Source organism: Episyrphus balteatus, chromosome 1 (assembly GCF_945859705.1).
Source record: "Episyrphus balteatus chromosome 1, idEpiBalt1.1, whole genome shotgun sequence".
Classification (NCBI taxonomy): Eukaryota; Metazoa; Arthropoda; class Insecta; order Diptera; family Syrphidae; genus Episyrphus; species Episyrphus balteatus.
Genome location: NC_079134.1, coordinates 35,528,435 through 35,968,688, shown reverse-complemented (window position 1 = coordinate 35,968,688; position 440,254 = coordinate 35,528,435). Strand labels below are relative to the sequence as shown.

At 30.0% G+C, this 440,254-nt stretch overlaps 25 protein-coding genes and 3 long non-coding RNA genes across 32 annotated transcripts; 12 read left to right on the top strand and 16 right to left on the bottom strand.

Annotated features, from left to right (window-relative positions):
- Positions 1-561: 561 nt before the first annotated feature.
- Positions 562-75,824, bottom strand: LOC129906014 (protein pinocchio). 2 transcript variants are annotated; one of them, XM_055981641.1, is made up of 5 exons: positions 75,742-75,824; positions 71,040-71,190; positions 7,600-7,666; positions 2,651-2,900; positions 562-1,435 (listed from the first exon to the last, which is right to left on the bottom strand). In XM_055981641.1, the coding sequence occupies exons 2-5, from the start codon at positions 71,188-71,190 to the stop codon at positions 1,253-1,255; spliced, it is 651 nt and encodes a 216-aa protein (XP_055837616.1). In that variant the 5' UTR covers positions 75,742-75,824; the 3' UTR covers positions 562-1,252. The 2 variants fall into 2 exon arrangements, with proteins under 2 accessions (XP_055837616.1, XP_055837617.1); XM_055981642.1 differs by lacking the exons at positions 71,040-71,190; positions 75,742-75,824 and adding an exon at positions 19,038-19,220.
- Positions 75,825-84,365: 8,541 nt separating this feature from the next.
- LOC129906008 (kelch-like protein 3) lies at positions 84,366-86,036 on the top strand. Its single transcript, XM_055981633.1, has one exon. The coding sequence runs from the start codon at positions 84,372-84,374 to the stop codon at positions 86,028-86,030; it is 1,659 nt and encodes a 552-aa protein (XP_055837608.1). The 5' UTR covers positions 84,366-84,371; the 3' UTR covers positions 86,031-86,036.
- Positions 86,037-89,921: 3,885 nt separating this feature from the next.
- On the bottom strand, positions 89,922-92,578 carry LOC129906006 (TBC1 domain family member 23). Its single transcript, XM_055981630.1, has 2 exons — positions 92,266-92,578; positions 89,922-92,056 (listed from the first exon to the last, which is right to left on the bottom strand). The coding sequence occupies exons 1-2, from the start codon at positions 92,280-92,282 to the stop codon at positions 89,968-89,970; spliced, it is 2,106 nt and encodes a 701-aa protein (XP_055837605.1). The 5' UTR covers positions 92,283-92,578; the 3' UTR covers positions 89,922-89,967.
- Positions 92,579-97,687: 5,109 nt separating this feature from the next.
- LOC129906012 (uncharacterized) lies at positions 97,688-125,118 on the top strand. Of its 2 annotated transcripts, none has more exons than XM_055981639.1 (5): positions 97,688-98,065; positions 110,458-110,868; positions 112,791-112,938; positions 118,231-118,547; positions 124,096-125,118. In XM_055981639.1, exons 1-5 carry the CDS (start codon positions 97,954-97,956, stop codon positions 124,233-124,235), a joined length of 1,128 nt encoding a protein of 375 aa, XP_055837614.1. In that variant the 5' UTR covers positions 97,688-97,953; the 3' UTR covers positions 124,236-125,118. The 2 variants fall into 2 exon arrangements, with proteins under 2 accessions (XP_055837614.1, XP_055837613.1); XM_055981638.1 differs by having other exon boundaries at positions 97,689-98,065; positions 112,791-112,950; positions 124,096-124,985.
- A 5,341-nt stretch (positions 125,119-130,459) lies between these two features.
- On the top strand, positions 130,460-131,242 carry LOC129914458 (kelch-like protein 9). Its single transcript, XM_055993767.1, has one exon. It carries the CDS (start codon positions 130,460-130,462, stop codon positions 131,240-131,242), a length of 783 nt encoding a protein of 260 aa, XP_055849742.1.
- Positions 131,243-135,131: 3,889 nt separating this feature from the next.
- Positions 135,132-136,901, top strand: LOC129914388 (kelch-like protein 4). The gene has a single exon (XM_055993648.1). The coding sequence runs from the start codon at positions 135,132-135,134 to the stop codon at positions 136,899-136,901; it is 1,770 nt and encodes a 589-aa protein (XP_055849623.1).
- Positions 136,902-137,998: 1,097 nt separating this feature from the next.
- LOC129914302 (kelch-like protein 4) lies at positions 137,999-139,853 on the bottom strand. The gene is made up of 2 exons (XM_055993525.1): positions 138,154-139,853; positions 137,999-138,005 (listed from the first exon to the last, which is right to left on the bottom strand). Exons 1-2 carry the CDS (start codon positions 139,851-139,853, stop codon positions 137,999-138,001), a joined length of 1,707 nt encoding a protein of 568 aa, XP_055849500.1.
- Positions 139,854-141,931: 2,078 nt separating this feature from the next.
- LOC129906015 (60S ribosomal protein L37a) lies at positions 141,932-142,758 on the top strand. Its single transcript, XM_055981643.1, has 3 exons — positions 141,932-142,048; positions 142,275-142,403; positions 142,480-142,758. Exons 1-3 carry the CDS (start codon positions 142,046-142,048, stop codon positions 142,624-142,626), a joined length of 279 nt encoding a protein of 92 aa, XP_055837618.1. The 5' UTR covers positions 141,932-142,045; the 3' UTR covers positions 142,627-142,758.
- Positions 142,759-147,211: 4,453 nt separating this feature from the next.
- On the bottom strand, positions 147,212-149,137 carry LOC129914225 (kelch-like protein 12; the record flags this gene model as incomplete). The annotated part of the gene is made up of 2 exons (XM_055993410.1): positions 148,021-149,137; positions 147,212-147,876 (listed from the first exon to the last, which is right to left on the bottom strand). Coding segments are annotated over exons 1-2 (1,554 nt in total), but the record flags the coding sequence as incomplete, so codon positions are not given.
- A 1,816-nt stretch (positions 149,138-150,953) lies between these two features.
- LOC129914154 (kelch-like protein 4) lies at positions 150,954-152,642 on the top strand. Its single transcript, XM_055993286.1, has one exon. The coding sequence runs from the start codon at positions 150,954-150,956 to the stop codon at positions 152,640-152,642; it is 1,689 nt and encodes a 562-aa protein (XP_055849261.1).
- A 5,778-nt stretch (positions 152,643-158,420) lies between these two features.
- Positions 158,421-160,193, bottom strand: LOC129913988 (kelch-like protein 28). Its single transcript, XM_055993043.1, has one exon. It carries the CDS (start codon positions 160,191-160,193, stop codon positions 158,421-158,423), a length of 1,773 nt encoding a protein of 590 aa, XP_055849018.1.
- A 2,838-nt stretch (positions 160,194-163,031) lies between these two features.
- Positions 163,032-164,938, top strand: LOC129906007 (kelch-like protein 1). Of its 2 annotated transcripts, XM_055981632.1 has the most exons (2): positions 163,032-163,395; positions 163,588-164,938. In XM_055981632.1, the coding sequence occupies exons 1-2, from the start codon at positions 163,209-163,211 to the stop codon at positions 164,919-164,921; spliced, it is 1,521 nt and encodes a 506-aa protein (XP_055837607.1). In that variant the 5' UTR covers positions 163,032-163,208; the 3' UTR covers positions 164,922-164,938. The 2 variants fall into 2 exon arrangements, with proteins under 2 accessions (XP_055837607.1, XP_055837606.1); XM_055981631.1 differs by having other exon boundaries at positions 163,033-164,938.
- A 1,016-nt stretch (positions 164,939-165,954) lies between these two features.
- Positions 165,955-175,649, bottom strand: LOC129906009 (geranylgeranyl transferase type-2 subunit alpha). Its single transcript, XM_055981634.1, has 7 exons — positions 175,590-175,649; positions 175,277-175,521; positions 175,013-175,191; positions 174,669-174,947; positions 166,699-167,094; positions 166,308-166,636; positions 165,955-166,245 (listed from the first exon to the last, which is right to left on the bottom strand). Exons 1-7 carry the CDS (start codon positions 175,590-175,592, stop codon positions 166,093-166,095), a joined length of 1,584 nt encoding a protein of 527 aa, XP_055837609.1. The 5' UTR covers positions 175,593-175,649; the 3' UTR covers positions 165,955-166,092.
- A 2,673-nt stretch (positions 175,650-178,322) lies between these two features.
- LOC129906005 (tripartite motif-containing protein 45) lies at positions 178,323-205,620 on the bottom strand. The gene is made up of 11 exons (XM_055981629.1): positions 204,586-205,620; positions 204,247-204,446; positions 183,881-184,041; positions 183,589-183,801; positions 183,307-183,528; positions 182,921-183,248; positions 182,717-182,865; positions 182,529-182,658; positions 178,933-179,078; positions 178,705-178,803; positions 178,323-178,642 (listed from the first exon to the last, which is right to left on the bottom strand). The coding sequence occupies exons 1-11, from the start codon at positions 205,422-205,424 to the stop codon at positions 178,400-178,402; spliced, it is 2,730 nt and encodes a 909-aa protein (XP_055837604.1). The 5' UTR covers positions 205,425-205,620; the 3' UTR covers positions 178,323-178,399.
- Positions 194,787-199,617, top strand: LOC129906010 (glycoprotein endo-alpha-1,2-mannosidase). The gene is made up of 3 exons (XM_055981635.1): positions 194,787-195,719; positions 198,952-199,180; positions 199,239-199,617. The coding sequence occupies exons 1-3, from the start codon at positions 194,845-194,847 to the stop codon at positions 199,485-199,487; spliced, it is 1,353 nt and encodes a 450-aa protein (XP_055837610.1). The 5' UTR covers positions 194,787-194,844; the 3' UTR covers positions 199,488-199,617.
- Positions 205,621-211,536: 5,916 nt separating the features above from the next.
- LOC129906004 (E3 ubiquitin-protein ligase Su(dx)) lies at positions 211,537-224,162 on the bottom strand. Its single transcript, XM_055981628.1, has 6 exons — positions 223,910-224,162; positions 223,102-223,430; positions 217,385-217,527; positions 215,137-217,313; positions 212,763-212,961; positions 211,537-212,689 (listed from the first exon to the last, which is right to left on the bottom strand). The coding sequence occupies exons 2-6, from the start codon at positions 223,184-223,186 to the stop codon at positions 212,420-212,422; spliced, it is 2,874 nt and encodes a 957-aa protein (XP_055837603.1). The 5' UTR covers positions 223,187-223,430; positions 223,910-224,162; the 3' UTR covers positions 211,537-212,419.
- Positions 224,163-228,749: 4,587 nt separating this feature from the next.
- On the top strand, positions 228,750-239,303 carry LOC129906003 (uncharacterized). The gene is made up of 10 exons (XM_055981627.1): positions 228,750-229,673; positions 233,051-233,340; positions 234,383-235,018; positions 235,079-235,255; positions 235,317-235,477; positions 237,015-237,156; positions 237,218-238,135; positions 238,195-238,354; positions 238,413-238,669; positions 238,736-239,303. The coding sequence occupies exons 1-10, from the start codon at positions 228,860-228,862 to the stop codon at positions 239,093-239,095; spliced, it is 3,915 nt and encodes a 1,304-aa protein (XP_055837602.1). The 5' UTR covers positions 228,750-228,859; the 3' UTR covers positions 239,096-239,303.
- A 4,801-nt stretch (positions 239,304-244,104) lies between these two features.
- On the top strand, positions 244,105-249,899 carry LOC129906016 (odorant receptor 22c-like). The gene is made up of 7 exons (XM_055981644.1): positions 244,105-244,533; positions 248,672-248,861; positions 248,918-249,133; positions 249,206-249,371; positions 249,442-249,540; positions 249,605-249,757; positions 249,814-249,899. The coding sequence occupies exons 1-7, from the start codon at positions 244,200-244,202 to the stop codon at positions 249,862-249,864; spliced, it is 1,209 nt and encodes a 402-aa protein (XP_055837619.1). The 5' UTR covers positions 244,105-244,199; the 3' UTR covers positions 249,865-249,899.
- Positions 249,900-265,384: 15,485 nt separating this feature from the next.
- On the bottom strand, positions 265,385-266,746 carry LOC129906013 (odorant receptor 22c-like). The gene is made up of 6 exons (XM_055981640.1): positions 266,560-266,746; positions 266,287-266,492; positions 266,059-266,234; positions 265,906-266,004; positions 265,532-265,675; positions 265,385-265,457 (listed from the first exon to the last, which is right to left on the bottom strand). Exons 1-6 carry the CDS (start codon positions 266,721-266,723, stop codon positions 265,407-265,409), a joined length of 840 nt encoding a protein of 279 aa, XP_055837615.1. The 5' UTR covers positions 266,724-266,746; the 3' UTR covers positions 265,385-265,406.
- A 6,984-nt stretch (positions 266,747-273,730) lies between these two features.
- LOC129906017 (uncharacterized) lies at positions 273,731-277,312 on the bottom strand. The gene is made up of 4 exons (XR_008770699.1): positions 277,175-277,312; positions 277,003-277,101; positions 276,768-276,920; positions 273,731-274,321 (listed from the first exon to the last, which is right to left on the bottom strand). It is a non-coding gene; the product is annotated as an uncharacterized LOC129906017 (long non-coding RNA).
- Positions 277,313-277,375: 63 nt separating this feature from the next.
- Positions 277,376-278,240, bottom strand: LOC129913910 (odorant receptor 24a-like). Its single transcript, XM_055992927.1, has 3 exons — positions 277,911-278,240; positions 277,658-277,850; positions 277,376-277,601 (listed from the first exon to the last, which is right to left on the bottom strand). Exons 1-3 carry the CDS (start codon positions 278,221-278,223, stop codon positions 277,376-277,378), a joined length of 732 nt encoding a protein of 243 aa, XP_055848902.1. The 5' UTR covers positions 278,224-278,240.
- A 7,019-nt stretch (positions 278,241-285,259) lies between these two features.
- On the bottom strand, positions 285,260-285,927 carry LOC129906018 (uncharacterized). The gene is made up of 3 exons (XR_008770700.1): positions 285,844-285,927; positions 285,625-285,777; positions 285,260-285,323 (listed from the first exon to the last, which is right to left on the bottom strand). It is a non-coding gene; the product is annotated as an uncharacterized LOC129906018 (long non-coding RNA).
- A 3,645-nt stretch (positions 285,928-289,572) lies between these two features.
- Positions 289,573-291,478, bottom strand: LOC129913846 (odorant receptor 10a-like). The gene is made up of 7 exons (XM_055992806.1): positions 291,136-291,478; positions 290,884-291,076; positions 290,611-290,816; positions 290,378-290,553; positions 290,196-290,294; positions 289,870-290,022; positions 289,573-289,632 (listed from the first exon to the last, which is right to left on the bottom strand). Exons 1-7 carry the CDS (start codon positions 291,476-291,478, stop codon positions 289,582-289,584), a joined length of 1,221 nt encoding a protein of 406 aa, XP_055848781.1. The 3' UTR covers positions 289,573-289,581.
- A 9,581-nt stretch (positions 291,479-301,059) lies between these two features.
- On the top strand, positions 301,060-307,138 carry LOC129906011 (odorant receptor 22c-like). 2 transcript variants are annotated; one of them, XM_055981636.1, is made up of 7 exons: positions 301,061-301,467; positions 301,541-301,724; positions 305,988-306,178; positions 306,310-306,491; positions 306,581-306,679; positions 306,811-306,963; positions 307,062-307,138. In XM_055981636.1, the coding sequence occupies exons 1-7, from the start codon at positions 301,131-301,133 to the stop codon at positions 307,110-307,112; spliced, it is 1,197 nt and encodes a 398-aa protein (XP_055837611.1). In that variant the 5' UTR covers positions 301,061-301,130; the 3' UTR covers positions 307,113-307,138. The 2 variants fall into 2 exon arrangements, with proteins under 2 accessions (XP_055837612.1, XP_055837611.1); XM_055981637.1 differs by lacking the exon at positions 306,581-306,679 and having other exon boundaries at positions 301,060-301,467.
- A 10,344-nt stretch (positions 307,139-317,482) lies between these two features.
- LOC129906020 (uncharacterized) lies at positions 317,483-318,322 on the bottom strand. The gene is made up of 3 exons (XR_008770701.1): positions 317,868-318,322; positions 317,635-317,810; positions 317,483-317,574 (listed from the first exon to the last, which is right to left on the bottom strand). It is a non-coding gene; the product is annotated as an uncharacterized LOC129906020 (long non-coding RNA).
- Positions 318,323-328,465: 10,143 nt separating this feature from the next.
- On the bottom strand, positions 328,466-421,170 carry LOC129915300 (zwei Ig domain protein zig-8-like). The gene is made up of 7 exons (XM_055994791.1): positions 421,074-421,170; positions 347,709-347,899; positions 347,554-347,631; positions 338,264-338,396; positions 328,964-329,210; positions 328,758-328,855; positions 328,466-328,643 (listed from the first exon to the last, which is right to left on the bottom strand). The coding sequence occupies exons 1-7, from the start codon at positions 421,165-421,167 to the stop codon at positions 328,534-328,536; spliced, it is 951 nt and encodes a 316-aa protein (XP_055850766.1). The 5' UTR covers positions 421,168-421,170; the 3' UTR covers positions 328,466-328,533.
- On the bottom strand, positions 357,694-358,626 carry LOC129915310 (cilia- and flagella-associated protein 20-like). The gene is made up of 3 exons (XM_055994800.1): positions 358,438-358,626; positions 358,181-358,372; positions 357,694-358,122 (listed from the first exon to the last, which is right to left on the bottom strand). The coding sequence occupies exons 1-3, from the start codon at positions 358,519-358,521 to the stop codon at positions 357,721-357,723; spliced, it is 678 nt and encodes a 225-aa protein (XP_055850775.1). The 5' UTR covers positions 358,522-358,626; the 3' UTR covers positions 357,694-357,720.
- LOC129915320 (odorant receptor 22c-like) lies at positions 410,732-413,902 on the top strand. The gene is made up of 4 exons (XM_055994812.1): positions 410,732-411,358; positions 411,409-411,507; positions 411,586-411,738; positions 413,624-413,902. The coding sequence occupies exons 1-4, from the start codon at positions 410,993-410,995 to the stop codon at positions 413,672-413,674; spliced, it is 669 nt and encodes a 222-aa protein (XP_055850787.1). The 5' UTR covers positions 410,732-410,992; the 3' UTR covers positions 413,675-413,902.
- Positions 421,171-440,254: the final 19,084 nt, after the last annotated feature.

Here is a 440,254-nt window from a genome sequence, read left to right as displayed (position 1 = left end):
CAAAAAGCAGCGTGTTTTATTTTAACGTTACCTCTTCACAGATTTACTGTAACGTCACAACACGATACAATTTTATTCACATAAGTATTTTTTTTTTTTAATTTTTATTTTTCCATGTATATATTTTAACAAAATTAGGATTTTCACAGAAAATCCATAGGTAATAATAAAAAAAAAAATAACAAAATTTAGTAATTTCGAATAGATTTGAAATTTGAGCATTTTTAGTTGAATCTAAGGGAAAATGTCAATTTTTTTTTTGGATTCATAAAATATTAAAGAAATTATACGAATAAATGTAATTTTGTTTAAAATTTTAAAAATTAATTATACTTGTTTATTATATTTACAAAATAAACTATTACATTTTTATGTCAAGTCTAAAGGTTGATTGTTTGGTTCAAATAAAATCTCATTTCATTGCCAAAATATTTTTTGTTTTTTTTTTTCATTTTAAATATTTTGCTCAAATGATTAATGCATTTATCAAATTTTATAGAATTTCTAAAAAATAATTATGATCGTATATAATTTATCTCATCTATTCAAAAATAGTTTTAATTTAATTTTTTTTTCTCTGTCACCTGTAATATATTTGTGTTTATATATACATATTGATTTACTTATGTGTGGGTGTATTTTGTTAGTTTATGTAATAGAATAGTCTTTTCTTTAATTTTTATTTATAGGATACAACATTTATCTACAAGAAAAAAATAAGTTTCTTTCTTAAAAGTTCCCTAAATTGTATTTTTTTCGTTTAAGGAAACATAATATTGAGCGTCATCGTATCTTAATTTAAAAAAAAAGTAATAAAGTAAGAAAAAACTAAGAAATTTTGACAGATAATAGCTTAGACTAAAACCATCACTAATAAAAAAACAAAAAATCTTAGCTAAGGAAACAACCAACGAGAAACAACAGGTTGCTTAAATATTTTTATCGTTAAAATCTTATCCGATTTTAACAAAAATAAAAATAATATGAAGTCTCGTTAAAATTGATTCAAATTCTTAACAAAAAAACTATTTTTATACACAAACTAAAACTTAATAATAATAATTATTAACAATCTAGTACAAAAAAAAAAAACAAATACATAAGTAGCAAAAGCTTTCGCAGAATAGCTTAAATTAACTTGATGTATATAATTTTTTTATTATCTTCTATCTCTCTTCTTTCATCACTATAGTTGTTGTTGGTCTATTGTGGTTTAAATTGGTGGTTGATGGATGTCTTAAGAATAATGCAATCATGTGTGAGCACTGGCTGACAGTTGTTCTAATCTCGCACATAATTCTTGTGCTAATCGCAGTTGATTTGATGCGGCACATGATGCAGCGGTGACAGATGGAACGATGGTTGGTGCAGAAAGTAAGGCTTCTGGATAACTGGTACAAACTCCTTGCCAACGAGCTTTACTGCAGGCATGGGACTGTAAGGTAAAAAAATTAGAATTGATTAGAAAATTGGACTAAAAAACGATCAAATATTAAATATGATATGTAAATGAATGAATAAATGCGCTTAAAATGTCAAAATTGTAGAAATTGCTTCGTCATTCTTGGTTCAGAGCGCACGGCATGCATATGCTTATGTTGAACGAACCACCACATATGCGCATTATAGCCAGCCTTAAGGGATCGTGTGTTTTCGCACATGTCATTTTGACATTAGGTCATAAGGTCATGCCTATTATAGATGGGCATTTAGTGACAAGTGCCAAGTGGTATGTGACAAGTTGCAAGTTGGAAGATTTAAGTGGCAATATGGAAGTTGCAAATGACAAGTCGTAAATGAGAAAAGAACATCAACTCTTGATAATGGAGAATCTATTTCTTATTGTGTTTTAATGTGACGTATTGAGTTATTTTGGTAGTCAACTTTTGAAGATAAAATATTTTTTAAACGATTATCACAATGAACTACGCTATTGATTTGACGTATTTGACATTTGAAGTCAAATGTCAAAACAGCAAACTTGTTCGTCATTGGAAACAGACATTTATTTTTAAACAAATTAAATGTCAAATTTTAGTCAGCGTCAATGCTATAGAGCGCCACCTAATTCTCAGACCTTTTAAATGTTTTAAAAATCGCGACTAAACGCTAGACCAAATTGACTGATGTTTGTGTATAAATCATGCATGATCTTGGTCCGAACACAAAGGTTTTTTAGCAAGCTTTTTATAACAGTGACAATTTATCAGCCATGTGATGCAAAAAACAGATAGTGTATCCTGGTCCTGACACAAAAGTTAAGAACATTTTTGAAATCTCAAATATTTGACGTCTCATGCTATACGAAATGACAGTGAATTTGGGACGTTTTGACATTACATTTTAAAGTTGTCAACACATTTTTTTTCTGTTTAAATTCTTCTTACACAAAATAAACAGGTGTTTTAACTGTGTAAGAGAAAGTGGAGACATTTTGAAAGGTGTCAAATAGAAGAACTCATTTTTTGACAGCTCAAGAAAGTGAGTCATATGTATAAAAAGGTCTGTTCATATACATGAAATTCTAAGGACCTATGCAATGTCAGAAGTTTTAGTCAAAATTTGACATTTATGATTGTGTAGTTCATCAAAACTGAATAATGTAACATGAATATGACAAAATTTAATTAATTTATATATTAAAACTCACCATTGTAAAGTCTCGCTTCCATTGAACACCACATTGTCCATCACACAATGGGCATGGTCTCTCTAAACTATATCCACCACATTCACCACAATCCAATGATACATGATCATCAGTCCAAGATACACCGCATGTGAAACATGATCCCATATGGGCACGTAGCTCTTCTATAGTTAGAACATTATCCATGGAAATTTCCAATGGACTGCCAACTAAATCTGACAGCGACGATGACATACTTATACTGCTTCGTCTGCAAAAAAAATAAACAAACATTTTGTAAAATTAGAAAAAAATTTACATACATCACATTTATGTACATAAAATTATTCTAATCATGGAAGTTTTATTCCCTCTTGGCGACATCATCTCATTAAAATATTGTCTACAATCTATTTTGCATCTCTACACTTTTTTTGTTCTATATTATTTTACATGTGCCAAATAAATTTTTACTTCCTCTCTGAAATCTTCTGTCACTTTTATATAAAATATACGGAAATGAGAACAGAACATGCATTTATAATTATGCGCCATATTGAATTCTCTTAGCCAGAATTTCAAATCGAAAGTTGTTAACAAGATAATAAAACGCTCATCCAGGTTCTTAGTCATCATGTTTGCATGGATGTCATGGTCAAATGGAAGTGGAATTGCATTTCATGCAAAAAAAACACAAGCAAACAAAAAAAAGTTAGAAAGTGTAGAAGAAAAACAAGCAAAAAAAACTATCATTGCATGTACATATGTACGTAGTAAGTAACTGAATTAATTAAATGTTAGACACACACAGAGTTTTATTAATAGCCACCCTCTTACAAAGCGCTATACTATTAGAGACGTTGACATATTGCTAGTGTGATTACAGATGTGCACTCCGCCTAATTGGTATGTTCTGTTTACTCAATCACTGACTGAAATCCAATATTTAATTACATTATTCTGTTTGGCGTACATGTAGTAAAATAAAATTGCATGTGGCTAGATAATAACGACTGCAAGTCGCCTAATGCGTCGCAGGCAATACAATAGAGGAATCCATTTGAAAAAAAAAAAAAATGTACAAGATTACTATGAATATATTTAAAATGTGAAAAGAATGTTTATTAATGTCTTGTCAGGGAGATTTTCTTAGCATCAACATTTTGTTGCCATTTGCTTCATAGTGTAAACAATAAAAATTATTTTCTTAAACATTAAAATTTTTTGGCATTCATCACTATATGCACCCCTGTGTGTCAAAAAAAAAATCAGCGAATGTCGGAAATTAATTTTAATTGAAATTCACGCCGTCCACGACGACGACGACGACAACGACGCCCACGCTGTCACGAGTTCTTTGTTTTTTTTTTGTTATTATTTTGTTCTATTTTAACGCTTGAATTGAAAGCTATTTGATTTTTATTATTTCAAATGTCAAATGCATATAATGATTATAAAAATAATGTGCATTTTTGTATTAAGAACAAAAAAAAAAAAAAATACAACTGTCAAACTAATAAGCAGTGCTTTATTTTTAAATGAAATTAAAATTTTAAACGGTAATTATTAAAATTAAAACTGCTTAGTGAAATGAAATGTCAAAGCGTTTTTGATAGAAAATTTTTGCCAATTCAGATATAATTTGTCAAAAAATTAGTTATTCGAATACAGATTTTTGTTGGCAATGTCAAATGAGTAGCAAGAAGTTTGTGAAATTAATCTAGAAAACTCCTTATAAAAGAAGAACTAAATTTTGTTTTCCCTTTTTTTGTTCACATAAATAGCCTCTCTTAATGGAACGCGCCTAATAGTTGTTAGGGAAAAAATGACGTATCAGTTTTGGTTCTGTTTGTTTTATTATTTAATTTGTTAAATCACAGTTCTTTAGAGGCTCTAATTGTCTCCTGTTAAAAAAGGAGGAAAAAAAAGAATCTATAAAAAGAAGATTTCGATGGTGGCGCCATCTTTTTTTATTAATAATTTCAATTACGCAGGTTATTTTAGTGTGCGCGTGTACTTAATTAACAAGAATGGAAGGACCTTCAATTTACAACCGAATCAGAATGGCAAGCAGATGCATTTTTCATGACAATGATCCTCTAGAATGCCTTTTAGACGAATTAAAATGATGATTGTACTAGATTATTTTAAGGAGTAGGTATTTTTCACTTATTCTTCGCATTAATTTATTGTCTGGATTTAGAGAGTTTATTCCACTAAAAATCTCAAAATAAACTGATGAACAAAAATTGATTTCAATCAACAACAAAAATTATCGATACAATTGTGTGTGAAAAATGTGTTGCCACTTTTCCAATTAATCTAGTACTAATTGTCAATTTAACTTAAAGAATTTTGTACTTTAAAATAGACAGAAGAACGAAATATTTCATTATAAAACTACTAGGATCTGTAAGCTATAAATTAAATATTCTTGTACACGATCTGTTTTGTTTAAAAAAAAAAAAAACCTGTCACGTTTAACCAATTACTACTTCTATATTTGTCATCAAATACGAAATAAAATTTTAATAAGCCACTTGGGTGTTCAAAAACAGATGATGATTTTATTGCGTTTGGCGTATGGCACACGCAAATACATTTGCGACTTAATTGTATGTACGTTCTTCTAAATTAATTGTCGGTACACTATGGCGTATGAGTAATATTTTTTTGTTTCATATTAAAATAGATAAATAAAAGGGAATTTCTTTGAGAGAATAAAAAATCAACCATGTTAAATGGATGTCTTACTAAAAAGTTCTTTTTGGCATCTAATTAGACTTTTCAACCTCATTTATTGATCAATCAAATAAAATTTGTTATCGATTGAATTCTTTTTTTTTTTGCAAAAAAAAAAAAACAAGCAATTAAACTTTAATTTTAGCTTATCTTTGCTTTATTTTATTTCTTTCATAGAAACAAACAAGAAACAAAACATCAAAATAGCCATAAACAGAAATTATTGTCTAAAATTAGACAAACCAATTGAACTCAATATTAATGTACGATTATTATTTAATATCTTATCAACTTCCTCTCAAAGTTATCACGTGAAACTGTTATTTTTAAAAAAAAACTTCAAAATCATGCCCGGCTCTTTAAAAATTCCTTTGTTGTCGATTAATTGTTTTATCGATTGAATAAAGGTTTTAAATTTTTATTTGTGTCATGGTTTAATATGGAATTTCAAAATATTCGATAGAAATCAAAATTAACAAAATTAATGAATTACACTTAATTACACAATAAAATTTGTCAATCAAATGTTTTTGTTTTCATTCAATTTTGTATCGCATTTTTTGTTTAACAACAACAATTTCATTTATGTTTATTTAAAAAAAAAAAACTATTTTTTGACATATTTAATTGTTCAGTGATCAATTTAAACAGGTGGACTATATAAAACCAAAACAAAATAATAATTTTTTTTCGGCACGTGGAGGAAATACAGAGTTGTTTCACACGCAATTTTGTTTTTTTAATAAATACGGAAATAAGTATGCTTATCTCATCGCAGTTTATAATGCTGGGTGAAAATAACTTAAAATATTTTATTTTCCATGTCCATAAAAAAAAATCACCGTGTTTTTTTTTTTATTTTTTTGACATTTAAAAACGAATCATACAATTTGACCTTCTGTAAACTGTCATTAACGTGAAAAAAAGAAATGAATTTGAAAGTTGTATACATTTTTAAGTTGTACACTTAACAACACTTAACTAACACAAAAAGTTGTATTTGTTTTTAAATTGAAAAAAAAAAGTCAGTTTCGAAAAAAAATAATTGTATTGCCTTTCATTTAGGAGTTTTGAATACATTCTATTTTTATAAAAAAAATTAAATAAATGAAGGTATTCTTGTAATATCTTTGATCTTTTAAATGCAACTTTCTTTTTTTAGGGTAACTCTTGATGGTGACGCACTTAAAATTATGTTGTTTGATATTCTTTTTAACACAATTGTATAGATCAAAAGATCTGTCAAATTTGTATTCCGATGTCAAATTTTTATTCATCCAGTTTGTATTGAATAAAACCGTTAAATATTTATTGAATGTTTAACTTAATAACACCTTCAAGCTTTTGAGAAATAAAAAAGAAGAGCAGATATTTTTTGGCGTTTTAAAAAACTTTGATTGACTTCAGAAATTTCTCGCTATGGAACACGCCTAATTATCAATATCAGCAAAGACATGACAGATGACATTTAAGTTTTAGTCCTGTTTGTTTTGATATTGGTTTGACCGTGTTCAGATTGGTCTCACTCCGCTGAATCATTTTGACTTTTATGTAAGTCTTAAATGAGTTTTAAAGTTCTTGCCTCTTTTGGCTATCTCTTTCTCACTACTACAAATGCAAGTGAGAAAACAATTAGAGATTGTAAACAATTTTTGTTAATAATGAGCTAACTCGGTGAAAACGTCAATGTCAACCCATTTATGTTGTTTTTGAAAACAAGAGCACACGTTTTGGATTCTTTTATGAGTTAATTGGTAACATAATTTCAGGCACTTAAAAGACTGTAATTGCTTGACTATCTGGTAAAATCTAAAACAACTTTTAATTTTCATGACAGGTTAAAAAAAAGCCATGGCACAGTTTTTGCAATAATTTTGAACAAGTTTGGTTAAACAATAGGAAAATATCTGACAGCTCTGTAAACTGTTAAAATTCCTTCCATTCAAAAGGTAGCATACAGATTTTACAATATTTATGCGTGTTCAATTTCTAAGCGAAGCGATTTGAACAACGTTTATATCCATCTTGACTAAGCAATGTATACCGTGTATTAGTCGTGTTCTATTGTAGAAGCGAATTTTTAAATGACTTGTCATTCATAGTTTAGGCACTTAATTTATTTAAGCCTCTTAATTAATGACATTTTATATTAAATATAATTTGATTATCTTCATATTCCATCTGACTATGACTGAGTAAAAAAATATATTCTTTAAATATTTACTTACCCAAGTGGACTGTACATGTCATTGATTTGTGGTTGATGTACACTGGCAATAGACATGTTTGTTGAAACTGAAAATAAAGAATAAAAAAATAATGTTAGTTAAGTTACATTTTTTTTTTTTAAATTGCAATTTAAATTCTAAGTGGGGACTTAATTTAATTTAATTCAATAAAATGAGACTTCAGAACAAAACACAGTTTAGCTGGCTTTGACATTTAGAATCCCTCGTTTTGACAGCTACTCAAAGAACATGTTAAAACGTATTTTAGTTAGTTTGTCTTTAAGATTCATCATTTTGACATAACTCTTAGAAAGAGTGTTGTTTCAGGCAAATAGAATGACTTATCTGTTTTCTGGCAAACAGGATGACTTATTTGACAATTATTTTTGACTCACAATAATTTATTAGCATCGTTAAAAATGTATTCTATTGTATTCAAATTAACTTATATAACGAAGATAATTGAAATCAACCAATTCTATTGTTCTTTTAATACTTATGCTGAGAATAAATGTTATCTATTCAATTAAATGCACAATTCTATTGTTCGATTGAAAAATTAAATACGAATGAAGTACTCATGCGTATCGTTGAGACTTCTGATTTTGTGAAAGATTAAAAACTTAAGTATTAAATGACACAAAACAATTGCATAAGAACTGTAAATTATAAACCCTATCAACTGTACTTCCTGACAGTTGTAGCGCAGCATAGTGGCGCCTTTAGAATCTTATAATGTCAATTATTTTCTCGTGTGATTTGATACTTTTTTTCTGACTGGTAATTTTGAATATTTTACGATAAGGAACTACGATCAGATTACCAATATTGGTAATATTCAGAAATATGGATATGAATAATTCTGTTGGGGATTGGAGGATATACGATGCTAGTTGTCAGAGTCTTAATTAAATGCAAAGAAGTGCCTCTAGCGCCACCTAGTTCTTTGAATTGTAAAATTACTCTTTTCTTACATATTGTGTGTACAAAAATGCCAATCACACCATTAAACAAAAATTGCGGATCGATTTTTCATTTGACACTTCTTGGCATTTAATTCACATTTTGACATTTTTTTTTTGCACTAAGCTGTCAAATTTGAAAACGTTTTTGACGTTTTAAACATGCAATTGTGAACATTTATGAAAAACTGCCATTTCTATTTTGGTTTGAAATTGAATTAGAAGCTGTCAGATTTAAAATAACTTCCAAAACACATTGCATGATTTTGTTGGTTAGTTTTATTGTTAATTGAAAGTCTTTGATGTATTACATAAAGTTGTCAAGTCAAGATGTTGCCTTTATTCGGTTGATGACCTAACAAAACAAAACAAACAAAAAATAAAGTACTAGTTTCAACTTATAAATTGCATCCGAGTTATTTATTATTCCAAGCACGCGATTATCACGTTGATTTATTTTTTTAAAAAATTGTTAACAATTCATTAAATTTCCAAGGCAAAAAACATTAGTCACCTATAAATACTTGATTGTACAATATTTTAATATGAATTTTAAAGGAAGGGGATTTCTCAAGATGCAAATTTTTTTTTTAATTTGTTTACAAACTTTTACTATATCTACCTATATTAACTTCAGATCGTGATCTTAAACCGGTTAAATAAAATGAACAAAAAAAAAAAAATTGCCATTCACGATAGTTTTGATTCAGAAGAATTTAAGTTGAAATTGTGAATAGATAATATTTAATTTATGATTTCCATTGAATTTATTTAAATTTGTATCGTATCTAATATGTACAAATATCTTGATTTGAGAAAACTTACGGACATTATATTTATTTATTTGTAGAAGGTCTATAATAATGAGTCATTTTTAATAGGTTCATTATAGAGGGAATTTTTGTTTGGAATTTTTTTTACATGTTCATCGTAAATGATTACCAAAACAAATAGACATGTTACGTAGGCAGATAGTAAGAAATATCCGAAAATAGAATACAAGTTTACAAAAGATACAGGTATTTAATTTAGGTTAAACATGATCTGAATATATGGCTTTGAACCCACTCATTTGATAAATCTTAATTAAGGAAAACAAAATGAATCATGGGCTATTTTTAGCATATTTCTTCGGATTTTTTCCCAAATAGTTAGTACATTTTTACAATGTTCCATTTAAATTGGACAAGTATTTTAAACTACAATCGTCTAAAAACAGACAAAGAAATTTTCACATTTTAAGTAGATATTATTATATTACGGAACACGGCTATTTTTGAAATTCTATTACTTTTCTACTACAAGAGATCTTTTTAATAGCCACGTTCCGTTGGAGATGGTAGACTACTTATGAGTACTTATATGATTTATAGATCTAGTAGGTACTATAATTGACAAATGATCTTCTTCTCAAGTAAATAGGTTTTATAGTTGATAGTACTAGATTTTTTCTTATAAGTAGTCTATTACGCAGCCAATGTTTTTTTTGTGTTTACCACTAAGAATATTTCGGAAGAATAGTTTTTTTTTTTACGAAAAAAAAACATAAATGACAGTTCTATACGAGATAGAAACTAGCGCCACGTGGTTTTGAAACATTTCAACACAAATATACAAATTGTAAAGTAAAATAATTTTAAACTTTTAAAAATTAAGCGCTTTAAAATTTTATTTCTAACTCAAAATAAATGCAATTCTTATCTACTAGTGTAGAGGACCATATTTAATGTAAGTGTTAATTGTAGTAGATCATGTACTCATGAGAATTTTCCACTTTCAAAAGCCCTGTTTGACAACTACTGTCTCAATTTTAGGAATGTATAGCCTACAATCCTCAATAGTTTTTGTAAAGAATATTTTTAAACTCTATCATATGATTTCAGTTAAGTTTAACAAACGCTCAACCTAGTTTTCTTGAAGATAAAAATAAATAATTTGAATAAAGGTAGGTACTCAATTCATTGCTTTTTTTTATTACAGCTGGTTGTCAAAGTAAATCTATGACATTGCTATAAATTACAACGTACTTAACCAAAATCAATGAATTCATCCTGTCAGTATTTTTTTTTTAGAAGGTAACTCTTTTTAACCTACACTTAATTTTGTTTAGTTTTTCTTATTCTATTACTATAAACTTCAAAACTGACATTTTAACTGTCTTTATGCACATGAACAAAAAAAAACATAATGTAGGTGTTTGGAGTCTAACAGCTATAGATAAAATATTGCATTAAATTGCATACAACTATTGAGTGGTGGGCGTCTTTTGACACATCATGTTACTGGTTAACCAAAGTTGGCTGTAATAGATTGCAAATGTTGGAAATAAAGGTCAAGAATTATTTAGGTATATAATTTTCTCAGACAAAGTTTAATTATAATTAAAAAAAAAAATACCTTAACATTGAATCAGTTAAGTTTAAATATTGTTTTATAGCAATTCACAGCAAATAGTAATAAAAAAAAAAAATGTAAACAAAACAAACCTCGATCTTGAACGCCAATGCTATACGTTCACATATACACGTGTTTTTGCATCTCTTTTCTACTTATATCAATGAGCATTGCATTTATTTGTTTTGTTTATGTCAGCATCGTTTTTATTTTTTATTTTTTTTTGACATGTAGAGCATTCAATGTCACAATCAAATTACAAGTCATTTGATATAGTATGTGCTTATATCGTAAGTATGGTTTACATACATTTTTATGTGTATATTACACAATCTACTGTCATATGGGTGTATGTAATAGTAAAAAAAATAAAGGTCACCTCTTTATAAATAGAGATTTGAGGGAATAATGTCAAAAGAGTGTTTTCATATAAAATTGTATACTTTTGACATTTTAAAGATTATGAATCAATATAAACTCTTTGATGCAAATGCGGTTTTGTTTGTTGTCAAAAGTGAAAATAAATCACAATGCAGTCGCACCATTAAATACTACTTTAATGTCATTTTAACAGTAGTCACACTGTAAGTTTAAATGTCATAAAACTTTAACCAAAAAAGAGTTAAACTTTCTTTTTTGCTTTCTGCAAAAAACAATTTACGATATTCAAAAATATCGTTAAAAAATTTTTATTTCATGACCCAATTTTTATGACATCTTTTCCATTTCCTTTTCTTATATTAATATTCATGAAGGTATACATTTTAATGAAGGAATTGAACAAAAGAAATTAATAATTATAATAATAAAAAAATATCAAAGTCTAAAAACTGAATTTTGCACTTGATAAGATTATTATGGTTGTCGTGCTTATGTCGAATAAAACACACGATTAGAATAACACAATTTTTTTGAGTGGGTAGGTACAAAATTTGTTATCATATTTTAAACAAATAATAAAATCGAGTCAGCAACAATGAAATAAAAAAAAAAAAAAAAGAAATATTTCCGGAACACTCTTCTGTCAGGTGGTTATAGAGAAGTAGGTGGTTAGTTTATTTTTAAAAGTAGGGTAGGGGATTAAGATTAAAAATGTAGTTGAATGTTGTTTTATTTTTTTTTGAAGGAATATAAAATAAAAGGATTTTTATATAAACTTGGTACAAATGGAGGATATATTTGGATTGTTTTATGTTATAAATTTTTGTGGTAATGTTAGGAAAAAACCCATTTTGCGATTATAAAGTTATTTTTAAACTAATAGATTAACAAAATGGTACTAAATTTAGATGGTAGGTACTGTATTTTTGACAGTTCTTTGATTTAATACAGAAACATCAAAATTAACTCCTGTCACATTGACATGACAAAAGGAAAACTTATACTGACATCTGAAACAAATTTCCTTTATTTTCTGACAGTTTTGACACTTGATCAATCAAGCATTCGAAATTTACCCTTCTTTAAAGTCCAATTAATCAATTGATTGTTAATCGATCAAAAGCTTTTCAGTTGACAAAAAAATATCTTTTTGGAAGTGACTATGCACTTATGGCTCCATTGGAAAAGAGCCATAATTTAGTGATATTTCATTTCAATCAGATTAAAAGCTATCGAATTTAAGCTTTTTTTTCCGATATTTTTTTCGATAAATATTAAAAATTAGAGTAAATGGCGGTAAGACTATTGTTTCATAAGTTTTTTGCGATATGCAATGGAACACGGTTATGACATTTGAATCAGTTTTTTATCTACTTTTTTTTAATAACAATTTAGTGGAGTAAGTTTACTTTATTTGTATTAGGCGTGTTTCCTTACGAAATTCTGACAGTTTGAGTTTATTTGTCAAATATGTATGTTGTATGTATATTATTTGACAGTTAACGACAGGTGATTGATTTTGAATGTGTTTGTGATCTGTTTGTTTTCAATTTTGGAACACATTTCTTTTGGTTTGGAAAACAGCATTTGACAAGTGATAGGTACACTTCTTGTAAAACGATGTTCACATTTGACTAACTTCGCCGACTTATTTTGACGTTTCTGTGCTTTTTTATCTTTTACACAGAATTGTGAGAAAGAGACAAGTGAAACACAATTTCTTACACCTTTAAAAACAAATTGGACTCTTTTTGACACTTGCTGTTTTGACCAAAGTGTACCCAAAATACATCGGTTGAGTGACCCTACTGTCATCGTCTTAGACATTTCAAGATTTTTTTATTTAAAGGTGGAAACAGGATTCAAAATGTCAAATGAAATTGCAAAATGAAATATAAAACAAAGTATATTATGCAATTACAATATACCATAGACTTTCAATGGAAATCTGCGGTTTCCATTCAAATTTTTTGGAATAAATTAAATCAAATAAAAAAGTTATTTGTGTAATGAGTCGTTTTAAATAAAATTATTTAATTTATTCATAATTTTTGTTTAACCAATTGCTCTTAGAAACCACATTTTCCATGGAGAGAATACAAATTTAATTAAAATTAAAACCTCAAACTACGCAGTTAGAAATTTATAGTAGAAATTATAAAGAATTTGAAACTAAACATCATTGGGAAAAAACTAATTACACGCCAGTTAGAATATAATTAATCAAAGCAAATACACAAACCATAATTTCCGATTCCCTTAATTGCTGAGATTTTTTTTTTAAATTTAATTCTTCATTCAAAAATAGATTCAAAGACAATTAAATGAGCCTTTGCCAGTTTATTTGATCAATTAAAAAAAAAGTGTACAATTTTTTATTTATTTGATTTCATTTGACGGTCTTCAATAATTGTGATCAAACACTGAAAATTCTCATCATCATGATCATCAGTCAGATCGATCGAAACGTTCAAAGTTTTTTTTCACATAAATACTAAATAAAACTGCAATCTTAAGGTCAGTTTATACTCTCATAATTTATTATTCATTTCTACTTGTTTTTGTATTGGATAAATGAAAACTAGTGAAGAAGATCACTTAAAGATCAGTGGAGATCAACAAATCGATTACATCGTTTCTTACAAGGCCGGCAGTTTTTTTAAATGTACTTTTTTTTTATTCAACAACTTACAGAGGAAGTAAGTTATAAAATAAAAAAGCAATAGAGGCAAAACAAAAAAATCAATATTACATGAGACAATGAGATGGAGGCTGGTTTTGTGGTGTGTGTGTGATTGCAAAACACCTCAACTCAACCCATTCCTCATGGAATGCAGAACTTTAACCTTCGCGGTTTGGTTCGGCTTGGGTTGGTTGGTGAGATGCGATGGCGTCGTTGTCGTTGAAAGTGGCTCGACTGTGTGTGTATAGATGCATTCATTGTGCCCCCACACAACAAAACCATTCTCATAAATTGAAAAGGCTATGAGGTAAACTTTTTTTTTATATGAAATTTGTGTCAATGATTTGGCTTTGCTTTGGCGCAGTTTTATTACTTTTTTTGTTTTCATTTTAGTTTAAAAAAATGTTTAAGTAAATTTTGAAGTATTAACAATCACGCGATCGTAAATGTCATTTGTCACGCAGGAGTTGTTGATTTCATATTTAACGAACCAGATAATCTGAGGTGTTTTTTTTTTTTTTTTGATCTTATTGTCTTAAAAAATTAACGAGAGTTCAAAGTACAATCAAGTCAATTCAGTTTGAATTTCGAAATATATAAAAAAATCAATGATGTCGAGGATATAAAAAAAACAAACACAAACAATCTTGACAGCTGATTTTTAACGAGTTGTATTATTTTTTGCCATCTTAAAAAGGACAAAGAAGTATTTCTTGATTGCAATCGCTGTTAATTTTGTTCAACTTATTAACATAACAAGTTTAATGTTAATACATATTTGAATCAATGCACTTTTGCTGACAAAAAAAAAAAATACAAAAGCAATCGGATTTAAATTAGTTTAATTGATTTAATTTTTAAATATAAAACATTTTGTTTGCACCTTAGGAAAATGGTTTATTTTCTGTAGATGACAGAAATATAAACGAAATGTCAAAGTTAAAATTAATTTTTTTTATCATGACAAGTATGAGATGACACATTAGTTTCAAACAGAACTAAGAGTACTGTCAAAAAGTCATATGTCAATTATTGTACTAGATCTACAATCATCTACTCATTAGAAGTCAACCATCTCCCTACGAAAGCGACTAATGTTGAAAAAGTTTGTTTGACTACTTTTTTGCATTGGATTTCACAATCTTTCAAATGTAGAAGTGTGGAAAAGAAATCGCAGTAGAAAAAGTTGAATAAAATTTTAGTTTAGTTTTGACAGAAGTAAGATCAATAATAAAAATCAGCTAAAACGTCAAAATAGTAACAATTATATAAGATAATATTTTTAAGGCTATGTTTACACCTTAATTTTTTAATCAATCCACTCAGTTTATTTGTTAAAATTTACACTATTATTTTATATTGTGTTACCCTTCAGGCGCTCTGAAAAATCACAAATTGCTTCCGAATTAATATAAAGAACAAACAGAATACAAAATAATAATCTCACAAAAACAAGTTTCCAATTATTGTTTTCTTGTTAAACAATTGAAAACCTTGACAGCCAGAAAAGAAGTTTAAAGAAGAAAAGATGCATGGGCACTATAAAGGTGCTCTTATTTAAAATGTATTTTTATTTATTCTTCTTTGAAAAGAATATAATTTTCCTCCAAGGTAAAAGTATACTTAATTATTTATTTATTCTAAGATTTATTCAATTTAACTGCATTCAATCACGTTTTTTTAAGAAAAGAAGTAAAATAAAACAAAGACTCAAGCATCGTACATCATCGTCTTACATTCCAGATTTCATAAATATATAACATACTATCCAGCAGTACGAATGGAAAACAATCGTAAGGAAAAACTAAAAAAGATATACTCGTACATAAATAAAAAAAAATACAAACATTCTTTCCCACACTGGAAATAACTGGTAAAGATTAGTTAATTTCCAGTTGATTTCTCTTGGAATGCACATCAGACACAGGGGTGGATTATCACGAAGAGCTATCAAAGGCCCATATTTAAAGGGGCCGCTATTAAATAAGGGTTCAGTTTCTTCAAATAAGAATAGAAATATAGTTTCTTGGATGAAGAAATCAGAGGAATTTATATTTGAAAGAATAATATAAAAGGGAATGTTGAATTAATAAAAATGATCCAAGGGCCTTAACAAAAATCAATCCGCTCATGGTAACATATTACGTCTTCTGTCTAACTGTGAAATCTTCATAAAGCAAAGATACACTATGAGTATGTATAATTTCTACAAGATCAATAAAACAACTATACTTTACTTGTAAGAAATACAAATTGCACAGAAATGTATAAAAGAGAGAGAAAGAGAAAAACAAATCATTACATCTAAGAAAAATGCTGGTTAGAACTAGTTTTTGCAATATTGTATATTTTCAAACTATTCTATTAAACTGTGAAAAAAAATAAACTACATATAAAATTGCGGGAAAACCTTAACCACGTTATATTTTCATTTCATATCGGTGGCCTTAGATAACAATTTACGAGTTTTATAATAAGTCTTAAAGATTATATTCTGGGTATTTTATTTGTTTTAATTCGATTCGTTTTAAAATCTGATTTACATTCTATTACATTTGTCGGATTTCCGTCGTATAACAGTTTTAAATTACAATGAATAATGTTTATCATACCAGAGCCAGAGGTGTTTAAATTTCACTTAAATTGTCAATAAATAAATTCATATAATGGAGAGCTGTGAAAATTGTACCAAACCCCTCTCTAGACATAAACTTTCTTAGAAGAAATGTGACAAATACCTTGTTGTAACTAGAATTATTGTGAAAAAGAGTTCATACTTTATTGGTTAGAATCATTGTTGTACAATTAACACCTTATTATTAATGTTTGTATTATTGATTTACATGTTTAAGATGTCGTGTGAGAAAGAATCATGTGAGTTACGGAATTCCGGATTCACGCTTTTTGACAAATCATCATTTAATCATAATTTTACCATTGACAGAAGTGTGTTTGTTAGGCAATTTAGTTGTCGCAAAACGATGAAACTCGAAAATGTCAAAGAAAAAGTTGCGTGCAATTTTTTAACAGGATGTCAAATAAGAAGCATTTAGATATTTAATTGATTGAGGGAACTAACTTAACTCAATGGGTCGCATTGCATTTCGCATTTCAACTTGCGTGTAGTGTCAAATATTACAACGATCTGTTTGATTACAGAAGAAGCTTTCAAATAACTGCTATTTTACATGCAAGCAGTAAAATTTTGAATGTGTGAGCAAAATCGTTTGAGTGCATTGCAACTTGCTTTTTACAATTTGCACGTGTAACAGTTATTGTTAGTCGCATTTAGAACTATTCAAACAGTTCAGTGTTATTACATTTAGATTTTTTTACATGAACTGCGATCAAATGAATTTTTGACAGTTCCGAGTGGATTAAACAATACACATATTAAATATAACAACAATTTATTCTCCTAAGGCCTAATGTTTTGAAGAGTCCAGTGAATTTTCGGGCTAAAATCACTTCTAGAAATATCATTTTTGCTTAATTTATCAACAAATTCTATGGAAGTGTCAAAATTGACATGTTTCAATTCAGGTGAATTACGATAGGAAAATATTATTTTGTTGGTTATTGTTATGTAAGACAGTTTTTCAGCTGCCAATTATACATTAGTACGTTGATATAAATACTTCATTGTGGTAGGTCGGAAAATGCGTCAAAACTATAGTTTTTCGGTCGTTCTCATTCAGATCTTGTGGATTAATGTGTACATTTGACATTACTTTGCAATGATTTCTGACATAAGCTTTGTTCGATTCAAACATTTTGGTGGTCATTAGTGTATAGCAAATTTAAAGGCACACAGAGTTAAGATCAAAAATATTGAATGAAAAGAGATCCAAATTAATAAAATAAACATAGACGTTGATTATCACAACTTCTTTGAGAATTGGCGAGAGGAGAGAAATGCAACAGTCAGTTTAATTGAAATGTTACAGAGGTTTTTTTTAGTTTGAAAGATTGTTTCTGTCAGTTTTTACCGTAATTAAATTTCGAATTTAGTATGTAAGTTTGCATACCAATGACATTAGTAAAAAAAAAACTAATTGAAAACAAAATTTTAACGTGAAAATAATTGAATTTTAAATGCATCTTGATTAAATTTTCTATTTTGGCAGAATGTGTGCGTCCAGCACAAAAATAATATATTTTAGAAGAAAATTTACAAGATATTTGTTTGCTGTCTTCATGATTAATCTGAACAAAACATCATTTGAACTATTTTATTTTTTTAATTTTGACAAAACATTTATAAAATGAGTGCGTTCAGCACAAACATAATTTTTTAAAAGAATTGACTTGACATAATTTGTTGAGTCTTCATTGTTAATGTAGACAAAATTACATTTTTAATAAATAATCTATTTTGAAAACACTTTTACTGTTGTCGATTGAATTAAATGAGTGTGTTCAGCAAATAATTAAAAAAATTGTTTTTTTAGGAGATTTATATTATTTATTATTTTGTATCCACATAGTTGATGCGAATACAATGACATTTCTTCAAATGTCCTTTTTTCGACAGAGCTTTTAAGGTTCTTTATTATATGAAATGAGTGCGTTCAGCATAAAAATAATTACTTTTTTGAATATTTACTTTACAAATCGTATTAATACGATTGAAAGTAAATTTGAATGTTAGGTCTTAGTATTTAAAGAATGTTCGAGATAGTGTGAAGATATTTTTGAATTTATGATCGTTGGGCATGAAGCATTATTTATTTTTGCCAAACTCACGATTAAATGAAAATACTAAATTTATTCCAACACACATGAAATTCAACTCTGCATTTAAGTATTCCTCAAGACAAAAATAAAATTAATTTTTTTTACTGTTGCATTTCAAGTGCGATTTCAAGTGAATAATTTAATAATTTCACGTTTAATTGAATTCATTAAGTATTTTAACACTTAACAATCTGGATTGAACTACTTAAGCACTACAATTCATTATAAAATAAATTAAAACATTGAGTAGGTAGGAGATATTTTTATATTTTTGTACTCACTTTAAATTTATTTATTTAATTCAAATTAATCCAAAGGAAAATTTCTTGTTGGTGAAATTTTAAGTTTTTTTAGTTTGTTGTTTAAATAAACTTCAGTTTCCCAACACACTTTTGTGGATGATTATAACGCACAATGCAGATGTATCACAAAAAAGTTCAATAATATATCTTTTTTGTTTATAAAATAAAATGTTTTTTTGTTTATTTTTGTATATCAGATACTTTTTTCTATCTGGTGTTTAAATTTATTTTTTTATTTAAAAAATATTAAATTTCTTTTTTATTTATTTGTTGATTTTTATGTATATTTTCTTTTATTTTTCTTCTTCTTTTTTAAATTAACTTTTTAAAAAAACAATAATATTTAAGATAATAAAACTCCGAACCCAACCATAAAGGCACGACTCAACTCAAAAGACTGAAATTATTTCGAACGTGTGATCAAGTTTTATGAAATTTTCTCAACCGCCTTGCCACCACCAAGGCACCAGACTATCGTGTTGGTATGGTATAGCAAGTAAAATCGTTTGTGTTTTTAGCAAAAATGAAAAACAAAAAAAAAAAAAAAAAGTATCTCACAGATACATTTAGCAATAATGTCTATAGATACAAATACAGTTATAAATAAAATTAATCTCTGAGCTCTTATGGGGGGAAATAAATGAGCACTTTTTTGCTTTGCTGAAAAAATGCGGTTCATGGCAGTGTTTGTTGCCATATTGTAGGTTTTATTGTGGGCCGGCGGGGTTTAGTTTAAAAGAAGAGAGGTGCAAGGGGAAGTTGTCATTTTGCTATACACAGAGAAGTATTAGATTTTAGATATTGTGTATCTTTTGTATTTGAAATAATATGCATTTTGTGGGTCTCTGTTATTTTTTGTTTGTGTGAGAATTTGTAAAGTATATTTTTCTTGTGAATGAACCGTATGAAGAAGAGTAACCTTACAAACCTAGTAAGATAGGGACTATAATAAAGAGGAGTGTTTGGGTGAACTTTTTTTTAGCGCTGTTAGAGGGGTGTTGATTAGTTTGTAGAAGAAGAAAAAAAAAATCAAAACTCAGCTGTTTTTTTTTTTTTGATTTAACGGTAGCGAGCGCCGCCATTCGGAGTGGTATTGGTCATTGGCGTCAAACTTCATGTGTGTACTATAAATTATTTTTATAGAAGGTAGGTATTATAATCGGATTCATCGGATTATAAGCAATGGTTAAGTAATAAATCGAAGGGTTGAGTGGTCATATGGTATAGTCGCCAACGCGGCGTAACCGATTGATTGAGCAGACTTAGATCGTATTTATCAAAAGTTGGGGTGGCGTTGTTAATTGCAGGATCGTATTTGATAATAATTTACGAGGCCTAGGAAGGATTTTTGTTTCACGGCAAACGAAAAACTGTCCGATGGATTCTTTGAGAAGGTTTATAGTTCCTAGTACGAATCGCTTTGATTTATAGAATTTTTGCAAGATGTTTGAAAAATTTCGAATTTAATTTTGGAATAACACTATTTCTTTATAAATTACTTGGCGACTGAATATACTTTAAGCGGAAAAGCGGAAATATTGGACGATTGAGAAAGAAACCGAAAAAGGAGTTTAAATCTTTTGAAGTTGCGGAGCTCTTTTGTGGAGTTCTTAATTTTGCAGATTTAAATAATGATCTTTTACTTAATAATAGTTGCAAATTTGAAGATTAATTATTGTTGGGAAATTGTTTTATTGGGAATGTAATTTTCTGAGAGTCTTTATAACAATTTTTACATTTAATAAAGGTACTATAAATTAAGGATTAGAGAGATATCGATTAGCATCATTAGTTTTTCGATTACGACTTCGGTACGACTTCAAACAACTTTTTTTTCAGAAGTTTTTTTTAATAATTTTGATCATTTTGCACGATAATTTTTAACCCGGAGAGGTTAAAGTATTTTTAATTATCGACGTTTAAAAACAAAAATCATCAAAATTGGAGCAGTAATTTGCTTTACTCCACTATAACATATTATAACGATAATAATGTAAAAAATCGAAACTTCTTGAACTTTTTCCAAAAAATAACACTAAATTGTCAAATATATTATGTAGGTACTCGAAATTATTTATATTGTCTTTATACTGTAATACACCATGGTCCATAATTTTTGAAACAAAAAAAATATAACAGTAGGATGAAACCCATTTGAAAAAGAATATACACTCCTGCTCAAAATTAACGCACACTTTTTTCTTCTTTAGTCATACCCCTACATCTTATTTAAAATGGCTTTTAAATTATTTGTTGTATTTTTTTGTGTTTGGTTATTATTAAGCAAGTCAGAAAAATGCTAAACTGCAACAGTATTATCAACCAAAAAAAAGATGAACCAAATTTAGCAATTTAAGGTCTGAAAACTGATATTAAAATAATTTTTGTTTTTTAAGAAAAAAATTTTAAAAAATGGAAGCACGTGACAGTTCTTTCCAATAATTTTATTCAATTCTTGGCATTGTCTCCTCTAGCGCTTATGACAACTTGGAGTCATCTATTCATTCCACGAATTTACATTTGAAGGTTTTATTGTAACTTTTCTTTCACTCCAATTTTCTGTGGATCAAGAATGCTTGGAGGTGGATTTCGGCCGCAAATGCACTTTTTTCAACATTTCCTAGACATGTTCTATTGAATTCAAATCCGAATATCTGTGTGGTCAATTCAAGGGTGGCATATTTTAATCTTGAAGATATTTTCAAACCACTCTAGCATGCATTATCGTGCATCAGACTGAACTGTGGACCAAATCTAGGGGTGATTGGAACCGCATGGTGTTCGAGGATATCAGTCAAGTATTTTTGGGTATTTAAAGTAGGTCTAGGAGAGCTCACTAACTCCGTAGGTGTTGTAAAGCAGAGTTTACTTCATGAAAATTTATGACTCATCTCTAAAAGGTAAGCGGGTTGACAGATAGACTTCAGCATATCTCTCCAAATCTTCCCCACAAACATTTTACTCCATACCTTCAATTTAAGATCACTCCTGTCTTATTTGAGAAAATAACCACGATACTGTGAGACAAAGTAATAGTAGGAATTTTCTGTAAAATAAATATGATGTGCGTTAAATTTGAGCAGGAGTGTAGTTAAAAATAAAGAAAAACTAAATTTCAAAAACAATAAGTAATAAAATATTTCTGACTTCGGATTCGAGTTCAGCACACCGAAAGCCTTTGGAAAAATATAGTTTAGTCTCGGCAACAAAAACCTTGTATACTTTTGTAATGATTAAAAAATATTTTCGAATGAATGAATGAAAATTAAGGTGTTTTTTTTTTATATTAAGTCAAGAGAAGGTGAAAACATAAATATTTTAAATCAAATAAATAACAATAACCCAAATACGGTCATAATGAGGTATGTTTTCACCAAATTTCCACCAAAATAAAATTATGAATGAGATAAAAATAAACAATTAATTTAGAGGTTATGTGAAAAAATTGTAACTACAAAAGTTGTTTTTATCACCTACAACTTTTCCTTTTTACTTTTTTTCCATAGGACTTGTATTTTTGCCGGAAATCAAGAAACCCTTAAAAACTCGAAGTCGTACCGATAAATCGAAAAACTACTGATGGCTATTGATTTCTAAGGTCGGAAATAGATGTTTGTACCAATGACAGTTTCGCAGTCATTGGTACAAACATCTTAAATTTTTTTTTTGAAAAAACTTGCACAGTGTATTTACTTTTTATGGGAATACTAATTTTGATTAAAGAACTATTTAAAAAAAAAATAAAATATCTCTAATGATTTTGAAAATATTTGATTTAATTCTTTGTTATACAAAATGATGACAAATAACGTATTGGGAATAGAAATTTATAAGTTCAAGGTTTTTGACATTGCCAAAATCTGTTTTTGCTGAGACTTTATTTTTTTCGAATTTCATACCATTTATTGGCTGACTTCGCCTATCTGAGTTCAATTTCGTTTGCACTTATAGTCAGGTTTGTATGTACATGACGGGAGATTTGAAAATACTCTACAGTGAAATATGTACATCTGTTAATTTTCTGTAACAAACATCATTTCATTAGCTCTTACTGAACCCTTTTATAAAGCTTTAACTTCTATAAACTCACTTATCAAAATCTTACCGAAATTCGAAAAGACTTCTTCAAGTACTTTCAACTTTTAGGTACTTATCAATTCAATACAAGCTTTTAGGGAAAATATGAATTCTGCAATAAAATTGATTCTAAGCGACTGATTTACAGTTTTGATTACACCCCCTAAGCTTTTTGTTGTTTTCGAAGCTGATATAAGAGGCAAAAAATCAATTTGATGCCTAAAAGTTTGTCTTTTTGGTTGAATTTCATTTTTCATGAGAAAAAAGTACAAAATAGTGGAGAAACTATGGTAAGTTATATATACGTATACAATAACACAGAATGCAACCCAAAATTTGTTTGAATTGTTCGCAAATCACGGTGACATTGTGGTTTATTGTGGTAATACAAAAAAATTTTTTTTCTACCTAAGCCATTGCTCAGTTTTTTTTTTAATATCCCAGAAAGAAGACATTCAAACATTTTCAGTGACCTAAAAACTGATGACGCTAGAGTTTTTCAATGGCTAAAAAAAACTGTATCTGCTTAACAATAGTGATCCGCCTGCGGGGTTCACCAGGTTAGTCTCACGTGTTTAATATTCTGGGAGATTGTATTTTTAACATGAAGGCTTCATCGGATCTTCGTACTTCTAATACTATCAAGCTTTGTATAGATTTGTATTGCTATATAAAATATGGGCAGCACAAAATGGTATTTAATGATTTTGGGTCTTAGTATATTGTAAAAACAGAAGTTATCGCCCTAAACAACCTCTTTATTTGCCTGCATTCAAATTCGCCTATGGTTATTTTTTATTTCTTCGGTTCTAATCTCTACAGATGGTTTTATAAAATTTCGCACTTGTCTGGTGACTTACGTACAGGTTGATAAATTTAAGTAGGTATTTGGCAAATAAAGCTGGTTTGAATGACAAGCGATTTTTGATATATTTTGTCAAAGTAGCGGGAGAACATTTTAGAAATTTCTTATAAAAATATTTAATGGTTTAGTCATAAATGTTTTGTTTTTCAGTAACCTTGACTATGAATTGACGTTTAAGAAAGTTACTGTCGATTGATTTTGAATCATTGAACACTATAAACCTATTAATCAGAGATAATAAAATGTTGAAATGAGTAACAAGATTTTATTTTAAGATTTGAAACTAGAAACTTTCTTTTTGATAAAAAAAAAAATCGCCGCCCTTAATCTACCGCATAACAAAACAAAATTATGACAGCTTAACCACATTGAGACAAAAACAAACAAAAAAAAAATACTAAATAAATGTCAATCAGCATAGAAAAATCCTGGATAAACTGCTTTAAGTCAATTAAGTTTATTTTTAATCATTTCGAAAAACAAACAAACAAAAATTATGCACCAAACGAATAGAGGTGTAGGTATAAGGTATTAATTTCCGGTACACCTGCTTTGCATTTATTTTAAACAAAAGTGTAATGAAGAATGCAACTGAACTTGTAACGGATATTGAATTACTGATAAACAGGGGTCGACTTGGATTATTGTTAATGACTGTATGCATTGTTGCTTTGTATAGAATAAAAAAAACTCAAAACAAATGAACGAAACAAAGTTGTAGAATAAAAAAAAACTTCCCTATGCATAAGAAATTTTCAACCGCTGAGGTAAGTCTTGTTGGGATTCAATACATAATTTGCACAAAAACAGTATGAGTCTCCCCCGAAATAAAGGCACTTACAATAAATTTTCATCAAGGACTTCAAAAATCAATAGATGCAATGCATTGGTCTTCACAAAGTACTTTTTAGAACTACATACTTTAATGCACTGTACCGTACTGTACTGTACTGTACTGTACCGTGCTAATGTGAACGCCACAGCCAGATCACTACTGTTAATTAGATTCGTAGAAGAGTTATAATCTACTCTATATCGTTATCATGAAAGCCCTAAATAAGAAAGAAGAAGACTGTACTGAATAGAACAGTTCGAAAGATTCAATGGGACACATATTTATTTTTTATAAATTTCATAATATAGTTAATGTAGCTTATGCATAAGTAATGAAGGTTGATGAGAAACAGGCTCCCCAAATATTGCAACACCACCAATCAAATCTTAATTTTAAATATAGAACATATTCCGTTTTTAGAAGCTTTAGTACTCTAAACTTTTTCAGTACATGTACATTAGTCGTGTAAACAATATCAATAGTCTATTTAATAGACCCGAGCTCCAGAGCAAAAATAGAACAAATTCGTTCAAGACTTTTTATTGGCGATTATGATTCCTTGGCATACAAGAATACTCCAGCCAAAAGTGCTACTAAATCCGTTGGTGCATTTCTGAGAAAACGGCAACACTGGTCGGTTTTCAGTTTTTTTGATTTAACTCGAAAACCAAGCCTGACTTTGAAATGGTTCAAAGACACTTTTCATAGCAAATTAAATTTTCTGTCAAGTTAAGATGGTTAATAAATTTTAAAAATTATTTTTGACTAAAATTCTAACCTAAAATCAAAGAAAAAAAAGTTAAAAAATTGACAATTTTATTTTTTCTTACTAAATCAAGGGGCATTTTGTGTATGTAGCCGGGACGTCCAAACTTTGTACTAATGAAATAAAGTAGAGGTAAAATCCTTTGATAATATGCAATTTTAATTTTTTTTTGTCAAGAAACAACTTAAATGTACCTATTCAAAAATTAGCACTTTTTCTAAATTTCTGACTTTTTTAGTTAAAAGCAAGTTTTTAAAACTCGATAAAATCGTATTAATTGGTAACTTTTTGACTTTTAAAGTAAACATACTTCGAAGGATTGATTTAATATAAACTAAATATGGCAAACAAAAAAATTTATTTGCATCCTTATGGCCTTTTGTGCAATTTTGTGTATGTGCATTTTTATAAATACGGGTTGAATGGATGGACGGAGAGCCATTAGCTTTGGTCTATTGCATAGAAGAACATTTAATACCAACTCTTTTACTGTTTTCAATGGCCTGAAAAACAATTCTTGAAAAATCTGCGACCAACGAAAAGTTTCTCTTGAAAAACGAAAACAATACTCTAATGAGTTTGAAACAAAATAGCTCAGGCAAATTAGTAAATCCAATTGCACTTTTCGCGGGATAAATTTTTTTCATGGAACGTGTTTAGGTGAATGTCCTAATAGTAAAAGTGAATTTTTTGGGATGATAAGATATCGGAAACAGCCGCCATCTTGGAAAAGAGGTCGGTGCCGTTTTTATTTTATAACTCCATTTTTACTCATTTAAACCAAAAATGTCCAAGGATAGACTTATTATAAATTAAATTATCTAAAAAATGATATACAAATGAATTCCGTGAACTGGTTAAATTCAATTTTATAGTCGGTCAAAGTCCAGGTTCTTCTCGCAAGGTTAACACAATATGACATTTTTTCAAATATCCGAAGAACTTTTTATTTGTTTGGGATTTTCTTAAAGAATGAATTATAGCACTTTTAAATATCTATAAAATGAGCCCTTTCTCGTAACTGTAACCAACATAATGTATGAGCCACCTAACGTCGAAGCTCACATTCTACTAGTCAAAAGTGAGAAAATAACAAGTTTTCTTCTATTAGATCGAGCAAATTTTTGAAATGGAGGCATAACCAAAATATAAGTAAACAGTTTTTTAACTATATTCGTCTAAATATTGAATTCAAAGTTTGAAATCTTTAATGTTAACCTTTATATGGTTTTCGAGGTTTTAAATGAAGTGAATTTTCCAATTAATGTGAATAAGCTAAAGTGACATTATTTATAATTCTAAATATAAGAACTGATGCCCTGTCATTTTTCCTAAACATGAACACCTCAATCTCAGCATTACGATAAGTATAACTCAAGATATGAGGCGTGTAAGCCGTTATGTTTTCGAGACTATTGTGTTTAATTTTTGATTGTTTATTTGAACTATTGAAATGTTCAGTTAAAAAATCGTATATCATGACTTCGACGTTTGGTTGCTTCTGCAATGTGATGGTTACAAAAACAATAAAGGGTTCATTTCATCGATAATTAAAAGTGCTATAATTCATTTTTTAAGAAAATCCCAAACAAATAAAAAGTTCTTCAGATATTTGGAAAAATGTCATATTGTCTTAACCTTGCGAGAAGAACCTGGACTTTGACCGACTATAAAATTGAATTTAACCAGTTCACGGAATTCATTTGTATATCATTTTTTAGATAATTTAATTTATAATAAGTCTATCCTTGGACATTTTTGGTTTAAATGAGTAAAAATGGAGTTATAAAATAAAAACGGCACCGACCTCTTTTCCAAGATGGCGGCTGTTTCCGATATCTTATCATCCCAAAAAATTCACTTTTACTATTAGGACATTCACCTAAACACGTTCCATGAAAAAAATTTATCCCGCGAAAAGTGCAATTGGATTTACTAATTTGCCTGAGCTATTTTGTTTCAAACTCATTAGAGTATTGTTTTCGTTTTTCAAGAGAAACTTTTCGTTGGTCGCAGATTTTTCAAGAATTGTTTTTCAGGCCATTGAAAACAGTAAAAGAGTTGGTATTAAATGTTCTTCTATGCAATAGACCAAAGCTAATGGCTCTCCGTCCATCCATTCAACCCGTATTTATAAAAATGCACATACACAAAATTGCACAAAAGGCCATAAGGATGCAAATAAATTTTTTTGTTTGCCATATTTAGTTTATATTAAATCAATCCTTCGAAGTATGTTTACTTTAAAAGTCAAAAAGTTACCAATTAATACGATTTTATCGAGTTTTAAAAACTTGCTTTTAACTAAAAAAGTCAGAAATTTAGAAAAAGTGCTAATTTTTGAATAGGTACATTTAAGTTGTTTCTTGACAAAAAAAAATTAAAATTGCATATTATCAAAGGATTTTACCTCTACTTTATTTCATTAGTACAAAGTTTGGACGTCCCGGCTACATACACAAAATGCCCCTTGATTTAGTAAGAAAAAATAAAATTGTCAATTTTTTAACTTTTTTTTCTTTGATTTTAGGTTAGAATTTTAGTCAAAAATAATTTTTAAAATTTATTAACCATCTTAACTTGACAGAAAATTTAATTTGCTATGAAAAGTGTCTTTGAACCATTTCAAAGTCAGGCTTGGTTTTCGAGTTAAATCAAAAAAACTGAAAACCGACCAGTGTTGCCGTTTTCTCAGAAATGCACCAACGGATTTAGTAGCACTTTTGGCTGGAGTATTCTTGTATGGCAAGGAATCATAATCAGCAATAAAAACTCTTGAACGAATTTGTTCCATCCAAAAGGGTCTATTCAATAGACTACAATATCAAAGTTTTTAATCAATGTTCTTCCAAAACAACTTCCTGTGAATAAGGACGAAATTCTTCAGAAGTTTCCGAAAGCATAGTCTAAGAAAAAAAGTGATTGGCTCAGGTTAGATATTATTTACCTCTATCAGTTCTGGAAAATAGGAGTCATCGTATCTAATCTTGATGACTTATGATTTTCATTTCAAAATTGATAAGCGATATCCAAGTGCCTAGTCAGTGGAGGGTATTATTATATTTTGCCAATCTAGATGGGAAGGGTGATACGCGAAACTGGGTTAATCGTTAATTATATATATTTCAAGTTATCATAGTGACGTCACACGACATGAAGATCAAAATTGAATGACATTTTTGGCAACGCAGATGTTATGAATTCGAATATAAAAACGTTGTGATTGGATTTCGATCTTGTTGATCTTGAAAAGAACGTAAAGTGATGAGGAGTTTAAAAACCATGCGGATTGCAATCGCAAAAAGGGAATGCAACATCTTCATTAAGTTGTCCTCATCAGAATAATTCAGGACAGATAACCGAAGAGTTTCGTGAAAGACGTCAAAACAGAAAACAACAACAAACACATCTGACAGTTCTGGTTTAACCTGCTCTGAGTAAAAAAAAAATTTCAGAAAATTCTGTGTTAAACTGTTCCAGAATCAAGAAAGTGTCACTGGACAGAAAACTAGAACAGTTTAAAAAGAAAAACCTCAATAAACAGTAAAAAGCTGTAGTTTTATTTTCCGAATAGTCCATGTTTGACCATGGCAATATTACACAAATTGTTAAATAAAATTAAATACATCTGTAGAAAAATTTGAAATACACTCAAGGAAGACAAGTGCGCCCTCGTGCCTCTGTCACCGGTTATGCTTTGTGGTGTTGTCATCGATGTTTGGGTTTTCAAACTCACGGAAAGATATGATCTAGGCATATCTCCTTTTTCAGTTGTGACGCAATTTAAGGCCTTGGCCTTATAGTTCCTGCCATGCGAATTTAAATGACAAACATTTAACGAAAACAATTTTGTTTACTTTTCTATTTGATCAGCAGTTAAAACCAAATCTTCTCACTTTCTGTTGAATTTACTCAGGTTTTACTTAAAGTTCATGTAAATAATCAAAAAAAAAAAATAACAAACAATTTAATGCAGTTAAATTTTGTCAATTTTCGAAAAAACAAACATGTTCGTTTGTCAAAAACAAGTGTCACGTTTGTTTAAAAATTAAATATATGTTTGTACAGTTTGTTCTTTGCATGATATGCGTTCATAATTTGGATAATAATTGTAGGTTTTTCCCTTTCAGAAGCGTGCTTTTGTTTTTTACGAAGCACATTTTGAATTTTTTTTTATATCAAAGAGAATGCCTTTTGAAGTAAGATGAAAGTGTCAAATAATATGGCGGGAGTTAGGCATTGAACATTTTTCAATACAACTCTCACCGAAATTCTATAAAAAAGGGCAGCTGTTAATTTGTATTATCTACATTTTATTCAAATTGTACCAATACTTCAACAATATTATAAAAGCTGCGTTCCTTTAGAGGTACTAGAGTACTCATGATGTCATGATTAGAAATCTAGTACTACCAACTACTAGTACTACCAACTGTCAATTGTAGAATTAGATCTACTAATCATCTACTCATGAGTAATCTACCACCTCCAAAAGAACGCATTTTTGTTAATGATTTTGTCACATGATGATGTATATCCCATTCGACTTGCTATTGATAAAATATAATTGCGGAAGCATACACATAACAATTAATTCAATGCACATTTTTCTTAACATTGTGTCCAATTCTAATATCAGAAATAATCACCTGACTTGTGATTTTTGTGCGATCTTCTTTCAATCATCATGTCATTAATTTTTCGTGCCAAAAAATTTTCTTTGCATACTGTCACACCAATCTTCAAAGAAAAGAAGAAATTCCTCACTGAATTCAGAACATTTTTTAAAAAAATCTCTCTCAGCCATTCTTTTTTTTAATTTCTTAGATACTTCAAAAATCGTACTTGTTATTCGAGGGTGAAATTCTAGCCATCGTAGGAATAACTTAACTAATAAAATTCAAACGCCCCGTTTCTGTGTTATTCAGAGCAAACAAAATTTGTTTACTCATTTAATGTGGAATGATAAGTTCTGTTAGGTTCCGATTTATGACACCTCCCAAGAAAATAAAGCATAAAAATGCAACTGTCAAATGTTTACTAAACCTAACATAGAACTAATTTCTGTTTTGTTCCATAAGCGGCTATGAAGTTTATACCGATTTTAGTACAATAACGAATTTTCTAATATACGACACACATTTCATACGATATCGAGTTTTTATTAAAGATTGGCGAAGTTGAAGCGCACTAATCTTGGTCAAATTGTGAATTATAGGTCAGTTGTCAAATGAAAAATCTATCCGCCATTTTTTTAGAATGTCAAAAAAAACAACAATTTAACAATTCTGATTGCTGGTGGCGTTTACATCACTATTTTACATTTAATTCAGACTCCGGCAACTGGTGAGCGCTGCCACACGTGCCCTGAATTTATTTCTACTATTTTATTAAAAAAAAAAAATAAATAAAAACTTAACTTAAATGACTTTTAAACATCCAACTTGTAGAAAAGTGGACTTGATCTTTTATTGTGAACGTCTAATTTATATAGAACAAAATAGTATTATACAACCTCCATTTTGATGATTTTAAACAGTTCGAAAAGTAAATCGAAATAATTGTATTCTGAAATGTCAAATGTGTTTATTTTGATTTTCAACTGCGGCACTTTTCTGAAACGTCATATTTCTAACCACGTTAACAAGAATTTACTTTTTGGACTGTTTGACTATTTTTTTATTTATTTATATTTTTATTTACATATATTTAAGCAGTGTTGCCAGGACCGGCTATTTATAGCCAAACCGGCTCCTTCAAGTTTTCTCTGGCTCCTTCAAATTCTGATTTCCGATTTAACCAAATGTGGCTCCTTCAAAATTAAAAACTTTTATAATAAAAGTACTTGATTATTATGATCACGCCTTAAAAGTCTTCGAAGTAGAATCTGACAACTGACACGTCTTGCTGAAAAGCGCAATTGTGAATGTACCTACTTCCATTTTCATTCATATATGAGGCGTTCAGAATTATAATGGGTGAAGTCCACTTCTCTTTAGGTTGGATGTTTTAAGGTCTTAAAAATTAAGGGTTTCGTTTTATGTCAAATAAAATAAAAGAAAGAAATTTTGGAGATATCGATCTGTGAAACATTTATTTCAAAAGTTCCTTCAGTTTCTGAGAAAAAGCTTCTTTAAGTTCAGAAGAATGCACAAATTTCAAATGGACTTCACCCATTATTGTTCTGAACGCCTCATATTTTGTTTCCACTTTTCCACAATGTATATTTGTTTTGTTATTTATTACTAAAATAAAAATTAAAGAATCTAACTTGAAGTCTGATAAATTTAATACCGAGTTTTATTTATTTTTTATTTTTTTTTTAATTTTTTGTTTATGTTATCATATATCTGAGTTAATTTGAAGTTGGAAAAAAATGATAAAAAAAAATTTTAAAAAATGGTACAAAATACATTAATATGAGTTTTTATGAACAATTTTTGAAATTGGCGATTTTTGGCTCCAAGATTTCTAAAATTCGGCTCCTTGCCTCTAAAATTCTTTGGCAACACTTTATTTAAGTAGTACCTTGAAGGATGCAGAACATCTAAAAAGTCCTTCCTCAACCTGAATACCCGCAGGTTAGCGTTCATCGTACTAACCATTTATCTAAGGGATCATTACAAATGCGTTCTTGGCGTAGAATTTTTTTGTTTTCACGAATATATAATACGTTCATTACAAATGTGATCTTTGAGTTTACCATAAGATTCAACCTTTGGTGCGGATCACAAATCGAATAGTATTGCGCATTTTGATTTCGTTGCTTGTTTACAAGAAAAAACACATATACATACACATTTTTGCAATTGATAAGTAAAACCTAATTATAATTTGGCGAGACACATTAATCGATCTTATAATTAATTAGGTTAAATAAATGATTTCATGTTCCCATAAAATTGCAATATTTAACAACAACAAAAAAATATATATATCATAAATCATGATGTACAAATTATATTATTTGTGCATGTTTTGAGATGATGTTTTTGATAACGTACTTGTACCTAAAAATAAATAATATTTAACTTATTTTTAACATGATTTTTGATAAGCTTCAAAGTACTTGATATAGATGTCAATTAAGTTCAGAGTTCATTTTAGTAAAGTTTTCCAATTGACACAGTGTAATATGGTGTGATTTTATTTTTAGACTGTGTTACGATTAAGATAACCTCTAAAACTATGATGTTGTTATTGATATTTATTTGACAATATTGATTAATACTAACATTAATTGTAATTTCATAACCAAAAGTCAATGTAGGTAGATCGACTTTACATTATTCGTTTTTCTCTGCCAAAATTAACCGCATCGCAGTAGTCTTTTATACGTACAAGATACATACATGTAAAGGACAAAAACTATAGAATGCTGCCATTGGCATAACTTGTTTATTTTATTAATAGTCCAGTAAAATTAGACACGAAAATCGAAATTATCTACCAAAATTGCTAAGGAGAATTTTATTGTTTTATTTTAAATAGTACGTCTTGGGGATTCTTTAACTACAAAGTTCGAAAAAAAAAATAACCCTCTGCGTCGTTCGTCATTTTGAAAAATTCAAAAAAAAAAAAAACATTTATTTGATTTTCTCGGCCGTTATTGGTCGTAGAAAAATATTTTTTGTTTACTTTTATGGGAAATTACATTCTCTAGAGTTTTTGATGTGACAAAAATAGCTCTTATCAAAAAAAAGTTATTGTCGAAAAACTGTTGGATTTTCGGGTTAAAAACGGATTTTAATGCATATTATAGTCCAGTCAAGTTATACTTTTGCTGAGAAATAATTCGCAACTGCAATTTGGACTCAAAATATGAAAGTACACTAGTACAGAAGCAAAACCCCCCATTATCCACAAAAATATCGGGACGACTTTGGCCGCCATTTTGTTTTGAACAGTTTTGCGAGTATCGCTTGTAGTTTGGCTAGTTTTGGTGTTAGAGAAAAATGTTATGAGACAAAGTTGTAGTAAATTTTATTTTCCACAAAATATGTTAAGTAACTTTTTACTCTAAAACCTACCATTTAGGAATTATAATGAATTTCGTAAAATACTATATTCACTTTTTTTTACCATAACTTTTTTTTTTTTTAAACTTTTATCAAAAAATTGTTGTTATAAAATTTGAAGAACTATTGATTATCTATGTTTGTCTCATATAAAGTTTTTTTGTCCGAGTTACCGTTACCTCACTAAAACGAAAAATCAATAAAAAAAATTAGCAAAAACAGGGTGAGGGGAGAGTAACGATAATTGTGATGCCGAGATTTGATAATAGTTTTTTGAAGAAGGGTTCAATACAAGTATTTTTTACTAAGGGAGGGGGGTCTGTCTCCCCCCGTTTAGGCGGGAGGGGCAATTTTCTAAAAAAAAAACAACCTAAAATAAAAAAAAATATTTAAAAAAAAAACGGCAACACTTACAGTTATGAATGATACGTTTTTCAAAAGCCACCATTATATACATTATTGTAATTTTTAATAAAGCTATTAAAATTTATAGTTTTTGGAATGACGATTTTTTAAAAATTTGTTTCCCTAATTTTAACTTTGAGATCAATTATTTCGAAAGGATTGTAGGATTGTTGCAATTGATATTTCAAAGGTTTTTAATTTTGGATTTGCCGTCAAGAGATTCTTTCTTCAGCCACACTTCATGAATGTGGAACGTGTTACTCACCTTTGTTTTTTCATCCTTCATTACTAAAAAAAACTAAACTTCTTCGGTATCTCCTTTCAAATTCATTGCAGTATAAAATAATGGTTATACTAAGCCATCTAGATTTAGTGCTAGACACGCTCAACGATACTATAACACACTTTATGATCTCAGACCATTTCATTTAATTTAAATTTCAAATTGCATAAATCATTGTGTTTGAGATGAGATCTTTATTTGTCAAACCGAACAGAGTCCACTTTAAAATGTTCTATTTGAAAGCGTGCGCTTTTATAAATCTTTTTAAAACGCACAAACCAAACACGACACAAACTGTCTGTCAGTCATATTGTGTGTCGTCTCGTTTCTCGACTCGTCATAACCTTGATGACTCTTTGCATTTACTCAATTGTATTTGCAGAGCGTGGATACTTGTGTATTTATTGTTTATGCAAAAAAAAATATAAAATCAATTAACTGGGGGAAGTGTTTCAATGTTTGTTTTTTTTTTTTTATATCAGAAAATGAAAGCCATCCTAAAGAATATTAAAAAAAAAACCTTGAAAAAAAGCGAAAAAAAATGAAAAATTTGAAAAACATTTTCACTTGCAATTATCATAATAAAGAGTGCAGTTCCCTATTTCAACAACAAAAAAAGGAAATAATTTAAATTTATTTTTTTACAAAGAATATTGTAAAAAAATATTTAAATTGTAATCTCTTAGGAGCATCTCACCGGTATATTTATATTTTCTGAACAATGGTCTTTTTTTTTCTTTGTATTTAATTTATTTTTAGTTATAGAGACGAGACGAGAGAGAATGGTTCTTAATTTTTATTTTTGGTTTGTTTTCTAAATATAGCAACACCCGGCACTATAATTGGAATTTGAATTTTCTCGTTTATGTTTTTTTTTTGCATTTTTTTTTTGTTGGCAATGTTCAATATAATAATATATGCGGTTGTTCAAGTAGAAATTCTGTTGTTTAGAAAATTAACGAAGTGATGATACTTTGGAATGTGGGATTATTTTTCTGCTTCGTTGCTTTTAAGTGCAAATAGAAAATTAGAAATTTATTTCTATTTTTTTTGTTTAAATTTAAAATTTTGCCAGGATTTTAAAAATATGTTTTCGGTTTGTTTATAGTTATTCAGGTGTAAAAATATTAAGAATAGTGTCAAGCGAAACATGGGTTCTTTTAAAATTTCGAAAAAGATTAAGCGGAAACATGGATGCATTATTTTTTCAAATATTAAGGATATAAAACATGGGAAATTTCGGGAAAATTGTTTTTGGATTTTTGTTGACAAAAGTAAAAGAATTGAAAAACAAATTTACATCCATGTAATCGGTTAAATATTGAAATTATTTATTCTGGTTTTCTAAGATTTTATTATTTGTTTGTTCGTCTTAATGATCTTAAAACGCTATTAATAGTGCGTTTTACAATTTAATTAACTGTTTTCTGTAAAAAAAAAAAAACTGAGCAGTGAGCTAGTTATAAGCCTTGAGAAAGAAGTCAGTTGCTCACTTTGTGAAAAAAAACATAAAATTTGAATGGTTGTTAGTTTTCAAAATACAAGTAATCTGGAAGGGTAAATATTGATTGGCCTCTTTATAAATAGTATTTTACTTTTCCAATAACAGTCAGAATATTACCAATTACTCTTTGAAAATAAGTCATAAACTGATGAAATTTTGTATGGACGTTTCGTATACCATAAAAAAAATAATAAAATACGTATGTGCATTAACATATTTTGGGTGAAAGGGTGTTGTTTTTATGAGAAAATAACTTCTGTAATAAGTCCTAAAAATTGTTTGTAGTACGTCTAAGAACTTTAGTATAAAATGTTCAATTTATCATCAGCACCCACAATAAAATGAACCTTTCATTCAAAGGGTGTTTCTTTTTGAACGTGATCGCTGGACCACACGGACATCCACTGCCGAGTAAAAGTATCTCAAATGAAAAGTTTCGGGTGTTTGAGAGGCAGTGTCTAAGACGTTGCCTTGGTCTGCACAGAACACCCGAATCTGACTACACGCATTACTATTCCAATGAGGTTTTATACAATAGGGCCAACATAAATAGAATTGATAACTTTATGCTGCAGCTTGTTCGTGGCCACGTTTCAAGAGCGATGGCCTCTTCAAATAGCTACATTTTTGAGGCCTACTACCCTAACGATGAATACTTCAAGAGTGTGTGTTTAAGCGGCTATATTCCGCCTGAGGCATTCCTCTATTTAGATAGTCGGGGGCTTGTGCAGGATAGATTGGCACATTTTATTTTTGGTCTCCATTTTAAATAGTACCTACTTAGTTACACTTAAGTTCTAAAAGAATCATTAGCTTTTTGGGACTTGGGAACTTTACAGAATTTACTCCCTTTAAAAAAAAAAAACTCTTTCGCCCAAAAACATTTTATAAAGCCTCTTTTCTTTATTCTTGGTTTCTATCCCAAATGTAACGTAATTATAAAATTTAATCAGGGTAACCATTCAATCGAAAAAAACACACTTTTATTCGTATTTTCTCATGCCAAAGACAATATTTTTAATACTTTGAGACTACTCGCGGAATTTCTTTATTTCCCAAAAAAACACCCTTTCACCTGAAATGTTTTTACTTACTGTTTAAATTCTTTGTTTCTGTCGTAAATGTAACAATTCTAATACGTTTCATTGGGGTATTTATTTTGTCACAGTTTTTTGATAATAATTCAGAATGAACTTGAAAACAGACGTTTCCAGTTTTCCACCCAAAAAAATTTCATAAACTCTTTTGGTTCTTCATTCTTATTTCTTCTTTATTTTATTAAATGGCGAGAAGCACTAATATTGAAAGATATTTACTCTATACCGACTTATGTAATTTAAAAAGTATAGATTTAAGGTACTCAATTAAGACTTTTATGTACTCACTACAGTGCTTTTAATTCTGAGTGCAGATTTCTATGAATTGAGTACAAGTACAATGATTTATAGTACAATATCTCATGTATCAGCAATATTGTGTAATTACTCAGTACAAATTTTTAATCAGTAGGTATACACTAAAGTTTATACTGAACACATTAATGTTTGTACTAAGTGCGTAAAAGCATGTTAATACTTAAAATTATGTACTGAATAATTATAAATCTTGAATTGAGTTTGTTATTCAATATTTCAATGACAACTACATATGTTTACTGAATTGAAGGCATATTCGTTCAAGATGTACTCATTACAACATACATATACTCGTTGAACATATTATAGAACGCACACATACATTTGTTAATTGATTGCATGTATTTTCTTCAGATTGGTGAGGTGTTAAAAAGTACATTGTGCCTTATAATCAAAGAAAAATGAATGAAAAGTTAGTACCTAACTACTGAGTTGTTTAAATAAAAATCTAGGAACTGTGCGAAACAGAAAAATTTGAACAGAAGTAATTTGAATTAAATAAAAATAAAGAACAATACTTTTTTTAGTAAACAAACAAAAACAAGAGCAAAAAAAATCAAAATCACATGTTGACGTAAGACCATGTGAAACTTGTCATCTAAATGTTTATGAGAAAATAGTTGTATGTACTTGTTTACATGAATAGAGTTTTTCAAAATAACAATTCAAATTAAGATACTAATTTCGAATAACCGACCGGATTTGCATGATTCATTCAATGCTGTTTTTTTTTATTAGATATTATGCTGGTTTGGCGTAAATTTATCTACCTGCATGGTTGTTGTTAAGATATTTTGAAGATATTATAAATAATATTGTGTTATCATTTTTATCTTATCACTTTTAACCAGGAGCGGAAAATTTTGCATGTTAATACTTTAGGTCAATGTGATCTAAAATATTTCAAGATGTGAATAACAAACTTTATTATGTCGAATATAAAATTAGAATCTGGCCTGAAAAAAAGAAACAATAGATCTATTTTCAGGATGAAGAAAAGAAAAACACGCTTATCTATGAGATGCTCTTGTTAGTTTTCAGACCAATTGTGAAATTCAAGTCGTATTTAATTTGCATTTATAACCCTTCAGTGCAGACGTTTGATAAAGATAATTTTTAAATGCATTTCAGTACTTTCAACACTGGTTGGTGGACCGAATCAGAGAGAGTTAGTTTCGAGTTTTGAGAGCTAATTATTTATCGACCAATAATATTCATCTCATTGATTTGTAACATTGGCGTATAGACCAGTGCCAATAATTTTTGAAAATAAAAAAATTATTAGCAGCATATGGGTGGTGGGAAAATTTAGGATAACTGGAATATAAAAGGGGAAAAATAAATTGCCCACAAAAAAATTGGTGGAAAGGGGGTGGGTGGGCGAAAAAGTGGGGTGGGTGTCAAAAATCATGGTTTTTTACGATTTCTGTCAAAACTAGACGTCCTATCGAAAAAAGTCAAATGCAAAAGTTGTAGATAGTATAAATGTCTACAACTTTTACTCAAACAATTTTTTTCTATAACCTCAAAAATATTGGAAAAAATGCAAAAATACGATTTTTTGATTTTTTATTTTTATCTTTTACAAAAATGGTTGGATTTTAACAAAACTTGGTTATAAACTACTTTGTTATGTTTTCTATCTATTAAAAATGTTTTTTGAGCAAAAAAGAATTTTTGGATTTTTCACGAATTTAATTTGAAAAAATAGCCTATTTTTCAATCAAAAAAGTTACCGAAAAAATTTTTGAATGCAATTATTTAGCTTAAAACCGTTTTTTAAAGCTTGTGTGGAAAAACTATACTTTTGTTTTAGAAAATATTGAGAAAAATTGAAAAAGACAAAAAAACGATTTTTAAGATTGATTTTTCCGTAAATGACAGTAATATTGGCGAGAAATAATTTTCCATAGAAACCAAATTATACTTTTCTAATGGCCTTTGACCTTCTTAATTTGAATCTAGCATTAGAATAGCTCTAACGTGAAAAGTTTTTGAGATATTGAATTTTGAACGCCCAAAACACTATTTTTGTGATGTTTTGCATGGTAATATCTCAAAAACGTGATGTGATAGAATTTTTCTGACTTCGGATTCGAGCTCAGCGCACAAAAAACCATTAGAAAAATATACTTTGATTTCTATAAAAAAAACTTTTTGACTAGTGAATTCGAACAAGGCATTCGATTTTTTCTTCTATCACATCACGTTTTTGACATATTACCATGCCAAAAATCATAAAAATAGTGTTTTGGGCGTTCAAAATTCAATATCTCAAACACTTTGCACGTAAGAGCTATTCTAGTGCTTGATTCAAATTTAAAAGGTCAATGACCATTAGAAAAGTATAATTTGGTTTCTATGGAAAATTATTTCTCGCCAATATTACTGTCATTTACGGAAAAATCAATCTTAAAAATCGTTTTTTTGTCTTTTTCAATTTTTCTCAATATTTTCTAAAACAAAAGTATAGTTTTTTCACACAAGCTTTAAAAAACGGTTTTAAGCTAAATAATTGCATTCCAAAATTTTAAAAAATCAAAAATTTTTTCGGTAACTTTTTTGATTGAAAAAATAGGACAATATTGTACTCTCATGTTCAAATAAGACTTTTTGTAGCGTTTTTCCATTTGATAGGGTTGCCATATTTGTATGCCTAGATTCTTTATATTAATTTTATTATTTTTTCCACTAATTAGGCTGTTGTTGGGCATTTCTTATACAGAATTAGTTATGTGATCTCATTTTTCCTTTAAAATAGGGTTGCCACATAGAAATTCCCATTTTAAAAGTGCCAATCCTATTTTTTTCGTATTCAGTATCAACTTATAATTAATTTGACACCAATTTTAACATCTAGCCTTATGAGCTTATTAACTTGCCGATCGCCGCTTGGACTCAGAAACTCGCCATTGTTCCATACACAGATCTATTCGGTGACTTCATAGTTGTTGCAGAAAAATAATTGTGCAGTGGGTTAGTCAAAGTGTGTTTGGATTGATCCGAATATTTCTCAGTGTTAATAAGATGTTTTTTTCGAAGAGATTTCAAATGCACCGTTAATTGGTTTTCATATTAATTAAGACCTAATATTTCTCAAACGAAAACAGAAAAAGATTCATAGATATCCAATACAAGACACAATTGATTTTATTGACGTATGGACTTAAAAAAGTGTTATATTTAATTAAAATAATAAATTGACACTTTGTCAAGCGCCACGGGTTTTTCCTCTTAAACGTCAAAAGAACAAAAATCAAAAATTTCTAAATTGATACCTGACGTCAAAATGACATTATCCTAATTATTCACTTGTTGTCTTCCCCTAATGTCATTAACACGAGCCAACAGCGCCGCACGCGTCTAAAAATATAATTAAATTATTGATAATATGTTTTTATCATTAACAACAAAAGATCAAAGTTAAAATCTCGATCGCATGTCATCAAGTCCTAATAATTCTTCTTTGTTTAAACTTAAACCAAACAAAAAAAACTGTTATTATATTGACAGATAAAAGTTCCATAAACAGTTATATATACATACAAAATGACACTTTTTGAGAGTGATCGAGTTTGGTGTAAGTGTAAATAAAGTAGTAATTTAACATGTTTTAATGTTTCTCTGTTATGTGTTAAATTTTAATTTGTTGGAATGAAAACATTCAAGTGAAACTGGATTGAGTCAGAATCAAGATTTTCAAGAGAATGGAATCCCCTAGAAAATACCGGTCGATGGATTTTATGAAAAGTAATTAGCTTCTGGGACAGTTTGTTTTTATTTTGTTTTTTTAATTTTTTGTGATTAATACAATGACACGATTAAAGAACGTGACTAATTGGTGTGATATATAAAATATATATTTTTAAATGTAGGCTAGATTGTAAGAGTTTCAAAAAGTTAATGAATAAAACAACAACTTATTTGTACTAAAGAGTATAAGTATGTGGGTAAAGGTAAAATAATAGTTATTTCAAGGCAATCAAGTTTATCATCAAAATCTTTTTTATGAGTTACTGGAGTTCAATCAGTTAGATTTCAATTTGTTTTTATTTTTTTTTTCAGTAAACAGAATGTGACAGATAGACCAAATGCGACCAAGTGACAACTTAAAAGTCAGTATTCTTACATTTGTTTGTATTTTTTTGTCGTTTAAATAGTCTGAAAAGGTGCCTATGCTATACGAAAATCAACTTTGTCAATCTTTACCAGTGTTATGACAAGAGCGTTTGGCATTATTATGATTATAATCCACTGAATGACAATTTGCTAGTATTTTTGAAAGAATTTTGGCATTAGACGCAGAGATGTAACACAAATATCATTAAAATAAGTGTAAAAGCAGGACGTCATTCTGAAAAATGTATTATTTGTCACTTTAATTTTATTTTTTGTACTCTATCAAATTTGCTAAAATTCGGGAAAGTAAGCAAACATACTTTTTATAACACATTAGGCGAGTTTGCATTACTCAACTTGCAAGATGGACTACCAATAGCGAGCTTGATTTAGATTATGTGAACACTCAAACGACAATGTGTCAAGTTTTCAAACTTCGTGAAGCCAGAACTGCGACCTCAAAATTTTTTAACCAAACTTGTCTAATTCGTTTGTCCATTGCATGTTTGTCCACCCAAAATTTTCGTTTGTCCAACCCTTCAAAAAAATTTTAGAGCAAATTACTTTTTTTTTATGGGAAGTCTGAAAAATTCTTTAAAGCTCAAATCTTGATATATAGGCTATTGATTATGTCGAAAAAAACAGGGTAATAAGGAACTAAGACGTTCACGGGTTTTTATTGCAGGAATCGTTCAATGGGTTATAAAAGAAGATAAAACCGCGGAGTGCTATTAAATGAGAGGGTGGAAACTGAAGATAGGGGTGCAAAAGCCCCCTTTTTGGTTTTTTCAATATACCTCGTAAACCAAGCAAAATTTTGATATATTTCACATAAAACTTTTTGTAGAGAATTAAATTTCCTATTGGAATAATGTTTTTTAAAAATTGAAAAAAAAAATTTCCATACCAAAATAGTCGAAATGATCATAAAAAAAATATCAAAAAAATCGATTTTTTGAGTTTTTCTGCTTTTTTAGTTGTACATTTTTTTTGGGTTGAGATAGACATAAACATTGCTCCAAAGAAAAAAAGAAGATTAAATTTCCTTCAAACTGCTGTGCTCACTAAATTTTTTCATTGAAAATTAACCGAAGTATGGCCATTTTAATCTATCTTTTTTTCGCATTTTTAGTTTTACTCAAGTAAAACAGAAACATTTGAGGGGAAAGTACGATAACTTAAGCACCAAGAACTGATAATGAGATTTTGTAGAGGGGTTAAATACAATAATTGTTTACTATGGGAGAGGGGGTCAATGTCCCCCCGTTTTGGCGGGAGGGGCAATTTTCTAAAAAAAATACTTAAAGTAAAAAAAAAATTATTAAAAAACAACGGCAACACTTACAGTTTTGATTAATACTTTTTTCAAATGCTAGAATTATAAACTTAATACTAATTTTAAAATGAAGTTATTTTAATCAATTGTTTTTGAAATATCCGATTTCAAAGTCAAAACATGTGAAAAAAAAGTTTAAAAAGCACATTGAGTACAATTTTCACAGAGACTGCGGACTTCAATACAAAATTGCTCGACAAAGTAAACTGCCTTAATTGATTTCTTATCAAATCATGAAAATCATAATGTTTCTATGCCTTCAACTTTTTGAGAAAATTGAAAAATAGACAAAATACTTTCTTTATTGGAATCACTCGTTTATTTCAAAAAGAATTGATTAAAATAACTTCATTTTAAAATTAATATTAAGTTTATAATTCTAGCATTTGAAAAAAGTATTAATCAAAACTGTAAGTGTTGCCGTTGTTTTTTAATAATTTTTTTTACTTTAAGTATTTTTTTTAGAAAATTGCCCCTCCCGCCAAAACGGGGGGACATTGACCCCCTCTCCCATAGTAAACAATTATTGTATTTAACCCCTCTACAAAATCTCATTATCAGTTCTTGGTGCTTAAGTTATCGTACTTTCCCCTCAAATGTTTCTGTTTTACTTGAGTAAAACTAAAAATGCGAAAAAAAGATAGATTAAAATGGCCATACTTCGGTTAATTTTCAATGAAAAAATATAGTGAGCACAGCAGTTTGAAGGAAATTTAATCTTCTTTTTTTCTTTGGAGCAATGTTTATGTCTATCTCAACCCAAAAAAAATGTACAACTAAAAAAGCAAAAAAACTCAAAAAATCGATTTTTTTGATATTTTTTTTATGATCATTTCGACTATTTTGGTATGGAAATTTTTTTTTTCAATTTTTAAAAAACATTATTCCAATAGGAAATTTAATTCTCTACAAAAAGTTTTATGTGAAATATATCAAAATTTTGCTTGGTTTACGAGGTATATTGAAAAAACCAAAAAGGGGGCTTTTGCACCCCTATCTTCAGTTTCCACCCTCTCATTTAATAGCACTCCGCGGTTTTATCTTCTTTTATAACCCATTGAACGATTCCTGCAATAAAAACCCGTGAACGTCTTAGTTCCTTTCTAAACTACATAATCAATAGCCTAATAGACGTCTAAAATCATTTGTCCACCTCGAGTTCTATATATATACTGAATTTTATCGTTTTTCAACCATCCGTTTAGGAGATATAAATAAATTACACGACTGGGGTCGCACGTACTTGCTCTAATGCTTAAAGTAACTATAATGTTAAAGCTTTTTATTCAAGAAATTTAAAATTTGATATTTTGAAGAAATTTCATAAGTAGTATAAAAAAATTAAATCTGTTTTTATAATTAATTAAACTCCGTTTTAAATTATCTTAAAAAAAAAAAACAAATATGCCATTTTATTTCTTGTATAAAAAGGTATTTTTAGAAAAAAAATTTCGAAAATTGTAGGAGCCGTTTTTTAAAAAAATAATTTTTTATGTATAAAAATTTTTTAACATTTTTCAAAAAAAAAGTTGGTATGCCATTTTGAAGAAATAATTAATTTACACATAAAAACTAAATTTCAAAATTTTTCATTGATCCGTTTTCAAAAAATTGATTTTTCAAAAAAAAATTTTGAAATATTTTTTAAAATTTTTTGAAAATTTTCTAAATTTTTAATATTATCTTTACTTACACACGTTTGTATAAAAATTTTCATTTAAATCGGGTTAATGTTGTACGAGATATTCAGAAACGAAAAAAACCGTTCTATGACAGGTACCGTTAATAACGGTACAAAAAATATTTTTTTTATTTAAAAAGTAGGCTCTTATGTGTAGTACTACACACAAAAATTTTAATCAAAATCGTTAGAGCCGTTTTTGAAAAAAATTAACTTTTCTATTTCCGTTATATGGCAGGTACCGTTAGTTTTGGTCATAAAAAAAAATTTCAATTTCCCCTCTAGGGAATCAATAAAAACTGCTAACTACCAAGTTTGAAGAAAATCACTTCACTCGTTTAGGCTGCAGCTCCAGATAGAGACAGACGGACAGAAAGACAGACAGACAGACAGACAGAATTGCCGGACCCACTTTTTTGGCATTCTCCATCATCGTAATGTCATGTAAAATTGTTATCTCGAGTTCGATTTTTTTTACGAATCCTAAACTTGCCCTATAGTACCTATATCGCAAGTAAAAAACAAATTTTGCACTGAAAAATTTGAAACTTCTCTAAAATTCCACCAAAAATCCCCAAAATCAATTCTCTTTACATATATCAAAAATCACCGTTTGTCCTCCCTACATTTAGGAAATACATATTCAAAAAACAAATTTTCAAAATTCAAAAAAAAAGTTACGCATTCGCCACAGTCTACCTACTGAAAATTTAAAGTCCCTTAAATCCGCAAAAATAATTTTTTTTAATTCAAACGTCAATCGTTTGTGCCTTTTCGAGAAATTTATACAAACAAAAAATCATCGTTTGGAGATATTCAAAAAACAAAATTTTTAGTGAAAAATTCAAAGTCCAATAAAATCCCAAAAAATTACTTTTTTTCAAAAATTCAAATTTGTGTCGTCTGTCCACTTCAAATAAATAAATTTGTAATGAAAAATCGCAGCAAAAGTTACGCATAAACCACCACAGTGTATCTACTGAAAATTTCGAAATCCTCAAAAATTACTTTTTTTTCAAAAATTCAAGCCGCAAATTGCTAGGGATCGGCCTCATTGCAAGTGTCTGTAAAATAAATTAATGGAATTTTCCTGAATAATATTTTCATATTTCTGAGAATCCGTCAAAACGCCGAGGAAAATCATTTCATCAATTCATAAGAAATGCTTCATAATATTCCACTTTGCATTGAAAGATTCATTAATGACATGATATCATTTCCAAAATCTTTCCTTATGTAATTCATTGTCTACCACTGCGCTACTCATTTTCTTCTTCATTAAGAAAATAAAAATAAATAAATAAAATCCCAAAGTCTACATGATCGTAATACAACCGAAAATGACTGGAAAAGTGCTATTTGATCTGTCACTTTGACACATGAACAAAATTCACAGCAATTTGATCGCATGCGCGTGCGGAAATCTTACCTAATAGTTGCAATATGTATGCGTTAAATATAAATTTGAACTTTGATTTATAAAATGTAACTAAGAAAAAAAAAAACTGAGAACATGCGCATTTTATGTCCTACACACGATCTTGATGGATTACCAGACACTGGCTTAGGTATAACGTCCGGTCAGTTGCGTCGCGTCGCCGCACGGTTGTCCAAAATGACTTATCTCGTTGCAAAAATCATAACTTTTGAACGGATTGAGGTAGCGGTACAATTTTTTTTTTTACTTGAAGGACATTTCTAGGGCTGTTATACCAATGAATTTCAATAAAATTATTTCACAGGGTGTTTCGGAATCATCGGCCAAAAACAGATTTTCTTTAAAAAAAAAGTTTAAATTAAAATTGGTATGCCATTTTGTAGAAATCACTAATCCACATTTAAAAACAAAATTTCAAAAAAATACAATGTCCCGTTTTCGAAAATTTTATTTTTCAAAAAAAAATTTCAAAATTTTTTTAAAAATCCAAAATTTATTTTTTTTTTAATTTTATTTTTGGCTTATATTTGAGTTATATAAGTGCTTCTTCACAAAAAGTTTCGTTGAAATCGAATAAGCCGTATCGGAGAATATCGGATTTGAAAAAAAACGGTTTTATGGCAGGTACCGTAAAAAATCCATTCGGTTCCATGCATTAAGCCGAATAGGGTATGTGTACCAATCAATTGTTGATCCAAAATAAAAATATTTAGCTGCGCATGCTTGCGCACTGCCGAGATTTTGTACTTTGAAAAAAAATGAAGGCAGAAGGAACAGATTTTCTTTTAAAAAAATGTTTAAATTAAAATTGGTATGCCATTTTGTAGAAATCACTAATCCACATCTAAAAACAAAATTTCAAAAAAATACAATGTCCCGTTTTCGAAAATTTTATTTTTCAAAAAAAAATTTCAAAATTTTTTTAAAAATCCAAAAATTATTTTTTTTGAAATTTTATTTTTGGCCTATATTTGAGTTATATAAGTGCTTCTTCAAAAAAAGTTTCGTTGAAATGGAATAAGCCGTTTCGGAGAATATCGGATTTAAAAAAAACCGTTCTATGGCAGGTACCGTTAATAATGATTTTCCAAAAAAATTTTTTTCATTAGAAGATAGACCTTGTTTTCAAACTTACATTTGAATTTTTTAAACAAAATCGTTGGAGCCGTTTTTGAGCAATTACAGCTTTACTGAAATCGGTGTATGACAAGTACCGTTATTTTTGGCCCAAAAAAATTAATTCCAAAAACCCCTCTGGAAGGTCTCCAAAAAATGCTACATACCAAATTTGAAGTCAATCGGTTCATCCGTTTAGGCTGTAGATCCTTATACAGACAGACAGACACACGGACTTCCGGGACCAACTTTTTTGGCATTCTCTATAATCGTAATATCATGGAAAAGTGTAATCTGAACTTTTTTTAGATGTGAATTAGTGATTTCTACAAAATGGCATACCAATTTTAATTTAAATATTTTTTTTTTTAAGAAAATCGGTTTTCGGCCGATGATTCCTAAACACCCTGTAAAACAATTTTCTTGAAATTCATTGGTGTAACAGCCCTGGAAATTTCCTTCAAATTAAAAAAAAAACTGTACCGCTACCTCAATCCGTTCAAAAGTTATGATTTTTGCAACGAGATAAGTCATTTTGGACAACAGTGCGCCGCCGCTGTCGTCGTCGTTGCAGTTATCGTTGTTGTCGTCGGCGCACAGTGGTTCCCTCATGGAAAAAACCCAAAAAAGTGAAACAATTTTCTCAATTTTTTTGATTTGGTTTTTCGATTAACAATATATTTAAATACAGAATGCAATCAATTTTAATTTTTTGCATAGCCCTAGTCCCGAGTATACTTAGCTCAAACTAGATTCTTTAAGATTTTCGAAATTTCGTTCTTTTTTTCTGCAACTTTTGACGATTTTTTTTTAAAGAATAGAGCTTTTTTTTTAAAAAAAAAAGTATGTAGTGTTGTTAATGGTATATTTGTCCTTAAGTCTACATTTACCGTTTGTTGAATTTGCTTTTGAATCAGAAAAACCAGAATATTATATAAAGACACCTCTAGAGCGAGTAGTTTTTACTCTTTGTCAGCCTATAAAAAAAAAGCTCCACGATGCTCCACGTTCATTTTAGTATTAATTTAAAGCTTATGATATATACTATTTATGGTGTTAAAACAAATGACCCATTTTGACCCATTCTCCCGTAAGAGCTTCTTGAGTGTAGCAATGCGTGTCACTCAAACAGCACTTGAAATCGGTATTATCGTTTCTAATTTAACGGCTTTTTTGATAAAATAAATTTTTTTACATTATAAGAGGTCTATGTAGTCATCACTGATAAGCCAAAAAATAAAGAAAAATCAAAAATTTTCCAAAAAAGGAAAAATATCCAAAAACGATACCTATGAATTTTTTTTTTTCAAAATTTAACTTTTTTTGAAAAATTGTAATTTTCTTTGGTTTATCTAAAATTTAAACGGTGTTTAATAATAAAATGTTCAAATAAACTCAAAAGAATTTGATTTTGCTCATAATCACCCATAGTTATAAAACAGCGGCACATTTTCTAAAAACCCATAAAAAGGCCTTTTTTGATAGCTTTTCTAAAATGATCTCAAATGCAAGAAAAAAAATTTTCAAATGTATCCTTAAATTCTCTCTAAAAAGATCCGTTCTTGAGATATTGATAGTCAAAGTCAAAAGTATGGTTTTTGGTGTGATGACTGATATTGCAATCTAAATCGTAAATCGTAGAAGTTTGAAACAAAAAGAATCTTAAGGCCAAATAGTTCTAAAAATAAAAATCATTTTTTCGCTTTTTTTAGAGAAAAGTAAAAACAAAAAAAAATTGGAAAATTTTGGTATTTGAATAATTCCAAAGATTTAGCTATTTTACCATTCGAAATAAAATATTTAGTTTAAAAATAGAGGAATGTAGCTTTCAATGCTTTTTGTTTTGTCATGATACGATCATTTTTATACTATCAATCGAAAATCACTAAAAAAATCACAATTTTTTTTTGTTCCCTTAATTTTTTGGGCTGGTTTAGTAAGTATAAATTTAAGGTGCTATAATACTTATGAAACTTTTTAATTTTTTGCTTTCTGAAAAACCTTCTCTGTATTCAGTTTTAATTTGCCTTAAAGTGTAAGAGACATTTACATTTTTAAGAAAAAAAAGAAAAAAAAAAAGGAAATAAAAAGAATAAATATATTAATCAATACAACTTTTAAAAAATGAGTAATTTTAAAGCACGACACACAATTTTTTAACAACGATGAGAACTCGTTTCATTTAATTTATATACCAAATTTCAATCAAATCAGTCCACCCGTTCGGTTTTTATAGGTTTTTTCCACTTACTCCATAGAAGGGAACCACTGTGCGGCGGCGCTGCAGTCTACTGACCGTAATACGATCTTGGCTTAAATGCTGATCATGTCTGACATGCTGCGTTGTTGGTCAGTCTGAGCGAATAGGAGACAAATTATACTAAAGGCAGGCGTGATTATGTCCATCAGTGTCTGGGAAAGATAAAAAAAAGTCTACCTATATAAATGCAATCGAAGTATGTTTGTAAGCTATAGCTAAGCAAAATGATCGTTTGAGGCAAAATCAATCTAAAAGTGCAACATCAAGGGTAATCCAATGGAGAGAGAGAGATATGACATGAAAGATGTAAAATTTTCTACCCTCTACACATTTTTTATCTGTCATGTGCGGTGCAATTGGCACGGCAAATTTACTTTCTCTCATACTCACAGATAGATGGCTTTTTTGTGAAATGACTTGGAAAAGTTGATTTAGCTTATAGCAAATGGTGTGCGGTGGTGGTACAGATCAGTTAATGTTGGTTGTCGATGGAAAGAAAAAAAAAAAAAACTGAAGCCGCATTACGTGGGAGAATGATTAAGTGCTGGAAATATTTACAAAGTTTGGCTTTGCAATTTACAGCGATAGCTTTTTTTTAAAAACATTTTTGTTTTATTAACAAGGATCACAGGGTTGCATAAGGAAAACAATTAATCTTTAAGAAAAATGCACGTGTGCCTGAAGCATAAACAATTATCGCTGCCCATTCAACGTCTATAGGTATTATTATATCGATGATGGCGTTGGTGGTTAAATTGTTTAACGGTGATGGTTGTTTTTTTTGTTTTATTTTGTCCATGCAAGTTCACTTTGGCGGTGATCTTTAAAATAGTTTGACAATCTTTTATACGCGCACCTGGTGAGGATTTTCGTTTAGTGTATTTTAGGGATATAATTATATATTGGATTTTATATAAGTTTCAACTTTAATGCGATGGCATGTTTTTTTGTTTAATGTTTTAGAACCTTAACTGGAAGATATCAAAGTAGTTCTTACTTCTTTTTTGCGCTAAGATCAAAGAAAGCAAACTTTTTCTTTAGCTTAAATTAAATACATACAGAAGCTAAATACCCAATGTTACTTAATACCTGTTCCGATATTAACCGCACCAATCGTATTTTTATTATAAAGTGGCATCACTGTATTGAATGTCATAACTCATTAGTCACAAATATAAATATTACTACGTTTTCATGTGGAGTCGATAGATCGAGTTAGAATACGAAGAGTAGGATCCCTTCAAGCAAACAAGTCCGACCTCGGTCCGAATTCGCTCCGCCTCAGGCGGAGCTGAGTCCGACTTCGGCTCAGAAACGGGTCCGAAGGCGGCTCAAATTAGTATGGAAATTATAATCACCGCGGAGCCGATTTTATATGTATTGATTTTTTCACCACGATTTCTCCTTCGACTTTGTGTTCATACACAAAAAGTTGCAAGTGTGTGAGTGCAGCCCCGTTTTTCTCGGTCGGAGGTCGGAGTGTCTTTTCTGAACTCCGTTTTCTTGCTTGAAGGGATAGCAAGATTTTAATTCGACTTCACTGAGCAAGTGAGATCGAGTCGAACCAAGCCCATTTCAACTCCATTTAGATAAACATGAAGTGTGAGCTAAGTGAGCTAAGCGAGTGAGAAAGAAACACAGAAACATCAAAATAAGAAAATAGTCGTCAGTCTGAATTTAATGTAAAGTAGTGACCTTAGCGCCACCTATTTCACACAATAAAAAAAAAGTGAATCGATTTGACATCTGACACTACTTGACATTTAGTTCATATTTTGTACACCGGTAGCCCATTCTTACTTTACTATTTCCCAATAGAGTTCAATGTGAACACCACTTTACGAATCCCCCCAAAAAAGAAAGCTACCCTAAAAGAGTTCAATGGGGGCGTCCTACCAAGAGAGATCTCTGAGGGCTCATAGATATGTTAAGTGAGACAAAAAATTTGAGCTGAGCGCTCACTTTTTTTCGGAGATTTCTTAGATGAAAATTTTTTGGGTTCATTTCTCAGTTTTCTTTCTCTTTTTTCTTATTGTTTTGACGTTTGTTTCTTTTGTGGTGTGCACTGTGCAGTTATTAAAGTGCTAAAAACATAAGAAATCTTATGAAAATCTGAAAGAAATGTTATTATTTTGAGCTTGCTTCATGAAATAATTTTTATCACAATTGAATATTTGAAGAAAAGTTTCAATTTTGTGAAGTCGCAGTTGAAGTGTTGGATTTGAAAAACAAAAAAAAAATGGATTCATGTGAGAAACTTGTCCTACAAAATTTTTTTTCTCTTTTTCAAAATTACATTGAGCCTTCAGAGATTTTTTCGTGGTGGGACGCGCCTAATGTAAACACTGACATAAAAAAAGACAGCTTCATTTCGTTCTTTATGGTTGTTTAAAGTGTCAGTGGGCTGTCAGTTGAGTTGTTGGGAATATTGGTTGAACTTTATTCAGATCGACGGTCTTTAAGGGCCCAACCCATAGAATCCGTTGCGTCGAAGTTTTCAACTGACAGCTCGATAAAAAACACACATTCTTATGGGAAGCGACCCATAAGCGACGGATCGGAAGGAGGCCGACAGATTCGAGGGAAGAAGTAGCCCAACTTTCTACTTTTTCATCCGTCGTATCCTTTGACATTGGTTGTCAACAATAGATCAGTTCGATTTTCTGTTTCTGAGTGCACACCAGGAAATTTCAGAATTGAGAACTGTGTTCTTTTCTTCTCCGATGTTATGAATTGTGAACTTTCATTGCTTATTTGTGAAGAAATTGTAATAAACTTATATAAATTAAATATCTAAATTGTGTTGTAGAGTTCAATTTTACAATGCCAAAGTCATATCCACAATTTATAATCTGTTATTAAAAATTGTTTTTAACTGAAGAGCAAGTGCCTACATGAAATCTAGTCGCACATTTTATTTTATTAAAAAAAAAAGAACAACGATTATAGTTAACAATTTCTTGCATCAGAACTTTCTTAGTGCACATTCAGCGAGAAAATATCAAACACACCTTGAAATTTGAAGTGAACTGTCAAAAAGCAATCCGTCATACGACGTATTCTATGGGTCACCCTTTTCGGTCCCATCCTTCAACTTCAACGGATTCATTGACGCAACGGACGCAACGGATTCTATGGGTTGGAGCCTTTATTAAACAGAAAATGACGTTTTGTGCTTATCTTTACGCTACTTAAACGGAGTTACCATTCACAAGGAAATTTAAGTCACAAACACAAAAAACATTCTGCAATAAGAAAAAGCAACAAGTCTTAATAACTAGTTCCTTCAAAACATTTTTATTTAAAATATTGAAAACAAACTAAAGAGTTAAATAGCAATTTCCGCTGACGAATAAATTTTTTAACATTTTAATTGAAATTAAATCAATTTAACATCAAACTTTATACAAAATATGTGTAACAGCGTCAAATGTTACGTCAAATAATATTCAGACTTTGCAAAAGGCAAAAAAGAAAAAAATGCTTAAGGGTCAAACAGACAATCATAAATTACCTCATAGATAGTTTAGCGCACTTAAATTAATAATTTATAGCACACTGCGCAAATCAAAAGCAAAATTGTCTGCTATAAACTAGTTTTTGCTTCATAGTACAATGGTTGTAGTAACTTGGGGCGGTAATAGGCGCCCAGTCTATGTATTTTATAATTAAATAGCTAAATAAAAACCCAACTGATATAATAATTATTATTAATTAAAGGGTGGTGCATAGCAGAGAAAAAAGTGAATCTAATATGTTAAGTGCTGATATATTGTTAAATTATAAAAAAATTTTAAAAACTTCCGCGTATACTTAAATGACATTGAAATGGACAGCTTAAATGTTTTGTTGTGAATGAAATACTTGTTGGTTCAGCAGTGTTTAGAATTGGATCTTGACCAACATATTTACTCCCAAAACAAGATTAGCTGTCATTTTTAATTGAAAATTGAGTTTTTGAATGAGTTCTTGATAATTTTGAAAAAAAAAAGACTATGTAAAACCAAAAAAAAAAAAAAAAACATTAGTAAGTTTTACCTCTAGAGTCTAGAGGGCGCTAGAAATCTTGACGTAGATATAAAATATAATGAGCAAACGTCACTGAATGACAGTGAGAGACATTACTCTTCTCTTGAAATGTCAAAGACAATTTGTGTCTGCCGACAAGTCACCTATCGCGAAATGGAATTGCATCTCATTCTACTGTCAAATTACACCTCAAATCAACGCTTAGCGCATTCTTTGACACCTTTTAAACATGGGGTCTACTTAGATACTTTTGACACATGTCAAAGTTCTTTGTATGCATTGATTTGAATTTTAGCACCCTCCAAAGAAGATGCTGCTGTTCAAAAGTTTCCTCTTTTCGATTTTTTAGAATATAGTTATTTTCAACAATGGATCAGCCATTTTTGATTTTTTGACATTTAATAAACAGTTGACAGTTGATGCACCGCGTTTTTTTTTTGCGCAAACTAATCTAAGGATTTTAAGGGGAATTCATGAAATTTGTTTGTTTGTTTGTTTCGTTAAGTTTTTATGAGCTAACAGGAAGACAAATGTAATTGGGATTTTCAGCTAGATGTCAAATTCTAACTCGAAGATGTCAAATTCTAACTCGAAGAGGTTGAAAGCAACAAAAATACGATCATTTTGTTGTTGTTTTTCGTGTTAATTTTTTTTAAGTAAAAAAGAAATACGACAAATGCCTTTAAAGCTCAATTTAAAAAAAAAAACAAGGTTTTATAATCATTTTCTCATCAGGAAATGGGGACAACATTCAAGTCAAAATAAATCCACCATCGCTAATTCAGTAATAAATCTTAACTTTCATTTTTGACAAATCTCCTTCAATGACTGATGAATATGAATGAGTCAGTTGAACTAAAATTCATAATAAAACTTTAATTTAAATCACATTGATTTGTTGCGGGTGTGTCAAAATATCATTGTCAGTCATTATGAGAGGGACTTTAACCTCAATGCCAAATTATTATATCAGATGAAAGTTCATTATACTTTCATGAAAATTGAACCCAGATTTTTCAAAATGACACTCATTTAACCTCCATGAATACCCTTCAAAATTTTTTGTTTTGTTTTTGAAAACAAATCGGAAAATAATATTTCCCAAGTGTTCCAAGTTCCAAGTGCATATCTGTCAGTTCAACAACCTCGCGTGCAAAATACATATACAACAAAATCTCCCTATGAAGTTTCCTTGTTTATCGAATATATCTCAAGTGTCACTTTTGACAAGGCTGCCAAGTGTATTCACCCACATTGATTGGCCGCACTTCGATTTCAATTTCCACCAAAATACCGGAAGCATTTTTTTTCATCGTCGTGTGTATAAATGTGACATTGAAATGAATGCCGCCGATTGTTTCTATTCAAATGACCATGACCTATAGAATAGATTTTGACGAGTGACTTTTGTTGTTATTTTTGTTATGTCAAAGAGAAGCTGTGTTCAGTGATTTAAAATAGTTTTTTGATGATTTGCCACCTTCTATGACACAATTCACATTGACGCAGGTCAGTCAACTCTACCCACGTTAGCTTTCATTAAGAAAAAAACTGTTAATTGTATCCATTTTATTAATTGACCATCATCATGTTGGACTTGAGATCGATGAGAGGGTTTTATGGTCAGTGTGTGTGTGTTTGTGTGGTATTGTAATTGGTATTTAAAACAAATACATTTTTACATTTATTTAAATAACAATATTGCGCATCAAAATAGAGTGATTTACTAGTTTTATCTCGATTGTATATTTCTCTCTCCCTTGAAGAGGGCATCAGTAGCAATTGAGTAATTTCCGTTAAACGAAGAGAAGGCATATTTTGATGTGCAGCAGGCAGAGGGCGCAAGGGTAGTTTTACGTTTGTCAGAGTTAAATCACAAATAAAAACAAACTTATTTATAAAAAAAAAACTTTGTTACCTAAATATTATGGCTCTAAATTGAAGTGACGAGTTCGTCACAATATTTATAGAAATCGCTTTCTACTATAAAATAATTGTTGAGACATAGTAAAATGCTGGTAAATTTAAGTTCGAGGTTAAAAATAGACGTTTTTATTTTGCGTCAGTTGGTGTGTAATCAATTTTAAAGATTGGCGTGTGCTGAGTGTAATTGACAATGAGAATAGAATAGAGAGATAGTTAAGTGTTTTTTTTTTTCATTTTTGGTTTGGATATTTAAGAGAATATATGTACATACGAGTGGTTTTTATTTGATGAAAAAAGTGTTTCTACTTTTACTTTGGTCAATTAAATGATGGCTACCAAACTTCCGGTTTTTATATTAAAAATAGTTATGATTAACGATTTTATCAAAATGGCAGAAGATCTACACTTGAAAAATTACGAGAAAGGAGAAAACTAGATCTAAGGTAGAAAAAAAGTGGCGCCCGTAGAGTTGAAAAAAGAAGGTCACTTACAGAAATTCACTTTTATCAAAACTTTTTTTCGAACTCGTGTAAACATGCCTTTTAAAACGTAGAAGGTTCACACCATAATAATTCCATACAATCGCTGGGTTAGTTAATGAAGGTAGATAAATTTAATTTTGACATTTGTCAAACACTAATGTCGTTTTCGGTTGGTCGTCCGGAATGCTTTCGGATGCTTCTAAAAGTGTTTTATTGGCGTCGGATGACAGTTCTTCTTCTGAAAAGAAGAGAAATTCTCTTCCGATTTTGAAATCAGAAGCACTCACACATTCATACTTTTTAAACGTCAAATTTGACAAACTTCATTTTTGTTTGCTTTTTATGCAATTGTTTTGCAAAATGTAAAATTTAATTAAATACACCCTTGAAAAAGATTTTGACATCAATTTTATGTCAGAGAGTAACACGGTGACCGCATGTCAACCACATGTCACCGGCTTGGCATGAAATTTTTGACAGGTGTCATTAAAAGAGTTGTATAGCTTAGTGTTTGTGGCGTCCTCTGGGCGTGAGACCCGGCACTTTTCAGCCGATGTGTTACGTTTTATTCCCTTCATAATAAACTTATGTATGTTACCGTTGAGCTTTTATCGTGTAAGAAAGTTAATTTAAAAATATCATACGCAATAGCAAGCTCCATGTAAACTCTTATGACGTTTTCGACGTCCAGAAACTCCCGAAAGCCTTCAAAAACGATTTGATTGGCACGAAAATGAAAGAAAGAACAATTTTCAGAAGAGAGAATCTATTTTCGATTTCAATTAAGAATCCACTCAAAAGCTCCGTTCGTCGTAGAGGGCTTGGTCTTGTTGGAAATATAATGAAGCTAAAGCAGGTGTTTTTTTAAACCCTTACTAAGGAACTATTTTTCTGTTAGAAATGTTTCATAATTTTTTTGTTTTTGCAATATGGAGTGGTACCCACTTTTTGGTATTTTTGATTCAACGAGAGACCAAGCTTATCTATCGTATATCGTTTCTTATTAAATCACTAAAAATTATAAAATGTAGGTAGTTTTTTGGAAGTGAAAACTTCTTTAGTATCGTAGTGATTTGAAACACGATGAAACGAAAAAGCGACAGGAAAAATCAATTGATCATAACTTTTTTTAATAGATAGATGAATGAAATTTAGGTAATTTTATAAATTATAATTGTGCAAAATTTCAATATTCAAAATTCTGCGATAACGGTGAAAAGATGTTCTTTTTTTAAACACGTTATATGTTTTGATTTAGAGCACATAACAAATTTATTTAACTTTAATACGCATGCTGATAATATTACCTTTCATTTGATATATCACACATAATGGTATGTGCTCTACAAGTTATGTAATCTTTAATTGAAAAATACCTCAAAACACCTGTGAAGATCTGTTGCCGATGACACTGGTCAACAAGGTTTTTATTACAGACACCAAGATATACTTTTCTATAGGTTTTTTGGGTGCTGAGCTCGAATCCGAAGTCAGAACAAAGCTATCGCATCACGTTTTTGAGATAATCCCGTTAGAAAATCGAAAATGCCGCTTTTTACCAGTTTTCGAGATTTTTTCTTAGCATTTGGTTATTTGTTTTTAATGAATTTGTAACGGTTTCTAAAAGAACGTAATCTTGTCTTTCTAAATCGTTGTATTAAAATTTGAAAGCGATTGGCAATAAAGAACTTTTCGATATTTGCTATTAAAACCAAACACGTTGAATTCAACTTAAGATTTCTCAAAGAAGAAAAGATATATTTAAAAGATTTAAACAAATTTAGAAAGACAAGATTTAGTTTTTATAGAAACCGTTACAGATTTATTTATAACAATGACCGAACGCTTAGATATAACCTCGAAACTGGTAAAAATCGGCATTTTCGATTTTCTAACGGGATTATCTCAAAAATGTGATGTGATAGAATTTTTTTGACTTCGAATTCGAGCTCAGCACACCAAAATCCTATAGAAAAGTATACCTTGGTTTCTGTAACAAAAAAAAAGTTTAATTTTGTTGACCAGCCACCAGTGTAGGAAGTACCGTAATCTCAAATTAAAATTTCGACATGGTTTGCTTTAAAAAAATCTTACTTTTTTTGTAGACATAGTAGAAATATGTTTGAAGCGTCATATAAAAGGTAAAATAATAATGATGTAAAATTTATTATAGGTTGTCATTTAAAAAATGGATTTAATGGCGTTAGAAGAGAAAAAAGATTGATAGTTTTGCTTTTTTTATGAAAACTGGGTTAAAAAAAATTCAAGCTCTTTTTGTAGATGTTGTATAGACATGGTTGATATAAATATTTTGAGCTGAAACAATAAGCTTTCATATGGTATGAAATTTGTTGTAGGTTGTCATATAAAAAAGTGATGGAATAAAAACAAGTTATGTTTTTTCGATTTTTTTTTTTAGCAAGAAAAATGATTTTTAAGGTTTCACTTCAACCACGTGGAATTGCACACATGATTTTTTTTACTTTTGACACTCGAGGTAAAAGCCGTTATAGGATTTTCATTGGGCTATAATTGTAAGCAACTGTGTCAAAAATCAGAACTACTATAGATTTGGGGCACAGTTTTTCTATAGTACCGAAAAGGTTACAACTCCGTTTTCCACAAAGAATCTATTATAGTTTACATGCTAAGTGACGCAAAACAGTATCAAAGTGGCTCCTCCAAATTGAAACGTCTTTCTCTTTATACCACATAAACAATCTAACCCGTTTGTTCATACAATCTAATCGCTTGGTGTTATTAAAAAAAAAAGGTCATTCAGTCACATCGAACAATATTTATGCAAATTATGAATCATTTTCCTTGCCACACTGTGTCATGATGATGATGATGATGATAATGGCACACGACAAAGCCACGCCACCTTACATCTAGCATCATTGCTTCAGGCATCTTTGTTTAGTTGTTTATTATTATTTTTTTTTTTTTCTAACGATACGATAGTGTCTCATCACCCGACTAAGATGGCTCCTCTTATCTTCTTTATAGGAATGAATAATATTATTAGAACCAAATTGCTGAACTTCGTTGTTTATGCGGCATTTTGTGCTACACACACAGAAAATTATCGTTTTTTCAAAATAAATACAAATCGTATGTTTTGATTTGAAATTTTAGATTTTGATTACGTAAGGTTTTGCAAGGAAGCTATTCCTTTGAAAGTTGATAAATTATCTTTTATAGGTATATCAAATTTAAATAAATACATTTACCAATAAAAACAAAAACAAATTAAGAAATGTTTACGCAATACTTTGCATAAAATATCCTTGCGTTTGTTTGTTTATAATTCTAGAGTGGAGTCATAGTTTAGTACTTTGATTTGTTTTTTTTTTTGTATGGAAAAATACTATAAACCCATAAAGACCTTAACGACTCTAAAACAACGATGATATTTCAAACGAATACTCTCCATGCACTATGCCGGAAGTTGTATAGGAAAGTGTGACAAGTGCAGGTGCCCTAGAGTAAAGTTACAAATCAATTGCTTCCTATTATGTATGAGTGTCAAGTGCGGCTATCTGCACCTTAAGTCTTTGCGTCATTACCTTCTTAGCAGCAATGTTATAATGGCCTTTAGGTGAAGTTTTAATAGTAAACAGTTTTTGTTTTGTTTTAAATATAATAGGTACGTCAATAGTACTATGGTATTAGTTAGAAGTTTGTTGTGTGAATTGATAACTTATTTAACATATTCGAGTTGTTTTTTTTTTTATTGTGTTTATTGTATCTTATGGAAAATTACAGAATAATGTTTCTTTGAATATGTGTATCAATTCAACTGACTCCAAACCGGTCGAAAGTACAGGTGTTTTCATTTGTTAGAATTGTTAGAAATTTGTAAACGGTCTATTAAGATTCGTAAAAAAAAAACAAAAACCAAAGTCTGATAGAGCTGCCATGGTCCAATTGTTTGCCAAATAATTTGAAAAAAAAAAAAAAACTATCTACTTAAAGCCATCTTATGCATGATAAAAATCAGCTTCAATGTTTGTTTGTTGTTTGTTTCATACGTTTGAATCAGGTTTTTCATAGTTCTAGAGTTGCCTTTTTTTTATTTTTGTTTTTTTTATTTAAAACAAGAAACTTTCAAATGAACCCACCTGCATAAGAGTCATGATTTGTTTAATATTTAAAACAATAATATTGTTTTAAATTTTAAAGAAATCATAACGATTTCCGCTATCAAACGTTATAACCAAAAGTTTATATTTTAAATTCATCAACAATTCATTTCTTTACTTACAATATATGCAGATATAACATATCGTCGGCGCAAAGCCAAAACCGTTAATGTCCATTTTTTGACATTTCCACTTTACGTCGTTATCGGTCCCTCTATTCACTGCGTCGATGCCAATCCTCCATATGTTGCCTAGAAGCCTAAACTATCAATTTCCGTTGCACGAGTTTCCATAAGATTGCATGAGTTTCCAAAACTTTGAAGCCGTTTTTCTCAAAACTTTGATTTTGCAGATTTTGCAGATTGGCGTTGTCAAAACCACGATATTATGATGATATTATAAGGCAAGTTTAGAATTCGTAAAAAAATCGAACTGAAGATAACAGGCATGAAAGAATTTAAAAAAAAGTGTCCGTCTATCAGTCTTTATCTACATATCTAGAACTACAGCCTTTACTTTTGAAATAATTTTCTTCAGGCTTGGTAGTTATGAATTTTGCAAAATTCTCTAGAGCCGAAGTTGAAACTATATTTTTTAACCAAAATTACCATATATGTAGATATTTAAAATGAAAAAGAAATTGCTTTTCTCAAAAACGGTTCTGACGATTTTCATTAAATTTTTTGTAGGTACCTACTATAGCAAATAATGTCCTACTTTTAAAATAAATAAAATGCACGGGTCTCACGAACTTGCTCTTAAAGTTGCTTAAATTTTTAAGACTTTTTATATAAAAATTTCGAAAATGAAGGTACTACCTACTATATGGTTACAAAAAAAATTTTTTTTTAAATAAAATTCGTTTAAAAAAAAAATAAAATAAAATCTGAATCAAATTGCCCTTCAAAACAGTTTTATTTGATATATTAAGATGCATTTTTAGAAAAAAAAATTTCAAAATCGTTAGAGCCGTTTTTTTACAAAACTAATTTTTTATAAATAAAAAAAATAAGAAAAAAAGTTTTTAAAATAAAATTGGTATGTCATTTTGTAGAAATCACTAATCAACATTTAAAAACAAAATTTCAAAAAGATTCAATGTCCCGTTTTCGAAAATTTGATTTTTCAAAAAAAAAATTTCAATTTTTTGTTCAAAATCCAAAAATTATTTTGAAATTTTGTTTTTGGCTTATATTAACCCTCTGTAGGCACACCTCTTTTTTGTGACGCACTCGGGTGCGAATTTGGTTTGTACCTTTTCATATCGCTATACTCTGTCCGATAAAAATTGGCAGTACAGGCCTTATGGGAGAGCTTTTTTAAAATCAGTGGGACCTAACAGTTGCCAAACGAAAAATATGCCCCTGAAACACACAAGAAAACAACAGACACGCATGGCATTGTTGTTGTGACGTACATCCCCCTATGACAGATCTGCCACACGATCTGTGGCAGAATGAAACTCAATCATCAAAGTTGTTTTTTAAAAGTATTCACAATACATAAGAGTTACCATTGGTAAACTTCCTTCATAAACTACTCCCTTTTCTATTATTTTTCTGAAAGAGCTTTCAGGATTAATGCTTTTTTCAAGCTTTTAAAACGAAAAAAAGCATATGTGTTGACGTGGTGTTGGGGCTGTTTTTTTTTATTTTGTGTATGTAGGAAAACAGTTAATGTCAATATTTTAACACGCATTTCAACATTTTAACAGGAAAAATTTGTTACTCATGCGTGGGGTTGGGCTGTTTCTTAAATGAGTGAATTTTTGTTTGTTATTGTCGTGTAAAAAGAAAAATTAATTTTTTTTTATTCGTGTTTGTGAAATTTTACCGCCAAGATGGTAACGCTGGTACCTTTTCGAAACATTTTTTCTGGATAGTACGGCATCGCTGTGTGAGCTTTTTGATGTCATAGACATATCCAGAAGGCGTGAAGCAGAGTGAGATGCAAATGTCCTATCTTCCCTGTACACCTGTACTGCCAATTTTTATCGGACAGAGTATAGAACTTTTTTCAGTCACAATATTTTATAGAGAACCAAGTATGAAATTGATATAGAATATTCCGAGGAATTCGAATATTGTTTTCACAATTCCGAAAAAAAAATATTTTCACCCTTATAAAGAGACTTTTTTGTGACCACTTTTTGAAAAGTCGTAATTTTTTTATTTTTGTCCTGCCAAATTCGCACCCGTGTGCCGACAGAGGGTTAAAATTATATAAATGCTTATTCACAAAAAGTTTAGTTGAAATCGAATATGCATTTTTGGAGATAATTTGAGATGATTTGAAAAAAAAAAACGGTTCTATGGCAGGTACCGTTAATAATGATTTTCAAAAAAAAAAAATTATTAGAAGATAGACCTTGTCTTAGAACTTACATTGGAATTTTTTAAACAAAATCGTTGGAGCCCGAGCCGTTTTTGAGCAATTTCAATTTTACTAAAATCGGTATATGACAAGTACAGTTATTTTTGGTCCAAAAAAATTAATTCCAAAAACCCTTCTGGACCGCTAAATAATGCTACTTACCAAGTTTGGAATCAATCGGTCAATCCGTTTAGGCTGTAGCTTCGTTTACAGACTGACAGACGGACAGACAGACGGACTTCAGGGACCCACTTTTTTGGTATTCTCTACCATCGTAATGTCATGGAAAAATCCTATCTCAACTTTTTTTTTGTACGAATGCATAACTTGATATATGTATAGTAAAAAAAAAATACATTTTGGACAATTTTATAAAAAACATTATTTAAAAAAACGATTCCTAAAGATTTTGAAATTTTATTGTTATAAAAAGAAGGAAATAAAAAGAAAAAGAAAAAGAAAGATAGAAATTAGCATATAATTTGTTTGTTGTTAGAATTTTAGCTTGGGTTGTTTTGTTCATCATATAAAAAAAAAAAATCTCTGACGTAACATTTTTTTCAATGAAAACGTATTTTAAAGTTACTGCAAAGAGATAACAAAAAATGAATTGGGAGTTAGAGGTGTGGGGACGCTACTCGTCGGAATGTGAATCAAATAGAAAGAAACCCTTATGGCCAAACTCTTAATACTTTCATTGAAAAGTGTGCCATTTTGTTTTTCATTTGTTTTGGATTTTCTAGCGGATCGAATTGCCATCTGACACTACTTGACTTTTTATTCACACTTTACCACAGAAAAACAGGGTGGATAATGTTATAAATTTTTATTCAAACAACCAATGTAATGAATTATCTTTACAAATAATATAAAGTTATTTTCAATAGGTGATTGTATAAAAATGTGCACATACAAAAATAAATGTTTAATATCACTGTGCAAGTTTTTTGAAAAATTTTTTTGAGACAGGTGCGTGATTAACTGTTTCGCCCTATTTCGGACCCGAGAAATCGATTGGCGTCATTAGTTTTTCGATTTATCGGTACGACTTCGAACAAAATTTTTTTTGAAAGATTTTTAATTATTTTGAGAATTTTTCACTTTTTTTCGTAATTTTTCAACCAAAAACAATATTTATATTGCTAATAATTCTGCTCAAACGTTATTTGCTACCAGTAGAAAGACATTATAAACTATTTTGAACAATTTATTTGAAAATTTAGTGATTTTTTTGAAAAAATTAAAAAAATCGAAATTTTTTACATTGTTTATCGTTTTTCGCTGTTTTTGTTCTTTTTTGTACAAATACATTGCATGTTTTCCATTAAAAATTAATTTAACTGTTAGTTTAGTGTTGGTTAAACTTTGACAGTCTATCGATAGCATCGATAACAAAAAAATATCGAGTATATCGATATTTCACAAAACTATCGATAGTTTCAATACTTCCAAATTATTTTACCACAAGGTTACCGATATTATCTATAGTTTTTTCTCAAAACTATCGATACAATCGATAATGGAAACTATCGATATCTACCAAACACTATGTTAATTCGTTGTTTATATCCAATGTCAAACGAAAACTTAACTTGTAGTTCAAATTGTGTTTAATTAATTTCAAAGCTATCGATAATATCGGTAGCCTTGTGGTACAATAATTTGGAAGTATTGAAACTATCGATAGTTTTGTGAAGTATCGATATACTCGATATTTTTTTGTTATCGATGCTATCGATAGACTGTCAAAGTTTAACCAACACTAAACTAACAGTTAAACTAATTTTTAATGGAAAACATGCAATGTATTTGTACAAAAAAGAACAAAAACAGCGAAAAACGATAAACAATGTAAAAAATTTCGATTTTTTTAATTTTTTCAAAAAAATCACTAAATTTTCAAATAAATTGTTCAAAATAGTTTATAATGTCTTTCTACTGGTAGCAAATAGCGTTTGAGCAGAATTATTAGCAATATAAATATTGTTTTTGGTTGAAAAATTACGAAAAAAGTGAAAAATTGTCAAAATAATTGAAAATCTTTCAAAAAAAATTTAGTTCGAAGTCGTACCGATAAATCGAAAAACTAATGACGCCAATCGATTTCTCGGGTTCGAAATAGGGCGAAACAGTTATTCGCGCGCCTGTCAAGAATTTCGACTTGCACAGTGCATTCATTTAAATTCTAATTCATATTGATTAACTTGTAAATGCTAATGAAAATAATATATATGTATAAAATATGGACAGTTATGCGTCGTAGACGAGTTGATATATACATATTCCATACCACCTGGAAGGTATACCTTTAAATGGTCACGTTCTAAAAATGTTACAACTCTAACTGTCTAACGCAGCTCTATCCAGGTATCCATTCGGAAAAAAATTTTTTTTCGATTTGTTCAAAATGCAAAATTTTCTAAGGAGGTATCCGTTCCGATTGTCATGTGTCGGAAAATCTTCGCAAAAGGAACTAAAAAAATTTGTTTTATGAGTGGATTACTTGTTTAAAATGTAGACGACTCTTAAACATCAAAAGGAATTTCTCTGCTATCCGTTTTTTTCTATCTTTTTTCGTTGCTGAGATATTCACGTATTGTTTTGACGTAAACATCAAATTTTGGCATTTACGTCAAATTTTTCATTCAATTTACGAAAATTTTGAGAATTGTTTTGACGTACGTCTTAATGCATTAATGCATTTATGTTTTTTCTTGACGTGGGTACTTGTATGAATAAAAGAAACTTCTGGTTTTCATGGTGTATAAGGCAAACTCATTTTGGACAAAAATTTAAATAGGTACTAAACGAATTTCAGATGTCCAGCAACATGTATATAAAATATAAATTTTTACTATATATCATACTAAAACATCAAAGAATGCCAGCGGTTAGTTCTTTCGCAATAACACAGCCACACAAAAAACAATAAAAGTTCTGACCTGGAGTTGCGACTAGGTTTTTCCGTCCTGACGTGATCCGGCAAAATAGACTTCGGATTCGGTTTTAGCGACCCAAAAACTATATAAAAAACCTAGTCGCAACCCCAGATAAGAACTTTTGTTTTTTTTTGGTTTTGACATTTTTTTGAGGATATCCCTTACGTGATAGGGCAAAATTGATTTCAAATCTGGATTTAGCAATCCAAAAACTATATGATTAACATATTCGGACATCCAGATCAGAGAAAAAAAAATTTGTTTTCGTCACATTTTTTTAGGTCACCTATCTCGAAAACCTGACGTGATAGGGCAAAACGGACTTCGGATTCGGTTTTAGCGACCCAAAAACTATATGGAAAACTTAGTCGCAACTCCAGGTCAGAACTTTTTTTTTTTTTTGTTTGTGTGGCTGTGTAATCTTCCGAACATTTAAATGCGATTTCCCAAAAATGTGAAAAAGACGTATACGACACTTCAAAACTAGGGCGACGACACGTTTGTGTCAAATAAATGCGATTGTATGCCTCATTTTTTGTTCGAAAGTGTATACCTCGAACGAAATCTAATTTTCGATCGGAATGGACTATCATTTCGGAACTTCTTCCAAACGAATACCTTGATGGTTCTGCTTAACTTCGTTAGATTTACTTTCAACATAAAGCATACTTATTTATATTTTCATCAACATTTTTTTAAAAACATCTCACATTCTACCCTATAATTTTAAAGCAACAAAGTCAACATCCACCACATATCGTGTGTTTTGCCACTCACTGATAAAATATTTGCATTCCGCTACTAATACCTTTCAAAAAAAAAATTAATACACATTCTAACGCAGGTATAATAGCAACGAATTAAGTTCTTGCCCAAATTGTGTTTGTCATTATAATCTCACATCATCGATCATGTGAAACCTGAAAATTTTGTCTCACGTGTTTTGGCTTTTATTTTTCAATCCCGCAAGTGTGAACTGCTAATTCATTTTGATTAATTCAAATACCGTAAACATTTATGTACTGTAGCGTAAACTTGACAATGAAAACGTTACAACTTGCGTTTTTTTTCCGACTCGATGATAACAATGTAAATTATCACAAATTTGTGTAAATTTGTGTAAATTTCTGTTAGATGTTTTGGTAATTTGGCCCTCAATAAAATAATATAAATCAACATTGAACAAAAAAATTAAAATGAAAAATATAATTTAATTGAATATCCCGCTTCATCACCTTGTGGTGGCATGCAACATTTTTTTTTATTATTGTAGGAAACTGTCTGGGTGATGTGTGAGATCGCGTTACGTGATGAGCTTTTGCGAACGTATATAACAACAACACAACAGGTGGATGCAAAACGCGGCGCGACGCGGACGGTGTGCGGCCGTCCGGGCGGGCGCCTTCATGGGTGGTGCATTTAATTATACTTAAAACCCACCTGCACCATGCGCATATGAATTAATTGATTAAATAGATAATAATAAAAATAAGAAAGAATTGTGTCTAATTAAAATCTCTCTCTATTTTCATGGTTAGGAAGAGAAGGCTTAATTTGCTTGTCAACGAATGTGCCAAGTCAAAAATAAGATGTCTTTTATTTTTCATTTTAATTAAAATCAAAAACAATAAAAATTATTTTCGAGGTTTTTAATAGAAAAAAAAATACGTATAATTGGATTTTTATCTTTTTGAATCTAGGCGGTATGCCAAATTTGTTATTATTTATTTTTTTATTTTTTTTTTCATTTGGGTATTATTTTATTTGATTGAATAGCTAATGAGAGGCTCGTCCTACTCAGTCTGATTTCTAATGAGAAGCTGATTTTAATAAAAATGGCCATAGACGCGACACAACATTGCGTTACCATTTACGGAAGTGTTATGTTTACCCTTTGATATTATTTTATGCATTAAAATTGTAACAGTGATTAATGTTAAGTTTGCGTCGTTGGGTAATTAGTTCCGACGACGCGACGTTCCGACTGGCATTCTATTGCATAACGTTCACACTTGAGAATTTTTTAAGTTTTTAAAGGATAGGTCGTTTTTATTCCTAAAAACAAACAAAGTTTTTTCACATTCACTTTCACTCATTGTTTTCGCTTAATGGCAAAGCAATTCATATTGAACATGTGAAAACATCAAATGAACTTATTATCGACCCTTATCACCTTGTCATTTCAAAGCATAGATATTCAGTTTGGTTACTAAGATGCATTTTGACTAGAGTTTCCTAAACCATTTAGGGACATCCCAAAAAAAGAGTATTTATTAATGGGTAAAGATTTAGACGGACAGGTCGGGAAAACTAAAGAAGACTATAAAGATTGCTACGGAGGCCTCTGAAGCTCATTGAAGCCAGAAATGCGACCTCAAAATTTTTGAACCAAATTTGTTTAATTTGTTTGTCCATGTTTGTCCACCCAAAATTTTCGTTTGTCCACCCTTCAAAAAATTTTAAGGCAAATTCTTTTTTTTATTATAGAAAGTCTGAAAAATGAAAAATCGTCTAGAACGCTCAAATTTTGAGATAGACGTATAAAACCTGCAATCGTTTGTCTACCTCGAGTTCTATATACATACCAAATATTATCGTTTTTCTACCCCTCGTTTAGGAGCAATTAAAAAAAAAACAAATTTTGCACTAAAAAATTGAAACTCCCCTATAATCTCCAAAAATCAATTTTTATCAAAAATTAAAACTGCTGTCGTTTGTCCACCTCGAGTTCTTTACGTATACCAAAAATCATAGTTTGTCCACCCTATGTTTAGGAGATATTCCAAAAAGAATTTTTTATAGCAACTCTCAAAAAAGTACGCATACACCACAGTGTACCTCTACTGAAAATTAAAAAGCCCCCAAAAATTACTTTGTTTCAAAAATTCAAACGGCAATCGTTTGTCCACCTTGAGAAATGGATACAAACAAAAAATCAACGTTTGTCCACCCTACGTTTAGGATATATTTAAAAAACAAAATTTGTACTGAAAAAAATTCAAAGTCCCATTTGAAATTGTCCCAAAAACCTGTCGTGATTGGACTTCGTATTAGCTTTCAGCGACCCAAAAAAACATATGATTTACATAGTGGCACCCCAGGTCAGACCTTTTTTTTTCTGGCTGTGTAATCAAAGAATCTGCCTGTGGGAATTCTTTGTTATGGAAGTGATGGATGCTAAGTCAAAAGCACCAATTCATTAGGCAAGTGTGGTCGAAAGGGAACATGCTCATCTGTGCTTTTTTGTCTAACCCCTGATATAAATTGCAACCAATGACATTTTTTTTTTCACCATTCCAAATAGAAGTTCAAGTATCGTCAAATAAACTTTCGATCGATTAGTCTGGTTAGCACATTCTTTTATAGAACAGCTTATAAATTAGAGACTTCAGGTCTATCTACATCGAACGCAGTTTTGAAATCAATTAAAAACACGTAATGTTTTTGTCCTTTGTCTAAAGCCGGCTTGAAATATTTTTAATTATTTGGCCAATTCCATGGTAACTCACGTTACATTCACAAAAATTTCCAATACATAAAAAGTTTTTTTTTGTCAATTTTAATATAAATTGATACGAAAATATTTTCCATAAATGTAGCATAACTATTACTTTCATAATAATGCAAAACATTTTTTTTTATTTTAAGAATTTGCTTAGGATAAATAAAAGTATTGTAACGATGAATTACTGAACTACTTTTAAGATAAAAGTCTGAACACACTACCTACTACTGCGAAGGTAGAAATGTGAACGGACCTTTAGTAATTAAGAAAAATATCTCACTGAACACATCTAAAAATATCCCACTGAACATATCTCACTGAACACATCTCAAAATATCCCACACTGAACACATCTCAAAATATCCCACTAGACTGGAAGCCTTCCTGGAAAGGAAGTTTCGAGAGACAGGGACGAGAGCCTTCGAGGACGTTCTCGAGTCTCGAGATTCCGGTATAAAAGGCAGCGTAGACACCGACCGGACACAGTTTAATCTTGAAAGTGAAAGAGTACAGTACAAAGTGAAATAAAGTGTTGCGAATTGTTAGTAGTAAATAAAGTGATTTAAAAGTGTGTTTGTTTGAGCGAATAATAAAAGTAAATTGAGTTGAAATAAAGTGTGTTCTTATTTGAACGGAAATATAAGTGGAAATTAAATAAGTTTTATTGTGAACCCGGAATAAAACATTACAGTATTTTAGTAACTCACCTTACAAAAATCGGACACGAGTTTTAAGAGTCCGACAGTATGCTACTTGCATAAATAGCTGCCGTTTTTAAATAGTAATTTGTTATTGAAAAAAGTGAAAAATACTGCATAATTTGTTCAAAATTCGTGTCCACTTTTTCATGGAATTTCCCATTTATTTTCTATTATCCATGTTGATAGACTTCTTTGAATTTTTGCGGTAAATGTTTTATACGAACCATTAAGAAGAAAAATTCCCTGATATTTTATATGAACTGTTTATTTTTTATTGTGCTAATAAAAAAGTTACGCATACACCACAGTGACCTGTCTTAACATATTAAGATATTATTCAAAATTCTCTTTTTTTGTGTCTTAAGCGAATTTGAGGGAAGTTTTTTTAACATTTTAAATGAAAAATTAACCATTCTATGAACTCCAATCGTGGGAAAATTGGAATGTTTCAATGATAAAAACTTGAAAATACAAATCATCAGGTTTCAAATATTCGTCTTCACTGGAATTCTAAAAGGTACTTAACAAGCAAATCTGCACTTAAGCAGTTTCAAAATCGAATACGGAAAAGAGGATTTAATTCTCTTCTTTATTGTGAATACCTCAATCTTGTCCAAAATCAGAAAGAACTTTCGAAGATTTCTTTTTCTTTTAAAAATATTAAAAAATATTGAATTTAATTGAGCATATAGGAAGATTGCATAATTTTTTGACTATACTTTCTCCCGATTCCTACATCTAGCACTTGTCAAATAGCTATGCAAACTTTACGAAATATCAAGGAAGTGGTTTTATGTTTTTTTTTTTTATTTTATCTAAATTTTATTCTAATCCAATTAACTTATTTTAAATGAAAATCAATTACTTTCAATCCCCAATGAAATACAATAAGAAATTTATTTTCAAGCAAGTCAGCAACTGCCCATGTCACTCACAGCTACCGCCTCCGCGCCGTATTCTTTGATTCGATATTTTCTTTACAAAACACTTTGATCATAAAATAAAAACTTTTACATTTTGCCTCCCTCTTGTCATTGGAAAAAAAAAAGAAATGCATATTATATGTGGAGAATCTTTTATGCAATTGCATTCCGATAACGAAATAATTCTATTTTTAGTTTAAACTTGAACGTCATTTAAACGAAGTCTTCATGTTTTTGATTTTTATTTTATTTATCAAGTGGAAACTCTATTAAGTCAGTTGGTTAGAATTGTATGCATAATGCAAGGAATATCAATCAATTTTCATAGAACAAAAGATTGGAAAATGTGCAACATTATGTTAATATATAACGAGTTTTTTTCTTTATATTCTATTGAACATTGAAGATGGAAATGCCGAAATGACAAGATGTTGACAACAATCTAAAGACAGTTGGCGCGTCGTTGTATGTCGTCGATATGCCGACACCATCAGCGTTAATAGGATATACCTGTTTTAAATATAATTCTGTTTAATTGAAAAATTTGCATTTTTGTTATAACTTGACGTAGTTGATAGAAACTACACTGCTTCTAATAACAGAAACAGTAAAAGTTTGTTGAACAAAGGACAGAAAGTAAATAAAATAATTCGCAAAAATAGATTGAAAATCAAGTTAAAAAATATTATTAACTGCTACAGAATTCTAAGGTAATACCACCCGCACAACAATTATGCTTTTTTAAGATTTAACTAAAATTACTAGTTGCAAGTTATTTAGTTTTACATAATATATGAACAATTTTTCCACATTATATGAAATATCAGAATTGGTACTTACCCATGATAGTAAATGGTGGCATTTGTCCAGCATTAACTACAACAGATGGAGGATTTTGTGTTTGATTACAAAAATCGGGATCGTCTGGATCGAACAGAATGTTGTCCTCCCATTCTGTGACGATATTATTGCCACCGGGTCGATTTTTCATCTATAAATAAAAATAAATAATTACTTATTTAAATATAGAATGATAATTTATTGGTATAATGAATTCATACTTTCATATAATATTATATTCATAGAACTTAATTTTTTTGGAAAAATTGAAAAATTTCAATAATATTGAGTCTGTTAGTCTAAGAACTTTGAATGAAAGGCTAGAAATTACCAACTTTCCATAGTACCAAATAATAAATATACCGAACACTCTTAATCGAACACTCTATCTCTAAAGCTATGCAGTTCAGGCTTAAGTCGGAGTTATTTCTAGCTCGATTTTGTTCAGCATTTTCAATGAAAGCTTTTGAAGAAAAAGTCATAATTAATTTGACTGTACGAGATTGATATTTAAAATATGAGCTGAATAGTCATGTAATTGAAATTGTTTCAAAAAAAGCATACATATTATTGGGCAAATTAGTTATCTTCTTATCGAATACCTATTCAATTATATCACAAAGGTCCTGATGTTTAAAATGTTCTGACTGATTGGCCAATTTATGAAAAGCTAAAAAATTTATTTATATTTTAGTATGCACATACAAAATTTAGTTTCTCGGAAACGGCTCTTGCATTTTCACTCAAATTTATAGGATTTCTTCCACTAAACAATTAAAAAAATTTAAGTTATTTAAAAAAAATCCGCCACATGAATAAAAATACCTTTTTGGACCATTCAAATTGATCCAGATAGAAATTGATCCAAACCACAAATCTTATAAGTTTTTGTTTTTGGCAAAGATATTCGTGTCCGCAGTTGAACTTTACCATGTATTACAAAAACAATACGCAATTGTCAATAAGAATAAGGTTCAATACTCAAGTGTGACGGAAAAAGTTTTTCAAAATAAATGAAAAATTACTAGACTAAGCACCACATACAAATGGAATAAAGGAGTCTGATGATCGGATTGGTATCCGTGAAACAGTTCTGCAACTGTAGCTATAAACACTTGGTGGTAGCACCTTCAAGATGTTGTTGTTGTTCAAAGATTATAAAGAATGAAGATTAATCCAACTGCGGATAGAATTTTTACAAATTACATATCGTCCGTTTATGCGTTGACTACGTACATAATAGATCAGGAAAAATAGATTTTTTTCAAGGAAAAAATTTGTAACAGGCTGATTTTTGGTATACAGCTTGGTGTTAGGGTGGTTTACAATCTCTCTAAAAAGTCCTGAAGTCACAACATTTTTTATTTTAAAATCAATAGGTTTTAGACAAAAAGCATGTTCTACAAAATTAAAGCTGAGGTGTTAGGAAGTTTCAGAATATTTGTTTTATTCCTTAACACCTTTTTTTTAACTTTTTTAACATTTATTTATTAAAACTTATTATTAATTAATTTTTTCACAAAATTTTTTTGATTATAGTGAAGTTTCTACAACTTATCTTCCTCAAACCAAAAAAAATAAATAAACAAAATGTATGAAATAATACCTAAACATCTATCACCCACAAACCATAACAAAAAGGTGATCGTCACATTACGTGAAGCAAAAGTTTACAAGGTACAGTAACTATCTATTTACACTCTGATAGTCTACATTCGCAATTGAATCGTCAGTTGTAAGAACGGAATAAGTCCATTTTTTTCCGAAAATTACTTTTTGATGCAAATTTCATCCTTAGGCGTAGACACATCTTCCAATAAAATTATTTTGGGTGTCGAAGTTACAGGGGTTGAAAATTTTTATAAGTTTGAAGAACAGAATAAATCCAGGATTTCAGGCTATTGATTATGTTTTTACTAAGAAGTTCACGAGTTTTGATTTCAGAAAACGTTGAATGGGTTATAAGAGAAGATAATGCCGGGGAGTGCTATTAAATGAGAGAATTAAATTAAATATCGAAAAAATGTTTCTTAAAAATTGAAAAAAGAAATCCATACTAAAATAGTCCAAAAAACCTGAAAAAAGTCAAGAAAAGCGATTTTTTAATTTTTTTTTTTTTTGTTGCTTTTTTAACGGTATTTTTTTTCGGGCTAAAATAGTCATTGCATGGATCTAAATAAAAATAGTAGATTAAATTTCCTTCAAAAAGATGGGCTCAAAAAGTTTTTCATTGAAAATTAACCAAAGAATGACTATTCGAACCCATCTTTATTTTCCCATTTTTACTTGCGATATAGGTACTATATATCAAGTTATGCATTCGTACAAAAAAAAAAAGTTGAGATAACATTTTTCCATGACATTACGATGGTAGACAATGCCAAAAAAGTGGGTCCCGGAAGTCCGTCTGTCTGTCTGTCTGTCAGTCTGTCTGTCTGTCTGTATAAGGAGCTACAGCCTAAACGGATGGACCGATTAATGTCAAACTTGGTATGTAGCGTTATTTGGCGACTCTCCAGAGGGGTTTTTGAAATTAATTTTTTTTGGACCAAAAATAACGGTACTTGTCATATACCGATTTTAGTAAAATTGAAATATCTCGAAAACGGCTCCAACGATTTTGTTTAAAAAATTCAAATATTAGTTTTAAGCTAAGGTCTATATTTCAATGTAAAAAAATTTTTTTGAAAATCATTATTAACGGTACCTGCCATAGAACCGTTTTTTTTTTTTCAAATCCGATTATCTCAGAAAATGCTAATTCGATTTCAACGAAACTTTTTGTGAAGAAGCATTTGTATAGTTTAAATATAAACCAAAAATAAAATTTCCAAAAAAATAATTTTTGGATTTTTAAAAAAATTTTGAAATTTTTTTCTTGAAAAATCAAATTTTCGAAAACGGGATATTGAATTTTTTTGAAATTTTGTTTTTAGATGTTGATTAGTAATTTCTACAAAATGGCATTACAATTTAATTTAAAACTTTTTTTCCAAAAAATTATATATAAAAAATTGTTTTTTTAAAAAACGGCTCTAACGATTTTGAATTTTTTTTTCTAAAAATGCACGTTAATATGTTAATCAAAACTGCATACTTGTTTTGGAGGGCAATTTAATTTCAGATTTTATTTTATTTTTAAAACCAATTTTATTTTTTTTTTCCAAATTTCTATATAAAAAGTCTTAAAAATTTAAGCAACTTTAACTCCAAGAGCAAGTTCGTGCGACCCAGTCGTGCATTTTATTTGTTTTACTCAAATAAAAAATATACGACAACAAACATTTTCGTTTTATTATGTTGTATAACACTTTTTTGTTTTGATTACTCAAACTCTATCAATAGTTAATCGATTGGTATCATTAAAACTTTTGTTTTAAATAAATTATATGTTTATTTCATTCAAAATTTGGCTTTTGGGTGAAATTTCAAACCGTAAGTTGTCAGAACGGAATAAGTCCAACATTTTTAAACCGTTATACCTGTCTGCCAGAAACCGATAGAAATACATTTTTTGTCTCATTCTACTCAAATCTACATAATCTTTATTTAAGGGCTCTGTTATAGCTATCAATAGAATCCATTTTTTTTGAAAATTTTAAACTTTTATTTTGAGCAAAATATTAATGAAATAAGTTGAAAGCTTATTTTAACAAATTTTTTTCAAAAAGAAGCAATGCATTTTATGTTATATTTTAGTCACAAATCTATTTTATAAAATTTACTGTTCAGTAAAATTTAATTTCATCAGTAAAATTTTTAAAATGAATTTGTGACTAAAATATAACATCAAATGCATTGTTTCTTTTTCAAAAAGTTAGTGAAAATGTGTTTTTAATTTATTTCATCAATATTTTGCATAAATTAGTTTTCAAAATAGCAAAACAGAATTTTTACTGGTTACAATTTTACTAATAGCTATAACTGAGCTATATGAAGGTCAAACATCTGAAAAAAGTAACATACAGAAGCTGTTCAGTTATTAGCGTTTTCCCAACAATGGACTTATTCCGTTCTTACAACTTACGATTCAATTGTAAACCCACAATTGTTAGACTTTTAAATTTCATTCAACCAAATCGATAGTTAGATTTCTTTAAACATTGATACTATCATTTCAAGCGGTATACGTAGTCTGCGTGTATTGAACCACCATTTAAAAAACAAATAAAAATAGTTACTTCTATTTAGGTCTACTACCAACCACCTAGCTGCTAGCATAATAATTTGCAAAGCCCGCCGCCAACTGCCTCAGGTGTCTGTCTGATTATTACCAAAACTTAAGTCATTCAACTCATATAAGCTTCGGTCAGTGACAACACAAATCTGTGCAACGTGAAGGTAGGTTAAAGTAAAAATTTGCCAACTGGGCATTCAATTCACCCCAACAACATCGTGATTCGTGACTAAACAAACAAACAAAATAATATCTAAAATAGAGATATACCTACATTTTGGAATGAGAAAAAAAAAACTAAACAAACCTGAACCTACGAGAAAAATAAAATTAAAATACAAATCTGCAGAAAAGTTAATAAACATGCGCTCTTTGTGAGATTCTGGTGACTGTGACAACAGAAAAATCTTTGAGAATTTGCAAGTTTTATTGAAAGAAAAAAAAGGAAATAAATTCTTGCAGTGCCAGCAAAATTTTGATATAGTTAGTCTTTATTTCAAGATTATTTTTATGTGGATTACTTACCTCTTTTTTGTTTAATGAACCTTCCCTTGAATCACTTTTTTAGCAACAATCAAAATTATTAAACAAAGTTTTTTTTAAGGAAACTTTTCTTTTCTAAAAATCGATTTACTTAAGAAAAAAAGAAATAAAAGCAACGTTTTCAATCCGACGACAAACTAAATGGACAACTGACGACAATGAATATGGAACCTTTTTAAAATCAAACCTAATACGACTGAACCTTTTACCACCTCACAAAAAAATGAACTTCTTGATCTATATTATGCACATTGATTATAATATTTTAGTGGAATACAAAGGAAGAAAAAAACATAAATTCATCAGACAAAAAGACGACGACTATGAAAATGCTGATGATGATGATGATGGCAACCAAAAAGGACCAGATAGATATATTTTTTTCTTAATGTCAATTCTTGGTTCGATTTGATTATGGAAATTTTTGCGGAGTTGCGCTACCAAATAAAAGAAAAGGAAGTTGAAGATGCAAGATTGCGCGTACATTTTGTTGTTGTTTTTTTTTTTTGCAAATTGTTTATTTTATTTTTGACTTTTTTTTTGTTTTGATTTTTTTAAATGTCATATTGAGGTACTTAAAATTGTCGTTTTGGTTGAATTGGCGCTGTTATTTTTAGAGAGACAAAAAATACTATTCATCTTTGTTAGTGGTGCCACTTATTTTTAATTTGTTACTAAATACTTATTTAAAGCTAGAATAGGAATTATTTTGTAGGATGTTTTCACTAGAGGCCAAATGAGGTAATTTCCCGAATTATTTCATTTCGAATGTCAAATCGCATAGGAAAAAAATTAAATTTGAAATTTGAACTGACCTTATATGCAAAATTATGCCATTTGGGCTCTAGTGAAAACAAAAGAGCCTCCTTTTTGAAATAAAAAAAAAAAAAAAAATACTCTTTGTACCGTTATTAGCATTTCAGCTTCGGTTAAGGTATTACAAAAGCTACATTTCAGATTCTTTTAAACTTTAGTAAGGTTGTTGGGCATGGAAAAAGGAGAACGTTATACAAGTTTGACCCTCTATAAGAAGTTTAAACGAAGCTTTACCGAAGCTCTACCGAAGCTTTGAAATTTGACAGATAGCTTCGGAAGAGCTTGTATAGCTCTTTAATACATGTCTTATCGAAATTAAAGAAAAAACTACAAAAACAAAAAAAAATTCTTTTTTAACTGGTTTTAATCATGAATTTTATCTTTTGATCTGATACTAGGTGTGTTTTTTTGTTTATCTATATAGATTTTGTGCAAAAAAACGACATCGGGATTTTTGAAATCCATGCAAACATTTGGCACCACTCCCGAATAGCACAGATGGGTTTTAATTTAGCAGATGTAACTCCAGTTAAACAATCTAATTGTTTTCCATTAATTTCAGAAACATATTCTTATACAATATTGTAACCCGAACAGCCGCATTTCCCCTCTTGATTTGCAACAAATTTGTGGCAATTCTGTTTTATAAAGGTTAAATTTTGTTATTTCTTGGTCTTATTTGTGTTTTCTGAACTAAAAACTGTTTCATGAAAGTTAACCTAATAAGTGTGCAACTAAGAATGAAGTCGAACATCAGCTTTACTTATGTTGTAGAAATGTTAATGAAAGTAGTGACTTTTATTATTTTTGTTAGGATTTGTTATAATTAAATGAAGTGTTTGTTTTCGAAAACATCTAAAAAGTTTCCCAAAAGTTATTATTCTAATTCTCATAAAATGTTTATGTCTTATGATGTGATAAAAAAAATAAAAGTCTAAAGTACTAAATCAATATAATACTTCTAATAATTATGATTGAAAATGAAAGTTATAGTCGTTTATGAACGGAAATTGTAATGCGATTACTATTTTTATCATAAAGATTAATTATTGAAATTAGAGAAATAAATTGAAAATTAACAAATTATAATTTTTTGTATTTAGGTATAAAAGTTGGAAAAACACTGGGTAATGTTAGAAAATGGAATAAACATCCCTTTCCATCGATTATAAATACAAATTTAAGCAACGTTGCTTAAAGGCGAATTAAATATTTAAGCAAGCTTAACCAAACAACCTTTGAGAACCAGTTTAAGCTAATCTAATAAATACCGCTGTAAAAGTATATAATTTTTTACCAAACCCAGGAATCGAACTTCGTATCTGCTTGGTGGTAGTCCACCACTCTACCCACTCGGCCATCCTAGTATCAAGGTGCACGGTACCCAACTAACATTTCAGCTTCGTTTAAGGTATTACAAAAGCTACATTTCAGCTTCTTTTAAACTTTAGTAGGGTTGTTGGGCATGGAAAAAGGAGAACGTTATACAAGTTTGATCCTCTATAAGAAGTTTAAACGAAACTTTACCAAAGCTACCGAAGCTTTGAGATTTGACAGATAGCTTCGGAACAGCTTGTATAGTTCTTTAATACATGTCTTATCGAAATTAAAAAAACAACTACAAAAACAAAAAAGAATTCTTTTTCAACTGGTTTTTATTTGATTTTAAATCATGAATTTTATCTTTTTATTTGAAATTAGTCAGCTATTACATGAAGCCTCAAGAGGCGCGCCTCTTTTCAAACGTAATGAGTGCAAAAGAGAAAAAAGATGAAACAAAAAATTATCCGACCAGAGAGTCGTGGGTCGGAATTCTGAGACTCTTTTTTGACGTTTCTTTTTCCACTTTTTCTTTTTTCAACATTCCCTCTCATTTCTTTTTGCTTCGTGATGCAATACAACAACAACAAATTTTAAATCAAAAGAGAACTGTCAAATTTGAGTCCTGGACTCAAGAGGCATCGTGTAATAGTACGCGCCTCACAGAATGATTATCAAAAGAAAATTAGAAAAAAGAGTCAAGCCTCTTGAGGCTTCGTGTAATAGCTGACTTATATATATTAGCTGTGTTTTTTTGTTTATCTATATAGATTTTGTGCAAAAAAACGACATCGAGATTTTTGAAATCCATGCAAACATTTGGCACCACTGTACATATACTTTGGCAGCTGTCTGTCAAAAATGTTGCTATTGTTTTTTTTTTTATTTTAACTCCGAAGTGGGAAGGCCATTACATCCATGTTGGATGCAAACAAAAATTTTCATATGGCCATGGCATCCATGTTGGATTCAAAAAATTTTTTTTTTCACAAAAAACCAAAAATGATCTGTATATTCTTAGTCAGCTATTACATGACGCCTCAAGAGGCGCGACTCTTTTTTCGAATTTTCTTTTGATAATCATTCTGTGAGGCGCGTACTATTACACGATGCCTCTTGAGTCAAAGACTCAAATTTGACATTTCTCTTTTGATTTAAGTATTGTTGTTGTTGTATTCCACCAAGAAGCAAAAAGAAATGAAAGGGAATGTTGAAAAAGAAAGAGTGGAAAAAGAAACGTCAAAAAAGAGTCTCAGAATTTTGGCCCACGACTCTCCGGTCGGATAATTTTTTGTTTTATCTTCTTTCTCTTTTGCACTCATTGGTTTTGAAAAGAGGCGCGCCTCTTGAGGCTTCATGTAATAGCTGACTTAGCTACATTTTAAGACCATGACCATTAACATTAGTTGCGTCGTTCTTGTGTTATAAGCGTTTGAAGGTAGCCATATTGAATTTTTTTTCGATTTTCTTAAAATCAAATGTGAAAACTTTTTTATTTTTATTTCTAATTTTTCGAAAAAACTTTGGTAATTTTATATACATATCTGTTCAACAATCTTATTAGGATCCATTTAAGACTTTTATCTGAAAAGTGCATTGCGTATATCTCGAGATATTAACATTTTAATGCAACCATGTCAAACAAATTTTTGATTATTTTTTTCTATGAGAGTTTTTTTCAAACCTCGTTTTCTCCGCTTTTTTTTTTTTGTTAATAGGTGTGTTTTTTTGTTTATCTATATAGATTTTGTGCAAAAAAACGACATCGGGATTTTTGAAATCCATGCAAACATTTGGCACCACTGTACATATACTTTGGCAGCTGTCTATCAAAAATGTTGCTTTTGTTTTTTTTTTATTTTAACTCCGAAGTGGGAAGGCCATTACATCCATGTTGGATGCAAACAAAAATTTTCATATGGCCATGGCATCCATGTTGGATTCAAAAAAATTGTTTTTTCACAAAAAACCAAAAATTATCTGTATATTCTTAGCTACATTTTAAGACCATGACCATTAACATTAGTTGCGTCGTTCTTGTGTTATAAGCGTTTGAAGGTAGCCATATTGAATTTTTTTTCGATTTTTTAAAAATCAAATGTGAAAACTTTTTATTTTTATTTCTAATTTTTCGAAAAAACTTTGGTAATTTTTTATACATATCTGTTCAACAATCTTATAAGGATCCATTTAAGACTTTTATCTGAAAAGTGCATTGCGTATATCTCGAGATATTAACATTTCAATGCAACCATGTCAAACAAATTTTTAATTATTTTTTTCTATGAGAGTTTTTTTCAAACCTCTTTTTCTCCGCTTTTTTTTTTGTTAATATTTTCAGATATTTTTGTATGAACACAACAAATAAAGTACCTTGGCACTACTGTTTTTATCGAGAGAAAGTAAAATCTGGATAATTATCTGGATTTTTCAAAAATCTATACAGATAAAGTTTTTGTTGTTTTTAACACGTAAATTGTTTTGATTTCAAAAATCTCGATGTCGTTTTTTTGCACAAAATCTATATAGATAAACAAAAAAACACACCTAATATTTTCAGATATTTCTATATGAACACAACAATTAAACTACCTTGGCACTACTGTTTTTATCGAGAGAAAGTAAAATCTGGATAATTATCTGGATTTTTCAAAAATCTATACAGATAAAGTTTTTGTTGTATTTAACACGTAAATTGTTTTGATTTCAAAAATCTCGATGTCGTTTTTTTGCACAAAATCTATATAGATAAACAAAAAAACACACCTATTATTCCATTAGTTTTTAGTCTATACATTAATAATAATTTCAAAATTATATAATTTTTTACCACACCCAGGAATCGAACTTCGTATCTGCTTGGTGGCAGTCCACCACTCTACCCACTCGGCTATCCTAGTATATTCATAAGTCAGCTATTACATGAAGCCTCAAGAGGCGCGCCTCTTTTCAAAACCAATGAGTGCAAAAGAGAAAGAAGATAAAACAAAAAATTATCCGACCGGAGAGTCGTGGGCCAAAATTCTGAGACTCTTTTTTGACGTTTCTTTTTCCGCTCTTTCTTTTTTCAACATTCCCTTTCATTTCTTTTTGCTTCTTGGTGGAATACAACAACAACAATACTTAAATCAAAAGAGAAATGTCAAATTTGAGTCTTTGACTCAAGAGGCATCGTGTAATAGTACGCGCCTCACAGAATGATTATCAAAAGAAAATTCGAAATAAGAGTCGCGCCTCTTGAGGCTTCATGTAATAGCTGACTTAATGAAATCAAAAACTTAATCAGTTCAAATAGCAGAAATGTCAAAACAAAAAATGTCCGAACTAAATTATTCAATGTCAAAACCAAAAAGTGTCCCAGCTAGATTATTCAATATCAAAACCTAAATCAAATACTAAACTTGGTAATTTCTTTAAAACTTCTATAAATTCATTAAGCAGGACTTTCCGAAAACAAGCTTTTTTCGTTTAAGTTTCTTTAACAGTATTTAAACAACTTATTAGAAGTTGTTAAACAAGTTCGAACTTGTATAAGCAATTAAATTCTGAAACAAGCTCAATACAAGCTGTATAAAAAGTAGAACAGGTAATATCTCAAATTATAGAAGCTGTTGTGCTAGTTGGGTAGTGCCCAGCCAAGTTCTCTAGCAACTTTGGCACTACACCCTTATTTACAGGAAACAATTCAGGCCATTTTCGACACCACACTTACTTCCACACCAAAGATGTCAGAAGTTTCAAACTCGCTACATTTGTTGAGCTCGCCGAACCCAAATTCCTCACAAAATTTCAGCTTCTTACAATGAGTAGTTTCTGAGATATAGGACTTCGAAAATCTCAAAAACCGTAACTGACTCATTGACTCACTGACGCACTGACAGATCATCAAAATTATGGAGAACTTCCCGCTATCGTAGAAACTTGAAATTTTACATGGTGATAGGACTTGTGGTGTATACAAAGGAAAAAATCGAAAATTTGAGATTTTCAATTCAGGGGGCGTGGTAACCGCCCATTTTCGCTTAATTTACATAAAATATTTTAGAGCACTTCTGACTATCGTAGAATCTTGAATTTTCGTAGAATGGTAGAGCTAATAAGTTATATAAAGAAAAAAATTTAAAATTTGAGAATTTTGGATAGGGGGCGTGGTAACCGCCCATTTCTGCTGAATTTTCATCAAATATTATAGAGCAGATCTGGTAGTTTATAAAAAGGAAAAAATTTGAAATCTGAGAATTTTAGCCAGGGGGCGTGGCAACCGCCTATTTCCGCTCAATTTTCATCAAATATTATAGAGCACTTCTAACTATCGTAGAATCTTGAAATTTGGTAGAATGTTAGACCTGGTAGTTTATACAAAAGAAAATATTTTAAATTTGAGAATTATAGACAAGGGGCGTGGTAACCGCCCATTTTCTCTGAATTTTCTTCAATTATAGAGATTTTAAGTTCTACAGCAAAACCTTGCAAAAAGTAGTGAAATCACAACAAAAACATTGAAATTATGCTGGCACAAAAAGTACTGAAATGTAAAAGTGTACCAAGTTCTAAAGCTTGGCTTTAAATTTTTATAAATAGAATTTTGATTTTTTTCTTGGCAAATTTTCAAATAGCTTTAAAAGTCGGTAATTTAAAGAAAAATTGTCAAGAGAACAATCAAAATTCTATTTATACAAATTTAAAGCCAAGCTTTAGAACTTGATACACTTTTACATTTCAGTACTTTTGTGCCAGCATAATTTCAACATAGGAGAACTTGGCTCTTTTTTTAACAGTAATGTTTTTGTTGTGATATTCATTAATGAAATCAAAAACTTAATCAGTTCAAATAGCAAAAAAAATTATCCAATGCGAGCTAAACTATTCAATGTCAAAACCAAAAAGTGTCCGAGTTAGATTATTTAATATCAAAATCAAATACAAAACTTGGTAATTTCTGTAAAGCTTCTATAAATTCATTAAACAGGCTTATAAGAAAAACAAGCTTTCTTCGTTTAAGTTCCTTTAATAGTTTTTAAACAACTTATTAGGAGTTGTTAAACAAGTCCGAACTTCTATAAGCAGTTAAATTCTAAAGCAAGCTCAATACAAGCTGTATAAAAAGTAGAACCTGTGAGATTTCAATTTACAGAAGGTGTTGTGCTAGTTGGGTACAACAACAAAATATATGGATTGAAATTTTACAATGGTCTTGCACTTTTGCTATACCCTAACCCTATTTTGCAAAATAAAAATACAATAGAGTAAAATTATGCTTGATAGATGGCAGCTCACCGTCGAGACGCCCATGATAAACAGTTTGTCTTTTTTATACTACGTTTCCACCTACCCTAAATCCAAGATTTAGCTAAGTAGATTTAGAATAAATTTCGAGATTTATTTTAAATCTACTTCGCTAAATCTCAGATTTAGGATAGGTGGAAACGTAGTATTATTCTGTTTATTATGGTTGTCGGTACTCATGTTCCGTAATTTAGTTTCTTTTGATGTAAAATAATTAGTGAAAATTAATTAGGTAACCCGAACAAAACAAAGAATTAAATTATAAAAAATGGAAAAAAAGAAGCAACAGTGGAGGAACAACCCTGTTAAAAAAAAAACATCATGGATTTCATTCTTGCTTCAACATTTACTATACCTAGATAAGAAAAGGGGCGTTCACGATCTATTGTAAAAAAATAAAATTTTACATTTTTACTAGGCCTGTTGCACCAGATCGTGAATACCCCTGATGTAAACTTCTGCCTGTTAAAATAAGTTCAAAAGTTGAAACTACGGCGCTAGTAGTATGTGCTCCAATCGCCAATTAAATTTCATTTTTGTTCGTTTGTTGGTCGCTCTCATGTGAACAGTGCCTTAGACTATAGGTTTGGTTTAAATACACCCTTAAATTTACTTTTACACATTGACCTACTATATATGGACTGCTAGTCGTTTGACTTTTCCATACAAAAATTTAAAAAAAAATGATTCCACATCTTTCTAGCTCTACTAGCGGTATAACCTTAGACGGCGAAAAGAGGAAACTTTTAGTGAGTGACATCTGTCGTTAAAAGGTAGTGCTTTCTCTGTTTTTCTATATTTGTTCCTTTCGCACTTCGTCAAAAATGTTGCACTTATTCTCCGCTTTTTTTTAGGACGCTAGTATCGCGAAGAAACAAGTGGAACCAACCTGAATATGCTTCTAGCAGTCCATATATATTAAGTCAATGCTTTTACACTTTAACCACAATTCAAACGATGGCGCTTGTTCGATAGAAGGAATTTTATGCTGATTGTAAATAAAAACAAAACAAAAAACAAAAACTCCTTTTTTTGTCTAATTTGACCGGACTATTTACTCCTCAACAATTTTAAATAAAATTTCTTATTTCTTAAAAACAAAGCCCTAAAGTAAACAAAACTACTTTACTCATCTAATGTATTTGACTTAAAAAATATAAATTCTCTTATCCTTACAGAAACCAAAAACAATGTCCTCCTCATCATCAAAAAATAACAATGAAAAAATCATCTTCAAATCCGATCAAAATGGTCAAAAAGTTTTAGATTTCTTTAAGGCAAATGTTATTTATGATACTTCTCTAAAAGCTGGAAATAATACTAAATTTGTTTTAGCTCATAAAGTTGTCCTATGTGCAACTAGTGAGTATTTTTTCAACCTTTTACATGAAACTAAATCTCAACCGGAAGAAAGTAAAACAAAAAATGTTGTCGAACTTAAAGAAATCGCTGACGCCTCAGCTCTGCAACAAATAATTGATTTCATGTATTCAGGTTCAATTGAATTGACTTGTCAAACTGTCAAGGGTATTTTAAGAACTGCATCATTTTTAAAAATGCAAACATTAATTAATGGTTGTTGTGAATTGATTGAAAAAAACATCAATTTCGACAATTCTTTGAATTTACTTTGCATTGCTAATGAACTTGGTTTACCCACATTAAAAGCCAAGTCCTTGGAATGCATTAATTCTAACTTTGACAAAATAACAAAGAAAACAGAATTCCTTAAGTTGAATGAAAACGAATTAAAAGACATACTATTTTTTAATGAGAATCTCAATAAACACTTTGAGAAAGTCGTCTTTTTGTCCATGGTAGCATGGATAAACTATGACAAATTGAATCGGGAACATCTTGTTTTCGAACTTCTATCAAAGATTCGTTATTGGTTGCTAACTCCCAAGTTTATTGTTGAAAACCGAAAAGCAGTTTGTAAGACTGTCGAAAGCTATGAATTGATTTGTAGTTGGTTGCAATGGCATTTGTCACCGGAAACTCGGTCAAATGATGAACCAAATTGTCAAAGGCCAAAAACAGATGGTCAACTATCAGTTGTAAACTTAGCAGCCAGTCAAAAAGCAATTCATCTTCGTACTTTTGACCCCAAAGAAAATGCATGGTCTATAAAGGCAAAACTTAATTTACCATCAAAAATAAAGAATCCCTCAATGATTGTGATTGATGGTAAATTGATTATAGCTGGAGGATGGCAGAATGCAAATAATGTTTGGTGTTTCGATCTGGCCACCTCGAAATGGATTGATTTGCCGCCAATGTTAAATGTTCGATTGAATTGTCAGTTGGCAGATTTAAATGGTTATTTGTGTGTTTTTAGTGGAGGCGAAACCTCAATCGAAATTTATAACTTTCATACAAAAACATGGACTGAATTGTATGCACCAAAAAGATTTAGTCCCAAAAGCAAAATAGCTGTTCACAATACAAAATTATACATTCTTGATTTTCAGGAACGTTCTTTGCAAAAGTATGATATTTCTACAAATAAATGGACTTCGAGAAATATTAGTTATAATGCACTCACTGACTATGGGCTAGTGGCAGATGATAAATATTTGTATATTTTTGGTGGTTCATTTAATTATAATAGTTTTGGCGATTATGGTAAAACAGTTTATCGTTATGATTTATTTAATAATGATGCTTGGTGTGAGATTGCACATTTACCAAGTGCTCGTCCTGTTAAAGCTGAAATATTTGGAAATAAAATTATAATTTGCGATGGTGAAAATTTTGAAGAATTTGATATTAATACACAAACATGGAATAATTTGGCTAGCATATCAAAAGGATTAATAGAGCAAGGATATTATTTTTATAAGTCATAAGTTGTATAAAATTGTGGCGAACCCCACATGCGGAGCCGTAGTGTGAAGCAGTAGAGTGGGAGAGTTGTGACCCCGATCACCGAGATCATGACTATCGTCGATAATGGAGAAGAAGATAAGTTGTATAAAATTGTATTAATTTTTTTAAATGTGTATAATTCTTAAGTTTTATAAATTTTGGTATTTAATAAAATGTTGATATTTTTTACAAAATGTATTTTTAAATAAAAATGAAAATTTTGAACATTATTTAAGTATTTACTTATCGAAGAGCCAGGCAATACTGCTGCTATGCATAGTATACTAATGCTGGACCGATTAGAAGTTATTGGATCATAGCTATACAGATTTCGGGGATCAGCAAAGTAATGTACGAGATTAGAGGGAAATTGACAGTCACGAGTTGTAGGTTTGGAAGTATAAACGGTAGACTCTGTGATTTGGAAGAGATGATGAAGAGAAGACAAGTGGACACTTTGTCTTTTCAAGAAACAAAATGTTGAAAGAACATTTTAAAACAAGATAAAAGCTACTCAAAACCCACCCAAAATTTATTTTGAAATTTGCCTAAAAATTACTTATAATTAGTTTACATTGCCAAAGCTCATCAATGTATTGAATACAAAGCATGTACTTTGTACGGTTAATCGTTGCTCAAAGAAGTGATAAGCTCACACCCATTCCCCTATTACGATTGTCAACTATCAATTGATAGTTACTAAAAAATAAATTTCGATCTCTCATTATCTAATTTGCAAAAAATTTGAAAACAAAGAATGATGCAAACCGTTATTATTTCAAATGTAATTAAAAAATTTCATTAAAAAAATTACCAGTTTTCCCCCAAATTAGATTTTTAAACACCTAATTTCAGTATGTAACAACTATCAATTGATAGTTGACAATCGTAATAGGGGTGTCATACACAAGCTCTTTGAAAAAACGATTGTAAATAATTTTTTTGCTTTTCTACTTCACTAACGGTCTATTACATTTGAATAAAAAACTTTTTTTTAAACATTTTGAATTTTTGCAGAACAAGGTTAGAACCGCATCAAGTTTTTGGTCTTAGTAATATTTTCTGAAAGATTTTTATTAATATTTATACCTCTGGCATCATTGTAATGCAATGATTCGTCGTGGTAGACTGTCATAAAAAGACCTGATCTCTTTAGAGATGCATTGGCTTCTTTCAATTCTTCTTTGTTGTATTGTCCACCAGAGATTTTCAATAATAAATATTCATATCCGGTGATCTGGCAGGCCAATTGGCGAAAATATTGATTCCAAGCTGCTCAAAATCGGAATCAGTTGACTTGGCAACGTGAATTCAAGCGTTATTTTATTGAAGTTGCCAGTTAAATTCAGCGCATTCGCAGTCATATACCGGAAAATAAGGGCTGACCATCTCCTGAAATTATTATATAATTGGCGAAAATATTGATTCCAAGCTGCTCAAAATCGGAATCAGTTGACTTGGCAACGTGAATTCAAGCGTTATTTTATTGAAGTTGCCAGTTAAATTCAGCGCATTCGCAGTCATATACCGGAAAATAAGGGCTGACCATCTCCTGAAATTATATTGTGTTCAAAATTGTGATAATAAATGACAAGGGCATCTTTTTCAGGTAAGCAATAGTTGATTGTCCCAATAACAGGCAATACCATCCATTCAATTGGACCACCTTGGTGGAACTTTTACTTGTCGGAAAAATTATTTTGTATTATTTTTTTGTCCAATGAATATGAAAGCTAATTTTTGGTAGCGAGGTATCCGTCGGAGCGGAAAATTCTCCAATTTCATACGAATTTTGCTTCGAGGTGTACTTCCGACAAGTAAAAACTCTTCGATTCGTATGAAATCGGACAAGTTTCCGATCCGACGGATACCTCGCTGGGGCCGAATATTAGAGAATGACAATGACAACATTGGTTTAAACTTCATTTTCTTGAATTTGCTGAACACGACGAACAAGAAATAGAAAATTATTTTAAGACTTCAATTGCAACGCAGATTTGAAATTATTCGATGGACTTCGAATACCATATTTTTGCCATGCAGAAACCATTAATGGACGATCATAGCATAGTTTATCGTAATTAGCATGACCATTGACCAATAATTTGTTATTTATCATTTCTTAATAAATTTAGGGTGCTGATTCAGAAAACAACATAAGTTTTTTTCTAGTAGCTCTAGTTTTTAAATTATTCATACATGAAAAGTGCATGCCTTTTTCATACAATTTTTTTTTTGTTACCTTTTTTTAATTTAAAATTTATTTTTGTATTACATTCGAAATACATTTTTTGGGCAAAACTTTAAAAACACTTGTAACAACAAAATCTAAAAAAAAATAGTATGAAAATTATCCCCAAAATGTGAAAAATGAAAATATCTAAAAAAAAAAAAAATAGAGAAAGCAACCAGTATGATTTTTAGGCTTAGTGAGCCCAAATGCATTAGGTTCGATAAAAAATTTTCTGGTAAATGTTAACAAACAGTTGAATTAAGCATAACTTTAAAATTGGTATGAAATTACCCCCAAAATATGAAAAACTAAAATATTTTAAAAATAGAGCTTTTAGAAATAAATGAATGTTTTTTTTTTATAATAAGCGCGTGCTAAAGGGATTTATGTACCCTTAATATGGTGAACAAGTACGAGCATTAGGAAAATAGGGAGGGGTTTGAAAGGAGATACCGATGAACATAAGTTTTGAAGTTCTGAGTTTTGAAATGGGACGGGAAAACAGTTGCCTGATTCCAAATACATTAAGTTTAATATATTTATTTCTGGAAAATTTTAATAAACGCTCAAAATAAGGAAAATTAAAAAAATAGTATGAATATGAATATTCCTCCAAATATGAAAAATTAATTATTTCAAAAAACTAGAGCTGCTAGAAAGAAACCAATAAATTATTTTTGAGCTTACTGAAAGTAAAATTTTGATATAAATATTTCTGGAAAATTTTAAAAAGTTGAAAATTGTTGGCCAGTGTTATAATAGCCGTGTTTTATTGGTAACTCAGTACAATTTTACACGGGAAACAACAACAAAAGTTTTTTTATTTGTTGTTTTATTTTTTTTTCTAAACTTATACATTTTTAACATTATTAAATAAATAAAAGCAGTCTATTATTGTTGTTTACAGCATAAAATGTTTACTCAGTAAAATACTGAGTACCAATAAAAAAAATGAAGTTTTCATAATCTGTAAAAAGATGTCAGCAATTTTTCACAATAGTCATTCATAAACTCTAAAATTTTTTCGTCCACTGTGTAACACTGTGTAAACAAAAAATATGAGTGTGAATTAACCTGAAATAGAAGAAAAAACTCAAAAAATACAATTAAAAACAAATTTGTTTTTTTTTTTTTTTGTCTTCCTACGTTTACAGTTAAAAGTTCATATAATATATTTTTCTCTAAAATTGTTTAGTATTAAGTTATTTTACATAATTTATATAAGTCATTTAGCTTTGTTTTTTTTTTTGTTGTATTTTTAATTTTTGTTTACTAATAATTTATTAAATATATATAATATTTTATTTTTGTTTTTTTTTTTAATTTTCAAATCAAATATAATTTGTTTTTCTGTATTTGATACTTTTTTTGCACGCCTTCAAGACGGCCTTTGATTATATAAATACAAACTACTTCAACTACAAAAACTACCACTCGCTGCTTTATTATGTAGCTACCACATTTGCAATGTTTCTTATTTTCCCCCCCAACAAATAGGAAATAATAAAGAAACTTTCATTTTTGTGTTTGTGGTGCTACTACAATAAAAAAAAAAACATAATAAAAACAAAACTTCTATGCAAAAACAAAAAAAAATGAGAGACCTTAAAAATTATTTACATTCTCAAAACAACAAGCTTAAAATAGATAAAACAAAAAAAACTACATCAATTTCCATCCATCAATTACGTCAGTTTAGCTCCATCTAGAGTTTGAACAATATGTTTAGATACAACTGCTGTAGCCTCACTTGCATTCGGTATAAGAAAACGATCCATATCCGTTATAAGCAATCCATCTCCATCCGGAAAACCATATTTAAACGTAATCAAATCTCGATGGCGTTTCTTGGCTGTAATCTTAACAATGCTTGCTAATGGTCGACGTACAATAACTTGCGCCTGTCCACGATTTAATTCTCTCAAAACTACCAAATGGGAGCTGGTTATAATTAAATGACTATCATACATATAACCATTCATATGCACTTCCTGGCATTTGAAGGCATTTATGATATCTGGCGATTTTAAGTACTGATTTATTGAGACAATTTCCTTCCCATCTGGACCTAAATTTCCTTTTCCACCGATACTACCACCTCCCGCCGAATTAGTCGGTGAATCAAGTTGCTCAGTTTCTGTAAATTGATCATCATTCTCATCATCAATACTAAATACCGGTGCAACGTTTCTATATCTCTTGCCATTCTTTTCACTCGGCGATACATGTTTATCAGGAATCTGATTCTGCACATTGCTATTTGGTGCATTTGCTGCATTCGGATTAACAATTATATCCATCAACTTCTCTTTAACTTCAGCCGATTTAATTTTCATTGCTGCTGAGAGTTTACTAAACAAATCACCCGTCGACTTCGATTCGGGAACTTGCGATCGTGCAACTTTAGGTGCAGAACTCATCTGTGTAGTGGAATTTTTCAAACAAACAATACATTTCCTCGGCTCATGATCTTCAAGACAATCAGCCATATGTTCACCAAAATACTCATGGATCGATATATAACCTCCAGACAGAAGCGACACAAATTGAGTGTTCTTTTGCAAAAATGAAGCTACCACCATATGAGTATACTGATCCTCATCTAAACGTCCACTCCCCATAAAACACAAATGCTCCCCTCCAGCATTTGAATTCGCCTCAATCGACTGTCGTTGTGCCCGCAACAATCCCTGGACGGCAGTGGAAAATGCCACCGGTTCTTGCAACATCAAATTACAATCCAAATGAAATGCAGTCGATAAATGACCAGCGTTGTATTGCTCCGCTGGTCGACAGTCAACCAAAAAGAATCTAACTGCTTCCGGAGCAGTCAATTCTATCGAAGAGTTCTCCACCAGTTCATAAACAGAAACTGGCAAACAAAGTGCTTGTGAAACACTGCAAAGCTCCTCTTTAACACTACTTTGATTGCCATACAAAGCTTTAAGGAAATCTGTTTTAAATGACGACGGAGTCTTGGATCCATAATATTGAGCCAATGAGCAAAAATCAACAACATCATCAGTTTCCAATGCACACGGCATATTACTGAGAAATTTCAAAATCTCTTCTTTAGAGGAATTCTTCATACCCAAAATTTGATCCCTTCCATTTATCAATATAATCAGACTCAAAAAGAATACCAAAAATGGATCTGAATGTTGAAAATACAAATCCCACATTGATAGAATAACATTCAATCCACAAGTGGAAGCAAATAAACATCGAAACCATTGCATCGAATACAAATCTGGAGAGATTTTCTTTGTGTCCAACATTGAGCATAATTCCGGATCGTGATATTGTATTAGCAAACGGAATACATGAAAAACATTCCCTTTGGCAATGCAACCCTTCGGAATGTATGTATCCCGAATAGCTTCAAATAAATTATAAGTATCGGATCGTTTTAATTTCAACGATAACAATGGTAATAGTAATTCAATCCATCCATTCGAACTGTCATATTGTAAATTTCTATTTTTACAATAAAAAGTTAAAATGGATTCCAAATCGGAGATGACAGAGACTTTATCTTCGTCATCATTGCCAATACGTTCGACCATTCGATTACAGTCTTCACGGAGTTTATTTTGAAATGGTAAATCGTAGATTTCATTGAATAATGACATTTGATCGGATTTGTTTCGTACGTCGAGACAAACTTGCCAGACATCGGGTCGCAAGGACTCGGGTATGGCTTTGCCACCGCAAATGGCATAAATGTCATTTACATTGCAATCGTCCAGCAAGGCTGATTCTAATTCAATTAACCTAAGAAAAAAAAAAAAAAAGAATGGGAACAAATTTGTGGTTTTTTTTTATCAACAGAAAGAAAAAAAGTGTGAAGATAAGATAAACAATAAAAATGATTCATTCGATCGGTATTTTAGAATAAATTAAAAAATTGATGATAATAGAAACAAAATAAACAAAAATAATATAAATCTAATTGGGATTTTTTTCGATTTTTCTTCTCTCACCATAAATTGTCGTCCATGGTGGTTTTTTTTTTCTTTCTTGTTGGATTCGATTTGATGGGAGATAAAAAAAAGTTCTAATTTTTCGAAGATTTTTTGTTTTGTTTGGTTTTTTGTAGCTTTGAATGTTTACATAATTTTTCTTTTTTGGAATTTTCAATTAATCAATAATTTATTATAATGTTGAATTTTGTTTTGATGATGATATTTTAATTGAAATGAGAGAAATGGTTATATTTTTCTTTTTGGAGAAAAAGGTTGAAAAGTAAAATCGTAAAAATATATATTTTTTTTTTCTTATAATTGACAGTAGGTTTGCCAAAGTGTCATTTCTGTCATGTCAAATTTACGTACTACATAAATTCTTGGTAGCGTGAGCAGCGACATGATTTTTAGTGAGCGGATAATAGTGGAAGTATATAGGAGAATATTTATTTTTTACCTGAACGTTAGACAGTAGGACAATATGACACTATAGTTGGTAATAAATCAAAAAAAAATATATTAACGGCACCTTTTGCAAAAAGTGAAAATTTTCAAACTTATTTTGCGACAGTTTTTTCGACCTTAATGGGAACTTTTCACAAGTCGATTTTTGCCGTGCGGCGAAGCTTTTCGACTCGTGTGAACGTAAGTCACAGGCGACTAAAGTGACATTCCCCATAGAAAAATCCTACTCGACCGACATATCGTGCGGCTAAAATCGACTCGTGAAAAGTCGGCAAAAAATTCAAAGAATGATGTAGAAAGCTTATTTTTTGGTGTAAAAAACAATTTTTGTAGTTTTTTTCCATCAAAAATTGCGATAGAAAAAAATTAAATTTTTTTACTTTATTTGTAAAGGTATACCTAACAACAACGGCCACTTTTTACAAAAAGTCAAAAAGTGAAAATTTTCAAATTCATTTTGTGACAGTTTTTCCGACCACAAAACTAAAAAATAATGATTCAGAAGCCTATTTTTTTGGTTTAAAAACAATTTTTGTAGTTTTTTCCAGAAAAAAATAGCGCTAGAAACAAATACAAAATTTTTACATTTTTACAAAGTGAAAAAGTGGGAAATTTACAAAAGTAAAAAAATTTTATTTCTTTTTAGCGCTATTTGTTTTAGGAAAAAACTAACAAAATTGTTTTTTGTTTTTTACCAAAAACAAGCTTTCTGCATCATTATTTTTAGTTTTGTGGTCGGAGAAACTGTCGCAAAATGAGTTTGAAAATTTTCACTTTTTGACTTTGAGCAAAAAGTGGCCGTTGTAGTTGTACCTTAGGGCCTGGCTACTTAGTGTTGTGCCCAATCACTTTCCAATTCACATTTTCTAGGAACGAACGTCAAAAAGAGGAAAAACCTCACCCCTCTTTCCTACATCCTGACTGGCTAGGCGATTACAAAATCACCGTGTAGCCCGCCACTTAAGGCTTTAAACTTTAACTATAATGACCAAAAAAGTGGGAAATTTACTTCCTTTTTCAATGTTGGTAAGGTAAGGTAATGCATTTTACGTGTTTCTAGCACGTATAAAACTGGCAGACTTGCTAAAGCTCCGATTTGTAAAAAAGTGGGCAAAACGGCGAAACTTTAACTTTAACATTAGTGCATCTTCTGTTGCAAGTCATTATTTCGGTGTGTCTGTTAAAAAATCTGTGGAGAACTGAATTTACCGCGGAAAAAATTATTATGAAAACAAAAAATTTAATGTAAAATTTACCACGAATGGACAAAAAATTAAAATATGGCATTACAAAAAACACACGCATTTTAAGGAATTCACTTTAAATCGCTCATTGACTCCTTTGTTAACAAAAGTACCCTTCGCATTGAGCTCGAAGAGGACAATTTTTCCATATTTATAGGACGATAATAAAGTATTTACCTCTTAAAACAAAAATTAAAAAAAATTGAACTCTCAAAGGGACATGTTGTTGTGCTTTTCGCAACGAACTTGCCCAAATTTTTACGTTGCATTAACAGTTGCTTTCCGTTTAACGGATCATTGAGATAGAAATTTCTGGGAATATGGTCCATAAAACTTTATTTTTGAATGAAAGAAGCATACCAATATGTTCCTTTGAGATTTCAGTTTTTTTTTCAATTTTTTTTTATGAGGTAAATACTGTATTATCTTCCTGACTTGAACTTTTTGGTTTTTAGTTATGAATACATTTTAAAAAGACCTTTCTTTTGATATCTCACTCGATGAATTTGGAGGAAATTTTTTTAAAATGCATTGTTTTCGGCAAGGAGGTTAACCTTGTTTTTTTTTCGAAAATCAAAAAAAAAAAATAATTTTTTGCCTAAATTTATAGACTTGTTTACTGTGAACTCAATGTTTCTTCAAGTCTCATGGTCTCATTTAAAAGCTTGAATTTTTTACTTTGAATTGTTGGTTAAAACATAAAAATGCATATGATAGTATCATCGCTATCTGTCAATATACTGCACTTCATTTTTTTTTTAATGTTAAATTTTCTTGATACTCTGATTCAATTTCAGTCTTTTTTCCTTACGTTACTATTGACGTCATCTGTCAATAAATAGCACTTCATTTTTTTTATGTTAAATTTTCCAGATATTCTCAGTTCAGTTTTTTTTTTCTTACATACTTCATTTATGTTGATTGGATCTTTATAAAGTGAACGGGTTTTTAAGTTCTTAGCATTGATTTAAAGCTTTTGTGTCAAGCTTTGTAATGGTATAATTAACATTCATGTATGTCAATTACATCCTGACCAATTATCATTTTTACAGAACTCAACGTTTGATTCCAATTGGTCACGTATTTTTATCAGTGCAATTTTTTGTTTGAACTTATCTTTTGCTAACAACGAACATTTAAAAAAAAATTACTTAAGCCGTTATTAAAATTTGGCCAAAAAGAATATGACTCCAAATCAAATTAAAGAAGACTTCTATTAAACATTGGAGGAATCTGCCCCTTCATATTCCAGGGTAAAAAAGTTGGTAGCCTTATTTAAACATGGCAGACAGAGCGTCGAAGATGACCTCAGAAGCGGAAGGCAAAAACTTCCACCTCTTCAGAAAACGTCGATAAAGTCCATAAAATGGTTTTAGACTACCGAAGGTTAAAATTGCGAAAAAGCAAGACCATGGGGATCTCCTCTGAGCGGGTTTACCACATTTTGACCGAAGAATTGATGTTGAAAAATCGTTCCGCAAGGTGGCTGTCGCGTTTGCTTAAAAAAGAACAAAAATTCAATCGAGTTGAAATCTCTAGAAAGAATCTAAACTCCATGAACTTCGATTTGGAGTACTGAACCACCCCCTTATTCAGCCGATTTGGCACCATAAGACTATTACCTCTTTCCAAATAAAAAAAAAAAAATTGGCTGCACGCTAATTCTTCACCAACGAGGGGGTGATTGCTGAGTCGGAGCGGTTTTTTGAAGAGTTGGAGAAATCGGCCTATAAAAAGGGAATAGAAGCACCAGAAAACAGATGAAATTAGTGCATTGGCATAAGAAGAGAATTTGTAGAAAGGGATAAAAAAAAGTTGTAAAATGTATTGCGTTTTATTGGTCAGGCCGAGAACTTTTCAAACAGCCCTCGTAAGTGTATAATTTATAGGAAATTTTTATCATACATAAACTTATACATATATATTAAAAAAGTGCCTGGCTACACATTGACTTTTCACTCCTTATCCCTCTTGCCTACAAACTCACTGCTTAGTCGATTGAAACTAAAACTATGCTGTTTTTGCAGTTTTCAAAAAAGTTTAAGTTTCCCTGGTTAAATTTTAGAATGAAAGATATTGCAATTTAAATTCATTATTCTTGATTTTTTCAGAGCAAATAACAAACAAAAACGAATACAATTGCTAGAACATGTTAATAATATGCATTTCCATTGAAAATTTGTCTATTTTGGATCAATGTACAACTCGAACGATTTCCGGACACTATGGTGTATGCGTAATATTTTTCTCAATACAAAATATATTTTACAATTATGTAATATATTTTTTTATTGCTTACCAAAACATTCAGAGAAATGGAGTTTTGATAATATTTTTTCAACATTTTAAGAGATCAAAAAAAGCGTATGAGTTCAAAAACGAGGCTTTTGAACCAATGCTGCTGTTATAAAGAATAAAGAAGAGATTAAAGCGAAAAATCGAGTTTATTTTTTGCTATGACCGGACTAAATTTCTATTAAAGACTAAATTAGTCCACACAGGGTCACTAAAAATAAAGAATATACGTTATGAGATATCAACTCACCGATGAGAATCTCGAACAAAAATCTATTTAACATAAAAATACCAACCGCAAAAGAACTTATTAGGCCTTAATAATTTTTTAGAGAAGAAAATCCACTATAAATTCAATTTTCTTAGTTGAAAGAATTTTGAAAAGGACCCACAAATCTCAAATCGTTGCTTCAGATCAAGATCGACCTTGAATTAGATGCACCATTTTAAGTTAGTTAGTACGGATTTTAGACATATATTGTAGTCTACCCGACATTAGGTGGGTATCAAAAAAAAAAAAAAAACAAATATTTCGTATGAGTACAATGACACATGACACCAATTTAAAATATTTTCCAATGTAAATGACTTTGTCAATATTCCTTAGACATCCTCTTCATGGTTTTTTTTTTAATGAATATTTTGGATCCCTCTTTTAACCAGTCATATGCCAACTTCTTGATTAAACATATTTCATATAATCCACCGATTGCTCGTTTTTTGCTACAAAAAAAAAAAAACCCTTTCAAAAAGACTACTAAATTAAGTAAATATTTAACAATATTTTTTTTTTTATCTTCTATCTAATATGTACTTACCTAAGTATAAATAACAGATGCCAATTAAAAATACCAAAATGAGCGGAAAAAGTACGCAATCAAAAAAAAAAAAAAAAAGACCAACCTCAAAGTGCTACAAGTTTGTATTTCAATTTCAACAAGTGGTAGTGACGCCAACAGATGCTTATAAGGGGTTAGGAGCAATAGCACACTTAAAATGTGTATATAAACCATTTTATGTAGATATAGATATGTCTTTTTTTTAGGAGAATGAGCGTTGCAACGCAATATTCCAAGAAGTACTCCATCATTCGTCCTTATCATCCACCCGTTTAGGAATGAAAATGTTCATAATAATCTTCACCATCATCATCATTATCGACATTATTATCGTCATCATCAAGACCAATGTCCCCCGTCATCTCATTCAATATTTTTTTTTTTCAGTTAAAAGGTAGGTATACCTTTTTCTGGGCTAAAAGAAATACAACATATCCTTATCAGTGTTTTATACAATATTGGTTGTAAAAATGTCCTTTTGCGCCGAATCCACCATATTTGAAAAGACCATATGTGCACTTTGCGTTCATGGCCAAAAATAGTTCATAAAATATAGAAGAGAACCCAGGGTTAGGTATTTAAAAACTGTTGCTACCACTTGCTTTAGCAATAGTCGGTTGCCGTAAGCCATTTCGAGAACAACACTCCTTGAAAAGAATATAAAACCTTTTATCCTTGAAGTTCTAACATTTATAGTATACTCGTTTATATATATATATTTTTTGCTTCCTTTTGAACCAAATAAAAAAAATATTGTGTAACAGAAAAAGAAAGTGATTTGTTATTTTTTTTGTGTTTTCCTAAAATATTAGGATTAAAAGGACATAAATTAGAAAGAAAAAAAAATACCCACTCAACCAAAAATGCAATTTGTTATGAGTTTTACGGTTGTTTTGCTTTTGCTGGCCATGATTGTTGCCGGGATGTGTGTTCCGACATCTGTTTTGGCCAAAAATTCTGAACTTAACAACAAAGGTAAGTTTAAATGCGTATATGTAGCTACAAAAAATATTAATCATGACGGTGAAGGACGTTTTTTTTTAGTTAAACACCCACACTCGTTTTTTTGATTCTTTTTTTTTTTCTTTTTGTACTTTTTTTGAAGGACTTTTCATTCTGATAAATTCGTCCACCATTTTTCTTTTTGTCCCGAACAAACCGCTAGGTTAAAAATAAATTAAAAAAAAATCCTTATTCGATTAAAAATAATATCCTTAAGGGAATTGCAATTTTTTTTTTCCTCAATGAAATTCTAAGACGGTTTTTGGTGTACCTACACAAAAAAATATTGGGGTGGTGTTCGGCTTCAAGTTTGTCCTCAACAGGTTGTTATATAAAAAAAAAAATGTTATTAACATACGACTATCTGAAAAGAATAAAATTTGTATGGGAGGGCGGAGGCTTTAAGTTTTCTTTTTTATTTATTTTCATTTTAAGTCAATTAGCTGAAATTTGCATTTTTTTTTCGATTGCTTTGTTCTAGCAAAAAAAAAAGGACTTCATCAAGAGCACTTGATTGGATTCGCAGTTCATGAAACCGAATATGAATTGTCGTCGTCCTAATGAAGATGAAAAGAATGAAACAAAAAAAATTGTGTTGCTGTTTTTTTTTTGTTCTCGTTGTCTGGGAAAGTAAAAAGTAATTAATGCAGTTGGAGCAACGACAAGGGCATTGGGGGTTTTGAAATGAAGAAACAAAAAAAAAAAGGCAAACAATTACAACCCACTTTAAAGCAAGCTGGCAAAAGAAATGAATTAATAAAAAAAAAGAGTTAATATTAATTTTGTGAAAGATGTGACGACTTCTTTTCGAATATTTTATTAAATCAACATGAATTTTTTTTTTACTGATGAAGTCTGTATTTTGTAGATTTAATATGAATTAATGATTAAGGACTTGAATATACCTCTACTTGTATATATTTTAGGTAGGTACTTGACGTGTATATCTATACTATTTAAATTGTCGTGTATACTTTGACGAGTTGAAGGATATTTACATTTAGCTCATATTGGGCTACTTTATATAGAATGGGTCATGATGGGTGTGGTAATAAAAAAATTACGAAGAAATGGTTGAACGCAATATGGTGCAGTAAAATTTTAATTTGTTTTTAGTTATTTTTTTCTTTTTGCATTTTAGAGTAAAAAAGAGTTAAACTCCGATCGAATAAGTTCTTATGTATGAATAATATTTTTACCATAAGGAATGTGGATAAAATAATTTATTCGAAGTTGGACTTCATATTTTTGACTTCTCCTAGATATGTTTGAATTTTAAATTCAAAAGAATTTTAGGCCAACAAATTCACTTTAAGAATGTAAGAGTTTTTGGAGATAGTTTTTGTAGTAAGAGTTTTTGGAGAGATTTTAGCAATTCTTATGATGTGACATAGTGCGAGCAGCAGGAAAAATTTAGATTCAAGAAACCGATAAACCTTATGTTTGAATGCATGAGAAGACACTTAAGGAGCTTCAATTTTTAGAATTTAAAAACAGAAGCTTTTAAAATTCGAGTTTAAGGTTATAATTTATCAAAATCTCTTTGACCCATTTGCTGAAATAAAACTTAAATATTTAAGTGGAATATTAACTCACATTCTCAATGTTTTTGAATTCTTGCGGAATTGGGCCCCTAATTTGGATTTTATGTTTTCACCGAGACTGTGCATGACTGGTGCGAAATTATTTAATGGAAATCCTAATTTGCCTCAAAACAGTTGATCGACCATTCCCCTTCATGTCATAAGTCAATATTAATATCGAAACACCTCATGTACGAAAATTGTATAACGAATTTACCTTTCGAAGAGTAAAACTCCACACAGACTATTTGTACTAAACAATTATTTTAGAAAAATTATTGAATATCGAAAAAATTTACGATATTTGAACAGCAATACCTTGAAAACCATAATGCCAACAAAGTTTATTTTGGGTTCCAATTATTGTGTATACATTTAATTAGCTTCTAAGGAAACGGTTTTTTGGACCTTTACCCATTGAAAAAATTCTAGCTTTGTCAACTTTTTACCCATTTTCAATTTTTAGGTATAGAACTTGGGCGCCAGGATTTGATAACGGGTTTTTGTAGAGGAGCTCAATAAAAACATTTTTTTGGGAGGGGGGTCTATCTCTCTCCGTTTAGGTGGGAGGGGCATTTTCTAAAAAAAAATTATCAAAATAAAAAAAAATTATTAAAAAACAACGGCAACACTTACAGTAATAAATTATACCATTTCCGAAAGGCAAAATTGTACATTTGCACATTTTTCAATTTTCTCAAAAACTAGAAGACATAGAAACATATAGTTTTTGAGAAAATTGAAAAATTAATTTATCAGATTTTTCTTTTTTCAAAATATTTTTTGTTTTTATTTGTTTTTATTTTTCAATTTTCTCATAAACTAGAAGACATAGAAACATATAGTTTTCACCTTCGATAAGGAATCAATTGAGGCAGTTTTCTGTGTGAGTATTTTTTACTTGCTCAATAGGGCAAGTATTGGTTTCGTGTCGAAAAAAAAAAATTGAGGTTTTAATCAAAACCAACATTACGATGATGGAGAACTCCGAAAAAGTGGGTCTCGCAATTCCGTCCGTCCGTCTGTGCGTCTGTGCGTCCACCTGTACACATTTCCACAGCCTAAACGGATGGACGGATTTTCTTTAAATTTGGTACAAATGATTTTTATGGAATTTTGAAAGTTGGTTTTTTTTTGTTTTTTTTTTATCTCGTTTAGAAAGTGTACCCCCCATACAATTTTTTTTTTAAACCAAATAACTCGAAAACGGCTCTAACGATTTTGATTAAACTTTACAGGCGTAGTATTCAAAGCAAATGCAATAAAATTGCATTTTTATTTTTTCCAAAAAAAGTCAAATAAAAAATTTTTTTTTTCATTTAAAAAAAATTTTGCCTTAAATGTCGGCTCTTCCCCGATATCAATTTTTTTTATTTATATAGAGCCAGCTCCTAAAATCTACAAGTAAACTAACATAAAAGTGCTTTGAACTGCAAGAGCAAGTACGTGCGACCCCAGTCGTGCATTTTATTTTCACTAAAATTCACAGTCTGGACAAAAATAGTATAAAATGAGTTTTAAAAAATTTTGTTCGCCTATTTTTAACTTTGAAATCGATTATTTCAAAAACTATTGGTTATATTATATTGATTTAAAAATTAGAATCAAATGTGCAATTTTGCCTTTCGGAAATGGTATAATTTGTTACTGTAAGTGTTGCCGTTGTTTTTTAATAATTTTTTTTTATTTTGATAATTTTTTTTTAGAAAAATGTCCCTTCCACCTAAACGGAGAGAGATAGACCCCCCTCCCAAAAAAAAAAATGTTTGTATTGAGCTCCTCTACAAAAACCTGTTATCAAATCCTGGCGCCCAAGTTATCCTACTACGTGCCGAAACAACATTTTTGTTCTATACCTAAAAGTTCGAATTTCTGTATCTGGTTTAAAATCGAAAAATTTTTTTTCTAAGCCAATTTTGAAGTGATTTTCATAAAAAATACCTCGATTGATTGGGAAATAGATGTAGTTTTAGAATATAATTTTTAAATAGCATGTTGTTTTGAAAACATATACTTTAAATTGATGCCGAAGTTGGGCAAATGACAAAAAAAATGTAATTTTTGAACTTTGACAGCTTATAAATTCTAAGTGGTTTAACCGAGTTACATGTTTTATACATTGTTGAAAAGGTATATTTATCTTCTATCAGAAACAGTAAAAAAATTGAAAATGGGTAAAAATTGACGAAGCTAGAATTTTTTCAATGGGTGAAGGTCTAAAAAACCGTTTTTTGCCTGTAACTCCAGATTTTGGGGGTGTTAGGGGATTTTCAAATACTGTTTCGTAATCAGTGCAACTAGCTCTACAAAACCTGATAGGTCTCCGCCCGCGTATATTTTGAAACCTCATTTTTGTAACACCGTGTTATCGACCCTGGTCTATAAGAACTAAAATCAAAAAAGATTTTTCCATTAATGACAATATTGAATATTTTAAACTTGAGATTTAAAATTTACAATATTCATTGGGCCAATACTAAACACTTGTGCTGAAAATTTGAATTACAAGATTTGACTTCGTCTTGAGATATGAATTGCAACATTAATTAATTGGAAAGAAAAAGTAAATATGCTAGCAAAATATGTAGGTATATCATAGAAAAAACATTGCATGATGTCATAAATCCATATGATTTTGAAAATTCGAAAATGTGAGTATTGTATCAATTGTACTCAATTATATCAATGTACCAAAAATGCAGATAGATTACATTAAGTTAACACGGCAGAAGTGACTTGATTCTTTTTTTTCATAAGCCAGAAATATCAGGCCTGCCATTTTATGATATCACATTGACTGCGTCTGTGGCCTTTTGATCGCATCTAGAGTTGAAACGCTCATTTCGGTAATATCGACGGTTTATGTACGCAGAAACAAACATTTTTGGAAATTTAGGTTTTTTGAATTAATGATATCTTTTAAACCAGAGTGTTTCCCAATGGGGACTAAAGATCCAGTAATTATGACAACAACTACTGTCATAATTGTTATGAAAACTGGCAAAGAATGAGCCGGTTCAATCTTTGATGATGGATTTTATCTATAAAATAACAACATTATGACAAAGATACTGGCAAGTTGTTACTCGTCTAAAATTGGTCGTTATGATATGTCCTTCATTAATGTCAACTGTTATTTAATTTTTCGTCATTCAATAGTTCTGTTTTTGTTCTGTTCTGAACAACTGAACAGCTGGAACAGAAAAGTTGTAGGTATAAGAGAATAAAATTTCTGTCCGAACAGCCTTTATTGGTGTTAAATAAGGTCAATTGGAAATTTCTACACTTACTTTAAAGTCAGAACTCAGAACGGATTAGAACAGATTTGTGAAAACTGTTAAATGTTTTTGTTGAAGGTGTTTTCTATTCGAAAATTTCCCATCAAACTTTACTTTTCTTTCCTGTTCTTTTCTTAATTGTATTCCCATAAAACAAAGCTTATGAGTTATGACACTTGCTGTCAAATAGTAAGCACTTGTTTTTTTTTTGCAAACTTATTGTGTTGAAAAAAAAAAACGATGCAATTTTGAAAGCTTGGTCTGCATTAAACACGACATTTTTGAAGTTAAGGTATTTATTTTATTTTATTTAGTCAAAGTAGTAAGTTTCAAATTATTTGATATTAATAAATGAAAAAATAAATAAATTCACTGTGGCGTATACGTAACATTTTTTCCTTCCAAGAGAATATGAAACTTTTTTTTTTAAATTAAATAATGGATGTTAAATAATTGTATCCTGTCTCTTTTATAGAAATTCTACATAAACAAAGTTTTTTTGTATCAGCTGTCTAATATTTGTGAACAAAAAACTAAACTCCGGATAGCTCTGCTTTCATCATAAAAGAATGAAAATAAACTGAAATTGTATATACACAAGCAAAGAGCTTTGCAATATTTCTTGTTATTAGATCTTCTTGTCATTTATTGTGATATGTGATTCTTATTAAAAAGAGTTTATTTGAAAACATGCTAAGTACCACGACCATATAACTACAGATTGTTATCTTTAATAAGATAGATATTTAATTTCCGCCACCTCTATAGTGTTTTTTTTTTTTTTTTTTCTTCGTATTGTGTTGTACCTATCAATCAAATGAATCTTATTAAAAGCTTTCTTTTGTAAAGATTCTTTTTGTATAATCTTATTATTGATCCCCTGAGATCAACTATCTATAATAAAGGATGAAGGTCTCTTATCATACGAATTTCAATCATTTAGATCAAACTTTTTTTTTCTTCTTTGTTCCTCGTGGTTCCCTGTGGCGTATACGTAATGTTTTTATTAATTTTTTTTTTTTGTTGTTTACTTGTTTGTGTACGATGTCAAGTGTGCATGTTATTTATTTTGTTTTTTTTGGTCATAAGTAACAATATATGGCTTGGAAAATAAGCAGGTAATATTGTTTAGTACTGCGATAATGGTTTTCTATAAAGGATTCTTAAAAAAAAAAAAAAAAAAAAACTGTAAAGGGAAAAGGAAAAGAAGAAAAAAAGTTAAATTAGGTTTTTATTGATTTGTGCGTGGGCTCTGTGTTTGTTGACGACTAACAGAATTTAATGAGTTTTGTTGTGACCTTTAAGTTGAATGATTTTTATTTTACAGAATTATATCCAACCACTGTGTTGTTTTATTTTTCTCTCAAATTCAAAATGAGGTTTCATTTATAAGAGAATAATCGCTTTTTTATATAAAAAAAAACTGTACATAAATGCCCTAATAAAACTGGTTGTTAAAAAATAAAGTGCAGCCTAAAAATTTTCATAAATAATCTTTCTTCTATCTGAGTTTCCCCGTAGAATCTTTAAATTATCATCTCATAATTTTTGAATGGAGTTCTTCCACACAGCAAAAACCGTATTTTTGTCTTTTAATACAAATGTGCATTATTCTTTTCAATAGCATATTAATTATTTACTTCAGCGATATGTAAAGATTTTACGGTTAAAAAAGAAATAGTACATGTAAAACAGTACACAAAAATCAATAAAAAAAAAAACACTATTGTTACCCTCATGAAACTTGGAAAGGAGGAGGAGTTGAAGGTCAACAAAACAGTGAAAAAAATTGTTTGGGGAAAATAATAATTATATGATACATGCTCTACGAAAAGTTATTGTCAATTAAACACAGGGTGTTTGTTTTTTTACTTCAACAGATAAAATATAACCGAAATCTATGTGAAAAGCATGGTACAGGGAGGAAATTCGGGATGAAAGTTTTAGATAAAGCAGAGAAAAAGGATCCATGAAGTTCTAAACAATATTTTTGTTGAAAGGGTGTTTTTTTTTTTAGGGGTAGAGTTATGTTGTGAGAAAGGTATCATAACAGCTGACATACACAACTAAGAATCTAATGAGTCTGCAAAATTATCTTGAGTAAAACGGTGTTTTTGTTTTAAGAAATGATGAATTTCAGAACTAGTACCTGCCACAAAAACTTGTACAAAAATTGTACCCTAATGAAAATTGGTTAAAATATTTTATTTATAACAAAAAAAAAATCAATGGTATAAAAGGCGATACCGTGAAATACCGCTTATTTATCACTTTATGAAAGTGAAATGACACCAAATTTTGACGTTCGGTCTTATTTCACCGTGATATTGTGATTTAACGCCGATTCAGCATTATTTTACTTTTTCAGTGAGCCAAATCCTACTAAGTGGAGATAAGGAAAAATTTGTATGTTTCAGTTTGGTATTGAAATGCCATACTCTTGCTATAACGTTTTGATATTTTTCGCGAGTAAAAAATTGTTTAAAGAAAACACTTTCAAATACTTTTAGTCTCCATTTAATTTCCACTGACAAGTCTCCATACTCTTATTAATCACTTTAATCAAGTCAAGGCATTTCGATTTTCTTAACTAAACAAAACTAGTTGATGCGCTCAAAGGAAGTTCAATGTAGAGCAAAGAAAAACCATATACAAACAAAAATAACTAAAATTCTATATACCCCAAGGGATACTAAAAAAAAAAAAAAAACAACAAATTACAAGAAATGTTATATCAAATTACAAATTAATGTCAGCGCCTAATAATACAGAAATCTAATTAAATCCAAAGCTTAAAAACATCTCCTTTTTTGCTTTGCTATATCATGACATTGCGAGTTTTACTCATGTTCATGTATTTAATGTATAGAATATAGTACATCGTCCACCCAAAGACAAACAGAATAATTGAATTTATTCTCCACAAGGGCTATTCCAGTTCACCATAAAATTGCAAATACAATTCATGAGTAATTTATGTTATCTCAGAACTATAGTATATCGTTGTTGTATAGGTCTTGTTCTTGTTATTTGAGTATTTTACGCCCTCTGACAGGAAACGATGAAGGCGGAATAGAGTCTGTTTTTTTTTTTCTAAGGCAAAGATTAATTTCATATAAAGTTATGGAACATTTTCTAATTAGCTTATAAGAGTTATGATATTATATTCATCTGTGATCGTAATGGTCATCATCATTTGATGGGGTTCCTTCAATATTATATAGGGATACATCTCAATACTAAACTAGGGAAGGGAATACAATTTTATTTAATTTAGTTTACTTATTAAGTTTCTCAGATGGTTCGTAATGGGTTAGTTCAAAGTGGATATATACTCGTAAATGACTTGTAAATGAGAAAATATACAAATTCTTTGATTGGGAAGCTGGTACTCAGCAACTCTTAAGTTAAACTTAGTTTCCGCTATGACAATAATCAATACATAGAAGTTCCCCGTAGCTTATGAAACGACTATCAAGGCGAAGATCTGTGTTCAAATTCAGGCTCCTAGGTGGTACGAAATCTGCAAAAGTACGGCTGTTCATAAGAAAGTGCATTTAATCTTAACTTAATTGCCTGAAACAAAGTCGTTTTTGTTTGATCGTGAGTCTAATAGAGCGTTCTCTAGTTCTAGGTTAAAGCTTGGTTTTTTGAATTGCTGATTAAATCTTACTTGTCTTCTTAAGCCTGGGGACTGAACTTTGAAGATAATCTTGGTTGAAGTGCTGTCTTTTTTTTGCTTGAGTATCTTCTGTCTTCTCCTCCATTTGCCACTCTCGAAAGGAGGACTGAAACTTTTTACAAAACTTCTTAATATAAAAAGGGTTCATTTTAAATTTTATCGCCTTAAACCTAGAGCAATAAGGTGCATAAAGACATAGCCAGCACTTTTTTGCCTGAAATAGCAAGGGTTTCCTGAGATAGCTATATGCTGGATCTCCGATTTTTTGTCATTATTAGCTGTGTTTTATTTTCCTCGTGATCCGGATCAGATCATTGTTTTTATTAGCTTTACAACAAAAGCAGAATTTTGTTTTGTTATTGTTTCGCAAATAAATCAATGATCTAATCTGGATCACGAGGAAAATAAAACACAGCTATTAGGGTAGAGTTGCTAGTAGCCGGCCCCTTAAGGATTCTGTCTCATAAAATAAAGTACAGAAACGTCAAATATCAACATTTTCGAATAATTCTTGAAATAAAATGTACTTTATTTAATAATTTTTCGGTATATGGTTAAAAAAATAGTTAATAATAGTTCCCAAAAATATTTTGTTTAAGTTTTTGTATAAAAAAGTCCGATTCTCCTAAATCCTTTGTTTCCTATTTTCGGCCATCTAGTGTCCCATTTCCGGCCACTGACTTTATAAGGTCAAGCTTAAATAAATTGAATGTTTTTTATTTAAATGTTTGTGTTTAAGAATTTAGAAACAATTTTGATTGTTAATAAGTTATAACATCAAATGATATAATAATGTATTTTTTGTTCCCCAATTTTTAAACTTTTATCAATAAAAGGGGGCCGAATACAGGAAACTCTTGAATTTCAAAGCTTTTTTTTTGTGTTATATCTCCGGCCCCCCCCCTAAAATTACCAAAATCCACATCTTTTTCTATTTAAAACCTATTTATTTGAAGAATAGGTAATATATATTTAATAATGGCGTTTTCGATTGGCCGTCCGGAATCGTCCGGAAGCGTTCAGAAGTCTTCTGAGAGTGTTTTATTCGCACGAAAATGACAGCTAGAACGCTTCTCAGAAGAGAAATTCTCTTCTCGATTTAAATTCAGAATCCACTCAAGAAGCACTAATACATGGATATTCAAAAGTCAAAACAATCACTCAATCAGTTTTTTTTTGTTTTTCATTCAAAATTTTAGAAATTGTTTTCTGAAATTCAATTTAATTTATTTTCAAACAAATAAACGCATTATATACTTATTTAAAATATTTTGCAGACCAACTATCCCATTAATTTGTTGAATATTACCATATTTGAAAATTATTTTATAATATTTCGTTTGAAAGAAAAAAAAAATTAATTTATATTTGACATTTGAAATTTTACATAAAAACTAACACAATCACAAAAAACAGAATTGAGTAGAAGCGATTTGACCTGTTCTATTCGATTTCAGAATGAGTTAATCCTTGAGTGAAACCAATCGAAAACGACATAAGAAAAACAACATTTCAAAGCATTAGCTCTGAAATTGTTTCCACAAAACACTTATTACGATAGTAGGTTTCGGCAGTAAAATTTAAAAAAACCATACCTGATTGGATCACTTCACAAAAACTTATTTTTTTCCAAGAAAACTTAATAACAAGAATAATAAGAATATTGTAATTTTAGGAGAGACATTTAAAAGAACAGAATAAGAGCAAAAATTTGGAATAAATCCTACGAAATCACTAGTTATAAGGATTTTTCTGGAGAGGGCCGGAATTAGGCAACTCTACCCTATAATGTTGGGGAGATGAAAACTGGTGGTTTACCCGTGTAAGAATAGATAGCCTCCGCGAAATTAGCTTTAGGAAATAAGGCTCAAAAAACGCTCACAAAACAACAAGGAAATTTCTCAAATTTTAGGGTGTTATTTAATTTTTTTGGGGCCATGTAATAATGAAAAAAGGCTCCAATGAAACTAGATCGCAAAATTAGTGTGGGACCCAACACTAATTTTGGGGCTTAATTTCATTATATTAGCCATGTTTTATTTTATTTATTAGAGTTACAACAAAAAAACGAAATCCTTCTTTTATTGTAACGCAAATGAATGGGAGCGTATCGGAATCCTGTTTTCTGAAATCCCGAAAAGAAATTTTTTTTTAGAAAATTTAATAACATTTTTTTCTTGTCCTGACTCAACCTACACGCTCTAGTTTTTTTTGGTACATTAATTCCGTATATATCGTTCCTCTTAATGGTTGCCAATGGTGGGTGTTTATAGCTCTGGTTTTTTCATAACTTCGGTTATTCATAACTTCGGTCTTTCAAAACCTCTTTTTTTCATAAATTTGGTTTTTCATAACTATGACGCGCATAATTCTGTCGCGCATAACTCTGGTATTTATAACACCGATACTATTTCTGGGAAAAGTACCGCTTATTGTGGACTGCCTGATGGTTTGCAGAACGGTATTTATATTGAAAAGCATTAGTAAGTAACAGAATAGCTGCAAAAAATCGCGTGATTTTTCCCTGATGGTTTTTTACATAATAAAAAAGAAAATTAAGGGTTTTCTTTCATTTTTCCAAAAATAAAGTCAAAACTATTTGGGGCCTTGTTTCATATATTTTTGGCCATTTTGAAAAAAGTCTCTCGGTGAAGAATTTTTACAACCAAACACCAAACCTCAAACGTTTGGTGGAAAAATTCGATCGCACGCGGCTTACGGATGTGCTTCGACGAATTAGTAATTTTTGATCATGATGCGGATGTGCTTCGGTGGTGTGGTGGTTCGACAAATAGAAAAAGTGAGAACAAGTTATATAAGATTGAAAAATGATGGAAAGGGATTGTACTACAATGGTTGATCGTGTTGCAGCGGCAGCGGTGGTTCATCTCTGGTGCGCCCTTGGAATGGCGTGCCTCGTGCAGTTGCTTCGGTGGTTTTTCGTCGGAATTTTTACTCGGGGATGGTTAAGTGAAGAAGTACTTTTTGATTGTGGTGCACCCGAATAAAAATGGAATTACACCCAACCATTCACTACCCAGTAAGACTTTTTGAAAGCCTAACCACCGCGCGAGTCGCTTTGCTTCGGCAGAATTCCATTTCTATTCGTGGATGGTTAAGAGGAAAAGTACTTGTGCCCGAATAAAAATGAATTCCAACGAACCGAACCACTACCACCAGTTTTTGCTTAGATGACTTCCATCTTAAATTAAGATGACAAATCACATTAATTTCTTGAATGCGCAAATAAAAATAACAACTAGAAGCCACTGTGGATCGAACCTCTACAACTGTTGGGTCACTAGGCGAGTGCCTTACCATCGTGCTATCTCACTAGTGGAAATAAGCATGACAAACTCCAACTTAAGCTCAAGTGTGACTATAATTTGATGAATTTCACATTAAAGTTAACTGAGTTTAAGTGGAATCACCTTATTTTAATCGGATATCACCTTATTTTAAGGTGGTGAAATTGTGCGCATCATTTTATTTTAAAGTGCCCTTTTTTTCTCCGTGTAGGTGCTCTTACTCAATTAATACTCGGTCAATATAGACAAAATAAAATGTTGTTTTTTTTTTGTTTTTCTATTTCAATCCTTTGAAGAGGTTGCCAACAGACTTTTATTTTCAAAAAAAAAAAAATTTACTCAAAAATATTATTTTCTACTTCATTTCATTTGGTTTTCGAAAGTTTGTTTTGTTATTATTTCAATATTATTTTGACAAAACGTAACACCAAGTCTGTACGACACAATTTTCTACTGTTGCACTGTTCCCCCTAATTTCAATCACTATTTGCCTCTTAATTATCTCCAATTTCAGTAAAACGTTCATCGTCGAACGATAATAAAACTCCATCATCCCAAGTAGTAGCTGGCATCAATCGAGAACACTTTGATGGTTTTTCTACAAATAATAAAAATTCAAATATTGAAACTCTATCAGCGCCCACGTCAAACACTGCCACTTCACTAAACACCGCCCTATCTAATACTGATATTGAGGGCACACAACAGCAACAACAACAACATCATGCGTCAGCACCCATCCTTCAAAAGCGTGGTGTTAACTCACAGTTAATGTATGGAGGAGCTGATTTGTATAATAATCCAATTCCATCGGCAGCCCTGACCAGTGGTGGCGGTGTTGGCGTTGGTGGGGTTTGGAGCGATGAAATTGACCCACCTCTAATGTATTCTGATTTGCAGGAGCTGCAGGATGAATATCCCCGAGGTAAGTTATGCATGCATGCATGAAAAATATCGATTTAAGTTGGTATATGTTGGATTCTATTATACATACATATTCAACTCGTGTATGTAAATGTATTGTTTTTGAAAAGAAAGAATATGAAGGGAGTGTATACTACGAGTATACCTATTATATTTGAAATAGTGAACATACAATTGATGGACTATGAGTAAAGATTTATCATTTTCAAACTGCATAACATATTTATTTCAACAGGAGATTCGGTGAAATTTTTATTGTTTTGATAATTAAACGACAATTTTACAACAATTTTACAACAGTTGATATCTTCAAAGTTTTAAACCTTAAGTGGCCAATGTCTGTAGATATGCCAAAAATTAGACATGTTCAGATTCGCCACCTGATAGCCATTGTTTGCATTAAGCTGGGTCCACACTAGGTTGATCAACACGTCCAACATACGTTCCAAATTGACATAATGAACAGTTAACTCTTCCAATTATTGATGGTAAATTGATGTGTAGGCTAAGATATGTCCTATATGCATCAGTTAATTTGATTTAGAATTGTTAAACTGTTCAGAATGTCGATTTGGAAATGTTGAACGTGTTGATCAACCTAGTGTGGACCAGCTTTAGAGCTGAGATTTTATGGTCACACTAGGTAGGTTGGCAGTAGGGCATTCTTCTACTCTACACGGAATCCTTGCATATGTACGTGAGGCTCTCCTTAAGAAGCATAGAGCCTTCACAAGCTTCAAGGGCCAGTATTCGCTTTTTAAGGATATAATTCAACTTTTTTAAGCTCGTACTCAGTTTTGCAGATTCTTGTTGTCATTTGTGCATGCATGCAAAAAAAAAATCCTAAATACTCGAATAGCTTATAAGCAGACCAACGGTAACTTAACGTCAAAGCGATAAAGATCTATCGAAAGAACTGTCCCGCAATTTAAAATACACAGAGTGCACTGTAGAGTGCGCCGAAAATCACTTTTTTCGAATTTCAAATCGTAATAGCGTGGAAAAGTTGCGAATAGTTAAGACTAATAAGGGTTTAAAAAAAGTTGCGAATAGTGAAGACTAATAAGGGTTTAAAAAAAAATGGCGTTTCAAAATTTTTCAAAAAATGACAAAAATCATATTTTTACGATTTACTATTTTTAAAATTATTATTTTTACCAAATAAGAATTAAAAATGAAGTAAATTAATGTTAAAAAGATGTTGCACTTTTGAATTAGGTAAAACAAAGTTCAAAAAGTGCCAAAAAAAGCCAATAAACATACCAAATTGGAGCAGTCCTTGTCCTTGTTACTTAGGACCGGTGCACATATGCATTTTTATGTGTATAATTCCTGTAGAATCAACAGGGCGGAAAGCTCTCCTACGTGACGGTAAAATCGTCATATGAAAATAATCATACTGAATATATGAAAACCTAAACGCGGCGTTTTTTATGTGAGGAGGGCTTTTATTCTATTCGGCAAACAGATTTTTGTTTATTTGCTAATAAGTATACCTAGTTAATTAGTAAGTTAGTTTCTTACGTAGCTCAGAAAATGTCGAAGCACTCCATATAATTTTCACCCTGACTCAAAACGAAGACGTTAACATTGATTTCATGAAGAAAATTCTTCATTAAATGCCCGTAGAATACACCTAAATGAAATAATTCCCTTCTCTGTCGTATACTCCCACCAACAACTTTCTATTGATTTTTTTACTTGAATCTTCGGTTAAGGTAATAGCCACTCGGAAGTTTGGCACGTGAAGTTGCCGAACCATATCTCTGGCTCTGGTAAGTATTTTGTGGTTTATTGAACCCACGTAGGGTTACCCCAACATTCCATCACTTGCCACCTACAGTTTTTCTTATTTTTTTTTTTTCAATTTCATTAATGGTTTCCTTTATTCATTGTATTTTACTTTTAATTTATATATTTCAGGACAATACCGCACCAACAACAAAGGATACGATAATCTTCAGAATATTCTCAATTCAGAGGCATATTTGGAACCTTTTGCAATGCCACTTCAGTACTCGAGTCGTTATTATGGTGACCGGAAGAAGCGCTCCAACAACAAACTTAACAAGTACGATATGCGGTAAGAATTTTTTTCAAACAAAAATTGTTGTTGTTTTTTTTATTTGTTGTTGTCTCAAATTTATTTCCGGAAATAAATTTAAATTTTTTTGGTGGTATAGATTCCTAATGCTTCCATATAATATTTCCTTGTTGATTGTATTTGTTGAAGATGGATTCAACATTCAACACTAGAAAAAGATTCAACTTGGAAGGACATAAAAATAGAAATGCCATACTCACGCTTATTTGTTTAAACTCTTGCTTTTTACTTTTATTGTTGTTTGTATATGCCAGGAAGAAAGGTGTTCACATTAGTAGGTTTAGGTACTTTGTTGTCCAATTAAACTAATCGTCAAGGCATGCAATGGCATAATTTATAAATTTAAAGAATGAATTGTGTAACGTTCACACAATACAATTACTACAAAAACAACAAAAGACGTATGCGTGGGTAATTATGAACTTTTGAAGTTCTGCAAATAGCTCAAATATTTCTAAATGAAACTTGAAACTTTAACTGAAAATTATTTAGCTGTTGTTACTTTATTGTAATTAAGTAAATTTTCTTCTTCGTTTAATTTTAATTACATAATTAACTTGAATCTTGAATTAAGATACTTTAAATAGTTGAATATTATAAAATAAACTTAACCACGAATAAAATTAAGGAAAAATGAAAACAAGGTCAAAAATAAAGGAGGTGGAAATCTTGATTTCTAGAAATTTGTTTTTAGTTATTTAATGCCTTCTTTTCATTTACTTTAAGAAAAGTCGAAAACTTCACATGAATAAAACACTTTAGTTACCGCTTCTTTTCCTAACAACATCAATGGGTACGAGATCAAAATTCGCCTCAAGAATTTTTCTCAAAAAACAAAGTAAAGAGTTCTGGGATGATTAAGACTTTTATACAAGGACACTTGAGTTTTATTCCTATCTTCGTGACCTTTTTTATAGAATTTATATTCAATCCTAAGTGGGCTTGAGGTCTTGTTTAATTTTTGACTATCTTTTACTCCGAAGTTTCGACTGTATTTACAGTCTTCTTCAGGGCTAATTATTTAAAAAAATTGAAAAATCGTGGTAAATGCTATAGTCTTTTAACCTTAAGAACTTCTAGCTTTGGTTGGTTTTTCTTTTATTTGTTATAGTTTTAAATATTTCAAAAATTCAAAAAATTCGAAGTCTTGAAAAAAAGTTTCAAATTATCGAAATTTCAAAATATAAAAATGTTTAATTGTTTGATAACAAATTCAAAATTTCTTTTTTCTTTCGTGTAATGCTTTCCACATCCGTGTAGTGCGGTTAATGAAAGAATCTATGAATTTAATGGTTTTCGAAATTGGGATTAAAGGCATTTCTAGACGCGGGAGTATTTTGGTAGAATAGTTTAAGGGAAGGAATGAAACTTGTTATTTCATCTAAACACTATTTTAAGAAATAGTGGTAAAATAAGCATTATGTAATGAAAAACATTTTGTCTAAGCTCGAGAAACGCAATTGTTTCAGTTCAGCTGTGTTTTTTTGGCTTTTTTATCCGTATCCGCAGTTGGAGTTTAAATCCATCTGCATATAGAACTATGACGAAGTAAATTTTTGGTCAATGTTGATATTTGCTGATATATCCTACTGCGGATAGCTTTGCCAAAAAAATAATATTGATGTGTTAATATCTTGTCATTTTAAATTCTATAGGGGATAGATTCAGCTTTAACGATATTAAGTAGCAAGTTTTGAAGGCGTTGAGCACGTTCAGGAAACGTTAGGGACTAAATTATATTTAGCCAACGTCATTTTCTGAACAGAAGTTTATGCACAGAATGAAGAAATCGAGTTAGGGAGATTTTTCTTGCCTAACTTTCCAGTCACGGGTCCAATAAAATTGCTTATAGTTCAGTCAACGGGGAAAAATTTGAAAAAAGTTGTGACGTCAGCTAAGTTTGGATGCAGTATTGAAGAGGGGTTTATTCAGAGCATAGATCTCAGTTTGCGTAATGATTGGTCTTGTGGGGCGACCGCCATTTTGAAAAACGCATTAGTCTCAATATCTCGAGAACGACTGGTCGGACAGAAAATTTGCAAGGATTTTTTAAATTGGAAATATAATTATCTTCCTTTCTTTAGTACATCATTTTTCTCTAGGAGTTTACTTTCAGAGCAAGAGAACCGCAAAGTATCTCATTTTCAGTTATTTCCCACTTAATTTTAAGGGTTGTTTAAAATATCAAAAAAATGCACTATTAGCGGTACTGTAACTCTGAGAGTATAACTCCTAGAGAAAAATAATGTACTAGAGAAAGAAAGATCACAACAAAAACATTACTGTTAAAAAAGAGCCAATTTCTCCTATGTTGAAATTGTGCTGGCACAAAAAGTATTGAGATATAAAAGTGTACCATCAAGTTCTAAAGTTTGGGTTCAAATTCGTGTCAATAAAATTTTGATTGTTCTCTTGACAATTTTTCTTTAAATTACCGATTTTTAAAGTTATTTCAAAAATTGCCAATTAAACAATCAAAATTTTATTGATACGAATTTGAACCCAAACTTTAGAACTTGGTACACTTTTACATCTCAGTACTTTTTGTGCGAGCATAATTTCAACATAAACTTGGCTCTTTTTTTAACAGTAATGTTTTTGTTGTGATTTCACTACTTTTTGCAAGGTATGGCTGTAGAATTGAAAATCTCTATATTTGATGAAAATTCAGTTAAAATGGGCGGTTGCTACGCCCCCTGGCTGAAATTCTCATACTTTAAATTTGTTTCCTTTGTATAAACTACCATCTCTACCATTCTACCAAATTTAAAGATTCTACGATAATCAGAAGTGCTCTATAATATTTTATGAAAATTCAGCGGAAATGGGCGGTTGCCACGCCCCCTGGCTGAAATTCTCAAACTTTAAATGTTTTCCTTGTATAAACTACTAGCTCTACCATTCTCCAAAATTTCAAGATTCTACGATAATCAGAAGTGCAGATGAAAATTCAGCGGAAATTTGCGGATGCCACGCCCCCTGAATTGAAAATCTCAAATTTTCGATTTTTTCCTTTTATACACCACAAGTCCTATCACAGTGTAAAATTTCAAGTTTCTAGGATATCGGGAAGTTCTCCATAATTTTGATGATCTGTCAGTAAGTCAGTGAATCAGTGACTGGTTACGGTTTTTGCGATTTTTGAAGCCCTATATCTCAGAAACTACTCATCGTAGGAGGCTGAAATTTTGTGAGGTGTTTGGTTTTGACCAGCTCAACAATGGTTATAAGAAAAGAGGTTGTGTGCCGCCACTGTCTCTCTTCTACTTGGACACGCATTGGCCGATGGAGTGAAGAGAAATAAATGTGTCTCAAGCCAACGCTTGGCAATTTCATCTTAAAGGCCAAGTCAAAGTGAGGGAAATTTCCTTTTAAGACAGCTATATAAACTTATATAGAGTCAGGAGCTAAGGGTGTTAAACTGTTAAACGTTTGTCTAAGATGATTTTAAAAATATTTTTAAGCAAACAAAAAATTTAAAAAAATTAGTGGGCTGTCTTGGGATTTGAACCCTGGACCTCTGGTGTTAAAAATCGTTCTTCGTTCATTCGTTTTTGTCAAAAACTTAAATTCAGTACAGTGGCGTATTGAGGGGGGGCTCAGGGGGCTCAAGCCCCCCCCCCAAGCCTTCAAGATCATGTTATTATTTAGCTGGTTTTATCATAATGTACATGATTAACTGAAACTTGTTCGTAAATCTTTAAAATTTAAATGTAGCTCAGATGGTCGAGCCCCCCCTACAAATTCTGAAAGGGCTGTTGCTTGTGTTTCTTTCAATAAGAGCCTTAGCTGACTTTGCGGATTGGCATAAATTTAAAATTTTGACGTCGAATTACATTACCGTTAAATTTTGCAAAATTGCTTATGCAACCTCAAAACTCCGTACTTTATAGTCTTAAGGATATTTACTTTTTTTTTCAAAAATAATATTTTTCTCAAATATAGACATAGAAATAGATATTTTTGTAATTCCAAAATGTTAGTGGTCAACATGATTAATGGTTGTGCTTCTGATTTGTATTAAAAAAGTAGCACAAAATATATATTTCGGATTAAACATAAAAAAGAATTTCATTGAAAACAAGTTTTTGAAACTTTCAGGTTCAGCATTTCACTTTCGCGCATTCACTTCCCGAAATTAAAATTAGGTGTTCTGCATTTTTCACTCATTTAGATTTTCTGATGGAATTTAATTCACTTTGTTTCTGTTCGTGAATTTGGTTCCTTTTTTCAATGAATCTAACTCAACCTAATTCATTTTTCTTTTGATATTTTCAATTATATCGCCCATGCTCTGCATTTCACTTACATATTTCATTTTTTCTTTTAAATTTTGCATTTTTTCCATTAAAATTGCCAATAAAATTGCGTCCATGTTCAAAGCCGCAGTAATTTGACTTTAGAAATAAAATAAAAATGGATGATCTTTCAGTTTTGACAGTTTCGAAGTTTTCGAAATCGTTCGAAATGAAGAATATGATATTTCATTTCACGTGAAATTGAAAAGTGATTTCAAAAAATTTACGTATAGGTATGTTAATTAACCCTCTAAAAATTTTTTGTAAAATTTTCCAGCCCCCTCCAAATTTTTGTCTGGATACGCCACTGATTCAGTATAAGGTTCAACTGAACTTACGTTTTTCTTCTTCGTTATGTATATAAAATATGCATATGTTTATGTAGGTGTAGATACGTATTCATACATGTATGTATATCGTTTGTATATGTATCGAATCCATATAATATTCAAATTACAATCAAAGTGTATTCAAGTGGAAAACTATTCGAAAGTACGAAAAACATAAAAAAAAAAGTAATAATGTCTCCAACTCTGATTGAGGGACACCCATGACGTCCGTCGAGGACACATCACAAGAGCTCTATCCTATCCAATGCCCACACAAAAATTATTCAAATAGAATCCGCTTTTGTCTCATTTTTCAAAAGAACGTGTACACAATCAACGATTCACAGCTTTAAACACCACTCCAAAATATTTAATACTCTGGATTTGAGTAAGAAACTACCCCTTTTTCAAAAAAAAAAAAACAAACAAGAAAAATTATAAATTATTCATGAAGATTAATATGAAACCGTTCCTTAGAGACAAACATACTCTTGGAAAATAATTTACTGTCTATAATGTATTTATATTACAACAAAACACACAACAATTTTCTTTCGTAAATATTTTCTTGTTTTTCTGTGATCAAGTTAAATAATATTATATTTATTTTTTTTTTTCTACTCAATTTTCAGTTTGAAACGTGAATCGAAACTCACACCCGCTGATATGTTGGCCTTGGTTGCTCTTGTCGAAGCTGGTGAACGTTCACGCAAGGAATCTGAGCCTGACACCTACAGCATTCCCGATACATATTTCCCAGTAGCAAAATCCTATTATCCCAACAGCAATACCAACAACAACAACAACTATGAATACCAAAATAACGACGATAACGACATTAGCAGCTCGTGGGTTGAGCCATCAATTGTCGACTACTATGGGGTACCATATAATGTAGATGCTATGCCAAAGTATGAAATCGCTCGGGAACATAAATATGGAATTAATCGTAAGTAAACGTACATAATGTACCTACATGGAATGGGGTAATTTTTGACAAAAATTTAATTTGACATTATTTTTTTTTTACTTTTACATACATCGAACTGCATTTATAGGAATTAAATTAATTTTTGATTTCTTTATTATATTATTTTTTATATTTATGTTTAATATTTAATATTTTTAATTTACACATAATGCTTTTGTTTCCTTTTTAGTTTTGACAGGTCATACAAAATAGCTGCTACTCTGTCACGCTTGGAATTTGGAACATACGTGAACCCAAATGTTAAGATATGTAGTTTTTAAAGGTTCCCTACGGAAAAAAGTATGCTAAATTCGAAAATACTGAGTATAGTCTAATCAAATTGTATTCAGCCACACATCAAAAAAGAGTGTTTTTTTTTTATTTAATACTTCGAAAAATCGACTGCTAGACACCTCTAGAATATACTCATCAAATATGAGCTCTTATATAAATAGAAAGATCCTCCATTTCTGTTTTTTATTCTTGAGGTTGTAAGATATTGAAAAATTTTAATAATCAAACGGGCAAGATAGTGGAGTAACTAAAGCAAATTATTAGGGAACCCGACTGAACAGCTCTGGTTTTGACGATTTTTTTTTTCAAACGTAGGTAATTAAAAATACTTTAAAGTCTATAGGTTAAAAATTGCCGATGTTGCCGTATTGTTTTTTAAAATTAAAATTAAATTTTTTTTCAACAAAACCATTTTTTTTTTGCTTAGATTTCATAAAACAAATGATAGCAAAAGATTCTCTAGGTAATTTAAGGGAAAAAAAATATAAGGGAGTAAGGGACAATCTTCGATCGTTTAAGCGATAAATGCAATTTTCTCATAATCTGACTTCAACATAAAAAAAATATTTTGAAAAAAACGGCAACACCTACAATATTTTAAAATACATTCTTAAAAAGCCAAAAGCTCATTCTTATCTCTTAAATTTAAATCCACAAAATTTAATAAAGAGTTTTTGAAAAAATGGTCCTCAAACTCAGAATTTAAAATAAAAATTCTTATTAAAAAAATTTAAAATGACTTTTTTCCAAACTTTTTCTAATAAAATATGAATTTATTTAAAAAAAAAAATTTTGACCATAAATATTATCAGTTATATTCCGAAGCAGAAAAAGCAATATATATCATACTTTTGAAAAAAAAAATTAAAAATTACTTCAATTTCAATGGGTTTTTTTTGATAAAAACTGAATTTTTGCATTGAAATAATTGATTTTCTCAAAGATTTTGGCAAATAAGAACTTCAAACTTTTGCTATTTAACTTTCAACAATAAAGGATATTCAATAAATAAAAAAATAACTTTATATATAAATGTTGAACTTTAAAAAAAAAATAAGTTTATTTTCTTCTTCTATTAAAAATAGTTCTTCGAAAATGAAATACTTCTTAATTTTTTTCATAAACTGTAATACATATTGACATTTCCTTTTATAATTTCAAATCATAATAAATGTGGCCTAAAAAATTTGAAAAATGAATGCATTTTAAATAACGAAAAAGTTTTAAAAAAGACATGTTAAAATTTTGTAAATAATTTTTTTTCAAAAATCTGAGTTCAATTACCATTCTTTCAAAAGCCCTTTATTCGATTTTCTTAATTTGAATTTTATGAATAAGAAAAAGCTTCTAGGTTTTTAAAAATGTATATTTAAATATTGTAGGTGTTGCCGTTGTGTTCGAATATTTTGTTTGTGTTTGAAGTCAATTAATAAGAAAATTGAATCTATCGCTTGAACGATGGAAGATTGTCCCTCACTCCCATATATGTTTTTGAATTTCTTAGACAATCTTTTGGCATCAATTAATTTATGAAATTTAAGAAAAATTTTTGAAAAAAAAAATTTTTTAATCACAAAAATCTTCAATTAATTTTAAAAAATCAAAACGGCAACACCGGCAATTTTTAATCTATAGACTTTAAAGTATTTTTAATTACCGACGTTTGAAAAAAAAGATCATCAAAATCTAAGCTATTCGGCCGGGTTCCCTAATATTGCCAATTTTTGAGCTTTAGTTAATCTACTAAGACATATTCTTGTAGGAAACAGATTCCTCTTCAAAAAACGTCTTTTTATTAATCTAAAACCATTTGAAAGAAGTTAGAGGTCAAAGTTAAAAAATTTTAAAACATTTTTTTTAACTTTTTCAAAATTTTCTAGTTCACTGAGAATTTATTATTTTCAAAATTATCAAGATGTATTCTTGTAGGGGCTCAAACGTTCTACAAAAAAGATCCTTGATAGAAATCGATTGCTTTAACCATTTAGAAGATATTCGTATCCAATTTCAATAGTTTACCCGAATAGGAGGACATGACTGAAGACAATCCTAAGAAGGCAATTTATTGTAAAAGTAACGAAGCAAAAAGATAAGATATTTGTCATGAATCACTTCGGACACAAGACAGACAAATTATATTCTTCAGTGTTATGCATAATAAATTGGTATTCAGCCGCAAAAATATTACCTCAGGGGCCTCAAAAAAATAAATCGGTTTTTTTTTTTAATTTGGGTAAATGAAGAAAAAAATCGTAACTATTTTTGAAATTGTTCAGCTTATTCAGTCTAGGTGGTTTAATCAAACTACATGTTTTAGGTATACTTGTTGAAAAGGTCTAAGGTCCAATTTATTCACTCTCCATTATATTAAAAGTTCCCATTAAAAATTAAAAATCTGTCAAATCGCATACAAATTTTAAAATTTCCCATTTTAAACGGAGACTGTAAATTTAATGGAGTGTGAATAAATTGGGCCTAAATGTCTTCATTCCTAAACTGTATACAAAAAATTGGTTAAAATTTGATGTGCAACAGAGTGCAATAAACTCTGCATATCTCCGCCCATATAGATATATTTTGAGTGTCACACTGAGTTACTAATCAAAAATCCAAAACTTTTTTCGAAAATTTCATTTTTAAACAAAAAAAATTTCAAAATTTGTATTAACCCTCTGTAGGCACACCTCTTTTTTGCGAATTTAGTTTTTACTTTTTCATGTCGCTAGAGCTTTTTTCGGTCTCACTATTTTACAGAGAATCATTTATGAAATTGATGTAGAATTTTCCTAGGAATTCGAATATTGTATTCACAATTCCAAAAAAATGTATTTTCAGCCTTATAAAGACACTTTTTTGTGGCCAGTTTTTATTTTTGTCGTACCAAATTCGCACCCGTGTGCCGACAGAGGGTTAAAATCAAAAATCTATTTCTTCCAAAACTTTTTTTTATAATAAAATTATATAGGTAATTGCTTTCGCAAAGAAAAAATAGTATGTAATTGAATTTGTAGTTTTGGAGAAATTCAAAAATAAAAAAAATGTTTCTGTGGCAGGTATGATAAAAACTTACATTTCAATTTTTCATCAAGTCGTTTTTGAGAAAATTTAACTTTTACAAAACTGTTAGGGTAAAGTCGGGGGATATAGCACCCATTTTCGTTTTTCGTTATTACTTGAGAAATAAAGAAGATATCTATTTCAAACAAAATCAGATTTATATTAAAACTATTTCTTAAACACAAAATAGGTACATAAGTGTAATTCGAAGATAATTTCTTGTTATTTTTTGCAAAAATAAAAAACATTAAAAAAAACATGACTGAAAAAATGGAGGGTGATATGGCACATAATCGAGGGTGATATGGCACCCTATATCTTCTTGATATTTTTTTGTGACACTTGTTGCATGTGTTTTTGAAAGACGTACACGAAGCATGAGACCCAAAGTGACATTATGATTACTGCCTTATTCCGCACTTTTCATCCAATCTGAAAGCTATTTGGCAAACTTTTAGGTTCTGGTCATTTAAGAAGCCTTTTTAATGTAGTGAAGTGTGAAGGGAATCGCAAAATGCTTAGGTCCTGCTTTTTTTGACATTCCGCAGCTCCAACGGCTGCTGTAATCTGGGTTTAAGTCCACTTGGCCTGGTTTGCTGAAGTTTTTTGAAATTACAATTGTCAGTTGAAAAATAAATAGGTTAAAAAGTAGATGCGGGGGAAATGGCACCGGTGCCATATATCCCGAGGTTTTTGGGTGCCATATCCCCCATTTGACTACACTTCTGTTTTCTTCAAAATACACGAATAATCACGTTTGCTTAGTTATTGCAATGAGCAAACACAAAAATACAATCGTTACCGTTCTTTTTGTGTTAAAATGAACCCCCGGCGTCAAATACTTTTGGAACCACACGTACAACAATTTTACACAAAAAAACTTTTCGCTCAAATTGAACTCACTTTTTTGTTTTTCCATTTTTTAAATTTAAGTGGCAACGGTTACTGCGGATCCGAATGCATCCACTGAAAGCTTACGTTAGACTGAATTCTATTTTGCTCTTTTTGATTTGAAAAGAAGTCATTGAGTGGGAGATATTGAAAGGGTGCCATATCACCCGTGGTGCCATATCACCCGACTTTACCCTATAAATGGTTTAAAAATTAATTCCAAAAGACCCTCTCAAAAAATGCCGCATACTAGCGCTTATGCAGACAGACTGGTAAAGTGGCAAAAATAGTCTTTATGCATTGACGAATGCATAAATTCAAAAGTCAAAAAGTGACAAATTCTGGCACTCACTTGCAGGCGTTTGGTCTGACGTTAGGATGTTATAGAGGAAGGGGCCAAGTTTTGATCCTTGCTCAACTCCAGGTCTAATGTGACTTCATTAATGATTTTTGATCCTCCACTTGTTAAAAAAAAAGTTCCGGGAAAAAATAAAAAAAAATATTGGTTGCGTTTTTCCTAGCACAATTCTTGCAATTTTCCATTTCGACGGGAAGTAGCTAATGTTGATGAAGTTTTTTAGGATGATGGCTTAGATCTTAGAAGATCATTACTGCGGGAGCCTATATTTTTAATGAAGCTGGAAATGTCATCTCATTCATCTGATTTCTTCGGTTTGGATAGGTCAATATTGTTTCTGTAACCTCCTCGAGGGTCCTCAGTTTTGGGTCTGTAGGTTCTATGTACGAATGTGGCAAGTATAACAGATAAAAAAGTAACAACAAAGAACTACAAAATAATGCAATTACAGTGGAATCTCGCTAACTTGAACGCATACGAAACCAGGCCTGTTCAAGTTATTGGATTGTTCAAGTTACTGGAAGAAATAAAAAAGTCTTCGTTTTGTATGAATTCAATTTGTTATTATATAAATTAATGTAAATGACACACAACACGATTACAAAAGTAGTATCCTATATTGAGGAAATTCAAACTTCTGTTGAAATACAATTTATTTGTTCAACTTAAAGAGCTTCGAATATTTAAAATATTCAACTTATAGAGTCAGCAATAAAAAAGTTCAGCAAAATAGGATGTTCAAGTTATTGGATTGTTCAAGTTATGGTATGTTCAAGTTAGCGAAAGTCTACTGTATAATTATTATTTATAGATACTTTTTAATTTCTTTTTAATAAAAAAAAAAAATAAAAATTTGGATAAAAATTAGATAAGTTTTGTTCCTCATGATCATTGTAATTGATATTATTTTTTGCATATTTATTCCAGGGTATCCAGCCAAGCGTTTTATGGTTTCCAAAAAGAAAAGATCTCTTGGTTCAGGAAGATTTTTAGCTGAGCCAATGTCTGCTGCTAGTATTACACCAGAGCGCTTTGCAAAACTTACAAAATCTCAAAAATATTTTTAAATAAAATAACAACAAAAATTTCAAACTCTACAAATATTTTAAAATTTAACAAAACACCTAATTATGATATATGGATTTTTTTCACACTTACTGTATTGCACATTGTTAATAAAATATTTATAAAACAAACAAATCAATTATACATTACAGTAAAAAACCTATACAGGGTCTAAGTGCATACCATAAGCATTTTCTAACAATTAATTTAGAAATTTAAAAAAAAATCACAACACACAATCTTTAAAAAACGTAGTAGATTATTAAAAATAAGTCAATAAACCATTTAGCTTGAGTTTTTAAAATGTTTTTTTTTTATATATATTTTTAAATATAAATGTAAAAATAAACATAAACTAAATGCACCTATTTCATTAAATAAACTAACTATATATCTCTTCACATAAACTCTTAGAAATCATAATCGATCTATTTTAACAATTTATGATCAGCATACAGTAGATACAAAAAAAAAAAACATGAATCCAGATATTATTTATACACAGCTAAAAGTTAATTAAAACCTAAGAGGCTCAGAGGAAATACAAATGACTGTTTTTGAAACTTAAATAAAAAAAAAAATATTTAGAAATATATTATATATTATGGTATATCATGAAGATATACAAAATTAATTAGTTATAGAGAAAATATAAATGTTACCCAAAATATACATGTATATTGTGGCGTATGAAGATATTAAACAGAATATTAAAATACCTATGTAATTAAATTACAAAATAAATAAATTCAAATTTGTGTAATTTAAAACAAACAAAAAAATTAAAAATCAAATGATTTGTTATTTTTATGTTGCGTTATTTATAGAAAAAAAAAACCATTTTTTCATTTTGACTTTATGTTGTTTTAAAGAAAATAATGTATGACTATATTTTTTTTAGTGCTGTCCATTCTTTGTAGAAAATTCTATGAGTTCTAAAATGTGTTTATTATTAGAAATAAAATTTATTTTAATTTAAAGATTTTTGAAATTTTATTTAATTAACAGTTTATGACACTTTTTTGCAAAATCCTGAAAATGAAACAAACATATATCTATAGTAGCTATAGGTCGTTTCAAATCAAAAGTCCTGACTCTGAGTTTATTTTCTCCCTTCCAATAAAATTGAGAACAAATAAACAAAAAACTCAATTTTATTAGCTCATTGCGACAAATCAACTCAAAAATAACAACAAATCATGCTTGTTTGAATGAAAGAAATGCTAGAGAAAAAAATAAACAAACGAAAAATCTGAATTTGTTTATTAATGATTTCTATGGTGACGACTCCAAAATAATTGAAAAAATAAAAATAAGATATTTACTGCCCAATTATACAAATGAAAAGATGTGAATAGAATTTTAAGTTATGAATTGCTATCATATAAACTGGACATTTCTGGTCCATCTTCACCTAGTCCTATAACAATATCTTCGGCAAAGTTATCCCAACTGCCTTCAAATGATAAATAAAATTGTATGTTTTTTTTTTTAATTGCCCGCGAATATGGAGTGATGCAAGCCCGGGAGACTTGCCACCGCATTCTGAGGCTAACCCAGTGAATCTCACAGACGAATCAATTAATCAAAATAGGGATAAGAACTGTTCTTCATTATTTTATCGTAATTTTAGAAAAAGTTCAGCTGCCTCATAAATGCTTCCTTCCAATAAGCAAATGAGTTTTTTTTAGTTTTGCTCAATTTTCCATGGGACTTTTGATTTGAAACGACCTATAGAACCCAAAAACAAGCAATTTTTTCCACCGATGACGAACGAAATTTTGAAAAAAAATTAATATTTGTATTATATGTAGGTATATTATATCCTGAGCATAGTGTAAAGATTCTCGCTAGAGCAATTATTTTAAAAAAAGGGTACACAAATTGTGTAGAGCTTGCTGCAGAAACAAACTTCTACTAGAAGTTCGAACTTGTTTGACAACTTTTAAATAGTTGTTTAAATACTTAACCGCAGAAAGCTTGTTTTTCAGATAGAGTACAGTTGTACAAATATTTAATCCGTGGTTCAGTAACTTTTATCTTCTGAAATCGATGTTAAAGGTGCAAAGTTCCTTTTGTGTCAAAATAGCTAAAGTCATGCTTGAACCAAACTTGATCCACAACTAACGCGAGACTAATCCACGTTTGTACAACTGGCCCAAAAATCATCTAAGGAACCAAGGCCCTGAATCACATTTGTACAACTGGCCCTCAGTGTGATATTGAGATGCTGTTTTATTTTTTGTCTTTCCCAAACATTTATTTCAAGTCCTGCCTGCCTGTTGTAATAAAGCCTTAAGCCTGGTACGCTGCTCGCGCTAAATTTTAGCTCAGATAAAATTCCCATACAAGTTATCGATAACTTGTATGGGATCCATTTTATCTCGGCTAAAAATCTCGATAATTTGTATGGGAGCTAAAATTTAGCGCGAGCAGCGTACCAGGCTTTAACTACAATGACCTAAAAAGTAAAAAAGTCCGAAACTCACAAAAGTAAACATTTTTTATTTCTTGCTAGCGCTTTTTGTTTTTGGAAAAAAAAACTACAAAAATTGTTTTTGAAACCAAAAAATAAGCTTTCTGCATCATTGTTTTTAATTTTGTGGTGGGAAAAACTGCCATAAAATGCGTTTGAAAATTTTCACTATTTGATTTTTTTGTAAAAAGTTGCCGTTGTAGTTATACCTTAAGGCTGATGTAATAGGTTTGGTTTTTTTTTTTGTTTATCTATGAATATAGATTTTGCAAAAAAAAACGGCATCGGAATTTTTTGAAATCCATGCAAACATTTGGCACCACTGTACATACACTTTGGCAGCTGTATGTCAAAAACGTTGCTTTTGTTTTTTTTTTTTTTATTTTAACTTCGTAGTGGGTAGGCCATTACGCATCTAGATCGATGCAAAAAAAAATTTATTACAAAAAAAAAAAAAAAACAAAAACCATTTATATGGCCATGGAATCCATGCTCGATTCAATTTTTTTTTCACAAAAAACCAAAAATCATTTGCATATTCTTAGCTACATTTTAAGACCACATTCGTTTTTTTTTTCGACTTTTTAAAAATCGAATGTGGAAAGTTTTTTATTTTTATTTCTAATATGTACTATGTTTCCACCTACGCTAGATCCGAGATTTAGCTAAGTAGATTTAGCATAAATCTCGAGTTTTATTCTAAATCTCGGATTGAAAGTAGTTGAAAATCTTAGATTTTTTCGAAAAAACTTTGATAATTTTATGTATGTATATATTTGTTCAACAATCTTATCAGGATTTAAGACTTTCATCTGAAAAGTGCATTGAGTTTATCTAGAAATATTAATATTTCAATGCAACCATATATGTCAAAGAAATTTTTGATTATTTTTTTCTTTGAGAGCTTTTTTCAAACCTCATTTTCTCCGCTCTTTTTTTGTTAATATTTTTGATATGTCAGTATAAATTATTGACAACACAACAATTAAACTACCTTGGCACTACTGTTTTTATCGAGAGAAAGTAAAATCTGGATTATTATCTGGATTCTTCAAATTTCTATCTCGATGTCGTTTTTTTGTGCAAAATCTACCTATATAAATAAATAAAAAATAAAAACACACCTTTTATTTCTAATTTATCGTAAAATCTTTGGAAATTTTTATCCGTTTTTTACTATACCACTTGTTATCGTGTTATCACGTATAACAACAACTATATGAGATCTTGCTTTTCATCAGGATCACGTTTCGTGATCATGATGAAAGATCTATATGGATCAAGGCATAATAAAAAACGGCTTTAATGTATATGTATTTGTTCAACAATCTTATAAGGATCCATTTAAGACTTTTATCTGAAAAGTGCATTGCGTTTATCTGGAAATATTACCATATCAAAGCAACCATGTCAAACAAATTTTTGATTATTTTTTTCTATGAGAACTTTTTTCAAACCTCATCTTAGCAACAATTACCCCATTTGTATGGCGATTTGAATCCGAATTGAATCAGGATTTAGGTCTATATATACCTGGATCGAATTGAATCCGGATTTGTCGATCCAATCCGACTCGGGGAGCTGAATCGAAAATATGCATATGCATATATTCCTAACGAATTGAATACTCGAGAATTTATGGTGGAAATTGTGTGTGATTGTCTTCTTATTTGCAAATTCACTTTATGTATGTATTATGATATCTAGTTTTATTAGCTGCGTGCCTTTGGAAATATTTATCTACTTTTTAGTACTTAAAGCTGCTTTGAACTACTTTTTCAGTATAGCAAAGTAGATCAAAGTAGTTTTAAGTACTAAAAAGTAGATAAATATTTCCAAAGGAACGCAGCTATTTGCACTTTGTTTTTGGTTAGATATTTCTATTTTACTGCAAATATATTTAAAAGAAAAATTGTGTTTTCGATTCTATTTCAATTCGATTCCTCGATCTGGTATAGTCATATACCTGGATCGAAATTTCAATTCAGATTCAATTCGATCTTTAAATCGGTCATACAAACGGGGTAAATGTTCTTTTTATTGATTTCGACACACCCTATATCATCTAACCGTATACCAAAACCTTTCTGTCATAATATTTATGAAGTTTCTTCAAATCCCCACAGTTAAAATCTTGGCGCAACATCGCTAAAATGAATTTAATTTTGTAAACAAAATAATTATTCTTGCCCTTGCCGGTCGATGTCACAGATTTTTGCTTACATTTCATTTTTTATCAATATTCAACAGGTAATTCAAAAACTCAATTTTATATATCTATATTAATAATTTCTAGATAATTTATTAATCTATATAGATCTAAATAATGCCAGCATTAAATTCATTACCCAATAATAAAAAATTCATCTACAAACATGATACACATTCCACAAATATATCTCAAAAACTATTGAATTTATATGAAAAAGGTAAATTCTTTGATACAACTTTAATTGCTGGACAAAATGAAACTAAAATACGAGCTCATTCAATTGTCCTAACTGCATTGAGTTAGTATTTTTCACAAAAATTTTCAACTACTCAATCAACTACAAAAAACACTGTTATAAAGCTCAAAGATATCGAAGCTTCCACATTAAAATTGGTTATAGATTTTAAGTCTGTTCACTGACGTTGTGCTGGACTGTTCTAGGCAGAAAAGTACAGCTTTTTGCTGTTCATTGAGATTTTTTCTGTGCTGAACTGTTCTAGTTTCCTGTTCATTGACAAAACTAGAACAGTTTAGAACAGGATTTTCTGTTCTTGGTTTTGAGTCAGATCAGGTTAGAACAGATGCGTGAGAAGTGTCAAAAGCAAAGCTGTCATTTTTTGTTTTGATTTAATTGTGCGAATATTTTTTGGGTGCTCGTTGTTTTTCTAACTAAAAACATTTTTTAATTATATTTTCCGCAGTAAAAACTCAAAAAATATATAAAACTAACGAGAACCGATAAGCAAAAAATTCATATAATTTACAATTTGTTTTTTTTTTTTTTTTATTTTGACAACTGACGTTTAAATGACTGTTCTAACTTGATCTGACGTTTCTCACGAAACTGTGCTGTCCTGTCCTGTTCTGATCTAGAAAAATCCTCGCTGAACAGACTTTTTATGTACTCTGGTTGCATTGAGTTGAATCTTGAAAATGTCGAAAATATTATTCGAACAGCAGCAATTTTTAAATTACAAAATTTATTCAATGCATGTTATGAATTTATCGAAAAGCATATTAATCCTACAAACTGTTGGAATTGGCTGCGATTAGCTAAAGAATATAACTTAACAACACTCGAAATGAATATTTTAGAATATTGTTATGCTAACTTTCAAGAAGTTACAAAACAAGATAGCTTAATGTCGCTTAATGGTAATCAGATAAAGATTTTTCTGCTTGGTAAAAAACCGCGAGTAGATTTCGAAGATATAATTTTTCTAACTTTGCTTGCTTGGATTGAATATGACTCGGAAAAACGAGCACATTTAACATCTAAATTTTTGTCGTTAGTTCGTTTTGAATATCTCTCGCCTGAAGCTATAATTGCTGGCAAAAATCAATTTGTAAGAACTTAAAGAGTCACAATTTGATTTTCAATTGGCTTGAATACCATTTTTTACCAGCAAAGAAATCGTTTATCTTTATCCCCGATCTGGAGGATCGTTTAACTAAGCCTCTCGGAAGTAGAGCTCGTAAACTTGCAATTATTTCTCATGAATCTGATACACAGTGTCATTCGCACTTACCATCCACAAATGAGTTCGAAATTCTGGACGAGCACAAAACACAAACGTCTGCCTATTAAATACCAAAATCTAAATAATTCGATAGTGATTGGTACTAGATTGTATGTTATTGGAGGATGTGAAACAACAACAACAAACAATGTTGGATGCTTAGATCTGGTCGGATTCAATTGGTTGGGTATGCCTTCAATGCGTAAAACTCAAGGTTGCAGGAATCAAATGACAAATCTAAATGGCAATTTGTGTGTCTTTGGTGGTTTGTGTGATTGTAGCATTGAAGACTCGTTGGAGATATTCGATTTTTCAACATGTGAATGGTATAACATAGAACTGCTTTATACTCCAAGTAAGGATTCAAGGATAATAGGTCACAATGGAATATTATATCTTTTTGATTTCGTAAATGGACTTTTACAATGCTATGATTCTGATTCGAATGAATGGAGTTGTAAGGTTATAGAACAAATACAACTTAAGAACTTCAGTTTAGCTGGTATTGGTGAATTTTTATATATTATCGGAGGCGAAAGAGATTATGACCCTGTCAATAATGTTATGCGATATGATATATCTAAAAATAGAATGTCTGAAGTGAGATCACTGACAAATGCTCGATCAGCAGTTAATAGTGTTATTTTTCGAAATAAAATTGTAATTTTTGGAGGATTTCCATGTTGGAAGTTAATTGAAGAATATAATCCTGATATAGATTCATGGAAAGAATTAAATCCCATATCAATGAATGGAAATTCTGATTCGATTCTTTGTACTCTTCCGTCTTTTATTAAATAATTTTAACTGGTATGTAATAAGAGAAGGCATTATTATTTTTATAAAAATTTTATAAAAATTCTAAATTAATTTGAATTGAAAAAAAAAGAACAAAAATTGTTGTAGGTATTATTTGTGGATTTTTAAAAATACAAGAAATTAGATATGATGAATTATCAAATATAATACCTACATTTACATTATTTAATGAAATATAACCGTTTCCATTTTTTTAAATTTTAAATCATTAAAATTGTTATTTTCTTGCATAGTTTAAGGCCAAGGGCGAAAAAAAAACTGTGAAATTTTTTAGGTGTAAGATTTTTTTTCAAAATGAAGTGACGAAATAAATAAAAAACAAAATTTTATTATGTATAATTGCTGTCAAAATAAATAGTATTAAATATCGTCATTAGGGTGGTCCTTGACATCTTAAAACATTACCCTATTTTTTTAACAACCACATTAACACGTGCCGCACTGAACTTGAAGCTCTCGTTGAGGTGCGAGCTGCGAGTACTGTACTGGTATTCATGAATTTTTTCTGGTTCTATTGTATGTAAGTGATTTTTAATTGCGATTAAGGTACTATATATCAAGTTATGCATTCGTACAAAAAAAAAAGTTGAGATAGCATTTTTCCATGGCATTACGATGATAGAGAATGCCAAAAAAGTGGATCCCGAAAGTGCGTCTCTCTGTCCGTCTGTCTGTCTGTAAACGAAGCTACAGCCTAAACGAATGGGCCGATTGATGTCAAACTTAGTATGTAGCATTATTTGGCGACTCTCCAGAGGGGTTTTTGGAATTAATTTTTTTTGGACCAAAAATAACGGTAGTTGTCATATACCAATTTTTGTAAAATTGAAATTGCTCAAAAACGGCTCCAACGATTTTGTTAAAAAAAATTCAAATGTAAATTTTAAGACAAGTTCTATCTTTTTTAGATGTTGATTAGTGATTTCTACAAAATAGCAATTTTATTTTAAAAATTTTTTTCAAAAAAAAATAGTTCTAAAACTGCATACTTGTTTTGCAGGGCAATTTGATTTCAGATTTTGTTTTATTTTTTTTAAACGAATTTTATTACTTTTATTTTTTTTTATCTATATAGTACCTACATTTTCCAAATTTCTATATAAAAAGTGTTAAAAATTTAAGCAACTTGGACTCTAAGAGCAATTTCGTGCGACCCAGTCGTGCATTTTATTTTTTTCTCTGAGTAAGCGTATGTGTCACTTGACTTGCATGCTTGGAACTGATTTTAAACTGGAAAACAAAAAAGAAAAGAGGATCGTGAAAAGAAACTTAAGCTCCGGGTTCAAGACCAAAGTGCATCTTATAACCCTGAAGGCAAATAGTGTTTTTTTTTTATAAATATTTGAATGAAAAAATTGTCATTCTAGTGGAGCTTTGTACATACCTCGTTTTGATCTAAGAAAGAAGATGTTGAAGTTGAAAATCTCGGCCCTAAATACCCAATGCTAATGAAAAGGGCAAGATTAAAAATTTTAAAAGGGTTCGTAAAAAATATTGATACTTATCAGATTTGATGATTCAAATTCAGATGAGAAAACCATCGCGTTGGCAAGCCCTTTCAAATGCAGAAGTTCGTAAAGAAATAAAAACAATGATTTTTTTAAATGTTACTTTGAAAAATATTTGCCAAGAATTTTCGATGACTAGTCCGTCTGTTATTATGGGCGAGTTCATAAATGCAGGACTGCAGCAGTTCTGCTAAATAGAACTTCCATTTTATTCAGCCAAGTATACTGTCTGTTGAAAAATTTATTTAACTTATTAGAATTATTTGTCTTTGTTTCTAAGAACGAGTACTAAATTTGTCAAAATTCAGTAGTAATTATAATAATAAGCTCTAAGCTCCGTAAAATTTTACACGGTAAACAACAACAAATGATTGCTAAGGATAAATAAAAGTATTTTATTTGTTGGCTTACAGAGAAAATTTTTTTATAGACATATAAATTTTTGACCCTTAAACAATATAAGATTGTAAAAAATAAATAAAAGTAATCTTTTTTTGTTGTTTACAGCATAAAAAGTTTACTCAGTAAAATACTGAGTACCAATAAAACACGGCTAATAATAGTAATAATAATTATAAATTCTTTTTTGCAGCACTGCTGCAGGCCTGCATTTATGAACTCGCCCTTTGATAGTCTGTAAGTGTATCAGTATATCGTCTGTCCGTCTGTATGAAGAGCTACAGAACAGCCTAAACAAAAATGGGTTTTTGGCCACTCTCCAGAGGGGTTCTTCGTTTGATCCATTACTTTTGGGACACCCTGTATAAGTTTTTTGGTAATTGCTTTTTAAAGATTTCGATGAAATTTTGAGGGTTTTTTCCTCTAGGCAAATACAACATTTTGGAAGTACATATTTGCTCTTACATTAGTTTTTTTTTTGCGGAGACAGATTCAACGATTTCAATAAAATTTTGAGGGATGGTTCCATTTTTTACGCATTGTTCTTTTTCTTTTTGTTACAATAACTAAACAAAATTTTTTAGATCATGACTTTTTTGATCATGTATTGAAACCTTTAAGTAACTTGTAAATTTGGTATCACACATTATCTTTGTTTTACGTTTTTCTTTTGTTTTAATGCGACTATTGTTAACGTATAAAAATAAAATAACTCACAACAAGCAACACCATTGACCTAATGTCAATCTTATAAAACATATATACCTAAGTAAAAAAAAAAGAAAGAAGTAAAGCATCAACTGATACAAAATAAAACAGAGACAGGGATAAAAAATAGTATTTCTTCATACTAAGCTTTGCCGACAAGACTAAACTTGAAAAAAAGATTAACTCTATGTACACCATCCAAAACTTTCTGACCCGTAAATTAAAATTTGAACAAAAATGGATCTCATTGCTGTAGGCATTAATGCAGATTCCTGTAACCCTTCTATCCATTGCTGATCGTCGTATGTGTATTCAAACGTAAATAAACTGAATTATAAAGTGGGAATGTGGTGTTTTGTAACCCGCGAAAAAACTGGTCATTGCAAACTCAAACCCACTCAAAAAAATTGCTGTTTACATTTGACTTTTTTCACTGAAAGTTAAAAATTTAAAGATTCCGAGCAAAGCTCGGTCACCCAGGTACTATTATTTGAATATAAGCCAAAAATAAAATTTTGAAAAAAATAATTTTTGGATTTAAAAAAAATTTGAATTTACTTTTGAAAAATCGAATTTCAAAAAAGAGGCAAAAAATAACAGTTCCACTGTTCATTTTCTTCGCAATAAAAATTCCCTGAGTCATTTATAATAAAATATTTATGGCGTTTTTAATTGGCAATCCGGAATTGTTCTTCGGTTCGGAATCCCAATTAAACAATTTTTTTTTATTCCGAAGAATCTGAAGTTTGGTGTGAATGTATTGGTTGAGTTTGAGTGTCATATACATATATGTGTATTCGCGGCAAATTTCATTTCATCAACTGTGACATCTGACATTTAAATCTATGAATGTGTGAGTGATTCTGATTCTGTTTTTAAAACCAGAAGAGAAATTCTCTTTTTTTCAGAATCAGAACTGTCAGTTTTGCACAAATGAACGCATTCATATTGCTTTTTTTTGCTTCCAGATTGCCAATTAAAAACGCCATTAATACAGGGTATCCAAAGGGTGAGCTACGCTCCTGACCAGTTCTATAAGTTTCCTAAATAACCCACAGTTAAAAGTATGGCGTTTCCTCATTAGAAAGACCCACTATTTGTAAACAAAAAAATAAATTTTGCTTTTTTGCATGTTTAATCTGCTGCAGTCTATTTTATTTGTTCATTTAAATTATTTTGCATAAAAAACTGCTAAGTTTGTCAGATCTCTATACTCTTTGACTGAAAAATAATCTTCCTCCATTTTCAGATTTAAAATGGATCCAATAAAACGATCACCAAACGTTGATGACAAGATCATCTTTCAAACCCATAAACACTCTGCACTTGTCTCCAAGAAACTTCAGAGTTTCTATCAAGAAAATGAGTTATTCGACACTGTGATCATTGCAGGAAGCGATCATGTCAATATCCATGCTCATAGTGTTGTCTTGTGCTCATTGAGTGAGTACTTCTTGCAAATATTCCGTAGGACTAAAAGAACTTCAAAGGAAAACATTGTTGAAATTAAAGAAATCAATGCTTCAACATTGAAACTTGTTATTGATTTCATGTATTCGGGTGCGATTGAATTAGATTTACGAACTGTTGAGCAATTTTTGCGAGCTGCATCGTTTCTAAAGTTGAACACTTTAGTTGATGGTTGCTGTGAATTGATTGAGAAAAATATCGATTTCAACAACTCTTTACATTGGTTCCGTTTGGCTAAGGAACTGAGCCTAAGTAGTCTGAAAAACAAGTCTTTGGAATGTACTTACATTCACTTTGAGAAAATATCAAAGGAGAAAGAGTTTATGATGTTGAATGAAAATGAATTGAAGGATTTGTTCAACGATAATCCCCATGGAGACTTCGAAGAAGAAGTCTTCCTGTCCATGGTAGCATGGATAAATTATGATAAACCTAAACGTGAACTTTTAGTTTTCGAGCTTCTGTCAAAAGTTCGTTTTTGGGTATTAACGCCCAAGTTCATTGTTGAAAACAGACATTCAGTTTGTAAGACTGTCGAAAGCTACGAATTAATTTGCGGTTGGCTTCAATGGCATTTGTCACCGGAAACTCGGTCAAACAACTATTCCAATTGTACTTTCAAGCCAAGGCAGAAGCCTAAGCTTGCAGTTGTAGACAGCTTTTTTTCCCATACACATAAACATCGGAGTATTAAAATTCGAACTTTTAACCCAAAAAGAAATTCATGGGCAGAAGAAATTGAAAAATATATCGATTCTAAAAAACAGGATTTTTCAGCAATTGAGATAGACAGAAAGCTAATTATGGTTGGAGGGAAGGATAATGGTGGATGGAGCAATAGCGTGGAGTATTTCAATTTGGATACTTTTGTGTGGGGTAGTTTACCTCCAATGATAAATTCACCCAAACAGTGTTGCCAATTAGTGGATTTGAAAGGACATTTGTGTGTGTTTGCTGATGGCGAAGATACTGACTCGTATTCAATGGAGATATATAACTTTTCAACATGCAAATGGCAGGATATATACCCGCTTTCTGAACCAAGCATAAACAGCCAAATAGCTGCCCACAATGGGGTATTATACATTCTTGATTTTTATAACGGCTTGTTGCAAACTTATGAGGTCTCAACAAATAAATGGACCTCGAGAACTATTAAGAAAAATTCATTGACAAATTTTGGCCTTGCTGCAATCGATGGATTCTTGTACGTCATCGGTGGCGGTCGTTATGATAACGACGAATGCGAAGAATCCGATGAAAATCATGAAGATAACGACGATGAAGACAGTGATGATGAAAATAACGAAACAGGCTATAGAAAAATTGTTCAACGCTACGATTTAACAAATGATTGCTGGTGTGAAATGGCATCATTACCATATTTACAATTGGATCCATTTATTAAAACCAAAGTTCTTGAAAATAAAATTATAGCATGCGATACCTACAATGTTTTCGAATATGACCTAGGACTGGACATATGGACTTGTTTAACATCAATGCCACAATTTTGTTTGAACAATTCATGTGATATTTATAATTTTTACCGTTAAAAAAAAAAACGTTATTTTTCTCCTATGTAATATTTTTAAGTTTTGTAATTAAAAGCTTTTATACTTTGTAAAATTGTGGACTTTGACTAATAATATTATTTAATACATTTTCTAGGAACATATATCGGGGGTACAAAGTCAAAACCATGAATCTGCAAAATTGTAGTTTGCAGAAAAACAGATACTCGTGCAACTAAATTGATAGTTTAGGCTTCTAGGCAACATATAGAATATTGGGAGGGATTGATGACAAGTAAAATGACGCATTAAAGTGAAAATGTCCAAAAATGTAGATTCGTGATTCGTGGCGTTGTGTCGAGGATATATAATAGTGTGGAGAAACAATCGGTCCTAGCGAGATATCCGTCAGAGTGGAAATTTTTCCGATTTCTTACACACACCCCAAAGTATTTTACGTATAAAATCGTAGAGTTTTCCGCTTCGCTGGGGCCGAATATGAAAATAGGTTCCACAAAATTTGTCACCCCATGATGAGCGATTTGATTTGTGTTTATCCTACTTGGACATTTTTAGGATTGCATCTTATTTCGTTTTTCTTCATTCTACTGGCAGAACCCTTTTAGTGCTTATTTTTTCACTTTTTCTAATTTTGCATTCCTTCCCGCCACAAAAGGGTTTTATTGCGAAGTAATTTTAGTACTTCGAAATACTCCGGATTTACTCGATCTTTTTAGTCAGATCTACACCTACGTATTTGCACATGGGCTTCCACGGTTAGGATACTCACATACATTCACAAGAAGAGATCGCTCCTTTTTCAATTTCCTAAATAGCTAAAAAGTACGACCTTAGTAGTTATTTAAGTAGCGACTGAAAGTGGTTGAAAGGAATTCGACAATCAAAATTAGAAAATGCGCAATTTCCGAAACGTTTAGGACTAAAAAGCAAGACTTGTTTTGTGTCTATGGTTGGCTACTTGCCAGGTTGAATCTTTCCAACTTCCATAACTCGATTTACTCGTTGAGGTAAATTTCCAGCCAGAAAATGACGGTACCTAAAATTCAGCTACGTAATCAATATTATACCACCCTTCCCCATAATCAAAGTCACCATTTTCAAGGTTTTAAAGATTTTAATTACATACTAAACAAATAAATTATAAATTAATAAATTATTAATAACAAATAATTATTTTTTAACTCCAACAAATAAATAAACATCAAATGTATGATTCCAAATGGCATCTGATATAGGATTCATAATTTTCCATCTATTAGTTTCAATATCATACTCGCTTATATTGCAATGGTCGCAAGCTACAATCTTATTTTCAAGAACTCTTGTTTTAATTGATGATAAAACTTGTGTATATGGTAGCGGTGCCATTTCACACCACAAATCATTTGCTAAATCATAGCGTTGGACAGTTTTTGATATTTTTAATCTATTACAATTTTCTTCATTATCATCTTCATCGGATTTTTCTTCATCTTCATTCGATCCTTCATGTTCACTGGATTCTTCGCAGTCGTCGTTATCATAACGACCGCCACCGATGACGTACAAAAATCCATCGACTGCAGCAAGACCAAAATCATTTAACGAATCTACCTCAATAGTTCTAGAAATCCATTTATTTGTTGAAACATCATAAGTTTGCAAGAAGCCGTTATTAAAATCTAAAATGTATAACACTCCATTGTGGGCAGCTAATTTACTAGATTTGCTTGGTTGACAAAGCGGATGAATATCCTGCCATTTACACGTTGAAAAGTTATATAACTCCATCGAATACGAGCCAGTATCTTCGCCATCAGCAAACACACACAAATGTCCTTGCAAATCTACCAATTCGCAACGTTGTTCTGGTGTGTTAATCATTGGTGGTAAATCAGTCCACTCAAACGTATCCAAGTCAACACATTCCACAGTATTTTCCCATTCATCATTATCCTTCCCTCCAACCATAATTAACTTATCATCAATTACAATTGATGAAAAATTATCTTTTGTGGTATCAAAACCTTCTTCTATTTCTTCTGACCATGAATTTGTTTTTGGATCAAAGGTTTCAATGATAATAATACGGTTAAGGATGGTAGGAGAATAAAAGCAGCTTACAATTCCAAGCTTAGGCTTCTGTCTTGGCTTGAAAGTACAATTGGAATAGTCGTTTGAACGAGTTTCCGGCGACAAATGCCATTGAAGCCAACCGCAAATTAATTCGTAGCTTTCAACAGTCTTACAAACAGAATGTCTGTTTTCAACAATGAACTTGGGCGTTAATACCCAAAAACGAACCATTGACAAAAGCTCGAAAACTAAAAGTTCTCGATTAGGTTTATCATAATTTATCCATGCTACCATGGACAGGAAGACTTCTTCTTCGAAGTCTCCATGGGGATTATCGTTGAACAACAAATCCTTCAATTCATTTTCATTCAACATCATAAACTCTTTTTCCTTTGATATTTTCTCAAAGTGAATGTAAGTACATTCCAGAGACTTGTCTTTCAGACTACTTAAGCTCAGTTCTTTAGCCAAACGGAACCAATACAAAGAGTTGCTGTAATTGATGTTTTCCTCAATCAATTCACAACAACCATCAATTAAAGTGTTCAACTTTAAAAGTGATGCAGTTCGCAAAAGTTCCTCAACATTTGCGAGACTTAATTCAATCGCACCCGTATACATGAAGTCAATTACAAGTTTCAATGTTGAAGCTTTGATTTCTTTGAGTTCAACAACATTATTCTTCGAATCTTTTTGATTGTCATGGAAAATTTGCAAAAAGTACTCACTCAATGAGCACAGGACAATTTTATGAGCATGGATATTGACGGAATCGTTTCCTGCTTTGATCACAGTGTCGAAAAATTCATTTTTTTGATAGAAAGTCTGGACTTTCTCGGAGCTTATTGCCGAGTGTTTATCGGTTTTGAAGATGATGGTATCATTAGCGTTTTGTTGTAATTGATTTGTTGACAACATTTTTTAAGTCTGGAAATGATTATGGTTTTTGTTTAAGTCAAAGAGCAAGGAGGTCTATTTAAACATAAGTTTACCTTGATTTGATTTTTATTTGAAATAACAAAGAAAGTAAATAATTTTTGATTTTGGAATTTTTGATGTTAAATAAACAGCTAGTCTTTCTAATGAGATAACGCCATTCTATTCATTGCGGTAAGTTCTAAATGTACAAAAGCTACTACAGGGTGGCTCATGGACTTGCTATGTATATAAAGTTGGGCCAAGAAAAAAATCGTTTGTTTTTGCATTATTTTGTAATATTTTCTTAGGACCAGTTGTACAAACGTGGTTCGGCCTCGGATCAGGAATTTAACTCGCCGATTTCGGCGGATTAGCAGTGGATCAACTTTGGTTCAAGGATGGATTTAGCTATTTCAGCCTATATTGACCTAGAACCTGTGCTAAAAATCAAAACTACCAGCGAATTAAGAAGATAAAAGTTGCTGAACCACGGATTAAATATTTGTACAACTGGCCCTTAGAGGATATAATAATGTATGGAGTGCTTGTGCTGTAAGTTCCGTGAGCTTTTATAGAGGGCTCTAGTTTCTTTAAGTTTTTCGATGAGTGCATGCCTCCATTTTATTTTCATTTGATGGCTGTCATCAACAAGCGTGTTTATTTACAGCTGCGGAACCGGACTCGCACTGAAAAACGAATGAGTGTCAACTAAGCGAAACAACATTCAACGATCCAAACGGGACTAAGTGCATAATTTGCCGTTATTTAGTCGTTAATTAGTTGTGGTAATTTTGATTTTGTCGTTGATTGTTTTCATATATATTTTTGATGTTTCGCTAACTTGATATCAACTTAGCGAAACAACAACTCTAATAAAGGTCTTTTTGAACACTTGAGTATGTCATAATTTGCTATTAATTAGTCGTTAATTAGTTGTGATAATTTCGATTTTGCAGCTCCATAATTTCATTTGGAAATGTGTTGTTTCGCTAACTTGATATCAACTTAGCGAAACACCATCTCTAAAAAAGGTTTTTTTGAAAAACTGAGTATGAGGGAATTTGCCGCTAATTTGTCGTTAATTAGTTGTACCAATTTAAATTTTGTCACTCACTGTTTTCATTCAAATTTTCGACATTTTCCAAATTTGACAAGAATTTACCAATTTTCGCTTAAAAAGTGGCTTAAACCTCACGCATCAAAGCGTGGCTTACACCTGAATTTGCCGTTCGGGACCCTCGATTTAATTATGCCAATTTCAATTTTATCGCTCACTGTTTTCATTAAAAAGTGTGATGTTTCGCTAACTTGACGTGTCAACTTAGCGAGGCACCCTCCAAAAAATGGCTTAAACTTAACGCATCAAAGCGTGGCTTATACCAAAATTTGCCGTTCGAGACCTTCGAATTAGCTGTGGCATTTTCAATTTTGTCGCTCACTCACATGCATATGGCGTTACAATGTATTAGGTATAGGAACAAGCACCCCATATCCACTTATATCCTCTAAGAATATTTTTAAGGATTTTTTTTTACTATTTTAGCTATTTATTAGCACTGGCGACAAGAAAATAAAGATTTTATTCAATTATTGAGTAAAAATCTTTGTCTATTTTTCGATTAGTGTGTTAGCATCATGCACTGAGGCGTATACGTGCTTTTTTGTATTATTTTTTTTCCTTTAATTTGAACAAGGAAAATTTATGTATTTGTAAATTAGTCTAATGTCGTTTTCGATTGGACGTCTACCCAATTAACAATTTCGATGTTATAACAATGGTGAGAAGCTTCTCGTCATGACTAATTTCACACCTAAAAGACTCATATAACCCTGATTAGGATCAAAAAGGCCCCCTTTTTTCACTCCTATTAAACCTATGAGAAGTACAATGAAATACTCCTGTAAAGTTTCTCATCAGTGAAAAAAAACGCTACCGACAGTACTTTTTGCATGAATACCCCTTCTGAAATGATTTTTGCGATCCGCTTCTATGCCTACGCCACACCAATCTGTTTCCTGCTTAACTAAAAATGTTGTATTTACGAACGCTTTCAATTACACCTAGCGACATCTGTTGCCGAATAGTTTCTCTCAACTTTACACTTTTTTCAACAATTTTTTGACTCACAACCATCTTCACGCCATTTGTCCTCTCTTTCCGGTTCAAATTTTGACAGAACAACAGCTAAAAAATGGTACGAAAAAATAAATCGAAAAATATTGAATAAAATCTCAAAAATTCTGTGTTAATCATGTTAAATTTTATCAAATTCAATTTTTTAATAGATAAAACTATTAAACTTTTATCATTTAACAATGAGTGATTTTGATTTTATGTGATAGATTATTAACAAAAAAAAAAAAAATAAAAAGTGACTATGAATTGAAAGTAATTCTTTTATTTTTACTTTGAATTATTAGGCCAAGCGTACAAAGAAGGTTGGAATCGTAGGTAAATATGGTACCCGTTATGGTGCTTCCCTGCGTAAAATGGTGAAGAAAATGGAAATCACCCAGCATTCCAAATATACCTGCACTTTCTGTGGCAAGGTAAGTTTGCTTTTTTTTGTGTTTGAATGAAAATGGTCCACCTCAGACTTTAATGAATGTTTTCTTTGTTATCTAGGATGCCATGAAACGTGCCTGCGTCGGTATCTGGTCATGCAAACGTTGCAAGCGTGTTGTGGCTGGTGGTGCTTGGGTGTACTCAACAACCGCTGCTGCTTCTGTCAGGTCTGCTGTGAGGCGTCTCCGTGAAACCAAGGAACAATAAACAACTACTGTTCGCTTGTTACCGTTTTACTAGGATTAGTATTTTTTCAATGGAAAAATGTGTTGCCTGAAACTGTTCTCACCAGACAGAAATGTGAAAAAAAATAATAAATTTTTTTAAAAAGAATTTTAAGTGAATTGTGTTTTTGTGGGAAATGATTTTCAAAGCCTCTGTCCCATCCAAATCCAAAAAAGTTCTAGTATTTATATTTAATCATTTTTTCAAAAAGTGTTTAATCATTTGTTGATTTGCCCTTTTATTGATCTTGCCAACAGTGCGATAGTGTTTTGAACGTTCATTGCTTTGAAACTAAATGTTCAAAAGTGTGCAAATTAGGAAGAATCAATAACTACAGTTTTTCCATATTATTAACTATTGTTTCCAGTTTATTTTGTTAGAGAACCAATGTACTTTCTGAAAACTTGGTAAGTCTTACGGCCGATTTCTTCACAGAGTCCTAGCGCTAGTACCGGTCCTAGTCCTAAAGTTAGTACTCAAATCGGTATCAACTCATTTCTTCACTCAAGTCCTAAGCCCTAGAACTGTCAATTTAGGACCGAGTACTAGTTAGGACTCGGTACTAGCTAGCTCCTCAAAATCAGCTAGGACCTAGTTATTATACCAATCGTTAGTACTCAAATCGGTACCAAGTGATTTCTTCACAAAAGTCCTAATTGTCAATTTGTCAAATTGGTACCGAGTATTAGTTAGGACTCGGTATAAGTTAGGACCTGAAAATCGGTAGTCTAGCGGTTAGTACTTAAATAAAAGCAATGGATTTCAGTCTTTTTAAAAGATATCTGACAGTTTTTTTTAATTTCTTGTTGTTTCTCTTGAAAAGTGCGTTTTTGTTGATTTAAAAGATTTTTTTTTTAAATTTACAAAAAACACCTAAAATGAGGAATGCAATGCCGGAACCGAAGAATGTACAAAAGAACACATCTCAATGTAGGTTAGGTTAGGTAGAAATGGCTGTCAGGAAAACAACTGACACACTTAGACCATTTATTGGTCCGTTGTGATACCATGATTTTGTGAGGAAATTCCTCACTAATTAAACCAGTTGGAGCTTTTAATAAAGCGGTGAAGGTTGAAGATGTCAGTATTGATTAGTTCACTAGTATCTTCTAAGAAATATTTTTCCAGGTACTTTTTACGTCTACTGGAAAGGGCAGGACATGAGCAGAGAAGATGTTGGATTGTTTCTTCTTCTTCCTCATCAAGGCAACTTCTACAGAAGTCGTTAGAGATTACGCCAAGTCTTATGGCGTGTCTACCTATGAGACAGTGTCCTGTTAAGACACCTATTACAGAACTGATATGCAATCTGCTTAGAGACAACAAATTTTTTTCAATGTAGGTAGAAGTACCAAAAAGATATAGCGACTTTTTTCGATATTAGTAAAAAAAAAGACCATAACTGGACTGCATTTTTTTAAATTATTTTTTTACTAACATATATTTTTTACATACACTTAGGTGCAAAACTGTCCCAAGCAATAGGTATTTTGCTTTGACACTTGATATTATTTTTGTTTTAGAATTTTGGGAATTAAGACCGTTATTATCTTAAAGGTCACCAATAAGACAATTACAAATGACAAACAGATAACCGTTATCGGCAAAGTTCGAGGAAAAAAGAAACGATTTCATTGGGACAGTTTTGCAACGACCCAGAAAAGAAGAATGTTTTGGTTTATAACTGTTTACTACTTCACTAAAACTGGTTGCTTACCATCAAATTTAGTTTATATTTACTCTGTGTAAACTAAAATTCGACTTTCAGCTGATTTATTCAATTAAATATGAATAATTGTGTAAATTAAACCATTTACAAAATCTTTAAAGAAAACGATACTAAATAAATTAAAATAAGGAGATTTCATTAGGAAAATTGCACAAATATTGAAGGTAAGCAAGAGCTCTCTACATAGAATAAGATAGAATTTTAAATATGGGCTGAAAAAGAATGTTGGAAACAGACCTAGGGTACTGAGCTCTGCAGATACTCGACTAGTTATCAGATATCTTGGTACAGAAGATGCAAATTTGGTTTCAAATGCATCAGGACTAGTTCGCAGAGACACTGATAAAGCATTAAGCAAGTAGACAGTTCAATGAGCCCAATATTCTGGGGGCCTATTACGTAAAACGATTATCGTTTGAATCGGCTCGTAATCGTTGAAAAGCGACTACGTAAAACGATTATCGTATAAAAACGATGACACGCGACTGCGTAAAACGATAATCGTTTAAGGCTGAACGATACTCGTTTTTTCAATACGACTGACATTTTGCTGTCGTGTCCCTTCAAGCAAGAAAACGGAGTTCAGAAAAGACACTCCGACCGCGAAAGACGGGGTTGCACCCACACACTTGCAACTTTTTGTATATAAACACAAAGTCGAAGGAGAAATCGTGGTGAAAAAACCAATACATATAAAATCGGCTCCGCGGTGATTCTAATTTCCATACTAATTTGAGCCGCCTTCGGATCAGTTTCTGCCTCGAAGTCGGACTCAGCTCCGCCTGAGGCGGAGCGGATTCGCACCGAGTTCGGACCTGTTTGCTTAAAGGGTTGGCTTTCGTTTTGGTTTTGTTGTAAAAAATATTTTGTGTCTACTAGTGACTCCTCTCCTCTTGAAATAATTGAAATAGAAGAAACCTTTGCTTTCGAAGGAAAATTATTAAAGTTCGACTTGAGTTTTTGACGAGATATGAACTGGACAGTTCCATTTTCTTCCATGTGTAGAGTGTCTATATTTTATCTGACAAAATAAAACGAATCCAATCATCATCTGTTCACCTATCATACTTCTTTACGAACCTATTTTACTATTGCTAGGGACAGTTTTGCACCTAAGTGAATCGGTGATTGTTAAAACAACATAAGTAACATTTTTATTTTTTTTCAGGAGAGACAAAAAACTTTGTATTTTTGACGACGCGGCCGCATTGACAATTTTAGCTTTAAATTCGGTTTAGAGGCCTTGTTGAGAGTTGAAACTAACTAAAAGTTTTAAAAAAATATCTTTATCAAAGAAAATTTAACAAAAAATAAATATTTTTTATATTTTTTTGCACTTAGTGCAATTATTTTTTTTTTGTCGTAAAAATCGAGTTTTGCTAAATTAGGGTCTATTACTGAGGGCCAAAGAAACTACACCTTTGCGTTACCAGGATGTTAAATTTGGAAGCAATAGAGTCTGTAAATGTAAACAATTGTATGCTGTCGGGTAAAGAAGAGGTGCTCAATTATTGGAAACTATTTGAATAAAGAAGCGATCGGTGTATACCATTTGAACCTAAATCGTTCAACTTGAGTCAATAGTTTCACTCGCGAGTCATAATACGGCCCTAAAAAATCAGCCAGGGGTTTCTTTTGACACCCAATAGATTGGTTATTTAAGGGATTATAACACTTTGTAGGCACGAAATCGAATGTCATAACTAATAACACAACGGATAAACATTTATTTTATTTTGGAGTTTGTTTAGTTTGATTGAGTACATCAATAGGTAACAGAATAGGCCTATGCGAGATTTTTTAATGATAAAATGACGGCGTAGTTTAGAATGATCGCAAACTCCTGTATTTTCATCGGGCGACCAACTAACTCCTTCATTTTTTATTTGATCAGGCTGAAAAAAACATAGCCCGATCAGTTAAAAAATGTTGGAGTTATAGTCTAAGAGCCGGCAGCAGATTTCTATTATATTAATAGAGCAAGGCGGTCCATTTATAACGATAGCAAACATGTGAGTCTGCGGGCTTGTATCGGCGCCGATTCTGAGAAAAAGTGCAATAACACTGCCGTTTTTTAAATGATTATGAAACCAAAAAAAAAAGTTTGGTATTACAACAGTTTATCATTCCTTGAAACCAAAAAAATTGGTTCAAGTGAGTTTACTCACTACCTTCTATCCGAAAAATACAATTGAAATGTGAAAATTCACAAGTATTTCAAATGCATATAGTAGGCAGAGATGGATTCATTTAAACTTTGATAAATTAGTATTGGTAGGTATCACGTAGGCTTTTAGAGAGACAGTAATTTTTTTGGTATCATAATCATTTGAAAAAAACTGCACTGTTATTGGACTTTCTCAGCCGGCAGATTCACATGCTTGCTATCGCTATAAATGGAACTCTATTAATATAAATCGTTTTCATCTAAAAAGTACTTCATTCCTCGACATCATGTTTCTCGAGCATTACCATCAAACCATTAGTTAAATGAAAAAATTTCAGATAGAAAAATAATATAAAAGAATTTATTTCAGTAAAACAAAAGGATCTATTCTATAAAAGAGATAATAATTTTTTTTCTCAGAAAAATGGCACATATTATTACAAAAAATGATTTTTTAAAAATCCATTTATGTAAATATACAGACAAAGGTAGGTATATATTTTAATTATAACTCATTAACAATTTAAACGATTGAATTTAAAATTTGTCTTGAGGCAGGTATTGCTTTGGGCTTATACTGTTTGCCCATTTTTTTTTTTTTATTTTAATATTTTTTTATTTTTACATAAACAAAATAAACCAAAATATAAAATTTAAGTATTAGCATTATAATCAAAAATATCAAAAGTACCCGTCCAAGCACTGTTTGATATAGGACTCAAAGTATTCCATTTGTTAGTATCAATATTATACTCGGCAATATCGATAGAATCGGAGACTATAATTTTATTTTCAAAAACTTTGGTTTTAATAACCGTAGTTGTTTGTAAGAATGGAAGCGGTGCCATTTCAGACCAAGAATTGTTAGATAAATTGTATCGTTGAACATTTTTCACATATCCCCCGTTTACAGTATGATGACCACCAAAGACGTACACAAAACCTCCCACAGCAGCAAGACCAAAATCTATTAGTGAACGATGATTAATACTTTTAAAGGTCCATTGATTTGAAGCTGCATTATAAGTTTGCAACCTGCTGTTTTCAAAGTCAAATATGTATAACACTCCATTTTGTCCAACTATTTTATTTTGTTCGTAGAGACCATAATGTTGTGGTTGTATTTCACGCCATGTGCGTGTTGAAAAGTTGTACACCTCCATGGAAACTGTACGTGAACCATAATAGTCATAGTATTGTCCGAAAACGCACAAATATCCTTTTAAATCTACCAGTTGACAGGAGATGGTTGTGCGCGACCTTGACATTGGTGGAAAATCTGACCATTTGAAAGTTTTCAAATCTAGACACTCTACGCTGTTTTGCCAATTAGAACCTTTTAACCCACCAACAACAATCAGTTTATCATCAATAACAATATTAGAAAACGAAGATTTTTTATTGGGAAGACAATTTTCTATTTCAATTGACCATGCATTTTTAAGCGAGTCAAAGGTTTCAATATTAATTTTTCGATTACCTTCATAATAACTGCGTACAACCGCAACTTTATTGGGCTTTATTCTTGGTTTTAGACAAATATTAGCATGATCTTTTGTTCGAGTTTCGGGCGACAAATGCCATTGAAGCCAACTACAAATCAATTCGTAGCTCTCGACAGTTTTACAAACTGAATGTCTATTCTCAACGATAAATTTTGGAGTGAGAACCCAATAACGAACCATTGACAAAAGCTCAAAGAACAAATGTTCGCGATTGAGTTTGTCATGATTTATCCATTTAACCATGGACAAAAAGACTTCTTCTTCGAAGTCTCCATGAGGATTGTCATTGAATAGGAGATCCTTTAATTCGTTTTCATGCAGCGTCATAATTTCTTCCTCCTTGGATAAATCCTCAAAGTTAATGTAAGTACATTCGAGTGACTTGGCCTTGAGACTCTTTAAGTTAAGTTCTTTAGCCAAACGGAACCAATACAAACAGTTGCTGTAATCGATGTTTTTCTCAATTAATTCACAGCAACCGTCAACTAAAGTGTTTAACTTTAGAAACGATGCAGTTCGCAAAAGTTCCTCTACAGTTTTGAGACTTAATTCAATCGTACCCGAATACATGAAGTCAATTACAAGTTTCAATGTTGAAGCTTCGATTTCTTTAAGTTCAACAACATTATCCTTCGAACCTGTTTGATTCCTACGGAAAAATTGCAAGAAGTACTCACTCAATGCACACAAGACAACTCTATGAGCTTGAAGCTTGGCGCAATCGCTTCCTGCTACTAGCACAGTGTCGAAAAACTCATCTTCTTGATAGAAACTCTGGAGTTTCTCGGAGATAATTGTCGAGTGTTTATCACATTTGAAGATGATCTTCTCATCGACTTTTGGTATTTGATTTATGGATGCCATATCGGATAGCCAAGTTTAAGCAAGTTATTTTTCAATTGTTAAAAGAGATTTACCAAGTGCAGAGTTTTTTCTGTAAGAAAATCTTTCTCTTTTGTTTTTTGTTAATTCCTTAATTAAAGAAAAATGCTTATTTTGCAAAAATGCAAAGCAAAACAAAATGAAAAGAAAATGTTTTGTGGTTTGTGTACATTAAATTCTTTCTAACGAGAAAACGCTCTGCGGTTAATTGAAGAAAAAGAATCAAGAATGTAAGGGCGTGTGCGTAATTTAAAATTCGTGAAGATCGGTAAATTAATGGTATTTTCGTTTGGTAAAAAAATCATTTATTTTTTGATCTAAATCTGTAAAAAAAAACAATGTTTGATCTGTTCAACTACAATAAAGTAGTCGCAACAACAGTTTTTTGACAGATTTAGATCAAAAAATAAATTGATTTTTTTTACCAAAAGAAAACACCATAAAAATCAGACGTTTGTGGTGGTTTAGCCTTGGTTCTAGTCTTTAGTTCACCGATTGCGATAGATAAGCTGCGTGGTTCAACTCTAGTTCTTGTATGTACTTTGTCTACTTTAAAATACATGAATCTTAACTACTTCAGCTATAAAAAATAGCGATTTATATGGTTAAAGAGTCTCAAAGACGATTCAAAAAAGTTATACCTGGGACACACTTCTAGTATAGATACCAAACTACGCTTAAAACCCTAGTATCCATCCACCATGGTGTACTCTGACACATGTGGTATAAATTTATATGTACCATGCCATGGTATCTATACTAGCAGTGTGTAACGGACATTAGGGAAATTATTCTTGAATAAAGCCTAGTACGCAGGGATGAGAATGCTAAGCCCGAAAAGTGAAACATATTGCCCAAAAAAACGAAGTAGATTTGGAAAATATGTAGCAGATAATGAAAAAAAAAATATACATATAAAACAAAGGAGAATGCCCAAAAATAAAAATATATTAAAAAAAAGCCCAGCACCGATTTAAATGAGGCCTACATGGCTTGAAAGCGTATCACTCGTACATAACAAATATGAACTTTTTTCTCAAAAAGCCATTCCCTTAATTGCTATAATGATTTTTAATTTAAAATTATAAAGTGTTTTTTATTGCAAAACTATTTTCATTCAGGGAAGTCAGATTAACTTGGTCTTAGTTCCATGAGCAAAGATGTGCCATCTGCCATAAAATAACCTAAAATTGTTTTTTAAATGCCGCTGTCCGCTTTATTTTATGCAAAATGCATGACCGGACCCACAGCCATTATGTGGATCTGGGCGGTTACATAAAATATTTGATATCTTGGATGGGTCTTTGATTTGGATTTATAAGATTTGAAATTCTTGCAGAGCCTATAGTGAGCTAATTCACAAATAAAGTGCACTAACAATGCATTTTATTAAATGACTTTTTCGATTATCAAAAAATGAAACAAGACGACACATCTTAAATGAAATTTTGTTCCTTAGAAAAAATTTGTCAAACGAAGTAGAAATAGGTTGCTACGTAGCAGATACATCAAAATAAATTAATGAAGTAGATCTGCTACATATGAAGTAAATACTCATCTCTGCTAGTACGTAGATCGCGCTAAATTTTAACTCCCAAATAAAATTCTATCCAAAATTCAGTTGAACTAAAATTTTGCCAGAACGTATATGCAGTTCAAGGTAATAAAACTCAAATAATCGTGACCAAAAATGTACATCTATTCTGTCCAAGTTTAGTAAAATTCAATAAGAAGAAATCTATTAGAACTCACCCTTAAAAATATTTTTTTAGTTCTTCAAAAAAACACCATGAAAAGAGTAGCGTTGTGTCGTTTGAAATGCAGAAACAAAACACAAATTTTTGTTTTGTTTTCAATTTTCGAATGCAAATAATTATTATACTTTAATTTTTCAATCTAATAATTTTCTGATAAAAAAAAACCCTCAAATTACGAAGATAGGAACAATTAAAAGTCCCTCAGGTTAAACTGCCCTTTCCTGATTTTCTTGATTGTCAAATAAATTATTTAAATTTGCAGATTTAAGATGACAACCACAAATCAAATACCAAAAAATGATGACAAGATCATCTTCAAATGTGATAAACACTCGACAATTATCTCCGAGAAACTTCAGAGTTTCTATCAAGAAAATGAGTTATTCGACACTGTGATCATTGCAGGAAGCGATCATGTCAATATCCATGCTCATAGTGTTGTCCTGTGTGCATTGAGTGAGTACTTCTTGCAAATTTTCCGTGGAACTAAAAGGACTTCGAAAGACAACATTGTTGAACTCAAAGAAATCAATGCTTCCACATTGAAACTTGTTATTGATTTCATGTATTCGGGTACGATTGAATTAAGTCTCCAGACTGTCGAGGCAGTCTTGCGTATTGCATCATTTTTAATGTTAAACACTTTAGTTGATGGTTGCTGTGAATTGATTGAGGAAAACATCGATTACAGCAACTGTTTGTATTGGTTATGTTTGGCTAAAGAACTTAAGTTAAAGGGTCTGCAGGCCAGTTCGCTTGAATTTACTTACATTCACTTTGAGAAAATATCAAAAGATAAAGAGTTTATGATATTGAATGAAAATGAATTAAAGGATTTGTTGTTCAACGATAATCCTCATGGAGACTTCGAAGAGGAAGTCTTCTTATCCATGGTAGCATGGATAAATTATAATAAACTCCAGAGAGAACATTTGGTCTTTGAGCTTTTGTCAATGATTCGTTATTGGGTTCTAACACCAAAGTTTATTGTTGAAAACAGACATTCAGTTTGTAAAACTGTCGAGAATTACGAACTAATTTGTAGTTGGCTACAATGGCATTTGTCGCCAGAGAGTCGAACAAACGATCACTCAAAATGTGATCTGAAACCACGGAAAAAACCTAAACTCACAGCTGCTCGAAGCTTTTACAATGTTGATGGAAACATTCAAATTGAAACTTTTAATCCGCAAGAAAATTCTTGGTCAGTTGAAATAGAAAACCGTTTTGGATCTAAAAAAGATATGTATTCAACAATTATGATGGATGGTAAATTAATTGCAGTTGGGGGACATGATAGTACTGGTTGGAAGAATACAGTAAAATGTTTGGATTTGAACACTCTTGAGTGGAGTTATTTGCCACCAATGATAAACACACCCAAACAACGTTGCCAGTTGGTCGATTTAAAAGGATACTTGTGTGTTTTTGCTGATGGTGAATATATGAAAACCTTTTCGATGGAAATATACAATTTTTCCACCCGTAAATGGTATGAAATACAACCGATTTGTCAATTAAGCGAAGGGTGCCAAATAGCTGCACATAATGAAATGTTATACATTCTTGATTTTAAAAACGGCTGTTTACAAACTTATGATGCGGCTTCAAATAAATGGACCTCTAGAACTATTAAGACAGACTTATTTAAATATTTTGGTCTTGCTGCAGTTGAAGGATTTATATACGTCTTTGGCGGTCGTTGTGTTGATGAAAGCGAATATGTGACAACTGTTAAACGTTATGATTTAGCAAACGATTCTTGGTGTGAAATATCATCACTTCCATACTTGCAAGCTAATAGCTTTATTAAAACCAAGGCCTTAGAAAATAAAATAATTATAGCTTCCGATTCTCTTAATGTTGCCGAATATGATATTGACACAGACAAATGGATCACTATGAGTCCTATATCAAAGAGTATTTGGTTTGGGTCTTTTGATATATGTTATATGTAAGGATCCATTATGGAACTTCCTAAAGAAAAAAAGAGTAACATTTTTGAGTTTAATGAAAAAAAATTCTTGTTGTTGCATCTTGTTTTAATGTTTTTTTATTTATTTAATTTTATAGTTTTTATCAGTTATTCCGTTATAATGTACCTTTTTATCGTACCCCAAAAATAAAATTGATTCATAATAATATTCGTTGCTTTTCATTAATTCTAACTATTTTATTTAAACTAAAATAAATGTAATTTAAAAACAAATTCATTTTTTTTGTATTTGATTGTAGATGCATGTATGTACTTCGATTCCTTTGCTGGGTGCCTACATACTTTTACTTGCGATATAAGGTAAGTTAAGGACTCCAAAAAAATTGAAATCAAGATAACAATGAGATATGACATTACGATGATGGAAAATGCAAAACAGGCGGGTCTCGTTAATCTACCTGTGTGTCTGTTTGTCTCTATCTCCAGCGATTTTATTTTAAACTTCATAATTAACAGTTTTGGGTGATTCCCTAGAAGGGAAATTGCAAATATTTTTCTAGGACCAAAACTTACCTGCAAATAAACAAATACATTTTTTTTTTCAAAAAGGGCTATAACGATTTTGATTAAAATTTTCGTGTGAAATTCTACAAATAAAACCGAATTTTTGAACTAAAAAACAATATTTTTGAGCTGTAAATAACGTTACCTGTTTTTTTACGTTTCTGAATATCTAGTAGGTACATGACCATCCTGATCTCAAGGAAACTTTTTATACAAAAGCGTATTAAAATTTAAGAAAATTTTCAAAAAACACTTTTGGATTTTTAAAAAATTCCTCTTCCTAGAAGAATCACGAACGGAAGAGAAATGCCAAGCAAGCAAGAGAAGGCATATTTGGAAGCATAGTTGAAAAACAGCGTGCACGACAACACATCCGCAGTAGAGAAAGACCTCGTCTTAGATGGCGCACGCAAATGGAAGAAGACCTCAATCAACTTCGCGTGAAACTGAAAACAGCAAGCTCTTTAAGAAAGAGCTGACTGGAGAAGTTTTTTGGTTGAGGCCCAAATCCACATGAGATTTTAGCGCAACCTTAAGGCGCTGGTAATCTTGTTGGAGATACATTTACACTGTGTTTTTAGAAACACTTTTCAAATTGAATTTTAGAAAAGTATGCTTTGCATACGTACTTTGAATTTTATGTTTTAAATATTTTCATTCTTCTAATTGTTCTTAAACAGAAATAAACAAATTTCTTCTTGTTTTAAATTGAGCTGGTTATTATTTTCTACAGGTTATTGGCCCAGAAATCACGTTTTTAAAATATCAGAAGTTTTGTTTATTTGCAATTTGATTTCATAATGGCTGAAGGGACGAAGTTCAATCTGACTAAATTGAATAATGCAAATTATTCAATATGGAAGTTCAAGCTCGAACTTTTGCTTATAAAAGAAGGTCTGTGGGATGTCGTCAATAAAGCGAAGCCAACTTTTGCTGCGGAAAATGTTGCTGCTGAATTAGAATGGGAAAAGGGAAACAACCAGGCGAAGGCACTTATCGGTTTGCTGGTGGAAGATGGACAGCTTGTTCATATTAGAAGAGCGTCTTCCGCAAGAGATGCTTGGTTGGCTCTGAAGACTTACCATGAAAAGTGCACTCTCAGTCATAAGGTCCATTTGATGCGCAAGATTTGCAACTTGAAATTAGAAGAAGGTGCTGATGTTCAGAATCACATAAATCAAATGACGGAGTTATTTGATAAATTGCGAGACATCGGTGAAGAACTGCTTTCTGAAACTTGGAGAGTTGCTATGCTTCTTAGTAGCTTGCCAAGAAGCTATGATACTCTGATTACTGCACTCGAGACACGTCCGGAGGCAGACTTGACTTATGATTTAGTCCAGTCTAAGTTGTTGGAAGAGTTCAGTCGTCGAAATGAACCAAGTACAGAAACCAAAGAATCAGCACTGAAAATAAGCGACAAAAGAGAAAAGAACTGTTTCTTCTGTAAAGAAAAAGGTCACTTCAAGAAAGATTGCATTCAATACAAAAAGTGGAAGTCAAAGTCAAGTAAATCCAGAGTTGATCAGTCTCAAGCACATAAAGCAAACAAAGTTGAAACGAGTCCTGAGTTTTTATTCATGGTTTCAAAAGACGTGGGTGGCTGGATTATTGACTCTGGAGCTACATGTCACATTTCAAGCAACAAGCGTTTCTTTACCGACCTAAATATGAAACATCATGAAAAAATAAATGTTGCGAATGGCAATGAAGTGAAAACTGAAGGACGAGGAAGTGGAATCATACAATTTCTCAATCAGAATAGTGAAGTATCTTCAGTAACTTTACATAATGTTTTGTATATTCCAGAAATTGGGGGAAATTTGTTGTCAGTTCGAAAACTTGCCGAAGAAGGTTTTACCGTTGATTTCAAAAAGGATTTATGTGAAATCAAGCATAAGGGTCGACAAGTTGCTGTTGCGGATCTTCAATCAAGTCTTTATAAGTTACGGGAATACAATAAGGTGTATTCAGCATGTGAGCATAAGTGCAATTGTATTCACTATTGGCACAGGGTTTGCGGACATCGTGATCCTCAAGTTGTCAAAGAAATGGTTTTAAACGGACAAGTTGATGGGGTTGAATTGGTTGATTGTGGCATAAAGTGTCGATGTGAGATATGTTTGCAAGGCAAGACAACCCGATTACCATTTCCGAAACAATCAAGTACTAAAACTTTTGCTCCTCTTGATCTGATACATTCAGATGTTTGCGGGCCAATGCAAACAGTTTCACCAAGCGGCAAGCGTTATATGGTAACCTTTATCGATGACTTTACTAGATATACCATGGTTTATCTACTGAAGCATAAATCAGAAGTCTTGTCAAAGTTAAAGGAATATGTGGAAATGGTGAAAAACAAGTTCCAGCGGAAACCAAAAATAATAAGGTCAGATCGAGGAGGAGAGTATACGGCTAACGAAACAGTGCAGTACTTGAAAGGTCAAGGTATTCAAATTCAATATACTGCAGCATATACACCCGAGCAGAATGGCGTTGCAGAACGCAAGAATCGAACACTGATTGAGATGGCTCGTTGTATGTTGTTAGATGCTGGTTTGCAGTACATGTTTTGGGGAGAAGCTGTTGTAACTGCTAATTACATACAAAATCGTTTACCGACAAGAGCAGCAGCAGTAACTCCGTATGAAGGGTGGAATAATTCGAAGCCAGGTATTCAACATTTCAAAATATTTGGTTGCAAATGTTTCGTTCATATTCCAGCTCAAAAGAGACAAAAGCTAGACAAAACTGCTGCCCAAATGATATTTGTTGGATATGATGAACAGTCGAAGGCTTATCGCTGCTACAATCCGTCAAATAAGCAAGTAGTTGTAAGTCGAGATGTTCAGTTCGTAGATTTCAATGAAACACTGGAAAGTGGGGTATCCAACACAGCATCAATTGAGGTTAGTCAAAAGAAGCAAAGTGAGCCAGAATATGTGGAGATAGAAACGGATTTTAATTTGAAATCAAGTGATGTTCCTCCTGACACTATAGAACAAGATGTTGAGCAAAGTACTTCTCATCAACAAGAGGCTCCAGTTCTAGAACAGCAAGAAATTGATGTGATTCCACCAGATGTTAGCATTAGGCGTTCTGAAAGATCAAATAAAGGGGTTCCACCGATTAGACTAATCGAAGAAGTAAATGTTGTACAATGTACTGATAAGGAACCAAGGAACCTGAAGGAGGTCATGTCTAGCAATCAGAAAGAACATTGGCTTGATGCTATGAAAGATGAGATGGAGTCATTGAAAGAAAACCGGACTTGGGTGTTATGTGAGTTGCCAAAAGACCGAACTGCTGTGGGTAGTAAATGGGTTTTCAAATTAAAAACGAATTCGAATGACAATGGAAAGCGATTTAAGGCTCGTCTAGTTGCCCAGGGTTTCTCACAAAAATATGGCACTGATTACGATCAAGTATACGCACCAGTTGTTAAGATAACGACATTTAGAATATTATTGTCTATCTCTGCAATAGAAGGGTTTGTCGTTCAACACTTGGATGCCAAAACAGCATTCCTGAATGGTGACTTAAAAGAAACAATTTACATGAGGCAGCCACCAGGTTTTGAAGTCGAAGGAAAGGAGCAGTTGGTATGTTTGTTGAAGAAAAGCATCTATGGGCTGAAACAAGCAGCAAGAGCTTGGAACGAGGCAATACATACAGTTCTCATAGGTGCTCATTTTCTTCAAAGCAACGTTGATACTTGTTTCTATTCGAAGGAGGAGAAGGGTGAGTGGTGCTTCATTCTAATTTATGTTGATGATATCATTGTGGCGAGCAAATCAAAACACTTGATTCATTCAACGGAGAAGATACTATCAGCAAAGTTTATAATGAAGAATTTGGGTGACATTAAGAATTTTTTGGGTTTAAAAATTGACAAAGATAAAAATGGTAACTATAGTTTAAATCAAGAAAGCTATATCCAGCAAATAGCAAGCGATTTTGGTCTGGCCGACTCAAAATATTCAAAAGTTCCAATGGACCCAAATTACGGAAAGCAGATTGATGATTCCGAAGTTTTGATGGATAACGGTAAATATCAAAAACTAATTGGCTGCCTTCTATATGTTTCAGTGAACACAAGACCTGACATATCTACAAGCGTTTCGATTTTGGCACAGAAGGTCAGTCAACCCAAACAAAACGATTGGAATGAGCTCAAACGGATAGTTAAATATCTCAAGGGCACATCAAAGGTAAAGTTGTTACTAAGTGAAACCGGAAACAACAAAGATCGACTTCTTCACGGTTATGCGGATGCGAATTGGGCCGAGGATAGAGTCAACCGAAAATCCAATAGTGGCTACTTATTTAAGCTAAACGGTGGTGTAGTGAGCTGGTCATGTCGTAAACAAACTTGCGTAGCACTTTCGTCTACTGAAGCCGAGTTCATTGCATTATCAGAGGCGTGTCAAGAAGCATCATGGATTAGACGTTTGTTGATAGAAATGCAGCAGAATGTATGTGGTCCAACGACTATATACGAAGACAACCAAAGCTGCTTGAAATTGATACAAGAAGAACATTTTTCGAATAGAACCAAACATATAGATACTCGGTATCATTTCGTAAAAGATTTTATCAAGAAACAGAACGTAGTATGCAAATATTGTCCAACAGAATCAATGCTTGCTGATTTACTTACAAAACCATTGGCAGCTGGAAGACACAAGATGCTTCGTGAAAGATGTGGTCTAGTTGAGTAAATGAGGAGGAGTGTTGGAGATACATTTACACTGTGTTTTTAGAAACACTTTTCAAATTGAATTTTAAAAAAAGTATGCTTTGCATACGTACTTTGAATTTTATGTTTTAAATATTTTCATTCTTCTAATTGTTCTTAAACAGAAATAAACAAATTTCTTCTTGTTTTAAATTGAGCTGGTTATTATTTTCTACAAATCTAAGGTAAGAAAGTGAGAACATTGCTACATAAGTTTGAACAAAACGTTCTACGTTTGCGATTGGAAATATCAATACAATACAATATTAATAAAGCCCTAGTTTTTAATGAAAATTCTCGGGGAAATGTTTGTGCTATTTTACTAAACCAAAAAGGATCAAAATTTCAATGAAAATAGAACGATATTCTTGGAATTTTACGATTAAGAGACATTCTCCCAAAAATAAAACTTCTAGTGAAAGGCCATAACTACACGGCATCAATATTTTTAAATATTTTATTCAATTGTACATAAATAATAATATACCAATATTTTTTTCAACTGTAATACAAATAAATATCAAAGGAATTACCAGAATCTAATAATGGACTCAAAATATTCCATTTGTCTGTGTCAATATCGTACTCGGCAATATTGCAGGAATCGGATGCTATTATTTTATCTTCAAGAACTTTAGTTTTAATAAAGGATGTACCTTGTATATAAGGTAGTGATGTCATTTCACACCAGGAATCATTTGTTAGATCGTAGCGTTGAACAGTTTCTAAATACTCCCAGTTGTCGTCTACTTCATCGTCATCACCTTCATCATCGTCTTGATCTTCGTATTCATCATCTTCACCCGATTCCTCGTGGTCATAGTTATCACTACAACCACCGAAAACGTACAAAAATCCTTCCACAGCAGCAAGGCCAAAATGTTTAAGCGAATCTTTCTTAATCGCTCTAGAATTCCATTTGTTTGTTGATGTATCATAAGTTTGTAAAAAGCCGTTGTAAAAATCAAGAATGTATAACACTCCATTGTGGGAAGCTGTCTGGCTAAACATACTTATAGGATAAAACGGTTGTAAATTACTCCATTTCTTTGTTGAAAAATTGTATATTTCAATTGAATATGAATTTGTGCTTTCAACGGCAGCAAAAGCACACAAATATCCATTTAAATCGACCAACTGGCAACGTTGATTGGGTGTGTTTATCATTGATGGTAAGACCCTGTGCTGAAAAGTATCCAAATAGCAACAATCTACCCTGTTTTTCCATCCACTAGTATCTTCCCCTCCTACCATAATTACCATACCGTCAACCACAATTGATGAAAAATTATCCTTTTCAGAAGAAGGTCTTCTCTTAATTTTGATCGACCATAAATTTGTTTTTGGGTCAAAAGTATTTATATTTATTTGCCGTTTAACTGAACGATAGCAAAAGCTGCTCACAACTGCAAGTTTAGGCTTCTTACGTGGCTTGAAAGCACATTTTGAGTGATCGTTTGTACGACTTTCTGGCGACAAATGCCATTGAAGCCAACTACAAATCAATTCATAACTTTCTACAGTTTTGCAAACTGCCCTTCGGTTTTCAACGATGAACTTTGGTGTTAGAACCCAAAAACGAACCTTTGACAATAGCTCGAAAACTAAATGTTCGCGATTGAGTTTGTCATAACTTATCCAGGCCACCATGGAAAAGAATATTTCCTCTTCGAAGTCTCCATGGGGATTGTCATTGAATAAAAGATCCTCTAATTCATTTTCATTCAACATCATAAATTCTTTCTTCCGCGATATTTTCTCAAAGTGAATGTAAGTACATTCTAGTGACTTGTCCTTCAGTGTGTCTAAACTCAATTCTTTAGCCAAACGGAACCAATACAAAGAGTTCCTGGAGTCAATTTTTGTCTCAATCAATTCACAACAACCATCAACTAAAGTTTTCAACTTTAGCAATGATGCAGTTCGCAAGACTGCCTCGACAGTCTGGAGACTTAATTCAATCGTACCCGAATACATGAAATCAATAACAACTTTCAATGTGGAAGCATTGATTTCTTTGAGTTCAACAATGTTGTCTTTCGAAGTTCTTTCAGTCCTACGGAATATTTGCAAGAAGTACTCACTCAATGCACATAAGACAACACTATGAGCATGGATATTGACAAGATCGCTTCCTGCTATGATCACAGTGTCGAATAACTCATTTTCTTGATAGAAACTCTGGAGTTTCTCGGAGATAATTGTCGAGTGTTTATCACATTTGAAGATGATCTTGTCATGATTTTTTGGTATTTGATTTGTGGTTGACATCTTAAATCTGCAAATTTAAATAATTTATATATAACAGTCAAGAAATTCAGAAAAGGACAGTTTAACCTGAGGGATTTTAAATTATTCTTATCTTCGTGAATTGAGGTTCTTTTTATCAGAAAATTATTAGATTGAAAAATTAAAGTATAATAATTATTTGCATTCGAAAATTGAAAACAAAACAAAAATTTGTGTTTTGTTTCTGCATTTCAAACGACGCAACGCTACTCTTTTCATGGTGTTTTTTTGAAGAACTAAAAATAAAAAATATTTTTAAGGGCGAGTTTATAATTTTGAAGAAATTTATTTTAATTGAATTTCACTAAACTTGGACAGAAAATAGATAATTATGTACAGTTTTAATGACGATTATTTGATTTTTATTACCTTGAACTGTGCCTACGTTCTGTAACTTATGCCCGTCGTACACTAAGCTCTCAACGCATCAATTTCGATATCAACGCATTCAACTCTAGTGTACGGTGTCCTCAATTATATTCAACGAACGAGTTGGAGAACGTTGCTCAACGAGTTTCTCAACAAGTATACGAGTAGTGTACGAGCTCGAGTTGCTCGTTGAAAATCCTCAATGAACGCGTTGAGCAACATTTTCCCGATAATGTGTTGCACATTGTTGTTCCAACTCGTTGGCCAACTTCATAATTTTTTTTAGCGTTTGTTGTTGTAATTGCGGAACTATATGTTGTGCGTTGCTTTGGATGCGAAGAAATTTGAGTGCGTTCTTCGAGTTGATCAATTTTTATCGTACTTTTGAAATACATACAAATCAAAGTTTTGGACAGGTATTAAAGGCATTTGCCATATAACCGTTTTCTCCTAAGCGACACCACCGATGTGAATGAACATTTTTGTACAGAAACGTTTTAGCAATTCTAATGTTTAAAAAAATAATTTTTTGAATTAAAAAAAAAAACGTTCAATTATTTGAATTAAAACAGTTCATTTTTTTAATCATTTTTACTATTCCAAGCATTAGAGCAAGTACGTGCGACCCAGTTGTGCATTTTATTTATTTTTGAGAGGAAATACTAAAAGAATAATAAAATATATGTATATAGAAAAATTACATATTTGAAAAGCTACCGATACCAATTATATTCAACGCGTTGTCCAACAAGCAATTTTTGATTATGTGTACGAGGGTATAAACTCGTCTATCAACTCGTTCAGCAACTACATCGAGAACGCAGTTGATAAACTCGAGGAACGATTTTTTTCCCCAAAATCCAGCAAGTTTATCAACAGGTGTACGAGGCTGTTCAACAATTGAATGAGTTGGTCAACTAGGTGTACGAGGGTATCCAACAATTGATGAAGTTGATAACCAGGTGTACGAGGGTGTTCAACAATTGATGGAGTTCAACTAGGTGTAGGAGGCCCCCAACGCGTTTTATTCAATTTTACATCTAGTTTTGTTGCTCAACGTGAAGAACGTGAGTTTGTGCACTAGTGTACGAGGTTATAAAATTGCTTATCCAATTGATGAGTTGAATAAGAAGTTGGTTGAACTAGTTGTGCACGTAGTGTACGACGGGCATAGTCGAGAACTTCTCGCATCGACAAATTTTGAAACAAAAATTCCAAACGTTTCTCTATTTGGAAAAATAACCTGTGTCTGTATCTCGATGTGAGAAGCAACCCTATAAATATATACGTTCTGGCAAAATTTTAGCTCAACTAAATTTTGGATAGAATTTTATTTGGGAGCTAAAATTTAGCGCCATCTGCGTACTAGGTTCTAGTCAAGAATAATTTCACTAATGTCCGTTAGGTACACACTGCTAGTTTAGATAGCATGGTATAAATTTACAGCCCTATTCTGGCAAACCTCACAAGTTATGAGAACCTCATAAGGTGAGCTGAATTTGATTTTGTGAGGTTTTCGCGTCACAAAAACTTTCGAATTTGTGATCTGCTCTGAAGGAGGTCACAACTCACAAGTTGGATTTTCGCTAGTAAGAAGTTTGTGAGAAATAAATCCTCACAAAATCGAGTTATGATCATTGTATATATATTTCCATAGTACTATCATGAAGTAAAACGATCTTAGGAACTCTAGTGGTGACTTGAAAAAGCAGAATTTGTATGAAAAAAACACACTGAGCGCCACCTCAAAAAAGTGGCGACATCAACTAATACTAAATTCGACTTCATGATAGTACTATAGAAATATATATACAATGGTTATGATCACCTTATGAGGTTTTTGTGACTTGTGAGGTTTGCCAGAATAGGGGGGTTATACCACATGTGTCAAAGTACACCATGGTGGATGGATACTAGGGTTTTTAGCGTAGTATAGTATCTATACTAGAAATGTGTCCCAGGTATAACTTTTTTGAATCGTCTTTGAGACTCTTTAACCATATAAATCGCTATTTTTTATAGCTGAAGTAGTTAAGATTCATGTATTTTAAAGTAGACAAAGTACATACAAGAACTAGAGTTGAACCAAGCAGCTTATCTATCGCGATCGGCAAACTAAAGACTAGAACCAAGGCTAAACCACCACAAACGTCTGATTTTGATACTGTTTTCGTTTGGTAAAAAAAATCAATTTATTTTTTGATCTAAATCTGTCAAAAAACTGTTGTTGCGACTACTTTATTGTAGTTGAATAGATCAAAAATTGTTTTTTTTTTTGACAGATTTAAATCAAAAAATAAATTGATTATTTTACCAAACGAAAACACCATTAATTTACCGATCTTCACGAATTTTAAATTACGCACACGCCCTTACATTCTTGATTCTTTTTCTTCAATTAACCGCAGAGCGTTTTCTCGTTAGAAAGAATTTAATGTACACAAACCACAAAACATTTTCTTTTCATTTTGTTTTGCTTTGCATTTTTGCAAAATAAGGATTTTTCTTTAATTAAGGAATTAACAAAAAACAAAAGAGAAAGATTTTCTTACAGAAAAACTCTGCACTTGGTAAATCTCTTTTAAAAATTGAACCTAAAAATAACTTGCTTAAACTTGGCATTCTGATATGGCATCCATAAATCAAATGCCAAAAGTCGATGAGAAGATCATCTTCAAATGTGATAAACACTCGACAATTATCTCCGAGAAACTCCAAAGTTTCTATCAAGAAGATGAATTTTTCGACACTGTGCTAATAGCAGGAAGCGATTGCGCCAAGCTTCAAGCTCATAGAGTTGTCTTGTGTGCATTGAGTGAGTACTTCTTGCAATTTTTCCGTAGGAATCAAACAGGTTCGAAGGATAACGTTGTTGAACTCAAAGAAATCGAAGCTTCAACATTGAAACTTGTAATTGACTTCATGTACACGGGTACGATTGAATTAAGTTTGGGAACTGTTGAAAATCTTTTGCGCACTGCATCGTTTTTAAAATTGAAAACTTTAGCTGACGGTTGCTGTGAATTGATTGAGAACAACATCGATTACAGCAACTGTTTGTATTGGTTCCGTTTGGCTAAAGAACTTAGCTTAAAGAGTCTCAAGGCCAAGTCACTCGAATGTACTTACATTAACTTTGAGGATATATCCAAGGAGGAAGAAATTATGACACTGAATGAAAACGAATTGAAGGATCTTTTATTCAATGACAATCCTCATGGAGACTTCGAAATAGAAGTGTTTTTATCTATGGTTAAATGGATAAATTATGACAAAGTCAATCGCGAACATTTGGTCTTCGAGCTTTTGTCAATGGTTCGTTATTGGGTTCTTACTCCGAAGTTTATCGTTGAGAATAGACATTCAGTTTGTAAGACTGTCGAGAGCTACGAATTGGTTTGTAGTTGGCTTCAATGGCATTTGTCACCGGAAACTCGAACAAAAGATCATGCAAATATTTGTCTAAAACCAAGAATAAGGCCACATAAACTTGCAGTTGTTCGTAGTTATTATGAAGATGATGATCGAAAAATTAATATTGAAACCTTTGACTCGCGTAAAAATGCATGGTCAATTGAAATAGAAAATTGTCTTGCTAATAAAAAATCTTCATTTGCCAATATTGTTATTGATGATAAACTGATTGTTGTTGGTGGGTTAAAAGGTTTTGAATTTCAAAGGAGCGTTGAATGTCTAGATTTGAAAACTTTCAAGTGGACAGATTTTCCACCAATGCCAAGAATGCGCATATACCGCTGTGAACTGGTGGATTTAAAAGAATATTTATGCGCTTTCGGACGTCATAGCTTTGGCATGACAAACTCAATTTCCATAGATTTGTACAACTTTTCAACACGCACATGGCGTGAAATAGAACCACCTTATTGTAATCTCAACGAACAAAATAAATTAGTTGGACAAAATGGAATGTTATATATATTTGATTTTAAAAACGCCTATTTGCAAATTTATAATGCAGCTTTAAATCAATGGACCTATAAACGTATTAAGGTTGATTCACTAAAAGATTATGGTCTTGCAGCTGTGGAAGGATTTGTGTACGTCTTTGGTGGTCATCATACTGATAACGGGGGATATGTGAAAAATGTTCAACGGTACAATTTATCTAACAATTCTTGGTGTGAAATGGCACCACTTCCATTTTTACAAGCAACTACTGTTATTAAAACAAAAGTTTTTGAAAATAAAATTATAGTCTCCGATTCGCTCAATATTGCCGAGTATAATATTGAAACTGATAAATGGAATACTTTGAATCCTATATCAAACAGTGCTTGGTCTGGTACTTTTGATATTTTTGATTATAATCCTAATACTTAAATTTTATATTTTTTGGTTAAACTATTTTGTATTTGTTTTGTATACTTAATTTAAAAAAAAAAATAATAATATGGGCAAACATTATTAAGCCAAAAGAAAACCTCGTGACAAATTTTAAATTAAATTGCTTAAATTGTTAATGAGTTAATAACATACATACATATGTACGTAACGATGTGTATAAATATAAGTTGTTTTGAAAAAATAAACTATTTTTTGTTATGTGTAAGATTTTTCTGAGAAATATCAAAAATGCTTTTTATATTATAATAACTAATAAGAAATTGACAGAAGAGAAGATGTTACTATTTTTTGTATTTTTGAAGTTATTTATAAAATAAAACTTTTTTCAATCTTCTATTCAACTATTGATATTTTTTTACTTTTTGGGGTTTTCTATTTTTAAGTAATCATCGATTTTCATTCATTACCTAAACTTCAATAGTATATTCTGGAAAACTATAATTTTTAACTTAGGGGCCGGTTATAGCGATCAGGAAAAAAATTCAAATAGTTTTTTTTATGTGTTCATTCGATTTGAAACACATGGTATAGGTACCAAATCATTTTAAATGACTCAAAAAAATTTGATTGACAAGAAAATTTACAATGTAACACTTAATTTTTTGCTTAAATTGTATTTATTTGTGTTCCTGATGCAAAATCATTTTTCGTGCCAGCTGATTTCAAACAAAATGAAACAAATAGTTCCTTGGTTTCGTTTCATTTTTTTTTTTCTTGTTCCACTGCAAACGAAAATTTTTTTCGTCTGTTTTTCGGGACGACCGATATCAATAAATAGAAAAAAAATAAACTATTTTAACGGTACATCTCAAATATATGTATATGGTCTAACTGAGGAAAGTTTTCTAAAATACCTCAAAAAGCCCCCTTGAGATTTTTCTTGTTTTCTGATATTTCTGATATCTTTTGACTAAATTACAATGTCCACCATTTGGACATCTTTTTTTGAATTTGAAATTCTTAAAACAATTAAAACGGAACTTGCAAAAACTTGTTTATTTTGTATATTTTGTGAAAAAAAAGGTCAAAACCCATTTTGTTACTTACTAAAGCCACATACAATTTTTGTGTTTAAATAAAATAAATACAAAAGGTGCCTGATTAAATGTTTATGCATTATGTAATTGAAACCTTCTTTTATCTATATTTAAATATTTATCTTAAAATCGTTCCCACATATCGCTTTTAGGGTGTCCTTTTCTATCAAATCGTTGTTATTTTTTAATGATAATTCAGTCAAATACTTTAGTGAAGGAATGTTTTCAATCGAAGACAATTTGTTGTCATCCAGACAAATTTTCTGCAACAGAAAAAAAATGTTAAAATAAAATAAAAAAAAAAAAACAAATATTCAAAAGTTACCTTAGCAAATCGAAAAGAACCAAGTTTTGGAATGGAACGATTTGAAAGGCAATTTCCACTCAAATCAATGACATCAGCTATGCTCAAATATTGGTCATAATAAATTGATGTTAGTTTTAAACTTTTCAAACTAATCTCTTGAGGAATCTTTGTCGAATTTTGCCATTCTTCAAGACACTTCTCGGTATTCCATTTGGATGCTAGATCTTCGTAGTATCCCTTACGCATACTATCGATGGTTTGTAATTTTCCTAAATATTCTATTGACTTTTCATGATATTTGCTACGGTCAATGGCTCTCATAAGAAGTGCAGTGGTCAAAAGGGTCCCTGGAATCAAGGAAAAATTCATTAAAATAACATAAATTTCTTCATAAATTTGATTTGATTACATTTGCTGTCAGGTTCAAGATCCAATAATTGTTTGCATGATTCAAGTTGATTTTTCAATTCATCAATTATTGCTGCACCAAATTCATACTCAAATCTGGGACATTTAATAGCAAAGAATCCATCGATGCAGCGATTTAATTGCAATGAGCATTCTTTGTTTTCCAAATTGCATTTTATAGACATGTTGTTCTCTGCTGGGATGGAAAAGTCACCCTCAGCAAACCAAGTGCTATCAGCTAAAGCTCCATTTGCTGATTTCCATTCTATAGACACTTGAAGATTCGGATTTATGTCAAATTGAAAATCACTGGATGTGATGGGTTTGGTAAAAGCAATCACAGCTTGGTTCTTGTTAATGCGGAATGCAGCAATGTCCAATTCAGGACGGGAATAACCTTAAAAAAAAAAACATTTCAATGTTAAATTGAAATTCTAAAAAATTAGAATCTTAAGTTTTAATATTGGGGGCTTAGATAATGTAGATGTAATGTAGAAGTAATAGATTTTATAAATTTAATTAAAGTTTATGAAATAATAATATAAGGTTTCATTAGAGAATATTATAATATGGAGAGCTTGTCTAAATTTTATCCGACATTTTGCTATTGGGGATTTCAATGCGCGAACATGAGTGTTCAAGAAAGAGAAAGTAAGCTACTGGGTAAGATGATGGGAATACATTAGTAGACTTCACATTTAAAGGATCGCAAGGTACGAGTAACATCGACTTGAACTTGGAGATTCAAAACTAAAAAAATAGAACTAGTGCAAATAATCAAATATAGGCAATAGGCATAATTATAGATAGCAAATAAAAGTTTATTATGCATATTGATATTGACTATTTAGTCAAAAAAATATAAAAAAATGGATTTTTCAACAGAATAAGAAACGAATTTACAAATTAAAATTATTTCGAATTTTTTATGTTTTATGAAGTTTCTTAATTTTTTTTTAGTATTTTGGCATCGCTGATTTGCAATAAGCTCTCAGGTTTTTTTTTCTAGCATCTTTAGTTTGGGTGATACAGGTACTAGGACAATGCTTAAAAAGTAGCAAAAAATCGATTATTTAGAAATTAGAACAAAAATATCTCAAAAACACGAGCTGATGGAAAAATTCTGATTTCGGATTAAAAATAAGTACATACATTCAAAACATCTAAAAAAGTATTAATTTGTTTCTAAAACAAAACCACTGTAACCTAAGGACATCCTTATAAAGTATAAAGCAAAAAATCAATTATTGAGATCTTATAACGGGAATATCTTGAAAACGCGAGCTGAAAGAAAAATTATGTATTGAAAAATCGGATTTGAATAAAACACACCAAACCAAAAATCTCTATAAAAGTATTGTTTCCTTACTTAAGCTAGTTAAATGCTTAAAAAGTAACAAAAAATGTATATTTGAGATTTTTCAAGAGGAAGATCTCGATAACGTGAGCTGATAGAAATTTTTTGACCTCAGATTCCAGTTAAGCGCCCTAAAAACATTCGGAAAAAATCATCAAACTTAGTAATACAAAATCCTTGTTGCCCAGTGTTACCTGAAACGTGTGCATTATAAAACCTCACTTCGAGTATTGTTCGTCAATTTTGTATCTTTATAATAAAACTTAACTGTTAAAAATACAACGGTTACAAAACAAATTTATGTTTTACTTTTATAAGAAAAATGCTTGAGACACTTTAATGGATGAATGTAAAACAATGAATTTTTGGTTAAAAAATACTATTCTTCAGGACTAAAGTATTAAAATAATTCTTAAAAATGATAATACATGTGTATATTTTCCTAATAAATACTTATGTTAGAGAAACAACAACTTATGAGTAGAAAAACAACAGAGTAGTTGCGGAGTAAGAGCCCCCGCACACTACAGACTTTCTATCGGCCGATAGTTTAGTCGGGTTGGGCTCCTAGTGTGCGCACAGGTAGCCGACTAAACAATCGGGTCGCTAGGAAATATTTTAGTTTGAAGGCAATTGTGTAGCAAAACAAACTTTTTTTTCGATCAAACAAACTTTTTGATCGGCCGATACTTAATCGCTGTAGTGTGCGCACTCTCATACATTTTCATTCTGATTAAGAGACCGACTAAACTGTCGGCCGATAGAAAGTTTGTAGTGTGCGGGGGCTCTAACGTGCTGTGCGAAATTTGAATTTAAGTCCATTTAGAGAGAGATAAGCCCTTCACAATTTGATCTCCGATTTAAATTATTGTCTCTATCTAAAATATCTAGCATTTCTAAAACTATTTTTTTTTTATTATAATGCTTTTCTGTCTGCAAAATATCTATCTGTTATAATCTGGCCTATGTCCCTTTTCTATACAACGTGGAGCTAGAGTTCGTTTTTAGTATTCTATCTATGACCAGCTATATGATTTTTTAGCTTTTGCATAGAAGTACCTACATAAACAGATGAACAATTTTTTGTTCCATCAACTAAAGATTTTATTTTATAAACTATATTTGATTTATCTTTTTTTTTTTTTAAATTCACCTTTTAAATTCGAAAAAAATGAATTTCTCAAAATATTTACTAGTTTAAAAACTAAACGAACACTATCTTTGTTTCTAATAGGAGCATCTAAAAGTCGATTCGAAAGATTAGGAATGTATAAACAGTTTCTGTAGGAAAACTGCGTTCTATTAGTAACTAAATTTGGTTGCACCAATAAGTTGAAATATTGGTTCAATAACTATTTTTTATTATACTCATGGGAAAAGAATTTGAAAGCAGAGTATCCATGATTTTACTAATGTTATTCCGACGAAAGGCAATGTCACTGATATCTAATACTCTGCTAATAAAATTTTTGGCTGTATTAAAAAATTATTTTGTTTTGGCTGTTGGGAATTATAACACTGTGCTACAAAATAAAAAAAAAAAAATACACCCGAGAAATGACATAGTGTAGGCTGTTTGTATGGTCGAATAATGCATAAAAATATTTTTGTTATATTTTTGGAACCCTCCATTTTTTTATTATTTACAAAAACCATTTTTACAGACCTTACGATGTAATCTATCAATATTTCAGTCATTTTTCTAACAACTCTCAATATGTTATATGTTTTTGGAAAGAGGATTTCCAGACCTTTTGAATGATGTATAGAAGTCTATTGTTTAAGCAAATTAAGTGTAGGTTTTTATCCCACAAATCTTGAAAAAGTGATTTTTTTTCCCAATTTTTTCAACTTTACCCAATTTTTTTTGCAAAATAAAACAAACAAAAAAATGAAATAAGGTTATATTCTGAAAGAATATACATTTAGGCACAAATTGGCGTATTTTTTTTATTGAATTTGACCAAAACTGCGGAATCTATGCTATTTTTTCGTAAATAGAAAATGTGGCTTTTCATTATGTGAATTGCAAGGTGCACAATAGGGTGTTCGTTATTTTAAAATAATAAGAATTTCTATGCTCCTAGGATCTTATATGGTTGGAAATAAACTAAAAAAAATATTCCCCAAGTTTCAAGTCTCTAACTTAATTCTAATTTGTGCCGCCAAGCGGTTGAAGTTTCTTATGGGAATAACATGGGGTTTCTTGGACCTTGTTCCATCAATTTTAAATTCCAGCCAAACCATTCGTTCAAAAAATTTAAAACTTTACAGACTCAAATTTAATAAGTGTAGCTATCATGTGAAAATTTTTCAGATTTTTAATTGTTATAATTTTAGAGATTTAGCTTGGTAAAAAAAGTCATTTTTTCAGACTTTTTCAAAAATCGCTTTTTACACGTTTAATGCCAAAGATTTAAAAAACTTACATTTTTAATTACAAATAGGCATAGCATGTATATTTAAAATGCAAATTCACTTCATAGTTATATAAAAAATTTGTTGTGTATTTATTCTTTAAGTCACATCGATATTCAAAAAACGTGTTTCCGATTTAAGAAAAAGTACTGTAGGAAATAAATAAAAAACTAGTTAGTTATAAAACTTTGAATTAAATATAAATTTTAAATATACCTACTACGCTAATTTTTGAATAAAAATGTATGTTTTTTAATTTTTTGACATTAAACGGGTAAAAAGCGATTTTTGAAAAAGTCTGAAAAAATGACTTTATTTACCAAGCTAAATCTCTAAAATTATAATAATTAAAAATCTGAAAAATTTTCACATGATAACTACACTTATTAAATTTGAGTCTGTAAAGTTTCAAATTTTTTGAACGAATGGTTTGGCTAGAATTTAAAATTGATGGAACAAGGTCCAAGAAACCCCATGTTATTCCCATAAGAAACTTAAACAGCTTGGCGGCACAAATTAGAATTAAGTTAGAGACTTGAAACTTGGGGAATACTTTTTTTAGTTTATTTCCAACCATATAAGATCCTAGGAGCATAGAAATTCTTATTATTTTAAAATAACGAACACCCTATTGTGCACCTTGCAATTCACATCATGAAAAGCCACATTTTCTATTTACGAAAAAATAGCATAGATTCCGCAGTTTTGGTCAAATTCAATAAAAAAAATACGCCAATTTGTGCCTAAATGTATATTCTTTCAGAATATAACCTTACTTTATTTTTTTGTTTGTTTTATTTTGCGAAAAAAATTGAGTAAAGTTGAAAAAATTGGGAAAAAAATCACTTTTTCAAGATTTGTGGGATAAAAACCTACACTTAATTTGTTTAAACAATAGACTTCTATACATCATTCAAAAGGTCTGGAAATCCTCTTTCCAAAAACATATAACATATTGAGAGTTGTTAGAAAAATGACTGAAAGATTGATAGATTACATCGTAAGGTCTGTAAAAATGGTTTTTTGTAAATAAAAAAAAAATGGAGGGTTCCAAAAATATAACAAAAATATTTTTATGCATTATTCGACCATACGAACAGCCTGCACTATGTTATTTCTCGGGTGTATTTTCAGTGTCGCACCGTGTAATTAATAAGTCGACCTGTAGATGTTGCTTTCTTATACCAATCAAATATTAAATTGAGCACGTCAAGGTATGATAGTTTTCCATTATTTTCATATTCAACTGTAAACTGAATTTTTGGATGTTGAACTTTTAATTGAGCGATACAAAAAATTTATAACAACAAACCTATTGAGAACCTCAACAAGGATTTTGAGATAAGTATTTATTATATTTTATTATTATTATTATATTATATATTATTATTTTTTGAATTATATTAATATTTAAGTCCTCAAGAAGAGTGTAACCACACTTTGAACTTCGACGCAAAAAAAGTAAATAATCAAAAACAACCTATCCCGGTGACCATCTGTCCTGGTTTACCCGGGACTGTCCCGTATTTCTTTAGCTTGTCCCGGGTTTTTATTTAAGAAACCCGGAACGTATAAATGTCCCGTATTTTGTATATTGTCCCGTAATTCAGCCATATTTCCACATTCTATGATTTTTGTATTCAAAATTTTATATACTTTGTACGGCAAACAAGAAAACAGTGGTTGGAAAATATAAGTTTTTCTAATTTTTCGAATTAAAGCATTTGTTTAAAAAAAAATTTCGTCAATTATTTAGTTCTAGCTTGTGTTTGTCAAGTTGAAAAGCTACGCCAGAAAAAGTATTTTTTCGGGTTCGAAAGAACCCAGATAAATTTCAAAAATTTTAAGGTCATACTAAAAGTAGAATTAAATATTACAAAATTTCAAAATTGTTTAAATATAAAATTAAAATGTTAAAAAATGCTTTTTGATGACCTATTAGGTATAAGTCCTTTTCTTGATTTCTGACTTTTTTTATTTGTCCCGGATTTTGTTCCTAGGAATATATATCTTATATATAAAAAAGAGTTCGTTAACTGTGTGTGGCCGATAAACTCGCGTTTGGCTGGTCCGATTTTGGTAATTTTTTTTTGTTTGAAAGGTATTAATGTGTAGATGGTTTGTATAAAAAAAAATTAATACCTTTTCTCCCATTTTTACATAGCTGTCAATTTGTACGAGTGATGAAACAGTCTCGCTTTTTAAAAAATTTAACTTATCTTAATTTGTAAACAAATTAATTCAGACAGGATTTTGTTTTTTGGTTAGATCAATACCTCATATTTTCAACAATGGGCTTTGTGCTTTATTTATGGTTAAAGCGAACGTAAGATGAACACAAAATCAAAAAAGCAAGTCTGACGGAATCATTTAAATTCGATGAAGCAAAACATCTTTGTCTTTGAATTTTCCACAAAAAATGGTCTTCAATTAGAGCTGCCATTAAATTCCTTACGGGAAAACTGGTATTATTACAAAGTTTTAGGTAGGTTGATATTTCGGAGCAATATAATTGGTGCTCCTATTGCGGAGTTCCTGGTTAATCGAAGGAATTCAATAACTCCGTCGGGTAATTAACTACATCATTTTCACTTCTAATTGTGTCAACTGATTTGTGAAGGCTGATATATTGGCAGATACATTATACCAGAAGAAGCACGATCCAGTGCTTTTTATTTTTAAGATGTTTTCCCAGTACCAAAAGTTAAGAATTAAAGAAGGTATGGTCATTCAGTGTTTAGGTTTGTGTTTTTCATATGCACCTGGTTTCTGATGGTACGGGGAAAACATCTTAAAAAATAAAAAGCACTGGATCTGGCTTCTTCTGGTATAAAGTATCTATATATCAGCGGCAGAATTTTCTAATTAGGGTTATTGGACAACACAATAATGCCACTTGATTCTGAAGGCCAAACTACAATACGAACGAATTTTTTTTGAAATGCAAGTTCGAGGAATGATTTGATTCAAACTGAGTGTCCAAACATAAAAATTACAAAAATCACGGTTCGTTAAATGAATAAGCAATAAAAGCAAAAAGTTTCTAAAAATCATAGTAAACTTTAGCACGATGCGATAGTCCAGTAATTTTAGGCATTTTTAACCCCAATCTGCGGAAAAATTCCTACTGGGCTGAATTTGGGTATACACCTTCGTTACGACGACGTTGTAATGAAGATGTGAAAAATCGACATTGATATCGTGCCGGCGTTATAAAGGTCAAAAGGTCACGAAAATCAGTTTTTCGCATATATCTCGCGACGTGTTGCTCAAAGGTCAAGAGGGGTCTGTAGTAAAATTATTTGTCATAAAATTATCTACAAATATTGCCTTATGCATTTTTCTGTAAAATCAACCGTTTCCGAAATAGACGCTACCATTTTTTGTGGAAAATTTAAAGACAAAGATGTTAAATGATTCCGTCAGACTTGCTTTTTTTATTTTGTGTTCATCTTACGTTCGCTTAAACCATAAATAAAGCGCAAAGTCCATTGTTGAAAATATGAGGTATTGATCTAACCAAAAAACATTAGAATAAATTTAGAAATGTTCACTGCAATGAATATAAATTCACTTTCCGGTTTGAATATATTTTCACACAGGTTAAATTTTATTTATAAATGAATCATTATTTTCAAAACATGATAAGTCCATGATTTTAAATTTTGCAGGAGAAGAAAAAAACGTTCTATTTTCTTTTGATGTGTGTAGAAAAATTTATAAAAAATATGTTTTGTAGAACTTTTGCCTAGGTACAAAATACCGTTTCGTTTTTAATTTGGAGCGATAGTTCAAAAGATAAAAAATAAAAACGCTTTTGGACTTATCATACTTTGAAAATATACGGATGTGAAATTACTTTTAAAATGGGTACACAATTTTGCTTTCATCTCCAATCTATCACAAAATTGTATTTGAGATTAAAATATAATGTATAATATACTACATATAGATACTACATTATTTTGAAGATAGACGTGGTTATCCCTAAAGTAACAATTTAGTCAAAAAAACGAATTTTGAAAAAAAGTGGACTTATCATGTTTTGAAAATAAATGATTCAAATGCACTCAGCGAAGCGGGTGGGGTAAGCTAGTAACTTATAGAATTTAAGTTTATTATTGTAAATTGGAATTTTAATGTGTGTTTTGCTAAATAAACTAAACTAATTCAAATGGTCTAAAACCTATACATACCTAAAAGCCACCGTTGATAAAACCACGCACTGCTATCATTTGGATCGGTAAATGCAGCCGTCAATACCATCTCCAGTTCATGTTTTAGCTTTTCTTCCGAAATCGGTCTCCGCGAGTCAGTCTCGTGTGGATAAACAATTGGTAAAAGATTGCTACGATAATGCCACGATGAATAATTTGAAAAATTATTGCGAATCTTTTCTGTGCAAAAGTCCAGCTCTTTGGCAGGTTCAATACCAGCTTTGTTCACAACAAACCGACGATAATCCCAGGTATGAACTAGAAAAAATAAAGTTCTCAAATGATGATGATTGCTCTCAACTTGGTTACAAAAGAAAACTTACAATTTCTTTCATCTAATTTCAAGTACTTATTGCATAGAGCAACTTCTCGATCCATATTTGGTTTGGGGCAGTTTTCAAGAATCCAACAACGATGGTGCCATGCGCCATATGACTTTGGATTGGCAAGAAGGCATTGTTCGGCAAAGCTAAGATCTTTATCGAATACAATTTGCTTAGCTCTAAAGGGAAATTATTATCGATATCAATAAAAAACAAAGAAATAAATAAATCCTCCCCCTTAAACAAAAAAGTTGAATGACTCACTCTTCATCTAAGTTTTCACTGAGTTTTAGAATACATTCCTTGCGAATATTCCACAATGTATATACATCAGGATTCCTTGCCAATATTTGACCACAAATTATTAACATTTCCTCATCCAATTCATTGTTAGAACGTTTTGATTGAATTTTTGCCATTCCAGCTCGATATGCTTTGACTTTGAGTTCTTGTTCTTTTTTTTTGCGAGCAGCCTCTTCGGCTGATGTGCGTACTTTAAGGCGACCATGCTGAGTTAAGAAAATATTTGAAAAAAAATTTAGTTATTTTGTTCAATATATTTCTTAATATTATTTACCATTTTTGTATATTTCTTTTTAGCAACAAAGACGATGAAGAAATTTTTGGCAGTTTTGTAGAAAAATTTTTATGAAATGTCAAATGTGTCATCCATCGAATCAATCAGCTGATTTTAAGCGTAGTTTTCTGTATTTTGAGCTTAGCGAAATGTAAGGCAATATAAAAATTCTGTTAAAAGGGTGTTTTGCAATTATCTGAATCAAGGCTTAACTACATACACCACTTTTTGAAAAAGTACAAAAGTGAAAATATTTTTTTTCTTGCTAGCGCAATTGTTTTGTGAAAAAGAGTATACAAATTGTTTTTTAGACCAAAAAATAAGCTTTCTGCATCATAAGTTTTAATTTTCCAGCCCGAAAAACTACACAAAAATGCATTTGAAAATTTTCACTTTTGTACTTTTTCACTTTTTGAGCCAATGTAGTTATACCTTCAGGGTTGTAAAAATATTTATTGCAAATAAAAAAAATTTGCATTAAAAAAAAATATTTATGAAAAATATTTTTATTGCAAATAAAAATTTTCTGCATTTAAAAAAAAAAAAATTCAATGCAAAATGTGTGCATTAAAAATTTTTTTTTTGGTTCAATGCTATAGTTGCAATAACTAATATATACCCCGTTTGTATGGCGATTTGAATCGGAATTGAATCAGGATTAAGGTCTATATATACCTGAATCGAATTGAATCCGGATTTGTCGATCCGATCCGACTCGGGGAGCTGAATCGAATCGAAAATATGCATATATACCGAATAAATTGAATACTCGAAATATAATTTATGGTGGAAATTGTGTGTGATTGTCTTCTTATTTGCAAATTCACTGTATGTATGTCTAATGATATCTAGTTTTACTTGCACTTTGTTTTTGGTTAGATTTTTCTATTTTACTGCAAATATATTAAAAAGAAAAATTGTGTTTTCGATTCTATTTCAATTCGATTCCTCGATCTGGTACTTCCATATACCTGGATCGAAATTTCGATTCAGTTTCAATTCGATCTTTAAATCGGTCATACAAACGGGGTAATAGGTACCTAATAATAATAATAATGGCTGTGTTCCTTTGGGCTCAGCAAAGTACTTTTTAGTACTTCTGAATCCATTCAAAAACATTTTTTCTATAGAAGAAATGGAGTTGAATACAACCAGAAGTACTTAGCAGTAGATACTTTAGGCCAAAGGAACACAGCTAATAGTCAAAATTGTAAGAAATTCGACAAATATTAAAAAAAAATATTTAATGCACACATGCGTTGAATTTTTTGTTTGCAGTAAATATTTTTTTCAATGCAAAATATTTTTATTTGCAATACAAATTTTATTATTAGTTGCAGTAAATATTTTTTTTTCAATGCAAATATTTTTCAGTTATACCTACAATAAATATTTTTTTTTCAATGGAAATTTTTTTTTAATTGCAATAAATATTTTTTTTAAAATTTGCAATGGAGAGCAAATAATGCATTAATATAAAATGATTTTTTACAACCCTGATCTGAATACAGTACATCAGTGCACTTATGATGTTCATATATGGGTGACCCAGCAGTTTGTACCACCCCCAAATTTTTTTTTTTGCTCATTCGATAGAGAATTAGGTGAATATCAAAACCCTGATTTTGTGCACTCATGAAATTCACCTTTCGGGTGCCATCTTGGATTTTAGATTTTATTAAATATCTTGACTTCTGTTCATCCAGGTTAAGGTTGGTTCCTTGGTTATACAAAAACCGTTAACAATTAAATTTCGCGTCAGACGAACAGACGCACGGACGGAATTGCGAGACCCACTTTTTCGGACCCTCTCGGATTGAAAGTGGGTGAGAATCTTGGATTTAGGGTAGATGAACCCAAATCTGTGATTTAGCGAAGCTAAATCTTAGCTAAATCTCGAATTTAGGGTAGGTGGAAACGTAGTATAATGTTGGTTTTGATCAAAACCTCAAATTTTTTTTGACACGAAACCAATACTAAGTGCCTGGCTACACAGTGTTGTACACAGTGTTGTACCTACCCAATCACGTTCCAATTCACATTTTCTAGGAACAAAGAGAGGAAAATCCTCACCCCTCTTACCTACAAACTGACTGGTAGGCAATCGAAAAATCACCTGTAGCCCGGCACTAAAAGAGCAAGTAGAAATGTGAGTTTTTTTTATAAATAGTTAATTTTAAACGGTTTTTAGCGGTTTAAATTTTTTTTTTGGTTTTCAGATATAAGTTCACCAGTGCATTTAGGTGAAAAAAATATATATTTTTTTGGGGTTTTCGGAAAAAATCCTTGCAAAAAAAAATACATTTTCAAAAACTTCCTCCTATATCAAAAAACATATCAAAAGAAAGGTCTCTTAAAGATCTACTTTTACCTATAGGATGAATAGAAGTCGAGATATTAAATAAAAACTAAAATCCAAAATGGCGGCCAAAAGGTGAACGAGTGCGAAAAATCTCTCAAAGATCTATTCATAAATGAAACCCAAAAGATTCTTTGACATAACGCTGGCTGAGAATTTATATCCAGCGAAAAGGTTTCTGAGTTAATTTTTTTTTATAAAAAGATTTCTTCACGACATAATTTCTTGTGGAGCCCTGGCATCCGTTTGATGCCCCGAAATACTGCATCGGCTGTACTAATGGTATGTACTGTGTACGCTCTTGTCTTTGTTCTTCAATACGTGTTAGTAAAATTTAAATAATTTCAATGAAAATTTCAAACTATATACTGTATTATATTTTGTATTCTAAAACTTTATTGTCATTTAAACAAAATATTACATTATCCAAACTGACTTTTGGAGCCACTATTTAAGGATTCAATAGCTTATTTGCTGCAGTGCATTCTGAGTTCTCCAAAATATTACCACAGCACGACCAATGTCTTCTGCCTGGATGCCCATTATGTCCATGTCCACAACCATTATAACCTGGCATACGTCCATCACAAGAACACGAAGCTTGTTTTGATCCTTTGCTGGAACAAAACGCACAACAATGAAAAATTCCAGTATGAGGTCGTACAGTTCTTGCAGCAAATGTAAATGGACTTCCCTAGAGAAATATTTTTTATAATTTTATATTTATAGTTGAAGAATTTTAATATTTTTGTTTACTTTAATATTTTTGTCGTTTATAGTTATTGTTAAAACCATAGTTCCTTGAGAATCGGGGACAAAATTTATACCATAACTGCCATCACGACGATCGCTTACCTAAAATAAAAAAAAAGAAAACGATTTTTAGATGTGTATGATTTGTTCGTTATGAACATTTCAGATTCTATAAAGCTTCTGTAAGACTTTATACCATCTGCAATGTTATTTTTTGTTTTTTTCTTATACCTCAACTGGTAAGGATTTTGAAGATGACTCCTTATACTTAAGTTGGACTCCGATTTTTAAACCTCCATGACACAATGGCATGCCATCTGCATCTCTGCTAAGAATTACCATTTCCACTTTGCGATGCACCCTTAATTGTGTGTAACCTGAAAATCAAATAAAAAAAAAACAGGTTCAGATAAATAATGTTATCATGTTAATGATTATCAACAAAGGATAATCTATTTCAGTATTTGGTCAGCGAATGTATTTCTATAGAGAGAAAAAATATGTTACGTATACACCACAGTAACCCACTTAACTACCCAAAAACTAAGCAGTAAAGCAATACACATCTTGGCCTGCTAAAAGCCAAAATCTTTTGGGGAAATTGGTCATATACAGTGCTGCTAAAAACATTTCGGATTTTTTTGTCATTTTCATCAATTGAAATTTTATAACACAAAACTGGAACAAAATATTGTTTTAATATTTTTTTCTAGATCGTTAATATATCAGTTAAGGAATTTGAACACAAAATAATGTTCTTTAATGTATTCAAAAATTTAAAAAATTGAAAAATTAAGGAAAGTCAGAATTTCGTCTGTGCAAAACTAACCGGAATTTCAAGGATTTCGATCCTCGGTGTTGAGGTTACGGTTTTAAGCGTCACTTCTGTAAAATTTTTGTTTTCAGTGACAAACAAAGTTGTTAGCTTAGTGAATTGTATACCAACATTATTTATTGGAACAACGGAAAAAACGCATTATAGTTATAAAATTAGTTACTTAGTCGTAGAGCACATTCAAACCGGAATGAAACAAAATGTTATCCCTTTGGGATGTTGTTAATTGCAACGTCAAGTGAGAATGATATCGTCAAAAAGTAAAAAAAGAGAAAAATCAGTTGAAACAGATCGCCTGGGTGGATGCCATAACAAAATATCCCTTAAAACTGATAGGGGAATAAGGAGTTTTTTGATAAAAGATCATTTTGCGACTTCTTAAACGATTTGTGAGAAGCTTAATCTGCCTTCAACATCAAGTACAGTAAGGAAGGCTTTGAGAGATTTGGTCTTAATCTCTTTCCGCTCGGAAAAAAACCATTCCTTAGTACCTACTCAGCATTGTCTAAAAAGGTAGGCAATGAAAGGATCTTAAGAAACACTTAAAATTTTAAAATTAAAATACTTCATCATGGTTGTATTTACAAAAAATCAACTGAATTGCTCGGTAACAACACGGAAAAATACAATAACGAGCAAAATAAATGCAAAACGAAAGAGGTTTAAAGAGTTTTGAACAAGAATTAAGTTACCAAATTTGGCATATTGAAACTGTTTTATTTTCATTAAATAGAGTCAATTTGTGGAATATTTTACACCAAAACCATTATTTGGTCAAAAGTCTACCTAAATATGCGGTTTTAGACCAGCAAAAAAATGCAAGCGTTTTTATTGTTTGCATTTTTTTTGCTCGCTGCTGTATGTGTTTTAGTGATATAAGAAATTTTAACTTGTTCTATTGCAAAATGCCAGCCAGGCCCTCAAACATGGACATGCTTGAAACCAAAACAATACGCTCCCTACCGTGAAGCACAGCACAGTATCATTGATTGTTTGGGGTTTTTCTAGCGGCAGGCTCTACCCCGTTACAACAAATCAACGGAATTATGGATCATTTCCAGAATGGAACGATGTTGTAGTCGATAATGGCTCCATAAAAAACAAAAAAATGCCTTTACATTGGCTCTTCCTGCAAGTTATGAAGCCAAAAATTCTTAAAAGATCGTAAAACAGTAGTTCCTGGAAAACAATACTCCTGGCTTGGAATAGCCGTAAAAATTACCTATCCGACTTAAATCCAATTGAAAATTTGTGGGCCATCTTTAAGTGACAGGAAGAGAAGAAAAAGCACACCCCAGCAACTAACGTACTTGGAGCTTTGAAAAATTACTAGGAGCATATTAATAGTTCTATTTTATTTTATTTGGGCGAGTCCAAGCCTTGTTGGTGCCGAGCAGTTTTCGAAAACAAATGTTTCTGAACAAAAAATTAACTTTGAATATTAACATTAAAAAATACGGTTAGTTTTTCACAGCCGTAATTCTGGCTTTGCTTAATTTTTCAATTTTTTAATTTTTTGTATGTGTTAAAGATCATTATTTTCTGTTGAAATTGCTTAATTGATATATGAACGCCCTAGAAAAAATATTAAAACAATATTTTGTTCCATTTTTATGTTATAAAAAAAATCCGGAATGTTTTTAGCAGCACTACTGTAAATAATAAAGTGCATCTCTGGGTAGCAGAGGCCTACTTTATATAGTACCTTGCCATATTATTAGGCCCAAGCGAAAAAAATACAATTTTTCATATTGCCGAATTTTGAAACTTTTTATAGAAATATCTTAGTTATTTTTGTCTCATTTACTTACACTTATCATGTAGATACGGATTGGCTTAAAAAAAGTTGGAAACATACTGTGAATAATAGCTCTGCTCCTCTAAAGAAAAAACTACCCCAAATCTAAGAACATTGCTTAATAACCAGAGGATCAGAGCTTCTATATTTCTGCAAGATCGGACTTTTGCCATAAATTTAAGAATGTCACGTTATTCCTTGATACAAAAATTTAAGTATTGGACCCGTCTGGAAATTTTCCGCCCATGAATTTGCAGTTATTTTATATCAAAATTTATGAATTTTTTAACTTTTTTTAAGTCAATCCGTATGAACATGATAAGTGTAAGTAAATGAGACAAAACAAAATTTAAGATATTTCGACAAAAACTTTAAAAATTCAGCAACATGAAGCAAAAAAATGTATTTTCTTCGCTTGAGCCTAATAATATGGCAAGGTACTGTAGCTTGCAATGGAAATATTTTTTTTCGAACATTCGGAAGCAGATATTTTCGGATTAATGTCTTGAAGCAAGTTTTGGTTTACAGATATGAGATCTCAGTGAACAATTTTTTTTTATATTTTCAAAAAAAAAAAAAATCCAATTGCTTCTAATTATGTTATTCTAACAACGTTCGGACGGTTGTATCCTGGTGGAAAATGGTTTGTTAGGATTCAAAATCATTGTAGCACTAACTCAAAGCCCTATTTACAGTTCAAATAAAGTAGATTATTATCGGACGGAAACCCTAAAACGATTTGCTTATATTGATCATAATATGACACACAAAAATTAGGATGGCTCTTGATGAGTAAAGATCGTGTACCTAATATTTGTAGGTAAATGGTGGAATTCTGGGACCGCAGTAAAAACTACATAAGGTGCATTTCCCGGTCGCATTCTTACAAATCTGCGGTCACGTTTGGACAAATCTGTCATACTCTGGTTTATATTTTCCATCTGTCTCTTTCATCATCGACGAACTAAAAAAATTGAACTCCATACTAAGAGTTTTAAAGATATTAAAATAAAAAAAGGAAACGTCACGCACAGACAGGTAAAGTTACTCAAGAGACAGTATGGAGGCTGAAGAATTAATACATTTCAGGAAATCTATAAAATAATAAATAGGTTATATTGACGAGAATAAGCAAGTCATATAAACCTGAAAATTGAGGTTTTTGCGAAACAAATATTTTTTTTTCAAATTTACCTTCAGTTTCCAATGTACACAATGATGGTTCAACAGTTTGTGTTGTAATTATACCAAAAATTGGAATATTTCTACTATTTTTTGATGCAGGTGCTCGAACTTCAGGTAAAAAGTGAAGAGTATCTGAAATCTTAAAAAAAAACCCTATTAAATTAAAACAAATTATTATTTTGAACAAATTCCTTTACCTTTGGATCAATTGGTGGCTTAAATTTTTGACAAAATTCAAATCTACTCAACAATATATTTACAAATGATAAAATCTCAACTTGATTTCCAGATTCAAGAAGATCTTCACTAAATCTTACTGCGCCTAAAGCTTCATGAGATCTTTTTTCTGCAATAAAATCAAATAATGTTATTGAAAGTATTTTTGTATTTTTTCAACCTACCCATATCCAATTGCTGTTCGACAATCATTTGAACTTTTGATTCTCTAGCTCGACCAATTTGTTGAATCAAAGTTCTGCCATGTAGCTCTATAGCTTCTGTGTATGCCATCATAAAAGACTCAACATCAGCTTGTATATTGTCACATTTATTATTAATACGCTTAGCTATTTCATTCAATCGACTAATTGAATGATGAGCATAGTCACAAAGAGGTCGAGCCTGATCAGTGGACTCCTTTATGCTTTTGCTATAAGTTGCAAAAGCCTTGTTAATGGATTCATGCTTATGGCCCTTGTGCAATAGGAGCAAACAGTCTGTACATGCAACCTAAAGACGATAGAGAATATTTACCAATATCATGATTATAAGTTCGAATTGTTCAAACCTGTCGACAGGAACTACAAAATGCTTTCATTTCAAATCCAGGATGCATGGAACACTTAATAGTAAAATTCGAATCATTCAAAAATGCCTTCTTCAAATTTCGACTCTTACGAAGTTCGATAATATTTTTGATTCTATGATTTGCAGTGTGTCTCTGTCGTTCATGAGATTCCTTGCAAAAAGTACAAAGGTTTATGGTGCAAGTAATGCAATGAAAGGTTGCCTACGAAGACAATTTTAGACTTGTATTGCAAATATTAATCTTATTCACATATTAACTTACACTAGTTTCCACATAGCATAAACTGCACCAAATTTTCGAAATAACATCATTTCCAATTTTCAATTTGATTGCTTCAATCCTTCGAACAAGTACAAAATTTTGTGGTAATTGACGAATACCACCGATTGGCACTTCAGTTGATTGTTGGCATTCCTTACAAATAATTATGCGAGATCGTTCGATTTGAGGAGATGGGACATCAGATTTTTTATTCTAAAAATTAAAATCAGAAATAAACTGTAAATTATCGAAATTTGTGGTTTTTAAATTTATTATTTTTTTGATACAGAACTTTATTTTTTATTTTATCAGTTGACTTCTTCTTACTACGAAAACTTGCAAACGATGATCGACTTTCGGGACGTGTTGAGGGTGAAGATCCATTGCGATATGACATTTCTGGTGAGGATTCTACCGAGATGGACTTGATGCTGTAGCTTGTATTTGTTGTAGCTTAAAATAAATGGAAGACATAGGTTTTAGGTTAAGTGACCAGAAAAATGATATGAAATATTTGTCTAAACTTTTAAAATTGCGATCGTATAGAAATGCAGTTCAAGATTTGTGGGAATGAAAACTCGAATTGTAACCTAGCTTAAACCAGAACCCCAAAAATCAGAAAAAAAAAACAAAAAAACCGACAATTTTTTGTACTTCAATACAAAAATTAGTGAGTAGACAATTTTAAAGTATTTTTCTTATATTTTGTACTTTATTTTCGGGATTTTGGCCTATTTAAATATTGGGTTTTTGAGATGTTTAATTTTCCGGATTTTGAGTTTTCTGGATTGTCGAAATTCTGGATTTTCTAGATTTCGAGTTTTCTGGCATGAAATTGAATTAAAACTTAACTGCAGAATGGTAAAAATAATGCTTTTAAGATCGTGTATAGCACCATTTTTAAAATCAATTTTTTGGCTGAGCAAGAACTGCTACCAAACTCAGTAACATACAAAAACTGTTAATTACATAGACCGTATCCACTGAAACAAGACTCTTTCTTGTCTGGATAAAATCGATGGCTAGTACAATTTTCTTTTTCATAGCCCCAGCTTAGCCTAGGATAAAAAAAGGTATATATTTCTTACAAATTTGTCAATATGTATATGTCTAAACTGCAGATCAACTGAATACGTTCAACCTTTAAACGACGAACAATTAAATGTTTCACTTGAAAACAACTTAAGAAAAAAACTTTTTACTGATGCATATTCAAGAGTTGCCATTTCCCTAACTTATTTATTGGAAAACAATAATTTCAAAACTATTAAAACAATTTATAAATACAATTTATTGCAATGCTCCCAAAAAATACATTTTTTAGATGGGCCAATAGAATAGGTTCACTTATATTTAGAACAATGCCTCAATTATACAGGGTGTCCCAAAAGTAATGGATCAAACGAAATATGCTAATAGGCCAACTTTAGGGCTCTCAGAGTTTGATAACTTGTTCATACCAAATCTTTACGGTTTTCGATTTAATGCAGTTTTTGTGAAATTTCGAAAAATCCCGACTTTGCAACAGTATTTTGCTTCCTCCGCTCATAATTGATTTTTGTTTTTTTACAATTCTTTCACTAAAACATTGCCTAATAATAAGAAATAATTAATTAAATTAATTAGCAAAATACTGTTGCAAAGTCGGGATTTTTAGAAATTTCACAAAAACTGCATTAAATCAAAAACCGTAAGGATTTGGGATGAACAAGTTACTAAATTTTGAGAGCCCTAAAATTGGCCTATCAAAACACTTCGTTTTATGCATTACTTTTGGGACACCCTGCATAAAAGAAGAATAGTTTCTGAATAATATTGGTTTTATTTTGAAAGTATAAATATTAAAATAAAAAATTTTTTTTATTTACAGCCATCTCTTAAACTCTGTAAGATTTGGATGTTAAGACTTTTGCAAGTAAAACAGCTGTAACTCTAGCCAAAAAACGTGATGGTATATTAACCCATCTTCAAGTTGTTATTGTTGTTCAAAGATTACAATAAAAATTAAGTTTATATTTTGTTCAGGTATCTCTTATTGGATTTTTCTTTTACACTGGCCAACAAATTTTTTTTATCGACTTTCAAAAAGGAGGATTTATTCAATTCGTCTGTTTTTTTTTATGTTTGTTACCTCATAACTTTGCACTGAGTGAACCAATTTTGATAATTTTTGTCTAGGAGCTCTATTTTTTAGTTTTCCACATTTTGGGGGTAATTTCGTACTTATTTTAAAGTTATGCTTATTTTAACTGTTTTTTTAAATATTTTCCAGAAAAATTTTTATCGAATATAATGCATTTGGGTTCACTAAGCCTAAAAATCACACTGGTTGCTTTAGGGGTTGTATTTTTTTAGATATGTACATATATTCATTTTTCACATTTGGGGGTTATTTTATACTACATATTTTTTTTAGACTTTATTATTACAAGCGCTTTTAAAGTTTTCCTGGAAAAATTTATTTCGAATGTAATGTATTTCGGTTCAGTAAGTAAAATGAAAATACAAAAAAAAAAATTTTAAAAAAATTTACAGAAAAAAATTGTATGAATTTCTTTTCCCTTTCATGTGTAAATAATTTAAAAACTGGAGCTGCTAGAAAAAAAACTAATCTTGTTTTCGGATTCAGCACCCTTAATTTAGTAAGAAATGATAAGCCATGGTCTGGATAATTTTTGTGTGTTGGGAAGTGTTATTTTTTATTTAAAATTGTTATAAATTCTGGGAAAATTATATCGACAGAGAGAAAAATCAAAGGTCACCTCAAACCATTAATTTAATTTTCAGTTCATGCAAAAACAATTTGTCCCTTCCAAAATCAAATTAATAAAAATTCATTCATCACTTTCAATAAAAATTAAAACCATCCAGGATATACAGATTAAATTTTATACATAGCTTCGAAAGAATTCAAGCTGCTTATCTCGCTTTTAGATCCACTGATCTATGCCACTTTAAACCCACGTTTACAGATGTGTTAACAAAAGTTGACCACATAGAGTTTATAAATTTAATTTCTTACCATTGGTAGTATAGCAGCTTTATAGGCAAAATTTTTAGTTGGGATATACCTTCATCTGTTATTATATCTGTTATTTGAAATAACTCAAAGGAAAGTTTGTATTAAATGTTCTGTCCAACAGTAACTTGGTTTTTGAAGTTAAAACATAAGTTTGCCATTTTAAATTGCTATAAACGCACTATCACTGCTTTTATACCCTGCACTCTGTCTTAGGCATATCACTAGATGAATTTTTTATAATTAATACAGTCAAATAAGGAGAAAAAAGGGGTAAATCTCGGAATAAATGTTAGTAGAAATTTTTTTTGCTCAATATCTTCCTTTTGCCATTCTATAACATATATCAAAAGTCTAGAAAAATCTCATGTCCGCTTGTCGCGATTTCAAGGTCAAATCGCGAAATGGAGAATTTCAAAATTAGCAAAAATAGGCTATGGTATTATATACACATATGATACATGATTTCAAGGTATTTTTTAATGCTGATTCCAAAAAAATTTAATTCAAGACAATCTGACGTCTCTGGAAAAAGTTATACCTGTTTTTCATCTGTCAACTCATATTATTATAACAGTTGCAAACTTAATGCCGAAAAACCCTTTAAAGTTATGGTAGATGAACCAAATTTTGCATAAAAATTTTAAAATCCATCATTATTAAAAATCAAAACAATCCATTACAAAATATATATATACCTACGAAATAATGGTATTTTTTGATGGAGGGGCAAATTTTAGGATATGCACTAAAGAAGATTCTTGTTCATCTTAGGAATAAGTGCTAATAGGCTAATTTTTTCATTTTAATCTTTGTTTGAATATTCTTTAACTACCCTCAAAAATCTAAAAAAATCTCATGTCCGCAAGTCCTAATTTTCTTGGTTTGAAGATAAGGTGCAGATTTTAAAAAATTGAAAAACTACACTTCAGATATTTGTGTCAGATCAACATGAATAAGGTGCATTACTTTTCAGGGATGGTCAGGTTGACTTGTTTGTGAGTTTTGTTGGAATAAGTGTTAAAAATACCTTTAAATCATGTCGCTTATGTTGGTATACATATAAAAATTTAAACTTTTCTTATTAATTTTTTAAAATCTGCACCTTATTTTCAAACCAAGAAAATTAGGACTTGCGGACATGAGATTTTTTTAGATTTTTGAGGGTAGTTAAAGAACATCCAAACAAAGATTAAAATGAAAAAATTAGCCTATTAGCACTTATTCCTAAGATGAACAAGAATCTTCTTTAGTGCATATCCTAAAATTTGCCCCCCATCAAAAAATACCATTATTTCGTAGGTATATATATTTTTTGTAATGGATTGTTTTGATTTTTAATAATGATGGATTCTTAAATCTTCATGCAAAATTTGGTTCATCTACCATAACTTTTAAGGGTTTTTCGGCAGTAAGTTTGCAACTGTTATAATAATATGAGTTGACAGATGAAAAACAGGTATAACTTTTTCCAGAGACGTCAGATTGTCTTGATTTTAGATTTTTTGGAATCCGCATTAAAAAATACCTTGAAATCATGTATCATATGTGTATATAATACCATAGCCTATTTTTGCTAATTTTGAAAATCTCCATTTCGCGATTTGACCTTGAAATCGCGACAAGCGGACATGAGATTTTTCTAGACTTTTGAGATATGTTATAGAATGGCAAAAGGAAGATATTGAGCAAAAAAAATGTCTACTAACATTCATTCCGAGGTTAAACCCTTATTTGACTGGATTAAATTTAAATGTCTTAAAATAATATTAAAATAAAAAATACAAAAAAATTACGTATACGCCGTAGTGAATATCTTTAAAAGTGATTTTGTTTAAAACTTGTATTTATTTTATTTATTTAAAGCTTAAACAAAATATGTGTATCCATTGAAAAAAAATATATACATTATTTATTCATATAAAGGTATCTAAAACTCGTTTTACAAAACCCTGTTTTTCGGTAAAAACATTTTCAAGTCATTAAAAAACATCCTTAACAAAATATATGTAATTCGTTAAATCTTGAGAACAAGCTTAAAAAACTATATAAGTATATCAACTAATCAACTAACATTGAGCTGAAAAAGTCAGTATTGGAAATTAATAAACCTTCTTAACATTGTATTCTTTTTTCATTTTATACACATCAATACAAACTATACAAAAGAATCATTTAAACACTAATATGCCTTTTTCAATAAATTTTTTTCTGAACATTCTCTTATCCCACCCACCCCTTCTATTAAATTGACTCGGCTCTCGAAATAGAACCCGATAAGCATCCTTGCTGTGTAAGTTAAAAAAAAAAAAAAGAAACGGAAAAAAAACTGTAAGGACATAATACTGTGAAATGTACGCTTTATTTTTCAATAGACATCCTTTTTAATGATTTATAAGAATTCTACACATATCCTCTGCCTGCCCATTGCTTCAATTGAAGCAGCCGAGTTTTGTCTTAGCAAACATTAACCACCCCGATTTCACTACCGTATTATTAATGTGTGTCCTTAATAAATTGCTAAGGACATGTATTGGATGAATGAAAGAATTTAATTTATTTACAAAAAAATTTACAATGAAATTCTGTACATTGAAGGATATTAATATGGAGAATACGAAAAAGTTCCAACATTTTTTATTCAAGATGGCAGCTTCAAATTGGATAAAAGAATAATAAATTTTCTTTTTTAAAACGGTTTATGTGCCAGAAATTTGGGGAAATTCATGTCAAAAAGGATTTTGGTGTTGGATTGAGTTATAACTGTTCGTATTCAATTTTGAAAACAAAGTCCAAAAAATTCCAAATTTGTATAACACACTATTAGACCTCTTAGTATGCTATTTAAAAAATTTTGAAAGTTAACATCCGCAGATGTGGATGTTTAAGATCTAATATACAAAATTAATATAAATTAATTAAAATAATGATACAGTTATAAATAATATTTTTATTATTTGCGTTTAGTGAGAGAAATTAAAAAGACTTAATAAACCAACCACAACCACACCGATGGGTATATGCGGTAGCGGTACAGGTAATTGTATGAAAAAAAAAAATTCCAAACTGGAACAATAACGTTTCGGTGTGGAATATTTTTCACACCCGTACCGCTACCGGATATATCCTTCGGTGTGGCCAAGGCTTAAGTTAGTTCGAATTCCAAATTTCCTATACAATTTGAAATTCGAAATGAGATTTTGCGAAATTATCTAATTTGGGCTCTAGTGAAAACGGGCTATAAAACTAAGTCTTTTGCTATTTTTTAGTGTTTTGCTTTAAAAAAATCAGTCACAGCTCACAGACCATTACTCGGTGTGACTCCCATTGGTACGCACCATTCGCCGGCTCCGCTCACCTTCTTTCTTGTCGCAACTTCTTTGCATCCGCATGAAAATCCGCGGGTGTGGGTGTGGATATCCCAATTCATGCGGATGTTCCGCATTTGCGAATGCGCATGCGAATATTCTCAACATCCCTAGTTTATTTGTTGGTTGAGCCAAAATATGCTTTTCTGATAGAATTATTTGACCCATTCTCAACACCTCAATTGTCTTCCCACGTCAGATTTGAATTGAACTTGACCGATTTTAACGAGTTTTTTGGATTTTTTTAAAGCTATTTTAACATTTGATTACGTAAGATTTCTTCTTCAGAGAAATAAGTTAAAATTAATTGTTTTTAAAGAAAAGCTTATAAGAAAATTTCACAAAATTCTATGATTTTTTTAATGCTTTTTCAATTGAAATTTTGAAAAGGGTACGACAACCTAATCAATGGAACATAGTAACAGTTTTCACAAAAACTAAAAGTAGTTTAATATTCTAGTTATCTAGACCAGGGTCGATAATTTTTGAAACCAAAAAAAATCATAGTAGAATGAAACCCACTGGAAAAGGAGGTGAATATGATGAAAATTAAAGGAAAAATAAATTACGGGCGAGCCGAGTTCGGGAAGTGGGTGGGTTGAGATTTTAGTGGTAAAAAATGGTATATCTTGATTTCCGGCAAACTACAAATCCTATAGAAAAAAGTTGTATGGCAAAGTTGTAGGTAATAAAAAGATCTACAACTTTTGTATCAACAATTTTTTCACATAACCTCAAAATTTATGTGAAAAATTCAAAAAACCGAGTTTTTGGTTTTTTATTTTTATCTTTTTCAAAAACAAAAATTTTTCTACGAAATTTGGTGAAAACTTAGCTTATTATGTCCCAAATACACTGTAATTTATTTGATTTAAAATATCAATTTGTTCACCTTATTTTGACTTAATACCAAAAAAACACCCTAATTTTCAATCGAAAATTCAGGTGTCAAAATATCAGCTTTTTTCAAAAAGTCGGTGGGCATTTCGTTCGTTAAAATGTCTATTTTCTGATGGTGTAAAAAAAATTTTACATTAGTATACTATAGAACACGTTCTAGTAAAATTCAAAAAATGAAAAAAGCTTGAATTCGAAAAAAATTTTTTATCATTGCTTACAATGTTGGCCTATTTATTCAAATTTACACTTTAATTACTCAAAAAACGTAAGATTAATCAATTTTACATGAAATCTTACGTTTTTTGAGTAATTAAAGTGTAAATTTGAATAAATAGGCCAAAATTGTAAGCAATGATAAAAAAATTTTTTCGAATTCAAGCTTTTTTCATTTTTTGAATTTTACTAGAACATGTTCTATAGTATACTAATGTAAAATTTTTTTTACACCATCAGAAAATAGACATTTTAACGAACGAAATGCCCACCGACTTTTTGAAAAAAGCTGATATTTTGACACGTGAATTTTCGATTGAAAATTAGGATGTTTTTTTGGTATTAAGTCAAAATAAGGTGAACAAATTGATATTTTAAATCAAATAAATTACAGTGTATTTGGGACATAATAAGCTAAGTTTTCACCAAATTTCGTAGAAAAATTTTTGTTTTTGAAAAAGATAAAAATAAAAAACCAAAAACTCGGTTTTTTGAATTTTTCACATAAATTTTGAGGTTATGTGAAAAAATTGTTGATGCAAAAGTTGTAGATCTTTTTATTACCTACAACTTTGCCATACAACTTTTTTCTATAGGATTTGTAGTTTTGCCGGAAATCAAGATATACCATTTTTTACCATTAAAAACTCAACCCACCCACTTCCCGAACTCGGCTCGCCCGTAATTTATTTTTCCTTTCATTCTTATCATATTCCCCTCCATTTCCAATGGGTTTCATCCTACTATGATTTTTTTGTACTTTTTAATGTTTTTGAAGGCATCGGCACCAGCGTTACCACTTGCAGAAAAAAAGTCGAAGTAGATTTGAAGAAAAAATGGAAGTAGATTGAGAAAAATCGAAGTAGATTTCAAAATATAATTTTTTAATAAAAATCCATCTTAAAAAAAAATATATTTTCTTAAACTTATTTAAGTTAAATAATTTAATTAGTAAAAACAACTAAAACCAAAAAATTGAATTCCTTCAAACTCTATATTTTCGGTATAAATATTATTTCAATACATTATTTTATAACAATTTTTAGTCAAATATTTGGTTTTCTGCAAAAAGAAGTAGAATTGGCTTATATTTTGATAATTTGAAGTAGATTGTAACAGAGATTTTAAAATGAAGTAGAATTCGTTATTTTCGTGATGGTGCGAAGTAGGAAGTAGATTTATTTTTTTTTTGAAAAAAAGAAGTAGATCAACTTCAATTGAAGTAAAGTGGTACCACTGATCGGCACTGGTCTAATCGGTGTTTTACACAAAATAAATATGAAAAGTAAGAATTAAAAAAATAAAGTACCTAATTAGGTACATTAAACTTTTGGAAAAAAAAGTATTTTTTTTTTATTTATATTTTCAAAATCCATTAATTAAATTTTTTTTATCTTTATCTTTAAAAAAGCTATCGTTTTGTTGCCGTTGTTCTTGAATATTTTTTTTATTTAAGGTCGATTTCTTACTTTTCAATTTTTTTTTTTTCTAATTCGAGTGCGTGTTTGCCCCGCTTGACCAGGGGTGGAATCGTGTAAGCTGATTTTTGATATTTGACTGTCAAATTCAAGAAAATTCGTCTGTGTAAGATGATAGTCAAATTATATTTTTTTGACTTTTTCAACTGACACCTATTTAGGTGTCAATTTGATACAATTTAACATGTCTAACATATTTTTTTTTTTGGTTTTCGTGGTGCTTTTACTTTGTTTGGGAAAAATGAATATTAGCCTGTGCAATAATTTTAAGCCTAATTAAAATAAAGTAAATGAATATGAAATAGAAAATAGAAGAGTCAGACTTTGTTATTATATTTCACCTCCCCGACTCAATGTAATGTGCAATCATACCTTTGTACACAAAAAAAAACTAATTTCAAAATAATATTTCGTGTTTTTAACAGACTCCTACAAAATTTTCGAATAACATAAGATACTTTTTTGAGTATATTACACATTTTGGATCTGCCATCTGAACTGAAAGTTTATACAATATTTTGTGGGATTCTTTGTAAGCGATCCTTTTCGAGTTTTATTTCCTTGGCAGATATTAAAGTTATAAATTATTATTTTAAGCGTTTTAAAAAATAGGTGTGTTTTTTTGTTCTATATAAATAATAGATTTTGTGCCGACATCGAGATTTTTGAAATCGAAACAATTTACGTGTTAAAAACAACAAAAACTTTGTCTGTATAGATTTTTGAAAAATCCATATAATTATCCAGATTTTACTTTCTCTCGATAAAAACAGTAGTGCCAAGTAGTTTAATTGTTGTGTTCATACAGAAATATCTGAAAATATTAACAAAAAAAAAAAAACGGAGAAAATAAGGTTTGAAAAAGCTCTCATAGAAAAAACTATCAAAAATTTGTTTCACATAGTTGCATTGAAATGTTAATATTTCGGTATATACGCAATGCACTTTTCATATAAAAGTCTTAAATGGATCCTGAACCTGATAAGATTGTTGAACAATTATTTACATGAAATTACTAAAGTTTTTTAGAAAAGTTAGAAATAAAAATATAAAGTTTCCACGTTTGATTTTTATAAAATCGAAAAAAAAATTCAATATGGCTACCTTCAAACTCTTATAACACAAGAACGACGCAACTAATTTTAATGGTTATGGTCTTAAAATGTAGCTAAGAATATACCAATGATTTTTGGTTTTTTGTGAAAAAAACAATTTTTTTGAATCCAACATGGATGCCATGGCCACACAAATAGTTTTTGTTTTTTTGTGAAAATTTTTTTTTGCATCCAACATGGATGTAATGGCCTTCCCACTTCGGAGTTAAAATAAAAAAAAACAAAAGCAACATTTTTGACAGACAGCTGCCAAAGTGTATGTACAGTGGTGCCAAATGTTTGCATGGATTTCAAAAATCCCGATGTCGTTTTTTTGCACAAAATCTATATAGATAAACAAAAAAACACACCTAATATTAACATACGTTTTTAATAATTGTCTTCTCAATTATTGTAGCTATGGAAGTGAAAAACTGAAACTCTTCATCGGTTATTTTAAAATTTACTGACGTTTGACAGATGTCAAACCCAAGTGATACCAAGTGAACCAAAATTAAAAATGATCTCAAAACGATCACCTTACACAGATGGAAAATAGTTGACTATCAAATTTGATACCGTTAGATGGGGTTACTTTGCTCCGTTTTTTGCACTATTTTTAGAAAACCTCTTAAAAATGGTAGAGACATTTTTTTATCTATTTGTTTTTTTTTTTTTTAATTCATTGATAACACATGAAATAATGCATTAATTCTAAAAAAAACTATTCAAATAACAGTAAAAATATTTTGTTTTTTAAGTTGAAAAGTGGGGCAAAGTAGTCCAAGGGACGGGGTTACTTTGCTCCACCTGAAATTTTTAACTATACTGCCTGTATTTAAAAAGCTGGAGCAAAGTTATTATTTTTCACCACAAAAAAAAAAACACGAATTTCCTACTTGATAGTCAAATATCATTTTATCCGATTCCACCCCAGGCTTTCTTTTTGCAGTTACGAGTATATACTTGGAAATGTCCTTAAAGAAATTTGGGGTGAGCTTTACTTTTTTTAACTGATATGTGAACAACATTATACGACCTATAAATCAACATCTTTCTACCGCAGAGATGCATTTACCACAATATTATACGACATGCGCACTTACGCAATAACAGCACACAAAAATTCATTACTCGCGATATGTCAAACATTAAATTCACATCGCATTCGGTCTCAGTTAACAATGTTTTTAAAAAAATATGTGAAAAATCGTAGAAAATTAAAAATTCTTTTACTTGTTACCGTTATTGCACTCATTGTTGCCACAATTGTTTTATTCAATTCCAATAATGACCATGATAAAATAATCGATGTTGGCTTCATCGATGTATTCGATACAAAATCCGAGCTACACGAAGAGCATCCTGTTATTGTTCCAGAAAAATACAATGAACACAAAGTGAAAACACGTCTTATCAAGGACAAAATCAAATATCTCACACAAAATCGAGAGCGCGACAGTGATACGGATAATGAAGAGTTTACAAAACTCGATACTGTTACGACAAATGTACACATTTTTTATACAGCCCCGGTGGCATGGTATAAAAAAGGTAAACCACACAAATTGGTCAAGGAGACTATTGATGAAAATGATACGGTTGTGATTCCACAAAAAACACCTAAAGTCCTTAATACAGCCTTTTATCCGGCATTGGGATTGTATAAGCCCACAACGGGAGTGCTGCGTAAGCAATTTGAAAATATCAAAAACGCTGGTATTGGAGTTCTCATCCTAACATTGAATCCGAAATTAAGTGAAGATTTGATTCAGTTGATATTAAATACAGCGCCAAGTTTTAATTTAACGGTGACTTTTGAAATTGGTTTGGCAAACAATCAGAGTTTGGAGTTTTTGAGAAGTCAACTAGAAACGATTCGAAAGTATTCGACTTGCGAAGCCTTTTACAGGGTTCTTTCAATAACAAAGAATTCTTATGTGCCTTTGATATACGTTAGTAATGCGTACAAATTGAAAGAGGTTGAGAAGGTGTTTTGTAGTAGTCATATGGAAAATGCTCGTGATGTGTTGGATGCGTTATTTATAGGCCATATAAGGTGAGATTTTTTGTTTGATTGAGATTGTTATTATTGATTTTGTGTATTGAATTTATTTTTGACTTGATGTGAGTATTTTTGTTTTTTTTTTTGTGTCAAATGTTTGGATACTAATATGTAGGTTGAGATTTCACTTAGTCTTCTTTGTGGTTAAATTCTTGAGAAAGCATCGGATTTATCAAAGGATAAAAGTGTGTAATGCATAAGTAGGTAGAAGAATAACAAAGAGAAATATTTATGAGTAAAAAATTGTAGTATCCCATTAGTAAAGTATGTTTTTTGTTCGATTTTATTGGGGTCAAAATTAATAAACCGCTTTGTTGGGCGCCAGTTTTTATATTTAAAAGCTTTTATAATACTTTGTAATGCGATTCAGAGTTTCAAATTATGTTTGAAGAAAATCATTTCGAGCTTGTAATGATAGGATATCCATTCAAAATATAAATGGCCATTGTTTTTCAAAGCAGATTTTTGAATACGCTTTGTTAAATACATTTGCCTATAAATCTGGGTCCTCAGTTTTTTTCTTTACGTATTAACTAAAAATAAAGCCTTTAATTAGCTCCGTTATAGGGGCATGCTTTAATAATTTTAGCATGAGTTGTATGAATGAAGAGCAAGAAGAAATTATTTAACATATTCCTTGTTCGTTACCATAAATTAGGTAAGGTTAAGTAAAATAAGGCCAACTTTCAAAAACTGTTCTAAGTTCACTTTTCAAAAGAGAAATAAAGCTAATTTTATATAGTTGGTGTATTTCACTTTAGGAGAGTGAAATAGATCCTATTGCATTTTTTATTAAGGATAAGGAACTATCTCCGAACAAAGCAGGCAAATTAATGTATCAATGATCAAACCCATGTGTTATAAATTATAATTTGTGGAATGCGAAGCGACAAATTTGATCAAATCGTTAAAAATTTGATCGAATCGTTAAAAATCAATTTTTACTTCAATCAATTTTTTTTCGAAATACAATCGATTTTAAAATTAAGATTTGGGAAAAAACACATTAAATAGTGTTTTTGTCAAGACTGTGGATTTCAATACAAGATTGACTGAAAAAGGAAACTGCCTCATTTGGTTACTTATCGAACACTGAAAACCATAATGTTACTTTGCCTTCTAAACATCTTTTTTACTTGCGATCATATATGTATGTATAGGTACTATAGACAAGTTTAAGATTCGTAAAAACAATTGAACTCGAGATAACAATCAGACATGATAATACGATGATGGAGGATGACAAAAAAGTAGTATTACTTTTGAAATAAAAAAAAAAAACTGTACCGTTATTAACGCTATAGATGCCATAGAACGTTTTTTTGATTATTGAATTTCACGTAAACGACATAACCGATTTCAACCAATTTTTATAAAGAAACGTTAGAATCATCGTGATATATAAATTTTACTAGATTTTCAAAAAACATACATAGTTTTGGATTTAAAAAATATTTAATTTTTTTTTTTTTGAAAAATCAATTTTTTGAAAACGTGTCGTCAAATTTTATAAAAATTTCGTTTTTATGTGTTAAGGCCGTGTGTGAATCTCGTTAAATTTTTGACGCTATTGAGGTGACTAAAAAAATTTCAGATGTATGGCTTATTGTTTAATATTTTTCTCTGCCTCTTTTCTGCCATGAAATTCCTTTTTAATAAAAAAAAAAACAAAACCATCTGCAAAAAAAATTTAACCTAATTTAACCAGGTCCCAGAGCCCATTAAATTTTTAACAGCTGAAATTTTTTTATTCACCTCAATAGTGTCAAAAATTTTTCACGGGGTTAACTATTTAACAATTCACACACGGCCTAAATAATATTTTCTTAAAATGGTATATCAATTTTGTTTTTGTTGAAAAACGAAACAGACCCACATTGCAAATGTGGCTTTATTTCCAAGAAATAATTGAAATAACGCTCGAGTCTTTTTTTCAAATTAATGTTTTGAAATAAGGCAAGTACCAATATAAGGCCACAATTGAGCGACGTAAATTTTATACAGCCCGTAACACATGAATAGCCTAACTGCCTAACGCTCTAACCCATAGAACTCTTAAAAATCATCTTTTTGTGTACTTTTTAGATGCGAGCAGATTGTAATTTTAAGTAAGCAGAAAGTAGATACTACTGTTTCAAGGATGTAGACAAGTTTTACTCGATTTCTTAGAACCTTTTGTTGACTGTCAATAAAACACAGGTTTTTTTGAAAGTTTGTATTATCAGGATAGCCTCACCTCATTTGTTTTAGCTAAAACGAAAGTTATTTGATAACTTTTTTAACAAAAACAATTTTTTATTATTTTACAAAGTTAAACAAATAATTTTAAAGCCTCTAGCGCCCTCTATTTGTCAGAAATACAACTATTTAAAGAATAATCATTGTATATATATTTCTATAGTACTATCAATCCATGAAAATACTTTAGCGACATCTTTTGGTAGATCTGCACTTCAATTTTCTGCATAAGGTTCAAACATAAAATAAACTAGCGATCCCAGCGGTGGCGACGCAAAACAGAAAATTCTACTTCATGAGAGTACTATAAGAATATATATACAATGGAATAATTAAGAAATTTCAACAGATCTAATGAAATGTTATTTCAGGGCATGGTATAAAAAAAGAAGGTATGATCATTAGAAAAAACTCAGTATCGAGAACTGTCAAAACTTATGGCTACTTAAGGTTTTGACAGCCCAGCCCATTGAAATTGTTGTTGTAAACAAATTTTTCTTTGAAATTGTTGTTGCTTTTGACTTTGCCAAATACCAAACGTCAAAACACTATTACCCCATTTTGTAAGATGGCGGCTCTAATGATCATACCTTGTCTTTTTATACCATGATCTCAGGGGGCTTAGATGTCATCATTTGACGTCTCTTTCTTCAAATACAGTTTTTATATGCATGAACGGTCCATTTTAGTTGATTTCACAACATTTATTGTTACATTTGAAGCTGTAGGAACAAGCTTAGATTTTTTCAATTTTTGGCTTTCTTTCCCCGTTTTTATACACAATTTGTGAGAAACGGGGCAGTGTCCTTTTAAAAAATGATATTTAGCGGAATTTACTATCCTCCCTGCATTTCATTCCACAAAACGCCTATTTTTTAAAATAATTTTCCTGGACTACAAAATTAATCTTTTATTTATGTTCAAAATATTTTTTTTTAAATTTATAAACCTAGTTACCTAATGTGTTTTGCATTTTTTTTTTAAACAGATTGAAGAATCATGCCGAGACAATGCGTCGTCTTTGTTTTGATGGATTCTACAGCAAAGTACCTAGTAATGGTGCAACATTTGCTAGTACTTGGAAAAATTGGTCATATCTGAAATCATTTGCAGTGACGTACAAAATGTTATTTATCCCAACTGTTGGGCCTGGTTTTGCTGAACGTAACAAATTTCCACGTCACGGAGATATTCAAAGGCATCGCAGTAATGGCAGGGTAAGGATAATTTTACATAGCAAAAAAAAATTAACTAAAATATAAACTCCCTTTTTAGTACTATGGAGTAGCTTGGCGAACGGCAATTATCAATCACATTGGTTTTATCAACATAGCCAGCTACAATAATTGGCAAGATGGTAGTCAAATTGAAGAAGTTCTACCAAGAAGTGGTTTTCTCGATTATAATCCAGGCACACCGAGAAAATATTTAGAACTTACTGCTCATTGGGTTGGAAATTTTTTGAAATCTAAAAAACAATCACAATCAAATTGTTATGAATTACTAAACAATACAATTTGTTAAAAATAACATGAAAAAAAAATATTAACAAAAATACAAATTTCATCAATTATATAGAAACAAATATTCCAGTAGAAAATGATTCTATCCAATATTTCAAATTTTAAAGACTTCTTTTTTCTAAAAAAAAATTAAGTAATGTTATTGTTAAATAATATATATCTAATAACTATTAATTATGTATTATAATCAGTATTACAATAATTAGGATATAGCTATTTTACTTACTATAAATAATAAGATATCTATATTTTAAAATCTTTTGAATGTGTTTGAATTGTAAATTTCTTCTAAATCGTACATTTAATTGTGAAGGAGCAGTAAATTGGGCTTTTTGCCATTCAAAGAGCATGTACGGTCAAGCGTTCCCAGCGTTAAGCGATTCTTAAATTTCATCCAGGGCCAAATTTAAAAACAAGTTTCGAATATGTATGTTTAAGTCCTAATAGAGAAGAATTATTATTCATGACACGCATGTACCTAATAGTCGACTGAAAATCGACCTACGTAAAAATTTATCTTTGGCAAATTTATTAGAAATATTTAAAAAAATAAGTGCAATAGTTACAATCCCATATGATTAAGGTGAGATGAAATGTGAAAGCCTTCGATTCCTGTGGAAAGTAAGATAAAAAACTGAAGTATTCTCCAGAATAAGAATTTCTTGATCAATACGAGGAAATGTTTCACAGAAGCCTATAGGTACAGTAGGTACATCAGAAAAATTTTGAACGAACAGTTTCCTCAGATTTAATTTCCAATGGCCTTAAGGGAAGTCACAGTAGACAAAATTAATGAGGTGGTTAAAATAATTTAAAAAAGGAAAGATTTTTAAGAAAGACGAAATACCCTCAGAGTTATGGAAAATATCGGAGCCATGATTCGTGTCTTTAAGCTTAGGAAAATTCGTCCACCCGAAATGTGTACAAATGGACGTATGTACAATTGTACATCATCTTAATGTTTGATTAAAACCTCAAAATTTTTTTTGACTTTTACAAAAAAAAAAAAGTTAAATAAAACACAATTTCTCTGAAGCATCTTAAATGAAATAAAGACATTTAGAATAATGTTATATTTTTGGTGGAATTGAAGTTTAAACTGCGTTTTAGAGATCGGATAAATTTTGAGGAATAAGAACCCAAGGAAAACTGACCTCTGAATGCATTATACGAATGTCTACAAAAACTGAAGCTGTGATGGGGTAAATCGAAAATTACAACAGAACCTGGAAGATATTCATAAAGATGTGTAAGAGTCCACTGCGCTCTGAAGATAGGTATTTCGAGAAACTTGCAGGTTAATTATCCAACAGGATGTCTGTCTGTTTGTCCGGCAATTTGTCTGTCTTTATGCATCTATCACAAACTATAGCCCAAACTACTGCATAGCGGTTTGCTTCAAACGCATGTTTGAATTTGAATTTTAGGGATATTCCATAGAAAGTTAATTGACTTTTTATGATCAAAATTTACTATGCTTAACATTCGAACAACATGCAAAAGGTTGTTTTTCCCAAACAACATAACTGATTTCAACGAAAATATGTGTACAGAATCATTATAGTAACCTAAGCACAAAATTAAAAAAAAAATTTTCTTTTGGATTTTTTAAGAAAAAAAAAAAATGTTTTTTTTTTAAAAGATCGATGATTTTTTTTTTAAACCTTATTTTTTAATATTTCCTCTTTATTGGCATGCCAAATTTTTTATTGAAATTCTTTTGGATATTTGTATGTATAAAAAACTATTTATTTTTAAAAGGGTCTTCCGATTTTCAAAAAAAAAAATTTCAACAAAATTAAAACAAAAACAATCAAAGGTTTTCCTAATGCTTGTAATGCCTTGATGGAGAACCATAAATTTATTTGAATTTGTATTAAAATTAAATTTAAATTTAATTTTATTTGCAATTCCAGTGGTGTTATCGGTTGTGTTCATCTTCATTATATAGGTTTTACCTATCTAATTGAAAAAATATGATAGGATTTTTAATAATGGTACCTATACGGTGTACCTAAGGCCTCAGTTATAGCTATCAGTAAAATCCATCAGTAAAAATTGAAACATCAGAAATCTGAAATTTTTTACTGATGAGCGTTTATAGCAATCAGTAAATTTACGTCATTAAAATAAATGCTTATTTGACAAACAATTTTTTACATTTTTACTTATCATTCAGTAATTTTTTTAATGATGCCACCGAAACATTATAAAAATGGAACGCTATCAGTAAAACGAAATGGAATTTTTTTTTTGGCATTTGGCAATCAGCAGTTCAGTAAAATGAAACTTTATCAGTGAAATTTATAAAATGGATTTGTGTATAAAATTTAACACAAAATGCATTGATTCTTTTTGAAAAAATTAGTGTAAATACCTATGTTTTCAATTTATTTCATAAAAATTTTCCACAAAATATAAGATTAAAGAATTCAAAATAGCAAAACAAATTTTTTACTGATGGATTTACAGAGGCCCAGCCCAAGAAAATAAACATAACGTGTTGATAGTAAACAAATGCTATTTCAAGAGTTTGCTTTTGGTTATAAATCTTTTTTTCAAACTCCAAAGAGTCAAAAAGATGATTTTCGTTCAAGAACCGATAATGTTGTTCGTTCCTAAAATTGTACCAGAGATTATTATATGTTTAATCGATGACCTTAAAATGTCCTCTTACACTCATATAAATACCTCTAACAAAGTCGCATGCACGTGGACTATTGGCAGAGTCTTCACCATATATTTAAAAAAATTTGCTCTTATAAAGCCTTATAGAAGCTACATTTGGTGGCATTAGTAAAATTGGTTAAGAATCTTTTAAGGATCTTCGACCGAGTTTATTTTCACTGCGTCAAAAAGAATTATATCAGTGCTGATTTCGCATTGCAGATATAGGTGGTATAGGAACGTCTAAGGTATAGCAAATTGGCTTTGAAATTCTAAAGCAAAATGGTAAGTACTTGAAAATATAAATTAACCCTTTGCTTCCTAGTGGTTTCACCATGAAACCACCTATTAATTATTTTTTATTGCAATAACCAAAATTTGAAAATTATTGCATGAGCTATTGCATCATAAGTTGTAGTACGACCAACAAAAAATTTAATATCTGTATAAAAGTAAATATTTAGTTAAAAAAATGCAGGATTTGTGAGTGTTTTCTCAATTTTCCAAGTAGCCTTAAGCTTAGAGCTATAAAATTAAATAACGGTAACACTGAAATAGAATGATTGTAATGGCTCTTCAATCTTTGAAATATTTAAACATGTTTTTCATCAGAAAATTTGGCTTTTCCAATCTTTCTAAATACTAGTTTAATAAGACTTTTTGGTAAAACACATTGGTTTGTACGCGCTTTTTTATCTTTTAGTTTTTTTTACTAAAAAATGGACTTCAACTTTTTTACTTTCAGTTCAAAACATTCCTTATACAATGTAATTACTAGTTCAATCATTATTTTTTCGTTTCGTAATTAGAAAATATCAAAACTTTTTCTCAAGATGTTTGTAATTTTTCGTGAAAAAAATTTTAAAAAAAAGTTATTCCGGGAACAAAGGGTTAAAAAATTTTTTTTTTTAATGTAAAAAAAACTGCATGCATCTTCTTGAATAGAAAAATGAAGAAAAAAAATGGCCACCAAATTTAGTCTTGTCCAGGGGTACCGGCAGGTTAATGTACGCCTTTGGGTGTTGGTTAGTTATAAAACGTCCAAACAAAGATATTTGGAAAAGTCTTTCCAAGGTTTAATCTTTTTTTAATAAGACTATGTAGATACACTCCCGATCAATGGAATAGGCGTTCACATTGCAAATGGCAAAGAAGAGCCTTTTTCTAATAAAAACAAAATTTTCAAAAACCTTTTTGAGAAAGAAGTTTCGAAGAATGTCTTTTCCTCTAACTAGATGGAACACTATTTTAACGGTATATCTTTTTTAAATGTTTCCAAAAAAGGACTTATTTTGATGTGACATAATAGGTTCACTCACTATATGTACTAGTAAGCTTAGGTGCAAAGTTACATAAGTCAGTGGGCGGGTTTCTTAGTGAATCAAAGTGTTTTACTGGAAAATGGGACATTCCAAGTGCTTTAGTTTTGAAGAAAAAATAAAACTGTGGACCGAAAAAAAATTTAAGAGCGAAAAAAATCATTCTTCCTTGTCAACATCTTAAATTAAATCTTTCCCAGTTTCCCTGCAAGTGCGTTATAGTCTTTGAACTGTAAAAAGATTGATGAAAAGTGCCCGAACCGAGGAAATTTCATTAAAATTTCAAAGAAAAGAAAATTGGCTTAATTATTTTAAGTGTTAAAAGCGAGATTAGCAGATTAGGTATGTTCTTTCGGAGCAAATTTATCCTCAATGGTTTTAATTATGTATTACTAATTTGATTTGAGAAAGGACGAACTGTTTTCCAGAGTTAAATGATTTATTTTTGGACCCCTTAGGTTGACTCTGCAAAATAACCAGCACATGCTCACCGTCAGAACTGTTTGAAAAAAGAGTTTTTTGTTTTAATATTAATTCAGTAAAATAAAACTTATATTATCGATAGAAAGTATTTTACTTTAATAATGAGTGGTTTTTTTTCTTTTCCCCAAGTGAACCTATTCTTTTGACCGGCAATTTAATTTTCTTAGTCCGCGATTAAGAAAATTAAAAATAAAGTTGAGTCCCAAAATAGAATTTCAATTTTCATACAAATATTTAATAATGTAATGAAATTTCATTCTATTAACAAAAATTTAATTGCTTTCAACTTACATTTCCAATCGTAGTCATTTTGATTTGGTTGCGACCAAAATGGAATACTCGAATCCTGTTTGAAATTCTCATCTACCAAACATTGAAAACAAAATGAATGTAAACAAAATAATGTCCTCGGATCCTTAAAAGCTTCATGACAAATTCCACATTGCAGATCATCAGGAATCGGTTCACAATTAACTGCCATCGGTGTCGTACTGTGTAAACATCAAAATCAATAACACAAAATTACTTAATATAACCGCTATTCAAGTCGTTTAATATATCGATTTTCAAGTTCAAGACTTAAGGATTAATTGTGCATACGCTAATCCCATATCAAACAACAAAACTGACCTTGACTGGCCATAATCGATATTGCTCTTGGACTGCTGTTGAGGTTGTTGTTGCAACAATGCTGCAACTTCTATTGCTGAATTTGGTTGTTTTTCCTCAAAAGTCGCCATAGCATTGGAAGTTTCACTGCTGCGGTTAGAAAGTGATGAATCAGCACTCATTTGAGTAGATTCTGGAGATGGTGATTGGTCATTCTGTTGATAGACTATTGGAGGTGTGGGAGGTTGAACGATTGTACCTCGGAAAGATTTCGGAATACATCCATTGGAAAAAACCGACGATGAAGAGGTACCACAAGCGCTCTTAGCCGTTGCCGTTTTTCCCTGAAAGCAATTACTACTACCAGCAGCAGTCTTTTTAGCAGAAGCTGCTACCTCAAAAGAAGTCAATACGATTTCCGGCAAATTGACCAAAGACTCATTCTTTCCCTGATGCAAATCTTCTTTTCCCGAGCCCAAATTAATCGGCACTATTGTAAACGTTGGTACAACAGAACGACTTTTATTGGCCTTTTGTTCTTGACTTTCAATATACAATTCTCGCGGCGAACTTCGCTTCGGCGAATTCGTTAGAAGGGAAATTTTCTCGGGCGAAAGACAAAGCTTTAATTTTTCGTCATGATTTATATCAAAATGTTTGCTAAGTCTTCGAACCGATGATGACGCTGATGATGATGACACAGACGATGCACAAACATTCGATTTACTTTTAATTTTCTTATATCCTTCCAATTCACAGTCACTATTTTCGCGTGAAGAATTGCGACTTATAAACTCGTAGTCACTATCGCAGGAATTATTTTGGTCGTCTGTTAACTGTGATAAGTACTCACTATTCATAATGGTATAATGAATGGCATTCGAAGCGAACGCGGGCACGATTTCTATACAAGAACTTGTAACGCACTAAATAAGGTCTCATTTGGTAATTTAACAAATTGCAATTGTTTCTTCGATTGCATTTCGTTCTAGAATTTTAATCCAATTAGATTCAGTTTGTTTCATTGATTTTTGTTTTTTTAAGCAAACCATATGTTTTGGTAGAAGGGCGCGGTATTCGAGGGAGAGCGGGATTTTATGGGAATGGCTGGCTTGTGTAGGTAGAACATCACTTTCTTTTGTTGTTATTTCTAATGTTTATAGGTGTTTACAATTTACATTCAAGAAAAAAAAAAATAAAAGTAAAAGGAATCAAAGGCTTGAAAATTAGTGTTGTCTTTATTTGCATGAAAATGAATATGAAGAGCTGCTTATTATTACGAACAATCGTCTTAGAAAGAAAAATGTATGATTTATAAGGTCAACATGGGTTTTTTAATGTTGCAAATGTAGAAATGCACGAACCAAATGTTATGTAGGTTATTGTTTTTCTTTCTATTTTTTTTTTAATATGCACGAATATAAGTGATCTCAATACACAATTCTTAAGACTTTTATAAGAAATGAGCTTATGTCATTATAAAAAGACAGCTTTTGAAAAAATCCAAACCAGACTGTCTATGTATTTTAACTTCCATCGGTATCGGACAGATATTTTAACTGTCAGCATTCAAATTGAATGGATCGTTTTGTCTGACAACAAAAATTTGAAAATCTTCGTCATTAGGTAGTTTGGAAAAATTGGACATGCTGTAATACCTTAATAAAGAAAAGAGCTAGGTACACTACGGTGTATACGTATTTTTTATTATTGCTTTTATTTTTTATTACAATATAAACCCTGTTCCTTTGGGAAGTGGCAAAGTACTACTAGTAGCTTACTAGCGATTTTCAATGGAACGCACTTTCAACGAATTCAATACAAATCGTATCTACTCGGGTAGAAGAGCATGATAGTACTATGAAGATTAACCAAAACCTCTCAGTAGACTAGTTACCAACTCCAATGAACAGAGCTATAGTTTCCTTGAACCTATTTGTCATAGAAATAAGTTTAAAAATAACTCTAACTAAGACACTGCACTGAATCTTTTTTTCATCTTGAGACCATCAGGGTTGTTATCTCCTGGACTTAGTTCGATAGCCTAATTTAAACATTTTTGCAACTCCGTAATTTTATCCCAATGAAACAAATTTAAACGACTTCAATCACAATTTAAAAACAAAATAGTATAATTTTTGGTATTGTTTTGGTCACTATTATCAGATTAATAAATTGTTTTGGGTAAATGCAATTATGATTTAAAAATGAGGATGAAAAGTTTTCACGCTGCAATTTTTTTTTTACTCATTAAAATTGAACGAATTTTTTCTATTGTTCTTCCAAATTAGGCGTTGGTGAATTTATTGTTCTCATAAATAAACTACAGAATGTTTCGAAAAAAAATAGTTAGATTTTTGAAACTGACATTTGTATTATTATAGACATAAGGGTGGTCCTTAAAACAAAATTAATGAAGACATCCGCTCAATCGTCTCCAAAGAAGTAAACAAAATCCTCTAATTTTTTCAGACCCCTTACTAGCCCTGTATCAAAGTGAAATTCTTGCACTTGGACTTTGGATTTTTGGATTATTCCCATATACATACATTATCTCCCTTGCGGCGCACAGTGGTGCCATTCTTCGTTTTTGCCGACAAAATTCATTTGCACGGCCATTTCTGGACGAAAAGTCATGAAATTTGGTACACTGAATGATTTTAGCGTTTTAAATTCAAATCCGGAGTCAAAAAAAATCTATGACGTCACGTTTTTGAGATATAAGCAGATCAAAATTAATTTATATCTTCGAAACTTGACGTCATAGATTTTTTTTGACTCCGGATTTGAATTTAAAACGCTAAAATCTATTAGAAAAGTATATTTTGGTTTACGGAAAAATTAAATTCTCAGTTTTATTGAACATTGAAACTTTTCATTATATCATGTTTTCTTATATTTACTTAAAAACATAGTTGGCAACCATATAACCCCAATATTTTCAATTTTCTTATGAAACATAAATAGAAGAGATCTCAAAATTGTGATAAATTAAAAAAAAATCCAAAAAATAGCGTAATTAGAGGTCTTAAAATGTGTTTTAATAAATTGGCATTTTCTGGACTTTGTTTTCAAATTTTTTGATTTTTTTGTAATGAATATTAATCTATGAGTCCTAAATCTTAAATCTAACAACTTTTTGACATGAATTTAGCCCAATTTCTAGCTTATATACTGTTTGAAAATGAAAATTCTATTTTAACGCTCATTCTTTCCGCCATTTTGAATAAAAAAAAGTTGGCAGCCTTTTCGTATTCTCCATACTAAAATCATTCAGTGTACCAAATTTCATGACTTTTCGTCCAGAAATGGCCGTGCAAATGAATTTTGTCGGCAAAAACGAAGAATGGCACCACTGTGCGGTGGCTTGATGGTTTTTGTTCTAATTTTCCACAATTATACTAAAATTATACTTAATAATATTGTATTCCAAGATATTATTAAAAATGTATTCTTGAATCAGAAGAAAATCGAGAAGGAAATCAATTATTTTAATACCTACCTATTACATTTATTACATTTTTTTCTAGATTGCTCAAAAAGGGCTCAGTGAATTTTTTGCAAATTTCGTCAACACGTTTAGTAGGGGAGAGTGGCGGACAGTGAGACACCCTTTTTTTAAATTGGTATATCTTAGAATGTTTTCGAGATAGCTTAACGAAACTTTGAAGTTAGTTTAAGACATATTTTATCTTAATGTTGCAAAAAAACTTATAGTTAAAGAATGAATGAGGGCATCACATTGGACTAAAATGTAGAAAAAGTCAAAACGTCTCACTGTTTGAAAGGGGTGCGATCAGTGAGACATTCTTAGGTGAAAAAAAAATAACGAAAACGTCAAATAATTAGGTAATTGACAAGTATATACTTAATTAATTTATGTTACTTTAACCCATTTATTCAAAAAAAAAAACAAAAAGCCAAAAAAAAATGAAAGAAAAAACAATACGAAATCATTTTGAAGTCATGCTAAAATAATAGATTTTTTTAAAATCTATATGTCTCACTGTTTGCTTTTTAAAAAACCTATGTCTCACTGTTTGCTTTTTAATAATGTCTCACTGTTTACTTTTTGTCATTTTTCGGAAAAATATAAAATTACAAAAAACGAGAAGGAATTCTAATTCAATGATATTTTTTTATGAAAGAACATATAAATATAATACATATGTAAAAAAAGTTCTGTCCACTAACCAGATTTTTTTGTGTTATACACTCTTTTTATAACACTCCAAAAACTACTTTCACCTGATTTTGTGTGATATTTTACGGTGTAGGAAAATGGACAGCTTTAATTTAGTCGGGACAAAATTAAAAGACGCAGACGGGGAAATAAACGTTTTGACCCAAACTAGCGTTACTGTGCTTATTTTCAGAAAAGAGAAAAATGGATTGTCTCACTGTTTGCACCGTCTCACTGTCCGCCACTCTCCCCTATATGCAATGTTTAAATAATGTTGCATACTAAAAATTTTCATAAGTGTTTAAATTGCCTTGTCAAAAAAAAAAAAAACCAGAAAGTTTAATGTTTAAATTTATATTATATTTATGTATTAATACATTATAGTATGAAGAGTAAGGGAGGAGAAGATGATTGATCAAGCCAAAATACTTAGGTTCATGTAATGTGGTCATACATATGACACATTATTTTAAATATTTTATACTGCTGAGAATAAGGCCTGAGAAACCACTCTATAAAAATTCTTAATGGTTTTTATTAAAAGATTAATATTTTTTCAGTAGGGGTGAGAGGTATTGAATGAAAAAAAATATTAACTACGTGAAAGAAAAAAATGTTCTTATTTTCCATAGCTATCGGACCATCTCCTTTGGTTCCAGATGAGACGAAGGAAAGTTCTTAGGGTGGCAATAACAAAGCCTTATTTTTATTTTTAAAAGTTTAAACTATTTCCTTTACATATTTGTTTAAATTGGTATAAGTATACGAACGAAATCTGTAGATATACTACGACATCGTTATTTCTTTTCAAAAGAACACCCTTTTAACTTGGATAAGTTCAATAAAGTCTTTTGGTTTAAAATTCTCCCATTTCCAAAATGTTAACACCTTTTTCGTAAAAAAAATTGGCATGCGCAATTCTTAAGGAATTAGTATAAAAACCAAAATTTACAAAAAAATTCAAGGAATTATTATAAAAACCAAAATTTACAAAAAAATTAATCGGTCGATTTTTTTTTGAAATCAAAAAATCTTTGAAAATTTTAAATTTAATAAGATGGCTACGATTCCCCCTAATGCGATGAATAGCGGAATGGAAATTGGTGAATATTGTTAGATTATTTCCCCCGATGTATTGCAAAATAGGGCTGATAGAAATTTTCGTGGAAATTCGCCAGGAGAGAGCAGGAAAACGGTTTTATGACAAGTATCTACCGTTAATAAAACTGTGTGACAAAAACCAACTTTAAAAAAAAATACTTTTATTATGACCTAATACGTTTTGTAGGGCTTGTTGAACAAAGTAAAATGACAATTTTTTAGCAAACTTGGTACAAAAAATAATTTTTCGACATTCAGTCATTAAAGAAATTCCAGTGTCGTCAATTTTCAACCGATTTCAATAAAAATCTCCAATTTCATCCCAATTTTGCTACGAGGTGCGCTTCCGAATTCGTAGGAAATCGGAAAAATTTTCGCTTTAATTTTCAACCGATTCGATTTTACCTGTTTTTGTGTCAACCGATTTATCTTTTTACATTTAATGGTTTATGTTTAACACCACATTCAATTAGGTACCTAGTTTACTTTAACGTTGTCCAGGTATGGTAACATATTAGAATTGTCTTGTAAACTTGATTGATTCAAAATGAACATTTAAGGCCGTACTATGACTCGGGAGTAGAACATTCAATTCAAGTCGAACGTTCGACTCAAGTTGAATGATTTGGTAAACACTCATGTCGTGGTATTCCGTTTAAAAAACTGCGATATTAGCCTTATAATGCGTTCAAAATATAAAAAAAAGTGCCATTATCGTTTTTAAAACACCGAATCACTTATTAAAGACCCAATAACTTTGGAAATCATCAGCATATAAATGCCGAACCCGCTGTTACAAATACGTCGGTAGCAAATTCATTTCCAATACCACCATAATCAACTCTGGGGGTCTATTACGTAATACGAAACGAGCGGCAAGTCAACGATACTGAAGTAAACGATAGTCACGACAAAGAGCGATTATGTAAAACAATAAAGTCGTTTGGCCAAACCCAACCAAAAAAAATATTTGTTTGAGGCTCACATCCATTCTACCAGCATATGGAAGAATAATATGACAGCTTAACGAAAACGAAAGTTAAACGATAGGTAAAAGGCAGTCGTAAAGATTAACGAGTATCGTTGAAGTAAAACGATTATCGTAATACGTAGTCTCATTTCAACGAGAACGAGTAGTTTTAACGATTATCGTTTTATAAAATAGGGCCCCTGCTATTAAGGGACTAATTATATTTCTCTGTTTATTTCGTTAATCACTTTATAAACTAAAAAACTACATTTTGACATTGGGGTCAAGTACATGGAGTACCAAAAAATCATGAGGATATTTAATTAAACGATCTTTCATAATTCAGGGGTCAACCTACGATACGTACGTTAACGTACTGACGCTTTATGTCTCTATCATTTTCTTCTGATTAAATAGAGAGAGAGCAATAGTCAAAACGTTAACGAACGTATGTCGTAGTTCGACCCCAGTTCAGTACTGTGCAACTGTTTGTATTTTGTATTTCACAAGATGTGATTATCTTCAAGTTTTGCTAAACGACAAAAAAAAAAATAAAACACTTTCATATTTCTTTGTTTTTGTTTTTAATTTAAAATGTATTTGTATTTTTAAACAATAGTTCTCCATTATGTTCCGTCATTTATATCTGTACATACATAACAATAATACGTATTTGTTTTTTTTTTTTTTTTTGTTTTTCTTTTTAATAATATATCAATTTATTTAATTATTGTTTTTCTAATGTTTATTTTATTATAATATAATATTTCTCTTAAATATTTATGCCGGTGTATAATTTCTTTTGCCGACTATTATGCATTTCTTCTTTTTAAATTTGTTTTAATTAGTTTTTAGGTCGAATGTTTTTTTTTTGTATACTATAATAATAATATAATATATTTGTTACATAAATCGCTTTAAAAATGTAACAAATAAAATTAAATTTATTTTTTCTCTTCCTTCATTCATCAATTTTTCTCATCAAATATTTACAATAAAAACAACAGATTTATTATTATTTTGTCTCTTTAAATGTACACATAATTATGAATAAAAGATATTTAAAATTAAAAAAAAAAAAAAAATATAAGATAAAATATTAAAATGTTGCTCCGTCTTCTTTATACACACGCCCTAGTTGTTTAGAGAATAAAATATATATTTTCCTAGCATTATACATAAATATAAATAAAGTGTAATGTTTAAAATATAGGTTGATTGAAGCACAATCAATGTATTTTAATGTGTTTGTTTAAATTTATCGATTGTTTTTATCAAAACGCGCAAAAAGAGTAGTTGCAAACTAGCTATATAAAACAATAAAATAACAACGATAGAGAATGCAAATAACAAATAAAATTTTTGGGCAGAAAAATAATAAAAAAGCGTTTCTTCGTTTTTCTTCTTTTTCAATTCAATTTAAAACTGAAAAAAGTGAGACATACAAAAAAATTCCTAAAAGATGCTGAATTTATAGGATTTTCTACCCAAAACCCTTTCTACAAATTAACAAAAAAAAAAAAGAAGAATAAAATAAAGTATAATCATCATCAAGAAGATACAACGTAGTTCCATTCCCATTCTGCCAGAAAATATATAATTTATTCCTGACAGAAACCTTCAGTCTCTTCGATTGCAAATGTTAGTTTCTCAACTAGTTGGTCGTAACTTTTGTACGGTGGTAAATCTAAACGATTAAAGCATGTGTGTGATCGCGGCAGCCATGTTTCTTTGCCGACTTTTTCAATGCAAAAACGTTGGGGGCCATTCGAGCCCATTAGCTCGGCAAAACCGCCAACTGGTACACGACATGTTCCAGTAACAAATTGTAATAAACGTGCTCGTTTCTCGTTGTCTGTGTCACGAACAAACTGAAATATTCAAATGGAAATGGTAATTTGTATTAAATTGTTAAAGATTTAAGTTTGTTGTTGTTTTTTTTACCTGCCAGAACCAAACAACTTGTTTGCTACTTCGGTTATAGTGTCTGTAAATGGTGTTCCTTTGCCAATCGTCTACATCGACATCTTGCATTCCACAGAGAATCAATTCTAATTCACGTTCGTCAAAGTATTTAAGCCATTCTAATGGGACAACTTCATTGAAGCCTTCTAGGAATGTTTTTGTCTGTTGTTCGATGCCCCTGTGTGGAAGAAAAAACAGATTTTTGTAAAATAATGAATTTTTAAGTTTTAAAGGCTAAATTAATATGCATATCAATCAAACATAGTTCTGACATAAATACATAATATTCCGAGTGTTTCGTCTATGAATTCCCACTAAAGGACTTATCACTATTAATCGAGTACTTAATAAATAAAAAAAAAAATGTGGCACAACAACTGTAGGGAGAGATTATGCCTAATAAAACAAAAACACAAAAAACACAAGCTTTTATTGCGAAGTAAAAATTGTGAAATAATTAATTGACTTCTTGCCAATATACGCAAATATATAATATTTATACGATACCTGATGGGTCGCGCTTGACAGACAAATTCGGAAGTTATTAGCAAGCTTGCTACTTCTTTTATATCGAATGGTAAATACCAAATGCGTGGATTGCATTGCCGTTCTACATCATGAAATAGAGTTATGTTATGAAATCGAAATTCACTTTGAAACTGTAAACCAACAAGTCAGCTTTTAATCTATTTAATCTTCGAACGTGAGTTCGAAGCCATTAAAGTAAATCAAGCAATTTATTTTGATTAATAAGCTTATGAAGAACCATCAACCAATCCGCAAAAAAAAATAAGATAAGGACTGATCAAACGTTGATTTCTTTTAGTAATGAAAAAACATGAAGTAGGCAGTTGCAACGGACATTGGTACATGTTTTATATATTTTCTAGTTAACCAACTTGTAATTTGTTTGCATACTTTGTTTGGACACAAAACGAGTTATAAAATCATTTCGACAGATAGGCCATTTCTCGATCAGCCCGAAATAATCATTTGGGTTTAATTAACAAGCAACGGTATCCTCAAGTTTAATAATGATTTACTAAAGGATGCCTCAACAAATCAAAAACTAAGACCTTACCTGATTCAGTTCCAACTGAACACAAAACAAAAAAAAAATACTCAAGCCAATATTCTATTTGGGAAGTAAAATTAAGAACACACACCATGCATTAAAAGTTAAGAGAGGAGTAAAAAAAAATGGCGGAATAAAGTTGGAGGAGCCTTGAAAGAAATATTTTACCTCGTATCATTTTACAATTTTTATTCCACCCAGAAAAATTGAATTTCACTTTTCCCCTACTATGGCGAAAAGTTGTTCACGTTCGGAAAACTTTCCGTATTTTGAACTTTCCTTAGGTAGTATGCTTTATTAATAAACTTTTTGACCAATGTAAAAACGGGAGAAAAATATTGTTAAGAAAGAATACAATTTTTGACCTCCCCCCGTAAGAACCTAGACTACTACTAGACCTTACAATCATTTAAGTGAATCAGGTTATAAGGAGACCTGGAGCATGAAAAAACAACTCAGGACCACAACCTTCAGCAAAAATTTATTTAAGAAATTAACTTTTAAAGCTCGCATCGCAGGTATTAAACATCAAAGAGAGACCAACTTAGCCCATGAAAATGGGATTTTAAAACGTAGCGTTTGGCGTGATATAATGCGAAGAGGGATTTGTGATTCACCTGCTGTAGCTGTTTTTGTTTCAGATCAATTAAAAAAACATCCACAAACACATTCTTAGCTAAAAAAAATAGTTTTTGCATAGTATCCTTCTGCGTCCACTCAAATCCACTTGCGGACTTTTCATCGATCACGATGGTGATCACATCGATCACCATTTCACCTGTCTTCCTCAGAGGGAGAATTACCGATTTTTATATTATAAAAGTAAGCTAAGATGGTTGCGAATTTCGTGTTATGTATAGAAAGAAGGTTGTCAAAGGAATTGAATTCAGTAGATTTTGATATCTATGCGGAGGATGCACGTTTGCATCATTCATTTAAACCCCGCAATAGGAATTTCTTTCCGATATTTTAACAAGACAGGCAAGTTATGCATTTAAGAGAGCTACCAAAAACGCAATAGGCGATGAAATAATCAACAATCGGATTCATCATGCGATAAAGTTTATAACTTTTCAATCACCGCGCCAAAGAAATAAAAAATTTAATTCCAATAATCTGTTTGTCGCCAAAAATATAAACTCTACACTGGCAACAATCAACACTCATAATGAAGAAAAAAATAAATTCCCCAAGTTTTACATTATGATAAACCTTATTCTTATCTGTGAAAACAACCATAAACACTCTTATTTCATCATCAATTAATTTTTAACTTACCTTGTCATTCGCCATTCAGTCATCAGGGTTATATATTCTTCTTTGTTTTCTTCAGAAACTTTTTCCTTTTCACCATTCTCTTTAAGTTCATGATGTATGATTTGCCCCAGAACCTCAAAGTCCACACTAAACCACAACTCAAGACCACATTCATCAATATTATTATCACGTACCCATATGAGGGAATTATAAAATTCTGGATCGATAGTTTCGATGTCTTTGATGGTTAGTTTCTTGTTTAACATCCGCTTATAAAATGGCATTGTAAATCCTGAATAAATAAATCTTCCATGATACAATGCCATGGCAATAAAACGTCCAATAAATTTAAAATATTGCAAATGATCGGGATTCACATAGCTCGCTGGGTTTATTTGAAGACTGTAGTTGTTTTTGTTTGCATATTCAAAAAGGCAATACATGGGATTTAGAACTTCGTGAGATAGAAGGAAAAACCATTCTCGTGAAACACCACCATAATCTAGACCTTCTTCACCACGGAATATAATATAGAGTCGACGTCTAAGCTCGTAAGCTGGCAATCGCATAATCTGATGGTAGGAATCTTCGAAAAGCGTCTGTCGGGTGACTGTGATCTTAATGTGGGATGGAAGGGCATTGCTCTGACAGAGATAACGGAATTGACTGAGCTTCCAGCGGAAGGACCGTTCATAGGCACGCGGTACCCCATAAACACCTTTGACTCCTTTCGGAGCACCGGGACGAGGATCGTCGAAAGTCGTTCGGCGAGTATTATGATCAACAAAGAATCGCTCTCCGGAGGCGGTATATCGAATCTCCCAACCTGGTGGCAAAGGACCCTCGTTGATGAGATTCACCTCTTGGCCTTGCGTTCGGGGATCTTCCCATTGGGTGGTGCGGTTTTTGTGGTTTACAAAGTACACTCTGTTATCAGACTGGAGTTTTTTCTCCCATCCATCGGGCAGTGGACCTAGCTGCTCTTCGTCATCCTGACTCAATGGAGCAGTTACAGCTGTAGGTTGCTGTTGCTGCTGAGAATACAAGAAACGCTGATTGCCTTGTGCCACAACATGGGCACGTTGGCCCTGCCAGTGTTGGAAATGCATTAAACGTTCACTGTTGGGTCTCTGCCAGGTGGTTGTTCGTGTATTGTGGTCGACATAGTACACTCGTCCACGTGGATCCTTGCGGATCTCCCAGCCTGGAGGAAGTGGAGTTGGTTTCTCCCAATATGTCGAACGTGTATTGTGATCTACATAGTACCTTCGGCCATACTGATCATAGCGAATCTCCCATCCAGCTGGGAGTGGCTCATCGTCAGCTTGAGCAGCCTGCAACTGCTGATCGCCCACGTTCGACACAGGCACTGGATTCCCACCAGCATTACCTTGTGCCGCTTCCAATGGTACATTATCGGCTGGGATATAACCTCCTGTTGCTGCTGTCGGCGGTGCCCCAGGGACAGCGGCCGAACCTTGCATTGGGGCCGTATAAACCTGCATAACTCGCTGACCAGTGCCATTCACACTTTGGATGGGTATTCTCTGGGACTGCATTTGTGGGTGAGCAGTTTGCGCCGCCACCACTTGCTGCTGCGATCCACTCATCTGTTGCTGTTGTTCCCACACAGCTACTGCTGTTGTCGATGTCTGTCGACGTATTGCTCCCGAAGACGACGGAGCTACAGCACTCAAACTACTATTGCTACATGCCGCACCATTACTCAAACCACCGCCACCATTCATGGCCACACCGGCATTACTCACTTGGCCAGGCGAACGTCCGTTTGTTATAGCACCAGAATTGATTGCGTTATCAGAACCATTTGTACTGCGCAATCTCATTCGTGCTCTCACGCCGCCATTGAGAACACTGCTTCGATTCGGATTCGCCGTACCATCAATAGATGGTAGACTTTGTTGTTGTTGCACAGCACCATTACCATTTGTGATAATCAACTTGGACATATCTAATCGCAGACCATTAAGTATTGCAACTAATTCGCCACTCTTTGTCTGACGATTGTCAGACTTTGATGTAATAACCAAATCCATGCTAAGTTCTAAAAATTCCAATCGTCCATTGTAGTGTTGGAGTATTTGACTGAGATTAACTGAACGTTCACCAAGCATTGCATCTTTACGAAAACTCGAGTGATCTAGTACTTTGAAGTGAAGAATTGAATTGGGTGTTATCTGGAAGGAATTTTGGAAAACAAAATTAAAATTATGATTAAGTTTAAGGAAATTTGATTTATTTGTTTTACCAAAACTGTAAATTCTTCATCCCATTTTGGTAAATGAGTGTTTTTCATTGTATCGGTCTTTCGCTTGCTCTTATTGTCGATAAGAAGCTCCACGTAAGGGTTGGGTTTGAGGAATCCATTATTTCGAAGTGATGCCTCTTCAACTAAAAATTCAAACAAAAACATTTTTTTAAATTTATTTCTTGGTAATATTTGTCGGTTCATTAGGTACTTTATTTTTAATTATTTTTTATTGTAAAGAGGGTTTATTTCTTTTTTTTTATCGGAATTACCTTATCGAAGTTGAATGAGCTAATAACAGGAAATAAGTATCGAAGTTCACGATAAATTTTTGTTATCATTAAGATATTATATTTAACATTTAATACTTGTACTAATAAAATAATGGACTCCAAGCCAAAAAATTGGCAGCGCTAAGAAGAATCCAATAATTGAACTAAAGAATGAAACTTATTGACATTCTTAGATAGGGAAGAATAGCAACTATTACTATTCTTCGTAGTGTGTTAGTTGTTGGAACATTTTACTAATCTAGATCAGGTAGAAAGGTTGCAATTTTGTTAATTGACTTAATTTTGATAACAAAGCTGAGATTGGTTTATAAGGGATATGCTAAAAAAAATGTTTAAAAAATCTCATTCTTTAAAGAAAACGGCTAACATATTTATAACTGTAGATAAATGAAATAGAAAAGATCAAAACAAACACTCCACGGCAGCAACCATTATAAAGAGCATTTTAAAAACAAAAGTTCATTATAAAGAAACTTCTGGAAATAAAATGCACGTTTCGAACGAGTGTACTGAACGTTTTTCATTAGGCAAGAATACTGCAAATGTATACATAAATCACAAATAAGCAACAATTGTTATCCCACCTGTTAAAACAAAGATACTTGAAAAATATATGATCAGGCAAAGACACCCTTTAGGTAGTGAATAATATAGGTTTTCAGTGTGTGGTTTCTGATCGTATATTTTATTTTTTTTAAACAGATGAAATTTTGAATGAATTTTTATTTTTGTTAAATTGTGATATTTGTATGTTGTATCTATGTATTTGAAATATTCTTGCTTAGTTTTGCCTGTTTTTGATCATAATTAAAAGCTTTTAATCCTTTCAACCAAATGTACCTAATTCATCGGTTAGTGTGAAAGAATATATTTAAATTCCATCGCTTGTATGTAAAACTTAAAATTTTGAAAAGAAATGCTAACGATGAAATACAGCTTAAATGAGTTTTTGAGCAAAATAACGATTCACAGTAAGTAAAATTGGTTCCGATTGAAAGGCCCAAAAAGCCTCAAGTCCTAAGTCAGTTGACAGTTGGGCAGATGTATGAAATACATTGCTATGCCAGAGTCTTTGAGGTCAATACCCGTAGAAAGATATGAAAATCTGATAAACTACATAGGTCGTTGTATGATTTTGACAGTTCTGATGTATTATTTCTGTTTTATAGAAACGTTGTAGGTATAAGGAACAGCCATAAATCATTGGACAGGTCCAGAAAAGTTAGGGACTAAATATTTAGTCAAGTTTCGGATCTCTAATTGATTAGCTGTAAAAAAAAGCCTTCCTATTTAGGCAATTTTATTGAAAAGTTGACTGGAATGTTAGGAAAGAAAAATCTGCTTAGCTCGATTTACTCGTTGACTAAATATTCAGTACCTATCCTGTCCTGAAAGAGAATCGATTGAAAGTACATATTCTAACCAGAACCATATTTCTGTTTCATAGAAATTTATCAGATTGTTCATATGTATATGAACATATTTCAAACAGCTGTAAGTAAATTTACTAAACAAAAGTATACAAAAGGATGTTTTGTGAAGCTGGTACTTTTTGTTTTTGAATGGGCAGTAGAAAAATTCCTTACATTTCTTTACTTCATCGAAACCTAACGTTACAATTCATTCAATTGAAATGACAAAATAATGTATATCAAATACAACATAATATATTTTACACTACTTCCAATATATGTAATCTATGAAACAAAAAAATTGTATGAGACGTATAGAAATAATTTAAATGTACATTTTCTTCAATATTCCGTAAAAATTAGTACAAACTAGGTGTTGGTGTTCTCTCCGTTTGCTCAAAGTATTGCAAGAAGTGTCTTTAGCAAACTCAAGTTTTCTCTACAGGTTTAATAATGGGATATTTGGTTTCATGCACTTTTGAAGTTTTCAAAAGTGTTTGTTGGATTTCTTTTACTTTAACCAGGGGCGTAGAGGTGATTCAGGAACACTGCTACACTACTTATGTGAAGAAATCTTAGCAGCAACCGTACCACACAGTCTTGTTTTTTTACTTGCGATATAGGAACTACTACATATATACATTACAAGTTACGAATGCATTCGTAAAAAAAAAATTGAGATAACAATCAGACATGGCATTACGATGATAGAGAATGCAAAAAAGTGGGTCCCGGAAGTCAGTTTTACTTGCAAATCTGTCTGTCTTTTAGTGAGCTACAGCCTAAGCGGATGTACCGATTAACATCAAACTTGGTATGTAGGTAGCATTTTTTAGGGACTCTCCAGAGGGATTTTTTGGAATTAATTTTTTTGGACCAAAAACAACAAAAATGTTTAATTTTCTCGAAAACGGCTCCAACAATTTTGTTTGAAAAATTCAAATATTAGTTTTTAGGCAAGGTCTATCTTTTCATGAAAAACTTTTTTTTTCGAAAATCATTACTAACGGTACCTGCTATAGAACCGTTTATTTTTTTCAAATCTGAATTTCTGCCAAACTGCTTCTCTAATTTCAACGAATTTTTTTATACAAAAGCATTTACTCCTATTAGTACGTAAGTCGTTTGTACTAAAACGACTGGCTCTGGACGCCAAAATTGAGGCTTTAGTAAAGCAATAATCGTGTCATAGGAATGGCGTAGAGCGGATGGGACTGCGAAGTTAAACATCTAATTTAACACAAATTGGCGTTCCTAGAACAAGTCGTTTTCTTGTCGTTTTAGTAAAAACGACTTACGTAATACGGGTGATTTATATAATTTAAATATAAATCGAAAATAAAATTAAGCAAAAAATTATTTTTGGATAAAAAAAAAAATTGGAAAATTTATATGTATTTGAAAAATCAATTGAATTTTTTGAAATTTTTGTTTTAGATGTTGAAAAGTAATTTCTAAAAATTGACATATATATTTTTATTCAATTTTTTTTTTTTCAATAAATTATTTAAAAAAAAATAAGTGTTTTAAAAAACGGCTCTAAAGATTTTGAAAATTATTTTTCTTTATAAAAGAAACCAAATTGCATACATACTTGTTTTGGAGCTCAATTAGATTTCACATGTTGTTTTTTCCTTTGAAAAACGTATTTTATTTTTTCATAAAAATTTTCTTAATTTCTATATAAAAACTCTTAAAAATGTTAGAAACTTGAACCCTAAGAGCAAGTTTGTGCGACCCAGTCGTGCATTTTATTTTTAACTTGTTTCAGGTTTTCTCAAGATTCATACAATCTATCATTTTCCAGGTATACGAGTTAGGAAACACCCTGTAGCTACCATGTATAAGAGATCATCATTTTAATAGAGTTCAGCTTTGATGAAAATGCTGTTAAATTGAAATTCAACTTGGATTATTCTGAGATAACCGAAATCTCTGTGATTTCAGAGACCTAAACTGGTTGATAAATCATTGTCAACTATTGTTTTTCGCATTTAAATCGTTTTTAATAAAACTATATCCATTGCAGATATTAATGCTTATTTTTCATTTTCCTTATCGTTTTTTTTGCTTTTTTATATTCTACAATGTTCGCAAACTAAAAAAGCCCAGGTCAAGAAAACTGAAGGTCAATATCAAAAGAAAAAATGGAAAACATACAACTGCAAATGTATTTGACACTGATTGCCACCTTTAAATGTTTTTATTTACATATTTTTCGATAATTTATTATCCGGAAGTTAAATAATATTAATAGTGGAGTAACTAAAGCTCAAAAATTGGCAATATTAGGGAACCCGGCCGAACAGCTTAGATTTTGATGATCTTTTTTTTCAAACGTCGGTAATTAAAAATACGTTAAAGTCTATAGATTAAAAATTGCCGGTGTTGCCGTTTTGATTTTTTAAATTTAATTGAAGATTTTTGTGAACAAAAACAAATTTTTTTCAAAAATTTTTCTTAAATTTTATAAATTAACTGATGCCAAAAGATTGTCTAGGAAATTCAAGAAAAAAAAAATGTATGGGAGTGAGGGACAATCTTCCATAGTTCAAGCGATAGATGCAATTTTCTTATTAATTGACTTCAAACACAATAAAAAATATTTGAACACAACGGATGTTTATGTAAAATTAAAATTAAGTTAATTGAATGAACGGCTTTTGAAAGAATGGTAATTGAACTCAGATTTTTGAAAAAAAAAAATTATTGAAAAAATTTTAACATGTCGTTTTTTAAACTTGGTCGTAATATAAAATGCATTTATTTTAAAATTTTTTTGGCCGCATTTATTATGATTTCAAATTATAAAAGGAAATGTCAATATGTATATTACGGTTTATGAAAAAAATTAAAAAGTATTTTATTTTCGAAGAACTTTTTTAATAAAAGTTTTGAAAAAAAATGTAACTTATTTTTTTTTTTTTAAAGTTCAACATCTAAACATAAAATTATTTTTTATTCATTTAATAACCCTTACTGTTGAAAGTTAAATAGCAAAAATTTAAAGTTCCTATTTACCACAGTCTTTGAGAAAATTAATTATTTCAATGCAAAAATTCAGTTTTAATAAAAAAAAAACAATTGAAGTTGAAGTAATTTTTCATTTTTTTTTCAAAAGTGTGATATATTTTACCTTTTTTGCTTCGAAATTCAACTGATAATATTTATGGCCAAACATTTTTTTTAAATAAATTCATATTTTATTAGAAAAAGTTTGGAAAAAAGTCATTTTAAATTTTTCTAATAACATTTTTTTTTAATTCTGAGTTTGGGGACCATTTTTTCAAAAAGTCTTGATCAAATTTAGTGGATTTAAATTCAAGAGATAAGAATGAGCTTCTGGCTTTTTAAAAATGTATTTTAAAATATTGTAGGTGTTGCCGTTGTTTTCAAAATATTTTTTTGTAATTGAGGTCAGAACGTTAGAAAATTGCATTTATCGCTTGAACGATTGAAGATTGTCCCTTACTGCCTTTTATATATTTTCCTTAAATTACCTAGAGAATCTTTTGCTATCATTAGTTTTATGAAATTTAAGCAAAAAAATGGTTTTGTTAAAAAAAATTTTCTTGACCTTTTAATTACCTACGTTTGAAAAAAAAAAAAATCGTCAAAATCAGAGCTGTTCGGCCGGGTTCCCTAATAATTTGCTTTAGTTACTCTACTATAAATCAAATAGAGGTAGGACTTGTGTTCAGAAGTAAAATTCCATCAAGAATCTAACAAGGCGGCCCATTTCAACAAAAATATACTTTTACTTTTCTTTTTGGATACCTAGATAATTGGTACCTCAAAAGTACCAATCCTATCTACAATTTCACCACATTCATAGATATTTTTATAACAACAAAACAAAACAAAAAAAAAAACATCTTCCCTTTTTTAAAACTTATTTTAAAACCCCCCATAAGAAAAAAAAAAGGACAAAACAAACTAAACCCATTCAAATTCAACACCCACTCAATATGGATGGACTCTGACAAGTAAGAAGTGTTTCTTTCATACTTACTTGTAATACTCAGCTGGTGGTATCCTTGATTGTTAAGAGCACTAAGGCCAGTAGCATCTGTCGCATTAGAATTTGACTCTGCCATTGCTTGCTTTTTATTTTATTATTGTTTAAAAACTATTGCTTGTTAGTTGTTATTTTGTTTGTTTTGAGGCAGGAATGATGAAGATGTTGTTGGTGGTGGGTATTCTCCTCCACTCGTCCGTATCTTGCCTGTTTTTGTTGTGTTTAAGCGTGTTATCAGTCAAGTCAAAGCTTTTGTCTTTATTTTTTTTTTTGGATATTTTTTTGCTTTGTCACAAGAAAGTCAACCAATCGTATGGATGCGCCTGAATGAGAGAAAAAGAAAATCCATGAAAAAGACGTATGGTATCAGAGAAAAGTGATACTATTCTAATTGTTACAATACTCTTTCTAGATTAAATTGTATATAAAAAACAAATGAATCATATCGCATAGAAAAGTAGGGTTTAATAAAAACTTTTTAGTTGCTAATCAGCTTAGCACAGTTTTATTTATTTATTAACAAAAAAAAAAAAAATAGAGCTAATCTTTGTTGTAATAAAATTCTTATCACCAAACGAAAAGGTGAAGAAAAGAGCTACTCGTCAAATCGTCTCATTTAATTTTCCTAGTTTTTATTCAATTTTAATAAAAAGCAAAAAAACTCAATTTTGGGGGATTTTCATTCTTCTTTTTTTTTCCTTGGAAATTGTATTCGTTTTTTTTTTGCTTTTATTTTTGTCTACGGGAGCACTTTAGCACTTACGTCAAAAAAAAAAAGGAAAAAAATATAAAGTTTTCTTACATTTTGGTAAGACGCAATTTTAATTGCAAATTATTGCAATTTCAATTGGATTTATAACTTTATTCGATAGAGAATTATTTAAACAAATGGAATGGAATGAATTTTTGTATAAATAATTTGTAGCAAATATTGATTTGCTTATATTTTTTAAAGGCGAAGTTTGTCGTCGAAATGAAAATTTTCACTTTTTTTTTTTTCTTTTTCTTCTTTCTTTTTCTTCACTTCACTTCATTTTCATACAAGCAAAAAAAACGAATGACTGCTGCAAGCACAGTCTGCAAGACGAAGACAAAAAAGGGCTTCATGATATTTTTTGACTTTTGTTGGAGAAATAACAAAAATGAGGAGTAGATGGAGCTAAGTGCTAAGGTGAGGGTACAGTAATGGGTGAGATTTTTAAAAGAGGAAGAAGATTTTTTTTAAAGCTCAGTTTACAGTTCGTCGGCTGGATGCTATCTTGTTCTAGAGGCCATTTTTTACGAAATTGATTAAAGAATGCAGTTTTCATAATTTTGGGATGCTCTTTCACTTGGCGCAAACCATTTCTATCTCTTTTAGTTTTCAAGTTAGAGAGAACAAATTAATGTGAGTGATAACCCAACTAGCACAACAGCTTCTGTAAATTGAAATCTCGCAGGTTCTACTTTTTATACAGCTTGTATTGAGCTTGCTTCAGAATTTAATTGCTTATAGAAGTTCGAACTTGTTTAACAACTTCTGATAAGTTGTTTAAATACTGTTAAAGAGACTGAAACGAAGAAAGCTTGTTTTTCGGATAAGCCTGTTTAATGAATTTATAGAAGCTTTACAGAAATTACCAAGTTTTGTGTTAGATTTTTGGTTTTGATATTAAATAATCTAGCTCGGACACTTTTTGGTTTTGACATTGAATAATTTAGCTCGGACATTTTTTTGCTATTTGAACTGATTAAGTTTTTAATTTCATTAATGAATATACTAGTATGGCCGAGTGGGTAGAGTGGTGGACTAACTACCACCAAGCAGATACGAAGTTCGATTCCTGGGTGTGGCAAAAAAATTATATACTTTTAATATTATTATTAATAGATATAGGGCCTTACCAATAATGAATCGCTAAACACACGTTTAAAGGCTTGGCCACACCGGAGGGTATGCGGTATAGCGGTAACGATATTTGTACTAAAAAAATTCCACACCTGAACGTTGATGTGTCAGTTTGGATTTTTTTTCATACAAGTACCCTCACCGCTACCCGTACCGCTACCGCTACCCGTACCGCTACCGCATACACTGGAGGGTACGCGGTAGAGGTACGGGTAGAGGTAACGGTACTTGTATGAAAAAAATTCCACATCTGAACGTTGATATGTCAGTTTGGAATTTTTTTCATACAGATACCGTTACCTCTACCCGTACCGCTACCGCATACCCTCCGGTGTGGCCAAGCCTTTAAAGGCTTGGCCACACCGGAGGGTATGCGGTAGCGGTACGGGTAGAGGTAACGGTACTTGTATGAAAAAAATTCCACATCTGAACGTTGATATGTCAGTTTGGAATTTTTTTCATACAAGTACCGTTACCTCTACCCGTACCGCTACCGCATACCCTCCGGTGTGGCCAAGCCTTAAGTATCGTCGGGTAAAATTTTACCGTCGCGTTAAATTGGGTGTATACTAATAATCAAAATAAACACACGTTTAATTAATTGTGCTTCTATTACCAGATCTATTACATTTGTTGTCAAAATGACATCATTGAAGTGACTTTTTTTGCATATAATGTAATAACGAACAAAAACATTCTTCTTCTTCCTTTTTTCTCGGCGCTGTTATGATCTCGATGTCGAGGGGATCATAACCTTTCCACGTCACTGCTTCACACTAGTGATCCGCCTGTGGGGTTCGCCGGGTTGACCTCAGAAATCGGCGGCAAGCCTCCCGGTTTTGTATTGTTCCGTTTCTGAGGCCAACTGAATGCTGGTGTTTTTGCATTTGCTTGTACCAGGAGTTCTTAGGCCTACCTTTCTTTTTATTTCGTGTTAGAACGTTATATGATATTGCTTTTTTGACGGGGTTCTCAGGATCTCTCCTTTGAACATGGCAATACCAACTGAGTCGGTCGTGTTCAATTTTTTGGGAGATGGTATTTTTAACATGAAGGCTTATTCGGATCTTCGTACTTCTAATTCTATCAAGCTTTGTTACTCCTGCTGTCATGCGAAGCATCTTCATCTCAGCTGCCGTTAGCTTACTCTCATACTTTTTGTACATTGTCCAACATTGTGAACCGTATGTGAGTGCTGGACGCACAACTGCGGTGTAGAGCCTTACGAACAAAAACATTACTACAAAATACCTACATACCTTCATATATTTTTATTTTGATTGTAAAAGTTAAAAAATGGAGCCCAAGAAGGCCAAAAGTGCATAAAAAAAAGTTCATCTATCGTGAAGTACGACGATGAATATTTGCAGATCTATTTCTTTTTAAGTTTTCTTCTTCAGCCTATTCTGAAAGTAATGAATATTTATTAATAAAAAAGAGAAATATTTATAAACAAATTAATGTTTCCATTTACTTATTTAATAATTTGCCGCCAATTAATTTTTCTCAACAACTTGTTGACTTGACAAATGTTTTTTTTTTGCTGTCAAATGACAGTGCAAATCGTGCGTTTAAATTTAACCGTGCGTTTATAGTTCAGTTTCCCAACTATAAAATTAACGTGGCGTTAACCCTTAACCTGACTATTAAATTGGTTATTGGTATGGAGAAATATTTAAAGCTCAGTTAACAGCCCTATTCTGGGCAACCTCACTGATGCCTCACAAGTCACAATAACCTCATAACTTGAGTTGAACTCGATTTTGTGACTTTTTCGTATTCTAACGAAAACCTCACAGTCACAAGAACCTCATAAGGTGTGGTGAGTTTGATTTTGTGAGGTTTTTCGAATTCTGGGATACCCTCACAACTTGTGAGCCTCATAAAAATTGTTAAAATTGTGATCTCCTTCAGAGCAGGTCACTACTCACAAATTACTAGAGTTTTGATATTTTTTGTTTCCATGAATATTTTGGGAACAATTTTAAGTTTTGTTTTTATTTTTGATTTAACAAAAATTGAATTAGATTTTGTTTTGTTGCATCTTATTGTAGAAAAAAATCAAAATCAATATAACCAATTCCAAGAAGACACCCTAAGCACCTTCAAAGATTTTTGTGGAGTTTCTACATAGGAATCCATCAACAGCAAAAATGACTTGCACATGACCGTAAACTTGCGGTAATAGTTTATGTTTTTTTGGCGTCTTCGTTGGCAATGATATTGTGAGCGACGCTTTCGAGGGCCAAAACTCTGTTGAAGGTCTACAACTCTAGCATTTTGTCTACGTTGTAATGATTGGTATTGCCTTCCATGTATCTTTGCAGACATTCGGTTGCCAAGTCAAGCCACAGTACACATAATAAGGTAATATATTCCGAACGTTGTCAAAATTTGTTTGTCAAAAATGGGCACCAAACTGTCAGGTCGGCCTTTAATTTTTATATTTCAATCGCAGTAAACAGGAAATTTGTTTTTGTTTTAATTTATAAAATGTCATTTAAAAATATTATAAATTGAAAAATAACAAATTTTCTTCGTTTTTTCATCGTGGAAAATGATAAATAATTGTTTAAAAATTAGTGGTGTGCGTGGTTTATCGGTTTTTGTGCATTTTTCGTCGGTATTTTAAACAATTAAGAATTCGGTAGCTGACATTGGTCGCCAAAGTGTCATGTTTTGACAATCTGGCGACCAATGTCAGTTCGGAATATATTACCTTTTTATGTGTACTGTGAAGTCAAGCTGCTTGCGTGTTGTATCCAGCGAATAGAGCATATTGAATACATGTCGTGCCTTTCGGGAATTGATTATATTTCCTTGGAAGAATGTATATATCGAAAATATATGAAAAAATAGTAGATTTTTATTTATATTCAAAATTTGTTGTTTTTTTTTTTATCTGAATTGTTCTGACAAATCAGCTGGCTGTCAAAATAAAAACTCACCTCTTCTTTGGTGAATTTGCTGTGAGGTTTCTTATGAGGTTTTTCGCAGAATACCAAATTGTGACAACCTCATAAGAAACCTCACAAAAATAACCTCACAAAAAATTGTGACTTGTGAGCATCACAACTCCAGAATAGCCCTGTAAATATTTAACTGAGCTTTAAATTTGATTATTAGTAAGGCCCATACTAAAAACTAATGGAAAGTTATATATAATATCAGATCAAAAGATAAAATTCATGATTTTGTTTTTTTTTTTTTAATTTCGATAAGACATATATTAAAGAGCTATACAAGCTCTTCCGAAGCTATCTGTCAAATCTCAAAGCTTCTGTAGAGCTTCGGTAAAGCTTCGTTTAAGATCCTTATTGAGGGTCAAACTTGTATAACGTTCTCCTTTTTCCATGCCCAACAACCTTACTAAAGTTTAAAAGAAGATGTAATGTAGCTTTTGTAATACCTTAACCGAAGCTGAAATGTCAGCTGAATAATGCTTGGAACATTAGGTATTTGTCCGAGCAAAATTAAGTGGAATCTTTTTTCTTTACAGCGGCTCCAAATATTTAAATTTTGTCTCGAGAAAAAATTTGTATGAGAAATAAATTTTTTCCCGATCTGCGTACTAGGCTTTAAAACGCGTTGGTTTGGAAAATCAAAAATACAAAAAAAAAATCACAAATGAAGATAAAAGTGTAAACATGGTTTAAAGTATGCGAATATGCGAACACAGCCCTCTCTCTTAAAAAAAAAAAAAAAAAAAACAACAAATATGTCAAAAAAATTCTCTCTCTGTTTGTGTACAAAATCAACGCAGTTTTGACCGCAAATTAATAAATAAAAACGGAAAATAAACAAATTTCTTGTAAATAAAATAATGTAAATTTTTAACAAAAAAAAAAACACAAATTCATAACAATGAGCGATCTAATAACTTGTTTCAAAAAACTAAGTGAATTCTATCATCCAACATTGTCATGGGAAGAAATCGAAGCAATTTATCTCAAAGTCGAAGAAGAAAAAGCTAACAATCAAAATGATGGAACAGCTCCAAAAGGAGACACGGATCCATCTAATCGTCGACCAAAAAAACCAAATAGCAAAAATCGAAGAAAATCCTCTTCTTCCGAATCTGGAATTGAAGATGAAGACGCTTCCACAAAAAAGTCACTTCTTAACAGCATTCCAATTATTCAACAAGCCGAAAACGATTCAAGTATTCTTTCGGTTTTACTCGAACTCGCCACAACAATTCGAGTAATGCGCGAATCTTCTAGCAGCTATGACAACACTTTTGATTGTTGGGATCAAGTGATTAAAGTCTCACCAAGATCTCGTTATTTGGCATTTATTTATGCCTTAGTTGGCTTAGGGAATTATAATCCCAAATGTCGTCGCTACAGACAATTGTCTTTAGCTGCGGCAAGTTTGTATTTTCTATCATTGACAATTGCCGGCGCCAAAGGATTTCACATCTTTGAAGAAGAGTTGATATCTGTGTCGTTGCAAGTGTTTAATATGATGGAAAAGATTCAAAGCCCTGGAGTGGCGAGGTGTTTGTCACATCAACATTCCACAGAAACGTGGGTCAATTTCACTGTTTTCTGTGATGATTTGAAGTTAATGTTTCGTTTTGTTCATTTCGATGAGTATAAAACGGCTCGCGATGCAATTGTTCGGAAACTTCTTGATATGCAGTATTTGAGTTATGAAAAAGGATTTGTTAATATTTGTAAGATTTATTTGTTTGAATTGTTTTCAGGGGCAAGAGTACTATAACTAAGGCGGGTGGAAAATAGTAACGAAATTTTATAGAATATTCAAACACAAGCATTTTTACTTACGATATAGGTACTATACAGGGTGTCCCAAAAGTAATGGATTAAACGAAATATGCTGATAGGCCAACTTAACTGCTCTCAGAATTCGGTTACTTGTTCATCCCAAATCGTTACGGTTTTTGATGAATGCAGTTTTTGTTTAATTTCAAAAAAATCCCTATTTTGCAATACTATTTTGCTTCCTCCTCCCCCAATTGATTTTTTGTTTTTCATTGTTCTTTCACTTAAACTTTGCTTACGGCCATATTATTCACTAGTTTAAAAAACTAAACTGGATGTAAAGAAATTGAAATGTAAAAAATAAATCCATATCCATAATATTCACTATCACACACAAAAAAAAAAAAAAATAGTCATATTTTTCAACTATTTTCATAGTTAAAATCGGGATAAATATTTTGGATTTGGATTTATTTTTGAAATTTAACAATTTTACATCCAGATGTATTTTTTAAACTAGTGAATAATATGGCCGTTAATAATAAGAAAAGATTAACTACACAAAACAAATTCTATTTCATACGCAACTTTGATGCAAATTAATAAACAGTTTCCAAGTTTTATAAAAAAATTTGTTTGGTGTGACACTGGTTTATTATTTTGAAAGCTTGTCCCGATATTGCAGTTTCCATAAAAGTATAAAAGTTTCCAAAGTTGAAGTTATATCTAACAATATTACAATTTGAATTCAACAAAACATGGTTTTTCAGAGCAAAACAAAAGAGAGGCTTTTGTTCAAAGAAAAATAAACAAACAACAATTCGAGAAAATGTGTTTATTTATTGTTTGTTTTTTGCTCTGAAAAACCATGTTTTGTTGAATTCAAATTGTAATATCGTCTGTCTGTTTGTCTGTCTGTAAACGAAGCTACAGCCTAAATGGATGGACCGATTTATGTCAAACTTGGTATACATATAGCGTTATTTATCGATTCTCCAGAGGAGTTTTTGGAATTAATTTTTTTGGACCAAATATAGCGGTACTTGTCATGACCCCAACGATTTAAAAAAAAAATTCACATGTACGTTTTAAGACGATTTTTTTTGTAAAAAAGCATTCATAAATACATAATTTTAATATTAGCCAAAAATAAAATTTAAAAAACAAAATAATTTTTGGATAAAAAAAAATAAAATTTTTTTTTTTTTTTGAAAAATCAAATTTCGAAAACCGGACATTGAATTTTTTTTTGAAATTTTAATATTATGTCGTTTTCTATTGACGAATTTCAGAATGAGAATTGTGAATCTGACAGCTGAAAGGGGGGGTGAAGAGGGGAAATAGTGGTAAAATCTCAGATTTCATGATCTATTTGCGTCTTGAGATTCAAAAAAATGACAAAAAAATTAATCTGAGATTCAAGAATCTGAATCTGGATTTTTATCAAGATTCACGCATACAAGCACATGAACATTTGTTGTTGTTTTATTTTTTTTTATACACAAAGATTTCGTACACAATTACAAAACTAGATTTCATATTCTATTTGCAGTGGAAAATCTGAAATTTTTACACAAAAATCTCAAAAGTCAATAGAAAACGACATTAGATGTTGATAAGTGATGTTGATAAAATTATTTATAAAAAATTAGTTTTAAAAAAACGGCTCTAACGATTTTGAAATTTTATTTTCTAAAAATGCATTTTTATATAACAAATGATCTAAACATAAAAACATACTTGTTTTGGAGGGCAATTTTATTTTAGATGTTGTTTTATTCCTTGGAAAAACGATTTCTATATGTTTTTTTTTTTTTTGATTTAATATACATATGTACAATGTATGTACATACGCACCTACAATAATTACATTGACTAAATTTCTATATAAAAATTCGTAACTATTCTAGCAATTTGAACTCTAAGAGCAAGTTCGTGCAACCCAGTCGTGCATTTTATTTTTATGAAAACTCTTTATTCTTGCTTTCTATCACAAATTCAACGTTTTTACCAAATTTCATTAGGGCGGTCCATAATTTTTATTTTAACTCAAAAAAACATCCTTTTAACCATGATATTCCTATAGACACTTTAGATTCTTGTTTCTAATCTCAAAAGTAGCATAATTGCTAAATTTCAATAGGGTACAACTATTATTACTTACTTTTTCCAATATACCCACATTTTTATCTACATATGAACAAAATGTATAGACTAATATTATTCGTAGTCCCATGGGAAAGACAACATTTTTAATAAATTTCGTAAGCGCACCTTTTATACCATTGATTTTATCGGACTTTTCGCAGATTTTTCACGCTTTCACCTGAAATATTTTTTGGACTACTTAGATTCTTGGTTTCTGTTATAAATGAAACATTTGTACCAATTTTCATTTGTGTAACAACTTTGTCCCAGTTTTTGTGGTACTAATTCCGAATTTCATCATTTCTTGAAAAAAAAACATCCTTTCACTCAAGATAATTTTGTAGACTCTTAGTTCTTATAACAGACATAACTTTTTCACCAAGTTTAAAAAATTAACAAAATGTATGTAAACTGTTATGACACCTTTCTCACACACAACTCAACACATCAAAAAATCACACTTTCATCAAAAATATTTTTTAGAACTTTATGAATCCTTTGTTCCCGCTTTATCTATAACCTTCAACCCGAATTTCATCAGTGTAGCATGTTTTTCACATGAGTTTCGGTTATATTTTACCTGATGAAGTAAACAAACAAGCACCCTTGTTTTTAATTGGCTTTAACTTTTTTTTTAGAGCAATCTGACTTTGTTTTAATGTCATTAGATTCAGCATCAAAAAATACCTTGAAAACATGTTGTGCCATATGATAATATTCGACAAACATTTTTTTCAGTATATTTGTGACCTTCACACGCTCCCTCTTGTCCGCGAAAAAACACCCAACTTTTTTTATAGACTTTTGTATCCTTGGTTCTTATCCCAAAAGCAAACTTTTTGCCAAGTTTCATAGGTGTAACCATCTTTTTTTTTTTGCCTATTTTACCTTTACTATGATTTAAAAAAAATTATTTAGAAATTAAAACAGTCTGAAACTCTGGGTTTTGAGAAAAGTATCATTTATAACTGTAAGTGTTGCCGTCATTTTTAAATATTTTTCGTATTTTGAGTCATTTTTTAGAAAATTGCCCCTCCCTCTTAACGTGAGGAGATAGACTTCCCTCCTATAGTTAAAAAAATGCTTCTATTTGACTCCTCTACAAGAATCCGTTACTGTTTTTACTATGCCCGTTTTCAGTCTTGTTTTTTTAATTTCTGTTTTTATTTCATCATTTTAGATGCTGCTAATTTGCATGGAAAGTATTTTGAGATCTTAGAAGAAGTTGTAAGTGCTCATAATGGCGATCCCAAGGAAACTCTTCTCAAGATCATGAATATGACATTGTTCTTGCATGTTTACAATTCAAAACCAAAAGGTGGTTCTGCTTCAACATCATCGAGCATGGAGACAAATGGATGTGAACACATTTCTGATTGGTTTATTAAGATCATTGGAAAATTTCCGAGAATTGTTTCGGAAGTCTTGGAGTTTTATATACAATGTGTGATAACAAATCCAGAAAAGGGCGTAAGTTACAATTTCTTTTATTAAAGCTGTTTGAAAAAAAAAACTTGAAACAATCTTATTAGCTGCGTTCCTTTGGAAATATTAATCTACTGCTTAGTACTGAAAGCTGCTTTGAACTACTTTTTCAGTATAGCAAAAGCAGTTTTAAGTACTAAGCAGTAGATAAATATTTCCAAAGGAAAGCAGCTATTACTGAAGCCATTCTTCAATTTTTTAACTATTAAAGAAAATGCTGTGCCCCTTTTGACAACGAGGCCTTAAATTATTCACCCTAATGTCATTAAACCTTATCTTATTGGAATGGAAGTTATCTCAACTTAATGATGAATTTCATTCCGGCCCCGATGGTTTTCTCCACATATTTTTTAAAAACTGTTCTTCAATTCTTTCTCTACATATATCAAAAATATTTAGTTTTCCCAAGAAAAAATACGATATTTGTCGTTACGGTATGTAAGAGCCATTGAATTTTTGGTTTGGTAGATTATTAGGTCTTCAATATTTGTATTAGAGAGAGAGGCTAGGTTATTTCTTCTATGTATCCTTAAAACTTCGACAATAGACATTATACGGTATACCGATGATAATGATAGGATGATACTCACCTCAGTGTCCAGTTATTAAAGCTATTGCCCTACCTTTAACTGGCCTAGATTTAGCTTTTGTTGGCTCTAACCGCCTTGGAGTCATGAAGGATTAAAGCTTGAGTGACAAGTTCATTGGCACATTCGTTATCTTGAATTTCACCTTTGCCCTGGTAAAAATAATGAAACCAAAAGTCTGGTAGCTTTAATTCCCGGCTTTATATATATTTTTCAGGGGGTTAATAAACGTGAGTTCTTCAATTTATATGAATAGGCTAGATTCACACTATTTCACATTCCAAATACAGGAACTGGTGCTCTGTCATTTTTACTAGCCCAAACAAACAGATTGTTTTTTGATCGCATTTTTAAGTGTTTTTTTTGTTTGTACTGAAAAATGCTGTTTTACGCTTTTGTATAGTCCCTTTAATTAAAAAAAATAACTTCTTTTTTTCAAGTGGAAAACGGAGCAAACCCAACGCGCTCTCGATTATGCTGCCAAATATGATGCAGCTTTATTTACCCGTTGCAATGCATCAATTGTCGATTTTCTATCCGAAGCTGTCTACGCCGATGAAGTAAGCATTCGATCTAGAGCTGTAGATCTTTTTTCCAAAATAATTCTCCTCGAGTCCAAAGTCGATTGGGAAATGTTTCGTCATCAAGTCTCAGAAACACCACGTGAAGTCTATATCATTAAGGAACTCATTGATAGTATAAGTGACACGAATAATAGTATAAAAATAAAAGCAATACAAGCTATCCAACAGGGACTCATCAAGGGATCACCAAATACAAAAAAGATACTCATCGAAGGTATAAAATATGCTCAAGTCAATGATTCTGATGTTAAATTGCCCGATGAACCAAGAGCTTTAGAGAATGAAATACGTTATAGCAAACCAAAGACTCCCGATCCGGAGTACACCTTTACAGGTTTTGAAATTGTCATTTTGAGTTTTCTGCATTTACCTGAACAAATTTATCCGCTATTTTCGAATCCCGTTTCGCATTTGAGACGAGCTGCTGTTATGTTTATTGAAGCCATTGTTAAAATTAATCCTTTGATTATATTTAATACAAATTTTGTAAAGGTTTGTATTAGTTTATTATTTAATTTAACAAAAAAAGTAAAAGTTAAATCTCTTTCTTAGGAAACATGCCAGCTCGTTAATGAACCAACTCTATTGGTTCGCAAACAAACCATGATTATGGTTGACTCTATTTTGGAAACATATCCCAATTGCTATCCAGTGATATTTGTGTGGTGTAAAATAATTACACCCATGCTGCAGGACAGTGATCCTAAAAATATAGAACTTGCTTTAGAGGTTCGTTTAAGATATTTATATTGTAAATCTTGGTGAAATTTAAAATAGAGATTCTGAATAGTGTTTCAGGAAGAGGGTGCTGGTAAATATAAAAGGCATCGATCAAACGAATAAAGCTGAACATTTTATGCCATGGGTGATTATACGGACATTGCTGATTACACAATCCAGACTCTACTTGCAATATAGTTTTCACTTGGCACTGAAAAAGCAAATGATTAAGTAAGTACATTTATATCTCCGATTAAGATTTCTCATTCTCTCATTAAGACCCGTTTGCTGAATCGAAACTTAAGCATTTAAGTTCTAGCTAAATCCTTATGTGACAGTTAACGCAGAGAAAAAAGTAGGGAATAAGAGTTTATGTTCAACATAAATTATTTAAGATTCGATTCAGCAAATGGCCCTAAGTCTCAAGAAAGATTCACTTAGTAAATATACGGTAAAAATGTGATTTTTTTTCTGGTGGCTATTATTATAAATAACTGAAGGTAGTTTGTCGAAGCATCAATATGATTTTGCCTCGTACAACCCGAAAAGTTCGTTGTTGTATCTTCTTCTTTAATCGCCTTCAATGCAGACATAATCAAAAATTGCCCGAAGAATTTTAATTTTTCCCTCTTTTACAAAATATTCCCGTGCTATCAAGTTTGTTTTTCAGTTAAGACTTAACTTATCTAATTCTTCAAAATGTTCATTTTATTGAATAAGAAATGAAAAAATTGAATACAACAATTATTATTATGAGCGCAAATAATGCCCTTTCTAAATACTATGAATGCACATTCGAGACGTGATTCGTCTCAAACTTTATTGGTTGTTAAAAAAAAAGTATTAGGTCTTTTGTCAAACTTAATATTTATTAACTCATACGAGTTTAAGGTCCAATTTATTGACTCCATTAAATTTAAAATCGTCATTAAAAAGGGAATATTCAGTCTCTTTTAAGCATTTTTTTGTTTGGACATTTGTTATAACAGTTATTTGTTGGATTGATATTACAATGCATATGTAATTAATATAATTTTGTGTTCTTCCTTCGCATGTTTATGTGCAGACATGGAATAAATGAAATAAAAAAAACTTAATGAAGTTGGGGACCAAAGCAAAATTAATCATACATATGTAAGTGGATAGTAGAAAGGGATTTTATGAATCCAACAAAATAATTTTTACAAATACTGAAGTGATCGCACTGAAAATATTAATAAATAACTCTTTTTTTTACAATTACTTGAACTATTTTTTTTATCTTTTTTTAAAGTCAATCCAAGTAAAGAAAAAAAGTAGATTCTTCGTTTGTCATCTGAAATTCAGATGATTTTTGCGTTCATGAGGCATGTCCCATGAGATTTGTCCCGTGAGACATGTCCGATGAGGCATGTCCCATGAGACATGTCCTCTATTAATCAAGTTTTATTTTAGGTTTATAGATTTTAGTGAATTTTTTTTACAAACGTCTTGTGCCCTGGTCTCATGGGGGTCCCTATATTCTGGGGGCCCTGTTACATGGATACAGCTGATACAGCAGCAGCTATGCCCCTGCTAGTACCAATTGTTCGGCTTCTCGTGTAAAGTTTAATCCCAGAACATTCCGCGTCAATATATTGGATGTTCTACGAAAACGAGCTCCATGGTCTCAAAGCGTTTCGGTTATTGTTGGAATTATGTACCTCTATTCTGTATTCTATAACTCATTCCCTATTTCTATTATATTTCTATAAATAAACTACAATATTAATATTCTCTATTATTTCAGCCAACAAATCATCAGCACAATCGAATCTCATATCCTGGCTTCAAACTCTACCGAAGCATGGATACTTTTGAATTTCATCTGCGGTAAAATTAAAAGTAAAGAACCAGATTCCTTAATCCATTGTTTTATCTCATATCATTCGGTAAAAACTTTAAAACTATCCAAAAGACTTGAAAATTTCACATATTTCAATATTTTTTCAGTCAAAAGAATGGAACAATGAACAAAATCTCTTAATAGCTCTGGAAGTTCTCAACACTTGTGCCAAAGATTTCAGTTACTCAGCCTTAAATAATGTCTTCAAACATTTAATGCAGTCCATCAAATCGGGCATGATTATTCCACCAGTAATTGACAAAGCATTTGATTTCCTTGCCACCATTGATCATCGGTCGCGTGAAAATAAAATAAGATCAACACCAACTCAAGTACCTGATACTCCAAACCATGAATGGGTCATTGAACTTCATAATTTTTTGGAAGCAAAGCTTCTCGAAGAAATGTCAAACTTTCCAGAAAATCGATCCGTTTACATGTCACATTTGTATTCATATTCAGAAGCCAATTTGGAAATCAAACAACGCCCCCATCCTACCATAGTCTTATTCATCCACAAATACATTTTAGCTTGTGTAAATCTTCCCGAATCCGAACTTGAAACCGATAACGATCGAATTTTCAATTCGATGATCTTGATTTCGGGGCGATTTTCAATTCGTGATTCTATAGTCGCTGGCCAAACATGCAATTTGTATGGGAAAATTCTTAAAGCTATCGATCGTCCACCGATAGTCAATACGATTCTAGTAGCTGTTGCTGATCTTTGCAAAAAACACACTCAAATTGTTGAGACTATACTGGAAAGGATTTTAGAAAAACTCTCATCACCGTTTCTGATCAATCGTTTGGAGACTTTTAAAAGTTTTGCCTCTCTCGTGCTTCAAGATCAACTAAAGTTACGTGGATCGTTGCTTTTGGCTATGTTGGGTGTGATATTGGATGAAAATCAAGATTTATCTGACAAGGCGATGGCATTTTTTACCGAATTTATTGCTAGTAAAAACCCGGCTCTCTTTCATAAATGTTTGATAGAGTGTCCGTTTGTATTGAATGAGTATCCGGTTAGTAGAAAATTCTTAATTTTGGTTTGATTTTTATTTTGTATATTTTTTTCTTTAAGAACTTTGAAGGATTGGATACTTTCACAGAAAATATGATCAAATCACCGCTCAAGGGTGATGATAAACGAAAGACTCGCAACAAATTGTATGATCATTTTATGCAGAGCATTGATGACGTGCATTTGATTATGTATTTCAATAATTTGAAAATACTTGCAGGTAAGAAACCATTCGGGTTTCGTTTTCTTTAAATCACTCACTAATTTTGGTTCCTCAGAAAAATCTCAAAATGACCATCATATTGAATCGCCTGAAGGAACTGCGTTGGTCAGTGATATTCTCTTTATTCTAAAGCGAATTTGCCAGAAGGAAAGAAAAGAAGTCGACCATCAACAAGCCGAGGATGGAAATGATGAGCAAGGAGATATTTCAGAAAATCCTTCAGCTGATCCTGCCCCATCGACTAGTAATGCTACCCCAGTTCAAGGCAAAGGAAGAGGAAAACGACGTCATGTAGTTACAATGGCTGATGCTGTAAGTTTTCCTCATTATCAAATATTTTAAAGTTAATTAATTTTTGTTTTTCTTTTCAAAATCTAGTTGACAACTTTGGAAAAATCAATTGTTCATGTAATAACAATATCAGAAAATCTTTCCACTAAAAATGATTTAATTAAAAAATCTATAGATGAATTAGCTAAAGCATTGGCACAACATTTTCCAAATATTATTGATTTTGCTCAACCAGCAGAATTTTGGAATAAATATCGTCAAAGTGTTAAATTGACATCGACACCAAAAAAGAGAAAACATTCTACCACAGAAGATCAGAGTGAAAATGATGATGATAATGTTTCTTTTGTTGATGAACAACAACAAGTTGATGAAAATAATGAATCAGGCCCAAGTAAAAGTCTAAAGAAATGCTCTGATAGGCTGGAATATATGTTGTTGACTTAACAATCATAAATTAAATATAACACTGTTTGGCAGATAAAAAAAACTCGAATATATAGTTTATATGTATTTGAAAATGTGTAATTTATATTTTTGTAAATTTAAGATATTAATCAAATTAAAATTAGTAGAAATATTTACATAATTTAAATTAAGCGTACTACATAATATACTTAAAATAAATACCATACTTGTTATGTACATAGTTGAATGTATTCTACAATGATAACAATTCTTATGCTAGCTTTTATACTATTAAACATAATTGAAATTGAATTTAATGTAGTTTAAGTAAAAACATTTTTCATCTAATAGTAGTTATAAGGGAGATAATGTTATAATAAATTTTAACAATGTGAAAAAAAACCGAATAAGCTTTTTATTCACATATTAACAGATAAAAAGTTAACTCTACTCCAATGAAATGCATCATCTACTTCATACGTGTGAAAAAAAAACGAAACGGCCGATGAACACAGTCAAAACCAACATTTGGACATCCCAAATGACAAAATAAAACGTACATATCGTCGCTGTTTAAGAAAACCGGCATAACTCAAAATTCCTGTTTTTTGAGTTATTTATGCCAATATACTGGAAACAATACATTCTTAATTTTTGTAAACTCAGTATAAATTTAAAGGATTTGCATCGAGATCGGGTCAAAATTCTGGCTTCAAAATTATGCTTTTCAAAATTCTGCTTTTTTAACGAAAATTCTGTTTTGCAAAATTCTGCTTTTTTTCTATTCTGCTTTTCAAAAATCTGCTTTTTAAAATTCTGCTTTTCAAAATTCTGCCAGCATTGTCCTTGAACAAAAAAATTCTTCCAATTATGTTTTTGAAGTGAAAACTTCTTTAGTATCGTAGTGATTTGAAACAAGATGAAACGAAAAAGCGAAACGAAAAATCAACTGTCATAACTTTTTTGTTTTAATAGATAGATGAATGAAATTTATACAGTAGATAGGTAATTAAATAAATTATGATTGTGCAAAATTTCAATTAATTTCATACTCAAAATTCTGAGATAACGGTGAAAATATGTTTTTCTAAACACGCACATAACAAATTTATTTACCTTTCATTTAATATATCACACATAACGGTACGTGCTCTACAAGTTATATAATCTTTAATTGAAAAACTTGAAAAATACTTCAAAACACCTGTGAAAATTTGTTGCCGATGACCAGCCAGCAGTAGAGGAAGTACCGTAATCTCAGTTTGAAATTTCGACATGGTTGGCTTTAAAAAATTCTTACTTTTTTTGTAGGCATGGTAGAAGCGTCATATAAAAGGTGAAATAATAATGATATAAAATTTATTATAGGTTGCCTTTTAAAAAATGGATTTAATGGCGTTAGAAGAGAAAACAGATTGATTGTTTTGCTTTTTTTATGAAAACTAATTGGGTTAAAAAAATTCTAGCTCTTTTTGTAGATGTTGTATAGACATGGTCGATATTAATATTTTAAGCTGAAACAATAAGCTTTCAGATGGTATAAAATTTATTGTAGGTTGTCATATAAAAAAAGTGATGGAATAAAAAAAAGTTATATTTTTTCGATTTTTTTAAAATGATTTTTAAGGTTTCACTTCAACCACGTATGAATTGCACACATGATTTTTTTTATATCATATGCGCTGACGCTGACTAAAGAAAAATACATCTCAGCAATGTAATTCAACATTGGTACTTTCCTAAATTTTTTGTTTAAGTGTCGCAAATATTTTTTAAAATAAATAGACTGACTTTCTTTCAAATAAAATCTATAACTTATTGGAACCGATGTTGTTTGATACAAGATATTCCTTTTCTTATTAAAATTTTTGAATATTCATCTTTATTTGACAAATTAAAAAATTTTAAATTGTTTTCGGAAATATTGGGCACGTTCAGGAAATATTAGGGACTAAATATTTAGGCAACGTCATTTTCCGAACGGAAATTTGAGTAAATTGACTAAATTAGTTTGGATATGATGTTATTGTAAAATTTCGAAATTTAATTAAGACCGCATGGGGCAAACACCGAATTTAACTTTACGTTAATAAATAAATAATAATATTAATTATAACCGATAATGCACTTTTAACTCGTTTTTCACACAAATAAATTCTATTTTGCTAACGAAATTCTATAATTAAAAACAATCAGCTGTCATGTTGACAAAAAAAACTTTCCTAGATTTTTAGGTAAAATTTTCTTGCCTAATTTTCCAGTTAGCTTTCCAATAAAATTACCTAAATTGGAATGATTTTTTTTGACAGTTGACCAATCAGAGGCCGAGAAATTACCTAAATATTTAGTCCCTAACGTTTCTGAACCTGCCCATTTAGTATTAAAAACCTTTTCTTAATATTTTCAAATTTATTCATTTATAAAACAAAGAATGGCAAATTATTTAGGTAAGTAATCAAATAAGCAGATAATTTTTCAAGAAGAAGATTTTACAGAATTTTTTAACATTTTCCAAACCCTTTTTTAATTTTTTACAGAATTTTGAAAAACAGAATTATGAAAAGTAGAATTTTGAAAAACAGAATTTTGAAAAGCAGAATTTTGAAAGCAGAATTTTGTAAAGCACAATTTTGAAAGCAGAATTTTGACAAAAGAATTTTGACCCCGGCAGAATTTTGACCCCAACCCATTTGCATCCCATTATACAGCTGATTCTTTTTCTTAAATTTATGAAAATATTATGGAAAATTGAAAACTTGAAAATTTTAAACAGCTTTTCTGAGTTACGTCAGTTTAAAAAAAAAGCGACGATAATATGTAGGTACTTATGTACATACATTTTTGGGCGGACATCAATCGTAGATTACACCGGCACACAAAAAAAAAAGTGTCATGAACCAGAAACCAGACCTATCTTTCTATATGTTTTTGGGCACGCTGAATCCGAATTTGAAGTCCGTTTGGCCCCATCACCCTCCAGTTTTGAGCTGTGAGTGCATTTTGTTTGAATTTTTATGACTATTTTGGAGTTTTTTGCATTTTTCTCAAAACTGAAGGGTGACCGGGCAAAACGGACTTGAAAATCGGATTCAGCGGTCCCAAAAACATATAGAAAGATAGGTCTGCTTCCTGGTACATGAAACTTTTTTTTTTGTGTGCCGGGTATGACAGCGACATGTCGCGACAGTGCTAGCACACAAAAAAAAAAGTTGTATGAACCAGAAACCAGACCTATCTTTCTATATGTTTTTGGGACCGCTGAATCTGAATTTCAAGTCCGTTTTGCCCGGTCACCCTCCAGTTTTGAGAAAAGTGTAAAAAAGACCCCAAAAACTACCTTTTTTTGAGTTTTTTGCATATTACTCAAAACTGGAGGGTGACAGGGCCAAACGGACTTGAAATTCCGATTCAGCGGTCCCAAAAACATATAGAAAGATAGGTCTGGTTTCTGGTTCATGAAAAATTTTTTTTTTTGTGTGCCGGTGTTATTAATAATGTCAAATAATGTCAAACGGCCAAAACTTTTTCCAGGGAAGTCAGATTTTCTTGGTTTTAGTTCCATTAGATTCAGCATCGAAAAATAACCCAAGATCATGTGCCTAAAATCAAATTCACATAAAAGAAAAAGAAACCATTCAAATTATGGGGATGTGAGTGTTGAGTGATAACATAAAATGATTGGTATCTGGGATGGGTTTTCGATTTGAATGTGTATTAGATGTGAAATTCTTGTAAACACTGGTGAGGTGCATCAACAATGCATTTTTTAAAAATAAGCATGAAACCTAAAAAGGACCTGTTTTAAAAACTGCCCCAGTTTGAAAATTAATAATAATTTTGAAGGAAGGACATTTTAGAAGGTATTTGTTATTTGTATTAGGTATATTATGAGAAATTCAAAAACAAACAGTTACATTTTTTTTAAATTTAAATTGGCGCAAAATTGTAAACGGTTTAGTAAAATGCTAAAGCCATGTTAGTTATTTACAAAAATGGCTGTAGCGCCATTTTTTGTTCATAATTTAAAGTTCGAAAACCAGTTTTCCAAAAAAATTCATTTTCAACTAACTTAATTTTAATCTAAGACACATGTCTGGTGTTTTAAAAATGTATATCTTAGTATTATAGGTGTTGCAATTCGGTATTTTTTTTTTTAACAAAAAATTGCTATTGCTTAATCGATATGAATCCACCCTAAGATTTTTTTAGGCAATCTTTTATTTAAATTTAATTTACGAAATTCAAATTAGTTATTATTTAAATTATAGTACAAAAAATATATAGTATTTGCTATATTATTTTTTATTCGTTACATTCTTCTTATTGGAGCTCTCACCATATTGTTACTATTTCGTACATACTTTGACACTCTTCTTCCTAATCCTTCTTCCTAAAATTAGAAGATTTATGGTTATTTCGGAAAGCTTAAATTGTTAAACAATAAACTGCCAATATTACCGAATAAACCGTTTCGCTGCCATCAAATAGTTATCAATACGACATCATAGAATTTCGATTAGGTCTGATACTACTAGCCTTTGAAAATATAAAGAACAAAAGGCACTACTGCTCCACCTTACAACCCGATGTTTTACGAAATATTCTGATTTATTGCACGCGAATAGAACAATTTGCTTTAAAAAAGGTTACACATACGCCACAGTGTACCTTTAAGTTGAACCCCAGACATAAAAGACATTTTAGAAAGTTATAAAATTACCCTCTCCCGCCTTGATTACATTTTAATAGAAAACGAGTTTTAGACAAAACTTTTTAATTGAAATCATCATCAAAAAATTATATACGCGAAACGCGGCTTAAGTACCAATAACAAATTAATAATGATAAGCAAATTAAGTAAAAACTTTCAAAGTTCAGTGATAATATCGAATCATGTGTAAAGGGCTTCTGCCTACTGCATATAATATAGGCATGCATGCATATATCCCGTCCACATTCATAAATAATTTAATTGTAATTATCCCAACCAACGCAGAACGCACCAAACAACTTTTACTGAACTCTTTCATCGTTGAGGTAAACGCAAAAACACGAATAATTTGTTAATCTCTTTGTAAATTATTATTATAAAAGGACACACAATGTTAAAAATAAATTCACTTCAATAACAAAATTATTTAAAATGGCTTTAATTAGATTCTCACGTTCTGATCCTTTGGAAATTGGATTTTTTCGTATGGCCAAATGGACATTGATATATCTGGGAATATGGCCATTGGATCCATTAAATCGTATGACAATTGTAAAAATTATAATAAATTCGAGTGCTCTATTGACGGCGATTATTGGTGAAATACGATTTGCTTGGTTTATACGAAGTGAACCATTAGAAGCGCTCGATGCTGCATGTCCTAGTCTAACGAAGATGGTGACTATGATTAAATTGTCATGTTTTTTATTCTTTCGCAAAGAATTGGCGACTCTTTTGAATGAACTCTATGAACATCTAAGTGCTGGTGAGTGAACGTAGTTTCGAGTGTTTCCTTATTTTTAACAACTGTTACATGGTTTCTGTGTATAACAGACCTATAAATTGATATGAGAGAGTATATTTATTGCATTCCGCTGTCACGTATAGACAAATCTAAATTTTTGTTTTCATATTTTAAGACAGTCTCAAATGTGGGGTTTTTCAAAAAACTCAAAACTTTAAGCCTAAAATTATTGCATAAGGAATACAGCATTGACTTAAGATTTATTTTGTTGAAAAATATCTATATTTAATATTTGGTTTTTACATATAATAGCCAAGGTTTTGGAGCCACTCAAAAACCAAGAAAAATCAGCAAACTTACCAGTTTTTCAAAAATTGTTTTTAATTCAGGGATAATTAATACGTAATTTTTTAATATTTATTCAAAAATTACTATTCTTAAGCTTTATAGTTTCAATAAAAAAAAGATATCTTTAATAGACGCCAAACTATAGTAACATGAAAATGAACGATTTTATACGGAATGGTATATTTTTCTATAAACGGTCCTTAAAAATGGTTGTAATCGAGAGCGGTGAAATTTGTTTTTTTTTTTAACATTCTTATTTGACCTTTTAATAATGCAGCCCTATACTCGTTTTACAGATTCATCGACTTTCCCTGGACTCCGAAGTATAAATCTAATTTTACTCCACTACCTAATATATTTCGAGCTTTTTTTTTTAGAATAAAATGCACAAATGGGTCACACAAATACTGGCCTTTAGAGTTCAAGTTGTTTAATTTTTTATAAAACTTTTTATGTACAAACTTGTTGTTAAAAATTAAAAAAAAAGAACATAAAAGTTCTTCTTTAAATAAAAAAATAAAAAAAAAAAACAAGTTAATAAATGAATTTGAGCTCCTAAAAAGTACGAAAATTTATTTTTTAAAAGATGCATTTTCAGACAAAAATTTCAAGATCGTTCCAGTCTTAAAAAAAAAACAAAATTAAGAATAAATTTGGTATAGGGGAGAGCGAGGCTACTACAGGTAAAAGTTTATAACTCAAGTCTAGTTGAAATTGCCAAGTACCTTAGTCCAAACCTGAACACTTATGAACCATAATTTACAAAATCCAATCTTTTTAAGAGTAAGACCAAAAATCTACAATTTTTGCATTTTGAAATAATTTTTTTTAACTGATGGCTCTAAGAAAAAAAAAAAAAAAACTCATTTTATTCAGAATCACAGCAGATTTTGCGGAGGCTCTTTTCAATACCACCGTTTATGAGTTATATACGAAAAATTGTTATTTTCGAAATTTTACGTTTTTAACGTGATAAATCCATATGACATCGATGAACACTAGCTGCATGCACGAAAAAGTGTGACTCATGCTGACGTTTCACCTGTTAGCATCTTAAAGGCCAAAAGTCATATGACGAGAAGTCCAACTTAAGACGTATTTAAAGTAAATTAGGATGGTAAAACTTTTAAGTATTTCGATCTTCAGCAAACTTGTGATCTATGTAACAGGAGAGAGTCTGAAAATATTTACCACTTCATTGCTGTATGCCCAATTCTACAAGAAATCCGAAGATTGCATTTCCAAGAAAGTTTTCTGTCCGTAAATAGTCTTTACGAAATATTAAATGGCGCCCGTGGTTGGCTCACCTTGTATAAATATTGCAATCATGCTATGACTTATCGTAATAGTTTTTTGTTAAATTAGTTCTTACAACAAGTCTCTATTCAATTTAAGGGCTGCAAATTATTGCTTTTAATCAAATCTTTATGTTTCAAATCATTAAAATTGATATTCTTTTTATATTTTTTTTATGTTTTAAATCATTAAAATTACTAGTTTTTATGTTGCAAATCATTAAAATTGCTGAAACGTTTCTCGTTCTTCCATAATTTTAAAAAAATTTTTTAAAAATTAAAAAAAAAAAACTTAAAAAATTTAAAAAATTTAAAAAAAATTAAAAATTTAAAATAATTGAAAATTTAAAATTTTAAAATTTAAAATTTAATATTTAATACTTAAAATTTAAAATTATATACAAATTTATTTCTCATATCTATGTTAATATAAGCTTTTGTCTTATATTTTGTATAATATTTATTTATGTAATTTATTATTTCAAATTTATTGTAAATCTTTTTGATACATCTTCTCTTTATATAATTTTATTTATTTTACTGAAATGTCATTTCCGGCAGACTGCCGTCTGTCATGTCCGTATTTCCAATAGAAAAAAAATTGTAATTTATCTAATGAATAAAGGAAGAATCTAATCTAATCTAACCTTTTAAGTATTTTTCTTTTACACCCCCTTACTGCAGCGAGTCGATCTTCGAAAATTTTGGTATTTATTGTGTATTTTTATAATTCGATTTTTTTCATTAACAATTTTGCTATTAACTCAAATTAAGTTCAGGATTAACAATAGCGAATATATTTGTCAAAGTAGATACTAACCAATAACAAAACAGATTCGATTCGATCGACTTTTATCGCATCGAAAGTTGAAAGTTGGTTAAAAATAACCGATGTTGCCGTATTGTTTTTTTTTTTTTTAATTAAAATTAATTTTTTTTTTGAACAAAACCATTTTGTTTGCTTAGATAGTCATAAAATAAATTATACCAAAAGATTTCTAGGTAATTTAAGGAAAAAATATTTTTGAAAGTAAAAGACAATCTTCCATCATTTAAGCGATAAATGCAATTTTCTCACAAACTGACTTGAAACACAAAAAAAATATTTTGAACACAACAGCAACACCTACAATATTAAAAAAACACATTTTAAAAAAGCCAAAAGCTCATTAATGTCTATAAAATTTAAATCCACAAAATTGTATGAATAGTTTTTGAAAAAATAGTCCTTAAACTCAAAATTAAAAAAAAAAAAATGTTATTAAAAAAAATTTAAATGGTTTTTTTTTTCAAACTCTTTCGTAATAAAATATGAATTTATTTTTAAAAATATTTTGGCCATAGATATGATTGGAATTTATTCCAAAGAAGAAAAGGTAATATACATATATGATAGTTTTGAAAAAAAATTAAAAATTACTCCAATTTCATTGGATTTTTCGTTAAAAACTGAATTTTTGCATTGAAATAATTGATTTAATCAAAGACTTTGGCAAATAAGAACATTATAAACTTTAGCTATTTTACTTTCAACAATAAGGGCTATTGAATGAAGAAAAAATAACTTTATATTTAAATGTTGAACTTTAAAAAAATTAGTTAATTTTTTTTTTCAAAACTTCTATTAAAAAAGTTCTTCGAAAAAGAAATACTTTTTAATTTTTTTCATAAATTGTAATACATATTGACATTTTTTTATAATTTCAAATACTAAGAAATGTGGCCCAAAAAAAATTGAAAAATAAATGCATTTTATGTTAAGAAAAAGTTTTAAAAGATCATGTAAAAATTTTTCAATAATTTTTTTTTTTGAAAAATCTGACTTTAATTACCATTTTTTCGAAAACCCTTTCCTGAATTTACTTAATTTTAATTTTACAAATATGAATAAGCTTCTAGATTTTAAAAAATGTATATTTAAATATTGTAGGTGTTGTGTTCAAATATTTTTTTTTTGTAAGAAAATTGCATCTATCGCCTAAACGATGGAAGATTGTGCTTTGTTCCCATATAATTGTTTTTATTTAATTGCCTAGACAATCTTTTGGCAATAGTAAATTTATGAAATTTAAGCAAATTTTTTGGAAAACAATTTTTTTGTTCACAAAAATCTTCAATTAAATTAAAAAAAAAAACAAAACGGCAAAAGCGGCTAATTTCAATCTATAGACTTTAAAGTATTTTCAATTACCGACGTTTGAAAAAAAAGATCATCAAAATCAGAGCTGTTCGGCCTTCGGCCGGGTTCCCTAATATTGTCATTTTTTGAGAGTTAGTTACTCTACTAATAGGTAAGTCCATATAATTTAATAACTTTTTTGAAAATAAATTTGATCATTAAATCAAAAGGAATAAATTAACGCAAGTGTTATTTCCAAGGGGTATGGAGAATACAAAGACGGGCATAAAACCGTTATTAACTCAATTTCACCAAAAAGTTTACTTACCTATCTCCTTTTCAAAATAAACGTTATATGTACTTATAAGAAACTAAGTTGAATCATTTTCTTTTTTAGATGCTAGGGATGCACAAAAGAATTTAATGATTGGCAAGATATCAGTGTTTACAACGGTTTGGTGCATAATGCTATTTATACTGGGCTTATCTACAAGTTTCCTATACACTGTACAGCCAATTATAGTTTGGGTATATCAAAGATTCACAGGCAATAAAGACACCTGGGTTAGTTTGCCCTTTCAAGCTGCGTAAGTTACTATACTACAAATCTTATTTGTTGCACTTTAATAACAATTTATTACAGTTTACCATACCAGGATATGACACAACTCAACGATAGGTTCGTGTATTCGCTTGTTTATTGTTTTCTAGCTCATTCGGGAAATGTAACAGTATTTGGAATATCAGGAGCTGATGGAATATTTATGTGTTTTTGTATGTACATATCTGTTTCGTATGAATGTTTACAAGAAGATTTTAAAACTGCTTTTAAAACTAATATCACTGAGAGTAAGAAACCGTAAGAACAAAACAAATATAAATGACGTTAGCTTACATATTTCAAAAACAACAACAAAAATGTCGTTTTCAGGAGAGATAATGATCTTCTTTATGATGAGCTAAGCTTTCTTGTTAAACGCCAACAGCAAATCATCGTTATGTTCGAGCGTTTCAATCAAATTTATAAGTTAATAATTTTTGGACATTTTCTATTTGCCAGCATTGAATTGGGAATAGTTTTGGTGAATATAGTTTTGGTAAGTGTTTGTAATTTTTGCATATTCTAGTACTTTTTTTATCTCTTATACTTTTCTTAAAATTTTTAAGAGCACTGGAATAACAAGAATGATATTTTTGACTTATGCTTTGGGAGCATGCAGTCAACTTTATACCTATTGTTATGGAGCTGAAAGTGTCAATCAAAATGTAAATTCGTTAAATTTTCTACAAACTTAAATTATGTATAATTTTTAAAAATATTCATATTTAGTGTGTTAAACTATCTGAAGTTTTATATTTCTGTGAGTGGTATCAATGTAATGCGAACGTTAAACAATTAGTTCTTTTGATTTTGATGAAATCCCAAAAAGGAAGCTTATTGAATGCTCCATTTTTTAGTCCATCATTGCCGCTATTTTCATCGGTAAGTTGGGTTACTTTTTTCAAAGTATTTGATAATATTTAAATAATTCTTTTTAGATAATTCAAACATCTGGATCGTATTTTACAATGCTTCTAGCTTTTATGTAAAATTTTGCAGCTCTTAGCAGTATTTTTAGATGCTTTAAATTTAGATCTCTTTAATTTTTTTTTTATTCAAGAATAAAGCTTTCAAAAAATTCTATAAAAATTAATTTTTATATATGGTAGATGGATGTGCTAGAAGGTGGATTTCGAGATTAGCCTGTCTGAATAGCCTGTCAAATAGCGTAATTATTTTATGTTTCTTCATCCCTGGATTCGTAAATAATCGCATAACAAATATTTTGACATTTTCAAAAATATGTACTTCTTAAAATAATTCTTTTCATTTGTTATCTCTTTTGCAAATATCGAAAACAATATTCTCAAAGATACAGCCTATCAAAAAGGGCCGTCAAAATGGGTCACTGTGGTGTATGTGTAACATTTGTTTTTTTAATTTTATTCTAATTGCTAATCGAAATAAAACACCAAACATTAAGTATAAATTAGGTGACACCATCTGTGAAGGCATTTCTGGAGGTGTTGACCGATATTTCAAATAATCTAAACGCAGGATAAAAACATGACCAGGACTAAAAAAACTTATATCCAAGATAATAAAAAAAAAAAAAAAAATTGTAAAGTGCTTAAAATATATGCTTAATTTTAGCTAGCATACAAAATTCTATCCAAAATCTTAGATCAAATGTATTTTCGAGAGGATTTTGTTTCGGGGCTTAAATGAAGCTCAATACTCTGCATACCTTAGTAGCTAACTTGATTTATTTCATTAAGAAGTGTTTTTAGAAACATAAACACAAAATTAAAAAATTACGATTCAAATATAGTTGGCATACCATTTGTTGTAATTGCGATTGTTTACACACTATATAAGGCCGTGTGTGAATAGGGTTAAATATTTAGCCAAGGTTAAATTTTTGACAGTACATTTTTAAATAAAAAAAATCAAAAACTGAAAATAAAGAAAGAAAATTGGGAAAGTAATGCAAAATTATGAGTGTGTACTGAGAAAATCAATATTTTTCAATATATTTCACTTTAGCTGTATTTGATTTTCCTCGTGATCCAGATCAGATCACTGTTTTTATATGCTTTACAACAAAAGCAGGATTTTGTTTTGTTATGGTTTCGCAAATAAATACAATGATCTGATCTGGATCACAATTAAAATAAAACACAACTCTTATTGATGATGAAAAAAATTGTAAGTGAATGTAAACGCAAAAATTAAATTCACAGTTCAACGCTTGGTGGAAGTTTGTAAATTGTCAATATTTATAAATGTTTTAAACACCATTTATTCTTTTGTTTTGCAACTTTTCATCTATTTTCAAAGATGTGCCCCAATTCTCACAGCTAAATAAAGCCCAAGATAAATTCTTTATTCAACAGACATAGATACAAGTGTCAAAAACTTATCCTCGGCTAAATATTTAACCAAATTAAAACTAATTGTTTACACAATTTACGTTTTCGTAAATTGATATGTATTTAAAAAATTAATATATTTTTCTTTAATCCAAAAAATAAATTTTTCTATATTAAATATTTCTATTTAAATTTAAAGCTTTTGTTTAAAAAAATCTGTTGAAATTATTAGGGTTGTCATTTTAAACAAAGTTAGAAGTTAATAATCGTTCTACACTGCGTGAAACTTCAACCTAGTTAAATAAACGGAAACCTATTTGATTTAACTGTTTTTCGGAATGATTTTGCGTTGAAGACCATCATTTTAAACGTTGACCATATCTACTACATTTTACATTAAGATTGAAGTTGCATGTTTTTGTAAAAATAGCAGGACCGGTTTGGAGAATTTTACCTATATTTTTACAAAATTCTCTTTAACTGTACTTAAAGTACGAAAATAATTCAGAAATGTTTTTCTTCCACAATCGTGTTTTGGATAGAACTCGCCTGGTGCGCTTCACTTAAAAAAAACTTTGAAGTTTCGATATATCGATGTTTTCAAAAATGATGTTTTCAGCAACATTATTTTTTTTTCTATAAAAAGTACCGAGAAAAATAGTATATAATTTATGTTTAATTTGCATTTTAGAAATGTGATCTTTGAAAGCAAAAGTTAACTTTAAAAAGAAAAAATAATCATGTGTGCAATTTACACCTGGTAGAAGTGAAACCTTAAAAATTATTTTTCTTGCATAAAATAAAAATCGAAAAAAATTACCTTTTTTTTTATTCCATCACCTTTAAATCCATATCTTTTATATGACAACCTAATAAATTAAAAAAATAATAAATTTTAAATCATCTGAAAGCTTATTATTTCACCTTTTATTTGACTTTTCAATCATGTTTCTACCATGCCTACAAAAAAGTAAGAATTTTTTAAAGTCAGCCATCTCGAAATTTAAAACTGAGATAACGGTACTTCCTACACTGGTGGCTGGTCATCGACAACAGATCTCCATACGTGTTTTGAGGTATTTTCACGGTTTTGATATATCAAATGAAAGTTAATATTATCAGCAAGCGTATTAAACTTAAATAAAATTGTCATGTGCCCTAGATCAAAAAAATATAACGTGTTTAGAAAAAGAACATTTTTTTATCGTTATCTCAGGATTTTGAATATTAAATTAAATGAAATTTTGCACAATTATAGTTTATTTAATTACCTATCTACAGTACAAATGTCATTTATTTATCTATTAAAACAAAAAAGTTTTAATCAATTGATTTTTCCTGTCACTTTTTCGTTTCAACTTGTTTCAAATCACTACGTACTATACGATACTAAAGAAGTTTTCACTTCAAAAGTAATAAATTTTTGAAGTCGATCAAATTTTACAAAAAAAGCCGAAAAAACTACGTTTTTTATATTCTTTTATCAATATATCGATTTTTTGATATGCAAAGCTATAAAAAAATTACACTATTAAAAAGCTTATAAAATTTCCTGAAGAATAAAGCCATACTTTAATTTTTATAATGCACAAAAAATATAAAAATAATTAATTGAAAACAATCATTTTCATAAAAAAAGCGAAAAAAACCCGTAATTTTATCTTCTCACGCTATTAAATGCATTTTTTCCCTAACAACCTAACCTCTTTTTACCGTTATCTCAGAATTTTGAATATGAAATTAATTGAAACATTGTACAATTATAATTTATTTAATTACCTATCTACAGTACAAATTTCATTTATCTATCTATTGAAACAAAAAAGTTATAACTAGTTGAATGTTCGTGTCGCGTTTTCGTTTCATCTTGTTTCAAATCACTACGATACTAAAGAAGTTTTCACTTCAAAAAATGTACAAATAAATAAAAAAAATATGTGTAGGATGAAATAAATTTAATCTACACAGGTTTGTTATACAGAAAAACATTTATTTATTCATAAACCAAAATATGAAATAAAGTTTTTGCGATTAGTTATGATAGATCGTTCGTGGATCGGGATACATGTAATCGTGTAAAAGTTATTATATCGTAGAAAATTATATGATTTTCAGCTTTGCATCGGGACCATAAGAAAACTATTGAAATCAGTGGGCATTGGTTTGGATGCGAATATCTTCTAAACGGTTAAAGCAACCAATTTGAAGCCAAGGACTTTTTTTGTAGAGCATTTAAGCCCCTACAATAATCCATCTTACTAATTTAATAATAATGACTTTTCAGTGTATTAGAAAATTTTGAAAAGTAAAAAAAGTTTTTATATTTTTGTTTAACTTTAATAAAAAAAAGTTAATGATACTTTTTTTGTGGAGCAATCTGTTTTCTACAAGAATATGTCATGCGCGTTTGATTATAATAATTTTTCAATTTGTTACAAAATTAAGAACAAAAAAGAATTTTTAAAGATTTTCTCGATTTTTGGACCTCAAATATCTACTAAACGGTTAGATAATTAAAAAAAAAGTGTTCAATTTTCTACAAGAATATGTAAAAAAATTGGCTAAAAATTTAATTAAAAAAAAAATATTTTTTTTTAAATAGAAGCTTGATGTAAAAATGGAAAATTGAAAAGCGAAGGACCTTCCCATTAAGATAAAGAGCTCATATTTGGTGAGTATATTCTAGAGGTGTCTAGCAATCGAGTTTTTGAGGTACCAAATCAAAAAAACGAATTTCGATTTTTTTTGACCCACCCTAATGCCCATGAATCATTTCCTTAAGCATTGTCCATAACAATAAAGAAACCCTTCATATGGTTTAAAAGCCCGTTTCCACCTTATGCCTTATAATTTTCTGTTTTTCACTTCAGATTGTGGGGGGGATCATGACCCCCACGACCCCCCCCCCATCTTTTAAATCGACCACATCCATCAAAAGTAATTGAAATACAATTAACTTTGGTTAAATTGATTTCAACAACATCAGGTAGATATACCAACTAAATTATTGCCAAACCATTGCGTTAGCTGATAGATTACTGATTGCATTCTCATTATAATTTTTGTACAAAAATGCATTTACCTCTACATTCAATAGCATTTCCAATCTGCCACAAAATTTTAAACTATTCATAAAGTAAATCACAAATAGTTTCCACCAAAACTACTAGACACAATACACCGCCACCAAAGGACCTTATAACAAGTAGTTTGGTTAGCCAAACAAATTTCAGCAATCAAATCCCTACCCATTCACTCCTTAACCCCTAATAATAATAGCTTAAGCAATGCTTTAATGGATTATCTCTGTTTGTTTTCAATTGGACAACGAAAACTCCCTCCGAATTTCAAAAACAAAAATATACCAAAAAATGGCAGCAACTTCAACTTGGTGGCAATCCAGCTTCAGACCGACACAGAGCTGGAGGGTTATAATGTGTTTTGTGTTCGAATAAATCCTTCATTATATTGTGGGATGCTGATTTTGTTGCCAGGAAATTTGTGTTTCTGTTACTGCAATGCCACTTGAGCGGTTTGTCCTCGAAAATTCACAAACTTGCCGCGTTACATTATTCAACTGCACACAACCACTATAGAAAATGTGTGTTTTGTTGTACTTTTCGTTGACTTAAAATTGAGGTTATGTAAGATTAGGGAAGGAGTTGTAGTTTATATAGCGGGGGTATCCTAGGATGTAGCTAAAAATATCAAATAGGGCCTGAGATAACATTGAGCCTTATACTACCACAAGAATATCAGCGAACTGCAGTTGGAGCCAAGTCGATTTGATGTAGAAATGCAATTGGTAAGAGATTTTAATTTTTAATAACTACTCGCACATTCCCATCCGGGCGCCATCATCGCCAGGCACCAGCTCTTGCACCACCATAATGTCAAGGCATGCATCCCAGATACACACCACCCAGAAGGATAACACATTATTTTTGTAAACAAATTTGAATAATTTAACTTGCTTATTTTGCGCTAATTAAGGTTCTTTTATTTGTTCTGTGCTCCCCCAAAAAAATAAAATTTGAATGTGCGGTGAATTTGGAGAATGAAAAAGCTCTCAGATGAGCTACGAGTTCATATTTGTATGAGGACGAGGAGGCATGGAGCAATGAACAGAGCAATGTAGTATATATGTGCCTTGAGTATTTCAATTCTTTAACATATGTATGATTGTGTCTACCAAACAGAAATATATCCTGTAGTCTAAAAATTTTGATTCCACATAACAAATGGGAAAAGTTCATTTCAAAAGAAAGTTGAAAAGAAGTTATTATTGTTGTTTATTTAAAAAAAAAAGTCTAAAAGTGCTTTTTTACTTGTGGCATAGTTTAATGAAAATAATGAAGGAGATAACTTCTGGCAGCTTTTTTTCTTACTTACTTACTAACTATGTAACTTAAGGTTGACAGTGCCACCTTTCAATCCATTGTGAATTTGTACCGCACCCAACAAGCTTTTCCAGTCAAATTTATCCTTAGCCAAGTTTTGCACGTCAAGTTGGCTGAGAAGTTCTACCACTTACTTGTGCCAAATTAGGCGAGGTCTTCCTGTACTGCGCTGTCCCTCTTTTGTTGCAGCGTTGGTGTAATTGCCGTTCTCATGACTTAACGATCTCAATGGCTTTTTATAGCCGTTTTTGATGCTTAATTAGAGCAGTGAATTTTGATTTTCTATAGCTTTTGGCGAATGATTTAGGAATATCAATTTTTTTATATTGACACTAGCTGACCCGACGGACTTCGTTCCGCCATTTTTTGTATTTATTTTTAATTTTCGACTCTATAATTAGTTAACATTTTAAATGAAAAAGGGAATCAAAACTTGAAAAGTTCGTAAAATAAGTTTAAAAATATTCACTTTTAAACTTTTAGCAAAAGTGGCCTATGTAAAATATGGCCTATGTTAAAAACGGCCAAAAAACTTTGGACAAAAAAACTTGTTTTTCCCGTTATTCGGTCAAAAATCATTTTAAAATTTAAAAATTTGTAAATGCTTGCGCATGACTAAAGCCTATATTTCCTATAAGCTTGAGATTTTTTGGAGGCTTATAAAAATTACAAAAATAATTAAAAACTACTCAAAAATGTCCCTAAAAATTAGTTGTTTTTCAAAAATTCAAATTTCAAAATCCAGGGCCTATGAAAAAAAATCCGTATAAGACGCCTAAATTTTTTTCTTAGTATTTTTCCAATCGTGTAACTCAAGTTTCCGTAAAAAATGTACCCTACCTTTCATAAGCCTTTTGTCGAAGTTCTACCACATGTTTTCACTGCACAAAAACCTTCACAACTTAGTTTTGAAATTTTTTAGAATTTTTGCAATACCTTTTTCAACCTTACAATAAATTTATCTATCATTTAATAAAAAAATTGAACTCTCTACAACTTACCGTTTAGAAAATAGCCTCTTTTTTCAATGTCGTGTTACCCCTATTTAACCTATAAAATCATTAATTTTTTAGCCTAAAACCTTCTACTCTTATTCCCCTTTGATTAAAAAAAAATAAGCAAAATAAGTTAGCCGGTGTGGCCGGTTAGCGAACGTACACAAAACCAAACTTTAATATATATAAAAAGCAAAAAAAACATGTAATTTTATTTTCTCACGCTTAAAATGTAATATCAAATGAAAGGTAATATTGTCAGGATGCTGAATAAAGATAAATCAAATACAAAATACATCAAAAGATGTAATATGTTGAAAAATAGAGTTTTATTTTATTTTTTTGTACATGCATGCGCATGATTGAAACCTATATTTCCTATAAGTTTGAGATTTTTTGCAGACTTTAAAAAATTCCAAAAAAATAAAAGACTACTCAAAAATTTCCCTAAAAATTAGGTTGTTTTTTATTTCAAAATACAGGGCCTATGAAAAAAATCCGTTTTAGACCCTTAATTTTTTTTTTTAATATCTTTCTCATGATGTATAACTCAAATTTCTGTGCAAAATTTTGCATACCTCTAATTAGTCTTTCCTCGAAGGTCTATGACTGCAAAAAAACCTTCACAACTTGGTTTTGAAATTTTTTTGAATTTTTTCAATACCTTTTTTTAACTATTGAATAAATTTGTCTATCATTTAAAAAAAAAAGTCAACTCTTTATGACTTACCGTTTAGAAAATAGCCTCTTTTTTCAATGCCGTGTTACTCCTATTTACCCTATAAAATCTTAAATTTTTTTTGCCTTAAACCTTCTCCTCTTATACCTCTTTGATTTAAAAAAAAATTAAGAAAATAAATCAGCCGGTGTGGCCGGTTAGCGAACGTACACAAAACCAAACTTTAATATATATAATAGATTATTCGTTTTCGGCTGGATAAAATAATTATATTTGCGTTAAGATTGTTACATACACAAAAGATACGTATACACAACAGTGACTTTCTTATTTTCCTTTAATTTAATCATTGGCTGAATAGTAAAACCATATGAATTTTTTTTGACCATAAACTAAATTATATCATATCGACGGTTGTAGAGTCAAAATTCTGATAGAGCTGCATAACTTATTTTATTTTTCATACGCAAAAAACACCTTAAATTATAAAACATGACAAATTGTCGGCCGACTCGATTTTTTAATTTTTCAGTTCAAATTTTGCATTTTGAATATCTGCTAAACTTAGGGTGGACAAACAACGATTTTTAGTTTGTATCCATTGTACTGCCCATAATCTCGTAAAGGCCCTAGCTAAAAAATTTTCGATTTTTATTTTTTTTTTGTATATTTGGAATTAGGGCATTGTCTCTGATTTATCCTCATTTATTTTTTTAGCCTAGGCCTTAAGAAACGTCAGAAAATTCACAATGAACTTTTAATTTTGTTCATTTTTATATGCAAATTGCGATATTAGATTTACTGTTTCCGTCTATAACTCAGAAGTAACAAAAGTGTAGTTAGGGCCTTGACGAGATTATGGGCAGTGTAGATTACCGTTTGTATTTTTGAAAAAAAAAAGAAATTTTGTATGTTTTTAAAATATTTCCTAAAACGATGATTTTTGATATAATATAAGAACTCTAAAGTGAATAAACGATTGTACTTAATTTTATAAGTACTTTTATAAGTCTAATTTTCAATTGCCCTGCCTTGGCGGTGTTGGGGTTTAGGTAAATTTTAAAAGCAATTCATAATTATATACCTAAATTATTCAGCTAAAATATAAAAATAATAAGTTGAAGTCTACCCAAAATTTGCAAATAGGACTTTTGACCGGTTTTTTAGGGTTAAATGCCCCTTAGTGCATAGCGACACATTTTTAGACATCAAATAGTATTTTGGCCCACTTAACAGTTTTGGATGATTCCCTAGAAGCGAAGTTGATTTTTTTGGACACATTCAATATAACCAATATAAATTGTGTGTGATGTTATTTGGCAAATGAAACCCAATAAAAAATAATTTTTGAACATAATTTTTTTTACATAAAATTCAAAATACACTTACACTGTGATAGTTTTTTAAAATAGTTTTGTACAGAAAAAAGACACATCGATTTTAGTCCATTCGGAACTAACTTGGATCTGGCTTTCGAGATATTAAAAAAAATAAAAGATTTTGAGTAGCTTTTTTTTAAATTAAATTTCATCAGATATCCACTATGTACTATTTGAAGTTTGCATTAGAGTTAACATAAAAAAAAAAATAAATAGTTGTTTACGCTCCAAGACTTTTCAATCTAAAATTATTGTTCTGGTTCTCAAATGAAGGAAGGATTGTTAATACAAAATAGCAAACATTATATAGATTTTACACTCGAACCTTAAAACTTAAAAGGTGTGCTGTTCCATATCTCCTCTTTCTGGGCATTTAATTGTTAAAATAGTTTTCCCCAGAAAGAGTTACGATGCCACATCTTTTCTCTCAAAGGTGCTCAGGAGACTTTCAAAAATGTCTATAGGCAATGCGATTGATACATTAGCTTCTTGCATTTCTAACTATAATAAGTAGTATTAATATTTCTTATACTCAGTATTTCTTTAAAAACTACAATTGTTTTATTATACTAATGTTTTAAAAATAAATTCAAATACATATTTCTCAGGGCTCAGGGGGCTCAAGCCCCCCCCCCCAAGCCTTCAAGATCATGTTATTATTTAGCTGATTTCATCATTATGTACATGATTATCTCAAACTTGTTAGTAAATCTTAGAGATTTTGAGGCAGCTCAGATGCTCTAATTCGGAATTCTTCAGAATTGAGATTATTTTTTTTTTTGTATTTTGACGTCGAATTACATCACCGTTAAACTTTGCAAAACTTCTTATGCAATCTCAAAAGTATTTTTACTTTTTTTCAAAAATAATATTTTTAAGTGGTTTCTTTAAGCAAATTCCAGTTTGCGCTTCTGATTTGAATTATAAAACAACATTTTACGAGATTTTTCGGATTAAACATCAAGAAGAATTTCATTGAAAATTAGTTTTTGAGACTTTCTAGTTCTGTCTTTAACTTTTTGCGCATTCAATTGCCGAGAAGAAGAGAAATTAAGTGTTCTGCATTTTTTTTCTCTTATATAGATTTTCTGATCGTAATTCTCTTTGTTTCTGTTTCGATTAATCTGCAATTTTTGGGCAAAATATTATCAACACTTATGTTTTTTTTTTTGTTTTGTAATGTTTCTTTGTTGTTAATTCAATACAAAATACATAAAACACATGAGACATGAATTATAATAATTCATCATTGCTTCTGTGTTTGCGATGCGCAATTTCAGGCACCCTGGGGAATTGCGTACTGTCTCTGTGTTTGCAACCTTATTCACTTTACAATTTACCTATATCATTTTTCTATTAAAATTGGCAAATTCTTGTTAAATGTGTCTTCTTATTTTTTCATTCAAATTCTCCTTTCTCCCATTAAAATTGTCAATAAAATTGCATCTATGTTCAAAGGACCAATAATTTAACTTTAAAAACAAAATACAAAATCGATGATTTGACACTTCGAAGCAATTTCGAAGTTTTCGAAATCGATCGAAAAGAAGTATTTATGATAATAACGAAATAAAATATAATAAAAATTATTTTTATTTTAAGTGGAGCGATTGAATATAATGCTTTAAAATTGAAGTATATGAGATTTCATTTCACGTGAAATCGAAAATTGATTTCAATTTACTTTCGGTCGAATTGCGGAACATGGGCTTTTATATCGAAAATAGTGATGGGTACACCGAAAAAAAAATTTGATAATAACAGCTATCAAATTAACATTTTTCAGTGACAAAAGTCGTCCAACAATTAAAATATCAATTTTGATATTTTTTAATTTTAGGTGGATAGTGAACATTTCACTTTTACAATTAAAATATGTTGACGTTTTAGTTTACTATAATGATATTTCTTTCTTTTTCTTTTTTATTATATTTATTGTTTTAAGTATTTTGTTTCTTTTTTCAAAACATTACTGAAAGTGAATATTTCTTATAGAATAGTGGTGATATTATTTTTTCTATTATAGGTGATATAATTTGTTTGTTATTTTCTCCCAAACTATGTGAAGTAAAATCTTATTGCTGATCAAATTTTCAAAAACTAGACGTGAGAGGAATAAATCTGTAAACAGTTTCGAATTCAGCACAAACATTCAGACAAAGTGTTATTTTAAAGATGACTTCACACCTTGCTGTTTGTGTAAAATGTTTGAAATATAAGAACTTTGAACAACTTTGAATTTGAAAGGAGGAGGCAGTAGTACGAAGCAGTAAAATGCTACTAGGTATACCATTTTCAGTAACGCAGAGGTGCGTTCTTTTTCTAACAATAGTCAACTATCGTTGTTATGTCAAAAAATATTGTTGATGTGTCATTGTTAGAAATTGTTTTGTTTATTTTTATTTGCATAATTATAACAAAAATAATGTTTTTTTAGTCAAAATAAATTCTCTTGCATCATAAAATTGCAAAACTCTGTTTTTATTTTCATTTTATTCCGCTTATTTCCAAAAGAAAAAAATCCTTAAGTTGGTTTTGTAAACAAAACATCCACTTTGACACATCAACAATCTCATGAGTGTTCAACTCATATCATGGAGGTGAGTTGGAAATAGTTACGATTTGTAACTATTTGACACTTCAAAACGAGTTTAGGAACGATGTTCATCTGTCAAATAGTTACAAATCGTAACTATTATGTAGTTTAGGAACGACAAAAGTTAACGATAGTTAACAATAGTGAACTATTGTTAGAAAAAGAACGCACCTCAGCTCTGCACTTCACTCTCGATCATAGATGAATAAAAAAGAGAGACAAATTTTTCGTATAATACCCTCTAAAAAATGTTTGAAAAATTTTTCAGCCCCCTCCAAAATTTTTTCTGGATACGCCACTGAGCATTCCTCTCATACGAATGTGTTTGCTAAGGACCTTCAAAGTAGATCGCAAATGGTTTGGCTCTAAATTTGCTGTATTTAACCTTATATAGAAGATTTAGTTTGGTTGAGGCTTGTAAGTTCCCTGAATGTGTTTCGTCTCCTCAGCTTCATGATCTAGATCTCTTCTGGCACTATACGTCATTGAAAAATTGGTGTTTAGATCATCCCCGAATATTAGGTCATCAGACTTACTCTTTTGGTCAGTGATTATCTCAAGAATAAGAATGCTTTAAATACAAAAAAGATCAACAAACTATTCATATAGTTATGTAATGTACTCGTCGTTGTCATCTTTATTGTTGTTAAAATGCTTCATAACATTAAGCAAAGTAAAAAAAAAAAGGGCCATGAATTACTTGGCTAGGTGTATTATGAATATAAAATGTTAAAACATAATGGAAGCCCCCAAGGGTGGAAATATAAAGTTTATACGCTTAAATTGTTTATGAACTAAAATGACAAACAAAAGTGAAACTAAGAAGGACGAGTGTAGTGTAGGTTTCTTGAAGCATAAATCTTTAATGAGAAAACTAAAAAAAAAAAGGTTCAACCGACCATGTCTATGATTTAAAATTTTTTTTTTTATTTACTTTATTTTTCGTGGCTTTGTTTTTAGTTCCTTACTGGAATCGTTTACCTGATTGTTTTGCTTCAAGAAATTGTTCTCAATGAAAATGAGAGAAAAATGGTTTAGTCGCGACATATGCTATTCAACAAATGAATTTAAATTTAAAAATAGAAAAGTATACATATGCACACAAAGTTGTCTATATTCTGAAACAGAGGCTATAAAAGACACTAAAGTTTATCCTTGGTCTTGGTTAAAAAAAAAACGGGCATTGTCCTTAAACAGGATAATGAGAACACCAAATTTATATTACGTGGCATTTGGTGTGACTGTGCGAGGAACGGTCCCATTTGTATGTAGGTACTTAGAATTTATTTTGTCCTTGTCCTAACAAGGACGAGGATAATAAAGACAAGACACAACGATGTGGGTTGAGACTTGAGGGATACAAAAAAAAAAAAAAAATATATAATTGGATAATTTATTACACAGGTGAAAATTAAAGTAGGTTTTACGGTTTTATTGTGTACTATTTATATTCACTTTTACCTCTCTCATTCCTCTCTCTTTTAAAACTAAAATCGGGTATGAGTTGTGGTAAAAAATAAAACCATCAGAATTCCACAAGGGTATATCTCTGCGCTAGGAAGTTTATCATTTTACGCGACAGGTGGCTGAAACAGATGAGCTTTGCTTGTGCCAATGATTTATGGTCAAGGTTGATTAATTTTGTAAAACAGGATAAAATTGGTTTGGCATATCAAGTTGGATTAAATAAATAATCAGTTGGATGGGGGAGAGTTTAAAAAAAAGTGACAATAAATTAAATTTTAATCAATATTTAGGTAAAGGAAGTAACGTAGAATATGGGGGATACAATTTTGTAAGCAAATTAATATTTCAAAATAAAATTCTTTTATTAAACTTGTTTGTATACACTTCACATCGTACACATTTATATAAAAAATCGATGTTTTACAAAAAATTAAATCACACTCAAAACCACTTAAAATTATGTTTTTGTAATTTTAAAAATAAGTTTAAGTTTTTTTTTTTTTGATAATAAAAAGTTTTAACATTCTAAGCATTTCTTTGCAGAGCATATTATTACTCTTGCAATCATAGGAGCTATTAAAAACTTTTTGCGTTCCTTGAACAACGGTATAAACATTTATACATGAAATCTTTAGTTCATAAAAAAGGCTACCACATTCAGGTCATTAAATTTATCAGTCAGCGTCAGAAATTGCTTTTGTGTCAAGAAAAAATGTTACACATACACCACAGTGTACCTAACCAAACGACCCACCTGACATAATGCCCCAGTAGCCTGGTGCAATCACGGACAAACGAGCTCAAACCACCACAAAAAAGCGACGCCATTTTCTTTCGTTCCACTGTCACACTTTCTCAGTGCGGCAAAAATTTCAATTAAAAATTACAAATAAACTATTAGAGATACAAAAAATTTCTATAGCTTATTTGAAAGATTATAACCTAAAGTTAAATACATTTGAAGGATTTTAAAAAATTCCATCTTTTAATAGGGTAAACAGGGGTAAAACAAAATATAAAAAAATGGCTATTTTCTAAACGCGACAATGTAAAGAGTTGAATTTTTTTTTAATCAATAGATTAATTTATTGCAAGACTGACAATGGTATTGCAAAAATTCTAAAAAAATTAAAAACCAAGCTATTAATGGTTTTCTAAAACTAAAACATGAGGTAGACCTTTGACAAAATAGTGATTATAGGTAGGGGAATTTTTGTTGGACAATTTGAAAAACGTCATTCGGAAGATAATAAAAAAAAATGTTAGGGGTCTATTACGGATTTTAAGTCTCTGCGTTTCGAAATATGAATTTTTGAAATATTTGGGATATTTTTGGATGAGTTTTTATTTCTTTTAAATTTTTTGTAGCATTCAGAAAATCTCAAGCTTATATAACATGTAGTCTATGACTGTGTGCACACATGTGCAAAAAATTGGTATTTAAAAATGGTTTTTGAACGAATAACGGGAAAATCAAGTTTTTTTGTCCCAAGTTTTTTGACCTTTTTTAACCGTTTTTTATTTGTATCTTTTTTTCTTCAATAATAGACAGGACTATATCTGTGCAAAATTTCAATTAATTTTGTAGTCACAATTTTGAGATAACGGTAAAATAAAGTTTTATTATTCAACAGGTTCTATCTTTTGATCTAAAGCAAATACAATTTTGATTTAACTTTATTGAGCATCCTGATAATATTACCTTTCATTTGGTATATCACAAGTAACTGTACATTCACTGCAAGCTTCACAATGTTAAATTAAAAACCTTGCGAAATACCTCAAAACACCTGTGGAGATCTGTTGATCATGAACAGCCACCAGTGTGGGAACTGGGAAGTACAGTAATCTCAGTTTGGAATTTCGACATGGTTGGCTTTAAAAAACTCTAACTTTTTTTCTAGGCATCACAGAAATATGATTGAAACGTCAAATGAAAGGTGAAATAATGAGCTTTCAAATGATACAAAATTTTAATAGGTTGTCATTGAAAAAAATTGATTCAATAGCGTGAGAAGATAAAATTATATGTGTTTTTGTCTTTTTTTGATGAAAATTGATCGAGTTAAAAAATTCTAGCTCTTTTTGTAGATTTCTAATAGACATGAATGATATATATATTTTGAGATGAAGCAATAAGCTTTCAGGTGGAATGAAATATATTATAGGTTGTTATGTCAAAAAAATGCAAAAAAGGTGATGGAAGTTTTTTTTCACTTTTTTCATAAGAAATGATTGTTTTTAATAAATTATTTTAATACTTTTTGCGCATTGTAAAAATTTAAAAATGGTTTTATTATTTAGAAGAAATATTTGGCTTTTTAATGGTATAATTTTTTTTGTAAGCTTTTAAAATAAAAAAAATTAATATTATTAGAAATGAAAAAAGGTAATTTTTTTTTAGCTTTTTCTTGTAAATTATGATTGTTTGAAATAAAAAAAAACGCTGCAATTGACTCATTTTAAAAGCACACAACCTGTTTTCTTACGACATTATCACGTAAAATCATCGTCCGTAAACCGGCTTTACAGACAACCTCTTTTTTTTTTTTATTTAGATATAACATTTCAAAAGAATTATCTTTACTCTGTCTTTAAATTTTATATTTATTTCAATAAAATAATATGTAAGTTGTAAGTAAAAATTCGTTTAAAAAATTTTTAAATTTATAAATTAATTAAATTATAAAATAAATTCACATTTTACAAAAATGTTTGCATAAGTGTAATATAAGAGCCAGAAGTTTGTATAATCTGAAAATAATAGAAAACTCATGATGGTTAAATAGTTTCACGGTGTCTGAGAAATAAACAAAAGAATCACTTACTGAAGTAAAAAGAGGCAAAGATGGTTGAAAAAATGGCACCTTCATTAAGCTTCCTCTTTGACTTTTTAACAATATGAGAATAATCAAGGATTTAACTTTCTTGTTGTATCTGTACCAATCGCAAAAATAAAGAGTTTCTGATATCTGTAAAAACTATATTCAACAAAATTAATCATAGTCGTTGTTTATTGAAATTTTTTTATTGTAATTTAGGGCCAATTTTTCACTAGTCAGATAAACCTCAGATAGATAGGAATAAAAGTTTTTTTTTATATTGAAATTTATTCCTCTGATAGTCTAACTGACGATTGAAAAATCAGGCCTTAAACGAAAAATTACAAGAGATTGTTTTTGCAGCTTGATAATATTCTTACATTTTTGTTAACACTCTCCGCTCCATAACAATAAGTGTAGAGTTGGGTACAAGCTCCCATTATATATGTAACATTAACCATTTGTGCCATTCCAGATGTCTGACAAAAAAGAAAACCTTTAACTTTTCAAATTTCCTTACAAAATATAATTACCAATGTTAGATTCATTAGAACAACTCCCAAAGTTATACTGGCAAATAGAAAATGTACAAAAATCATAAACTTGTAGATATGGTTAAAACTTTCAAACATTTTGATAATATTTTGTTGCCTTTTAATAAGGGCACTTAGTTCATTGTAAAGATGTTCATTAGTCCTTGTGTTTTCTTCTAAAAATTAAATAATTTATTAAATATCTTTTTGCTGATTTAAATTGCTTACCAGCTTCACTGAAATCTTTAAAAGCCTTTTTGAAATCTTCTTGCAAACATTGATATGAAATTGAAATGTACATGCAAGTTGACATAAAAAACCCATCAGCTCCAGGAAATCCATATATTGTGACAGTTGCAGAATGTACCAAGAAAAGATACAAAATTGAGTAAAGGGTCTTATTGTTGAGTTGAGTCATATCCTGATAGGGTAAACTTTAGGAAAGAAATAATTATAACGATCAATTTAATATATTAAAATTGTATTTTTTAATTTATTTACGCAGCTTGAAAGGGCAGTGCAATCCATTTGTCTTCAATACCAATAAAGCGATGATATCCCCAAATAATCAAAGGCCTTAAACTATAAAGGCAATGTGAAGAAATTCCAAAGAAATACAATACCATCCACCAAATAGTTGTCCAAAACGAAATTTTTCCAATCATCGATTTTTTTACCGTGTCCTTGGTGTCTAGTAAGCATTTGTTTTTTTTTTTTTTTTAATACACAAAAAACTGTATTTCTTATTGGATCTATTCTTTATTTAATTTAATTTCAAATATAAATAATAATAAAATCAAAATTAAAAGTTTTTCAGTGCATTAAGCTATAACTAAAGAAATGTATGGGTCACTGTGGTGTATACGTATTTTTTTTTTATTGAACAAATTCAAAACAATTCATATAAAATTTCTCTCGCTATAGACCAGTTTCGATAATTTTTGAAACCAAAAAAAATCATAGTAGAATGAAACCCATTGGAAAAGGAGGTGAATATGATGAAAATTAAAGAAAAAATAAATTACGGGGGAGCCGAGTTCGGGAAGTTGGTGGGTTGAGTTTTTAATGGTAAAAAATGGTATATCTCGATTTCCGGCAAAACTACAAATCCTATAGAAAAAAGTTGTATAGCAAAGTTGTAGGTAATAAAAAGATCTACTACTTTTGTATCAACAATTTTTTCACATAACCTCAAAATTTAAGTGAAAAATTAAAAAAACCGAGTTTTTGGTTTTTTATTTTTATCTTTTTCAAAAACAAAAATTTTTCTTCGAAATTTGGTGAAAACTTACCTTATTATGTCCCAAATATACTGTAATTTATTTGATTTAAAATATTAATTTGTTCACCTTATTTTGACTTAATACCAAAAAAACACCCTAATTTTCAATCGAAAATTCACGTGTCAAAATATCAGCTTTTTTCAAAAAGTCGGTGGGCATTTCGTTCTTTAAAATTTCTATTTTCTGATGGTGTAAAAAAAATTTTACATTAGTATATTATAGAACAAGTTCTAGTAAAATTCCAAAAATAAAAAAAGCTTGAATTCGAAAAAAAATTTTATCATGGTTTACAATTTTGGCCTATTTATTCAAATTTACACTTTAATTACTCAAAAAACGTAAGATTTCATGTAACATTGATTAGTCTTACGTTTTTTGAGTAATTAAAGTGTAAATTTTAATAAATTTTAATAAATATGCCAAAATTGTAAACAATGATAAAAATTTTTTTTCGAATTCAAGCTTTTTTCATTTTTGGAATTTTACTAAAACATGTTATATAATATCTTCTTCTTCCTTCCTTTTTCTCGGCGCTGTTATGATCTCGATGTCGAGGGGATCATAACTATCCCACGTTACTGCTTCACACTAGTGATCCGCTTGTGGGGTTCGCCGGGTTGACCTCAGAAATCGGCGGCAAGCCTCCCGGTTTTGTATTGTTCCATTTCTAAGGCCAACTGAATGCTGGTGTTTTTGCATTTGCTTGTACCAGGAGTTTTTAGGCCTACCTTTCTTTTTATTTCGTGTTGGAACGAAATATGTTCTATAATATATTAATGTAAAATTTTTTTTACACCATCAGAAAATAGACATTTTAAAGAACGAAATGCCCACCGACTTTTTGAAAAAAGCTGATATTTTGACACGTGAATTTTCGATTGAAAATTAGGGTGTTTTTTTGGTATTAAGTCAAAATAAGGTGAACAAATTAATATTTTAAATCAAACAAATTACAGTGTACTTGGAACATAATAACGTAAGTTTTCACCAAATTTCGAAGAAAAATTTTTGCTTTTGAAAAAGATAAAAATAAAAAACCAAAAACTCGGTTTTTTTAATTTTTTACATAAATTTTGAGGTTATGTGAAAAAATTGTTGATATAAAAGTTGTAGATCTTTTTATTACCTACAACTTTGCCATACAACTTTTTTGTATAGGATTTGTAGTTTTGCCGGAAATCGAGATATACCATTTTTTACCATTAAAAACTCAACCCACCCACTTCCCGAACTCGGCTCGCCCGTAATTTATTTTCCTTTCATTCTTATCCTATTCCCCTCCTTTTCCAATGGGTTTCATCCTACTATGATTTTTTTGTACTTTTTAATGTTTTTGAAGGCATCGGCACTGGTCTACTAACCAAATAATCTTGTTTATAGAGATTTTTTTAATATTTCATCATTTACATAATATTCATTTGTTAATTTAGAAAACTAATCTGGGCGAGAAAACGGAGAAATAAATACTCCACCCAGAAAATGACTCTGATTTTAGGTAAATAAAAATCTATAAGCAAAAGCGATGCCATAGTGTGAATGTGCCGTAATTTTTACCAGTTTCATTGTACTTTTGCATCTAGTGATTAGATAATTTGTTGTCAACAAGAAAAAAAGCAGAAAAAGCATTTGAGTTATACATATAATTTTTTCTATACTCAGGCCCAATTTATTCACACCCCATTAAATTTAAAGTCGCCATTTAAAATGGGAAATTTCAAGATTTCAATGCTATTTGACAGTTTTTCTAATTTTAATGGAAACTTGAAATTTAGTGGAGAGTTAATAATTTGGGCCTTAGTGTCAACAATTGTTATTAATTTAAGATATTCTAGAAAGCTAGCAAAATGCCTCGATTTACTGTTCATCATGTAAGAGATTAAAATTAGTGAAAGAAAAGGTACAGAAAATGAAAAAATAGGGTTTCTCTTTCAAAGGAAAAATTATCACATGACTGAATTTGTCATATTTTTGAAGTTTGGTCAAACAAATAAATGTCTAGAATTCCAAATATAGGAAAAAATGGACTAAAAGCCAACAAATTTGGAAACCATATTCAAATAAAAAAAAAAAAACACTACAAAAAGTATGATGTTTTTAACAGTTAAGTTTTAAACTAGGTATACACTTAACATTAAATGAGACTTCCTTCTGCCTAAAAAATTTGTCACGTTCCGTCTCTAAAATGCAGCAAACCAAAACTAATAACAATATTGTTGTCAGCCAAAATGTATGATATTTGATATATTTAAATATATGTTATGTATAATCTTCAATATACCTACTAAAAATTAGAGTTTCATGGCAAATTTTTAAAAAGTTCTATATCGATAGATTAAAATTTTTTAATTAACGTTCTATTTGCATTCACGTAAGTTCTTATTCCCTAGAGGTTGGTGAATACTCGGTAAGACATTTAAAAAATTTACTAGTCTGAAAAATGTATTATTTTTACTTGCTCATATAGACCAGTGCCAATAATTTTTGAAAATAAAAAAATTATTAGCAGCATACGGGTGGTGGGAAAATTTAGGATAAATGGTATATGAAAGGGGAAAAATAAATTGCCCACAAAATAATTGGGGGAAAGGGGGTGGGTGGGCGAAAAAGTGGGGTGGGTGTCAAAAATCATGGTTTTTTACGATTTCTGTCAAAATTAGACGTCCTATTGAAAAAAGTCAAAGGCAAAAGTTGTAGGTAGTATAAATGTCTACAACTTTTACTCAAAAAATTTTTTTCTATAACCTCAAAAATATTGAAAAAAATGCAAAAATACGATTTTTTTTATTTTTTATTTTTATCTTTTACAAAAATAGTTGGATTTTAACAAAACTTGGTTAAAAACCAAATTATACTTTTCTAATGGTCATTGACCTTTTTAATTTGAATCAAGCACTAGAATAGCTCTAACGTGCAAAGTTTTTGAGATATTGAATTTTGTACGTCGCAAATACTATTTTTCTGATTTTTGGCATGGTAATATGTCAAAAACGTGTTGTGATAGAATTTTTCTGACTTCAGATTCGAGCTCAGCGCACAAAAAACCATTAGAAAAATATACTTTGATTTCTATAAAAAAAACTTTTTGACTAGTGAAATCGAACAAGACATTCGATTTTTTTTGCCCTGGTCGATTTCACTAGTCAAAAAGTTTTTTTTTTTTAAATCAAAGTATATTTTTCAAATGGTTTTTTGTGCGCTGAGCTCGAATCTGAAGTCAGAAAAATTCTATCACATCTCGTTTTTGACATATTACCATGCCAAAAATCAGAAAAATAGTATTTGCGACGTACAAAATTCAATATCTCAAAAACTTTGCACGTTAGAGCTATTCTAGTGCTTGATTCAAATTAAAAAGGTCAATGACCATTAGAAAAGTATAATTTGGTTTCTATGTAAAATTATTTCTCGCCAATATTACTGTCATTTACGGAAAAATCAATTTTTAAAAATCGTTTTTTTGTTTTTTTCAATTTTTCTCAATATTTCCTAAAACAAAAGTATAGTTTTTCCACACAATCTTTAAAAAACGGTTTTAAGCTAAATAATTGCATTCCAAACTTTTCAAAAATCATTTTTTCAAATTAAATTCGTCAAAAATCCAAAAATTAACTTTTTGCTCAAAAAACATTTTTAATATATAGAAAACATAACAAAGTAATTTTTAACCAAGTTTTGTTAAAATCCAACTATTTTTGTAAAAGATAAAAATAAAAAATAAAAAAATCGTATTTTTGCATTTTTTTCAATATTTTTGAGGTTATAGAAAAAAATTTTTTGAGTAAAAGTTGTAGACATTTATACTACCTACAACTTTTGCGTTTGACTTTTTTCGATAGGACGTCTAATTTTGACAGAAATCGTAAAAAACCATGATTTTTGACACCCACCCCACTTTTTCGCCCACCCACCCCCTTTCCCCCAATTTTTTTGTGGGCAATTTATTTTTCCCCTTTCGTATACCATTTATCCTAAATTTTCCCACCACCCTTATGCTGCTAATAATTTGTTCAACTTTTGCCTTCTGAAAACCGGATTGGCACTGGTCTAATAGGGCAAGTGTTGGTTTCGTGCCAAAAAAATTTGAGGTTTTAATCAAAACCAACATTACGATGATGATGGAGAACTCCGAAAAAGTGGGTCTCGCAATTCCGTCCGTCCGTCTGTGAGTCCATCTGTTCACATTTCCACAGCCTAAACGGGTGGTCGGATTTTCTTCAAATTTGGTACTGATGATTTTTATGGAATTCTGAAAGTTTTTTTTTTTTTATATATTTCGCTTAGAAAGTTAACCTCCCAACAAATTTTTTAAGTTATTACAAATATCATTACGACGTAATACTCAAAGCGATTGCAATAAAACTGCATTTTTATTTTTTCTAAAAAAAGGCAAATAAAAACAATTTTTTTTTAATCATTTTAACAAAATTTTGCCCTAAATGTCGGCTCTTCCCCAATGTCAAATTTTTTAAAAATTTATTTAGAGCCAGCTCTTAAAATCTACAAATAAACTTACATAAAAGTGCTTTGAACTGCAAGAGCAAGTGCGTGTGACCAAGTCGTGCATTTTATTTGTTTCCTTTTCCTATGGCTAGTTCCAAAATCAAACATTAAAATTACATTTATTTAAATATAAATACCAATGTTTTCTCAATATTATAATAAAATAACACTTACCTGGAGCAAGATGTTCAAAAAGATTATTTAAAAGTGTGCCCAACTCCTTTCGATAAATTACAAAACACATCAGCTTTATCCAAGTTACCAATTTTGTTAGACAAGGGCAAAAGGCATCGAGTGCTTTAACTAGATCCCCTCGTATCATCCACGCAAAACGAATCTCACCAATTATAGCCGTTAACAAAACAATCAAATTTATAACAATCTTCATTATAGCTAGTCGATTTAAAGTGTCTAATGGCCAAAAACCGATAAATCTTAAAACCCATTTTCCCATGCAAAAATATGCTATTTCAAATTTATCCGAGAAATAAATCGAAGCCATTTTATATTTTTGTATTGGTATTATTGACTTGATTTTCATGGTTAATTCTTTTTTATATAGTAACGAAAAAGACTTAAGTTTAGGCTTCTAAGATATATGGTTAGTTGAATTATACTCTTACATGCTTAAGGTTGATACTTATCTTCATTATAATAAAATAAAATTGCACTACAATCATGCAATTTGAATTAAAAATGAATATGATTTTGTCAGCATTTGAAAACAATGCACTATGAAGGGAAATGATATATCCAGTGAGTGAGTTGCTAAATATGTATTAAACTTGATGCATAAAAGCAGTATTTTTACAAAAAAAAAAAAACTGAGCATAATGATTGATAGTTTGGTAGATAAATGTCTTTTTTTATTTATTATATAAAAATACATTTTTATAAAATAATTTTTTTAATAAAGGGCTTTCCTTGTTCATAATAATAAATTAAAATACAAACTTGTAGAGAAAATTACTCAAAACAATGCAAATTAATTTATAATTGAAGTCCCAAAGTGGGATTATTGTGCCCTGAATATTAGGGTGGGTCAAAAAAATGGAAATTGGTTTTTTTAATTTAGTACTTCGAAAACTCGATTGCTAGACACCTCTAGCATATACTCACCAAATATGAGCTCTTTATCTTAATGGGAAGGTCCTCCGCTTTTCAATTTTCCATTTTTACATCAAGCTTCTACCAAAAAAAAAAATAATTTTTTTATTAATTGACTTTTTAGCCAATTTTTTTTTACATATTCTTGTAGAAAATTGAACGCTCTACAAAAAAGGTTAAATACACTTTTTTGAATTATCTAACCGTTTAGTAGATATTTGAGGTCCAAAAATCGAGAAAATCTTTAAAAATTCGTTTTTTGTTCTTAATTTTGTAACAAATTGAAAAATTATAATAATCAAACGCGCATGACATATTCTTGTAGGGAACAGATTGTTCCACAAGAAAGGTCTTAATAATTTTCTTCAATAATCTAACCATTCTAAAGATATTCGAGGTCAAAGTTAAAAAAAATATGAAAACATTTTTTATTTTTCAAAATTTTCTAATTCACTGAAAATTCAATATTTTCAAATTAGCAAGATGTTTTCTTGTAGGGACTTAAACGTTCTATAAAAACTTCCTTGGCAGCAAATTAAGTGCTTTAACCGTTTAGAAGATAATCGTATTCAAATCGCAATGCATACTTGTCATAAGAAAACTATTGAAATCAGTGGGCATTGGTTTGGATAAGAATATCTTCTTAACGGTTAAAGCAATTAATTTGCTGCCAAGGAACAAGAAAACATCTTGCTAATTTGAAAATATTGAATTTTCAGTGAATTAGAAAATTTTTAAAAGTAAAAAATGATTTCATATTTTTTTTTAACTTTGACCTCGAATATCTTTAGAATGGTAAGATTATTGAAAAAAATTATTAAAACCTTTTTTGTGGAGCAATCTGTTTCCTACAAGAATATGTCATGCGTGTTTGATTATTATAATTTTTCAATTTGTTACAAAATTAAGAACAAAAAACGAATTTTTAAAGATTTTCTCGATTTTTGGACCTCAAATATCTACTAAACGGTTAGATAATTCAAAAAAGTGTATTTAACCTTTTTTGTAGAGCGTTCAATTTCCTACAAGAATAAGCAAAGAAATTTGCAAAAAAGTCGATTTATAAAAAAAATAATTTTTTTTTGTAGAAACTTGATGCAAACATGGAAAATTTAAAAGCGGAGGACCTTACCATTAATATTAAGAGCTCATATTTGGTGTGTATATTCTAGAGGTGTCTAGCAATCGATTTTTCGGAGTACCAAATCAAAAAAAAGAATTTCGATTTTTTTGACCCACCCTACTGAATATGTATTTTTTTTTGTAACAGATTATAATAATTTGTTTATTTGTACGAGTATAAAATGAAACAATTTTTAAATTTACATAACTGCTTGCAGAATTGAAAAATAAGATCCAGACGTCTGAACAATCTAAAATAAAAAGTATAATTTTAAATATTATATAAAATTTGTTTTACCAAAGCAAAGACTTCACATAAATGGGAATTAAAAAAATTGTCGCCTTTCTTTGAAATATGTACTAACTAAAATCGCTCTTAGTTAAATCTTTTTTCAACTGAACGATATAAAAATGAGTCTTAAGCACATATTTATACGCAAAGAATTTAGAAAAAGGTCTAAAATCTATTTCCTTAACAAAAAGTGGTAGAAAAAACATTGATACTGCAATCGATAGATATTGTTAATATATAAAAGTCACACATATAAACAAAAAATTTAAAAAATCTTCAACTCGAGATATGTTGAAAAGTCAAAACAGTGAAGTTCGATGTTTGAGAAACATAGGTATTCACCAAAAAAAATGACGAAGCCAGAGTAGTTGCAATGTTTATAGGTCTAAAGAACCGTGTTTTGTCCCTAAATCCAGATTTCGGAGGTATTTTGAAAAAAAGCATGCATTTTTAATATTCAAATTGCCCTACAAAACATATTAGGTCATTGGAAAAATATTTTCAAATTTCGTTTTTTTTTTTTGTTAAACAGTCTAATGAAATGTTAAAATTTGTTAATCTTCTAAAATACACAGGAGCCAAAAACTAAGTTAAATCAAACATTTGGCAGATACATGTCAAGTTATTTTCTTGTTGCTCTCTAATAACATAAATATTAGTTCAATTATCTTTCTTCTGATTTTTGGTGATTTTTCTGAAACATCGAATTTCTAAATTCACCTCAGTTAACCCTACGAAAATATCAAATTTCTAAAAATCCTGAATATTCAAAATTTTAAATTTAATTGTCTCTGACATAATATTTTTTTAAAACTCTAAGCCTGGGGCCCTTGGGCACACAAAAATTTGGATTCCTTTTGGAAAGTAAAATAAATTGTCTAAAAGGCAATGGCTGGTTAAAAAGGGGTGCCAATATATCGTTCCATATAAAGTATGTACCTAGTGGCAGGGGGGTGCCAATAATACGTACATTGGGTTTGGGACATCAATCTATGTCACTGCCAATAATTGTACTTTTACTGCCAATAATAATTATTCCCCGTATCCGTTATAAGTTTCAGTTTGAAAAATTGAAAAAAGATCTCAAACGGATTGATAGATTTGCTTAAAACTCGATACAGACGATTTGTACTAGATTTCCTAGAGCAATTTTTTTTTTTTATTTTAATGTCTCCTTTTAAACGAATATCTCCAATATAAAGTTTTCGAGATATTGCAATTTTCTCAAAAACGGCTAACGATTTTGCTTTGAAAAAAAAAAAAAACTTGTAATGCTGCAGAAAAAACCGCACTTTTTAAATAAGAAAAATATTTTGTTGGACCCTTATTAACCTACTAGCCATAGAACCGATTTCTTAATGTAAACTACTCAACCGATTTCAATGAAAACGGTTTATACTGATATTAAAATTAAGAAATCTTTTATTTTTGGATTTTTAAAAAAAGTTAATTTTTTTTTTTGAAAATCAATTTTTTTTTAAAGTTATTTAATGAATTTTATTTGAATCAATCATCAAATACGAGAACAATTCGCAATTCAAAGTGAAAAAATGTTTGGGGGTGCCAACTGCCAACCAATGAAGAATGTAGATAATGGAAGAGAACTTGTTGTTTCAGTTTTGAGCTACGAGAGATTTTCGATCAGTGTTTTTTAAAGCAACAATTTTTTTAGTGTCATCTATTTTTGAGTGTTGCTATCAGCAAAAATCTATTTTTGTATTGTGATGTCGCCATGTGCAAACTGTTTTTTTAAACACTACCTTTAAGAAAATATAACTCTCAACTGGTATTACGATGAGGGTAGGTCTTCCTAGGCGGGATCTTCTACTATAACATATATTGTCCCTGATTACTTGCTTGAATAGGAAATTGACGAACCCAAAAATGTATCGGTTATTCTTTCATCCACTGATGATGGAGCCATCATCAGAGAACGAAAACAAGATGTATGGATAGATGTTTTGGAAGGAAGGGAGTACTTTATAAGCGCGAAAAATACAGACTCTCAAATCTCAACTAATCTTGTGAGCGTATAATTAATTTGCAAGAAAATATGAATTTCGCAAATTGTGAAATACAAAATTACTGCGTCATATGGTGCGTCAATTTTCAAGTTTCTTTATAAGAATATTTTACGAAAAATAAAATCAAAGATGGCAGCCAAAAGATAAATTTCGCAAGTTGTGAAATACACAAATGCTACAAACTCCTGGGTCTTTTAACCCTCAGTAACGGATTCGAATGAAATTTTATGATTTTGCTCAGAACATAAACTATTTTAATAGGTACTTTTGTGCATGCACTTGTATTAGTTCAAATAAAAATTGAGAATTATTTTAAACAAATCCCATAGTTTTATGTGAAATCTTGCCCGTGTTAAGAATTGAAAAATCAATTTTTCATACCGAAGAAAAGAGTAATAAAGATGGCGAGAAAAATGGCGCCAGAAATGAACTTCCTTCTTGTGATTTAAACAAAACAAATAAAACCAAAAGCTTTACTTTCTTGTTGCAATTATACCAATCACAAAAGTATAAAACCTCAGATAGTTTTAAACACTTAAATTAAATTTCACAAAAAGTTAAAAATTTACATAAATATATTAAGTTTTTCTTAAAATAAAAAAAAAAAAAAACTTACATTTTTGTTGACACTCTCAGCACCATAACAATACATGAAAAGCTGATTTAATGCCCCAACTGCGTACATTAAATAAATTATTTTAGCCAAACCAGGAATCTGAAGAAAAACAACAAAAATACATAAGTAAAAAATATGATAAGGTAACGTTTTTTTTATAAATTTAAATTACCAATCGAAGATTAACCAAAGCAACTCCCAAGGTAATGCTTGCAAATGAGAAATGAACAAAAACCACCAGCTTATAGATTTGATTAAAAATTTTAAATACTTCTGTTATATTTTGCTGACGTCTGATTAAATTCGTTAGATTTTTGTAGAGTACATCATTATTTGTATCTTCAAACTAAACAGTTTAAGTTTTTGTTATAAGTTAATTACCTGCAAACTTACCTCCTAATCTGAAGCTTTTGAAAGAACGTTTAAAATCTTCCTGTAGACACTGATAGGAAACAGAAATGTACAAGCAAAAGCACAAAAATGTCCCATCAGTACCACAAACTCCAAGTATATTTATCGTTCCCGAATGAACAAGGAAACAATAAATAATAGAATACAAGGTTTTGTTATTAATCCGAGTCATATCTTCATAAGGCAGACTCAAAAAGGAAGAATTTAGTGTTAAAACTAATTTAAGACTTATTTTTCAACTTACGCCGCTGGAAATGGCAAATCTACCCAATTGTCCTTATTCCCACTCATCAAGAACTGATAAACCCAAATTAAAAGAGGTTTAACAGCAAACAAGGATAACAAAGACACAGCGTTTATGTAAAGTACCTTACACCAAATATTTGTGATATAAGTTACCCTTGCAATCAATTTATTCTTTTCAATATTTTTAGTATCTATAAAATGAAATTTATTTGGTTTTTGATATTTACCTACAGAATTTTAAAAGTTCACACCTGTTTTGCAGTGTTCAAAAAGTCTTTTCAAAATAAGTTCCAAATCTCGGCGATAAACCACAAAACAAATCAATTTTATCCAAGTTACAATTTTCGTTAGACACGGTAAAATCACTTCAAATGCATACAAGGGATCTTTTCGCATCAAAACGGCAAATCGAAATTCTCCAAAAATTGCCGTTATTAATAATATTAAATTGAAAAATATTTTAATTTTTTTTGCACGATTAAATTTATCTAATGGCCAAAAGCCAATAAGTCCTAAGAGCCATTTGTTAACGCGAAAAAATGACATTTCCAAAGAGTTGTCCATAGAGGAAGGATTTTGGAATAATTCTACAAGTAGTTAGATAATTTAGATATCCTTTAATAAAAACAGGTTATCATCAAGGAGATACGATATGCTTGATTGCAATTATTAGTTTGTTAGCAATTGAGCAATTAGAGTCCATTTATAAATGAAAAATGAGAATAGATTTTGCGATAAAGTTTTATTTTTTAAAATTAACTCCCAAGTCTAAAAAAATAATGTTCAGTACACGGTTAAAAATTCTGGAGTATTTTTTAATACAGCTCTTGTATTAAAGCAATTTTCAATAAAAAAAAATATTACATTTTAATACCTCGAAAATATTAAAATTATTTTTAATCTTTTTCGTATTAAATTTCAATATTTAAGTATTAAGTTCACTACTTGTAATACAAAAATTATTGGAAAATAATCTCCGTGGGTTAAATTCTAATCTTTTATTGAATTTTAATACCGCTGTATTAAATTTTAATATAATTGTATTAAAATATAATACAAATTTATTAAAAAACTAATATAAAAAGTATTAAATTGTAATACAAGAATATTAAATTTTAATCAAACGTCAGTTTTTGTTTTAATTTATAAAATGTCATTTGAAAAAGTTATAAATTAAAAAATAACAAATTTCCTTTTGTTTCTTCGCGGAAAATGGTGAATAATTGTTAACAAATAAGTGGTGTGCGTGGTTTTTCGGTTTTGTGCGTTTTTTGTCGGTAAATAAAAGAAATAAGATTTACGGTAGCTGACATTGGTCGCCAAATTGTCATGTTTTGACAATTTGGCGACAAATGTCAGTTTGGGGTACTTTTTCTAAAAAAAAAATTAATTAATATTTGTCAATTTGTACTAATTTGAAAGCGCTTTGTGCTTTTTCGAAGCAAAATACATACATTGCAGATGAATTTTGATCGGCAATAAGATTTTACATGCCACAGTTTTGTGTTTGACAATAATATCACCATTATTATGTTATTTATGTAGTAAAGTAACTAAAGCAAATTATTAGTTAACCCGGCCGAACAGCTCTGATTTTGACGATTTTTTTTTTTCAAACGTAGGTAATTAAAAATACTTTAAAGTCTATAGATTAAAAATTGCCGGTGTTGCCGTATTGTTTTTTAAAAATTAAAATTAATTTTTTTTTAACTAAACCATTTTTTTTTGCTTAAATTTCATAAAACAAATGATAGCAAAAGATTCTCTAGGTAATTTTAGGAAAATATATAAAAGGCAGTAAGGGACAATCTTCCATCGTTTAAGCGATAAATGCAATTTTCTAACATTCTGACCTCAAACACAAAAAAAATAAAAAAAACAACGGCAACACCTACAATATTTTAAAATACATTTTTAAAAAGCCAGAAGCTCATTCATATCTCTTAAATTTAAATCCACTAAATTTAATCAAGACTTTTTGAAAAAATGGTCCTCAAACTCAGAATTAAAAAAAAAATGTTATTAGAAAAATTTAAAATGACTTTTTTCCAAACTTTTTCTAATAAAATATGAATTTATTTAAAAAAAATTTTTGGCCATAAATATTATCAGTTGAATTTCGAACCAAAAAAGGTAAAATATATCACACTTTTGAAAAAAAAAAATGAAAAATTACTTCAATTTCAATGGTTTTTTTTTTTATTAAAACTGAATGTTTGCATTGAAATAATTAATTTTCTCAAAGACTGTGGTAAATAGGAACTTTAAATTTTTGCTATTTAACTTTCAACAGTAAGGGTTATTAAATGAATAAAAAATAATTTTATATTTAGATGTTGAACTTTAAAAAAAAAATAAGTTAAATTTTTTTTTCAAAACTTCTATTCAAAAAAGTTCTTCGAAAATGAAATACTTTTTAATTTTTTTCATAAACCGTAATACATATTGACATTTTCCTTTTATAATTTGAAATCATAATAAATGCGGCCAAAAAAATTTGAAAATAAATGCATTTTATATTACGACCAAGTTTAAAAAACGACATGTTAAAATTTTTTCAATAATTTTTTTTTCAAAAATCTGAGTTCAATTACCATTCTTTCAAAAGCCGTTCATTCAATTAACTTAATTTTAATTTTACATATATGACTAAGCTTCTAGCTTTTAAAAAATGTTTATTTGAATATTGTAGGTGTTGCCGTTGTGTTCAAATATTTTTTTTTGTGTTTGAAGTCAATTAATAAGAAAATTGCATCTATCGCTTGAACTATGGAAAATTGTCCCTCACTCCCATATATTTTTTTTCCTTAAATTTCCTAGACAATCTTTTGGCATCAATTAATTTATGAAATTTAGGAAAAATTTTTGAAAAAAATTTGTTTTTGTTCACAAAAATCTTCAATTAAATTTAAAAAATCAAAACGGCAACACCGGCAATTTTTAATCTATAGACTTTAAAGTATTTTTAATTACCGACGTTTGAAAAAAAAGATCATCAAAATCTAAGCTGTTCGGCCGGGTTCCCTAATATTGCCAATTTTTGAGCTTTAGTTACTCCACTAATGACTAATATTTATTTTCAGTAATGAATTTAGGAAAAGAATACATATTATTAACTTTGAATACATTTAGTATTGAATTGAAATATTTTTCTATTATCTTTTAATAAAATTCTTATTAGAAATTAATATGAAAAGATTAAATTTTAATATGCAATAATTGAAATTTAATAAATTTGGTATTAAATTCTAATATAAACTCTATTATTTTTTAATACAACTATATAACATTTTAATACATTTTTTATTAACTAAAATATTTTAATATTTGTCTTGTATTAAATGTTAATACATTTCTGGTGTAGACCTACATATTATATGTACCTAACCCAAAAAGTATTAAAAAATACTCCAGAATTTTTAACCGTGTATATGTTAGGTATTATGATAAACTCACATAAAAGTTGTTCAAGGTTTGAATATTTAAAATAGTCTTTCATATACAAAAAAGGAGAACAAGTGAATTAGACATATGTTGCACAAATGGACAGAAATGTTAAGCAATGTTACGTCGAGTCACGTTAAAAATGTTAAATATTAAAGGGTGTGTCAAGGATTATGTTATTTATTTAACCATGTTATTTATTAAAACTTAAAAAAAAAAAAAAATAAAATCAGTCTTCATTTTTTGAAAGTTGTTTATCAAATGCGATGTACTCTCATGCTGGAGGTTATAAAATTTCACAACATTTTGAAATCATTTAAATCAAGTCTAGTTTTTTTATTTTCAATATCGTTAGAGCCGTTAAAAAAAATATTTTTTTTAATAAAAAAACAAGCTTTTTGTATAAAAAAAAACTTGAAAATTGAATATGTACATATGAGTCATTGGCAAGAAATTCAGAAGCTGAAACAACCTGGTAATGATTAGCTTAGATATTTGACATTTTAAAATTAATTTCGAAAAACCTTTTGAAGAGTCACTTAAAACAACTACATACATACCTACTTTGATGATAATCGATCCGTTCGTTTAGACTGTGTCTCCTTATATATACAGACCAGGTTAAAAGACAGATTGACAGACTGATAGATAGTAAGATTGACTCTTTGGACCCACTTCTTCGCATTCTATATATTATTGATTGTTATCTCATGTCTGATTACCAACTTTATTTTTTATGAATGTATAATTTGATATACATATGAGGGATGGCTGATCAAATTATGGTAGGTACCTTAAAAAACAATAGTACCTACGTATAGGGGAGAGCGAGGCACTTTTAAACACCTGGCACATTTGGACAGTATTGAAGTTTATCAATCTTTTTTAAAAGTAAATCGATATTTGAACCCGTCAACACCATTTCCATAAACTTCAATGACTGTAATTGGTTATCTTAGCTGGCTTTCAGATTTATAGGTGGAAGTTGATTTTTATAGTGGTTTTGAATTATTTCAGTTTTTTTAGTTTTAAGAGTTTAAAAAAAAATTTGGAATTGAAAATCTCAAGTTTTCGATTTTTTCCTTTGTATACACCACAAGTCCCATCACCGTGTACAATTTCAAGTTTCTACGATAGCGGTAAGTTCTTCATAATTTTGATGATCTGTCAGTGAGTCAGTTACGGTTTTCTTGATTTTTGAAAGTCCTATATCTCAGAAACTACTCATCGTTAAAAGCTGACATTTTGTGAGGAGTTTGGTTTTCACCAGCTCAACAAATAAAATGGTGTGGAAGTTAGAGGGGGTCGAAAATGGCCTGAGTTGTTTCCTGTTAATAAGGGTGTAGTGCCAAAGTTGTTAGAGAACTTGATTGGGCTACCCACTACCGTGCCCCTTGATATGGTATGAATTCCATATTTCTAAGTTATGTTTTAAATTAATTTTTTCTTTTCAACTCATAAATGTGATAACTAAAGTTTAAATATTAAGGTAATTTTTTCTGAGTTTTTATTATGTTTTGTTCCTTGAATATGATATAACACTCAATTTTGAGTTTGTGTATGTTCTTATTAAAAAACTAATAAAAAGTTAAGTGTTATTTATAAATAACGAAGAAAAAAATAACAAAATAATAAAAAATTATTAAGATTGTAACGACCATCTTTATTTTCTACAATCAACATTTATAAATCATTCATTTTACTTTAATTAATATTTTACTTGTTGACTTGTTCCACTTTTATAAACCATTCATTCCACTTCAATTAATATTTTTACTTGTGTTTATATAAATCATTCATGAAATACATTCAAACAACTTTACTTTGATACTTTTCACTTTCACTTATGTTATAAAAAGTATAATTTTCTAATACTAAGTAATGTAAAAGAGCCAACACTAATTTTTAGTACTACACTTTGACATTTCTATAAAGCACTTCCAGTTTTCCAATAAAAAACATATGTTCTAAAAGCTTTTCAAATAATACAAAAAAGCTCTTCTGAAATTGTATAAAAGAGCGACACCGATCAGAACAAATTCAATTCTTCTCAGCGATCTGAGGTACGAAGTTATCACATAGCGTCCACCAAAGTGACCTGAAAAGGGTTCACCAGTATTGGTGTTATTGCGCATTCATATTGTGCGACGTTTCACAAGCGTCCACATATGGATGAGCAACCACACCAATACACATTCAACTGAAGTTGCATCTTGGTTGGTGGAGTGTGCGGAGTTTATACTAAGCGCCCACACGAAGCTAATCTGGACAGCATATTTCTTTTGATCGACAAAAGCAACTCGGCTGGTGGAGTGTGCGGAGTTTACACTAAGCGCCCACACAAAGCTTGTCTGGTTAGCTGTCATTTTCTTTTCACCTTTTTTTTTTCTTCTTTTATTTGCCATGGTTGCCACATGGGTTTATATAATAATAATAATGAATAATTTGTAATGATTACCACCCTATCTAGAATTAAGATTTAAATTCAATAAAATTGTTGTTAATTTTTAATACTTTAAATTCATTGTTTTCATTCAAAGGGAAGAATAAAAAATCATTTGCTACACTGCCTATTCAACGTGTACTGCGGTCCTCGGACAGCATACAACGTGGTAGAGAGTTTAGCAAAGCAGCGTTGTTTGTAATCGATTTCCTTCAGTGTTATCCACGCCCCAGAAAAGCAGAAATCGTAAAAATCCTAGCCGACAATAACAACATCTCGCCCTCTATATATAATTTCGCTACAAGATTATTTTTATTTTAAGTGGAGTGATTGAATATAATTCAATATAAGATCAAGTGAGCCCACTGTCGTACCTGGGCGAAACGCTTTATAAATTTTTGGAGTTGAGGTCACTTGAACTTATAACGAAACTAATACTGCTGTTCAAAAGTGCCCCTTCCATGTTCAAAGCTGCCCCATACATGGGGCACTTTTGAGCATAAGATCCTAGGTATGTTGGTTAAACATCAAAATTTAATATAAATATTTCGTCTTACTAACCAAATGGTATTTAAAATCGAAGTTCAATGTTACTGTTCAATGTTATGAAACTTTATAGACCGAAAAAACGAACATATTTCGTTCAAGCAGTTGCGAAAGCAAAAAGTGTTCCACTCTCCCCTAAACCCTACCTTTTTTCTGGGTCCCTTGATGTATCATTTGCTCGTTGCTATGATTATTTAAGTAACATTTTAAGGTAATATATAATTTTTCATTAAAAAAAACGATTTTTTTTTGGGGCCCCTGAGGTAATATTTTATTTTTGAGATGAAATATTACCTACATATGTGGCTGGCAACCAATTCTCATTATGCATTACACTGAAGAATATAATTTTTCTCTCTTGTTTCCGAAGTGATTTATGTCAAAAATCTTTTTGTTTCGTTACTTTCATAAGTTGCCTTTTCTACATTGCCTCCAGTCGGGGCTCTGGTGTGTCGGGGGCCCCAGAGCATCACCCCGTTTGCCCCAATGGTATGTTCGCCCCTGCTTTTTTTGTTTTCCATAAAAGTTAAAAAAAAGATACGTATACGCCATAGGTACTTTTAAAAAAAACATAATTTTGTAATTTTAAATATTAATATTTAAACAAAAGTGTTCACAATTTTTTTATTTTCATACAAGTTTTATTGCAAATGATACTTTATGCTACTAAAAAGAAATTCTGGAGTTATAAGTCCGTTCAAAATAATTTCTTAAGGGAATACTTCAATAAAATCAAACACATGTAGCTTCATTACGTATTTACATAGTCCTTACTGGCTGAACAGAATGGAAATTCGCTTGTGGCAAAGAAAAACGCCGTGGTACAAGATGTCAAATAAAATCGCTCAAAATGTAGAAAAGATGAACAGAATTATGTGGCGCACTAAAATGTCAATTGCCTTGAAAAAAAAAAATAATATTAACTGAGCAACCACATTAGAAACGTCAAAAGTCATTGCGCTTGTAGCTTGAAGTAAAAGTGGACTCGACTTGTACCACAGCGAATTTCCTTGCCACAGCCACAGCTACGTATTCTGGCACCAATATACTAATTTCATACTTTTTAACTTTGACAGCGACACAAGACACAAGCCACAGACACACATTCTGGTCTACCAGTTATTCTATTCTAATGTTAATTAAAAGAAATTTACTAACAAAATATGTATCATGGATCAAATTATAAAATTGCAAGTAGAATTGAAAAATATGATCCAGACGTCTGAATTATCTGAAAATAATAAAAAAACCTTTAGTTGATTTGATAGATTTAAAAAAAAAAAATGAACATAATCATTTAGGTCTTAGAGCCAATTAAAAATTTTAGGAATGGAAGTATACATACATAGCTTAAATTTGAAAAAGTGAATTAAGTTATTTGTATTCGAAAGTTCAAACAAAATATTTTTTTTTTGGATATGGTGTGGTTATGTCCAGAAATTTTTTTAACGTCCCATATTTTGCTGTCAGCTCGTGTGCTTCCATGGTTTTATTTTTGCTAAATTACATAAATCTTGGCTTAATTTTCTTACTGATGAAAAAAGTTGTAAGGATGGTGAGAAAAATGGCGCCTTGAATAAACTTCCTTCTTGTGATTTAACCAAAACAAATAGAACCAACATTTTTACTTTTTTGTTGCATTTATACCAATCGCAAAAGTATAATACTTCAGATAGTTTTAAGCACTTAAATAAATACAAAAAGTAACAGTTAAAGTATCAATGCAAACAAATAATTAAAAAAAAACTTACATTTTTGTTGACACTCTCAGCCCCATAACAAAACATAAATATCTGATTTCCAGCCCCAATTTTGTAAATCAAATAAATTAATTTTGAAAATCAAGGATTCTTTTAAATAAAATAAGAAACATTAAAGTTAAGAACATTATTACGGTTCAAAATAAGTTAAATAAAATTACCAATCGAAGATAAACCAAAACAATTCCCAATGTAATACTAGTCCAGTAATTTTAGGTTTTATCTGCGGAAAAATTCCTACTGGGCTGAATTTTGGTATACAGCTTAATGACGGCTTTGTTATGAAGATGTAAAAAATCGACATTGATATCGTGTCGCCCAGTAGGAATTTTTCCGCAGATTGGGCTTAAAAATGACTAAAATGACTGGGCTATACTAGCAAATGCGAAATTAACTAACACTGCTACTTTATAAGTCTGATTGAAACTTTTAAATATTTCCATTATATTTTGCTGGCGTTTTATTAGATCTTTTAGGTTATTGTAGAGAACATCATTATTTTCTGAATCATAACCTTAAAAAAGTGCAATTTTTATCTCAATTATTTCAGGTTTGTTAGTTGGTTAACTCACCTTTTGATGTATGTATCTTAAAAGGGACTTTTAAGTCCTTTTGAAATCTTCCTGCAGACATTGATAAGAAACAGAAAAATACATGCAAAAGCAAAAAAAAGTTCCATCAGTACCACAAACTCCAAACACATTAACTGTTCCAGAATGAGCAAGGACACAATAAATAATAATAGAATACAAGAGCTTGCTATTAATCCGAGTCATGTCTTGATATGGAAGCCTATGCAAATAAATAAGTTATTCCTTTTAGAGCCTTTAGCTGATTTATTTTTTTTTTAGAACTTACGCCGCTGGAAATGGCAAATCAACCCAATTGTCCATCATATTTCCGTTCATCAAAAATTGATAACCGTAGATTAAAAGAGGTTTTACCGCAAACAAGGAACTTATACCCAAAGCGTTTATATAAAATACTTTGCACCAAATTCTTGTCAAATAAGATACCTTAGTTATCAAAGAGTTTTTCTTAAAATCTGTTGTGTTTGAAAAATACATCAAATAATGTGAATGAAGTTGTTTCAAGATGACTTAACTTTTCTCATCTGTTTTGCAGTGTTCAAAAAGTCTTTTTAAAAGAAGTTCCAAATCTCGACGATAGTTTAGAAAACAAATGAATTTCATCGACGTCACAGTTTTTGATAAACATGGACAAATGACATCAAGGACTCTTAAAGGATTCCCTCGTATAAAGAAGGCAAAACGAGATTCTCCAATAACTGAAATAAACAAGAAAGTAAAATTTAATACTATTTTAACTATTGTCAATCGGTTAAATGGATCTAAAGGCCAAAAGAGAATAATCCTTAAAAGCCACTTGGAAATACAAAAATATGACACATCAAGTGAATCCTTCGATTGGGGGAGGTTCCGTTCACGACTAGCCCTGGTTTTTTAACTTTTGCCAATAATAACAACATGTCAAGAGTTTTTTTTATAGCAAAAGTTGAACTGGGTAGCAATTACATACAAACCTAGTAGCTAAAACTGAATATATTAAAACTAAATTGATAAATGCATCGTTTATTGTGATAAACTTTTATTTTAATTAATTCATAAGTTTAAGGAAATATACTTAAAAAAGTTTCATATTTTGTTATTGAACTGTACATTCTTTAATAGCTTTAATATTTAAGTTGTGTATAGGAGTTAGTCAGTTAATTTAAATTGAGCTTATAGACTCACTGCTCCTTGGGGGTGTTCGGTGTTTCTCAGAGTTTTAGTGATTCAAATAGTAGCCATTTTTATGTACCTTGTTAATACTATAACGGTTTATTATGTCTTTAAAGCAGGCTTGTAAAAATATCAATTAAAAAATGCATTTGAAAAAAAAAATTGCATTGAAAAACAAAAGTTTTTATTGTAGCGGAAAAAAAAATTGCATTAAAAAAAATTTTATTGCAACTGAAAAATATTTGCATTGAAAAAATATATTTATTACGACTAAAAAAATTTTGCATTAAAAAAAAAAATTGCATTGCAAATGAAAATAAAATTTGTATTGCAAATAAAAATAAAAATGCAGAAAATTTTGTATTTACAATACATTTTTTTGTCAATGCCAAATATTTTTATTTGCTGAAGGATCTTACCGAAGAAATACAAATTTTGAAGCATGGAATTTTGCTTGGATTCTTAAAAAGTTCTAGTTATTATTTTTGTTGACACTTTTTTGTGTACTATTCGCTAGTTCATCTAAACTATTAAAGAATGAAAAAAAAAAACAATTCTTTGCAAAAACATAACCTCAACTCCTAAAACTCTATACGATTAAATGCTGTCAATATTTTTTATATTTTTCCTTCACAAGAAACCATAAATTAAACCACGAACTATAATTTTCGTGATAATTTAGAATAGGTATAATATAGTCCACCGCTTAGGATTTGAATAAAAAGAAAACAGAACAGTTCTTCAGCTACTCAGGATCGCTGCCATCAAAATATTAAGAAAATTGCAAAAATCCCCAATTTTAATGCCATTTTCATTGTTTTATTGCAATTGACTCAAAATTTTGAGGGTTTTTGGGCAAAACTCATTCAAAACTGACGTCAAAATTTAAAAACGATTTAACAAAAAAAAAAAAAATAATTAAAAGATAGAAGTTGTCTAAAAACTAACATTAAAATTTTGAAAAAAATAATTTTTCCCAAAACTTGTACCGTTATTTTTGGTAAAAAAAGTTCGAATTAACGTGTAGAGTGTCCAAACCGTTTACCGTTATTGGCTTTACAAAAGATAAAAAAAATTTCAAAACACCAATTTTTAGATTTAAAAAATAATAATTTTTTTTTAAGTCCAAAATGCCAATCAAATATGTAGGTATATTGGGTGTTTGAATATATTTTTTAAATCGTTAATATTTTGAAAATATATAAAAATAAAAGAAAAGGTTAACTTTAAGGATAGAAATAATAACAGGTAAAAATCGGTGGGATGGTCAAAATTCCCGAAGAAAAAAAAATTTTTTTTTAAGGTTTAAAAATCGCTTTTTCAAAAGTCATTTTTTTAATGACTACAAACTTAAGCTTAAGTTTGCAATGTTAAGCCAGTAGGTATATTATAGAATAACGAAAAAAAAAATAATAGAAATAATGAAAATTATTAAAATTATTTTTATTTTAAGTGGAGCGATTGAATATAATTCAATTTTAAAGTTCAAATGACCTCAACTCATCAGTAAGATCTGTCGTACCCTTACTAAGACACCTTATTTTGGTCAATGTTCAGACTTTTAGAAAATGTATGCCCGTGGCATGGCATAAAAAGACAAGGTATGATCATTAGAGCCGCCATCTTACAAAATGGGGTAGTAAGGTTTTGATGTTTGGCATTTGGCAAAGTCAAAAGCAACAACAATTTCCAAGACAACAACAATTTCAATGGGCTGGGCTGTCAAAACCTTAAATAGCCATAAGTTTTGACAGTTCTCGATACTGAGTTTTTTCTAATGATCATACCTTCTCTTTTTATACCATGTGCCCGTGGTACGACAGATCTAACTGATGAGCCCACTGTCATACCTGGGCGAAACGCTTCGGAGTTGAGGTCACTTGAACATTAAAATTGAGGTATATTATAGATTTCGTGGTGAATTGTATTTTATTTTCTTACATTTGATAGGTACCTACATCTAGTTACATTATATGCATTTTAGTATTTATAAAACTGCTTGTAGAATTGTAAAATAAGATCCAGATGTCTGAATAATCTGAAATTAATAATAAATTAATTAATTAAATAGTCTATTCTTCTATAAGTAAATATTTCACATAAATATAAATTTATGAATAGAACTCAAGATATTAATTTTTTTAAATCGATCATTTAATATCATTTTTGGAGACTTTGGGAAATTGATTTTAAAAGCTTATACATATCTCAAATTCTATTGTTATAGTCATTTATGTCTTTTGCTTTTTTTGTAAATAAAAATAAAGTTACATACTGAAGCAAAAAGTTTTAAAGATGGCGAAAAAAATGGCACCTTCAAAGCACTTCCTTCTTGTGATTTAATCAAAACAAAGAGAATCAAATGTTTGACTTTCTTGTTGCATTTATACCAATCGCTAAAGTACAACACTTCAGTTAATTTGAAGCACTAAAATTAAATATCAAAAAATTAATTTATCAAAACATTATCTAAGTATAGAGACATTTCAATAATGCATGATGTTAAATAAACATTCATCTTCGTATCTGAACATTTAAGGGCATTTATACCGATATAGCATTTTTGGCATGTCTCAGGACCATAGTCTTAGAAATTCTTACATTTTTGTTAACACTTTCAACACCATAGCAATATGTGAAAAGTTGATTTCCTGCCCCTAAAGCATAGCTTAGATAAATTAATTTGGATATTCCGGAAATCTTTAGACCAAAAATTAACAAGAAAAACATAATTAAAAAATTCTATATAAAACTTGCAGGTCAAATAAGTTCAATTAATTCACCAATAGAAGATTAACCAAAACAATTCCCAACGTGATGCTCGCAAATACAAAATGGAAAAATACCATAAATTTGTAAACTTGATTGAATCTTTTAAATATTTCAATAATATTTTGTTGGCGTCTAATGAGTTTTGTTAGATCGTTGTAAAGGACATCATTATTCATAGGTTTGATATCTGTTAAGAGATTAAAGTTAAAACTTGCATTTTTTTTTTTTAATTTATACTTGTTACTATTTAAAGTATGACTTTTAACGGTCATTTTAAAGTCTTCTTGAAGACATTCATACGAAACTGAAATATACATGCAAAAGCTTAAAAAAGTTCCCTCTACTCCAGAAAGTCCAAATATTGTAACAGTTCCAGTATGAGCCAGACAGCAATAAATAAACGTGTACAAAGTTTTGTCATTTACTTGAGTCATATCTTCATATGGAAGTCTTAAAAAAGAAAATAATAATAAAAGGTTATGCCACTTTAAGATTAGAAATAAGTTCTTTAACTTACGCAGCTTGAAATGGCAAAGAAACCCAGATATTTCTATCTTCTTTTACAAAGTATTGATATCCCCAAACTATTAGAGGCTTCAAGGCAAATAAACAACTTGTAAATAAATGATTTAAATAAAGAACAACACACCATTTCGATATAAAATGAGAAACCTTAGCAATCATTGAGTTCTTTTCAAAGTTTTTAGTATCTAAAAATTCAAATACACTATTTTTACTAATATCAAAAAGATATCAACACTTTTCTTACCTTTTTTACAATGTTCAAATAGATCTTTCAAAATAAGTTCCAATTCTTTACGATAAATAAGAAAACAAACCAATTTCATCCAGGTTACCATTTTCGTTAAAAACGGACAAATTACATCGAGGGCTTGAAGGGGATCCCTTGTTCCCAAAATCCATGCCAATCGAATTTCTCCAATAACTGCCACACCCAAAAGTGTTAGATTGATAACTATTTTAATTATTGTTCGACGATTTAATGGATCTGGTGGCCAGAAACCAAGAAATCTTAGAATCCATTTGCAGATACGGAAAAATGAAACTTCAAGTGAATCAGTGCGTGAAAACTGGAACAAACCGGGAGCCATTTCTTGAGTGAATAAAACTCACTAAAATGATGAAAATTGTATTTATTATAAATGCGAGGGTAAGAACTGCAAAAAAGTTAAGTTATATTAAGTTTGTATAATATCAATTACCGTTATTCAAAGTTACAAATGAAAAAATAAATTGAAAGGGGTGGAGTTAATATTTTTAACTAGTTCAAAATTAAATATACATAAACTACCTAAGTTTATCATTATTTTTAATGAAGTTAAACTATAAATAAAAAGCATTACTGGGTCACACGTGCTTGGTCTTAAATATTTTTTTTTTTTTTTTTATAATGAACGCGCACTAAAGGGGTTTTGGGTACCCTTAATATGTATATATACACAGTACGAGCATTAGGAAAAGAGGAAGGGATGTAAAAGGAGATACCGATGCACATTGGTTTTAAAGTTCTGAACATTAAAATGGGAGGGAAAAACTGAGGCGGGTAATGCATTCCACATTCTAGTAGTACGACTAAAGAAAGAATCTCTGTATTTGACGGTACGTCCGAAGTTGGGCTCAAGTGTAAACTGATGGGCATTCCTTGAAGTGCGAGTATTACGGTTGAATTGTTTAAGGGGAGGAATGCAGCTAGCTATTTCATTAGAACATTTTTTAAAAAAGTACCTATAAAATAAGGACAGGCATGATACATTCTGGCGGTGCTCAAGAGGTGGGATTGTATCAGTAATGGACCTATCACCTATCATTTTAAAAGCTCTGTTTTGAATTCTATCCAAATAACTCAAGTGGGTCTTAGGAGCACCTGCCCAGATATGGGAATTATACTCGAGCTTTGGACGAATATATGCTTTATAGATTATAGCCAGATCAGAAGGGGTCAAATATTTCTTACATCTTCGGAGGAAACCTAAGCATTTCGCAGAGTTTTTGGCTACATCGAATATGTGTTCATTCCACAAAAGGTGGTTTGTAATGTACATACCTAGAATCGAAAGCTGATCAGTTTCCTCTATGCAAGTACCACTCATGGATAGTGGCAAAGGGGGAAGGTTTCGTTTTAATGATAGTAAGCAGCATTGTGTTTTAGAAGCATTAAATTCTACGCGGTTTCTTATTCCCCATTGGACAATGCATTCGAGATCAGAATTTAATGAGCTTATCATATTTTGCCGTTGGAGTTCCACATCCGAAGGACATGGGTGTGAATCTTCAAACGAATATGAAAAGCTGAGGGTACTATCATCTGCGAAACAATTTAATGGATTAGAAGTTTCAGAGAGCAAATCATTAATGAAAATGATAAAGAGAGTCGGAGACAAAACGGAGCCCTGGGGCACACCAGCGTTTATATTATGGGTTTCAGACTTGAATCCATCCAAAACGACTTGAATTGAACGGTTCTAATCCAACGAAGAAGAGGTTCATCAATACCGAATGCAAGCATTTTCGATAAGAGAGCTTGATGCCAAACTCTATCAAATGCCTTTGAAATATCAAGCGCAACAATCTTACTTTCTCCAAAACGATGTAAAGATTTGTTCCACTGATCGGTGAGATAAACCATCAAATCACCAGTGGATCTATTGCTACGAAAGCCATACTGCCGGTCATTAAGAAGCTTCCGTTCTTCAAGATATTTCTTAAGCTGGAAATTAATCAGCGTTTCCATGACCTTGGAAAGAAGGGACGTAAGTGCAATCGGTCTTAAATATTCAAGTTACTTAAATTTTTTAAACTATAATTTTGAAATTATTATAAAAAATGTTATTAAAAATCTTTAAAGGAAAAAATATAAAATGCAAGACTGGGTCGCACGTACTTGCTCTTGTAGTTAAAAGTATGTATCTTTATCTTAAATATCTATTGGAAATTTAAGATTTTGTTTAGTGCCGAGAAAAATAAAAATCGAAACTTAAAAAAATTAAATTTTTAAAATTTCTTTTTCAAAAACTTTTAAAATTTTTTTTTACATTTAACACTTCAAAATTGATGAAATAGAAAATATGTCAATTTTTGAAAAACGGCAACGCCATATTTGCGTTCTGTATACCAAGTTATAAGCAAATCCATCTATCTTCTTTGATCTTCTCCATCATCGTTGTGTTGGTTTTGATTAAAACCGCAAATTTTTAGCTACATGAAACCAATATTTGCCCTTATATAGAGCAAGTAGAAACAGTATCTTAAATCAATTTGAGCTGCAAAAAGTATGCAATTCGATTTCGACCTGTTTTCTTTAAAAAATTATTTTTTATACATTATTTTTTTTTTAACAAAACTTAAATTTCAATTTCGTTCAAAAGTGTATGGTGTTAGTTAAACTTTTTATAACTTTAAATAATGTTGTGTAGATTTTTATGGTCTTTTTTTGCTGTATTCGTGTTCCCCCGAACTTTTTGAATCTCATTTTCTCGTGAAATTTAACCAACATATTAAGGCAATTGACTCACATCACAGGTATTACAAAAATTAAATCTGTTTTTATAATTAATTAAACACCGTTTTAAATGATCTTTTACAAAAAACCAAGTATTCCATTTAATTTCTTGTATAAAAAGGTATTTTTAGAAAAAAAATTTCAAAAATCGTTGTAGCCGTTTTAAAAAAAAATATTTTTTTATAAACAAAAATTTTCTAAGATTTTTCAAAAAAAAAGTTTGTATGCCATTTTGAAGAAATAATTAATTTACACATAAAAACGAAATTTAAAGATTTTTTGTAGAACCGTTTTGAAAAAATTGATTTTTCGAAATAAATTTTTGAAATATTTTAAAAAAAGCGTGTTTTTTGAAAATTTTCTTAAATTTTAATATTACCTTTACTTAGCGGATTATTCTTGTACGAGTTATTCATAAATCAAAAAAACCGTTCTATGGTAGGTACCGTTAATAACGGTACGAAAAATATTTTTTTTATTTCAAAAGTTGGCTCTTATGTCTATTTTAGCCGTTTTAAAAAAAAAAAATTAAATTTTCTATTTCCGTTATATGTATGTCAGGTCCCGTAAGTTTTGGTCATAAAAATAAAATTCCAATTTCCCCTCTAGGGGATCACCCAAAACTGCTAAATACTAAGTTTGAAGAAAATTACTTCACTCGTTTAGGCTGCAGCTCCAGACAAAGACAGACACACAGACAGACAAAATTGCCGGAACCACTTTTTTGGCATTCTCCATCATCGTAATGTCGCGTAAAAATGTTATCTCGAGTTCGATTTTTTTTACGAATCCTAAACTTGCCGTATAAGTACCTATATCGCAAGTAAAAAAGAAAAAAATTTCATGCCCCATCAGGACTTGAATCTCAAAAGGAGTAATTAAGGGACAAATTAGAAAAATACAGAACATTTACACGTCCCGGGGCTCTTAAATAAAAACCCGGGGCAAGCGAAGCGGGACTACACCGAAGTTCCAGCCATGTCGAGGCTCGGAACCCAACCTCTTTTTATTTGTACAAAAACTGTAACATTAATTAATTATATATTTTATAAAATATATGTAGAAACAGTTTTCTGGCTCTTTTTCCAAAACAAAGGAAAAAACGACAATGGTTTCTGTATTTTTTTCAAATTTTTTTTCTGACTTTTTTCCATTTTTGAAAATGGAAAAAGCTACACAAAATTTAATTCTAGAAATATTCTCAGAAAAGTTTTGCCTAGGAAAAAAAGCCAGATTTTGTGTGAAGACTTTTTTGACTTTTTTACCGAAAAAAAAAAAATCGAAATTTTATCTGGCATAATTTTTAGGAGCGGTCCGTGCGTCCATCTGTAAAAGTAGCTACAGCCTAAACGGATAGACGAATTTTCTTAAAATTTGGTACATATGTTTTTTTTTTCGTAATTTCCAAGGTTGTTTTTTTTTAATGTCTCCTTTTAAAAGTGTGCCTCATACAATTTTTTCAATTAAATATGATTTTGAAATTGGATTGAATTTGACAAACTTATAATCTTGTACATAATTCTAACAACTGTATTTTTAGTTTTTCTAAAAACTACCTATAATGGAAATATGGTATTTCTGTTTTTTTTTTCTCATGTCGGCTCTTCCAGTACATCGTAAGTTAGTTATTTTAATTTTCTCGAAAACAGGGGTCGAACTACGGCATACGTTCGTTAACGTATGGTTGCTATGCGTCCTTATTTTTTTCTACTTATTAAACAAAGAGAACAATAGTCAAAACGATAACGTATGATCGTAATCGTGTGCCGTAATTCGACCCCAGGTCCTACGATTTCGATTAAACTTAGTACGTTATATTTAGCCCAGTAATTTTAGACATTTTTTAACCCAATCTGCGGAAAAATTCCTACTGGGCTCGATTTTGGTATAGACCTTCGTTACGGCGTTGTTATGAAGATGTGAAAAATCGACATTGATATCGTGTCCGCGTTAAGAGTTATAGGGGTCAAAAGGTCACAAAAACTGGTTTTTCACGATTTTCAGCAAAACGGTAAGTCTTATCAAAAAATTTTCAATGCAAGAATTGTAGACCAGATTATTATATATAAAAAGTGTCATGACACTTTTTTTCCTAAGACCCACCGTTTCTTAGGTATAACGATTCAAAAAGTTGAAGTTTAGTTGTAATCGTCATAATCCTATTCCTGAAAAAAAAACTCCTAACTGAAAAGTTCCTGAAATTTCATTATTTTTTTAGCTTGAATTTCGTTCCTCAACTGTTAAGAATATGGGGAAACCAAAAAAAAAAATGGAAATTTTCGCCATTTTTCCGATTGGGGCCCTTCTCCCGAAACCATTTCCCTGGGAATTTTTGTTTAGAATATGTCTAAAAATATACAGGGTGTGCAATAGAGAATGGACAACCCTAAAACGGCTTATAGCTACACTTATGATTGTCCTAAAAACAGATAGAAAAAAGTTCTATCGCAACCAGTTCATAAAATATGGACTTTTTTTCGTTCAGTGTATTTTAAATTTTATCATCTTATGTTTTCGTTCACTACAACCACGAATGAATGAATTTTATTTATTTCTTTTTTTTATAATTTTCTACAATAATTGGATGAGTACATAAACACTTTAAAAATTTCATAGCTATTGCACATTTTCGTAAAAAAAATTTTGAAATCTGTTTTTTGATGCAAAATGTAAAAAAAGTATTTTATGAAAAATTTTAAACACCTGTGGTATTAAATAAATCTATAGAAACCTAGGTGGCCAACTTTCTTAAAAATATTCTCCTTATACCAGAATATTTTTAAGAAAGTTGGCCACCTAGGTTTCTATAGATTTATTTTATACCACAGGTGTTTAAAATTTTTCATAAAATACTTTTTTTACATTTTGCATCAAAAAACAGATTTCAAAATTTTTTTTACGAAAATGTGCAATAGCTATGAAATTTTTAAAGTGTTTATGTACTCATCCAATTATTGTAGAAAATTATAAAAAAAAGAAATAAATAAAATTCATTCATTCGTGGTTGTAGTGAACGAAAACATAAGATGATAAAATTTAAAATACACTGAACGAAAAAAAGTCCATATTTTATGAACTGGTTGCGATAGAACTTTTTTCTATCTGTTTTTAGAACAATCATAAGTGTAGCTATAAGCCGTTTTAGGGTTGTCCATTCTCTATTGCACACCCTGTATATTTTTAGACATATTCTAAACAAAAATTCCCAGGGAAATGGTTTCGGGAGAAGGGCCCCAATCGGAAAAATGGCGAAAATTTCCATTTTTTTTTTTTGGTTTCCCCATATTCTTAACAGTTGAGGAACGAAATTCAAGCTAAAAAAATAATGAAATTTCAGGAACTTTTCAGTTAGGAGTTTTTTTTTCAGGAATAGGATTATGACGATTACAACTAAACTTCAACTTTTTGAATCGTTATACCTAAGAAACGGTGGGTCTTAGGAAAAAAAGTGTCATGACACTTTTTATATATAATAATCTGGTCTACAATTCTTGCATTGAAAATTTTTTGATAAGACTTACCGTTTTGCTGAAAATCGTGAAAAACCAGTTTTTGTGACCTTTTGACCCCTATAACTCTTAACGCGGACACGATATCAATGTCGATTTTTCACATCTTCATAACAACGCCGTAACGAAGGTCTATACCAAAATCGAGCCCAGTAGGAATTTTTCCGCAGATAAAACCTAAAATTACTGGACTATATTCTAAAATTATAAAAAAACCGAGTTTTCAATTTTTCTCGAAAAATTTGGATATATTTGCCTTTTTTGCAAAAAATTGACATATTTTTTAGTTAATATCGTATATTATTTCATCAAAGAATAAGCCGATTTTATTCAAAGTTTCTAAGTGTAAAATGTAAAAAAAATTTCAAAAAAGTTTTTGAAAAAAAAAATTTAATTTTGACCATCCATTTAAAAAATTTTTTTTTTTCAAAATCTACAAATTCCAATAGTTATTTTAGTGAGGCGGCTTAGCAACAAAATCGTGCACTTTGTGATAAAAGCATGAAATTTACATCATTGGTAGCACTCAATATATAAGAGTTATTTTGAGATATTGGGCCACCTTGTATTCGATCTGGAAGGGTAGATACAAGAGTTTTTCTGTGTTTCACTTGCTTTATTGCATATTATAGTATAAGTAATAAAACATTGATTTCGAGGTGTTTTTTTAACGCCCGATCGAATAAAATTAATACCAAAGTGGCTCGACCATCATGTAAAAAGTTGTTGGACTCTTTATGAATAGTCATTTAATTAAAGGACGTTTCATATACCATTAAAAAAAATAATAAAATATGTCCACCAAAATATTTTGGGTTAAAGGGTATTTTTTTTCAGCGGGAAAGAACACTTTTGAAATGGTCAATTGAAGCGTTTATTTATTTCAAACAATCATAATTTACAAGAAAAAGCTAAAAAAAATACCTTTTTTTATATTCTCATTATATTAATTTTTTTATTTTAAAAGCTTGCATTTCTTCTAAAGAATAAAACCATTTTTAAATTTTTACAATGCGCAAAAAGTATTAAAATAATTTAATAAAAATAGTGAAAAGATCACTTCCACACCCAAAAATTAATTTTTTTGATATAACATCCTATAATAAATTTTATACCACCTGAAAGCTTATTGCTTCAGCTCAAAATATATATGTATAGATCATGTCTATTAGAAATCTACAAAAAGAGCTAGAATTTTTTGAACTCGGATCAATTTTCTTCAAAAAAGGCAAAAAAACATATGATTTTATCTTCAAACGCTATTGAATTAATTTTTTTTCAATAACAACCTATAACAAATTTTATATTATGTGAAAGCTCATTATTTCACCTTTCATTTGACATTTCAATCTTATTTCTGTGATGTCTAGAAAAAAAGTTAGAATTTTTTAAAGCCAACCATGTCGAAACTCCAAAATTAGATTACGGTACTTCCCACACTGGTGGCTGGTTTTTAAATTTAACATTGTGTAGCTTGTAGTAAATGTACAGTTATGTTTGATATATCAAAGATATGAAAGGTAATATCACCAGAATGCTCAATAACGTTAAATCAAATTTGTATCTGCTCTAGATGAAAAGATATAATTTGTTGAAAAATAGAACTTTATTTTACTATCATCTCAAAATTGTGAATACAATATTGATTGAAATTTCGCACAAATATAGTCCTGTCTATTATCTATTAACAATATTAATTTCATGTATTTATGTCTTGAAAAAAAAAAGATAAAAATAAAAAACGGTTAAAAACGGTCAAAAAACTTGGGACAAAAAAACTTGTTTTTCCTGTTATTCGGTCAAAAATCATTTTAAAATACTAATTTTTTTTTAGACTACATGTTCTATAAGTTTGAGATTTTTTGAACACTACGAAAAATTTAAAAAAATAAAAACTCACCAGAAAATACCCAACAATTCATATTTTGAGACTTAAAAAAAAAATCCTTAGTAGACCCCTAACTTTTTTTTTTATTATCTTTTGAATGACGTTTTTCAAATTGTCAAACAAAATTTCCCCTACCTATAATCACTACTTCGTCAAAGGTCTATCTCATGTTTTAGTTTTAGAAAACCATTTATTACTTAGTTTTGAAATTTTTAAAAATTTTGTTCAATACCATTGTAAGTCTTGCAATGAATTTATCTATCGATTAAAAAAAGGTGCATAAGTTAAAGTATGAAAAATAAGTGTGCAGTTTGTGATAAAAGGAGCAAATTAATAGGATTGTTAAAACAATATATAACCCTCATTTAAAGATATTATGCCACTTTATATTTTATCATATTAACAAAAATGTTTTATTGCTAATACTTTGATATGCAATAAAGCAAGTGCAACACATAAAAACTCTTGTATCTACCCTTCCAGATCGAATACATGGTGGCCCAATATCTCAAAATAACTCTTATATTGGGTGCTACCAATGATGTAAATTTCATGCTTTTATCACAGAGTGGTAAAAAACGGCAAAATATTAAATTTGTAAAAATGAAACACCAAATAACACTGGTCAACAAAATTTAACTTTTTTTTTGCCACAAGAACCAAAATATAAAAAAAAACCCTTTTTTGCATTTTATAACGGTAATATTTTAAGAACGAAGGCTAATAGAATTTTTCTGATTGTGGATTCGAGTTCAGCAACCCAAAAACCTTCAGAAAAGTATATTTTGATTCTTGTGGAAAAAAAATTGTAATTTGGTTGGCCAGTGTTGTTTCTGATTCAAAGACCGCTACTTAAATTTTAAATATCTCGGGCAATAAAAGAGATATCGGAAAGATTTAAACATTTTTTGAAAGAATAAAGCTCTTATAGGCACCGTTACAAATTTATTCACAATTAATTACTCCACATACAAAAACATAACCTCGAAAACAGCCAAAATTACGTTTTTTGACATTTTCTAATGGTAATATTTCAAAAACGAAGGCCAATCAAATTTTTCTGACTTCAGATTCGGATTCAGCACCCCAAAAACTATTAGAAAAGTATGTTTTGGTTCTTGTGGCAAAAACCTTGTTGACCAGTGTAAAAGGTGTTAAAAATAGAATGTATATATAATTTACCATACATAATTTGATTATTTATTCCGAAAGCTACCTTTTAAGCTATCAAACATCAATTGTTAACTTTATAACACTTTTCAGCTGTAAAGTATTACAATATTGCCAAAATCAAACCCTTTTTTAACTGGGCCGTTTAATAAAGGTTCATATATAAACTTTCTCAAACCTCCCACCCAATCTTTTCTTCAGAGAAGTCACTCTATCATTTTCGAATAAATATTTAGGATCAAATTAAACGTTCGGTAAATAAATTTTCCAATTCTCTTATTCTATACTTTCATCAACAACAAAAAACTAAAGAACAAAAAAAGAAAAAAAACACAAATGAAAAACTTTTCTCATATAATTAATATGAACATTTAGGTATTGTTTTGAAAACAATTAAAAACTTTCGAATTCGACCATAAACGCCCACAAATTGATGTTGTTGTGGTTTTAGAAAACAGACAAATAGAGAAAGAGAGCGTTAATTTTGAGTTAGTTCTTGGATACAAAAACTACATCAAATATTAAAAAATATACGTAAACTGAGCACTCAGTTTGGAATTCAATCAAATTGACTATCTTCGAGTATAAAAACCCTGTGACATAGAACTTCTTGAATTAGAAGGACATTCGTTGTGTTTTTGGTTTGACAATTCTCTCTCTTTTCTAAACATACTATAATGCAATTACGGTTTTTATCGCCTGAAACTCCAATCAAGGAAACCTATTTCCTATTACCCAGATTTGCACTACGCGTTGTTGGATGTTGGCCACAAAAGAAAGTACCAACTTTTATTAGCATTTTGCATTTTCTAGTTAGCAGTACTGCTGTGGCATTTGGTGCATTTGGCGAATGTATTTGTGGAGCTTTAACATTGAATCAAATTTTGGAAACAATGGAAGCTTGGTGTCCGGGAGTGACCAAACAGATTTCACTTTTTAAAATGTGGATATTTTTTGTGCACCGCGAAAAGTTGTATTCACTAATCGATCGTATTGAAAAACTTTTGACAGCAGGTGAAAATGAAATTTTCAACTTTATGTGATATTTGGTGATGGTTTTTTTTTTTTTTTAATTTCCCGTCTATAGATGGTAACGAGGATAAAATGAAAATAGCACAAAAACTATCTGTGATTGCATCAATTTTGACACTTATACTTTTTGTGAGTGCAAACTCGACAAATATGTTCTTTAATACGAGACCGTTAATCAATAATATTATACGGATGTGGAATGGAAAAAATACAACATTGGATTTTCCATTTAAAATGATGTAAGTAATTAAATATTACACTTTCGAGTTGTCACTAGTCAGTAGGGTGTCCGTTATTTCCCAAAGTGATGTTTTCGGGGGAGACACCCCCTAGATCGAAAGTTAAGGGCCTAAATAAGGGGAATTTAGCAAAAAAAATTTTTTGGAGGTCATTAACCCGTGCCTCTAGGGTCATACTTTCCGCATACAAATTTGTATGGGAAATTTTTAGCTCATACATACAATTTTTTTTCTCTCGAGTTAAATCATCTTTTTTTAAAATGTTTGATAATTCTGGTTGGAAAACAGTTACTTTAAAAGATCACATTCAAAATTTTCCAGTAAAATAATTTTTTAATTTTCGGAAAAAAATAAATTAAAACGGCAAAAATTTCAAATGAAAATTAAAAAAATTAAATTTTTTGATTTATACACACATTTTTGAATGCAATATTTGAAAATATTTAAAAACCAATAAAACTGCATCAAAAATTGTGTGATAGGAGGTCTACTTAAAGAATAATAAAATAAAACGTAAAAGCAAAAACTACGAAAACAGCTAATAATTTCAAAAACTGAAATAAAATATAAAAAAAAATTTAACGGGAAATTTTGAATGTGATCTTTTAAAGTAACTGTTTTCCAACCAGAATTATCAAACATTTTAAAAAAAGATGATTTAACTCGAGAGAAAAAAAATTTTATGTATGAGTTAAAAATTTCCCATACAAATTTGTATGGGGAAAGTATAACCCTAGAGGCACGGGTTAGTGACATCTTTTCGATCTAGGGGGTGTCTCCCCCGAAAAAATCACTTGGGGAAATAACGGACACCCTACTAGTCAGGTACGTCGAAATAGAGTAAAGAAGCTAAAGAAACAAAGTCCAGGCTAATATACCTTCACCGGATTCTCCAAGAACCTTTTATCCGTGATACTTTGGTCGATTCTTAAACATTTTGACGAAATTTTATCAAATTTAAAATCTGTACAAATTCATTTATTCAAATTTGTAATTTCTTAGCGGAGTTAAAAAAATTACATAAGCGAAGTCCTGTTCCTTACAAATCACTCAGATGATATAATTTAAAGAGAGCAAGAAAGTTGGGTGACAGGGACTGACGCACATCAACATCTGCACATTTAATTTCTATTCTGTGAACCATTTTTGGTTTATTTGTAACTTGTTTCGCTTTTTTCAAACTGTGTGAAATATTTTTATAAACAGAAGACTTTTTAACAATTCAAGACGAACAACTTAAAATAAAATGTCTTACTTCTTAAGTTGCAGGTTTTTTTTTTTTTTGTGCAAAATAGTTTGTGTTTTTGAATAAAACGGGATTTTTTTTTATACTTTTTGGTTTTCTTTTTTCATAGAGTAGTTTTATTTCCTTTTCAATATCAAAGTAAAAGTATTATTTCTGAAAATTAAGGCATATAATATAAAATTTTGCATTTATTTCTATTTATTTTTAAATTGAATGACAGATAAATAGTGAAGTACCTAAAGCAAATTAGGGAACCCGGCGGAACAGGTCCGATTCTGATGATATTTTTTTTTCAAACATCGCACATAGTATCCCTAAAAACAATAGACCCAAAAAGGTGATCAAAATTATTTGTTCGTATTTTCAAGTGAAAAATGTTCTTTAAAAGTGTAATTAATAAATACAAAAATTATTTGCCATGTTTTATAATTTTTGTGATTTGTATTAGCCAATAAGAAATTATAAAAAAGTTACACATACGCCACAGTGATCCACAGTTAAGACGATAATCATTTTTAGCAAAAAAACAAAACCGACTTCCATGGATCAAAACTGGGTTTTATGGTTTTTAAAATAGTTCCTATGGCAAAAAGTGAACAAAATTGAAATGTGCAATGACCACACTGCAGCCACCAGCTATCCAATACAAAAAGAATTATCAAAATTGGTTCACTCAGTCCAAAGTTATGCGGTAACAAACATAAAAAAAAAAAAAAAAAAAAAAAAAAAAAAAAAATACAGACGAATTGAATTCCTCCTCCTTTTTGGAAGTCGGTAAAAACAAAATAGTTAAAACAAATTTATAGCTGACTTAACAATTGCACCAGTTCAGTTATTGACCATTAAATATATGTATGTCAAAATTTTGCATATGGGATGCTAAGATTTCGTAGCCATTAAATATAGCAAGGGAAAATGGGTTAAGTATTTTTTACGCATTAACCCATGCAGAAAACAAATCATAAAACAAAATGGCGGATGTTGGCGGAACTTTTCATTTTCATACGTGATAGGAGAGAACACTGCCAAGGGCTACTATATTCGTTAAAAAAAAAACACTTTGAACTCTCACCTTAAATGATCAAAAATAAAAAAAGAAACTTGCTTAATTGAAAAAAAAAAAAAAATATGCTTTAAATAAAATTAATACCTTTATATTTAAATGCAAAAAAAAAAATCCTCAAAATAATCATTTTTATCAAAAAAACAAAACCGACTTCCATGGATCAAAACTGGGTTTTATGGTTTTTCTAATTGTTCCAATGGCCAAAACTGAACGAAATTGAAATGGGACCACATTGCAGCCACCAGCTTTCCAATACAAAAAGAATTACCAAAATTATTTCAATTAGTCCCTCCAAAGTTATGAGGTAACAAAAAAAAAAAAAAAAAAAAAATAAAAAAAAACAGACGAATTGAGTACCTCCTCCTTTTTGGAAGTCGGTAAAAAAAAGTCTATCCGGCAAGTACTACCTTTTCACTTAGAATAAAAGAAAAGCATCGACATGGGTTGCTAAATATGGTTGCCACACGATGCAGTGCCTATTTATCTATGACATAACGGTTAAACTTTCATAGTAGGTACGCTTCATTTTTTATTTTAGACTTTTGATAACCTTTTTGGTATAAATACCCCTATGTGCATTGGTATTTAAAAATATTTTAACCTCTATAGACTAAAAATTCAGGTTCAAATCCAGCCTTCACCTTGATGGTTATTATTTTAATATCGAGTATCCTTTATAAAATTTAAAAAGCAAATAACAATCTGCGAAAAATTACAAAATACTGCAGAGCACTTTAGTTAAAGTTGTTGTTCCAACCATATCGCTCTTAAGCAAACCATATTGGTATAAGAGATTCCTTTTTGTTAACCAAAGGAAATATCAAAATCGTCGTCCTTTAATAAATCTATAAATCAAGAATGTGAATGATTTTTTACTTAACACCTAATAGAGTTATAGGTTGCTCTTAACACCATAATACCTATTTTGATTGATTTGATTTGAAATAATATGTTAGAATTCTACAATCAGGAACAAAATCTGCACAATATTAAATGGACTCCTGCTCTAGGAGGAAGTAGAGTGGTAAGGATGTACTAAATATAGGTCCTAATATTAATATCACACCTGTAAAACTGTGCTATTCTACTTTGAAAAAAAAAGACTAAAATTATGTTTAAAAGTTAGATTAAAACTATTAAAAACTCGCAAAGTAGAGACTTCAACAGCAGAGTGAAATATGTTTGAGTTAGTTACTTAAGCAAAATCGAAGCCATTGTCAAGGATTATTTATAAGTAAAAATCCAAAATATCAAATATCAACAACTCAGCATGGATGTTGAAATTAGTTAGTTGAACAGTTAAGGCTTTCCACTCGCGTCTTCTTAGTTGGCTTCAAAACTATCTGATTTATCACAGCCAAGAAAATTTTAAAATTGGTGAGATACATATTATCGAAAGAAGTTTGCAATCACTTTGGTGTTCCGCAAGGCAGTAACTTACGACCGCTTCTATTAATATCATTCAAAATTGATCTTTTTTAAATTCTTTATTTTAATTGTTTACCTTATACGAAACATCTAAGACCATTTATACTGGAGATGAATATTTCAGGCTGCAATATGAGTAAGAAGTGGAGATGTCTCTTTATAGTGAGAAGAAAATTCACATAACTAAGTGCAAAAATATAGCATTAGCCAGATCTTTAGAGGCAATCAAGTTTGCATTTTGTATTGGCAACTTTTCCTCAAAAGAAGTTACTCTTCAAAAGGACCTAATAGTTGATGTCGATGCAAAATTAAACTTTCAAAAGTATTAAAGAGAACGAAAAGGCTTCCCAAGCCCAGCAATTGATCCTTATTTTCCCTGATCCTTTTTTACTTCATTGCCATTTTTCAAAAAAGTTTTTCAAAATAAAAAAAAAATACACATCAATAATGATACCTAAAGTTTTAACTTTATAACAACAAAACTGTATCATATGATTTTTCAACTTTAACTTTTTCTCCACAGACTGCCCGATGTTTTGACCAACTATCCGGTATATCCTTTCACATACATCTCCATGTCCTACTCTGGTGTCATGACAGTATTTACATTTTGTGGCGTCGATGGTTGTTTCGTTGGCTTATGTTTCTACATCAGTGCCTTATTTCGAATGATACAATACGATATCCAGGAAGTGTTTGTCCATTTACAATATCGTAAGTTTAACACCAGTTCATGCAATAAATTTAAATGCATGAATCAACAAAAAAATAAAAAACAAAAATTAATTCAATCAATTTTCATGTATATCATTTTGGCCAACAAAAAAAAAAAAAAAAAAATTCAGTTGACAAAGCCGGCAGGAGGGACAATCAAATAATGCGCCAAGAATTGAAGGTAATTATTCGCCGGCACAACGAGGTCATCGATTTGTGCAATGAATTCAAGGAAATTTTCACGACCATCATCATGGGGCATTTCCTGTCAGCATCCCTTGTCGTTTGCTTCAGCGTCATTGATCTCTTATACGTAATTTGTTCTTTTTTTTTCAATTTTATTTTAAATTAATTATAAAACACGCTTTTATACAAAAAAAAAAAAATGCCTTAACTCTACAGAATACTGGACTTGGTTTGGTGTTGTACGTTTGCTACAGCATAGCAGCACTTTCGCAATTATTTTTATATTGCATCGGTGGGACCTATGTGAACGACAGCGTAATAATTTATTGTTAATTTATTTTTTGTTTCTTTTTTTTTTAATTTTTTTCAATCTTATTTGTTTCATATAAATTTTTGTCATTTTTTTTGTGTATTGTAAAAAAAAGGTCTTTTAAATACAATTTCAGAGCTTGGAAATATGCGATTCCGTGTATCTGGTTGAATGGTATAAATGCGATGCGGAAACACGAAGAATGATCCTGATGATATTGATACGTGCACAAAGGCCAGCAACAATCAGTGTGCCGTTCTTTTCGCCATCGCTACCAACATTTATGGCGGTAAGTATTTTCATTAATATTTTTTTTTTCTTTAATATTGACTTTTAATGCAAATTTTTAATTTATTTATTGGAATTTTTTTTTTTAATATCCTGCAGATACTCAGTACAACTGGATCTTATATTGCATTGATGAAGTCTTTTATATAAAGTTGGTTTTAATAAATGAATAATTGAAATCTGATAGAAATGTACATATTTCTTTAAAAAATCTTGGATTTTAAAGTCGGATTCCATTTGATTAGAATTGAACCGAGTGGAGTGGATTTTTTTTAATGTTAAAAAACAAAAGAAAGGCAAAAATATTATATTTATAGATACATTAAATAGGTACATCGTAAAAAATATAAAATGCAAGTTGCTAAAATTTTAAAAACATTTTTTATACAAATTAGTATGTATATGAAAAAAAGATATAAAAATGAAATAGATCTTGAACCATTTTCAACTTTTCTGAAGGATTTTTTGTGCTGAGTCTGAATCCAAAGTCAAAATTCACTCAAAAGTCACTGGAACGTCATGTTTTTGAAATACTTGAATAAAAACAAGTTAAAAACGCGTTTTTTTAGTACATTTGCCAGTTCATCAACGTAATTTTTTGTTTTTTGCAAAACTACTTTTATGCAATCTCAATGAAGGTATTTATTTTTTTCAAAATTAAATTTTTTCTCAAAGACACTGAAAAAAGAGATTTATGATAGGTACTATCTCAAAATCTTGATTTTTTTTTTCAAAGTAATGAATATTTTTTTAAACCCAATTCCAGTTTGCGTCTTCACATTTGGACATAAAAAGAGAATTACAGAAAAGTACCTATATATTAAAGAATATCAAAAAGAACTAAATTGAAAATTAGTTTTTGAGACTTTATACCTATAGTGAAAATAGAGATGAGTGTAACTGAAAAACTAGATGTGATAGAATTAATCTTTAAACTGATTTCAGCACACTAAAGTCAATTAAAATCACCTAACAAAGTTCTTTCTTCTGTTTTTTTTTTTTTTTATTTTTTGTTGACCAGTGGTTTTAATCAACAAAAATTATAAATAAAATCAAATTTATGTTTAAGTTATACATATGGTAGGTACAGGTTAAATAGGCATTAAAAAAATAATTGTTACACTCATGAAACTTTGGCAAAAAGTTTGCTTTTGCGAAAAGAACCAAGAATAAAAAAAAGTCTGTGGAGTGAAAGGGTGTTTTTTTGAAGAGAGTTAAATCTGTAATTGGTCCCGAAAAGCCAATGATAATGATTATAGTGTAAAACTAAACGTTCAATTTGTCGTCGAAACCAAAAATAAAATGAATCATTGGCTTTTTGGGACCAATTACAGATTTTTGTTTAAGGAGATATAGGACTAAAATGACGTCCAGTGCCAGAAGAGGCCATCAAACCATAAAAAAAAACGAATTCAAGAAAATTAACAGCTTTATCGAAAATAGGCCTTATTACAATAACCTTCACCTCCACTAACGATGATGTTATCTTGAAAACCTGACGTGATGGGACAAATTAGACTTCGGATTCGGTTTCAGCGACCCTAAAAACCCATGGATTCCACTAAAAAATAGCGCAAAACTAAAAAATAGCGCAAAACACAATATAGAGAGTTACTATCCCTTTTAAAAGGTTTGAGATAGTCATCGGAAAATAACCCATATCGACTTTTGATCAAGGGCTTCAAGAGAACAACCAGTGGCGTATCCAAAAAAAAATTTGGGGGGGGGGGGGGGGCTGAAAAATTTTTCAAAAATTTTTGATAAGGTAAATGTACTACAAATTTGTCTCTTTTTTTATTTATCTTTGATCGAGAGAAAAGCGCTGTGCTGCGTTAATGAAATTCGTATAGTAGCATTTTACTGCTTCCGACAACTTCGTACTACTGTCTCCTTTCACATCCAAAGTAGCTATTTTTCCAAGTTCTTGTATCCCAAAAATTTTACACAAACAGCAAGGTGTTTAGTAATCTTTAAAAAAAAAAAACACTTTTTCGTTCGATCTTTTTCATGTGCTGAATTCAAAACTGTTTACAGATTTATTCCTATCACGTCTAGTTTTTGAGCTATACTCATCACTTTTTTCGGTATAAATGCTCATATTTAAGCAATTCGACCGAAAGTGAACTGGCATTACTTTTCAATTTCACGTGAAATCGATCTTCGATCGATTTCTAAAACTTCGAAAATGCTTCCAACTGTCAAAACTGAAGGATCATCCATTTTTATTTTGTTTCTAAAGTTAAATTACTGCTACTTTGAACATGGATGCAATTTTATTGGCAACCTTACCTATTGGAGAAAAGCAGAATTTAAAAGAAAAAAAGAAGTCACATTTTGCGATATTATTGCAAATTTTCAAAGAAAAATGAATTAGATAAAGTGTTAAGCGAATGAGGTTGCAAACAAAGAGGCATGATATTTCATGCCTCATGTGTTTTATATATTTTGTATTAAATTAACAACAAATAAACATTACAAAACAATAAAAATATAAGTTTTGATAATATTTTGTCAAAAAATTGGAGATTCATTGAAAAAGATACCAAGTTCACGAGCAGAAACAAAGCGAATTGAATTCGATCAGAAAATCGAAATGAGCGAAAAAATGTAGAACACCTAATTTCACTATGGGCAACGCAAGTGAATGCTCAAAAAGTGAAATGCAGAACGTAAAAGTCTCAAAAACTTATTTGCAATGAAATTCTTTTGATGTTTAATCGGAAATATATATTTTTTAACAATATGTTCCTTTTTTAATACAAATCAGAAGCACAAACTGGAATTTGCTTAAATAAACCATTAGTTATGTTGACCACTAAGATATTGAGACATACAAAATTTGTATTTCCAATATCTTTGAGAAAAATATTATTTTTGAAAAAAAGTAATATACTCAAGACAATAAAATACGACGTGATTGCATAAGAAGCTTTGCTAAATTTAACGGTGATGTAATTCGACGTCAAAACAACAAACAAATTATTTGAAGAATTCTGAATTGGACTAAAATCCTGAAAATCCCAAACCTCAACGTCAACTAAGGCACTTACTCAAACAAACACAAACAACCATTTAAGAATTTGGAGGGGGCTCGATCATTTGAGCTGCCTCTAAATCTCTACGATTTACGAAGAAGTTTCAGTTAATCATGTAGATTATGATGAAATCAGCTAAATAGTAACATGATTTTGGAGGCTTGGGGGGCTTGAGCCCCCTGAGCCCCCCCCCTCAATACGCCACTGAGAACAACATACTAAAATTTCAGACAATTTCACCGAGGGCCATTTCCCATACAAAATGTGCGGGGTCCTTTAAAAATTCTCTAAGTATTACAATTACATTAATTCTGTTTAATGAAAGCAAACTAAAACAGAACAGAACAGCACAAGTTCGTGAAAAATGTCAGTACAAGATAGAACAGAAAAGTTCAACTTCGTATTTTACAACATTGACAGTGTTGTGTATATCAGTTGTAAAATGGTAAATTAAAAAATCATTTATATAAATTTTTTAATTAAAATAAATTATTTTTAACATTTTTTAAATTTCTGTAATTTTTTTCTTATTACTAATCAAAAACTCTTAAGAAATTTATTTTCTCTTAGGTATTTTTATCTATTATCCACAAATAGATTAAGATTTTGTTAATCTATTTGTGGTTCCTTATTTTGAAAACTTTTATTCAGAAGGTTCGCTTTTTACTTTTGTAAAGGCATAGAGAGAGAATAAAGGTTCACTTATCACTTACTCCAAAGTTATGAGGTAACAACATTAAAAAAAAAAACAAAACAAAACAAAAAAAAAAAAAAAACTACAGACGGATTGAATACGGGAAAGGGTCGTTATTCTGTATTCCAAAATTCTATATGACCAAAATTCTGTATCTGAAGAAAAAATTCTGTATGAACATAATTCTGTATTCCATTATTCTGCTTTTCTATTATTCTGTATTTCAAAATTCTGTAAATCCAAAATTCTGGTTTTCAAAATTCTGCAAATCCAATATTCTGCTTTTAAAAATTCTGTAATTCTAAATCTCTACATTAAAACATGTCCCTCAAGTAAGCAGAGCAAGTACCCCAAAATTATATCAAGTGCTCCCCTACTTTTGGAAAAACTTAATGTTCTGCTAACTCGATTTAAAGTTAGCAGAGCAATTACCAGAAAATATTTTAAACTGTTAGTAAAAAATTCGGGTTTGGTAATATTTAGATGATAAACAAAAAATTCAAAAATAATTTTTTTTACAAAAATATTTTTTTTTCTGTGATTTTCTAAAAAAATTTTTTTTTTAAATTATCTTGAATAATAAAGTGCTTAACTAATTTCAGTTAAGTACCAAATTTTTGAAAAAAATTTCCGAGATTTTCCATTAAAAAAAAATATTTTCATGTTCCATACAAATTCATGTTCTATACTAACTTGAATTTGTTTTTTTTTTTTATTTTCAAAAAATTCCACTTTTTCGAAAAAATTGGACATAAATAATGGAATTTTCGACTAATTTGAATTAAGTGCTCCATTTTCCGATGAATTTTCCGAGATTTTCATGTTCTGCTGGCTTTTTCGTGTTCTGCTGGCTTGAATTTCATTTTTCTCAAAAAATTCAATTTTTTTCGACAAAATTCGAATGGTGTTATTAAGTGCATGACTAATTTGAGTTAAGTAGCCTATTTTCCGAAAAATTTTCCGAGGTTTTTCATTATCAAAACAATTTTTCTTTTATCATTTACAGAATTTTGGAGTACAGAATTTTAAAATACAGAATTTTGAAATCCAGAATTTTGTGTTTACAGAATTTTAGAATACAGAATTATGAATTTACAGAATTTTAAAATACAGAATTTTGAATTTACAGAATTTTAAAATACAGAATTTTGGAATACATAATTTTGGAATCCGAATTTTGGCCCATACAGAATTTCGACCCCAAATTGAATACCTCTTCGTTTTTGGAAGTCGGTAAAAAAAAAACAATAAACAAAATGGCAACATTAATTCTATTTGAATATAAGTTGACTTACTATGTTGTTATGTGTTCTCTTCACAGATATAATTATACAAATTTGTTTTTTTTTTTTGTTTTTTATTTTCACTACCTTTTGATTTGTTGCTGTGACAGTTGTTTTGTTATTCTTTTAACAAAATTTATGTTAAAATGTTCACTTTTGTAAGTTTTAATTTTTTTGTTCAGGTATTTTCTAAAAAAAAAGATGGATTCGACGTGCGTATTATGTGAAATACTTTATTATTTTCACGTTGAGTTCAACTTTCTTTTAAACTGCAAAACTTTTACCCTCAAAACAGAACCTATGTATGTATTTATAAGTCGAAACAAATTTTATTTTTGCAGGACTCCTTATCTATATTATCATAATTTCTTTCTAATTGGTAGTTTGACTTTAAACGCATAATTACTGGCTCAACAGACCCTTTGCGTAGGAATTTATAAACTATTTAAACATTATTTTTTAAAAAACTAAAAATGGTCTCTAGCTTGCACAACTTTGCGTGTATAATTTCAAAAGGAAAATCGATAAAAAATTAATCATCTCGAACAAAAAATTATGAATTTCTATATGAAACTAGATAATTTATGGCAAATCTTATTTCTACACTCTAAACAAAAATAATTAAATTTCTTTTTTAATAGGTACTTCAAATTAATTCAGTTTAAGTTAGAATAAAAGGTCTAAGAGTATGTTTTTACAATATTGGCACTTTTTTTTAGACTTTTCGAAGTTTTCAATTTTTTTTCATTCAATATGGAGAATTAAACAAATTCTTAAATCCAAAATCGATCTAAATCCACACTGATAAGGACCTATCAGATTGTTGACGAAGTGCATCAGATGTTCACATAAATACGACAGAGAGGATTTCATGGGTATTGTTTAGGTGACTGATTCTTCTGCTGCTGGTGCAGTTCAGAATCAGCATTGTCGCGAAGAAAAAAGCAGAGGGGGTCATTTCGAAATTTTTTGAGGGCCATTTTTTTTAACAAACTTTTCCTTAAAACATTAAACTGCAATTTATTAAAAATTTGTATTTATTCTTTTTTATGTGTTTAACGCATTAATGGCCGATTTCATAAACATTTAATAGGTTTTTAAAAAATTTAAATGACGTTTTTTGTATGGGACAAATGTCATTTTAGGTTGTAAAAGCCTGATTAATATTTAGTTTACAATAGAAGTTAAAAAACATTTTAAACTTTTAATTCACAGACATCTTTCAGCTTTGAGTCACTTATTAAAATTAAATACAAACAACTGATGTGAGAAAAATCAAATTACTAAACGAGAAAAATTAATGAATTCAGTACCTTATACATACCTATTTATTTGTGATGGAAACACATTGTAGTTGCGATGCATAGCGATGATTTATATTTAATTTTGTAAGGCCTTTTAATTATTACTAAGCAAGATATGAAGACAAATCTAATTAAATTTGGATTCGTGGGCCATTTCTAATTGGCCCGGGCAAAGGGCCAAAATATAAAATAGGGGGCTAAATGGCCCGATCGGGCACTTTGTGGCAAAGCTGTTCAGAAGGTCTATTTTCATAAAAATCGGACAGAAAATGCTGAGGTTCCATTCTCAAGACATGCTTACTTCCGATAATATTCCGCAGATCAGTTGGTGGATACTCCTTGCCAAGTCATCACCTGACGCTTAAAATAGCTTAGCAGATAGTCGTCAGCTCCAGCACTTTTACTGCTCTTAAGTTTGGATTTGACTTCCTTTCAATTCACCCAGTTTGGAGAGTATTTTCAGTCTTCAGTTATTTTTGGATAAGTTTGCTGATTGCCTGCCAGAAGAAATTACATACGTGAACTTGAATGAGCTATTCAAATGTCTAATATGCCCAAGTAAAGGATTTTTAAAGGCAAAACCGACCTTAATAGAGCCGTAAAACAACTTTCACGATGTTATTAGCCTTGAAATATAGTATAAATATAATTCAATGGTAGAGGTTTACTCTTGACAATTAAACTAATAAAGGGACTAACTGCATATATATTTAACAGACATAAATTCAATAAAGAGAAGTATGTACCATAAATAGTTATCGTAACTAAGGACATTTATTAATCATTTACAAAGGCTATCTATATGCCTATTAAATCTAATTACTAATTACTTCATATATAAAAAGCTCCTTGCTTAAGTTACTGTAGCTTATTTTAGCAATGGCTATAGGTTTGTTTAAATTCGCTCGTTCTGACTCTTTGGAGGTTTCATATTTTCATGTTAGAAAATGGCTTCTAAGAACTCTTGGTTGCTGGCCTCTGGATCCTTTGAGAAAATTAAAAATATCCTTAAATTTAATAATTCTAACAATTGCAGTTATTGGAGAGTTTCGATTTTGTTGGCTAATACGCAAGGATGCTCTTTCAATTTGTATATCAAAGTTGTTGGCCTTAATGAAATTGTTGTTTTGTTTATATTTTCGAAAAGACCTGGAAATTGTTTTGAAACGTTTCTATAAACATTATTAATCCAGTCAAATAAGGGTTTAACCTCGGTATGAATGCTAATAGAAATTTTTTTTGCTCAATATCTTCGTTTTGGTATTTTATAACTTACCTCAAAAGTCTAGAAAATCTCATGTCCGCAAGTCGCGATTTTCAAAGTCAAAGCGCGAAATGGAGTTTTTAAAATTAGCAACAATATGCACATACATATGATACATGATTTCAAGGTATTTTTTAAGGCTGACTCCAAAAGATTTAAAACCAAATCAATCTGACGTCTCTCAAAAAAGTTATACCTACCTGTTTTTCATCTGTCAACCCATATTATTATAACAGTTGCAAACTTACTACCAAAAAATCCTTAAAAGTTATGGTAGCGGAACCAAATTTTGCATGAAGGTTTTCATATTCATTATCATTAAAAATCTAAACAATGCAATGAAAAATAAAATGCACGACTGGGGTCGCACGAACTTGCTCTTAGAGTTAAAGTTGCTTAAATTTTTAAGACTTTTTATAAAAAAATAAAATAAAAAAAAATAAAATTCGTTTTTTAAAAAAAATAAAATAAAATCTGAAATTAAATTGCCCTCCAAAACAAGTATGCAGTTTTGATTGATATATTAACATGCATTTTTAGAAAAAAAAATTTCAAAATCGTTAGAGCCGTTTTTTAAAAAACTAATTTTTTATAAATAATTTTTTGGAAAAAAAGTTTAAAAATAAAATTGGTATGCCATTTTGTAGAAATCACTAATCAACATCTAAAAACAAAATTTCAAAAAAATTAAGTGTCCCGTTTTCGAAAATTTGATTTTTCAAAAAAAAATTTTCAAAATTTTTTTAAAAATCCAAAAATTATTTTTTTCAAAATTTTATTTTTGGCTTACATTTAAATTATATAAATGCTTCTTCAAAAAAAAGTTTCGTTGAAATCGAATAATTAGTTTTGGAGATAATCGGATTTGAAAAAAACGGTTCTATGGCAGGTACCGTTAATAATGATTTTCAAAAAAAATTTTTTTCATTAGAAGATAGACCTTAACTTTAAACTAACACTTGAATTTTTTAAACAAAATCGTTAGAGCCGTTTTCGAGATATTTCAATTTTACTAAAATCGGTATATGACAAGTACCGTTATTTTTGGTCCAAAAAAATTAATTCCAAAAACCCCTCTGGAGAGTCGCCAAATAACGCTGCATACCAGGTTTGACATCAATCGGTCCATCCGTTTAGGCTGTAGCTCCTTATACAGACAGACAGACAGACAGACTGACAGACTGACAGACAGACAGACAGACAGACAGACGGACTTCCGGGACCCACTTTTTTGGCATTGTCTACCATCGTAATGTCATGGAAAAATGTTATCTCAACTTTTTTTTTTTGTACGAATGCATAACTTGATATATAGTTCCTATATCGCAAGTAAAAAAAACGTATATATCTATGAAAAAATGGTATTTTTTGAGAAAGGGGGAAATTTTAGAAAATGCACTAAAAAAAAAACCTCGTACAGCCTGGGAATTGGAGCTAATTTTCCATTTTTTTGGTTTCTATCTTTTTTTGGATATTCTTTAACATATGTCAAAAATCTAAAAAAAATCTCTTTGAAACGAAGGAAAACAATTTTCATTGCATTTTTCATTTTCACTTTCATTTTTACTATCATTTTCTCTTCCATTTTCACTTTCACTTTCATTTTCATTTTCACTTCACTTTCACTTCACTTTCACTTTCACTTTTATTTTCACTTTCACTTTCATTTTCACTTTCATTATCATTTTTATTTTTTCTAAAGAATTTTTGTTTTGCAATAATTGGAAAGATAACTTCGCTTATTACTGGAATCAGTAGGTACTTAAAAAAAAGGTTTTTCTTTTAATATGGTTGTATTTTATTTTTTCAGATCATTCAAACGTCTGCATCGTATTTTACTATTTTGGAAACTTTTTTGTAAAATGTAAACAGTTTTTACGTAAAAAAAATGAAACGATTAGCATCGATATAGCCTTACATTAATGAAATACGGTTCATGGATATGAAAATAGATTTCAGAAAGTAGCTGGTTGAGTTGAAATTTGAAATAATTTTATAGATTTGATGATAGTGAAAAATCTACTAAGAACTATTGCTTGAAGGGCACTTGCAGCTTTATCAAAACTTAATAATGTTCAACAATGATATAGGTACCCCAGCAGAACGCACTTTCAACCACTCAAGCAATAGACGAAAAAAAAACCAACACGTGACGAAAAATCAACTTGGTTATTGTTATTCTTTCATTCTTTTAATTACACATTTAAAAATAAAAGGCAAAGAAATTAAAATATTGTGTGATTCAATGATTCAGGGACATGTTTGCACAAGTTCAGGACAAATTCGGAAGACGTTCGGGACACGTTCGGCAAACGTTCGGGAAACGTTCGGGACACGTTTGGTACATGTTCGGGACACGTTCAGGACACGTTCGAGACACATTATAAAAAGATCTTTAAAGAATTTTCCATATTTATTTTTTACATTTCTTATAAAACAAATAATAAAATTAGTTCAAAGTTTTTTTTTATGTTAAAGTTTGTTTTTTACAGTTAAACTTTTATAATTTATAAAAAGGATTGTAAGATAGTAAAATAAGATCCAGATTTTTGAATAATCTGAAATCAAATACAATAATTAAACATTAAATATCGAGATTTAATTCCACTTAAATGCAAAGTCAACAATCCAATTACGCAAAACATTCCAAAAAATTAAAATTTTGTTTTGCATTTAATTGGAAAATGTTAAAAAAAAATTTCAATCATTTACTGAAGCAAATAGTGATAAAGATGGTGAAAAAAATGGCACTCGCATATAACTTCCTTTTTGCGATTTAACCAAAACGAAAAGGATCAATGTTTTTACTCTCTTATTGCAGCTATACCAATCACAAAAGTATAAAATTTCAGAAAGTTTCAAACACTGAAATAAATAAAGTTTTTCAATTCAATTAAAACAGATAAGGATAGGTACTTTGAATGTTGTGTTACATTTTGGTTAGCAGCTTCAGAAGCATAACAATATATGAAAACTAAATTTGATGCACCAATTATGTAATTTAAATAAATCACTTTAGCCATTCCTGGAGCCTATAAAAAATATGTAAATATATAAGATTTTCTCAAAAAAAGTTAATAGAGTTATAATACCAATCGAATATTTATCAAAACAACTCCCAATAAAATGCTGGCCAATGCAAAATGAAGAAATACTACATACTTACAAATTCGATTAAAGGATTTAAAAATTTCAATAATATTTTGTTGGCGTTTTACAAGTTCTTTGAGGTCATTGTAGAGCAGGTTACTGCTTCTAAGATTTAAACCTTAAAAAAAAATTAAACTGCTTAAGGTTTTAAAAGTGTGAACACATTAAATTCAACCTCTGGCTGTGTGGTTTTTGAAAGCCAATTTAAAATCTTCTTGGAGACACTGATAGGCCACAGATATGTACATGCAGAAACAAAGTATCATTCCATCAATTCCGCAAAGTCCAAAAATTGTAACAAATCCAGAATGAGCCAGACAGCAATAAATAAACATATACAAGCTTTTGACACCTATTCGAGTCATGTCTTCATAAGGAAGTCTTTGAAAAAAAAGGATACAAATTCCAAATCAAATGAATGATTCCAATAACAAGTTTTCAGCTTACGCAGCTTGAAATGGCAAAGCTACCCAAGTATTCCCATTTCCATTAATGCAGAACTGATAGATCCAAATCAAAAGAGGCTTCATGCAAAATAAGCAGCTTGTGCCCGAAGCATTTATAAATAGAACAAGGCACCAAATTGTTGTTAAATAAGAAACCTTGGCAATCATGGTATTTTTTTCAAAACTTCTCGTATCTAAAATAATAAACTTGACTTTGTTACTTTTTTTTTTAACAAAAAATAGTGAAAATAAGTACATACCTGTTTTACAATGTTCGTAGAGACGATTTAGAATCAACTGAAGGTCCTTGCAATAAATTAAACAACAAAACAATTTCATCCAGGATAATAACTTTGCAATACAAGTTGATAGAACATCGAGAACATAAAGAGGATCTTTTCGAATAAGATAGCAAAATCGAATCTCTCCAATAATTGCTATTCCCAAAATTGTTAAATTTATTACTATTTTAATTATTTTCATACGACTTAAAGGATCCGAAGGCCAAAAACCAAGTGTTCTCAGAAGCCATTTGGTAACATGAAAATATGAAACTTTTAACGAGTCCGAACGGGAGAATTGAAACAAGCCTATAGCCATTTTTTAAATTTTTTTGCAAATGAACCAAGGACTAAAGGAGTATAGCTTTTTATATACTTTTTATAAATAGAACAAGTTTTATAAGAGGTTGGATTAAAAGTTTTTAATTACATATTGCTTAAGGTAACTTTATATAAAATTAACATGTCTCTTTTATACATGGGATATTTTCTCAAATCTATATTATTTTTTTTTATTTTAAGAACAATATTGCAATAAATCGATAAAATAAAGAAGGAACAAAATATGTTTTTTTCATCGAATGGTGTGATTTTACCTGCTGCAGGTTTTCCCAAATATCATAAAATCTATGAGTTTTCTCACAAACATTTTTGTTCATCATTGTTTTCTCCATAAGAATAAATTTATAAAACACTATTTTTAAAGTACATTTATCGAAGAAAATCGGCCCCAAAGTCAGAAATTATCATGGGTAAGAAAAAAATAATTCCATTTAAAAATTAATATCTGAGCAATTAAAAAAGATATTAAAATTTTTTCAATGCAGACATAAAGAATAGCATTTCTTCAAAAAATTAAGACATTAATGAAGTTTTTATCTTAAGTATTAACGGAGTTATTAACATTAACATGAGTAAAGGCATGCGAAAGTAAGCGTTTTCTTAAATCATCAACGTATCAACTTTGCAGATAGAGAGTTGCTGTAGAACAATTTTTTGACGTGATAACGTCTTATAAATCGATGAACCATGGCAGCCACTACAAAAAAGTGACACCATTTTCTAACGTTACACTCTCGCACTTTCGCAATGCGGCAAAAAATTTAAATTCAGAATTAAAAATAAACTATTAGAGATACAAAAATCTTCTTAAGGCATTTATTAACAATGTGCAGTTTATTAAAGTACATAAGGTAAACTTTAAAAAAAATTAATTATTCATGTCATTTAGGCTCAATTGACAAGTTTACCTTTATCTCTTACTTTTTTTTTAAACACATTTTTAAAGAGTAGGTACAGTTGGTTTTATTTGACCAATATTTTTTCAAAAACTGTTTCAACTAGGTACATTAATGTCGTTTTCGATTGGAATCATTCAATGATTCACTCATTCTGAAATCCAATAAAAAACTTTGAATCGCTTCCACCCAATTCTAAAATTTAATATCTGTATTGGTGAAAAAGCAAATATTTTGTTTTTTCACTAGGAGAATAAAAGACTTGCAGCACGCTTCTTAATGATTCCAGACGCTTCCAGACGGCCAATCGAAAACGAAATACCTTTATAAGTATTAGGTTTGTTCGTTGTGAGCTCTAGGGCACTCTGGGTCGTTCTGAATTCGGTGTCAAGCGTTTTTTGTAGCTCCTTTTTCAACCAGACTTATTTCCTCTGTGTTCGATGTTCGCTGATGAAACTAAAGATCTGAGGTGTTCGATGTAAAATGAAAACCCGAGAAACTCTGATTTTTTTGACAGTTAATTGACATGACTTAGAGTGCCCTGGAGGGGGGAACAACGAACAGACCTATTTTTTTTATTCTCACACACAAACGTAGTTTTTATGAGAAATGGAGAAGCTGTCAATTTTTGGCATTTCTGGATTTTGGGTTTTCGGTATTTTGGTTTTTCGGGATTTTGGGATTGTGAGTTTTCGGGATTTTGGGTTTTCGGAATTTAGGGTTTTCTGGAATTTGGGCTTTCTGGATTTTTAATTTCGGGATTCTGTCCGTCTCCACTCTGCTTCCTTATTCATTAATACAGTCTGGATATTACCAGCTATGATTTAGTGATTTATATATAAAGGCGCCTTTGCAAAAATTAAATTGGTTGGAGGAATATTAGGATTCCTTAAGTCTTTCAAAAGAAATTGGGGCGCCTTGTTCTTCAAAGATGAACAAAGATTTTGGACACCATTGTCCTTCCGTCCAAAACAAATTAACCCAAAATTGGGGGCGCCTTCATTCTTCAAAAAGTTTAGAACAAACAATACGAGCGCCGTTGAAAATGTAAAATAGAAAATATTTGGGGCGCCTTTGTGAAAGTTTCCTCAATAAAAAAGTCTCCTCAGGCGTTCAGTTGTGAAAAATTTCGACTCCAGTGATGACTGTGAATAAGGATTCACTTGAGCGAATGCTTAAGATATTTCTCAACTCGAGTAACGACTATGAATTCCGCTCTAAGAGCCTTCAAGCTGCTGCTGAAGCCGAATTTTCTTAAATTGCCGGAGAATAAAGTTTGTTCTTGACTATTGAGCATTTTATTTTTAAATGTAAGACTGAATCCTGAATGAATATTACAGATTACCCTCAACATTGGTCTAAGGATGTTTCTCTGTAGATGAAAAATGTGGAATTGTCTGCATAGAATCCAAAGTTATGAGCAGAAAACTGTAAGTATGACCTTGTTGTTTTGTTTTTTTTTTTACTTAAAATAATAGTTAGCATTTTCTTAATTTTTTAGGTTGAAAAGTATTTCGAAGAGAATCTTTTCGATTTATTAAGTTTTTACGGCTAAGATCTCAATACAATGGTCCATTATGAAAATTAAGGATGCGAATAAGAGCCCAGAGTCGATTGGAGAATTACAAAATTTACTAATCCAGACCTGGAACACGATACCTGACTCTTCATTGAAAAACTTCTCCAGAACGATGTAGAGCTGTATTAAAAGCAAGAGCAAATAGAGGAAAAAAAAAACTACTAATAAAGTGTTCTTTCTTAATCCTTAAAAAAGATTTGATGATTTTAAAATTAAATTTCTCAAAAACTATTTACTCAATCAACTTCAAATAAACATCAAATTCAAGTATAATATTTCAGCTTTCCTAAAACATATAGGACACTATATTCATTAGTATAATGTACTTTTGTTTTTTGTTAAAAATGTTTGTCCCATTCTGAGTCAAAATTTCCTACAGCGTGTATACATATATGTATAATAGGGTGTGTCACTTTTGTATGGCCGAAAAAAAGTACCCTAATTTTGCAATGTAAAAGTGGTCAAAAGTTTTATTAGGGTCTAAGGTTTAATAATATGTTAAAAAAATTCTAATATCGTTCGTCTTTGGCTCGGTCAAATCGGTTGAAGTTTTTCGGAAAAAACCGATTTTATATGAAAAAATATTTTTTTTTCTTCGCATATTATTTCGCAGCTTCTTTAAACTCGTATTCCCATTGTGAACTTAAAAATTATATAAACTTTTAAAATGAATTGTACCCTTCTGTATAATATCATGTTTTCCGGTTTTATTTCAAAAGTCTATTAACCTTTTTAAACGTTTTGCATTCTGTTAAACGAAATTTTCATTAAATTATTTATTTTATTTGAGAGTCCATTGTATTCAATTTTGCAAGAAATGACGATACATGCATGATTGGTTAATGTCAGTTCAAATTAAATAGCAATTCATTTGTATAGCTACAAATATACCTGGAGAACACACCAATACACACACAATCACATGAAACCTTCATTCATTGTGTGAATATATATAATATATTTTTGTGAAACAAAATGAGAATATAATTGAATGAAATTTAAAATTATTTCCTTGCATATATCGTCCAATTGCATTTCGTTGATTTTTATCTCTTTTTTTTTTTTGTTTCGTTAATTATTTTTTTGAATTGATAGTTGTTGTTTTTTTTTTGTTTTAATTTTATTTTTTTTAAATTGATAGTTTCTTTGTTTTTATTTAATTGAACTTGAGCATTAAATTGACACCTAGATAATTGTAATTATAATACAATTGGAAATTTCAAGGCCTCCAGTAAAATCAATTAAATGTTAATCATATATGGTCATTTCAATTGTCGTATAGAAGCCGTCGTATAGAAGCCTTATATTGTGTTTGGTAGCTGTTTCAATAAAATTAAGTTAATTTTAAAATTATTATTTGATGCAGAAAAAAACTTTTTTCCTTAATTAACAATTTAAAACAATCAAGACCATTTATTGTTTTGGAATTATTCTCTGAAACTCCAAACTTTAAGTTTGCAGTTATGAATAGAGGTTAAAGAGCCCTTTCTTTTGATGTCTCACTCGATGGATTTCGAAGAAATTTTTGAAAATGTACTTTTTTTTTGAGAAGGGGTACTTCTTTGATTTTTTTTGAAAATCATGCATAGGCCTGTTGATTGTGGACTTATATCTTTTATTCGAAATCAATTTCGAGTCTTTAGTCAAAAGATATCGACTCATGAATGAAAGAAAAACATATATGTTTGGTTGAAAATATCTCAGGAACCAGCCCTCTAAGAATTTAGCTTAAAGAGACCTTTCTTTTGATATCTCAATCGATAAAGGACCATGGGCACTTTTGTATGGACTTTGGGCCCAATTTCAACATTGCTCAACAGTGATGAAACGCATGTCAAATGAAAGGTCTTGAGGAGTACTTTAGTTTATTATATCGGGGTGAAGTCGAAATGCTGAGTCCTGAGTATTTATGTTACTTTTCTTGAAGTTAACGACGAAGGAATATATGAAGTTTGGATAAGTGACACCGAAGTCTCCTATTTTGTTCAATTATTCAATCTGTGAAAATAGACCTATTCCTAATACTTATGTAGGGCCAGTTGTACAAACGTGGTTCAGCCTCGGATCAGGAATTTAATCCACCGATCTCCGCGGATTAGCTGCGGATCAACTTCGGATCAAATATGGATGTGGCTGTTTTTACATATGTGATAAGATAAAAGTTGTTGAACCACGGATTAAATATTTGTACAACTGGGCCTTACAGTTATAAAATCAATGGCATATGGTTTGGTTCTAGTTCCAGTATCAATAATATCGTTATTCGTTACTTTCGTATGTTTCGTATTTTTAGTATATTTCGAGCGTTTGGTAGGTACCTACTTAAAATATTTTAGTTTATTTAGTTATTTTTTCATGGTTTAGACTAGAATTATAATGGAATGAAAACGGTATAACATAGGCCAGATTTCTTAAATATCTTAAGGACAACGAATATATTTCAATAAATCATTGATAAATATACTAAACATACATTGAAAAAAGAACAAAGACATCCATTATAATATTTAAAAGATTTTTCAAACATTTATGTAAATAAAAATCAAAAACACTAACCTATAGTCCGGTCAAATTAGACTAAAATAAGGCGGTCAGGTTACATTAATTCCCAGCAAGCTAAAAATTGGTAGGATTGTTGAAAACACCATCATAAATTAAATCTAAAAAGTCCTCATCGATCCGAGGTCTGGAAAAAAATTTACGGGGGGTCAAAGGTCACAAAAACTGGTTTTTCACGATTTTCAGCAAAACGGTAAGTCTTATCAAAAAATTTTCAATGCAAGAATTGTAGACCAGATTATTATATATAAAAAGTGTCATGACACTTTTTTTCCTCAGACCCACCGTTTCCTAGGTATAACGATTCAAAAACTTGAAGTTGAGTTGTAATCGTCATAATCAGGCCTATTCTGAAAAAAGACTCCTAACTGAAAAGTTCCTGAAATTTCATTATTTTTTGAGCTTGATTTTCGTTCTTCAATGGTTAAGAATATGGGGAAAGCAAAAAAAAATGGAAATTTTTGTCATTTTTTCTGATTGGGGCCCTTCTCCCGAAACCATTTCCCTAGGAATTTGTGATTATATTATGACTGAATATATACAGGGTGTGCAATAGAGAATGAACAACCCTAAAACGGCTGATAGCTACACTTATGCCTGTTCTAAAAACAGATAGAAAAAACTTCTATCGCAACCGGTTCATAAAATATTGGCTTTTTTTCGTTCAGTGTATTTTAAATTTTATCATCTTATGTTTTCGTTCACTACAACCACGAATGAGTAAATTTTATTTATGTATTTTTTTTATCATTTTCTTCAATAATTGTATGAGTACATAAAAGCTTTAAAAACTGCATACCTATTGCACATTTTCGTAAAAAAAATTTTGAAATCAGTTTTTTGATGCAAAATGTAAAAAAAGTATTTTATGAAAAATTTTAAACACCTGTGGTATAATATAAATCTATAGAAACCTAGGTGGCCAACTTTCTTAAAAATATTCCCCTTGGCCAAAAATCAAATGAGCACCTAAGGAACCCTCAAATGATGAGCCCGAGCTCAGAGTTCGACCTGACGAGCTTGAACTAGGGTGTCCATTTGGGACCTTACTAAAAAGAGAACATTTTACTCTCGAACCTTTGAAAAAGAGGACTTAGAAGAAAAAAAAGAGAACAAAAAGAACGTAACATAAGCACTACAAATTTATTTTTCCTAAACAGTTTCTTAAAAGTAGTGGATCTAGGACACAGGATTATACTTATCAAATAGGAATTACGTTAAAAATGCTCAAAATTTTGTTTTTTTTTTTTTAAGAAGAACGCCGGCGAACCCCAAATGCGGAGCCGTAGTGTGAAGCAGTAGAGTGGGAGAGTTGTGATCCCATCCGAGATCATGACTATCGTGGATAATGGAGAAGAAGAAAGAAGAACGCCTCCATATTCTCAGTTATTTTAAATCCTTTTGAATGGATATTTAACTTCTCTAGAGAAGTAAACTTTGGAATAACTTCACAAGTCTCTTTTTTGGAATATTTAGTTTTTAAAAAAACTTAACATAAACCTAAAACTCGCATCCACGCAGTATCTATTCGTGAGTGGAGTCGAGGAGGGTACTAATTAGTATATATTTGCATAAATATATTCAAAGTTGTCTGAATCAGCTTTTAAACGAGCCACAATTTATTTAAATTATTGAAAAGTACCTAGATACAAAAATTGAAATAAAAAAAAATCGAGCTTAAGGACAATTAGAACAAACTGAGATCCGTATAGAAAAAGAAATTATAAAATATTTAGATCGAAAACGAAAAACAGAACATCTCTTTTAAATTTAAATGCGATGAACACTTTACCTTAACTGTGAGTGGGCAGAGTTGAAACAAATTTTTAATGTGGGAGACAGATAATCGTAACAATCTTAAAAAACTATGGACGAAAATAAAAAAAGATACTTAAAAGAGGACATTTGAAAAATAGAGAACAAATTTTATTTATTTTATGAAAAAAGAGAGTGTAAAAAAGATCAGAGTTGCAAAAAAGAACATGTTCTCTTTAAAAGAGATGTTCTGGAAACCCTAACTTGAACTAACCTATGAGATCGATCGAGCAGAACCAATCTCGGACTCAGTTTCATATGTATAAAAACGAGTTCAACAGCGTTTTCTCGTAGATATTGAGATCGATCTCAAAGATTTCTGTGTAGATTAGTATGTGAAGACGTATGTATGTATTTTATTTAATGAAAAGCTATTATAGGAGAAAAATTGTTCTTTGAATGAAAAATAAATAGCTATGTCATAAATATGACTCATTATGTACGTAGAGGTATGCAAACCTGAGGAAAATAAAATCTTGCTAAACAAAGTAGCTCAGGGAAATTAGTCAAAATATGGGCATGAAATCGCATTTTTCGCGGGACAAAATTTTTTTCATGGAATGTGTTCGGGTGGTTGTCCTTATCATAAAAGTCAATTTGTTGGGAAAATTGGAGGTTGGGAACAGCCGTCATCTTGGAAAAGAGATTGGTATCGTTTTCATTGAATAGCTCCATTGTTATTCATTTTAACAGAAAATGACAAAGGTAAGACATATTAACAATAAAATTATCTAAACAATGATATACAAAACAATTCCGTGAGTTGATTAAATAAAATTTTATAGTTGGTTAAAGTGCGGGTTTGTATCGCAAGGTTGGGACAAAATGACATTTTTTCATATATCTGACGAACTTTTGATTTGTTTGGATAATTCTTCAAGAATGAATTATAGTACTTATAATTACCTATAAAATGAGCCCACAATCGTTATTGTAACCATCGTATTGTAGAAGTAATCTAACTCCGAAACTGTCCATGTGCTAGTCAAAAGTGAGATAAAAGCTAGTTTTTTGCTAGTAGGCCGAGAAAATTTTGGGAGTAGAGGTATAACCAAAATATAAGTACGCAGTTTTGCTGCCATACTCGTGTTAATGTCGATTTCAAAGGTCTGACAACTCTAATTTTAGGCTTTATACGGTTTTTGGGGGGTTAAATAACGTAAGTTTTCCAGTTAACGTGAATGGGCTAAATTTATACTATTTGAAATTATAAATATACAAGCTGATGCTCTATTATTTTTCCTAAATCTGGACACATCAATCTCGGCTATGGGGTTAATAGAACTCACGATATAAGCTTTTTTAACTAACCATATCAGGCTTTTCAATTCCAATAAACAAACAAAAATCGAAACAAAAAGCCTCTAAAACATAATCGTATAAACGGCTTATATCTTGAGTTCTACTGGTCACATCCTCAAGATTGGGGTGTCTAGATTTAGGAAAAATAATAGAGCATCAGCTTGTATATTTATTATTTCAAATAGTATTAATTTAGCCCATTCACGTTAACTGGAAAACTTACGTTATTTAACCCCCCAAAAACCGTATAAAGCCTAAAATTAGAGTTGTCAGACCTTTGAAATCGACATTAACACGAGTATGGCAGCAAAACTGCGTACTTATATTTTGGTTATACCTCTACTCCCAAAATTTTCTCGGCCTACTAGCAAAAAACTAGCTTTTATCTCACTTTTGACTAGCACATGGACAGTTTCGGAGTTAGATTACTTCTACAATACGATGGTTACAATAACGATTGTGGGCTCATTTTATAGGTAATTATAAGTACTATAATTCATTCTTGAAGAATTATCCAAACAAATCAAAAGTTCGTCAGATATATGAAAAAATGTCATTTTGTCCCAACCTTGCGATACAAACCCGCACTTTAACCAACTATAAAATTTTATTTAATCAACTCACGGAATTGTTTTGTATATCATTGTTTAGATAATTTTATTGTTAATATGTCTTACCTTTGTCATTTTCTGTTAAAATGAATAACAATGGAGCTATTCAATGAAAACGAAACCAATCTCTTTTCCAAGATGGCGGCTGTTCCCAACCTCCAATTTTCCCAACAAATTGACTTTTATGATAAGGACAACCACCCGAACACATTCCATGAAAAAAATTTTGTCCCGCGAAAAATGCGATTTAAATTACTAATTTCCCTGGGCTAAAGCTATTTTAATAATTAAAAACAAAATTAATAAAATGGCTATTATGAAAAGTCTCTTCAATAGTTAAGCCTAGTTCAGGATTCAGAAAATATTTCAAAACATAGGTATAAAAAACTGCAAAAAAGATCTCTCAAATTTTAAAAGAACTGTACCGACTTGCATATTTCTTACCATGCTAGAAATACCATGCTTAACAATTTGTGAGATCGATCTCATGTTATCAAGCATTTTCTCATCTTTTTGCATATGAAAATGAGTTCCGTCTAAAAAATAGCTTTCATTGAAAGATCGATCTCATATCTGTGGATTTAACTCACACCCTGGAGATCTAACTCCTAGAAAGTTCTCTAAAAAGTTAGTAAAGAGTTCGATACATGATTTTTGTATTGAATAGCTTAAGTTAAACAACTTTAAAATTTATTTTTTAAATACGATTGTAAAAAATTAAGTTATTTTTTTATGTAATTTTAATGTTACCTTACCTTCATTATTTGTAAATATAAAAAAAAAAAATAAATTCAATTTAATTTCATTTAATATTTATTTGTACAAATTCTTAAAGTCATAAATTAGTTTATTATTATTATTTCTTTTTCTAAATTATATTTCCCTACTTTATTATAGTTTCGTCCTTTTTTTTTTATTATTTAAATTTTGTCTTCTTCTTTTTTTTTTAATTTTATTTTTTTAAATTTAACAAGGTACAGTATTCTATACAAATGCAAAAAATAAAATTACTATAACAAAAAGTAAATTAATAATTCGATGATATTAATAATATTGGCCATAAACCATAAATTCCACAGGCTGTTTCCTTTACTTTTCTGCATTGCTGCTGGTTTTTCATCTGAAAATTGAAATTTTTCTTGCATTATATTACACCATCACACACCACAAAAAAAAAAAAAACAAAAAAGGATCAAAATCTACTGCAAACGGAATTTATATAAATAAACTTTACCATTAATCACATGGACCATTACACTGGCACTGCTTGCTGTTGTCGGCAAGCAAGTATAATTCCCTGTATCCAATGTCTGGGCATTTGATATCCTTAACCTGTGCGACAATGATAATAATTAAAATAATTATCCTGACCATAAATTCATTTGAAAATTAAGTTTCTCTCTCTCTCTCTCTCAAAAAGAGAGAAGTATATAAAATTACCTTGATTTTAGTGTATCGCCTAATTGGGACTCCATTGAAATCCTTTGGGAGAGATTTGCAAATGCTTCATTCGGATGGGTGTTGAAGGGTGTAAGGATTGCGTCGCCCCGGTACCAATGGATTTGGCCAGCCAATTTCGTTGATATGAGGGGTTGTTTTACAATGCAGGTTAGGATAATTGAGCTGCCAACTTTGAAATGCAGGTCAGGTGGACCGGCAATAGCAGCTTTTGCATGGGGTGGTGTAACTGGAAAGAAAAAAAAAAAACAAAAAGTCCTTGTTTATTTAAAAAGGTTTGTAAAAGTTGTAAGGTTTCAGGAAGAATTGTTTATTGTTGAATGTCCAGGAAATTTTTCCAAGAAATTTGTTGTAGGTACAAAGCTCCTGTTGAGGACATGAGTCAGAAAGGATATAAGTGGAGGGAGTCCTTATTTCATTAATTTCGTATGTAAGTTTCGAAGGAATGTGGGCTTGATAGGTTATGTAATTTTAATTCAATCTATTCAGGACATAAAAAACTATAAAACCTCATGATAATTCAATACCTCTAATAAATTGAATAGAAATTGAGAAATTGTTTCATCAAAAAACCATATATTTTGTAAGTTAACACCTTTTCAAAAAGAAAGACACGTTTCAAGAATATAGAAATTTCTTAGAATGTATTTCGAAAAGATACGACTAAAATATTTATTTCCGCCATGATTGAGCTATTCAATGCGCAAAATACATGGCAATATGTACGTGCCAACATCTGTTACACTAAATTAAATCTGAACTCATGCGAAAAGGTGACATCGTTTAGCGATGTTGTTTTTTTTTATTTTTATTTTTTGTCGTCTTATAACTTCAACAAGAGAGAGAGCCTTCGTCACTTAATTTTTGTGGGTTCAATGGAAAAAAAATATTTCGACATACTTGTATCGTAAGGTGAAAGGTGATTTTTTTTTCTTCTTCTTTTACTTTAAGTGTGTTACCACCTCATCTTACCAGGATTTATGTATGTTGGTTTTTGAAAAGATTTCCGTGGATAGAATTTTGAGAAGTCAGCAATCTTTTTGTAGAAAGTATAGTAAAAACTCTCGCAACCAAACTTAACTTAAGAACGAAACACTTATTCGCATTGAAAAGCAGGAAATTAGTACATTAACACTAAGGAGGCATATTTTATGGGGTTATACATTTATAATGGGAATTAACCTCAAGATGGTAATTTTAAGCTCAGTATATGCTTGAACTTAAGTGTATATAATGTTGGTTTTACATTTTCCAACTTTTTCAAATTCAGTAAACCATGATGAAGAAGTTTTAAAGGGGTGATAAAGATTATCGACATTTTGATGTGTTACCACTAGATAAACGAAAGGCTGAACTAAGAAACTGGAAAATAAATCCATCAGGAATTTTGACACATGAAATATCTTTTCATGGAGAGCTAAGGGAAGGCGTAGTGACTTATATTAGCCGTGTTTTATTGGTAGCTTAGTAAAATTTTGCACGAGAAACAACAACAAATGATTGCTAAGGATATAAACACAAGTTTTTTATTTGTTAGTTTAAAGCGAATTTTTTTTTTTTTCTAAGCTTATACATTTTTGACCCTTCAACAATAAAGGCTAGGCGCACACATGCGATTTTAGTCGCACGATTATTCAGTCGCAAAAATGGATCACATGCATTTCAATGCCGGTAAACACACATGCTTCTAAAAAATAGCACCGATTAAAAAATTGAAAATTGTCCCATTTTTTTGGCGACACGATTGTCGCAAATTAAAATGGAACAAATCAACCAAGCACACACTTGCGACTAAACCGGAAAAGACTAAGAAGTAGCAGTCGCAAAGACGCCAAATCATCAGGTGCGTAACCAGAAAAAAATTTGGAGGGGGCTGACAATTTTTTCAATACCTAATATTTGAGAGGATAAATGTACGAAAAATTTGTCTCTATTTTTAATTCCTCTTTGATCGACAGTGAAGCGCTGTTCTGCGGTACTATGTAAAGTAGTTTAGTAGCATTTTACTGCTCTCGACAGCTTCGGACTACTCTGTCTCCTCCTTTCACATCCCAAACATTTTACACAAACATCAAGATTTTGAGTCATCCTTAAAAAAACACTTTATTTCGTTTTGGAATTGAGGACTTTGTCATTTGTGCTGAATTAAAACTGTTTACAGATTTATTCCTATCACGTCTAGTTTTTCTACTCACCACAATTTTCGATTTTAACGCCCATGTTCCGCAATTCGACCAAAAGTGAATTAAAATCACTTTTCAAATTTCATGTGAAATGAAATATAATGTTCTACATTTCGATCGATTTCGAAACTTCGAAGTTGCTCCGAACTTCCAAAACTGAAGGATCATCCATTTTTCTATTGTTTCTTAAGTGAAATTACTGCTGCAATGGATGCAATTTAACTGAAAATTTTAATGAAACAAAGTGAATTGAACTCGATCAGAAAATCTAAATGAGTGAAAAAATGCAGAACATCTAATATCACTTTCAGCAAGTTAATGCAGAAAATTCAGGACTTGAAACTCCCAAATATATCCGAAATATGTATTCTTTCGTAATATGTTGCTTTTTTAATCCAAATCAGGAGCGCAAACTGGAATTTGCTTAAAGAAACCTTTAGTTCTTAGATTTTGAGACATCAAAAACTTCTATTTCCAATATCTTTGAGGAAAATTTTATTTTTGAAAAAAAAAAGAAATATACTTAAGACGATCGAATACGGCGTTTTGAGATTGCATTAAGAGTTTTGCAAAATTTAACGGTGATGTAATTTGACGTCAAAGGTCAAATACTATAAAAATGATCTGAAGAATTCCGAACTAAACTAAAATCCGAACAAAATTTACGACAACCCTGAAAGTCAGGTAAGGCTCTTATTCAAACAAACAAAAAAAGCCGTTTCAGAGGGGGCTCAAGCATCTGAGCTGCCCCTTAAACTCTGAGATTTACGAACAAGTTTCAGTTAATCATGTTCATTATGTTGAAATCAGCTAAATAATAACATGATCTTGAAGGCTAGGGGGGGGCTTGAGTCCCCCCTTCAATACGCCACTGCAAATCATACGCACACATGCGATTTTCAACCACTCGATTTTTTAGACGCAAGAAATGAAACACATTATTTTAAATGATAGTGCACAGACTTGCGATTTTAAAATCGCAAAGTTTAAAAAAATGGATCCGGTTCTATTTTTCACGATTTTTTTTTTTACACATTGCAGAGAATCTATTTCTATTTCTAATCTGGTAAACAAGCTGCCAAACCCTTACCAAATTTTGAGACATTTATCACTTTACCACTTTTACCAGAGCTTACACCGTTTCATGAATTCACCTTATCATAAAATCCGATCGTAGATACCATTTGTTTGAAATTTTCCATTACGAACGGATTTCGTGATTGTTTTCTTTGCGGTCATTTGACCATTAGATTTGAACAGTGAGTATCTCCTGGCTCTTTTGATCTTGAGATGATGCATTTTTTTTTTTTATCGAAAAACGGTCAACTTTTTTTCGACCAAACATAATGTTTTTTCTTGCAATAAAAAATAGTCGCGCGATTTTTTAGTCGCAAGCGTGTGCACGGTAATTTTATGTTGCGACTGCGATTTTTTAGTAGCAACGAGTGAAAATCGCATGTGTGCACCTAGCCTAAGGATTATTAATAAATAAATAAAAGTAGTCAACTGTTTTTTGTTAACAGCTTTAAATATTATCTTAGTAAAATACTGAGTATCAATAAAGCACGGCTATTATAACCTTCCTGTGGACGTGTTACCAAATTATAACAAAAATGGGCCTAATATACCTACACGCACTTTGACTCAACCCGTGGACAAAAATGTTAGACTCAAGTCTGCGACTCCACTCTTCGACAAATTTTCAGAATTTTGTCTCAGATTTGAGTTGCATTGCAAACTGCAATTCTTTCAATATATATATATATGTGATGAAGCGTCCACAAGTCTTAGTTTAACAAATATAGTTACTAAAAAAAAGATAGGTAGGTACATGTGTTGCGTATCGTAAACGACATTCAATCAACCAAGTTTAAGCGTTTATTCTTAGTTAAAACTTGATGAAAAGTTAAGACTTGAAAATAAGCTTCTTGCCTCAAAAGAAGTTTTACATTGCAATTAATCCCATCTGTTACACCGTTTTTGAAATAACGGGGATTGCTATTGGTTCCATTTTCAACCAGAGGCGGCGCTAGACAAAATAAGCCGTGTGCGAGGATAAATTTGCGGGGCCCCTAGGAAAATGATTTTGGAGTGCCTATCTATTTTGAAAAAAGTATCAAATCTTCCGTTCAAGCTCAAAATTGTTATAACAAACTTAAGACAATACACTCAGAGAACAAAATAGTTATTATCGGGATAAGTATTAAAATAGTTTAAAAAATAGTTATTTTGACTATTTATATTCTCCAAATTAACTATTAAATAGTCAATGTTAACTATTAAAATATTTGTAGGTATGTGACTATTTAAATAGTCAATAATGACCTTTTAATAGTCAATAATAACTATTTAAAAGTCAATAGGTAATGACTATAAACATTTCTCGAAAAAAACTATTTTAAATAAATTTGGTATGAAATTTTGCAAAAATTATTAATCTAATAGTATACGTAAAATAGTACATAAATCATTAAACAAAAAAAATTGTTTCACTAATGAAACTTCCCAAAAATTTTGCTTTGAGAACTCAATTTTTATTCAATTTTTGTTTAATGAGGTAAGTACTGTATTATCTTCCCATAAATATGGCAAAATTGTCTTTTTCGAGCTTAATGCAAAGGGTACTTTTGCTAACAAAGTTTTTGATGAAAGAATGGCATTTTCAAATCCGGACTTTTTGGAGTCAATCAGCGATTTCAAGTGAATTCTTCGTCTTAGTCTATTTTTTTTAGTGCATTTTTTTTCATTTTTTGTCCATTTGTGGTAAATTTTGAATAGTATAATTATATTTTTGTGTTTTCATATTTGGTAATTTTTAGTTTCCGGCAAAAAATTCAGTTCTCCAGTTTTTTTAACAGACACACCGAAATTATGACTTGCAACAGAAGATGTACTAATTTCAATGTTAAGTTCCGCCCTTTTGCCCAATTTTTTACAAATCGGAGCCTTAACAAATCTGTCAGTTTTATACGTGCTTGAAGCACGTAAAATGCATTACCTTACCTTAACAACGTTGAAAAAGAACGTTTGTCAAAATACTTGTTTCCCTCAAAAATTAATACTTTTTATACAAAAAATGCAGCCTCGGAGCATAACACCAACTATATGACTGCCATTGACCATCATGAGATTCACCATAATATACTTATTAAATAACCGTGAACTTCCTTATCTTATGTTTAACTGTAACAAATTATACTCATCAGTTAGAAAAATGTTCATTTTGTCAAAATACTATTCCGACTATTGTATTTTGTTAAATTTAGAAGGAAATAAAGCCGGGATTTGTTTCTTTCTTTGAACTATTGTTTTTTAAAATAACTTGTATTTCTATTATAAAAACGGTTGTGATTTCTTTCTTCGGCCTAACCGAAGCGATGGCTTACGTATAGAGACGACATTTGCATCAAAATGTAATTTTAGGAATATTTAGGACTTATTGCTTCTTTTAATTGGTGATTCATTTTTACTTTTGACTTGACTTCCTGCCAAATACAGGAAGATAACTAACAAAGTTATGGGACTATATTTTTCGTTTTCGGACCTATTGTTTGTGTTTATCAATGGTCTAGTTGGAAGTTTTTCAATTCAGTTATATTGACTGATGGTAATTGTTTCTGTTGAAGTTTGCTTTCCTGTGTTAGATACATACTTATCAATAACATAATATTATTTTTTAATAACTAATAAATACATAAATTATTCACTTTTTTATTTGAAAAAAAAAAATGTTGATTTAAAACGGGAAAAGTGTGGCAAAATGAGTTCAAATGCGGAATACGGAACAGCGAAAATTCGAAAATTCCACTGAATAAAATGGTCAAAAAATTGGTGGCGGAAAACAGAAATGTTCTTAGCCCTTAATAAAGTGTTTAAAAGTGTCAAAAATCTGTTATATCATATAAATTGCGAGCGTAAGCCAGCAAACAATTTTTTTTAGAGGAAATTAAGTTTACCTATTCCTAAGCTTTATACAAAAAAATATTTCGTACATTTTTAAATACCTATACCTACAAAATTGAAAATTAGCCTTTTTTCTCACTGAGATTTTGTAGCAAAAAATGTATGCATTTTATTAAGTTTTAAATTAAATTGGGAATATTAACAGCAAAAATTTTAAATAATCCATGTTGTTTGGCAAACTAATTATGTGCTTCACTTGAGAAAAAAAAAGTTAAAAAATATTCTTTAATTGTTTAATTTTCTTTTTCTAGCGAAAAAACAAATATTTTTCCTTTCTTCCTTTTGCAAAAAGTGGCCAATGTAGTTAAGACCATGTTTCGACTTATCTCAATGCAATTATGGAAATCGAGTGGAAACAAGTCAATTTGAATCATTTTTTGTTTGATCATATGAATAAAGAAAAGAGACATGTTTTTTTCGGATGTTATTATTTCCAAAGTCCGAGACATTTTCATTTAGCACAGGATAAATTGTCGAGAAGGATGTTTTATTCAACCATTTCAAATGCTTTCTATATTTTAACAAAAAGTACTACAGTAGATTTTTTAACATATGATTCCATACATTATATAGCATTATTTGTCTATAGTAATTTGATCTAAAACCATATTAATTATTGCTCAAATAAGTATTATTTTACTTTTCTTTTGACTTTTGATTGACTTCAAATTTGGTATGTAGCATTTTTTGAAGACTCTATAGAGGGGTTTTTGGAATTAATTTTTTTTTGGACCAAAAATAACGGTACTTGTCATATACCGATTTTAGTAAAGTTGAAATAGCTCAAAACGGCTATTAAGATTGATAATGAAATTTTTTTTTAAATAGAACCGTTTTTTTTTTAATCCGATATTCTCCTAAACGGCTTATTCGATTTCAACGAAACGTTTTGTGAAGAAGCGCTTATATAACTCAAATATAAACCAAAAATTAAATTTTGAAAAAAATAATTTTTGGATTTAAAAAAAAAAAAATTTTTTTTTGAAAAATAAAATTTTAGAAAACGGGATATTGTATTTTTTGGAAATTTGGTTTTAGATGTTAATTAGTGATTTCTAGAAAATGGCATACCAATTTTATTTTAAAAACTTTTTTCCAAAAAATTATTTTAAAAAAAATTAGTTTTTTAAAAAACGGCTGGTGCCTGCAGTGTGGCCCCATTTCAATTTCGTTCAGTTCTGGCTTTATTAACTATGAGAAAAACCATAAAACCAGTTTTAATCCATGGAAGTCGGTTTTGTTTTTTTTTTGATAAAAACGATTATTTGAAAACGGGTAGAAGATTTATTTTGAAACTCCGTTTAGAAGTATTCATTAATATTAAAAACGTATCCTTCGACTAATCAAACAAAAAATTCAACTGGTCTTTATTGAAAAAAAAACTTAACTTTTGATGAAAACTTTCTTTTTCTTTGAACTTTCAGATTATATTTTTGTTTTTTATTACAAAAAAGTTCAAATAAATTTTCAAAGTATCAAAATTCATCTTTTTGAACTTACCGGTTGCCATAATCTCATATACAAAGAAAACCCTAAGAAAGTTATTTTAATAATTAATTCTTTATTATTATTTTTTTTTTTTTGCCCAAAAACCTTACTGCTCTGGAATTTCGTTCTGTGAATTTCGTTATGTGAATTTTAATTAGGGTAAGGTGGTATAAGAGTGCGCATTTTAGACAAAACACCAAATAAAACAATAACAAAAAGAATTCAACTACTTTTTTTATATATAGTTTTTAGTTTATAATCAAAGCAACGAAGAAAACTTAAAACTGGTAACAAAAATGTATTAATTCAATAGTTATAAACAAAATACCACATTAGGTCATTTCCGTACTCTTATACACAGTATTGTGTAAGAGTGCGCGGCTTAGTTTGTAAGAGTGCGCAGCTACGTACAGGTGTAAGTTCGCACAAAAGTCGCAAATAAAACTGCCTATCTTTAAATAAACAGAGTATTTTTCAACCCATCACTCCTTGCATGAATAACAATCAATTTAGTCTTCGATTAATGGTTCCGAGAAAATTTCGATATTTCCTAGTTACTTTCATTCGCTTGTTTTTTGTAAAACTTGTATTTGGTTTCTTTTTGGTTGGAATTGCTTTTTCTAGGTGCTGTTTGCTGGTATATGGACAAATGCCAGTTATTTTGAAGCCTTGGATAGCATTTACTGCTCTTATAACCCGCGCACTCTTATACATCATCATGGTGCGCACTCTTACACGCTCAGACATGTAATCGAAGAATATATATATATTTCACAATGCACTTTATGACCAATCTTACGTGTTCCTCAAATGTTTCTTTTTGTCGACTTTTCAATATCACATACTTTGTTTATTGTAATTTTTTGTTGTTTAGTGGAAAATTTAATTTCTTTGGCAAGAAAAATTAGAAAAAAAAGAGCTAAAAAACTTAAACTTAACTAGCACCTTTGTTTACAAACACATTTGCATGAAATTTTGAAACCAGATCAAACTCACTTAGATCTTTCCAAAATGAGTGCATTCAGTCTTATATTCCCTTTCAAACCGTAGAAAATCGCTTTGCGCACTCTTATCAACCGCGCACTCTTATACCATCCTACCCTACAACAACTCCTATTACTTACACTTTCGAGGAATGCAAAACGCAATAGTTACTTTTAAGTGTGACCATATTTTTCCGTCCAATTTCTTGGATTAGTGGAAAACTAAGCTGAACAAATTTCTTATTTTTGTTGATGAAAATCCTTTGAGATTTAAGAAATCCGAACTATTTTCTACTGATTTGTTTTGTCGGGATTAGTATTGTAATAGGGTCAGAAGTTTATTTATATCGACTTTTGGTCTCCAACGAAGCACGCAGAGAGAATTAAAAAAAAAACAATGTTTTCAAAATAAAAGTCAAATGGTAACCCTAATTGGTTTTTACTCCGGTAAATACTTCTTTCTCTGCTGCATACTACATAAATTGCATTGCAAAACCCACCTCCTTTGCAAATGAAAATTTGTGTTACACTAAGCTCATTCCTTTTCTGGCTCATTCCATTAAAAAATTAAAACAGAAAATCAAACTTTAGAACAACAAAAAAAAAACACACCCTGCCCTCCCATTTCCACCCTTAAAATAATGGTTAGAGTTTTTTTAACTTACCTAAAACACTCAGTTGAAATGCCATGGAAATTTTTGGCTCCGTATTAACTTGGCACTCGTAGATTCCGCTATCTCGTGGCTGGGGAAATTTCACCTGCAGCGTCCATTCCTTTGAGTCCTGCGTTTGGGTGACCTGTTTCGCAAAAAAAAAAAAAAAAACGGACACCATCCAACAGCAGCACCATGCCACCCCATCCATTCGGTAAAGTAGAAATGCAATTAAAAAAAAAGAGAAGAAAAAGAAGATAAGCATTAATTGCAAACTGAAACTTGAGAATATAACAGTTACATTATATGCGAATTGCGAACGGAACAAATAAAAAAATAATACAGTTACATACAAAAAGAAAAAGAACACAAAAAAAAAAAAAGGAAAACTTCCGGAAGCAATCAGACTGGAAAATTGTTTATTTCTTGCTTCTTTTGCTTTCTTTGTGGAATTCACAAACTGAATTGCAGTTATTTTTTTCCTGTCGGTTTGTTTGGTTTGTTTTGCATTGCTAGCCGCCACCAGAACGGAAGAAAGGAAACGTGCTTGCAAATTTGCAATTAATTGGGAGAATTTGCTCAATGTGATGGGGCAAATTGTTTTTGTTATTGATTAATTTTGTTTTTGAAGTTATACTTCTTATGGGAGGGTGGGTATGAAAATTTACTTTTTGACAAGAATGTCAAAGGGATTATGACGCGATCACCCTGGGTAGCAGGGCTGTCGTTTCACCTTTAGAGTAGCAGTACTTTAGTATTTAAAAATGCAGTACGCCACAGTACGGCAAACATAAAACACACAACACGTAGCAAGTTACATGTTTCATGTGGCAAGTTGCATGTGGCAAGTTGTATGTGGCAAGTTGCATGTGGCAAGTTGAATGTGGCAAGTTGTATGTGGCAAGTTGCGTGTGGCAAGTTGCCAGGGTTGCAAAAAGCTAACATTTCAGCTCAGCTCACAGCTCAGCTCAAATTTGAGCTAGGTACCATAGCTTAGCTCATTTGAGCTGAGCTGAAAGTGAGCTGAGCTGAAAGTGAGCGCCCCAACTTCCAACGCCTATATCTCGGAATTTTGAAAAAAATGAAAAAAAATTTTTGATGCCAAAAGGTAGCGGGGACTCTAACCTACATTTGGGTACAACTTCCATCCCTGTAGGTACACGCGTTCTCAAACCAGGAGAACTTAAAGGTAAAAAAAAAGTTAAGCCCGATTCTGAAAAAAAAGGCATGATGTGGCGGTTTAACATGGAAGGCGATTTTTAAAAATCTGACAATGTGCAAAGCGTAGGCCCATGACACAAGCTATCATTTGGCATCACTCCCAAAAATTGCTCTCAAGCGGCTTAGCTTCCAGGAGCGTTCAAAGATTCGGGTATTTTTCGAAAAAAAAAATTTACCCCAACTTTCAAACACGATTTTCTTGGAATTTTGAAAAAAATCGAAAAACCGGATTATACCACTTTCGGGTAGCTGAGAATATAAGCTTTCATATGGCACCACTCCCCTGTCTCTAGATCAAAGCCTTCCAACGCCTATATCTCGGAATTTTGAAAAAAATGAAAAAAAAATTTTTGATGCCAAAAGGTAGCGGGGACTCTAACCTATATTTGGGTACAACTTCCATCCCTGTAGGTACACGCGTTCTCAAACCAGGAGAACTTAAAGGTAAAAAAAAAGTTAAGCCCGATTCTGAAAAAAAAGGCATGATGTGGCGGTTTAACATGGAAGGCGATTTTTTAAAAATCTGATAATGTGCAAAGCGTAGGCCCATGACACAAGCTATCATTTGGCACCACTCCCAAAAATTGCTCTCAAGCGGTTTAGCTTCCAGGAGCGTTCAAAGATTCGGGGATTTTTCGAAAAAAAAATTTACCCCAACTTTCAAACGCGATTTTCTCGGAATTTTGAAAAAAGTCGTAAAACCGGATTGTACCTGATTTTTTTTATGATTAAAAAAGAAATATTTTACTAAAAAAATAGAAATATATTTACTATTAACCCTAGAAAGATAATCTACGTCTGTAAGACGTATGGCGTGTAAAGAACTGTTTTATCTAATTCAATTCAAATTTCTGGGTTTTTGTTAAATTGATTTGATTCATTATATCACTTCTTTAACCCTCTACTGCATGAATTAATATTAGCGGACGAAAAAATTTAAAAATGCTTTACATGGGTTCATTGGGTTGTTTCAAAACGGTTTTCATTAAAAAAATTTGTTTAAATTAATTTGTTTAAAAAATTTGTTTATAAGCCAAATTTGGCTTCGTATGCATTAAGGGGTAAGAAATTTTACTAATTTAATTTATTCAGATTATGAAAAGAATACAATTAAAAATATCAAAATATAAATATTTATCATTTAAAAACAAAATAAAGTAAAATAAATACATTGCATTACAAAAGGTTAAGAATTAATTCAAATTTTGCTCATTTTAAGACAATGAACCGAGAAAAGCAATTTGTTTTTGTCCGTTATATATATTTTTTCTTGTTCAAATTCTTTCCACTGTCGAAGTAAGTCTTGCTCAAACATTTTCACCCACTCCCAGATCTTACAAAAGCTAAAAAGTAATAAAATGATTGAAAAATATTATAGGTGAGCCCCCCTCCCCCTAAAATTTTTGTGGTTACGCCGCTGGAAATGGGGTTAACATGAGAAAAATGTCTCTAAAAGCGAAGGGGCTCCATTTCTGAAGTAAAACATAGCTTCCAAGCAAAATAACAATGTAAAGAAACAAAATTTTCCAACAAAAAAATTAAACAGATTGTGTAGATTTACAACCCCTTAATGCATACGAAGCCAAATATGGCTTCCGTACTTTTTACCCTCCCAAGAACAGGCCAATAATTTTTTTACAATAAAAATTGGTTCATAGCATACACAATTAGACAATCGATCAGAAATAAATTTTTAATTCCACTTTACTTTCCAAACAAATGCAGTAATTAACACTTAAAGTATGAATATATTCTACACTTTCCATTTCAATGTACACGACTGATCGACTCACCTGTGATCATAAAAAACACCTTTATTTTGGGTCGGACACACGAAAAAAACTATCTCTATGGGTTTTCAGAAACACAAAGAAGAGGATTGTATTTAATCTTTACCATTTTTTTGTAACAGAAAAGAGAAAAGTGAGTACAAACAGACAAAACCATATTTGGCTTCGTATGCAGTAGAGGGTTAAAATAATCTAAGTAATGAGTTAAATAAATATGACAAAAAGTGTTAACATAAGACCAAAAATCTTTTTTAGAATCATACGTCTCTGAGACGTATATTATGATTATCTTTCTAGGGTTAAAAAAACCAAGAGAAAGATCACGAAAAATTATCTGTTTTATTTATAAAAATATCCATGTGTTAAAATAATTCCATTAATAACTAGAACCAAACATCTTGAGCTATGGTGTTTTATAAAAGTTTAAAATATCTTCATATTTCATTATACTTTCCAAATAAAAATCAATGTATCCTCTCACCCATCACAGCTCAGCTCAGCTCACTTTACTTTAGCTCACCCAACAGCTCAGCTCAACCATCAGCTCAGCTGACTTTCAGCTCAGCTCAAATGAGCTGCTATGGTACATAGCTCAAAAGTCAGCTAGCTCAAAATTTGAGCTGAGCTGTGAGCTGAGCTCAGCTCACTTTTGAGCTTTGTAGCAACCCTGCAAGTTCCATATTGCTACTACTAGTGCTGAAGCACACACAATTCTCATAAAATTACCATATCGCACATTTTATGCGTAATTCGTTTACTTTCGTTAAGCATATACCGTACGTTCTGAACCGCACAACATGAGTAAATTTCACAGAATAAATTGAAAACTACATGGACGCAAGGAGGATGAAAGAATTAATTTATTGTTCACTTGATAAAAATGTAAAAAAACGATGTGTGGATTAATTAATTTAATAATAGAAATTAAAAATATCAAATGAAATTCATTTACATATACTGAATGAGAAGTATAACTTCAGTCGCGTGTACATGTGTACATACACTCTTTTTTTTACTTGCGATATAGGTACTATAGGGCAAGTTTAGGATTCGTAAAAAAAATCGAACTCGAGATAACAATTTTACATGACATTACGATGATGGAGAATGCCAAAAAAGTGGGTCCGGCAATTCTGTCTGTCTGTCTGTCTGTCTGTCTGTCTGTCCGTCTGTCTCTATCTGGAGCTGCAGCCTAAACGAGTGAAGTGATTTTCTTCAAACTTGGTAGTTAGCAGTTTTTGGTGATTCCCTAGAGGGGAAATTGAAATTTTTTTTTTATGACCAAAACTAACGGTACCTGCCATATAACGGAAATAGAAAAGTTAATTTTTTTCAAAAACGGCTCTAACGATTTTGATTAAAATTTTTGTGTGTAATACTACACATAAGGGCCAACTTTTTAAATAAAAAAAATATTTTTTGTACCGTTATTAACGGTACCTGTCATAGAACGGTTTTTTTCGTTTCTGAATATCTCGTACAAAATTAACCCGATTTAAATGAAAATTTTTATACAAAAGTGTGTTAGTTAAGATAATATTAAAATTTTAGAAAATTTTCAAAAAACGCATTTTTGGTTTTTTAAAAAATATTTCAAAATTTTTTTTTGAAAAATCAATTTTTTGAAAACGGATCAATGAAAAATTTTGAAATTTAGTTTTTATGTGTAAATTAATTATTTCTTCAAAATGGCATACCAACTTTTTTTTTGAAAAATGTTAAAAAAATTGTATATATAAAAAATTATTTTTTTAAAAAACGGCTCCTACAATTTTCAAAATTTTTTTTCTAAAAATACCTTTTTATACGAGAAATAAAATGGCATATTTGTTTTTTTTTTTAAGATATTTTAAAACGGAGTTTTATTAATTATAAAAACAGATTTAATTTTTACTTGCGATATAGGTACTATAGGGCAAGTTTAGGATTCGTAAAAAAAATCGAACTCGAGATAACAATTTTACATGACATTACGATGATGGAGAATGCCAAAAAAGTGGGTCCGGCAATTCTGTCTGTCTGTCTGTCTGTCTGTCTGTCTGTCCGTCTGTCTCTATCTGGAGCTGCAGCCTAAACGAGTGAAGTGATTTTCTTCAAACTTGGTAGTTAGCAGTTTTTGGTGATTCCCTAGAGGGGAAATTGAAATTTTTTTTTTATGACCAAAACTAACGGTACCTGCCATATAACGGAAATAGAAAAGTTAATTTTTTTCAAAAACGGCTCTAACGATTTTGATTAAAATTTTTGTGTGTAATACTACACATAAGGGCCAACTTTTTAAATAAAAAAAATATTTTTTGTACCGTTATTAACGGTACCTGTCATAGAACGGTTTTTTTCGTTTCTGAATATCTCGTACAAAATTAACCCGATTTAAATGAAAATTTTTATACAAAAGTGTGTTAGTTAAGATAATATTAAAATTTTAGAAAATTTTCAAAAAACGCATTTTTGGTTTTTTAAAAAATATTTCAAAATTTTTTTTTGAAAAATCAATTTTTTGAAAACGGATCAATGAAAAATTTTGAAATTTAGTTTTTATGTGTAAATTAATTATTTCTTCAAAATGGCATACCAACTTTTTTTTTGAAAAATGTTAAAAAAATTTTATATATAAAAAATTATTTTTTTAAAAAACGGCTCCTACAATTTTCAAAATTTTTTTTCTAAAAATACCTTTTTATACGAGAAATAAAATGGCATATTTGTTTTTTTTTTTAAGATATTTTAAAACGGAGTTTTATTAATTATAAAAACAGATTTAATTTTTTTATACTACTTATGAAATTTCTTCAAAATATCGAATTTTAAATTTCTTGAATAAAAAGCTTTAACATTATAGTTACTTTAAGCATAAGAGCAAGTACGTGCGACCCCAGTCGTGCAATTTATTTTATATTACTTATGAAATTTCTTCAAAATATCGAATTTTAAATTTCTTGAATAAAAAGCTTTAACATTATAGTTACTTTAAGCATAAGAGCAAGTACGTGCGACCCCAGTCGTGCAATTTATTTTTAGTTGGCTTGGAATGAAATTTATAAGAAAATGTGTGGTTGTTTCAGTTAGTTAAGTTCGACAATATCAATCAAAGTCTTTTGCATTTGTAAAACAAACTTGAGCCTAATAATGCACTTGTATTGATTAGCCAACAGTGTATTTTTTCTCAAGGCTCTCGGTATAAAAATTCAACTCTTAGGCAGCTCAAAACCTTGGAACTTTTAAGTTCAAAAATCTTTTTTCAAACCAAGAACCAAAAGAGTGTATCAAAATATTTTGAAAAAAAGGTATTTTGGTTCATCTACCATAATTTTTAAGGGTTTTTCGGCAGTAAGTTTGCAACTGTTATAATAATATGAGTTGACAGATAAAAAACAGGTATAACTTTTTCCAGAGACGTCAGATTGTCTTGATTTTAGATTTTTTGGAATCAGCATTAAAAAATACCTTTAAATCATGTATCATATGTGTAGGTATATAATGCCATAGCCTATTTTTGCTAATTTTGAAAATCTCCATTTCGCGATTTGACCTTGAAATCACGACAAGCGGACATGAGATTTTTCTAGACTTTTGAGATATGTTATAGAATGGCAAAAGGAAGATATTGAGCAAAAAAATTTCTATTAACATTCATTCCGAGGTTAAACCCTTATTTGACTGGATTATACAAGTTTCATCATAATTAAATTAGCACTTTTCGCTAAACTGTTTTTTTTTTTTTTTACCAAAATTTAAGTAAATTTAATTTTTTCGGGTGGAATCTTGTTGACGTGAAAATCACAATAGTTCTCAATTTATGTTTTTTGGGGAACATATCGTCACTTTGGAAAGCAAAGTGACTGTTGCCAACTTAATTCGGAACTAGTGCGAGTGGGTGGTTGACATGGGACTCGCTACCAGAACGACTCAACGAACAAACCAAGCTCTGTCAATTTTTTAACTGTATAAATGGTTCAATGGCCGACCTACGAAAATACTCTTCCTTCATAATTGTCTCGGTTCCTTTGTTTTGCGATAATGTGTTACTTCAACCTCCAAAACCCCCCCCCTGCGTTCGTCCCTGAGCATTCTACAGAGCTAATGTTGCTTTGTGACTTTTTTTCATAATCATAAGGGGTATTCACGTAAACGCGGAAAACAGATAGAAACCGTAGAAACCGTAGAATTTTCTATCGGTAGAAATGAGCTGTCAAAATTTGTATGGGGAAAATATTCTGCAAATCATAGAATTTTATCTCACAAATTTGAAGCAGAAACCGTAGAAAAAAAAAATCTGATAAACTTTGGGTGTGTTCAATCACCTATCGGATAGGCTATATGGGATACCCATATCTGGAATATCTTTTTGAACGCTATTTATGTCTTTTTATTCAGATAACCACAAATAAAATATGTTAATATTGAAAAGAGAATAATTATTTTATTTGAGCAAATTACATTTTTTTATTGTTGCATAGCAACAAATTTTATAAGTTCAATTTGAAGTTTAACTAACAGCTGTTTGTTTCCCTTGTTTACGCAATTTTTTTTCTGCTGGGGTGTTTTGCGGAATTTTCTATTTTCTGCAAAGTAGAAAATTATCTCGTTACGTGAATACCCTTATAATTTAAGTCTTCACTATTCGCAATTTTTCCGCGCTATTACGACTTGAAATTCGAAAAAAAAAAATTTCGGCCCACTCTAACAGATAGTATGGAGAATGGCTTCTGGAACAAGAATATAAATACACTAGCTCAAAAAATTAAAGGAACAAAACAAATATCGTTATTTTTTGGTGAATTTCAATAGGCTGTACTTCAGTAAAAATTATTATAAAATGATTAGACAAAAATAATGTAAAAACTACATTTTTCTAGTTTTACAATTTCATTGGCAAATATTCTTTTTGAAATGACGTAATTGTACAATCAAATAATCATATGAAAAATTTCAAAGACATTTTTTTGCTTTTATTTTTCTTCGTAAGAAAGTGGGAACTTTTCATAAAATGATTACCTACTTTTTTTTTGTTTAACTGTTCTAGGATTTTTTAGACGGAAATGTCAGTGTCAAACCAAAAATTATACCTACTTTTCACTAGATCTATTAAAATCTCAACGGTTTCTTATAAAGTTTAAAATGAGGCTTGATTTTGTGACTTTAATGAGCCTGAAATAAATCTGCAAACTCACAGATTAATTCATCGATCAGTTTTTTTGTTCTAAGGGATAGAGTTTTTGAGAATAAAAAACCACATTTTTGCAGTTGTAAATTATTTAATTTTTTCTAATTATTATTACGTGAGTAAAGTCAAATTCTTTTGAGTTTATTTAAGCATTACATTAATAAATATATTGTTAAAATGTTTGATAAAGCAATAAAAATTTAAAAGCTTTCAAAATATCCAAAAATGGTAGATATTCTTTTCAAAATTTAACTTTTTTTTGAAAATTAACAATTTTAATTTTTCTTTGCTTTATCTAAAATTCTAATAAATTTAATTAATAAAATGCTCGAATAAACTAAAGAGAATTTAATTTTTCTAATGTAGGTAATAGAGGCATACATTTTCCACATGAAATCTTCTAAAATTAAAATACTGTCCACGAAAAGTACATAAGACGCTTTGACTTAAGAACTTTAACACCTTTGTTTTAGTGCTAAATGAAAGATTTGAACTCATTGTCAAAATTTGAACATTTTGTTCATCGATGCTTTTAATTCTTATTCCACTAAGTTCTGTCTCAAAACACTCCTTACAAATCAAACACATTTTAACCGTATATTTGATTAGATTTTTATGAAACATTTTAGTTCCTTTTTCGCATGACTAATTAAATATTAATGCCAAAGGCGAATGGGTGTCGTAGTCGCATTACTAACAAAGAAAAGACCTGGTGAAAACAGTAATTTTTCGTATAATTTCGTACAATATTCAATACCTGCAAAATATTACTCATACACCACAGTGACCCACTTCGTTATTCGTTTGCTATTCGGGTGTATCATTGATTTATTTGATAAATTGTGAAGAACACACAATATTTCATCATGATCTTAAGAATTATCGATGTGGGTCACTGTGGTGTATACGTACTTTTTTTTCTAGAGTTAATAAAACATTAGGTTTACTGTTTTTTTTTTTTAGTTTTTTTGTGCTCGCTTATATAATTTGTTTAAGTACGATATTTGCTGAAAGTTTTTTAGTTTCTTAAATATTCGCATTGTTTATTATAATTAAAAACTTAATTTTTATGGAGCAAAAATAATATAATAAAGTAATGGATTAAATAATAACCAAATACACACCTGAAAACGCTCATCAGATGTGTAGGTTGAGGTACCAACGGTTAAAATATGCAAGTCTCGTTTTCGAATCCAAGATATCTAGAAAAAATTAAAAGAGTTTTAAATATTTTACCAAAAATAAATTCAAAAAATATTAATAATTTTCGTTCACTTACCGATTTATCACCTAAATTATCAACCCGGCATTTAATTAAAGCCGCTTGTCCAGTTCTTGCCGAAATATTTCTTGGCATACCAAAATCAAAAATAGGTTGTGGTTCTGGTGTGGTTATAGCTGTGTCTATAAAGTTTTGTGAATTGTTGTTATTGTATTCACCAGAGACTGCGAGATCCTTCTCACCAAATACTGTAAACACACAAAAAGATACCAAAAATAAATCACACAAAAAAAACATTAATTAAAAGGAATAAAAGAATTTTCTTTTGTTTATTGATTGAAAGTAAATCGGCTTTGAAATTGAAATAAAAAAGAACATGAAGGAATTTTTTGGATGGGAGGCTGGAATTCACATGTCAATTTTTTTTTTAACTCACAGAGTTTACTTTTCTTTTCATTTTTTTTTTAATTTAAAAACCTTGTGTTAAACGTTAAGCTATTTTTGTGTCCATGGTTGCCGTTTCAAGGACTTGAAATGGAAAATCATGATTATTTTGGTTCAAAAATGTAATTTAAGGTTTTTGATAATTCAATAAAAATTTGGAATTATTGTTTAAACAAAAGAGCGCTTTCAAAAGGTAAAATTAATTTTGGAAATTTGTTCTAGTCACTTAAAGAACTCATCATTCAATTTGTAATTTATTAACTTTGCCCAGACTACTTATTTTATTTCTCTTTTTTTCAATGCCTTTTATTTTTAAGCAAATTTTTCATATTCCTCAATGGCAACCCTAGTTCCATTCCATTTGGTTCCTAAAAAAGAAATGAGTTCGCAATTTCGTTTTTTTTTTTTGTATATAAAGAAAGATAATGGTTGATGGAATAAGCTTTGTTGTCGAGGGTGACGTTTGAATTTTGAACCAAGCTAAAGCTAAATGGATTCTTGTATATTCGAGACTGCGAGAATACTTTAAATTATTATTGGTTTCTTTGTAAGATAATTCCTTTTTTTTGTGTGATTAAATTGGTTGTAGGTGTATTATACAAAACCATCCTTCAATCTGTTGCTGTTTTTTTTTTACTTCTTCATTTGAATGGTGCCATTGTAAGGATTAATGTTTAACCGAATTTTTTGACAAGAATAAACGTATATAATCTGTAATATAATTTAATGATTATTTTTTGGTGAGAGTAGGTAGATGTGATGAAAAAATTAAATAAGACGATTAGTTTGATTTTTTTGTGATATTTAATCACTACTTCTTTCATTTATAAACAGAATTGAAGTATTTGTTTGCAATGTTTTGAAAAGAGGCTTTAATAGGTTTATATAACTGTTAAATAAATACTAACTAACCAAACCATTTCCAGACACTCAAGAGTATTTTAAAATTAAGATAAGAAAATTATTAGTAAGTTAAGTAAAGGTCCTACTTTTGATACAGAAAAAATTAACGGTACCTTCCATAGAACTGTTTTCTTGATTTCTAATTTTCTCGTAAACCACTTAACCGATTTCAAAAAAAAAATTGTGAAAAACCGTTTTAGTAACCTTGATTGAAAAGTTATGAAAAAATTCAAAAACGTCAGTTTAGAATTATTTAAAAATTCAAATTTCTTTTTTTAAAAAAATCCATGTTTTTTTTTCAAAACGAATCGATGAATTTACTTCAAATTTTATTTGAATATGTAGAAAAGTATGCCGTACCAAATTTTTGTTTGAAAATGTTCGAAAATTTGTATAAATAAAAAATTATTTATTTTTCAAAAATAAAAAAATTCAAAAATTCTTTGTTATATATAAGAAATCAAATGGAGATTAATTCAAGTTACAATTCTTTGGCGCCGGGTACAAAGGTGTTTAGTCAGAAAATGTAGTTTTGAGGAAAATGAAATTGAACTTTCAATTTTTGTTTGTAAATCTGAATATTATTATTTTTAAAAAGTAATGATGCAGAAATATCATTTATAAGATCTATTTTAATATCCATATGCTGTTGACCAGAAAATGACCGTTTAAAAAAAAAAATTGTGTTGACTTAACACTTTAGAGCCATTTAGTCTTCAAAAATAAACTTGGTCCAAAGGTGTTAAGTCAAGAAAAATCTTTGTTTACATTGATAACAAGGTTTAATTTATAAAAGATAGTTGGAAATATTAATGTGATTAATTACCAAATGTGAAAATTCTTTTTGAAATAATATAATACTGTAGAAAATCGCTTTTCGTTTTTTTTTCCTTCCTCTTGACTTAATAGAATGAGAGCCGGGAGCAGATTTCTTGCGTGAGAGGTAACCGATTCATATGAATGTCAGAGGTAGCGTGGGTCATGGTGATGGCGAATACCTTAGTCTGCCTGCATTTATTTGGGGCGTTGTCGAGAAAAAGCGCATCAAAAGTACCATTTTTCTGAAAATCGATTTAGTGAGGGTAACCATTTGAAATTTATTGATAACCAACGCCACATACTCACTGATAACAAATATACCAATGGCAGACATTTTAAGTGCGGCCAAACCCCCGGCAGACTGTCCCGAAAATGCGTTTTTTTTTTGCGTTTTTAGACTTTGGGGTAACCACCTAAAATTAATCGCATCCTGTAGCGGTGGACTCCCTGATAACAAAAATACCCATGGCAGACATTTTGAGTGCGGCCAAACCCTCGGCAGACGGTTTTAAAAATGCAGTTTTTCTGAAAATTGATTCATTTAGGGTAACCACTTGAAATTAGTCGCATCCTGTAGCTGTGGACTCCCTGATAACAAAAACACCCATGGCAGACATTTTGAGTGCGGCCAAACCCCCGGCAGACGGTCCCGAAAATGCAGTTTTAATCTTATAATCTTAAAGATAATTGAATTTCCTACAGAATATGTTAAATAAGTTTTTTCGATTAAACCTTGGGTTTAAGAGTTAGGGTGGTTTTTTTGAAGCAAGTCAAAGGGTGATTTTCTTATTTTCGTCATATCTCTTTTATTTGAGCTTTTTTAAAAATTAATTTGAAGTAAAAGTTGTACATCTTTTTATTACCTTCATTTATTATATTAACGGTTTTTCGATTTGACAAATCGTTTTCGATCTGTAGGAAAAAAACTTAAAAAAGTTTGCTATGAAAACCAGTTTAATTATTTTAAGTATTTATTTCTACAAGTGATTTATTGATTTTTAAATATAAATATTTAATTATATGTAAGTCCGATATAGGGCATCCGAGTACTTATGTACAAAAATAGATTGGGAAGAGCCGACATCGAGCAAACGATTTTGTGAGTTGTTTCTCAAAACTATCTATAATCTATATAATCTCGAAAACGAAGGAAGATATCGAAAAATTTTATTCAATCTTTATGTGTTATATTATAATGAAGAATCTAAAAAAGTAATTTGCGATTCACAATTTTTGAAAACATCGAAAATACGTTTTTGACCTATGAATCTGAAAAAAAAAAAATTTGTATGGGAGCCGCAGCTATTCACAAAAACCCTTAACGGATTTTGATAAATAGAATATTGAGTGAGGTCCTAAACACCATTTCACGGATACATTTGTAAAACACTTAACGAAGTCAGAACAAATAATTGAAATTAAGGGCCTAAGGTCTTGAAACAAAATGAAATTTTCTGCCATTTTAAGACTTAACAACACATTTTTTCTTGTGGTTATATCATAATAGAATATCAAAATATAATTAAAAAAAAAGTTTATTCAGCTAAATTTGATAAATAACAAAATACGCAACGATTAGTTTCACTCGTTCATGACCTTGCAAAAAGACGCATGCAGTTTTAATTTTTTTTTTCTTTGTTAACATTTTATTGTATAGAATTTAACTTTAAATTCTACATCAAAATATTTCTACTCGGAAGACTTCGAAATTTTTATAAGGTTCCACTAGATGTGTATGTAAAATTGCACACCTACAAAAAAGTTGCAATTTTTTTTTAAAGAAAACCATGTCAAAATTAAAACTAGGATTACGGTACTTAACTCATTGGTGGCTAGTGTTGGCAAAACGATCTCCTACAGGTGTATTGTTTTCGCTCCTCTCAATCTGTGCAAGCTTTGTTAAGTCGTACCATATAGATAAACGTTAAGCGAACCACTCGAGTGGGTGGTGTAAAGTTTTTTTGTTACGAAATTTCTTGGTTCGGTTCCCACGCTTTTATGTAAAAGAAGCCATTTTCCAACAAAAATATTCAAAATGAAGCTTTAGTTTCAGAATTACTATTTAAACGCATACCTATCCCCTTTGTTGAAATTAAAAAAAAATCATGTGGTTGAAGTGAAACCTTAAAAATCATTTTTCTTGCTAAAAAACAAAAATCGAAAAAATATAACTTTTTTTTTTATTCCATCATTTTTTTTTATATGACAATCTACAATATATTTTATACCATCTGAAAGCTTATTGTTTTAGCTCAAAATATTTATATCGACTACGTCTATACAACATCTACAAAAGGAGCTAGAATTTTTTTAACCTAATTATAATTTTCATAAAAAAAACAAAACAATCAATCTCTTTTCTCTTCTAACTCCATTAAATTAATTTTTTAAATGACAACCTATAATAAATTTTATATCATTATTATTTCACCTTTTATATGACGCTTCTATCATTTCTACCATGCCTACAAAAAAAGTAAGAACTTTTTTAAACCAACCATGTCGAAATTTCAAACTGAGATTACGGTAATTCCTACACTGGTGGCTGGTCATTGGCAACAGATCTTCACAGGTGTTTTGAGGTATTTTTGAAGTTTTGCAATTAAAGATAATATAACTTGTAGAGCACGTACCATTACGTGTGATATATCAAATGAAAGGTAATATTATCAGCATGCGTATTAAAGTTAAATAAATGTGTTATGTGCTCTAGATCAAAAAATATAACGTATTTAGAAAAAGAACATTTTTTCACCATTATCTCAGAATTTTGAATATAAAATTAATTGAAATTTTGCACAATTATAATATATTTAATTACCTATCTACTGTATAAATTTCATTCATCTATCTCTTAAAACAAAAAAGTTATGATCAAATGATTTTTTCTGTCGCTTTTTCGTTTCATCTTGTTTCAAATCACTGCGATACTAAAGAAGTTTTCACTTCAAAAAACCAAGAGAAAAAAATTAAAATTGCTTAGGTATGCACTGAAATTTAAACTCACCATTGTTTTAATTTAAAATTCCAAAAAAAAAACTAACGAACATGAAACACAATACATGTGCTTCTTTATTTTGTCCTTTTGCATGTCCTCTCGTACATCTCCATTCATATATTAGAAACCTTAAAATGTGTTTCATTAATCCCAAAGTCATTTCCATTTATGATCCTACAGGATTTAAAATTGTCCAGTGCTTTTCAAAGATAAAACCTGCAATATTCTTTGCCATTTCCCACAACTGACAACCGAAGCCATAACATACAAAATTTAATAAGTCTCCTTCTTCTTCTTGTTCTTGTTCGTTTTTTATAATTTTTAAAAATATTCTCCCAAAAACCAAAATGAAACCCTCATGTTTGTGTATATACATGTGTTGGTATATGCTAACCAATTGTGTTTGTGTTTATTAACATCTCCTCAAGATTGGATTTCGATTTTTTTGTGTAAAAGAAAAGGAAACTATACTCCTCCATTTCCGTTCTTAATATCATTCTTTTTGGCATATCCTGTTCGTTGGTTTTTTTTTTTTTGTGTCCTTGTGTAATTTGTGCCATCTTGCTCTGGTATATATATATCGGTATGGTAATATAAGCAGTGATTTATGGGCCTAAATTGATCTCCAAATTGTGATAGCAAAGGAAGTCAACACAAAGAAGGTTGCCTACTACTCTATCTCTAGAAGACATAATTTGCATTCATTGACTAAAACAAAATTGGAAATTCAATGATCCAAAGAACACAGATTTTCAATATAATGTTAAATAATGTTAATGGTAAATCAAAATACAAGTCGATCTATTTTATATATAAAAGGGAAAATGCAAAAGGGAATCTTTAAGATTAAGTTGCAAAAGATTGCTCATGAAAATGAGGGAAATTTTTTTCTGTTCAGATGTCTACTTAACCATATTGTTGAAATGTGTTCAATGTTGTAAAACAGACGAAACAGTATTATTTTCCAATTTAAAGACTGGTTGTCTGTTTGAATGAAATATACATAGCAAATCAACTATTTAACATTCCATAGTTTCTCTTTTGGATTGAAATATTCTTTTTTTTCTGACAAAATTATCAAAATTATCTAGTAATTACAACACAACAAAGGTGTGTTTTCGCTAAATTACTCACAATAGCTGCATTGTTAGCGAAAACATTCATTAAAATGAAACAACTTTGGCGTTGAAAGTAAAAAATTATATCATGGGCAAGAAAAAATGAACAGCTTTAAAATTTAATATCTGAGGAACCCAAAAAGGCATTTAAACTTTTTAAACATATTTACGAAGAATAACATTTCTTCTAAAAATAAAGGCTTATATCAAGTTTCTATCGCTATTATTAACAGAGAAATCGTCGTTAACATGAGAAAAGGCATACCAAAGTAAGGGTTTTTAACCCTCTGTCGGCACACGGGTGCGAATTTGGCACGACAAACATAAAAATTGGTCACAAAAAAGTGTCTTTATAACGGTGAAAATACATTTTTTTGGAATTGTGAATACAATATTCGAATTCCTCGGAAAATTCTACATCAATTTCATATATGACTGTCTATAAAATAGTGAGACCGAAAAAAGTTCTAGCGACATGAAAAAGTATAAACCAAATTCGCAAAAAAGAGGTGTGCCTACAGAGGGTTAAAACATCAACTTTGAGCATGACTGAGAACATTTTTTTTGTTAGAATATAACAAAACATCGCCTCTTAAATTTTCCTTATCTTATTTTGGGACACCCTGTATACGTACGGTGACCATCCGTCCCGGTTTACCCGGGACTGTCCCGTATTTCTACAGCTTGTCCCGGGTTTTTATTTAAGAAACCCGGGACGTATAAGTGTCCCGTATTTTGTTATTTGTCCCGTGATTGTCCCGTATTTGCACATTCTATTTTCAATATTTGTACAGAAAACAAGAAAACAGTGGTTGGAAATTAAATTTTTTCTAATTTTTCGGATAAAGCATTCAGCTCAGTATGCTAATGAAGCAAAACGAAATTTGTTCTATGTCTCCAAAGTTAAAAAACTTTTGGAGCAAGAAAAATTGACTGGACAAATTAATGGGAGTCACAAACGATTAAAAACTCTCCAAATATTCTAGCACAGGTAAGAATTTCGTTGGCTAGACTGCGTAATATGCAACGAAAAGAAAAAATTTCCCTTACGATTTCGTTTTGCTGGTTACGTATGAAAATTTTCTGTAGACTAGGTTTTAGTTCTTAAAATTGTTAGTCAATTAATTATTAATTAAGAAGAGTTTATAAAATTTTAAGAACAAGTTAAAAGTTGAATTAAAGATCATACAATTTCAAATTAATTTAAACAAAATTAAAATGTTAAAAAACAGCTTTCCTGATTTTGATTAAAAAATGATTTCTGATTTCGTAAACGATTTACATAAATGAATTCATTAAAAATGCTCCCATTAAATCGTTTAGGAAATCTTGTTATCAAAATAAGGAAAAATTATGAAAACTCTTTAAAAAAATTTTATTTTTTTTTTCTGAAAAATTAATATTTTCAAAATGATCTTACGATTTTTTTTATTTGTCCCGGGTTTCGCTTGCAGAAATATGGTCACCGTTGTATACGGCATTAATGACAAATGCAACAAAGTTATTCCGATGAATTTAAACATTTTTTTTTTGTATCAGTAAAATAAATAAAAATGCAGAAAATTTAAAAATTGTTTAAATTATTTGGGACAGTTTAGCGGAGTGGAAAAATTCAAATCAAAACACGTACCAATGTCGAATTTTTCTGTTGTTTTGTCTTGCATTTTTGTGTTTTTAGTTTGATACATAAACGTGACATTCAACCAAACATTCAGATATTTGTTCCCTTTTTATTTATTTATCCACAAAAACATTGTAAATTCCCAGTACACATTGATTATATTTTTTTTTTTCTGTTATTCAACAAACCTATATTTTTATTTAAAAAAAAAGAAAGACACAAAAAATAATAAAAAAAAAAAAACTGAATTCTGGATTGGAAAAAATATATACCCAGGTGTAGCAATTTCATTAAACCATTCCCTAGAGTCAAGACCAAAAATTTTGTTCGAAAACCGATACCTATCACTTTCAATTTTACAAAAAAAAAAAGAAAGTATATCAACCTTCAATGTTACAAAATCTCAGATAAATGTTGTCCCATATTTAAACATATTTAAATAAATTGGTTCTGGCCTTTTTTTTTAGCTACCCTATATAATATCATAGGTAGTATCAGCAGCTTCATTGGATTTGCCTTTTTTTGTTTCCCTCAGGTAATTTTTGAATTTCTGAGGTTTGCAGAAAAAAAGATATCAGGTTAGGAAGCTGAAATTTATGTATATTTAATATTAATCAATATGTTTATCCGGAAGTCTTTTGTGTACAAGAATCGTGCATAGTTAGAAAAAGCCTCTGGGTACCTTTTCTATTTTTGAATGTTAGCCCAAGTAAATAAGAAAAAAAAAATAGTTTGAGACTGGGAAAGGTCAAGAAAAGTTTTTTTTGACGTGAGTTTTTTGGGTGTGTTTTTATTTTTTTTGAATTTTTTGAGGAGTTCAAAATCTCAAACTCATGGAACATGTAGTATATGACCGTGCGAATACATGTGGAAATTGGTATTTTAAAATGATTTTTGAACGAAAAACGGGAAAAACAAGTTTTTTTTTGTCCCAAATTTTTTGACCGTTTTTAACCGTTTTTTATTTTAATCTTTTTTTCTTCAACAGAAAAATAAATGAAATTTATATTGTAAATAAATAATAGACAGGACTATATCTTTGCAAAATTTCAATCAATTTTGTAGTCAAAATTTTTTGAGATAACGGTAAAATAAAGTTCTATTTTTCAACAGCTTATATCTTTTGATCTAGAGCAGATACATATTTTATTTAACTTAATTGAGAATCCTGATAATATTATCTTTCATTTGGTATATCACACATAACTGTACATTATCTACAAACTACACAATGTTCAATTAAAAAACTTGCGAAATACCTCAAAATACCTGTGGAGATCTGTTGATCATGAACAGCCACCAGAGTGGGAAGTACCGTAATCTCAGTTTGGAATTTCGACATGGTTGGCTTTAAAAAATTCTAACTTTTTTTCTAGGTATCGCAGAAATAAGATTGAAACGTCATTTGAAAGGTGAAATAATGAGCTTTCATATGATATATTTTTTATAGGTTGTCATTGAAAAAAATTGATTCAATAGCGTGAGAAGATAAGACTGTGTTTTTTTGTTTTTTTGATGAAAATTGATCGAGTTCAAAAAATTCTAGCTCTTTTTGTAAATGTCTAATAGACATGAACGATATATATATTTTGAGCTGAAGCAATAAGCTTTTTAGTGGTATAAAATTTATTATAGGTTGTTATATCAAAAAATGGATTTTTGGGTGATGGAAGTGATTTTTTCACTTTTTTCATAAGAAATGATAGTTTTTAATAAATTATTTTAATACTTTTTGCACATTGTAAAAATTTAAAAATGGTTTTATTCTTTAGAAGAAATGTTTGACTTTTTAATGGTATAATTTTTTTTGTAATCTTTTAAAACAAAAAAATTAATGCAATAAGAAATGCAAAAAGGTAATTTTTTGTAGCTTTTCCTGTAAATTATGATTGTTTGAAATAAATAAACGCTTCAATTACGATGTTATCACGTAAAATCATCGTCTGTAAATCGGCTTTACAGACAACCTCTTTTTTCTTTATGAAAAAATCATGACCAAGTTATTAAAATTCAAATTTTTGAACACGTTGCATTAAGGTCACAAAGGTCAGAAAGACGAAAATAAGTTTTCATAAGATTTACTAATTTCAGCAAACGACTATAAGCAGAACAACTAACTGTAGCTTAAACAAAAAAATATAAATTTTGACTGTTTTCTGCGATTTATTAATTGCTTGCCTCAACAAAAACGGTATTATTTACTGGTACAGGATTAGAACTTGTTTCTGGCGATGGTGGCCTAGCTTTTGGTGGTGGAGCCTTTTTCGGATCAACCTTCTTATCTTTAAACATCATAATTTTGTACTCATTCGGAAGATCTTCTTCAGCATACAATTTATCAGTAAAATAAATTCGACGAATCCGAATATTAGCATGAATTTGAACGCGAACTGTTTCAATATAATTAGTGCCATAAGCTCGTCTAGTAAAATCAGCTAAATTCAAATGAATTTGATTCCATCCCGGTGATAAACCCATAGGCATTGACATGCAGAATGTCTTCACTCGAGTTTTGCTTTCATAGTTGGATATGCGAAATCGTCGTAAGAATTTTTGATCATCCAAAATCTTTAAAAAAATAAATTTATAGCGGTTTTATGGAAATAAGAAAAAAAATGAAACCTACTTGAACTTCAAATGTGAACAGTTTTCTCATATTTTTTAAAAGCAAAACAAGAAATGGAAGTTTGATTGCTAAGGACATTTTTGGATCTCTTGGAGCTGCTACAAATGTTGTTGATACATTTGTTCCCATTATTTCCAAAGCCATTGACTTGATATCTTCGTCAACTATTCTCTTCATGTGACCATTTTTGATCTTTCCCAAATTTTTAAATAAACATCTACACATGTAACTAAGCAATGGAAAGGAAAAATACTTACTTCTTGACGCCATATTGCTAATGGTTTACTTCCAATACTGTAGAATATTGTTAGAAATCCTTCTTGGTAGGAATTTCTGAACATCTTTGAATAAAAATTGTTAGACAAAATATATTTTCCTATTTATATTTTTTTTAAGGTTTTACGAGACCTTAATATTCTTACATTAAAAAATCGACTACTTCTAAAAGTAAAAACGAGAGCGTAAAAATAAGGTCAAGGAAGTGTTTGTATTTTATTCTGGATGAATATAATAGAAATAGAATCGGATAAGACAGAATGACAGGATACCCATACATAAATATATAACAAAAAACATGATCTTTAATCAGGGTCACCAGTGCATTGCAGAAGTATGTAGTTTTAAATAATATTTAAATTATCTAGAAAACCAACCCAGAAGCCTAACGTGATCAGAATAAAAAAGTAGCTAGAAATTAGAATTCGATACAGAGCATCTTAACGATGAACCACGTTAGTTGGGTATTTGTTTGTAATTTTGCTCTGAAAAATTGATGAATTCAAATTGTAATATTTTGCTATCTAACTGCAACTTTGGAAACTTTTATACTTTTTTGAAAACTACAATAACATGACAACTTTTTAAAATAATAAACCATTCTCACACCGTACAAATTTTTTTTTTGCAGTGTTGCTCTCAAATAATATTTAAAAATTGATTTTTTATAAAACTTGAAACTGTTAGTTAATTTGCAGCGAAATGGCGTATGGAATAAAAAATATTTTGATAAATTAATTGTTTCTAATTATTTAACAATGTTTTTGTAAAAGAATTTAAAAAAACAAAAATCAATAGTGGGCGCAGGAATCAAAATACTGTTGCAAAGTAGGGATTTTTCGAAATTTCACAAGAATTGCATTAAATCGAAAACCGTAAGTATTTCGGAGGAACAAGCCACTAAATTCTGAGAGCCCTTAAGTAGTCCTACCAGCATATTTCGTTTGATCCACTCTCAAGTAGCACAAAAGTCTAAAATACACCAAAATATTTGGAGTATTTTTTGCACTTTCGTGATTATACATTTTGAATATAAAAAATGTACCATTTTCTCGTGTATAATAAACTCCACTGCACAGTGGTACACTGAACCAAAAAGGTACATAAAATTAATGAATTTGTACATTAAATTAATGTATAAATTCATGGCAAATGAGCCAATGTAAAAATTCATTAAATTTAAGAATATTTTTAAGAACAAATTCATAAGGGAATGAATCTTTCTTAAAAATAAAGAATAAGTTCTTAAATTTTAAGAATTCTGTTCATAAACGAATCCGAAAAGTTTTGAGCATGTTTAAGAACAGTTTCTTAGATTTTAAGAAAAATTCATACAATTTAAGAATTATTTCTTAAATATTTTTTTTTTCTTCTATAATTTAAGAACAAAGTTTAAGAAAAGTTTCTTACATTTTATGATTATTTCTTAAATTTTATGATTTTTTTCATAAATTTCGCAAAAAAATTGAATGAAATGTTGCTTAAATTTTATGAAAAAAATCATAAAAACTATGAATTTTTCTTAAAGTTTTATGATTGTTTTCATAAAATGTAATACACTTTTCATTAAAATGTATGCATTTATTTATATAGATGCATATAATATACATTACCATTCCAAGCATTTAATTTGTTCCTGAAAAAAATTGTATTCCAATCAAACAAACAGCCAAAGAAAACAACCCAAAATCTAAAACAAACAAATGAAATAATTTTTAAAAATAAAAGAAATGATTGAGTTTAAACGTAATAAAAATGTTTTATTGGTCACTGTCACTATACATTTATTTTTTAATTTAATTTTTCTTTTTTAATTGATGCATCATCTGGAAAGATAAAAAAAAAGTTTATATTAGTAAAATGACTATGTACTATTCGGTTTAAAAAATCGAAATAGGAGGTAGAATTATCTTTTACCTTATTGTAACCGGCAGCATTAGGCTCTGCAGCTGAAAGAAAAAACAATACAAAATTGAATAAGTTGGGGAAAGATCACAATATAAAAAATTTAGGTATGTAGATACATCATTATATAGAATAAAACAAAATTAAAACAAAATTTAAATATTTAAAGAAGTTAAATAACATGCAACACTTACTAAATTCTATGTTTTCCAAACATAATGTGTTTGCTTTATTCTGCAACTTCGGGTGTTCTGGATCTGTTGCAAACAGCCTTTGAGATGGTTTTTACGGAGCAGTATTTAGTGCCCTTTTGTTCTATTATATTTCGCTTTTTTGCGAAAATAACATGGTCTCAAATTGAAGATTACTCAAGTGTCTACTCATTTCACAAAAGTATCTAAGTTATGTACCTATAACAAAAAAATGTAAAATATATTTAATATATAAAAGAAAGAAATTTTTAACATATTATGTTTTTATACTTATCTGAGTATATGAGAAAGAGGCAACGTGAATAAACAATAATTTCAACTGTTGAAATGTCTTATACTTTTCAAAATTGTTTACATTGTTTAAAATGCATAACACATAATAAATATTGTTTTTCATTCACAAATTTGTTTCGGCAACGACCGTCCACTTTGAATATCAGACTAACTAAACTAAACTAAATCCGCAGAGAAATCCTTCTAAGGCATAGATTCAAAACAACAGTTATTATTTTCTAGATTGATGAAAAAATACATAGACTTTAAGAAAATATACTTAAAAAATCAAAAGGTAAGAATTTTTTCATAAATCATATGTATACTTTCATAAAATTTAATGAATAAATTCTTAAATTTTGGAAAAATATGAATTTTGAACTTAAAAAGTATGAACAGATTCTTAGATTTTAAGAATAAGTTCTTAATACAGAATGCAGGATAACGGTAAAATTTTCGTTATTTTTCAATTAATGAAAAAATACATTCATTTTAAGAAAAAATACTTAAAAACACAAAATTTATGAACTTCTTACAAACGTAATTTTAAAAATAGATTTTTCTCAATTTTAGAAGAGAAAAAAGTCAATTTTAAAAATTATTTTAACTCAAAATACAACTGAATGGAAAATAATAGTGAATTTCATTCATAAAAGTATGCCCAGATTCTAAGATTCAGCAAAATATTCTTTCAAATTGGAGGTAGAAGTTTATGAATTTATTCATAAGCCTTCGTATTTGTTCTTAAAAAAAATTCATAAAATTTTTTTCCATAGGAAAATTTTAATGAAAACTGATTCTTAAATTTTATGAATTTTTCTTAAATGTAAACTTTTTTTTTAAGAATTTGTGCTTAAATTTAATGAATTTTTCTTAAAAATGTATGAATTTTGGTTAATGAACAAGATTCATAGTTTTTAAGAATAATAATTTTTTCAGTGTTCCGGTTTCTAAGAAGGGCGGCCATAGGGGATTATGGTTAGGATAGCAACAAAATATACTTGAATATGTGTGAGAATATATTTTTTTTAGCAATAAAAAATGAATTAATTTAAAAACAATTGTTTTATAAAGAAATCTTGTATATATTTAATAACAAAATGTAAAAAGAAGCCTTGAATCTACATACAAACAAATGATAAGTTATTTTTTTAAATTATTTATTTGGTTTTTTTTTTCAATTTCAGTCATAATTTTTATGTTACATTTCAGACTTAAAGCTTGCTTAATATCATATATTTTTATAAAAATATGTGCAAAAACTTAAGGAAAACATAAAAACTTAAAAAAAAAAAAAAAATTTTGAAAAAGTTGTAAATATTAGAAATATGGGTAAAATTGAAACAATGATTGTGAAAGAGTCAGTCGTAGCCCGTCGCACTTATTCGCAGACAGATTCAATTGTTTAAGAAACTACACGTGCTAGACAAAATTTATGTGTATGAATCATGTATTTATATTGATGACAACATAGTTAAAAGTTTCGGTAAAGTGAGATGAAAAACAAAAGTATGGAATTTGAACCTGTCCTTTTTTAGTCTGTTTTTTATTGAAAATTTTAAATAAAATAGAATTGTAAACTCTTTAAATATAGTACATACCTTCAACTTTAAGTTCCATAACAAAAAAAAAACTTTAAAAATAATTTTAACCGAAAAATACACTTAAAAGTTTAAGTTGATTCGGGACCAAAAATAAAGCATTGAAATCAGACTTTTTTCGACAATTTTTCATGGTCGATATGAAAAGTTCCGTTATTTTCTCAAAATGTCTGTTATGCTATCTTAAAGAATAGGCTTTTTATAACAAATATAACGAAAAATGACGTCATTATATTGACATCGATATTTCGGCCTATGGCCTACTAGGGAACCACTGTGCACTGGTTAAAAAATTATACCGATTTTCGGTATATAAATAGCGCTAGTGGTATAAAAAATTATCTGATTGGTGAAAAATTATTCCTTTGAAATTGAAAAAATACCCAATAAATCTGATTTATAATTTTAACCAAAGTTTATTTTTTTACCTAAAACAGTTTGGAATGAAAATGAATTTTTATTCACTATCACAATAATAAGAAACTAATGATTAAATATGAATTTGAGTGCCTAATTTAAGAACGAAACACATTCTGTCTACTGATTTTAGATACTACCCCGTCTAAAACCCGTCTATAGGTCGATATATTTACTATTATAGTAAAATAATTAATCGCTGTCTTCATTTTTTAAATGGGCCATTGAAAAATATGGCGCGGGCGCCCCTCACTTATGCAGTCTGGTGAATTTTATGTCCACAGGGTGTACTTCTTACACCAAAGAGAGTGCACGAAATAAACCGTTTTGGTTGATTTCAGAATCGAATAATTTTATGCACCATTAATGGTATATTATAAAAACAACTGAGTATCGGTATATTTTTTGCACGGAATCTCAAAAAAATGTTGACATTTTGTACAAAAAAGACAGTGGTATAATTTGTATACCACTTAATTTGACAAATACACAATATTTTTTTCAATTATCTCAATTTTACACCTAAATTATTGAATTTACACCAGTGTGCTACTTGAGCTGTATAATGTTTGTTAATAATAGGTACAGAGAAAATAGCCGGTTACGACGCTTAAAAGTTGTGCGTTTTTACGGTATTTACCAAAAGGTGGATAAAAAAGTTCGTACTTTACAATTTTTTTAAATAAAAGTATTTAAAACTTTTTATGAATACCACCCATATTGTCACGATTTTTTTAATGGCGAAGTAGGTACTATAGGGCAAGTATATGATTCTAAAAAATATTGAACTCGATAACAATTTTACATGACATTACGATTTTTGTCTATCTGTCTGTAGGTACCTCGATTGAGCTACAGCCTAAACTACTGAAGCGATTTTCTTCAAACTATGTAGTTGACAGTTTTGTGTGATTCCCTAGAGGAGAAATTGAAATTTTTTTTCAGCGCCAAAACGTCTCTAACAATTTTTATTAAAATTTTTGTGTGTAGTGTAACACATAAATGCTTCCTTTGGAAATAGAAAAATATTTTTTGTACATACCGTTATTAACGGTATCTGCCATAGAACGGTTTTTTTTATACAAAAACATTACAAAATTTTAAACAAATTTTCAAAAAACACATTTTTTTGATTTTTAAAAGAATTATTTTTTTTTTTTGAAAAATGTTAGAAAATTGTTATATACAATAACAAATAATTTTTCCAAAAAATTGCTCTAACGATTTTCGATGTTTTGTTTTTTATCCTTTTATGCAAGAAATCAAATGGCATACTTGGTTTTGTGTAAAAGATCATTTAAAACGGTGTTAAATTAATTGTAAAAAACTGATTTTATTTTTTGTACACTACTTATGGAAGTCCTTAAAAATATCAAATTTTAAATTTTACCTAATTTTGTTCAGTAAAAATTTTTAACATTAGAGTTACCCCAGTCGTGCATTTTATTTCACTTACTTTTACAATTTTGTGTCCATTATTTCTTGTGACGAAAAAAATTTTCCCAGTATTCAAATACTTTTTATTTTTTTTTTTTAATTTTTTTTTCCAATGCTTCTATACGGTATCCTTGCATTAATGGATTGGGTTCAAAACACTGTTGTTCGCGATTTTCTTTTTTGTTTTTTTTATTTCGTCCTTGAACAGACGATCGGTCATTAAAAAACTTTTAAACAATTTTTCCATCTATCGTTAAAAACCCATTGAATAATATTTTTTATATAGCAAATGATATATGACGGCTGCATCAAAATATTTTGTTATTTTTCTGCAGCATTCATCAAAGGCCATTTATCGTTAAAAAAAAAATACTAAAAAAAATCCTTATCCTATTTTGGTGTACTATTGCTATCCATAAATAGTCCGCATGATGCACATCCTATATGCAATGTCACACATTTAATGTGACATAGCAGAGCACATATCGCCTGAATCATTCTGCATACACAACCAAACACACACACAAAACACTCCAAAGTCGAGACAATAAAGGACATCACATTCAATCTGAATCAGAGGAAACACCAATGAGTTTTTCACTCTCTTGTATAGGTCTCCATATAAACACAACGCTACATTTCGTTTAAATTTCAAAAAAAAAAAAAAAAAAGAAAAGGGATTGAAAGGACATTTTCACAGAGAAATGAAAACATCAACTCTGATTTTATGGAGAAAAAGGACATCGAGTGTGAGCGCAACACAACACTACACCACACCACACAACACATTGTATGTCAAAGTTCAGCCTTAGAATTCTCTTTTCTGTCCAAGGATTTGCTTGTGCTTACTCATATATGTGTAGTCTCACTCGCGTGTATACCTACTTCAATCAAAAGTAGCACGTTGATTAAACAGTCAACATGCGGTCTTCTTCTATACACAAAGACACAACTCTACACTCAGGTACAATAACTGCAATGTGTTCTTACCTTGTTTTTTTTTTCTGCTGCAGATAGGACAAGACAGTATATTTTTGATGAAACACTATGACAACCTACGAGCGGTATGTAGGACATTGGGATAGAAATTCTCATCAAAAACATCTCTCATGCCTCATAACTGTACACACATGTCTCGTTCGGATAAAGTGTGCTGCTGCTATTGACTAGAAAGCCACACACATTCCAACCTACCGACCCTAAACCAAACCAGACTTCAGGACTATATGGACTAGGCAATAAGGATCTTTGCCTATTATTATCTTGTTGGCCTTTATTGTGCATAAGGACCAAAAACTGCACTTGATACTTGACACTGACGTATAAAAGTGCATGTGGCGCCTGGGTTTATGGGGACAAGTTGTGTGTGTGTGTGTGTGTGTCCTTTGATTATAAGAATATCAGGTTATGATGATTTGAAAAAAAAAAGGGTTTTGGGTTTACTCAGAACTTTGTAGGCCCTTTGAAATATAAAGCGAGGTTAAAAATACCTACCTTTTGCTAATTAATTCCCACCACAATTACGTAAGCTTGTCAACCACACACAATTTTTGTTTGTTTTTGTTGTGGTTGTATTAGAGGGTGTTATACTGGTCAAGAAAATTACACATCTCCTTTCAATCATTCATGCGGGTGGTATAGGGATGCATTTTATAAAGATTCATTTAATTAAAGGACGATTTCAAACCCAATTATGGAATATATGTATATGTACGTTTTAATCTTTTAGTCAGTAGAGTGAGTTTTGTATTAATTGGTAAAAGTTACACACACACACACGCTTTTACAAATTAATTTAACTTAAATTTTAAATTCATTACACAATTCGACTTTAATTAAAGTTTCCTCATGACTTTGTTTGAAGTTTCTATAAATCCATCCGCACTCTCACAGTCACAGCTCTAAGCATCATTACAAGACTTTCATTCGAAGAAGCAGCAGAAGCATCAGAAATGATGACCTAGAGCGATGTTGTAGATGTTGAATTAGATTGAGAGAAAATGTATAGTAATATCAGTAAAAGGGATGAAATTAATTTCAAGCTTTCGGTTTCACAGTTGGTAGGTAGGTACTGACTGTGGGGTGTGGTGTTGATGCGGTGGTGTCAAGGGTTTATACACAGAGTCGAAGGCTGTTACTTTCTTTAAAGTGCTTCTTTCGTAGATTAATAAATTTGAAAGGAATAGTTTTTTTTTTTTTTTTGTATTTTTCTTAGAGTGTGGGTTTTTAAAAAAATCTTTAAAAGGTTAAGGATAAATAGAATTATTTATATATTTTGTAAAGAGTTAACATTTTAAGTTTTTGTTTTTTTGCGGTAAAAGTTAAATACCAAGATTTTTAAAAGTTAGGGTAGGGTTTTAGTTCTGATTATATTAATTAATATTAATCTCATGTGACAGTGTTTGTTACAAAACTCCTCCGAAACGGCTGGACTGATTTTTATGAAATTTTGTACACATATCGGGTAGGTCTGAGAATCAGCCAACATCTATTTTTCATACATCTATATTGTTAGGGTGGTCCAACATGAATTTTCATATGATAAAATGGTTAGGGTGGTCCAACCAAAAAATTTTTTAATGTATTTTTGGAACGATTTTTATGAAATTTTGTGGGTACATCGGGTAAGTCTAAGCATCGGCCAACAACTATTTTCATACCATAAATGGTTAGCGTGGTCCACTCCAAATTTTTTCAAGTTTTAGCTTTATATTGTTTTCAAGGTTAGTATTCCAACTTATATGAATAGCCTAAATTCGTAATATTTCATATTCTAAATTTAAACAAAAATCAAGATTACCTACAAAACCTAAAAATTCAACTGTTACTAGCACCCTCTTGTGCTTAAGATAGCGAATTGAAATTTCACAACGTTAATGTTATAGATAAGTGGAACAAATTTAGCGGATGGCCCGACCGAAAATCGAAAACAATATTTTTTGGACCACACTAATGTACATCTATCATTGGGACCTGAAATGTGCTTCAGGACCAATACTTCATGTGTTCAATTTTTACTAACTACATCATTATATTTATCAGAAAAATTTCTTTCAAAAAGGATCAACTGTTTTTATGATTTGCTAAGCTAAATAGAAATTTCATAAAAAATTAAAAAAAACATCACACATACGCCACAGTGACCAATAACTTTTGAGCCATATTTCAATGGTAAGTTCGTCTCAATGAAATCAGATTAATTTTTTGGAGGTTTTTTCTAACACGCTTTTGAAAAAAAAATAAAGGCAGGCTTTTAGTAAGAGTAACACATACATTTAAAATTTAGTTTTCTATTGAGCTCACAATTTTAGCTGCAAGATTACGTTTTCCAGCACTATTACAGTGCATTTATGATGTTCATTTGTTCATATATGTGTAACCCACATGTTTGTACCACCCACAAATTTACTCATTCGATAGAGAATTGGCTGAATATCATAACCCCGATCTTGGATTTTAGTTTTTATTAAATATCTCGACTTCTGTTCATCCTAGGTTAAAGTTGTTAATACAAAAAACGTAGACAATTGAATTTCGTGTCTTTTATATCAAGAATACTTTTTTCGATATTCTGAATATTAAAAAAGTTATCTACAAGCCAAAAAAGTAAAAAAAAAAAAAAAAAATTTTTAAGTTTTAAGCCCTTTTTATTGAAATTTTGAAAAAACCTTCCGGGAAAAGATTGTTCACTTTAAAATTTTCTACAACCTTGGTATACAACTTTTTTCGTATCGCTATAAATACAAAAGTAAATATTACTTTTTTGTTAAAATACAACTTTTTTACCACATTTAGAGATAGAAAAATAATAAAATGCACGTCTTCAATTTTTTCTTCTAAAACAAGGCTATAAAATACTCACTTAATATTTAAAATTCAAGATTTGGCAAGACAAAATTTAAGAAAAAAGCACCGAAAAAATGGTATTTTTTAACAAAAAAGTAGATAAACAATCTTTCTTTCGGAAGATTTTTTTTGAAAATTTTGATAGAAATTTCTCAAAGTCTAAATTTTTTTTTTTTTTTTTTTTTTTTATTTTTGGCATGTTACTTTTTAATATTCACAATATCGAAAACTAAATTGAAATATAATATAAACTAAATTAAAACATATAAAAATATATGGAAGCGGTCACGTAGACTCTGAGGGTCTGAGCGGTGAACAATATTATAATCTGTATACCCTAAATGGATGGATGGATCGATTGTTTTCAAACTTGGTTCGAAGCAGTTTTTGGAGATCGTACACGGGAGATTTTGGAGTTATGTAAATTTTTTAGAACCTTAGCGAACTTTACCTGTGATAGGTAGGTATATCAATTTTAGAAAAGTTCTAAGTGCCAAAAACTCAAAAGCCAATATCTTTATTAAAATACAATCTAAGAACCAATCCTTATAATACCGAAATGGTGCTTAGGTGCTTGTATCTTTTGAAACAATACACATTACACACAAATAAAGTTGTGAGAGTTAGTAGTCTTAGGGCCAATTTTTCAATTTTCAATGGTCAGTTAACCCTTTCGGACCCAGCGTTACTCTCATGTAACTTTTTTTTAATAATTCGTAAAAAATATTAAATTAAACAATTTTTTAAGTTTCTATGGCTTAATTGAAAGATAATAATGCCTTTAGTTACTGGATTATTACAAAAAGTTAGTCAAATATCATCCCTTTAATTTTTTTTATCGTAAAAGGAACTGAAATTCACATTTTTTTTTTTTCAATTTTTTTTTTTTACATATGGTCATAATTTTGAAAAAAAGATATAAAAAATGTTAATGCTGAAAGTGTTTTGTTTTTTTGCTTAGAAGAAGTCACATACATTATAGTTTCATAAAAAGTTATTTTCTCAGTTCTCCGACTTTTTTTGGTGGTCATAAGCTGTGCATGTTACTTACATGTAACATGAGAATAACACACTAGTTTTGCTATTTATTATTTTGGAAAATAACTTTTTGCTATTCATAATTCTTAGTTGTGATTTTTTTGACCCGATAATACCGAAAAAACATTTTTTAATATTGATTTTCATAGCTTGGGTTCGAAAGGGTTAAACAGTCAGTTAGTATTTATTCCTAAGGATAAAGAAAAAATCAATTTTTCAACAGGCACATATATGTAGCTTATTAAGAGCCAATTTTTCAATCTTCTAATAAACAGTCAGTTAACTGTTCGATGAATAAAGTTATTAGGCTCATAAACAATCAGATAAAAACATTCAATTTTTCAATAAAAAATAATTTATTCTACAGAATAACAAAAAAAATTGTCAAATTCAAAAATATTTAAAATTAAACGTCATTTTTATTCATGATTGTTTTTGTTTTCTTGTGTTCCACTGTATTTCTTTCAAAATTCTTTCAAAACAGCTTTGACAACTGACACAATATTTTTGTTGAGATTATTCCCTAGAATAATATTTATTCGTCTCTGAAAGAAGCAGATAGTTTTATTCTTAGGAATAAGCTATATCTGCCTGTTGAAAAATTGATTTTTTCTCTATCCTTAGGAATAAGTACTAACTGACTGTTTAACTGACTATTGAAAAATTGGCCCTAATAAGAATAAAACTATCTGCTTCTTTCAGAGACGAATAAAAATTATTCTAAGGAATAATCTCAAAAAAAATATTGTGTCAGTTGTCAAAGCTGTTTTGAAAGAATTTTGAAAAAAAATACAGTGGAACACAAGAAAACAAAAACAATCATGAATAAAAATGACGTTTAATTTTAAATATTTTTGAATTTGACAATTTTTTTTTGTTATTCTGTAGAATAAATTATTCTTGATTGAAAAATTCAATGTTTTTATCTGATTGTTTATGAGCCTAAGAGCCCCCGCACACTACAAACTTTCTATCGGCCTAGAGTTTAGTCGGTCTCTTAATCAGAATGAAAATGTATGAGAGTGCGCACACTACAACGATTAAGTATCGGCCGATCAAAAAGTTTGTTTGATCGAAAAAAAGTTTGTTTTGCTACACAATTGCCTTCAAACTAAAATATTTCATACCCAGCCGACTATTTAGTCGCCTGCCTGTGCGCACACTAGGATCCCAACCCGACTAAACTATCGGCCGATAGAAAGTCTGTAGTGTGCGGGGGCTCTAATAACTTTATTCGTCGAACAGTTAACTGATTGTTTATTAGAAGATTGAAAAATTGGCTCTTATAAGTTGTTTTTATTATTTTATTATATTTCTCGTTTATCTCTAAAAATTATAAAAATCGCACTTATACTCTTTAGAATTACAAACCTTCAATTCAAGGTGAGTTTTTGTATATAAGGTCTATCTTTTCATGGGCTTAGCCTAAATCTTAAAAAAGAATAAGTTTGGAGACAATATTGAAACTGTTTTTGAACAAATTTGATTTTTAAGAAAACCCTAAAAAATTTGACATGCATTTATTTATAATGTAATCAAACACTTAAATGTTAAATTCTTAAGAAAAATAAATACAAAATAAACCTATGTAGGTAAGATATTTAAATTATAATCTCCCCCATTTAGAACCTATCCAAAACAATTTTAATGCCCAAAGCGCTTTCAATTAATTGATTGATTTTCCTGAATTTAATCTCATTCAAAATAATCGAGTGTTAATGCAAACAAGAAAACCGATGATGTTTGTTTAATACCTACTCTCTTCCAACTTTAACCCCTTTAACAATATAATTATTTGTCAATAACAACAACATAACTAAATAAATCCCTTAACGCATTAATAGACATCATATCAAAGGGAAAACGCTTATGCTTATAGCTTCCGTTGTTGTCCTCATTGTTAAAACTTAAAGGTCTGTTTATCTAAGCAATCAAATGCACACAAAGAACTATAACACACACAGTCTTGATATTATGCAAACTTACTACACATATCTGCGGATATGGTAGATATTATCAAGGGGCACGGTAGTGCCCAGCCAAGTTCTCTAGCAACTTTGGCACTACACCCTTATTTACAGGAAACAACTCAGGCCATTTTCGACCCCACTCTAACTTCCACACCAAAGATGCTAGAAATTTCAAACTTGCTACATTTGTTGAGCTGGTCAAAACCAAACACCTCACAAAATTTCAGCCTCCTACGATGAGTAGTTTCTGAGATATAGGGCTTCAAAAATCGCAAAAACCGTAACTGACTCACTGACTCACTGACTCACTGATTCACTGACTCACTGACTCACTGACTCACTGACAGATCATCAAAATTATGGAGAACTTCCCGATATCGTAGAAACTTGAAATTTTACACGGTGATAGGACTTGTGGTGTATACAAAGGAAAAAATCGAAAATTTGAGATTTTCAATTCAGGGGGCGTGGCATCCACCCATTTCCGCTGAATTTTCATAAAATATTATAGAGCACTTTTGATTGTCGTAGAATCTTGAAATTTGGTAGAATGGTAGAGCTGGTAGATTATACAAAGGAAAAAATTTAAAATTTGAGAATTTCAGCCAGGGGGCGTGGCAATCGCCCATTGCCGCTGAATTTTCATAAAATATTATAGAGCACTTTTGATTGTCGTAGAATCTTGAAATTTGGTAGAATGGTAAAGCTGGTAGATTATACAAAGGAAAAAATTTAAAATTTGAGAATTTCTGCCAGGGGGCGTGGCAATCGCCCATTGCCGCTGAATTTTCATCAAATATTATAGAGCACTTCTGATTGTCGTAGAATCTTGAAACTTGGTAGAATGGTAGAGCTGGTAGTTTATACAAAGGAAAAAATTTAAGGTTTGAGAATTTCAGCCAGGGGGCGTGGCAACCGCCCATTTTCACTGAATTTTCATCAAATATAGAGATTTTCAATTCTACAGCCATACCTTGCAAAAAGTAGTGAAATCACAACAAAAACATTACTGTTAAAAAAAGAGCCAAGTTCTCCTATGTTGAAATTATGCTGGCACAAAAAGTACTGAGATGTAAAAGTTTACCAAGTTCTAAAGTTTGGGTTCAAATTCGTATCAATAAAATTTTGATTGTTTACTTGGCAATTTTTGAAATAACTTTAAAAATCGGTAATTAAAAGAAAAATTGTCAAGAGAACAATCAAAATTTTATTGATACGAATTTGAACCCAAACTTTAGAACTTGGTAAACTTTTACATCTCAGTACTTTTTGTGCCAGCATAATTTCAACATAGGAGAACTTGGCTCTTTTTTTAACAGTAATGTTTTTGTTGTGATTGAGTTAACATGAAGGAACGTTTTCTTAAATATTTTAAGCTTATAATGGGAGTTAGGTTTAACAAAAAAAAAATAAAATTCTTGGAATAGAAAAGAAAGGATTTACCTACCATTTTCCCTTTTCTGTAAAGAATTTAAAAGTCCTTATTTTTTTGCTTGCTTGCATGCATGTAAGTATGTAAAAAATGTGTCCTTGCATAATAATTACATGTCATGCGTGGTATACGTATGTGAGAGTCTGTGAATAAATTTTATATTTCTTTCTTTAACAGAAAAAATTTTATCCTTGAGCTGAAATATTTTCCGACCATAAAAGTTTAAGCTCGTCGTTGGGTCTACGCTATGAAAGGTGTGGTCAACTTAATAAATTCTTATTTATATTTTTTTTATTTTCGTTTCCATATAAAAGGCATTATTATTTGTTTATATAACGAAATGTGTGTTTAAGAGAAAAAAAAAAACATTAAGAATAAAAATTTATATTTTCGTTTCGTTTCGATTATTTACAGTTTTCTTTTATTTTTTTGTTAAGTTTTCTGATGTGGGTGAAGTTTATATAATAAATCCATCAAACCGTAAGTCAACCGTACGTTTGGGTTTTTTTTTTTTTCTTATATTATATAATAAGTTTTTCTGAATAATAACTTCCGGTGCCATATTAACATGCATACAGACATAAAAAAATCTCATTTTTAATGGCTTATACTTAATAATGATGTTTCGGATAATATTTATTATCTGATACTGATTTACATCTCGCCAGTTAATTTCTCTGAAAGAGAATCCAAGTTGATTTATTTTTGCAAAAAATAATAAAGTTTCGTTAACTTTGTCATATTGCCATGAGGGAAAAAGGCGTCGCGTCGTCGTTGGTCGGACTACTATACATACACAAACACACAATAACAATATAATTACAATATTTGAGGAGAAAAACAAAAAAATACACCCTACAAAGAAATGTAATTAATGAATTTATTTTATCTTCTATAGAATCTATTAGATGAGATGATGATGATAATAAACGACTGAAGGAACAGTGGGACAGGTGAACATAAAAGTGAGACTAAGTATATAAATAAGTTGAAACGGTTTATGACTAAGAGATCATATTATAGAACAACATAGAAAAATAAGGCATTTAAAACAAGATAAAACACTGCAAAAATAACAATGATCATTCAAATCATAATTTAAGGGTCCCTGTCCAATATTAAAGGCAAAAAATAAATATTATACAATTTTTAAATCTTAAGTCATTAAAGAGAGTAACAAATAAGATAAAGGACAGTAAAAGTTTCAAACTAAGTTCTTTCATGCTTTGATTGTTGATCTGCATCTTTTTTGGTAGTCAATCTAAGGAGTCAGACCTCAGACATAAAATGCTTACAAATGATTGCCAAAAAACCTGACTTTCTGACGAACAGAAATTGAGATCATTTTAATTTAAAATTTAAAGTTTTATGCTTTAAATGATGTAAAAACTTAAATAAAATTGAATTTAATGAAATTTGCGGTCCTCTTTTTTTTTTTAAGCAGGAACTACAGAGCGTCAAGCCTTTCACAATTTTTGTTCAAAACCGAGATAAAATTTTTTTCTTAAGAAATCCGTCTTTTTTATTAGGAAATTTTTCCTTATTATTTAAGTTTTTGTATTCTGAAATGTTCTGAAAGGGTACAAAACTTAAAAAATATGGAAAAATTACCTAATAAAAAAGTCGGATTTCTTAAGAAAATAAATTTTATCTCGGTTATTTATGGAATATTCTCAACAATGTTATACCATTTTGAAAAGAGAATTGAACACACCAACTTTTAAGGTAACTTGCCGAAACATCGTAGTGCATTTTTTTTTACACTACGGCTCATTGAATTAGAGTCATGTAAAATTTTTTAGTACTTAGTTGGGCAAAAAAGCAATATTTTCTTTAAAACTGATGCAGCTGAGTTAAAATTTTTGAATGCATTTGGTAGCAGGGTTATTCAAGGTTCCATAACAAAAGAAAAAAAATGAGAAAAATTAAGATTTGTAGTCACGGCACATAAAAAACCGTCACAGGGTGACTATTTTTTCGACTTTTATTCAAATGCCCATAACTCACATAATATATGGCTGCGATTTTTTTTATTATTTTTCTGATAACTATCACCACCTACCCTATCTACCGTATTCGTTTAGACGTTAACTTTTGGGACACCCTGTATAGACAAATTTAAATTTTTTAAAGACTTTTCATAACTTTTCTTTATTTTTATATCAAGATTTAAACGATTTTATGGGAACATTTTCTTTGAAATTATTTAAGTCGTTTACGAAATTTTTGTGCACAAGGTAAAAGGGCTTAAGTCGACTTAAGCCAAAAATGATTTTTTTGAATAGTTTTTTTTTATTAGGAAGAAAATATTAAGTACACTTAGGCCACTTTTCCAAAACAAAATATTATGCAAAGTAAAATCTTAAATGTACTTAAGCTTGCTTTTAGACTATACTTGGGTCACTACAAAAACCACTTTCATCGGCTTTGTTAACAAATACTTCCTTGTTGGGGCCTAGCGAACTATACTCGTCGAGAAATGTCTTCAGTTTGTTGTAGAAATCGTGCTTTGCGAGCATTTTTCCGAGCTATTTGAAGGTGTTAGAGTTCCATTATAAGAAAAGCCATAACGTTTGTTGCCCTGATGTATGTGCCTTCTTAATCAAGATGGTCCTACTTGTCACATGAGTAACCTTAAGAAACCTAGAAAAAAAGAATTTTACCATGTTTTTTCCTACATTTTGTGTCAAATCTGAGTTTTGGCAAATTTAGTTTGTGTCAAAGAAACATCATCCATTGTCCGTATAGCGTCTTTAAATGTGTAAAGAGATAAACATGGCATCTTTTTGATTAAATATTGTATAAGAGTTAAGTCTGCTAACGGACAGGTTGTATGCTTTCAATATAAAAAAGGCTTAAAAATTATTTGCAAACAAACAAAAATTTAGTATTGGGCTCTCCGTGGACTCCAACCTTGGACCTCTGGCGCAAAAGTAAAATAATTATTAGCGCTTTAACACCCTCGTCTGTTGAATCCATACACGTATGGCTGTCTTAATTTCGACTTGGCTTCATATAAATTGGCTTTTAAGATGAACTTGCAATCCATATCGCACAGCTAACAGGCTCAGGTTGAGCGATAGCTGATGGATGGATGTTACCGTTTACAATCTGCATTCTCACCAGATATCGAGAATGTCACTTTAAACAATGACAACGGCTTAGATTTTTTTTTGTATATTGCAGTCTATAGAGTTCTAAGTAATCTATTTCTATGTTCTTTTAAACTTTTTTTCAATTATTTCAATGAAACTTATAAAAATTTCCTAATGGAAAAGTGTCTTAACTAAATAACATGGTCAAACTTATAAATAGGAAAAACGGCTTATGTGTACGTAAGTTCACATAAAAATTTAAAAAAAAATGCGGAAAACCGACTTAAGTGACATAAGCCAATTTAAGATACGAATTAGAAAAAGAAAAAAGGTCTTAAGTGAGAACTTTTGCTTCTAAAAACTTAAATTAAACTATTTTTTTTAAACCTTAAACGCATTTAAAAAGAGTAGAAAATTATAATGCTAGTGTCCAAATTTCATGTTTCTATATTTCGGTTCCCCTTAAATATTTTTTTAAAGTTTAAATTCGTTCTCATAAAAAATGATTGAAAAAAACTTAAAAGCCGTTTTATCTTTTGAGCAGAGAAATCAAAAAAGCGGTTTTATAATGTTAATAACTTCTAAGAAAATATTTTTTCAATCAAAATCGTGAGAGCTGTTTTTTACCATTATACTTTTATTTTAAATAATTTTGAAATTATACAATTGTATTTTTGAAGTGAAAACTTCTTTAGTATCGTAGTAATTTGAAACAAGATGAAACGAAAAAGCGACACGACAAATCAATTGGTTATAACTTTTTTGTTTTAATAGATAAATGAATGTTTATACTATAGATTGGTAATTAAATAAGCTATAATTGTACAAAATTTCAATCAATTTTATTTTCAAAATTCTGAGATAACGATAAAAAGATGCTCTTTTTCTAAACACGTTATATCTTTTTGATCTAGAGCACATACAAATTTAATAATTTTACTTTAATACGGATGCTGATAATAATACCTAAATTTAAAAACTTGAAAAATACCTCCAAATACCTGTAGAGATCTGTTGCCGATGACCAGCCACCAGTGTAGGAAGTACCGTAATCTCAGTTTGAAATTTTGACATGGTTGGCTTGAGAAATTCTTACTTTTTTTGTATGGGCATGGTAGAAATATGATTGAAGCGTCATATAAAAGTTAAAATAAAAACCTTTCAGATGATATAAAATTAACTATATGTAGGTTGTCATTTAAAAAATATGGATTTACAGTTGATGGAAGAAAGGTAAATTTTTTTGATTTTTTTTGCAAGAAAAATTATTTTTTAAGGTTTCACTTCTACCACGTGTGAACTGCAGAAATGATTTTTTTTTCTGAACACTCAATTTATGATTCACTCAACCTTGAAAGATTAACTTTTAAAAGCTTAAATAAAAAATTAATATTTGCCCAGACAGATATTATATTTGTTCCCACTGTACGAGATAACAAACAGACGCCAAACTCGAAACCAAACCACTCTATTTCACTTGTTTCTTGAACATTACATTATTTTGTTTTTTTTTTTTATTTTAATGAAGCTACTAATCTGTTTGTTAAATATTTATTATAGCCCCCGCTCCTGGTCAGACAGCAAAGGACAACAATAATTACTTTTTATATAAATACTGAAAGTAATCTCATTTGAAATGAAAGGAAAAGTTTGTTAGAAAAGAGGGTGCCCGTAGAGCTCTTGAATTCTGGATAATTGGACATTTAGAAAATGTTACTTTTGAACATATAGGTGGCTTAATGAATTTTTAAACTTCTGTTGAATTAAGACTATGATGTTTATTAAAATTAAAAAAATAGACGCCTGGATATAATTAATTGTAAATTGCTAAAAAAGTTTTTTGTGTTTTGTCTAAATACGATTACTGATTAGATTATCCATACCCTCTCTAAACCGTACGAGGGTGGACAGTAAATATAGACGAACATAATAATTCAAGTAATTTTTCAGTAAAATAAACTCTCATTTTGTGTGTTTGTTTGTTTGTGTGTTTCAATAAAATATTAAAGGAGTATGAGATGGAAATTGTTAGGTAAAAAGATTAAGAAATACACACAACCCTTTTTTTAAAATTATATTTAATCATTTTCCTTAAACAAGGTGTTTTCTCATAAAAAAACGGCATGTGTAGTTTTCAAATCCTGTGCTTAATAGATAGCCATTTCTATTCGATTTTAGTTGCAGCGGTAAAAAATTCCGGTTCAACTTTTACAACTTAAACTTAAGTGGTCACTCTGGCGTATGTGTAATATTTTTCTGTAGGAAACCATTTAATATTTGTGAACAAATTTTGTGCCCAGTAACAATTATGTGGAAATTTTGAATCTTTGTTTTGTTTATTTTTATAACTTAAAAAAAAAAAAACATTCAGAGTAGTACCACATGTTTCAAATATTAATTCACAAGAGTGAGTGCGTAAACAATAATACAAAAATCCTAAAATTCCATAAAAAAGTGTTAAAAATCGTCTAAAAAAGAAAATAAGTTTAGTTTTTTTTAACCTTTTACTGCATTTCTAGTTTAAATTTTTTTTATCATTTAATTATGTATAAAATATTTGTATTTGTTTATAAAATAAACAATGAAATCAATAGCCAAAGAGAATCTAAATTTGGGTAATTCCGTGAAATAGTGGACACGAAATGTGAACGAATAATTTGAAGGCTTTATTACTTTTAAAAATCTCAAAAAACTATTTACAAACCGCAACTCTTTATGCAAATTGAAAGACGAAGATTCTTTATTGTATACCCCTATGGCTAGAAATTTTATTCATGGAGTATAAATAAAGGCATAAGCTTTTTGGGACCAATTACAGATTTTACTGTTTCTTCGAAAAAAATCACCCTTTCACCAATTTTTTTTTTATGAAAACTCTTTATTCTTGCTTTCTATCCCAAAATCAATGTTTTTACACAATTTTCATTAGGGTGACCCATCATTTTTGTTTTCACTCGAAAAAACACCCTGTTAACCATGATATTTTTATAGACACTTAAGATTCTTGTTTCTTATCTTAAAATTAACATAATTGCTAGATTTCAATAGGGTACCACTAATATTACTCTAGTATTACACACTTTTTGAAATATACCCATATTTTCTTTACTTCTAAAAAAAAACACCCTTTCACATAAAAAATTGACTTACATTATTCGTAGTTCCCATGGGAAAGAGAACATATTTAATGAATTTCGTAAGGGTACCATTTATACCATTGATTTATTTATCGGATTTATCGCGGATTTTTCCCTATTTCCCAAAAAAAAAAACAATCTTTAACCTAAAATATTTTTATAGACTTTTTGGGTTCTTGCTTTCTGTTACTAATGAAACATTTTTACCAATTTCCATTGGTGTAACAATTTTTTCCCAGTTTTTGTGGTACTAATTCCGAATTTCATCATTTCTTGAAAAAAAAAACACCCTTTCACTCAAAATAATTTTTTACTTTTTATAGATTCTTAATTCTTATACCAACCAAAACTATTTCACCAAGTTTTAAAAATGAATAAAATATAAGTAAGCTGTTATGATACCTTTCTCACACACAACTTAACCTATCAAAAAAACACCCTTTCACCCAAAATATTTTTAAAAACTTTATGAATCCTTTGTCGCTGTTTTATCTTAAACCTTTATCCCGAATTTTTTCAGTGTAGCATGTTTTTCACATGGGTTTTGGTTATATTTTACCTGTTTAGGTCAGAAAAACAAGCACCCTAGTTTTTAATCGGAAATAACTTTTCTTAGAGCAATCGTATTGACTTTATTTTTATGCCATTAGATTCAGTATCAAAAAATACCTTTGAAAACATGTGTCATATGATGATATTCAACAAACAATTTTTTTCAGTATATTTTTGACCTTCAGCTCCTCCCTCTTGTCCGCGAAAAAACACCCTTCCACCCAACTTTTTTTTATAGACTTTTTTTGTACTTAGTTCTTATCCAAAAAGCAAACTTTTTGCCAAGTTTCATGAGTGCAACAATTTTTTTTTCATAAATGCCTATTTTACCTGTACTATTAATCGGAAAAATTAAGAAGATTATGTTTGTGAATCACTTGTTTTGAGAAATGGTACTGAAAACCAAAAACTTTACGAGTCGGAAAAATGGAAATTTTATATTTTTTATTTTTCTAAACTCAATTTTAACAAAAGTCGCCACATTATAAAATTGATTTTCGCTACTTGTTTTTACAATTTTCAACTTAAAATTCTTTCAAGAAGTCAACTTTGGAAGAAAATAAAATTCTGTAGGCGGAGTTTCTCAATTAAAACCGCGGGAGATCGGATTCGAAGAAGATTCTGGTTGGTGGACTAGTTTTTTATGAACACTTTAAGCATTTTAGAGCTACAAAAGAAGGGGGTAGGTAAAAACTTATGGGAAAAATTGCAGCAACAACATTAGCATATAAGTTGAAATGATAATTATTTGTTATGACAAAAAATTTCCGGGTTGGGGTCAAAATTCTGCCGGGGTCAAAATTCTTTTTTCAAAATTCTGCTTTCAAAATTCTGCTTTACAAAATTCTGCTTTTAACATTCTGCTTTTCAAAATTCTGTTTTTTTAAATTCTGCTTTTCAAAATTCTGCAAAAAAATAAAAAATGGTTTGGAAAATGTTTAAAAGCGCGCGCTTTTAAACATTTTCCAAACCATTTTTTATTTTTTTGCAGAATTTGGTAAAACTATCTCCTTGCTGCTTATTTGATTGCTTTACTCACTTTGTCAGTTTTTTTTTATGTTCACTGTTTGTTTGATAAATCAATAAATTAAAAAATATTAAGAAAAGATTTTTTAATATTAAATAATTTTGAAAAATAATTAGAAATTTATTAATTTATCAAATAAAAGTGAATGTTCGAAAAATTGACTAAGAAAGGAATATGTTGTACAATAGTCGGAAAAAGTATTTTGACAAAATTAACATTTTTTTAACTGATGAGAAAAATCTATAACGGTTAAACATTAAATAAGGAAGTTGACGGTTATTTAATAAGTATATTATGGTGAATCTCATGATGGTCAATGTCAGTCATATAGTTGGTATTATGCTTAGAGGCTGCATTTTTTGTATAAAAAGTACTAATTTTTGAGGGAAAAAAGTATTTTGACAAACGTTCTTTTTCAACGTTGGTAAGGTAAGGTAATGCATTTTGCGTGTTTCAAGCACGTATACAACTGACAGAGTTATTAAGGCTCCGATTTGTAAAAAATGACAAAACGGCGGAACTTAACATCGAAATTAGTGCATCTTCTGTTGCAAGTCATAATTTCGGTGTGTCTGTTAAAAGATCTGTGGAGAACTGAATTTATCACGGGAAACTAAAAATTACCAAATATGACAACACTAAAATATAATTATCCTATGCAAAATTTACACGAATGGACAAAAAAATGAAAAAATGCATTAAAAAAAAGAGACGCATTTTGAGGAATTCACTTTAAATCCGGAATGACTGCAAAAAGTCTGGATTTGGAAATGCCATTCTCTTATCAAAAACTTTGTGAGCAAAAGTTCCCTTTACAGGAAAGCTCGAAGAAGACAATTTTACCATGTTTATGGGGAGATAATACAGTACTTATCTCATAAAAAAAAAAATTTAAAAAAAATCGAATTCTCAAAGGGACATGTTGTTGTGCTTTTCGCTTCTGGAACAAACTTGACCAAATTTTTACGGAGTTTCAACAGTTCCTTTGCGTTTCCCGGATCATTGAGATAGAAATTTGTGAGAATGTGGTCCATGAAACTTTGTTTTTGAATGAAAGAAGCATACCAATATGTTCCTTTGAGAATTAAATTTTTTTCGATTTTTGTTTTATGAGATAAATACTGTATTATCTCCCCATAAACATGGTAAAATTGTCTTCTTCGAGCTTTCCTGTAAAGGGAACTTTTGCTCACAAAGTTTTTGATAAGAGAATGGCATTTCCAAATCCAGACTTTTTGCAGTCATTCCGGATTTAAAGTGAATTCCTCAAAATGCGTCTCTTTTTTTTAATGCATTTTTTCATTTTTTTGTCCATTCGTGTAAATTTTGCATAGGATAATTATATTTTAGTGTTGTCATATTTGGTAATTTTTAGTTTCCCGTGATAAATTCAGTTCTCCACAGATCTTTTAACAGACACACCGAAATTATGACTTGCAACAGAAGATGCACTAATTTCGATGTTAAGTTCCGCCGTTTTGTCCAATTTTTTACAAATCGGAGCCTTAATAACTCTGTCAGTTGTATACGTGCTTGAAACACGCAAAATGCATTACCTTACCTTACCAACGTTGAAAAAGAACGTTTGTCAAAATACTTTTTTCCCTCAAAAATTAGTACTTTTTATACAAAAAATGCAGCCTCTAAGCATAATACCAACTATATGACTGACATTGACCATCATGAGATTCACCATAATATACTTATTAAATAACCGTCAACTTCCTTATTTAATGTTTAACCGTTATAGATTTTTCTCATCAGTTAAAAAAATGTTAATTTTGTCAAAATACTTTTTCCGACTATTGTATATTTCTTTTCAGGCCGTGTGTAAATTGCGTTAAATAGTTTACACCGTGTAAAATTTTTGACACCATTGAGGTGAATAAGAAATTTTCAGTTGTTAAAAATTTATTGGGCTCTGGGACCTGGTTAAATTCGAGTTAAATTTTGTTTGCAGATGGTTTTTTTTTTTTTTTTTTTTTTTTTTTATTAAAAAGGAATAGGTATCATGGCAGAAAAAAGGCAGAAAAAATTAAAAAAAAAACATATTTTTTTTAAAATATTTTTGATCACCTCAATAGTGTCAAAAATTTTACACGGTGTTAACAATTCAACGCAATTCACACACAGCCTTAGTTTCTAATCGTTTTCAACGGTTTATAATGGATTAATGAGATGTAAACGCATATGCTATGAAAAAAAAAAACAGAATTAGCAGAAATTTTTTGTTCAAAAAATATGCTGGCAGAATTTTGAAAAGCAGAATTTTAAAAAGCAGAATTTTGAAAGACAGAATAGAAAAAAAGCAGAATTTTGAAAAACAGAATTTTCATACAAAAAGCAGAATTTTGAAAAACAGAATTTTGAAGCCAGAATTTTGACCCGATCCCAAAATTTCCTACTATTACTATTCCTACTATTAATGGTTGAAAAAATGCCTTAAAAAATTTTGTCAGACCAAAGTCAACTACCTTACTATGAAAAAAAAAAAAAAAAAAATACTAAATCAAAGTTGAATATATATTTTTGAATCACAAAATTCTTAATCAATAAATTTTCTTTTTGTCTGACTATAATTTATTTATAAATGCATATTTATTAGCAAACAAGAATCTTTTTATTTTCTTATAGATATTTATTTTTGAATAAAGAGACAGAACATCTACCTATAGAATTTCCTTAAAGCCTGTTATATTTAAGTACATACGTATCAAGGACATGAATGATAGTCTACAGTTGAGGGTTCAGTCAGTATAAAAGAACGGATTATGTGGGTGGTATAGGTTTATCTTAAGGAAGTATTAACATGTTCTACTGTGGTATAAACATTTCAGTTTCTTCGATATCCATCAAGTTTCCTTACAATACAGGGATGGATTTTATATAAAAAATGAAAAATGCTTAAAGAATAATTTTATTTAAATTTTTGAAAAAAAAACATTAAAAAATTAGTAAATGTCTAAATTTACTGAATTTATTAACAAAATTTAGTTAAAAATCATATAAAAGTGTCATGTAATCAAGCCACATCAGAGCCATTTTGATGTAAAAAAAAACACTTCCTCAAAATTAATCCAATCGCAAAAATGTTTCAAACTAAAAATTAGCTTATAACAGAGCCCTTACAAAGCCTTTACTTGATTAAATCCAGCCCTGTCAAAGATTTCAAAGAAAATCTCTATATACACCAGCTAAGCCAGTATATTGAGTTATTACCATCGGGAGTTGCAGGTTCGTGTTTGTTGGTTCCCCGAACCGGTGACGATGATAGAATTTGAAAATTCTCTTTCCAGAATTTATACCTACCTTGTAATGGCATTCGAAACTAGAATGTTCCTAGAAAAGGGTTTCAGAGTTGCTGTCGATATTGTAAGTTTATTTTCCAGTTCATTTTTTTTTTTTTTTTGCATTTTCGTTGTGAGATATTTTCACAAAAGCAACAAAAAAAAAACAAGGTCAATTTGTTTGTGTGTGCTTCTCTCAGAGTGAAAAACATTGAAAGGAGGAAACAAAATGATGTAAAATCAACCAAAAGGATGCGATGTACTTTCCATCGAATTTATATACAGTAACTCTGCCTATATACATTCTTTTGGTATCTACATAACTCATTTGCATGTAAACACCTTGGAGCTGAGTTTGTTTTTTTGCTTCTTTTTTTATTTTTGTGCAAAAAAAAAATCTCAAGAGATGAAACTTAATGGCATTTAAATTTAGAAAACATAAATGGCTATTCTTGGCACAAGAAAAGATGTATAAATTTTAATCTCTGGCTTTCTGTGATAATATTACTTCAGGATTTTGTATTTAAGAAAAAAGACAGTATACAGGTGTAAATTTATTCTGGAAAAGGGTATGAAATGAAGCTTTAAAAGTTAAGTAATCTGGTGTTAAAATGTTAAACGATACCATTTGTATTTTTATTTGTGATTTTTGTACATATAAGTATGTTAAACAGAGGTTTAGCTTTAAAAAAAGAAGAATTTTTTTACTTGAGGTTTTTGATTTGTGCATTTTGTCCTAACAACACTTTAGTATCTACTCTTAAACGATACAGTATGACAATTTCATCTCTGTCAAAATGAAGGAAGAAGATTTGAGAAGTGAGGGAGTGAAGAATTTGTTATGGGGCAATTTCATTACCACGGGTACAATGATTAGACTCATTTAAAGTATATATTCATAATGAAATTAAAAATAATTTCATAAAATTTAAGTTTTACCTAAAGGAGTACATTTTAACATGTTCTCTTCGTCATTAAAAATCGATTAAAGCGCGAGTGTAATAAAACTGGCCCAAGCTTTTTAAGAACCAAAAAGTTTGTTATTTATCAATATTTGTTCATGATAGATATATTCACATTTTTTCAACTACCCCAAATCAGTCATATATTCAAATATTTTTATCAATAGAAATGCATAAAAAAAGATAAAAACAAAATTTCTTCTTATAGATTAAATTGCGATCCTTTTTGACGGAAAAAAAATTTCAATTCAAAATTAACAAATAAACTATTAAACAAAAATCTTCTATAACTTATTTGAAAGATAATAACCTAAAGCTTAATCCAAATGAAGGATTTTAATAGGGTAAAAAGGGGTTAAAGGTAAAGATGAAATTTGGGCTGAAATCTAAACGTGAAGTTGTAGAGAGTTGATTTTTTTTGCTATACATAGATGAGACTAATTTAAGAACAACTGAATTTAAGAAAAAAATCTAAACAAAATTTGAAACTAAGCTATAACGTTTTGTTTGAACGTTAAACACATGTTGGGGCTATGACAAAATGATGATTAGGATTAGGAGTCTAATACGGATTTTTTTTATAACACCCTGCGTTTGAAATATGAATTTTTGAAAAACACCTTGTTTACTATTGGTATTTTCGGGTAGTTTTTGATTTTTAGTTTTATTTTGGAGCGTTCAAAAATCTCAAAATATAATTTTTGGAATTATGCATACATGTGCAAAAACTTGGAATCGTTTAGTGAGTTTTGATTGAATAACGGGAGAAACAAGTTCTTAAAAGACACGTTTTTAACCAATTTTCATCGTTTTTTATTTTTATCTTTTTTTCTTTAATAGATAGAGAAATATTATATATAGATTAATGATAGACCATGACTACGACTATATGTGTGAGAAATTTCAATCATTTTCGTAAACACAATTTTGAGATAACGGTAAAATAAAATTTTAGAATTCAACAGGTTATAACTTTTGACCAAGAGCAGATAGAAATTTTATTATAATATTATTTTATTATAAATTTTATAAAACTTATATGAGCATCCTGATACAATTATCTTTCATTTGGTATATCACACATAACGGTAGACTAACTACAAGCTACACAATGTAAAATCAAGAAACTTGCGAAAAACCTCAAAATACCTGTGGAGATCTGTTGCCCCCCGAACAGCCACCAGTGTGGGAATTCGACATGGTTGATTTAAAAAAATCTAACTTCTCTTGTAGCCATCTTTGAAATGAGATTGATACGTCATATGAAAGGTGAAATTATAAGCTTTTACATGGTATATATTTTTTGTAGGTTGTCAAACAAAAAAATTGATTCCATAGCCTGAGAAAATAAAAATAAATGTTTTTTTGCTTTTTTTAATGAAATTTGATCGAGTTCAAAAAATTCTAGCTCTTTTTGTAGATGTCTCATAGACCTGATCGATATAAATTTGGAGCTAAGACAGATTGTATAAAATTTTGTATAGGTTGTTAGGGAAAGAAATGGAATTAATGACGTGAGAAGATAAAAATTCATGTTTTTTTTTGCTTTTTTTGATGAAAATGATTGTTTTCTATAAATTATTTTAATTATTTTTATACTTTTTGCGCATTGTAAAAATTTAAAAATAGTTTTATTCTTAAGAAGAAATACTTGGCTTTTGAATTTCATATTTTTTTTGTAATCTTTTAAAACAAAACAAAAATTCATATATGTACCTATTAGGTAGGAAATAAAAAAGGTATTTTTTTTAGCTTTTTCTTGTAAATTATGATTGTTTGAAAAAAGTAAACGCTTCAATTGACTCATTTAAAACAAAGGCAAACAACCTGTTTTCTGACGACGTTATCATGTTAAATAATCCTCCGTAAACCGGCTTTACAGACAACCTCTTTTTTTCAAAAAATCGATCGAACAAAACAAAAAAAAACTGCTGGATGGGTAGAATCGAAACTTTGTAGGGATTTGCACAATCAACATTACTGGTTTGCTCCACATTTCCAACTTATTGCCTGATTTTCCCTGATTTTACTCACTTATTTAGGTATTGAATAAAAAATCTTCTCCTGTTCAAAATTCGACACCTCAGTTTCGAAGTGTTCAAAAAGAAAATTTTAGCTGAAGGAGCACCTTATCTGATCCATATAAAAAGATGTTATGTTACAAAAATTTTTTCCAAGTTAGATAAGAAAAATATTTTGAAAACTTTTTTTTTTGTATTCAATAGAATTGAACGAAACACGTAACTTGAAAGATTTTTTCAAGATCTATAAAGTTTTAGCTTTAAAATATTTTTTAAAATTAGAGTACGACCATTTTTAAGGGAATTGAAAGGGCACGGTAGTACCCAGCCAAGTTCTCTAACAAATTTGGCATACTACACCTTTATATATAGAAAACAACTCAGGCCATTTTCAACCCCCTTTAACTTTTACACAAAAAATGCCTAACTCGTCCATTATGTGTAACTAATCTAAAAAAAAATATCGTCATAAAATTTCAATTAATTACGACTGTTAGTTTCTGAGATATAGACCTTCAAAAATCGCAAAAACTGACTGACTCACTCACTGATAAATCATCAAAATAATGGAGAACTTTCCGTTATTGTAGAAACTTGTAATTTGGCACCGGGATGGGTCTTGTTTCAATTCAGGGGGCGTGGTAACCGTTTTGATTCTTTACTTGGCAATTTTTCAAATAACCTTAAAAACCCATTGTTCAAAGAAAAATTGTCAAGTAAACAATCAAAATTTAATTGATACAAATTTAAAACTCAACTTTAGAACTTGATACACTTTTCCATCTTAGTATTATTTGTGCCAGCATAATTTTAGCATAGAAGAACTTGTTTTTTTTAAGAACCTCAAAAAATTTGGATTTGTTTTTATCCTTTATAATATTTATCGCGGGTGCAACCAATGTAAATCGTCATTTTTGACAGTAAAACTTAATATTTAATGATTTTTTAAAATTGTTTAATGTTTGATTTTAATTTTTTCTGACTTTTACAAAGTTTCCAAACAAAGGCACTTGTATTCTTTTCAAAAAATAAACATTTATGTCTTTTATATCGCGGATGCAACAAACTATGTGGCTATTGGCAATCAATAATGCTGAAAAAAAGGAGCAACAAATACTTAATTTTGTATACGCGAATGTTTAAATGACACATGTCACCTCACGTATTTCAAGGAAATCATAGCCTAAAACTGTTAGTAATGACTATTTCCAAATACGATAATATGCTATTCGTACCGAATTTTTATATGTTAAAGTATGCGAGGCATAAAAATTAAGTTTCCATTAAATTATGTACCGTTATTTTTTGTTTTATTATTAACTACAGGAATAAAAAGTATTGGTGTCGAATATAGTCTTTAGTGGACGGAATTGACCTTTATGTAAACTATTTCTAAAAAAAATTTTAGAAGTTAAAGAATTATATGAGGCTCTTAGTAAAATTTTCACCTCCATGAAAATTACTATGCAAACAACTGAAGAACTTCAAGTTTTTAAACAAACGCAAAGTATTTCTTTGATTTTGCATTCATAAAAGTAAGAATAAACGCTTCTCATCTGCAATCGTAACAGGTTCCTAATAACTCATCAGTCTTTACCTTTTTTTTTTTTATTTCAAAGTTATTCACGAACTTTAGAATTCCTCATTTTAAAACTATTAAGATTATCAAAAAAAAAAAAAAAAAAAAAACTTTCAAAAGGATAAGAGTGAACACTGTAAAAGGGAATTCCTGACGACATTTTCTCATTAAATCCCAGAACCATGTCAAAGCAAAAAAAAAAAACTTATTCAAGATAAAACTTTTTAAACAAACTTAAAATCTCTAATCCAGATCTTTCACCCTGGACTTAAAAGTGATTTCAACTTATAATACAACAACAACAACAGGAGCAAAAAAAAAAGCGAAAAATGGAAAAAAGAAGAAAACACCTTTATAAGTTCTTCTTTCCAGTTTGGCCTCTTTTATCTATTTATATACCGTCTGCTCCTTTTTTTTTTTTTGTTATTGTCTATCTCTCTCTGATGCAGCTAAACTAAGACAATATCCTGTTGTGATAATATCGCGCCTCGCAACGCTTTCAAAGTGCAACACAATGAAATTCAGTAGCTTTGGCAATAGGTACTGATGTTGATTCCTTTAGGGGATAGATATTCTGTGCAAAAAAAAACTCATATTGTTAAGTAGTGTTACCTTGGCCCTTTTTTCATATTCAACACCAAGCAACTCTCGAAGAACTGAAGTGCATTTTTGGATTAAAAAAAAAAAAACGACAACAAATAAAAAAAAGAAAGAAAATTGCTCAAAAACCTGGAGCAAGACCAAGTTCACTATTTTCCATTGAAACTGTTTTTCTTTTTTCTTTTTTTTTTGGTATTTTAATTTTCTTTTCTTGTTTTCCTTTTTTTTATTTTTTTCTTATGAAGTTTATGTGCCATCCATTGAGTTATCATGACAATTATAATTGCAGAAAGTGCAACAACAAAAAACCCCAAGTGAATGCACATTGATCTAAAAATCTAAATGTATAGTCGGAAGTGTGGTAGTGGATGGCGGTTGCTGGTGTTCAGGCACACTTTAGCCTTTAAATCCTTTTTTTACAAGCAAATAGAAGATGCTTGAGTAAAGTTTACGCTCACAATTGCGGAACTTTAATCCAGGAGGGGATTCGAACGCTTCGGAATTTCAGGAACTCTTTTGCTAATGCAAATATGTGGTTTCAAAAAATCTTGTTTATTGAAGTTAAGCTTTTCTTTTTCTTCTTTTTTATTCCAGTTTTATTAGCTCACCAGCAAAACTGAAAAAAATTAAGGTGAAACTTATAAATCTCAGTCAAAGCTTGTAAAACTTAGCTCAAAATGCATCAGGTGAAAATAAGAAATATCAATAAAAATTGTCAAATAATTGCTGATTTGGCCAATCACACAACTAAGAAGCCTTAGCAGAAACATAAATAAAAAAAAAATTTAGTTGATCATTCTTGTGATGCTACAGAATTTTCAGGAGTTTTCCATGATTTTTTTCTTAGCAAACCTGTATTATTTTTACTGAAACAGTTTGCATATTTTACTAAACCATCACATCTGTTGAACTAAGCTAACTCCTTGATTTTACTCGATTATCCTATTGATTTTACTAGCAAATCCTAATATTTGGGTTATTCACTCAGTTTCTCGGCAGTTATTCTTGAGTTTATTGATCCCATCATCTGTTGATTTAGCTCAATATGATAGTTCATTTTTTAGAGACAATTGTTTTGTTTTTCTAAGGTTTTTTTTAGAATTAAATTAATCAAATTCAATCCTCTATTACCTTTCTACGAACCATTTTTTGTATCCTGAATGGGACCGAAATTCTCCTACTGTACTGCCTCATCTTAAGGCTTCACATACTTATATGATTCAATTTTTCGGGCCTATCTCTTCTCTGCGATTATGTTGAAACGTCGTATGCTATTATTTTTTCAACTGTTTCTCTTTAAAATAATGTCTCGCGAATATTTGTTAACTATGCAATAAAAACTTGAATTAAATTGAAAAACAATGTTAAAATAAAGGATTTTTCAGAATCTATTATATATATTAAAGTTTGGTTTTGTGTACGTTCGCTAACCGGCCACACCGACTGACTTATTTTCTTAATTTTTTTTTTAATCAAAGAGGCAAAAGAGGAGAAGGTTTAAGGCAAAACAAAATTTAAGATTTTATAGGGTAAATAGGGGTAACAAAGACATTGAAAAAAGAGGCTATTTTCTAAACGGTAAGTCGTAAAGAGTTGACTTTTTTTTTAATGATATACAAATTTATTCAATAGTTAAAAAACGTATTGAAAAAATTCAAAAAAAATTTCAAAACCAAGTTGTGAAGGTTTTTTTGCAGTCCTTCGACAAAAGACTAATTAGAGGTACGCAAAATTTTGCACAGAATTTTGAGTTACACCATGAGAAAGATATTAAAAAAAAACTGAAGCCACCTGTGCGATAACATGAGACAATTTTCAACTATGTCTCCTCCTCTGTGCCACGTAGTTCAGTGTTGTATGTTCTTCTCTCGTTCTTTCTCTCTTTGTCTTTCTGTGTTGTATTAATGTCTTGTGTTGTATCAGCAAAATGGACCTAGATTCCGAAGCTGCAGTGTTTCTAGTCCGGAGATTTATCTTCAGACTAGTTTAATATGTAATGTAATGTAGATATTAAAAAAAAAAATTAGGGATCTAAAACGGATTTTTTTCATAGGCCCTGTATTTTGAAATAAAAATTTTTGAAAACCAACCTAATTTTTAGGGACATTTTTGAGTAGTCTTTTATTTTTTTGGAATTTTTTAAAGTCTGCAAAAAATTTCAAACTTATAGGAAATGATTATATTATATATAAAAAGAAAATGATTTTTGACCGAATTACGGGAAAAACAAATTTTTTTGTCCCAAGTTTTTTGGCCGTTTTTAACATAGGCCATATTTTACATAGGCCACTTTTGCTAAAAGCTTAAAAGTAAATATTTTTAAACTCATTTTACGAACTTTTCAAGTTTTGATTCCCTTTTTCATTTAAAATGTTAACTAATTATAGAGTCGAAAATTAAAAATAAATACAAAAAATAGTTCTGATTTTTGATAATTTTTGATAGTGATGAACTTTTCAAGTTTTTGGAACTTCGAACGCAACATTGTCAAAAATGCACAACATGTTGAAAAAAACTGAATTTTTCAGTCTTTGGAATAGAATTATTATATTATATGAATTTTGTCTCAATTCGTGCTATATTCTAAGAATAGGTTTGCAGAAGAGGTTTGAGTTGCGCATTTACGTCTTCTTCAGAAAAGGCGACAAATATTGATAACTAGGTTTAAAGAAAAGAAGAGTTATCCGCTTTCCCAAGTCATGGTTTTTTTTTTTAATTTTCAGGATTCAGACATTCAGGGGCAAAAATTCGATGAGTCACATATTTGACAAATCCTCTCAGCATCATTTTTATTTTCCATCAAGGATATCAGTATATACATTAGTGGAAAATAGAAATATGTATGGGTATGTGGAACAGCGAAGCAGTGGATGCGAAAGAGTCAGTCGCAGCCCTTCGCACTTTATCGCAGATAGAATCAAGTGTTTATGAAAGTACACATTCTAGAGAAAATTTACATAATGAATCATGAAGTTATTTTCATGACAACATAGTTAAAAGTTTCTTTAAAGTGAGAACAGGGAATAAAAGTTCAGAATTTGTCCTTTCCTGCTCTTATTTTTTGTTAAAATTTTGAACCAAACTTTTCTCCACATTTTTGCTTTTTTCATCCTTAACCAAATAATTAGATGTGAAGAACAGAAATCAGCGTTACTTTTAAGAGTCGAGAACATTTACTCAAGAAGAGCAGTGAAGTTACAAAGAACAAGGAGCAGTTTTGCTTATAAAAGCATCTTTGAGAGCATCATAGATCATTTTTACTGTTCTCTCTGTTCACTTGATTGCTTCATGTTCATCATTGTATGTAAAAAAAGATCGCAGCACATTCGATCGAGTAGGATTTTTTAAGGCTGGCTGAGGACTTTACTGAAGAGCAATCGAAACTGTTCTCTGCTCAGTGGAAGAGCAGAGTGATTTAAAGCAGCTATCGCAATAGCAACCTCAATGGTCTCTTCTCAAGTGGATGCAAAACAGCATTTGCGCAGCCTGTCTCTAAAAAAAGTGAATCTTCCTCTACCCCCAACTATGTTCCGGCGGTCGTAGCAATAGGTCCACGGGTGATCTGATAGTTTTTCTCACCAAAAAGTGGAACAAATTTTTACATCATTTTGAAGAATTTTCTTTTGAAAATGCGTGCTTTTGGAGTTGAAACCCTCCGACCCTGTCAATACAGGTTGTACATATTAGAATTAGTTGAATTCAAGTCTGAAAACCGGCAAAATAAAATGTTAGTGTGCCTCAAGGCTCCGTTCTGTCCCTGACTCTCTTTCAGAAACTTATAATTTACTTAACTGTTTTCCTCATAATAATACCCTCAATTTTTTCATTCTCGCCCATATTCTTCGGTTGTGGACCTTGAACGGTTAAATATGATAAGCTCATTACAAAAACCGCTGAGAATTGTTTAGGTTTCTTCCGAAGATGCAAGAAATAATGTTTTTCCCTGTCTGATCTAGCAGTAATTGATAACGATAAGGCTTACATATATATTAGTCCAGGCATATGTATATATTGTTCTGGGGCACGAGGAACTAAAAAAAGCTTCCAGGAGTATCATTGTCATGAAAAAGTGCACCTCTGCTAAGCAATTCAGGCTCGGCCTTAAATTGTAGGTCCCTTATATTTTTAATTCACACAAGAATGGTTGATGGTTGGTAAGTCACTATAGGCCTTGCTCTTTTGTGACATTAAGTGTGAAACCAAAATTTTATGCGCCCTTTATATCTTTCCAGATATCTTCAGTTAAGCCCGCTTGTGCATATAAAAACTACCAACTTTTTTTTTCATACTCCTTTTATTCTTTTAACAGAACATAAAAAAATAAAGACTATAAAAAAAGTGCTTTAAAATCAATTCAAGTGAAAAACGGACATGAAGGATAAAGAAAAAGGTCCTTGTTTTTTTTTATGTCTGTTCGTTTTGTTGTAATAAGTGACTGCTACTATGCAGAGTGCATCACATTCGACCAAAACAACATACCATAGCTCTAAAGAAGAGAAAAGGCTATTAATGGGGTCATCTGTCTTGGAGTCTATGTTCTGCATTTAAAATAAGTCCAAGGTGCATCCATTGGCAGTAAGTCTTTCTCTTCTTTTTTTTCTTTCATTTTTTTTATTTTCTTAATTCTTTATGTTTGGTGTAGAAATATAGACCGACTATGGTGGTGGCTAGTATATGCAATTTAGTAATGGTTTTTTGGAATTTCTCACAACCATGATGATGATGATGAAAAAAATACTCTGCTAGTGAGGACGGTGTATTGGCAAAAATGAACACTTATAATGCACACATGACTACATAAAGTGAATTATATAGTGGAAATTGAAATTTTTTTTATTATGATGAATATTTCCGACAAGAATATTAAAATTGAAAACAGTTTATAGTTGGAAGTGTAGAAGTTGTATATCAACCACTTGTCAAGTCTTACAAATTGTTTATGAAGATTAAAGAGGGTTTTCTTTTTTAAAAAATTGTGTTTTTCATATAATTCAACCAAATTGAAAGAAATGTGTCTTCAACGAAATTTTTAAGGAGACAAGAAACACAGTCTTTTTTGATTACTTTTCTGTGTTCAGGTACCTACTTGAAAAGTTGGAGTATTACACAGCTTAGATCTTGAGAATTACAAACTTTTTCTTATCATGTCCTAAAAAGACTTACTTAAAAATGTAATACTTGTTATAATGTTAATTGAATTGGAAAATTAAGTAATACGAAAAATTCAATCAGACTTTGTCTGGCTCGTCCTTAACAGAATATCACCTTTTGAAACAACAACAAAAAAAAAAAACGAAGAAACAATCTCCAACAAAGCCAATCTTTATAAACATTTATTATATTTTTCTTTGGAAATTTTCTCCTTGACCTTACTAATTACTCTGCTAAGACAGAGAGAGAGAGTAAAGAAATAGAAACACACGCACAACACAAACAGAAAAGAAAAAGCTTTTTCTTTTTTTTTTTTTGTTCCAAAGCAGGATTTCAGGAGCCTTAAAGAATAAATTAAATAAAAACGAGATAGGAATAGTAAAGAGCATAGTCAACATTAATTATACGCTTCTTAGTGACTTTTATCGGCAGCACAAATCGTTTAATATTACCTAAGAATAACACAAGAAGAAACGGGTTATAAGGCGTGTCGTCGTCGGTTGTGGAGTAAATGAAAAACCACAAAAATGACTAAACAGAGACTATTATGTATATACCTTTTCTTATCATGTTCATAAGAAATAATCAAATGAATATTATGCAGGTTTTTATGGGGTCTAAATATACAGAGAGAAAAAAAGATATAATTGAATTCAATAATCAAAGCTGTGTGGATTTAATTTGATGATTGTTGAAATCACACCTATTATTGCAAGAAACAAATAATATTTAAAAAAAAGTACGTATACGCCGTAGTGAACTTATTTGTAAGCAGAATTTGAATAGTATTTGACACATTGAAAAGACTTTTTAATGGATGACAAAAACGAATGAGAATTCAATTACTCCTTTTCTTCTTCTTTAGAGGAAGTATAAAAGTCAAGAAATTATTGAAAAAAAAAAAAAAATAATTATTTTATTTTGGAAAAAAATAAATTGTTTTTTTTTTCAAATAAATTTTAAGGAAGACAATATCGTTTTGAGGGCAATTTAACGACAAACTTTTTTTCTCTCCTTGTTTTTTTTTCGAAAAAAACGATTTTTTGAGTCGAAGTAATAACATAAATATTTTATATAGGCCAACTTAAGTGCTCTCAGAATTTGGTAACGTCTACACATGTACATCCCAAATCCTTACGGTTCTCGTTTAAATGCAGTTGTAATGAAATTTCAAAAAATCCCTATACTTTTTGCAATAGTGTTTTGCTTCCTCTGCCCGTAGTTGTTTTTTGTTTTTTTTTTACAATTCTTTCACTAAAACATTGCCAATAATAAGGAACAATTAATTTATTAAAATATTTTTTATTTCATACGCCATTTTGCTGCAAATTTGTTAACAGTTCCGATTTTTTATAAAAATTAAATTTCTCACTTTTATTTTAGAGCAACACGAAGAAAAAATTTTTTGTATGGTGTGGCACTGGTTTATTATTTTTAAAACTTTTCCCAGTATTGCAGTTTTCAAAAAAGTATAAAAGTTTCCAAAGTTGAAGTTAGATCGAAAAATATTACAATTTGAATTCAACAATACAGGGTTTTTTCAGGACAAACAAAAACAAAAAAAAAAAATTAAACACATTATTTGTTTGTTTATTTTTCTTTGAACAATAGCCTTTTTTCTCTGATGATTCAGAATCTTGTCTTGAAATTAATTTTGTTTCAATTTTTGGTATGTTATTTGCAATGAACGCAACTAAGATATGTTTATTTGGGGAAACCGACGAAGTTACGAATACCAGAGTTACGGGCGACAGAGTTAAGAGCGTCAAAGTTACGCGAAACCGAAGTTACGAAAAACTAGAGTTACGAATTCTAAAGTTATGTTAAGCTATGACATGTGATTTTTGGGTTGGCAACAATTGCGAGGAACGATATGGAATTATGGAAATACAAACAAAAGATTAACATTTTTCTCATTGGTCAGAACTAAATGAGTAAAGCGAAAATGGGTGTTATTTAATCTAGTAAAATTTTGATTAGATAGGTCATCCTTATTGCAATTGTCAGGTATTAAATGATGATGAATACTGAAATTCGTTGTCTTTTTAAACTCAATTATTAAATTTTAATATACATCAACTATAGTTGACAATAGCAATTAGGGTGACAATCTTCTAACGAACCAAAAAAAAAACATAAAATTGTGATAGTTGGGCAGGTACATAAATATGACACAAAAGACCTGCCCATATGGCAAATATGTATATATAGGTATATTAGAATTCTGTTTATTAGGTGGGGTTTTTGTTTGATTTTTAACTGAACCTGTGTCAAGTAAATAAACAAGGAATGGGGTTGTTTTTTGCATTAAACCACACCCATTTTCGTTAAAATCTATTAAAATAACCAATGAGAATCGATATTTCCTTATTTATGTTTTCATAATTCCATATCGTTCCTCGTAATTGTTGCCAACCCAAAAATCACATGTCATAGCTTAACATTAGGTACTTTAGAATTCGTAACTCTAGTTTTTCGTAACTTCGGGTTCGGGTTAATTAAACACCGTTTTAAATGATCTTGTATAAAAAAAAAAATTTTCGAAAAAAAAATCGAAAATAGATAGAGTCGTTTTTTAAAGAAATAATTTTATTCATATTATGTATACGAATTTTGTAACATTTATCAACAAAAAAGTTAGTACCTACGCCATTTTGAAATAATTAATTTACACCTAAAAACTAGCTTTCAAAATTTTTCACTAACCCGTTTTCAAAAAATTGATTTTTCCAAAAAAAAAAAAAAATTTTAATATTTTTTAAAAATTCAAAAATGTGTTTTTAAATTAATTAAATTTTAATTATACTTTTACTTAAACGCTTTTGTATAGAAATTTTCCTTCAAATCGGGTTAGTCTTGTACGAGATATTTAGAAACCAAAAAAAAAACGTTCTATGCCAGGTACCATTAATATCTGTTAAGAAAATATTTTTTATTTAAAAAATGTGGGTCTTATTTGTTACATTACACACAAAAATTTTAATCTAAATCGTTAGAGCCGTTCTTGAAAAAAAATTTACTTTTCTATTTCCGTTATATGGCAGGTACCGTTGGTTTTGGTTTAAAAAAAAATATATTTATAATTTCTAAAGGGTGCGTGATACAAAAAAACTTTGTATACCTAACAATTATTTGTAAAATAACCTCATCGTACTGCAGGTAATATGGGCCACCAACAATTTAAAAATAAAATGGTTCATGTTAAATACAGTCTTTGAATTTAAATTTCAAATTTAAACTTCAATAAAATGTCTATATTTTGCAATTTAACAAATTTTACTGCTTTAAATGTAAAAATGATTCAAAATTATTCTCTTGTTCATTCAAAGCAATCTTTGAATTTTCTTAAATTTTATTTGAAAATTAAATTATTATTTTCATATAAAGTCAAGAGTTCTTGCCATTTATCTTGAGACAACCACTAGAGATTACATGATGTTGAACATGCGAAAAGTTCATCTAAAGAATGTTCATTTAATTTACTGCCTAGCAGTTTAACATCTTCTTGAAACATTTCTAACAATGTTTATTCAAATAAGAAAATGTATTTTTAGACAAGTCTTTAACATTTATAAGCAATTCAGCAAAAGTATATTTGCGTTTAAGAGGAAAATATTCTTATGTTGATGATGTGTATTGCATTATGATTATATCCCAGAATATAATTCAAAGAGCAATGTAAAGGTAAATAAGAAGTTTCTTTACGACTTGTATGAAACGTTTTTACTTTCCATATATTATTAAAATACCTGTAACTAAGTATACACATGAATATGTTGATAGCTTCTATATTTGGCTATCAGAACCAGTCTTGATATTACGATAATAGAGACGGTGAAAAAAGTGGATTATTATGCTTTCTCTGTGCATGAAGGTGTTATTTAGTAAACCTCCCACTAGCATTACCGATTTTCTGCATTCTAGGTTAAGGGTTATTAGGTAGGAATCATACTTTTGGGCCGAAAGTAATGATGAATTTTCGATGCCTTCTTGTTGAATGAACTTATGTGATAGTCATGAATATATTGATTTTTGATACCATTTGTTAGTTCATAGTTCAGAAAAATAAGATCTAATTATATCGCTGCAGAATTTCAGTTCCTATAGCAATTTAAAAGTCCTCCAAAGTTTTCTTGTTGGTTTATTTTTACGCATAGCAAAATCTTTCACCGAACTTCACAGGTCTTGGACTTTATTCTCAAAGTGTTTCAGTAGTTGTTACAAATGCTTCAATTTACAATACTAAAAAACTTTACCACGTAAAAAAAACTCGAATCTTTATTTGTATGACAAATTCAACCATAATTTTTAACAATTTATTGCTTTAATGTATTTTGCCTGTTGTACTAACATAAAATAAAATTCTTGTTTTACCTTTTTGTATTTCTTCTAAAAATCCATTAAATTTTTTTATTTTTATATGTAATCTATATATTTCTTGAATAGGGCTCGAACCTCTCCAAGCAGATTGGTCTATAAGCAACTTAATCACACTTTGTTCGTTAACAATTATTTTAATAGTAATCTTTCTGCAAATCAAATAGGTACTTTGTTTAAAGCAAGAACTGAGATGCTAAATCTGAATTACAAACCTCACAGAAATGATAATCCCAGGTGTAACCTCTGCAATCGAAAGAAATCGAAGATGTCATCCACTTCTTAGCCGTTTGTCCAATTCTACAAGAACTTCGAAGACTTTATTTTTCCAAAAGCTTTCTCAATTACCAGGAAGCGAAACAAATTTTAAACGGAGAGTGGGGTTGGAAGGACCTTTACAATTTTATTGATCATGCCTTAGATTACCGAAACAGTTTTTTAGAGTAAATTTAAATTTTTAAATATATGTATATTTATGTATCTTTATTTAAGATGTAACGAGGAAATGTATATTATTAACTTGGATATTATGCTTATTTAAATTCAATCTATTTATTCAATTGTCTACATAATCTATTTATAAATTTAGTATATCTAATCTTAAACTTTCTTTTTTTATTCTCGATAAATGTCAATTTTCAGGCAGACGGCAAATATATTTTTTGCCATGCTAATGTTCTTATATAATTTTTCAAATGTATTTCGAGTTTTGATCAAATAAAGAATTTGTAATAATAATAATAATAATATATTTCGAGGACCTTTTTGCCTCATCATCAGGATCAAAAATATTAACAATTAATGATTTAATTTGTATCTGTTTCTTTTGAACATTTTATAAAATAAGAATTATAAGTACTTAATCCAGCAATACAAATAAACGAATTATATAAAATAAAATATTCCCTAAAAAGAATTATATATTTTTTTGGTTTGTTGGTTAAATTATGTTTTATATTTAAGTATTTTTAAGTTAGATTTATAAAAAAATTTTCAAAAATTATTTATATATATATATATTTAAACAAAATATATATATATATATATATTTAAACAAAATTTCAAGAAAATTCATTAATCTGTTTGGAAAATATTTATTGTTCGAAAACTAAAAGAAACGATTTTTTTTTAAACAAAAAATATATGTTTTTGTAAATATCTATTTATTTAAAAACTACAAAAGTTTATTTGTTAAAAAAAATTGATTGAAATCTGTTAAATTGTTTAGAATTAGATTGTTCAGATATCAAAACGGGTCTATAACAGGTATCGTTAATAAGAGTTCAAAAAACATTATTTTTACACATGTCATAAGAAAGGCCTTATATGCCATAGTACCTGTATTTTTTTTTTTTGAATCAAAATCGTTAATTAACTAAAAAAAAAAAAATCATATGTGCAATTCACAAATGGTAGAAGTGTAACCTAAAAAACTAATTTTTCTTGAATAAAAAAATCGTAAAAATCTATCTTTTTTTTCCATCATCTTAAAATCCATTTTGGTATATGACAACCTATAATAAATTTTATATCATATGAAAGGTTATTTATGTAAGGTTATTTTACTTGCGATATAGGTACTATATATCAAGTTATGCATTCGTACAAAAAAAAAAAAGTTGAGATAACATTTTTCCATGATATTACGATGGTAGAGAATGCTAAAAAAGTGGGTCCCGGTTTCAACGAAACTTTTTTTGAAGAAGCACTTATATAACTCAAATATAAGTTAAAAACAAAATAAAAAAAAATAATTTTTGGATTTTTAAAAAAATTTTGAAATTTTTTTTTTGAAAAATCAAATTTTCGAAAACGGTACATTGAATTTTTTTGAAGTTTTGTTTAGATGTTGATTAGTGATTTCTACAAAATCTCATACCAATTTTGTTTTAAAACTTTTTTTCCAAAAAATTATTTATAAAAAATTAGTTTTTTAAAAAACGGCTCTAGCAATTTTGAAAATTTTTCTAAAAATGCATCTTAGTACCTATATCAATCAAAACTGCATACTTATTCTGGAGGGCAATTTGATTTCAGATTTTATTTTTGTTTTTTTAAACGAATTTTATTTTTTTTCCAAATTTCTATATAAAAAGTCTTAAAAATTTAAGCAACTTTAACTCTAAGAGCAAGTTCGTGCGACCCAGTCGTGCATTTTATTTTCAATCATGTCTGTCCCACATCTACAAAAAGAGCTAGCATTTTTTGAGCCCAATCAGTTTTCATAAAAAAAGCAAAAAAATCAATCTTTTTTCTCTTCTAACACCATTAAATCTATTTATTTAAATGATAACCAATAAAAAATTGTATACCATCTAAGGCTAGGCGCGCACATGCGATTTTGATCGCGCGATTAATCAGTTGCAAATTAGATGACAAGAATTTCAATGACTGTTGACACAATTTTCAAATTTTTAATTGCGGGAAGCATGTGTGTTCACAGGCATTGAACTCCTCGTGATCCATTTTTGCGACTGAATAATCGCGCGACTAAAATCGCATGTGTGCGCCTAGCCTAAGACACTTCAATCATATTTCTACGATGCCTACAAAAAAAGTAAGAATTTTATAAAGCCAACCATGTCGAAATTTCAAACTTAGATTGTTAACGGTATTTGTGATGTATCAAATGAAAGGTAATATTATCAGCATGCGTATTAAAGTTAAATCAATAGATATAACGTGTTCAGAAAAAGATTTTATTTTCACCGTTATCTCAGGATTTTGAACATGAAATTAACTGAAATTGTGTACAATTACCTATAGTTTATTCTATTACCCATCTTCAGTATAAATTTCATTCATTTATCTATTAACACAAAAAGTTATAATCAATTGATTTTTCCTGTCGCTTTTTCGTTGCATCGTGTTTCAAATCACTACGATACTGAAGAAGTTTTCACTTAAAAAAAAAAAAACAGACGAATTGAATACCTTCTCCTTTTTGGAAGTCGGTACAAATAGAAATGATTTTTTTAAACACCAAAAATGTATATTTTTGTAAATACCTACATAATTATCTCGTTATTTAAAAATCAAAACTACAAAATTTTTTTTTGTTCAAAAAATTTGATTGAAATCGGTTAAATTGTTTAGATTGTTCAGATTGCTTAGGTTGTTAAGATATCAAACGGGATCTATGACACTTACCGTTAATAACAGTTCAAAAAACATTATTTTTATTTCACAAGTAGGGCCTTATGCGCCACAGTATCTGTAGGTATTTCTTTTAATCAAAATTGTTAATAACTAACAAAAAATTTTCAATTTTAGGGAACAGACATACAGAACTGCGGGATCCACTTTTTTTGTGTCACTCTCCACCATCGTAATGACATACCTCATTTTTATGTCGTGTTCGATTTTTTTACGAATTCTAGTACCTATTTCGGAAATAAAAATGCCATAGGTATATGTCATATGAACAGGGACCATCAAAAAAAATTTTCCAGCTTAATCAACCATAACTTTGCTTGCGATTTAAAAAAAAAGGATTTTAAAAAAATAGATGGCATTAAAAAACTTTTAACCTGCTAAGGAGTGAAAATCTGCGTCGATATCAATCATAAAAATTCATGAATAAAATTTTTCTAAACCTTTCGGTATTAGCATAACAACAGCTTTCGAATTTGTAATCATACTTTTCATACTTTATAGGAATTTTTTTCATCTGATTACCATATTCAAAACAAAAACTCTGCTATAGTAAATATTTAAAAAAAAATTGAGTTTTTGTAGTGTTAACGAACCCAAATATTTTTGAACTCGACGTCTGTATGTGTTAGATAAAAAAAAAAAATGAGTATTTTCATCCTAATTAATGTCAACACGGTTTTTCATTCCTTCCACAGACTATGGTGATGAACTTATTTGAAGTAAAAACAAAAAAAAAAAAATAAAATAAAAACTGTTTTTTGTTGTGTCATCTGAAATATTTTCACCGTATATTTTTTTCTGCTTTTTTAAGTTTTAAAAATTTTGTTTCCATGAAGTTATTTTTTCAACACTCGTTCATCATAACTCAGGTGAATATAAGACTGCCTATAGAAAATATATTCAATTATTCTCTCTAGCAACCAAATCGATCGCTCAAAATCAGATTCTATATGATGTGAAATAGTTTTCATCTGACGTAAGGTGAAAACTAAAAACACAAAAAAAAACTAGAAAAACAAAAAAAAAAAAATAAAACAACAAACTGTTCAACAAAACCCACATCATACAAAATGAATGTAAAAAAGTACCAAAACAATATGAGCTTCAACATAACATTTATACACAATTCACACTGTTTTTTCCTTTTTTTCGAGTATGAGTGTTTTTGTGTATTTTTGTATATTTTTTCAAATTGAAATTCTAACAAAAGAAAAATACCCAATAGGCACCAAAGGATATAAAATAAAATATTTGCCTAAAAAAAAGAAATATTTGGATTCAAACGGCATAATCAATTAACGTTTTTTTTTTTTTTTTTTTATTATTTCATTTATGCCCCGAAGCAAATATACAACACATTCCCACACAATCCTATGCTCATATTAGCAAACAATACACATTGTTACTTTATGGATAAAAAAGTAGGTATGAGAATATTTGCTTTTTTTTATTGCCTCATGTGGGTGGGATGTAAGGTGGAATGTGGAGATCCTTTTTATTGTTATTATACGACTCCAAGTTAATTTATTATTCTATGTTCGATTCATTGATTGGCATTTTTGTTGATAGAACTTAGGCTCTCTTTGGGTATCTCTTTGTATGTGTTGTTTTGTGAATAAGAGAGGTTGTGTGCATTTTGGTATCTAAAATACTTCAAAATAATTGATTGTAGAGTGATGTTTTTTTTAAATATACCTAACAAAAAAAAAAAACAAAATATTCCAAAAAAAAAAAAAAGGTTTTTTTTTTATTGTAGTGGAAAGTGGATAAAAGGCAATTCTCGGTATGTTTACGATGAGTTATATTTGAAGAGAGCTAGAGCTAGCATCATTTAACCCTTTTCGTAAGTCCTTCAATCTACTAAATCCATTGTCAAGCTAATGGTCACTTCAATTTCATTTCGGACACTCCGATATTTATTGTGAAAACTTATGTATGTTTGAAAAACAACTTTTTTTTAAGAGTTTTCAATTATAATTTTGCGCATTTTGATCAAAATCTGAATAATTAAGATATCATATTCAGAATTTTTATTTAAAAGGATGAAATTTGATCTGTTTCCAACGAAAAGTACTCTAATAGTGATTATATATCTACTTGGAGGCAATTTTGCACCACAACGTAAATACGGTTAACATTAATTACATGTTAATGAAAATTATCAAGAAAATACTTTATCACATTCGCAGTTTAGATTTTATGTAATTTTTCTATTAACTACCTACAAGACATAAGTAACTATATGAACACTATAAAACCGACCTCGAAACCATATACCTGGCACACAATTCTAATGAGAAAAGTGTTATGAAATATCAAGATATTCATGACTATCACAAAAGTTCTATTAACCAAAAAAAGAAAATAGATGATATCTATACAGAAAATTTCTTAACCGGGTTTTAGGAAAATCGTATTCTAAATTACAATCGTGTGTTAAGTTACAGAGAGATAGAACAGCCAGCGTGCCCACTTTTTTCATCCGCTCCAATTATCGTAATATCGTTAAAAAAATGGTGAAAGGGTGTTTTTTTCGAAGAGACGAGTAAAATCTTCAATTAGTCCCAAAAAGCCAATGATTCGTGTAAAACGTCTAAGAACTTAAGTATAAACGTTTAATTTGTCATCAAAACCATAAATAAAATCAATTATTCGCTTTTTGGACCAATTGCAGATTTTATTGTCTCTTCGAAAAAAACACCCTTTCAATAAAATTTTTTTTACGACAACTCTTAATTCTTGCTTTCTATCTCAAATTCAATGTTTTTACCAAATTTCATTTGGGTAACCCATCATTTTTGTTTCTAATCTTAAAAGTAACATAATTGTCGAATTTCAATAGGGCACCACTAATATTACTCTAGTATTACATACTTTTGCAAAGTATGTACCCTTTCACATTTTCACATGAAAAAAATTTATAGATTTCTTTTATTCGTAAATCACATGGGAAAGAAAACATATTCAATGAATTTCGTAAGGGTACCATTTATACCATTGATTTTATCGGAATTATCGCGGATTTTCTCCTATTTCTAAAAAAAAAAACACCCTTTAAACTAAAATATTTGTATAGACTGTTCGGGTTCTTGGTTTCTGTTATAAATGAAACATTTTTACCATTTTTCATTGGTGTAACAATTTTTTCCTAGTTTTTGTGGTACTAATTCCGAATTTCATCATTTCTTGAAAAAAAACACCCTTTCACTCAAAATAATTTTTTACTTTTTATAGATTCTTAATTCTTATACCAACCAAAACTATTTTACCAAGTTTTAAAAATTAATAAAATTTAAGTCAGCTGTTTTGATACCTTCCTCACACACAACTTAACGTATCAAAAAAACACCCTTTCACCAAAAATAATTTTAAGAACTTTATGAATCCTTTGTCCCTGTTTTATCTTAAACCTTCATCCCGAATTTTGTCAGTGTAGCATGTTTTTCACATTGGTTTCGGTAATATTTTACTTGTTGAAGTCAAAGAACAAGCACCCTTGTTTTCAATCGGCAATAACTTTTCTTATATCAATCGTATTGACTTTATTTTTATGTCATTAGATTCAGCATCACAAAATACCTTGAAAACATGTGTCATATAATGATATTCTACAAACATTTTTCCTCAGTATATTTTTGACCTTCACCCCCTCCCTCTTGTCCACGAAAAAACACCCTTCCACCCAACTTTTTTGTATAGTTTTTTTTGTACTTGTTTCTTATCCCAAAAGCAAATTTTTTGCCAAGTTTCATGAGTGTAACAATGTTTTTTTATTTCTTGATTTTATGTACTATTTTACCTGTACCTACTAATACTTTAGTATTTGTTAGGAACCTTCAAATTAACAAAAGCTTTATCAAACATACATGAATTCATTTATTTTGAAATAATTGGTGGTCCATATTACCCGCTGAAAATGGTTTTAAATTAAAGATAGGTATTATATAACTCTTATTCTCCTTCAAAAATTAATTTTAGCGCAAAATTTTTAAACAAATTCGCTTATTGCGTTTAAAAAAGTAATAGAAAAATTATAACTGAAAATTTTAGATAACTGCAACAATAAGATGTTCTCATTGACACTTAAAAACTACAAACAGGTACGTTTTGAAAGATTACGTATCAATACAAGCAATTATTTTACCATTGGACGTTTTTAAGATGAGAAAAGCTGGTGCATTCAAAGTCTTGTTGTATGATACACAACAAATTTAAAATGTGGAGGACGAGATCTTTGCGTAGTTAAACCATGTATCTCAGTTAGTATGTCAGCCCACTCGGATACCTAGTGTAACCGGTCGGAAAACACTTTAGACTTGCTTCTTACATCAGACCCAGATAAATATATTATGGTCTTTGTAAATTTCTTTTAATTTATAACAAATTTATTTAAAAGCACAGCTCCCAGCAAAATAGTCAACTGGGACTATAACTAACAAAAACTTAAGCGCTGATATGTTGACAAATTTAAAATGGAATTCATGGTTCGATTTGAGGTAAGCTTCCCATATTATAAAGTTAACTTCATTGAGAAAAACTGGAAAAAGTTTCGTCGTACGAAATTTCGCATGACCAAAAAGTAAGACAAAAAGAGGTTGTCTGTAAAGCCGATTTACGGACGATGATTTTACGTGATAACGTCGTCAGAAAACAGGTTGTGTGCTTTTGTTTAAAATGAGTCAATTGAAGCGTTTACTTATTTCAAACAATCATAATTTACAAGAAAAAGCTAAAAAAAATACCTTTTTTATTTTCTCTTACATTAATTTTTTTTATTTTAAAAGCTTACAAAAAAAATTATGCCAAGTACACTTCGCGTCACTTGAATAGAAACAACAATTTTTCTTTAGAAAATACCGATTGGCGCTTCGGTGAGGTAACTTAGTAGATTTTTGGTTTTGCATTTTCAAAGAGGAATTTTTAATTAACAATGTTGTAAAAACAAAAAACCCAAAACAGAAACCGTATGGCTACTAGTTGCGTTTTTTCGCATTGCTTCACAAAAAACACTGTTTTTTTTGCGTCACTTGAATAGAAACAAGCTCTTAAATTAGATAAAAATGATGAAAAATCATGGACAACACTAATTTTAGTAAAGCAGTCTTAAACTTTGACATTATTTGCACATTATAACCAATTATGGGCTACGAGCTACCATTAGGCATCACAGAAAATGCATAAATAGCAGCTAACATTGGAAATGCACTTGCACTATGCAAAATCGCGAAAGATATTGGAAAATTTGCCAAATTTGTATGAGAATATTTTTGAAATATCGTAAACTAGTGATTGAATAAAAAAATAAGACAGGTGAGACCCAAATCAAGAGCAGAGAAAAAAATAATTTAAAAACTAGCAGCAATTTCCTTCACTTTGCCGCTAAAATCGGTAAAAAACGTGGTGTTAGTGCGATGGTAATGTGTTGGTTTGTACCATCATGGAAGTTATAAAAGGTGCACAACATTTAAAAGCCTCAAAATGCAAAATAAAAACATTTTAAGTTCTACTAAGATTACAAAAAAGTTAACTATTTTATAGTTGCATTTGAACTGAAAAGAAGTGAGGTAAAGAGTGGTTTTTTAAAGGAAAACATACCAACTCAGATGGACCACGTTAATATTAGTCCTATTTCATTGGTTTATGAAAGAATAACTTTTATCGCATCGCCAATAAGGGGCAATAAAATGTGTTATAATAATACGCTTTGTTTTTATGATGTGCAATAGGAAAATTGAAGCTTCACGCTTCGAAAAAAGATGCAAACTTTTACAAAGAAATAATGGAAGAAGCTCTTGGGAAGTTTAGGAACGTGGAAAAACAACCCTCTTAGAGATTGCACAAGGAGAGTTCCAGAAAAAAACAACGCAATAGAAACAAAACAGATGCATTCCGGATGAAAACGAAAGTTTATTTCACTTATTCAAACCTTAAATTGTAGAAAATGCCATTTTCTTAATTTGTAAGAAGTTACCAAACACTATAGTCACTTTCTCCAATTAGGTCCACATTTGTGCACAGTACAAGTGCATTTTCAATGTTTAATTCTATTTATGCATTTTCTGTGATGCCTAATGGTAGCTCGTAGCCCATAACTGGTTATAATGTGCAAATAATGTCAAAGTTTAAGACTGCTTTACAAAAATTAGTGTTGTCCATGATTTTTCATCATTTTTATCTAATTTAAGAGCTTGTTTCTATTCAAGTGACGCAAAAAAACACTGTTTTTTGTGAAGCAATGCGAAAAAACGCAACTAGTAGCAATACGGTTTCTGTTTTGGGTTTTTTGTTTTTACAACATTGTTTGTTAAAAGTTCCTCTTTGAAAATGCAAAACCAAAATCCTACTAAGTTACCTCACCAAAGCGCCAATCGGTATTTTCTAAAGAAAAATTGTTGTTTCTATTCAAGTGACGCGAAGTGTATTTCTTCTTAAGAATAAAACTATTTTAAAATTTTTACAATGCGCAAAAAGTATAAAAATAATTTATTGAAAACAATCATTTTCATCAAAAAAAAAAAGCAAAAATAACATGAATTTTTATCTGATACCATCTGAAAGCTTAATGTCTTCGCTCAAAATATATATATCGATCAGGTCTATGAGACATCTACAAAAAGAGCTAGAATTTTTTGAACTCGATCAAATTTCATTAAAAAAAGCACAAAAAAAACATTTATTTTTATGTCCTCTAGCTATTTTATCAATTTTTTTCAATGACAACCTATACAAAATTATACCATGTGAAAGCTTATGATTTCACCTTTCATATGACGCTTCAATCATATTCCTAAGATGCCTACAAGAGGAGTAAGAGTTTTTTAAAGTCAATTATGTCGAAATTCCAGACTGAGATTACGGTACTTCCCACACTGGTGTTTTGAGGTTTTTCGCAAGTTTCTTGATTTAACATTGTGTAGCTTGTAGTAAGTGTACCTTTATGTGTGATATACCAAATGAAAGGTAATTGTATCGGGATGCTCATAAAAGTTTAATCAAATTTCTATCTACTCTTGATCAAAATTTATAACCTGTTGAATTTGAAAATTTTATTTTACCGTTATCTCAAAATTGTGTTCACAAAAATGATTGAAATTTTGTACACATATAGTCCTGGTTATGATCTATCATTGCTCTAACTGTTGAAGAAAAAAAGATAAAAATCAAAAACGATGAAAATCGGTTAAAAACGGTCAAAAAAAACTTGTTTCTTCCGTTAGTCAGTCAAAAGTAAATCAATCACTTCATATTCATATTTCGAAACGCAGAGTGTTGGAAAAAAATCCGTATCAGACGCCTAATTTTTTTTTCCCTCATCTTTCACCTGGCATCTTTAGAATTGTCAAAAAAAAATTCAAACGTTCAAACAAAACGTTGTACCTTAGTTTCAATTTTTTTTAGAACTTTTTCTTAAATGCAGTTATTCTTAAATTAATTTCATCTATCTATAGCAAAAAAATCAATTCTCTACGACTTCGCGTTTATATTATAGCTCAAATTTCATCTTTCCGTCTTACCCCTGTTTACCCTATTAAATGACAGAATTTTTATAAATCCTTTATTTGGATTAAGCTGTAGGTTATTATCTTTCAAATAAGCTATAGAAGATTTTTGTATCTCGAATAGCTTATTTTTAATTTTTAATTTAAATTTTTTGCCGCACTGCGAAAGTGTCAGAGTGTAACGTTAGAAAATGGAGTCACTTTTTTGTGGTGGCTGCCATGGTTCATCGATTTATAAGACGTTATCACGTCAAAAATAGTACAGTGTCCCACAGGTACACAAAGAAAAAATAACACAAGAATGGTATATTTGACATTATTTCTGGTATATTTAACTATTTTATGATTAAATATACCAGAAGTAAGGTTATCCCTGGCGTTATTTTTTCTCTGTGTAGTAAAACTTTTGTTCATTTATAAAAAAAAAAAAACAATGGCACCACCACTCTTTCACTTTCAGCTCTGTGAAGAATTCTTACCTTCTCGCATATCAGTTAGCTAACAATTCTTCACTGCTAAATAGTGTCATAGCTCCAATCGTACTCAAGGGCGTAATTGACCCTATCACCAATATTCTGCTATTTTCATCGGTGGAAATGTTTCTTAAACTTTCACTTATCACTATTCAGCTATTCATTGGAAGTGAATCTCTATTCAAGTAGAAAATGTCGGTAATACTGAATAATATTCTGTTATTCACGTGAATCAACTTGCTACATACTATTTTAATTCGCATCATGTTTGAAAAAGTAAATTCACTATCGTTTAAATTGGGCAAAACGCATTTTTGTATAAATGTTTATGTATTATGTCGGGTTGTTTCAAAATATTTTTACCGGCCGATTGCACTAATGTTTCAAAAGCTTGGCATCGAGCCTCAGGGTGTGCCTCAGGGTTCCGTTTTGTCTTCGACTCTGTTTTCAATATTCATTAATGTCCATTAAATTAGTTTGCCGACGACGACAGTACCTATATCTTTTCATATTCGTTTCAGATACCCATTTCTCATATAAAATCCAATCTTAAAAACAGGTAATTAAATATAAATCTATTAGGTAGTAAGTACGTACTGAGATATTTATTATTTATGTAGATTTAAATCAAATTGCAATCCAGTTAATTTTTAAAATCAAATATAATTGCAACCAATTAGGCCTCTTTTAATGCATCATAGATATAAAGAGCTCCTCGCTTTGTAGCTCTTGACTTATTCGTGCAACAAAAATGGCTATAATAGGTCTGTTTAAATTTGCTCGTTCCGACTCATTGGAAATTTCATATTTTCATGTTAGCAAATGGCTTTTAAGAAGTCTTGGTGCCTGGCCTCTGGATCCATTGAGCAAAATTAAAATAGCTTTGAATTTTTCAATATTAACAATTGCAGTTATGGGAGAACTTCGATTTTGTTGGCTTATACGAGAGGATATTCTTGTAGTGCTCGATGGTCTTTCAATTTGTATAACAAAGTTATTGGCTGTGATGAAATTGTCTATTGTACTTTTTTTTCGTAAAGACTTGGAAATTGTTTTGAAACGCTTTTTGGAACATTATAAAACAGGTATATCTAGTATTTTTTGAATAAATAAATTATAATAACGAAGAAAAAAAAATAACAAAAATATAAATTTTTGGAGTTGAGGTCACTTGAACTTATATTAAATAAATTATAGTTACATAAGTTCTAATTTTAGATACAAAAAAAAGTGAAAAAAATGTCATAATTTCCAAGGGGTCTTACTACGCAACAATTTGGTGTCTTACTCTTGTTTTCAACACCCTTGGAACAAGCTGTTTATTTTGCTTAAAACCGGCATTAGTTTGGGCCTACCAATACGTCTTTAATGGAAACAGAAATACTTGGGTTGAACTGCCATTTCAAGCTGCGTAAGATACTCAAAAACTCTACCAAAGCCATTCATTTTATTAAGTTTTTTAAACTTTTGTAGACTTCCCTATAAAGACATGACTCAAATAGGTAACAAACCGCTTTACTTGCTCATCTATTGCTTTCTGGTTCATTCTTCGACAATTACATGTTTTGCCCTCTGCGCAATAGATGGTATGATATTATGCTTTTGCATGTACATATCTGGGGCATATCAATGTCTTCAGGAAGACCTTAAGTTTGCCTTCAAAAATTATGCATCGAGAGGCTTGAATATTGAAAGCAGTGATTTACTTTACAATGATATTAAAGAGCTTATAAGGCGACAACAGAATATAATTGAAATTTTTAAAGGCTTCAATAAAAGTTGTAAAAGTGTGATATTTATTCATATTGCAGTGGCTAGTGTCTCATTGGGAAGCCTTTTGATAAATATTCGATTGGTATGTAAATTTTGATAAACTTTTTTTGGATAATTTATTCTTGTTTTTAGACTCCGGGAGTGGCAAAAGTGATGTATTTAAATTACATAATTGGAGCATCAACTTTAGTTTTTATATATTGCTTTGCATCGGAATCAGTTAACCAAAATGTATAACTCAAATAAAATTATTGACATGTTTTTCTTTAAAATTGATATAAATTTTAAAATTTATATTTTTTTTTTTAGTGTTTAAAACTTTCTGAGAGCTTATACTTTTGCGATTGGTATAATTGCAACAAGAAAGTGGCAACATTGATTCTTTTTGCTTTGGCTAAATCTCAGAGTGGATGTTATATGACAGCACCATTTTTTTCACCATCCCTTCCACTTTTTGCATCAGTATGAGTTGGAATTTTTTTCTTATTAGCTATTTATTAATGAATTTTCACTTAAAAGCGAAGGAAAATAATAGTCCAGTGCATTTATGATGTTCATATATGGGCGACCCAGCAGTTTGTACCACCCCCAAATTTTGTTTTGCTCATTCGATAGAGCATTGGCTGAATATCATTACCCTGATTTGTCGCACTCGCGAAATTCACCTTTCGGCAGCCATCTTGGATTTTAGTTTTTGTTGAATATCTCGATTTCTATTTATTCTACATAAAAGTTATGTATACAAGAAACGTAGGAAATTAAATTTCGCGTCTTTTATGTTAAGAACACTTTTTCGATATTCTGAATATTAAAAAAGTTACAAGCCAAAAAAGAAAAAAAAACGAAAAATTGATAATTTTAAAGATTTGAGCACTTTATCAAAATTATGAAAAAACGTAGATATCGATGAAAAAGATTATTCGCCTTAAAATTCTCACAACTCTGCTATACAACTTTTTTTTGTATCGCTATAATAATCAAAGTTATTAACCCTTTCGAACCCAAGCTATGAAAATCAATATTAAAAAATGTTTTTTCGGTATTATCGGGTCAAAAACATCACAACTAAGAAATATTAATAGCAAAAAGTTATTTTCCAAAATAATAAATAGCAAAACTAATGTGTTTTTCTCATGTTACATGTAAGTAACATGCACTGCCTATGACCACCAAAAAAAGTCGGAGAACTGAGAAAATAACTTTTTATGAAACTGTAATGTATGCTTATTCTTCTAAGCAAAAAAACAAAACACTTTCTGCATTAACATTTTTTATATTTTTTTTTTCAAAATTATGACCATATATAAAAAATAAATTTTTTTGCAAAAAAAAAAATTTGAATTTCAGTCCCTTTCTCGATAAAAAAAATTAAAGGTATGATATTTGACTAACTTTTTGTAATAATCCGGTAACTAGGCATTATTATCTTTCAATTAAGCCATCGTTACCTAAAAAATTGTTTAATTTAATATTTTTTACGAATTTTTAAAAAAATTTTACATGAGAGAAACGCTGGGTCCGAAAGGGTTAATACTTTTTTGTTAAAAAATACCCCTTTTTTACGCAATGAAGAGACTTACATATAAAAAAAATTGCAGGTCTTGAATTTTCTCTTGTAACATAAAGCTGTAAAATACTCACTAATCATTTAAAATTCAAGATTTGGTAAAAAAAAATTAAGAAAAAGGTAAAGATAAAAAACACAAACAAAAAAGAGCATTTTTAACAAAAAAAAGTATTAATAGCTTTTGTATTTATAGAGATAGAAAAAAAAGTTGTATAGCAGAGTTGTAGAGAATTTTCATAATTTTGATAAAAAGTGCTCGAAACTTTAAAATTGTCACTTTTTTCTATTTTTTTTACTTTGTTGGCTTGTAACTTTTTTAATATTCAGAATATCGAAAAAATGTTCTTAACATAAAAGACGCGAAATTTAATTGCCTACGTTTCTTGTACAACTTTTATGTAGAATAAATAGAAATCGAGATATTCAACAAAAACTAAAATCCAAGATGGCGGCCGAAAGGTGAATTTCGCTAGTGCGAAAAATCAGGGTAATGATATTCAGCCAATGCTCTATCGAATGAGCAAAAAAAATTTGGGGGTGGTACAAACTGCTGGGTCAAATTATAAATGCACTGGACTATAAATTCATTATTTGATTTAATAAAATAATATAACAGGTTAAATTATAGCCGTTTTAAGTTAAATAATGTGTTAATTTTTTAAAGGAATGTGGAATATTTTTAAAATTGTAAAATTTACTTCGCATTTAATCGGATTCTTCTATAAAAAAAATGATATTTCATTTTTAATGTAATTTTATTAATTTTTTTATATTTTTCAGATTATTCAAAAGTCTGCATCATATTTCACAATTTTGGAAACATTTTTGTAAAATTGCTATAACTTATCAATAAATTTACGTAAAAGATTGAATGGATAATGGATTTATAGCCTTAAATTTATGTAATTTAATTAATGTTTTAATACTCCTGGATATGAATATAGATTTCAAGCAGTAATGACATATGATTGACGTACATGGCAGTTTAAATTCTAGCGGTCACCGGAAAATTTATCTAAAACAATTCATCGAATTACAATTGGTCGAACACAATTCATCGAAAAAACAATTCATCGAACAACAATTCCTCGAACATCAATTCATCGAATAACAATTTATCGAAAAACAATCCATCGAATGACAATTCGTCGAATGACAATTCACCGAATAACAATTCCTCGAATGACAATTCGTCGAATGACAATTTATCGAATGACAACAATTGTCATAATTATTCATCGAATGACAAATTCATCGAATAAATTATTAAAAATCATAAGTTGCCACCACAATGACGTACCATACCATTTTGTAAAGCTAGTACATTTCTCTTTTAGTTTGCATTTAAATAAAAATATTTTAGAGAATTAAAAAAAAATTTTTTTAATTTTGAAAATTTTTCTAAATCCAAGAATATGAAAAATTATTCTGAGGAATGAGATAAGAAGATTTTGAGGGATGATTCTTGGGTATATTCTAAGAAAAAAATTGTTAAACAGTAACTCTCTATCTGCAAATTTCATATCCTTTAGCGATGATTTAAGAAAACGTTTACTTTGGTTTGCCTTTACTCATGTTAATGTTAATAACTCCGTTAAAGGAGTTAATGTCTTGATTTTTAGAAAAAATGCTATTCTTTGTAATTGCATTTATATTTATATGTTAATATCTTTTTTTTAATTGCTCGGATATTAATTTTTAAATTGATTTTCTTCGATAACTGTTTTATATAATAAATTTATAAATTTATTCTTATGAAGAAAACAATAATGAGCAAAAATGTTGTTTACAAGTTTGCCAGAAAACTTATTAATTTTATGATATTTGGGAAAACCTGCACCAGGTAAAATCTCTAAAAAATGTTTTTTTTTTTTTGCTTTAGTCAAAAATGGGTACGAATTAAAAATTTATTTTTGTAGTTTAAGTTTATTTATACAAAAATAAATTTGTAATTCGTACCCATTTTTGACATTTCAAAATATTGAAATTTTTTTTTTTAATTCTCTAAAATATTTTTATTTAAATGCAAACTAAAAGAGAAAGTTACTAGCTTTACAAAATGGTATGGTCATTGTGGTGGCAGCCTATGATTTTTAATAATTTATTCGATGAATTTGTCAATCGATGAATTGTTTTCGACAAATTGGCATTCGAGAAATTGTTGTTCGCTGAATTGTTTTTTCGATGAATAGTGTTCGAAAAATTGTAATTCGACGAATTGTTTTCGACGAATTTTCCGCAAATCCTTTGAACATGAACGTGTTTTCAGTTGTGTTGTGCTGTGATTGCTTTGAGTGTGAAAAAATATATCCCTCAAGTTAGCACGAGTAAAGTGTACAGGACATCGCTTTTCTTTCTCAACCTCGTATTTGAAAATTTTGATTTTTTATTTTTTTCCGGATTTGGCATCGTTTTTTTTCCGTCTTACGAGGTTGTTGCATTTCATACATTGCAAGAGCGAAGAATGAATTACTGTTGTCTTGTTTTCAATTATTGTAATGAAGACGAAAATTTTCTTCAAATTCTTATCGGTAACCTTCAAATTTACAGTAATTAGAGTGGTTTGTACAAGTTTTGTTGGTTTTCGTTAGTTGTGTACTCATCAAAATCGCGTTGATAAAAGTGTTTTTTTTTTTTTTTTTAAGCCAATATACTTTATTGTATTTTCAAAGTTATAATCTGGGCTTTTTATACTATTTATTATTAAAATTTTATACCTAGGTACTGATAAAATCCGTAGGTAGTGATATTTTTATGGCGAAAATGTGGAGCAGGGGTGCAGAGTTGTTGAATTCGGCAAGGGGTATCGTTGATGATAGCGAAGCATCGAAAGCGTTGCTATCAATGAGGACAATTGTATTTTGGATGAAACAACTGGTGAACTAAAGCAAAAACCTTCATATTTGAGCTCGAATATAGTGATGATTCTCAATGTGACTTCTCGGTTTCGTCTGACGATATTAAATACAAATACAGTGAATGCTCAAGCGATTCAACTGAGCTGGGCACGTCTTTCAGGACTCTAGATGAAACCAGTGGTCTCTGTTCGAAAAAAAAGCCTAGAAAAAGCAAGAGCAATGATGCGAAATCAATTAAAGCGAAGAAGACAAAAGGGAAAGCAGTACGCCTCAATGAAAAGAAAGAGAGGCGAAGGGATAATTGGAATGGTAGTACGAAAAAGGAGACCTATGAAGCCTAAGTGTAATTCAAAGAAATGTGAGAGCAGTAAGACCAGAAAGTGTTAAGAAATATTAGAAGATGACAGAAGTGAAATTCTCTCTGGGACGTTCTTTCTTGGGATCAACGAAAACTTTATGTAAATTCGATGATTGCACTAAAGCCTGTTGAAAAATAAATCACTGCCAAAAGATCGCATACGCTTGAGTAAATAACTTAAAAGTTAGAGGTGAGATGAAATCAGTTTGCAAAAAAATGTTTATTAATACACTCTGTATCGGTGAATGGTCAGTTTTGAATTGGGTCAAGAGTGCTTAAAAATGAAATCGGTATGACAAATAAAGCTGCAACAGTAAAGAGACTGAAACCCATTAATATTAGCAAAACAGGGCACATCAAAACATTTTTGGATGCAGTTCCTAAAATTGTCGAAAAAATTTGTTTTGTTATTGCATAAATAAGTGCATAAAATTAAAATAAGTGCTCCGTTTCTCTTTGTAAACATTTATGTTCTGCTAACTTTAAGTAAGGTAAGTGGAATTACCAGAAATTGTCCAAAACTAATGGTAAAAAAAATTGGGTTTGTTATAAAATCAAACTAAATTAAATATTTCTAAAATTGTTCAGGAAACAAAAAAAAAAAAAAAAAACAAGGTTATTCTAGTGAGTAAATTTTACTATAAGGTATCGATATTGAGAAAGGTAGGTACCTACTAATTAAGAGCTTTTATTTATTTTTTTTTTTTTTGAAAAATTATTTTGAATAATAAATCATTTGCCATACAAAACTATGTACTGCTTACTTGAGTTTCAAATTGTATTTTCAATTAATTTTTTTTCAAGGCATTTCTTAAAATAAATTTCGAAAAAATGCATATGTACTATTGAGTTGTTTTTGATACTTTTTTAACGATAAATTGTAGACAAGTAAGTTTTAAGTACCTAAGTTTTTTTCAAATCCACATTTTTTAACTTTTTTGGAGTAAACGCTAAGTTTCAATTACAGTAACTTGCCATATTATTGGGCCCAAGCGAAAAAAAATACAATTTTTTTGGATGTTGATGAATTTATAAAGTTTTTTGTCGAAAAATCTAAATTTTTTTTTTTGTCTCATTTACGGCTTCATTTAAAAAAGTGAGAGAATTCATAAATTTCGATAAAAAATAACGTGCAAAAGGGATTATGCTGGGATTATGTTTTATATGGAATTCATGACCGGAGAATTTCCAGACCGTTTCAATACTTTAATTTTTGTATCGAGAAATAACGTGACACTCTTAGCTTTATGGAAAGGATCCCATTATGCACAAAAATAGAATCTTTGAGCCTCGAGCCTATGCCGAAATCCTAGAATCAAAACGAAAACTTCTTTAAAAGCTTAACCCCTTTACCACGTTATTTTGTATCAAAATCTATGAATTCTTTAACTCATTTTAAATCAATCCATATTTTTATGATAAGTGTAAGTAAATGAGACAAAAAAAAATTTTTAGATATTTCGACAAAAACTTAAAAAATTGAGCAACATGAACCAAAAAGTTGTATTTTTTTCCTTCGGGCCTAATAATATGGCAAGGTACTGTATTTTTGGGGTGAAATCACTTTTATCATTTTGTTTTAATTCATAATCTTCCATTAAAATTCAATGATTCAAAAGTGAAAGAAACCGAATGAACAATAACAGACTTGTCTGAGTTAATAAAAATGCTAGTCGGTTCAAGTGAACTTGATAATTGAAAAACCTGTTCGGGGTTATGAATTCTCAAGTGGCAGCGGTGGTGCGAAGCGTAGTGCGTCGGCCTCCCAACCGCTAGGTCGTGAGTTCAAGCCCAGCTCGAGCAATTTTCAAAATCAATTGAACATAAGCGACTTAGCACCACTGAAAGGAGTCTGATGATCGGGTTGGTCCCCGTGAAATAGATATAACTCCAGCCTATGAACTTGGTGGTAACACACACAAGTTGTTGTTGTTCATTCAAATTCCTCAATATAAATTGATTACACATGCAGCTGCCTGCAAGTATGAAAATACACAAACCTCTTCTAATAAATTCAATGACATCAGCTCAAAATTATATTAAAATGTTGAAATAGCTTCAGAAGAATCCAAAAAAATCGTTTAAGTCAACTCGACTTGAACGACGCAGGAAAACAATTTATCTTATCGCATTAATTTTGACTTTGAAAAACTTGTAAAAAAAATGCTATATTGTTGTCATTGCACAGTGGTTCCGTAGTAGGCCATAGGCCAAAATATCGATGTCAATATAATGACGTTATTTTTCGTTATATATGTTATAAATAGCCTATTCTTTAAGATGGCGTAACAGAAATTATGAGAAAATAACGGAACTTTTCATATCGACCATGAAAAGTTGTCGAAAAAAGTCTGGTTTCAAGCTTTATTTTTGGTCCCGAATCAACTTAAACTTTTAAGTGTATTTTTCGGTTAAAATTATTTTTAAAGTTTTTTTGTTGCTATGGAACTTAAAGTTGAAGGTATGTACTATATTTAAAGAGTTTACAATTCTATTTTATTTAAAATTTTCAATAAAAAACAGACTAGAAAAGGACAGGTTCAAATTCCATACTTTTGTTTTTCTTATCACTTTAACGAAACTTTTAACTATGTTGTCATCAATATAAATACATGATTCATATACATAAATTTTCTCTAGCATGTGTAGTTTCTAAAACAATTGAATTTGTCTGCGAATAAGTGCGACGGGCTACGACTGACTCTTTCACACTCACTGTTTCAATTTTACCCATATTTCTCATATTTAAAAATTTTTCAAATAATTTTTTCTTTTTTTGAATTTTTATGTTTTCCTCAAGTTTTTGTACATATTTTTATAAAAATATATGATATTAAGCAAGCTTTAAATCTGAAATGTAACATAAAAATTATGACTGAAATTGAAAAAAAAAAAAAAAATAAATAATTTAAAAAAAATAACTAATCATTTGTTTGTATGTTGATTCAAGGCTTCTTTTTACATTTTGTTATTAAATGTATACAAGATTTCTTTATCAATCAATTGTTTTTCATTGGAATTATTCTTTTTTATTGCTAAAAAAATATATTCTCACACATATTCAAGTATATTTTGTTGCTATCCTAACCATAATCTCCTATGGCCGCCCTTCTTAGAAACCGGTACCACTGTGCATTGTTTTAAAAAAAGGAATTTTGTGTTTGACTCAAAATATTTAATAAATTTAAAATTAGAATAGAATATAGAAAAAAAAATTTAACCACGTAAAAATTAAATCAATCAATTCTAACCTTCTTTGATATTTGTTTCAAAATTTTGTGTTTGAAAACTATTTTTTTCAAAAACTATGCAATACAAAAAATTGATGTTTAAAAAAAAAAAACAATCAGAATGTAAAAAACGTAAAGCAATCATCTTCAATAGTTTCATTTTTTTTGTACAGCTTTATGAAAATTTTACACATGTCCAGCAACCGCACGGACAGACAGACTCTAGTGTTTCCTTACACAACTCCTTGAATACTAGAAAGTGGTATGACCTTAAACATTACGCAAATCTCTTCAAACTTTCTGTAATAAAAGCTTTATTTTTTATATTTTGAGATATTTTCTACGAATGCGCAAAATACGAAAAGTTTTTTAAAAAAATTGTATTTGAAAAAAAAGTTCCAAAATTTTACAAAGAAAGACACAACAATACTGTATGAATTTTTCTCACTATTTATTATAACTAAATGTGAAAATATATTTTGAAAATATTTTTCAAAAAAACGCTCTAAAAGGACATTAAAAGTCATTTACTATCTTTCTAAATTTAAAAAATTTGAGTTTTTATTTTTTTATTAAAAAAACAAATAATATACCTATTAAAAAATACTTTAATTATTATCACAAATCTTTAATGCAAATAATCATGTCGATAATACTCATTAAAATTTCATCAAATTATTTTAAAAACCTCTTATTATTTATAAATAAAATCAATTCTCTAATAAAACCCTTCAATTTTCAAAAAAAAAAAAATAACAAAAAATCTATGTCAAAAGCAACTAGTACCTCAACGAATCTCGCGAACTTTGATTGAAACTAAATTTCCCGCTGACCATATTTCGTCCTTATTTTTAATGGAATCTAAATAAGTTACTTTGTCGCTTTGGAAAACTTTAGCTCTTCATAAATTTTAAATTAAATCCCGTCAATCAACCTTTTGTTAACTTCTTTTGTTATAATTTCTTTTTTTTTTTTCTTAACCATTAGTGATTTATTTTTTTAAATCTGACTTGTGCCATTTGGTCAGAAACCCCCTTAACAGAGAAAGAGTTTTCAAATATCATTGAAACTCTATACTTCAATGTATCCCAAAGGACGGATAAAGGAAAACTTTTATTTTACTTTAACTTTTGTCAAGGGTAAAAAACAGAAAAGGAAGTAAACATTTTCAACCCTTTTTTTTTGTTTGTACTTCCTGTACTTTAATATGCCATTGGACATTAATTTTTCTCCTCATAATCATAACTTTCTTAGTTCAAAAAAAGAAGGACTCAGTCGAAACAAATTTTTACTACAATTCTAATAAATGTTAATGAAGAAAAAGCTAAAAAGCAAAGTGGTTATGAAAAGAAAGTTTTTTTTTTTCATGAACCATTTTTGTAAAATTTTAAGAAATTAGCTTGGGTGTTATAACTATAGAACAGTTGAGGTACTATATAACATTCCATTGTATTTAATGGCACTTGGAAAAAAGTGCTGTGCTTGATTTATTCAACAGCAACAATAGAAACAACAACAAAATAAATTACCCACTTTGATGGTAGAATTGCCAATTGCCAACTTGACTTGAAATAATTTAGCCATTCAAAACACATCTTTATTTCATTATTTATCAACACATCAAAAATTACTCTCAGAGTCCGGAAAAATTTACCACAATTTTATCAGCCCCCCTCCATTAAAAAAAATATGTTTCTGAAATTTTTTGATTTATATTATATTTTCACAAGAAAATTAAATCAATTCAAGATTCAAAACAAACAAGCAAAAATAAAAAAACATACCAAAAACATTTGTGGTGGTGCAAAAAATGAGAAGAAAAAGCAGTGAGGTGAATCCATTTGAAACACTCGAGCCCGTCAAGTGTTTCACTGGCATCCAGCAGATATTATCCAAATTATCCAGAGAGTATCAGCATATTTTGATATTTTTTATCAAAAAAATAAAAAATAAATTCAAATAAGAATTTGCACTAAAATGCACTTGATTGATTTTGAAACACATTCACTTTCGATTTTGGTCAAGAAAAAACGAATCACGTGAAATCGAACATGGGTAAATGGCAGATAAGTTGTGTGTTGATTTGAAAATGTTGCCTATACGTTCTTTTTTTTTTTTCTTTATTTCAACCGTTTTTGTTTTTAGAAAACAAAATTCCGACGACACAACGATGAAGCTATTGAGGAAGAACTGATTTAAGGATTTTCAAAAATATCCTTTTGATGATACCATGAAGATGAACACACACGGGGAGAAAGCTGTTTGATTTGAAAGCTTTTATTTATTCCGAAAGAAAAAGCTGATTTCAAAGTTGCACAAAGGCACAAGGGGATACCAAACTGTTCCTAGTTCTCCATGGTAAAAAACATACGGAGGAGAGGGTATTCTGTGATGTTAAAAGTCTGTAGTGTGTTTGAAGAAGAAAGTTTAGGCAATGAAGGTATGAAATAAGCAACAGGTTTCTAATAATGCTTGGAGAATATCTGGATTTGATTTGAATTTCATTTTGCAAAAGAATGGAAAATTTTAAGGATTGAACAACGAAACAGCGAATAGTGTAAATTTTTCATCAGTCACATAGATAATTTTTTTTTATATACTTCGTTGGTAGATTCCGATAGAAATTTTCTCAAGACAATGAAATAAGTTATTGGGTACAAACTTTTTATTTACCTTGTGTAAAACATATTATCTTTTTTTTAAGGACCAAAAATAACTTTAAGAAAAAACAAATTTTGGTTTGAAATATCTCAGGCACCAGCCCTCTTAGAAAATATTGGTTTGCAATTATGAATAGAGCTTAACGACACATTCCCTTTGATATCTTATTTGATGGATTTTGAAGAACTTTTTGAAAATTTATTTTTTTTTGGCAAGGATAGTTTTCGAAAATTAAAAAAAAAAAAATTATAATTTTTTAAGCTGAATGCATAGGCCTATTCACACTGTAAACCAAAACTTGTTTCGGGACTTTGATCCGAAAATACATATCTGCTTCCGTATAAGGAATAAAGAAAATATTTCGATTGCAAATAATTTAGCAACAGGAAATCCTAGAAACTTTTGGTTTTTAGTTTAGTTTAGAGCCTTAAAAGACCTTTCTTTTGATGTCTCATTCGATGGATTTGGAGACATTTTTTGAAAATTTATTTTTTTTTAGACAAGAGGTACTCTTTGGATAATTTTCGAAAATCTTTTAAAAAAAAATTGTAATTTGTAATCGAAAATATTTCTATTGCAAATAATTCAGCAACCCGAAATCCTAGAAACCTTAGGTTTTCAATTATGAAAAGAGCTTTAAAGACCTTTTATTTGATGTCTCATTCGACGAATATGGAGCAATTTTTTTGAAAATTCCGTTCGGATAATTTTCGAAAATCTTTTAAAAAAATTGTAATTTGTAATCGAAAATATTTCCATTGCAAATAATTCATGCATCCCGAAATCCCAGAAATATTTGATTTTCAGTTATGAATATAGCCTAAAAAAGTTCTTTCTTTTGAAGTCTCATTCGATGGATTTGGAGAATTTTTTTAAAATTCCGTTTAAATTTTTTTAAAATACCCTTTGGATAATTTTCTAAAATCTTTAAAAAAAAAATTGTAATTTGTAATCGCAAATAATTCAGAAACCTTAGGTTTTCAATTATGAAAAGAGCCTAAAAGACCTTTCTTTTGATATCTCATTCCATGGGTTTAGAGAAATTTTTTGAAAATCCGGTTTTTTAGACACCCTTGGAAAATTTTTTAAAAATCTTTAAAAAAAAATGGTAATTTTTAATCGAAAATATTTCGATTGCAAATAATTCGGCAACCTGAAATCCTAGAAACTTTAGGTTTTCAGTTATGAATAGAGCCTAAAAAGACCTTTCTTTGAATGTCCCATTGATGGATTTGGAGAAATTTTTTGAAAACTCCGTTTTTTTAGACAAGGGCTACCAATTGGATAATTTTCGAAAATCTTTGGAAAAAAAATTGTAATTTTTAATCGATGTAATTTGTAATTTGATGTCTCATTCAATGGATTTGGAGAAATTTTTTTGAAAATTCCGGTTTTTTAGACAAGGGCTACCAATTGGATGATTTTCGAAAATCTTTTGAAAAAAAAATTGTAATTTGTAATCAAAAATATTTCGATTGCAAATAATTCAGAAACCCGAAAACCTAGAAACTTTTGGTTTTCAGTTATGAATATAGCCTAAAAAGACCTTTCTTTTGATGTCTCATTCGATTTATTTGGAGAATTTTTTTTAAAATTCCGTTTTTTTAGACAAGGGGTATCCCTTGGATAATATTTCAAAATGAATAGAGTCCTAATTTTCCTTTCTTTTGATGTCTCACCCCATGGATTTAGAAGAAATTTTTGAAAATGTATTATTTTTGGCAAGAGCTAGTCCACAAAAAAACCATATTTTTAATTTTTGTACCTTTATCGATAGACCTGTTGACTCTGAACTCATATATTAGTGGAGTAACTAAAGCTCAAAAATTGGCAATATTAGGGAACCCGGCCGAACAGCTTAGATTTTGATGATCTTTTTTTTCAAACGTCGGTAATTAAAAATACTTTAAAGTCTATAGATTAAAAATTGCCGGTGTTGCCGTTTTGATTTTTTAAATTTAATTGAAGATTTTTGTGAACAAAAACAAATTTTTTTCAAAAAATTTTTTTTTAAACTTGGTCGTAATATAAAATGTATTTATTTTCAAATTTTTTTGGCCGCATTTATTATGATTTCAAATTATAAAAGGAAATGTCAATATGTATTACGGTTTATGAAAAAAATCAAAAAGTATTTCAGTTTTGAAAAAAATGTAACTTATTTTTTTTTAAAGTTCAACATCTAAACATAATATTATTTTTTATTCATTTAATAACCCTTACTGTTGAAAGTTAAATAGCAAAAATTTAAAGTTCCTATTTACCACAGTCTTTGAGAAAATTAATTATTTCAATGCAAAAATTCAGTTTTAATAAAAAAAAACCATTGAAATTAAAGTAATTTTTCATTTTTTTTTTTCAAAAATGTGATATATTTTACCTTTATTACTTCGAAATTCAACTGATAATATTTATGGCCAAAATTTTTTTTAAATAAATTCATATTTTATTAGAAAAAGTTTGGAAAAAAGTCATTTTAAATTTTTCTAATAACATTTTTTTTTTTAATTCTGAGTTTGAGGACCATTTTTTCAAAAAGTCTTGATTAAATTTAGTGGATTTAAATTTAAGAGATAAGAATGAGCTTCTGGCTTTTTAAAATGTATTTTAAAATAATGTAGGTGTTGCCGTTGTTTTCAAAATATTTTTTTGTGTTTGAGGTCAGAATGTTAGAAAATTGCATTTATCGCTTAAACGATGGAAGATTGTCCCTTACTGCCTTTTATATATTTTCCTTAAATTACCTAGAGAATCTTTTGCTATCATTTGTTTTATGAAATTTAAGCAAAAAAAAATGGTTTTGTTAAAAAAAAATTTAATTTGAATTTTAAAAAACAATACGGCAACACCGGCAATTTTTAAAATATAGACTTTAAAGTATTTTTAATTACCTACGTTTAAAAAAAAAAAAATCGTCAAAATCAGAGCTGTTCGGCCGGGTTCCCTTATAATTTGCTTTAGTTACTCTACTATATCTTTAAAATCAATTTAGAGACTTTATAAGAAAAAGAAATGAACTAAAAGTACATGTAAGAAAAGTAATATACCTACTACAAAACTTATTAAAGAAAAAAACAGTTTTTACAATTTTCGACAAAAAAAAATCTGAAAATTCTATGTTATAGGTACCAGGCTTGTAAAAGAATGCAATCTTTTGTGAATGCAGTCATTGCCATTCAGTTACACAATTCCAACAAAAGATTGCATTCATTGACTTACACTTGAGACTTAGACTTCAAATTTTGCAATCACCAATCATTTTCCATGAAATGATTGCAATCTTTTTTTTTTCCCAATCAATTGACTGCATTCAAATGATTGCAGTCTTTTGGGACTGCATGCAGTCTTTGCATTCTTTTTGCAATCTTTCCATTCCTTGGCAGTCTTTCCATTCCTTGGCAGTCTTTTGCATTCATTTGCATTCCTTGGCAGTCTTTTGCATTCATTTGCAGTCTTTTGCATTCTTTTGAATTCTTTTGCATTCTTTTGCATTCTTTTGCATTCTTTTGAATTCTTTTGCATTCTTTTGCATTCTTTTGAATTCTTTTGCATTCTTTTGCATTCTTTTTGCATTCTTTTGCCACACCCACACCAAACGTATGGATTTCACAAAAATTTTAACATTTTTTTTAGTTCAAGGATGAATTTGATAGTTTTAAGAATTAAGTTCAACTATAGTATCATTGTCTGTGCAGGACTAATAGTACAGTCAAATAAAGTGAAAAAGGGGTAAGCCTCGGAATGAATTCTAATAATAATATTTTTTTTGCTTAATATCTTCGTTTTGGCATTCTATAACTTACCTCAAAAATCTCATGTTCGGAGGTCGTGATTTTTAAGGCCAAACCACAAAATTAAGATTTTCGAAATAAGCAATAATAGACAATGGTATTATTCAATGATGAAAAAAAAACTAAAATCCAGGAAATCTGACGTCTCTAAAAAAAAGTTTTAACTCTTTTTCATCTTTCAACCTATATTATCAAAACACTTGCAAACTTACTACCAAAAAACCTTTAAAAATTATGGTAGAGTAACCAAATTTTGCATAAGGGCTTTTATATCCATTAATCATTAACAATCATAACAAAAACATATCTCTGAAATCATGTATCATATGTTTATATAATGCCTTGTGGTTTGGCCTTAAAAACCACGACCTCCGAACATGAGATTTTTGAGGTAAGTTATAGAATGCCAAAACGAAGATATTAAGCAAAAAAAATATTATTATTAGAATTCATTCCGAGGCTTACCCCTTTTTCACTTTATTTGACTGTACTATTAGTCCTGCACAGACAATGATACTATAGTTGAACTTAATTCTTAAAACTATCAAATTCATCCTTGAATTAAAAAAAAATTTTAAAATTTTTGTGAAATGAATACGTTTGGTGTGGGTGTGGCAAAAGAATGCAAAAAGAATGCAAAAGAAGTCAAAAGAATGCAAAAGAATGCAAAAGAATTCAAAAGAATGCAAAAGAATGCAAAAGAATTCAAAAGAATGCAAAAAGAATGCAAAAGAATGCAAAAGAATTCAAAAGAATGCAAATGAATGCAAAAGACTGCAAATGAATGCAAAAGACTGCCAAGGAATGCAAAAGACTGCCAAGGAATGCAAAGACTGCCAAGGAATGGAAAGATTGCAAAAAGAATGCAAAGACTGCATGCAGTCCCAAAAGACTGCAATCATTTGAATGCAGTCAATTGATTGGAAAAAAAAAAGATTGCAATCATTTCATGGAAAATTATTGGTGATTGCAAAATTTGAAGTCTAAGTCTCAAATGTAAGTCAATGAATGCAATCTTTTGATTGAAGTCATTAAAGATTGCATTAAAAAAAGATTGCAATCTTTTACAACTCTGATAGGTACACTGAGGGAAAAGCTACCATAAAACAAAGTGAAATAAAGAAAAACCACATTGATTTAACTATTATTCGGAATGATTTTGCGTTGAAGATGGACATTTTAAAATCAACGTGGAAAATAGGTTAATTTTTGATGGTTACGTATCTTAAAGTCACATAAATCAAAGTAGTTCAACTTTGAAACAACGACGTTTCAACTTCAATTTATTTTTTCCCTCAGTGTACCTACAAGAAAACATTAATTAAAATGATATATTTTATTAATTACATAGAATATATAAGCAAAACTTCTTATTTCCATAAATATTCTCTGTTATTTTCGGTTTTCAACTTTTGTTGCCTTTTTTGCTATCATCTTTTTTGTATCACTTATGTCTTTTATCACTATTCTTTATTCGCAGTTTTATTAAGGATAGATTTTTAACAAATAATTTGCGGACTTATAGGTTCTGTTAGGTTATTGGTATTATGTAACAATAACCTCTCTCATAAAACAATGTATACTAGATGAAACAACTCCAGAAGTTGTATCTGAGTTTTACCTACACTTAAATAAAATTTCTAATACATTCTACTTTTTTATTGAAATTCAAACCGAATAAACATGTCAATATGCAAATCCACGTATTTATCATCACTTTTCTCAAAAAAACTTGTATAATTGATATCGTTTGAATAATACATTTTATTCTAAATTCTAAGAACGTATCAATAAATGTTTTGTATATTCACAACTGGTTCAATTAAAACTTCAATTTTAGGCAAATACTATATGAATCAAGTGAAGGATATCGATTTAACAGGATTTTCTCAAAAGAGCCTTCTAGTAGAAAATAATATCTATCTCCATTAATTGTGTTATTTTCTATTTCTAATCCATATTCTAAATCAAACCATATCAAACTACAAAAATCCATATCTACATAGATATTCTTGAGTGTAAATCGAATACACCATATGCAAAATTATAAAACCTATATGCTTTCGTATAAATGAAGAGATGTTGATGATTTACAATCTTTTAAGTAAAATTTTACCCAAGGGCCAAGTTATATACATATACCTTAAAACCTCAATTTATGCATGAAAGTGTATTGCTAACGCATGTAAATATACACATATAACTATGAATACGTTCTGGGAAAGTTATATGAATCACTTTAGTAATGGAAGATTGGATCGAGTCGTGTCAACAGATATTGTATCTATTTCCGATTCCTTGTGTGGATGTTGTTTCTCCCATTTCATCACCATAGCAATCATGGATATTATGTTTTCTTGTTTCTTGAGAAATGCATTCTTAATTAATATCAATAAATTTGAAATGTTTTAAAATAGAAGTTGGATGGATTATGCAGAGGAAGATATGCAGCAGAAAGATGGATTAAAGGTGTTGACAACTATCCTTCTACTGAAAATGATTTTTTTTTTATTTTAAGTGCTTATATTTATATAAAATTAAAAGAAGGTAAAGTTTTAAATAAAACGAAATGAAACATTAACATTTTGATGTTTTTCTGTGCCAAAGCCGAAGTTTTTCTTAAAGGATACCGAGATTGAGTCTCAAACTGAGACTGAAACTGAAACAAGGACGCAAGAAGAGACTCAAACTGAGCCTCAAAATTGAGACTTAAACTGTGACTCAAACTGAGAATCAAACTGAGACTTAAACTGAAATTAAAACTTGAATAAGACTTAAACTGAGACTCAAATTGAGGCAAAAAATGTGGGTCCCGGAAGTCCGGTTGTGAGTCTGTCTGTCTGTATACGAATCTACAGTCTAAACAGATGGACCAATTAATGTCAAACTTGGTTAATACTTAGACTCACCAGAGCGGTTTTTGGAATTAATTTTTTTGGACCAGAAATAATGGTACTTTGTCAGTTTAGTAAAGTGGAAATTTCTCAAAAACGGCTCCAACGATTTTCATATAGAAAATTCAAATGTAAGTTTTAAGACAAGGTCTATCTTATAATGAAAAAGTAAAAAAGTTTTTATGAAAATCATTATTGACGGTACCTGCCATAGAACGGTTTTTTTTTCATCCGATTTTCTCCGATACTATTAATTCGATTTCGACGAAACTTTTTGCAAAAAAGCATTAATATAATTTTAATATAAGCCACAAATTAAATTTTAAAAAAATTAGCAAGTTTTTGGATTTTTAAAACAATTTTGAAAATTTTTTTTTAGATTTTGATTAGTGATTTCTACAAAATGGCATACCAATTTTATTTTTAAATTTTTTTTCCAAAAAAAAATATTTATAAAAAATTAGTTTTTTAAAAAAAACGGCTCTAACGATTTAGAATTTAGAATTGTTTTGGAGGGCAATTTGATTTCAGATAATGTTTTATTCCTTTGAAAAATGATATTTATTTTTGTTTTTTTTTTTAATTTTTTTTCTTTTTTTTTTAAATATCGCTGGCTGAGAATTATAAGGGTGTATTTCATACAAAATACAAAAAATGAGTTTTATACACCAAAATTTTTGTAATTTCAACGGCTTTCAGATAAGATTTAAAAAAAAAATTTTAAAAAAATTAATGGCGACGGTACAGGTAAAAAAGACATACAACTTTCATGATTTCACATAAATGTATTAATATAATAAGGTTCTATGTTATTCAAATTGCAACATAGAACCCTTTTACTGATTTTTTTCAAACAAAAAAAATACATTGATTTAAGTTACATAGAACTTTTTTACGCAAATCTTTCAAAATGAAATCTTATGGAAAAGATCTTTTTTTTAACTAAAGTAATAATAAAAGATCTTTTGATTTTTCGCTGGTATTGAGCAACAGGGGTGGAGTCGGATAACTTGATAGTCAATAGTTGACAGTCAAAAACGACGATTTTGCTTCATAATTCGTCGTTTTTGACTATCAACTATCAAATTAGCGGATTTCACTTCAGGACTTTTGCTAAACAGCAAAGAATTTTTGTATCTCGTTCTATACTCTTTAAACCAAAATATGTACTATCCAACCTTAAATTTTGCAATAATTCATTCGAATTACCTAACCTAGTCTAGATATTCTTACATTATAATTAAATTAGAATAATGTTTTTTGTGTGCCAAGAATTGGAAGTAATTTTTTGAAAACTTTTTTTCATAATCGAGGTTAGGAATTTCATAGTTCGTATTAATAAACCAAAAGTTAAAGAAACACTTAGATTCCTTAACTTAAAACAAAAGAAGTCAAAACTCAAAAAGTACCTAAAAAGTACCTTCGGACAAACCTTAGGCCGATGGCAAGTATACTAGAATAAAGCAACTGTAAACGAGATTCAGCTTTCACCTTAGTAACCAAAAAAACAAAAATATTAAACAAAAAATTAACTAATTTTTAGTTGTATTTAGTTGGAAAAAAATTGGAAAAAAATTGAGTATTTTTTTTCAAAGGTCAAGATTTTAATCTACTAACCGAAGTGAACTCCTCGTTACTCATCTTTACAATTATATTAGTTTATTTCTATTAATAGTTTCATCGAATAAAACTTTTTTTTTTAACTTGAAGCAAATTTACTTACGTTATACATGGAGACAAATAAAGCACTTAGAATCAAGATTATACTTCTCTAAAATCCAATCCTTTTAAATTAATAAGATTTCTAAATAAATAGAAAGTAAAATGCAATCCTCTTAAATTAATAAGATTTCTAAATAAATAGAAAGTAAAATTTGATTAAACTTTTTTTTTTAATCAAAGTGAACATCATTTTAACAAGAATTTCTTCTTAAAAAAAATTAAGTGTAGATACCTGCTAAGATTGAAATGATTTTAATTGCGTTTTTATTAAAATTAAAATATTAAACAAACTTTAAATTTTTTTTTGCATACATTTTGCACTATAGATGATTGTTTTAAGACGACTGTCTTTTTGGCAAAAAACCATGCAAAAATCCGATTGATTTAATACAAATTGTAATTGTTTTTAGCATGTCTTTTTTCTGTGTACCTGATTCAACAACGGCAGGAATTGTTGTTTTCTATAAATGCAACAACGTGATTTGTGGTATTTTTTTCTGTTATTTAAAATAGAATTTGACTGTTTTGTGCAAAACTTGAATAAAATTAAATTAAATCAAAGCCTATTTCACGATGAAGACACTTTTTTACATATAAAATCCATTTATTACATGTAAGCTATTTATAACTATAAGGTTCTATGTTGAACATAGAACCTTTTTCAAATTTTTTTACAAACTTTTTCAAAAAAGGTTCTATGTCGTTTTTCAAAAATGCTCATAGAATCCTTTTTTGTGATGAAATTAATGTTTTGTTCATGGTTTTATGATTTTTTAGGGTCCTTTATAAGATTGCATCAATACTTTACTGCTATGTAACTATTTTATCCAAAAACCAGCCTTAAAAAACTTTGAGATCGATTTTCTCAAAACTAAGGTGAGTTGACATACAACCCTATAATTCTCAGCCAGCGATATGTACCTACAATTTCTATATAAGAAGTCCTAAAAATTTTAGCAACTTGAAGTTCGTGCATTCTATATATTTTTTTTTAATAAAAACAACTTGGAACTATTGAATAACGGTGCATAGTTTTCTGTTGATATATTTAGTGAAAATCAAAGTGGCATGTGTTCAAAACTTTACCGAAATTCCTCATAAACCCCATTTTTTTTTGTCCGAAATTACTGGAATTATGTGTTTTGAAAGCGTATAGGGACTCGGTTTCCAGTTAATTATAAAAAAACCGAATCCCATCCGTTACACTTAAAAGCATTTTAATTCTCTGTAAGCTGCATGTACTGTTACTAAATTTTCACAAACAATTGCATCCAGTTTCAATATTGTTTTCCTGTTAAATTAAACAGTTTCGCACAAATTAAATGCATTGACAGTTTCCAATGAAAAATATTTTACAAAATAAAAATAGAAAAATAAGAACACTGATGTGCATTTTCATGGTAGCCCTTGGCATTAAAACAAAACAAAAAGCTACCAAAAAATTTATAACGAAATGGGGGTAACTGTGTTTATTTATTTGTGAAACGCTTTCCACGGAATTAAATTGAAAAACTAAGTAAAAATAATTCTAAAATAGAATAAATAGACGGGACATGAAACACCAAACTTTACTGAGAATCAAAGTTCAAATTATTTCTTTTCAAGAACTGGAAATGGTTTTTTTTTCTAGACCTTTGACGTTACCTATATTCGCGTTATTATTTTGAAAATAATACACAAATTCCGATCAGAGTTCGCAATCAAATATAAGGGTGTCCTATGTCCGGCCACGCGAAACAACCGATTTATGCTTCGATAAATCATAAAGGACCAATTTTTTTTTTCGTTTTCGAAAATAAACTTGATGCCTTTTGCAAAAGTTGTATGGTCGGCTGACTGAAAGCAAGTAAAGGTATATGAACGTATAATCAAAATTTGGATGCCATAGAATCCGTTAGAAGATTGGAATAAAAAAAAATTCCCATATATACTTCTCAATAGTATGTTTGGTGGTACAGAGAGAACACTCGACAGGGAGTTATGATGATTTGGTATCGTAGTTGAAAATCGACGACGACGCTTCATTCAGATAAGTCATATGGTGGAAAATATAAACGATGGTCCATGTCGATATTCAAAAGGGAGAGAACGATTTTTTTTTTGGTTTCGGTTTGCGTCGCATGCGACAGTGAAAGGATTTTCACGGTCTTTGGAATGGAAAGATTTATGGAATGAAATAGAAAAGTGGAATTATTGGAATATTCGTTATTATTTCATCATCATAATAGTCTATTACGTGACAACATTTAGATCCTTGCGGGTAGAATTTTCCTCTGGAATCCTTATTATTTTTCTCTTATTGAATCATCGGTTGAGTCACTGCATATTTTTTTTTTGCTTAATAATGCCACCGAATCGATGAAATAAATCGAGGAAACAGTGCATCTGAAATCTTTAATTAATCTTTACTTAAAATCCTCTTTTTCTCCCTCAGTAAACAGTTAGAAATTAAAAATAAACCCTCAACACTGACAAACGACATTATTCTTGTATCTTATTTCTTACACCGCAAGGCAAAAATAAAAGTCAAAAGGTGACGAAGAAAAAGAAAAAAAACAACACCAAAGCAGATTACATTTCATTCAATGGAATGCAAAAGGATACTCTGTATCTGTATCCTCTCGGAATAGTGTATACATTTAAATCTCTTAGCCATAATATCGTAAGAAAAAAAAATAAATAAAAGGTGGAAAACGATATAAAACTTAAAAGAATGCAATAAAGCACTTTCAACGTCTATCCTGTTTGCGTTTTGTGGATAATAAGACTTTGTCATTCTGACCCAATGCAGCATAACAAAGTCACCACAGAATAGGAGAAAGTAAACGGAAAGAAAAGAAAGGATATTCGTATTTCTCAAAGAAACTAGAAAATTACTTTGAATTGATATCTTTTACTTGTTTTACTCTTAACAAAAGAAAAAGAAAAACGTTCAAAATGAAGGTATATGAAGTTATTCCTGAAAAAAATATCGACAGTAGAAGGACATTGTGAGTAATAGTTGTGAATAGACTACTTCGACATGATATTAATTGATAATGTCATGGATGAGTTGCGTGCTGTATAAATACTACATAAAAACTGTATAAAAAGGGGAAGAAAAAAAAAAAAAATTATCATAATAAAAGAACAAACTGAGCAAAATGTAAAAAATACGAATTCCATTAATTTAGTTGAACTCGTTGAAATAGATATTTTTTCCTATCGTGGGGTGTTTGAAATCTATACAGTTCTAACTTTGAAATAAAATAAAGTAGTTATACGCTCACGTCCTTCATTCGAAATTGCATTTTTACCCCAAGGATGACCTTTTAAAAATATATTTTGCCAGAGACAAAGGGTCTAATCATCCAACTTCCTTCGTAATTTGGTTTAGATTTCGGACAGTTAAAAACACACTTTTGACGTGATAACGTCTTATAAATCGATGAACCATGGCAGCCACCACAAAAAGTGACGCCATTGTCTAACGTTACACTTTTCCGACAAAAATTTCGTGGCAAAAATTTCAATTAAAAATTAAAAATAAACTATTAGAGATACAAAAATCTTCTATAGCTTATTTGAAAGATAATAACCTAAAGCTTAATCTAAATGAAGGATTTTTAAAAATTTTGTCATTTAATAGGGTAAACAGGGGCAAAACGGAAAGATGAAATCTGGGCTAAAATCTAAACGCAAAGCTGTAGAGAGTTGATTTTTTTTGCTATAGATAGATGAAACTAATTTAAGAATAACTGCATTTAAGAAAAAATTCAAAAAATCAAACTAAGCTATAACGTTTTGTTTGAACGTTGTACACGTGTTGGGGCTATGACAAAATGATGATTTTGGGTAGGGAACATTTTTTTTACAATTCTAAAGGTGCCAAATAAGTGAAATATGAGGGAAAAAAAATTAAGAGTCTAATACAGATTTTTTTCCAACACTCTGCGTTTCGAAATATTAATTTTTGAAAAACACCTTGTATTTTTGGGTAGTTTTTGATTTTTAGCTTTTTTTTGGAGCTTTCAAAAAATCTCAAACTCATAGCGCATGTAGGCCTTATGCATACATGTGCAAAAAATTGGAATCGTTTAGTGAGTTTTAACTGAATAACGGAAGAAACAAGTTTTAAAAAACACGTTTTTTGACCATTTTTAGCTGATTTTCATCGTTTTTTATTTTTATCTTTTTTTCTTTAATAGATAGAGGAATAAAATATACGGAGTAATGATAGACCATAACTACGACTATATGTGTGCGAAGATTCAATCATTTTCGTAAACACAATTTTGAGATAAAGGTAAAATAAAATTTTAGAATTCAACAAGTTATAACTTTTGACCAAGAGCAGATAGAAATTTTATTAAACTTTTATGAGCATCCTGATACAATTACCTTACATTTCACACATAACGGTAGACTAACTACAAGCTACACAATGTTAAATCAAGAAACTTGCGAAAAACCTCAAACCACCAGTGGATATCTGTTGCCCCCCGAACAGCCACCAGTGTGGGAATTCGACATGGTTGACTTTAAAAAATTCTAACTTCTCTTGTAGGCATCTTTGAAATGAGATTGATACGTCATATGAAAGGTAAAATAATATGCTTTCACATGGTGTATATTTATTTATTTTTATACACCATAGTGAACTTCAATGGCAGTTCATATAAAAGGCTGTTTTTCTTACAATATTATCTTTCAATCTTAAAATATATCAAATTTTATTTTATTATAAAAAAAGAAAATAAACGTGTTGTTTTTCAGGCTTCTAACGTAAAAAAGTAAGAATAACAAAAAAGGGATACCTACAAAACATTTCCCTAGTTTTGAAAAAGTTACGCATACGTCACAGTGACCGGCAAGATAATTGCTCATATAAAAGGCTGCATTGGACAAATCTCGTATATTCATTGAGATTGCGATATGAAACAAAAGAATGTTCGAAAACGTTTATCTCAATTAAAACAAAATACGTAGTTCAAAAGCTCTTTATTTTATTCTATTTTTTTTTTTGCAGACAACTATTGAAGATATTTATACAAAGTTATAAATTTGTCTCCTAATTTGCAAAATTAAATATTTTTTAAATGAAAGATACCCTTTTAGAAGGTTGTCTCGTTTTCTTCGTGCTTTATTTTTTTAATGTGCAAATGACATTACAATAGAACAAAAGATTATAACTCACGTATCACATCAAGATCAAGATTTTACCCATGGGACAATGCGTGTGTTGGACATAAAATGACTATAGCCTTGAACTTTTCATGAACAATTAACATTCTATTAAATCTGACATACTTCATGGCTTATGTTGTGATTTATTGTAAAATTATATTAATGCATTGTCTGGATGATTTTAAGCTCTATGAAGACGAACGAAAAAAAAAGCCTTTAGTTAGAATTTAGATGGAAGGCAAACAAAAACCATTTCTTGTGTCGAGTCTACAATAAATCTACTAAGAGAGATTAAAAGAATGTACTTAACTATAGAATAGTCAGTGAGTCCGCATTGTATTTCAAATAGAAAATTTTATTTTGTTGTATTTATCGCATTTTCTATTTGATTAAACAAATGGACCTAAGGCGAAAAACTCAAATTAGGTCCGAGAAAATTGCGGTGTACTGATATTTCGAATGTTAAATGAGTTTGCAGATTTGAAGGACATTTTCTATTATTGAAAAATTTAACAGATAATAGAACTTGTTAAAAATTTTGACGTCTTCAATCTACAATCCTTTCAGTGTTGACCAAAGCTTTTCTACTTGCTCCAGTATCAGTAAAATATTCAAAAATGGTAGTCCCTAAGATATTCTTCCAAAATGTTGAAATTTTTCAATTCTCTAAGTATAAATTCTCTTTGCACCCTTCACATTATAAAAAATCGGGATTGTAAAAAATCATTTTTTTTTTTTCATTGCATTTGCTTTCGATTGCAAATTTAAAAAAATATATTGATTTTTTGCATTAAATTTTTTTACTGGCAATAATTTTTTTGTATGCAAAATATTTTTACATGAGTAAATATTTTTTTTTTCAATCAAATTTTTTCCGTTAGAACTTAGAAGAGGTAAACATTTTTTTTTTAATTTCAAATGCATTTTTTTTAATAATTAATTTTACAACCCTGCATTGAACATTATCCCCCCATACATTTTGATATGTAATTTTTCTGCAAAAAAAAAGCGTTGATGTTATCATCAAAAACTAACATATGGGTATTTCCATTGTAACGGGTGTGACACAGTTACACCATTCACTAAATAAAATGCACTAGTCACTTAATAAATTATTTAATAGCTTCAACACCTAATATATTTAGTTGTTAATATATGTTAAAAATAAACATTTTTTTAACTGTCTCGCAACGTCACAAACTCTTGATATAAGATGTAACGGGTGTGACTTTAGAAAATTGATTCAGCCTGCTTCAGTGGATTTAAGGTTTTTGAATGAAAATACGTGGAAATCGTATTCAATATGAAATGAGATTAAATTACATCTCCAGTAAGCATTTATTTCATTGAAATTATTCAAAAATATGTGGTTTTTTAATAATTCAAAAATGTAACGGGTGTGACATATTTTTATAACAGGTGTGACACTGTAAGAAAAAAAATTATTTTTAAAATATATAAAAATTAAAGAAAAATCAATAACTTCACATTTCAAATATTTGAGCACTATTTACACAGTACCTAAATAAATTACACTGGTCAACAAGGTTTTTGTTACAGACACTAAGATATACTTTTCTATAGGTTTTTTGGGTGCTGAGCTCGAGTCCGAAGTCAGAACAATTCTATCACATCACATTTTTGAGATAATCCCGTTAGAAAATTAAAAATCCCAATTTCCCAAAAATCCAAATCTTAAGTTGAAATCAACGTGTTTGGTATATCTCATGTTTATTTGCTTTTAATAGCAAATCTCGAAAAGTTCTTTGCCAATCGCTTTCAAATTTTGACACAACGTTTCATTTACATTCCTGTAAGTTCTTATATTGTTTTTAACAAGAAAAACTTAGAAACCGTTACAAATTTATTTATAACAAATAATCAAACGCTAAGAAATAACCTCGAAAACTGGCAAAAAGTGGCATTTTCGATTTTCTAACCAGATTATCTCAAAAACGTGATGTAATAGAATTTTTTTGACTTCGGATTCGAGCTCAGCACCAAAATCCTATAGAAAATTATTCCTTGGTTTCTGTAACAAAAAAAGAGTTCAATTTTGTTCACCAGTGTTATTCTTATTGGAGTTAGAATTTTAGTAAACATCAGAAAAACTTACTCGAGATTTTTTTTGAGCAAATTTTTTCAATTTTGTATAAAAATACACCGTCAACACAGTTTATTCTAACATTTTTGAAACAACGCTTGTTTTGAAAACGTTTAGAATGTTAATTTTTCTTATCTTTAACTAAAAAATTTCTCATTTTTTAAATTTTTAGATTGAGGTATATACAAAAAAATTACACTTATGTGAAATTATTAAATAAAAGTAAAATGTATAAATATTTTAATAGCATCAATAAATTTCTTATATTTTCACTTTCATTTTTTGCCTATTGGTGGTCGACTTCCGTGGAATTACCCACATGTGTTTTAAATTTTCCTCCATAAAAGTATGTATTATTTTTTTTTGTTTGTTAAAAACTTTATGGCATTAAAGAATCGCAGAACTTTTTTTTCTTAGTGTCATTTTTTTTTTTAATTTTTAAACAAGATTCAAGTAAAAATATATCATACACTCATATTTTATGTAATTTCAAGTTCAAAAGTAAAAAATCCTTGTAACTCTTTTATCATATAGAAAACAAATTATTCCCAAAACAACGAATAACTTGAGTTGTTTATTTCGTAAATGTTTCACGTATTCCATTGAAAAAGATTATTTCTCTTCAATGAAGGATAAGAAAACTTTTATAGCTGAAAAAAAAAGCATTAAGTCTGCACAAGGTCAACACAAAGGACACTCAACAATTCTTCCATTATTCTGGTCATACAGTAAATGTTGTCAAGTAATTTTTTAATTTTCTTCTCTCAAAAATGTTCATGTTTACACAATAGAAGTTTTTTTTTTTATTAAACTTTTTTGTTTACACTGTCCATTTGGTCTATAAGAAGGATAAACTTTTGTTGTGTCATAAAAATGATTACTTTTTTTAGATATAAAAACATTAGTACTCTTGAACATTTACTTCTTTCCTCTAACATACATAGAGCATAGAGAGATTCAAAGCTTATGTAGAAAGAAAAAGATTCTTAACAACTCGTTGTGCCAATTTGTAAGGATATTAAACTTTAACAACCCAAAGTGACAAAAAGCTAGTGCATCCTTACAAGAGTTTTTAAAGTTCGTTAAAAATTTCAAGTTATATACTAAAAACCTTACACACACACACATACTCTGACTCTCAGTTTCACACACTCCTTTGCACACATAAAACCTATTAACAAACACTTTTACAAAATAATATTCGCATATATAAGTGTGTAGATATATGCGGGATCCGACACGTCGTCGGTCGTCCTTGTGACACATGCACAATAATATAAAGTACTATTGACATGTTTCCTTTTTGCTGGGAAATGAGTTTCCTGAATGAGTTTTAAAGCTTTTTTTTTTCGTTCGTTCGTTCGTTGTTTTGTTTCAAACACTCGTACGCACTCGTGATGACATTCAGAGTGCAGAGAGAAAAAGAAGGCAAGGAACGGGAACAGAATCAGAAGCTGGGATATATGATGGTTTTTTATAGTTAGTATAGGGTCTATATAATATATGGGACATTATGTTGTTTTACAAGGACTTTTAAGGACCAAAGTTATACTAATTGGTTGGTAGGTTTTCCAGCATTTAAAACAAATGCGCTTGTTATTATTGAAAATAAAGCGTGAACTACTACAAATGTCATCTTATTCGGTATAGCAGCAGCGGCGTCAGCAGCTTTTACAAGTTCAGTGCACCATGTGTTATTTAATTTGGTCATCAGTCAATATACAATATACTTGTGGAAACGAACAAAAGAGGCATAGTGAGTCCTTTTGGTAGGCAGGCATCAGGCTTGGTTGTGGTGACAATAATAACACACGTCAGTGGTTTTTCATTGGGCCAATTAATTGGAAATGCAATTTGATTTTGTAACGGTTTTTGTCTCTTGTCAATATTGGATATGGATATGCGATGGATAATAAATAACTTGTTTGTATATTGTTCGAACTCAATTCGATGGTATTTCGTCATTCTTATGGAAAATTGATGAGAAATGGATAAATCATAGATACACATATTGTTTGGTATAGTTTATTGAGTTTTGAATTGGTTTTGCATTCAAAGCCAAGGTTTTGTTTTTATCTTTCTGTCAGGATTTTCTGGTTTTGTCAATATATCAAATGAATCTGTAGGTCGAATTGGTGAAGTTGCTATAAACTTACATAATTTCATAGGTATATATTGCAAAATTCTTTAGGTATAATTTTAGATATGACTACTCTAATGAGCAACGGCACAAGAGGGAAAAATTATTATTTTTGAGTGAAACAAGTGCATCCACCTAAAAGATATTTAATAAATGAAGTTGACCAACATTCTTACAAACCAATTGTTCATATTTTTCCACTTATTGGTGAACTTTGGGTACCTACTGCTGTCTATCAACCAGACTTGGATTGCAAAATTTGCTTGAATGCGAATGTTGAACGAAAAAAAAGTAAGAACTAGGACTAAAATTCGTTCTTCAAATGTAAAACACAACTCTTTTAATGTAATTTAGCTCAAAAAAAAAAAAAAGTATGCGGTTTAATTTCTTTTATAAAGATGCATTTTCAGAAAAAAAAAATCAAAATCATTAGAGCCGTTTTAAAAAAAAAAGTAATTTTTTTATAAATAATTTTTTGAAAAAAAAA

Bases quoted from the DNA above. Each gene is read 5' to 3' on its own strand.
- LOC129906014 (XM_055981641.1), bottom strand. From the start codon at position 71,190: ATGAAAAATCGACCCGGTGGCAATAATATCGTCACAGAATGGGAGGAC. The intron at 7,667-71,039 runs GTAAGTACCAAT...CTTTATTTTCAG, and splicing joins GCCACCATTTACTATCATGG to TTTCAACAAACATGTCTATT. The intron at 2,901-7,599 runs GTAAGTAAATAT...TTTTTTTTGCAG, and splicing joins GACATGTACAGTCCACTTGG to ACGAAGCAGTATAAGTATGT.
- LOC129906008 (XM_055981633.1), top strand. From the start codon at position 84,372: ATGTCCTCCTCATCATCAAAAAATAACAATGAAAAAATCATCTTCAAA.
- LOC129906012 (XM_055981638.1), top strand. From the start codon at position 97,954: ATGCAATTTGTTATGAGTTTTACGGTTGTTTTGCTTTTGCTGGCCATG. The intron at 110,869-112,790 runs GTAAGTTATGCA...TATATATTTCAG, and splicing joins GCAGGATGAATATCCCCGAG to GACAATACCGCACCAACAAC. The intron at 118,548-124,095 runs GTAAGTAAACGT...TATTTATTCCAG, and splicing joins ACATAAATATGGAATTAATC to GGTATCCAGCCAAGCGTTTT.
- LOC129914458 (XM_055993767.1), top strand. From the start codon at position 130,460: ATGAGTTCGAAATTCTGGACGAGCACAAAACACAAACGTCTGCCTATT.
- LOC129914388 (XM_055993648.1), top strand. From the start codon at position 135,132: ATGGATCCAATAAAACGATCACCAAACGTTGATGACAAGATCATCTTT.
- LOC129914302 (XM_055993525.1), bottom strand. From the start codon at position 139,853: ATGTTGTCAACAAATCAATTACAACAAAACGCTAATGATACCATCATC.
- LOC129906015 (XM_055981643.1), top strand. The intron at 142,404-142,479 runs GTAAGTTTGCTT...TTTGTTATCTAG, and splicing joins CCTGCACTTTCTGTGGCAAG to GATGCCATGAAACGTGCCTG.
- LOC129914154 (XM_055993286.1), top strand. From the start codon at position 150,954: ATGACAACCACAAATCAAATACCAAAAAATGATGACAAGATCATCTTC.
- LOC129913988 (XM_055993043.1), bottom strand. From the start codon at position 160,193: ATGTCAACCACAAATCAAATACCAAAAAATCATGACAAGATCATCTTC.
- LOC129906007 (XM_055981631.1), top strand. From the start codon at position 163,209: ATGGCATCCATAAATCAAATGCCAAAAGTCGATGAGAAGATCATCTTC.
- LOC129906009 (XM_055981634.1), bottom strand. The intron at 175,192-175,276 runs GTGAGTCATTCA...ATTTCCCTTTAG, and splicing joins AGTGAAAACTTAGATGAAGA to AGCTAAGCAAATTGTATTCG. The intron at 166,637-166,698 runs GTAATCAAATCA...CCTTGATTCCAG, and splicing joins TCTTGAACCTGACAGCAAAT to GGACCCTTTTGACCACTGCA.
- LOC129906010 (XM_055981635.1), top strand. From the start codon at position 194,845: ATGTTTTTAAAAAAATATGTGAAAAATCGTAGAAAATTAAAAATTCTT. The intron at 195,720-198,951 runs GTGAGATTTTTT...TTTTTTAAACAG, and splicing joins TTATTTATAGGCCATATAAG to ATTGAAGAATCATGCCGAGA. The intron at 199,181-199,238 runs GTAAGGATAATT...CTCCCTTTTTAG, and splicing joins GGCATCGCAGTAATGGCAGG to TACTATGGAGTAGCTTGGCG.
- LOC129906005 (XM_055981629.1), bottom strand. From the start codon at position 205,424: ATGAATAGTGAGTACTTATCACAGTTAACAGACGACCAAAATAATTCC. The intron at 183,529-183,588 runs GTAAGTTAATAT...TTGTCTTCGTAG, and splicing joins TATGCTATGTGGAAACTAGT to GCAACCTTTCATTGCATTAC. The intron at 178,643-178,704 runs GTAAACAAAAAT...ATATTTCTCTAG, and splicing joins TAAACGACAAAAATATTAAA to GGAAGTCCATTTACATTTGC.
- LOC129906004 (XM_055981628.1), bottom strand. From the start codon at position 223,186: ATGGCAGAGTCAAATTCTAATGCGACAGATGCTACTGGCCTTAGTGCT. The intron at 217,528-223,101 runs GTAAGTATGAAA...TTGAATTTTTAG, and splicing joins CCACCAGCTGAGTATTACAA to TTGAAGAGGCATCACTTCGA. The intron at 212,962-215,136 runs GTAAGTTAAAAA...TCTTCCACACAG, and splicing joins ACTGAATGGCGAATGACAAG to GGGCATCGAACAACAGACAA.
- LOC129906003 (XM_055981627.1), top strand. From the start codon at position 228,860: ATGAGCGATCTAATAACTTGTTTCAAAAAACTAAGTGAATTCTATCAT. The intron at 233,341-234,382 runs GTAAGTTACAAT...CTTTTTTTCAAG, and splicing joins TAACAAATCCAGAAAAGGGC to TGGAAAACGGAGCAAACCCA. The intron at 237,157-237,217 runs GTAAAAACTTTA...ATATTTTTTCAG, and splicing joins GTTTTATCTCATATCATTCG to TCAAAAGAATGGAACAATGA.
- LOC129906016 (XM_055981644.1), top strand. From the start codon at position 244,200: ATGGCTTTAATTAGATTCTCACGTTCTGATCCTTTGGAAATTGGATTT. The intron at 244,534-248,671 runs GTGAGTGAACGT...TTTCTTTTTTAG, and splicing joins CTATGAACATCTAAGTGCTG to ATGCTAGGGATGCACAAAAG. The intron at 249,541-249,604 runs GTAAATTCGTTA...ATTCATATTTAG, and splicing joins CTGAAAGTGTCAATCAAAAT to TGTGTTAAACTATCTGAAGT.
- LOC129906013 (XM_055981640.1), bottom strand. From the start codon at position 266,723: ATGATTGGAAAAATTTCGTTTTGGACAACTATTTGGTGGATGGTATTG. The intron at 265,676-265,905 runs GTAAGAATATTA...TAGTTTTTACAG, and splicing joins CGGAGAGTGTTAACAAAAAT to ATATCAGAAACTCTTTATTT. The intron at 265,458-265,531 runs GTAAGTGATTCT...TATTATTTTCAG, and splicing joins CTTTGCCTCTTTTTACTTCA to ATTATACAAACTTCTGGCTC.
- LOC129913910 (XM_055992927.1), bottom strand. From the start codon at position 278,223: ATGGACAACTCTTTGGAAATGTCATTTTTTCGCGTTAACAAATGGCTC. The intron at 277,851-277,910 runs GTGTGAACTTTT...TTCATTTTATAG, and splicing joins TTTTGAACACTGCAAAACAG to ATACTAAAAATATTGAAAAG. The intron at 277,602-277,657 runs GTAAGTTGAAAA...TTCCTTTTTGAG, and splicing joins GATTTGCCATTTCCAGCGGC to TCTGCCTTATGAAGATATGA.
- LOC129913846 (XM_055992806.1), bottom strand. From the start codon at position 291,478: ATGGCTCCCGGTTTGTTCCAGTTTTCACGCACTGATTCACTTGAAGTT. The intron at 290,295-290,377 runs GTGAATTAATTG...TTTGGTCTAAAG, and splicing joins TTTTGGTTAATCTTCTATTG to ATTTCCGGAATATCCAAATT. The intron at 290,023-290,195 runs GTAAGAATTTCT...ATTTAATTTTAG, and splicing joins TTGAAAGTGTTAACAAAAAT to TGCTTCAAATTAACTGAAGT.
- LOC129906011 (XM_055981636.1), top strand. From the start codon at position 301,131: ATGCAATTACGGTTTTTATCGCCTGAAACTCCAATCAAGGAAACCTAT. The intron at 301,725-305,987 runs GTAAGTAATTAA...TTTTCTCCACAG, and splicing joins GATTTTCCATTTAAAATGAT to ACTGCCCGATGTTTTGACCA. The intron at 306,179-306,309 runs GTAAGTTTAACA...AAAAAAATTCAG, and splicing joins GTTTGTCCATTTACAATATC to TTGACAAAGCCGGCAGGAGG.
- LOC129915310 (XM_055994800.1), bottom strand. From the start codon at position 358,521: ATGTTCAGAAATTCCTACCAAGAAGGATTTCTAACAATATTCTACAGT. The intron at 358,373-358,437 runs GTAAGTATTTTT...AATTTGGGAAAG, and splicing joins TAGCAATATGGCGTCAAGAA to ATCAAAAATGGTCACATGAA. The intron at 358,123-358,180 runs GTAGGTTTCATT...ATTTTTTTAAAG, and splicing joins TGTTCACATTTGAAGTTCAA to ATTTTGGATGATCAAAAATT.
- LOC129915320 (XM_055994812.1), top strand. From the start codon at position 410,993: ATGACTCAAATAGGTAACAAACCGCTTTACTTGCTCATCTATTGCTTT. The intron at 411,359-411,408 runs GTATGTAAATTT...TCTTGTTTTTAG, and splicing joins TTTTGATAAATATTCGATTG to ACTCCGGGAGTGGCAAAAGT. The intron at 411,508-411,585 runs GTATAACTCAAA...TTTTTTTTTTAG, and splicing joins CGGAATCAGTTAACCAAAAT to TGTTTAAAACTTTCTGAGAG.
- LOC129915300 (XM_055994791.1), bottom strand. From the start codon at position 421,167: ATGCCAGTGAAACACTTGACGGGCTCGAGTGTTTCAAATGGATTCACC. The intron at 347,900-421,073 runs GTATGTTTTTTT...GTGTGTTTACAG, and splicing joins CACCACCACAAATGTTTTTG to TATTTGGTGAGAAGGATCTC. The intron at 328,856-328,963 runs GTAATTTTATAT...ATTGTCGCACAG, and splicing joins GGCGATACACTAAAATCAAG to GTTAAGGATATCAAATGCCC.